The 474386-nt window shown below is 37.2% G+C and overlaps 3 protein-coding genes and 2 pseudogenes across 11 annotated transcripts; 2 read left to right on the top strand and 3 right to left on the bottom strand.

Moving 5' to 3' along the window:
- Positions 1-11548: 11548 nt before the first annotated feature.
- L1TD1 (LINE1 type transposase domain containing 1) lies at positions 11549-22635 on the bottom strand. Its single transcript, XM_019731013.2, has 3 exons — positions 22325-22635; positions 16223-17275; positions 11549-13593 (listed from the first exon to the last, which is right to left on the bottom strand). Exons 2-3 carry the CDS (start codon positions 17174-17176, stop codon positions 11917-11919), a joined length of 2631 nt encoding a protein of 876 aa, XP_019586572.2. The 5' UTR covers positions 17177-17275; positions 22325-22635; the 3' UTR covers positions 11549-11916.
- A 3216-nt stretch (positions 22636-25851) lies between these two features.
- On the bottom strand, positions 25852-26433 carry LOC109447033 (phosphatidylinositol N-acetylglucosaminyltransferase subunit P; annotated as a pseudogene).
- A 15571-nt stretch (positions 26434-42004) lies between these two features.
- On the bottom strand, positions 42005-341833 carry PATJ (PATJ crumbs cell polarity complex component). Of its 8 annotated transcripts, XM_074334814.1 has the most exons (47): positions 341702-341783; positions 340765-340803; positions 330992-331047; positions 330727-330893; positions 328581-328775; positions 327123-327262; positions 322342-322537; positions 320232-320360; positions 311215-311433; positions 308880-308982; positions 305593-305684; positions 304100-304241; positions 301110-301256; positions 297988-298064; positions 295916-295972; positions 285934-286068; positions 281357-281518; positions 277830-277961; positions 257656-257865; positions 253458-253577; positions 251439-251834; positions 245265-245388; positions 239720-239894; positions 229777-229848; positions 228272-228449; positions 224187-224297; positions 219704-219781; positions 209568-209667; positions 174144-174340; positions 152878-152969; positions 135228-135300; positions 124129-124221; positions 106793-106867; positions 103552-103641; positions 102569-102686; positions 99281-99414; positions 81479-81562; positions 76559-76752; positions 74179-74326; positions 72999-73085; positions 69197-69311; positions 68437-68474; positions 64991-65113; positions 64138-64242; positions 51827-51933; positions 48636-48759; positions 43728-44018 (listed from the first exon to the last, which is right to left on the bottom strand). In XM_074334814.1, the coding sequence occupies exons 3-47, from the start codon at positions 331011-331013 to the stop codon at positions 43872-43874; spliced, it is 5823 nt and encodes a 1940-aa protein (XP_074190915.1). In that variant the 5' UTR covers positions 331014-331047; positions 340765-340803; positions 341702-341783; the 3' UTR covers positions 43728-43871. The 8 variants fall into 8 exon arrangements, with proteins under 8 accessions (XP_019586779.2, XP_074190915.1, XP_074190914.1 ...); XM_074334813.1 differs by lacking the exon at positions 340765-340803 and having other exon boundaries at positions 341702-341833; XM_074334815.1 differs by lacking the exons at positions 72999-73085; positions 340765-340803 and having other exon boundaries at positions 341702-341833.
- On the top strand, positions 134401-134978 carry LOC109446966 (ATP synthase F(0) complex subunit C2, mitochondrial; annotated as a pseudogene).
- An 8851-nt stretch (positions 341834-350684) lies between the features above and the next one.
- On the top strand, positions 350685-388944 carry TM2D1 (TM2 domain containing 1). 2 transcript variants are annotated; one of them, XM_074334812.1, is made up of 7 exons: positions 350685-350886; positions 353074-353143; positions 362489-362597; positions 367675-367766; positions 376255-376328; positions 386504-386632; positions 388619-388944. In XM_074334812.1, exons 1-6 carry the CDS (start codon positions 350725-350727, stop codon positions 386612-386614), a joined length of 618 nt encoding a protein of 205 aa, XP_074190913.1. In that variant the 5' UTR covers positions 350685-350724; the 3' UTR covers positions 386615-386632; positions 388619-388944. The 2 variants fall into 2 exon arrangements, 1 of the variants encoding a protein (XP_074190913.1); XR_012497246.1 differs by lacking the exon at positions 376255-376328.
- Positions 388945-474386: the final 85442 nt, after the last annotated feature.

Raw genomic sequence — 474386 nt, 5'->3', positions numbered from 1 at the left:
AAGCTTAATACTGAGTCAGAGCAGCTTCAGTTTTGGGACATTCGGGGAACGAAGGCTTCCCAGTTGCTTAAAAGAGAGAAATGTCCTTGGGGAATTAAGTCTCCCAAAGAAAGGCAGAATCAAAACAGCCTGTTCTGGAGTGGGTAGAACCGCAATCACGCTGTGAGCAATTATGAAATTCCAGAAAAACAGAATCGTGAATATGATTATATTGTTTTTAATTCCACTGGCTTTGCAGCTTTGTTTGTAATTCAGTTGTAATTCCATTTTATAGTTGTGAAGAGCTTTAAGCCCAAGGAGTTTAAATGTACACAAAGCTTGGCATAGTAACTTAATAACAGAAAAATTCTATAACAACATTTTTTTCATTAAAAAAAGTCAGGCAGGTCTGCAAGGTTTTCAAGGAGAGGCAGAAATCCTGCTGCTGGAAACATGAGACACTTAGTTGGCTTCGGCGTACAAGATCAGGTGGGCACCTGGCCTGGCACATTGATTGTGCACCTGACCAATTGTGGCATCTGGTTCACCCATTCATGTGCCCAGGAGACCGCTGCTTCCAAGTCCTTTTTCCCTTGCAGCCTGTCCTGACGTGGCCGAGGTGGTGGGGTGCCAATGGCCATCTCCATCAGAGGCAACCAAAAGTTTCATATCTAAAGATATTTGCTTGGCACCCCCACTGTTCTATGAAATAATAAGACCCTCAAATTTTGCCTCTCTCGCAAACAAATTTTGTTTGGATAGCGTGTTAGAAGGGACAGATTGGCTGCCAATCACATATTAACGTTGATGGGACCGCTTCTACTACCAGATGTATTGCACTTGAATAATTCAAACTTTTTAGAAAATCATTTGCCCATTGAGGAAAAGAAAACTGAAGAAATCATGAAGAAAGGCAAGAAATTTCATGGGGATGAATGATTGCTATCTTTATAGTACCCACATGAATATTCAAAGTATAAACTCAATTATTCTAAAACTTGTGGCGTAAATGAGTAGCGCTGCTTAATTAGATGTTGGTCTATCTGAAGTACTTGTGATGAATACTGAGGTTTCATCTAGACTTGCTTGAAACTTCAACTTTGTGCCTGTAAAAGACCCAGTACAGTCTTTCTTATTTCAAATGTATTATTGAGAACTCTTTGTTTATCTTATTCTTTAAACCCTACAGTATAAAGTATAAAGTATTAATGATCTTGGTACTGAACAAGAAAATTTACCAAAGGTGTCCACTTCTGAACTGTTTTATTATCTCAAAAGTTTAAATACGGGGCCAGCCCAGTGGCTCAGGCGGTTGGAGCTCCGTGCTCCTAACTCCGAAGGCTCTCGGTTTGATTCCCATATGGGCCAATGGGCTCTCAACCACAAGGTTGCCGGTTCAACTAGACTCCTACAATTAAGATTGAACACAGCACCTTGAGCTGAGCTGCCGCTGAGTTCCCGGATGGCTCAGTTAGTTGGAGAGAGTCCTCTCAACCACAAGGTTGCCAGTTCGACTCCCACAAGAGATGGTGGGCTGCGCCCCCTGCAACTAGCAACGGCAACTGGACCTGGACCTGGAGCTGAGCTGCGCCCTCTACAACTAAGATTGAAAGGACAACAACTTGACTTGGAAAAAAGTCCTGGAAGTACACACTGTTTCCCAATAAAGTCCTGATCCCCTTCCCCAATAAAATCTTTTAAAAAAAAAAAGTTTAAATAAGATGTTTTATTGCCATTGTTCTTTAACTGTCCAGTGCATGGGCAATTCCCCTGGTGTGCTTAGGAGGGTGAAGGAATTCCTAAGATTTTCTGCAAAAATTAGTATAAGGATGTCATAACTAAATGGTGAACAGTAGACTGACACAGCTTCAAGCTGACACTGTCTTTTTTTTTTTTTTTGCTATGTCGTTAGCTTTGATGATAAAAAAATAATTCTGTTGAGAACCAAAAATGAGGAAGAGAAACAGAAAAAGGAGGAAAAGTCATGTAGTACCCTAATCAAGCCTAAGAAACACTGGGATAGAAAATCTTACCAGTTTGAGGTCCCAAGGTTTACGTATTTCCTTAAGAAAGTAAGCTGATCCACTCTGTGGCTTTGATATCATGCACAAAAATATTATTTTATTCTTTTCTTTACCTGGGGGAGTGGGGGTAGATGCAGCAAATTTCTATGGCTCAAAAGACTTTCCTGAATCTGGAGACCACGAGTTTGAGCTAAGAAGTCTGGCCTTTACCTTTAGAGTAGAAACCTTAAAAGATAAGACTGTGTAAAGAATCCAGCCAGATAGAAATTCCTCTTCAAATGTCTCGAACTCATGTGCATTTCCTGGATGCTAGCTCTTTGGGCAAGAAACAGACTCACTGAAGAGACTTTGGAAATGGCAATAGGGTAGACTGAGTCCACTCAACTGACTCACTGAGGGATTCTGTCCCCCATAAGACCCTGGAGATACTTATTTGCCAAAGTATCTTAAAGTACCACAAATTGCCAAAATAGTGCACAGGGAATCACCCAACACTACTGAGATGGTCCCAGTAAAGTAGAGGCACATCTTAATGGCAGTGTGGGCTTTTTGATGATGTGATCGTTATTATAAATGCTCTGAAGACTACCTCTGTTCAGTCTCATTTCATACCCTGGAGAGACGGCAAGTTTATTTGTTTTGTTTTTACTTTTTGTTTTGGACTTTGTATTCTCCCCAGGTCTGGGAGGTGACATCATCCAAGACCTAAGGGTGAAGAATATCTTTAGAGGGTGATTGGGAAGTGTGTGCCCATGTTGGTCTCCTCTAGGAGAGGCCACACTGGACATCCTGGGGTGGATGGCTTGAGACCCAGTCTCCTTGAAGCCAGAACCCTGGAGAAGCAGAAACTGATCCTACAGAGGTCTGCCTACACTTTGAACCTTTCAAACTCCCTTGTGTTTTGGTGAAATGGCTAATAATGGCCTAAACTTGAGCAATGATGCATCACAGAGACCCCTGAGACTGGGTCCAATCTTCCAGGATCTGGCTGTGGGAGAAAAGCCATTTTCTGAGGAAAGCCATTTCCCCTTAAAAATGGACCTGCAAAGTTATCTGCAAAGTCATCTACATTTTGCCTGATGTCTTAAGTGTTCTCCTTCATCCCCCATCTGCCTCTCAAAAATATTTTAGTATAAAAGCCCACAGTTCCAAACTTAGTCCTATCCCAACAGCAATAGGTTTCTAGTGAATAGGAAATAGAATCTTAGGCAACTTAGCCTTCACTATGTGGGCCTCTGGGGATAGGTATGGGGCTAGGCATAGGGAGGGCAGCTGGCCACAAAGCACGCTGGCTCTTTCAGGAGCAACGTGCAACCAACTCATTGTGGCCAATTTCACGTAGTAGCTGTTGTGAGTAGCAAGCTAGATCTTTATCTTCTCAGGATACACCAATAGCAATCTTTTTTTTCCTGTGAGAGCAAAGGCCTTTCTCCTTTTCCAAAAGCAGATTATTTGCACCTTGCGTCACTGATGGATGAACTCAAAAATCTCACTAGCATGTAAGACTTAGTAGCAATATCTGCCTTCGCCAAAGCTAAGTACTAAGACCTCCTTTTTTTATCTCACCTAAATCCCCTTGGATGAGGTCACATAGTGGCTCAGGGAAAAACTGGGTGGGTGGTGGATTGAACTCTAGAAAATGCGGCCGCCCCCCGGTACTTACACTGATGCAGACTGCTGTTTCTCACTCTATTTCCAGTCATTTGTTTGTCCTCTTATTCTTTAAACTTCTATCTTTGATTTCATTCACTTTTTACCTCTAACTAAAGGTGAAAGTTGTTTGCATTTTAATTTAATTAAACGTGAAAAGAGTCTTTGAGTCTAATTCTTACCTTTTAATTTTAACTACCTCTTTTGTCATCCTGCCTGATGTCTTCTCATTTAATTCCACTAAAAAAATAATAATAGTCACCACCTAAGTGTTGATCACAACATTCCCCTGAACATAACCCTCCAATAGCTTCCAGGTTCCTATACATCCGCATACTAACTCATAACTCTGGAGCAAGACTACAAAATGGAGGCCCACATATCCTACTTAAATAGCTAAAAATTATCAACTAAACCAACCAAACTACTGCAAATATACCTTTGTGAGGCCATAGAATGGCAAGCTCCAATCCAGAATTCTCAGACTCCTCCAAGCTCCATACTAGAACACGGAGAGGGAAAGAAACATCCCTAACCCACCACCCGTCTCTTTCCCACCCGCTCCCCACCCCCACTCATTCTCAAATTTGGAGCATTCTCCTAAGACATAGGTAGGTACCCAGTCTCATCCACTGCTCTCCCTAAGTAACCACAAGCAGTCAGCCCTTGGCCACCTTTAGGGCCCAGGGATGCTCATATGAGGTGTCTATCCTTGGGAAGCTAGGTAGGTAAGAGGTGCTAGAATGCTCTAGCAGGGCGCTGCAAGCCCCTCGGGAAGGAAATTCTGGGAGCTTGGCTAAGGGGGGGAGGGGGAAGGCTCTCAGCGTGGGCTCCTCCCTCAGCTCCCTGGACTCCTTTTGAAGGCATCGGGAGGGTCCAAAAGATGAGTTTTGGAGAGCCCAGCTGGACAGGGATTAAGATTAAGGGTCGTTCAAGGACAGTTTGTGAACACATTTGGTCCTCTCCACACTTCTCTCCTAGATTACCGTTTTCTCCAGCCCGTGCTCTAAACATGAACTAAAATGAAACATGGAAGAGCAAGGAAATAAACACACAAACACACCCCTACAGTGAAGTAGAAAATGAGGGTAAAAGTAATGACTTCAAACTAACTTCATTAATAAGGTAAACATTGGTAAAAGAAAGGAAACAAAATTTTTAAATAAGTGCTAGAAATGCCAAGGAGATAGAAAGGATATTTAATGTAAACGAATCAAAGGCTAAAACCAATGCACAAAGTTAAAAAACATGAAACTAGAGGGGATAAGATTTAGTGGGTAGAAAGATGCGCCTACAGGATTAAGGACAAAGAGCACTTAAAGATAAAAAATTAAAAGCACACTCTACAAGCAGATAAATGGGTGCAGTGCCTGAACATAACACCCAGTGAAATAATTCAAACAGAGGTGTTGTAATGTCACTAGAAATCAACATTCAAAGTTACCAGGGACCACTTTTTCCTTGTGAAAATGTGTTTTTTAATTATACCCTTTGTTGGCAGCCAGAGGTGAGAAGCTGGCCCTCTCAGTTGAGGCAGTCTAAATTGCTAACACTGTTTTTGAAAGCAATATGGGTACTATTCAGCCAAAGCCATAAAATGACTATGTTCTTTGACCCAATAACTCCGCTCCTGCTGGACCGACTGACCTATGGTGGAAGTCCTGTGAGGGAGCATGGCTAAACAAAGGGAACATTTCTAGCCATAAAAATTTCTATCTTTGTATTTATGCTGATTAGAAACTTAAAGCAGGGGAAAAAAAGAAAGAAAAGGAAACTGAAAGCAAACAAAATGTCCAAAGGTAGGGGAAAGGTTTAACAAATTATGCTACATTTACTTGAAGAAATATGAAGCAATTAAATGATTACAAAGCTTTTTAATAAAAAGATACCATTTACTAAGGGACATACACAGAAAATAAAATTCAATGTGCTCTAAAATTGTACAAGGTCTACAAATCATTTTTTTTGTTTAAATCAATGTTCTAATAGCTGTGATGCTTCTGTGGTAAATTATGGGTAATTCCTTCTTCCCTTCACTTTCACAATTGTGGTATAGGTACACTCATTTTATCACAGAAACCCAAGGCATTTAAATACCTTTTGATTCTGCTTCTGAGTTTCTGTCCTTAAGCTTAGAAATCTTTATATGTCATATTTGTCTGGTTTGGAGGCTACAACCTCCAGCTCAGAGGCCTCTCAGACAACAAATACTGTTACTCACTTTTGGCAGCTTGAATTATTTACTCTTCAGATTCAAGTGGGGTATCGGCATTGACATGACCCTAAAAACTGACAAAACATTACTTTATTCTTGTGCAAATTAAGTGAAAAAGAGAACAAAAAGCAATATCTCTCCTAGTTGATTCCAAGTTGGGTGTGTCTTATTTAATGACATTTCTAAACTTCTTCAAAATCTCATCCTAAGTGTCATTTCCTCAGATAAACCTGTGGCTCCTCAATCCCCTCTCTACGGTTACCCAGAAAACACAAGTTTCCTCCTTATATAACTAACTCACACTTCCTCTTTTCATGCCTGGCTTTCCCACTAAGACCATAACCTCTATGAGGACAAGGAATGTCTCTCAGCACAGAAGTGTTTAGACCCGGGGTATTAACAGCTCTGACTACAGTGAAGAGAGATGGACCTCGGTCTCTAACAGCCTCACATTTGCTGCCTGCTTGAGGGAGATTACCACATGAAAAGTGTAATGTCTGCACACTCCCAAAGAAAAACTAACAAATAGAAAGTAAACAATGTGGATTTATATAAGACCTCTAAGCCCCAGCCATACTGAAGGAACAGGAATTCTCTGCATGTATCAAGTCCTCACCTCGCTGGGCTGCTGTACCTATATCTGGAAGCCCTTCTTCCTGTCTTTGCCCAGCTAATTCCTAGGACCCTTCAGGGCTAGGTCTGGATATCAGCTTCTTTAAGCCTTTTTTTGGCTCCCCAGACTGTGCACATTTGCAGGGAGCAATTAATTCCTGAGAATGGATGCAAACCATTCAACGATGCTCAGATGCAAAGAATTTGTTGATCTGCAGGTACCTTCTAACTCCCCTCATGTCGTGCCTGTAAAAACAAGGATACCATGCCAGTGGGGATTTAGTCCCTAAAGTGTTCATATTTCTTTAACAATCTGGAGGTAGTTGGGAATGTAAAATGGTGCAGGCAGTATGTAAAACAGGATCAAGCTTTCTAAAAAAAATTACAATAGAATTACTATATGACCCATCAATCCCACTACTAATAGGTAGATATCCAAAAAAACTGAAACCAGGATCGCAGAGATATTTATATATCCATGTTCATTGCAGCATTACTCACAATAGCCAAGAAGTATAACCAACCTAGGTGTCCGAGGACCGATAAATAAGTGGTATACACAATAGAATATTATGCAGTCTTAAAAAAGGAGACTGTCACGCACTACAATATTGATGAACTTCAAGGACATTATACTAAGTGAAATAGCCAGTCAGAAAAGAACAAATACTGACGATTTTATGAGGGAATCTAAAGTAATCAAAATCGAAGAAACAGAAAGTGGAAAAATGGTTGTGTTGGGAGGGGGAATTAATGCGCATAGTTTCAGTTTTGCAAGATGAAAAATTTCTCAAGAGCTGTTGCACATAACACTACTTAACTGTATACTTAAAAATGTTTAAGATGGTAAATTTAATGTTATGTGATTTTAACCACAATGAAAAAACAAAACAAAAAATTTAAACCTTAGTGACAATAGACTAAAATACAAATATTTGAAAAAATATGTGGAAAACCATTTAGAATTTCACATCATTCATACTGCTATCTACTCTGTAAATTTGGTCAAGTTAAAAATTATGATTAAAAAAAATATATGACTTTTCATTTCCTCCTCTATAACATGGGGGATAATAGCACAGAAGATTCTAGTTATAAAAGAGTATTGTGTAGAAAGCACCCCGGTATCTAACGTGCAGTACAGGTTCAGCTATCATCACAACCTGGTTCCCACCAGGCTTCCCACCAAAGAAACCATCCAAATATCCGGTAACAGCCATTTGGTTCCACAAATAATATGACATACAATAACAATTAAAGTCATACTTTTTAATTCTACAGGCCCAGTAAACAAATTTTGAGAGAAGGGATATTTAGCTTTTATCAAACCTCCAACAATGGAGGTATTCATATCTTTTTCAAGCATTGCTGTAATTAAATCAATAGCCTTATGGGTCATAAATGTAACAATTACTCTGAATCCCCACATACTTCACCTCACCCCAAAACAGAGAAGAGAAGGGACCTTCATGTTACCTGAATGGTCCTGGCCTGGGGAGATAGGGTGGACCTGGGCTGTGGCAGGCCTCTTGTCAAGATGGCACAACTAGAGATTGTTTTATATGTATAAAATTTTATAATTTTTGCTTTGTGGCAAAATAATTTAAAAATTGGAACTTATGCATCCCCTGCCTTCCTTATACTACTGTTCTAGAAGACTATTAGTCAATCTCCTTTTTCATAGCCTGAAATCCCCTTAATACTTTACACTTTAAATTATTTTATTCCTCTTGGAAGAAGTGGAAGTTATAAATTTCAGAAAAAAATTGATCAGTGGAACAGAATAGAGAACTTAGAAACAGATTTTTAAGAGTCAGAAAAACTGGCTTACTAGTTCGCAATAAATAAAAATGAATTCCTGCTTAAACCATATATGAACTAGGATTCTGGATGGATTAGAAAATGAAATGTGAAAGATTAAAATGTAAAGCCATACCCAGTGCTGATGAGTGTGGAGCAACTGGAAATCTCATATATTGCTAGTGGGAATGCAAAATGGTACAGCTACTTTGAAAAACACGTTAGTATATAGTTATCATACGATCCAGCAATCCCACTGGAGGTACATAGCCAAGTGAAGTGAAAAAGGTTCACACAAAAACCTGCACAAAAATGTTTGTAACAGCTTCATTTGAAATCATCAAAAACTTTCTTTCAACTTGGAAATGGATTAACAAACTATGATACATCCACACACTAGCCCTCAGGCTTGTCTCTCAGCCTGGTCACTGTAAATAAATACGTCAGCAGCATCCTGCTGCTTGATCTCCTCTAACCCTCCTTGGATCGCTGCAGGGACAGGGTTAGTCTAGGAGACAGCAGTTCTTCAGAGCTGAATTGGGCTCGTGACCATATTGCTTTGTAACAAATTACCATAAGCTAGGGGGCTTAAAACACAAAAATGTATTCGCTCACAATTCTGGAGGCCAGAAGTCTGAAATCAAGCTATTAGCATGACCACTCCAAAGGATCTAGGGAAGAATCCTTCCATGTCTCCTTTTAGTGGTGGCCAGAATACATGGGTCTTCCTTGGCTTGTAAACGTAGCATTCCAATCTCTGCTTTTTTATATGGTCTTCTCCCCAACTGGTGTCTTTTCTTATAAAGACACCAGTCATTGGATTACAGCCCACCCTAATCCAGTTTTGACCTCATCTTATTACATCTGCTAACCTATTTCCAAAGGTCACATTGAGATTACAAGTGGACATGAATTTTGGGGGACACTATTTAATCTAGTAAAACCATCTATTCTCCCTTATGCTGTACGGGGGTTAACCAGTAAATGTGAAAAAGGTTCTTGTCAACAATTTTACTTAGCAGGTCTCACAACATAAGTCTCTAATACTCCACTCCAACCCCACCCCCAGAAGGGACTAAGTCACTTTTCCATGGCACCTCTTGACCTTTTGCTTCCAACTTCTAGAGATACGGTAATTTGTCTGTTGGTTTCCAGGTAAATATTTAATTGGTTCTCAAAAGAAAAGCATCCATATTTGCAGCATTTCTGTGGGAAATACCCCCACCATGGTGGGATAAAATGTGCATAAGTAGTCTTCCTCAGCCAGTGAGCCAGCTCATGTTCCCTTCACCCCCAGCTGTTTCTTAGCTCTTAAGACCTTTGCCATGCCCTTCTCAAAATACTGGACACCCATGTAAACCCCAAATGGTCCTTGTCAACAATTTTACTTCCTGGGGTATGTTCATTAGCTGGGAACTAAGAAAAAGGACTCCCGCAACCTCTAACAACTTAAATGCCAAAGACATAATAGCAAATTTAAGCCAATCTCAAAAGGTTACATACTGTTTGATTCCACTTCTGTAATATGTTTGAAATGACAGAATTATAGAAATGACCTAGTGCTGGTTAGGGCTTAGGAGTCAGATACAACCAGGTGTCAGGGTGGCACGAGGGAATTTCTTGGTGATGAGCAGTTCTTGAGTGAGGTTACATAAATCTATACAGGAGGTAAAATTGCAAAGAACTATATACACATGTATAATACCTGGTGGTCTTAGTGAGGCCTGTAGTCTCATGTACGAGGCTAAATGACCCCCAAAGATAGCAGGTCCTGATCTCTGGAACCTGTGCCTTTTACCTTATATATGGCAAAAGCAACTTTGCAAATGTGACTAAGTTAAAAATCTTCAAGTAGGGAATTACTCTGGATTGTCCTGAACTCTAATGCAGTAACAAGCATCTTTATGAAAGGCAGAGGGAGATTCCACCAAAGGAAAAAGGCAGATTGCAGTGATGTAGCCACAAGCCAAGGAGTACCAGCAGCGACCAGAAGCTGAAAGAGGCAAGGAGTGGATTCTCCCAGAGCCTCTGGAGGGAGCATGACTCTGCTGACACCTTTATTTCAGTCCAGGGATAAGATTTTGGATTTCTGAACCCCATTACTATGAGAAAATAATGTTTTCTTTTTAGTATGCAAGCAGGGTTTATTAGTAATATGTTCATAGGGAAGAGAATGGGCCTAGCCAAAGTGGGCTAGAGAGGCATAAGGCAGAAAATAATTTTTTTTATGCCATCAAGTTTGTAGTAATTTGTTATAGTGGGCACATAAACCATTTGCTTAATAGTATTGTACCAATGTCAATTTCCCGATTTGTATATTGTACTGTTATTATATAACGTGTTATTGTGGGCAACAAGGTGAAAGGTATGTGGGACTGTACTATTTTTGCAACTTCTTGTATTATTACACAAGTAAACAGCAAAAAGTCCTTTTAATTTCATTAAAAAAAATCAGTGTAAAAAAGAAACCAAACCCCATAAGCCAAAGCAAATCAACACAGCAGTAAAATAATGGAGTAACTATGATTATTTTCCCGTTTTCTGACCCACCCACCTCCAACCCATACGAAAATGGCCTTCTGTGGTTCTCACTTTAAAATCTACAACAGTGAGGAGGGCAACCAGCCTTGCTCTGGATCTGTAGGTCAGGAAGCAAATGTCCCATCTACTGAGGATTCTTGTGTTGGGTACAACACCTCACAGAACCTTTACAAAAAGCCTGAAGGAATTACCCATTACAGAAGGAACCTGACTCAAGAGAAGTTAGTAACTTCCCTGGGGTCACACAGAAGTTCAAAGGCAGATAGATATAACGAAGTCAGGGAATTGTTATACAGAAGGTTCTTGAAAGCCAGAGTTGGAACAGCTGAACTAAGAGAAGCTGGTTTCAAATGCTGGACAGAAGATACATTTTGGGGGAGGGGATGGGGGTGGTGGGATTGAATGTGGAATTAAATGAGCCCTTGTAACAAGTCACAAAATTGTTATACCCTTCTCCTCTCCTTAATTTCTTGGTTATCTACACATTGCAAATCAATTCATTTCATTCTTCAGTATTTAACAAATGAGAACACACTAATGTCTAACATTATAGGGAAGAGATTTTATGTCTCCACTGAATGGGTTTATGCAATAAAATGTAAAAATTATATAACAAAATACTTTGGAAAATGTAAAATAGAAAAAGATTTAACAAGAAAATGTATATTCAAAGGAAAAAAGTTTAATATAGATTCAAGATTCACATTATAGTGATAAAATATCCTTCTCTTGATAAGAGTTCAACTTTGGCATTTTTTCTAACTCATCCTGCCGTCTTTTTTTCTAGGCACTTCTATTACTTTCCCCCTACCTTTTTATCTATGGTTACATTGACAGATTCCCTCTCATCCCAGTTGTTTAGAAAGTTTACTCATACATAAGCTAAGATTATCATTAAAATTTTTAATACATCCTTTAACTTTACCAATATCAAGGTAATATCTATAACCTTCCTTTCCCCTCATCCCCAAGTATGCTGTTAGCTGTCCATTTTCCTGGGTAGAAATGTGGCATTTTATTTTCCAATTTTCCTTGTTGATTTTGGTGTGTCAAGAAAATATATATTGTGCATATGTTTACACTCACCTTGGATTGTTAAAATATATCCTCCAGTAATTCTTTCAAAGAGGGTGTACAAGAAACAAACTTTCTGAATTCTTCTACATCAAAAAATACCTTTGTTTTACCCTCAAAATCAAAAGCCAATTTGGCTGGATATAGAATTCTAGGTTTAAAGTCTTTTGCCTGCAGAACTTTTATGATATTGCCCCATTGACTTCTAGCATCCAGAGTATCCAATGATAAGTCTGCCGTCAATCTGATTCTTATTCCTCTGTAGGTTATGTCTTTTTTCTCTCTGGAAGCATATATGACCTTTTCTTTATCATTGTAACTCTGAAATTTCACCAAGATATGTCTAGGAGTGAGTCTCTTTTCATCAATTTTACTGGGTACTCGGTAGGCACTGATAATCTCAAGACTGGAATCTTCCTTTAGCTCTGGAAAGTTTTCTTCAATTATTTCCTTAACTATTTCCTCTGCTCCATTCTCTTTATTATCTTTTTCTGGAATTCCTATCAAACGGATGTTTGAGCTTCTGGATCTATCCTCTATGTCTCTTATTCTTTCTTTGATTATTATCTGTTTGGCCATTTGCATTGTATCCTTAGGGAATTCTTCAATTCGATCTTCTAGATTGCTCATTCTCTCTTCAAGTGTGTCTATTCTGCTACTCAGAGTGGCTATTGATTTTTTTATTTCTAAGACTTCTGGATGGTAATTATTAATACTTCTAATATCCTCTTGTATCTCTCTGAAGAAATGAATTACACTTCTTCTAAAGTTTTCCTCTGTTTCTTGTATTAAGTCTGTTTCTTTAGATGTTAGCTCTTTTGTTTGCAGAGTTTTGTGTCTCTCTTTCTCAGTTTTCCTTAAAAGTTTGGTGATTCCTGATGGAGTACTCAAATTTGTACATGAATGCTTTTTCTGTGTATCAGAACTTATCTCTAGAGATTTTGAGGAAGAGTCCCAATGTAAAGTTGGACAGAGTGTCCCAGTTCCTTTATTTCTGGGTGTAGCTGTTTCCTCTTTGTTCTGGATTTTTTGTACCATCTGGTGTTTCACTTTTTTCGTCTCAGACTCTGAAGCCAAACAAGCAATTTCTTTAAATCCATATGAGGCCTCTTTTTTCTCAACCTTTTTTACATCAGGGTCTTTTCCTTCATCCCATGTTAAGAACACTTCCAATTCCCACTCTGAGTCTTCTTCCTCTTGCTCAGAATCTTCTACCTCTTTAATTATAATATCCTCCATGCTACCACTGGTTATTTCAACTCCATGTTTTGTATTTACCATAGTATGATGCTGAAAGGTTGAGTGCTGTTCCATACGTAATACTGAGGCCTCTTCCTCCTCCTCCAGCCCTGAAGACTCTTCTTCTTCCTCCAACCCTGAGGTCTCTTCTTCCTCCTCAAACTCTGAGGCCTCTTCTCCATCCTCCTGTAGCTCTGATTCTGATGTCTCTTCTCCCTCCTGTAACTCTGAAGCCTCTTCTTCCTCTTCTAACCCTGAGGTATCTTCTTCCTCCTCTGGCTCTGAGGCCTCTTCCTCCTCAAGGAGTTCTTTTTCATTCCACTCTGAAGACTCTTCCTCCTGAGTCTCTAAGTTTTTCTCCTCTGGTTCAGCAACCTTTACCTCTTTAACAAATAGAAAGTTCAAGCCATCACTGTTTGTTTCCCCAGATTCATGTTTTGAGTCTATTAGAATTTTACCCTGAAAGTTAGAAAAACAAGGAAAGTTATTTCTTTAAATCGTGTCTTTTAAAAAAGTTTTCACTCTGTAAATTTAATATGACTGCTATGTTGACAACTACCAAATATGTAGAAAATTGTTTAAATATGACTTTTTCTTGAGGGCTTGGGTCCCCAAACAAGTCAAGTTTCCACTCTTGATTATCCCATCACAACTGCAATTTCTTGTATAGTACTTGCAACAAATTTCCATGAGGTTATATCTACTGTGTTCCTTTTACATTCACAACCCTTAGTATATTGGGCATGACTGACTCTCAGTAATAGCCTGTTATTAGTGAATGTCTGGTAATCATAATGCAGAAATGGTAAAGAGACCTTGTTATCTCACTTTAGGAAGATTACAAAACAACAACAAAAACACCCCACACACATATTTACCTTTCCCCCAAAGACAAAAAAAGTTTAATATTTTTAAACATCCTACTTGCAGTTCAAACTCTAACTAAAAGGAAAGCATGTTTTGGTTAGGACAGGCTCAATTCAAGTCTGCTTTGTTCAAATCCAGTTGCCACATTTCCTATCAGTACCTCAATTTTCCCTCTGAAACAGGGTCTGATGATAACACTACCTCAGATTGTTATAAGGCTTAAATAAGGCCATCTGGGTACTGAGCTTAAGACAATGTCTACAATGTAAATTTGTTGGCTCTTAATATTTCTTGAAACCTTTTGTTTGCCCCTGAGTTTTTCACTTACCGTTCCTTCTGTTAGAAAAGACTGCCCCATTTGTGGCTGGTTGACTGCTATTTGTCCTTCAACATTGCTGTCTCCAGGACAGGTTAGCTGCCTCATCTGTGTAAGTCTCTGGAGAACAGCCAATTTTTCAAATTAAATGCTGATACTCAAATATAGAATTTGTTGATTAAAGTGTATCTTCTAATTCTGGATTCTCGTTTTGCACAGAGATTACACTTAAAAATGTTGGAAAGGCAGAGGAACTAGGTGTTCTTTTGAAAACCCATAAAAAATATTGGCTTAAGAATACAGACCTCTGAAGACACAAATAAATGGAAAGATATTCCATGTTCCTGGATTGGAACAATTAATATTAAGATGTCCATACTACCCAAAGCAACCTAGAGATTCAATGCAACCTTCATCACAGTGCCAATGGCATTTTTCACATAAATAGAACAAACATTCCTAAAATTTGTATGAAACCACAAAAGATCTCAAATACCCAAAGCAATCTTGAGCAAAAAGAATAAAGCTGGAGGCTTTCAAACCGTATTAGTGAATGTCTGGTAATCATTTCAAACTATATTACAAAGCTATAGTAACCAAAACATGGTATGGACATAAAAACAGACACATAGATCAATGAAACAGAACAGAATACAGAAACAAACTCATGCATATAGGGTCAATTAATTTATGACAAAGGAGACAAGAATATACAATGGAGAAAGGATAATCTCTTTAATAAGAGGTATGAGAAAAACTAGTCACATGCAAGAGTGAAACTGGACTATCTTACACCATATGCAACTCAACCTAAATACACACAGACAGACAGACACACACACACAGTGCCAAAAAATGTATACACATTTTAAGAAAATAAAAAACTATTAAAATTGTAATACTCAATATATACCGATAACCAAAGATGAATACAAGTCATCTGTATACATTTTTGGGGCACCCCCAGTATATACCGGCGGTGCCAAAAACATGTATACAAGTGGACACTTTGGTCAACATTGCTCAAGCAGTAGTTCGCCATAATCAGAAGTGTCTGGACACTGATGGTAACCATTTTGAGGGCCTGGGTCCCCAAACAAGTCAAGTAATTGCAATTGCAGAAGTCAAATATGACTTGTATTCATCTTTTGTTATCAGTATATATTATTACAGTTTTAATAGTTTTACTTTCCTAAAATGTGCATACATTTTTTAAGCACCCTCTGTATATATGGAGAGAGAGAGAAGACAAATCCATACAGTATATATTTTAAGATTGGGATTATAAAAAATATTCAGAAAATGAGCTAAAGTGTTTTTAATGAATCAAGTACATGGGAACATACTCTAATATGACATAAGAAACAGAAACCTTTATACATTGAAATGGATAAAAGTTAGATGTTAACATTAATCAACATTACGATAGGCTTTGGTAAAATAGTTTTATTTGCATTTCCCTGATTGCTAATGAAAAGGACTTATCAAGAGTACTTTATACATTAAAATTGACCCTAATTATTTATACTTGATATTGTTATAATTCCCATTGCATGAGGGATTTTAGATGAATTCATTCAATTATTTATTTCTATATTTTATTTTTAATGATTTGAAAACTATTGTTCTGTGTTTACTTTTAAGTATTTAACATATTTTTTTCTATCAGTGTCTGGATTGAATATGTACAACCTTCTCTCAAACAACTCTTAACTCTTTCTTACTTCTCCCAAGCTTCCAACATTACCCATTAAAAAAAAAAAAAAAAAAAAAACTTTCTAAATCATTATTTTAATGTTTTTACTTTAAAAAAATTATTTCTTAAAAATTGATTTAACCTTCAAAATAACTTTACCAACTATTACTTATATTTTATACATAAGCTCTGCAGACTTGTATGCTTACCATTTTTTCTTGAATCCCATATCTTCTTCCTCCTTTCTTTATTTTTTCATTTTGTGGGATTATACCTTTCAGTAGTTCTTTCATAAAAGATTTTTGGCTGGTAAATTTGCTGAGGCTTTGCATGTCTGAAAAAGTCCTTATCTCACCATCACATTTAAATGCTAATTTAACTTGGCATAAAAATTTAGGTTCAAAATCATTTTCCCTCAGAATGTTGAAGACATTACTCCATTGCTTACTAACGTCCAGTGTTGCTGATGCCAAGTCTCCTGCCAGTGTGAGTACTGCTCCATCTTCTCTGGAGACTTTTAGAATTTTCTCTTTATTCTTTAAGTTCTGAGGGGTTTTTTCCTCTCTCATTTCTTTGACTAGTACATCCTCTCCAGTAACTTCCATATGGATGTTGCAATTTCTACCTCTGTCATCTATATTACTTATGTCTTCTTCCAGACTTCCCATGACTTTGTGATTTTGTGATTCATTCTGGGACAATTCCTTACTTTGGTCAGTATTGTACTCTTTAGCTTTGCCTAATTTGCTACTCGGCTCAATTACTTCTTTTCTTTTAAAGATCAAATTTTCAACATCCTGAACTATTTTATCATTTTCTCCTTCTATTTTCTCTACCAATCCTGTTTTTATTGAGGCAATATTTTTTATCTGTTGCCACTCTTTTCTGGTACTGGAATTCTTTGGATTTTTCATTTCAGATATTGAACTTTTTACTCCTAAAATTTCCTTTACATCATTTTTAAGAGATTCCCTTATCTCTTCAACCATTAAGTCCAGATTTTCCAAGACTTTAAACTTCTTCATAATAACTGTTGACATGTCTTTGTATTTTAAATCCAATATCTGAGCCATTTCCATTTCTATCAACTGAATTCTTTCCATGTGGGTGATATTTTTTTGTTTCTTTGCAAGTCTAGGAATTTTTGATTGTACACTAGGCATTGTGATTATGTTGTCAAAACTGGATAGTTTTATCCCAGAGTACTTTTTGCTTTTTCAAGCCTGCTGGACTCCAAATTCAAAAGTCTTAAAAATAATCACCTGAAATATAAAAAAATAAGATTGTTTACTGAAGAATTCTTTATCTTGAGACACTCTAATCAAGAATGTAAGCTTGGGGGTGGCCAGATGGCTCAGTTGGTTAGAGCGGGAGCTCTCAACAAGGTTGTCAGTTCAACTCCTGCATGGGATGGTGGGCTGTGCCCTCTTGCAACTAAAGATTGTAAACGGTGGGCCGGCCCGGTGGCTCAGGCAGTTAGAGCTCCATGCTCCTAACTCCGAAGGCTGCCGGTTCGATTCCCTCATGGGCCAGTGGGCTCTCAACCACAAGGTTGCTGGTTCGACTCCCGCAAGGGATGGTGGGCTGTGCCCCCTGCAACTAGCAACGGCAACTGGACCTGGAGCTGAGCTGTGCCCTCCACAACTAAGACTGGAAGGACAACAACTTGAAGCTGAACAGAACCCTCCACAACTAAGATTGAAATGACAACAACTTGACTTGGAAAAAAGTCCTGGAAGCACACACTGTTCCCCAATAAAGTCCTGTTCCCCTTCCCCAATAAAAAATTAAATAAAAAAAAAAAGATTGTAAACGGTGACTGGACTTGGAGCTGGGCTGCGCCCTCCACAACTAGACTGAAGGACAACAACTTGGAGCTGATGGGCCGTGGAGAAACACACAGTTCCCCAATATCCACCCCCCAAAAAAAGTTGTCAATGCTCATTGTAAAAAAAAAAATTAAAAATTAAAATAAATAAAAATAAAAGAATACACCAAAATCAAGCTGGTTTATATGGAAAACAATAGGGGTTCCTCAAAAAAATTAAACAGAATTACCATCTGATCTAGCAATTTCACTTAAGTACAGACCCAAAAGAATTGAAAACAGGGACTAGGTTATTTATTCATCCACATTCACAGTAACTATTCACAGTAGCCAAAACATGGAAGCAACCCAAGTGCCCTTCTAAGGGTGAATGAATCAACAAAATGTATAGACAGAGGGTGCCAAAAAAATGTATACACATTTTAAGAAAGGAAAAAACTATTAAAATTGTAGTACTCATTATATACTGATAACAAAAAATGAATACAAGTCATGTTTGACTTCTGCAATTATGAGAAGTGCTAAAAGTGGTTAGCGTCAGCGTCCAGACACTTCTGATTACGGCGAACTACTACTTGAGCAATGTTGACCAAAGTGTCCACGTGTATACATTTTTTTGGCACCCCCAGTATATACATTCAGTTATTCAGCCTTAAAAAAGAAATTCTGACACATGCTACAACACCGATGAATCTTGAAGATATTACACTAGTGAAATAAGCCAGTCATTGGACAAGTATTGTATTATTCCACTAATATGAAGTACCTAAAATAATCAAATTCACAGAGAAAATAGAATGGTGTTGCCAGGGGCTGGGGTAAGTGGGGAATAGGGAGATAGTGTTTAATGGGTAGTTGCAGTATGGAAAGATGAAAAAGTTTTGGAGATTGATGGTGGTGATGATTGCACAATATGAATGTTCTTAATACCACTGAACTTAAAAATAAATCTTAAATTTAGCATCCATTTATGGTAAAAGAACTCAAATTATGAGTGACAGGAGGTGAAGGGGGAAAATGTATACTAACAATCTTGATGAAGTCAGAGAAATGGTAAAAAGAGTAAAGATAAAAATGACTACTAATAAAAGAAGTGATCAATATTAGTTACACATTTCATCCCTCTTTATGATATAAACAAAAAATCCAGCATCAGAATTGTACCTGAAGCTAATCAAGGTGATTATGAGAAAGCAACCAGAAAAGTCCACAGGGTAGGACATTCTACAGGGCCTCAATACTTTAATGACAGAATGAAGGGCCTGTTCTAGTTTGGGAGACTAAGAACTATGTGCCCTTTATTTGGATATCGTTTTATAAATCAATTGTATTATTGTAATAGAAGAACAGGTATTGTAATAGAAGAACAGGAAATGTTGAATATGGACTGAATATTGAATTATATTAAGGAATATGAATTTTATAAGTTGTGATAATATTGTAGTTATTTTTAAAAAGTCCTTATTTTTTAAGAGATAGATACTTAAGTTTTTAAAGGCATAATGACATGTCTGAGATTTACTTTAAAATATTTCAGCAATGGAATAGATGAGACATATGGAGGAAATGCTTGTTTTGAATCCTGGTGGTGGATTTGAGAGTTCGTTTTTCATGCTTGAAGGTGCTTCTGTTTTTTTAAAAAACTGAGTCATTAAGAAAAGCACAGCTGAGCTCCCGGATGGCTCAGTTGGTTGGAGCGCGTCCTCTCAACCACAAGGTTGTCGGTTCGACTCCCGCAAGGGATGGTGGGCTGTGCCCCTTGCAACTAGCAATGGCAACTGAACCTGGAGCTGAGCTGCGCCCTCCACAACTAAGACTGAAAGAACAACAACTTGAAGCTGAACAGAACCCTCCACAACTAAGATTGAAAGGACAACAATTTGACCATTGTTCCCCAATAAAGTCCTGTTCCCCTTCCCCAATAAAATCTTTAAAAAAAAAAAAAAAAAAAAGAAAAGCACAGAGCTCTCCCAATTAATACTCAAAGAATGTTCTATATGTCCTACAAAAGATACTGATAAAGCAAAATGCCAAAGAAAACTGAAAATAGGGGCAAAATTGTACAGATAAATGCAGACAAAATTAAAGCACAAAGAAAGACAACGCTAATCAGATAAAGCACAATTCAGGTAAAAAGTGAACTAAAGCAAAGAAAATATTTGTTATGCTAATCCACAAACATAAATATCTTTATGTACAAAACAATGTAGCTAAACCACAACCAAGGAAAGACAGAAGGCTGAGATAAAAGTAGAACTCTGAAGTGTAAAGAATAAAATCAAAAGCCGAGTGAAAATTTTTCTTAAAGAGAAAAATTACAATGTGTAAAATTAAGCATGAAAAAGGACCCAGTATGATTTTAAAACATGGTTTGCAAATGCATAGTAATAATAAAAATACAAAAACTGGATGAAATAAATGATATCCTACCAAAACTTTAATAAAAATATTGACCCAAAAAGTAGAAACAAACACAAAACCCTCATCAGATAAGTATTATAAAGAAAAATCAATAAAATGGTCAACATTTTAAAAGGTTCCATGTCTAGGAGTTTTCGTTTAACTGTATAGAACAATTTTAATTCAATATTAGGTTGGTGCAAAAGTAATTGCAGTGTTTGCAATTATTTTTAACCTGTTTAACCGTAATTATTTTTGCACCAACCTAACAGTTCTGATAAAACAGGAGTTCACAGAAGATATATAATTCTACAATAACTACCACAAAAATCTTTAGTTTCTTATATTAGAGTTCATATAAATTGATAAGCTAAAATAAAAAATAGAGGGATTGCCAAGCAATATTAAACATCTGAGAAGTGGTCCAATGCCAGAAGTGAGGATAAATCGGAAAAAAACGGGTCCACTTTTACCTACATGGAGTGGGAATAGTTATAACTTTTCAAAAAATTGGAAAAACCTATTAAAATCAGAATACATACACTCGGCCCTTGAGAATCTACATCAGGAATAAAACCACCAGTACTGAAGAGTACATAAACAAAAAGTGTGGTATTCAGATTTTTATTACAAAAATCCAGAAACAATGCCCTTTAATATGAGAAGGGTGGAACCAACGAACCATGCACACTGTGCAATTACATGCAGCTATTAGAGAGTGTATTAGAGACATATGCATTGGCTAGGGATGGCCTTGGTATCTGAAAGGAAAAAACAAATTGCAGAAAATGTATATAGTTCAATCCCATTTTTGTAAGCATACATGCAAAATCACAGAAATGAGCATGGATAGCAAACATATGAAAATATGCTCAATTTTTAGTCAGGGGAATGCCAACCAAAACAGACCTATTGTTTGAAAACACTGGTGCTGGGGTAAACTTTATCTGCCCTCTCCACCTTGAAAGGGGCACTGGGAATTGTTAGAACCTTTGGGGCAACTAAAATGTAAAAAGAATAATGCTATTTAAATAAAAAACAATTAAAACAAAACACACAAAGAAGAAAACATAGGCACTTATGCCTAGTGAAGAGAAGCCACACAAACTCTGGGTGACCAGAGAATGGGGTGAATAGTCACTGTTCTTTCTCTAGGTAAAGTAAGTCCACAATACAGCCAGCAAATTCAGAAAACAACACAGAGAACAGGCCGCTTAATTTGTAAAGGTAATTCACCATATAGGAAATGCAAGTAGGTAATAAACATATGAAAAGATGGCAGTCACAAGCCAAGAAAATGCAAATCAAAACCAGCTTTTTTCCAATGATGAGATTAAGGGGAAATACTCTCCCATCCCCCAATGGCTTGGGCATGTGAATTTCTAAATGTTTCTCACCCTTCCTAACTTATCCCTGTCTCCAAAGTTCACCCTCCTGTTGTATTATTAAATTTCCTTAAAACATAAATCAGAACTCATCACTGCACTGATTATAACCTCTGAAGTCTTTCTTTACTAAACCAGGCTTTTTTGAAGCCTGACCTGAAACTTGCCAATTTCAGGGTTATCTAGGATCTTGGATGAGAAAGAGGACATCCATCCATCCATCCATTTATTTATTTTTCACGGTGCATAGTGATTTTTATTTTCCTTAGTGTCACACATTTATTTTTATTAATCTGACTGGAATTTAGTATTTAAATTCAGTTATCAAAATAGTACATTTGAGATATAGAATATGTGAGCTTAACCTATTATTTAACAAGACTGAGTGGCCGATCTCAACTACATTAATGCTGAGGTAGAGTGTTTCATGATACCTGCAACAACTGTAATGCGAAATGAAAATACCTGTGATTTCTAGTGGTGACAAAGTTGTGGAGTCGGCGAGTAGCACCTGAGTACCGAAGTGCAAGGATAGATAAGGAACCCCATCCTAGATGACCAGCTGCAAGGCTCATTTCTCATTAGTGCCAAGGGCAACTCCCTTGAATCACTCTAAAATATGCACGCCCGCCAACGCAACCTAACCGTCCACTTCCCCAGCTACCAAACCACTCAGTTACCAAGTCTTTGCTGCTTACCCACTGAGAGTCGGCCCGGAAGACGAGATCTCCGCAGAGCAGAACTTGGTCTCCTACCCTGCTGCGTCTCAGTGCCTAGAATGCAAGCAAATTCAGGATATATAATCCAAACTATAAGATTTAGCATGTAGAAATTTGCCCCATTTTGTACACAGGAAAAACAGGTACTTCTCTCGCCATGTGTCTGCTTAAATTAAAGGTACTACTTCCAAATCTATTTCCCAGTCAGATAAATACCTGAAGAAAGAGGTTAAAGAGGAAGTTCAAAGCCTCAGGTCTAGGAAAGGAGGCGATAGGATGAAAACCCAGGTCCGTCCGGCTCCAACGCTTTTATTCCAAAGCTCCCAAAAGTCACTATGTAAGTTTTCACCTCCCCCACCCTCTTTCTTTAAAGCTAGTACTTTCAAGTATGTAAAGTACTTATGTATTTCCTCGTTTCCTTGATTTCCCTTTTTCCTCGTGGCATTGCTATTTTAATATCCCCACTTTTGGGGTAGGGCACACTTAGGAAGGTGCCTTTCTCACGGGCAGGTGAAAAACAGTTTGTAAAGCTGGGGGCCGCCAAGGGGGAACCGGACCCCGCGCTCCCCATTTCAGCCAGCCTTACCTGAGGAAGGAGTCGACCTGAGGATGCAGACACGAACAAAGTGAGGAAAGAAGGGTGGGGGTTGCCTCACTATCTTTTGCTGGCTCCTCCCCACCTCTGGCAGCGTAGGCAAGACCCTACGCCATCCCCTCCCAATCTGCACTAGCAGGTCCCCTCCCCGGGAACTCTCTCCTCCAGTCCGGAGGCAACTGCTGATCGCCACCTGAGAGCCGGCCAACTCCCAGCTCGGATTCGTAGCACCTCTGGAGGGCTGTGCTCCGCCCTCCACACCTCCAGGCTCACTTCCCAATAAAGGCATCTCCAGGCCAAAACCCCAGAGGTTATCCTGATTCCTCTCTTTTCTTAAATCCCCACATTTAACCATTCCCAAGCCGTTAAATTTGTCCGCGTATCTCCTTCTCCATGGCTCCAGCTTAGTCTGAGCCCATCATCTCTCACCTGGACCACTGAAATAACCAACTAGTCTCCTAGCCTTCTCTCTGCAATCCTTGCCTTCATTTAACAGCTTTCAGTGGCTTCCATGTCAATTAAAACTTCTAACTCCTCATCCCATTCGTACGCGCCCTTCAGCTTTGTGTTGTATAAGTACTACTCCCCGTAACAGAAACAGCCTCCCTTCTGCTCCTCAGAAAATACTGGGATTCCTGCCTCAAGGCCTTTGCACTAGCTGTTTCCTGAGAATGTTTCCCAGTTCTTTCACAGCTGACTCCTTTTCATTCTCAGGTCAAACATTAACTCCTGTAAGAGGCTTCCCAGACCACCCTTTCTAAAGCAGCCACACACACACCCCATCCCATTACTCTTGTTAAAGAACAAAATTTAACCTAATAAATTTGAACATCTAATTGGCTTTATTAAGCGATTCATGAATAGGCAACATCTCATCTAGTAACTCGAAGGGGGCTCTGAGGTGTACAAAATGGAAAGCTATAGGCAAAAAGAGTGGGGCTAGGAAATTAAGAATAGATTATTTCGGGCTGGCCTGGTGGCTCAGGTGGTTAGAGCTCCATGCTCCTAACTCCGAAGGCTGCCAGTTCAATTCCCACATGGGCCAGTGGGCTCTCAACCACAAGATTGCCAGTTCAATTCCTTGAGTCCTGCAAGGGATGGTGGGCTGCGCCCCCTGCAACTAGCAACGGCAACTGGACCTGGAGCTGAGCTGCGCCCTCCACAACTAAGACTGAAAGGACAACTTGAAGCTGAATGGCACCTTCCACAACTAAGATTGAAAGGACAACAACTTGACTTGGAAAAAAGTCCTGGAAGTACACACTGTTCCCCAATAAAGTCCTGATCCCCTGAACAATAAAAAAAAAATCTTTAAAAAAAAAAAAAGATTATTTTACACAAGTAATCCCACCCTTAGGGGAAGGCAGAGGGTCTTTTCAGGCAGATTAGCTCACTAGTGTTGATGAGGAAATTCCAGACTGATTGGCTTAAATTTTCATTCCTGGGAGAGGCTGAAACTGCAATTAGGTTCGTTAAGTTCAGGTTTGGAGATGTGGCTTAGCAAAAGAGATTCCATTTTTGGCCTGTTTCTTTTTTTAACACTCTTTATCACATCACGCTCTTTATTTGATTCCCAGTTATGAGAATCTGAACTTATGTATTCAATTCTAATTCTGTGAGTTCTTGTCATGCCTCTCTTCCACTTCTCCACTAGAAAGTAGACTATAACCCCAAAAAGGGCAAGAATCTTGTTCACTGATCAATCCACTGTGCCTGGAATTACAACTTATATACTAACTAGGCCCTCGTGTTAAATGAAGGACCGAAGGAGTGAGCAAAATCCTCTTGTCAAATCAGACTCTGGTGTTATCCATTGTACTCATAAATGTTGATCAAACTGTCTCCAGAATTCAGAAGTGTCAGGCAGGCAGCTCATCATCTGTCCTGAGATGAATATTCTGGGGTTTTGGGGGGGTGTTCCCCAGGCCTGATTTGCAAGGTTCAGGTGGAGGTTGACTTGATCAAGGTTATACAGCTAATAAGCAGTGAAGCCTCAATAGCAGGTAGGTGTCCAATCAATGTATACATAATAAGCAAAGAATACTTAGTTGTTTTTTTAAATCCCTTCTACCTCTGGCATTATTCATAAAACCACACAAACAAACAAAAATTTAAATCAAATAGCAGGATCAAATGCGGAAAAAAATCAAACTCGATGTGAGTTACAGTTTAAGAGAAATACATGAGCTGGGATAGCATGCCAAATGACACAGTAGGGATCCAGTCAGCAACAATTTGAGTGATGGGAACCATATAGGACAAATGGCCCAGTTTCTTCAACAAATAAATATCAAGAAGAAAAGAAAGGGAGGGGCACAAAGATTAAATTTCCTTCTTTTGATCATTAAAAGAGACTTAGCATGTCAATTATATTAAGTGAATACACTGTGTGGAGCCAGATTGGATCCTGACTCAAACACAGAAGAGCACACAAAAACGAGACAGAAAGGAGAATCTGAACACTAACTGGATATTTGATGACAATAAGAGATTGTCTTCCATTTGTTTTTTGTGTGCGTGTTTTTTTCTTTTTAATTTTTTTTTCCATTTGTTTAAGTGTAATTGAGGGTACTGTGATTGGATGTTTAAAAGAGTAAGACTTATCAGGCCTGTGCGTAGCAGTATTTTGGGGGGTGAAAAGATTTGAGCCTTGGGCTCTGAGTTTGATGTGCCAATTGAGGCCTATTTATTTTCAGAAGTGGAATTAGCTGGTGGTTGCCCTAAGCTGAAGTCTTCCAACTGTAGCCTGTGGCCTCTGGGGTACTGGGAGACCTTCAGAGGGCAAGTGGGCCTGAATAGGTGGGTTTTAAAAATGCTATTGTAGTATTTTATTTATTCTGCCCATTAGTAACTAATATTTGAGAACATTTACAATGTTAATAGAACTTAATCTAAGTGAAATTCAATTTACATTTTGTTTTACATATCAATAAAAGAGACAGTCAAAACTAGAATGCCAAAACATAAATGTTTAGTATTAGTTTTTGTCGTAAAGTTCCTGAGTTATAAGAAAGAACATTTGCTTCATTCCACTAATAGGAATCTCTCTTAATGCTGGGATGGCTTCTTCTTTGTATTTGTTCTGTGATTGTATCCATGGAGTTGCATGGAGAGGTACTCATGTTAATTCCAAAGCAAGACTATATAGCCAATTGCTTGAGTTCTAAGGAGGTAGACAAGTAATGCAACTGCCCAATATTTTTGAAGCCAACAGGTTAAGCCTAAGGAGTTTAGCCAAGATTCAGGAATAAAAGCCCACATGAGAGTGTATGAAGCCAAATCAGGAGGTTAAGAAATGTACAGCACATGTGTGAATTGCTCTTTCTGGCAATGACAACAGTGATTTTTCCCCCCCATTTTCCCTGTGGCTTTGGACAGTGTCAGTGCTGAGTCTTCTGTACAAGCACCCACCAGCAAGCTGCAGGAGGGTGAGAGAGAAAAAACCAAGGGAAAGCCATCACAGTCCCCTAACCCACACTCCATAGCGAAGGAATAGTTTTAAGGAACTCAGTTTCCGGGGCCTCAGCTTCAATATGTATCTGCTCTAAAACCCATCTGCCAGAGAGAGTGCCTGAGGTGTAAGGATTCTACTTTCTTAGCTTCCCCTGCCTCTTTCTCAACCTTTATTTTCCCACTTTACAAAATGATTACTGGACTCACAATGGGGGCATCCCCACACAAAAAAACCTGGTTGTGAGTGCCTGCTTCTGGGTAGGAATCCCTAACACGCCCATGCCCAGCCTGCAGACTGCCATAAAAAATATTGAAAGAAGAGACACGTCATCACATCCAGGCAACAAGCCTTCTCCATCCCCGTCCATCCACCCATCTATCTATCCACCCACCCTTCCCTTTCTTCCTGCCTCTCTTTTTCCCTCCCTGTCTCTATTGGACTGAGAATCAGAATTGAGACACATGTCCTCAGGATGTACTTTAACACCATTATTTGAACTGAAATATGAAATCCAACTTTTTCTGACAGAAAGTATGATTTGTCTAACTGGACTGACTTTGCCGATTAAGTTATATGGAGAACACTTTCCATAAAATGGTTGAACTAAATGTTTTTGGCAAAAAATGCACTGAAGCTGTGTTCACAATAAAATAAAATTTAAAAAATCCCCCAAAACTAGAAAATACATACTTTGAAATTATTTTAATTTATGGTTAAAACATTTTAGATATCAACCCAAAACTGTATTTTGTGAGAAATATGAGTGAAAGTATGTGAAAACCACTGTCCCTTAGTCCTTTACATAGTCCAGGATGATTGTGGTGGAAGTAGATGGGCTATCCAGGAGAATCAGGAAACATGCTGAGTGCTGTGGCAGGCTCCTTGCCTGACACCAGTTCTTCCTGCTGTCTGCCCAGCTCTTCAGACTTATCTGGCTTGTCAGAATAGGAAATTTTGCCTGGTTCCAGTTTGATTACCAAGTTGACACCCCTGCCACCAGCCAGGATACTCTAAGCTGGAAAGGGAGCGGCATTCCTGGACTTGGAGCAGCAGAATGAGAAAGAAAACCAGCTTGCAGCCCTGGCTGAGACACACCCCTTACATTTATTCTGCTTGGAATGTCCTTGTTCCCCCAAATTCTACCTTCTTTGTTAGGTTAATTAACACTTTTATCAATATTTATTGCATACATACTCTGTGCCAAGTACTGTTCTTTCAAAGTTCTGCTTTGATGCCATTCCTCTAAGAAGAAGCATTGTTTGACTCTCTAGCCTGAATTAGGAACTCTTCTGAGTCCCAGCATCCCGGGACTCATACTTTGTCCAGTCCTTGTTTTCTTGGAATGTAATAATGCCCACTCATACGAGAGCTGGCTCTATATTCAGGCGGTTGGGTTGAGATCACCACTGGTCAGCTATATGACCTTGAGTTAGTTAACCTCTACCTGCCCTGTGACTAGAGATTCTCTCCCTTTCCTTTTCACTGCTGTTGTTCCTAAATTCCACAGAGACCCACCTTATTCTAACAGCTGGCCCTGAATTTTCAACGAGATAAAATAAGAGATTAGTTACAGCTTTCCTTTGGGTGTAGAACTATCCTAGTCCAGAAGACATAACCTAATCTACTAATCTTTTTCCAGAGAAGAGTGGCTTCTATGGAAAAAACACCTAATCCCATCTGCTATTAAAGATTCTAGTGTTTGATTTCCTTTCACAATTTAGGGGTGAGGAATGCTCTTCTGGATTTATGTAATGAAATCAAGCAATTTCATTTGAACAAGATTTCCTCCTAAGGACACATGAATCAGGTAAATGGAAAACCTGCGCCATCTTCTGGCCATGAGTATGAGTAGCTTTCTTAAGTCCCATTGTCCATTAATATTAAACCTAGGGTTTTCTCTTTCCAAGTTGCTAAATCTGAGGCTCTGTGAACTCCAGCATGTGTTCAATGAAGACTCACCTGTGAAGCCAGGTTAAGAAGTAAATTCTGATTCCTAAGTGTGCACCTGCCTGCGAGGATTCTGATGTAAACTGTTCATGGACCACACTCTGAGAAACAGTAAAAATGATGGGATGAAGGCCAAAACGTAAAGAGAATAATGGGTTTTTAAAAATCGTTTTATGGTTACAAAAGAAAACACTTTTTCATTAAAATGGAAATATTTCAGAAGTACAGAAGTATTAAATATGGAAAATAAAATCACATATAATCTCAGAGAAAAAGTACTATTTTATTTTTAGTCTTGTTTTTCTATCTCTTGAGTTTTGTGTCCCCAGCACAAAAACTTATTTGAAAATATGGTTTGTATAATAGTAGCTGCATCATTTTCCATTTTGTGACTGTATGTCTTCTGGTATTTAACTATTCCCCTGTGAGTTACTGGAGTACCTTAGATTGTTTCACTGTTATAAATAATAGTATGATATTGGTATGACCATCCATTTATATTAATCTTTGTGTATGACTTTGATTATTTCCTTAGGATGTAATGGGAATGATAATGGTACTGATTGCTTCTTGATAATATTGCTAGGTCATTGTTTCTTGTTTTAACACATTAGCTAGAACTCCCAAAACATGGAATTCATACATGAAAAGACTCAGTTCCTGTACAATAAGTCTCTAATTAGAATAATAAAGACTATCCTTCCAGATGTTTAATGGAATTTTGCAACCCAAGAGGTATTTCCTCTTCAGATATATCTTCTTACTTGTGGTCTTTGTTTTCTTTTTTCCTTTTCCCCACACTAAAAAAAACCCCAACCAAACAAACAAAAAAACAACCTTGAATTTTAATTCTTTGTTATTCATTATTAGCTTAATTTTAATGAAGAGGTTGGAATAATATGAAAGTGTGTTGGGGAAAAAGAAATACCATAACTGAATCCAGTTATAACTGAATGCTATGTAGCATCCTAAGTTTCATAACTGAATGCTATGTAGCATCCTAAGTTCAATCCAAGTAATTGAGTGCTGACTTGATGAGGCACTGTGTCTACCCCATAGATATGAATGAAGTAAGCAATGATCAGGGTCATGACCTAAAGAGTGACATAGGTACGAACATAATTTCAAAAAGAAGTGACGCTATCATCTCACCCCAGTCAGAATGGCTATCATCAACAAGACAAATAGTAACAAGTGTTAGAGAGGCTGTGGAGAAAAAGGAACCCTCATACACTGTTGGTGGGAATGTAGACTGGTGCAGCCGCTATGGAAGGCAGTGTGGAGGTTCCTCAAAAAATTACGACTAGAACTACTGTATGACCCAGCAATCCCTCTCCTGGGTATCTACCCAAAAATCTGAAAACATTTATACATACATAAAGATACGTGCTCCAATATTCATTGAAGCTTTGTTTACGGTGGCCAAGACATGGAAACAACCAAAATGTCCTTCAATAGATGAATGAATAAAGAAGTTGTGGTATATATACACAATGGAATACTGTTCGGTGGTAAGAAAAGATGAAATAGGACCATTTGTGACAACATGGATTGATCTTGAGATTTTAATGCTAAGTGAAATAAGTCAGAAAAAGTAGAGAACCATATGATTTCACTGATATGTGGTATATAAACCAAAAACAACAAAAGAACAAGACAAACAAATGAGAAACAAAAACTCATAGACACAGACAATAGTTTAGTGGTTACCAGAGGGTAAGGAGGAAGGGGGGTGGGAGATGAGGGTAAAGGGGATCAAATATATGGTGATGGAAGGAGAACTGACTCTGGGTGGTGAACACACAATAGGATTTATAGATGATGTAATACAGAATTGTACATCTGAAATCTATGTAACTTTACTAATAACTGTCACCCCAATAAACTTTAATTTAAAAAAAAGAAAATAAAAGAAGGACGCATGCATTAACAAAATCATGCACAGGTACAGATATAGTTATAATAGCTAATTTTACTATGTATCAAGCACTGCTCTGTTTTACATACATACTAATCATCCTATGTTATGTTACCCTAAGAAGTATTATTCTTATCATCATCATCCTCATTTTACAGATGAAGATACTAGGGCACAGAGTGACTTGCTTAAAGTCCTGAGAACCAGGATTTGAACCTAGGTGTTCCTGTTCCAGAGACTATGCACATAACTGCTAAATAATAATGCCTTTGTAATACCAAAGAGAGAAAGATTATAACTCTGGAAGATCAAGAAGGATTTTTAAATATTAATGCTTTTACCTAATGTTAATTGAGCATCTACTATATGACAAGCACTATGTAAAGAGCTGGATATACAGTGGTGAAAATGAAATGATAGTCATGGTCCCTGCCTTTATTAAGCTTGCAATCTAGTGGGGGAGCCACACAATAAACAAGGGAAAACACAAATGAGTACATAATTACATACTGTTATAAATGTTATAAAGGCCAAGAACCAAGTACTAACAAAAATAATAACAGGACGAGGAGGGGGTATTAAATTACGGTGGCATCATGAATGGCCTCTCTGAGAAAGTAGCATTCAAATCTGGGGTTGAAGGAGAGGAAGAGTTAGCTAGGTACAAATCTAGGAGGAAGAGCCTGAGTGCGGGTCCTGGGGCAGGAGCCTGGGGCAAGAAGAACTGAAAGAGAGGCTGTGATAGCCTAGTAAGAAAGAGAGATGTTGGTAAGAACAGATTCTGGGCCAGGTTAAAGAGACTGGATTTGTTCCCAAGTCAATGAAGGGTTTGAAGCAGGGGTGGGTTACAAGGTCTTACTAACAATTCAAGAAGATCATTCTATTCTACGGAATACGACTGAGGGTTGAGAGAGTGAAAACTGGGGGAGCAGTTAGAAGGAGTTCCAGGCAAGAAATGTTGCTAGCCTGGATCAGACTGGTGGCTCTGGAGATGGAGGAAAGTGCACATCCTGTAGACATGCATTAGGAGTAGAACCAACATTTCGGTGCGTGGGGGGCTTAGATGTGAGGGGTGACTTCTTAGGCTTTGACTAGTTCAGCTATGTGGATGTGAAGCTGTTTATTGAAATGCGGAAGCCTGGGGGTGAACAGATTTTGCAGGGATCACAGAACATCTCTCAGAAATCCAGCTCCCAGAAATCAGCTCTACCAGAGTTCAACTAGCTTAAATCCCATTCCTTTTTCAGTGTAATTCACACCCCTCTCCCAGCTTCTTCCCTCTCCCTTCTCTAAAAACAATCTTAACAACCCCACAATAAGTTAGAATGCATCCTGTTGCCTTGAGGAGTGGGAGATTCCTCTGTTGACCTTCCCTTCCTTTTGCAGGTTCTTGAGCTGTAACTCTAGAATATGAACTCTCAGAGGTCAGGGATCTTACCTGGCTTGTTCACCCCCGTGTCCCTTTTCTGAGGAAGCTACTGTTATTTTCAATCTTATTCCGTGGTGAACACCCTGTGCTTCCCTCTATCAAAGCATCATCTCCCTCTATCATAGCACCATTTCCTTCTATTACTATCACTGTTTCCTTATCTGTATTCCCTTTAGACTAAGCAAGTCAAGGGCAGGGAATGTCTTACTCATTTCTGTATCTCCTGAACCTAACATATAGTCAGCTCTTAATAAATGTCACATGAATAACTGAAAAAGTTATACTGTACCTCATATGTTTTTATAAAAAAATCAGTTTTAATGACTGTTAAATCATCTAGCAGTTTTTACTTTTCCCTTTTTAAAAATTAGTTTCATGTGTACAAAACAACATAGTGATTAGACATTTATATACCTCACAAAGTGATAACCCCAATAAGTCTATTACTCATCTGACACTGTACAGTTATTTCAATATACTGACTATATTCCTTATGCTGTACTTTATATCCCTGTGTCATGCAGGGTGTCATGCAGGGTGTCTGGTCCCGCTCCCCACATAAGAATGCAGGACATGGTGAGGCCAAAAAGGAACACCCACGGAGCCATAGATAGGGGAGTCATACCACTGTATTCTCGCTGGCAGCTGGGTTGGAGACACAGAAAGCAGGAGCCACACTATCCGCAATGTGCCATCCACTTCTCTCTGCACTCTGCAACCCACTCTCTGCTCTTGCAAGCTCAGCCACCATCTTCTTGCTAGCCCCCATTTTTTGCTAGCGTAGCCACGGCAGTTATATGAGTGGTCAATGACTCACTGGTTACAGCTCATGGCCAACTAGCCACAGCTGATGGCCATCCAATCTCAGTTGATGGCCATTTACTACCTGAGCCAGCACCTTTCCACGTGAGGCTGAGAGCCTGGAAACTGCACTCCTGGCTCTGTCCCCACAAGCGTGTACTTCCAGGTCTTTTTCCAAGTCAAGTTGTTGTCTTTTCAATCTTAGTTGTGGAGGGCACAGCTCAGTACCAGGTCCAGTTGCTGTTGTTAGTTGCAGGGGCGCACAGCCCACCATCCCTTGTGGGAGTCGAACACGGCAACCTTGTGGTTGAGAGCCGGTGTTCCAACTGCCTGAGCCACCTGGCTGACCCCAATTTGTACTTCTTAATCCCTTCATCTTTCTCACCCCACCCACAAGGCCCCTCCCATCTAGTAACCATCAGTTTGTTCTCTGTATCTGAGTCTGTTTCTGTTTTGTTTGTTAATTTATTTTGTTCTTTAGAATCCACATATAAGTGAGAGCATATGGTATTTGCCTTTCTCAGTCTGATTATTTCACTTAACATAATACCCTCTAGGTCCATCCATGTTGTTGCAAATGGTAAGATTTCATTATTTTTTATGGCAGAGTAATATCCATTGTATATGTGTACCAAACTTCTTTATCCAATTGTCTATTGATGAGCATTTCAGTTGTTTCCATATCTTGGCTATTATAAATAGCACTGCAGTGGAACATATCTTTTTGAATTAGTGTTTTGGATTTCTTTGGATAAATACCCAGGAGTGGAATTGCTGGGTCATAAGGTAGTTCTATGTTTAATACTAATATTTTGAAGAACCGCCAGACTGTTTTCCATAGTGGCTGCACCAATTTGCAGTCTCACCAACAGTGCACAACAGGTTCCCCTTTCTCTACCTCTTTGTTAACACTTGTTTATTGATAGCACTGTTTAAGTGCATCTTACAACAGCAATTTTATTTAAAATAATAATAATAACAATAATAATAATAATAGTAAATTCCAGCAATAAGACTCCTCCAGAGTGCAACCTGGAGGTCCTGGAAGAGGGCAGAATAAGGGGTGCAGGGGGGCACCTAAGGACTGAAATCCACCCCCAAGCCCTGAAACCCTCACATCTCTAACTCAATGTGAAGTGCCAAACTGATTCCAGTTGGGTGATGGTAAAGTGGAGTTTGGAAGGCAACGGAACCTGGTCATAGGACCAAATCAAGAACTGTGAGGATTGGGTCCATCTTCCGGTACTGTAAACAACCTGGCCCGGTGGGAGCTCCAACATTCTGAGGCTCTGCCCCCATTGGAGGTCATTCAAGCCTTCACTGCAGCAGGGCTTTCCCTGCCATCCCTCACCACCCCCTCTAGTTCTTACTGAAGACTTAGCTAAAAGAACATTTTTTTTCGGTTGGCGGGGCCGCGGATGGCAGAGGCCAGGAATCTGCAGCCGCTCTCTCATGCGCCCCCACGCGGCCGTCTGCGGTCTCGCAGGCTCCGGGGTTTGCCGCAGGGAGGCACGAGTTGGATGCAAGGGAGCAAACTTGGGTGCACGTGGCTCGTAGCCCGATTTCATTTCCTTCCCCTGCAGCGAACCAGCCAGGGAAGCACGTGTCCTGTCCTCACCCACGTGCGACAAACCGAACGCCTGACAAAAATCCCTGGTTAGAATCCTCACACATCACTCGAAAACCAGTGATCAAGGAAGGTTTTGAAAGAGGGTAATTATATTTCAATTACGGACATAAAACTCCAAGTCTGTGGGAGGTACATCACAGTGGTGTTTCAAACGAGCCCTTGATCCTCCCCGCTCTGATCCTTAAGTCTCATTTAATTGATGCACTTTTGTCTTGTCAAGCAATCACATATAATGGCTTCAGGAAGCTTGTGCTGTGGCTGCGAGAGCTTTCAGGAAAGGAAATCAGTCCCTAGGTTTCGGAGGGCGAGGACGGATGAGACAGGCACATTTTGTTGGAGAACACCCCGCCCCCACTCCCACCCTGCTGCAGTGGTTCGAAACACGTGTGTTGTGGCCTTCCCAATCCTGAAAACAAAACATTTCGGTTTAATTCACGGGACAGAGCAGCGGTACCTAGCCACGGGGTCTGCATTCTAGTTGACAGCCAGAAAAGGAAGTCTGCCTGTGAGCAGATAGGGAGGTGGTTTGACGTAGATGGTGTGCGAATCCTGCTTCTGCCCGTTGCATGATCTGGGGCAGGTTTCTAACTTACCTGATTTTGTTTCCTCTTCTGTAAACAGTGGGGACGATAATACCTGTCCTGACGGATTGCTGTGGAGCGTCATTGATTCCCCCTAATATTTTATTATGCAAAATTTCGAACATACAGCAAAGTTGAAAATTTCACAGAGAACCTCCACCACCAAGATTCTGTCATTTTACTAGACTTGTTTTATCACACACCTATCCATGCATGCATCCTGCTATCCACCCATGAATCCAGCTTAAAAAAAAATGCATTTCAAAGTCAATTATAGAGATATCTAAAAAAAAAAAAAAAAAAAAAATGTATCTGGCACAGTGCTTAGACAGGTATTTCAAATCAAAAAATATTTGAATATTTATTTTGTGCCAGGCACTATGCTAGGTGCTGGGGATACAATAGTGAGAAAGACATGGTTTTTGTCCTTAAGGTATTCAGCATTTGGCACAAACAAGAGATAGGTTGTCAGATAACCTCCCACCACCTAGCTGACATAATAGGGGAAGATAAGGGTGACCCGAAGGAGAGGGGAGTGACTTATCTGGGTCTGTGGGGTCAGGGAAAGCTTCTCTGGGGAAGTGGCCTTTCAAAGGAGACTGTATTGTAGTCTCTATAAATACTATAACATGCATAGTACGATACACATGTAAACTATCAGGGTGAATTAACACTGGAGGTGTACCCCAATCAAGAATATATGTCCAAAGATAGATAATTAGCAATTGAAAGATCAAATACTCCTGGGATGGCTTCAAACATCATCATCTAAAGCTATGCTAAAGGGTGCATTAATTACCTTAAGGGTACTTTCAAAATTAGTGAATTAATGTGTTCAAGATCTGTAGTTCATAGAAAGATGGAAGAGGTACCCCTTCTGCCTTGCTTACACAGGGCCTAATGATCTAAAGACTAACACCTTAGGGGAGCCTTCTAGGCCTGAACTCTCAGTTCTGCATTCTCCGTCCCACCTGCACCCCAGGAAGAGTTTATCTGATGGGACAAAAAGTCTACATGTTGTTACAATTGCCTGCAATTGCCTGGGAGTGAAATTTTTCAAGCCAGGTGTTTGTGGAAGGACCTAAAACAAATTCTTAACTCTTGTTGCACATTAGCTTTCCATGGGGGGTTTAAAAAAAATCATGGATCTCACCCTCCCTCCCCCCAGTTCCCTTTTCATTGGTCTGTGGTATACACTGGCATTGAGCATTTAAAATGTCCCCAGGTGATTTTAATGTACAGCCACTTGGCCTAAAAAGACAGAGTGGGCAGCTCAGTGAGCTTTCTGGACAGGTAAGGGCTGTGTTGGGCTGCTTGCTAATGTTTATACAGGTGGCCAAGTCATATGTTACATTGCTCTCAATGGGACAAACCTCAGATAGCAAGGCCATGAAGGAGGAGCCTGTATTCCTGCCTGCCACTGGAGGCCACTAGTATGGTTTACCAAAACAGACTGGAAGGAAAAGGGAGGAAGGTGCTCTAGCCTAGTGGCTTTCTAACTTTAGTGTGTATCAGAATCAACAGGAGAGCCTGTTAAAATTACAGATTTCTGGGCCCCATCCCAGAGATACAGTTGGTTTAGGGCAGAGCATACGTTTGAATTTCCCCCAGGTAATGCTGCTGACGTTGGTCTGTGGTTATACCCTGAACAGCATAGCTCTCTTTACTAATGAGCAGTGTGTGCTAAGGCCTAAGGGCGAGAGCTTGGCTTATCCTGGGAAGTATGTGGTGACACTAGTTTTAATACGACTGCCAGAGATTTAGATGGAAGCTAAACCATGAAGTCCCTCAAAAATATGCTGAGTTTGGGTTTTACCCTGAATCCAATGAGAAGCCACCTAATTAGGTATACAGATACAACTTAGGAGTCCCTGGGTGGTGAGATGGCAGAGGTAAGATCATCTGTCTGCTCCTGGGGGATCCGGGGAGGTGGTAGGTGATGGTGACTGCACCACGGCTCTGGACACCAGAGGGGCAGGAAGCTGGGAAAGGGTTGAGAACAAGGATGGAGAACACGTTGCACTTACCCTAAGTCAAGGCCATTCCTAGAGCTGGTTCTGTTCAAGGTCCCATGAAGTCTGTGATAGTTAATGTTATGTGTCAACTTTGAGGGTGCTTTTGGATGAGGCTGATGTTTAAATCAGTAGACTCTGAGTTAGTAGCTTGCCTTCCATGATGTGGGTGGGCCTTCTCTAGTCGGTTGGAGGCCTGAATCCAACAAAAAGACTGGCCTGCCTGATCAAGAGACAATTCTCTAGCAGAAAGCTTTGGACTTCATCTGTACCACTGACTCTCCTGGGTTGTGAGTCTGTTAGTCCACACTGTAGATTTTGGATCTGCCAGCATCTATAATTGCATGAGCCAGTTCCTTATAATGAATCTTTAGATATGTATGCACACACACACACACACACACACACACACACACACACACCCCTATTGGTTCTGTTTCTCTGGAGATCCATACTACAATGGCAGACAGGAAATTTCTGCTCCCAACCTTTAGAAACAGATATATTCTGTCCTTCAGGATATGGGGGCCATTGGAGCCTGTTTTCTAACAGCTATCCTAAGGTTCCAGAAAAATAAAACATGGCTCTGGAGTTGAGGGGAGTGAATGGCTAGTAACTTTACTCGGTTCCCATTTTTGTTCTCTGCCCAGGAGAGGAAAGCTGGGCACAAGCCCAGTCACGACATTAGGCAGGACGGGCTGCTGACACTGCATCCGTCATGAACTTGGGCTACTTTGAGAAGAAGAATGCTTAAACCATGAGGGTAGCCAGGGGGTCCTGCCTTGGGAATTCTTCCTAGAATGTAGACATATATGGGGAGTTGATAGACCAGGCCTTCTTTATCAACCTCCGAAAGATACATCTATTTTTCTTTGTTTTCTAGACTTTATTTTTTGTCTTGTAAGTGCTTTGTGTGGTGGAGATGTTAGAGAGACCTGAAATACACTTAAAACAAAATCAGGCTAATTTAGAAGCCAAGTGTGGGTGCTCTACAATAGTCTGCTAAATTGATGTATTCCCACTGAGGTTTACTGAAGACTCTTCTGTCTGCAAATAGCTGGGGGACTGGGCAAGCCACTTACATACTTCCTGTGGCATGTTTCTCCCACCTGAGAAACAGGAGTGATGGTGTGGCAGGCAAGGTTTACTGAAGACTCTTCTGTCTGCAAATAGCTGGGGGACTGGGCAAGCCACTTACATACTTCCTGTGGCATGTTTCTCCCACCCGAGAAACAGGAGTGATGGTGTGGCAGGCAGGACAGACTCCAATTCTGAGGCGGCCACTGTTGCTAAAAAGAGGATTAGAGCAAGTTTTGCTCCTGTGTAACTGCCCAGCATGAGTCCTGATACTTGACGGCAGCAGCTCAGGGACCCAAGACCAACGCAGCTTCTGGTTCCGTAAAGGGACTGGAAATCCACACACTGCTTAGAATGGGTGGAGGTTCAAGTCTTACAGTCGCACTCAGACACACAAGCACACAAATTACTCTTCCAAATTTTACTTTATCTTAGTATTGTGCAGTGCAGTATTTCTTTTTTCATCTTTAAATACAGAGAATATGAAGATTGAAAGTCAAATTTTCAAAAACTTAACATTTGCACTAGGCTGACCTGAAATTGAAACTATTACCTAAATTTAAAGTTTTGTGTTCCGGAGAGAGGGGTTGGGGAGCTGGGTGGAAACAATGAAGGGATTAAGAAATACAAACTGATGGTTACAAGATAGTCACGGGGATGTAAAGTACAGCATAGAGAATATAGTCAATATGCTTCAATAACTATGTATAGTGCCAAGTGGGTACTAGACTAATCGGGGGATCGCTTCATGAATTATATAAATGTCTCACCACTATGCTGTACACCTGAAATGAATATGAAATAATATTGAAAGTCAAGTGTAACTAAAAACAATAATTAAAAAAATAAAGTTTTGTGTTAAAAAAAGTCTCACTATTCTGATTAATAGAAAAATATAAGTAAAATATAATTTTGGGGGGGTTCAATTGGGAGCCAAAAATTTCAGTTGTTCATAAAGTTTGAAAACTACTGCTGTAAGTGTGAAGCCATATTCAGGCTAGGAGCAGAAAACTTATCTTAAAAGCCATCTTCCTGTATTCCTTTATCTCCTAGGGGCCTGTGATCAGGGTCTGGGGGGGTCTAGATGGTGACCTGGGGCCAGGGTGTGGAGCTGGAGGGCTTGGTCATGTCCTGAAACCCCTTGTCAATGACAACCCCCTGAAGCATTGAAGGGGGAACAGCCTCGGTTACCCCCTCCTATAAAACTCCATACCCCTCTTTTCTTGGGGAGGTTATAATCTTTTCTAACCTGACCTCCCGCAGGTCAAACACACCAAATAAATTCTGATAGACCAATTTTGGTCTCCCGTGATGCCTAACCGTAAGGAAAGGCCATGTAGTTTGCTCTCCCAAGATAAGACGTTGGTGGTTCTGATCCTGATAAAGCATGTTTCTGAAAAGGAATATCCTCCTTAGGTCACCTGGGCAGGTGTGGCTGTGGGCAGGAGTGGGGAAAGGACCCCAAGGACTGAGTCAAATAAACTGTCAATTCCAGAAGCCGGGAGAAACCAAGAGCCTACTGGTACAGTGCTTCTTTAAGTACAAAATGCTTACAGAAAATCGAATCATCATGTTGTGAGAAACTGATTCTCATCATCTGAAGTCCTTTTGGTTACATCAAGGATAAAGGGACTTTTGCTTCTGTCCATGAAGGATTAAGTTCCTTCTGTTGTAAACAACTACAAAAATGGACACAATACATGAAACAACAGGTAGCACAAGATTTTGATCCCCCAAAGTAGGGAAACAAGATCTACTGGAGTTGCCCCAGTTTACTGCCAAGAGGCAGTATCCAGGACAACACTCAGGAAGGGGAACCAGATAGACACCATGAGGGGAGGCGAGAGATCAAAAGTCAGGGAGGCCAAGATGGCTAGAATTTGTGAGGCAGAGTGCTGGACAAGCGGGAGCTGCATAGGGAGAGAGCTACAGAGAGGTGCAGAGGGGTCCCCTTAGGTCTTGGTTGGAATACTAATCTACACATGCATGAGAGAGAATGCCTCAAGGCCAAGAAAGAACCACCTGGAGTTCAGACAGGGCTATGAATAGTTTTTACCCGTCAGTGTGAAAAGGCCTCATAATATCATGTTTCCCTGAAAATAAGACCTAGCCGGACAATTGAGTCGGATTGAGTCCAGGCATTGAGTCGGATTCTCAAAGTAATGCCTTAATAGTGGGGCAAAATGACCCCTACACTAATGGCTGCATTAGACCCAACCTAAGTTACCTGTGATCAGTTTCATCCTTTCAAATCTTGTTTTCAGAACAAGAATAGTCCACTACTATTTAAAGGACTACAACAGAATCCTTCACATAACAATGTAAGTTTTATAGTGCTTGGCCTCTAATAAAAAATTATCAGACATGCAAAGAAATAGAGAAATAAAACCCATCCATAATTAGGAAAGTTAAATCAATCAATAGAAACAGCTGCAGGAATATCAAAGATGATGGAATACTATAGTAGACAAAGATATTAAACTACTACTATAAGTCTTAAAATATGTCCTAGTATATAAACCTGGGCCAAAGTATGGACTGGGGGCCAAATTCAACCCCTGTCTGTGTTTGTAAATAAAGCTTTATTAGAAACATAGCCAAGCTCATTCCTTTATGTATTGCCTATTGCTGCTTTCATGCTACAATGGCAAAATTGAGTAGTGGCAAAGATTGGAAAGGGCTGCAAAGCCAAAGTATTTATTATCTGGTTCTTCACACCAAGAGTTTGCTGATCCCTGAGGTAAAGGAAAACATGAACATGGAGGGAAATGGAAGTTATAAAAAAAGACTCAGATGAAATGTCTACAGATGGGACATAAAGCATTTGAAAAGTATACTGGATGGAATTAATATGAAGATGAATCTGACCTAATGTCTATTTTCAAAGAAGCTTATTATCTGGTTGGGGGAGGCTGAATTCTTTTGACAACAAATGAGTGTGGAGAAGGGGAGTGTGGCTGGAATAAGTAAAACAGTGGTTTGCAATCCCAAATTCCTGGGATTAAGGTGTGTACCAGGTTAAAATTCTCTGCCAAAGGCTTGATAGTGCGTTGCCTAGTTCAGAAAGTGGGAGGGCAGGCAGGTGGAGTTGATATTACTCCCTATCCGAGTGGCATGGCTGATGATGGAGGGCCTGGTTTCAGCTAATTTTCAGCTTTTTGACAGCACAGGCTCTAGTTCCTCAAGCCTACGCCATTATAATCAGTTACACACTTTGCTGTCTGATTTGGGGCAATGGTTCTGAGCTAAGCCACCCTCAAAAAAGCATTTGTAATAGGTCATTACTGATTGAAATCATAAATCTCCAGCACAAGTTTCTAATTTCAGGCCACCTCCATAAATGGGATAAGAGGTTTATTGCTAATGTTTAGTTATGTAGTATTTACTACGAGCCAGGAACTACACTAAAGGGTTCTAATTGGATTTTACTCATTATAGTGCTTAGAACTCTCCCAACCCCAACCCATTCTAACTCCAGAAACTGAAACAAAACGTGCTTAAATAACTTGGACAAGGTCACATGGCTAGTCAGTTAGGATCCAAACCTGGGCAGTGTGATGCTAAAAGTCACCACTATACTGGCTCCGTTGTGAGGCATCTGTTCTAATGGCTGACAATACATCTGGCAATTAATACATGAGACAGCTTAATAGGACACTGGGACAGCTTAATAGGACACTGGAAAACTTTGTGAAAAGTTGAATTTTTTTTTTCCCTACTAGGGAACAAAATGGCTGAAGAAAAAACAAAATCAGATGCAGAAATTAAAACTTTTTTCATATATAATAAGACTCCATTTGCTCCTTAGGCAACTACATTTATTTAGAATCTTAACATCTTGTACATACAAACATTCAGCAGTTTTATTTTTCCTAGTTTACCTCCCTTTCTTGCTAACTCCAATTAGTGATATCATTGCCATATGTAAATGGCCCAAATGATGATGCTAAAATAATATATGTGGCTATGTGAGAACTACTCCTTTCCCATCTTCATATGCTCTTAGCTTGCCAGTAAATTCTGATGCAAAAAAGTGTTTTTGGCAAGGCAATTATTTATTAGTCATGCAAGGAGAGACAGAACCAGTTATGAGAAGCACTCATTCTGTCAATTTACTGCAGCAAGGAGTATAAAGCATCATATTTCCTTTACCAATAGACTTTTAGTAACAGGACCTAAAAGGATAATATGTAAAAACACACAACAACAACGATGTATTATCTCAAAACGTGTATTTAATGGCCATTCCATCAAAAGCAAGCAGAATCACATTTCAAAAGTATTTTGTGTGTGTGTGTGTGTGTGTGTGTGTGTGTGTGTACTTTTAAGATGCACTTTCAAGTTTTATTTGGGCTTCATTTCTTCTTGGCTGCCTGAGGTGTTCTTGCAGATACAATTTAACACAGAATGTTCTGAGGCTGATAGCTTCTCATGAATTGAAAAACAAGATCCTAACAATATAGCATATTTTGAACATATTAGAAATTTGAAACGTCGTGTGCAATTTCAGAGAACTTGAATACCAGTCATGAAAGACACTTTCCAAGTAAAATTTAGGCACTCTACACTTTGGAATAGCCACAAAATATTCCAACAAGATTTAATGCACTTTGTGATTACATCTACTCAAAGATAATTATCAATTAATATCTATACTTATTAAATAATGCTTTAAATTAGAGCCCATTACATTTTGATAATTCCTGTGAACCATTTGCAGCATTGTGTTTTAGTTAAATAATGCCAACTACTTCCATGAATAATCCTGGTACTTATCCTTCATGGTGCATTTTTTACAGAAGAACCCTAAAATAGACATTGATAAGCATCTCCCCTTCTTTTCCTGCTAATACCTGAATAAGAATGTCCCTATCCAACTTTAAAAGTATTATTGTCTTTTCTGCTGTAGTTGCTTTGTTAGCATGCAAAACTACAGCAAATGGGAGGCTCTCTGGAGACCAGGAAACATGAGCCAAGGAGCCATCATTGATTACTAGGCTCAGTTCATTTGCTCAGTCCCTTTGTGGCTAAGCACATTGCTCCCTCTATGTTCCTACAGTCTGTGCTGCTAGACTGACGAATATGGAGCAAAGGGGAAGGATACTCACATTCGTTACTCTACATTCCACAAGGCCAAGGCCACCCATATCTCGTCTGACTTGAGGCAAAACTTCCTGATCTCTGCAGTGTGGTTCTGGGGCTTCCACCTGGTCTGAAGAACTGAGGTGTAGGAATGACGACTGTCTACTGAGATGTCATTAACTCTAGGTGAACTTCCTGGACTTGAACGTGATTTAGCATTGTTAGAATTAAGAACATGGAGGCTAATCATTTCTGTTGAGAATAAGGTGCTTTTGCTCAGTGGTATGCATTTATGTAGCTAAGAAAACAATTAGAAAAGCCTTTCAGAATTTTTAGATTACAGCCTGCAAATTGACTCATCATAATCACCAATGACTAATGTATGAAAATCTATCCAGTGAAATGAATTTGAGACTTATTTGACTGTAAGTCGTACAGAAGAGAGCACAGTAATTTCCCATAGGAGAATTTGGTATTTCCCCATGGGGATCACTGGTAAATTAATTACACTGCTAATGCTTTCTGGCGTACTTGAAGAGACAATTAGCATAAGTAAATCATGAGTGAGATGACAAGTTGCTTGACACTGTTTCTGTTCATCAGATGAGATCTGAGGTTACTGTTAAGCCTCCGAATGAGTCGAGATGGGCAGAGAAGGGCATAAGGAATGAGTAGTTGTTAACTTCAGTTTCAGCAAATAGAATCAGAACCAGTCTTTACTAGCTGATAAACATCGATATTTAAATGCAAAGCAGATAAGACTCATTCAAGTTTTAGAAATTAACCTCACCAGGAGGTGACAGATGCTGGGAAATATTAGGGAGGTGACAGCTGATTTGGGAAATCCACGTGAAACCTCAGCCATCTCTCCTGGGCAGACAGGATGCGATGATAAAACTGAAGGTGGATTTTAGTTGAGGTTCCTTTTCATCCTCTCTCAGAACTTCATCTTTCTATGGATATTCTACAACAACACCTATCTTGTGATCAGGACTGGAGCTCATGACAGCACAGATAAGATTACAGTCCCTCTCTGGCGTTTTAGAATGGCCACCGCTTGCTCATGAGTAACACCTTCTAGAGTCTCGCCATTAACAGCTAAAATTTGATCACCTCGCTTCAATCGGCCGTCATCTGCAGCTGCTCCCTACAAACAAGAAACATTCCAGTTTAATTCAGGGCGAAGCAATTAATATTCAAATAATATTAATATTATGGTGCACATATTAAGAGTCACTTTAAAAACTACCAAGTAAAGTTGAACTATTTCTAGGTAATGTTTTTAAATTAAGAAAATTAAAAAAAAAGTGGGATATGTTATTTGAATAACAGTTGAATAGTAACCATAATTACGCATTGTTTTAATAACATACTAGTAGAAATGTACTGGCATTCACATTTCTTTTAACACAAGTAGGACCTTATTTCAATATTCAGTGCTACATGGAATTTGAATGTCATATCATGTCATATGCAGGAATATGTAATATACAAATAAAGGCAGAACTGAATCTGGTATTAGTCTTATTGCCAATACCATCATTACATAGGGTTCCCAGTGCATTATTAAGCTATCAGCACTGTCGTCATCTGTCAAATGTAAGTGTAGCCTCTAAATGGGTGAATTGTATGGTATGTGGATTATACCTCAATAAAGTTGTTCTATATATAAGTACACAAAAGGGTAGATGTCTAAAATTTTGTACTATCATATTCAAACATTTCAACTTTATTTATCTTTGATGATCTAAATAGGTTTCTAAATGACTACTTTCATTATATACCCAGTCATGCATGGCTCCTCAAAATGGCACAAAGCAAGTGAAACTTGGGCTGTTTTTATGCTCACATTGAGTATCTAATATTCATGATATTACTAGAAATATTTTAGATGGGTAAGGAAAGAAAAGACCTAGAAAAAAACTTATAGGAGGCTTTCTCCATCTGCCAGGAGAACTATAAAAATTCCTTGAAAAATCAGTGCCGTGAGCGTCCTCTAAATGATATTGAACTAGTGGGGAAATTAACTAAGGCCCACAGGCACCTAGTTCCTGATCGACTTGTTCAGAAGCTGAGTTATGAGGCACCAATGCTCCAGAGATCTGTGTCCACCTGCAGACGGAGGTCCTGAGGTGGCGGGTGAATTATCTAGAATTTCAAAACAGTGAAAAGGGTGGAATTCCTGTATAAAGGTGTGATAAAATATATTCAAAACCAGGTCTATACTGGGGGCCAAAATTAAATAACTTGCAACTTTAGTCACATCTTTTTTTTTTTTTTTCCTTTTAAGAAAGTGTGTTAACTGCACTAGAGGATTGAACAAGTAATTCTAATGGGTAAAATCAGAATTTCTTAGCTAACTTGACTTTATTAAATTTTACATGCTAAGAATTAAGGGCTTCAGTTAACCTCAGATTATCTGTATAAGTTGAACAATTTTAATTTTTTAAAATTTATTTTTAAAAATTTATTTAAAAATTTTTAAAAATTTATTTATTTTAAAATAAATGAAATTTATTTATTCATTTTTAAAATTTATTTAAAAGTATCTGTGTAATTTTAATTTAAAAAAATTTATTTATTTATTTTTATTTTTTAAGGAGGGCACAGCTCACAGAGGCCCATGTGGCAGTTCGAACCTGTAACCTTGGTGTTATCAGCGCCGTGCTCTAACCAACTTGAGCTAACTGGCCACCCTGTGTAATTCATTTTTTTTGTGTGTGTGTAATTCATTTTTGAAAAGGCATGTTAGGGGGTGGCTGGTTAGCTCAGTTGGTTAGAGCGCAGTCCTCTTAAGAACAATATTGCCAGTTCGATCCCCACATGGGCCACTGTGAGCTGCGCCCTCCACAACTAGATTGAAACAACTACTTGACTTGGAGCTGATGGGTCCTGGAAAAATAGTTAAATAAATAAAAGTTTAAAAAAAAAAGGCATGTTAAGCTCTTCAAGTTTTCATTTACAGTAATACCAAAAAGGATGATTTTCCAACTTTTGAGGGTTTATACATTATTTCAGGTATTGCCGTGCTTACTTGATTACTACTGACCTGTATCTCTTCTATACTATCAAAGCAGCATTTGTGGACTAAGCAGGGAAGGAAGAAATAAATTGTTCATAGTCAGACCTCCATCTGGTTTAGAAATGTGGCTTTTACCCACTTGCTGTGTCCCTACTTGGTCACTTAGCCTTCCCAGTTCTGTAAACTAGGCATCTATTATCTATCTTTCACCTGTTCTAAGGATTAAATAAAATGTACGGCACATGGTATTTACTCAATAATGGTGGTAGTATAATAAAATAAAACTCTGGTGATGATCAAACTTATTTTTTCATATTTCACAAGCTCTGAAAAACTACTCCCTAAATTTTCAGGGATGTGAAGTCTTTAGGCTCATCTCTTCTTGGCTTTTGGTAAAACTTGGTTGCTGAAAGGACTGAGACTTAAAGTTAGCTTTCATTTTGAAGTTTCCAACCAAACACCTGAAAGAAAATGGAAGGTCCTGACAGCCTCTTAATCAGATTAACTAAACCTGCCAAATCCTATATACCTACAGTGCCAGTGAGAGTCCATTTTTCTAGAGAGGAAAGAAGACCTTGATGGGCCAAATTAATTTCCTAGTTGAGCAAGAGAATTATTAAACGAGGCTTAGGACACCAAAAAAGTCACCCTGTGGACATCTAAGATCCAGAAACCTGAAAAGACTAACATTTTAAAGAATGTATGTTTAATATTTAAAACATGGAAAATATATAGCTACAGTTTCTAGATGTTCAAAATTTCCATGGTGAGATGTTTAGCTTGGTGTCAGAATTTGTGTTAAAATGATTTTACCATTAAAAACAAAACAAAAGTCCTTTGCTAGTTTTTGGTTTATTCATTCTTTTCAGAAAACTTATATTTGGATATATTGGTTCACTCTAACAAATAAAAAGAGAAAAAGTCATCAAATGAAATCCTAGTACAGTAAACTCTATGGAACTATCTGAATGATAATTACTATTATTTGCATTGGAATAGTCTATTACTGAGACTGAGTAAATTAAGTAGGCCATAACCTAGGGCATTAGAATTTTTTTTGTTTTAAATTCAGAGATTTTCATTTTCAGGTGTGCCTCACTTTACAAAACAGGTCCATTTCTTAAAAAAATTAAACATAGCAAAGATATTCAATATTTACCACTATGTTACTACTTACATTGGTGCTTCCTAAATGAGCACTTTCAATGGGGACCTTTGAAAAAAGCATTTTGTGTGAGCTTCAGTCCATTCATTATTTCCACTTCTCTTGTCCCACTGTGATTTGATGGTGGTTTCTTTTTTAAAAAACCCCACCAGCAGTGTACGGCCATTTCAATCTCAGCTGTGTGGTCTGGTGACCTAATAAAAGGGGCCTGGCTCTGGCCTGACCAGTCTATGGGCATGTGTAGAAAGACACAGAGGGTGCAGCCTGCTGAACTCCGGGCCTCAGGTCAAAAGGCCTTAGGAGCTAACCAGTCCTCTCTCTGGATCACAGCGGACTTACCTACAGGCCTAAGGTGAGCTGGTGATTATAACGTTCTGGAGGGGCTTTATGGAGGCACAGGCACAACTTGCTAAAAGGTGGGGACTAACTCTGTAGCCTTTCCACTATCCTTATCTACATCACTGGCTCTTTTAAACCAATTAGAATAATGCCCTAAAGAATAATCATCACAACTACCTATGATGTCGTTTTAGGAAAAGGAGGGTCTATAGGTGGCTTAGCCACCTTGGGAATGGTCAGAGGGGGGCAGCGCTGTTATCCAGAATGTTTCTAATCTGCCTTCCCCCTCCCCTTTTGCTTGTCACCAGGTCAACAGATGTGTGTTTGAGAATAACACCCACCTTAGAAAGCTTTCTGTAAAAAGCAAGTATCTATTTTATTTCTTCTTTTGAAGACCTTCAGGAAAATAAGACTAAAGCAGGCAATTGGATCAATTAATAAACCAAGGACTATGATAAAACCAATGAAGAATCAAGTTGTAATATCAATACTAAATACTTTTCAGAGATCTTCAACATTTATAAGAAAATTAAATTCAAACTTTAAAAATTCCAGTGAAGTTCAAAATAACTTATCTAAGAGCCATCTAAAGGCACACACACACATGACATGTGTACGAGGTCAGTCGGGCAATTAAGTTCATGCACTTTCCACCGTGTGCTTACACAGTGGAAAGTTCGCGAACTTAATTGTCCAACTGCTTCGTATTAAGTAGGATGCATTGGAATATATAATTCCTGAAAAACACTATTATCTAATCTTAATCTAATTTATCTGGCTGATCCTGCAAGTACTTGGCTAAGGTGGGCAGCCATTAACATTCACCTGATAGGAGGCTTGTACAAAGCTTTCTGCCATGTTGGACCTCTCGTGTGTTATCTTTTCTTAAAGGAGAAAGCCAAATCTTTGTTCTAGCCCAGAGCAATACTTCGAAGGCCAGCTTGCAAAGAGTGTGACACTGCCTCTTATATTGTGCTGCTGAAAGAAGATACTCTTTAAAATCTGTTAGCAACTGCTTTTGTAATAGGGTCCAAAGAAAATTACACTTCCTGTGTCTCCACTATTATAAAAGAACTCTTCTCTTACTAGTCTGGTGTGGGAATTTCATATAAGATTAAATGAAATAAGCATACATGTACACATCCAGGTATAGCCCCAAATAAAGCAATCCACTTAAAAAAAAATCTCACCTAGGTTTGATTAAAAAAAAAAAAAGTACAGTAAAAAGGAAAAAATACCTTTGCAAATATAGTCTTGACATAAATTGGCAGGTCTCCATGGGGACTTCCATAACCCCCTACAATACTAAACCCCAATCCTTCAGAGCCTTTCTCCAAAGTAATAATCTTAGGTGGAGGTGTTCTGAAAACACAATGCATGCTGTTTAATTCAAGAATAGATATTGAGAAGGAATTTCATTTTAATGGAAGAACACAGATTCGAGAGAGACTTTCATACTGCGAAACTATTAAGGTCAGTTAATCAAATCAAACTCAGAGAGCAATCTAGGATCATTTTAAAATTTTCCTTATCATGCCAGACTAATGACCAATGTCCTTGATGTTTTAGGGGTTTCTCTTTCATAAAACCAACTGTGTTTTATTTAAAAATAAAGTCATGATGCTGAAATTGTCAATAGGCTTAGTTTTTAACTCTCAAGCTTACTATTTAAAGCTGAATGGAACTGTCTTTACATCCTTGAAGAATGTGCATGGAGGTAGAGGTGGGGGCACCACTCTAGTTTAGTGTAGCCTGCCAGTCTGCAGGGGGACTCCTGTCTAGAACAGGTGACAGCAGCCCCATAGCTCAGTCAACTGCTGTTGTTCTTCTGCCTGAATACCCTCACACACGCACTCTACCACTTCCATCTAGGGTGGGAACTCATTCTTCAAAAGCCCCCTCCACTGTGATGCTTTCCTGAGACTTAGCCACATCCTTCTCTGAGCTCCCTTTGCACTTAGCCCCGATTTCCATCATGGCACTTGTTATATCATGTTGTGATTACTTAACCCCCTTTCTCCTGTACCATGGACTCCTTACGTCTTAGCCATTTGAGTATTCCCAGCACTGTGCATTGTGCCTGTCACAAGCTCAGGATCATGACTGTATGAATGAGAACTAAAATCCAGGAGAGAAGAGAGAAACCAAGGTAAAGCAAAATAGGTAAAGACAATCTGCTTCAAATGTGTCATTTAGATTTTCAAAGCTTCGTCCAGTGTGGAAGTCATCTCTCTCAGAAACAACATGTCTAAAAATTAAATCACCTGTGGGGGCTCAAGTAGTTAAATCTAAGCTTAACTAATACCAGTTTCTGATTCCCAGATGTGGTTGTCCCAAGGGTAAAAGTCTAAAGGAGCTCTGGCATCCCAGGCCCTGTCATCTTACTTGTAGGAGGAGGCTCATGTTTATATGGTGGCAGCATCACTTGTTTTGTGGCAGCACGCATGTCCGAGAGGCAGAGCCATCTGATATAAACTCAGCCATTTACATATTTAGAAAATTTTGCAAAACTGGGATATAAGCAACCTTTGAATATGCTGTTCTGTCTGACTAGAATATTCTCCCCTCTTCCCCTTCTCAGTTTTGCCTGGCTTGTTTTAGGCTTGAGTTTCAGCTGGTTCCCACTGATACCAGTAGTTTGTTGATGGACTTACTGGTTGCTTAAAGCAGGCATCCATAGTAACTGCTGAATATCTATGTCATATAAATTGTTGACTGTCTGAATGCAACTCCTGATTTTTCCAATTATTTTAAAACTCAGCTTTAGTATTGGTGCCACTAAGTCCACTCCCTGATTGAGTTATGCCCCTCTTGCATGGTTTCACAGGACCTGGTGCTTCTGTATCTCGCTCACCGAACTTAGCTCTCCTATACCATCAATTCTTTTATAACCGTGCGTGTATGGGTCTGTTTTTCTAGTTCTCTGGCAGTTCCTTGAGAACTGGGGCCATGTCTTCACCTATGTTTCTAAGTTTGAATCTTTGGGATCCAGCACTTCTACAGTGTTTAGCCTCAGGAAGGCACTCAATAAATATCTGCTAAAATAATGATGAATTATCCCCCATGACTGAATGGTGATGACATCATGAATAAGACTTTCCCTTTCATCACTCTGTGGCCTTATAAGTACTCTTATAAGTATTCTTAAAAGTAATGACCCACTGGCTAGACATGAACTTGATTCATGTTTCCTCTTTCAAACACAGCCCCCATCTCCAAGGATATTGAAATGGGAAACCAGATGTCCAAAGCCATCTTTCTAGAGCCAGACCCTGAGGGCCACCGAATCATTAGACACATTCATAATTGTGCCCATTCACAATTAGAGACCTATTTTCAGGGGAATGCAGCTCCATTCCTTAATTGGCAACATTAGATGGAGTTTGCCTCCGTTTATCTCACATTTTCAATTAGTTTTTTTCATATAGAACACTAGTAAAATAAAATCTCAAAATGTTAACAGTGGTTGGATTATAAGTGGCTCAAATTCTTCTAAGCTAGTGGTTCTCAACGTGACAGGAGCTGTGTAGCTGTGGAATCACAAAAAAGGATGGGTACATCAAAAAATGCTAAACATATACTATTCTTCCTATAAGGGTCCTGATTTTTTTTTTTTTAATAAAGGGCCATTGTCACTTGAAAATGTTACACTTTCGTGTACTTGTCACATTTTAATAGCATGCGTTTATTACTTTCATAATGAGAAAACAGTAAAATGAACTTAGTTTAATGTTTCCTCATGAAAAAACAAATTCGAAGGTGTCATTGAAGTTGATGGACTACCAGGAAACAGTTAGAAATGGCTGTGATCATCAGCTCCTTCCAATACACCATTCAGATCAGTCAACAAACATTTATCTGGCACCTACTAGTGAACAGGCACCGGTGGTACCGAGAGAAATAACTTTAGGCAGCATTTCTCAAAGCACGGATCCTCTGCCTAATCTCTGAGAACGGGGCCAGAGGAATTAGCATTTTTAAATATGCTCTTTATATTATTCTTACGCAATTCTCATTGGAGAAACTAGAATTAAACGACGGGTTTTAATGAAGGATGCCAGCAAGTATAACAGTAAGATTTAGCTTAGAACACTGAGGAAGCCTGGTTCCTTGCATAATAAAGCAGGTGCACCTGGGCTGTAAACGTGAGGTTTCTTAGGGGAGATGGCATAGGCACCATGTCAAAGTGACCAGGCGCAGTGTGTGCAGGTTCTGTAACAACAGTCCGTTAAGAACTCATACGGTGGAACAAAGCTATGTGAAAAAGAAGGAAATCCTGGGGCTTTCTTGGAGATGCTCTAGGAATGAGAAAAGGTAATGTGCACTTTCCCCCCTCCTCTCCTTTAGAGACCACACTCTAGAATCTGTAAAAGGTCTCCCTGAGCTTTGCCCACACACATAATAGGCACTCTGCATCTAGAACACTCACTCTCTGTCTTCCAGATGGTGTTCAGCAGTGGGTGAACCAAGGTGGTAGCCCGTAGACAAGTTTTCAAGCTGAGTTGCTATGGCGCTTATATTGGTATCCGCTACAACCTGGGGAAAAGTTAGAACAAGACAATCCATTGTAAGTCAAGGGAGCATTAGAGAAACCATACTACACCCAATGGTCAGTTCTTAGTCCTCACCTTATTCAACCTGTCTACAGCTGTTGCCACTATGGATTTCCCTCTTAAGCTATTTCCATTTGGCTTCCACGACATGACTTTACTAGTTTCCTTTCTACCTTCTGACCGTTGCTTCCTATCTCCTAAACCTCTAACTGTCAGAGGGCCACAGGGCTCAGTCCTTGAGTTTCTTACCTTTTCCATCTAAACATACCCCTTAGTCATCTCAGCTTAGCTCCTCAATATAAATACCACCTATGTAATGATAATTCTTGAACCTGTACCTCCAGCACCACCTGTTAATTAACTCCAGGTCAATATATCCAATCACCAATCTGGTCCCATCCCTTAAACCGACACTGAGCCCCCACAACCTCCTATAGCCTTCTTCATCGCAGGCAAACTGCAACTTCATTCTTGCAGTTTCTGCAAACACCGTGACTAGTTTTTCTCTCACAATCCATATTCAATCCTCATAAAATTTTATTGATCTTTTTATAAAATTATCTCTTTCTTGGAATTTTATATTAGCCTCCTCACTGGTATCCCTGGTTCTGCCCTTCTCCCTTTCAGTGTATAGCAGATTGTTTCACTTCTCTGCTTTAAGCCGTCCAAAGGAAACCTGATTCCCTTAGATCACACACCGAAGTCCTTACTACAGGCTCAACTGTAGGTCATCTGCTCAGTTATGTCTCCACCCTCCTCTCCTAGCCACCTCCTCGGTGTATCCCTGTTATGAAGAACACTGTTTAGCATATATAGCAGGTGTTCAATCAGTATTTGGTGAATGAATGAATATCTCTGATTCCCTATGATTTGCCTTTTAGATGGTCCCAAGCAAAAGTATAGTAGAACAATGATATGTAAACGTTCACTTTATATAGCTTTTAAAAAAATTATTTTTTTTCAGTTACAGTTGACATTCAATACACTTTATATATTTCTATCCTGCACAAATCATTCCAAAGCTTTCAGAAGAAATAGGGTGCAGCTCTGAGCATCCATACTAGGACACAGAATGGAGTTCTGGTGTTCAGTTTCTGCCACTGAAACAATGCTCTGCCTGAGTTTTAGCTCCCTCATCTGTGAAATGGGACTCAAAAATGCCAGCCTCGTCTGCGTAGCCTGGAGGTGTCTTCCACCTCCACAAGTTATTGGAGCTTCACTCTCAAGAGCTGCTGAGCTACTCCTGCTTCTGATCAACCATTCTTCTAGGACGTAATACTCAGTGCACAAGTGCAGAGCGAAGGGACATAGCTTGACAGCCGAGCAAAGGAGCTTGAATTTGATTGCAGTTTCATAATAAACCAACAGAGGGCACGGCTGCCTAAATCTGTAAGCTTAGCTGCATCTGTTAATATTTAGAAAACGAATGTGATAGGGCAGCCCTGGGCCCATACCTGGCTGGATCAGAACACATTCTAGGTGAAGCATCCTATTCTAGGGGGAAACCACTGCTAAGTGTGAGTTATATGATCTTTTGGAAATATCATCATCTAAATGACTGAACGGAGTGGGGGCATATTTAGGATAAGAGACAAAGAGGAAATGACAGATGCTCCCTGACCACAAGAGGCCGTTGTCCACTTACAACCAGCCCTTTTAACTCTCCCCCACAGCAAGTATATTAGAGTTGTTTTTGCATATGACCTTTGTAATCTTACCCACTCTTACCCTACACCCTCTTCATAAACCTGCTCCATTGCAGCCCCATCACCAGGCCCAAACTTCTGTGACCCATACTCTCTGGCTTTCCTCCTGCTGCTGCCCACTTTTCCAACTCGTTGCCACTCTACTCACCCCTTGTGGCTCGGTCCTGGGCCTCCCTCCCGCTTGCATACTCAGGGGCGAGGAGACAGTATAGACATTCTCATAGCTTAAAATGTCACCAATGTGCTGACAATTCCCAGCCTCGTCATTATATCCAGCTGCCAACTTAACATCTGCATTTTAATATCTCAAGGGTTTATTAAAATCAACACAACCAATTCCAAACTCTATCCAGCAACCAAATCCCTTCAATTCATTTTCCTTTAGCTTTCCTCCTCTTAGTAGATGGCACCTCCAGTTATTGCCTAATTAGAAATCTACTAGGTGTAATATTGAAAATACTTGATTGCTGGCTGCTGACTGTCCAACTGGAAAGGAAGTGAAGATGTTAACGATACAGGTGCTTACTCTCTGAATATCAACCCTCCTAGTCACCTCCTCTCTCACCAGCCATATGTAATCCACCACCAAGTCCTCTGGAGTCAACTCCCAACACTTCTCGAATCTGGTTCTTTTTCATCTCTATGGTGACCAACCTAATTCAATCCATCATCATCAGCTGCCCTTTAACAGTAATTCCCACTCCTCTTCTTCCATTCTTCCTTCCACACAACAGCTGGTTATCTTTTGAAATATAAAATGGATAAAGGTACTCCCCTGCTTAAAACCTTTCAGTGGTCTCCCTTTGTACTTGGAATAAAATTCAGACTCCCTGATTATACGCACAAAGGTCCTCCCCTTGCCTATCATTTAATCCCATCTATTTCCTTCCTCTCCACCTCACATTCCACAGTTCTGTCTGAAATTCCTCCCCTCTCCCCTAAACCATTCGGCCTGGCATCAGCTTCAATGTCACTTTCTTTATACAAGCTTTCTTTGGCTTCCCATGTTTAAATTAATTTCTCCTGTTTTCCTCTCCATAGCATTCTTAAAGTATTTGTCACAAATTGTGACAATATGTATTTGTGTGACTATCTTTCCCGCTGCTCAATGTCAATGTGCCTGGCACATAACCATTACTTAATGAGTATTTGTGGAGTGAACAGAGTGAGACTGAGAGACGTTACAAGGAGATTGTTTTTAGGTTCTCTTAAGGAGAAAAAGAAAATCTAGTAATTAAGGCAGTTACAGAATGGAACGGCACATGAGCACCCCATCAAAGCAAGCATTCAAATGGAGACTCAAAATCTATTAATTTGGGATGTGGTAAAGGGATTCCTATACTTGGTGGGAATTTGGACATGTACTCTAAGCTGATCATGAAAACAGACCATCCATTATGGGAGTGAGGAAGAAAGTCAGTAAAATAGTTTTTCTAAGGTACCTTCAAAAGACAAGATTTGAGGACTACCTGTTCCTTTCTTTACTCACGTGTTTATTCAGCACCACAACTACTGAATATAAACTTAGTACTTACTTTATGCTAAGCATTCTTCTGAGTCCCTACAGAGGTAGGTGCCATTATTATTCCCACATTACAGACAGAAGAATCTGGAACAGAGAGGCTTAAGGAACTTTCCAAGGTCAGTTAAGGAGTGAAGGCTGGATTCAAATCCGTGCCATTTCACTCTAGAATCCTGTGCTCTTAATCACACATGTGGTGTGAGTGAGGCCAATCGCCCGGTGTGATGGTACAGACCTGGTATTTGGCAGGCAGCGTTTATAGTCTAGACATGGAATGGGTAGGAGAGGCCAAGAGATAGTCCGACAGCAATTGCAAATGGTACAGAAGATCATCATGACACTTGCTTGGCAAGGGGCGGGAAAACGTCACTCCCCCAAACTACAAAGGGAGGGCTAGGGGTGTGGGAGCTATACACCCCATGGATGTTCTAGGATGAAAGCTTTTTAACTTTTATAAAGAGAATATACTTTCAAGAGTCCATGAAATCAGCCATATAAACTATGAAACCAAAGTCATAGTTGTATTTGGATAAAAATTAAAAACAATTCAAATCTAGCTAGAAATTTAAAAACACTTCTACAGCATCTTATTGCAGAAAAACTCACCTCCTTCCAAAACATGAAGGTCTGTTGTTCACCCCAAAACCCTGAAGTTAAAGAGGACTCCCAACTACTGAGACCACCTAGGATTCTTGAAGCTCTCCAGGTCCATGCCTCTTTTGTAGGAGTGGAACCCAGGGACTGAACAAGAAATGTGAAGGATTTTCACAGATGGCTTGTTTTTTTTACAGGAAACTGAGGAACGCAAACCCTGTTACCCTCAGATGACTTTACAGCCCCAAGGCATTTGCATGAATCTTGATCTGAGTTGACTGGTCTTCCCACGCATTGATTTGTGAAGGGATAATCTGATCTTGGAAGGGTTTATATGTTCAGCTGGATACAAATTCAAAGAGATGTGGTCTATGAGTCTTGGCTCAGCCCTGCATCTGAAGAGCTCTCCCCCACCAACACCAGGTCCCTGTCTCTTTTGGGACTGAACAACATGGAGGTAAGTCTAGGAGATGTCTATTTCCGTGTTGGGATGGGGGAAGGAAAACAGGCTAATGAAAAGTTTACTCATTTTTTTTTTTTTTTAAAGTCAATCTTGAATTCCTGGGTATAAATTTCTGTGGTAGGTTCTGAGGAGAGAGATGGGAACAGAGGAAACCAAGTGAAAGCAAATGGATTTCTTGCCGTCCAACAAAGAGGCTTGCAATTGATGTCATCTAGCGTGTGAGGCAGATGTGAACGCATGCCGTTAAAAGTGGAGAGAGGAGAAGGACAGGACTCCCGGGTAAGGCAGGGAGGCTTTGAGGTTTTAGATGATGAGTATTAGGTCTGTGCAACTTAAATATGTGGTTCAAAACTGTAATATCTGGAGTCCTTGGACCCAGCTAGGGCCAGCTCCAACTCTTAAGATCTGCAGCCCACGGCCTGGCTTTTTTACATTACACAGATGAGCAACCTTTCCTCTCATCCCTCATCCCTGGGGACCTGGAGATGTGGCAGATGTCCTCCTAGCTTCCCACCCACCCTTCAAAACCATTAATCTAGTTCAAACCCTGTGGGTTCCTTAAGTTTACGTTCCTCCTTATTGTTGCACATAGTGCTGCTATAGACACCTTGAGAGGGGTTCTTTAAGGTAGATAACTAGATGTGGAAGTGCTGGGTGATGGGTATGCACATATTAAATTTAACAGATCTTCCTAAGTGGTCAAGTGGTTGCACCAGTTTAAACTCTGACTAGGCATTTAATGAAAGTACTTTGTTTCCTCGCATCCTCCCCAAACTTATTATGATCATACATTTAATAAGTGCCTACCTAAGGAAAGGGGAGCCACTGAGCTGAAGGAAGAGGAGGAAGAAGTCCCTTCATCTGAGGAGAGGGAGGCCCCTGACCGGAAGGAAGAGGAGGAGGAAATCCCTGTACCTGAGGAGAGGATGACGTGGGAAATGAAAGAAGGATGGAGCCACTCCACTTGAGGAGGGAAAGACTTGTGAAATGAGAGATGGGGAAGAAGTCTTATCCTCTGAGCCTAAGGAACAGGCAGAGACCTTTGAATTAGTGGAGAGGAAGAACCAATAAGCATGTTTCCCCCCTAAATGTACTTCCTCCTCTCATTGAAATTCCCCCTCACTCTGTGCCTTCGCCCTCCCATCGCACTCACCCCTCACTCTGTGCTTCCCTCTCTAAGAGGCGATCACGTCAATATTCATTTCCTTCTTAAATTTTGTCTCCTCCTCAAACTGCTTTACTGTAGGAAGGTATTTATTCTGATATGTTCGCTTGTGCCTTGGTTCTTTATGGTATTTAATAATTTAGGTTAAAAGCAAAACTAAACTCGATCAGAAATGTAAGTTCTATATTAAAACAATGCGTGTTTAATAAACCTTCCAGTTGAATAATAAAGCATAGGTCTTTATTGCACAAACCCTTGGATGAGTACCTTTCCTTATAAAACAGGTTGAAGGGGATTATATTTTGGAGAATTGAGAAGTCAAAATATTTTCCAGGTAAGTGGAATAGTATACAAAAGCTTGAGCTTCCTGCTTAAAACTTTCCTGACCTGTTGATCCTGTAAAAGAATCAGATTAGCCCTTAGATTTGTTAGGACCCAAGCCTTGAAGTACAAAAATACAAACTCAGCACTCATACTGAGCCTGGATCCCAGGTCTATCGTGCAGATGTGCTGAAAACAGACAGGAAGGCTGCCAAGTTAAGGTGATCCCTGAGGAAGTTGGCATCTTAAGATGGGGGCACATTACTAAAGAAAATCAAGGAAAGCTCGCCTTGTCCCAGGCCTGGCATTTGGTGTAACTTAATGAAATAGAAAGCACATCCGCTTTGTTTTTATTATAATCTAGTGACACTGATTCTAGTGACATCAGAATACATTGATTTTAACGTGCCTGTTTTTAAAATATACTGGTCGGAAGTGTCAAATGTTTGAAGTAAAATAAGAAGGGGCAAAGTGACCACCAGCCACTTGGCCATCTAGTGGCACACATCTCAATTGCTACTTGGAAAACTGCTCCACTTCCCAGGATTTTAAAAGGAATTATAGCATCCTCTGACTTCAAGCCTCTGTCATTATAGTGAAAGTAATAAAATACCACTTATTTAAAGCTTACCACTTGCAATCCACTGTTTTTAATGTTTTAAATGTTACATCTCATTTACTTCTCACAGCAACCCCGAAAGAAAGGAGCTATGACCCCTAGTGACAGGAAACTGAAGAGTTAAGGGACAGGATTCAAAAGGTACAACTTTCTCACTCGAATGCCTCCCTGTCCTGTGGAACTTCCACTGGGTCTGCATTTCAACTTTCAAACCTTGAGCTCCTTGTCTTGGACCCTTCGGATGCTTGCTCTGCACATTCTATCACACACATTTTCAATTCCCAACCCCATCCATCCTCCTCCACCAGAATTTTTCTGGACCGAACTGGTAACTGACGATTTGTTCTCTGTAAGTCCATGCCCTTCAGTTTGATCAGCACGGCTCAGCGACCAACTCAGTGACTCCAACACTTAGATGCCTACATCTGCTGTGGGCTAGGCCCTGTGCTGGAGGCACAAACACTCTCCCTACCATCCCTGCTTTGGACTGATTCGTGCAGAGGGGCGGAATGTCCCCTAGGCACTCCCTATTCTTGGTTGAAGAATTTCTAAACAAAGGATTTCATAAGATTTAAAAAGAGGGGATGAGGATGGGGTGAGATGGGTATTCCAGGCATTCAGAAAAAGTGTAAATCTTTACTCATCCCTAAATAATGCCCTGCTCCAGTGGGTCTCAGGTTGGTCTTTGAACTAGCAGCATCAGCAATACCTGGGAGTTTGTTATAAATGAAAATTCTTGGATCCCACCCCAGTGCTACGGAATCAGAAGCTTGGGGGGTGGGAACCAGCAATCATGTTTAACAAGCCATCCAGGTGATTCTAGAGCATGCTCAAGTTTGGGGAGCACTTCTCTCAAATGTCAAAATCTTTTCTTTACTCATTCTTAGAAAATGATCATCCTCAAAGAGAAGCCATCAGACTCATACTTCCCTGCAAAATTTCTTTTTCAGAGGTAACATCATCCTTACCTTTCCTTCTATCTCCTTCGCTCCTAATTACTCCCTTGCGCTCCATTGACTTGCCACACCAACTCTAAAAGAAAGCCCTCTATTGTATTAACGATCGCCAGGGATTTATCTGCCAGTTGTAGTGACTTCTCTGTAGTTTTATTTTCTTCTGCCTTCTTGGTAAGTGTGCTATTCTTGAAATTCTTTTCTCGTTTAGTGTCTGTGAACTGTATTCTTGACTCCTGATTCTTTTCTATTTTTCCAGGATATTTCTTCTTCTGTGCACATGATACAAAACTAAACAGTATAGTACATGATAAAAAAGTCAACTCTCACTCCCCAGAGACACACTGAACTCTTTTCAATCCTAGACGTATAAGCTAAATAATATGTTCATCAACCTATTTTGAAATTTATCACCTTGGTGATGTCTATTGAACCTCTCTTCCAATAGATGAAAATTTAGCTTTCCAAACTCTGCCATTTAACTTTTATATTAAGTTCTACTTGTTTCCTATATTTCTTTAAATATTCTTATACCTCTGCAGTTCTGAAAATTTCCAACAATTTCTTCTTTTTTATTTCAACTTAAAATATCAAATATATTCCCGTATAATTAAAAAAATCAAAATGATTCTATAGTATTTAATGAAAACTGCCTCCTTCTTCCCTAACTATTGATTCTCACTCCCTAAAAGTAATTGTTTTTAATCATTTTAGCTGTTTCTTCTAATATTTGCTTCCATATTTCTAAAAAGCATGTTTTTACTTCTAGCTCTTCAATTTTTAAATATTATCTGATCATATCCTATTATAGAAGATAAAGATTTAACTCTCTTATATTTTCCTCTCCACCAACACACCTCAAACCCCATGCTACTAATATTTCATGTATCATGCTGCTGCTTGGTTGTACTGGATTTATTATTATGACTTAGAATGTTTATATAAATGTCATTTACATTGAGCCAACTACTAAACTATGATTACATTTCCTTTTTTTGGTACAAGTTTATTTTCCATAAGGTTAATAATTATCTCATTTTGTTTAATTTTTAATATACTTATCATTAATGTAGCCCCAAACTTCCCTACTGATCTCAAACTTCTAATTCAGTTAAACATGAGATAATCTATTGGTTCCTCTTTTACCTCTTTAATTCAGAGGCATCTCTCTTGGAACCCTTTTCTCCTCCTGCTCCAATTTGGACTAGTTGTTCTCTATGCCTGCTACACAGCTGTCTTGGGACTTTGATGTTCTTTAGCATTGGGTCCACTGGCTTCCATCTTTCTGATTTTGCTCTTTTGTTGGAATACACCCTAAACTCATTTTCTCAGAAATACATTGTTGAAAAAATGGCAGGTGCCATTTGAATCCTTTGTTCTTTTGTAAGTAGCTTATGCTTATCTCCTTGAAAGTTGTAGAATGTGTATAGTTATCATTCTTGTTTTATTTATCCTGCTCGCTGATTAATGGGACTGAAGCTGAATTTGTTTCATTTCTTTGTTATTTTTCTGTTTTTCTTTTTGCAACTCCTATTCATTGGATATTAGATCTCCTAAATTAATCCTGTATCTTATTTTTTATCTTCCATTTTCAATCTAGGATTTACAAGAGCAGTCACTGTTTTCTATATACCGTGTTTCCCTGAAAATAAGACCTAGCTGGACAATCAGCTCTAATGTGCCTTTTGGAGAAAAAATTAATGTAAGACTTATATAAGATCGGGTCTCATATTATAGTAAAATAAGACTGGGTATCATATCATATCATATCATATCATATCATATCATATCATATCATATCATATCATATCATACCCGGTCTCATATTATAGTAAAATAAGACTGGGTCTTATATTAATTTTTGCTCCAAAAGACGCATTAGAGCTGATTGTCCAGCTAAGTCTTATTTTAGGGGAAACACGGTAGTATCTTAACTAGCAGAAGGGGTTCTCTCTTCTAACCAGCAGCTAAACCCTCTTATGTCAGTTTTTTTTTTTTTTTTTTGAGTGTGTGTGTGCTCTGGAGGATGCCGTCATAGGGCCTCCCAAATGACTTTGTAGCTAGACCCTTAATTAATGCCATGATTTCAGCCTTTCTTCTGACCTCCCTACTTGCTGCTAACTACAAGCTTTTGTCCACTTTGTCTACACTGTTTTCATTCATTTATTCAACAAATATCTAGGAAGCATAATATGTCAGGCAGTGGGGATGTCAACATTAAAAAGCTTCGGATGGCTTATTTACGTAACCCTTCTGTTTCCAGCAATGAAGTCCTCTAACCATTGACAGCACATGTCCTGTGCCTGCTGGACATCTTTCCACCTGGATGTCTCAAACGATAATGTTCTCTTCTCTCTCAATATACTTCCCTGAAATTTCCCAGATTAGTTAATGCTACCTCAATCCGCCCATTCTCGTATGTTTGGGAAGTCTCTTAACGGACCCAGAAGAAGCTTAGTGATAAAAATCCCTAATATGCTCTTTTAATCTATGTTCTTGAATTTTTTTTATTTTTTTTATTTTTAGCAAAGAGTCTGGGTTACCTGATTTTGTTCAAAAAAAGATTTTATGGTAATCTCATAGGCAAAAGAGCTCAACCGGCAAACTATCAAACTATAGAAGCTGGTCTAATTGGGAACATTTAAAATGACCCCTCATAGCCAAATCAATCTGCACTGATCAAAACTATAACTAGGAATAAGAAACCATTAGATTTTAAGGGCAGAAACATCTACCTCCTTATTATATCTAGAGATAGCAATGTAAACTATTGGTAGAAGCTTCCAGAAATGTTGGTTGTCTCTTCCACTTTTTTCCCCTTCTCCACCCTTCAATCTGCTGACCCAGACCTTAACCCTCCTTGTGCAATCAGCAGTTGCTGACTGCTTTGTCTGATACACTGACGATAAGTCTCTTCCACATCATCAGACACAATTATCTGACCTTCCCTACTCCTCTGCCAATGGGCTGGCTCACCCAATAATAAAAATAATTACCTCATGACCAGTCAGCTGTGATCATTATATTGCTGGTACGACTTCATGCACATTGTTTTAATGAAAGCAAATACACCATGTAACTGAAAGGCATCTGATGCAGGACATAAGAGTTTCCTGGGCTTTGTGTCTAAAGCCTTTGGTAGCACACATGTTCCATACCCATAAGTGTGTACAATACAACTGTCAAAATCCCAAAGGACTCCATTAAGCTTTTTGTAACACATGTTAACAAATAATACCAACTAATATGATTAATGCAAGAGACCATTTTGAAACCAAATGTCATTTTCTTCTTAAAATATAGAAATAGGAAAAATAAGGAACTTCTTCAAAAGTATGTTCATAGTGTCAGTTTGGCTGATGTGTTAATTCTGCATGGGAGAGCACGAGTGCATTCTCATGTAAGGTACTTTTTATAGTTAATGTTACACTTTTACATGGCCTTCTCATTTTGTGAAGAAGGGAGCTGAACAAATTATACTGGTGTATGAAAATATCAATAATACCAGGTTTTGCTAAGGTAAATACTCTTTTTATCTTGATATAGTTATCATTTAAAATAACTTCCTCTTAAAATTCTGTATAACGAATGGATCAGAGATCTGAAGTTGAAGAATTGTACTTGCAGGGCCTCTAGGGGTCAGTCTAATTTGAAGGGAAATCAAGCACAGCAAACAAGAAAAGGGAAGGATTTACAGACTAATGCTGGCAGAGGGAGGAATGTGAGGTAACTATGTAAGTTTCCACTGAAAGTGAGGACCAGGAGAGAGGAAGCGGACACTACAGCCAGTCCACGTAGTGTTTTGGTTTGTGTCAATAGAAATGTGGGGAACCAAATCATTGAATAATATGTTGCTGATCATAGAAACTCCTTTGGAACCACTGACAGTATTTTTATGATTCCCTTCATATATGCAGAAAGCCACTTACTTTTTTAATGTCTGTTCTGGCACTTTAGACTTAGACCATTGAGATGTGAGAGTTAAGCCCCACAAATTGGTTCATCCCAAAGTAATGTTGTTGTTTTTTTTTAAATTCAAACATGACGTTAAGGATAGAATGAACTGAGGGACTGGCTAGCCCTCTTTCTAAGGTACTACATGGAAGGTTTTATTCTTTTTACCTATAAACCATGTAATACTACCACTGCATGCCGAAGTATGGTGATTATTACCATGTATTTTGGGGGAAACTCATTAACGAAACTCACTGCCAGTATGCAGCCTCTCACTCACTGCACGATATCAATCTCAGATATTTGAAGTGCTGAAACTGTAAGGAGAGGTAATTATCAGCATACCTTGTTTTTACTTCCTGGTATATTTCTCTGTGCCCCTGGACAATACTCTTGGGGATGCTAGCTGATAAATAATTGTCTGCCCTGGTTGATGACTACTGTGCAGTGAGAATTTAACAGTGTTAGCGATCACTTATGCTACAGGAAAAAGGGCATTGTATTTCTCCCTTTCTTAAAAGGGAGTGGAAGAAACAGCACTTGGGCAGTTCAGTAACAGTTTTTGGGCCTAAGAAAAGAAATCATTTCCTATTCCTTGCAAACTCAGATTTACAAAAGAACGCTGGAAGCTAAAAGCCTTGTTGATTTATCACGTGAAGCAAAGAGTAATTTTTCTCCCCTTGTTATGCTTTCATATAATCATGCTCACTGCCTGTATGGGTGGCATTAAAGAACTTCTGAATAAAAATAATAATTTCTTGCTTTCAACCTTCATAATTCACATCAGCAAGCACCCTGCTGGGTGGTGATGCTACTGCCAGTGACGCTCAATCTTTTTTGCACGCCACTTATCTGCCTTGTGCAGCTGCGTGTTCTATTGATGGCGGTACCTGCAGGATAATGCGACCGTAGGCGTTCTTCAGCAGATTAACCACATCCGCGTGCGACAGCCCATCCAAAGGTTGCCCATTAATGCTGACAATCCGATCTCCAACCTGGAAGTACAAAAGTGGTAGAAAATCACTATCATTAAGAAAAATTAAATTTGAGAAGAATGCTTAAAATTCTTTGTAAGTCATATTTCCCATTTGTGGCTATTGTGAAGATTCTGAGTTTCTACTGTGTATGCAATGCTCCAGAAGCATGAGGAATTTTTATGGTTTTCCCCAAATACAGACCAATCAGAGAAACAAGAAGGGGGTCAGATTTGATGATTAAAAGGCACGGCAGGCCACTTTTGTATTTTGGTAATGGTGGTGTTTCATACATCCATTCGCCAGTAATAGTGGGGTGTACAAATTAACTGTTCAATAAAGCTCTAATGAGGAAGCCAAATATTTTCTGCCTTATTTTTCTACCTAAGTTAAGGGGCAATGGGGAAAAAACTCATAAGAATGTTGATTCTTTTGCTTGAAGGAAGAGTCTAAGGTCAAATCTCTCTTACGTGAAAATCAATTTTGAGTAGAATTGAGGTGCTGAAAAAAAAAAAAACGGTATGGGAGGCTTTGCTAATGAGCTGCAATTTCTTCTTTCATCGAGAAGCTTTGATAAAAACAATAATATTTTTATATGCCCAGGGACCTAATGAATTTCAGGTATAAACTTTCTCCAGTGCATTTTGCCCTCAGCATGGGTCTCTGATGGCTGTTGGAATTCCAACTTTAAACGAAGTGCCCATGGCTGCAACTTCCTTTCCCACCCCACCACATGCTGTTAGCACTTCACCATTCCCCTTTTGTTTACTTTAAGCTTCTGTGTACGTGCAGCCACACCGTTGGCCTGAATCATGGCAATAAATATTGGGATATCTCCTAGGGGACTTCCTTTTCCTCCAGCAATACTGATTCCAAGGGCATCACTGAGCTCCTAAAAAAAAGAAGCAAAACATAACACATATTTAATAATGAGCCACTACCTGATTGTCCCCTGATAGCCGCTGAACAAAATCCTCTTTGATGCAGGAGGCCAGGGTAACACTGGAATTAAACGCAGGGCCTTTGGAGTCAGAAAGACCTGTTTTTCAGCTGGAGCACTTAATTAGCTGGGGGCGTCTTCAGGAAGTTCCTTAACCTCTCAGGGCTTCCATCTCTAGGCATAAAATGAAGAGAATACCGCCTACCTCACAGTATTGGTTTGAGGATTAAATGAGGTGATATAGTGCAGAGCTGGCCTATAGAAAAGGCTCAGTAAAAGGCAACAGCACAAGTAAAACAATAACAACAACAAAACACACACACAAAAAACCCTGTGCAACTGCTCAGTTTAGTGGCCAATTTTGATGCAGACTTGGCAAGTATGTTTTCATATGGTGTTTATAATTAAACTGCTACACATAGCCTGCTCTTTTGGGTGTGAACAAACATACTTGGCTCTAAGAGAGCTGTAGGACTGCATTAAAACAAAGGCTCTTAGAGGACACTCAGTACAATGACAACAGAGTTTGGAGAGAGAAGTGAAATGTGACTGCAAATGTTCCCTAAGATGATTAGGTGAGGCAACGTGGCTCACTCGGATCCTGCTGAAGGGATCCTGGCGATAGTCCAGGTTTCCCCCACATTTCTATCATATGGTTAATATTTTAAAAGTCATTAGAAGAACAAATGACAAGTTCCAGATTCAGCATGGTGGCATGCGCACGCTATAGTCTCTCTCTCCTGCTGATTAAAATGAAGAACTTGTCAAAACACAAAAAGCAACTACCTGAGGCTTCTGAAAAGTAAAGACGCTCAAATTGTGAGGGAAAGCCAAAACTTGGAGAAACGACAGCGGGAATGAATGTCCCTGTTGTTTTCCTGGCAGTACGGTCCTGAGGGTGAGAGGTAGGCAAGGAGCTGGCAAGGTGGTACACGCTGCGCTCTGAGAGAAAACTCCCATCTTTCTGGTCAGAGGGACCAGGAAAAGGAGCCCCTGGCGGTGGGAGTATAAAGGAAGAAAACTAGAGTAGAGAGAGCTGGAGAAGGGGCTCCTCATCCTCTGGGAGTGAATCCACAGAATTCTCAGGCTCAAGTATAAGCTACACGTATATGAAACAGACCCAAATTAGAGCACTGAACCACCACTCCCAAAAGGGGAGGCGGAACATGCAGTCTGAACCGAACTGGGTTGATTGCATCCTAACACATGAACATCAGCCTTCTTCAGAGTCTATGTAGCATAACATTCACGAGGTCCAGGATAAAACCCTAAATTACCAGCCATGCAAAAATACCAGGAAAATGAGACCCATTTCCTTCTTAAATTCTATAAAATATGTAGAATCGTTAAAAGCAAAAATTATAACACTTTGTTGGGGTTCTCAGTTTACATAGATATAAATATATGACAACTATGGCAATGGTTTGTGACAAAGGGACCTGTGCGGTTGCAAGGCTTCTACAGTTTTAAATGATCATTTGAAAACACACAGCTTAGTGTGCTTCAATTTGACCTCAATAAAGTTGGAAATGGAAAAGAAGAAAATGACAAAAATCTATATATGAAAAAACTTTATAAAATCATGTCACGTAAGTGTGAGGAATTATTCTTTATTATTAACAATATGTATTATTATGAGTGCTGCCATATTACGCCTACAAGACAGAATAATGGCAATGCTGACCTCTCCATTAATAGGTAGCCTATATCCTGTTTTCCAAAGGACTTGTGTCTAGCTTCTATTTTCTGAATGCATCAATAGTAAAGCCCTGTGTGCAAGATGTGTTTCATTATGATTGTTCTTCTTGGACTGGGTGTGGGGAGAACAGGTGCAGGCCTTTTTATAAAACATTATGAAAACAAATGGCTAAAATGACAAGGAAACATAAAAGGACATTTTATAAATATTGGAATAAGGAGAAATTTATGTAATAATTTGGTTTTGTTCAATTCCATCACGATGTTTCCTCATCTATAATTATGCACATATTGGTACATTTCAATTCCCCCATTATGGGAACATCTCAGTTGCCACTCTGGTGGAAGAATACTGGGAACAAATGTAGTCAAAACTGAAGCCAATAATAATGAATGCCACTTCCTGGACTTTATGACGCACTAGGTACTACGCTACATATACCTCATTTCATCCAGACAACAATATTTACTTTGTGAGGTACATAGTGTTATCATCCCCATTCTACAGGTGAGAAAACTGACATTAAGTAACTAGCCACAGGTCACAGAGCATAGTAGAGTGCTTTCAAACATAGCTGTGATTGACTCCAGAGAACTAAGTTATGCTAGATATCACATCACCATGGTCAAACTATGATTACAACAAGGTCATATATATATTTTTTAATGATTTCTTGAATCCCAAATTTATTGGTCAAAGCAATCAAAAGAGAAGACTACTTTCCAATATTCTGGATATCACACAGGAGTTTGAAAATCAGGATTTCACAAATTTATGAAGTGAAATGCATATTATACAATCTTCTCAGGAGGGTCATTTAGCAATATGTATACAAGTTTTTAACAAGTGTGGCTTTTGACTCAACAATTTCATTTCTAGGAGTTAATTCTGAGGAAATCACCCACGATATGGGCATAAAAGAAAATACAAAGGTATTTTATTATAAAAGATAAAGTTGAGACATATGTTAATTGTTTTATTAGAGGAAGATGATTAAAAAATGTTTAGCATATTCATATGATGGAGTATTATGTAACCAATAAAAACCATGCTATATGCTGTCAAAAAATACTTATTGGCATGACGAAAAGTTCATGCTTTTACGTGAAAAAAGCTACAAGAGTATGTCTAATATGCTACCATACCATTTTTCGTTTTGTAAAACTTTTTTTTTTTTTTTAAGTGTGTTCTTCCAGGATCCATCAGCTCCAAGTCAAGTAGTTGTTTCAACCTAGTTGTGGAGGGTGCAGCTCACAGTGGCTCATGCGGGGATCAAACCAGCAAACTTGTTAAGAGCACCACACTCTAACCAACTGAGCTAACCAGCTGCCCTGTTTTGTAAAACTTAAAGTTCATACACAAAATGTAGTGGGTAGGATGTTCCAAAAAATTCACAGTGGTCTCATCTATATGTTTTACTATATTTTTCTAAGTTTGTTTACATTATATAGACCACAAATTTTTTCAGTAACTTAAAAGAGCACACTAACAATCCAACAAATTGTATTAAGGGAAAAATGTACATTTTATGCAAATCCAACATAAACCAGAAAAACAGCAAAAATAACTGACTTACCCTGATAATCTCAACGGTCCTTGGTCCCAGATCTGTGCCTACAAATAAAGAAGCAACACAATTAACTTTTTAAAATTAAGAGGTAATATATTTAGGATATAATATTGTCTCATGAAAACAGTACCATTTTCTAGGACTTTCAAGAGGGAATACTGAAGCAAGCAGGCTTTCTACACTTTCCCAAAATCCCAACTGGCAGCCATTGATCAGGGGCTACGTCTTCTATTTCAAAGACATCCTCTCTGTCGGAGACCAATGTGGCCATAATCATTTGGTCTGACAAAGCTGATGGACTGCAGCAGTAGCTGCCTGGAATATGGTGATTAAATAGCTTGAAGGGCAAGCCATTTTGTTTCACTGTACATTTGTCTGCGTTCATCAAAGATAACCCTCTACCCAAGGAAAGACTTAAAAAGACCCTTGCCATGCCCCACCCCAATGGTACACGCACTTCTGACCTTCCTTGAGTGACCTGTAATTTTTAAATTTTCTCTTTGTAAATGGTTTGGCTTGAAGGAGCGTTTCAGATTTCTGCTTTTCATGTGATTGGTGTAAAAGTTAAAGGCACATTCTAAAAATGAATCTCTATGGCTTTACTTCCTTCCGAGCAGGCCTCTTAGAAAGCTTGGAGCTTATGTGGCCAAGTTCAAAGATTTAAAAATATTTTAATTAAAGGTGGAAGATTGTTTTAAAAAATATTAATATTAAAAACAAAAACTGGGAATAGGATGGTTTTGCTTGAGGTGTGTCCAAGAAATACCTGAATTTTGGGGGGAAGGATCTGAAGTTCTTTTTGTGCCGACCAGGTTTTGGAGGCTGGTGATGACAGGAGCAAGGGAAGGAGGAAAGCTGCTGTGTGTGCTATGCTGACTCCCCTGAAAAAGAAACCCAGAGGTCAGCTGTGTTGAAACACTGACTTGGTCTTAAAAATTTATACGTATTATTAGTATTATAATTACTGGAATAACTGTAACCATGAAATGGAAAATTCTGAAAAGGCTAAAAAACAAAAAAACAAAAATTACCCATACTCACTCTTTTACCATCCTAACACAATCCTATCTAACATTTTTCTTCATTGCTTTCTCCACTGTATGTGCTTTCATATGTAGTAAGTTGGTGTAAAAGTAACTGTGGTTTTTACAATTATTTTTAACCCTTTAAACCGCAATTACTTTTGCACCAACCTAATAGCTTCAATCATCAAGGAAGAAAATATGCAATAATTGAAGCTTTTCTTGTTCAACATGAAATCAAAAACATTTTCCTAAGTGGTTACATCGTGTTTACATATGATCAGTTAACGACACTATGTGCATTTGGGGCTAGAGTCAATATTTATTCCCTTATCACCCAAATCACATGATCTATTTTGCTAAAACAAGTATTAAAAAAAAACCTTAATTAATAGAAACTTGACCAAATGGAACCCTCAATTGTAGGAAAAAGCCGTACATGTCAAGGGAATATGTTGTTCTAGCAATATGTTAATTTTTTTCTCAAAGATTTTCCTAGAGTCAGTAATAATTCAGCTCAATCTTCTGTACCTCCATTACTGCTGTACCTTCATTACTGTCCTTTTATCCATTTAAATAAATGTTTGAGGTCTAAAATGCATAGTCATGTATGGTTAGTGGCTATTCACTGAGAATCATATACATAATGAAGGACCTTTCCAATGTAGAACACAATGTTACCAATAGTGAATCATTTTTTTTCCTTCCAAATTATCCAGGTTATGCCTAATTGCCTCAAAATTTTAAGCTAAACCTAAGGTCACAATTATCACTTGATAAATTATAATTTGGTCCACTTCCTTAGTTCTATGATGCAAGTTGTTGAATATTTTAACACTCCTTACTATAAAATTTTGAACTATAGAGAAAAGTTAAAAGAATTATACAGTAGACATCCATACACACACCTAGATTCCACAATTAATATTTTGTTATACTGTCCTCTTCACATATCCATTCATTTATTCATAACTCAAGTGATCTTTTTAAAAAAAATCACTTCAAAGTGAGTTATAAACATTAGTACATTTCTGAATGAATATATACATTTAAAGGAATATTTTTATATGTTTCCTTTTGGATTTGGTAAGTTCTCCAAACACTTGAACAGCCCACTGTACCTCACCCCCTAAGTATAGGCTGAGCAACCTGCGGTTCCCAGCCCCAAGCTGAACAGTCACTTTCCTATATTTTTCCTGAAAGGATATGATTTAAATCAATGGTGCTATAATGCGTAGATAACTACTCTGAATTGAGGAAGTACAGAACATAACTTTTGCCTAAAAAAAAAAAAAAATCTCAGAAAAATGTGTTCGCCAAGGCCTTTATAAATAAGGACTTTGCCTGGCAGTGTTCCCTCAGTTACATGAGGAAAAGATTGCTAAAGTGCTTTTTTTTCTATTACACACTTTCCTCTGCAGAATAGAGATACTTGTTCCTGGTTGGTGGGAAAAGACATTTTGAAAGAAGAGGCCCCAATGCTAGAAGATCTCTTAATGAACCCACTTTCTCCAGGCCAAGTCAACGAGTTAAAATTCTCCTTGGCATTCAAAAGAAGGCATCTATCTTCTTATCTTATAATTGGTAAGACAGAAATCTTTGTCCTTAGAGGGTCCTGGGTCTAGAGATGAAATGTTTGGGATGGGACCCTCTTTTCCTCCACCTGGGTCACCAGCTGATCTTGAACTGATAATGGAGGACACTTCCTTTTCATAGCCAGCTAGAAGCCTTCTTCCAATTAGCCAAATATCAGTGCAGACTCTTGCATCACCTCAGCCATAATTTTAAGGACAAAGTAAGGATAAAACATATTTACTGTTTTTCTTAAAATTGAATTAAACTTCTACCCTCTGAAATAAAAATTCTGTACAAGAAGGTGAAATAAAAGTAAATAACACTTTGTCCCTGGTTTCTAAAATATGACAGCTCACATTTGTATACCAGATAGATGGTAATGGTGGACATTTAATGATTCAGCAGCTAAACTTGTTAACTCTGTATTTAACTGGAGTATGAACTTTGTTCATCACTAAGACATTCTTCAAGGACAGAAATCCAGTTCTACCCACCACCTCACCTGTCAGTCCAGACTTTTCTTAAAATACTGGAATTCCTGTACTCCTTTGTGCCTTTCCATATGCTACTCCTTCTGTCTGGGATGCCTTCAACCTGCTTTCAAACTATCAAACTCCTTTTGGAATAAGACCCAATGGAACAAGACATGAGGAATAAGACCTTATGTATGCTCCAGGAAGAATAAATTTCACCTCCAGTATTGTCCATTCTGCATTCTAACCTCCTGTGTACAAAGAGGCTTTACTAACATCACTCAACAAATACATCTTCCATTAAGGAAGGGCTAAGACAACTATTTTGCATCCCAAGTTGCCACTGTTGATACAAGTCTCTGAGAATCATCACCAACCATTCACTCCTGGAATCCTACTGCGGCAGTGTGTCTCAGCACAGATGATACTTGCTGTCCATTACATAAGCCAGAAACGCAAAAAAGAAAAAGAAAAAAGAAAAAAAAAAGAAAAAAATTCTAAACTTAACGTGATGTTTATTGGGTTTGACTTCTTTGAGGATTTTCTTAGACAAGCCAGCTAGTCTGAGACACTATCTGTACAATGGTGTTTTTCCTCACTTATTTTCTAACACCAATGAGGCAAAGGTGGCAGCTAATAGCATTTCAGAAGCACCTGTGTTCTAACCACAAAAATCAGATAGTCTTCTGAACAAAGGTCTTGGAAAGGCTTTAAGTCTAAAGCAACTGGGGAAGGGACCAAAAGTCATGCTTTTAACCTCAAAACAAAGGCTCATCTATAACCCACAAAGGGGAATAAGGAGTAACATATAAGTTTCTATGGTTTTATTATATGCCAAATGGGACTAAACATATAGTCTACCATCTTGATTTTTCTCAGCCATTACAATGAAAACAAAACAAAACAAAACAGTGAAATATACTTTGTTAAAAAAAAAGTGGCACTTATATCAGCCTTGCAAATAAACATAAGATGTTTGCTAACCCACAAAATATCACCCATGTGAGCCTCCCTCCCACAGGAGAAACCCTCACATTTCACTCTCCTAGGAATATACCATTAATTGCCCTCAGCATGTGTGAGTAGCTATTCACAAGTTAACTTTATAGCAATATTTAATTGAATGAATAGAACAATGTTGTGCTAATGAGGGTCAAATTGCCACCAGATGTTGCTTCTTTCTTTCTTTCTTTCTTTCTTTTTTTTAAATAAACACAGCTGTGTACATGCATGCATAGGCAATATAGAACTAATAGTGGGGGAGAAAAACGGTCCTAAGAAAACATTTGCAGGCAATAAAGGAGAGAAAAATCTAGGGATTAATAAATTTCCATCCCACCTTTCATTTTTATTTTGAACACCACATTAAAATACACTGAACTTGGTATTGGGAATATGCTGTACAGTACACACTATTGCCAAACAGTCATTATGAAACAGGGACTTTCTCCCAACGGGGACAGGGAGTGAGTCAGTCTGACAGGAAGTCATCAACAACCTGACTGTTGTGTGATGTCTTCCTCGAGGAGGTCCAGGAACCAGCTCTGAGTCTTCCAATCTCTAGCTGTACAAGCCCCTGTGCACACTTGGGAACACAAGAAAAGAACAGAAGTGAAAAACAGTAGCATTTATGTTCTAAATGATCACAGCAGAGCCTCCCCTCATCTCTGCAGCAAAGAATTGTAAATGAGTGATGAATGCAATGGGCAAAAAGGAAATTCAGTAATCAAAAAAACATACAAAATAACAAAAATGTATGAACTAAATGATATTCATTTCATGACTTCATGACTTCTTTAAAGAATTACATTTCAATTCACCTCTTTTCTCTCCCTTTCCCCTTCTAATAAGCAGTGAAATAACTAAGAAAAAGTGGTGAAAAGGAACACAGAAAAATCAAAGACAGAAGTAATCTACAAATACAAATAAATCCTCTCTTGAGTAATAATTGAGAATTGACTATATTAGGAAATCAGGATTTTAAAAGAAACAAAATCCATTTGTCTTTGCAAAAGCGTCCATGGCTATTTGTGAAACAGAATAAAATGCACCTGGTTGTAGTCGAATGGATATTTACAAGAATTTTTATTGACCAGTTTCTTCCAAAGGAGGTGGCAGAGGCCCTTGGAAGTCAATTTTGCACCTTAGCATCTCCAGAGCTTCAGTGAGGACAGCTTGGGTGGCAGGAAAACCACTCAAGGAGTGTGTTATGACCTTGGGTATGCCATTCTACTTTTCGAACGTCACTTGTGAAATTGGAGGAATTGGTCTAGGTAGTCTTAACATTCCTTCAAGCAATAAAAGCTGTATTTGATGAAGCCCCAGTAATATGCTCCCTGACACAGCCTTAGAGAGAGGAGGATGAATTTTGTTACTCCAGGACAGCCCATCCCATCAAATGCATTTGGACTAAGACAACTGTAGATACTTGGAATTTTCACAAGTAGGAAAATATAGCTTAGAAATCCCAAAGTAGGGTTATTTTCAATCCTGCTAAGTCAATATAACAGCTTTCTTTTAAAGCTATTCCTGGTTGGCGAAAATAATCAGAGATTAGACCTCCGGTAAAAACTAGTGCCATTATAACATCCAACACATTTTACAACTAAGCTAGATCAGAACTGTTCCCACTGGACTTCGGTTGTGCCAGCAAGGCAGAAAGCAGCCTACGGACTCACCTTGAGGACAGTGGCCACTGTCTCTTGTGAGGCATTTCTCATGTCTTCTCCATTCACAGATAAGATCTGATCTCCCTGAATCAATCTCCCATCGAGGTCTGCGGCTCCACCTTTCACAATGTCAGAAATAAACACTCCGCTTCCATTTCTGTGAGTATCATAAAGCAGTGGTATTGGCACAATTTAATATTCCTTTATTCAATTTGAGATTACTGACATTCTACATAGATTCACTAAGTCCTAAAACTTGGAAGACGTGCCCTATGAAGCCATCTAATCCAATAATATCCACTAACTTCCCAAATGATAAACCTCAGAGTGCTCACCCTTTAAATAGTTTATGCCTATTTATGCTGCCTATTGTAATATTCATTTTTATTGGCCCAAGGGCATAATTTCTACAAGAGGATAATTTTAGTGAAATGAAATGGAAATTCACCTTAAAAAGTGGAGTTAAGTACTCTTAAAATGTACAGGTTATTTCCTCAGAGATCAGTTCAATTATTAGCATCTGATCTATTTCTAGTCTCTCACACTCCCTTTTCCTGACATTATTACGTTAAGGTTTGAATTGTATTGCTTTGATAAATAAATAAACGGATGTCTCAAAATTCAAGAGGTTAAAAAGGGAGACCTTGAAAAGTTTCCCTCTCACGTGTGTTCCCCAATCGCCAAGTTCCCTTCTCCTAGGTAACCAATGTTACCCTTCTTGGATATCTCCAAGAGACATTGTGTGTATACACAAGCAAATGCATGTGTGTGTAGTACACATATGTATGAATGGATATACATGCACATACACTCCTTTTTCCCTCCAGTTTTGTTTTCTTTACCTTTGCTTTTTTCACTTACTACACCTTGGCAATTGGTCTTGACTGGCACTGGAGCTTCCTCATTATTTATGCCTGCATACTATTCTATGGATGTTCTTTAATTTCACTTATCAGTTAATTATTGATGGACACGAGTTATTTCCATTTTTTAGATATTGCAAACAAGGTGCAATGAGTAACATATCTACAAGCATATATTTAGGATAAATTCCTAGTCATACAATTACTAGTTAAAGAATTGTGAATGTTGAGAGCTTATCTATTTGATCCTTTACAATGGAACTTTTTGTGTTAAGGAATGTAAATATTCCTTAAAACCTCAATCTGAAATACCGGTATTGTACTATTTCATCCATCTACTATGAGATAATAAAGTAAAAACCATTACTCTAAGTGGAATCTCCCAGGCACATGTATGTGTCACAAGAAGAAAGCAGACTCCAACATGGGCTCTAGCAGTTACTCTGCATCCAGATGTGCATTGATTTTGTTTAGAAATGTGAGTCTCCACTGTTTTGTTTTATAATGCATTTTCAGGGTGATGGTTTTATGGTGCTGAAGTAAAAAAAAAATGAGACCATAAACGTACAGTACTTAGCACAATATCAGTGCTCAAAAATGGTAGTTAATATTTTTATTTTAATAACACCTTGGACTGCTGGAAGAAAGCTAGTCATCGGAGGTCTGTGAGGGCACATGATATAATACAGATAAAACGAACTCGAATTCTTTCTAAGAAGATGATTCACATCATTTAAGACCACATTGGAATGTTACCTGAAAACTCTGCGACCCTGTTGGAATAAATACACACTAGATATCTAAAGCCAGTAAAACATTGGAAGCGAGAATTGCAGTTTCGTATTACCTGTCTAATCAAATGCAAGAGAAATCTACTAATATTATCTAGAACAATTACTGTAATTCCCATCATATGGGTAAGTAGCATAGTCTTCAAAAGAACAGCCTAGCCACCAGGATCTACCTCCATTTTTGGTGCAAGTTATTATTTTTGGGACGTCTTTCTAATAGAAAACTACTGTGATGAAGAATGTATGTGTCCCTCAACTATGTCTACTCAACTAGTTTTAGTAACTCCTCAACTACTTTCACAGTATTAGATTAACATGGTACTCTATGGCAGAGCAATTTTCTTAACCCAAGATTGCATAAATCTATCTATTGATATTAGCTGTTTCTTGGGTATTGTTACTTTAATAAACCGTTGCAAGCCTCAGATCTAAGTGACTCCACCTTGAAAGAACCTTGCTGACTGTTCTTACTCTATATAGGAATAAGTCTGAACAGTCTAGGTTGATTTGGCTTAGAGTTTTATCTTGATATGACATATTTTTTGGGGGGAGTAAGATCTTGCTCAGAAATATGACCTGTGTTGTTCAAATATTTATAAATATGTTAATTTTAGAAATCATATTATTAGTTTATACTAGGCTTTATCTTTCAGTATTTATAGGCATTAGTCCCTAGACCTCTGAAAGAAAAAGGCCAATTAATCCTGACTTGCACAACATTTTTTTTTTTTTTACCGTTTCCCAACGATGCTCAGGCCCAGTCCTCGGCCGGCCTTCTTCTGCAGATCTACAGGGAAAATCTCCAAGTTTTCCTCGTCCCTGTAGTGCGCTTCATCTCTATACACCACCAGTCGCACCTTCTGGGGGGTCTGTCTCAGGGCTGTGATGGCTTCTTCATGGCTGGCGCTCCTCAGGTCAACCCCATTAACCTGGAACAATGGGCATCCAAGATGGGCTGCTGACAGCAGAGGCCTCTCAGCCTGCTCTGTCAGCTGGAGCTCCTTGATGCTGCCTGTTAAAAACCTCTAGAAATTTCCAGCTATTTCCAAAGCACACAGGGAGTGACAACTAGCAGTCGTAGCTGCTTCAAATGCAAAGGAGGTGACTCCCCCACCCCAAATAAGCATAGAGGGTGGGTTAGCACACATGATAATGCAATTTTGCATAGCTGTGAATTTTATTATGGAATCAACATGAGAGAAGGAGAGCAGGGACTAACTGGCTCATTTAATTGAGGTCAAAAGGGAAATAAATATTAGTACTTGGTCAGCATTTTTAGACTCAGTTTGCTTATTAAATTTGGCATCCTCACTTAATTGCTGACATCACGACTACTTCAGAACAGGTTGGAGGAAATGAGGGACCAGTACTTCCAACAGCGTCCAAGACCCCCTGAAGTCACCTCATTTGAATCTGGATCTGAGTAAGCCCAGATAGGACCACACACGACACAGCAAACTGTATTGGAAACAGCACTGAGTAAAACCATGGCCCTGCTTCTGGTGAGTCATGTGAATTTGGGCAAGTCATGCCACCTCTGTGAGCCTCTAGTTCCTTGTTTGTTAAATGGAGATCATAGTCAACTTATTAATTTTTTACTTAACAAATACTTATGTAGTGCTTGTGTACTAGCACTTTATGAATATTTACTCATTTAATCCTTATACTAATTCTCGCAAACAGATATTATTACCATTTTACTTATGAGGAAACTGAGGCATGGAGAGGTTAAGTAACTTGATCAAGGTTGCACAGCGAGCAGGTGGAGGAGCCAAGATTTGAACCGGACTATCTTTCCAGACTACCTTTTTAGTCTCTATAGCACGCTGCCTCACAATTTCCTCTTAGAATGGGTTATTGGAGCCCCTGCCACAGAGAAAGCCAAGTACTGATGGTGGTTAGTGAATCTGACACAGGAAGAAATTGAGGGGCAGAGGAGTGCAGGACTCAGAAGAAAGGAGTCACAGGTCATTCCCTCAAGGTCACAGCTAAGAAAAGACTCAAACAAAGGGAAGGATGGGTCCAGGCCATGGCCAGGTAGATGGCAGAATGGAAGAGTTCCCTAATAATGCTGGTTCCACCTGTGTTCATGGGCAGGTAGATGGCAGAATGGAAGAGTTCCCTAACGATGCTGGTCCATCCGTGTGTGTCCTAGGCAGGTCAAGCCTATCTCTGGACTTCCAGTCCTTCGTTTATATAGTGAGGGGCTGGTCTGAAGTTTTTCTAATTCTAACATTCCAAAAACTAAGGACTCATGTCATAAAGCATGGTGACACAGAACGGAGAAAAGAGGAATGAACCCTTCTTGGAGAAGGTGACTTTTGAGCTGTTACTCAAAGTTGACTCTGTTGAGTTAAGAAAATGTTTAGAAGGCTACTTTTTAAGCTACTTTTTCTTTCCTGGTATATCTTGGTGGGTGTGTGTACTCAATTAACTGTATCCAGAATAACAATGGTTAAGCACGGTTTTGGATATAGATGGACTTCGGTTTGAGTGCTGATTCTAACTTACTATGTGAAACCTTATGTAAATTACTCAAGCTAAGCTTCAATTGTATCATCTATGAATTGGACGCAATAATGATAATAATATTGACTTAGTGTCAGGAGGGTTAAATGAAACAAACCCTGTAATGCATTCGGCACAGGGCTTGGCACACAGTTAAGCTTGATGTAAGTTCAAAGTTGATATTCTATAAGGAATCGAAGTAATTGTAATCAGGGCTGTTTTCTCTCAGCACCAGAAGTCACTGCGACTTTAGGTCCATTCTCACTGTTGGTGAGGTGAAACCACAGAACAAAGGGGAAAACAACATCTCTAGAAAATGTGGTCTGAGCTGATTATTTTCCTGTATTCCAATAGATGGCACACAAGACCACTTCTGTTACTCAGTTGGAAAAAAGTTACCTCCATGGATTGAAGGTGAATTCTAGAAGCCTCTAAAATACCTTTTTAAAAGGCCCTAACAATTATACTTTTAATCAAAAGCATTGTCATTAAGCTCTAATATTACAAAGGCAATTTGTACTAAATTCTAGCATCAAGATGCCTGCTCAAATCAAAGCCATTTGCTGTCAATTCAAAGTTTTCATTTCCTCCTCTGCTTATCAAGAGATACCACTAAATGCACAATACTCATAAGAAAAATATCACTGTATGGCTAGAATATTGTGGGGTGATGTATTACCTTAAGCACTACATGCATTATTTAGAACATTGATTGGAGAAGGGTAAGGGTGGAAAAACCAGGGCTCCTTATTTGAGAAGAAGGGCTACAGGAAGTCACAGTTGTCACTGGGAATGTATCGGGTCCCTTGGGTAGGACGGGCAAGTGGAAAGGTGGGTGAACCACTGCTTTGGAAGGAAAGAATAACAAAAGTAGGGCAGCAGTTCCTCATTATTTTAATCCACAGGGAAAACCAGGCATCCGCTTTCTACCCTTCCTGTTCCCCCACATAAAAATAGAGGGAACAATGGGAGTAGAGGTAGGGTAAGAGGAGGAACTGACCCTGAAAGGAGAACCAGAAAGAAGACAGTCTATGCTAATGACAGAATCATAAATCTTACCATGTTAAAATATTATTTGACTATATATTTGTAAATAAAATCTGGCTGGTCCTAAGCTGAACATGAGGATAGTATTAAAGCCATGGAAGACCAGCCTGCACAATGTAGAGGGCCCTTATGAACAGAAAGGCCACTGTTTGGAAATGAACTGATGTAGAGTTGCCTTGTTTCATGGTCTCAAAATATACCACACCAAAGCTGGTATGTCTTCTTCTCAAGACCACCTGCAGGCCACAGGCTGATTATGCACTGGCATGCATCTGTACTTAGCAACCACAATTAGAACCAGTTGAAATGTGGGGTCTAAAGCTGCTTAGAAAGGAAACATGTTGCTTGACCAAACGAAGAGCTACGTTCATTGACTAAATACACGTTATGCTCTTATGGACTAGATCCTGTCTGGGGGAAGAGAAGAGCCTGTCCTGCTCATCTTTAAGGAGAAGTGCAGACTATCCATCCATGTTGGGTAATATAATTCGGCTAGATGCCAGAAGATGGTTTATTTGACATTTCAAATAAGATCTCTTTCCACTTAAAACAAATTTGCTTTCTTCATGTTAACCTACCTGTCCTGAGTGTTCACTTGTACCTGAATATACTTTATGGAAGAGAACAGTTTCAGCTGCGGGTCTATCCAACACAAATAGATATAGTTAAACTTTTTTACTGAGGTATAACTGTTATAAAATAAACAGATTTGAAGTGTATAATTTATACTCTTAATTTATGTGGATTTACACCTGTGCAACCATTGTCACAATCAAGATAATGCACATATTCAGTTTCAAGTAACAATTACAGAATAATTTGTTGGCTTACAAATCATCTAAGTATCAAGGCATGTATGCATCTGTACCCTTTTGAATATTCAATTTACTCATTTTATACAGCCAATTGTGATATGACCTGTTAATTAGAAAAGCTGGGGAGAAAAAAAAAAAAAACCCTAAAACTCCTGACCGTTAAAAAATGTTGTTGTATGTTAAAGCAGTCAAGCCAATTCCCAAAGAGGCCTTACTTATTTTTCTAACCTCATACACTTGTACCTTAATGAATGTACTGGGAATATGTCCTAAATCCAATGATAAAGCACAGTAAAGCTTGCAGAGAAATCCTATAACTTGCCCTGAATTTAATTTGCAGTCAGCCTGGCCTCTCTTTTAACTCCTTCTTCCCTATATTTTCTGCCCTTAATTATATCTCTGGTTTCATCTTGGGAGGCAGACTCGAACCACCAAAGGGAAAAATAAAATACTATGATGTCATTCATAATGTGCTATATTAAAGTTGCAAAGCAAAAATGCACATGCCCACCATAAAATGTTAACTATTCAATTAAATTCATCCAATGAAAGAAATAAATGTTGCCTAAAGGTTTCACACCATTGAAAAAGCTCTTTAGTTCCACCTACCAGAACGCCTGGCATTGACTTTCTATTCATCCGTTCCCCTTTTCAGACACTGCCTGCCTTGGCACTTTTTAAAAGGCTTTAACGCCTTTGCTAAATGAGAGTCCATTTGAAAGAGGCAAGTTAAGCATTTCAATTTTTAATAAGTATCATACACCACCTAAAGGGAAAAGAGTCTACATTTTCATCAACTAGAAAACAAAAGTGGCAAGGCATGAATTTCCATCTGACTTAAAGATTTATTAGGAGTAAGAAAATAACACTTAAAAGCTGCAGTAACATCTTTAAGACATCAGGTGTCCATGTTTATGTATATGTGCTTTTAGGAGAGAATTTTAGAAGGTATTATGGAGAGGCAAAAAAAAAAACAACAAACCTAAATGTAATACTACACAGTCTCATTTGACATTAAGATTATAAAACCATAAGTTGTACGTTTCCCTTTAATTAAAAAGTTTTAGATTGATAGATTTAGATTGATAATCTGTCATGATTCTAATGACAGTTATTCAATGTACATTAAAAACAGAAAAAAACATAAGGTACATGTTTTCTTAAATGGGAAATAAGTGAAGATATAGTTAAGTAGAATATAGTGAATAGATAAATTGACTTTGTGGATTAAAGTCAGGAAAGGAACCATATTTACTGGTATAAAATAAAATTCATAATCCTATACCTCTAATATCTGGTCACCAGCCCAAAGTCTTCCATCTCTGGCTGCTGCTCCTTCCTCATAGACTTCATGTATAACTATAGCATCCTAGAAAAAACAAATTCTTATTAATTTTCAAGAACCACAAATGCTTCCTTAAGCAAACCACCAAACCATAGGCAGCAGCCCATAATTCGCAATTTGCTAATAATGTGATATTTTATTTGACCTAAAAATAAACAAAATACACAGTTATGGCATATTCAGAAGTATAATAAATTTTTCCTAAGTTTATGATTTCATTCCTTTAGGCCTGGCTTTGCCTAATATTTCAAGTTAAACTTCCCTCATATGTTTTACTGTTAACCCTGTACATTGCTGCTGTGTATGAACTTGAGGTGAACTATGTGTCATTCTTATTTATATTTTATGGTATATTTTGAAACATGGTTTCAGGTGTTTATTGGTATTCAAGGATTTGGCATAGATGTGTGGCCCGATAACGGGGTTTGTCAGGCCTCATTACTTGGGCAATGAAAGAAAAGAACTTAGTGGAATGAAGTGGTTCTGGAGGGCAGAGCACGGAGTAGGGGAGAGAGCATTCACGGACATAAGAGTAAGATAAGACAGCAGTGGATTTGAATCCTGACTCTGTCATTGTGTAATTTTGGGCAAATCAACTCCTGAACTCAGCATTCTGAGCCTTAAAATCAGGACAATAGCTTAGGTAGGTAAACTTTGGTTGAGGAAACTGTTTTACGGTTCGTGAATTAAAAAATAATGTGTATCTCTTCAAATTAATAATCTTAACTTTATCATAAAAGTAATATGGACCAATGTAAAGGACGCAAGCAATACCGTGGGGCATAAAAAACAGAGAGAGACTGTCTCCCACACCAGGCCCTCAGCAACACTCCGCAGAGACAACTACCACTAACAGTTTCATCAGGATCCCTCCAGACAATTTACATCTACACAACCAAGTATTTATACATTTTAGAGAGAACATTTAAAAAACATTTGTGTTTGTTTTTGTTCACACAATTTCCCCCCTCGTGTTGAGCATAGTCAAGCTTTGAAATTTTTTGCCTTGGGGACTTTTGTGGAGCTGACAACTGAAGTAACCAGAAGTCATTGGTTCTTTCTGTTGTTTATAAAACTGACAGGCACTGAAAAGATAGCGTTGAATGGATTATGCTAGGTGTCTTGGGGGGCTGCTGGAAGAAAGAGCTTTTGAGTGGAGGCTAGACACACAGATCTGCGGGTACCATGAAAAGTGAGGAATTGAGTCCTGCCTTGTCCAGTGCCCTCCCATTCTCCGCTCCCTCCCTCCCCAGTAAACACAGAGGTTTCAAGACCCCACAGGCAATGGTCCGGGGTGGGGGGGAATGGGCTCTATGTATAATGATCCTACCTTGCAAGGAGTCCTGTGTCCCAAGCACTGGGGCCTGGAAGCAGCAGGACTTCTGGTCTTGAAGAGATCATGTAGGCTCGGGTACATATGGGCTGGATGATTACCAGGGTGACCTGGTGGCAATGACGGTAGGGGCCTACGAATGCCTGGGATCTTCGTGAAGAGAACAGAACCCTGAGAGTTCATGAGCCACCAAAATGACTATATGGCTGAATTATGCCTTAGTCCAGAAGTATGGAGCCTCAGAATTAGAATTAAATTAACATTAAGTAAACAAAGAAATGATTTCTTGCAAAACTATAACAAGACAAAAAAAAAAATCCAAACCAAATTTATTTCCTTAAAAAAAAAAAAAAAAAAAAAAAAAGAGCCCTACGCAAATTCTGGAGTAGAGAAGCAATAAAAGAAAAGAAGAGGTCTATAACCATATGACCCATCTGGATTCCAAATATCTTTACAATATTCAATATTTTTCATTTTATCACCACACAGCTCTGAAAACATTCTTTATTATAGCAATTAGAGAGGCAGCCCCCAAGAGCCAGGAAAGGTTCCTTTATCCGGACAATTTACATTTCAGATTCTGTACCAGCAATAGATTTAGACCGTTCTTTGTTGTAACTGACTTAGGAAACTGCCAGACCCAGGGAGTATTTCCACTGCCCAGAGTTTGTTCCTCTGAACTGTTTCAGGGGAATGATTTTGAGGAAACTCGCTGGGTCGGTGGCTTCAGGTGGTCCCAACAACACTGCCAAGATGATACCAAGGGACATTTTTATGAAGCTTGTAGGAGAAACTAATGCAAGCTCCTGGGAATACCCTGTGAGATACCAGGTTTCAAAGTTTGGTGGTCAAACACTCCATCCTCACTGGCTGGGGAGAATCAGACTGCACTCAGACTACACATGGTTTTTTACAGGGCTTCATTTTCAGCATAAACTCCTTTGATCTTGGAACATTACAAAAGTCAAACGGGAAACTTCTCTCTTCATTCATACTCACAAGGAAGGAAAAGACCTCATAAAGTTTTTATTCCATAAAAGTAGCCTGAATTCTTCGATATTTTCTGGGTGCTCAATGAACTATATACATAAAATAAATATACTGTTAATAGTCTCAAATAAATGCCGAGCTCACTGCCAATGATCTGGTTTTGGTCTGTGAGTCTTTCTGTATGAAAAACTCCCCATTTATTTCTTTCGTTTTGCTTGAGTACTGCTCTGATTTCTCTTCAAGTTATCAGGGAAAATACAAGAAAACATGAGACACTCTAGCTGATCAATAGCACTTCTTACCACAAGTGCCGTGTGCAAAAAGTGTTCTACGAAACTGGCTCTGGGCAGCTGCATTAACCGGAGGTGACAGAGGTGAGAGGTGGGGACCAACAGTTCAATGAGAAATGTGGGCTGGTCAGTGGAAAGAAAAATGGATTTGATTTATTCTTCAAAAGCTATATAGTTCATTAAGTAGGACAGAATAGTAAAGAAGATAACTAGTTTGGGCTGTATTAAGCATCTATTGACAAGGCTATGTAAAAATTTTACTTCTTGCTTTGGAAAAATTGTGATTAGATGAAATAATGGGTCATGAACAAAAGACTGACTTTTATTATTTTAAATAAAATTTAGACATTGCTTCACCTTGGAAAACTTCAGTGACTATGTCTAACAATACCAATGACTTCTTTTAAAACTCATCAATCTATTTCAGAAGCAGGCAAGTGAATCTCTTGCTTGGGAGTGGGTTGCTGTCTTCTGCTGAGGAGAAGCTGTAGAGACAAATGATTATGAGCTAAGTCTCTGGAGTCAGACTTCTCCGCCCAAATCCTGGCCCTGCTACTTCTCTGGCCACAGGCCTTGGAAAGACTGTTAACCTCTCCAGGCCTTAGTGTCCTCATTTTATATGGTTTTAACAATATTATTTACACAAGAGGCTTTATGTACAGTTCCAGCACATAGTCAGGAAGCAGCAACATCTCATTTATTTAACATCTATGTGCCAAAGATGCCATACACTGTCCATTTGTGCCATTTAATCCACATAACAACTAAGCAAGTTCATTATTATTAGTCTCATTTACACCTGGGGAAACAGAGGCTGAGAAGAGTTCAGATTTGACTAGCTCTTTGCAGCTTCTAAGTAGGAGAGATTAAATTTCAACCCAGGATTGTTTAATACCAAAGCCTGTGTCCCTACCACTATAACAAGCTTCTCATCTGTTTTGAATATTTTATTTTGCACTTGTGTAAAAGCGAACTTAGGATTTTCCATATGGCATCAATTCTGTTGAAATATTGTCTCCTCAACTCCATAGCAAAAACCTTGAGGGCATGAGCTGATCAGTTTATAGAGAGTGAACAAAAAGACGGCTTGTGGAAGTGAAAATGGAAGCCTCTGGCTTAATGAGGTGGGGTGATGATCTATGGATGTCACTTGCTGGTGTTGGTACATGATTAGGGGTTCACACTACACAAAGCCTGATGGGTAGGCCCTCTCTCCACCCCAACACAGAGTCTCTCTTAATTCCATTTGTCATTCTTCTCTCTTTCTTTCCTTCCTTTTAGCTTTTCAGTCTTGTTTCTGTGCACCCATATTATTCATTGGATCATTTTTTTTTTTTCCTACAGGAGGGTTATAAAACATTACAGTAGATAAAAGTGATAAACTGGTGTTGAAAATAAAAAGCTGTTCAGTCCAAAACAGATTTCTCTTAATTAATGTCATAGATTTGAGAATCATTTATAGATGACCAACTATAACCAAAACTAACTTCCTCTTAGTAGTTGTGTGATTTTCACCAGAACAATAGAAATATAAGTAAGACAGTCTGTTCATTTACTGCCTGAGGCAAGACTAACATTTTCCCTCTGGATACTCTAAATTACTCATTTGACTTGCCAATTCTAGAGCAAGAGAAGAATTTAATCAATGAGTTTGAGAATCTCTCAAATGTTGGGTTTTCCCTAATTAGAAGGGTAAGGTAGGATTTTAAGTCCTCTGCTTTAAAATTTCTCCATCACCAGTCATTTCAGTCTATGTCTGAAATATGTTTAACTGAGAAAAATTCCTTTATTCCACAATTAGGGATACCATTACAAAAATAGACACCCAGGAAGAATTAGCTGGCTAGCAAATTCATCATATTGTTTAAGGGACCACTGTTGTTATGTCTCCATTCCTAAAAGAATATTTATTTTTAAATATAGATAATACACACACAGTACTAGACTCAAAATAGCACTGAAAAGTGTCTCTGAGCTACCCAGTATTCCTAACTAGAAACAAACAGTATTAAGTTTCTTGTGTATATTTAGAGAGATATTCTATATATCTACGTTTAGAAAGTACTAAGGGAACCAAATGCTTGAAGGTCATGACTTTCTTATCTGCTACCTTTTTTGTTTGAGCCAGCCAAGTGATCCCTCTTCTAGGAAACCTTCTCTGACTCCCCCGGTAAAGATGATCAACCCTTCCTTTGGGTTACTGTTACATCTCCTAGGATTATTGAAGTTATCACCGTATTACAATAGCTCGCTATAGGTCTAGGTCTTGTACCACCTCCCACCCTCGGTGGAACCATTCCAGACAGAGGCTGCTTCCAACTCCTCTCTGTATCCTGGTGCTGAGCCCAGAATTTGGGTGGAGATAGAAGAAGGCATCAAAATGACACAGAAAGAGGAGGGTTAGTATGTCATCATCTTAACCTAACCCAACCAAGTTTCTGATGGTAATCTACAACCTAAATACCCATCACACATGGATATTAAATCCAGCTGAATTTCCAGAGGATTTACTTTAGCTCAGAGAGCAATTTAAAGGAGCCAAGTATGAGGGATTTAATTATCACTGAGCCTCACAAAAATCACAAACTTCTCCAGGGGGATTTAAACTCTGAATTGCTGGAGAAAAATTTCACAATACCCAGTAATGTATCCTTAGGCAGAAGCAAAGTCATCAGACACTTCAGTCCATCAATCACCATTTTCTTTACTGTTCAAGCTGCCAACAAGTAGATAAAATAACTCATAAACACACCAATCATTCAGCAAAAGGCAATTTTATTGTTGTCACAATAGGCCCATAACCTTTAAAGAAGCCATGTGTTAGAAAAATTAACGAAGGGTCGCCTGTGGACTGAAGGATATCAGTGAGCGCTCTGTGTGGCTGAACTATTTCCAGGGAATGAAATTTCATAGTTTACATTTCTAGATATTCAGTGGATTGTTTAACAAGGATAAAACTTTGATAAAGAATTATATGATAGATATTATTAAGGAAAGTATATATATATACATATATATGTGTATATATATATGGCTTAATTTTACTGTTTGTAGGCCTGTTTTACTTAAGTTGGATTACTCTCAAATTAAACCCAATCTTTGCCATATTCATAAAAGTCCACACCCCAACTCCCCATAAAATAATCCTAACAGACACTTTAACCACAGAGAAGTGTCACAATTGAATTTCATATTTAGGTGGAAAACATGTTTACCCATGATCCAAAAAGAATATTATATCTAATTTTTCTGCTTTACAGGAAAAATCCCTCCTAACAAGAAAGATACATGAGGACCAAAAAAGGTATTAAAATATTGTCTATAAAATGGGTATTTTTTTTCCCCTCTGGAAGAAACCATGGTTCACATCTGCAGCCTTAGAGGAATAATGCTACTTTTAACCATCGTTTAATGATGTTCCCCTCTATGGCCATCACTGCTCAGAAATCATACAGACACATCTTCTACACAGTAGATAACTTTCTCAGCAGGAAGGCCACGCTAATGAGTGATGATACTGTGGGGTAATAAAACACACAGTCCAATGCTATGCAAACCCAAACTACATTCAACTCTGAAAAACGCATGTAGGTGTATTAAGTTACTGATTTGTGATGTCTATTGCAGTTAGAATTTTTTAAAAAGGTGTTGGGTTAAAACTATTAAAGTGTATCTCACATTGAGCAAAGTTGATAAGCTCCAAAGTATATTTATATAAAGGGATGAGTGTCTTAGAACATGATTGATTCTTTTCTGTCCCAAATCCTTTGTGATCAAATTCTTTAAAAACCAAGTTTCCCTATCATATTTCAATTAGAATGTGATTTGAAAAAACAAAACAAAAAAAGGCAGTGAAGTAGTATGGAAGAAGGACCCAGGCGTGGAGAGTTAGAGGAGTTACATTTCTGACAGCTCTGTAGGTAGCCAATTTTGTAAGTGGTTCTACCTGACCCATTTAGTTTATGACTCTTAGCATTATCAGTAAAGCAGAGTTGAACTACTACAGTCATTTCGGCTCTAAAATTTTAGACCACTATGAACCTATATATTATGTCCAGTGCAGCCCCATTGTGTTACAGTGATGCTTAGGCCCTGTTTAGGAATAAGAACTCCTTCTAAATGGCAGATCAGAAGAATCCCAACTCTCACAGGCTGAGAGAGATAAGACAGATATGGAGATGGGGTCAGACTCTGCATTAGTTATCTTTTGTTACAAAATTTAGAGGCTTAAAACAAAAACTACCAATAATTTGTTCATAATTCTGTGGGTTGGCAATTTGGGCTGGGCTCAGGTAGGCAGTTCTTCTGCTTTCTGTTGTGTCAGTTGGGCTTTCACATGAGTGTGCAGTCAGGTTGGCTGGGGCCTCAGGTGGCATGGCTGGGCTCCCCTCCCTCCATGGGTTTTCTCTACATGGTGGGTCACCCTCCAGGAGGCCAGTCCAGGCTTGTTTGTAAGGTGGTAGTATTTCAGGAGGACAAAGGCAAAGCTCAAGGCCAAGGCTTGAAAGTCACACAATGCCACTTTGGTCATAGCAAGTCAGTGGGCCAGCTCAAATTCAAAGAATCTGGGAAGAGTGGCATAGAATTTATGGTCAACTTTAATCTATTAATACTACAGAGTCTATCAAGTCTGCCAGAGGAATTTTCTAGCCTGTAAACAGTGGAAGGCAGCAATGTATGATGGGAAGAGTCCTAGCTATGGCCACATAAACTTATGTTCAGATTTTAGCTCTGCCACTTAACCATGGCTTTGTGATATTTCTATTAAATTACTTAACTTCTCTGAACAAGTCTTTCTTTCTCTGTAGCATGGAACTAATAAATCCTTGTAGGATTTGAGGATGAAATAAGATTATGTATGAATGTCAAGAAAGTGTCAGCCAAATAGATGTTAAATAATTGCTAATGAGGGGTCCCAACACAAATATATCTAAGGTTTAAGGGGGTATATCTGGTACATAAAGGAATACATATACGTCAGAGTGGTCAAAATTCATGACTCTAAGGATGAATGACAACAGTCGTGGTCCATATTTTAATTTCTAATTTTCCTGTTGTCATGGTGATCCCAGAGTTTAATTAATTGCTTCTTTTCAAAATTATGCTACAAGGATATTTTAGGTTCTTCTTTCCCAAGTCATGAACCGTTCGGGGCTAAGTCCAAGGAACCATTTGAATGCTATAAGCTCTAAACCACACTAGAAGAGTTGTGTTCCTACATATTTTGACTTTTCTGTTCTAGTTAAGTACAATCATCATTGTTCGTGGATTCTATATTTGTGAATTTACCCGTCCCAAAATTACTGCTGTTGGTGCTTTTGCAGTCATTTGTGGACACGCCGTAGAGTTGTGAAAGTTGTGAAAACTGAGTAGCCAGATTCACTCATTCCCAACTGCAGTGGAACAAGGTGACATTTAGCTTCTTGTTTCAGCTCTCGTACTATAAACAAGCATCCTTTTGTGGTCTTTTTAGTGCCAGGTGTTTTGCATTTTGTGCTTTTTGTTTGTGATTTTCCTGTTGAAAATGGCCCCCAACCACAGGGATGAAGTGCTGTCTAGTGTTCCTAAGCCCTAGACGGCTGTAATGTGCCTTGCGGAGAAAATACACGTGCTAGCTAACCTTTGTTTGGTTGTGAGTTATAGTGACTTTAGCCATGAGTTCAATGACAGTGAATCAACAATATATATTAAATACAGTATCTTTAAACAGAAACACACATAAAACAAGGTCATGTAGTAATTGGCTGTTGAAAATGCTGTGATCAGAGGTTTGGAGGAATCTCTGTATTTCTCCTAGAAGCAGTGGTTCAATAGTCACTAACTCAGTGTTTGCTGCAATTTTATAGGACATAATTATTACGAATACCGAGCACTGACTATACTTCCTACTGGTGGTTTTCACTAGTGATGCTTCATTACAATAAAACTGGGAAGCCCAGTGTGAAAGATGATAAAGGTGGAAATACAGACAAATGCCATCTATAATGGAGATGGCAGGGCTCATGTCCACAATGGCAATTCTCCGTTGTCCTTGCCACCGTGGGGGCAGTGGGTCGATTAACCTAAGAATGGAAAACTTAATGCATTTTTCTTATGCTATGGCTTATGTTGTTATGCTTATACCGTGTTTACCCCCGAAAATAAGACCTATCCGGACAATCAGCTCTAGTGCATCTTTTGGAACAAAAATTAATATAAGACCCAGTTTTATTTTACTATAATATTTTACTATAATAGAAGACCAGGTCTTATATTAATTTTTGCTCCAAAAGACGCATCAGAGCTGATTGTCTGGCTAGGTCTTATTTTTTGGGGGAATCATGGTACTCAATGTGTTTTGTGGATCTATATTTTTTGAACCTATTACAAAGGTAAAATGCAAAGATGAGTCAAGACAAGTTGGAAAGTTGCTAATCTTCCCCAACTTCAGACCCAAAACTTATCCCTTCTTTGATACAAAAGGTATTTGGCATTCCCTCACTGATCCATGAGAACCAAAAATTAAAAGGTTACTTAATTTCAGTATCTCATAAGAACACATAGAACCTGAGGCAAAATGTAGTCAATACATACCCTATGTCCTTTATTCTAAGATGATTTTTTTCTCATTTTATTTTAACAATTTTATAATTTGATGAGTCTTATCGTCAAGTGAACATTTACTGTACTGCTTTCCCACCATGGATACAATAAAAGATTATTGCTTTAGAAGAAATACAATATTTGTCAAATTGATGTAGTTTTGTTTGCCAGCTTCATAGGTTAAATAGATCATTATTTCTGTTCAGAAAACCTGAAGGGGCTGTAGCTATAAAAGGGAAGCCAGCAAGAGTCAAAGAAACTTACCTATTATACTTGGAATCATAGTTTTTAAAATCTAGATACTTTACTCTGTTAACTAATAAATTTGGGTTCACTACACAAATTTTCTCAGAATCTTAGAACATAGTTAGGACTTTACTTAATTCCCATAAAACTGCTACAAAAGCAACAAAGAGAGAGTCTATATGTCCTAGACTCAGTATGTCCATCTATTCAATATGCATGGGGGTATGAAGATATGCACTTACCAAACTTTCAAAGAGAAAGAAATGGATCACAATGTTCAGTATCTGTTATTTTTGCAATATTGAAAAATTCTCAGGTAATAAACTATACTACATCATAAGTAAGCATTAAATCAGCAATAGATATAGTGGTTCCTTAGACATGAAAGTAAGGATTAAATCATCAGTTACACAGGAAGTAATAATACCAATCTGTGTGTGTGTGTGTGCGCGCGCGCGCGCACGCGTGTGTGTTTTGCTTTAAAGCAATGGACTGTGTAAGGTATCCTAAAACTCACACTCAGGGATTGCAAACTCTTACATACTATTTACAGATAACTAAAATGTGAAATGAAAATCACAGCAATAAAACAGCTAATATAAGAATTGCTATGAATATATAAAAATGTTTCACATTTTAAGACTATGAAAAGCTTTCTCTTCTAAAGCTCAAAAAAACCCTATTTTATATTTATTTTAAATGGAGTTCCCTTGCCAAGTCTCATTTAACAAAAAGTTGATACTCATCAATATGAATATAATTTTTCATACTGAAATATAGATTTATTTTAAGGAAATGGGACAATATTTGCCTTATATTTTATAAGTCCCTATAGTTCCATCTGGTCCTTATTTATCTAAATTTTACTCAGCTTGCATAATATTTTTGCTTACAGTCATATTCTTTAAGATCAGAAATGCCCAAATCTGGAAATTCAGAGGTACTATTCGTTAACATTCTTTCAGTGTGATTCATAGACTTTTTGCAAACTCCACTTTGATTTTAAAATAAAACTAAGGTAATAAGATGTTTTGTGTAAAAATATATGACTTAAGCAATAACGATAAAAGGAGCCTGGCTTTGGGGGATTACAAGCCAAAGCAAACCACACTCCTTATGAAATAGACTGTGCAAAGTTCATTTGAAGGGGAATAGCAAAGTAAAACACTTAATCAAATGTAAAATAGCTTTCCATTCTGCTTACTTTAAAAACTATCTAGTGGTTTAAATTGCTGCAGTCCTACATTTAAATGGTCAAAAGCAGTAATAACTAAACAATAGCATGCAACATGGTGAAGGGTTAAATGAGGTTACTTCAGAACCTGACATAAAGTTATAGCTAAAGGACAGACACTCAATTTCTACATAAATGAACTCTGCTCCATAGTATCCAAATGGGGGAGTCCATCTACTTTGATGTTTCCTGCTAATAATGTATCTGACCTACAGAACTTCTGTTTCATAAGAATGAATTAAATTGGTATTAAATCAGGTGGTGAAAAAAGTACAGGTTTGAAAATTACAGAGAAATGACAAGATTCTGAATCCGACCTTCCCAGGCCTTTTTAATATGAAGAATATCTAAATTTTACAATCTATCCTGGGAACCCAATGACCTCATTACAATGGGATGGTACCAAGAACATAAAAACAAAACAAATGCCCTAGACTAATTGTTTTCTTCTTGGAAAGAGACAAGTTTATGTCTAGAACCAGAAGAGCAATAAAAGTATAGCAACTAGGGCTTAAATTTTTAAACTCACCTTTCCAAAAGTGATAATAATTACTAGCTTCCATAAAACTACAACAAAAAAACAATAACTAGGCCTTCTTTTCTAGTTAAAACATCTCAAGACTTTGAAGATTTAAGCAATCTGTGAAATGGGAATACAAAGAAAGAGAGAATGAATTATTTTTATCTGATCATCATTTTGTAAAAGAGAGTTATAAATGTAAATGTTCCTCCCGAATTAAAAATCAAAGCCTAATAATAACAATATCCTTGCAGAGTGGCTGCCTGTCTTTGTAAAAATATTTCTCGAGATTGGGCACTCACTGCCCCCAGGCAGTTCATTCCACCTTTGGTCAGTTGATGTTTAGAAAGTTCTTCCTTATAATCATGTGAAATCTGTTTTTCAATGAACTGTTCTTATCCTTCATCCACAAGAAGAGAACCTGACGTGTGCAGAAAGTCATCATTGTCCCTTCCAGTCTTCCCTTTTCCGGTCTGTTCAATTCTTCCTCAAATGATGTGGCTTCAACAATGTTCTTTCAACCACATAAGTATGCCCAGAAATGAACGGGATAGTTTAGCTACAGTTAAAACTGATCAGAGAAGCATTCCAGACAGATCTAACAGCATGTGCAAAGCCTTGTATCAGGTGGGAACAAGATTCATTAAAGGCACTGAATGAGGCCAGCATGGCTGGAACTCAGAGTGGTGCAATGAGGCTGGATAGAGTCTTATTTTGAAGTGAGCACGGCACTATATGGGGATACCAAAGTTACACATAAAAGGAAACAGGTCTGTTCTCCAGGAGCTCAGGGTCTGGTGGGTGAGATGGATAACTCCCTTTTACAGAAGAGGTCTGATGATACATAGTGGTAGTGCCAGAAAAGGGGCACAGCTAGTGTGGCTTTGGACTCAGATTGTCTGATTAAACCCCAAGTGGACCAAATGCCAGTATTATGTCTTTGGGGAAGTTACTTAACTTATCTGTGTCTCAGTTTCTTCATCTGTAAAATGGGGATTAACGCTAATATCTTTTCTGTAGGGTTGTTGTGAGGATGAAATGAGATGATACACATTCAATACACATTAAGAACAGCGTCTGAATTACTTTATAAAATTTCCATGCTAAAAACAAGTATCTAGTTATCTAGAAACAAAAATCATATTTCTCAGTGTATAGGTAACACACCAGACACTCAGATAAAGGGAGCTAAGAATCTATTTTACTAAGACTGTTTAATAATAATAATAATAATAATAATAATAACTGAACTCAGTATAGACAGGCACCAGGAAAAGTCCTTTATATTTTTTGTCTTAATTAAGCCAAATACAAACCTTAACAGGTGAGTTTTGTCATCACCTCTATTTTACAAATGAAGAAGCAGATTTAGGGGTTAAGTTGCTTGTCTAAGGCCCCACAGTTAAAGACCAGGGATTCTGATGCCATAGAATCCGCATCATTATTCTGCTATGTTGCCTGTTGGGTCTGATACAACACATAGTCTACAGTCTAGGGCCTCTGGCAATGGTACCCAGAGAAAGGAAAATGTGCAGAGTGAGGATCATGGAGAAACTGTCCTCTTTCTTTCTCCACTTCATTTGTTCAATCCCAAGAATAGTTCAGGTCTGCTAATGCCCTACGATAGAAGATTTATTCCTTAAATTTTCCTTCTCCTCTCTAGAATTCCCAAGGCTGATAATAAAATAACCCTAATGAATGACACTAAGGAGCTATATTTTACTTCTTCTGAGGACAATAGAGACTTTTAATCAGCAATCAAGAATTTCTGCGAAGGGGGCACTGAAGGATTAGGGAGAAGTTTAAGGAATATGGTGCAAGCATAGTGAGAGTCTTCAGTCTTTTATTTGGCAGAACATGCCAAGTCCTCTGAGCTGCAAGATTTCATGCAAATTACCCCTCCGGGACCAAAAAGAGGGACGGAGGGGGGAAACAGGATGAATGGATAGATGGATGGAAGGAAATAAAATATATGAATTAATACACTATCTCTTTTATGCAATATACCTTTTCTGGTTTCCTGGCTGTGTGTCCCCCTCAAATTCATATGTTGAAATCCTAATGCCGAATGTGATGGTATTAGGTGGTGGGGGCTGTTTAAAGGTGATTAAATCATGAGGGCAGAGCCCTCATGAATGGGATTAGTGAGTTTATAAAAACAGCTCTACAGAGCTCCCTTGCTCCTTTCACCATGTGAGGATACGAGAAGCCTCCAACGAAGAAGAGGGTCCTCAATCGACCATGCTGGCACCCTGCTCTTAGACTTCAGCCTCCAGATCTGGGAGACATAAATTTCTATTGTTTATAAGCCACCCAGTCTGTGGTATTTTGTTACAGCAGCCCAAATGGACTAAGACACTGGCTTATGAGAAACATAAAAACTAGCCTATATTAATTAAATCTATAAAGCACGTACTACAGCTCTACCTTTTCTACTTTCCAAAGGAAGTCCCATTTTAATAGTCCCTATTATTATTTTTCATTGGTTGATTCTCTATATTAGACCATAAACATTAAAGGCAGTGGAATCAACTTGAATGAATGTGTGAGTACTTTGAAGACAGGGTTTTTCACTCAATTTTGTATCCTCAGCACTAAGCAAGGGGCAGCCTTTGAGCAAACATATGCAACCTATCACAGGAGAGCCACATTCACGAAAAGCAGACCTGGGAGCACATCATAAGATTAAAACAACAGAGGCAGAAATCTGTCGTTGAGGATTGGGTCCAGGTGCGCTCATAAACCTTCCCAGAAGGCTACCCTCCTCATTATCGTGGTATTTTAAAAGGTCTGTTTAGATGACCTTCTGCAAGTACATTGGGATGCTAAGTGAGATCTCCCTCTGTGATCTCAGAAACCATCTGTCTTGGCTCCAGAGACACTATTTATAGCAGATAGGACTGATGTGGTGTCAAGACCAAGTCCCAGAGGCTCAATTCCTCTAAAGACAGCAAAAATATCTGTTGGACATACAACAAAGAGGGCATGGAAATCCTAATTGGGAGGATTGGAGCAGATGCTCATGAAGGGTCACCAGCACGCGGAACGTGCTCTTTCCCGGCACCAGAGCTGACGTAAGGATGCGTCACATAATCAAATGTGCAAGGGCAAGAGTAAAGGTACTCTTGACAGTGGGTCTCAATATGGTCCACAATTTCCTCTGGTATGCTCTCGTGTTGGTTTTCCAACTTCCTGCTGGCTGGACGCACTCCCAGGACCTGACTAGATGTGACCTGGAGTGTGAATTAGATTGCATGTTCCATGTCAAGATTTGGAGGGGGGGAAACACAGAATAAAGATTTCATGATGGTAAACAATGGTTTTATCTGTTAAAGCACCTTCCACCCCACGCTGTTCAGCCTCACCAAAACCACATGCCTACATAGTATAGTATCGTGAGTCAAACTTCTAGCTTTTGATGAGGTACCTGAGGTTAGGAAATAAAAGCTGTGTCTCATTTCTCATTTTTAAGTGGTGTGTATCCTTCCAAGGACAATGGGATTTACAGTCTCAAAAGGCAGAACTATATATTATGAACTTCAAGATTTTTTAAAATTTTATTTTTATTTTATTGGCTGCCTCACGTTGGCGAGAGAACCAGACAGAGTATAGTGTTTAGCAAGCAGCCTCACATCCAGGGTGTGGGAGGTAACATCGGACAATGGAAGCCCTCGAGCTGGCAGGCAGGAGCAGAAGCATATGCAATATTGAAGACCCAAGAGCAGTGTGGGCACACCTTCTTCAGGTTTTCTAACCAACCCACACAGAACAAAATATTAATAATAACAAAAGCAAAAAAAAAAAAAAAGCAGCTACCAAACTCATTCAGCTAGGCCAGACACGCTGATTAGTCTTCTGATTTCCAATGGGAAATCTAGTTCTGCCTTATTTTAAACAGTAGAGACTTAAATTTGCAATAAATCAATCAGAGGGTTCCTTTTTCTTTCTGAAAGAATTCAGTACAGAATTTCCTAAAAGTGTAATTTCTCTGGTTCATTTCAAACATAGTTTTATTTATAAAGATTTAATTATTTAACATCTCTTAGGGAAAATAAGAAAACTACTGTGTTTCCCCGAAAATAAGACCTAGCCAGACCATCAGCTCTAATGCATCTTTTGGAGTAAAAATTAATATTAGACCTGGTCTTATTTTACTATAAGACCTGGTCTCATATAATGTAATATAAGACTCAGTCTTATATTAATTTTTATTCTAAAAGATGCATTAGAGCTGATGGTCCAGCTAGGTCTTATTTTCGGGGCAATGGTAGGCCCGGAAGTGAGACACACCCAGTGTTCAGGATCAACCATCTTTTCGGAATATTACCCCAATGGCCTTAGTATAACAATTCCATTCATATAAAATTATCTACATCTAATAAAGTGTCTGATCCTCACCACAACCCAGGGAGTCAGGATTTTTAAGCTTAATGTGTGTGGAAACTGAGGCTTGGGGAAGGTGCATGTCATGTACAACTGCTTACTGCGTACTACTGACCACGCTAAGCATTGTATACAGGTCATATCTTTGTCTTCTAGCAGCTCTGTAAGGTATTACTATCCCCATTAATAGATCAGGAAATAGACTCTGAGAGGTTAAAGAACCTGCCCCCGCTGGTAAATGGTAGAGGAAATATGACGGAGAGCTAAAAGAGGAATGGTCAACCTTCAGCTCAGAGATCAGCCGAGAGAGGAGAAACCATGGAAGTAGGAGAAGCCAGGAAAGACATCCTTGGGCGGGGGGACTTGGAGGAGGTACAGAATCTTAATTTCTGGGGAAGAGGGAGGGAAGAGGGCAGGAAGAGAGCAATTTCAGGGCAAGGGACCAGAGTCTGAGAGGCTGGAATGCATATGCAGTTTGGGGAACAGTGGTCTGCTCTGGTGCATTGTTGATGGTGTGTTACTTCCTGCATATATTAGGAGCTGGATGGAGTGCTGGCCAAAGTATTTCCATGAACTGTACAAAGACCAGATCACATATAATTAGAAAGCATTATTAAAAATACAATAAAAAAATATAGCCTAGACCAAATCACTCTAAGGGAAACTTAAGGAAGAGTTTGCCTCTTTTCTCAATAATAAAAATTGAACAGATAGCATTCCAAGTCAGATGAGAACTATAGAAAAGTTCTGGGGCCTTCAGAAGGCAAAGACGCATGGTAGGGCTGAGAGCTAAAACTGGCTGTTGAGCTAGTGAAGTCCAGGTGTTCTCAGTTCCATCCATGCTGATGAAAAAACATCATACTGTACGCAGGAAGCCACACACGGCAGTTCCTGCCTGCACAGGCAAAGGGAGAATAATTTAGGAAATAAATTACCCTGAACTCTGGAAAAAAGTTTCAACCCATCTTTAATCAAGTTGAAGGAGATGAACTCCTTTAATAACTAAACACCAGTCTCTGAGCACTCTCAGGTGGTTCACTAGTAGGGTCAAACTGAACAACGGGATTCTCCAGGTCAGGCTGGAGAGTAGGACAGAGAAGGCCCATGACCAGGAAACACAGAGAAGGCATCAAGACCCAGGTTTCTATAGTATAGTCGTATGCTGTTTCTGAGTTGCCTAGTGCTTTAGGGGGTTGGTATTTGTTACGGAAAAATAGAAAGGGTCTCCCCATCCCTCAATAGTACTAACACAGAAACATTATATTACCACCAAAAATAGAAAGAATTATTTTACGGATCATGTCATACTTATTTTTATCTGTAAATCTGACACATTCAATTTATTCCTTACTAAATATAACAGGCAAAAGAAATATGAAAATATTCATTTAAAAACATGTTCACTAATAAGAGTGATTGTCTCTAGGGAGAGGCCCTGATTGGAGTTGGGGGTAGAGGTAGAGGGCAAGGTTAGGGCAAAAGGGTAGAAGCGGTATTTATTTTTCACTTTATATCCTTTTGTGTCAATTTAACTGTATAATGTGCACACATTGCCTATTCAAAATATATATGCATTGATTATCACATTTGGAGTAAATCAAAACACACGAAGTTTTACATTTTAATGGCACTACTGATTAGTGACAATCTAAAGGTACTAAATAATCAAAGATCTATCATCCAAGCCAAAACTAACATTCTACACCAATTTTTAAAAAAACATTTTGAGTGGATGTGACCATGGTCAGAATAAAGCAAAGCCTAAATTGTTGGGGTGGAATAAATGACATATACTTTTATCTAGCATTCCATTAAATAATAATTATTATGATAATAACAATAGTTCACACTTATATTTACACATTGTTATGTGTCAGGCACCATCCTAGAAACTGTTATAATATTTCTAAATGCTGCTGTGATGTTGCTGGTCTAATAAGCATTTACAAAAAATATTCACCATCCTAGATGGAGAAGATCCTGGTAAACATTAAACACTGAGAAAAAAATTGAAAGCTGGCCAGAATATGGATACGTATCCATTTATAATTATATTTTTTTCCCATACCATGAAAAAACCAACTATACCAAACAGTGACACATGGCCATAATGAGGCTCCAAACCAAGTGTGACAGCAGATATAGTTCACATCTAGAAACTTACCAAGGGTGTGTCTTTTCCTCCCACAATGCTGAGACCAAGCCCTGAACGTCCCTTGGATATTTCTATAATCATTTCCTGGCCAGGGACGATGGGACACGTGGCAGGGTCCACGGACAGAGGAGCCTGGAAACCACCTGGAGAAGGATTGAACACAAAATGACTGGCAAGTAGGAGGTGAAGCTCAGCTTGCACACTCCATACTTGGAGAGTGCATGGTTTTTATGTGTTTATCATTTCACTCTTTTCTTGCCAAGCAACATGAAGGAAAAAGCTGGGTCATTACTGCCCATTTACCCAGGCATGAAGAAACATGATATTCTTATGACACTTTTGAGATTAAAGCAATAACTACCACCCCCTTCCAAAATAATTTATTTTAGTTTGTAAATCTTTTAATCTTAAAATACACCATGAAAACTGGTATAGGAAAATTTAAGATGATTAAATAATTAAGCACACATAGACATGTTATAATGAGAATAAAGACTGGTTATGACAGAAGATTCTGAGTTATGTTATAAAACATTTATCAACAGTGCTTAAATCCTTCCAATTAGAATACATCATATGAATTAAGATTATAAAGTATTTAATCAATAAAGCAATGATGTAATTGAAAATAAAATATACCTAAAAATGATCCCAAATGTACACAGTGAAAAAAAATGTGTTATAAGCACAACACTCAAGAATTAATTGCTGACTCCATAACTGAAAAGCTTGTTAAAAATATTACTGCTGTTTTATAAAGATTTACTTTTTAAAACCATTGTTTTAGACTGGGTTTTTCTAAAAACTAGGAGAAGAGATTTACAGGCTAAGTAAAAATGTTTAATAGTACCCATTATCTAGCATAAATTCTACATATGTGCATTTTCCAGATGACTGAAACTAATCCACGGAAAAATAAAAAATTCAAAATGTTATTCTCAAGAAGCTATTATACAAATAATAGTCTCCCGAGAATGTAATTTTTTTTTATAACAAAGTTTGATTATCATGAGTACTGATTCTTACATGGAATATTATTTGGTAAAGGACTGATAATAGAGTGCCCCCTACTGGTGAGTTGCAGCAAATGTACAGGGGCCAAGTTGAGATCCACAAAGCTCTTTGAACCAAGGGCCAGAGGACTATGACCTGAGGGCTGAGAATGATTTTTACATTTTCAGAAGCTTGAAGAAAAAAAAACAAAACACATATTTCAAGACATGTGAAAATTATATGAAATTCAAATTTCAATGTCCATAAAAAAGCTGCATTGGAACACAGCCTCACTAATTCATTTGCATCTAGTCTAAGGCTGCTATCACACTACAACAGCACAGTTGAGTAGCTGCAACAGAGACCATATGGCCCGCAAGCCTTAAATATTTACTATCTGGCTCTTTACAGAAAAAGTTTGCCAATTCCTGGTAGAAAACAAAAGGAAACAGGCTCTAGGTAAGACTGGGGCGGTTCTGCTCTCGTTAAGCAATAATCATAGTCTTTGTGACAAAAGGGCACAGATTTTGGAGTGGCGCTGAAATAGATTTGAGTTCCCAAGAAGAAAATTAATAGGTGGGTGAAACTGAGGCTCACTCCTCATCAGTAAAATGCTGTAACCACCATCTAATAGGCTGTTAGAGGAACTAAATGTGTGTGAGGTACCCTGCCCAGGGTCTGGCATATTGTAGCATTCATGTAGTTGCTGTTCCTGTCCACATGGAATTTATTAATCTAATGGTCTCTTGGTTAAGAGTGAGAAATTTAGTGACACAAACTCAGTAACAATAAAAAATGCTATATTCGAAGTAAAATATTATAAACCTAATTTGTCTCTAGATCTTTTTGCAGCATATGTATTTCATACTTCACTTCCCATTAACTAACAATAAAAACAAGGTATACCAGTGGCACCGTTTCATGGATGCTTTAAAAAGTTTATCTTCCTTTTGTAAATGACCAGGTTAGTCTCTTGAGTGAAAAGAGAGTGAACACATAGTAAGAGATACTGGAGATGGCATTTCCTTTCCTCCTCCACTTATGTCTCACCCTAGCCAGTCCTGAGTTGGTCTCGGCTTGATTTCCCCCAGAGAATCCAGCCCAAAGCCTGATGCATACCAAGCCCCCAATAAATGATTCATAAGTAGATGACTGACTAAATAAAGTTTCCACAGATTAAATTATAGGATGATTAAGTTCTGTCATCAATGTATAAATGCGTGCTATATATATTATCAAAACTCAATTGGTCTACATTGTGGTTAGCAAACTTTTTTCAGTAAATGGTCAGGTGGTAAAATATTTGGGGCTTTATAAGGTATATAGTCTCTGTTGCAATTACTCAACTTTATCTTTATTGTGTAAAAGCAGCCAGAAACAATATGTAAACAAATGAGTATTCCAATAAAACTTTAAAATGTCCATAAATGATTTTCACATAATTTTCATTAAATATTATTTTGATTTTTTTTCGACCTTTGAAAAAATGGGAAAACCATTTTCAGTTTGCAGACCATATAAAAGTAGATGGTGGGCCAAATTTGACCCAGAGATCACAGTTTTCTGACCACATTCATCAGGTATTTTAGTAAAAATCCAGTGCTTTAGAATAATACCTGCTTGCTAAATTTTTTTGTAAGTTAATATTTATGAAAACATATGTAAAAGACAAATACCATAAGGTGTCAGGCCTACTAAATTCATGCAGTGTTATGCTTCGCCACTGGTGAGCATGGTGTTTTAAAGTATTGTTGTTGTTGTTATTTTTCTGTAACTGACTTATATTTCATAAAAGCAAAATGGAAATACTCATTATTCATTTTGAAGTTCTATTTTCAAATGCCAGTCATCATAACTCAAGCCAGGAATTCAAAGAGAGAAAGTGAATACCAATTTCTTTAAGCACTGAAAATTAACAGTCTTCAAATAGCTTACATCAACATATGCAAAGCTAACAATTTGGCTCAATATGCTTTTTAAGAAATATTACTCATGAAATAAACACAGTCTTTTGGAGAGATTAGAGAATAATTTGTAAGCTTCAGATTCAAATAGCATTTACCGAAGGCCTTTTTTTGTTCTAGTACTTTTATATTCAACAAGCATTAGGCAATCCCAATGATAGAGATGAAGAAAATGGTATAGGAAGTAAAATGACCTGCCCAAGTCTCAAAGCTAAAGAAGCAGAGGAGGGGTGTACAGAGCCAAGCTTTCTGACTCCTAGTCCAGTGCTCTTTTCAGGATCCCTCGCTTTTCTAAGGTTTGATGAGTCAATTCAATTCTGCTCATAAAAAGAAATCATACCATAGCCTGTGAAGTCTGCATCTGTTGAATGGTATGACGGGGTTGGTGCTAAAGGTATCTCTTGTGAACTGAAGGAGACTTTTGTCAAATATTTTTGTTGTTTCATCTGGCACACAGCCTAAAAAAGGAAGAAAAATTTGGTGAATGGCAACGAGAAGACTTTAAAATTGCTGTGCTGTTACCAAAACAGTGGTGTACTCCAATAATGCCTTTTAAGAACTTAGAGTGGGAGAGGAAACAAGAGGAAGTTAGGATGATTTGTGTCCCATTCCCCATGCTTCCTCTTGAGCTTTACATCTAAAATGTTATGGTGAAGAATGGATCACGGAAGGGAAGAAGGAATAAAGCTGAAGAGATTCTATCATTGTGGTCAGATATGAAGCTGAGGCTGGGAAGCAAAACAAACATTTTTACAATTTCTACTCGTTCTGATGAAATCAACGCAAAGTTTGTAAATTTGTGCTGTGCCCATTGAAAAAGAATCTATGCTGCAGATGTTCTGAGCAAACAACACTGTCCATCTCTCCTGGACACATTCACAATAGTCCATGATGCATCAGGGACGTTAATTGAGCAACATGAGAGGTGGGAAGGAACGACAAACATCTACTGAAGGCCTACTAAGTGTTGGCTACACCAATTACAATTAACTCAACTAAAAGAACAGTACCTTGTTCACCTTTGGTTCCCAGTACTTGCAACACAGTAGGGCCTCCATAAATGTTTGATGAATGAATGAATGAGTGAGCGAATAAGTGCATAGAGAGAGCAAAATTGAAGGCATGGAAATTCAGAGCAGGAAATGAATTTGTAATTCAATAAAGGTACAGAGACCTTTGCTATGGGAGCATCAGAAAATTAACTTGTAATTCTGGATTTTTGTTGATGGTATCTCCAATGATTAGTATTAGAAAACTAAGAAATACCAAAAGGACTCCATGCTCGCATAACAGGCAGTTAATAAATATAGATAGTGACCTGACCTGCCTTCTGGATCTGTAGTTAGCGAGGGAGCCCAGCCCCAGCTGGAAGATTCTGGTGGAGGCAGTGAAGCACCAGGCTGTCCCTGGAGCCTAGAAATAGGATCAAGGTAAATGCTCCAGAACAATAACACCTCAAGATTCTGTCAGTGAAAGGTTGTGCCTCAGTACAAGGCATTGTATCATATGTAACAACTAAAACAGTGCCACCTATTGTACATCTGTATTGTGCTTTCCAGTTTTCAAAAACATTTTACATCCATGAATTCATTTAATCATGAGAACAACCTTGGAAGTTAGATGATATTACTCTCTTCTCCAGATCAAGAAACAAGACACAAACGGTAAGTGATATATTTGAAATCACACAGCTAATTAGAGGAAGAGGTAGGACTAAAAGTTGGTAGTTGAAGAATGCTACAAGTTTAAAATGTTTATCAAGCAGCTGCTAGGCAATAATTGAACAGATGTTCACTTTTTTCCTGTAGTTTTTCTATCACCATCTTTTAATAATGACTGTATACTTATAAAAAGACTTACTGAAATACGTATTTTCGGTAATTTTAAAAAGAGAGAAGTGGAAGAACACTGAGTAATGGAACCACCTAGATGTCTGATTACTCTACAAGGATCAACTTTCCCAGCCTCCTTGACGCTGGATGTGTCCACAGACTAAGTCCTGGTCAATAGGATATAAACAGATATGAATGGTATAATTTTCAGATCATTCTCTTAAGGAGAAGGATCCTGCCTTCCCCTTCTCCCTTGCTGGAAAGTGGATGGGATGTTAATAATTGGAGCAGCCATCTTAGACCAAAAAATGGATGCCATGTTTTGAGGATGATAGAGTAATTAAATTAAAGAATGGCATAGTAGTCAGATAAGAAGTGCTTGGGTCTGTGACATCATGGAGACACCATATCACCCTCAAACAGATTACACTTAGACTGTTAAGTAAAAGAGAAACTTCTCGCAGTGATTGAGCCTAACCTGAACTCATCCAGTACTCATGTCCAACTTCAGTGTTCTATCATCTCAAGAAAGAACATCAATAACAAAGGTGAATGCAAGATACAGAGTTCAATTATGAAAAAAACATGTGAATTTTAAAACGGGAAAGCACAAGAGACAGCAATTACTATAGTATGACTTTTATAATAGCAGGGAATGTTTGTTCCTCATCTTTATATTCCAGTTCCATGTAGCATCCCATTTCCTTGTGCGTAGTAGGTTTCCAACAGATACGGGTAGAATTTAACTCAATTAAAAAATAAGGGAACAGTGCATGGAAACCAAGGGAAATATGCAAACAAGTATATTATAGAGGCAGACCCTCTTGTTGGTAGGTGTGGTGATGGATGAACCATGTGCTCCCATGACTCACCCACTGACACAAAACCAACCTACTAAGTATGAAAGGGAAGAAAGATTGGATTTGCTGTTGAATGTTATTATATTTGAATATAAGAGTTGGAATGGACTTTGTAAGTCATCCAACCTAACTAAACCAGTAGTTCTCAACCCTATCCTCCTAATAGGAACTGCTTGGGGGCCTTTAAAATTTATGAATGCTGGCACCTCATCCGAGACCAAATAAACGGGCACCTAGGCACGTGGAGCCCAGGCATATTTCATGTTTGGTTTTTGTTGAGAGACCTCCCTCCCTCCCTCCCTCCCTCCCTCCCTCCCTCCCTCCCTCCCTCCTCCCTCCCTCCCTCCCTCCCTCCCTCCCTCCCTCCCTCTTTGCCTCCCTCCCTCCCTTCCTTTTTGATTGTTGTGAAAACTATCTGGAGAGAGACTTATTTCTTAAACCATGGATTCTTAACCAAGAAAAAATGGGTTTCTAAGAGATCCACAGAAAGAATTTAGAGAACTATAAAACCTCTGTGGCTGTATCAAAATTATACTTATCAGTGTTTTTCTGGGGAAAGGGTCTACACTTCATCAGGTCTTCACGATAGGGGAAAAAATTACTACTCAAAAGAAGATATGAATTGCTAAGTTTGCTGGTACCCACAGGCAAGTCACTTAATCTCCTTACACCTAAACTTTGTCATTTGAACAACTTAGGAGTTCAATTAATAATAGCTATTCATGTTTTTATGTCCTTTGATAACATATTAATAAACGAACAGACAGCTTCTGATTGAAAACCTTCAGGGATGGAAAATTCCATTTCTATAAGGAAGCTTATTCCATCTTGGCACAGCCGAATGTTTCTTCATAATGAGCTGACACAGCCTCCCTGCAGGTGTTGCCCTCTGATCTCTGGGCCATTTCTCTTTTGCAGCCACAGAAAAGGCTTATAATCACTTTCCCAAAGGGTAAGGCTTTAAGAGCCATTTTTTAGCAAGGAAAGAAAGGCCAGATGATGTTTAGGAGTTGCCCCAGCTCTAACATTTTATAGTTATGTTTGATATATGTCTTGAGATAGGTAGCAGTATTTAAAGTCTCAACACATAGATAGGATTTGCAAATATAATACATTATATAAGTAAAAAATCTGTTTTTCAACTTTAAAAAAACTGCTTACAGGTTTTCAGTTGAACAGAATTTGGTTATTTTTAAGTTTCTCTCTACACCTATTTGTTTTTGTTTAGGTCTTTAGCATATAATTTTAGACACTTTTCAAAGGTAAGAGACTTTTCTTTGGTAAGGTTTGAAATAGCTTATATTTTCTGTAAGCTCTAGTAATCAATAGTTCCTTAAACATAAAAATAGTTGATATAGTAATACTAAATTTTAGTAGCACAAAAGTATAAACTAGCACATAGAAATGAGAATCAGGACTTAAAAAAAACACAAGAAAAAACCCAATAGCCACAAAAGAACAAAAATTTGACAGACAGAAGTTTACAGTTTTTTAAGAGAAGTTGAAACTCAAAATAAAGAAACACTAACGTTTATCAAAGTACAAGTTCTCCCATTATGTTTTTTTTTATTTATGACATTATGTAAAGCATAGTGCTCTCAGAATTTACGTGCAAGTGGGTTTTCAGGGATGCCTCATTTTTAAACACTTGATTAGGGTGTTGGTACTGGATATGTACAGAGGATATTTCCACACACTTTGCACAGAATTGGTGATACTGCTGTGGGTTGACTTTAGGTTGTAAGACATACTATAACCTCCTGCCAAATAATAAAGGATCCAATTACATTGCAATCACCTTATTTTCTTCTGGAACCTATTTATAATGCACATCATTCCAACAGAGCAAAACCTAACGTGCAAGTTACATACGTCATCAGTTGGGCACTCCAGTGCCTTCTGCTGATCTGCCACCACACCTTGACCAACCACCTGGGAGGTATCTTCCTGAAATGTGAAAGATACAACCAGTTAGTGGCTTTGTAGGGTTCAAGCGCACTCTCTGACTTTAGCAGTCAAGCACGATTTAACAGGGCTTGGATCTCCTACAAAAATGACCAACACACCAGGCATGAAAGTTCTATTCCTCCATCTGGACTAACTCTCAGAAATGAACACAAGCTTGTTATTTCCAAATGCTTTTTTGGCCCTTTCAGATCTGTGAGGCTTTAATCCTATCAGATATCCTTTGACAGTCATTTTGGCCAGTTTTTTCTCCTTCTGTCACACCAGTAATTCCTGTCTCTGTATTTATACTCAATATTAAGTCATTTCAGGGGTCAAATCTTGAAATTAGAATTCTTGCCCCTTAAGATATTCAATTAGAGGCAAAAAGTACACTCTCTAAAGACACTGGAAGATACAAAGATGAGTTAGCCCTGCACCCCATGGAGAAGTGTAGCGTCCAGACTTAGGAGAGAAGTAAACTACCAAAACACACGGGAAACCGAGGGATAGCTAAAGGGAAGTTAATTGAAATAAATGATGACAGTGACAAATTGACCAGAATGCTTATGTCTGCCTCCCACCATATTCAATCCTATTTTACAGGTAAATTTATAGGGGAAACTATCACCTGATGGTTTACTCTAAGGCATGAACGCCTGTATTTGGCTTGGACAGAGCAGGGAACATGGAGAGAGACTGATTTGGATAGCAGAAAGGATGGGTTTACTCTGGCCCTTCTTAAATGTCTGAGAGACACCCAAGTGGCAGGTCTAGTACACAGTCAGCAGGTAGGTAAGCTATTTGGAGATGAGAAGTATAACTTGTACAGCGGAGTGTGAGGAGTCTATCACCCTAGTTCCTTGACTTAAAAGTTCTGCAACCCTGAGCAGGTTATCTGACCTCTCCGAGTCTCAGTTTCCTTATCTATAAAATGGGAAAAGATGAGTAGATAGACTTTAGGGATGTTGAAAGGATTAAATGGAGCAATACATGAAAAGCTCTTCATATGGTACCTGGCAAATAACAGATATTTAATAAAGATGCTAATGATGATAGTAAATAGAATCAACCTATGACAAACCAATGTTCCTAACTCTATAGGATCAGTGAAAACAATTACCTGGATAGGATACTTTCTCCTTTGGAGAATGATGCTGTACTGACACCCCCTATCCCACCCCCATCCTGGTTTCCTTTTTGGACTATTGGCATACCGTTTTTTCAACAACAGGCTCCCATCAGATTTGTAACAATACAGTAGATAATGATCAGGTTATTCCCTGCCATGCATTATTACTAGGTTAGGTTACAATCTCATCCTGTTTCATCAATTCCCTATGGGTTTACAACCTGAGAGATTTAACCCCATCATGTAATATCCTGAGACTGCAGCCTAGGACCCCTGGATAATTGTGACCACCCTTAGCTGTCGACTCGAAACTTATTTTTTAGGACCAGAACCATGTCTCAATTGGATTCCCTCTTATTTTCCCCAAATGGCAGAAAGATCCTAGAAATCTTCTCCCCCACCTCTGGCCTTAAAAAAAACATAAACAAAAAACTTTGTTCCTAAACAGATTATAGGACATAAAATTAATTTTAAAATTGCCTCATCCCCTAATTCTTCCCTGAGCCCCTGGGTGGTGCGCCCTCCACAAATGACCAATGTATTTTATCACTACTTTTTAAACATTATATTGTATTTTTAAAAATTTTATGTGTCTGTCTCCCGTATACTAATATGATTGACTTTTGTTTTTTTTTCGTCTTATTTGTTTCTTCAATATATAGTAGAATAAAACAGGAGCTTGATAAAGGGCTAGTGCTATATAAAATAAAGTTTGGGAACTTAAATCTTCAATGCACCTAGGAGATTTCAGAGCCAGGCATGAAAAAAAGGACACTGGGTGAAGCTGATCCTGTGGCCTCCTCTTTAAAGGATCAAAAGTTGAAAAGAGAGAAGACCTGAGAAGGTCAATAAATGGTGCTCATGGGACTTTTTAGAATAAAAGTTTTAAACTGCCTTATCCATGGAAACTGTTGGTTTTATTCCTTCCAGTGTGGATCAAATGGCCTTCAGAAGAGCAAAAGTGCCTCTGTTTGGAAATGATATTGCAGGTTGGCAATTCTACTTGGCTTATACCCAGATTAACCAGCAGTGGCACAAAGGAGTTGACTTCCCCAGCTAAGGACCCAATTTGCATAAAACAGAGAGACATCACTAATTTGGTTAAACGTGTCCTCATCACTTGTACTTGTAAGTAAAAGGAAAGGGCTCTGGAATAGTAGCCAGAAAAATTTGGGTTCAGATTGGTTCTACTACTTGTGATAGTAGTGCTTGAAAACCTCCATCTTTTGCAATAGTAAGAATGCAATAACAGCTACCTGAACAAGGGGTTGTAAGCAAAGGTGAATTCAGCATATGCTTACTGAGCATCTCCTCGGGGCCAGCAGTGAATAAGACTAACAGCGACTTGAACTTACGGCACTTACATGTCTGGTGAGACAGATATTAGAGAAAAAAATTATGAAAACTTTGAATTATAACTGAATGATGTATATATGTCAAGGGGTGTATCAAGTGCAGAGAACAGTTGCTTAGGAAGTGTTAATTTCCTTCCATTTCTCTTGTCCTCAAAAATGTGGAATGATGAGATGAGGAAATTAGAGCTCTGAAAAGCATCTGGTCCAACATACCCTTCCATTTTTTATGCTGGTTAAAACTTAAACCCCTGGGCTGAAGGACAGGGCTGGTACATGATGACAATGATAATCGCAATGGCAGCTACCATTTACTGGTAGGTTACAAATTTTAGATCTGGATGTAGACAGCAGACCTGTGTGTTAGGTACTATTATCATCCTCATTTTAGAATTGACGTCATTGAGGTACAGAGAGGCTAAAGTATTTGTTGAGCCAGAAATTAATCCAGACACCTCTTGCTCCAGAGCCCCTGCCCTTAACTGAGGAATAAACCACAAGGGAAAGGGAAAATGCTGCTGATTTCTTCTCAAACACACACAGGAGTTGTGGGACTCAGCCTCAACACAGTGACTCCATTTTAGATTCAGCGTTAGGTCAAGGGATGCCTGCTTATTTTGAGCCTGGGCAGGAAAAAAGTTTCATGGCACTAGCTACTGCAGTGACCTCGGGTGAGTCACTTTCCTTTGTGTTTAAACATAAATTTAGAAATCGCTAATCACCCAACTACTGCACCAAGGGAGCTCTTAGCTCCTTCAAAGCTGAGGTCCTGGGACATTTTAAAGTGTTGACTGTGCGCAGTGATCCCTAAGTAAGAAGACGGAGGAAGCAGTGCGGAAAGATCATCCCATTTTATGAAACAAACGGATCTGACACATTCTGTGTGTGTTGTGTTATAATCCTCAGCCAAGTGCTATGAGCTCCTGAGAGAAAATGTTTTGCAGGCCAGGCAAATTACTCTGATCAAGAGAAGCAGCTTCCAGTGGGTGGACATAAAAGGCAACACTGGGAATACTCTACATGGTCGATAATAATGGCAGCAGAGCAATGTTCAGCATATAATCACCAAAACTGGTTCACTTCTGCCCCAGAGCTGGGTAAGCAAAACGCTCTGTCTGGCCACAGTAATCGGTCCAAGGGTGGACAGCTGAATCATCCTGTGGGTTTCCCAAAGTGGACCCAAGGGAAGGAAGTCAGCTCCATTTCTGGCAGAGAAGCTTAGGAGTTTTTGGCAGCCATATTCCAACCATGCTGAGGAAGCAAGTCTGCAGCTGAAAAGAGTCAAACAGACATGCAGAGACATCGCTGGCAGCACCAGGTTTCTGATTCTAACTGTCCCAGAGGCTGTCAACCCCGCCCTTCCTGCAGTTATGTAAAAAGAACCTCAGCCTATCAGTAAATTTCCCCTTTTGTCTATAAGGTCAAGTTGAGATTTTACTGCTTGCAACCAGGAGACTCCTAATAAAAACGAAGTGGATCCCAGAAAAGATCTATCAGGATAACAAAATTCGTATAGGTCAGGCGTAAGGTAGATCAATGGAAAGGAATAAAACGAACTAAGATAACAAACTAGAGAGCGTGCTCAGCGTAAAAGTATTCAAATTCAATAATGTGAAAAACACAACTCTCAGACAAACAACAAACAAGTTGTCTACTGTTGATTTTGGCTCTTGGACCTTCTACTTTGTAGCCTTTGAGTACACTAGAAAAAGTCAACCGTTGCCTGGGTCAGTCTCAGCCTCATTTTCTACACATTCATTGAACCACCTGGATTAAGTGAAATCACATTAGCAAAAGCTCCCCAGTACCTTACCTTCCCCTTCAACAATAGTCACTAACACTAAGAATTACTTACCTAAAGTTGGATTCAAATCCTGCTTTGACACTTATTCCTTGAGTGTCTCTGTACCTCAGTTTCCTTACCTATAAACTAGGCATAGTAATAGTCATATAAAATATGAATTAACACATTTAGAATGATGCCACTTGGAGTAAATGTGGTGAAGGCGTTAGCTGCCATTAGTCTCAGCAGTTCGGAAAGCTCCCTCAAGGTAAGATCTGTGTGTTCTGTTCACTGCAGATTGACTTGTGGCTAGCACCATGTGTGGGACATAACAGGCTTTCGTGCTTAATTTCTGTTCCCTTTGAAAGATACTATAATCCACATAGGTTTTAGAATACAGGATCTGAAAATTATGTCAGCAAATAAGGCTTCCCGAGAAAAGTGAGCACTTTACAGACTCAAAGAACAGTGCCCGAGGAGCACTGTTCCCAAGAAGCTCTGGGATTCAGAAGACAGGGTACTGGACACCGGTAAGAATGAGTTATGGGCTCTGAGCCGCTGTGTCATTTTCCTTCTCTGGGCCCTTAGTGCTATTCATTATGATTATATGATTACTTTCTCAATTTAGAAAAATCTGATAAGCAATAGCTTCCTTCTGAAAGGCTAGCTGAATTTCAAGTTCAATAACAAGTCTCCAAAGCAGACCAGTTCAAGTGGCTGGGAGTCAAAGTAAGCTAGCAGCGGTCAAAGGTGTGAATCTGTGTTAAAAATGTGTATCTATGTTTCTGTGGTATTTGAGTTCAAGTGATGACTTCAGCTGCTACACTCACTCTCTCTACTGTCTTCATTTACAATTCAGAGGGGAAGAGAATGGAAGAAAAAGCCAAAAGCTTTTCTCTTGTGACTTTTGTGAAGGAAGTAGACTTGACTGCATATCTGCTGTCTTTTTTATGGCCAGGAAAGGGAAATTTATCATGTAGGCAAATCTCAAGTGATTTTCAGAAATACAGGATATAAAGTACAATGAGCTGTGAAAAATGCTACATATTTGAATGCACTTGAACTCTGCCACTGGCAATTTGCATACTGTCCCAAATGAGAGGTCAATGCTGACTCAGACAGTCTCTCCTGTTCCTTACAGGAAATTCCTAGACTTTATCGCTATAGATGCAGTTTTCATACTGGATCTGAAACAGAAAATACGATTCACACAGTGATATCTGCTCCTACAGCCAAACCAGAACTCCTGTAGTTCTTGATGGAGTGCAAACTGGGGATAATAATAGATGTTAAGCACACAGTTCAGAAGCTTGTTTTAAAAATGAGCAGGATACACACTTGAGAATTCCAGCTTGGGAGATCTAACAAGAAGCCTATAATCATTAGAAATGCATTTTTCCCCTAGAGTATGAAATTGAGAACCAGCAAATAATTTTATTCATTAAAAAGGCAACATGGTAGAAGTATGGAACATGTTTCTAGAGTTTAACAGGCAGACTCAGGCTATATAAGTACACCTGAAACCACGTACTGCCACCACAGACTTTCTTGAACTCATCTTGTCTCCTAGGCCAATTCTTTGGTCCCAGTTGTTGATCTACCAACTTTACGCATACTTTGTCCCAAATGTTGCAGAATAACCTAATGCTAAATTCTGTGATGCTTACTCCTTCTACTACTTCTGACTCAAAGAAAGTTCCAGGCAGCAGGAAGAGGGATTTGGCTTCCTTATACAGGTAAGAAACACGGACATGAAGGCAAATTAATTCTCTATGGGGGAAAATGTTGGCCAATGAGGAATACGAGTCCAGAGAGAACCAGAAGAAACTCCCTGTCAACAACCTCCTGGTTGGGACTATTTGACATGTTGTAGTTCCATACTTCTTCTATGAAAATATCCAGCAAGACAAAGCAAAAACTCATCCTTGTTACAAAGCTGCGGCTGCCTCAGTAATGCACCCTGTATGTCTGTTCTGTCTTATCTTATAGAAGTCAGAACCTGAAGCAAAAACTACCCACCTATGTTTTATTGGTGATGCAGTCCCTCAGACCTCAGCTCCCAAAGGGATGCAATTACCAATAAAAATCGGGTACACAACTTTTTACTTCAGTCTATTTTCTATGTAATACTGTCTAAGACAATATGGCTGGCTGGGTAATGTTTAATAACAATTTCAGTCCTAATCCAAATCTCAAAGGGTGTAGGAGTTTGGTCAGCTCCCGCTGGAGGGAGCATGGAAAGCCATACAGAAATATTCTTCACCACAGAGAAGCCTGTGTTAGGGAATTCAGAAATTAATCCAGCAGGGAGAGTTGTATGCCCAACACTCTTTACTCAAGGCTGCCTGAGTAGTGCTGGAAGGAGATTTGGAATTGTGTTTATAGGCACCCCTGTTTAAGACTAGGAAGGCTTCTGAAAGGCAAAGGAAAGAAAAACCTGGTAATACAAAAAATGAAGCTGGGAAAATCAAGACGCAAAAGAGGCAAATGATTCAGAACTCATCTAAGAGAGGTAATCCTGGCTTGGAAAAAGGAGACTAGAATAAACTGCTTTATTAATGTCACACCAGCTTTACATTCTTACAAATATACCAATCTGATCATGGTGTATTTCCTCTTTTCATATTATTGAATTTGATTTACTAATGTTTTGCTTAGGGTTTTTGCATCGGTGATTGGCACGTATTTTGTCTTTCTTATAATATCCTTGTCACATATTGGATTCAAGATTATTCTGAGTCCATAAAATAATTCAAGTAGTTTTTCTATTTACAAAGAGAGTTTATGCATGTTTATAAAAGTTCACATGTGAAACTACCCAGACCTGGTTATTTTCTTTTGGGTAATGGTTTTACTGTCTTACTCAATTTCTTAAATAGGTATAGAACTATTCAAATTTTCTATTTTTTCCCATGCCAAATTTGGAAATTTACATTTTTAAGAAATGTGTTCATTCATCTAAATGTTTAATTTATTAGAATAAAGTTGTTCATTGTACTCTCTCCTTATCATCTTATACCTGGAGAATATGTAGTGATGTCACATTTAAAAATTCTTGATTTGGCAATTTCCTTGATCAGTTTCTTTTTTTTCAATTTTTCAGTCTTTTTAAAGAACTAAGTTTGCTTTTATTGTCCTCAATTGTTCATTTGTTTTCTATTTCATTGCTTGTGAATCTGGTTTTTATTATTTATTTTCTTCTCTTTTGTTTTGGCTTGATTTTCAGATATTTTTCCAGCTTCTTTAGAAGGATTCTCAATTATGTTTTTATGTTTATTTTTTAAATTTTTATTGGGGAATATTGGGGAACAGTGTGTTTTTCCAGGACCCATCAGCTCCAAGTCAAGTTGTTGTTTTCAATCTAGCTGTAGAAGGCACAGCTCCCTGGCCCATGTGGGAATCGAACCGGTGACCTGGGTGTTATGAGCACTGCACTCTAACCAACTGAACCAACCAGCCACCCACTGGCAGCTCAGTTTCAAGTCAAGCCGTTGGTTTCACTCTAGTTGTGGAGGGTGCAGCTCACTGGACCATGTGGGAATCAAACTGGCAACCTTGGTGTTATGAGCACTGTGCTCTAACCAACTGAGCCAACCGGCCACCCAGATTCTTTGATTATTAATGCTTAGGCTTTCTTCTTTTTACTCAATATGCATTTCAGGTTGCAAGTTTCACTTAGCATTGCTTTAGCTTCATTCTACAAGTTTCTGTTTGTTTTATGTTCATTTTCATTTAGCTCAAAATATTACCTTATTTCCTTGACAATTTGTTCAATGGGCTATTTAGAAGTGTGTTATTTAATTGCTAAACAGAGACTTCCTTTTTGTTGTTATTTACTACTAGATTAATTCCATTATGGTCAGATAAATGTTCTGTATGATATTTAAACCTTGGGCTTTATGGTCAAATACATAGTCTTATTTGTTAAATAAGTGTTTCATGTACTGTTTGGGGAAAAATGTTATTAGTGGGCAGAATGTTTTATATGTCAGTTAGTCATTTTTGTTAATGGTGTTGTGCAAATATTTTATATGCTTCCGGATTTGTTTATTGCGCACCTTTATGAATTACTGAAATAGGTATGGCAAAATATCCTACTATGATTGTGAATTTATATTTTTTTCATATAGTTCTGTCAATATTTGCTTTTATATTTTAAAGCTCTATTGTGGGTACACAAAGATATAATATTGTAATATCTTCCCAGTTTGTTCAAGTTTTTATCATTATGAAATGTTACCTTTATTTCTAGTGATGTTTCTTACTTTAAAGTATTGTATGATTTTAGTAAAGCTACACATTCTTTCCTTTGGTTACTATAGCATGGCATATCCTTTTGTTTCCTCTTATTTTCAACCTTTCTTACATTTAAGATATATTTATTGTATTCAGAAAATAGGTCTATTTTCATCCAGACTGAAAGTCTTCATCTCTTAATGTTATCACTGGTATGTTTGGATCTAGATTGATCAGCTTTTTCTTCTTTTACATTTTTCCCTTTTGTTCTTGCTTCCTTTTTCTTCCTAGTTGACTTATGAATTAATCAAATGCATTTTTAAAATATTTCTATTTTCCCTTATATAAACTTAACTACAGATTGTGTTATTATTTTGGGAGGAGGAGGTATGAATTTCCTGGGGGTTATACAATGGATCCTTAATTTCTTGAGTCTACCTTAAATTAATACTGTGTTTCCCCAAAAATAAGATCTAGCTGGACAATCAGCTCTAGTGCATCTTTTGGAACAAAAATTAATATAAAACCTGGTCTTGTATTATATTATATAAGACCTGGGTCTTATATAATTAATTATTATAATTTTTATATTATATTAATTTTTATTAATTTTTGTTCCAAAAGATGCATTGGAGCTGATGGTCCGGTTGGGTCTTATTTTCGGAAAAACACATTACTTTTTTTGGGTAGTACAAATGGGTACATAAATTATGGTATATGCAAATTATGGCTACATACAACAATTTGCATGAATTTCAAAATCATAATATTCAGCTAAAGAAGATATATCTACAAGAGCACATGCCTTAGAATTCTATTTCTATAAAGTACTATACCCAAAAAACTAATTTATGGTAATATACTTCCGGATAGTGGTTTCTTTTGGGGAAGGCGGTAGAAAGGGAGCACGAGGGGATTTCTTGGGTGTTGGCTATTTGCTACATTTTCTTCTGTATGTTGGTTGCATGGTTGTACCATATCCAATGAAAATTTATTGAGGTATACACTTCTGTACTCTTCTATAGACATACTGATATATATTATATACACTAATCTTTACTAGATATAAAATAAAAATCTAGTTTTAACACCACCTCCTCTGGGTAACTTCTGTTAAGTTGTCCAGATAGGGCGAATCATTCCCTCTGTGCTCACAGCCCATTGCTCACTCATGTGCCTTTTTGAGCACTCATGTAGGTATAGTGAAATGTGCCAGTTTACTTAGCAGATTCATAATTAATGATTCATTTTTCAAGCAGGGTTCTCTGAAAGGCAAGAGCATGGGTCCCTAATGATCATAGTATTCCACCTAGTACTCAACCTTGATTTCAGGGGAAAAAATGTGAGTAATGTTCTCTTCAGCTCTGACTTAGGCTTGCGGTGGTGATCCTAGAAACAGGGATTGGCACAACAGCCTATGAGGGACATGTGCTCTCTTTCTATAAGAAGTGGCATCTAGTTCCTCAAATCTGTCTGCTTTTTTCTCAGTCCTAGAATCCTGCCATAATTCTCCTTTTTTCAAAACTTCATTCTTTATTAACTTACCAAGTAATCAAGATGTGTGATTAAGACAGATTTCTTCCTGAAGAAAGATTCTGCCAATGTTCAACTAGTATTGATCTTCCAAAATACTGGCTCCTTGATTTGCAACTCAAAGTAGGAGTTTTCCCTCTTTAAACTCACAGGCAGATTATTTCTACCCTTCTTGTTTAAAGAGTTGTGATAAATTCTGCACGTGAATCCAAGTTACTGTACAACCTTTAGACTAATGAGGGCATCCTCTGCTGAAATACTGTGTACCAGTGTGTGACCCTGTATAGCCCTTTATGTTAGTAGCAGCATTTTTGTGCTTCTTCAATAGTTTTCATTAGAACGTATTTTAAACTATTTTTCCAAACTTCGATGCCAGCACTTTAAAAACACCTTAGGACTAATTTTTAAGCAGTCAAATTGATAAATTAAACCAGAAATCACAGGGCATATTATTCTTTCCAAATTTCACACTGAATTTTTCCGACAAATCTGTTTTTTTCTCATGATGTTCTTCTTTTTTTTAATTAGTGACAGTATCAAGCTTCTACTTATCCAGGTTTAAAACCACAATCAGCTTTCAGTAATCCCTCTCCTTGCCTGCTTTCATCTCATCATTTGCAAAGTACTCATGAGTCTATGGATACCACATGAAGCAAAGTAGATTTTTCTCAGACTTTGGGATGTCACAGACCAGAAAATGTTCAAAAGACCTTTGGGAATATAGTTACCTTTTTTTTTTTGGCCAAGTAATTGAGACCAAAGAAATATGAGGTTGGAGCATATGAATTTGCCACGTTGTAGGTCAAGAAATGGTCAAATATCAGTGATTTTAGAGGGTTCAACCTACAAAGTCCTCTCTGCGCAACGACTACCACGTATTATTACCATAACGTCATCTAGGAAGAGCCGTTTCAACACTAAAAATTCAGGTAGGGCACAGTCTTAATGGGTGGTCCTTTAAACTGAACTGTCTTTGTGGTTATGATTTTTCACATTTCCCACAGATCAATGAAAACTGTTACGGATCCACAAGGGTCTAATGAATAACTTTTTAGTATTATCTGAATAGAGGAGAAACTCGGATTTTGAAGTCTGACAGTGTTTTTTCTACTTATAGGTAATGTGTTCTATGACAAATTAGACTTCTCTAAACTGCAGGTTCTCTATGGGCTGATGCCAGTTGTCTCTCTGAGAGGCAGTATGGCATGATCAGGCATGGAAGTCAAACATATAAGGCCTCAAATCCTTATTGTGGCACTTACTGCCCCTAAGCCTTTGGGCAAGTGAATTAACTTCTGGACTACTCAGGCCCCTCATCTGCAAAATGGGGATAATAACGCTTATGATGGGGAGGATGGAGATAATATGCTCTGTTCAGTTCCTAACAAATAATAAGCGCTCAATAAATGCTGGATAATTTATTACTATCACTGCTACTACTACTACTATTTTTCACCAGGATAAATGAGGTGATATTTTAAAGTGCAGTATTATTTAATAATTAGCCATTAAATAATATTGCAAACTGTTTTCCAAACTGGCTGTACCACTTTACATTCCTACCAGCAAGGGATGAAAGCTCTAATTTCTCCACATAATTGCCAGCACTTGCTATTGTCTGTCTTGTTGATTATCGCCATCCTAGCAGGTGTGAAGTGGTATTTCATTATGGTTTTGGTGTGCATTTCTCTAATGGTTAATGAGGTCGAGCATCTTTTCATGTGCTTATTGGCCATTTGTATCCCTTTGGGAAAATGCCTATTGAGATCTTTACCCAATTTTTAGTTCAGTTGTCCTTACTGACTATTAGCATCTATAACAGCAGGGAAAAGGAGATGAACAAGAACAAAAGAAACATAAACTGGCTTTGCATCAAAGCAGAAAATTATGGAATCACAGTATTAAAGATCCAGGAAGTAACAAGAATAGAGGTCAACTACTTCCAAAAAGAAAACAGTACTATGTCTTCTTTTCCTTCTCTTGCTCCTTCCTTCCCACCTAACTACTGAGCTTCTCCAGACAACAAGCTGACGTGAACACTTGTCCTGGAACATCTCAAGCCCTTTAAGAAGCCCTGATAGTTTTATTCATCACTGAATCCCTGCACAGAGCATTGTCTGACATGCAAGAGATACTCAATTGATATTTGTTGTTTGACCAACAGATCACACAGTGATCTAGCTGATATTTCAAGAAAAGCTGTCTATGTGAACCATACAGTGAAGAGGAGATGGGCTTTAGAGGCAGTGACCTGGTTTTGAGTCCCAGCCACACCACCTACCAGCTGTGGGACCTTAGGAACAGACTTGCAATCTCTTAGACCCAGTACCTTATTAGTGAAGTAGGGCTAATAATATGTACATCACTGGGTGAAATAAGATAACCAGTATGAAACTGCGTGGCACAGGTGAGTTTCTCGAAAAATTTTAGTTTTCTTCATTTTATAAAACATCTTTTTAGATGTCTGTATCACTTTACTTACCAATGTAAATGGTAACTTTCAGTATCTTTATCTGATTCTATGCCATAATGTTCTATGTTGGAGTTCAAGATTTAGACAAAAGGGAATGAAAATCACAAAGTTCAGATCCCAGTGTAATTTTCTTGTTTTCCTTTGATGACTTCGGTTGTGTTCTATGTCTGTATCTGACAGGCAGTAGTGCATAGTGAGTAGTTTAGAGGACAGCCTCCAACTCGGAGCTAGGCTTCACTGGGTCATTATTTGGGCAATTTACTTAAGGTTTCAGTGCCTCAGTTTCCTCACGTCTTAAATGGAGATAATATTAGTACTAACCTCATAGGATTGTTATGTAAAGAGCTTAGAATGATGCCGGGCTCGGAGGTATTCAATAAGTGCTGTCTATTTGGGGGTCGAAAAATTCACTTCAGTTTTCCAAGTTACACCTTAATGGCTCACCCAGAACAGCTAATCCTTATATGGCTAACCCTTAATGCTTTAATCAGCATAACAACATCCTCCTTATTGACAACCACAGCTCACACAGTGATTCCAGTGCACTTGAGCATTGAGCATCGTTCCAGATAGTGCTTCATAGTTATTAACTCCTTTAATTCTCACAACAACCCTTTGTTCCTTCCCCTCGTTTTAGAGATGCAAAAACTAAGGCACAGAGAGATTATTTGCCTAAGGTTATATTGCTAGTAAATGGTAGAACCAGGATTTGAATCCAGGTAGTCTGACTCCAATGTTTGCACTCTTAATAATTTAGTTATACTGCTTCAAAAGAGTATATTACATGACAAACATATAGTTTTATGCCCAAAAGATTAAAATAATTATTTTAGGGACTCACAATCTTCTATGTCAAAATACTAAGGGGTCAAAGACCCTTCTGGATGAGTCCTAGTTCTTCCAATTTCTAGTTTTATGATCTTAAGAGAAAGATTAAGGGCTCATCTATCATGTTTCCCCTAAAATAAGACCGGGTCTTATACCGTATTTCCCCGAAAATAAGATCGAGTCATATCAATTTTTGCTCCAAAAGACGCATTAGGGTGTATTTTCAGGGGATGTCTTATTTTTTCATGGACAACAATCTACATTTATTCAAACACAGTCATGTCATCTTCTTCTGGAACATCGTCATAACGTACTAAATGCGTCCGTCTGGCTGATGATCTTAACAAGTGCATTTTCGGGGTAGGTCTTATTTTTGGGAAAACACTGTGTAAGTCTGGGATAAATAATTCCTGCCCTCCTTTTTACACAGTTTTATTTTGGGGATAAAATTGAATAAGATCATGAACAAACAAAATATAATTGTAGAAAAAATTTAGATATTAAAAATATTAAGCTAATGAAATAATAGATGAGACTTTGTTTTGCATATTTTAAAGCTCTGCGCAAATAGTTTTTCCAATGTTCCTTTCAAAAGGCTTAAAAAGTAGTCTTAGTAGGCTGTCACCTAGACTTCTGAAATAGATTCCAGACACTCCCCTGCTTCCAGTCTCTCACAATTGAAATCTACGCTTCACAAAATTATTTTATCAGTTGCCTAAAAATAACTTATTCTTCCTTTAAAAATATTTTAGAGAAATCTAGTATCTCCTCACGTTATTATAAATAAAGTTATTATTCCTTGGCTGTGAATCTGGGGACTACTGCGATATGGACCAATGCCAACCATAACTGAATAGTGAACGAGCACTGGAATATGTGTGGACCCACAGCTTAGTCTTAGCTCTGAAAACAGGTAACGTTGGAGAAGTAATTTAATAGCTCTTTGGAGTAGTTTCTTCCAGGTAGCACCTTGTGTAAACATGTATCCATCTAGCTATAGAAACATTTATTGAACACCGGAGCACAAAAAGACGAATAAATTAATCTATAATTCATAGCATACAGTCCTTTCAGTTGTGCGATTCTAATACTCAAATTCCATTGCCCATTGTTGCCCTACAAAAAGCCCAATCCTCACTCACTACTCCCCTAACCCACACTATTTGATATAAGTTAACAGTATTTGTAAATGAAGAAGCTTTGAGTGTGAAATTTTTTGATGCTACTCATTCCCCTTTAGTGCAAATATACAGTTTATCTTCTGGAAAGGGCACGGAGTAACCTTGGAATATCTTATTCAAGAACAATGATCATAATCTGTTAGTCCTAGTATTCTTGATGCCATGATTCTCAGGTCTCAGGTAAGGTTTGTCCAAGAGTAGCCCATTATAATGTCCACTCTTGCTGAAACGTCCTTTCCCTGGTAAATGTTCCATTTATGCCAACCTCAGCAGTCAATTGCCTTCTTATCTTTAGAGGTTCACCTTAAAGGCCATGATTTTAAGACACCTTCCCTAATCCCTGAATGAGATGGTTTTCCTTCCACTTTTGAATTTCCGTAACATTTTGTTATTTCTCTCTAATACATTTCTGCGTGGTATGATTTTCCAGATACAAACTCTATTATCCTCACTGATGCTGGACAGTAAACTGCTTAAGAGCAAGGCCTGTGTTTTTCTCCAGTCACTGTCGCCGGGGCCAGCACAGCACCTGACGAAATATATGCCCCCACAGAAAGCAAGCAAGCAACTTTTAGAGGATTAGAGCTCAATCTTTGCAACTATCTTGACATAAATGAAAGTAAAAAGAGTCAAGGCCCATACAGAGCATGTGCTATCCTCTGACATGGTACATCCAGCAATCATCGTATGAAGGTGTAGCAAGGGAGGGGAGTTTGCACCAATCTTACAATAGAAACAATTAAATGATGACTAGTGATGAGGAACTGTTAGTAATATGCTAGCCATATGAAATTCTCACCTATGAAAATAGCAATTTCATACGATCCCATCTACTGGGGATCCCTACGCCTACCCTGGAATGAGTCCTCACGAGGGCAGGCATTTTGGTATGTTTTGTTCACTGTTGTATCTATCTCCAGTGCCTGGAACATAGTAACATTCAGCAAGTATTTGTTGAATCAGTGAATGAACTTAGGGAACACGAACTGTTTGCCTTACACTCTACTACGTGGTTTATACTTTATAGCCCATTTGTTTTCTTATAACATTCTTTATTACTGTCATTCTTCAGATGAGAAATTGAGGCTTGGTGAAGTCAAGTAACTTGCCTAAGACCACACTCTTAATCAATACTTTATGCTAGGCCAGTTATATTTATGCTATAAAAATGTCACATTCGGCTATCTTTCCTCAATTGACTAGACTATGCATTGGTTCTACTGGAAATGGTAAGAAAGCAACTGCAGAATACCAAAAGGGTGTAGTGGAGAACATAAGATACAAATCAGTGAGTTTGGGGAAGGCTCTTATTCTGGATGAAATACAGTATGAAACAATATCTAAAGATTACCCTCAGTCCTTCAGCTCTTCTTCAATTGTCTTAACAGTTGGGGCCCCTTCACTGGTGTTGCTTTCTTAAGAACAGGGGGTGAATGATGGATGGCTTTTGCCTACAGCCTATAAGTGAGCCTCCTTGGGATTACCAGAATCTTTCAGCTTACGGACAACAACAATAACAATACCCCAAACCACCCAACAAACCACAAAAAAAAACCACAATGCTGTTGTTTTAAAAGAATTCGTTAATCTATCTATGGAGATTCATTGACAAAAAGAACAAGTTAGTAGTATTTGTAAATGAAGGAGCTTTGAATTTGAAAATTGTTGATGTTACTCATTCCCCTTCAGTGCAAATATGCAATTTATCTTCTGGAAAGGGAACAGTGTAACCTTGGAACATCTTGTTCAAGAACAATGGTCATAATCTGTTAGTCCCAGTATTACTGAAGCCAGGGTTCTCAGGTCTCACGTAGGGTTTGTCCAGGAGTAGCCCATTATAATGTCCCCTCGTAATGAAATGTCCTTTCCCTTCAGCTTGAAAGAATCAGTTCACTTTCTCGGACATGGAATCTACGCCAATCCCAATATATATTTTCTAAAAATTGAAAGAAGGTAACTGGATGATTTCTCAAACTCCCTAAAGTAAAATGAACAACTCTGTGCTGTCATAACATCAGAGTGACCCTAAGTGATTAATTCTTCAAGATCTGTAAAATATTTTGAAACACAAAGGAAAAAAAGTCCATATTTCTTTCTAGAACTTATAGTCTAACCCTGGAAGTGCTAGGCTGCCAAACAAAAAGGTGGGTTGTGAGCAAAGGCATGGGAGTCATAAGAAATGGGACCAGTCTCCAGGTCCACATACAGTGAATGGCTTCTGACTAGTCAGTTCACATCCACAACTCTCAGTTCCCTCGAGTGTAAAAGGAAGTTACTGTCACCTACACTGCAAGGGTCAGGAAATGAATGTAGAACCCAGCACAGTGCCTGGTCCACAGTAAAAGTTCAATAAATATTAAATAACAAAAGAGCAGACATTAGGATGTATAAAGAGGGTGGGTTCTCTAAAACTGCTGCCTGTCTCCTCATGTGACAGCCCCTGGGAGGGTGTGAGTATCTTTTCCTATGAATTAATGGAATAAATTTAACATCTCTTTCTGTGCCTCTAGGACTAATTCAGCATAGCCCTAGTCTTAAAGAAACTCAGTATTTAACAAGATTTAAAGGAGAGATGGTGTCTTTCATTTTAGACGGCACAATTCAAGTGTGAAGAAAGTGGGAGAATAGCTTCCCGTTTCAGAGATCAAGATTCCGAGAGAAGCAAATACAATAGTTGATCCCTGCCAAGGTGACACAAGATATAAATAATATATCCCTAAAAAGAACAAGGGGTGAAAATTCTCACCAGTATGGAGCTGTCACTTCCAGGCAGTTGTTTAATACCGACTCTGAGACTGCCATCTTCCTCACTACTAACAGGTTCGGTGCCACTCTGATCCTAGAAGACATTAAAAAGAAAACAGCAAAGATGTCATTCCTCACTGTACAGATACTCAGTCATAATGGCTCATTTTATTGTAGTGGATATTGTTTCTTCTCCAGAAGCCATTTCTATTGTCCTTTCCAGTAGAAAGCCATTTTTTTTCCCATGTATCTATTCCTGTTGCTCACAGGTATGCATTAGAGATAGGTGATGCCTACTTTCTCTTCCAAGAGAACTGACTGCCTGAAGGTTAATCCCATTCTTTTTGACAAAGATTTTTTCAGGAATGGGTACGGACCAGTTCTGGTCAATGAGACACGAAGAGAGGTTTGCTGGAGACTTCTGGAAAATGTCTTCCTTTATCTTAAAAGAACCACAAGAAGTCCCCATATCTCCCCAAAGAATAAGAAAGCAGGAAGCTCCAAAAGCCATGGACAGCCAGCCCACAACCAAGAGGAAACCAGCCTTGGGATGAAGCTGACATTTGAATGACAGAACAAGGACAGAGATGGAAAGAACTGGTTCTCTGATGGCAAAACTGGGCCACTGGATCAAGCAAACCTGAAGCCCAGCCTTGTCCTTAGAAATATTCTAATGAGAGATAATACATTTACTTATTATTTTACCCAGTTAGAGTTAGCTATTTGTTCCCTCCAGCCAAAACTTCCTGAGATATTTGTTTATCTACTGCCGAAGACTAAACTGTTTGAGATAAGAAGCCACGTTTATCTTTATTTCTGAAACTCAAGCACCTAAGCATCCTGCCTGGCACATGGAAACACTTGACAAATACTGGCTGAACCAATGAATGAATTGAGTACTAGTTTTTTTGATTTTTTTTCGGCAAGACCCTCAAAAATATTTATTTAACATAAATGAGACATCTGGCAATAATAAGCCCCATTAAAATTCCAAAACACATTAGCCATCTCAATTGAATTATGACATTAAATGTTATAGTTAATTAACCAGAAGTTTCTTTACTTTCTAAGGGTACATAAGGGAGAATAGGATAATAAATGGAGTATCTACTAGATTTTTATTTTAAAACATCACCATCCTGGGATTACAACAAATTTGGTTGGGATTGCTTATAGAGAAAATATTTGTGACTTGAGGACATTCAACCTCACTTATAACTTAAGAAATGCAAATTAAAGCAGATATAGCATTCTTTCATCTATCAAATAGAGAATAGAAAGAGAGCATTCAGTATTGAAAATGTTGTAGGGAAACAGGAATTTTGATACACCGTTGAAAGAATGTAAAGTAGGGTAGTCTTTTCAGTAAAAGAAAAAGAAAACATATTATATATAGGAAAATATATGTAAGCATACAGAACAATTTTTTTCATTACTTTCTTTTTAGGAGTAGGATTAGGGATTGGGGAATTCTGCATTAGTTATGTCTATACTGTTTGATTGCAGAAGAATTAGTATGTATTACTGCATGTTTAAAAAATAATAAAGGAAAGCTATGAAAAATAGGTCAAAGAAAAAAACAACAATAAAGAATGCAGTATGGACAGTGGAATTGGTCAGAGCTGGATTCGAATCTGAACTTTGCTTCTCAGAATTATATGATTATCTGCAAGTTACTTTCTAAATCTGAGTACTTGTTTTTAAGGTACAGATAAAAATACCACATTAAAAATACCCTATCAGGTTGCTTTGAAGATTAATACATTAATATGTAAAAGGTCTATTAATACAACACTGGGTACATTTTTTCCCCTGGCTTTTTATTGAGGCAGGTTCTTTATCCATGCCCCTGTTTCATGTAGTCTCCATAACAACCCCAGATGAGCGTATGGGAAATGAAAGTGTTGTTTAAATAAATCAGAGGAATCTTTACTTTTATATTTCTCAGCAATGTGAGTACAGACGATGAAACTTCCTTGGTTTTACTAAATTGGAGGAGAAAACAGTTGTTTGATGTCTCAACTTAGAAAATTTGAGAAAACTCAGGCAAAGCAGTCTAGGTTGCAAATGGTCTACATATCCTTTAAGATTTGAATAAAAACAAAAAAGAATACCATTTACATCTACACCTATTGAATTATCATACAAAGCTATGTCTCAAATGTCACTTATGCAATAAATCCTTTCCTTCCCCTTAGCTGACGATGTCTCTTCTTCCTCTAAACTCACCTAACATTTTACCTGAACTTATGTCATGTATCATTTGCATCTTAATTATGTATGTACAGAACTGATCTCCCTGATGAGACTGAAAGATCCTTGAATGCAACATCTGTGCCTCATTCATTTCCCTTGTCTGATTCATTTTTAAATTCATCCTAAGTCTACCTTGTTTCAAAGTCAATGTTCTTTTTAACTGTACCATGAGCCCCTTCTAAAGCTTTTCTTCTGTTTTTCGTTACCACTTTAGTTTCAGATGGCTCCACAGAAGAGGGTTTGAAGTCAAAATCCAGATGGAGAGGAGAGTCAGGTAAAAGGAAGTTGTAATTGAGAAAGGTTAGCAATAAAGGACTTAGTTTCCTAGGAGAGCTAAAGTTTATAGAAGAGTTTTCATGCTTAAATGAGGCACAGAACAAAACAGTGTAGGTTCTGTTCTGAGAACAGAATGGCTCATATGTGTTAAGGAGCCTTCAAAACACCCTGCTGACCAGGAGCTTAGAAAACAGGAATCAGTCAGAGAGAAGGGAAGGGAAAATAGGTCAGCAAGCATGATTTCCAAAGCACAATTGTATCATGGTGGTGTGAAGACCATCTGGCTGACGGATGGTGGCCCACTGACACCCAAGATGATTCAGCTAATCCTGTTGGCTGTCTGTGCCCTTCCTCTCCTGATGAGTTTCAAACCACCTGTGCAAAGCTGCCTGTTCAGCCAAGGCTGCTGAAGAAGAATGACCTTTCCCCATGAAGACCACAGTCAACAGATTCCACGGTGAATTATGCTTTATATATGAATGATAGGAAAAGGCAAGGCTGGTGACTGTACATTTAACACAGCCTTTCCAAAAAAAAAAAAAAGACTGATGAAAAATGCTATTCAATCCCCACTGAGAAGCCTCTTCCAAACTTTCAGGTGTTCTAAACTCCCTGCCCTGGGCTTGTCCAAAATCTCCTACATAAAGCAATGATAATTTTTATTTTTATACTACTTTGTTCTTTCATACCCATTATTTGTCTATAGTTAAACAGACAGTGAGAACCTTGACAACAGGAATTTATGTTTGTGAGTAGATTATCAATAACAGTTAAATTAGTTAAACTATTATTGTGGATTGGAAAAACACTTCTGAGCAGATAAATGTTCCATAGTAGTGTTCTCTACCCTCTTTCCTCATTTAACATGACAAAAGAGTATATTAGTATATACAACTTTGTCCTTTTAAGAGTTTACTAAGCAAAGTAAATTAAAACAACAACAAAATCCTGCAACTACACCTTGCTGATGTAATCGAAAGTTCTTTAAAACAAACAAACAACAAACTTACATTGGTTTAAATGATTTATTAGTTTCCTTGCAGGCCTAAATTCGCAAATATTTCTTTCTGCAAAATTGCGTTTATTAGATGTGACAAACTGAATTTCTTCTACCCCCAATCATGAGCATTTTTCTAGGCTACTCAGAATTCCAGAAAGGCGGCACACAATTAAAGATAAAATGGAAATTATGCTAATGGGGCTCCCTGGGTAATCAACCTCTTCCCTCTTTATGAGGCCTGTTCCATCTCACTTAGTATTGAAAAAACCATGACTTCAGAAAACAAGCAAAAATGAAGGTTCTTGCTTCTATAACGATATTGTAAATGATTCAGGCTGCCTTGTCGTGGAATGGAATAAATACCTTGCAACCCAAGTACACTTGAGCCCTCAGTACCTCTTACAAGACGCCACGTCATAGGCTTCCTAATTGGGTTTCCCTCTTCAAAACGTCTTTGACATTGCTATTAGGGTAATTGGCCTGAAGGAGAGCCCTCATCAGACCATTTCATTGCTCAAAAATGCCTTTAACAGTTCCCAGTGCCTAACGTATAAAATTCAAATCTTCTGAGATATAAATTCAAGCCTCTTTCATTTGACCTCAATTTATTTTTTCAACCCCATCTTCAATTACTCCCTTTCACATACCCTTCTACTTCTCCCATTCCACACTCAGATTTTTCTTAGTTCTGTGTTTCAGTTTGTGCTATTCCCATATTTTTATTCAACCATACTCACATTTAAAAATCCAATCTATTGATCAGAAATAGCTGTTATCCTACCAGGTAATACTATTCATCTTCTGTGAACTCCTAAAGCTTTATCTTTCAGGGTAACTTGTTTTAGCAATTACGTGCCATATTCCCCCTATAAGACAATAAGTTAATAGAGGGTAGAGACTATGTGCAATTAATCTTTGTACGCTTTACAAAGTAGACACTTGGTAAATAGCAGCAGAATGAATTGAATCAGTAAGAAGTTAAGTATTCAACACTGAAATGAAACATCAAGGATACAATAGAAAAGCCAAAATATGGTCCCTGCCATTCACTTAATAAATAAATACTGGGGGGTGCCAAAAAAATGTATACATATTTTAAGAGATATTAACACTTTGGTCAACGTTGCTCAGGTAGTAGTTCACTATAATCAGAAGTGTGTGGACGCTGATGGTAACCACTCTGAGCACCTCGTGTAATTGCAGAAGTCAAATGTGACTTGTATTCATCTTTTGTTATTGGGATATATTAATCCAGTTTTTGCCTTTCTTAAAATGTGCATACAGGGCCGGCCTGGTGGCTCAGGAGGTTAGAGCTCCATGCTCCTAACTCTGAAGGATGCCGGTTCGATTCCCACATGGGCCAGTGGGCTCTCAACCACAAGGTTGCCAGTTCAATCCCTCAAGTCCCGTAAGGGATGGTGGGCTCTGCCCTCTGCAACTAGAAACGGCAACTAGAAACGGCAGCTGGACCTGGAGCTGAGCTGCACCCTCCACAACTAAGACTGAAAGGACAACAACTTACTTGGAAAAAAGGCCTGGAAGTACACACTGTTCCCCAAAGAGTCCTGTTCCCTCCCTCCCCCCCAGAAAAAAAAGTGCATGCATTTTTTTGGGGCACCCTCTGCATTTATTAAGCAAGTACTATGTGCTAGGCACTGAGGATTGAGTGGTCAAGAAGACAATAAGCCTGGCCCCACAAAAGCATACAGTTTAGTGTGTGGTGCTTACAGTCCTACATTCTTAAAACATCAAAATAATGCGGGAAGTACAAGTAACAGAATCCTTGATAAACCCAGTTAGAAATGGGTCTCTCTTTTTCTATAAATAGGCCCAAGTGACATATACAAAGGATAATTTTTACCTTCTAAATAAATCACGAGTATTATCTAACTATGAAGGGAGTAAATAAAGATTACTGAAGAGAATGGTGTGGAATAAAGCTGGTCATAAGAATAGTATCTCACATCTGAGCACTTATTATATTCCAGGTGCTAGGTTTATTACTCTCTATCCATTATTTTATTCATTTTGAGTCCTAGAAAACTTGGAGGAGGCTTCCAAAAAGCAATTCTTCAAGGAATTAGTGGTTGAGAATTAATAAAGAGGAAGCCGGAAGGTAACCAGGTGGAAGAAACAACAGGAATGGAGACAGAAAGGGTGAAAAGACCAAGATGTGTGGGGGGAAAAAATCAACAGATACATGTAATGTCCAGTGCTTTGGTATGCTTTAGTGAGAAAAGAAGGCTGATCAGCAGAGGTCGTGTAGGTAAATAGCCTTACTTCCTTGACACGAAGCTTTGGTCTGATAGGCAAGAGGGAGGCCTTAAAGGTATTTGAACAAGAGGACAAAAACAGGAATTATGGTAAGAAAAGAAATCCTGTGTTGTATATGTAACTGTTGAAAATAGAAGATGCTGGAGTCTGGGAGTTCTGCTAGAGGGCTGTCATAATATAAGTATAATCACAATTAATATGAGTTCTTACGTGTGCCAATAATAATGCTAAAAATTTTATAAATATTATTCCATTTTTCCAACAAAGTCACTGAATTAATTATTATTATCAAATTCCTTGTAAACGTGAGAAAATGCAAGCTTACAGAGAGCTTAACTGGCTCAAGTTCACTCAGCTAGGAAACGACAAAACAAAGATGAGGACCTAGATCTGTCCGACTTATATTCTTAATCACTGTGCTGTACAGGTGTCCAACAATTTACAATGAACAAAAGTAAAGCAATAGGAATGCTAATAACCCATTATATGTGTATATAGCTGCACAGATTATAAAATGCTTTTACTTACATTTAGTACTTGATCCTCATAATTATCTGTTGACACAAGCAGAGGAGGCTATTAACCTGGCTTTACAGAAATGAGCAGACTTTGAGAGGTAAAATACCTCTACCAAGGTCATATGTCCAACAGGGTCTTGGTAGAACTAAAACAATAACCCACATCTTCAGCCTTCTTGTTCAATGTTCTATTAGCATTCCTGTTCACTCTACTAGCACACAACCGCAGGAAGCTAGTTTGTTTTCTGCCATATCCTTGGTGTCTAGAACAGTGCCTGACACACAGTAAGAGCTCAATACATACTTGCTCCATAAAGGAATGAATATAAAATCTCATTAGTATTTAATAAAAGGGCTATCCAATTATACTTAACTATTATTGGCGGGTCCAACTTAATATCTGGTTACGATTTAAATAGTCTAGCTCTCTCAGCAACATATCAGATATAAATGATGCTGAAATACTTACTAGAAACAGCTGTGGGGGTGGGGAACAGCATAGTGGGAGGGACCACACAGGTGAATGGGAAGGGATGAAGTAGTGGTCAGGAGACCAGAGCACACCTACACACTTCATATACCAACCACAGGGGGGCTAATACTCATCATTTGGTGGCAGTTATTGGAGGTCAATAGTCGAGAGAGAAACTAAAAACCCGCTTGATAATATAACTCTTCCTCATGGTGCAACAGAAGCATCACACAGCATATCCCTTTAGAGAAAAGGATTTATTATTTATTATAAATTTAGATGCCCAATGTGATTTAATTATTTTTGAAAATGAACTGCAAATAATGGCACACTCAAATTTGACTTAAATATTGTGACAAAGCTCTTAAAATTTAAGACCGACATTATTTATATTGAACACATATTACTAGTCATCTTTATTCCAAAATAAAATCAATCTTCTAAATTTTCAGAACCCAGAAAGTTATTTGTATGACACCAAATTATTTTCCTGACTTATTAGTGATTCTATTATGTTAAAGTGTAAGTAAAATTTCTGTGGTTAGCACAATTTAAAAATGAAAACAGTACCTAATATTGTATAATATACTTAAAAACTGAGTTATATACTTGAATATTCGAATAGAGTAGTTTACATTTATTGAGCACTTACTTTGTGCCATGAGCTGTACTAAATGCTTTATATATATGTTACTTCCTTTAGCCTTTACAAGTCTATAAAGCTTTGGTGGTCACAACCCCAGGTAAAGATATAGAAACTAACGTTGAATATCACACCTGCCTTTGGGCATATGGGTATGCTATTTAGTCTCTCTAGACCCCAGTCTCTTCTGTAAAGTAGAAATAATAATATTGTCTCTCAGAGTTTTGGATGTAAGTAGGACATGGGACAACACACGTAAGATCGTGTTTGACATAGAAAACACTATACTCAGTCGTCCCCTTATAAATGCTGCCCTTTCAGCAGGAGGCAGCAGAAACTGCTTGGCTGGGTAGAGACTAGAGAAGATAAGCTGCTGGTATCAGAAGTCACTCCTGACAGAAAGAAAACAAAGGAAACCAAACAGAAACTCCAGGAATAGTCCTTTCAGATTCAGTGTTGACACCAACAGTGTCATTTACCCACTCTAAGACACAAAAGCTGGATCTCACAGAAGTTTTATAATTTCATGACAGGCCAGTTTTCTTGGTCACTATAAGGGTATTTCCCTTTGGCACTGAGAAAAAAATATGGGCAATAAAAAAATTCAGTTCCAATGGGATGATATTTTGATGGGAACATTCATAACTAACAATACTATAGAAAAAAAGTATTCTAAAATATTGAACCCCACGCATCCAACAAAAATTTTTACATGACATAATTTTTACGTGACATAATTTTTATAAACACAAAAGTATTAGGCATTAAGGACCAACATGTATCAGGCACAAGATACACATAACTATATGATATACATATAACTACAAGATAGATATATATGTCTTACTTAATCTGAATCCTACGAGGTAGGAACTATTGTTATGTCCCCATAGATAAGTAAGGGTAGAAGAGTTTACCATAACTACATAAGGTCACATGTCTAGTGTATGGTTGTACTAGGATTTGAATTGAAGTAGAATGGCTTTGGGGTCCCTCTTTTTCACCACCATGCTAAGTGCCTACCCCAGCTCTGACTTAGAATGAAAACACCTAGTGCTGGCAAAGCTGTGGATATTGGTAAGGAGTAAATACCTATCCCTACAATCTTTTCAGATAGTAATTGGTCAATACAGATGAAAATTTTGAATTTGTATAGCTTTTGTCTCAACAATTGTACGTTGGGAAAGTCTATGCTATAGAAATAAAAGCACTAGCACCAAATGACTGATACATGCATGCCCCCCGCGGATGCTTATTTTGGTATTTTTTACTGGTAAAACATTGGAAGATCATCTGAGCACCTGTCAACGGGGGAAACATTATAATAGAGCATATTAATATATGACCATTATATTAAGCAAAAAAACAAGCTTTCTCCTTTTAATGTATAGAATGTGTTTCAGACGGATAGATAATATATACCTCAAATTTAACCTCTTAATTTTTGCCTCCCTATTAAAGAATAGTATTCTTCAACAGACCATAGTAAATAGCACCACTAATCCGAACAATCTAGGGTTATCCCTGATTCTCTAGTTCCTCTCAGCCCCCACATTTAATCAATCAAGCCTGATTTAACATCCAAAACATAAAGAGTCAGCTCACTTTTCTTAGCTTCCAATACCACAAGAAATCTCATCCAGCCACAAATAGGTCCCACCTGGGCTCCTGCCTTCCAGCCTAATACTTTTAGCTTCCTGTCGTCCATTTTCTACCTAGTACACTATACATAAGGTCACTTCACTCCCCTGTTATAAACCTTCTAGTGGCTTCTACTGCACATAGAATAAAACCCAAATTTCTTACTCTGACTCACAAAGCTCCTCTCTCCCTCTCATCACACTCCACTGCTCTCTGGGCTCCCAATATGCTCCCAGCCACATTCCCCAAACACTTCCATCTCATTCTCACTTGAGTACTATTTTTGTCCCCTCTGCAGGCAAAGCTCTTCCCACTTATTTTTGCATGTCTGGCTCCTCATCATTTTGATCTTGTTTAAATTTCACCTTGTTCAAGAGGCCTTCCCTATGAGCAAACAAAGTGGGCACAAGCCACGTTCCCTATTTTAATTACCTGCAAGGCACTGATCACCACTGATAATGCTCTTAGTTTATTTATTTGTTAGTTAATTTTGTCATTAGGATGTAAACTGAACCATGGCAGAGAGCCTTATCTGTTTTATTCACATCTATATCTCTAGTACCAAAAATAGTGCCTGACACATAATATGCACTCATTGAACACTTCTTGAATGAAAAAAATGTGTATTATAAAATCAGATATTTCTTAAGAGAGACACTATTCATATGTAGTTGTCTATTTTTGTTGTAGAAGCAAAGGAAAAAGTGCGGAGAGATACTAAACAGTAAATATTAACTTCCTGGGGGAGAAGGGGAAAGGAAAATCAACTTTGTCTTCTAATAAATAAGCATTGTTTGATTAGTTATAATAAGTATGTATTTCTTTTTGAAATTAAAAAAAATTCAATAAATAAAAAATGTAAGGATGTAATATTCCCTCAGGTAGGGAGACTATCTATCTATCTATCTATCTATCTATCTTTCTATATCTCTAGAGCAGATCAATATGATAGCACTCTAGTTGTATTAGCAATTTTCCTGTCAATAGATGAAAGTAATTATTTAAAGATACCTGTAATCATAAGTCTTAAAGTGTTTTGAAACCATACAGAAAGAGGTACGATTCAGTCATTAAAAAAGGGAATTGTCTAATAAATTCCAAAATGCCCAATTAGGACAAATTGTCTGTCTAGAGAAAAACCTTCAATAACTTTGAGACCTTCTCTGTCTGCCACAGTCCCTCCTCCTGAGAAAATGTGAGCCTGCGCCAAGTTTGGCTCTACCCCCTCCTTGGTGAGGAGCGCCTCTCAGCAGCTGAGCCCATCACTCTCCGCAGCAGTGCTGAGACCAGAGACAGTGACAGAGAGAGGAGAGCCTCGGCAGCTTGGCAGCCCCACATACCCTGACCTCACTTATTTCTAGCCACAGCTTCCAAACCAGAACCATTTCAAGGGACATGGACACAGCAGACAAGTTCATTGTGGCTGGGGCTGCCACAGTAGGGCTGGCTGGCTGGCTCTGGGGCTGGAACTGGGACTATGTTTGGGTGCCTCCTCATTGGTTATGCCAGGAGCCCTTCTTTGAAGCAACAGCTCTTCTACACCATTCTGGGCTTTGCCCTCTCAGAGGCCACGGGGCTCTTTTGCCTGATGGTGGCCTTTCTCATCCTCTTCACCACGCGAAGAAGCCATCTCCACCTCCCATAGTTCTTTATCCTGTGGCTTGTCTGCCCTGCATGTTCCTTTTCCTATACCTCCCCAGGCAGCCTGGGGTCAGTGGTTGGACCAGGGTTTGACAGATGGAAGACAAATAAATACTGTATTAATAAGGAAATATACCCCAAAACTTTGAGGAAGGTAATACTCATATGATTAAGTTCTAATGTGTTTGTTCAACATTGTTTTATATTACTTCATAATCATACCTCAAATACTTCTATTTTAACTAGGGAATGCCCTACTTAATACATTCTATGAGTGTGGAATACAGCAGGCTGAAAATCAAAACTGTCAGATTTGGAAAACATGATCACAACAAATCCATAGAATATATTCACTAGAACTAATTAGGAGCCATCTTACCTCAATAAAAGACGGAGAACTTGATGGTAACGGAAAGGGAGTAACGGCCATCTGATGGACTGCGTCTTCATTTCTGCGGATATTAAAATAGGCAGAATCAGTATACATTAAATGCTAAGTTCCTGGCTCACATTATAATCATTACTTCAGTTGAAAATGCATGCACAGCACTATAGGATAAAAAAATATATAAAGATATACCAGTTTCAAGCATGCAAAACCATTAGGCACAAAAAGAGATGTATTACTCCAGGGAAACTAAGATACAATTATTAGTGACAAAGAATAATGATGCTAGGAGTTGGCCAAATCCTGCTTAGTAAGTCAGGTGCTGCAGAGGATAATTTTGGAAAGGCATCAACTCTTTCAACACTGAGGAATATACATTTTTCAAATGGGTGTGTGTAACCTCTAGGCCTCACTAATGTCTAGAGCATTTTGTTCTTTGAACTGGAAAGGTTCCCAGCCTCCTCACTTGGCTTCTAATTTTGTTCTGCCAAAGGAAGGATGACGGGATGTATACGCCAGTCCTCACGGGGGTGGACCCCGGAAGGGGGAGTGATGAATGGGGAAAGCAGAGATCCAGACAGACAATGCTTTGTGGGTTAACCTAATTCTACTCCTCATCATCCTAATGGAACCAGAGGAGGTGGGAGCTGAAACTTCATCACCAGGGTGACAGGCAGAGAACAAATCCTAGAGTAGCTGTTTGGATTATTTGAGCTTATTTCCACTATGTTACTAGCAAATGGTAGGCAGTGGTTCTGCTGGAGATTTATCCTTTACTCCTCATTCATGATGCACCACCAATATAATTATCTCAAGATTTATGTTAAGTTTGATTTTGAAGTTTCACAAAATAAACCAAGGAAACACAAAAAAATACTTCTTACTAGTGTGTAAAAAGCTAAGAGTATTCACAGATCTCTTAATATGACCTATAGGATAGTCACTACCAAACTTAGGAGGGCACTCAAAATTCCACCCCATTTTGTTTTTTACTTCTCATCAATTGGAAAAAGATCCATTAGTCGACATCATCCCTCTTTTGGGGCTTTAATCGTATCACTGCCTTACCTGAAATGTCTTTTTTTAAATTAAATTTATATCCCACCCATCCTCTTCCTCCAGTGTGAGTCAATAACTTCAACTAGGTGAATTATTCCCTTAAGTTCAAAGACTAACTATATATTGACGTCTTCCAAATTCACATAGTTAGCCCACCAGAGTTATTATGGTTTTGAAACATGTATCTGATTATATTTCAGTCCCCTGTTTAAAATCTCCCTATGGCTTCCTACTGCAGTTAGGAGCAAGTCCAAAATTGTTAGGGAGCTTCAAGGCCTTGAGCAGTCTGGCCCCAGGCCCCATCTCTGGCCTCCTCTTCTCTCTCTTCCTTGCTCACTTTGCTCCAGTCCAGCTACACAGGCTTTCCTTCCATTTCTCACCCCCCTCAGGGCCTTCTCTCATCCTATTCTCTTCTGCTCTCTACGCCTGTTGCCCAAATCCTTTGTTTGACTTATTCCTATTTCTCCTTGATAGCTCACCATAAATGTCACTTCCTGAAACAAGCCTTCCAAGACCTGCGCTATATATGCTTATAGCGCCCTATGCAATGATCATAGATCTGTTTCTTTCACAATTTACCTAACTGCTTTGTATGAACATTTGCTTCAAATCTGTCTTCCCCTCAAATGGTAAGCACCCCAAGGGTAAAACTCATTGTCCTTCCAACTCTCTATTGTATCATCTTGGGCAAACACAGTGCCTGGAAAATAGTTGATACTTAACATGACTATTTTTGAAAAATGTAATGATCACTCATTTCAATAAGGAGTTTCAGTTCTAGCACTACCACTAACTAATTATAGGATTTGGGGGAAATAACTTCAAAGAGAATCAGTTTCTTGATCTCTTCAGTAAGTAGGTTGAACTGTACAAATCCTAAGCTGATATAAATTCTTATGGAACGAGGCAGAATAGAAACAAAAAGATGAGGTCTAGGTGCCCTTTCTCAAGGAACCTTCTCAGATCCTTGGATTATCTAGCACACCAGCCAAACCAAAGCAAAGGGGAGGAAAAACTAAATGTATAAAGTGACAAAGAGCTTGAAGAATGTATCTTTTTTTTTTTCCTGACATCATTATAGATGCCTTGAGCATGCACTATGTTAAGAGATGGCTATTGTTTCTTGAGGGAGTACAATCCATTCCTTAGCAGTTTGCTCATACAGAGAAGGAGTAGTCAGTTACTCTTGAGGAAGTAATAGCCTTTTCCCAGTGGTAATTTCCTTCCTGTGCAGTTTCCCCCATCGGAAAACACAATAGAGCTCAGCTCTGGTTTAGAGCTGAAAGCCAACACGACATATCGGTCTGCTCAAGGTTCAGAGCCCATGGGGCAGAGTGTATTTGGCAGTAATTAAGCAGATGGCTTCCCATATCTCTTTCAAAGGTTAGCAGCATTAAAAACATGGCTGCACATAAATTCTTATTGAGAATCATGATTAACTGGACTTAGCTAGCTCAAATCAGTCACGTTATCCCTTCATAATTTAAAGATTTCCCCCAAATGAGGATGACTTTAATGGCCTTTAAAATCCATATTAATTTTTTTTTTAAACCTTACAGAATAGAAAACCTACAACTACTCTCAGTGAAGAGAAGAAAGCTGCTATAAGAAGTTACAGTTCACAATCCTTTACAATCCACTTATTAGTGAGTGTTCACGTACCTCAGCATCAAACAAGTGGAGACCTGATATGGCAGCAATTTTAAAAAGAAAGAAGTAGGAAGAGGGAGACCAAAGGAGAGAGGGAAGTTAGCCTGAATGACTGCTGGGGACCCTCTGACTCCTCATCTTCTATGATTCTTGTAAGGAATGAAATCTACTTTCTTTATAATTAACTTTTCCTTTTCAGTATAACTAACAAGTTTTTGAGGCCCCTGTGTCCCATACAGGACACAATCAGGAATTGTAATTGCTTGTTGGTGTTTTTATAATGATCTTGAACAGCTGTTGGGAGAGAGATAATGGAGTTCTACGATGGATAACAGTGAGAACAGTTTTTCAGATTAAGAAACCCTATAAGTATGTGTTCTTAATCACTGTACTTGCTGTGCTCTATTAAAATGATTTGTGCTGTTGTTTCTCCCTCTCTAAACCCAGGGATGGGGTTTTATTTCTTCGTGTCCCAGCTTGTAGCAGGGGACCTGACAGACACTAGGTGTGCTATAAATGTCTGTTGAATGAAAGTGATCTGAACAAGGAAGAGAAAAGATATGAAAGCAGAACGATCAAAACTATGCCCTGGGCCTTCCAAGCTGCTTGAACCAGTTAATGACAATGTGCTAACTGCAGTCACCCAGTTGTTAGTACTTACCACATTAATGGACCGTTCTTGGGGTATCTGCCCAGATGACAGTGATCCCCTGAATGGACTACGGTAGCAATGTCTACACTGTATGACACTAATAGCCTGACTCAACCTCAGTGGATGTAGGAGACAGACACCTGTCTCAGTTTGGGCCAATAGATTCTCTCTACCAGGGACTCTGAATGTAAAACAGACACACAGAGATGAGGAGTATCTAGATGAGTGGTATCTAGATAATACCAATGGAAATGTTCAGGGACAAACAGGGGCTCAGGACTCCCTTCTGCTGACATCTCTAGTCACCCTGGTTCCTTCTCTTCAGATTCTTAGTTGGATGGCTCCTTCTTAGGAGTCCGTGAGGCATCCCTGTTTCTTACAATACATTCTCCTTCTAATTTAAGCTGGCTAGAATTTACTTTAATTGGTTGAAACTTAACAATACAGCTCTTATTTTTATTCTGGATATATACATTTGTTTACATTTTTAACAAATATTTATAGTGTGGATACAAGATGACTAAAACATGATTCTTGTCCTTAATGACACTAGCAATTAGAGAGGAATATAGCTGAGTAAACAGACAATTACAACAGTGGAATTACTGTCCAGGGACTATCAGTTTAGTTTTTCTCCAAAAGGATGCTAGGAACACTCCCAATTCAGTTTCTTGTTCGTAGAATACATTTATATTCATGATAAACATACATTCTGGATTCTGATTTCAATTCTGTTTTGCTATAATAATACATTCATCTTTGTAAAAATCATGCAACTTGTGTTAGGCAGAATTCTAACAAGGTACCCAAGATTCCAGTCTCCCTGGTGTACAGATTGTAAACAGGATGAATGTCACTTCCATGATTAGGTTTTATTATACAGCACAGCTGACTAAGATAAAGGGAGATTAACAAGTTGGGTTTGACCAAATCACACGGGCCCTTTTAAATCTGGAGATTTCACTTCTCAGAGACACGGTGTCCTAATGTCTTAAATTAGTAGGCTGATGTACATGAATTCTAAGGAATGCCTGGAGGTCAGAGATAGGAAGTCATCTATTAGAAGCACCATTGCTGGCTTGAGGATGGGGAGGACCTTGTAGCAAATAATGTGAATGGTCTCCAGGAGCTGAGAGAAGTCCCCATCTAAGAACCAGCAAGGAAATAGAGACTTCAACAAGAATGAGCCTGGAAGTGGATCTTCCTCCAAGGATCCAGACAAGAACTCAGCCTGGCCAACCCCTCGATTTCTGCCGTGTGAGGCTGTGAGCAGAGAAGCCTTATGCCAACTCATAGAACTATGAGCTAATAAATCGGTGTTGTTTTAAACTATTAAATTTGTGGTAGTTTGTTATACAACAAGAGACAACTAATACACAAAACGTTTTGGTTTGGAAAACATGGTCACTAGAAACGTAATATTTGCATTCTTACCATGTGCCACTGTTCTAAATGTCTTTCACATATTAATTCATTTAACCTTCGTAACAACTCTGTCTGGTAAGTACAATTATTTTCTTCAACACAGAGATTAAGCAACCTGACTAAAGTCACAAGCTAATAAATAGCAGAGTTGATATGGAAATTCAGCAGTCTGGTTTCAAAACCTACTCTTTTAACTACTATACTACAGTGTTTCTCACTTTAATAGCTTGTCTCAGAGCCATAAACATCTTTATCTCTTATATATCCAAGGTAATGTTCCCAGACTCCCTTTGGGGAAAAGTTCTACTAGGTCACAATTTACTCTTAAAGCTATTTCTTAATTTTGCTTAAGATAAAGATGCATGCAAGGTTCTCATCCTGCTCACTCTAATCCGATCAACTCTTCCTACTTAAGTTCTGAGTGTCATATCTACATTACCCGTCCCTTATGATGATTATAAAAGACTTCAAAATATCCATTGAGTTCAGTAGCGCAGGTAGATTGGCAAATAACACAGTGAAAGGTAATTCCCTCAGTTCTCTTCCGTGATAGCTATTAGAGTGGTTCATAAACCCTCTGGAAACCCTTTTCCTCCCCTTTAACGTTGAGCCTGTACTTGACTGACATTTCCTTTGTCTGCCTTGGTGATCACTGAAACACATGATGAGTGGAACCTTCTCATGTAACATGAGAAGGAAAGAAATCTTCATTGTTTTAAGCCACTGAGATTTGGGGCTATTAGTAACAAAAGCTTAACTGAGTCTATCCTGACTCAAACATGCTCTAAATAAGTTTATTCTATAATAACTTTTTTAAAAAGTGATGCTTATACCTTATTCAGAATAGCTAAAAACCGGAAACAACCTAAATGTCCACCTACAGGAGAATGGATCAACAAATTGTGGTATAGTCATAGGCTGGGGGATGGGTGAGAAAGGTGAAGGGATTAGGTAGTTACAAACTGGTAGTTACAAAATAGTCACAGGGATGTGAAGTACAGTATGGGGAATATAGTCTCAATAAGACTTTAAAAACTACGTGTAGTGTCAGGTGAGTTCTAAACTTATTGGGGGATCACTTAATAACATAAAAATGTGTGGATTGGAATATTACTTAATAATTAAGGAATAAAACTATTGGTACAGATAACAACATGGATAAATCTCAAAAAATTACGTACAATGAAAGAAATCACACAAAAGAATACATACTGTTTGATTCTACTTACATGAAATTCCAGAATAGTGAAAACTAATCTATGGTGACAGAAATCAGGAAGTGTTTGCTCTGGAGGAAGGGACTGACTGGACAGGAGCATCAGCAATCTTTCTGAGGTGAATGAATGCTCCATATTTTTGTTTTAGGTGATGGTCACACAGGTGATGTTTTGTATTATCAAAACTCAACAAACTGAACACGTAAAATCTATTGCACTGAGTATAAATGATTAAAACTAAAATGAAAATTATTTAACTAAATTCATGATTATATATGGTGTAAGACAAATAGGTGCTTTTCTGGAAAGAAATTTGGTCAAAAAGCAGATCTAGGCAAAAATACAGTTCTATCTATAGTTCTATCAGCAAGATGTAAGCCAGATATTAAACTTTTTATAAACTTGGTTTCTTAATCTAAAAAAATCTGATAACACCTTCTAATATTATAGAATTGTTGCACGATAATATACATGTCAGAGCACTAAAGCACAATAACAATAGTTAACATTTAATTTTTTATGCTTTTATGATGTTCAGATGCTTAAATTTCCAGGTGCTAAGTCTTTGGTTACTGTTAATTCATTCAACCATGGATCCTTATATACAAAGCAATCATCAAGTCTAATGGTTTCATTCTAAAGACTTCATCCTTTCTTGTTTTTTTCTTCTAGTCCCATGGTCCCCATCCTAATCCATGTACTTTTCATGTTGCCTAGACTATGACAACAGTGTCCCTACTGGTTCCCTTGTTCTGCTTTCTCTGTGTCTCAATCCATTCAAATCATTCCCCTCTCAACTGTGAACCACTTGGCTGCACTCCTAGCAACCAAGGCTGAAAATGTAATCTCAATAATCCAATATCATAGAGTTCTTTCTATTGGTGCTTGTTTTGTCTGACGTATAGTTACTTATTTGCATGTTTTGGAGAACTTCTTAACTCTATGGTCTTCTATAGCATCTGACATACAGCAGATACTCAATAAATCCTTGATTTAAATTTGTTCATGCAGTTTGGACTAAATTTTTTTCCTATGTAAGTCTACCCAGGTAGACTTGCTGTACCCACTTCTCTAACAGTAATCTCTCTTTTCTCTGAAATTCTAAATTTATATGGCTTTTCTCAGTGACTTCATTTTATTCTTCTAAGAATATTTCCCTGCATTCTTAAAATCACATACATGTCACCTAAAGGGATTTGTTGATAATTCTGTATATTTATTCCTTACCCATCACAGTTGTAACCATAATTCAAACTGTCATAAGAGATTTCCTTAACATGTTATTTGAAAGATCAGATCCAACAACAATTGATGAATTTCTTAGGATAAATATGGGATACTCTCTCCAATATAAACTCTGAAAGAACACTACAAATTGTAGTCAAAGGAAAGATTAATGGGCTACAAGGAGAACATACTTATCCTTCAGGAAAGCACAATGAGCCCATGACAACAATTTTTGAATGAGGAAGAACAAAGAAATCTGATATAATGGACAGTGTGTGTATATGTATGTGTTTGTAGAATGCCATAACTTTTCATTTATAAGAGACTGAGTTGTCTCCAAGGAGGATTTCTACTTCTTTGAAAAGTAAAAGTGTGTTCCATCATAAAATCCATAAAGAATCTCAAGGGATCTCAAATAGGTAAAATAATCTTGAAAAAGAGGAAAAGTTGGAAGTCTCACTCTTCCTGGTTTCAAAGTTCATTTCAGAGCTATAGCAACCAAAACAATGTGGTACTGGCATAGGGACAGACTATAGACCAATGGAAGATAACAGAGAGCCCTGAAATAACCTTCACGTATGTGATCAAATGGTTTTCAACAAGAGTGCCAAGACCATTCAATGGGGGAAAGGATGATCTTTTCAACAAATGGTGCTGGGAAAACTGGATAATCCTATGCAAAAGAATGATGTTGGATCTTTCCCTTACACTATACACAAAAATTAACTAAAAATGGATCAAAGACCTAAATGTAAGAGCTAAAGCTATAAAACTCTTAGAAGAAAACATAAGGGAAGAGCTTCATTACATGGGATTTGGCAATGATTTCTTGGATATGACATCGAAAGCACAAGGAACAATAAAAAATAGATAAATTGGTCTACATCAAAATTAAAAACTTCCGTGCTCCAAAGGATAAAATCAATAGAGTAAAAAGGTAACCTATGGAATGGGAAAAAAAGTACTTACAAATCATATAAGTGATCGGAGGTTAACATGTAGAATATTAAAGAATTCCTACAATCCAACACCAAAACAAACAACCTGATTGAAAATTAGGCAAAGGACTTGAAAAGACATTTCTCCAAAGAAGACATACAAATGGCCAATAAGAACATGAAAAGATGCTCAACATTACTAATTCTCAGAGAAATGCAAATTAAAACCACAATGAGATACCACTTCACACCCATTAGGATGGCTACAATAAAAAAAAACACAAAAAAAAACCCCCAAAAAACCCAGAAAATAACAAGTGTTGGTGAGGTTGTGGAGAAACTGGAACCCTTGTCCACTGTTGGTAGTAATGTAATATTGGTGCAACTGCTATGGAAAACAGTGTGACGGTTTCTCAAAAAATAAAAAACAGAATTACCATATGATTCAGCAATTCCACTTCTGAGAATATATCCCAAAGAATTGAGAGTAGGCCCTCAAAGAGACATTTGTATACTCATAAGTGTTCATAAGCATTATTCACAATAGTCAAAAGACAGAGGGAACCCAAGTCTTCCATGACAGATGAATGGATAACCAAATGTGGTATACACATACAACAGACTACTTTTCAGCCTTATAAAGGAAGGAAATTCTGACACAATGCACAACATGAACCTTAAAAACATGGTAATGCAATAAGCCAGTAACAAAAGGTCAAATGCTGTATGATTCCACTCTTATGAGGTATATAGTATAGTTAAATTCAGAGACAGAAAGTAGAATGGTAGTTGCCAGGGATTGTCGGGAGGGGGAAATGGGGAGTTATTTTTTAATGGGTAGTTTCAGTTTTTCAAAATGTAAAGAATTCTGTAGATGGATGGTGGTAATAGCTGCACAACAATGTGAATACACTTAATGCCACTGAACTGTACACTTAAAATGGTTAAGATGGTAGATTTTATGTTATGCATATTTCACCACAATTGAAAAAAATTAAGCAAGCAAGACAAAAAAAGTTCATGTGTAATGAGAACATGTTTGAATTATTTAAAATATCACTTAAAAGTCTTCAGGACTGCTCTGACTTGCCACTTTGAAATTCACTTTCATGAAACCCATAGGATCTTATTTTAGGCCATCAGAATAGCAGTACATCAAAAACAAAAGTTTTGCGCCTGAATTCAGTCTAGATTGCTGAGTAGGGGGATTTAATTTCTTTGCAACCTGTTCTAAAGTGATTACAACTACAATCTAGTGCCAAGCACATAACTAAGGTGTCCACACACAAACATCGAATACATGAGGAACACATGAACACAACTAAATAGGCCTACATATTATTTTCTGATTATTTAAAATATAGTGACGTGAGATACGTGAGGACAGAAAAGAAAACCAACTCTACATTTGCTATATTAATTGAAACGTGACAATGAATTAACGTTCAGCCAGGAAATCTCCATGTAAATGAACCAAAAGTAACATATAAAACAAAGCAAATCATTATATCTCCGTGGGAGCAGCAAAACTTTTTCCTGAAAAGATTCCAGGAGATATTTCTCACTACATGAATAGACTGAATAGTTTCCAATTTCCAATTGGAAGAAACCACCGAAATAGGTGAATATGCTGAATCTGAAATAAATGTCCAGTGAGAGTGGAATTAGAACTCTATTTACACTTGACATTCCAAACAATGTCAATCACTAATGAGGACTGCTGGGAGTAACTCAGCATCCAGACCCACATTTAACAAATATGGCTCCAGGCAAGTTCTAAATAATTGCCAATTGTGCAGAGGAAAAGGTGGCTCATAAAATATTTGGCAGTGCAGATTGCTGACAGGGTTCATGTGGGGAGTTTAGGACTGAATGGGATGGATGACTAGACTAATAAGCTTCTCAAAGTGATTCTTTCTAAAAGGTAATGTAGTAGATATCCTATGCCATTGCTGGCTGGCAAGTCCAAATATTATTCAGATATCCAGCCCTCACCGTAAGTCCATGTGCTGGGAAAGGGAAAGGTGACACCCCCACCCCCACCCCCAGGTATAAATCCCTGCCTGACTCCCCTGAGATAATCACAGTAATGTCACTTCAAGAGCCAGTGAATGGTTTGGCAAGGGAATCGGGTCACACTGGAGGTCCTTAGCAGAGACTTGTTTAGGGTCTTGGGCTCTGATAAAGAAGTTTGAAGGATAAAAGTTCTCAGAATCAAGGCTAAAAGCCTACATGTGATAAGAAAATATACAGAGGTATCCAAATCTCTCACTCTGGTTGCTCATGATTTGTTCAGATAGCACTACTTTTATCACTCTTCCCATTCATTAGGATTCTTTGGCAACAGAAATGAATTCAGGCCAACTTAAGCAAAAGGGAATGTATTAGGGGGACACTGGAGTCTCACAAAACACAGGCAGGCTATATGATCAGACTTGGAACAGACAGGAACTAAGAGACGTCCAGAGGATAAGGAAGTAGGAAGCAGAATGATATTATAGCAGCAACCTCTGATCAAAGTCCTGTGGCTCCAAGAATAAATGTCATTCATATAAAATCACTCACATTACTTGCTTTCTCTTGTAAACCTCAGATATCATTCCCATGCTTAGGCCACATGACCACCCAATGGCCACATCTCGGCAATGAGAGAATGAGCTGGCTTCTTCAGCTTCCAGAGGGAGACAGACATCTAGATTTACTGTTCTTACTAGTCCACCATACTGCATACATTAGTTTGTGTCTGTGTGTTTGGGGGGGGGGGGGTCTACTATAAGAAACAGGCATTCTACAGGGAAAGGAGTATAAATACTGACCAGCAAAAAAGAAAAGAAAAAAAAATGCCCATATCATCCCTGTGGCCATCACAATTAGGTGTCTCTGAGTGCCACAAGAAGTGAAACAAATATAGTTATAATTCCTACAATTGGGTACTACGTTAAGGAATGGGAGTAGCAATGAAAAAAATTACCAGTTCTATCCTTGAAATAATAAAAGTGACTTTTAAAGATATTTTACACGTCATACAAAGAAGATGGGCTTGTTGTTTGGTAGCATCTCTTTTCTCTTTACCTACTTCACTGAATTCACCTAATTCATGAATGGCTCTGTAAAATTTTTGGTCATGTCAGACAACCTAACTATAACCACCCTCAAAAGAGGAAAATGTATGGCTGCTGTGGATATTCAAAAAAGAATATGCCATGGGCTTTCAAGTTGACTCCAGAAATGTATGACTCAGTGGAGTCAGAACTAGATTAAATGTACAGCATCTCAAGGTTACCATAGTATGTCAAAAGGAACAATGATTCTGACTTGGATGTATAAATTCTCATGTCTTTGACAAAAGAGCAAAACATAAAATACTCCAACTCCACCTTGGTCTTTAACTAAAAGGCTTACAAATTCTACTTACGAATATAAAATAAATAATGGAAATTGTTATTTAAAATGGATAGTACAGGAAACAAGTACTGAAGAAATTAAGCAAGAGTCAGCATTTCACTTGAGAGACTTATATGGGTCTACCATATTGTACGTCTAAACAGAAGAGCCTTGAAATTGCAGGAGTGTGCCTCTACTTCCTTCCTCCCTGCAACACCTAATAATGTTCAGTGCTAATGACAGGTTTCTTCCTCAAAACTTCTTGTCATAAATCCCATGAGAGATATTTGACTGTGCACGTGAAAACGGTCATTGCATTCTTAAATGGTTCATGAGAGTGAGAAAGATGGTTCCTTACAGTATTCAAAACAAACGACGTACACAACTGTACTCACCCAATGGTACTTTCTAAAGAAGGATTGCTTTTCTCCTAGAAGTAAATGTTCAGGTATCCTGGCTATAATATCCTATTCTGAAAACCTATGGGTTTCTGTACATACTGTGACGTTGCTTACTTATCCTTCAGGTCTGAGCTTAAGCATCTTTCTCTGTGACACCTTCCCTTAGGCTCCAAAGACTAGGTTAGGTTTCTCTCCTATATGTCCCTATAGTATCATAGCACTTACAGCACTGAATGAGGTACCAGATTGTTTACTTTCTGCCTCTTTTTTTAATGGCAGAAATTGTGTCACTGACGCCATAGCACGAGCACAAGCAGGCACTCATCAAATGCTTGTTGAATAAATGCATGAATATTTCTTTATGAAAGTAAAACTCATGATTAGGCCCACCATCTTTTCCCCTTGTATTTATCAAACCTAGGTATAAAGAATCAGGAACACAATAAGAACTTTTAAAACAAGGATTCAATTTGCTTTTTCAGATGGACTTCCCCTAGCGAGGACTCTGACATTCACATTAATTTCAAGTCAATATCACCTCTTCGGGATATGGCCAGAGGATAACAGGCCACACTATATTTTTAATTACAAAAACAAGACATATGTTCAATCGATACAGTAAGGTGGATCCCATGGTGAGTCCACTTTTACTCAGTAGGGCTTGACAGCAAGCACTAAATCTTTCCAAGGGTTTCAGTTTCATTTGGCCTTCTTTAGCCCCAGGAGTTTTTACACAGTACATATTTTCCACATGTAATTAAGTAATGGAGAGTGAGTTGTTACACATGACATTTAATTTTCGATAGTGGGGGAAGGTATGACAAGAGCTGCAGGCAAGATCATTAATCTCCTTGGATTCCTGCACTGCCAAATATAGCAATTCCGTCTTCATCGTATTAATATAGCTCTCCTTCTGTACTTAAATTGGAGTGATTGTGTAGAGGAATAACATTGTATAGGAAAACCCATAGAAATCAAAAACCCAGGTTGTAATATAGCTCTGGATGATCCAGAGTTGAATAACTTAGTATATCAAAGTCCACATGTGACTTAGGGCACAATTACATGATTACAGGATTGTCGAAAGTCTAATGATGTGAAAAAAAGGGAGGGAGTAGTTATGTAAGTCATGTATACATAGCAGCAACTTACTTATTTTCACTAATACTCACAGACCCTTTGTGAATTATATAGATCAATTAGTATATGAATAAATACAAGTGTTAAAAAGAATATGACAAGGACTTGATTACACAAATGTACACCACTATAGACTAAAGGCCCTAGTTAATTAAAATGTTGCTTGCAGTATATTTTAACAGCTTTCTCTAATTACTGCTGATCATACTTCCAAATCTGTGGCCAGTTCCCATTTTTATCTCAATTGCCAATAAATCCAAAAAGGAGTTGTTAAGGTATAAAAATCAAAACTTTCTATCTAATGGAAATGCACAGAGAATCAATAATTTCAACTAAGGAAGAAACTGTTGCCAAATACAAGCACGAACTGTAAAGAAATACAATTTGCAAAAATCAGTTTTTAAAGTAAAGTTATATAACACAATACAAGTTATACAACTTAAAAGAAAAGTATGTGTATAATTGTATGTGTTGTGCTGAGATAATTTAAGTGGTAACTTCCTGAAACTTGATAACAAATCAATATTTAACTGCTTCAGGATTTGCTTCCAAAAAGGCAAAATTAGGGTTCTTGTAACAATAGTCTGAAAAAGGTAATATATAGGCAGAGATTGAAAGATATACCTAAATGAGTAAGGAACTAGACAATCAGCCTGAAGGAGACAGGATGGTATGTTGGATAGCACCTAAAAGGCACCTATTACCACTCATCAATAGGACAACATTCTACCACTGTGCCTTTTGATGTACAGAGCTGATGAGCAATATTTTCTTTTTTGATTTCGTTAAGTGCTTTAAATTTTGACACTATTTGCTATTACTTACCTCAGTAACATCTATTATAACATATTTAATTGGCTGGAGATTAATTTATGTTAACTAGATTTCTCTTTATACATTCCTCAATTAAACAGTGTTCTACTCTTTGTTAGAATACCGGGTCACCATTTAAAAAGAAGAAGGAGGAGGAGGAGGAGGAGGAGGAGGACGAAGAGGAGGAGGAGGAAGAGGAGGAGGAGGAGAAGCTGACAGAAGACTAAAAGAGATGTATCAGGCACGTTGTACCCATGTTTTATTCTAACACTTACCAGAAATGGTTTTATATAATGCCTGTAGCTATCTCTTCCAGTGCTTAATCATTATGATGTTAATTAAAACATTCTTAAACTGTGAATCTGTGTCACTTTAAAAAATATTCAAGATTCTGGAATTAGACAAAGCATATATGAAGGAGTACCATGTTTCCCTGAAAATAAGACCTAGCCGGACCATCAACTCTAATGCGTCTTTTGGAGCTAAAATTAATATAAGACCAGGTCTTATTTTAATATAAGACCAGGTGTGATATAATATACCATACTATTCTATAATATAAGACTGGGTCTTCTGTAAGACTGGTCTTAATTTTTGCTCCAAAAGACGCATTAGAGTTGATGGTCTGGCTAGGTCTTATTTTCGGGGAAACATGGTAAATCTTTTTCCTCCTTTCCTTTTCCAAGACATTTTTTTTCTGTTACCTCCTTACGCTCCCTTCCCCCCCTTTTTCTGCCATCATCGTCATCATTGTCGTCATCATCTCTACAGCAATGAACATTGTTGAGTCCATATTGTCAGGCAATATAAACATTAGACAATTAAGAGATAGCTAGAGCATCCTCATTTTATAGATCAGGAAACTGACTGGGCTCACATAGCCAAATATTAAACCCAGTTTCAAACCTATCAAGGTGAATTCAGGATTTCTTCTTTTAACCACTTAAAAGCCGTATAGTTCAGTCTTGCTTTAGAAAAGAATTTGGGCCAGCCTGGTGGCTCAGGTGGTCGGAGCGCCAAGCTCCTAATGCTGCCAAGGTTGCTGGTTCGATTCCCACATGGGCCTCGGAGCTGCCCTCTACAGTTAAGACTGTGAACAACAGCTCTCCCTGGAGCTGGGCTGCCAGGTACAAGGCTCATAATACCAGCATGGGCTAGGAAGCTGTGTCCTACACAACTAGACTGAGAAACAACAGCTTGAACTGGAGTGGAGTGGGGTAGGGGTGGGTGGGGGGGTGGGGGGTGGTGGGGGTGGGTGGGGGGTGGGGGTGGGGGTGGGGGTGGGGGTGGGGGTGGGGATGCGAGGGAGGCAGAAGAAGGGGAAGAAAAAAAAAGAATTCATCACTTTAGGTAATAAGAGTTCTCAGTAAGATGAATAGTTCCTTCCCTTATGGAAACTGAAGCATTAATTAATAAAAGATTGGCACACAGATTATCAGATCTATCTACTGAATCAAACAAAAGGTTATCAACAATGCATACTTATCTCTTGATTAAATTTAAGCTCATTTTTCTTTATACAGTCTAAAAGTGGATATGACAACAGATTGTTTAGAATTATGACTACATCTGTTTTCTCCCTATATAAGAAGATATAGAAAATCTTAGATTATTTGAGAAAGTAGTGGGGAAAGGGACTTATGAGTAATTTTGTAAAATAATGAGTTATATATCAACAAGTACTTTCAAATCCACAAAATAAGTCAAACTAACTTACTATGATTGTTACCTTTGGAGAATAAGCAATCTAGAATTGTTTAGTAAGGGCTGAAAAAATTTTATTCAGTAAAGCTTTCTGAATGCCTACTATGTGCCAGGTATTATAATTTAATGACCATGCAAGAAATGCGAATAATTAGAGAACATATTTGTTTGTACATTGATACTTCTAAATTGCTTAAAATCACTTCCAGCAAAGAAGTATTCAACAGCATCCTCATTATGATTACACCATTAATTTACTGAACAAATTCTTTCCTTGATTCTGATCCCTTCTGAACAATCAAAATTAAAATCATCAGACACTAAATTAATGGGGCTTTATTACAATTATTAAAATTCTACTCAGCTTTCTCTTTTGTATTCTAAGTAAATTCCAGTCATTTAACCTTTCCTTCTCAAAGGAAGAGGGTTCTATTTCCCAACTACTTAATTGGATTAAATGATTTCCTTTGGATCCTATTCAATTTTCTTTTTCCTTTCCTTAAAATGGAATGACTGAGGATGGGTAACAAAGGCTCACAAATGCTAAACAGGTAACAGTAACCTTAATAGCAGCACTTGAAGCATTCGCCACAAACGTGCTAGGCACGTACGTATGTGCAGACACCATTGAGTGCTATACAAGTCTTCCCATGGAATCTTCACACAACTTTACACAAAGTTTTCACACCTAAATGGCTTGAACTGTTTGCTTGTATGGACTTCCCTTGATGGATATTTACACTTGTGAGTGGCTGACCTTTCCTCAAGTCTCTTTATTTTTTCATCATCTAAGTCTAATTTTGTAAGTTCTGGTAACAGGAAGGGCAAAGAAACCCAAAAAAGAGATTGGTGCCTAACAGAGGACTTCAAGTTGAGTAAGCCAGAGGAGGTTGTCTTAACACACAAAGACATACAAGAAGGAGGAAGGTTTCTACCTCTGGAAACAAGAGTGAAAAACTGGAAGGCCAGGGAATGCTACTGAGTAGAGAAAAGGTCACCAGCGGAGGATTTCTTTAGGAGCAAAGCAGCAATATCCCAAGGCTGAAGTGCTGGCATGGAAAGGAATGCTTCAATCAGGTACATTAGTGCCCATAGCTGGGAATAAAACTACCCATGAATCTCAGGGGTACCCTGAGAATCCGTAAGTCTTACTGATATGTAGCTAAATGAGAAGGGGAATAGCAACAATAATCACTGTTATAAAATACCAGCTAACACTCTTTCAGCCTTTACTCTATGCTAGACACTGTATTGAACACTTCAAATTTTTGAAATATCACAGAGAGGTAGGTGCTTTATTATCCCCATTTTACAAATGATAACTGAGGCACAGGAGGAAAAGAAACAGAGCAACAGCTAACAAACAAGTTTAGTAACATCACCCAAAAACAATTCAGATTTACCTGTCGTTTCAGTCCAGTAACAGGAAATCAAACCTCATTCCACTGCTGATGAGGCAATGATGGCTACCACCAGTGGGGACCCCCAGTTCTGATTCACTTATGCCAAAAGAGCTCAGTCAGCCAGGAGTGAGGCACCGGTCAATGTGAAAGCCTACAGACACCGCATGACTCTAGGCAGCAGAGCTCCTATCTCCTCCCCTCTGGATTTCTCACCAGCACTCTTCACATGAAGCTCCTAAAATTTTCCTGCGTTCTGTTTTCCTGCCTATTCTTTGATGAAGACATTAATGAATCAACAAATATACTAAATGTTGGTGACAGAAAAAGGAGACGCTAGAAGGCTCTATTATATTTATAGGAGGATAATCAGATCCAGAAAGGGAGGAATTTTTAAAAATTGAAAAATGAGTACAAGCCTCAACTACCAATGCTATCATGTGAAACATAAATAACAAGAAAGCCTCAAAATCAAAACAATCTATACTTAAAGTGACAGTTACAAAAGGAAAACGCATGTGTAGAATACAGTGATTTTGTTAGACAAACCAAAGATAAAATAGTTTTACATAAATAATAACATCTTCAGAAGAGACCTTAGATTTTAGAAAACCATGTGCATCTATCTTACCTGATGAAAACCAGCTTGACCTTTGATGGTGCCGTCTTAATAATGGCAGATGCATTTTGGTGACTTCTTCCATACAAGATCTGATTGTTTATCTGTTTGAGAAAAAAATAAAATGCACTTGTAAAAATGCAATATGTATATTTTGTATAAATATACATGTTTCTATTTATATATGTGCACAAGTATATATGTATATACTTGGAGTTAAACAATGAAGTCCATTTTTAAGTGGCTACATGTGGGACTCTTTAAGGCTAAAAATCTTAATATTCTCTGTAGTATGGATTCAAACACTAATTCTAAACAGCTATTAAAATCTCTTAAGTTCAGTTTTGAATGTAGTTAATAAAACACACACAGTCCTTGACCCTTTTGCAAACCTTGAAGAGAGCAGTAGTTGAAGAAAAAGTAGATGAAAAAAGTTTATGATATATATTTCATTTCCTACAGCTTTTCCAGATTCTTAAAAAAATGTAGAAAACAGACCAAACTGTGGTATTTACCAGGACTCTGGAGGGCCCATTAAACATGATTCTGTAAACATGTCAAAGTTATTAGATAGCATAAAATTTGTTATTCCAGAGGAGATAAAACTTATATCCCTGTTTTAAGTCAAATTTTAGATCAACTGCACAGAAACATTTTATTGTACATAATCAATAAGCCATCTGCTCTTATCCAAGATGGGGTGGGATTTTTAACTTGATTGAATTCACCTAAATATGATCTAAAAACATTTATATTCTAAATATTTTCACTCCATATTTTCCCATTGGTAAACTAGGATGATAGTTATAATCAATCTTTTATTTTATTTCATCAATTAATAATAGCTCCCACAGTTTTGGCTTTTGTCCTCTTCTCTATTTAATAAGTAGTTAATGATCTATACCATACTGTCCCTATTTAACTGAGACCTTGATAATTTCTACTATTTAAGGAATGTGTAGCACATTATATACGGGATAGTAAAAAGGAATTTATGCTTCTTGTAATTAGCATCTAATTTGTCTGTCCTTGATATCTCTGAAATTTGTCATTTGAAGACACTCCTGGAAAAGACATCATTTTGTCACAACAGTTACAGTGAGAAAGTGTATGGAAATGAACACTTCAAAGTATGATATTCAAATATAATATTTTTAACTGTCAAAAATGAAGCTCATCCATTACCTCGAAGTGGTAGAGCTGGGATTCACATCAAAGGCTGATGCAAAGACTAAACTCCAACTACCTCCTCACTATGCCTCTCATTCTACCAGCTTTTGTTCTTCACCAAGATAATCAATCTCCCAGAAATCTGTTGATCTCCACAACGTCTTTTCTCTGGGCCTCAGTTTCCTCTTCTTTAAAAGGAACCTAAGGACCTATTTCATAAAACTATTGTGAGAATTAAATGAGATAATGCCTTTAAATAGTATTTATAGTAATCTTGATACTCAAACGATTTTAAAATTTTTATGTATTCAAAGCTACTATGTTTTCTGTTAAGGTGGCTGCCTTTTTAACATAATGTATTTAAAAATGTGCCCACATTCTGCATGATACTACACTGATGGATATGTGCCATTCTACATTTGTACAAACCTACAGAAAGAACAAGAGCAAGAATGAACCCTAATGTAAACTATAAACTTTGGGTGATTATATGTGTCAAAATGCAGGTTCATCAGTTGCAACAAACGCACCACTCTGGGGGGATAGTGATAATGGGGGAGGCTATGCATGTGTGGGGATGGAGGTATATGGGAAATCTCTGTACCTTCCTGTCAATTTTGCTGTTCTAAAAAAAAAAAATCTTTTTTTTAAAGTGTTATTTCCTCCTAATACTTTCATGGTTTTATTTATTTCCTTAAAAATTTCTTTTCTTATATTTATATCTTCTTACCTAACTTAATTATAAGGAATATGGTCAAATAAGTCATGTAATCATTAAGAAAGTGAAAAAACATACTTAGTGATATAGGAAATGTCCAAAATATATTAAGTGTCAAAACCTAGTTACACAATAGTATGCTTAGTATAATCGTTTTGCTTGCTGACCAAATTTTTCAATCTCTTTAATTTATAATGACCCACAAATAAGGATCTTTAAATCACAAATTTAAAATGAGACACTGTGTGGAATATGCTTGATTCAATGCCTGGCATTCAGGTAATTATTTGCGAATGTCTTCCCCACTGTGCCTAGCCTCTGCTTTCAGAGTCTTTCTAAACCTCCGCCTAGCTAACCTTCCAGTCTTTGAATTTTATGGCAGTAGGTTTAAAAAACATTTGTCTTATTGCACTTACACCCCACCTGATGTGGTAAAGTCGATTCTGGTTAGGTGGTGAGCATCAGGTAGGCACACGACATTTATTGAACTGAGTTACGTTCCCTGAGGGCAGGAACCAGTGCCCCCCTCTTGGTGTTCCCCAGCTTGTCATGCATAGCTTGCAGACAGTGGTGCTCAATGAAGACGTACTGAACGACTCACAGAGCCCAGAACAGAACAGCACTCCCATTAATCAACTGCTAGTACACCTTCTCTGAGGTGGGCTCCAGCTTTCAGCATAATTGAGGTTAAAAAAAAAAAGTTTTTTTGACTAGCAAAGGCTGGAGCACATAAAAAACTTGAGCTGTTTCATGTGTATGGATATGCCTGCTCTTTAGCTGTGATCCTCTATTTTGATCAAATAGAATACATGGTACTATTATTTTAAGAGGGAAAAATATAACAACCCAAAGGAAGAAAGCAGGTCGTTAATTTTAATTTACTAAGAGTAAATCTAAAGTTATGTCTTTCCTGGTGCGGTTTCTGAATATTCAGAGGCTCTGGCAGTTGAAGGGCAAAGCATCTTGCTTGCTGCTGATGTTTCTATCAGTGCCAACAACTGTGGCGTTTACTGCTGAGGCAGCTGTTCCCTGCCGATGCTCAGAGGCCCCTGGAGAACACTCTGCTATTCGGTGGAAAACTGGGCACAGAACAAGAACCTCAAGATAGAGTGAAGCCTGATTTAACTGGATTAAATCTAAAAGGAAAATGCAGCAGAATCTCTAGATCAAAAAATCTAAGACAAAGCCTCTTTTCTGGCCCCAGAAAGGACACATTAGCAGCCTCTGAGTTTCAGGAGAGGAAGATTTCTTCTGTATTTTCTCAGATCTTATTTAATATAAGACAATTTCGCTATTTAAGGAAAAGGTATATAGCTTCCAACTAGAAAAGCAGTGTTTATATTTATCACTAAAGGAATCACACTCCAGAGGAAATTCAGTAAGGAGGTAGAAAGAATATCATGCATTTTATGCATAAATTATAGACTGTCACTATTCCTTAAACAGATGTAGACCATCTTCTAAGTATAGCATAGGCCGAAAAGAAAGCGTTCCACACCTTCTGGAAGTCTTTCAGGTTAATTCTAATCAGTCATAGCTACCTACCATTAATGAGTGCTCCCTCTGTGCCAAACACTATGCTAAACTCTTCATGCACAGTATCTCATTTAAATCTCAGAACAACTGGGATATTATGTCCTTTGACCAGATGATGAAAGTGGAACTCCAAGAGCTTGAGTAATTTGCCCAAGGTGACTTAGCTATTAGTTTAAAAGCTTACAGATCTAAGGCACACTTAGAGGTAACATCCTTTACAGAATATACATAAAAATCAGATGATTTCTAAAGGTCATCTTCAGAAAGATATCTATTAAATATTCTCTGAGCAAGAACACAAGAATGCTAGCTAGTCACAACCTTAGTACTTGGAGTGTTGAGAGACAGAGGTAGAAGTCAAGCATTTCACCACCACACACAGAGGAATTGCCTGATTACTGACTGTTAGGCTTTTGAAGTCCCAAATGCAATATGGAGCCCCGTATGACTATACCTTTCAAAAAAAAAGAAAACAAGAGGAAAACAGAAAACAAAATAAAGCAAGAAAAAAAGAAACAAAATAAGACTGCACCTTTCTCTTTCTGCAAACAAACCACACCCTGAACAATAATATACACTTATTACAATTTTTTCCCATTGTACAAATACATAGATTGAAAAACATTTAATTTTTTTTTGACCCAAGTCAAAGGAAAACAAATCTATTTATTATCTTAAAATATGAGACCTACACCGCTTCCATTCAAGGGTAACCATATATCCTAATTAGCCTGAAGTAATCCCGTTTATACATGTTGCTCCAATTATTAATAGTGCTCCCTCTCAAAAGTAACCCAGTGTGGATGATAAATTATATCTTTATCCCACTTTCATCAAGCCATGACTATGGAAAGTGTATTTTATGCCATTCCGCCTCGATTTCCATATCACTAAATGAGAAAACCAGGCCAGACGGTGAGGGGGGGGGGTTCGTGTTGGGGGGGTAAGTAAAGACTTTAGGGATCTTCGCCAGCACACAACCACTTCTCTTTGCAAGGGATGGTCCTTCGGACCTTCCCATCACAAATACCATCCATAATAGTGGGCCTTCACATTTGTATTGCTTGTCATGGCACCTAAGGCAGTAGATGGTGGGCATATGACACAAGCTGGGACAATTAAGACTCTCTCTTTTGGGGGGATGTTTAATTGGGGCTGAGACTCAGGTAACGATTCCCTACATCTTCTCCAACTTCTGTGCCATGGCGACATTCTGCCACATGGATGAGGGGCAGGAAAAGCCATCACTTCCTGAGTCCCCATGTATCCTGACCTTCAGGTTCTGGGAGGGTCATCCATACTATTACAATCAATTCTCCTTTTTGGTTCAATTGCATTGAACTAATTTCTGTTGTCTGCCACTGAAAAGTCTCCATGAACACAGTATCTGAGGAACCCTCTAATTCTAAATATTAATTTATATATCCAAGTGACATACCTCTCTCTATCTCGTCTCATGCTCTCTCAGGCATGCAGTAAGTTACCTTAGCATTTAAAAGGGAAGAAAAAGACAAAGAAGCACAGGAGCTCTCTATGTGCTTGATCCCCAATTCTGGTTTTATTATCTGCGTTTGGCTTCCTCTTCCGATTACTGACAAAAAGGGCCTTTTGAGATCCTCTACATAGACAGTAACTTCTATTTCAGCTCCACAATCCCTGGTACCCAAAAGACACGAATATTTACCACGGGTAAGTTAGCTCATCTTTTTGAAGTTCTGAATTTCCAGTTCAATGAAATGTTATTCAGGAGCAAATTATAGCAGCTCTAGATACTGAAGACAATAGCCCCAAATGAGAAACATTTGTGTTTGTAAATTCTAAGTCATACTATAATGGGTTTTCATTGTGATTCATTTTCTCCTCATGGGTTGGTTTCGGCTATTGTAATCAAACACACACACACACACACACCCGATTTGAGGTAAACTGTCTATATTCAGGTACCAGAGATGGGATACTTAATAGCAATATTTTACAGTTTGTAGAAGAAGTAGAATCAAGGTTAATCAGCAAAGATTCGCCAAAAGTAAATGGATGGAAATCCTTTCGTTATACTACATAAACTTTCACTTTAGAGGTCTTTAATGAGATTGGTTTTAATGAAATTAATTATTCAAATATATCATCAAGAGATAGGTACTCAACTGTTCTTAATTTTCCGTAGTTCAACTGAATAAATTTATGCTGGAGAGCAACTCAATTAAATCTATTCAAAAATCTACCAAATTAAAAGTAAAAGTTAATTAACTTAAGCTCATATTACAAATATTAATTATACAAAAATTAAACATTATTTCAAGCAACAGATTTGCCTGAGGTTTGAATATCAAGTAATAATATATTATATTCAACAATACCCCCTCTTCCCATGCTTTTATTAAAGTAGAAGGATTTATTATGAACAGTAATAATTATTAATAAAGAACTGAGTTGGAATTCAGGTAACTGGAATTGCTGACAATGAAATCTGAGAGCTCTTCTCCCTACTTCACTTTCAAATATGTTTTAAAATTTACATTTCAAGATATCAGTTAGAATCTATAGGTTAACTTTTTTCTATGATAAACTTTTATTGAGTATAAACACAGGCAGAAAAAAATGAACAAATCATAAGTGTTTACAACTTGATGAATCCTCTTATAGGTTAAGCTTTAATCTAACAATTTCATTTCTAAGAATTTATCCTAAAATGATTAAAAACCTCGGAGTCAACCCTTTTGTTCACTGAAGCACTATTTACAATAGTCAAGATACGGAAGCAACCCAAATGTCCATCAACAGAAGACTGGATAAAGAAGAGGTGGTACATATATAAAATGGAATATTACTCAGCCATAAAAAGAAAAAAATCTTACCATTTGCAACATGGATGGACCTAGAGGGTATTATGCTAAGTGAAATAAGTCAGACAGAGAAAGACAAATACCATATGCTTTCACTTATTTGTGGAATCTAAAGAACAAAATAAATGAACAACAACAGAAAACCTGGGTGTCAAAATGTCTATTGCAGCTATACATATAACAGAAAAAAATGGAAATACTATACATTCGTCAACAAAAGATTTATTGTATTTGCCATCATACATCAATAAATGGAAAACTGTGCCATTAAAAGGAGGTGAATGAATGAGGATGATGTAGCTCTAGATTCACTGCCATAAAAATGCAACAGTATTGAGTGAAAAAAGTGGCAAAATATAAAGTAGTCTACTCATCACATTATTTTCATTTATGTAAAAATTTCTGCCTGAGTCTAAAGAAAGCTCTGTGAGTATCTCTACTAAGTGCCAAAAATGATGTTAGCTCTGGTGGGATTTAAGGTAATTTCCAGTTTGTTTTTCTATATCAATATTATAACTACTTAGTAATAATACCATTTAATGAATGCTAATGACATACAAGGCTCACATATCACACATGCACATACACACACAAATACATCATTTCACTTAAGTCTCACACAAATTAGTAGAGGAATGCATTATTACCTCATTAGACAGATGGAGAAATTGAGGCTTTGAAAGTTTAGGGAATTTGACCAATATAACATATTTAGAGCCAGTATTTATAGCCAAATCTGTTTGAGTCCAAAAGCATTTCCAGTTAATAATTAGAAAACATTCCTAAGGGTATTTATCTGGAGTGGGAATAAAAAGCCATAGGATAAGTAACGTGTTTTTAATCCAATGGAATTTTAAATCCAATCAACAGGCCCTCACAAAATAGAAACCAGACCAAGAAGTATTCCAATAAAAGTATAACAGATATGTGTTATATACATCCATTTATTCTCTTATTCAACAGCCATTGTACAAGTGATAGGGATATAGGCACCTTCATCACCATAGCTACCATGTATGTTTTAGATACCAGATTCTCTAAAAATCATTTTGCAGGAATTACTTCATTCAGTCAGATCTAGTCCCTGCCCTCAAGCATCTGATACTCTAATAAGTGACACAGTCTTGGGAACAAATCATTGCATTGCCATATGGTGGATGCAGGCATAAAGCAAGAGGTGATTGTCTCTTCTTGGAGATGAAAGGGTTGGTCTTCAGGAATTCACAGAAGCGTAGCGGGCACAGGGGGAAGTGAGTAGCAGGAAGGGCACCAGGACTAGGAAAAAGCATATCAAAAGAGATGCAGGTATTATACAGGTCTCTTTCCAGGAACTACAAGTTTTTCAGTATAGCTTTCAGGGGATGGTGGTGGTTGGGAGGTCAGGGAAGCAGACTAACAGAGAATACAAGTAACAGGTCCTCTTCAAAGAAGACCTCGTATACTTGTTGAATATTTTCCCTTTCCAAAAATCTTGGACACCAGTCCCCATGAAGAATGATCATCACTTTCCAAACTACTGGGAGAACTGAAGGGAAGAAAGGAATACCAAGGCCAGGGATGACATATTGGGAAGACGACTAAAACTAACATGAAATTTTACTAGAATGAAAAAATATTTCTGAATGAATTGCCATATTAATTTTTTCTCCAAAAGGACAAAATAATATACGTCAAGCTCCAATATCTTAATACTTTGGGCAAAGGACAGGTTTTAAGGACTTAGTTTAATAAATGCAGTGTTAAAATGAGGTCTTCAGCAACTTCAATTTAATCTATTTTTTGTACAGTACAATGTTCCCAAAGGAACACATTCATCTAAAAGGCTTAAACATGAGAGATTTATTTTCTCTCAAACAAAACTAATTAAATTAAAATACTTTCTAAAGGCAAAATGATAGTAATATGTAGCTCACATCTTTCTAAATTTGATATAGTGGGAAAACAGTAAGATACTCCTTTGAATCCTAAATGATGACAATTTTGGAAAATACTGACTTCAAGGAAGTGAGCAGAGAAATATGTTTATGTGTTGCTCTGATTTTCAGTGTTTCTGTGGAAGTTGGTTCAATTGCTATAGGTTGGTTCATTGACCAGATGAAATAGGTGTCTGATGATAATTTCCTATTACCTGCAGGGCACAGGAAGGAATAAGTAACCGGAGGCAGAAGTGTAATCTATTTCTTAACAATTCATTAATATTGCAGGGGAATCATGTTTTCCTAGGAAGCTGAGGCATTACAGCTTAATTCTATTAATGGTATTGTTAGTTACATAAATAAATAGAACTCAGATGACCTGACCTAGAATTCCTTTTTCCAAGAACATCAGTGCATGCTATGAGTTAAGACATTCCCCAAATTAGTAATGCCCAGCTTAATGTTTGCTTCTTTCATAGGAACAATCTGATTAGAGCTCTACTCCAATTCCCTCTGTTACTGGAAGTTTTTTCTCTTGCCTTCAAGATATTTTCCTTGCTGCTTCTACAGACATAGGCACAAACCCAATCAATCACTAAAGGACTATATTAAAGTCCTTAACTCTCCTCCCTCCAACACCAGTTTCTTTCTTTTCCTTTTTTTAACATTTATCTTGTCCGTGAATCAGTCCTATAGAGGCAGGATTACAGCATATACATTTGGTAACTTTTAAAGCCTAACTCACATAGAGTCTAACACTGCCATACTTCTCAGCAGGATAGGTAGGTTGAATAGGTGCTCCTATATTTTTGTAATGAGGACACTGAGACTCACACACTCAGTCACTTGTACAAGGGTTCTACGTAAGGTAGTGGCAGAGTCAGAATCCAAACTCAAGTCTCCTGATCCCAAAGCTTCTAGCAGGTATGGGACCTCTGAAATGGGTGACACATATGTTCACCTTGATGCCACAGGCCTCCCGCTACTGCATTGAGTACTCATCCTAACCACCCACATCCCATCCCAACCACCTTCCTCCCCCTCCAAAATAATTCCCCAGCACCCAGTTCTCCCTCCAAACTCTACACAGTGCTGAAAGCAGAGAAAAATCCTATTCAAGTGTCACCTTTAAAAACTCTGCCTCACCAGTGTACTATTTTCTCAGTCATTTCCTTATGTATTTATGTAAGATACCTGTGTGAAGACATTCTTTCAATTAAAAAAATCTACACCTGTCAGATTGGCTAAGATCTGATAAAATCCAGTGTTTGCTAGATTTTTTGGGGAAAAGCCTTTCTTACATGCTGTTAGTGGGGCGGTATATTTGTATAACATTAAAGAAAGATAATTTGACATAAATTATGCAATAGATTTTATTCAAACAATTGCACAAAGACATATATAACAGCATGTTATAGTATTATTTGTACTGACATGAAAAATGATATACCATTCAGTGAAAAAGGTATGTACAATATGATTCTGTTTGTGTATATTAACTATAAAAATCTGTATTTGCACAGATGTATATGACTATACATGAGACAAATAGGAAAAATGGTAAGTTGACAGAGGTTACTTCTGAAGGAGTAGTATTAAAAAGTAAAAGAGGGAATATTATTTATTACTTTTACCTACACAATTAGATTTTTTTATGATTACATGCTACTTTAAAAACTTGTAAAAAAAAAAAAAGTATAATCTATAAGTAAAAAATGAGAAAAACAGCCATAAGAAGCAATACCTATGACAGCTCAGTATGTTAGGGAATCAACTAGAATTAAAACCTATTTACTAACCTAATGCTTTTGAATCACAGCCAGAAATATAAATAAGGATGAGCAATAAGATTCAGAGTCACAACAACTTTAAATTATAATATTTAAATATTATAATTTATTGTGCCAAATATTGAGTCTTCAGCTGAGAAATCATCCTATTCTCCTGTCCTCATTTTTTCAGGCACAGCTCTTGTATCTAGGTCAATCCCATTCTCTTAGCATTTAGAAGAGATGGATAGAGACAGAGACTCAAGCTGAAGGGCAGGAAGTACTATGAACCATGTAAGGCTCTTTCCTTTGCCCTATGGGGAGTCAAGGACACATTCAATGCTACTTGCATTGGTTGTCAAAATTGCTAGTTCCATCACTGAGTACACCGTTTTATTTCATGCAATTGGTGTGTAATCTGAATTGAATAGCAAATGGTTATATTTTCTACGATAAGGTACTTGGTACTTTGTCAACATCCTTCTATGACAAGAGCAAAAATTCACATCTAGATTCCTGATTAGATTTATATGATAGATCAACTAGGTAACTTTTAAAAAGCACACCTAGGCTCCACCTTCAGATTCTCATCTAGTAGGCTGGGATGAAGGGTTGTTATTTAGGTAAAGCTGTCCTACAATTCTGATACACAATCTTGGCTGAGAGCAACTTGTATAGCTAAAGAGATTTATTTGGTAAAAATTTTGGGAAAGGATTTACAGTGATGTTCCCCAGAACAGAGATCAGAAATACCTTCGGCTAAATTAGATGCTGAAGTTTGAGAAGCAAAAATTTAGATCCCAGAACCACAAAACATTAAGTTTGAAAAGTTCTTAAAGATATTGAGTCTTTCCCCTTCTACAGTTAAGAAATGACTAGAGAGATTAAGGGATTTATCCAACGAAAATCGTTACTTAAACAAGTATCTGATTACCTCAATAAATTTGATAAACAATAAAAAATATATCTAGTATTAGAAACCATCTCTCTAAAAAGATAATACATTTTCAACAAATAATAACTAATAATATTTGTTTTTCTATTCTGTCATATTTACTTTTGAATTTCAAGTTGATTACTTAAACATTTGAAAAAAAATCTATACTAAGAAGAGATATCAGAGCTAAATAAGGATTTTTATTTAGGATAATAACAAAAATAAATTCACATTATTTTTGTTATTATCCTAAATTAAAATTTATAGTTAATTTAGTATGATAATAGGATACAAGGTCAATATGTGAATATATGAAAATCAATTGTATTTCTATATACTAGCAAGAAACGAGAATGAAACTATAAAAATTCCACTCATAAGAGCATTGAAAAATATAAAATACATAGGACTACACTTAACTGAAAATGCAGAAGTTCTACATTGAAAATTATGAAACACTGCAGATAAATAATTAAATGGAGAGACATCATGTTCATAATTTGGAAGACTCAATATTGTTAAGATGTCTAGCTCCCTAAGTTAAACAACAGATTCAACACAATCTCAGCCAAAATTCCAGCAGGCTTTTTTTTTTTTTAATTAGAAATTTGCAAGTGGGTTCTAAGAGTCATATGGGAATTCAAAGGACCTAGAAGAGCCAAAACAATTTTGAAAAACAAGAACAAAAAGAAGACTTAGCACAACTTGAATGCAAGATTTGCTATAAAGCTATGGTGATCAAGGGAGTACAGTAATGACATAAATGATCAACAGATTAATAGAAGAGAACTGAGAGTCCAAATATAGACACACAGTTATATGGCCAATGCTTTTTAACAAAGGTACAAAGAAATTCAATGGGAAAGCAAAGTCTTATCAATGAATATTGCCAGAACAACTGGATACTCACATGACAGAAATAAACCTCAAACCCTATCTCAAACCATGTACAAAAATTAATTCAAGGTAAATCATAAAAATAAACATGAAAGCGAAAACTATATAGTTTTTAGAAAAAAAATAGGACAATATAGTTGCAACCTGGAGATAGGCAAGGATTCTTAGCTAGGATAATAACTATAAAATAAAAAAATGAATAATATGATTTCATCATAGCTAAGAACTTCTGTGCACAAAAAGATTCCATTAAGAAAAAAATAGACATGCCAGATTGAGAGGAAAGATACATAAATCATATACCTGATAAAGAATAGTATCCTGAATATACAAAGAACTCCTACATTCAATTATAAAAAGACAAACAACCTAATTAAAAATGGGGGAAAGACTTGAATAGACACTCCACCAAAGAATGTATCTGAATGGCTGCTAAATACAAGAAAAATGCTGAACATAATCAGTCATCAGGAAAATGCACATTAAAATACAAGGAGGAACTGCTACATACCCACCAGAGCAGCTATGGATGTGGAACCACTGGAATGCTCATATACTGCTAATGGGAATGTTTTATGGCCCCGCCACTTGGGCATCAGAGTTGGCAGGTTCTTTATAAGTTAAACTCACATATCCCATGTCCCAGTAACTTAGCCAAGAGGAGAAAAAATATTTGGCCTCAAAAAGACCTGTCACATAAATGTTCACAGCAGCTTTATTCACTATAGTCAAAACTCTGGGAAAAAATCCAAATGTCTATTTGCAGGTATACTGATAAACAAAATTGTGGTAAAATTACACAGTGCAATACTATTCAGCAACAAAAAGCAACAAACTACTAATACACGCAACAACACACATGAAAGACATGCTGAGAAAAAGAAGCTGGACACAAAAGAGTACATACTGCATGATCCCATTTATATGAAGTTCTAGAATAGGAAAAACTAATCGAACATTAGAAAAAAAAAATCAATGCAGTGGTTGCTTCCCAGGATGTGGGTGGGAGGTTCCAATGGGAAAGGACATGGGAAGAGTTTCTGGGGAGATGGAAACAATAGACGTTAGGGTGGCATAGGTGTATACAATTGTAGAAATTGTACAGATAAGATCTGTGCATTTCATTTTAAGGCAATTTTTACCACACAAACTATAAAAATAGTAATAACTGAGTAGGGATTGGGTGCAGAGAGATATAAATGACATGCAAATGGCAGAATGCTGGTAACTGTTGAACTATATAGTAGCTATAAAAAAGAATTTCATTATATTATCTGTTTACTTTGTAGATGATAAAAAATATCCATAAGAGTGTTCTTTTTTTTTTTTTTCCTAACGGAGGAAAAACACACGTATGGGTATACTACCCCAGGTAAGGTTTTCCTGATAGAACACTTTTTGAGTTTTAATACTGAAACTTCATACAATCTACGTATTCCTTTCAAGATAGTATTTTTCAGTGAATGTGTACACAGAAAAAATGTATATATACACCCCCAACACAAAGTAAAACACTGTAAACACAATGTTGTGTGGGAAGTCCCGAGCTGTAGCCCCCCAGGTACAGAATCACCGAGAGACGTTTTGAACCACACCTTGGGTAGCAACAAGGAGCTGCAGTTTGGATGTTGGTGGAGCGAACAGAAACCATGTTATTGTACACAAAGCAACTATGTGTTCGCCATCATATTACCTGGTGAATCTGAAGCGGTATTAGTCACTTTACATCCTAACATGATTATGTGTTACCTATACACAATTATTTTTATTGTGCTTTTGTTATGTTTTAGGAAATTGGGGTGGTGGTGCTGATGTGTAATGCATAATTTTTCCTGACGTAAACTAATGAAAAATAGGCTCATGGCTACTGTTTTAGGGGAACATCTGAATTTCAGGTTGGATCACTGATTTTTGGCTTCCCTCTTAAAAACAATAATTAAAACACATATACACAACCAGGTTTTCGATGAGTTTAAGCAGTTATTTGATACCGTTAGTCAGTCAAACTTAGAATAAGAATTTCATCAACAGTTTTTTTTCAGGTTTTGTGCCTTAAGATTGCAAAGTGACTGTAAGTGATTCTCAATGTCTACGGTGAAAATAAAGCAAAATACAGAAATCAATTATATGTTGGGGCTGATATAAGGAAACCCTTCTCAATAACCTAAGACTTTGTCTTTGCAGACCGCACTTTAAGTATGGTCACTGCAATAGCAATGTGTAGGGCGGAGGGAAATGGGGAAGAGACTGGGAAAGGAAAGATCATAGGCCTGGAGAACTACATCCCAGTGGCATGTAAGACCCAAGGGAAAACTGCAGAAAAGAGAGGAGAGTCTTGAGAGACACCGCGGAAAACCAATTATTCCCTCCAAATGGGAAGTTTCTACCCTCTCATACATTCCTACGCCTATTTCTTATATTCTTTCCACAACAATCTAAGTTTCTTCCATTACCCTCATTTTTACTTTCGGCTTTCCTGGCACTTTCTCTCCATGAACAGTGGCTCACTGTAGAGATCTCACATAAAGCATTTGTAGAACAATAATGAGGACAGCAATAATAAAAACTAAATGATTGTTATTCTTCCAAAAGGTCAGTAAGAATACAGATCTTTAGCCTAAATACTTCAGCAGCATAATGACAATGAAGTGTGACTAAATGATTCAAAACTCTTCCCCCAACAAGCCAGAAACAGAAACAAAAATGGTAGAAATAGAGCTCAAAGACTTCACTGCAGGAAACACAGAAAAGAATGAGGTCACCCAATATAAGCTACCATGTTTCCCCAAAAATAAGGCCTAGCTGGACAACCAGCTCTACTGCGTCTTTTGGAGCAAAAATAATATAAGACCCGGTCTTATTTTACTATAATATAAGAGCAGGTCTAATATAATATAATAATATAATATAATATAATATAATATAAAATATAATATAATATAATATAATATAATATAATATAATATAATATAATATAATGGGTCTTATATTAATTTTTGCACCGAAAGATGCATTAGAGCTGATTGTCTGGCTAGGTCTTCTTACATAGTATTTCCTGCAGCCTGAAAATAAAACCTTAGCTCTATAGTGGTACTGAGGGGAAATTTCTTAAATTGTGAAGTTCAGAGGGCAAGAACAACCTCAAGAAAAGATTATTTTACTTCTCTGGTTCTTGAGAGAGAGGTATAATTTCACTGACTGCATTCTTTTAAAGAATTCAAAGTGAAATTAAATTTTAAGAAGATAAAAAGAGTAGCATGGTGTTGTACCGTGAGAAACTACCTCAGATAGTTTAAACTTCTTCTGGATTAACTGCATTAACAGGAATCTACCAAAACTACAAAAGGACAAGAAATCCACTTATTACCTTCTAGAATCATTATTAATCCAGCACTCAATTACTTCAGAGCAAAGCCCATAGAGTCAGAAAAGCTAGTGTTTGAATGTTGATTCTACCCCTTTGTGTCTCAGTTTCCTTATCTGTAATATAGGGATTAAAATGGCACCACCTTTCATTGGGTTGTTGTAAAAGTTGAGAGCACATGGAAAAAATTTAGCACTGCCTTACAAATTATGTCAATGTTAGCTCAATTGCCAATACAGCTCCCCTACTCCCAAACGTTCTCTTAGTGAGTACATACTTTTGTAACTGAAATTGGACAAAATACAATGGATTACATAAGGAAGATGCTTTAGTAAGACACAGATAGCTATTGGTTACAATGCTGTAATGACCAGGGGGACTGCACTTTGAAGAAAGGAAAAACGTTGCACACACAGTGTAGGTCCCATGGGTGTTTCGTGTGTGGCACCAACCACTCAACCAGCACCACATTCTTCTGTTGACTTTCCAAGATGTGAATTAGGCTGTAGACTATTTTAAGAGTCACAAAATGGGGTGAATTTAGCTTTGCATATGGGAAGGTCATATTCAGGACCTGCTTATAATATTTATTTTTGTCAGGTGTGATCAACTAATATTTTAACTGCTTTATTGATATATAGTAGATATACAATAAATCACGTATTTCAAGTGTGAAATGTGATGTATTTTGACACTCTTGAAACCAATGCCACAATAAAAAAATTGGTCAATTTATTTTTGCATTTTTAGCTATTATAAACCTATTATGTTAACAAAACTGTAGGAAAAATAATTTTATTGCAATTTTGAAATCTGTTGCTTTCTGCTCCTTAAACTAGTGTTTCTACAATGGGATATTTTATTGCATGAAGTCTCTTAGGGCATTACTATTTTTTAAGAAGTACACTTTATAAAACTACATCCATGTATGATAATAATCTAAAAGAGTCAATCTAAGGTGACAGAAGCTTTTGACTATGAATTAGAAAGCATGTTATCTATGGATGCACAAAAGATAGTGATTTATTTACTTGTACTATGCTCCTAAATCACATCTAAGTCTTCCAAAAGCTTTCAAAAATTATTCACTGGCAACAAACAGAGAGTGAAAGATCAACTGCTGGGACTGTGGTGGGAAAGGCCATCAGGCACGAGTCTTGTCATGCAGCAGCTACGTGGACTGGTATCAGTCATTGAACTTTTATGGTTTCAATTTCTTTTTTTAAATAAATACTACTAGACAATGATATCTGAGTTTACCTGTATTTGTGTGTCTTTACCCTTGGCAAATATGGGAAATATTCATGTTTTTTACTTTTAATGGGTTCTTAAATAAACATACAGAGGCCTGACAATTAAGTTCGCGAACTTGTTGCAACACAGTTGCTAACCTTTTTTTTATATCAGAGGGATTGTTCATTATGAATTTGTACCAACTGGACAAACAGTTAACCAAGTTTACTCTTTGGAAGTGCTGAAAAGTCTGCGTGAAAAAGTTAGATGACCTGAACTTTTCGCCAACAATTCATGGCTCTTGTATCACGACAATGCACCAGCTCACACGGCACTGTCTGTGAGGGAGTTTTTAGCCAGTAAACAAATAACTGGATTGGAACACCCTCCTGACTCACCTGATCTGGCCCCCAATGACTTCTTTCTTTACCTGAAGATAAGGGAAATATGGAAAGGAAGACATTTTGATGACATTCAGGACAGCAAGGGTAATACAATGACAGTTCTGATGGCCATTCCAGAAAGAGTTCCAAAACTGCTTTGAAGGGTGGACTAGGCACCGGCATCAGTCCATAGCTTCCCAAGGGGAGTACTTCGAAGGTGACCATAGTGATATTCAGCAATGAGGAGTATAGCAGTTTTTCTAGGATGAGTTCGCGAACTTAATTGTCTGACCTCCTAAAGGAGTACACACGCAAAATAACAAGATTTAGTTTTGGCTGTCATGCAAGTAAATGTTACAAAAGGAATGTACTTCCTCTTTCTTGAAGGACGTGGGAGCCAGACATGACACAGCTCTCCATGCTAGCCCCATCAGTTGTGCACTTCTTGTACCACCCACACTGTTCCTTCTGGCTGCTTCTGTAACCTGACAAATCACTGCAATTCCCCGCAAAGCACTAACAGCTCTCTCTTCCCACACTTGCACTGTAGGGAGGATTACAAATAAATCCCCCATTCATATGACAGCACCATGCCCAGGCCTGTGTGTTTTCTGGGACTAATTGCTTAGGGAAAGCCAATACTCTAGTGCAAGTCTCATTCCAGTCTACATGGTAATTATATGCTAACATCTTTTGAAATTAATTCAGAACTCCCCACACTAGCATCTCGCAGTAAAGGGCAAAGAAGCTGAGATTTAATCACATTGTCTTCTGGGGGCTTAACGTAAGATTTCTTTTATACATGAATTGGGCCATCGATCGACAGAACTTGCTGACTGCTCTTCCACTGTAACAATGCAGCCCCACAGCAACAAAACTGCTGGCGAATGTCGGGCCAAAAGTCAGTCACAGGGCTCTAGGAGAGATGCTGAGTTTCTGACTTCAAAGAGGCCACAAGGTATGTTCGAATATTCTACTTCCTATAAATTAGCCTTAGCTTGGGGCTTAACAGAAGTCAGATCAACTATAAATAAGAGGAGGCTGTGAGCAAAGTAACAACATAACTATAACAGCAAAGCAATAATGAGAAATAATATGAGCAAATGATGGAGTTGTAAAAGTAATCAAGACGCGCACAATTTTACTTCAATTGGAGAAACCACAAGAATAAACGGAATGTGGGTGGGTAAGCAAATACACGGACGTGCTCTCATCTGGAAATCTTGTAAGTATAATCTAAAAGCCCACTGTAAATTCCTGCGACATAATGCACTGTCCTTCTACCATCTAATACACGGCAATATCCAAAGAACACCTATTATAACACTGGCTTTCGCTTCCTGGCATTCATCGTTGAATTAATTTCTTCTTCTCAGGTTCAAAAGCACACTGGATTTAATATCACGTCATATACAAATTCCTCACATGTCATAGAGACATGACTGAAATTTTTTCGCAGCAATGAGAAGAAACAGGGAAATGGTTCCCACAGGAGTTTTTTTTTCCCGTCATTCCTGACCCGGAGCCAAAAGTCACATGAGAAGATGGGTTGTAACTCCTTAAGAATCCAGTATGTGCAATTTCACATTCTCTCAGCTTTTCAAGATGCTGCACTGAGTTATTGAGGAGTAAGAAGACGGTTGTCCTCTGGGACATACTTTCAGAGACAAACGTATTAATATAAACAAACTGAAATACATAAATCCATGCAAAAGTGTTATGTTATAAATAATATCAGCTGAAATGTATTAAGGTCTTATTATGTGCCAGACACTGTGGCAAAACTTGACATTATGTTCTCATTAATTCTCATAACTCCCTTTGAGGTTGATGCTATATAATCACTAGAGTGTAAGCTCTATGAGAACAGTTACCATTGATTTTGGTCATCACTGTAAAAATCAACACCTTTCATGTGCTGCCTCCAAATGACAGATGCACAGTACAATACTTGCTGAATGAATAAACAATTTCCATTCAATAAAGGAGGCAACTGAGGGTGAGAGTAGATAAGGAACTAGCCAAACACATGTGACTCTAGAATCTGTGTTCAAATGTATTTTTATTTATTTTCTTGTTAAACAAGGGAACCAGTGGGAGGGGACGGGCATTAACTTATTGACAGGTTTAATCTTCTTCCTCTTTCTATCTCTGAATGAAGATAAAGTTGCTGAGTAGCAACAAAAGGGCCAAGTTCAGAAAGTCAAAGGAAGGAATAGGAAGGGTCCAATATGGCAATTTGTTAATATTCTTCTTCACCCAGGAGAGCTCTTCTAACCTCTAGCCTAGAAAACAGGTATCTGAAATTTCTGTCTGTGAGGGAGCAAATGTGAGCTCATTAACAGTCGCATGTGCCATGCACTATGTTAATGCATCTCATAAACAAAACAAAACAACATAAAATGCAGCTAATAACCAATTGAGAGAATTGGGGTAAGTTACAGTAGGTCTTCTAAGTCCAGGGCTCATTGCCCTCGGCAGTGCTGACTTCTGTGTATGGCCTGTACAACACTTTCATTACTCTGCAGCCACAGGTCATTTACTACCCATATTGAATAAAATGTCAGCAGAGAAATAAAATACCAGTGCCCCTGTTGGTCTGGATCCCAGAGGCCATTCCATCTTGAGTTTTAATAAGGTAGAGAGAATAGAACTAGAACATGTTACAAGTTATAGCCTTTGGAACATTTCCATATACCATACAAGATAGGAAATCTGTTTCTAGGTATGTATAACACAACAAAATGACTTAATATACACGATTCCCTAAAGATTAGACAGAGCATCATAAATCAAAATTCTCATGGATTTAAACACATGGGGTTTGGTTGAAGTACCATGGGGAACACAGCATACTTCAGTGGTTACAGCATGGATCTTGGAGTCTGGCAAGCCTGGGTTCTTACTGAAACCTAGTAGTGTAGTATTAGGCAAGTAACGTATGCAATTTTGTTATCCATAAAATGGGGCTAATAATAGTACTTACCACATAGCGCTCTTAGGAATATTGACTATAAATGTGTGAGTGCAAAGGTAGAGTTCCAGTAAATTAGCTTTTGATTTCATTATTATTACCATCATCACTTTAGTCTCATCTCTGAAGAGATCTCTAAATATCAGCCAAAGGTAATAAACTTGAAGCAATGAATTATATTAGTTCCATACTATCACCTTTGGTTTTTATTAATTTAATGATTATGTTACTCAGTGCTGCTACCCAATATGGGTCCCTTACATAAAGCTATATCACAAAAGAACAAGAAAAGTAATTCCAGAAGTGACTTCTTTGTGGAAATAGGTTCTAGATGAAGAGAAACTATTGGGGCTTAAAAGAAAGAGGTGATACTAATGGTCTCACAGTTGTATCTGACCAGCTTTGGCTATAGATATTATTAGGCAATGAAATTATTCAAGACTGTGAATTCTATTCTGAGTCAGTCTTAAGAGGAAATCATAAAATGCAAAATCAGTAAGCCCTCATTTTAAGTAAGCAGTCTGACATTTGGTGCCTCCGTGATTTGGTTCCCCTTAATGTTCAAGTGTTGGAGCATTTTATCCAAGAAGTCTTAGAGCGCACACTGGTTAACGAAGAGCAAAGAAGTCAAACTGCCTGATATTGAATCCCAACACCATCCTTTACTTTGTCACCTCACCAGTAAAAGAGGTTGCTGGGTCTGATACTGAGTATCTACTAGCTGCTGTTGTTAGTACTATTATAGCACATTTTGTTGTACAATGATTTTGTCGTGCCTACTTCTTCTAGACTGAAATATTTGAATGAAGGGATTGGATATATTCATCTCTTTTTCTGTGTCCGGTCCTAAGAGATACTCAAAAATTAGCTGAATGAATGAGTGATTGAACAAGCAAATGAATATCAAACTAAAATAAACTCAGAACAGCAACCCTGACTTTAAGTTTAGGGAAATAAGAATAACCGTTTAGTTTATCGATAGTAATTAGCAGAGGATTAGTCATCTCCTTAGCTTCTCTTATCTCTACTCTGTTCCTAAATAAGGAATCTATGGGGCCTTAACCCACATCACTAGCGTCACATATACTAACCATTCCCTGCCAATCAGATCCCAAGCTTTCATTAGCTCTAACACCGTCCCCCAAAACTAAATAACAACCACAAAAGCAAATGTCATACTTATGGTTAATTCAAAACTCAAAGAGAATTTTAATAAATATTAACAATGTTTGATTAATACATTAACACATTAGGTTTGAACTTTTTTGAATTGATATTAAAAACATGGCTTACTCTTTTAATATATTTCCATGAGATTTTATTTAAGGGCTCCTAAATTATTTTGAGAGATTAGGTTTTACTCAAGCAGCAAATGACATGTGCTAGCAACAATATGTTTTCCTTGCTTTGAAAAATGATTTTAAATAGTTGAAAAAAAAATGGTTACCATTCTTCCTCTTCACCTTATTTTACCATACACTATCCTGTGCACCCCTTCGCCTCACCAAAAGAGAAATAAAAAAATATATGCCCCTCACCTCTAACAGCTCATCTCCTATACGCATTCGTCCATCCATGGCAGCAGGTCCTTCTGGGTTGATTCCCACCACAAATATGCTCATGCGTGACCTGTCTTTATTACCAGCGAGGCTGAGTCCAAGTCCATTCTTATCCTTTTCAAGTTCAATAATGTGCAATTCTCCAGGCAGATCTGCATACCTTTGCTTGATTTTTTCTATTGAAAAAAAAAAAAAAGAGGTAAAAAGGAAATTGAATAGAGCAGTTGAATCTATATTACAGAGATGTCAGCATTTCCCCATCCTTACTGTGATCCCTCTACAAAGAATGGTTCCTTTTTTGAGAATGAAGTGCTCAAGGTCATTCATAGCCTTATGTACAGGTTATGGTTAAGAATTATTTTATCTTTATCTATGGTTAGTTCACCCAGAAAACCTTTCCTGATTGTTCAGGGAAACACTGACCTAGACTTTCCATGCATTATTTTCTTACCTAAGACAGTCAAAAACAATGTGGTGGAAATCTTGGCCTCCCTGTATCCCCTCAAAGAGAAAAGAAAAAAGTTGGGGGTGAGGGTAAACAAAGGATATTTACTAAGTACCAGCTTTGTGCCAAGTAAGGTGTTTGGTTTTCAAGATATCGTGCTGAACAAAACAGACATGGTTTTCCTATTCTCACAGACTTGCAGTCCAGCAGGAAAGAAAATTAACAATTAATTCCAAATAATTATATTTATTTTAAGTATACAAAGGATACAGAATAATAATGGGATGTATATGAGTAAAAACAGGAGGAATTAAGAGTATTGGTTTAGCTGTCAGTTCTGAATTCAATCTGCAAATTTACCACTTACTCAACATCCAGGAATTAATACATTAGTTTATCTCTATGGAATTCTACTTCACCTGTAAAATGGGCATTGGATTATCCACTTCATGAATGGTGGAAAAATGAACTAAAATACACATTAAAAAAACGTAATGGTTTATGGATTATAAATATTCTATAATTCTCTTATTCAATCTTCAATCTTACTTGCTACCTCCATTTTATGGTCTAAATGACCTCTTTTAGGATTTGGCTGACTATGCTTCATTTGTGTTGGTTCTGTGTGACAAAATCACATTAGCAGATCACTGTGGGAAGTGAGAGTGCTTTAAACACGTACCCCACACAGCACCAGTTCACAGGCCAGTTGTGCTGCCAGGGTGAAAAGATTTGATGTCTACCGCTGTGGTTGTGACACAATGATCTCAGCAGCAGAATAACAGACTGTAGAATAGTAGATTGTGACTGTACTGAAACTCTATGTTTAGCGTAATGCTCCACTTATATTATGTTCACTGTCCTTAGGAGGAAAACTTGTAAACTGAAAGCTTAACTCAAATAATTATCTTAAGGAGGAGGAGGAGGTGGGAAGACAGCCTAGTTCAATGTATCAGGCTTAACTAGACTTAACAAACACTGCTTTATAAGAGCGTAAATTTACACTTGACAACTTAACAAAATACAGTAAAATAAAGGACTTGTACTATAGCAAAATGGTCCTCTATGTAGGAAAAAAATAGGTCATATTAATAGTCAAGTAAATAAACTCAAAACTATTTTTCTTGCTCAATACCAAGAAAAAGACACTATGTGGGGACTTTAATAAACAGAGACACACATGTGTTACCCTCAAGATACTCACACAGTAAAATCGGGGAAGCAAATAAATATTAAATAACTACAATTATTTAAATAGAAATTCCAACCACCGCAAGTGCTGGGCACTGAATAAAGACTAATTTATTAGTGAATTAGGTCAGTGTATAAATACTAAATTAATTGTGCTAGCAATAATTGCTTTTAGGGTTCTAAGAACTGAGATGGCTAGGAGGGATTTCATGGAAGTAGAATTTGAGAAGGGTTTTGCTTAAAGTGTAGAATTTGGTTATGTGAAGAGGGATCCTGGTAGGTGGAATGGCAAGTGGAAAAGCATATATGCAGATGGGATAAGAGGAGAATGCGAGCCTGTTTGGCTGAGAATTGAAAATTCTTTGGGTTAGTGGATGGGTGATAAGAAATAAGTGTAACGTTAAAAGGTTAATTGATAGATTATTTCCCAATTTAGGAATTCTGCAGAGGTGCCCTCGGGTCCCCCAGGGATGGAGCCCTAAGAGGACACTCTACTTAAGACCTCTGTCCCAGATTCAAGCAAAGTAGTGATGTTTTCATCTTCTTTGTTTATTGGATTTACAGGGTACGGCAGTTAAGAAATGATATCACAGCTGAGCAAACAAGATAAAAGAAAATTTTTAACACATTCCTCTCTGAAAATGATAAAGCAGAAAAATATATTTTTTAAAAAGATACTGAAGACTTTAACAACACAATAAGCTCAAGGTATTAGATATAAAAAAACTTTACATATGACAGAAACTACACATATGGAGGAGGCAGAACACACAAAAACAGGTTGTGCATTAGGTCATAAAAGCAACTTTGATAACTCCCAAAGAATCAATATCACATAGTCTGTGTCTCCGAATATAATGCAGTAAAATTATTTTTAAAATTTTAAGTTCAAAACAAAAAGATAGCTTTAAAACTCCCTGTGTTTAGAAATAAATTAATGTTAGTAAAACGCCCAAGATTTAAAAGGGAAACAATTAAGGAAATTAAGAAATACAGTAGTCACACTGAATAAAAAAAATCATAATTCTAGATGTCAAACTTAAAAATGGCTAAAATGCTAACTTTGTTGTGTATATTTTACCACAATTAAAAAACAAAAACAAACCTATCCATAGGCTTTAAACACCCTTGAAAAATTAGTTCCCTTATCAATATCCCACCAAAAGACTAATTTATAGGTTTATTATCCTAAATTTTTGAAATCAGCAGCACTATTTTTCTGACCAATGTTTGTTATGATACTACTAAATCCCATTTTTTTAAATTGACAAATATTGGTCGAATCTAAATTCATATCAGGCTTGTGACACAAAGGGCATACTATGGAATATATTTTCAAGGACCTTAAAATCTATCATTGGAGACAAGCATACATAAGACTAACTATAATTTAGAGAGATAAGAGCTATAATAAAAATATCAGCAGCTGAAATCACCAATCTATTTTACTGATTTGTCAGGAAAACCAGCTAATATTTGCAAACTACACTGAACATTATAGATTTTCTAGCTACTTTCAATTTGTTGGTCAGATGTACCTTCTATGCATAATGCCAAAAACTTCATTAGTTGACATTTCTAATAATCCAGCATCCACCTTCTTACAACTTTATTTGCCTAAACACTAACGAATGACTTACTCAGTTTTCCTAGATGTTGTCATCATCATTATTATTATTTATGGGAGAAGGGGGTAAGCTCAACAGGATAAAGCTCAGCAAAAAAGCAAATCCTAGAACCATGAAGAGTTGAGCATGCTTGAACGCATTAAGAAATTATTTTAATTTATTGGAGACTTGCTAAGTTGCAGAAACTATGCTAAATCTTTCAATAAATTTTTTTCTTTTCATGCTAAAAACCACCCTATCAAGTAAGAATTGTCATCTCTGCATTCTAGAAGTGAGAAATAACATCTCTGATGGTAATTGAATAACTTGCCAAAGATCACCCAGCTAGTAACTTATATAATAAGGATATGAACTCAGTTTTGTCTGTCTGTCTTCACAGTACTATCTTAAAATATCTTTTCAGATTTCTTATTTCTTTCTACTCTCTATCCTAGAACATAAACACCATGAGGTTCCTTGTATATCCAGCTCACTGCTGTCTTCTGCATCTAAAACAATGCTTAGCATCTTCTAGGTGAATAATATGTGCCATGTATGCTTGTTGAAAGCATGAACAAATGGTTTCCAAGGTCTTCTTCAATTGCTATGCCATACTGTTGAGCCAATGCCCCAAACAATGCAACAAAAAAGTGATTGAGGCCTAAACGCATTAGACACATAAAATGTTTTCAAAGACAATGCACTCTTCCAGTTATAAGAAGTAGAAAAGAATGGTTTCTTCTTTAGATTTGTATTCAAAAGTAACGAAATCCATTAGGACTACTGGAAAAACAAATTACTATGTGTACATTATCTTTTGAAACGGACTATTAAATAAACTGAAGAAACTTGAAAGCAAAAAGGTTTATCATTTTTCAGTGCATCATAAAACAGGAAGAGTAATAAGACAATAAAAATGCCAAATGCTCTGTTCACATACTATAGTTCAAGTCCTTCTTTACCAAATCATGTTAAATTTCTCCAACAGCATTTTGAAAAATAAAAATGACTTCAAGTTCTCCCTCAGTTAAAGAAGTTATCTTAAGAATCCTCACATTATCATATTACCTCTTTACATAAAAGAAACATTTCATAGCTTCTCATGTCATTGAATCCTCCCCACACCTTTGCACACACCTCCATTTGCGGGTTAGTGTATTGATACTCAGAGAGGTAAGGTGATTTGGCTAGTGCTTGGGCCAGGTCTACTGACCCTGCTCTCTTCATCACACCACAGCTATTACTTAGACTGGCAGAATTTTTGATAATAAGAGGTTCCCTTAAGGGAGCTGAAACAATGGTTCCCAGGCCCAGTCTCCTTAGATAATTTGCCAGGCTGGCTATCTGAAAATCATCCTTAGAGCCTATAAAACAGAATCATGACTGGGCTCCACCAGCTGAGATTCTGAGCCAGTGAGTTTTCAGGTCAAGTTCTCTTTGAAACAAGGTCCTTAGATGATTTTCATGTGTAGCTATATGTCTGTAAATAATCTCCCCTGCAATGCAAAATTTTTTTCTACAGTGATCACGACAGTCAACCATAAAGACCACAGTAACAAAATTGAAGGCAGCCTTTACATAGGCCTTTCACAAAACTAATCTAATATGGTGACTATTTCTGGCTCCACAATCATGCTCAGGATTAAATAAGAAATTTGTTTTAACGATACAATTGACTACTTTAGAATCTCAATCTCAATCTTTCTACCTTTGTCTCCAACCTTCCCAACATGTAGCTGCCTCTCCCTCCCTCTCAGATCTCATACATTTTCTGTGATTTCCATTACCAGTGATTTCTACTCTGTAGGTATAGTAAAAGGTGAACTAGAATTTCAAAAGGAGAAAAGGAAAACAAAGTGTGAGGCGGGGGAAGCAGAACTGAAATCCCATCTTTGAATAATCATGACAGCGCACGCCACTTTAACTCAGAATTTAGGAAAGAAATCACAGTAGCGCTCCTCCTGGGAACGGCTGAGTCAGCACACACTGTCCTGCAGCACCAAACGTGTGGCTCCAGGCAGGGTAACCCCACACTGCCTGGCATTTGCTCTAAGGGCTGTCGTTTCCATGGCAACCAGTAGTGGGGGCGGGGATAAGAGGGAAGACTAAATATAAAGAGAATGGTTTTCTTCAAACATTGCAATTTCACTAAAAGTACATTATAAAGTGAAATAAGAAATATTAATTTAGGGGTGGGGGAAAAAAAGAAATATTAATTTATTTGAAGCCAATGAGGGTCTTTTCTAAAATTAAAGAGAAAAAATCCAAAGCACACACATACACACACACACACACACACACACACACACACACACCCTTATATAAGTACTAGCTTTTAGCAACAAAATATGAAAAGTGTTATAATGATCCAGGATCTAACTATACCCATTATTGGCATTTCCAGGGAATATCTGTAATAAACAGCCAATTTTTTATACAGATTTTCATTGACTTTCACAGTGTGCAATCAAGTGGCCGTAGTTCCTATCCCCAATAATCTAGATGCCCTTCTATTTCTAAATAAAATCCAGAAATGAGGATGTCAGTAACCTACTTCCTTTGGCACCAGGTTTTACTTATATACATCGGAATGAACATAGAAAAACTGGAAAGAGTCTTTCTGACTCAGCTGAACAGTCACACTTGTTTTAAACATGGATTTTCTAGCCTCATAACAATGTTATCTGAAGAAAGGAATCCCAAATTGCTCATAGTTCTATATCAAAGCATCAATGTCTTTTCCTTGTCAAAGAAAGCCAATAAGATTTCTCCAGTATGGTCTCAGGGTATTTTCCTAACATCATAAGATATTAGGTGTTGCTAAGTAACAAAGCCTTTCTTCCAGGAAAGAAACTTAATGCAAGTCATTGCCCGGTATTTTAATAGAAAATGTTCAACACACTGGAATAATGACCCAATACAATTCCAGAAGCATTTAGTTACCTGGTGTGTATCCAAATAATAAACAATAATACAGAAAAATATTTCAATACATTATCTTATACATTCAATATAATAATCCCACTTTTAAATAACCAGGTTATGATAAACCCCTCAATCTAATTTTCTTATGCAGTAACCGACTGTAATTCTCTGAGAGTTGATCAGATCAGGACATGTAGATTTAAAAAGTAAAAACATATGAAAGAAAACCATAAAACAGCATATGAACTCTAGTAGTAAGGAGCAACTCTCAAGTGAAAGCTCACCCCAAATAGAGAAAATAATGAAAACATGTCAGTGTAAACAAGCTACATTTGGCATGACAACAAATAAACTTTCTTCCTTAATATAGTAGATATTTTTGCCTGTATAAATTTGATAATATGGTTAAGGACCTATAGGTAGAGATTAACTGAAACACAAACATGTGAGAACTACTGCTAAGTATAACAATAACAGCTAGATATTGTTCTAAGTAAGCACTTTACTACAGTTTAATTCATTGAATCTTTGTTAAAAACTCCACATGGTTGGTATTATTCCCAGTTTTACAGATGAGGACGCTAAGGCACAAAGTAGGTAGATAACTTGTGCAGTAACATAGCTAGTGAATGGTGAAATTGAGATTTGAAACCAGAAAGATGGAGTCCATGATCTTAGGAGAAAGTCAGAATTAAACAAAAAAGTATTATATACAAAACTTGGGCGGGGGGAAGAGAAGTTAAGTAATTTCCTTCCTTTCTTTCACAAAAATTCAATCCATATTAGATATAAGAATGGGAAAGAAAATCAACCATAAACTTAAAGTGACAAATTCAGGCAGCTGATTAGAACAAAAATCATTAAGATTACTTCCTTAAGAGACTACAGAGTGAGGGAAAAAAGCCTCAACTAATAATGAAAATCTAAAATATTCCCATTAGATGAATCAAAGTTAAATAAATCAATATACAGTGAGCAAATTTTAAACACAAGATACTGTATTAATATTAACTGAATTTTCATTGGCACTATGCTGATCCCTTTGCATATTTGGTGTTATGAAATATAATCCTCAAGATGCCCATTTACAGTAGAATGGATAAACAAATTGTGACATATTCATACAATGGAAGCTTATTCAACAATGAAAAACAACCAGTGCGATAGGAAGCATTAGTAATGGTTTGAATACTAGAAATGTACCGTTGAGTGAAACAAGATAGAAAAGTATATAACACATGATTCAATTTTTATCAAGTTCAAAAACAGGTAAAGCTAATCTATCGTTTTAGAAGTCAAGACAATATTGACCTTTGAGAAAGAGGGAAGAAATAGTGAATTAGAGGGAGCACAAAGTGACTTCTAGGTGGTAGTAATGTTCTGTTTTATATCCTGGATGGTGGGTGGAAATTTATCAAAGTGTAGTACAGTTTTCTGTTTGTATATAGTTCAATAAACTTATTTTTTAAAAAGAGACTTAACAAAATAATGTGAAGACTGACTATAAAAACACATTTGGAGACAATAAAAAATTTGATTATGAGTTATATATTAGATAAAACCAAAGAATGATTGTGTTAGGTACATTAATGATATTGTAGTTATATTTTTAGAGATGCACATGTGTGGGTGAAATTACATGATGTCTGGAAATGGTTTAAAAATATTTTAGTAAAGGAAAATGAAGGATAGGTGAAACAAGTACAGTAAAACCTTTGTAATTATTGAATCTGGGAGAATAATAGATGGGAATACACTGACTGTTCTCTTCATGTTTGAAAATTGTCACAACTAAAAAAAACCCTCTTACCAATCCTACAAGATAAAATCATCCCGTCTTACAGATGATGAAACTGAGGCTCACGGAGGTTATGGAACTTGCCGAAACTCACATTTAGTAATTGGTAGACCTGGGGCTCAGATTTGTGTCTATCTCATTCCAAATCCCATATGCTTACCCACCACACAAGGAAGATTTTTAAAAAGCATGCTATGTTCACATCTGCTAGAGTGGCAGAAGGGAAGTCTAAAACCTGCATAGTCCTTTTGGAATTTACAATTTAGGGGGAGGCATGGAACACATAGGCAATCACCAGAACCAGCCTTTGGACGTTTAATGTGGCAGCAATACACATAGGATGGCTTGCAGAGGGGAGAAGAGGAAACAGGAAGACCAAGAGGAATACTATACAAATAGAATGGTGGACAAAGAATGAGAGGCAAAGCTGTCATGTGGTAGCAGAAAACAATTTGACAGAAAAAATCAATAAGTCCTATGAACTACTCGGATGTCTGGGGTAAAGGAAGGGGAAGGATAACAGGGAAACTGAGGTCTGATTCTTAGAGACAAGGAGTGAAGGAAAAAGAGGTGACAATTTAGTTTGAATGAGCTGCTTTGCGGTATCAACAACACAGAGCTGCTGAATTTGACCGGAAGTTCAAGGATGAAGGGGAAGATAAGCCTGGAACAGCTGCTAGGTAATGCAGAGATGGATGAAACACTTTGAACAGTGTTTGACAATAAATGAGCACTCAACTGGGGGGAGGATGGTTCAAGGGAGAACAGGAAACCCAACCATTTAGGATACCATTACTATGCAACCAAGAGTGGTAAGAAATGGATATAATATAGGTTAATGGGTCAGTTGGAATAGAAAAAGGAACTCAAGGAGTCAGACAAAAAGAGTAATAGCTAACTTCATTCTATTTATTCATTAAAAAAAATACTGAATGCTTGCTCTGGGCCAGGCATTAGACTACTTGCTAAGGATATAATGGTGAATTAAAAGAGAGAGGGAAAAAAAAGGTTGAATTAGGTACTATCAGTCTAAGACATTCCAAATATGATTGGAATCTTTCAGTCACATAACAGCAGACTAGGAAAGCTTCACCTTCGGAAATCAGTACCTAAATTCCTAATCCCATTTGGTTTGGAGAGGGAAAGAAACCGGTCCAGAGCATTCACAATAAAGGATACCAAGAACCATAGAGGTTAATTGCAAACCCATGGCAAAACCCAGAATAAAATTCAAAAGTCCTCCTTAATTAGGCCAGTTTCACTATTCTTAGTCTCACATATTAGGGCAATTAGGCCAGGTCTAAGCTGAAGTCAGAGGTGGGCTATTTTTATCTCTCATTTTCACAAATCTCATCCCAATTTTTTCTTTATTTCATGCTGGGAGGAAACTGACCATTCTGCCCAATTCCTCTGATGATGAAGGATGTGGCGTAAGGTCATCATTCATTGGGGGAGATGTAGTTGGCAAATGATCTATCTACAAAGTACAAATTCACTGACCACCTATAGGCTTAAAACATAAATTGGTTTAATACAGAGAGAGGAAAGTTTATCCCCCCTAATTAGGGAAGATGGTCACATCTACACCCATGTTCAAATACATAGGCTCACACCTTCAGTCTTCATGGATATGTCCAGTGAGGCCTTTCTGTAAGCGCCCCATTATACCCAAACCAGTGTTTCCCAAAGTGTGGCCCATGGATCAGCAGAGGTAGTGCTGTCTAAGATGCAGTTGCCTGGGCTCCATGTCATATCTATAAAATCGAACTCTTGAGATGCAGCCAAGGAATCACCATATTATTTTTTTTAAAAACTATATCCATGTAATTCTTATAGACACTGAATAATCCTGCCTACAAAACCTAAGGTAACTCCATATCCAAGATCAAAATGCCTTTATGGACCTTAGAGATGCCTGAAAACAGGAAAAAAAGGTGTTTGACTATTACTGACCTCAGGTTTTTACTGAGTCTTGAGAGAAACCAGTCAAAACATTCTGGTTTTGAAAAAAGCCCAATGTAATTTGTAAAACACTCTTTAAAATCACCTGTATATTTTAAATATCAGCAGACTAGAGAATATGGTTCTTTAATCACCATGAAAGCATCGAGTTGCAAGCTCATTGTGGTTATAGCATAGTAGAAATGTGTTAGAGCCGTGCTGATTTTGCTTCCTGGTCATTACCCCGTCACGCAGTAATGCTCAACGAAAGCCCCGTGCTGGCAACAGATCGTGGAGAACAGCAGTGGCACTGACAGCATGAAGGTGTTTAATTATATTTTCTGGAGGGGGGGACAATGGCAGTTTCCAGTAATTAAAGGGAACGTAGAAAAAGGAACATAATACGATATTTGCCAAGTTTACTTGGTCCCTTTAGTGACTGATAACTTTGGAAGCAAACTTTCCTCTATATACCTGCTCAGGAAACCATCTGGCTATGTTTGTCCAGAGCCCTGCACATATGTATTAGTTCCAATAACCATCAGAGTAACGTTCAGGGATTCTAGCTGACATGTGACAGTATTTTGTGTCGTCGTCTTCAGTTATTTATTTCTCATGTTCCCCACTATCATGAGAGAAGAAACGACCTCTGTTTTGTGTAGGCAGAGCTCCTGGCCCAGAGTAGGGCAGCATAAATATATGAATAAGTCATAGAAACACAAACTTACAAATTCTTCTGTATCTGAACTGGTCAAGAAACAGGTTAAGTTAGTCAAAATTTCTAATTAACACAGAGTTTTATTTCCCCTAAGAATTAACTTTTAATAAAAGACTCCAAGATTAAACAGAGAAGAACATCTTTTCTGGGTAATTCAGACGTTTTGTCTATATTAGAAACACTATCATTAGGTATGTTAAACCAGACTCAATTAGAAAAGAGTACAAGAGGTTTAGAGTCAGAAAGGTCTTCACTAAAACATACATAGTGAATTGAAAAAGAACTACTATTCCAATTCTATTGGTGCCACATTGCATCTGTTGACCTCCTACAAGTTACTTAACTCCACACTCTCATCTTTCAAAGAACAATAACCTTTCCTGTGCTAGGAATTTTAGAAGACAGAATTAAAGAATATAAAGTGTTTAGCTTAATGCCTAGCACACAGTCACTTTATGTACCTGAACCAGCCAAAGCTTTCCTTTCTTATCTCTTCCAGTTGTAACACATAAACCAGTTTTAATTACATAGCATTAATATCCAGAATATTAAAGAATTCCTATAATTCAACAACAAAACAAAGTACCTGATTATCGTGTTTCCCCGAAAATAAGACTTAGTTGGACAATCAGCAGTAATGCACCTTTTGGAGCAAAAATTAATATAAGACCTGGTCTTATTTTACTATAAAACTGAGTATAATATAATATAATATAATATATAATGCCGGGTCTTACGTTAATTTTTGCTCCAAAAGACACATTAGAGCTGATTGTCCAGCTAGGTCTTATTTTTTGGGGAAACACAGTAAAAATAGGCAAAGGGCTTAAAAAGAGATTTCTCCAAAGAAGACCTACAGATGGCCAATAAACACACAAAAAGATGTCAACATCACTCATCGTCAGAGAAATACAAATCAAAATCACAATGAGATACCACTTCACACACATTAAGATGGCTACTATAAAAAACAAAACAAAACAAAAAACAACAAGTGCTGGTGAAGTTGTAGAGAAACTGGACCCATTGTCCACTGTTGGTAGTAATGTAATATGGTGCCGCTGCTATGGAAAACAGTATGACAGTTTCTCAAAAAAATTAAAAAAAGAATTACCATATGATTCAGCAATTCCACTTCTGGGAATATAACCAAAAGAATTGAAAGTAGGACCTTGAAGAGACTTTTGCAGACACATGTTCATAGCAGCACTATTCACAATAGTTTTTAACCAAAAGAAGGAAGGAAGGAGGGAGGGAGGAAGGGAAGGAGGAAATGAACAAAGAAAATACAATCTATTAAAAAAAAGTTAACCCCTGAAATTCTATTTAAGGTTATGTGATCCAGATCTGCACTTGCTGAAAACGACAACTGAGAGTAGGAAGCAAACCACATTTATATTCTGTAGAACAGCTGCTACTGAAAGGAAACATCTATCCTGTAAACTTAAAGAAGTCAACAAAAAAGATTAAGTTCTAAAAAACCTGGTTGCTAAGATGATTATATAATGATAAAGATACAGAAAAGCTACCAAAGACTGTCAACATAAACTGACAAAACTCATCATTCATCTCCTTCCCACAGAGGAACAGATAACTTGTTTTCTCTCCAGTGTTGGTATTTTGCACCATTTAATACTTTAACCCTTGAGTTTTAATATCTTTTTGGCTTTTTCTCTGGCAGTTGAGATGATAACAAGAAAAAGGAATTACTTCGGGCACTGTAGCCAGTCTTTTCTCATTTGTGTCTCGTCTTTTACACTGATCATACTCTGAAAGCAGCTGACAGTCCGAACCTAGACAGGATCTGGCACATCAGTGAACAACTGGTCTCACAAGATAAAAGAAAAGATGAATCAGAGGGGATGAAACTGGAAGAAACAAGCAACATAGAAAGGCATAAGTAGCAGCAGAGGAGGACAGCAAGTAAGAAAACATCTGTTGAAAACGATCTACAATCTCGTATAGGCATTTCTGAACTCAAATTTATAACAATAACAAATGCTGCCTCTGGAGTGACAGTTACCTTCAAACAAATGATTTCATTTAATACTTCAATAGTCCTTTCTAGAAGTAAGAAATGCTGAAGCTGGGAGGAATTAGTGAACTGTCCAAGAAAACTAGCTAGTAACGGGCAGAATCAATATTTTAACATAAATCACTGTCACTTTTATAAATTATAAACTACATGTATCTTTAAAAGGTAATATGAGACTGTATTCAGCACACTTTATCTTTTTTTTTCTAATGGGTAGTCAAGTCAATACTATAAACAGCAGTAGTGAATGCTTGTTAAAGGTATATTTCCTTGAACAGAAATTTCAACTCTTAAGACAACTTAAAGTAAAATTAGTAAAACAAAAATGTTTAGAAAAATATCAAGATTTTTTTAAATAAAAGGAGAGGTCTTAATTTAGTATGGCTAAGTAAAAATAAAATGATCCCTTACATTTTTGATAGCCTTATAAGTCCATAATACTCTGTACGGGACACATAAAAGTGGTCGGTAAATGTTTCTTTTGTAGCTCCATTTTCTGCCATGCTCTCTTGCATGATGCAATCTAGCCATATTATAATGTCATAGTTCCTTTGTTTTTTCATGCCTTAGTGACTTTGTACAATGCTCAAAGAAGCGTTTCATGACTCCTTGGGCAGGATTCAGAGTCCTTTAGAGTCCAAGGTACCCTGTGAGACTTCCTCTATCAAAGCTCTTCGTCTACTGTGAAAACTGATTGATTTATCTAACTTCTGCATAGGACTGGGCTCCTTGAGAACCAGACCTATCTCTGTCTCATTTATTTTGCATTTCCAACACCTACAATGGTATCTGGCACATAGTAAGCACTCTGTTAACGACAACACCTGATTTGCAGCTTCAAGAAGGACAAGAGACAATATTTTTTCAGGTTTGCCCTTACCAGCAATTCACTTTGCTTAAATTGTGATGGAATTCTATGGTACTAACAGATTTCCATTCAAAAATAAAGATGAGGACATTTTGATGGTTGCCAGATGGAAGTGGGGATTGGAGGAATGGGTGAAAAGGAGAAGGGATTAAGAAGTACAAATTGCCAGTTATAAATAAAACATATTCCTTTGATTGACATGCAGAGCTGTGGGAGGGTGAGGGTTGCACTTTGAGAATCAGTGCGCTCACTGTACAATTACGTAACTTTTAGCTTTCAGAAAGCAAAAACAGTTATGAGATAAACACAGAAGATATTAAAGACAATAATTATATTCAAATGCAAATAACATCTATTGAGGATGAATGTTATATTAGGCACTGCACTAGGCTCTTTCATATACTCACATTCAAGGTAGGAATTAGCCATGTATACTGAAAATGGATAAATGCAAGCCCAGAACGTTTAAGTGACCTGCTTTAGACTGCACAACTAAAAGTGACTGAGGTGAAATTTGAATACAGATCTTCTGACTCTGCACACAAAGGCTCTTTTGACTACTCCACAGAGTTTTTCTTTAATTCCAAAGGTAACACTGAAGTAAGTTTATACATATTTCTTGATCAGGATCAGTAATGTGAGAGTGAACTTTGTGTAGCTCTCCAGTATGAAGTATAAAGAATGAAAGTTATGCTTCCTCATTCACGCACTCAAAAAAGTTTGTAGTGATCTGTATCACGTGGCAAGCATGTTGCTAGGTGCTGGTGGGCAATGGACATCTGGCCCTGGAACTTATCACTTAGTGAAAGAGACAGAATTAATCTTTAATCATAAAATGAACTCAGATAAAAAGTATAAAGGAAAAGCACCACAAGGGGTGTGTACAAAAAGTGTCTGTCTCTGAACTGGACATCCAGGGGGACTTCCTTAAGGAAGCAGGTTTTGAATTCAGAGGGTTGAAAGAGAGTAATACCAGGCAGGGAGAAAGTGCATGCAAAGATTCTAAGGCAAGGTACAGGATGGCATGTTGGAGGAACTGCCACTGTAGATGGAACGCAGAAGGCAAGGGACATGGAAAACACTGGAGAGTTGTGGAAAGTGACCCTGGGGCCAGACCGTGAGAACCCTTAGGCAATTATAACGGGAAGCCACTGAATTGGGGCAGATTGTCAGCAAAATAGAATGAATGACTTATCTACAAAGATATCCAAATGAACAATGATGTCATAAGTGAAAGTTAAAACTTTCATAAGGATTATATATATATATATATATATATATATACTATTAGGTTGGTGCAAAAATAATTGCAGTTTAAAAGGTTAAAAATAACTGCAAAACCGCAATTACTTTTGCACCAACCTAATATCTCTCTCGATATGGATATAGATATAACTAAATTTTAAACCACTGGAATGTTAACTTCCAAAGAGGTAGGTAAACATAGATTTTGCGGCAGACAAAAAAAAAAAAAAAAAAAAAATCACCAACACAGCACATTTTAAAACTTCAGGCATAGATATAAAATCCTATTCATAAAAATTTTAAACATTTTTAAAACTTAAAAACGTTTAATTTTTATGAATTATAAAATGAAAAAGCATATTAGAAAACATACTATTCCAAGCACATATAATCAAATAATCAGGTAGTACATTATGTAAGTATGGTACTTATACATGATTTACTTTTAGAGCTAACTTACAAACTCCTAAAAAATTTTCTTTTCAAATTACAAATTAGGCAGAATTTAAACATCTTTTCTATATGTCAAAGAATATCCTCTGAACGCTTTCACCTGTTAATCTATCACATCTTAATTTAACTGGCCATTTTAAGAATAGTTAAGAACACGCAAGAAATTATTAATATATTGTTTTTCCATATACAAATGATAACAAAAAAGAAAAAAAATATTACTTTCTAGAAATCATTTTATTAGAATAAACATCAAATTAAAATCATAAAACTTTAAAAATGACTCAAAGAGAATCAAAGTACTATAAAGGCCAAAGTTTTCACTTTTTTCTGGTTTGGATAGATAAATACAAACAAGTAAGTAAACAAATAAAAAAAAAGGATGATGTATGCTACTTTTTATTCTATTTTTCTTAAACAAAGTACTTGAACTACTGTACAGAAAGTGTATTTTGGTCTCATTCCACAAATGTGAAAATGTTCACCTTAGGGTGGAGGAAACATTATACCATAGGTTCTTCCTTACTCTTAGTTCCAAAGTTTTCAACTTATGACATATACGTACAATGATGGTCAAGGCCATAACTGAAGAGGAAAGAAGTTATAAATTATAAGCCTGACGGGGCAGAAGCTGAGGATCCTGGGCTCTCTCTGGGCCTCTGACAGGTCTCAGGTCTTCAGTCTCCCTTGAGAAATTAGAGCAGGTGCTCCTCATCCTACCTAAGGTTGAACGCTCCACTTCTCCACTGTCTGAGCATTGCTCTCCGAGGTTCCTTCTGAGCTTCCTCAGAGGTTTTGTGCTAGGCCTATATACACTCTCCCTGATGATCACATCTGCTCTCACAGCTTTTATCACACATTCTACACCAATGACTCCCTTGACACCTAGAACCACACTAGGCTCTCAGGACAACTCTCAATAAATACTTTTGGAATGAATGAATGCATACCTTCTTTTATAAGAAAAGTGCTACTTCTGTTAGCTAATGACCTTCTCTCCGTATTTCCTAGAATATTAAAAAAAAACCCACCATTGGAAATCCTGTTTATTTGTTCTCTGATACCCATTCTACTCGTAACTTTCTTCTTGAGTACCAGATACAAACATTTTTAGCGGGGCATGTGACTTCCCAGAAAAAAAAAAAAAAGATTTCTCAGCCTCATTTGTAGCTAGTTGTGTAACTAAACTCGGAATAATGGACTACAAGCTAAAGAGTTATGTGCAACTTTCCAGAAATAACCTTAAAAGGAGGAGGGATGCCATTTTCTTCTCCTTTCTCCTTTCTGGCAGCTCGAATGCAGCCCTGATGCCTGGCGCTAGTGTCTCGCGACCCTGAGGTGATGCAGGCAATGAAGGTCACGCACTGAATGGCAACAATATGAAAGGAGTGTGGGTCCCAAACGCCGTGCAGGGTCCACTACCACACTCATGCTTGTGAGAAAATAAGTTTCTGTTTTCTAGAATAACTATTTTTTAGGGTTTCTTCACTCATAATTGGAGCATCCCAACTGATACATCTTCTAAGTGGTTTTCTACATCATCGTCTTGTAATTGATCAACATATTACAGTCAGAAAATTATTGCTCTGCCTCAATAGTTTTAACAGTCCTCTGACTACAATGACAAGTCTCTCCTCATTCAAAACCCTGCAGCATCACACCACAAACCATATCCAATTACTCTACACATCTAGCTTGATTTGCCATGTATCTGCTTCTCAGCTATAAAACTGCTTTGTACAAATAACTCAAAACTGACTCACACACAGGGTATTTGAAATAAATATTTCAAGAAGGAAAACAAATATCAAGAAACAGAGAAACATAGTCAATGCCAAAATCCCTGTGGTGGACACACAGTGCAATATATAGATGATGTATTATAGAATTGTACACTTGAAACCTGTATAATTTTATTAACCAATGTTATCCCAATAAATTTAATTTAAAAAATTTTTTAAAAGAAAAAGAAGAACATAGCTAATGCCCAAACCCCTCCCATTCACGTGCCTTCTGCATATTATTACATATCCCAATGTTCATCCATTCAGTCATTCATTCAATATGTATTGAATGTGTCCTCTGTACAAGGTATTAACAAAACATAATGAATTAAAAATAATCAACAATACTATTCTCATGAAGCTATAAATATAATGACTAACCCTGTATGAGTAACAAGCCTATATGGAGGCTTCCTCATATAGGCATGATTAATTATTAACTCCAGTGCCAGCTCCTCTTCCCTCTCTGGAGTAGGGGAAGAGAGGAAATTCCAAGCTTCTAATCATGACTTGGTCTTTCTGGTGACCAGCCCCTATCCATGAGCTCTCCCAAAGTCATCTCACTAGAACAAGAGATACTCCTAGTGCTATTATGAGTTAGGAATTTGCAATAGGTTTAGGAACCCTGTGTCAAGGACAGGGTCAAAGACAAATATTAGAATGAAAGATGTTCCTTAGCATTCTTACCACTTAGGAAATTACAAGGGTTTTAGCAGATCTGTGCCAGGAACTAGGGGGCAGAGACCAGCAGATATATTTTCTATTATCTCACAACAATATTTTATATTAAAATATTTTGATCAATAAAAAATGATTAAATTGATTCAATATTTGATATCACCATTTGCCAGAAGAATTAGGGCCATATTTTAACTGCAAGTTAATTTAAGGTTTATACAGATGAGTTTTTTGTTTTGTTTTTTAAGGAGGGCATAGCTCACAGTGGCCCATGTGGGGATCAAACCGGCAACCTGCTGTCAGCACCACGCTCAAACCAACTGAGCTAACCGGACACCCCAAGCTGACTTTTTTTACAGCAGAGGAAAAAAACCTAAATAACTAACTTGGCTGACAAAATTTATGCCATCAGTCAGAAATAGTGAGTGTATCACCAATTGTGTCTATAAGATACATATACAACATAATAAACATGTAAACAAATCATTTCGTATGTGTGTACCACAATAAAGTTAACAACTTTCAATCTTGCACAAAGGAAAAATAACATGCCAACTAATATATATTTTTTGTATATAGCTAACCTTTTCAGAGCGTTTACTATTTAAAAATAAACATATTGAATACTTAATATATTTTATGCCATCTGATCACCTGGAAACACTTATGTGGTAGGTGGTATTATCTCCATTTAGAGCAGGGGTGTCCAAACTTTTTTCAACGTTTTTTTACCAAGGGCCATATGCGGTAAAATACACAAACAGCCGGGCCACTCACTCGAGGTGAAGCACGTATTGCCTCACCTGGTTTATTTAAGTAAACTAAATATATTTTTGGAATTTGCTGCGGGCCAATTAACAATGGATTGCGGACTGCAGTTGGCCCATGGGCCGCAGTTTTGACACCCCTGATTTAGAGGAAAGGAAATTGAAAGTCAGACAATTTTGTAATAAATAATTTGCTCAAGCCCACACAGGTGGTAAGCTATAAGACAGAATTTGAACCCACACCTGATTGAAAGCTTTAACTTCTATGGTACAACTCAGAGGCTGACAAACTTTCTGGAAAAAGCTAGACAGTACATATTTTAGGCTTTGTTGGCCATAAATCTGTGTTGCAACCAATCAACTCTGCTGTTTTTGGTAGCTCAAAAGCACTAGAAAAAATATATAAATGAATGAGTGTGGCTATGTATCAATAAAACTTTACTTACAGATACATGCACCAGGCCAAATCTGGTCCAGAGGCCATACTTTGCTGAATCTTGTAATAATAGATTAATTTTAAATTAGTTCATTCTTCACCAAAGGTCTGATTACAAAATAAAAAGCTGCTACTTTTTCCAACTTGACCAACAAACTACCTGTTAACTACTCTGAACGTGTTACACGCATAAATCATATTCCAGATTTGTTCAGAAACTACTGAAGAGGCAAACACAATGGATCAATCAATTAAAAAAAACAAAGACTGAGAGCAGGAAAATTACTTTTTTTTTGCCTCTTATTCTACTGCCCACCCTCCCCAATTATATAAATTCCTCATAAGAACTTCTTTATGATTATTGAAATTCCCCCCCCAAAAAAAACCCCATTGTTCCACTGAGAAAATGCCCTTTCCTTATACTATCATTGCACTATGTAACCCATAAAAGGAACCTCCTAAGTAATACATGTAGACGTAGAATGATTTCATCTTTTTTAGTAAGCCACTGTTCCAAGAGAATGCCCACTTTATAAATTGTATAAATTTGGCCATCCTCTCATAAATATTCATTAGAGTACATGCAAAACTGGCTTTTTCTAGGAACATTTGAGATCTTGCTCCCTGGCATATGTCACCAGTTTGGCTTAAATAAACTCTTGTAAAAATTCTCTATAGGTTTGGACATTTCTTATGTCGACAACAGTAAATATCATTTTGGAATAAAAGAGCCCAGATTTAGTCCCTGCTCTACCATAATTAGTTGTGATCTAGAGGGAGTAACTTCTCTATTTTGGCCCTTAAATTCCTCTTTGTAAAGTAAGTACATTTAATTAGAAACAGTACAAGTTCTTTTCTGAACAAATATACTCCTCACAATGAAAATATTAAGGATATACTTTCAACTATGTGTCACTTTCAAGTGTGTGCATATATGTATATATGGTTATATATATATATATATATATATATATATATATACACACAAATATATTTTCATATTCATATATATTCAATTGAATATATTCAAATATATATAATTTACAATGATATATAACTTGAGAGAGAGAGATTTATAAAACATTGTGCCTATTTACGTTTTCTCAAAGACAAATATTTATTACAGCATTATGGCATTACACATGTGGTAATAAGAGCATATCTGGGGGTCCCTGCCCTCACACTGTTTCCAGTCTTGCTCTAACTGAAGCAAATAAATTAATGCTTGACTAATAATGGAGAGAGAGAATCATGAAACTAAATACATATGGGTCATTAAGTGACTTTTTTTTTTTCCCCAAAGGAGTATATAATTCAAGGAAGAAATCTTTGTTTTCAATTATTGTGGCTGTCATCGTCCTCTGTCATTTCAGGTGTGATTTATCTGTCTTACCTTCTAAATGAGAAAATGTTGTCTTGTATTTGTACGTTGTCTGATTCTTTAGTTCCACAGATAATTTAACAAAATTGCTCTATGTATTAGTTTTCTGTGAGCATAATGTTCTATTTTAACATCTGTAAATACTTCAGAACCGCCTTCTTTTCTCAAACCCCCACTGTGGAGTTACTGTTTATATCACAAAAACTTTACAACCTCTATATTCATGTACTGTAAATGGTGACGTGATCTGCTTAGAAACAAACTTAACAAATATACTATGAAGATTAAAAAGGAAATGACACCACAATTAAAAAAAAAAAAGAAATTAACGAATGACTAACAACGGAGAAAGAGAACCATGGGACTAAATACATATGAGTCATTAGGTGACATTTCTTCCCAAAGCGACACATAATTCAAGGAAATAGAAGAGCCCTAGATAGAATTCCAAAGTAGAAGATGTTTATCAACAGTATCCCAAGCCTTAATAATCTTTGTTGTTTCTTTATTCAGTGGGAACTCTTTTTCTTCCCCAAAGTGCTCAGTGACCTCATCTCTCTTCATTCAAAAAAATAAAAATAAAAAGACTTTCTACATCAGTTCAAAGAACATTTATTGAACATCTACAATGACCTAAGCTTTGAGATAAAGGAGACTAACACCTACACACCTAATCTCAACACAACACTGTAAGCTCATTAAGAGCCATATTCACGTGGGGTGGGGGGTGATTATTGAAGCACAAACTGAAAGAAGAGCACAGACATATGATGAAAGTTATAGACTCCACAGGGAATGGGAAGCTAGTTTTTGTAGGTTCTGTGATCTGGGAAAACACAGATTACCTATTCGCCAAAACGACTCTTATTGAAAAAATCATCAAAACAGGGGACTAAACAACCTGTAAATAATGTGCTGCATAAATGTGCCTTGGCAATCAATCAAATCCAATGTCTGTCATTTGAGGAACCAAAGCATTTAACTTAATTTTGCACAAAAGCAGACAGTTGTTTTCAGAGATTTCACATGGCACAGATGAGCAGCATGAACCAATATAATTTTGTTTGTTACTAGACTATCACCATGGTACATATTTTATCCCTGCAGGTATATCAAAACATTTCCAAGAAACATCAGATTTCCAACCAAACACTTAGATGGGAAGCTCGTAAAATGACCATTATATATAAATTTCTTTTTTTTTAACCTTTTATATCTCATGATCTTTTTGCTTTATGAAGCTGAAAGGTGCTACTTTCTCATTCCCAGCATGCTCTTCTGTGTTGGCTTCTGAAATACTCGAGAGCAGATATTGAAAACCTGAAGCAGGTACAAGCAACACTGAGCCAAAACCCAAATGCAACTAAAAACATTTACCAAAATGCTACTACATTTCCATCTCACCCAGGATGAACACAAACATACTGAGTAACTCAAAATATGATCTTTTTAAAACTTCATCTAAACATCTGATTAACCCGAGATACTCACCCATTCTCTTCTTGTTAACATAAGGAGACTTGCTATTTCTTCTCTAAATACAAACATTTTTCAGAAATGGGAGAGAAATCTGTTTACGTTGAGAAGCCTGATTCATGCTGTGCGGTGTGTGTGCCACGGTGAGGTGTACCCTGAAAGCTAATGGCACGCCTCCATTACTGTATTTTTCCCCAATTCAGCTTCATTTGGTTTGTGACTTTTTTTTAAATTGGAACTTTCAATATTAAAATGTGGTTTGCTGAAGAATACAATGAACATTTTTCAGAATTTGGAGCTTCAGTATCTTTTTTTTTTTTTTAATTCGAATTACATGTCTATTTGCCCAGTTACTGAAAAGGAGGATCATATTTGAATAATCCATTCAAATAATGGAATGGATTATTTGAGAAGATCCTTGAAAATGTGCAAAGTTACAATTTTTAAAAGTACGGGCTTTCAAGTCATCTAGACGTCATCTATAAAATAATGAGTCTTTAAAAATGATACGGATTGAAGAAAGTAATGTATGTAAAGCATTTAGCACAATTCCTAAAACATAAGTACTCAAAAAAAGAAATGAAACTATAAATTTTATTGTAATGTTCGGAAATGCAGTCTCCATGGGTTAGCTACCACTATCATTTCCATTTCAGAAAATAATACATTCTTGAGCTTTAAGTTTTAGAATTCTTGCTCCTCTAAAATCTGATCTTACTTTGTCCGTTCTGCTTTCCTGCTAGTACCCTGCATGTATCCCCTCTTGGTACAGGTCATCTTTGTCTTTTTCCTCCTATATTCCTGGCTTGTAACATTTCCTTGCCTTTTCGTGGACTCTCATGTCTGGAGCTGCTATACTTTTGCCAATCCTACCAACTTCTCAAGCACAGTCTTTTCTAGAGGGTCTTCCAATGCATTTGCACCTATACACATTTTCTCTTGTTAGGAAGATTATAAACTTCCTGAGGGCAGAAATAACACTAGTGTATTTCTCCCCTTAGGCTTGGGACTGTAGTAGGCTTCAAAAAATTTTAAGGTTAGATTATCATAGAAACTGAGGTTATGTGATACTTCCACCAACCCATGGAAAAACCACTCTAAGCTTTCTATAAAGAGTTTTACTACCTATAAAACAGGAATAATAAAACTAATTTCTTGGGACAGATATAGTCATAATATACAATATGAATTCTTCACGCTATGCAAGAATTTTAGTCTTGGCATATTATAAATGTAAACAAAAAGAGATAAATATGAGTATTTTTTAAATACAGAATTATCTAAATAAGAAAATATAATAGAAACCTAAGAGTAATATTTCTTACCTTACCTCCCCATTGTAGTCACCACAAAAAGAGGTAGTCACTATAAGAAAATAATTTTAAATGCTACTTAACTTTTGATATACTACCTCCCTAATTGAAATTAGAATGCTTTCTCTTTATTCAACATTGGATGAACTAAAATGATAAGTGTTTAACCTATATTTGTACACATAAACTTGAAATATTTTAAAGCGACTTAAAGACCACTGATATCAAAGCAGGATAAACCCACTTAAAATAACATTTCCAAGCAGTGGAAAATATGTAGTAAACTCTCTGTAGAGTGAGGCCTCACGCTTTATTTATAATCCTAAGCATAACTTTTTGTAAAATATGCCAATAAGAATTCTAACCTAAACATAATTTTGCAGGCGTGACTCTGCAAAGCACAAACTAAGCGTTTGTCAAATGTATTCATTAAAGGTTAATTTTTTTAAAGCAATCTTCAAATATACTGCTTGAATGTGAAAAAAATATGTATGCCAAAAGAGACATAAAATAGAAAGATGCTTTTAAAATTAACTGAATGCAGAGCAGTGAACATAATATAAAGAGTATTATAAAGCATTAAAATACTTTGAAGCTAAATATGTATATATATAAATAGAAATCTTTAATAAATGCTCTATATATTTGTTATGAAAATCATGAACAATTAATCCTGAGCAAGAACAGTGGAAAAGTAAGTTATATATAATACATAAATACATGTCTACTTATGAGACACATTTATGGCTAATAACTTCTTTTAAAAGCTGAGTTTACATATTATTTGAATAAAATGCAAAAAGAGAAAAATTCCTACTGACTAGATATACTCTATTCAATGTCTGGAAAACCCACTGTGGGGATTCCTGAGGGTTCTACTGGGGTTTATGAAGCCTAGGCAGTGGCAACTTCAAGATGGTGAAATAAAGGTTAAGGAAATAAAGGTTAAGGCAAGTTACACCGAGGAGACTAAAGCACACATGTATTTTTAATCTGGAGAAATCTATTTTAAAAACCAAGAAGCTTCTTGGAACACAAGGAAGATGAACAAATTGCTGTAAGAGGTCTGAAGAAAAGCAGGCAGGGTCCACAAATATTCAGGATCCTTCCTATAGTTGCCTTGTCAATACAAGTCTGAGTTGAAAAGATGACAGACAATTGAAAGCAATTCCAACCACAGAAGGGAAACTAACACAATATGGACAGTTGTCACCACAGGAAATCTGTGATGCATCCATTTAAAAGCCATAACATTTCTTATACATCAAAATCACAAAACTGGATACTAGATAGCTCAGGACTCCAACAGTAAGATTTTTAGAAATTCTATTTTAGGCAAAAGAAAAGTTCTTGCTCAATTATTTTGACAGCATAGTCAGGAATAAGGTTTGCTGGCTTAAATCAGGAATGCAGCATATATCCTGCTGTTGCAGTAGAAATAACCTAATTTGCATGTGCACTGCAGAAAATGAAAAGAAACATTATAATGTGATGTCGAACTCTTTTGAGTTTACAGTTGCCTCCCTTAGGCAATCATGCCTAGCAATAAGACCCTTATTATGTCTAAATAGTCTATATCTTGCTTAGAAAAAAAAAACAACCTCTGATGTTAATAAATTGTTTTTAAGTCAGACAAAAGCATACACTAAAGAGAGTAATTTATTGCATGAAATTATATTACCAATCTAGGAATGATTTCAAGAACCATATGTTAACAAGGAAGTTTTTGATAATACTTCCAAGTGCTGAGTGCCCCTCCCCCAGTGAATTTGAATGTGTAGGTTTAGATGAATGGGACCTCAATCACAATTAGCAAATAATATTTACGATGCTACTGTACAATTTAGAAAAAGCAGACTTTTGTTTACTACTATGATTCCTTAATGATATTCTGCTTTCATCTACCACAAAACGCTGAATGGTCAGTATCTTAAATTAATCAGAATAACCTGTTCTAATGTAAATCATCCTCCTGTTTTATTACGGCAATGAAACAAATAACAATAATAATAAATTTCCCGGAAATCAACTTCTCAATTACAATTCTGAAAAGAGAGGTTACTACATGAACACAATGTTAAGAATTTTGGCACTGAAACTACTAGTATATTCTTGACAGTCTGATAAACTACTCTACTTTTCAAAAACATTATAGGGCCGATTCCAGCTACAATACAGATGGAAAGGAAATTTTTAAAGGTTTGTTCTGACATACAATTGCCTTGCACACGCATATCTACCACCACTCTCTCACTTAAGATAAATGCCTTAGCTTATTATTGTTCAAACAACATTCTGCACCATCATTAAAACAGTTTAAGATTGCATTCCAAAAAAACCCCCGATCACAGAGGCAGATATCTTACCTGGGAAACCCCCTTGGACCATTGCTGTACCAGTGTTCCCTTCAGGGTATCTGCATTCCTGTTAAACATTCAATGCTGGAAGCAGCTCAAATCCTCACCACAGACTGTCCTCTCTCTTCTGTTGACCTTGGGCCTATTTTTTTCCCCCCTCAGATTTTATTCTATGTAAGGCCAAGTTATCAGTCTATTTCTATCCTGAGAAGCAATCAATTAAGCTAATTTCAAGCTACGCCTCAAGCTAACAGTCACATCTGCCAGTAGGTGAAAGCTGCCTGGAAAAGTATGCCGGGAGAAGCAAAATCCCTGGTTTCCAACATCTGACCCTCAGATGCTTCACGCTGCCGACTGTGGCACTCAGTTACCCGGCTCGCATCAGGATAATAGCTCTATTCCAGAGCAGGAGGCAATATAAACACAACCACTTATTTGCTGGCCAGCTTCAATTAATATCATTTTAATGACCCAGTTTTCCTGCTGAGAAATACTTCATCACATTAGTTGCATCTTTCTGATGCGGATGAAAAGGAAACAGCAGTTGATTGAGCCTGTCCGAAGTGAGTGGGAACAGTCATCAACTTACTCCCCCCTTGCTGCTCACAGCATTCAATCATTTTTATAACAAAGAAACTGGTGAACCACATTGAACATGTGGCATCCCCTAGCGAGATTCATTTGTGTCTCAGTAACATTCTAAACATGCAGTAAAGATTCTCTTTAAGCTTCTATTTAAGCTGTCAAGTCTTCAAGTTAGATTTTTTTGGGGGGGAAATTTATGAAGAAAATCCAAAAGCTTCAGAGAAATAGTTGAGGTTTCTTAAACTTCACTTAAAATGCTACATGGCACCCCCTCCCCCACCCCACCTCCAGCACACATGAATATATATATTCATATAACCAGCTGCAGTTACTTCAGAATTATTCTTCTATCCATTACTACAGTACCTTCTGACCTTTCTTTTTAAAATATAGAATAGTCAGCTCTCCTATCACTGATAATATATAAAAAAGTCAAGACCATAATTTAAATGCTGCTCAAAAGGCCTTAATACAATTTTTTGTTTATAGTTACAATAAATGCATACAAATTATACTAAGGGTTGATGCTTTGGAAGTTTTCAGAATAACAAACCCAGTAAAATAGAAAGCTGTGTTCACTGGTCTCCAATGACAGGGCTAGGAAAACAATTCTACTTACTTTACTTAATTATAAAGATGAAAAAAGGATAATTAACTATAGGAAATGAGAAAAAGAATTTACATAAAATTTAAAACTTAAATGTTAGCCTTTATTTTTTAACTGTTCTCCTATTTTGTACTGTTAAAAAAGAAAAAAGGAGACAGGAAATAAATTCATATATTTAGTAAAATGAACATGAAAACACTGCTAGGAGCCACTAATGAATGCTCTTTATTTGAGGTGAGCATTCTTTTTTAAGGAGGGCACAGCTCACAGTGGCCCATACGGGGATCAAACTGGCAACATTGGTGTTATTAGCACCATACTCTAACCAACTGAGCTAACCAGCCACCCCTGAGGTGAACATTCTTAACATTCTTTAAATCCTCGGTAATAACTGCTGTTGATTGTAGTGACATCTATTGGCCAGGTAGAGTTCAACTACAGAGTCCACAATTAAACAAACAAAAGAAAATTTTAAACCCCAAATCCTACTAGTTGCTCAGTCAATTTTCATCAGTCATGAGTCTACTTCATGTTGAAAATTGGCATGGCACACAAAGAGGGCATTGACAGGGGAGCCTGAATGTGGCCCTGAATACCAAATGAGACCTAGATTCCAGTGCTGAGCTCAACAGTAACCAATTTTGTGACCCTCGGCAAACGAACCGCTCTGGATCTTAGGATTCTTGACTGCAAAATCAGTCCGACTGGATGAGCTTGAAGGTTCTCAAATTCCATCATCATCAAGGAAGACACTAAGATACTTTTATTCCCTTCTTTAAGGTAATTGGCTATTTGACTGCCCTTCTCCTTTAACACAGACCATTTCATAATAAGTTCAAGTGTCCTTACAAATGTGGTTCTTTGATTTTTAAATAATTATAACAGTTTTTATTTGGTGTAAATTCACCTACTGGAAAGCACACAGTCCAATAATTTTTAGTCAATTTATGGAGATGTACAACAGTCACCACAATCCAGTTTTAGAATATTTTCACCACCCTAATAATTTCCATCAAGCCCAAATTCAACCCCAGCTCTAGGCAACCACTGACCTGTTCTCTATCTCTATGAATTTGTTTTTTATGGACATTCTAAATAAATGGAATCATACAATATGATTTTTTTTGCATCAGGCTTCCTTTACTTAGCATAATGAGCATGTATCAGTATCCTGCCCCTTTTCATTGCCGAATGGTACTTCCTTGTAAAGGCTACACAACATTTTGTTTATCTAGTATACAACATTTGGCTATTTCCAGTTTTTGGCTATTGTGAATATGGGTGCTATGAACATTCATGCAAGTATTTTTGAGTGGACATACATTTTCATTTCTCTCGGGTATATGCCTAGAAGTAGAATTGCTGGGTTGTATGGTAAACTTATGTTCCACTTTTTAAGAAACTAGCAAACTGTTTTCCAAAGTGGCTGTAACATTTCACAATCCCACCAGCAGTGTACAAGTGTTCTAGTTGTATGCTTATCTTTTTTATTAAAATCATTCTTGTGGATGCATAATGGTTTTAATTTGCACTCCTGTAATAATTAATGATGTTGAGCATTTTCATGTATTTATTATCCATTTATAGATTCTTTTTGGTAAAATGTCCTTTTCCAAGTTCTGCCCATTTTTAAAAATTGGGTTGCTTGTGTTCTTATTATTGAGCTGTAAGATGAAATGCTTTTTCCCCCTTCCATATAAACATATTTTGTTATACAAAACACAAGTGGATTCAATGAAGTTGAAAGTAGATGTTTTTTCTCAAATGCTTTTGCATTTTTTCAATTAAAACATATTACAGATTCTGCAAAGTTCAGCTCTGGCCTTTAAATTTGACTACCTTCTACTAATTTGGCTTTGGCCTCTGGAAGGCCAATGATCTGAGAGAGAGAGAGACACTTGAAAATCATTCAGGCACTTCTGAACCAGTGTGGGATTAATGACCCTGGAACAACATGCATTAACAGTAAAAACAAAACTGTGTATTAATGGCAATAATTCAAACGATGCTGACATTTGGATTTACTGTTACTACCTAGAGTAGAATTCTTAATGTAACTTGGAATGAAAATTTCTTTAGGTGCTTGGTATGTTGAAATTCTATCAGTTAACTGAAGCATAAATGTTATGTATTATTACAAGAATAAAATACTACAAATGATTAAAGATGAGGGTGAAAGTTGATGATTTTTTTGTATTAATTTTTTTTAAGTTTAATAGAAAAATATACTGACAGTTAATGTGAATATTAAGAGAATTAACTCTACAAAGAACATTATAATCTTGTGTATCAACAAATGTTCATAAATATTTAAATACTACAACACAGAATATTACATCATACACTTTGTAGGACTGTTCAGCAAACTAGCACTCAGCAAAGTGACCTTTAAAAGCTGTATTTTTAGTTTTAAAATTCTATTTAGGCCATTAATTTTTCTCAAAAAATACTCCTGTGTATTCTTCCTACATTGGGAGGAATGAAAAAAAGTCAATTTTCAACCCAACATTTAAATTCCATAGGAAGGAAAAATTACAAAATCATATACAAATAATTCCGTGATAACTCCACCTTTGGTCCAGAGATAATAAAGAACAGGAAGAGAAAAAGTATCAGAGGAAAATGAAGTACATCAAAATATCTTTCTCGTCTAGTGATTGCAATTGAAAGGGAAAGTGTAATAGTATCACAGTAATGGTGATGGAGAGCAGTCCAGTAGTAGAGAGTGTTAATATATTAGTCCCACACAATTATGTTAAATGAAAAAAAAAAAAAAAAACAAAAAAAGACAGCTAAAAAATATATAATAATTTTTGTATAAAATGTTACTATATATACTTGTGCTAGAATTTCATTCTGTAATGGCAATATTTGGCAAACTGAAGAATTTTGTATGACTATTACTAATAAAAAGAGTAGTAACTAACATTTCAGGAGTACTTCCTATGTGTCACTTCCTATATAAACATGTTATGTAGCTTCTCATCTCTCACATCCACCCAGTGAAAGGAGCACTATTATAATCCCCATCTTAGAAATAAGGAAACTAAAGGAAAAGAGATGCAACTTTTTCCAGGAAATGGCCTGAAGTGCTTAGAGATTAAGTGACTCAATTAAGGCTACATAACATATAATATATATCATTCTAATTGCTCTTAGTAAAAAATGCTGCAGTAAACATCTTTGTAGGTATATATACACATATACATACACATATATTCACATGGACAGTGAATTCTTTAGGCTATCTCACTGGAAGTTGAATTATTCAGTCAAAGAATATGCACATGAAAATTTTTTATACATGCTGCCAAATGGGTCTGCAGAAAGAGGTACATGAATTTGTATTCCCACCAACAGTATATAAGAATTTCTATTTTTCTACAACCTTTCCAACAATGAGAAATATTAATTTTTAAAATCTTAAGTAATCTAACAGGCCTAAAAAATCTGATGTTTTATTAATTCACATTTCTCTCATTACTAGTGAGGCTAAACATACTTTTTGTAATTGTTGCCCTAATCTATTTCTTTGTTTTGGTACTGACTGTACTTGCTTGCCTTTCTATTGTTGTGCATGTCAGTTTCTTCTGATGATATACTATGTATTTATGTCTGCATATGTACATAGTTTTTAATTTTTATATAAGCAAACTTATGACTATTTTTCTTTATAGTGTTAGTATAATAATATGAAAGGGGGGGCCGGCCCGGTGGCTCAGGCGAGTCCGTGCTCCTAACTCCGAAGGCTGCCGGTTCGATTCCCACATGGGCCAGTGGGCTCTCAACCACAAGGTTGCCGGTTCAACTCCTAGAGTCCCGCAAGGGATGGTGGGCTCCGCCCCCTGCAACTAAGGTTGAACACGGCACCTTGAGCTGAGCTGCCACTGAGCTCCCAGATGGCTCAGTTGGTTGGAGCACATCCTCTCAGCCACAAGGTTGCCAGTTCGGTTCCTCGACTCCCGCAAGGGATGGTGGGCTGTGCCCCCTGCAACTAGCAACAGCAACTGGACCTGGAGCTGAGCTGCGCCCTCCACAACTAAGACTGAAAGAACAACAACTTGAAGCTGAACAGCACCCTCCACAATTGAGATTGAAAGGACAACAAGTTGACCTGGAAAAAAGGCCTGGAAGTACACACTGTTCCCCAATAAAGTCCTGTTCCCCTTCCCCAATAAAATCTTTTAAAAAATAATAATAATAATAATATGAAAGGCCTTTCCCTATACCAAATTTATATTTTTAATAATTTCATTTAGACTTTTTACAGTATTTTTATGGCTTCAGTTTTTAGAAGTAAATGATTCTTTTGGAGTTAATGTGTAATTTTTGGTAAGGGGTGGAGAGCCCTACATTTTCTCCCCAAATCATTACATATCCCATCGTTTATTGAATAATCTATCCAGTTTCTACTATTTAAAAAGAAATTGTGTGTGTGTTTAAAATCTAAATAGTCACCTGGGTCTATTTCTAGACCAAATACTAAACTGATTTAATTACTGCAGTTTTGAATAATGTTTCTAATCAGAAGTGCTACTGGCACTCTGGGTAGGATAATTTTTCATTGTACGGGACTACCCCATACAATGCAGTACCCTAGGCACCCCAATTAATAAATTACAATAGAATCCCCCCATCCATTTAGACCAGGAAACATTTGGCAATATGTGGAGAGATTTTTGGTTTTCATAACTGGGATGGGAAAGAGTGCTACTGGCACCCAGTGGGTGGAGACCAGGGATGCTATTAAGTAGCCTACAACACAAAGGACAACCTCCCACAACAAAGAATTATCTGGGGAAAATGGTACTAGTGCCAAGGTTAAAAAAAGCTGATTAAGACAACCAAAACACTCCCACTCGTTTCTAATAGCTCCAGATTGAGTCTGAAAACCACCAGTTTAGAATATGTTTGGATACCAGGGGACACTGTCCAAAACTGCCAAGCATTTCATTTCCAAATCATTTTCCAAATTCTTGTGTTTTAAAAAAAGCCTATATACACTTAGGATTTGGATTCAAATTACCTTAAATGTATAGACTAATTTAGAAATAATTAAAATCTATGACAGAGTATTCCAATCAAGAGAATAATGTATCTCTATTCCCCCCCACCAAATCTTTTTTAATAAAGTTCCATAGTTTTCTTTAAAAAATAAAGTATAGGGGTTGTTAACCTGTGGTTCACGAAATTTTTTTTCCCCCATGAATTCATAAATGGGCTTCAGGACTTCCACTAAATAGGCAAAATAATGCCTATTTAAAAAGGTGTGCGTGTGTGTGTGCGTGAGTGTGTTTGTGTGTACATGCATGTGCATGAGTAATAATGTTTCTGTGTATCTGTATACATTTTTCTGGGGAGTGGGGTTATAGTTTTCATCACATTGCCAAAGAGTAATGCCTTAAATAGTTATGGGTCTTTGCCTGACTTTTACATTTCTAATTGTATTATTTATAGATTATCTTCTAGTTTTTCTGTTATTGCTCTTAGTAAATTTTTGTCATATTTTCCAAGTAGATAATACTGATTAGATTTTTTCATATGTGCAATTCATTTATAGCCTTACTTATTGTTAATAAATATTTGAATTTTTGAGATTAACAATTGTACCATCTGTAAATAATTTTTTCTCTTCCTTTCTGGGTTTTTTTTTGGGGGGTGGGGTGAGCTGAACGCCACTTGAGGATAGCAGAACTTAAAGGATTAGTGGGAAAGATAGATAGCACTTAACAAGATGTAATCATGTATGTGTTTGTGCGTGTGTGTGTGCGCGTTTGTGTGCATCGATACTTGGTTAAGTAAAATACATATTACGGTGAAACACATGAAGACTACATAAGCCAGCTGCTTGCACGTCTGCTTTCCTTCTTGTCACTAGGTCTTACCTTGGCCTTTCTTACCCATTCTGCTTAGTGTTGTCTTCTCCAAGGCATTTATTCTCATTCTATCTTGTTTTATTTTAGTTATTTATACTACTAATCAAAATTTGAACTATCTTATTGCTTTTCATCTTTTTCCTCCTCTAAAATATCAGGTATTGAGAGATCTTGTTCCCTGATGTGTTTCCAACACCTAGGCTAGTGTCTGCCCACCGATAATATCTAGTCAACAAACATTTCTTGGCAGGGTTAACTTAATAAATAAATAACTTACCAAAGCTCACCTAAGTTAGATTTTAACTACATTTCAAAATCATGTGTATCTCATGTCTGTAATCTCTCTAATATAATCACCACTTGTCGGTGGACCTAATATTTGGATTCCAGCCATCCACTTCATAGTCCTAGACCACAGGAAAGTTACGTAATCATGCGTTAACCATTGTAAAAAGAAATTTCAGTTTGGGAACAATAAGAGTCTGATAAAATAGTGAACCAATTTACTTTTGGTTTTGGGAGGATGAGCAGAGTAGTCATTCAATAAAAGTTCAGGAACAAAAAAGAAACCATGGGATTCACTTCAAAAAGAAATATAGGAAAGCTGGAATCTTTAGGTTCATCTACATTTAAAATGTGAACCATCTAATGCCCCTACACAGTTCAAACTCTTCTGGAGACGGTTATCAGTAAATTCAATGGGAAGTTAAATGGGAAGGGAAATGTACACTGGGAAGGCAAAAACTGGGGAGCAAAATGAATGGGGAGGAAAATCATATTCATAGCCCAAGTAGGTTTGCTGGAAAAATCTGTGAAATGTTATAGTTAGAAGATGACTTAGACATTAGAAGTCTTCTGCATTGAGTGTAGATCAGCGTCCTTCCTGAACCCCACGAATGCCGTAAACGTCTCTACGTGCATGTGCGAATATACATGTACACGTAGTCTTGGAAGTTTGGGGTGGGTGCTGCTTCTCTGTCTATCTGATGGCATCAAAGTAATATTCACTAGATAACCCCCAATCACTTTGAACCTACTTCTGCCACCATAATGGATTTTAAGTAATGGGAAGTATAGATGATAGTACAGGATCTGGATGGAGTCAGAGTGTCTGGATTGAAACTCCATTTCCACTGTTTACTAGCTGTGTAAGTTTGGACATATTCCTGAAATTCTCTGAACCTTCGTTTCTGTATCTGTATAATTAGAGACCTCACAAAGTTAGTAAGTTGATTGAGTTAATACTGTATGTGAAGGCCTGGCTCATGGAAACCAGAGTGTTTACTAGGTATCACAATCCTTATACTAAGCTTTTACAAGTTTCTCTCCTCTAATTCTCACAACAATACTATGAGGCAGATTATAATAAGACATCCCTTCCCCCTTTATAACTAAGAAAGTGTGATCCAGGAAGAGGTTAAGTAACTGATCCATGAATTCAGAACTAAGGAGTAGAACCGAGATTAGAACATAGGCTTACTCACGTGCCTACATCAGGTTTCCTAACAATATGCGTATATGGACATTCTAGCCTCCCAGAAATTATGAATCATCAAGAAGCTATCTCCACTCCAAACAAGGGATTGTATTACATATGTGCACACACATCTCAATCGTGTCCATTAGGTGTCATTCTGCAGAAGAGGTTGAAAACCAAGGCCTACAGTACATTTATCACAATTTGTTCCCATGCCTTTGTATCCTCCTTTCCGGGCCAATGACCCCACCAAAAACAAGGGAGCTATGTTGTATTCATTTCATAGCAACTCACTTAACACTGTTCGTGGAAAGCAGGTGGCTTTCAAAAAGATTTGTTGAATAAATAAAAAAAATAATGCATAAGGAAGGGCTCTGTAAAATCACAAAGTACAAATCAAGCTTTTATAAAGTCAACTAAATAATTATAAACTTACATTTATATTTTTATTGATACATTTATTATTATAGTTAGAAAAATATGAAGCTAAAAAGCCAACTTAATAATTAATAATAATAAGAGCTGTAATACTTGTTGAAGATTCACTATACGGCAGGCTAAAGGCCTTATTGCCTTATTTTAATTCTCAACACAACTCTGTGAAGTACCCTGATTTTCATAGAAGAGGGCATGCATTAAATCACACATTAGGAATGCAACTCTTTCAATTTCTGTATCAAACTACTTTTCTGTATATAAAAAACATTTTTTAAAGAAAGCTATACAGTATTTATATACATATATTTCACAAATCAAAAAAAATCACCTACTTAAATATATAATCCTGTGGGTTTTAGTATATTCACAAATTATGCAACCATCATCACAATCTAATTTTAGAACATTTTCATCACGCCCAAAAGAAATTCCATACATACAATCAAATCTAACTATATATACTTTACATGCATGAAATAAACACAAATTCTTTTAAATAAAGCCTCCATTAAATATATGTATGAAGTATATTTGAAACAGCTAATGCAGAAGAAAACCATGAAAGGAATTCTAAACAAGAAAATACAACTTGGTAGGGCTTCTGTAATTTTGCATTAGAAACATCACCATCCATGTAAGTAGGGTAAGTAATTAAGAGCTGATATCCCATTCAGATAATTGTGGGTCAAACTGCAATTTCAAGGACTTCTTAGCATTTCTGCATTCACAACTAAATAGTAAGAGTAGGATGGAATGTAGATGAAATAATGTACAGCCCAGTGGCCTTTAATATTCAATCTAATATTATATTAACGTCAAAGAGAGACGCTTAGGAAACTAAAGTTACAATAGTTAAGGATATGTAAATTTTCTCTTTCAGCATGATAGGTTCATGCACATTTTCTAAGAACCCAGAGCATTGTATTTGATAATTTACAACATTCATTAAACCACAATTTAATAAATTCTGCATCCACTGAAAATAATGTAAAAGGAACTCACGGTTGGTAAATGCATATTCTTCTTCATTTTCATCACTGTCCTCAGATGGAGCTTTATAAGGAGGTGGCAGTTTCATTGGAGGTGGAGCAGATCCTTGTCTCTGAAGATGCAAAATTTGAGAGAAGGGTTAATTGCCTTTGCACAATCCTCTTCCTCAATGACAAAGAGGATAAAAAGATAATCTATAAATATTTTGACTGTATCCAACTTCAGTCATATCACGAGGATTGTAAAACTTGCAACTTATTTTCTTATGTTTATATTATTATGTAAAAGTAACTGTGTAATATAAACACACCAGTACAGAAAAAAGGAATTCAAAAGCACAGCATTTAAGATTATTGATCTACCCAGAAGAATGCATCTTTCCCCAGTTAGAAAGCCAATATGTATTTTCTTTACACTATTAAAGCTTAATTTTCTTTGTTATTAACCAAGTTATTCAAATGAAAGACATCTGAAAATTAAATCTAAACATAAAAACTATCCACTGTATTAATTCTACAATTATTTAAACTTTTTATTCAATTGTAGAAGATACAGATTTCATTCTTAAAAACCTACTTGAAATGAAATACCAAGATTTTCTAACTGAAAAGGTATTCATCTGTAAGTTGTGGTCAACACACATTTTAAAGTTTTAAAAAAGAAAGACATCTTTATTTCTGTATAAGTATTCTTTAAATTCACACACCAAATGACACAACCCACCAATATTTGGTTCAAATACTTAATTAAAGCAGAACAAAACTCTACGATCAGATTACCTTCACAGAACGTTGACGTCTTCTTGAACGCAGCCAGAAATAAAACATGCCAAACTTGACGGAGAGATCCAAGCTGCTAAAGAATATATACCCAATATACCCGATATACCCAAATACTCTACAAATTGCAAAACAATTGGATTTAAGATTTGTTTTGCTACAGAAATTCAACAAAGTACATTTAAGTATGATTTATATGACAAAACCACTAATGGCAGGATACACTTCAGTAAATGGGCAATGACTGAGCCATTACAGAAAGCAGGCCTGTAATAAATTCCTCCAAAATGGAGAACACTATTTAGGATCCTCAGAGGAAAACACATACCCAGATTTATTTAAGATAGTGTCTAACCAAAGCAGTACTTCATATATATGCAGAAAATTTAAAAATTGATACAAATCAAGAATGATGAAAGAAGAGAAGATGCCAAGTATGAAATGCTTATTAAGCAACAAAAGAATACAGAAATATGATCACAGCGCCTTTTTAATTCTTGCTTGAAAAAAGTTAAAAGTGAGTTAAGCGAAGAGTATAAAAGGCAAATGAATTCTCTTCAGTAAACCTATTCCTCAGAACCGGATTATTCTAGGTCAATATTCAGAGTAAGGGCAAGCAGCTTTTAACATAATATTAAGAGAGATGAATTCTTTAATAGCACGTTTTTTATGTTGAAGGGGAAATTGTTTGCACAACTGATTTATTTAATTAACTCTACAAACACTCTCGAGAATAATATTGGACAAGCATGTCTTGGTCTCTTTATAGTTTGAATGTGAGTTGCCAAATAGCCGGGGCATCTTTCTACCACACATGAAAGAAGAGTGTGTAAGGCAAGGTCATGCTCTCCCTCTGACAATGAAGGCTGGAGGTAGGTATATGCAAAGAGGCCAGATGAATATAATCTCCACGAGAGCAACACAAATAGTATGGCATCCTCAGCTCCAGGAACAGTGCCTGGTACAAAGAAGGCCTTCCTTAAATATTTGCTGAATGAGTAAATAACCAGTTGTCACTCATGCTGTTTAGGTTCCCTGACATACTAACTTTTAGAAAAACGACAACAATGCAAATGGTTCTTGTCCAATAGCATTGCATATTAATTCTGTCTGGTAGAGTTGCAAATTATTTTAGTACTGTAGAAAAGATAACTCCAAAGGTTACAGTTTTATAGCTCTGTGTGGAGACATGAATCAATTTTGAATCTTACTTAAGCATTCTTTCTTTCAGTGATGGGGAAACTACCTTAAAATGGTTCCCTGCCACATGGAACTGACCTAAAATGGTGGCCCGAGTGGAGAGAGAGGTCCCCAGCCTAAGCCCTAGGCCACTTCCACATAACCCCCTCCAAGCCACATCCTGAGCTAATCACCAGATGACACCTACCCCATCCCTGACTCAAGGAAGTCCCCAACCCATAAAAACCTGCTCAAAACCTTGCTAGGGGCTCAATCTTTTGGGAAGGATCCCGTTGAGCCCACTGGCATAATAAAGCTGACTCTCCTAACTCTCTGAATGCCACTTGGGTTCTTTCTGGTCTTGGATTCTGCAACACCAGCAACTATAAATACGAGGTCTGACAATTAAGTTTGCGAACTCACCCTAGAAAAAGTGCTATAATACATACCTCATTGCTGAATATCAATACACGTACCTTTGAAGTACTCCCCTTGGGAAGCTATGCACAGATGCCAGCGCCTAGTCCACCCTTCAAAGCAATTTTGGAACTCCTTTTCTGGAATGACCATCAGAGCTGTCATCGTATTACCCTTGATGTCCTGAATGTCATCAAAATATCTTCCTTTCAATATTTCCTTTATCTTCAGGTAAAGAAAGAAGTCATTGGGGGCCAGGTCAAGTGAGTAGGGAGGGTGTTCCAATACAGTTATTTGTTTTCTGGCTAAAAACTCCCTCACAGACAGTGCCATGTGAGCTGGTGCATTGTTGTGATGCAAGAGCCATGAATTGTTCACAAAAAGTTCAGGTTTTCGTCTAACTTTCTCACACAGCTTTTTCAGCACTTCCAAATAGTAAACCTGGTTAACTGTTTGTCCAGTTGGTACAAATTCATAATGAATAATCCCTCTGATATCAAAACAGTTTAGCAACATCGTTTTGACTCTTAATTTGGACTTTTGGTCATGGAGAATTGGCTGACTTCCATTGTGCACTTTGACGCTTTGTTTCAGGGTTATATTAGTACACCCATGTTTCCTCACCAGTGATAACATGGCCCAAAACATCATCTTGCCTCTCCAAAAGGTCTTGGCAAACTTCGACTCTCCTTTGCTTTTGTTCATTGGTGACCTCTGTCAGGACCATTTTTGCACATACATTTCTCATGCCAAGATTTTCAGTTAAGATTTTCCTCACTGTTTCTCTCTATCGATGTTTACTTGGTCTGTTATGCTTCTCACAGTCAGCCAACAATTTTGATGCACAATTCAATGAAGTTTTGCAACGTTTTCATCAGTTCTGCTTGTTACTGGTTGCCTGACCTCTCTTCATCAGTGATGCGTTCTCTCCCCTCAGAAAAACGTTTAATCCATTTGTACACGGCCGTTTTCTTCATGACATTATCCCATAAACTTGGACTAACATGTCCCTCATTTCACTTCCACTGTTGCCAAGTTGAACAAGAAATTAAATGTTTGTCCATTGCTCTAATTCAAGCTCAGACATTCTCACGATGGCACATAAAAACACACAACGACAATAATGAATACGACTTGTTGACATGAACACAGCTGTGAGACACTGATATACCAAGGTTACATAACTGTACCTGGCTGTTTGTACAGTGCTGCCAATGTATGTGCACAGTGGCAAGTTTGCAAAATTAATTGTCAGACCTTGTCCTTCACTCTCTTCAATTCTCTCTGAACCAAGCTAACCATCTTGTTAGTCCTCTAATGAGTTAAATAAATACCTGTTATCTGTACATGTTGCATAATTTGTAGGTCATGTTTTTATTTTTTTCTTAAATTATACTTTGTCAGTTTTGGAGGGTCCACTGCAACATTCAAGTCGACTCACCTTCCAGAACCAATAAAATAGTGATGCCTGAGATATGCAATTCATGAGCTGTTTTAATCCCATATACATGATTTCTTGGATCCCATGGTAAACCCCTAATGGCAACAGAACTTTAGCATTTTAACTCTGTTTCTCCATTTTTAAATTTCAAATTCTATATTTTTGATTCTTATACTAAGCCAAGTTTGGTTCTGATTTGCACTTGGGCTGAAATTTTCCATTAGTGGCAGCAATAAATGGAGTTTGGTTTTTATGGTTTGACAATTTAGTTATATTTCTTGGAATGATGAGGACCTATTTATTGTTATATATTGGTTATATTGGGACCTATTCTCTATTGGTTGAGAGACAACAGCGAGTGTTTATTTTTTTTGTTTTTTTGTTGGTTCTTTGTACAAGAACATGTCGTGGGTACACTGGAAAGAACAGCTTTTGACATACAGATGAGTGGGGTTTTGTGTCTACCCTTGACCTATGGCTAAATTGGAACAAAAGCTGAAATCACTCTACGTATATGAAATTGAGAAAGGCCCTTATCTCTCATTATGAGTGTGAAATATCTTCCTACCATCAGAGGGTATTAATAAATTGGATGTAATAAATAAAGTCTCCTAAAGAATCTCTTTCTGAATGGTTTACAGAGACTAATAAGCATTTTTTAAAATCTAATATTCCCAGAGTTTCCCGGAAAACAGTGAAACTAAACTTATGTTAGATATTCCAGCCTTTTAACTAAAAACAACAACAACAATAATAACCCTTTTCATAGAAACCACTAAATTGAAACCATTTTTATACAAGAATTCAAATTCACAAAATCAAAGTGATTTGGTAATTTTAATTTGGAAACAGATGTACTTTTTCTCTGCTCTCCTTGATCTTATTGATGTGGAGTATAAAACAAAGGTATATAAAACTATAAAAACATTTATACCAATGTTTCATGATACCCACATGTCTATGTGCCATGTGTGGATATATAAATAAAAGAATATTGCACATCTTTACATATCAACCTGACTATTATCAGCCAATTCTAAGACCTAGCACAATGTGGAATATCACCAATGGAATGCTATATTATTTGTTGCTGTTAGAAATAATCAGAGAGCAATAAATACATCCTGTAATATACCAAGTGTCATCAGGAGATTCGCAAGAGATCATTTTGACCTTTGCAAAATGACCTTATGAGGTTCCCTTTAGTCCCAGAGTCTAGGACGTCCAGATTTTTCACTTGTAATAGGTGTATGTCTTAACACCAACCTTATTGAGGTATAATCTAAATAAAATAAAATGTACTCACTTTAAGGACTCATTTGAAATACATTTTTATAATGTATTTCACCAACATAATAGTCCCTAAAAGATATAGTCGTATTAAACTTATATTTCAATGCAAATATCCTTGCTATATATTGAAATTAAATTTGGTTTAATGGAACAGGCCAAAGTTGGTAAGAATCGCACACTGTCTTTTTGCTTCCTGGGAATCTTATGTGGAATTTTCCGAATTAATTAAATTACCTCATTCTTTAATTAACTTAGTAACCAGTTTATTCATCTTGTGTGTTTATTGTCTGTGTCCCTACAGACTGATCTCTTTTCTGTTTCCTTGTTGACATTATATCCCCAAACTGTTGCACATTAACTACACACTATAATTTTCCAATAAACAATTGATAAATGTTCAGACTTTAAAATCAGCATACGAAATGACAAAATTCCAGCAATAGACTAAATATTCTAAGAAACAGTTCTTAACCACATAAAAATGACAAGATTTCAAAAATGTGTGCTTGCAACATGCAACTAAGTACAGAACCACCCATAAATGCCAAAGGACACGTGCCACCCTGGTATCCTAAAACCAGTAATTTTGTTTTGCTTTGAAAATACTTTACTCATTCAACAAGTATGTATTCATTCAAAAAGTTTCTATTAGGTGTCAAGCAGTGTTCTGGGCAATGAGGACAGAGGAATTATGAGACAGAAGAGATCCCTGCCCTCATGGAGCTTATATTCCAGTCCCTTTCAGATGCCACATTTTGTGGCTCTTCACGTCTTGCAGCCAAATTGCTTTACAAGAGCAGCCGCTGAATTCTATATTGTTTGCTTTGCCACATTAGGATGCAAGCTCCAGAAGGGCAGGAAATTTTTCTTTGTCTTTAAAAGCTTCATTGTAGTATATTGAGATATAATTGACAATGCAAAAACTGCACACATTTTAAAGTGTACAATTTGAATCTGTTACCACAATTGAGATAATGAGCATAACCATGGCCCCCCAAAATTTCTTTGTGCCTGTTTTTAATCCCTCCTTCCAGCCCCTTCCCCTGGCACCCCATTCTCCTGAACTACTAATTTCCTTGGTCACTATAGCTTGTACTTTCTAGATTTTTACATAAATATAATCACACAGTGTCTACTCATTTTTATCTAGTGAGAGCTAGGGATTTAATTAGTCCCAAGCTTTACTTGAGGTCAAGCAAGATAGGCGGTAGAACTAAAGATAACACACTCCCAACTACAATCTCTACAAATAAAGCCTATACCTCCAAAAGGATGAGAAAGAATTCTGCAAATAATGACGTGCAAATGAGTACCTAACTAATACTTCTAAACCATAGTCTTCCAGAATCTACATATTATCTGTGTTTATTAACAACTACGAAAAATAAACCACAGGATACTACACACACAGTCTCCACTGCTTCTAATCAGATTGTAATCTTTGTGATTAAGATCTGAACTCAAAGAAAGTGGCCAAACATTACTGTTCCTTATCCTTTTCAAGAACCTCTCCCCTTCCCCCCGCCCCGCCCAAATCCTCAAGGAGTCTTGATTGGTCCCAATAAAAATGTCTGTAAATAAAATTCTCCCAAGTGTTCAATTCAGTAATAGCTTTTTTATTTTTCCCTTTAAAAAGGTGAAACCTGAAATGGGAGAAGTTAAAAACAAACAAACAGATCAAGCAAACAAACTAAAATCTTGACCAGAATATAGTAGGGATATTTCCTGGCTTTGGCCTTAGTCTGAGGTAAAAGAAGAAAAAGAAATAAGAAAAATAGTGTTTCCTGAGAATTCCTTATAAACCCAGACTCCCCCAGGTTGGAGACCTGAATTCATTCTTATGGTTCAAAAATTTCCAAACCAAAATACCAGGCAAATGCAAAAAGAAAGCTGGCATAGTTTCAGTGACATTAGATGAAATAGATGTTAGGGCAATTACTAAGTAATGTCACATATTAATAAAAGGGTCAATTCCCTGGAAAATATAAAAATTTAAAACTTGTAGACACCTAATAAATTAATTTGAAAAAATGTAAAATACAAACTGAAAAACTAAATGAAAACTAGACTAAGTTTGCCATCTAAAGGGGAGATTGTTAGGTTACCCTGACCCACCCCCCAAAAAAAGAAACTCTTTTAGTACATAGAATGTCTGAATAACTTAATTAATTACTTTGCCCCAATGACTTTGTATAAAAACCTGTATCTAATAACTAGATAATACTCTTTTAAATCACAAATATGCATTTATAATGAATGACAATATACTAGGCAATAAGAAAGTCTCAACCAATGTAAAAAAATATTATACAAACCACAATCTCTGATTATAACTAAAATATGTTAGAAAATAACAATACATTTTTAAAAATATTCACATGGTAATTTAAACATATTTCTAAATAAACTTGGATAAAAAACAAATTATGTTGGGAACTAAAAACAACCAACTTATTATTGAGTAATAGAAATTCAACTTAAAACTTGGGGATGCAGGTAAAGAAGGACTTAGAAGGAAATTTATGATATTAAACGATCATTTTAGGAAAGAAGAATGGCTAAAAATTAAACTCTCCAACTAGCTAAAGATTATTACCAAGAAAATCGGAGAATAAACCCCTAACAAGGAATATAAAGAACGAAATTAATTAAGCATAATATACAACAGAGAAGACTAACAATTCAAAAGTTAATTCTTCAAAAAGAAAAATTAAATAGAAAATTACTTTCAAGATTAAGAAAAAATTAAAAAATAAACTATATTTAGAATGAAAAACAACTACTATGGATAGAGCACAAATATAAATTAAGAAAATAAGTGAACCTATTTATGCCAACACATGTAAAGTTAGGTGATATCAATATTCCTAGAAAAGAGTCAGTAACTAAAACTGACTCTAGAAGAAATAGGAAATCTGAATAGTTCAATAACTATTCAAGAACTGAATCAATATTTTAGTTTTTTCTTTCCCACATAGAAAACACAGGCCACAATAACTATATAGGCTAGTTTGACCAAACATTTAAGGAATAGATAATTACTATTTTACACAAGCTCTCAGAGAATTAAAAAAAAGAAATACTCCTACTATTCACTTTAGTAGTCTTGTATAACCTAAGCCAAAGAGGACAGAATGGGCCAATCTCATTCGCGACAAGAAACGCAAAAAATTTTAAAGAAATAATGCTAGCAGTGGGCCAAAATGATCATAAAATGAAGTTGAATCCAAGAATTCAAGATTGGTTCAACTTTATAAAATATATTAATATAATTTACCACATTAAGGGATTCAAGGAGAAAACAAATGTATACATGCACAGGTAATTATTTTAGTGATACAGATAATACATTTGATAAAATTCAATGACAATACCATTTATGATAAAAATGCTTAGCAAAATAAGAATGAAAAGGAATACTCCTTAACCTTAAGGATTATCTACAAAATCTTATAGCACACATCATATTCAATGATGAAATAATAAAAGCAATTTCTCAAATATCAGAAGGAAAAATGACAGGAATGTTACTATCATTACTTCTATTAAACATAGTGGAATCTTAGCAGATATAATGAAATAAGAAAAAAAGATTAGAAAGGGAAAAAAAAACTGCCTTTATCCAAAGTGGTCATTATTAGCTATATAGAAAATCCAGAAATAACAATCTAAACATAATATTAGAATTTGAGATTCATATTCTTGTTAAAAAAAAAAAAAAAATATATGGAACACAAACCCAAAGACTCTAGAAAGTTCTACATGAAATATTTAATAATCTTATGTTTACGTAGTAGGTTTATGAAAGATTTTAATTTTTTTATTTCAGCATTTTGGTTTTTCCCAGTGTTCTGCACTGGGTTATCTTATTTTATAAAAGAATAAGAGAATAATGTTAAATAATCATATAAAATATAGATGTTAAATAAATATATAAATGTCAATTTTATGTCTACGTACTAATAACAAACAGAAAACACAATTTAAAAATATTTAAAAGCAACATAAATTATAAGAATATCTAGGAATAAACTGTAGACTACAATACCTTTCTTAAGAAAATTATAAAAATTGAAAGAAATCAAAGAAAATGTTAAGTTCTAAAATGGTATATAAAAGATATACCAGGTTAATGGTAAGAAGACTCAATGTCATAAAGAGGTAACTTCTTTCCAAATTAATCTATATATTCAACACAATTTCCATGAAAAGACGCAGAGATATTTTTGTGGAATTTGACAACCTAATTGTAAAATTTATATGGAAAAGAAAAAAGACACAAATAGGTAAGACACTTCTAGAGAAGAAGAAATATGTAAAGGAAATCGCTCTACTAGGAGACAAGATTTATTATTAGACTTTAATATTTAGGTAGTGCAGCATTAGTGTTTTCAGAGACAAATGGAACAATCAGAAAGCGAAGAAACAGACTTCCCCTGACAACCTGAGATATGACAAAGGTTGTGTTGCAAATCAAACAGTGGAATAATTAATTATCCTTATGGGAAAAAATGAGAATTCATCCCTACCTGACATCATATCCTAAAAAGAAATTTTAGATCAATTAATTCTACTAAAATAGAAGTGGAAAAACAGGAATGGATGATTAATTCTGATTGATGGTAAAGAATGTTTTCTCAGTAGAGATGACCTTTGACTTGTTCCTTGGAGGATGAAAAGGAAGAACAATGTGGGAAATGGACTTCTAGGCTGAGAGAACAGCAAGATCAAAGTCTCAGAAACTCCCAAGTGCGTGAGGCATTTTCTGGGAATGGAGAGACAACTAGCACAGCTGAACAGTAAAGAGAGATAAGAATGATGATGGCTGATTGGTTCTTGATAACATTTTTACACTTATGCTTCACTTGGTTTCTGGTCTTCCATCTGGCCAGAACCAGTTATGTTCACAGAAAGAAAATATTATAAATACAGTACTTCTACCCTGATAGTCACCCCAAAGCCACTCTTACTAATTTTACAGCTAGATAGGCAAAAAGAAACCAAAAACATTTTTTAAAAGCTTGGGATGTTCATGTTACCTTTTCTTTATTTTCTTGAGTGTCTTGCTCCTGGTTATTAGCGATTTTGTTGGCCTTGTTATGCACGTTAGGAATGACCTATCACCACAAAAAATAAAGGAGAGGGGGGAAGAGGGAAACATTTAAATGTCGCAATCATTACATGTATTAATGTAGTTTTTTAAACAATTAAATCTTAACTGTTTGACTTCATCTAAAAAGTAAAGACATGAGAAGTACAATTCAAGGCAAAGAATACAACTGGGAAATCTGACAAGTTATATAACCCAAAATATATTGTGTGTGTGTGTGTGTGTGTGTGTGTGTGTGTATACCATCGAGGGGCGATAGATTCACAAGCTTGTGTATGTAGAAATTCTAGATAACAACTAAAAAGAATGTTGTGACATTTTGGTTGTCATCCAAAACATCGCATTTTGCAAAACCCAGTTTTAGGGATAACCTAAGTTAATTCCTAGAATATAGAATGCGTCATTTATTTAATAGATTTACCTTATTTTATCATTATAGCCCAGTTCAAGTATGTTATCTAGCACACTGTGCCCTCAATAAATATTTCACTATCACTTGTAGCATAAAAATGAATTACAAATATATTTATACCATTAAATTAAAAAACCCAATGAAAGCTGGAATTTAGTGTTATTTATCATCATAACCCTGCTGCTCTGAAAGAATCTAATACCTAGTTGCACTCAACAAATGTTTATATATGAATGAAACAGTTCAATTTCAATTGAAATAATTTTAATTCTTAATGGTGCCAACAGTATAGATTACTTTTTGATTCATTTCTTTTTGTAAAACTATATATGAAACACCTTAGGAAAATGTAAAAAAAATTAGCATTTTTTTAAAGGCTCCTCAAATAGCTAACACAAATACTCTTGGCATAAAAGCTAATCACAGACCCGAAGATTAAAAAAAAACCACAAATCTCCTTTCTCAGAAATTTAAAGGAACCGCTTGCCTAGAGATAATTTAAGAAACAAAACCCAAAAAATGCTTCTCTCTAAATGCAATTTGAGATTAATTTTTCTTCACTTTTAATAGAGTCTAAAAAATAATTAATTTTGGAATAAATGAGAATGTCTCAGAAATGTTTCATTCAAGTAAAAAAACAATAGTAATGACACATCAACATATATTCAGTGCTTCCTGTGTGAACAGATACTGTGCTAGCACTTAATATTTATTTCTCTATTTAATATACAAAGCAATCTAAGTCAGAGTTCAAAAACTGGTGGGTTTTCAGGCATGTGTTTCTTGCCCTAAAGAATCTTAAAACTAAACAGAACACTGCCTCCCTGACAAGTCAGAATATCTGCCCACACTGGATCTACTTTTTCCCATGGAAAACCAGCTGACGCTGAACAACAGCTTTGGGGTGGAACAGAATGTCAGTTGCCATTCATAAGGTTTATCGTGTTTGTTTTTTGAATAGCAGAAAAATATATTTCCATACGCATATTAGCAAAATTTGGAAGACAAAATGCTTACAAAGAAGACTACATCTTTAAGAAAAGTAGAAGAGAGTCTATTTCCTGTGAAAGTAAAAAATATGCTTGTATATAATTAGTATAAAAAATGTATATGTGTCGAAAGAATTTAGGCTGTATTATGAAATAATGGTATTAAGAAGTACAAATGGAATACTGGAAAAGAGAAAATATATGATAATAAATTTAATGAACTGAAGGGATGACCCCAATTCAAAAGGGTTCATTTTTGAACATTAAAAAAATCAGTGATGCCACTACAAAATAGAGTTATGTTATTAAGTGGAAAAAAATTACCTTGGCATAGAAACTTTCTAGAGGAGTGCAGTATAAATCATGGGTTCTGCTCTCAAGTAAGCATTTGTTAAGTAAATCTAAATAGATACACACATTTCTTTCCAGCATGCTTAAAATACAGTCAGGAAATATAGGAGAAAAAGCTTGTAAGGTACTGTATTGGTGATACACCTAAAGCATCTGTTAAAAGCAGAAGTATAAAAAAAAAAAATAAAATACAACTCAAAGCAAGCCAACGTACACATTTAAACACCACCGCTCAATTCATGATGTTAATGAGAATTTCCATGTGACCAAGGCACAGTTAGACATAGGGCCTGTGATAGGCTGACATTAGAAAATTAGTTCTTTTGGGGGCTTTGAGGAAAGTCTCAAAGTAATGTGAACTGGTCAAAAATGATTAAGCATTTGGCTGTATTTCCTATTTCTGTGATGATCAATCCTACTGGCAACAATAAGTAAGCTGAACAGAACACCATTTTACAAAGATATGAAACTTGATTCCTTTCATTGCCTCATTCAAAAGGAATTACTTTGTGGGGGAAAAAAGGAACACATTATGGATGCAGTAATTAGCGCCATCATCTGAACATACTCCTTTGGCTAGAACCGCAGAGAGTTCAATGCTTCATGAACCAAATGCTCAGTGCGGCAGTCTGTTATGCTGCATAGAGGACAAGTGACTCGAGTATGGCAGGATGCTGAAGAGATTTTCTCTCTTTCTTTCTTTTTCTTTTTTTTGAAGAAATTGCACTGTTTATGTCATTCAAACAAAAATTTCCACCTCAGCTCACCAATAAAGGCTAGATTAAAAGCTTGGCCTTTTTGGTTGACTTTATAACTTATTTGAATGCTTTCAATATTTTTCAGCAGGGTCTTCATAAGTGGCCACATAAATGTATAATTTGATTGGCTCATTCTAGCTCCACGCTGTTTTTTTGGAAGTATCATTTGGCAAGGAATAATCTGGCCAATTTTCCTCCTGAACTCAGTTTCCAGAAATAAGTGATGTCATCAACTACATTTTCAATATTCTAAGAGTTTATAAGTGGATTCCAAAACATCTTGAATTTCAAATGGTATGAAAATGAGAAGGCTTTGTTCAGTTCACCTCGGTCAATTAGTCTTGATGGTGCAAACAGCACTACGACTGAAAGGGACTGAAATGCAATGCAGTGCACAGCCGCTGAGCTGTCTGAGTGGGGCGTGACTGCAGCCCAGCGGGTACAGGCAGGGTACAAGTGTGTTGAAACAGCATATTGATGCTCCCGCCCTTGGGGCAGCCAAGCATCTGTTTGCCCAGTTTGACACACAAATATTATTTTCTGTATACCTTAACGTATAAAAGGTTGAAAAGCACTGCATTACTGTATTGCATAGCAAATGTTTCAAAAACGTAGTTTTTCTAGTGTTCAGAAGTGCCTATGTTTTGAACAGCTATCTTCCATTATATAAAAAACAAAAACAAAAATAAAAATACTGCTTCCAGTTTCAGGGCTTAAGAGTAACTTTTATGCTGCAAATTACAGTATAAAATACACATCCTGCCACTGACATCTGCATATCAGAGTTCTAATTCCACACCAAAACAGTGATTTATTACAGAAAAAAAATTTATGATTAAATACTGCTGTTTTTGAATTTGGTATTTCCAACAGAACATAAAACAATACAACATGTTTGTATTTTTACATGCTTTAATAAATATACAGAACATTTGATAGTATCTCTAGAATGTATTTATATCTGACCCTCTTTATGTTCAAAGCATTTTATAAACAACTTAACTGGCTCAGAAAAGTTAACTCTCCTCTAAGTTAGCAAATTCGTTAAATAGGAAATCAAGGAATCGAAAACAGGTTTGCTTGACTCCACAGCCTGTAATTTAAACCAATGCACAACAGAATGACTCACATTTAACCAGGGAATCAAAATTAGAGAAAAAAGAGGAAATTTGAATTACTAACTAAATTTTTACGAAGCCAATGCTTTTTCTAGATAATAGCAGAGTAACAATGAAAATATGAGGTGTGATCACAAAATATAGTGAATGCTGCTGTCGAGTGCCATCCCACAGAAAGGCAGGGATTTTCAATACGGGAACTGGCACATCAAACCTTAGTAACAGTGTGTGACAAGTTTCAACTTGTTCGGTGCAGCCAGTCAGGTGTGAGCCACGGTTGTGAGAAGGTGTGCTTTAAAGTGTGCCCTAAGTCATCCTCCATCATGACAACACGCCATGTCACACATGGCTTCTGGTATACGGCAATTTCTGTGAAATAAAAACATATGGGGTGTCCTCATCCAGCTTGCTGACTGGATCTGGCACCGTGTGACTTCTGGCTCTTCCCCAAAGTCAAAATGACCATGAAAGGTAAACGTTTTGAATCGATTCAGGACTTCGAGACAGCCATGACAGCACAACTAAAAACACGAAAGAGGACTTCCAGAACTGCTTCAGAAAGTGGCAAGAACGATGGGATAAGTGTGTTTAAAGTGAGGGGGCAGTATTTTGAGGGGGATTAATAGCAATGTGTCTTTTACTGTAATACATTTTTTAAAAATTTAAACATTCACCATAGTTTTTGATCACACCTCCTATGTAGAAAAATACTTGGAATCTAAAGTTTGATTTGTAGATATAAAGAATATTTTAAAACTTTTTGAAAATAAAAACTAAAGCTTACTCTTGGTGTGGATGACAAGCTCTGGACAACAAACACCACGGGGTTTCCTGCATTCTTAATGGCCTCAACTGCTTCACTGTGTGAGGCATTCTGCAAATCGACTCCGGATACCTACAACACAGAATTTATTTCGATCAGAAAGGCAGGCGATATTGTGCATAGGTTAATTCAAAGTTCATGTGTATTATCTTATGAGAACTGCGGGAGTCTAATGAATTAGACCAAAGCCAAGGGGTGGGGAGGAGGAGTAAGATTGGCCCATACAAAGCTTTGCTGTTTCAGACTACATTTAAGGAAAATAACATATATGTATATATATATATATATATATATATATATATATATATATATACACACACACACATATACATATATATGTATATATATACACACATATACATATATATACACACATATATGTAGATATATGTGTACATATATATTATTTATATATATATAAATAATACAAATATTTCAGTAACAATAGTCCTGGTTAAATACAATTATTGAAAATAGTAGCTCAGTCAGTAACAGAACCTTAAGAAGCTTCTGAGCTTGTAATGTCACCTCTGCCACTAACACAGTACATAGCTCTGGGTGAGGAGAAGGGGATCTTTCCTGACTCTTCTTCTCTCAGTTAAACTGAGAAGAATGGTATTTTAAGCAAATTGTCCATTATCACAATTGAGCAGCTGAACATTTCTTAAATAATGTTCAAAAAGAAGTACAAAAACATCCATAGGTTCTTTTACTAAAAGTGTCCTATGTTCAATAAATTTGGATAAGAGTAAACGGCTCCTCATTATATCAATCTCAGAGAACCAAACTTGGAAACTTGCCCATAATCTCCAAGAGCATTCTGTATTTACCAAACATATTTAACAGAACCAATTTTTCAAACCGATAATGTAACAAAGTCTTTGTAAATGTTGGGGTGGCTTATGGTCGGTGAATAGTAACAATCTGTGAATACTGCTTTGCCATGAGGGGGCCAAAGAAAGAGGAATGTGAATGGAGAGGGATGTGGGATTAAGGTAGGTTTTTGTTTTTAGATGGGAGATATTATAGCAATAGTGATGCAGTAAAAAGGAAAAATGAGTAATAGAGACAGGAGATAACTGTAGAAGCAAATCCCTGGACAGTGAAGAGGGAATGACTTCTACTGCACAAGTTAGAGAGACTGCTTTAGATAAAGCACAAATAGCTCATTTGTTGTTACAGACACCATTAGAAAAGAGATTTAGTATGCGGTGGGAGCAAGCGGAAGTTGCCTTTTGACTATTTCTGTTTTCTCAATGAAATAAGAAACAAGGATGATAAACTCAGTTTAAGGCTGAGGAAGGAGACATATAGGAAGTTTGGAATAGTTACCTACGGAAGTAGAAGTATGAAACCACTGGGGAAATATTACAGGACTGCAGGGCAGAACTAACAACCCACTTGAGGAGGTGACCATGAATTTAAAATGAGATCACACAACATGGCAGTTACTTTCTCCAATGATGCTAGAGACCTGAAATAAGCAAAAAGTTGCACTGAACTAGGAAGTGGTTCCCCTTCACAAGTTCAGTGAAAGGAAAGAGGATCAAAGGAGCTGGGAGTGCATGCAAGGGAGTGATAGGATCATCAATCCCTGAATCTGAGCAGTGAGAAGAAAAGTGAGCACTCCAGAAGCTGAGGGACAGAGAAGTGAGGGCCCGCAGGTAGGAGACAGGAGCCTGATATTAGAGGGGTTTAAAGGCAGGTGAGTCTGCAGAATAGTGCAAGAGGGGAGAGCGGAAAGACATGAGGTCAGGGAGGCAGCTGAAGCCACACCAGGCAAGGTCGAAAAGCCTACAGTAAGAACTGTGGCTTTTAATTCTAATAGACATCCCCTGGAAAAACTTAATGCTCTGTAAAAGCTCTTTTCCCATCTAAGTTGTGGAAGAATATGAATAATGAAACATGAATAGTAAAGAAAACAATCTGAACAGTAAATGAAAAAAATAAGTACAGAAAAAATTTAAAGTGAAGCTTAAAAACTATCACAACAGTTTGAGGAAGCTTCTTATGAATAACTAATTCCCAAAACATTCAACAGTAAGAGAAGTGGAAGCTGTATGAGTACTTCACCTTCCAGTAACAATCAGTTTTTGTTTCCTTAACACAGATTTTCAAGTGTTAAATGGGAATCACTGAAGGTGGAAAGTTAGAAAAAAATGGAATTATGTCATATTACAACAGAAAAAATATCTTAGTATTTCTCAGCTTTAAAATTACAACCCAGAAGTGTGCCCAGTCACACAGATAATGACCCATTTCTAAAAATTAAATTAAATTCAAACTTCCCAGTTAAAAATATTCTTCTTTATATGGACCCAAATGCTTCACGCAATTGTTTCAACACAGAGAGAAATGATTATTAAGCTTTACTTAAAAACAAAACAAACAAGTAATACTTTTCACAGGAATAAAACTAAACAAATGACTCAGGTTTGACAAAATATATATTAAAGTGTAACATTTCAAGTCTGCTGTGAGTTTGAAGAAATATAAGTCATTACAACTGAGACTAAACAGGTTTTATTATTATGTGTAAAAGTGATGATGGATAAATGAGAGAATACTTTATATTCCACTGACAGCAGAGAAAATTAAGGGGAAAAAGAAAACACTGAAATTTAAAATGATAAAACAATGAAAAAATGCAGTTAGAAAACATGAAAAAGACATCCACAAACATTTCACTGGAGAGGATATACAGATAGCAGTTAAGCATGTGAAAAGTTGTTAGTCACGAATCATTAGCCATTAGTGAAATGCAAGTTAAAACAACAATGAAATACCATTATATACCTATCAGAATAGTAAAATGAAAAACAGTGACACCACCAAATGTTGGTGAGGATGCAGAAAAACTGGGTCATTCATACATTGCTGGTGGGAATGCAAAATGATACAGCCATTCTGGAAAATAGTTTGACAGTTACTTTCAAAATTAAAAACAAACTTATCGAACAACCCAGCAATTGCACTCCCAAAGAAACAAAGACTTATTTTTTACTTAGGAACTTGAATACAAACATTTATAGGAGCTTTATTCATAATAGCCAAGAACTGAAAACTATCCAGTTCTTGGAAACTATTCACCCGCCTTCAATAGATGAATGGTTAAGCTGTGGTACCTCCATACCACGGAATACTACTCAGCCAGAAAAAGGAATGAACTGTTGATAGATAGAGCAAATGGAATGAACTTCAATGAAATTCCACTGAGTGAAAAAAAAGCCAATCTCAGAAAGATACAGAATACCTAATTCCATTAATGTGACAACAGTGAAATAAAATTATAGACATAGAGAAACAGGTTAGTACTTGCCAGAGGTGAGAGATGGGAAGAGAGGAGAGAGGGGTGGCTATAGAGGGGTAACCCTGGGGAGCCTTGTGGTGATGACTTCCCTGTGTCAGTGCATATCCTACTGACACTTGTTTATAAAATGCAGAGCTTGTTCAAGACTGGCAGAAGCTTATTGGGGTGACAAGTGTTAATAAAGTTACATAGGTTTCAGGTGTACAATTCTGTAATACATCATCTGTACATCACATTGTATGTTCACCACCCAGAGTCAGTTCTCTTTTCATCACGATATAGTTGATCCCTCATCTCCCACCCCCGACCCCCCTTGCCCTCTGGTAACCACTAAACTATTGTCTGTGTCTATGAGTTTTTGTGTCTTCATTTGTTTGTCTTGTTCTTTGTTTTTTTCAGTTTTATATACCACATATCACCCCAATAAACTTTAATAAAAAGAAAAAAAAAAAGACTGGGAGAAGCATGATGCCCACCATCTGCCTCATTCTGTTATATTCTGAAATTGCTTTTCAGTCAGTTGAGGCTTTTTGTTTTACGATTTTATATGCTACCACTCCAACTTTTAGAATCTCATAGACTTGTGCAAACAACATACAAACTAAAGCATCCAAATAAAACACACCAATTTTACAGACATGTACCCCAACACATGAAGGAAGGACTTCAGGCTAAATGATTATTTTACTGTTTTATGGTATATTTCAAACAACAACAGAATTTTAACACCATTTACCTCAAGTATTTTATCTCCAGTTTTAAGAGCATTTGTTTTTCCTGCCGGACTGTCTTCTAAAACTTGTTTGATAAATATGCCTTTAAGCTCCTCTCCATTCTTCAGACGTTTTATAACAGTTTGCCCACCAACAATGCTAATACCAAGAGACACATCAGGTTCTCTAAAAATTTCAACACTGTTAAAAGAAAAAAGAACACAAAATTTACTCCTGAACAAGTTAGTTAAATTTGTTGCACTGTCACTGTAAATGTTCAATTGGTACCATATCATTGAAACTCATATTTTATGTAAATATATTTTGTAAATATATTTTTACAAATGTTATAGAAATTGTACCCAGTTCCCAAATTATAAGATATTATCAATAATTCATGGCACACGTGAAAGTCTAAATCCTGAAAAAGATAGGTTTCTAAAACAATAAATACAATTCTTAATATTGAGAGATTTAGCGAGGGCTTAATGGTCCTATCTCCCACCACAATGTTTTCTGTGATTAGTCCTTTTCATCTATATCCATAACCTTAGCAAACAACAGATTAAGAAAATAACAAATGGGTGAAACATCAAGAACGCCACATATCTCATTTTTGCAAAAAGCACAGACTTTCAGTATAAATTTGCCACCCTGAGGCTCATTGCCCAAGCTGCTTTTCACAGCCAGCTGGTTTAACCTGTGGTTCTTTGAGTGGAGGGCAGATTTTATCTGCTCCTATGGCAGGATGACATTCTTTTCTTCATACCTCCATGTCATTTTTTAAAAAGTGTGAAATAAAACTTGCTTCTTGAAATATTATGAAACTTGCCCAGAGTACACAGACATGGCCAACAATGAACTCAAATAAAAGAGTTGCTCAGAAAACAGCTCCTAAGAATTAAGACAAAACTCAGAAGTGCAAGGAAAAAAATCAGACTTTGGGTGGGCATGGTGGAATTAATAATGCATGAAGAATAGAGAGAATAGCTAAAGGAAGGTTTTTATAACATTAATAAAGTACAGGCCTGATGACTACATAAAATTATGTGAGTATCCAAGGGAAGATGGACCCAACACATTCTGTTAGCTCAAACAAGGCACAAACTGGGACTAACACAAGGTAAGGAGGGTGGAGATAAATTGATGTAGGATAGTACCCTCGACTACTGTTGCTGTTTATAAAGAAACTACTGCACTCAAGGCAGCCCTACCTGCCCTGCTTAGTGATGCAGTGATAAACTGTACTTAGGCCATCAGTTACTATCATATTATAGAGGACACTTATGTGTAAATTGCTTTCTCTGACAGAGTATGGTAAAGATTTTCCTAATGTTGATTATAATAATTTTGCCTGGATAAAAACTTCTAGGTAGATAAGACAAAATAAAACTAAAATTTAGGCCAGCTTACATATGAATCATAGCAATTTCCTAATAGTTAGAGAATGAATGGCACTATCAAGTTAAAGAAAAAAGCTACTGATTGTGTACTCCTATTAAGAAAGCCAACAGTGTCAGCAACATACATTCTTGGTGGACCCCAGTGGCTGAAGTTTGGAGTTTCTTCTCCTTCACCTTCTTCTCTTTCAGGTAATTCACTGAGGAAGGAGAAAGGAAAAGAAAAAATATATATATACATATATATATACACACACATACATACAACTTATAAGACACACTCTTGTTAAAGGTTCTTGGAAAGTTTTGAAATTGTATAATCTATACATAGTTAAATAGTTCTTAATTTTTAAGCTTTAAAAATATTTACATCAACAGTTAAATGTCCACATACAGCAAAAATAAATTGCTTTAATGAAGTTCAACTCAACAAATATCCATCCAGCACCAGAAAATCACAGAATTATCATAAAACTTTTATTGGTGACACTCTATATGCTATTTTCAAATAATGTGTGTTTGACTTGTACAATTTCACATTTGTTTCTTTATCACTATATAAAATCTTATAAAATATATTCCTTGAAACTTAATATTGATTGACCAGCTAAGGGAACAGTCCAGTATAAACCAACATAAATGCTTAACCGTCAGTAAACATGATCCCTCTTTCTAGATTTTTCTGTCACTAGCCCTAAATAATTCCCCCATCATTTGTATCCCATGAACAATTTGTGTAGTCATATAGCTTTTCAGTTTACAGAGAGATTTACTTGTTATCTAATTTGATCCTCCCACCTAATACCATCATACTTGCACCCATCAAGTTATGTTAGCATGGAACTGCTTAACTAGGTAACATAAAATGCCGAATTACAGAGTAGTTATAAGAGCAGTGCTATTTAATAGGATAGAGACATTACCATATATTATCTGGAAGAAAATTCAGGAGTCCTGAGCTCCAGTCTGACCTGCACCACTAAATAGGTGTGTGGCTTTGGACCACCAAATGAAATAATATGTATGATATTGTAAATTGTGTGACTTTATACAAAAATGGAGGCACTGACTCTTTCATTTTCACAAAAACCCTGTGAAGTAAGCACAACAGGTCATACAATTATATTTTCCACAGGAGGAACTAAGGCTCAGAGAAGGTGCAGGCATACAACTTAACTTCTTCACAGTATGCAAATCTTTCTTGCAGCACTGTTTCAATGCTCCATTATTCTCTGAACTCTCATATAAGTCCTGTAAAACATAGCAAAAGTCCACCTACTTGCCTCTCTACAGACTTTCTATGATATAATGGTTTAAGGCTGAGTGAAAAGGAGAAAGCTGAAAGGATCTAGACTTTCCAAAAACCAGCTAAGGAATTGGGATCATTAGGGGTCCATTAACATCTCACCCACTACCAGATGGCCTTGCCTTAGCCAGTCTATTTTTTATGATTAAAAGCATCATAACATTCAGGAAAAAACAGCTTGGCAGATATTTGCTGGTTACTCATCTAATGTCCTCTCTCCCATTCTCCCTTACCAACCGAACCCCTCTTTTATTCCATGTGGCAATATGCCCAGCTCTAAAAAAAAAATACATTTTCTGGACTTCCTTTCAGCTAACGGTAACTATGTGCCATAGTTCTGATCAGTAATATGGAAGCAAAAAGTCCCTCGATGAGATTTCCAGGAAAACATTAAATGGAGGGAGAATCAGTTGGCAGGAGCCGGTTGCTCTATGCCCTTCCCCTTTTTCCTTGCCTAGAAGGCAGAGATGTTATTGGTGATGAAGCATCCATCTTAAAATTATGAAGAAACAATGAAGACTAAAGTAATACATTAAGGACAGCAGAGCAGAAAGGAAGAACGTGTTTAACCCTGACAGACCACCTTCTTTAGGGCTTTTTACATGAAAAAAATTAACCTTTTTGGTTAAACCACACTAAGGGGGCGGGGGGGGGGGCGGAAGGTAGCGGTTCTGTTTATGAGCCTCTGAATGCAATCCCTAAGTGATACACCATGATTCCACCAATTTAAGTGTTCACTTTATCATATCACATTATTAGTTTTTGCACATGTACATGTACTCCATATACTTGCATATTCATTGGATAGTTGTAGTCATAGTATAAACTTTCATATTTCAATTATCCTTTGTAATAGTAACAAGGATTAAATAAAACTGGCATTTAACAGAGGCTCAACCAATGCTCATTTTCTTTGCAATTTTTTCACTTTTATATCCAAGGTTTCCCCATGTTACCATAATCTTCATCATTTTTTATTTAACAGTATTTTAATAGTCTGCGGCAGTAACTGATGTAATTTATCTGCTATCCCAAATATGATGCATTTATATTATATCCTGTTTTCTGGAATATGGATGTTACCACAAGGAATATCTTTATGCTGTGTTGTATGTTAGAATTCCCTTTTAAATAAATATGAAAGATTGAAAACTAAAAACCAAACCAACACTGAAACCTTCCTTCTCTCCATTTTGTACTTTCTTGTATCCCAAATCATGACAGGTGTGATAAGAAATAAATATTTGATATTTGTCCTGGTTCCTGACAGAGAGCTTCTAAAACCCTTGGAAATTCCTGAGTGATAGGAGCATCTTTTGTTATTAATAACAAGCCCCTTTCAACCATACCTGAGTTTATGCTAATAAGGTGATTCTTGTAGGACTCCAGAGAGCTTGAGGATGGGGGCTGCTGCCAGAGAAACAACCAGGTGATTAGAGTTAGAACTTGCAGCCCTATCCTCAGGCCCACCTCTGGGAAGGGGAGAGGGGCTAGAGACTGAGTTCATTCACCAGTGTTCAATGATGTAATCAAGTGGGCCTGCATAATTGAACCTCCATAAAAAACAAAAAAAACAAAACAAGACAAAAAACCCTGAAACACAGGGTTCAGAGAGCCTCCAGGTTGGAGAATACATCAAGGCGCTGGGAGGGTGATGTGCCCTGAGAAGACATGGAAGTTGTGTGCAACCCCCAAACCTCCACTTAATACCTTGCCCTGTATCTCTCTTCCATTTGGCAATTCCCGAGTTGTAACCTTTATGATAAACCAGCAATAGGAAGTAAAGCACTTTCCTGAATTCTGTAAGCCATCTTTGCAAACCTGAGGAAGGGGTCATGGGAACTTCCAATTGAAAGCTGGTTGGTCAGAAGTATAGTTGGCAAGTGGCATCTGAAGTCAGGGCAGTCTTGTGGGACTGAACCCTTATCCTCTGGGGTCTGTACTAACTCCAAGTAGTTAGTGTCAGAATTGAGCTGAATTGTAGGATACCCAATTAGTGTCCAAAGAATCAGAGAATGGTTGTTGGGTGGAGGAAAAACTCACACATTTGGTGTCAGAAGTACTGTGAGCAAAAAGAGTTCATAACAGGCATTAAGAAAAAACCCCAGATATGTATTATGTATTTTTATTATGCTACATGTATACTATCATTATAGGAATTTGATTCTTCAAGTTAAAAAAACCTAAAATAGAATGGAAGCTAAGCTTTAATATTAGTATAAGCTATTAAATTTTCTATTAAAAAATTAAAAACCAACAATATCCTAAACTGCTGGCTTTCACATACAAATTAAGGGGGGATGCTCTAACTAAAATATGGAAAATTTTAGATAAAGTGTGTAACAAAAGTATTATTTTGTTGGAAGAGACGCACTGACTTTTTTTTCTTTTTCAATTATAGTTGACATTCAATATTATTTTATATTAGTTTCAGGTGTACAGCGTAGTGGTTAGGCATTTATATAATTTATGAAGTGATCCCTCCATAAGTCTAGTACTCACATGGCATTATACATGATTATTACAGTATACTGACTATATTCCCTATGCTGTACTTTACATCCCCATAACTACATTGTAACTACCAATTTGTACTTCCTAATCCCTTCACCTTTTTCACCCTGCCTCCTATACTCCCTCCCATCTGGTAACCATCATCTTGTTCTCTATATCTATGACTCTGTTTCTTTTTTTGTGTGTTTATTTCGTTCTTTAGATTCCACATATATGTGAGATCAAATGGTATTTTTTCTCTCTCTCTGTCTGACTTATTTCACTTAGCATAATACCCTCTAGGTCCATCCATGTTGTTGCAAATACTAAGATTTCTTTTTTTTATGGCTGAGGAATATTCCATTGGATATACATACCACATCTTCTTTATCCCATTGTCTATTGATGGATACTTAGGTTGTGTCTATAGCTTAGCAATTGTAAATAGTACTGCAGTGAACATAGGGGTGCATATATCTTTTCGAATTTCACTGACTTTTTCAAAGCATAGTATCTTTCTTCAGGAAGTTGGTATATACATATTTTAATCAGATTGTTTCATACTTAAAGAGAGACAAAACTTGCAAAAGCTTATCCAGATAGTGTGATTCATTTTGAAAATACAGACACAGAAGATGAGCAACTATACAAACTAATGTAGTCACCTTACATTGATGAATGCATATGCCTTTTAACACAAAATAAAATTTAACTGAGAAAGTAAAATACTTTTACTGCACATATTAAGATGAAAATTACAAACATATTTAAAACTTTAACAAGGAATTTCTAATCTCAAATTTTACCATTTGTACTGTGATTAAACATGGTCAACAGTTCAATCTATTAAAATCTCAAATCTTTACTGAAATTTAACTCTTATATTCAACCAGTTTCACAATCAGCTCCCCCAACCCCAAAATTAACCATCCGATAAAAAGAACCCTTTTTATTTTACACATTTTTACAAATGCCCAAAGTTATCATTCTTTACAGATTTGGGAGGAAAGATGGAGTGAGTGCCTCATTAGTGAACAGGTAGATATTAATAGTAAGACTTGATTATGATATACAATCTCTTTGCAAACAAAAATTTCAACATCATAAAATAAATCAGATGGCTATATATAATATCAGAGGGGTAGAAGATTGGGGGGGATCATCATTTTGTGAGGGGTGTAAATGTCTATTACATTGCTTTGTACACCTGAAACTAATAAAACATATATATTTAATATATACCGTGTTTCCCTGAAAATAAGATCTAGTCGGACCATCAGCTCTAATGCGTCTTTTGGAGCAGAAATTAATATAAGACGAGGTCTTATTTTAATATAATGTAAGACCGGGTCATATCATATCATATCATATCATATCATATCATATCATATCATATCATATATTATAAGACCCGGTCTTATTTTGATATAAGACCAGGTAGAATAGAATAGAATAGAATAGAATAGAATAGAATAGAATAGAATAGAATAGAATACAATACAATACAATACAATACAATACAATACAATACAATACAATACAATACAATACAATACAATACCAGGTCTTATATTAATTTTTGCTCCAAAAGATGCATTAGAGCTGATGGTCTGGCTAGGTCTTATTTTTGGGGAAATATGAGTATTTTTTAAAAATCAGATGAATCCTGATTAGCCAAAGTGAACTTTGCTTTTCAATATAACTTTCTCCATATAAAATTTCTACATACTAAACCACAAGAGGGTCAAGTAAACTCAGCACTCTAAAACGATGTAAGCAGGAAGAGTTCTGGCTGTGACTAAGTTATCTCATTATTTCCTCTGCCTCTTTAAATACAGCTTCTATGTGGCAATTTTCTGTCACACACCACAGGGAATATTGAGTGTTTAAAACCAAATTAGTAAGGTTACTTATACAGATGTGACACTAGGATTTTGAGGTTTGAAGCAAACTATTACCTGATACCAGTACACACAAAGAATTAGACATTCCCTTACGTTAAAGTTTAGTTTGACATAGACATGGTGTTGAGCGAAAGAAGACAGACAAAAAAGTACCTACTATACGATTACATTTACATGAGTTGTAGAAGAGGAAAAACAATTTACAGTGTCAGAAGTCACACTAGTAGCTGCCTGGGGCAAGACACTGCCAAGGGGCGCAGGGAAACTTCTGGGATGATGGAAATGTTCTTATCTTGATTGGACCATTAGTAACATGAATGTATATATTCATCAAAATGAAGGAAACTGTTCCTTAAAATCTGCGCATTTCATGAATATATAAAACTGCATTCAAGCCATAAAGGGTAAGTTGCTTCCTTAGGTCAACTTTACTTCTCTCTTTGTTTTCCTCTGTACATACAGCTTGGATTAGTAATCAAAGACCTAATTATAGTGTAATATTCCTATGCACCTCCTTATATGATAGTATTTTACATTTGTCTTCACATGCAATGTAGGCGAGTTGCCACAGAATTATACTGCAAACCCCCCTTTTTTCCTCCCAACTGAAACATTCCAGAGCAGTCCTCTCTGAAATGCACATATTTCTTTTCTACCTTATCCTCAGTCTCTTACCAATGTTCTGAATTTACACATAATTTTTGGCAGTTTATCTTAAAGGTAAACCTATTAGGTATTGACCATTTATTTGGAAGGCACTAAATGCCAGACACTATATTGGGAGCTCAAAATAAAACATTAAGTCATTTAATTCTTTCCCCAACTATGACACCCTGCCTCCTATTCTACCTCCCATATTCATAACAAAGTATCTAATATGTGAAACTATTTCTTTTCATTTATATCCTGTTATATCTACAACATGATTTTTTTTTTTCAATTTTAAATATGTCTTTCATCTCAAGTCATCATCCTCCCAAGGCTTTATAGCCTCTGACACCATGTTTTACTTACTTTGAGATGATCCTATTTTATCACAGAAACAAGCAAACAAACAAAACACCTTACAATCTCGAGTGTTTTTAAAAACTCAGCCACAGTGTATACTATCCTAGATACACCCATGAATCTATTACTGTCATCCAGCATTACTGCCAACCTTTTCATTAAACATTTACTATGTTCAAGACATTATATGAAGCCCTTTATAATCTCTCTTATTTAATCCACATAACTACTGACTTTATAAGTGAGGAAACATAGACACATGGGAAATCTTCTTAGGGTCATGTAGCTATAAATAACAGAGGAAAAGTCTGAACAGTACCCACCATATATCTATACTGCAGCTCTGCCATTAGTCTGAGAAATATGCATGTCCCCCATTGTGGGCACTTATATGTCTTTAGACAGCAGGTGACAATAGAGATTAAGTCAGAAAAAGACTAAACCCAGGTGAGTTCTGAAGACATGATCTCAAGTGACCTTAAGAAGAGAGAAGGACACTCAGAACAAAATCACTCGACTCCTTCCAGAGTTATCATACCCTGCCTGCCAATGCTGAGTCCTATACAAACATTAATGCAAAGAAGAAACTCTAAAATATCACTTAGCACTTCATGACACCCTGATGATCTGAAAGACTATCTTGCAAAAGAATTTATGCATTACTCAGGAGGGCTCCTGAGTGGCAATAAATATTCACCTACGACCCTAACTCCATGGGCTGTAGTCTAAAAGATTAAAAGGGGTAATATGATTTACAGGAACTCTTCTGGAATCTGCTGAGATTTAAATATATCCTGAATCTATGAGAGCAATTAAAAAAAAAAAAAAGAGAAAAAAAAAAAAAACACTTTAATTTTACAAGAATGATCTCCCAAGACTAAGTTAGGCTAGAGCCCTTAAATGCTTGTGCCCACATAAAAAATGGGCTTGTTGAAGTACTCACTTTAGGAGAAAAAGCAATGGGACTGGAGTAAAGCATTATCTTCCCTCTCTGAATGTGGGAGAATTGAGTGGAACACAACTGATACTCCATTTTGTTGTCTTCTGTGTGAGGAAGGAGGGGTGGGCTTGGAAATTTGTTTAGATCTTTTCCAATTCTATAGTTAACGGTTCTATAGCTTTAGAGAAGCCGCCCCATTTCTGACTTCTTCAGCCAGATTCAATTAACACTAAACACAAGGGAAATTTAAAAGACAATATTGTCTCATTTGAAAAGTAATTTGACCACAAAAAAAGTCATAAAACATATTCCCAACTCTTCCAGTACTGCCACTAATCCTGTTCTGCTGACTGAAAAGCCACCAGATTTCTCCAAGTAGTTGGGCCTATTTGTCTTTCCTTTCTAAAGATGAGGTATGGGAAAGCACAGAGAAAGACTTTTTATGAAGTTTCTAGGCAAAGGTCACAGGCAGCTAAACAGAAAAGATGATATCATTTTGTGCTGATATCATATATCAACACAAAATCATTCTTGGACTAAGGTTTTAATAAAAACAGTAAAGTCAGTTAATCCCATCCTATCGCTCATGCCTGTTATGCTTTGTTTACTTCTACTCTCCTGTACTCACTGTGCTACACACTCTGGCTTCTCCTTCAGATATTGCTCCAGTTCCCATGCCCCACCCCCAAAGCCCACCCAGCCAAACTACCCAGCACACTCCATGGAATCTCCTGGAATTCTAAAGAAACACTCTACACCCTAACCTCTTCCCAATGTCCTCTGTTCTCTGAACAGCTTCTGGTTCTCTACCATGATACCCCAGTCAAGTGGGTAATGTTCATTCTCTCACTCTCAGGGAAGTTGGAAAAAAGGGGCCAATATTTATGTAAACGCCCTTCCACCACTAAGCCATTACTCTCTTACCCTTGTTTCAAAAGTAAATCTCTACTCTGACTCCTCTCCTTCCAATGCACACTTTACTAGCAGCCCATCACTCTTAGTAAATAGCTTTTCTCCTAAATGACAGAAAATAAAAAGTCAAGGTCACTGGGCAAGAATTGCTTTGCATTCCTGCCCTTAGGTACAAATAGTACCTGCACTTGTACTTTCTTTTCATTCCTGGCATCTCTGTGGAGGAGGTGAACTTCCTCCGAACAGACTATCAAAAATTAATCTCGCTAGGTGTGCACTGTCCTCTCCCTCCACCCTCTCCAGGAACTATGATTAATCATCCCCTTTCTGCATCTACATATCCCTTTTCTGGATCTTTCCCAGAAAGATACACACACACTACACATATATATACATACATATATACAAAAGAATGTGTATACATATATAAAACTCCCTCCTCGTCTCAATCCAATAAGAGCTTCCAGTTGTCTAGGTAACACACATTCTATCTGCCTCTTTTCATGATCAAGATTCTCAAAACACTAGTCGACTCTTACTATGTCCAATTTCTGACCTTTTGTTCACTCTCAACGCAGTACTCTCTGATTTCTACTCTAATGAAACTGTTGTTTACCAAGGGCCACGTGACCAAGCCCATGAATGCTTTTACATTTTATCTACCTTGACTTCCCTGTAGCATGAGACCTTAGTCTGAGATGATCTTTTTGTTGAAACGCTGTCTTCCTTTGGTTTCTATGTCAATCTCTAGTTCATCAATTTCCTTCTACCTTTTATTCATTCCACTTTGCTATTTTCTTTATTCATGTCTTTAATAATTGCTGCTTTGCAGGACTCCAATTTTGGCCCTATCCTTTTATTACTTGAGCTTCCCCTGGATGACTGCTCAAGTTCACGAGTTTCATTTTTCTTGCTCCCAATTATCCATGTCAGGATAGACCTCAACATTAATCCCGAGAATCACATATCTAATTGACTCCACTTCACTTTGTCCTATGGATACTTGAACCCTCAACATGTCTCAAACTAAACTTGTTCTTTTCCCTTCCAATCTGTTTATGCTCCTATAATCTTATGTCAGAGAATTAATGATCCCACTATTCACCTAGTTTCCCAGTCCAGAAACAGTCATCTTCAACTACTCCCTCTCATGCTCAACATGTTATCTGTCACCAATTCCTAGGGATTCTCTAACTCCTGAACCTAGTCCCTCATTTGTCCTTGAGTACTTCTTGCTTGAATTGTTAAAATCAATTTTTAATTAACCTCCCATTTTCCAAGCAAATACTCTACGTAAGCCATTTTGCATACAACTGCAAAAATACGAAATGTAAATATGATACAATTTTATGTATGGGAAATTCTCATAGTAATTATATAGTGTAGTGGATCTTATTCATATTTTTCTGTATTTTCCAAATGTTTCAGCATAATCATGACTTTTTTTTTAACAAAAGCAAAAAGAAAACTATTTTATCATGTAAAAGCAAAAAGAAACGGTATCATACTATGCATCCGTGGCGTGTCTAGAAGACGACATTCCTGTGTATGCTGAGGTCCTGGAAACAACTCGGGCCCTGGGGAGTTGGTATAATGGCAAATCTTCTTGCTCCCTCCTTTGGGCCACAGCAGGAAGTTCAACCTGCAAGCCAGGACCTTGGACATCATTCGGAATCATCATGCCTAAAGAGCAAACCCAGATGATATTAAATACAAGGTGCTTTCATTCATCCTTCATTCATTCAGCAAATAGTTACAGGCACCTACTATGGACAGGCCCCTTGCAGGTAGAAAACTTATTTATAGAAAACTTATTTATATTGAACTAAGTAAGTAAAATATTTACCACGTCAGAGGGTGACAAGTACTATGATGAAAAATGGAGCAAAGACGGATAGGGGTTGCTTAGTAGAACAGAGTTATAATTTTGAGCATTGCCTCACTGAAAAGATGACATTTCAGCAATATAAACATTTTAGCAAAAGAATCCTCTTTACTATGGTATTCTAATCTTACTACAAAATTTCCTTTCTCAACCGAGGCTGTCTCAATTGCAGGCAGTCCAACATTTCACTGATTTAAAAAAAATAATTCTACAGAATAACAAATAACCACATAAAAAACATATTTTTAAAGGGGCTTTGTTATAAATTCCACAAATTCTTTTACATTTGTTAGCTTATTTAATTCTGATATCAAACTATGAGTTAAGGAGAAAAGATACTAACTACTGTATTTTATAGATGGGGAGGACATAGTCCAAGGAATTTTGCAATTAGAATACACAAATTTACCTGACATGCCATCTGTGTCATTTTCTCATTTACTGAAAAACAGAATAACTAAGGCAGAGCTGTGCACAGAGTCCTATGGCACAAGTTTGGAGATCTGCACCCATGCTGGCATAAATTCATTAGTCACTCTTCAGACACACCTCAGTGTCCATGATATCCAACCATTATAAATTCCCAGCCAATCTTTCTTTATCATGTTACACAAATATGTTAAATTGTGCATCCAATACCTTCCTTAAATCCATACATTTATGGTGTATTTTGGAGATCTGGCTTATCAGAGAACTAAGAGATATACTCTTCTAAAACTTCTCCTGTAAGTATCACATAAATCCTCCATTTCTTCATATTGAACAAATTTTCTAGTAAATTCACTAGTGCTTCTGCATTTTATCTTGTCTAGAAATGTTGGAATCTGGACCTAATTAGTTGGTAATGCAACAGAATCTGACGAGGAGGTGAAAATTACTATGATGCTCAGATGGCATTAAAGGAAGTCTCTCTTGCCTTCTCATTGCCCTCTTTCCCATGCACCCCTCATCCATCCAAAGGGGCCAACATTCCTGCAAAGCAGTCAAACCTATATCACTGCCCCAGTGTTCCAGCTCTGCCTATTTCTGCCTCCTCCCCACAGGAGAGGGACCTGGTGTGGGATCAAGATTCTGGCAAGAATGGCCTAAAACCAGAGTTTATAGAATAGAAAAGCAGCTCTATTTGCAGAGCTGTTTCCCATCTGGTAAAAGCAGTCTGTTAAGTTACAGCATTGGGTTTCACAGGTTGCTACGGTTTGTTTAAAACTTGGCATTACCTGCTCCACACAAAGGCTGCCCATACCCTTTGCCCGATTCCTCCTCCATGGGCCTTTGGCAGCACTGGGGCACACATTTTCATCTCTTGCAGTGCTTGACACAGTTTCACATTACAAAGCTGGTCACTTAAGTGCACTACAGTACCCAGGAACCCATAAAACAAATCAAGTCCTCAAAGGTCTGCACCATGGTTAGGTAATGGCCCGATCAGGAGCACGAAGGTTAGGAAAACAGGTGACTTAAAAAAAAAAATGTTCTGGGTAAATGAAAGTAATGCTTGCAGAAAGGCATGGGAAAAATGTTCAAAAGGTTTATACTTGGTGAGGTGCAAAAATACAATGGTCACCAAAATAAAGGCAGTAAGAATCTGGGTAGAGAGGAGACTGGGTTACTGTACAATTCAGCAACTGAATAAAAAAGGAATCAATATGCTGTTGAATAATAACATATAACATTAGTGGCCTACCACTTTCTTATTCAACAAATATTTCTTGAGCACTTACTATGGTAACATAATCGGAGATAAGCCCTGCCCTCTAGAAGCTCAGTTTATAGTACGAGACTGAGTATGTGTGCCTGACTTTTGGGTGCAATCACAGAAATGCATCCAGAGTTCATGAGAGGCACACTCCAGGCAGGGGCAGTCAAACATTGGGAAAAAGAACTACTTTCTGTCTGAAATCTGATTTTTTTTTTTAATTAAAATGTATTGGGGTGACAATGGTTAGTCAAGTTACATAGGTTTCAAATGTACAATTCTGTAATATATCATCCATATGAAATCTTGTAACACTAAATGCGTTACTGATTTTAAATTTATCTTGTATGCTGTACATGATTAATTATGCTAATTTGTAGGTTTATTTCACAGCCCATGAGGAATATAGGCTCTTTCACAATACATAATTTTGGATTAAGTATGGGGTCAAGAAACACTCTTTACATATAGATTCTCAAAAATAATTTTTAAGTTATATGCTCATAGATAAATCTCAAATTGTCTGTTACTAAAAAGTGGTCAAAGAGCTACAGATTTCAAAGAGACCTTATAGAACACGTAACCCAAACCCTTCATTTTACAGCTGAGGAAATGGAGAAGCTTGGAGAAACCTGGGGGCCGCTTAGAAACAAAGACAGCAGGTTAACTGCTCAGTACTAGGGGTCCTAGGATTAGAACAGTGCTATTTGCTGGACAGGGTTCTTGAAAACAAAATGAAATTCTGAGTATTATTAACTCAATAGGTATGCTGCTGAAATCTGTATGCATCTGTATCACTAATTTCTCAGCCCTCCCATGATTAGCACTAATCCAAATATACATGCCTGTCACAAAGCATTCTAAAGGCTCTCAAACATTTTTCCTAAAAGCATGTAGTTGTGAATGCTTTTCTAGTGAGACATACAAGTTTAGTTTCATTCCCAAAGCTATGGTCTCTGAAAATAAATTCCCAGAGCCTTGCAAAGTATTAGATTAAGGCAGTCTAGTGGGTCGAATGGTGTCCCCTGAAAGATGTATCCATGCAATGGGACCTACGGATGTGTGCAAATGTAATTAAATATCTTGAGATGAGACCACCCTGGATTGCCTGAGTGGAACCTAAATCCAAAGACATATGTTCTTATAAGAGACAGAAGAAGAGTAACCATGGGAAGAAGGAGGCAGTTTGGAGTGATGCAGCCACAAGCCAAAGAATGCTGGAGCCCCAGAAGCTGGAACAGGCAAAGAATAGATTCTTCCACAGACGCTTCAGAGGGAGCACAGTACCTTGATTTAGGACTTCTGGTGTCTAGAACACTGAGAGAATTCATTTCTGTTGATTTAAGCCACCAAGCTTGTGGCAATTTGTTACAACAGCCTTAGAACATGCATACAGGCAGCAGAAGGCAAAGGAACTAACTTTGGAATCATCTAGATGATATATAGAGCAGGGTTCATGGGAAGAATATCTCTTTCCCTATAGTCTTCCCAAGTCCACTGCCCCTCCCCACAAACTCCCACCCCATATATCTACTCTTTTCCCTTCAACCCTGACAGTATAAAGCATATGTAGTTCCAAACCAGAGGCAATTTTACCTCCCAGGGGACATTTGGCAATGTCTAGAGATAATTTGATTTTGATCATGACTGGGAGTGAGAGTACCACTGGCATCTAGGGTTAGAAGGCAGGGACGCTGCTAAACATCCTATAATACATAGTTAAACCCTCTTCAACCAGAAATTATTGGGTCCAAAAAAGTACTGATATTGCTATAAAACATCAATGGTAATTAAACAGATATGGTCTATTCATTTATTTATTCATTTGCGCTGTAAATCTTCAAGTATTTATCAGGCAGAGGACTATAGAAAATTGTGCTGAAAAAATTTTTTAAAATTATTTTTCTTTATACTATCAATGAACAATTGGAAAGTAATTTTTTTTTTTTTTTTTTTTTTTTTTTAAGATTTTATTGGGGAAGGGGAACAGGACTTTATTGGGGAATAGCGTGTAACTGAATTTTTAAAAAATAGTATACTGGAAGAGTTTTGGTGAAAAAAGTCCCATATTTTTCCTAGTCACATCAGTTATACATCATGAAAAATGTGATAGACTCATCTAATCTTAGATATTCAAAATTAACTTTTTTGACCCAGTGGGAACTGACAACTGTTCTCAACTCGTAGATGCCCTCACTCTTTACCATTTAACATTCCAGTCTTTAGATTTTACTTAACAGAATGCTGGATTCATATAAAACCGTTACATAATTTTCTGTAGTTCTCTTTCTCCCCCTTACAAACACATTACCATACAACACAAGAATTGCCCACAGAGAAAGACTTTTCCTATAAGCAGAGTCTTAACAGGTGAGACAGCATAAATCCCGAACGATGGCTCTACAAATCCTAGTGCTATGAAAAAACAGTCTTACTTAGGGACCCTAATATTATGATACTTGATATTTGTACTGGATGAAGAAAAACGATTTTTTAGGGGCAGGCCCAGTGGCTCAGGTGGTTGGAGCACCATGCTCCTAATGCGAAGGTTGCTGATTTGATTCCCACATGGACCAGTGAGCTGCGCCCTCTACAGCTAAGCTTGTGAACAACAGCTCTCCCTGGAGCTGGGCTGCCCTGAGCAGCCGGAGGTTGGTGTGAGCTGCCATGGGCTACCATGTGCTACCGTGTGTTGCTGTGAGCTGCCAGCAGCCAGCGTGAATGGCCAGCAACCATCATAAGCTGCCTCTGGCTGCTGTGAGAGGCCGACCAATGACTGGTGACCAAGGGGAGCGTAAGGCTTATAACGCCAGCATTGGCCAGGGAGCTGTGTCCTACACAACTAGACTGAGACACAACGGCTTGAACCGGAGTGGGGGTAGGGGGGAGGTGGAAGAAAGGGGGGAAAAGAAAGAAAAATGATTTTTTAAAAGTCAAGTTTTCAAAAACACATAAGAATCAATACTGGAGAGAGGCAAGGAGAGGCATGATACTTTCAGAATTCTTTAATGGAAACTAAGTTATTAATGCACCAAAATTGACTGTAATATATGGCTATAAAAATGTTTCATAAATGTTTAAAATATGCCTCTCTTTATTAATATTTAACAACCCCATTCAATGAGCTAACAGTATCACTTAATAGCATCAGAAATTTTAATATATATTAGTAGAGAATTATTTCAGATTCGGCCTAAGGTACTAGTTTTAGTTTTAATCCATACTGCTAATAAAAAGCAAAATGAGGCAGAGAAAATGCAGCCCTCTCACAAAACAAAATCTGAAAGTCTGAAGTTCAAAATATGAGCCACGCTAGTCTTCCATACATTTTGAAGCATATTAATAAGCAGATTTAAATTCAAAATATCATAATGAATGAAAATGTGACAGTAAAATTCATCACATACAAAAATAAAACTGAGTGATTGCAAAATAATATAATTTGTGCTTATGAGAAACAAAAACCACAAACCTAACTCCAGATTGCTTGTTGTTAATGAATTAAGATTTTCCAGATGATCAAATCTGCCTTGTTGACTGTTTCCTTCAGTTGAGGGTATGGAGGGTAGGGAATCGATGCCAAAACTTTCTTTCATCTTGAGAGGAAGAAAAACAGAAATGCATTAGTACTTTATGATAAAATGTAGAACACTGTAATGTTCAAACCAGATGATAATGATAGTGAAAAACTGGCCCTGCAAACAGTCCCTCTCCAGTAATGGTTTATACTGTGGCGCGCAGTAACAAATGCTGGCAACTTAATATCTGCGAGAGCACAGGGTAGAAAAACCTGTATTTTCCAAACTCTAGATTTTTCAACAAATTTGTTTTCTACACATTAATAAGTAGATTTAAATAAACGTCACCAAGGTAGAGATATAAAAGATCTATCGAGTCAAGCAAGGTCAATGGTTGATACACACTACCTCTTACATCATGTTGGATCACCATTTAAATAGCTGATCCCAAAATACCCAGTGGATTTTCATAGCTCTAAGCCTTTGCTATACCCTCCCTAGCCCTATGAGTCTGGTGAACGAACACCCAATTACCCAAATCAAAAACCAAAGATAAACATGGTCAGTAATTTATTATACTTTCCTCTTGTCCTCCTTTTAAATGTCTTTTATGCTTTCCCAAAGTTATAATCTTCCAAAACATACAATTTTCACTGAAGTATTTAATTATGACCTTTTAAAAACTTATAATAGTTTAAATTAAATGACTCAATGTGGCCACCACAGGGATATGCCTTGATTCAATTAAAGTGAATAACACTATGTTATTCTCTACTGTTGGAAATATAGTGTATTCAAAACAAAAATGTGAATTATATCTTTTACAATAGTCTGTGTTGTTTTTGTTTGTTTATTAAGCTTTGTTAGTCACAGTTCAATGTTAAGAGAAGAACTTCTATAAACGAATGTACCAAATACTGCTAGATTTTTCCAGATTATGACTATAGTTAAGTATATAACTATATCAGATACCTAATGGAGGCTATAGAACATAGAATTCAACTCAAATATTAAATAGGGGTGAGAAATGAGATAACAACTACTTAGTTGCTGAGAATAAAATAAGAATTTCTTAGAGAAGGAAATAAGGAGAAGATGGTAGGTAGTGAGTACTGAAAAAGAATACATTTCATAGCAATTTTTGGACCATTTCGACATTTTTAAAAAATGTTAATGGCAATTATGTAACTGAGGAAGAAGAGAATTGATACCTGAATCTGAGATTTAAATACAGTAGATATGTGAGGTTAGATCTTTAGACAAATGAATTAAGGTTTTTTTCTAAATAGAGAAGAAAATAAGAATATACAATAATTCTAATCCTCAGGGGAAAAAAACAAAAACAACAGATCTTTAAAAAATAGATAAAGACTTGAAAAGACATTTCTCAAAAGAATATTTGAAGATGGCCAATAAGCACATGAAAAGTTGCTCAACATTATTAGTAATTGGGGGAATGCAAATCAAAACCACAATGAGATACCACTTCACACCTATTTAAAAAGAAAAAGAAAAAAACTGAAAAACAACCAGAATACAAGTGTTGGTGAGCATGTGAATAAATCGGAAAACTTTGTTGGTAAGAAAATAAAATGGAGCAGTTGCTGTGGAAAACCACATGGTGATTCCTCAAAAATTTAACACAGAATTATCATATGACCTAGCAATTTCACTTCTGGGTATATACCCTCAAAATTTGGGTATCTGAACAAGTATTTGTATGCCAATGTTTATAGACGCATTATTCACAACAGCCAAAGATGTTCATCAATTTGTGAATGGTAAATAAAATGCTGTATATACATACAATGGAATATTAATCAGCCTTAAAAAGGGAAAAAATTCTGACACATGCTATATGGATGAACATTGAAGACATCATGCTAAGTGAAATAAGCCAGACACAAAAGTATAAATATTATATGATTCCACTTATATGAGTTACCTAGAATGGTCAAACTTTTAGAAACAGAAAGTAAAACTGTGGTTGGTTCCCAGACAATGGGCAGTTACTGTTTAGTGGGTACAGAGTTTCAGTTTGGGAAAATAAAAAAGTTCTGGAGATGGATGGTGGTAATGGTTGCATAATAATGAAAGTGTACTTAATTCAACCAGAACTATAAGCCTAAAAATGTTTAAAATGGTCAATTTTATGTAGTACATATTTTACCACAACTAAAAAATAAGGAACCATGAGACAACATGGATGAACCCAGAGAGTATTATGCTAAGGGAAACAAGCCAGACAGAGAAAGACAAATACCATATGATCTCATTTTATGTGGAATCTAAAGAACAAAATAAACAAACAAACAAAAAACCGAAACAGACTCATAGATACAGAGAACAAGCTGATGGTTACCAGATGCGAGGGGGTTGGGAGGCTGGGTGAAAAAGGTGAAGGGATTGGGAAGTACAAATTTGTGGTTACGAGGTGGTGGTGGGGATGTAAAGTACAGCATAGGGAATATAGTCAGTAATATTGCAATAATTATGTATAGTGCCAGGTGGGTACTAGACTAATTGGGGGGAAATCACTTCATAAATTATATAAATATCTAATCACTATGCTGTACACCTGAAACTAATATAATATTGAATGTCAACTATAAAAAAAGCCCCAAATAAACAAAAAAGTTCCAAAAATAGATAATGGTGATAGTTTGACAACACTGTAAGTGTACTTACTACCACTGAGTTGTACACTTAAAAATAACTAAAATGGTTATTTTTCTTGTTAAGTGTATTTTACTAAAATAAAAAAAAAATTTTAAGAAATAGGGAAGGAGTGAGGGAAAACCTTGATGGTTTCATCCTTCAACTAAAATGGACTAAGAGGGTGGTAGAGAAGAAAAATAAGACTTTGAAGTAATTGGGTACTATCTGCACTCCACAAATATAGCTATATCTATACCCAAAATGGATATTACAATGAAGATAGAAGCGATAATGTTCCTCTACCCTCCTGGCACCCTCTAAATAGAAGAGTAGTGGGAATTATATCTTTATAAGGCATTGACTATGTTTTTAAAATTTACCTGAAGTTTGTAATATTAGATAATAAATTATCACTACAGGGGTCCATCAGTAACGAGAGGAAGGCAAATAAAAATCTTGATCATGTGCGTATCATTGTTATAGGGATCAGAATATCCTATCCAGAAATATGCCACTTTGGCACAGGGATTATAATGAGCTGAAGACAACTGAGAAAGAGCAGACTCAGAAAAACTCTATCCTCTCTGATTCTCAATCACTGCAGAGGACTCTACAGTTTTCAGCTCAGAGACGACACTAAGAGGAAGGTACATAACAAACCTTACTAAAACAATCCTTATCTTCCATTAATTTCCCTCATGCATTTATCTTCCTACAGTTTGCTGACTATAAAAGTGTAAACCCCCTTTCCTTTGTCTTGTCAATTCTCTATAAATTTATTGTTCTTCGTTAAAGATGTTATATCAGCCCAAGTTCTAACCACTCCTTTGAGTTACTGATCACTGAGTTACACCCGCACGTATGCCTGGTACAGGTACTAATAAATTGTTTTTCTTTTGTTAATCAGTCTTTTGTCAGTTTAATTTCTAGGGTCCCAGCCAGAAATTAAATCTCTAGGAGGATAGAGGAAAACACTTTTTCGCCTCCCCTACACTGTCATCACTGTGGAGTATGGGAAGGAGGAAAAGAGTTAATGCCCAAAGCAAGTACATGTAATTATTTTTAAAAAATAAAATATTGTTTAGGCAAGACCCATTAGGACTGAAACGATCTTAATCAATGCCAGTTTAGAGAGCCTCTAGACGTTACTTCACAGAATCAGAAAGCTAGGAAATTTCACACAAATTTATTAATTAGGATGCATGTCTCTCAAAATTAGGATGCATGTGAGCATTGAATGTTGTTATAAACAAGCTTTTTAAAGAGCACTTTAACAAACAATAGAGTAAGCGGTTACATTGTGAAGATCATCAATATAAACTTACAAGAGGAATATTTTAAAAACCTAATGTTATACAAATGAGTACTTGAGATCAGGATACAATTCTGACTGAGAGTATGGATTAAAAAATTAACGTATCTCAAACAACCTCAGTGGAAATGAAGATAGTATAGTTGGAAAGCCATGTTAAATGATCAAAAAGTGATTCTGGTGATAATCTGGATACTGATATTGAATATGCATCAAAATAATTTTAATAAAATTATTCATTAAATGTGAGAATAGGCAAAAACTAACATTTTATAGATTTTAAAATATGAACGTTTAATTAAATTTATAAATACTATGAATATACATTTGACTACTTCATCTATATCCCTAAACATATATAAAAATGGGCCTGTATTTCAGGTTGCCTTATATTTGGGTAAATAGAAAATTTTATTTTTATAGAAGAAAGCCACCACCAGGGAGTATTTATGAATATTCAATAATCTGTGATTAGAATTTGCTCCATATAACTGAATATTCTGTTTGAAGTCAAGCACTTAAAGATATAGGAGTGGGAATGGCAAAGATAGAAAGCACCAATGTCAAAAGCAACACATCAGGTGATTCTGTCTCATCTTTTCCCATACCAAGGTATTATTCACACAATCCCAAAACATCTGTTCTCTGGTAGACTGCCCAGCATCCTCTATTATGGGGAATCTTCTGGGGTTCCATAAATACATCCAATACAGCACCTTGCATAGCAGAAGGACACACAAGCATTGACAGATGGGAAAAGGGAATGAAAGGTCTAAGGAGGCAAAGGAAAAAACCATGCTCTATCTGTCCTGTTGAGACAGCAAACAAATGAGGGCACACTTTGCACATCACTTTGGGAAAGTTGTCAACTTCAGTGAGGGCAGCGCCATACTATACCTGAAGAGACTACTGTATATATTTATATAATAAGTTTCTTTTCACTTGCCTGGAAGTTAATTTGGGGCAGGAAATAAACAAACAAAAATAAAACACTAAAAAAAGTCCCTAACGAAAGATTTCAATTGGTTAACAGTTAACTCTAACAAAAAATAAAATTTATTGGTGATTTAATAGCAACTACAAACCTATTAAAATATAATGCTTTCCTGCTAGGTTGTAAATAGGCAATATCAAAAAGGTAAAGATAATTTTCTAGAGTTCAGTGACTTTCTATTTAGTATCATATACCGTGTTTCCCCAAAAATAAGACCTAGCTATACCATCAGCTCTTTTGGAGCAAAAATTAACATAAGACCCAGTCTTATTTTAATATAATATAAGACCCAGTTTTATTTTAATATAATATAAGACCCAGTACAATATAATAAATATAATATCATATAATATAATACTGGGTCTTACATTAATTTTTGCCCCAAAAGACACATTAGAGCTGATGGTCGGGCTAGGTCTTATTTTCAGGGAAACACGGCATAATAGAGAACAGTGTGGATAAGCAAAATACAAACAACAATATTATCTTTAATCAATTTGCTTTCATTTTCCCTAACAAATGCACTATGTGAGAAATATAGAGCTGTGTCTCCCTGAGGGAATTTAAAAAAAAAAAGACAAATGACAAGAGAACTCTTCCTTGAAATGGGTAATTAGGAGAAAAACATCTCTAAAACAGCAAAGCAGGGCGGTCGGATGGCTCGGTTGGTTGGTTGGTTAGAGCACGAGCTGCAGACAATAGATTTGCCGGTTCAATTCCCCAACAGGAAGGTGGGCTGCGCCCCCTGTGACTAAAGATTGAAAATGGCAACTGGGCGTGGAGCTGGATTGCGCCCTCCACAACTAGATTGAAGGACAATAACTTGGAGCTGATGGGCCCTGGAGAAGCACACTGTTCCCCAATATTACCCAGTAAAATAAAAAATAAAAAAAATTCACTGAAAAAAACAAAACAAAAACAGAAACAAAACACTACGAAGCAAGGCAACTGTAGCTTATTGATTCCTACTACAAGTTGTGTAATACAGAAAAGATGAGCTATTACTTACAGCAATACACTGTATAATACATCTTGGAAAAATTATTAATTATGAAAAATTCATTAAATTTTGTTTGTTTTTTTCAAAAGTTACATGATTTAGGGACTGAAATAGGGAGGGGAGGAGAGTAGGGGGAATGTGAAAGATCTGTGCTAATCCCTTACCATGTTTTCAGTGCTGTAGCCATACTGTTGGCTCTCCTGGGAATACATACTCATCACGGATCTTGCTTCTTGAGGCTCAGATGGTTCACTGTCATGTAACCATTGGGTGCCAAAGTAAAGTTCCTTCCTGGATGGAACAGGAGTGGCCTCTTGAATGTGCGATGAGGGATACAGCTCCCTGGACTGAAAACAATCTTGATACAGCTCATATTCTTCATCAACAAGCATTTCTCTTTCTTCACCCATTTCCTGCAACCTTGGAGTCAGAAATTCATGCATTTCCCAGGCCTCCTTGCTGTTGTCTGTCTCTTTTTGTTGGGACTGGAAAGACTTTCCCAAATTTAGAAATGGTTCGTCTACAAGTTCTTCTTTAAAATAGGGTTCATCTCTAAATTCCTGTAAAAAAAAAAAAAGTTGCATAAGATTTTAAACTACACCTGTCCTAAAGCTGTACTCTACACATTATCTAAAAATTTAACCCCTGACATAACTACCATTACTTTATTCCACGCCAATGCATGGTTAACATGAACAGCTCTCCATCACAAATGAGGAGAAATACATGTTCACTACCACACAACCCTCAGCCCAGGAAAGGGACACACAATAAAATAAGAAGCAGAAACCTGCCCTTGGCAAGGTGAATGAGTATTCTAACAGGTTCATTACACATTAACCACCTGAAAATTCTCAGTAAGAAATGGGAATTTTGTTAAACTGCTACACTGAATATTTAACTCATGAATCTCTCCATAAATACAGATATACTTCATACTATTATTTCAGAAAGCAAAGAATTGAAAGGTGAGGATTTTCAAATTTACGTAACTCAGAAATTATGGCTATTCTCATGTTCAAAAAGCATTCTCTATAAACTAACGATACGAGGAATATGTCTCAGTTACTTTGAGTATGACTATTTCATAACATATCATATCACAGAAATATATTTTTATCTGCATTGAAATATATGACAAAAAAGAATGAACACAGTATGCTTTTCAATTGATTTAAATTAATTTATATTTCACTAATTAGAAGATCAAGTGCATACAACTGAAGCTAAATAGTCATAGACGTGCAGGAACTTTGTTGAGTTCCTAGATAATAGCTGAGGATTATATGGCTCTGCCAACCCTTTGACCTAACTCTTAGGGACCTCAGAGTGCTGGGCACAGTAAGGCCCAACTCCTTTTAAGGGATCAACGACACTTCCTACTTTAAGTTCTATTTATTAAGTATTACTAAGTGTAAATTTCTGAAATGAATTTACTGCTTCCCATTGCTTCCTCACTTGCAGCTAAACTTCGTTGTGGAGAAGCTTTTAAATTAATACAGTATATCAAATACTGCAACCCAGTTATTTAAATTCTAAAAAAAAATTTCGTTTAGAGAGTTTATTTGAACATGTCATGTGGTTATGAAGATTTAACCAAAAAAAAGTCAACACTTAAAATATAATGGATATTATAGGGCTATGAATCAGCTTGAGACAGTCAACAAATTATGCAAAGAATATCAAAAGACAGTTGTTATCAAGTAAAGCAAAAACAAACTCTAACTGCAAAGAGCAAAACAAGCACAATTCATTTTAAAAATAGAAAAGGAAATGCTTCAAAATATACTTTCTAAAATTAAAACATAAAGTAGGATTGGACTAAACATATAACTCTTCTTTAGAAAGTATTCAGTAAGTTATTTTGCATAGCTGTTTTCTACAGTATTTTAAATGCAGGTCTATTTTCAAAAATATGTTCTACCCTCAAAATTTTAAGAATATATCAGTATAAAGAAAGTATGTTTGTTTGAAAATGTCTTACACTTGTCCTATGTCATTTATGGAGGCAATGTGATATAAGAGGAAAAAGATTTCAGTTTAAAAATAAATAAATAAAGATGGGGAGTTATTATTTAAATCGTACGTATTTAGCTAACGGAGTGGGAACAAGCTTTTGTCTTCTTTATAGAACCTTTAGCTCAAAGCAAACCATTCAAATGGGAAATAAATTTACTAAATACCTTAGGTGCTTCAAGTATTAAAGACGAATTTATATCATGAATTGCTCCTGAACTTTCACTCTTGTCTTCATTAGTATTTGAATGTAAAATATAATAATTTTCTTCTTCTTTATCCTCTTCCTGAAAATAGAAGCATTTTTATGTTTTTAGCACAATTGAAGATATGCTTTTGTCAACCATGAAGCTATTATATCTTTTTACTGAATTATAACTGACATATAACATTAGTTTTAGGCGTAATTATTTGATATGTGTATATATTGCTAAATGATACCCACAATAAATTTAGTTAATATTGGCAACTTTCAAGTATACAATACAGTATTGTTGACTAAAGTCACCATGCTATACATTATATCCTCAAGACTTACTTATCTTACAACAGAAAGTTTGTACCTTTTGACCACCTTTATCCGTTTCCCCCACCCCCATCCCTCTGGCAACCACAGAAATACTTTTATAGTCAAGAAAATGCCTTAGTTTCAAACACTCTTCAGATTAATTCTTATTTTTCCATTAAGTGCAAGTACATAATAAAATGCATGCACATTGTTTTATTAGAACAAAATTTTCTTTAATAATTAAAAAGAAAGCCATATTCAGGTCAAAGCTTCTCAAACTTTTTATTGTTTTTACACATTCCTTAAAAAAAAGAAAATCACTTTCCCAGGAATAGAAATAATTATTAAGAAATCAAGATTTATTTTACATTTATATAAAAATAATAGCAAACAGGCCCAGGTTCAAGCACTTTAAATATATCATGGACATAGGTTAAAGTACTTTGAATATATCAATTCATTTAATATACAGTGGTACCTCAGTTTTCAAACGTCTCTGTTGACAAACATTTCGGTTTACAAACGCCGTAAATTTTATGGATCTATGGTATCATTAGATAGTAAAATTCATGCTAGATTTGCAGTTTTAGGGGTTGATTTTAAAGGTCTGAAACAGATTAATCCATTTTGCATTATTTTCTATGGGGAAACCACACCTGTTTTCAAACATTTCAGAACTCGAACGGTCTTCCGGAATAGATTACATTAGAAAACTGAGGTTCCACTGTATTTACTAATATATTAATATATACTCTTAAGAAGTAGGTGCTCTTATTAACTCCAGTTTATAGAGGAATAAAAGGGACATAGTAATTTGCCCAAGGTTACTTAACTAGTCAGTTACACACCCAAAATGTGAACACTGGCTGTCTGACTCCAGAGCCTGTGACCTCAGCTACCATGCCGTGCAATCCCCACCTTGTAGATGAGTAAGTGGGAGCTGGTGAGGTTAAATAACTGGCCAAAGGTCACACAGCATTGCCAATCACAGTACTAAGCAAAAACACACAGCTGTCTAACTCAAGAACTCCATTGCTAGCTCTGTTCTGTTAGTTCTGAAGATACAATGCAGTTTCTAAAGTCAGTTCATTCTTTTTTTGGATCTGGTCCACCTGAGGTGACTTGGTAGAAAATAGAAGGTAAGTCACATCTATGGTTAACATGAAAATTATTATATATATAATATGTATCTATATGAGACTACAATACAAAATTCTGTAATACCTCTGTATGATGTAGATAATACATATATCTACATGATACAAGACTTAATAAAAAACTATTTTGTTTTCTGCTATATATTCATAGTCTTTCTGTCCCAACCTGACTTCGGACCATCTTATTTAACTCTAATGCCACTTCTGCTGAGGAATGAGTAAATGCTCAGTAAATATTAGGTGATTAGATAAGTGGCCACCAACTGAACCATGAGAGAGAGAGAGAGAGAAAGGCAGAGACCTTGGAGAAGATCTATGCATCATTATTTACAGCGCAGAAGGAGACAGTTTTGCTAGAAGAATCCAGATGTTAAGTAAGGAATTACTTAGTGGTAATTCCACTAAGAATTTTTTTGTTTAAGTCTTGAAAGTGACCTTTCTCTCACCCCTTTACTGGCCTCCCCGTCCCAAGTATCCTGACAGCTTTCCACTCACTGAGGGAAGCCCAGCAAAGGGAAGCCTCACAATGATCACATTCTAAAACCTGCTAAGAGCGAGGCTTCAAGGTCCTCAGGTTTCTGCAGCTCTACTCCTTGCCAGAAATAGCACAGGAATCCACACCCAGTTGGTACTAAGTTCCGTGTTTTTATACTGGCTGAGACTTTCTTAAATTGCTTCAAAGTAAAATCGTGCTGTTGGAACTCCTACAGACCATAAATAGTTTGTGATTTCCTCTGGCAGTCCAAACAATCAGGCAAATCATCATCAGAGAAAATCTAGACAAAGTATCTGCCACAATCCAAAACCCCAAGAAGATGAGGTCGCCATAAAAATATAAAGTATTCCCCTCCTTAATTTGTCCAAAAATCAAACTGAGCATCTTGTGTTATATATTAGCCATGGCAATACCCACACACCAAAAACACAATGTAAAGTGAAGAACTTGAGGGAGCTAAGTGCTATATTCCATTTTGAACATTTAAATTGTCTAAGAAGTATAATATACAGGCGTCTTTATATGTACTGCATAAAGAATAAAAAAGTAATACATGAAGGTCATGCTGAAGTTCCCCAATGCAAAAATACTGTATTTAATACACGACTCTAGTTATATGCCAAAAGAATGTATACACATTTTAAGAAAGGAAAAAACTATTAAAATTGTAATACTCAATATATATCGATAACCAAAGATGAATACAAGTCACGTTTGACTTCTGCAATTACAAGAGGTGCTCAAAGTGGTTACCATCAGCGTCCAGACACTTCTGATTATGGCGAACTACTGTTTGTGCAACGTTGATCAAAGTGTCCACTTGAATACATATTTTTGGCACCCCCAGTATATATATATCTAATATATTTCATAGAATAAAAGAATTTTAGAGTTCAGAAAGATCTTAGGAACTCTCTAGTATTGTTCAGCCTTTTCAGAAATGAAAAAACAGACTCGTAGAAGATGTGGTGTATCTATGATCAAATTACAAGTACAATGTTTCTCAAAGTGCAAAATTCTGCATTAGAATTACATAGGTGACTCACTGAAGGTGAAGATTCCTGAACAGCACATCAGAATTCCTATATCAGAATCTCTGAGAGTAAAACCTGGTAAATTGCATTTTAACCAGCTCCCAGGTGATTCTTAGGTATACCACATATCTTTGAGTTTGAAACCCCCGGGGCTAACTCACAGCAAAGTTAGCAACAGAGCCCAGATTTTGTGAAGTCCAATCCAACACTCTACTATAACCATACTTTCTGTTTCAGACATGCTGCATGCAAACTATACTAGTGACAACAAATTAAAACAGGAATATACAGCATTGTGGCTAAGAGCACTGGGTCGAAAGCCACTCTGCTGAGTTTATATTCCAACTCTGCCCCTTACTAGTTATATCACCTTGGACAAGTTACTCAACTGTCTGTGTCTTGACTGACTCATCTGTGATAAGGGTAATAAGAGAACAACCTCTTAAAGTTCTATGAGGATGAAATTAGTTAATATATGTAAAAGGCTTAAAATACTGACTGACATATAGTAAGCACTTAAAAATACCTTATTGCTTTAATGCTGCTTGAAAATTATCAAGTATTTTTTTGTATTTGGGGAACCTCAACAGAACCATAACTGTAATGTGGCCATCAATCATAAATGGGAATCTGACCCAGTACATGAGATTAAGCAATAAAATGACTTCAAGATGGCTGGACCATTCAGGAGTTCAGATAGTAGGGTTACAAGGCACTCTGATGGTCAGAACACCATATTAAAATCTCATTGCCATATAGTTAAAATGATATGGTTAATTGGATTTCAATTTGTCCTGCCAGCTCAACATCATTCCCAAATGAAAGTTAAAATACATACACTTATTTTAATTCACATCACAAGGAATGTGATGAGACCTCAGTCGGTCTCATCTCTGTGCTAAGTAGTAGTAGGACTAGTAATGTTAGCCGTTAGCCTTCAGGACTAATGTGCTAAGCACTTAATGAGTATCATCTTTAATTCTCCCAAACCATATGAGATAGACAGTATTTTTTCTGATTCTGCAAGTCAAGGACATTAAGAAACTTGCACAGGATACATATAGATAGAGCAGTAGAACAGGGATTCGAGGCCAGGTGTATATTTCTCCAAAATCCATGTTCTTAACTCTTACACTATCACTTCCTATAGTAACAAAATTCAACACTTACCCCCAAAGGCTTACAGATGCCAAGGCGTACAGTGCCTGGTGGCACAGCTTTCAACACTTCCACAGCTTCAGCAAGGGCAATGTTGTCCAAACAGTGTTCATTGACTGAAACCAGGCGGTCTCCTGGTAATAGTTCTCCGCTTCTTTCTGCAACACCATCTGCCACCAGGGAACGAATCACAATCACTGACCTTGTGGGGTCTAAGGGGTCCTAAGGAGCAAACAAAGACGAAAGATGAGTCAGTTCCTTGAAAACAAATCTACAGACTTAAGACAATTTATGTTTACTCATGAATCTTATTTGACTATATACTTCATGAGTATGGCATTCTGGTGATAGTCTTCCAAAGAGGACGAAGTCTATTAAAATACCACTCTAAACATTTACACAGATATCAGCTTGTGTGAAGGTGAAGACATAAGCTTAACAATTTCAACTGTGTGTATGAATGCTCAATATATACAGATTTCTTTTTTAAACGTTCGATGACTGATATTTTGTTGGACTACAAGAGGTCTAGGGACAAGTAGGGAAGAGTCTCTGACATCCTCAAGCATAGTCATATTATGGACCAAAGATAAGCCTATCTGTTATTGCTCTTGGGAGATAGGTAGGCTTCAAGAGAAGTGTACTATGGAAAATGATACTCCATTCGTAGGCATTGCACCAGTGGTAGAATCCTGCTAAATCACTTCAGTTCAAAAAAAGACATGGAAACCATGGACTGACTATTCCACTGCAATTATAAAGTATGTTTAAAAATAGCACAACCTAAAATTATGACATCGTATAGGTATGCCTAGGTGAGAACTATTCACACACAGAAATACAAAGAAATACGAGATCAAACCAAGCAATGTGCAAATATATTTCATCCATCAGGAGAATGACATCTGTCTTTTCATTAAGCACTGAAGATAACAATAACATTGTATAAATACATTTGGTTAATAAAGACCAATTTATAACCCCACTGTTATTTTTTATTTTATTCAACAAGCACTGATATATGGCACTTACTATGTATGTGTCAGGCTCTATTCTAAGTGCTTGACAATCATTAATTCAACTTATCCTTACAACAAACTCCAGGATGTGGGTAGATTTATTGCCTGTATTTTATGAGGAAATTGAGGGTCAGAAAGTTAAGGAAACTTGCCAAGATCACCTAGCTGGTAAGTGGCAGAGCCAGGATTCAAACTCACAGAGTCTGGCTCCCAAACCCTTACTTTTGGCCCCCATTTCTCGGCCACTTGCTCTGACTATAATGATAGAAGAAATTGGAAATAAAGAGTTGTAAATGCAAAGACATATTCACATGGAAATCCTATTGTTGAGTAGAATCTCTATATTTGTCCTAATGATAGAGGTATATGGTACTATCACCAAGCCTCAAACTTAGTAAGGGAGAGAAAAAAACAATCCCAATCATAACAGCATTTGCTCTGGTTTGTCTATTTCACTCCTATCGTTTCAACACACACAGATTGTTCCATAAAGGCAAGATGTAGTAACACGAAATTCTACCATTGTTAGTTTCTATTAAACACTTCCTGAGAAAGCAGAAGAGAAGCTGACACATTTTTGTGTTAGAATTACAGACTTTGGAATTAGCAAAGTCATAATCTGCCAAGTGCCAGGCTGTGTCTATTTGAGGTAGCTGACAGTTTTTTGTGTTTTTTTTCAAACTTTTCTGATCCAGTTTCCTATACCTCTGTGTTTCAGACATAAAGGTTCATTTTCAAGGACTACATGGAATTTTAACCAAATATGCCATATTTAAGTCAATAAAAGGGTACCCACCTAATTCCTTGAAAAATGCTTTCAAACATCTTATCTTACTTTCCTTAACTAACCTTGCTTTTCCACCCTCAAATCAAGAAATTATCGGCAAATTTCTAACATGCTCTGATGTGTAACACCACAGATTTATGAAGAGGACTGAACGTAAGGACAGTCATGGGAACTCATTAATAAAGTACATCGTGTTAAACTACAATTACACCGATATTTTCAAGTAGAGGGAGCTATTGCATAGGAAGAAAACAGAGAAGAACCAAAAATACATAATAATAATAATACAGTGGTATATCAGCAGGCAATCAGTGCAGTAATATAAAAGAGCTGTCTATTTTGTCACCAGCAACCATGAATCACCACACACTTTTCATTCTGAAATATGAAACCATTAGATTTTAAGTTTGACACACTAATAAATAAGCTGTACAATTATGTCCTTCATTTAGGATGTCAGTTTTTGATGGAAGGCTTTTTTATTGGAGGGGAAGGGAAACTACATAATAGCTTATTCCCCTCATGCAATGCACAGAAAGCAGCCAGCATTACTTCATATTAATAATTACTAAACTTTCTGAGAGAAAATTGGAACAGTAAAATATACCAAAAGCAAATAAATGATTTCACGAGGTTGGTGTGAGCAATCTCTGTCGTGTCATATAACATCGAATCAAAAAGTACTATTTTTAACCCGGATAAATAGGTGCACTGGTTTTCAAAATCAACCGGTTGCAATGATAATTAGAAACATTTCAAAAGAAGATTAGCCAGGAAATAAAGGAAATAGAAAGATTAATAGATTTCCCTTATTATAGAAAAGGCACGGTGAGCACTTACTTACACAGCCTTCTTTAGACCTCAAACTAGTACCAGGTGTGCTTCCTTACTAAAATGTATTCAGGCTTAGCTCTCCAGTTATTCTAAACACTAAATCTCTAAATCTAATCTACCACCACGTTTCCTGGGAAAGAGAACACAACGGCAGCTTCTTTGTCACTTAAAAAAAAAAAAAGACAAACCACCCACTTCTGAAGATGCCCCATTATGTATAATCACTACTTCATTTTCTATGATGACTTTCCTGACTGTGTGATTTCCCACGAAGCTGAATGAAGTTGCTTTAATGAGTAACAGTCATTTCCTTTCATGGTCATCGCATGTAGCAGCCACCCTATGGAAAATCAGCAGCTGCTACTGCCTACTGGGGTGTCTACTATTCTTGAGGCTTTGGTACATAAAAAAATGCTAAAAAAACAAACTCCAGCCAGATTCAGGCTGCTTCTCATCAGAAAAGTCTGTTCTCTGAGAATATAGTCCATAATATCATACCCATGTTATAGCAAACAAAATGTTATAAAGATATTTCTTGTGACCTCTATCCAACTCCTAGACCCCATGGAGGTTTTTAAAGTCCCCATCAGTTTTTATCATCTTTTAATATAATTTTAAAATCTCTAATTTTTCTTGTTTTGGTAAACAACACTGCAAGGAACACTGTATTCAAGAATCAAGGTGTTTTAGATTAAACAGCCAATAGAGGGCACTAAAGACCAATCACAAAACACAAGAACCATCCCATCATCTTTTCTATGCAAACCATTCCCTTCCGAAGGATGTTTCTTCTTTATTCAAAACCCTTACATTATTATACATGTTCTAACAGTATCCCATATGTTTGCTTCAACCCAACCATTTATGAAAGTTGTTCCCTACAGTTCTTAAAAATATTATCAAACTCCTACAATCAATGAAGAACAGCTAAGTTGCATCAGAATACTATACAAGAAAACAGGCGCTCAGACCTGAATTCTCCTCACTACTTAGCTGTAAAATTCTGAGGAAACCCACCTAACTGGTCTGTCTCACAACTGAATAAAATCACCATACTTGCCTGAAAATAAGTGCATATAAGGATTTTGGAGGTCTCTCAAAGTGATGCTAATGTTTGATATTTACTACCGTGTTTCCCCAAAAATAAGACCTTAGCAGGATAATCAGCTCTAATGTGTCTTTTGGAGCAAAAATTAATATAAGACCTAGTATTATTTTACCATAAGACTGGGTATAATATAATATAATATAATATAATATAATATAATATAATACTGGGTCTTACATTAATTTTTGCTCCAAAAGATGCATTAGAGCTGATTGTCTGGCTAGGTCTTATTTTCAGGGAAACACGGTATAAACACAGGATGTGTCAGTGCTGGGGGAAATGTAAGTTGACAAACAGACTCATCTCCTCCCATAGTCCCTGAGTGGCATTCCCGCAGATCTCAGCATTCACTTACTCTCCTTCACCCCTACATGGAGTTGCTCACTAAGGCATGTCAATTTGATCTCTCTCTTCTATCTGATCCTGTATCCACATTTCTGCGGCCACTACCTTGAGTCAGTTTCTCATTATTTCTTGCCTGTGCAACTGCTACAGTCACCCAATAGGTCTATGTGTCTCTAATCTTAGTCTATATTCTACAGAGATAAAAGAACGATCTTTAAAAATAAAAATGTGATCACAATTCCTCCTCTGCTTAAAACACTTCCGTGACACCCACAGGCTTCAGGATAAAGTAAGTCCCAACTCTGGCAGACAAATTCCTTTGATCTGCTGTTTAGTCTCGGCTCCTCTTGCTCTCCCAACATGTACCACTGCCCACTCCCATTTGCCCCACACATTGTCCCAACAATACAGACCTATTGAAATGCAGGGACTGTGAAAGGCTTTGAATGCGTTGTGACATCCTATACAGTGTTTCCCTGAAAATAAGACCAGGTCTTAAGTTGTGCTCCAAAAGACACGTTAGGGCTTATGTTCAGGGGATGTCATCCTGAAAAAATCTGCTAGGGCTTATTTTCCGGTTAGGTCTTATTTTCGGGGGAAACACAGTAAACCAGTCCATCTGCCAGGAATGTTCTCCCGGCCCCACTGCCACTCATGTACATCTCTGCCACAAGACCAGCTCAAGTGTTTCCTCCAGTGAGAAGCTTTCCCTGACTCCCCGAAGATGATGCAAGCAACTCCTAATCTGTGGTATCTCTAAACCTAAAAAAGACCTTCCATTATAGCATCTGTCATAATGTATTTTCCTTACTGTCCCTGACCTCCTAGAATAAGCCAGGTGCTCCAGCGAGATGTATTCACAGTGCCTTGCATTTTCCCTATTATAACACATTTGACATCTTACTAAAATGATTTTAACCATCCTCCCTGCTGAAAACAAGCTTCATGCGAGCAAGAATATGTTTGCTCATTTGCTACTTTGTTTCCAGGGCCTATTACAGTGCCTGCCACATGGAAGGCACTGAATAGTAGTTGAAATATCAAATGACTGCATCTATTCAGTTTCTCTTTCCTCACTGGATTATAAATACACCAAAGGCATATCATCATATATGAATAACAACACAATATCAACATCAACTGGTAACACTTGGTCAGCTCTTGCCATACCAGGCGTGTCTAAGACTCTTACTGACTTGAACCCATTTAATCCTCACATCAACCTGAGGTAGGTACTGTTATTATCCCAACTTTCCAGATGAGAAAATTAAGACAGAGGAAAATTAAATAACCAAAGCACACAGCTGATAAGTGGCAGAACCAGAATTTAAACCAGTCGGTTAAGTTCCAGGTTTTATGCTCGTAGCCACTAAGTGATGCAGCTTCTCTATCTTAAGGCAAGTATTTGCTAAATGAATGAATGTTGAAAGATGGCAAGTTGTTAGAAGGTATACTGACTATCTTGCCAAAGTGTATAAAACTGAGCTCCTTAAATTTCACACTTGGGTACTAGAGGTTTCTATTTCAGTATCTAACTGATGAAAAGTTACAGAGCACAGAATGTGCAGCGAGCCTGCATGCACGGGTAAAACGTGCCTCTGTTTGCTAAATTTTCATTTACATTTACTTTCCCAAGAATGCATTCATTTGGTGAGCTAAGAACACCTTTACATGAACAGACACAAGTATGCAACTGTCATGCTTAAACCGATGGGATTCAAAGTTTCTGAAGTGTCTATAAAATGTATTATATGAATATTTGTGTACATTCTCACAGATCAAAGAGATCAGAGTTCCCATTAACTAAAGCCAACTGCAGGGGTATCACCTGGGGCGGAGAGGTGGTTCTGCTGAAATGTGGGCTCTGTCAGAGACAGATATCAACTGGAAGACGCAGAGAGCTCTACTTTAAAGGCATGAAGCAGAGAATATTAAATAAAGAGGAAACAGAGAAATGAACAAGAAGAAAAGTGGTCACATGTAATAAATTGGCAAATGCATTACCAGTGAGGCATTTTTGAAAATAAGAGGTACATGAAGCATACACGAAGGACTGTTCTGACATTCAACATTTATAGGATTTACTGTATTACTCCAGTGAGGAAAAACAAAAATCAAAGTCTAACAATTTCTTAACTATAAGGATTCAAAATAAAGAATAACTTTGGGTTCTTCTTTTAAAATCTGTTCTATAGCCAACACCCAAAATTTTAAAAACATTAAGTAATGTAATAGGAATTTAGAGACCATAGCAGGATGGCAAAGAAATATGCCATAGTTTATTTCAGATAAAAATATGTGTATAAATTACTTTACCGGGGCCGGCCCGGTGGCTCAGGCAGTTAGAGCTCCATGCTCCTAACTCCAAGGCTGCCGATTCGATTCCCACATGGGCCAGTGGGCTCTCAACCACAAGGTTGCTGGATCGACTCCTGCAAGGGATGGTGGGCTGTGCCCCCTGCAACTAGAAAACAGCAACTGGACCTGGAGCTGAGCTGCACCCTCCACAACTAAGACTGAAAGGACAACAACTTGAAGCTGAACGGCACCCTCCACAACTAAGATTGAAAGGACAACAACTTGACTTGGAAAAAAGGCCTGGAAGTACACACAAGTCCAGTTCCCCTTCCCCAATAAAATCTTTTAAAAAATAAAAAAATAAAAATAAAATAAAAAAATTACTTTACCTTTGATAATTTTGACACTGACTGTCAATTGAGTATATTCAAATGTAAACTTGGCCTACAGTAAACTCATGAGAGGAAATACGGTTAATTCTTATGTCTTAAGTCTGAATTCTATGTCATTAAAATTCTGTGCTGTTGTGCAGCTCGAAATATTTGCTCTTCTACATTACAGAATTCCTTCACTAAGATGGAATGATTCCAAGAAATAACTAGAAAAACAACTTCAAACAACTATGAAATAGTGAGTACTCTACAAATGAAGAGATCTCTTAACCAGTGAATTCAACGTTGGTGCACATTATTATACAATTAGACCAGTGAGCGCCATTCCACAAATGTTTATTCATGTAAATGTGAGGAAGTACTACGTTTCAAAGATAATTTTAAAGAAACTACATGTATTAATTTCTGGATAACATGAGGTAGCTAACTATGTAATATTTGATAAGGGAATTGTCCCAACTCAATAAAGGTCAACTAAGAGAAAAATATGAAAGCAGACAGTGGCCAAATATTCGATTCTTAAAGAGTATACTCTTAAATGTGGCCATTATTATTATTTTAACTAAAAAGTATTAAGATAAAATCTAAATTAACAGCTAAGCACATTTCCAAAATAAGATCACAAGGAAGTTACTAAAATGGAGAACAGAGAAAGAAACCACTAAGTTTAAAAGGGAGACAGCTAACTATTTCATCCTGGAAGGAGACAGAAGAAGGAACTGGGTACAAAGAAAGGCAAAGGAAAGGTTCCTATACAGAGTACATCTTAAGGAAAAAACAGTGATCTTCAGATACTCTGATGTACAGCTGGCATGAATTAAAATTTCCATTGTTAGCAAAGTCCGTCAGGAAACAGGAATCCAAAAAAAAAAAAAAATTTTTAAGGGAAAATATACATGAGAGAGAGAGAGAGAAACAAGGAAGACAGATATCCATTCCGCCAGTAGTAGGATGGGTGTGGATAAGAAGTCAAGGGACAAGTTTTGAGTCCCAGCTTGGTGCCAGCTTGGCTGTGCAGTCTCACAAGTTCTTCATATCTGAGTCAGTTTCCTCAATTGTAAAATGAGACAGTTGGATACATGACAGTTACAATCCATTCCACCAACTCCAAAATCCTATAACTAAATTTGACAGAACATCTTGAGTCAAATTTGTCATTAATTTCTACCAAAACATTCACAAAACCACTATAAAAAGTAAAGAATGATGGAAGTTAATTGAAAACACAGCAGCAGCAATGAAGATGTATGCTATGGTCACAAATATGGTATAATTTTAGTTAGTGGTATCTTTTAAGAACTCATAAAAAAGCCACTGACTACACAAGATCTAATTTCTTGGATATTCTACAATTAAAACAAAAGATACAACAAAATATATATGGCATGTGCCCTTTTTTATAAAATACGTCTTAAAACAACTTTTTTTTCTTCTTTTGCCATTTTTACATAGTTACAAAAGACATGTCAGGAACTATTAGCGAATTAAAATCACTAGAATAGTTCTGGAGTAAGATAGTGGGATGTAATGAATTAATTATACTAAAACAGCTTTTTCTGATTTGACCAACAAGCTAAGCGTTTACTTTTAGGAAAGAGAAATAAATGTATTCATAGTGAATGCAAAGCAATAACACTGATTCTAATGAATAATGAGCAAGCTATGTTATCAGAATCTAACCCCATTTTTAACTATTTTATAATATAGCCAAGTATTACACTAATCATACCAATTACCACAACACCATCATGTTCAAAGTAAGTACCCACAAAATACATTCAGTGCACTCAAGATAGATTAAACTGATATGGTTCCTGGCTCTTTGTGTCTTATTACTTCCTAAATACTATTAGGCACTAAGAATAGATTTTTCCACTCATCACACATAGAATTAAATAGTCCCTGAGCAGTAGAGTAAGCACAGTATGAAAGGCAATTAAAAGTGCAATGCAAGAGAAGTGGACAGAGAATCTTGCTAAAAGACGAAAATATATGCTAAAAGGGGGGAAAAAAAAACAAAAAACATAAACTTGCACATAATTTTATTCTGTAGAGCTTGGTATTTTAAAAGCCTATTTTAATAATAATAAAGCACAATAATAATCAAAATGATTCAAGCAAAGTCTCATGGAACTCACTTCTTGAAGACTATTGCTTTCTCTTGTCGCCTTCTACTCTCCTATTAGATACTTTCCTTGGATATTAAATATGTTCCTTGGATGTTTCAGCTCTTGAAAAATTTGTGTTGTGGTGTAATTGTTTACATGTTTACCACTGACTCCTGGCCCAGGACTTTTGTTGATTTTCAGGAACACAAACCAAACCAAACCATCATCTGGATGAAACGGCTGGGGTTCCACCAGGCAGGCAGTAGTACTCAAGCACAAAGTGACACCCTCTATTAAAATTACATTCGTTGAAAGGTGAATATACTTAATAGCACCAAACTGTACACTTAAAAATGGCTGCAATGGTAAATTTTATGTTAGATGTATTTTACCAAAAAACTTTTAAGTAGAAAATAAATTTGTGAATAAGAAATACCCCCAATACCTTCTAGGAGAAAAAAAAAAAAAACAACTACATTAGTTGAAAGTTATTATGCTGCAGAGAAAGTATTGACACAAAACTTTTTAAGGTTTTTTAATATTAGTTTTGGAATTCATTCAAATTTTCTAAACAAGTCACTCTCAACTTAAACACTTACAAATACTAGCTGAGTGATATTGCTCAAGTTGTTTAATCTGAGACTCAGGTTTCTCATTTGTAAGTAGAAATAAAAGTACAGATTTCATAGAGTTGTTAAAAGCCTTCAATGAGATAAGGCATACAAAGAGTTTAATAAGCCTATGGTAATCACTTCATAAGGGCTGTTACATAGTATTATCATTACTACGAAGATGATGATGGAAAAGAAAGTAGGATAAATGCATTTGAGGAGTTAACATTTACCATCTCATTTACTGCCTTCTGAATTCAACTGAGCATGTGTGGTTTAGACCAGCAGTGCTATCAATTGCTAAACCATTCATGATGTTACACTTACATATTTAAGACATGAAAACAAAGGGTTAACCCTTTACTCCAGATATGCTGACCTCTGCACCTGAAGAGACGCTCAGAACAGCAATGATGTCCTCAGTCCTCACTCTCCCTGAAAGCTGACACTGAAACATGGGAGCCACCTCTAGGTTGGGAGGCTCTCTGATAACCAGTGCCGCCACATTAAGGACCCAGGATGCCCTTCCTTCTTTAGAAAAGATACTGCAATTTATTTTTTTTAATCCTTGAAAGTGCAACCAACACTCTGTGATACGTAGCATACAACATGTGAAATAAAACTTTGCCAACTTTGAAACTGCACAGGAAAAAGGCCCAGGAGTCCTGCTGGGAAATCTAGGTAAAACAAACACAGTTTCTACTGTCTGGTGGTGAAGAAGCCATCAGTCTCTAAAGAGCTTTGTCTAGGTGGGAGGAGTAAAGGCAAAGGACCATAGGATTCAGGAATACTCCGGAAGCAAATCTTTTGAAACTGTAATAAGTATGTCTCTCAGGAAACACAATTGAAATTGTTTACCATCTTTCACTTGAGCCATAATTATGAAGAATCAGAGTTGTTTCATGTCTAAGGACTGTATTTTCACACTACTAGACCACAGACTTAGCAACCCAGCTCCACTATTAACTAATTGGGTGATTCTGAGCAAATTCCTTAACCTCTTGTCATCAGTTTCCTCATCCATAAAATGAGGATGATTATAGGATCTACCTCATGGGGTTGCCTAGATGATTAAATCAGCACGCAAATACACATATATGCATGCGCACACACACACACACACACACACACACACACACACACACACACACACTTTCAAGGATGCCTGCTGCAGAGTAAGCAATACATCATGACTGGCTATTATTACCATGTGAAATGGTAGTCATGTTTTCCAAATAAAATGTTAGAACACAAAATTCCTCAAAGGATTTTTCACTAGAAGGAATAAAATTTGGAAGTTTAAATAGATATTAAACAGTTCAGTTTACCAAAGAAAATAAAGCCATGAAATCAGGACCAAGTTATCAATTCCAGGACATTCCTGGGCCTAGAATGTCTACTACCAGTTTGTCTACAAAGCGTGCCTCAGTTCCCTGTGAGGCTTCTCTCGAGCCTAAGAAACAATCATCACAGGGTCTCTTAGTCTTCCTGTCACCATTGATAAAATCGTAACGTATTCTCTAGAGTTGTCCCCAATTCTGTTTCATTTATTCTCCACACACCAGGAGTGGGCTCCCTTCATTCACCCACTTTAACAAATGTTTATTTGTCCAATATCTCTCTACTCTCAAGTGAATTTAAAGCCCATGAGGACATGGAGTCTACTATCTATTTTGTTCACTGCTATATCCTCAGTGATGGGAACAGTGGTGCTCACTAAACATCTGTTAAATATAACATCTTTGGAGGGAAAATATCTTTTCATCTTTATATCCCTCATACTAGTTCATATTAAGTAAACAAGTTTTTAAGAAGAAAATTAATAACAGGTATAGCAAGTCTGTGCTCAGATTCTATCTTTAAAAATCTTCACCACCATCATTTTTCAGTAAACAGTAACACGTTATTTTATGCGGACAAAAGTATGGGTATTTACATAGATCTCTTATTTAGTTTTCACAACTTTACAGGCAAATACGATTTCTATGTTAGAGATTATTATTTTAGTAAATGGAGAATAAGAAGGACTGACAAGCTTGTTCAAAGTCCCAGTAGGCTGTCACTGCCAGAATGCAAATCCCAGTCCTTTCTGACTTATAAGTTAGTGCTCTTAACCATATATGTTCACAGCGGCATACTGGTGAATGCAATATCTAATTAAAATCAAATACAGAGGGGGCAGCTGAAAGGGGGGACTTGAGCCCTAGAAAATGGTGTGTAAGCATCAGGGAGTCAATTCCCTTTCAGGAATCATTATCAAATTAGGCCTTAGGTACCAGGAGGCAGCACCACTTCCTGGCCCTCACTGGGGGGAGCCTGAATCACTGCCTGGCTCCAAATGATACCCACAAACAGGGTAGAGCAGTACAAATCACCACACTATGGGAAAACAGGCTCTCAATACCTATTTGTGGATTTGAGTCACCCTTTCTGCCATAGTCTAGGAAGGGTTATGACTTCCATCTACTAGCAGGGTTTTCTGCTAGTAAAAACATCAGAATCTGACATCAGAATCAAGTAGGAACTTCCAAAACACACCTACACCTAGAGGTAGGGGAAAATTGGTGATGAAACACCTCTGGAGACTGAGTTTCTCCGTTACACCAACTCTTTTTTTTTTTTTTTAATGTTGTTCTAAAGGTAAAACAACAGACATATTTTTCAGGATTGCCTCTTTCTAGTATGAAGCAGAAACAGTCCTTAAGAAACATTAAAAGGAAAGTTACCCTATGAGAAAGCACCATCCAGCTGACACGCATTTGCTGCCTTCTCTCTCTCTATTCTCCCTCTCTCCCCATTAGACACAATGGGATTTTTTGCCAAATTCGTATTCCTGAGGAGCCATGAAATTCCCGCAAAGTTCAACATCAGGCCTGACTTAAGATCTTTGAGGCCTCCTGCTAACTTCATCCCCCTGCAGCTGCCTCGCTAAGGCAAGCTTTTGATCTGTACTATCTGGATTTCAAGCTGATATACACACAGCCTCTTTGATCTCTTATTAAGTGGCTTCTGGTGTCCTGATGCCTTTAGTCTTGCTGCAGTGAAGTTTTTGGAAGTCAGTCATCATCCTGAGCACACTACAAACTCCACACACCAGGAGTGGGCTCCCTTCATTCACCCACTTCGCAGGCTTGAAAAGCAGTCTTTAAGCCATGAGAGCATTTCCCCAGTAGCCACAATCAATCCACTCCATGAACACACTATTAAGAATTATTTTTTAAATGAAGCAGCTTAAAATGATTTAAAGGATACAGAACTTTCCCATAGAGGGAAAGGAAGCAAATCCTCTGTGAAAAAGAAATCTTCAGTCCAGTTGGCATGGCAGCTTACAGTACTTTGATGTTAATAAAAATAAATGTGGACAGGAATCAGGGATGGGCAAAGAATAGCCTTTATCAGTTCCCTTAAGTTCTGTTAAGCAAAAGTGACCTTTAAAAGCAGCTGTGTGATTTGTTTAACAGTAAGCTGTATGAGACATTTGCAAGACCACGAATACTACCATTAGTAATAGAGTGACTGTATTTTGCTTAGTACTAATATCTTAATGCTACATGGGTGAATTGGACCCAAAGAGCTCCTTAAAAAAAAAAAAAAGACAAAAGTAATAACAAAAGAGAAAAACAAAGCAAATACTGGTGGCCAGGTTATGAGATCCTTTGAGCATTAAAGTGGAACAATGTAATAAGTTGCAATATATTACTGCTCTCTGTATCTTAGATTCTGGACATAGTATTGGTTTGGATCTGACTTTTTAATATTACTACTGTGTTTCTCTGAAAATAAGACCTAGCCAGACAATCAGCTCTAATGCATCTTTTGGAGCAAAAATTAATATAAGACCTGGTCTTATTTTACTATAATATGAGACCAGGTCTTATATAATATAATATAATGTAATATAACATAATATAATACTGGGTATAATATAACATATAGTATAATATAACAAAATATAATATAATACTGGGTCTTATATTAATTTTTGCTCCAAAAGACGCATTAGAACTGATTGTCCAGCTAGGTCTTCTTTCCGCGAAACACAGTAATATGTTTTCAGTGGCCCTTGAACAACATGGGTGTGAACTGCACAGGTCCACTTATACATGGTTATTTTTCAATTAATACTGTAAATGTAGTTTCTCTTCTTTATGATTTTTGTTGATAACATTGTCTTTTCTCTAGCTTACTTTATTATAAGAGTACAGTACATCATAAATATAACATACAAAATATGTGTTAATCAACCATTTATATTATCAGTAGGGCTTCCGGTCAACAGTAGGTTATTAGTTAAGTTTTGGGGGAGTCAAAAGTTATATGTGGATTTTTGATTGTGCAGGGGTTGATGTATCTAACCTCTGTATTGTTCAAGGCTCAACTGTACTACTATATGTTAAAATTATGTCAATAACTATCATATTCTATATCCCCGGATTCTATAAACTAATCAGCATAAAGATCGGGCTTCTGTAAGTCACTGAACACTGTGTACTGATAGTAGCATTCACCCAAATTCACCCAGCATTCAACTCTGTTGGCAAAAATTAAAATCCTTAATTTCTTCCATTTTTAAACTCAATTTTCTGATAAACAAGATTAAAACCGGTAGAAGAAATAGGACTAGACTTCTGGGCACTAATATCAAAGCCTGAATATAAACAGTGTATGCCCTGTTAGCTACATTGGCCAATTATTGCCAATATAAAGTTGAAACAAAATTGAGGGTTATGTGTTGCTATCACTTAATCTGTCCATATCATGGAAAACCAATAGCAAATTTATGAATTACGCACCTGCTTACACTTTATTTTCCAGGGGAATTACCTGAATAAAGAAATGACTCTACATAAGGAGGCATCACTACATAAGGAGGCATCAATTTTAAGTGGTCTAACTACACGTGAGTTTCACAAACAGTTATGTTCAAGCAATTGGTAAAAATACACCAAAATTTAAATTATCACAAGATGTATTCCCATCTTTTTACAAAAGTATGACAAGGATAGCCACTATAGCCTCATTTGAAATACCCACCAACTAGGTATAGGAAATTGGTTAAATAAATTGTACAGCAACAATAATATACTATTCAGTCATTGAAAAATAACTAGGTAGCTCTCTAAATACCAAAATGAAATAACAGATAATTGAGAAAAAAAGCAATGTGCTTAAAATGTTTATGACATAGTTCCTTTATGTTTAAAAAATAAAAACTATTAAAAAACTATTATTTATCTAACCATGTATGTATTAATATAAAATATCCTGCGAGGATAGACAGGAAAAACAGTTTTATCTGGGAGAAGTAAGAGATTACAGTCAAAGATAGAATTATTTGGCATGGTATACCTTTATGTACCTTTGACTTTTTATGCCATATGTATGTAATATTTATTTTTAAAACATTTCTAAAATGCTCAGAAAGTTTTTCTGTTGTACATATAAGAAAAACATCATTTTAAAGTTATGTACATGAAATTTATATCCCTTCCTACAGATTTCAAAAGTCTTCTTTAAAGAGAATTCCATCTAATAGAGTTAGTAGTCAGGCAAAAACTGCACACTGTTTACCTCACACATACCATATCCAAGACACAGCCATATTGCAATATATTTATACTATTTGGGTTCTTTAACCCATTTCTTCTATTAAAAAATTAATCACTGTTAAGTTTTATAGGGAGGAATATTTTCACTATTCTTTTTAATGAATCATCATTTGCCTGTGGTCTTTCAAACAACTTTTTCAAGCATTACTAACGGTATTTACGTATGAATCACCTCTCAGTGGCTGTGCTTTCTATTTTTATCTCTCTCTGTGTGGGAGGTAAACTTAGTCTTTGAAAAATATCTACTTTGTCAAAAGTTGAGTCTGTCCATATCAGAAGGCAATGGGATGTGGGAGGGTGGAGGACTATTGGTCAATAAATTTTACCTTCTAAATCACTGAAATTCAAAAGTATCAAGAATGGCAATATCATGGCTAATGTTCAAAATTTGGCTAATGACAAATATTTCTAGCGATTTATCATCATGAGGGGTTATTCAAAGTTCAACATAAATCAAAACCCAGAAAATATCCCTTTGCCATGTTTAATTTATAAGGTCAACCGAAGGTAAAATCCACAGTTCTAAACTTATTTCAAGCTTTTTGGTAGAAATTAAAAATTACAGATTCTCAGACTACCTAATAATTGCTTCATTACTGAGGATTAACCCACAACTAATTACTTGCACTAACCTAGGATTCTTAAATTTGTAATTAGTCGTATTTTCATTTGAAGCAATAAATGCTAGCTCTTACACAATGCATATGAACACACTACATTAATTTTTAATACTTACTGAACTTTCATATAAGCATTAAAAATGAGAATACTATCTAGCAGCTTGTCATTAAGATATGAAGTTTTTCTGCAAGATGGAAAAATAGGAAGATACATTTATTAGAGGGATCGCCAGTAATAAAATGTACATGGGAGCATCACTCATAAGGAAAGGAGCAGTAGAGTATGACGGTTAAAAGCACAGGTTCTGGGAGCCAAATGTTTGAGTTCAAATTCTAATTCTGCCATATACTAGCTGTGTGGACTTGGACTAGTTACTTAACCTTGCTATGCTTCGGGTTCCTCACTTCTAAAATGAGGCTAATAATAGTATGAACTTCATATGGTTATTGCAGGGAATACATAAAGCAATTAGAACAGTGCCTAGCAAATAGTAAACACCTAATAAATGTTTCCATTAGTTTTATTTGCATAAATATTAGGATTAATATTAGTCTGAGCATTAGTAGCATTCTAAGGAATAAAGACATTACACATAAATACTGGGGAATTAAGACAAAGATAACTAGGGCACAACATGTAAGCCACACCTAGAAACTCTCAAGAAACTATACTATAAAAACTTATAATCAAATTTCTGAGAGTTTCATATTGTTTAGGAACAGAGTACATAGTTAAGCCACAATATGTAAGCTCTTGACAAATTATTCACATTGCTGCTTTCCATGACACAATCCTCAAAGGCATGATGCTATAGTGAATAATGACTCCTCTCATATGGTGACATACAGAGCAGGATTTTAACTAGCCACTACCTAGAGTAGTATCCAGACATATTTGAGACCTTCATTCAAATACAACCAACAAAGTTACTATCACTTTACCCTAAAATTTAATGAGGAGTCTTACAACCTGAATCATATATGCTATGTCTTCTTTGCTTTCTCCTTTTCTTTTGCCCCAATCTCTTTAAAATGCCTTTCATTAAAACGAATTTCCACACTTTGCTCTTTGGCCATATGACTGAGCTACAGACCTGTATATGAGATTCAGCTCCTTTATTTCAGGTCTAAAGACATGCTTCTTTTCTCTGCTCAGCTACACAACTTCCATCAATAGTTAATCACTGAACCACCTGTCGAGACAGCTAATTTTCAGTAACTCAGATTCTTTAGATATTCCTCTGCTAGAGATGAGAATAAATTAGATTCAAAAGGATTAAGAGCCAATGAGAATAATTAAAGAACAGTAGCTGAATTTTATGTCTTAAAATTTTAAAACTCTTTTACCACTTTTCTTGGACCCCATATATCCATGGCCAACTCAAGATCCTTTATCTGCTCACTCATCTTTTCCTAAGGTTTGGCTCAATTTATGTAGAAAGCAAATTTCTGGCCAGTATTCTACAACTGGATAATTCACATATGGCTCATCATGAGTTGGCTGCGTTTTGGAATGTAACTTTACAATTAAATTTAGACTTAACTAAACAAATGCATCTAACATTAATTTGCCTAATCTAATTAGGTAGTTGAAAATTGATAGAGTTCATACATATTGTAGTATGGCCCCATCTTAGGAAAATATCAAAACTTTTTGTCTTTATTTTCTAAATTGGATAACTATTAATAATATTCACATAAAAATGTAATAGTTCCATTTCTTTATACATTAATTTACTTAACCCACATCAATCCTTTGAGCTAGGCATTATTACCCCCATTTTATAGATGAAGAAATTGCATAAGCACCCATGAAATATATGTTGTATATAATTTTGTCAGGCTCTTGAGGAATTTCTTATTATTCTTGAGAAAAACCCATTAGTGAGAAAAGTGGTTAACGAAAATTAATATTCCAAAGTAAATTTTCAGTCTCTTCAGCACTGCTGGTACAGGTCCTTTAAAACCTAGAAGCTCTCCCATTCTACTAATACTTTCTCCCTGTGGGTCAAGATGTTTCTACCTTACCTCTTATTCTAAATATGCTAAGTCTGGGGGTGGGGATAGTAGTGAGGGGTGAATCTGCATTGGTCCTATTCAGCTACCTAATAAATTTAGACAGGATGCATCAACTACAATAATAACCAGGAACATGGCTTTTCATGATTTTTGCTAAACCTTCACCTGGCCATGCAAAAAATATTTTTGAACTTTAGAATTTATTAGCTAATTACAAGGGATGGTATAACCAATTAATTAATTTGTCTAAAACCAAATTTTATACTGTATATATGTCAGCTAAATGTCATAGTGGGTAACAGTTCTGTAGTTGTATACAGAAAACGTGCTGTATATAGAAGTGTACCTAAGATTGACTTAAGAAAAACATTCAATTTAAGATTTCTTCCAAAGTTTACCTGCAGAAATTATAGAAGTAAGCTAAGCCCTTTACTGTAAATCAAAGCAGCTTTTAGAAAATCAAGTATTTTTCTATCAGTTCTCTGAGAAGCACAAAAACAAAAAGAATACCTAATACTTCCTTTGCAGCAAAATTACTCTACATAATTCGTGCAGAAATAAATGTCAGTGCTGTATGCATAATTATGATGATTGTGAGGAAGATGAGATGGGGGGGACCTCATTTTATAAATAAAGAAAACTAAAAACCAATGGTATGCTACAATGCATATCTATAGGAATGCAGTGAAGAAAAGAAATTCCATATTTAGAATAGGGTGTGTGTATGTGTGTATGAGTGTGTGTGTGTATTTTTAAGTGTAAAGCTCAGAACTCATAAAGAAATGTGTCTGTCAACTAGGGATTAAACTTTTAAGGACTATCAAGTTTTCTTTCTATCTTTCACTGAAGCTTGTTTTTTTAAATTTCTGATGCACTTCTCTGCTTTAACATCTGCAAATTCAAAATATAAAACTTGCAGATAATGTCATTTAAAAGGATAAGAGCAACTGGTATGATATATTTATCATATAAGAATGCGAATACAAATAGATTCCAATGGTAATGGAAATGCAGTTAAATATCTGAACCACACCTGAGAGGTGTTTTCCAGAGTAAATCCCAATTATCAAAATGGTTACAAAAAATCCCACTGAATGTGTTCATTTAGTCTCAGTTAATTTTGGCTAACCTAAACTTTACCCAATTATTCTGCAAGTATTTGTTAATCACCTATCACGTGCTAGGTAATAGAACTACATTGGGGAATAAAAAATGAGACAGTACCTGCCATTTGTTTTATAAGCTCTAATAATACCAATATATAAAGTTCCAGCATCTTACAGTATTGATATCTTCATAAAAATGTTTCCCAAAATATGCACTATTTGGAATCAACAACTCGTAATTCAATAATATTCCAAAGAGAAGTTCTAATCACGGAGAGGATTGTCTGGCACAGAAATATGCCAACAAAAATGAAACAGATATAATCTATTTCAGTCATCTTAAATCACACTGCCAAAATATTGAACTTAATGTCTTACATAATGCTCAAAGTATTCTTCTTTTTAATCTATTCCCGAATGCCTTATTATATTAAAAATAAAAGAATTGATTTTTATATTACTTGGCATTTTATGTGCTTTGATAGAGTACATCTTGCTTTATCAAACCACAATGTGTTTAGGCAGCACAAATGTATTAAAATATGCATCTTAAAAATGAAGCGATTTCTTTGCCAACAGTTTTAATTCCCCATGATAATCAGAAGTTCTAAAAATACTACAAACGGGTAAGACATATAGATGTCTTATTGTGATCTTTCACATCCTTCTCTTAAATGCATCAATAACTTTAGTTATATCTGGGGTACATATAAATACATAAATATTTTTTGTTCCATTATTAAATACAAATATACAATTTTGCCAAGAACATTTTCTACTTAATTAAGCTCATTGAGATTAATTGTCAAGCAAAAGTATAGAAACCTCCATGTGAAGGGGAGGGCGAGGAGACTGAGAATTGAGAATGACTACTTATATGTACAGGGTGTCTTTTTGGGGTGATGAAAGTGTTCTAAAATTAGACTGTGGTGATGGCTGCACAACTCTTGAATATACTAAAAGCAACCAAACTGGACGCTTTAAATGGGTGAATTGTATGGTGTGTGAAATATATCTCAGTAAAGGTGGGGGGAAGAAAACACTCCATATAAAAAAATTCATCAAGTTCCAGTCTCTAAAAGCATCCATGGGTATAAAACTATTGTTTCCCTTATTGTCCAGTTATTGTATCATCCATCATTTTATTCACTAAGGGAGTTATCAATTATAAAGGTAACAATGGCAATTATAACACCCCATCTTTGGACAGTAGCATTATACATCAAACCATTCAGTTTTACTTAAGTCAATGGGTGCCTTAAACAATTACTACTTCATATAACGTTAATACAAACTAATCACTCCAAAAACTCTATAGAGGTTCTTATACCTGGTAATCCAAAATGCTGAATCCCAAGCCTTTATGATCTTTTACTAGTTCAACAATCTTGACTTCGGGAGACCACAGGGCTAATTCCCCATCATCATCTTCTTCAGTATTGACATCTATATTGTGGTCACCCTGAAATACCAAAGAACACAAATGCTTCAAAATACTATTCTTTCAATTCTGACAAGGACATGTTCAGAATGTCATAGCTTCTACTCAAACCAGGGATTCTCTTTGGCATGCGTAGTTTTTCTTCTTAATCTTTTTAAAAGGGGCATGCACTGGGGCACATACAGTCTAGTAAAAGATTTCATAATAATTAAAGCACTTAATAACTGTTCATATAGTTTTTTTAAATGTAAAGTATCTGTTTCAAAGTATTAACACTGACCTCTTATACTTCAATGAGTTCTGTCATCCCATTAGAAGCATAAAAGGAAAAATATGCAATTTAAGGAAAAATGAAAACATCATACAAAGTCAAAGCTTATAAGATATTTAAATAGCAATACCTGAATTCGTAATTACAGTGAGAGACAGAGAAAGATGCCAACAGAGAGAGAGGCCAGGATACAACAAAGAAAAACCACTTCTTTTGGCTCCTAGATGTTTTCAAGAAAAATTTGACTAGGAAACTAAGGTAGACAAAAATCCAAGTCTTTGGGAATCATGTAAGTCTATAAGCAGGTAAAAATCACAGAGTTGAAACAATGAAAATCTGATCGTGGAGGAAGTAGGCCAGTGCAACTATCCAGGACACAGGTCCTTGGTTATTTTCCTTGACTTCACACCCCCAAATCCCATTATTCCAGGTTCCACCTCTATTCAGGGAAAAGAGTCACTGCTACCTGGGATTCTAGGAAGGTAAATGATACAGGGTCAATAAGTCAATATGCAGAAGGAGACTATCTGCTCTAACTTTTTTGTATACTGTTTATAGCACTGTATTGTTGTTTTTATATGATTTACCTTCACCCAAATACTCTGAATTTTTAGCTGAAGCTCAAGAATTATCTTCTTTTTCTTTGCAGCACTAGCAACTAACAAAATGCCTGGCTCCTAGATTAGAACTGTGTGCAGTCTACCATAAAGTTTACCATGGTTATCCACTCAACCCACAATAGTACGTGTCTCATAATAGGCTCTCAAAAAATATCTGCTCAATAATAATAAATCCATTTTTCAGTTTGTTTACCTTGAAACTCTTTTTAAATAAAGCTATAGACTAAATAATAATTTTAAAAGTAGACTTCTTAAAACTGTGGGTAATCCTAGTAAATAAAATGAAAGTACATTATTTCTAAAAAGGTAATTTTGTGTGACTTGTATAAGAAAATCCCATTTAATGGAATCAAAGGTGGGGGAAAACCCCTCTAAATGAAAGAGTAAGACACCATAGCTAATATAAAAACATTTTTAAATTAGAATTGGTCTGGATCTCAAACCGTCCCTGCAGGACGTGGGAAGTCAATAGTCAATCCATGATGGATTGAATCTAAACATGGGAACAATTTCCTGTTTCTTGACTCACAAAACCTGAAATTAGTGGGAATGTTCTGGATCAATAACCTTTGTATATATCAGCCTAATGTGAGGAAATGATACACTTAAAAAGAAAATACTCATACCTTCAATAAAGAATAAAGTTCTCATGGCTAACACAATATGACTGATGTTTTACTGGGGCATTTAATACCCTCCCTGATTAATGAGCATTAGAATTTTGGCTGAGTTGCCTAATCAGATAGGGCTTAAGAACCTAAGATAGTATTGGGATAAATTAAAAAAAGAGACAGATGGAAAAGAGAGCCAGGATTTTAAGAAACCACATATAATTGTAAAACCCAAGTTTACAGAAATTTCAAGGCATCTAGGTATATAAGATATTATACTCCAACCCGAAATCTATCACTTTGATACAATCAATTCTGCATAACTCCTATATTTACAGAATGGAAAGCAATCAACTAATGGGCAGCAAGGTTGACATTTAGCATAATTCAGAGTTGTTGTTTATCCATTGTGGTAAAGTATGACAGATGGGAGCACAGAGTCAGCAGGCTGTATTGGTGATTTACACACCCTGTAAGATTAGATCAAAGGCATTTTTATCAACCTTTAGAGGTAAGCCATCACCCACATTTAATTTTAATAAAGATGGCAAGAATCACAAAAGTGTGGCATTTGAATCCCTTCCTTGAAGTACATTTTACTAAAGGCAAACATTAAAAAGAAATTTTTCAATCAATAATCAATAATGTACTACCATGTTTCCCCGAAAATAAGACCTAGCCAGAAGCAAAAATTAATGTAAGACCCGGTCTTATTTTACTATAACATAAGACTGGGTCTTATATAATATAACACCGGGTCTTATATTAATTTTTGCTCCAAAAGACGCATTAGAGCTGATGGTCCAGCTAGGTCTTATTTTGGGGGGAACACAGTAAGCACTTTTTATATGCCCAGTATAGAATAAAAATACCATGAGATACAAAATAATTTTAAGGTATGTACTGTGCCCACCAGAGCTTACAGTTTTGGTGTAAAAACAAGCTTAATACATCCTAAAGCATCTGTGACTATAAGACAGAGCTATGTTGACTCTTATGTACTTTAGGAGATCAGAAAACAAAGATGGGTGGACTAAAGGAGTCAGGAATAGCTATAGCTAACTTTTACCGAGCACTTTCCATGCGCAAGGCATTGCACCATGAGCTTTGCACACATGATACTTCATCTCCTTTTTCCACACACGGATGAGGTAGGTAAGTACTGTAAGCATCCCCCTTTTTCAGAGGAAGAATATGAACAGTCAAATTATTTGCTTAAAGATTCACAATCATTAAGTGGTAGACGCAGGACAGGGCCCACGTAACTTGAAATTCAAACCAGAGGCAGGTAAAAGGGAAGGCCCCGTGTATCTAAATTGCTGTTAATGGAATTGTAACCTAGGACAGTCTGGAAAAGGGGAAAACGGCATAAAAAATGAGGTTACAGATGGCAGAAGATGACAAAGCATTTGCTTAAAACTGTTTCCATAATTACAATGCTCTTAAAAAAAAAAGAGTACCAAGGCACAGAAAGTGTTATTTTATTCTCTGACCTTCTGAAAGCTTTTACAGCAATTTTTAGACTCACTTCAAAATTGGTCATAGATCTTCATATTTTTAAGGCTCTGAAAAAAGGAAGTCCATTAGATATTCAACTCTCACCAATGTCTTAAACTTATTAAGATGAACTGAGTTGAACTGGGAGCTAAAAGTAATGAGCCCAGGCGATTATTATTAAAAAGTTCTCTAAAAACAAAGTACATACTCATTAATGTCACTAATATTTCAAGGGGGAAAATGGGAAAATTTATGACATTAAATGAAAAGTAACCATTTGTAAAGCTGCGTATTACTGCCATTGAGAGCTACCATAGTGAAATAAAAAAGGGTGAAGTATTTTCCCCTCCCTTGAATATTGGGGCATTCCTGATGAATGGGCACACCTATGGGAACCACAGTATATTCATTTAGTACCTCAATCTCAGGAAGAGAGGCTTCAGTGGTCCTTGGTTCATCAACAGAGGCTTCATCATCAAACAACCGTCGACAGCAAACCAAGGTAAAGGGGGGTGGCACTTCTTTAAGAAAGGAGACAGCTTCTCGGCGCGATTTCCCATAGAGCTGCACACCATTGACCTAGAAAGGCAAGGGATAAGTCAGAATTGAGGAGATCCCAAATGAAAAACCAAAAGTCTCTTGTTGACATCAATCTATCAAAATGAAAATAGGGTATTGTTTTACTTTCCCTGTAAACAAAAGGCCTGAATTTAATAGTATTTTAGTAGTAACTAAAAACATTAGAAATCCTTAAAATTTATAAAAATTGTAAGTTAAATCTTTATTGGCCTTTATTTATAACTTTTACAAAATGTGTGCAGAGGATAACTTTTACTGGGTAAGTGATCTGCCTAATTTTTCATACCTCCATGGTGTCTCCTTTCTTGTATTCTCTCATCTACTTCTACCCATCTCTCCTTAAACACATTAAGTATCATTCGCAGTCTTCTTAAGACCACTTCCTTTTGCTTTTTAATTTTGTAAGAATGTCACTATAGATAGTAACACTAACTTTAAGGCTGTTAATACTGCTGCACTTACAATGCGTGGGTAACAAGATCTCGCATACTAGGCTGTCAAAATTTAGCATCAGTTCACAATTTTCTTTCACATCCCATAAACTCTTAACACCAGGCCTAGAAAAATCACTTCTATAGAAAAGAAATACATATAGCTTTGCATCAGTTCTATTCTTACATAGTCTGCTGGCACAGCTATCAATTATAGGAAGTCTGTCAGTTTTCAAATTATTTTACACATGTCTCATGTGTGTAAAAGAATAAAAAGATAATCAATTATGATTAATGCTTATCACCAAAAGTTATCTAAATTTCATATTATTTTAGTGCATAATAATATTTTTCACCAAAGATAATTTCAAAAGATGTCTATTCTAATTTTCCATACATATGACTTTAGCTCAAGGAGCTCTATCACTTCTAACTAAAAATCACCAAAACCTGATCTGCCTGCTACTCTGAAAAAGCGGAGGCACGAGCACATCCAGGCAACAAATAATCTTTTCACATCTGACTCCTACCTTCCTAGGACGGTTTAGCAGCATTATTAGTGATAAAGACATTTCTGGTCTCACATTAATTTCTGACAGGTATACTGCTAATGTCCAGATAACCGGCAGGGCTGCCTTTCCTGGGAGGAACCTTTCCACAAAATCTGTCATTGCTCAGAGAATAAGAGCACAGTGGGTTGTTGGAAGCATCTCATCAGCAGTGATCTGAGCCCCAAATCAATCGTCCCTTGGAACCACTCTGAGGCTTGGAATATACCAAGCACTTAGCCATCAGGCCAGACAATCTCCTTGGCTCTTAATTATTTACAAAAAAATCACCACATAGTAAAGAGACCCACATGTGCTTCAGGGAGCTAGTCCTAGTGGAGAAGTAAATATCGTCTCCCAAGACTTTATGACTTATGAAGGAGTCCAGGGACAGCAAGCTCAGCAACATATGAAAGGTTTTCTTTGGAAGAATTACAAGTCCAAATTCATACAAAAATGGGTAAGGAGGCACCCATCACTGGCCACACCATGTCCATGGTGCCAAAGCACAGAAAGGTCTAAAACCAACCAAATGGGTAGTAACCTACATTAAAAAGAAAGCAAACACATACAATAAAAGCAGGAATTCTACGCATACGCAAGTATTAGTTTGTGTTTTACAGTACTTCAACAAATTAGAAAATCACTTTTCAGATTTTTATCTTAGAGTACATTTAAATATTTATTTAGCTCATTATTTATTCATTTGAATTGTCTCCAATTATTATAGCAGTGCCTGGTAGTCCTCCTCACTACTCTCTATTGTTAAAGGGATTGGTCACATTTCCCATTACCAACTCCTATCTAAGGGGATTTATGGCTGCTGTAAATAGCTGCTCTGGGCTGAGACTTGGCGCAATGTTCTAACCCCAAAGCATATTTGTATTTCTGGTTTTAAACTCTAAGGAGTACATTAAACACACACACACACACACACACACACACACACACACACACTTCTTAAGTTTGGGAGTTTATTTGGCTAACTTTACAGACTTTTTTTTTTTTAATTTCTATATTCAGTTACTCAGAAGCAGCCAATTTTTATTTTAGAGTTCACAATATGTCTCTAGGCCCTTCAACTTGAGACCCTCATAAGTGCTGTCAAGTCTCACTTGTTCAGACTGTGATTAGAAAACGCACACACACAGACTTATTTGCAGAGTACCTAATACTGTACAAGGATTGTGCCACTACATTACCTCATTCAACCCTCATTCTTCCCATCCCAGAAAGATTTTTTTGTGCCTTTTCCCAGTGATAATTACTGCCAATAGTAAGCTATCCTTTATAGTTTACTTGTACAATATTTCCATTAGAGCCTCACAAATACATAGTGAAGTAGGCATTTATTGACGAAGAAACTGATTCTCAAAAAAGTTAAGTGACATGCCCAGGAACATGGTTAAGCTGTGGCAAATTCAGAACCGAAAATAGCTCTTCTAACTTTCAAACCTGTGCTTATTTCCATATCCCAAGTTCTTTCACTAAAAATCTACACTTATGAATTCAGGTCTTCATGCTACTGTATCACAACACATTATTTTACAAGGTGAAAAGAAAGGCCCATGGATTTCTAATCCTGGCTAATGCACAGAGAACTCAGCTGATGACCAGGACCACTTATCCTTGCTCTCCTCAGATCCAGCTAACATTTCTTTATCTCCTATCATATACCAGTAGTAAATCATACTTAAGGTCATTGAATTATACACTAAAAATGCTTAAAATGTAAATTTTATGCTACGTACATTTTATCACAAAAAAGTGAACTAAACTGATTTTTGCTCATATTTCCACATCTCCCAAACAAACACATCTCATTTCCCAGTACCTAACAACTGCATGTCAGAGAAATGGTTTCCAAATGATCGTCAATCTACAGATTGTCATGTGTGATATCCACAAAACTATGTCATATGCCCTGAAAATCAGAAAGGAACATGATTCAGAATCAAACAAACAAAACCCATAAGTGATATAGTAAAATCTAGAGCATTAATCTGCCAATAAGCATCCCAATATCATTCCTTGAACACCTCTAAAAATAAGTAACTTACTACATCTTACAACAGGACGCCAACACCCTGCTCTCCTATGCTTATGACAGAATTTGACATAGTACTTTTCCCTCTGACCTTGAAATTTAACATACTCTTCTGGGTGGCTGGACACTGTTTAAAAGTATGCAGCTGCACCCACCAAGAAAACTATTTGCTGTGCTGGTCATTTCACACTTTGAGCAAACAAAAATTTTAGGAAGAAATCTCTACAATTAAGGCTCATAGGATTCTAACCTTGGCTAAGACTACTAGGCTGATTTTAGTAAATCTAACCTAGGGCTTCTGTGGCTCCTAACTCTTTAGTGAAAGAACCCTCTTCTACAAAGTCTTCCGTAGTTTGATCATTCCCCACATCTTTTTTAAGGAACTTAGGAAGTAGTGAGATGTATTTAAAAAACAGTGGAAAGGGAGTTAGAAAACATGAACTAAAATCATCATTCTACCAGTATATAAAGTTGGGGGAAATCAATGCCTTATTTTCTTATATGTAAAATTAGGGGTTTCAATGGTGTTTTGTTTGTTTGCTGTGTTAGACACAGAACTTTCCAATCTAACAAAATTTCTCAAGAAAGTCATGCCAAAGCAGAAGTGTTCTAGAATTGGCTCTGACTGAAGAGCAGCTGGGGAACCTCAGTGAGCCCACTAGAGGCTGCCATGTTTTGGGAAGGGAGTCCCAAGGAGCTAGTCTGAAAACCAATCAAGAATACACAAATTTGAAGTCATCCAGCTCTAATCCTTATGAGAGATAATCAACAAAACCTGAAAACAAATGTGACTATATGTTGCAAATAAAGGTCAGGGATCAGATTCTTAAAAATAATTTTGCTAACAAAAAAAACTAATTGTGCTATCAAACCAAAATTGGACATTACTTCTTTCTTACTCAAACGGACATATTTAAACAAAAACTCAAATGGACATATCAGGAGTCCCACAAGGTAGTGGAAATTAATTGAAAGCATATTATCGACTTCCTTTATCATTACATAAGCAGTTAGTATTTTTGTCTTTTATTTTATTTTTTCCAGTGTCATTGAGATATAATTGCCACATAACATTGTGTAAGTTTAAGGTATACAATGTGATAATTTGATATACATAAATCGTGACACAATTACCACAATAGGGTTAACACATCTATCATCTCATAGTTGCCATTTTGTGTACGTATAGGGAGAACATTAAAATCTACTCTCTCAGAAACCTTGAAGTATATAATACTGTATTAACCATAGTCACCAAGATTTTTCAATCTAAGTGGGTCATATTACATTAGCACTGGTGATAATGTAACTCAATGGATTTCTGGTGAGAATACATTTTCCTGGAGCTTAAAAATTCCTGCCGTGTGTGTGTTCCCTCATAAATTTTACCTCAAGAAGCTCATCCTCTGGTTGAAGGAGGCTCAGTGTATCAATAGGACAACCTGGAGCAATCGAAGAGATATAATGGTGCCCATCAAAGGAATCCACTTCCATGCCAAGCCTCAGAGTGTGAATGGGCAGGAGCTGTAGCAAAATACAGAACAATAATATCAAACATGACAAGAACACATCTGGTTGTGAATCTTCCATTGAGTATTTCACAGAAAACTCACATCCCTTGAATCAGATCACCAAAATCCGAACTGAGAACAAGAACAGGAAAATTAGCCTCAAATAAAATATGAAGTTATTTGTCTTCTTGTCTTTACTCCTCTTTTCTTTTTAGATGCCCTGGGAATGGAGAGGCAGACGTACAAAGTCCTGCCTTCAATTCCAAGCTCTAGGCACGCCAAACTTCTTAAAGTTCCCAGTCTGTATTCTGTGTTTCACTTTTCTGCCCGGCTTCCCATCCCCCAGAACATCCTAAATCCTCTTTTTTATCTAAAGAACTTCCATTCCAACTTTAACACCAAAGCAGTGTCACTTCCAGAAAGCCCTTCCTGATATCTGAGTTTATCTGCCTACATCTGGGCTCCAACACCACATTGTACACACCACCATCACAGTTCACAATGCACTGTGTTTAAAATTTCCATTTTCTTGATTGTTCCCTCTGTGTGAGTGCAGAGACCATATCTTTTCACTGTATAACCCCAGACCCTAGAACAGTACCAGGCATTAAATATGGGCTCATTAAATGTTATTTGATTGTAATTGAAAAATTAAAAGAAAAAAAATTTTTAAATGCTAATTGAACTAATCCATAAAAGATGGTACCTCATTCAAGATGTCCTCTTCCATCTCACCAACTTAAGTGAGAAAAATTTCTGATTTGGGGGGAGGCATCATTAGACATTTGGGGTGTCTAATAAGAGAGGTAATCATTACTCCACCCTAAGATGGATGCTGTTGGCTTAAAAGGATTCATATGAGCTAAGAAATAAGTCAAGGGTTAAGAAGCTAGCCAATATCAAAGTAAAGAGATTAGTATCTTAGTGTTGTTGGCTGTAAAGGTCAAAGGCATTCACCAAACTCCATTCCCTTGACTTTCAAAGATGAAGCTAATAATTTCTAATTGTGACTGTATAAAATCAAATATGGTAAAATGCTACTAATTATGAGTTATATGTCCTATATCAATAGTCTATTTACCTGAAAATACCAGCCCCACCTCTCACTGTATACTTGATAAAGAGAAAAAAATCCTACAGAAGGTGGCAATGCATCCACAACATGGCTTTCCCCCTCATATTTCCTATTCTCTGTGATCTCTGAGCTTGTCACCTTCCCATAGTCATCTGTTCTGAGTCCCCAGAATTCTACACGCCTTGACTCAGACACCATCCGGGGCTCATTTCTGTCCCAGTAAAGACACAGACAAATATGAAGTGGCAAGCAATGACTTAAAATAAGCATGAGGGGTTTCTGGCCCTGGGCTAATTTTCTCAAAGTGCTCTTGACCACCAAGCCCCGGTAGGTAGGCTCTACAACTATCTGTGGCAATAAGATGTTCTAGCACTCTACATGGAAGATTCGGATTGTCTTTACTCTTATTCCCTCTCTGTGATTTCTTTACTTCTCACTGTTGCCACCTTATTCTCTTGTCTAATCATTGTACCAAATCATGGATATCAAGCTAGAAGGAGACATCAATATTGTTTTCGTTAGTAATACAAGGTAAATAAAAACTCTCAGCAACACGACAATTTACAAATTAGTGTTTGTTTATGAGCCAAACATTAGTGCAGAGTTGTCAGTGGGTCCACCCACAGGTCATCTCTAGTGGAGTGTTGAAGTCTTCTTGCAAGAGCAGATTTTCAGGAATTCTGCAAGCTAGTTGTTAAATATAGACATTATTGAAAATTAAATTATATAAGGTTACAACTAAATAATACTAAAAATAAATGTAATAAGTACTCAAAGTCCATCACTTCCTAATTATGTTGACCACATTTTATCTATGTTCTTGAAGTGACTTCTATTATACATGTGTGGTAGAAATATTCGTTATTTAAGAACTTAGTGAACATTGAGCGGGTGAACAACTGAGAGACGGATGAAATGACTGATTTGTTTAGTCGCTAAATGCAGCTGGGGTGGGTAATTAAACAGTCCAGCTCCCACAGAGAAACCTGCAACAATGAAGTGCTCTTGTGACTCTCTTCCCAACTCAGTATTCAGTGATGTCATTTTGGTAGCTTGAAATCTGCCACGGTGGGACTATTTACACCACAAATACTGGTAAATGCTACAAATTGAAACTACTTTATTTTTCCTTTGGAGAGCTAGATTTTACCAGCATACTACTAACCTGTGATCTAGTTTGAATATGCTATCTAGCGTATATTTAAAGGGTATAAACTATGCGCAAGGATTTGAGCTATGAGCTGGAATTACAGGGTGAATGAAAGAAACAGTCTCTACCTTCATGGAACTAACATCTAGTTTGGAGACAGACAATAAACAAGCAAGAGAGAAAGCAGATACAAGCAAACAACTAAACAAATAATTCACCAGCAACAAGTGAAAAATAAACAAATAATTAGGAATTGTGATAAGCGCTATGAAGGAACTAATCTGGATCAAGATACAACCCGTTGAGGCCATTTCGGAAAGCTGGTCAGAGCAGATTTCACAGAGATGGGGACACATTTAAGGTGAGACTTGAAGGATAAGAAAGAGTCAGCCCTACAAAGCAGTACTGGGAGATTGCTTGTGGGAGGTGAGTAAAAAAGATGAATTGCTAAATTTTTGGTTTGAGCCACTGAGTAGATGGTGGCAGCCATTTCTGCATAGAAGTTAAGTGCCCAAATTAAAACAAAGACATCGCTGTACACACAGAGAGATCTTTGCTATTTATATAATAATGTGCCCCCACCATGAAAATGAAAAGGATTAAGGAGGGAACTGATTCTAATCTCCCATTCCAGCCCCTTATCAGTCCTGCTCTATTCACATGGTTGACCCCATTCCCCATATCCATGAACAGCGGACATCAATAACAGGTTGGCACACTTAGGAGCAGCGAGGCTCATCCACGGAATCCCTTGCCCTACAGATACAGGGCTCTGCCCTTCTGGGCTATTCCCCCAGATACCTATAAACATCACACGCTCCCTAGAAACTTAAACCACGAACAAAATACACATGTTCCATCTTTAATCACCTGCACAAATAAACCAGAAATGATGTTTACGAAATCTGTCCAGGTGAATGAGGCCTACCTAACATTAGCTCTGAATCTCAATCCGAGTACAGTTGGGTTTCTAAGACTTCGTGTTACATAGTGGCAGTCTTTTCCACAGGAGCAAGACTGTCCCAGTTGCACTTAGCAACAAATCAACCATTTCATCTGTCTCTTTCAGTTCTCCACCCCCACGGTATTCTGAGTTCTTAGAGACCAGAAAATGCTAAAATGACAGGAGTGAATACAATAGACAGATGAGTGATATCTTCACACAAATTGCATATGAAGCTTTTTGATGTTTATTCAATGCATTTTGCAAAGGGTCCTATTTAAATTGACAAAGCTAATGAGTAGCAGAATTGTCATGATCCTGATATGACAACTAAAAGATGCAAGGAAATGTATCCAAGAAAAGTGTGACTATAGTGTGATTTACCGTCAGTGCGGAAACGATAAAGATCAAATGAGATCAAGAAACCTAGAGGCCTACAACCCATGAGTGGAGAGACCTGTCATGAAACAAACTGCAACTCATTTATTTCCAAAAACCTCTACTGTTAGGACCCTAAAACAAGACATCGAAATGCTCAAGTGGGAATATAAATGATATTGTTTCAGGGGGGGACAAAAACTTCTGGAAAGGAATAGATATGTCAGTGGGATGGGGGAGAATGCTTCCAAAAATGTTGAATTCGAAATAAAATAGAATTGAAAGAACCCCATGATTGGTTCTTATCACACACACACACACACACACACACACACACACACACGATATTAAATAGCCATTTATGTTTAAAGATTAGAGGGGAAGAGTTACTAAATTTACCACAAGTAAGAAGCAAACTTTCTAAGAATGAGGCTACAACTTTTAAACGAAGGTTGAAAGACAGCATAATGGCCTCCAAAGTTAGGTGTGTTCACTCAGAGTTATGCAAGACAATCATCAATCAATCAGTCCATTAGAGTTTGATTTATATTAGTCTTTACCACCTATCTAAAATTTTAATTCTGAATGTTCAAAAAATACATACTATGTGTTCTGTTGTACAGAAATATATTGAAGGTTCTCTTCAGTTACCTAACACCAAGGTCAAGCATCAGTTGCCATTTATTTTAGATATAATTTACGTTACCTGTCTGGCCCATGTGGTATTTGTGCTTTTGACACCTGATCTAACACTTTGCACTTATGATTCTTTCTCTGTCTTTGCTCATGGTATTTCTTCCACCTGGAATATCCACTGTTATTTCACCAAACCTATTTTTCACAGTATAGTTCAAATGCGATCCTCCCAAGAAACCTCCTTCATCTGTCTTGAGGAAGGGACACCTCCTCCCTGAATACACATAAGGCATTTTAGCAATACCTGAGCAATAATTCTCAAGGGAGTGAAGCAACGAAGGGATCAAAATTTCCTTTAGGGACCTACATCAAACCTCCAGAATCACAATATCGGTCAAGAGGAACAAAACAGGGCCTGTAAATGTTTAAAAAGCTTCTCTGATGTTTCTCTTAGGCCACCTGTCCTAGTCGATAACCGCTGTTTCTACAATAATTTGATTCTGTGTCTTCTGTTCTCCACTCAAAAAGAGACTAGCAAAGAATACAACTGTATGTTGAGAACTGGTAACAGTGGTTGGTTTTCTCTGAGGAAGAGAACAAGAGGACTGGGATGGGAGAGAAACATTTTTTGCAGTGCGTACTTCCATAACTTTTAAATTTTGTCTCGTCCATATGTTACCTATTCAAAAGAAAAAGGAATACAGAATGATACAGACTTAGAAGCCAGATAACTCTTAATTTGCTTCCTGATTTTGCTACTTACTAGCTGCATATGATCTTAGGAAAGTCACTTTACGTGTCTAACCCTCAGTTTCCACATATTAGAAATGGGAAAGAAGCAAGAGCTGCTGACCTATTGAATAGGGCAATTGTGAGAAATATAAGAGAAAATGTATTTAAAGCAAAGAACTGACCCTGGTAACCAAGTGGTAACACTCACTGCAGCTGTGAGAGGGCCCAGTATATCCCACTGCCTTAAAAATTGTATTTGCTCATATAGAGTGAGAGGAAACTCACATTTTAATGCCCTCTGGTTCAGAGAGTACAATTTAGGAAGGAAATAAAGTGAAATGTGTCAGTCTGTCTTTTCAAACCAGAGAACAGGACCTGGTATTTTTGTTTCCCACACCAAAGATATTACTAATGCTCACTCCTGTTACAACTAATGGCCAGCGAAAGGTCACTGGAATGAGCTTAATGCTTCTCCCTCACAGCGCTGTGATTATCTTACTAGTAAACACTTGCCAAGAAAGCCGTCCCTAAAAGGGCAAGTCTCCCCAGATGCGGGAAAACTATTCTTGTGTCATGATTAACAGCTTCCTAGAAGCAGTGCAGCTAATGCTCAAGCAACTGTAAATGACTTTCATCTCCCTTCCCCCCACAATTCCATCCACCTCCAAAGAAACTGTATTTATTAACAATGGCCCATAAGATATGAAGATGCTTCTTGAATCATAGTCCCTTCAAAAGTGGTGGCTATGAGGTGGTAAACCAGAGTAACCATCTAAAGACAGACCCTTAGGAACATCAGTGACAGCCAGGAAACATGATTTTCCTCATCAGAAAGGGGAGGGGACAGAGGAAAAACCTACAGCGTCGGTCTCAGATCGTGACCCTGCTTAAATCCTTCCACTGGTGTTTCCTGGCACTCAAAATAAAGGCCAGGCTCACCACTGTGCATCTCAAGGCCCTCTACTATCTGGTCTTCCTCACACGCCTCATTTAACAACGTTCTACTCGTCACTTAGTTTGACCTAGACTTCCATTCCTCCCGCATGCCAGCCCGCTCCACCCCCGTGAGGCTGCTGTACCTGCCGCTCACCTATTTCCCAGCTCACCACACTCTTAGCCTTCAAGCCTGAGTTCAGAAGGCTCTTCATGGCTCTCTCTCTAAAATGGGCACCCAGTTGTGCTCTCATCACCCTATGTGTTCCTTTACATCACTTCTTACAACCTACAACTATCTCATCAAGTTATTTTTTATTTGTTTATCATCATGCCCCTCCCCAAGCCCAGAATCTAAGCTCTGGGAGACTACGTTTTCCATTTTGCTTCCTCTAGGTGGTAGCACAGCGTGTGGCAGAGACTAGCAGCTCAGTAACTATTTCAGAAATGAATAAATGCACTCTGAGCTGCAACTTGCCTCTGCTATCTAGCTGTCTAATTTGAGGCAAACTTTAGTATCCTCATCTGTGAAATGGGTTTGGATAGGTTAGTCTCCTTCAATTATTGTAGGGAGAAATGAGAAGCAACTGAGTTAACTAACTTCCAATTTTAAGGGGATTTAAATTTTTTTTAATTAATCAAAATAAAGAAATAATCTGTGTACAGTAATAATTAAGAAATCAATGGGGAAAAGTAAATAAGCATGATAATGGTATGTGGAAAAAGTATACCTCCCTTCTCTCAAACATATATTACACAAAAGGATAGGTATACCAACTACAAATATGCAAACATATACAGGTAACAACTAAATATGAAAGGAGAAGATGCAATTACGGGTTACTCTTTTTCATCCAATGCAAGAAATAAAAAATAAAAAAAACACTTTTTGCCACAACTAAATTTCAATTAAATAATTAAATGTTTCATAATAACTTATAAAAATAACTTTTAAAAAGGAGCCTTTGAAGGTCAGAGTCTAAAAATACATGAAGCACACAACTGGGAAACTAAACTACCATATAGTGAACAATTCTAATGTATTGGCACTGAGCCTATATTAAGACATCTAGTAAATATATTTATATTTAACCACCTATGACATAGGTAGTATTGTTCATACTATGCAGAAGAAAATTTCGGCTACTATTTCACCTCCTAAAGTGTTTTCCCAAATGTCACCTTCTTAATGAGGCCATTCCTGGTCAACCCATCTAGAATTGCAAACTCACACTCTCTTGAATGCCTTATCCATCTTCCCTACCTTCATATTCTGCATAACATATAGTATTCACTCACACTATGCAACTTACTTATTCTATCTCCTCCCACTAAAATATAAGTTCTACAGGGCAGGGATTGTTTTCTGCTGGTTCTCTTCTGAAACCCCAGCATCCAATAAAGGTCCTAGCATAGACTAAATATTAAAAAATTTTTTGATGAGTGAATGAATGATGAATGAATGCACAGTGGAATATACTGGTGAGTTTCTATAAGGTGGTTCTAAAAGTTTGTTCAACTCAAAGCCTTTGCACACCATTATACTAGGGTTACGGTGTATGTGTGTGTATGTGTGTAGCATAGAAGTTGATCTGTAAAGTTAGTGAGACTGGTGGCAAGGAACTAGGGAATAAATGTGAGAGAGAACATCTTCTGCCTGGAGAAAGACAATGACATTCTTTAAGACTTACACAAAATGTGGTTATTACCCTTTTTTACTTACTATACAGGGTCTTACAGCTTTGAACGTGAGAGGACAGATAACTAAAGCTGAACTGCATGATACACTGAGCCAGAGCTATGGCATGTTCTCCACCAAGGACTTCTCTTGAGTTCTAACATTATGTGGAGAGGGAGGCTAAAAAGCTAATCAGGAAACCTCTGAAGAACAAAGCAAAGATTTCAGCAGCCCCAAAATACTGAGCAGTAGAAATGGCATTCTGGTCCCAAAAGGAAGAGGAAACCAACTGGTAAATACACTCAGACTCATGTGGAATAACCTGGAAGGCTATGTCTTTGGAGCAAAGGAAAAGCAGAGATAGTCTGAACCTTATCAGAACTGTACCTTTGCCTTGTCTCAGAGACAATTACCATTCCCATCCTGAACTCCCGCCCCCGCCACACACACACACAAACACATACGCACGCATGCACACACTCTATCTTCTTATTGGACAGAGATAACATCTCCCAAAGCCTTTTGTAGTTGGTATACAAAATGTCTGGCATTCATTCAAATTATGGTATGATGAGAGATACAATCAAATAACTATAATCAGAGAAAACATCAAATGGTAGAAACAATCTAAAGTTGATACAGGTCATGGAATTAATTATTTAAAGTCCTTATAAGCTATGATTAATATGTTCAAGAAATAGAGAAAAAGATGGCAGGTAGAGATGTTTTTTTTTTCAATTGAGAATTCCACCAAAAGAATTATAATCTAAAAAGGAATAAAACAGAAATTTTAGAATAGAAAACTATGAAAACTAAAACAAGGACTCAGCAATAATATGATAATAACTATGTATAGTATCAGATGGGTACTATACTACTCAGGGGGATCACTTCTTAAATTATATAAATGTCTATTATGCTGTACACCTGAAATTAATATAAAATAATACTGAATGTCAACTGGAATTGACAAATTAAAAAGGGATGGAGAAAGGGGAAGGGGAAGAAGAGGTTCAAATTTCCAGGTATAACACAAATAAGTCCTAGGGATATAATATACAGCATAGGGAATATAGTCAATAATATTGTGATAGCATCGTATGGTGTCAGATGGTTGCTGGATTTACCTGGTGATCACTTCCTGAAGTACATGAATGTTGAATAATTAGGAAAGCTCACCAAGAGCAAAAAGATGTGTCATTAGAGACTAAGGCAAAGATCATCTACTCCTTCATACTCCCAATTACCATGTATTGATGCGAAAGTTGCTCAATGAAGAAGGCTGATAGGAAAAAAATTGATCCATTTGAAATATGGCGTTAAAGGAGAGCTCTAGGATACCCTGGGCCACCAGAAAGATGAACAAATGGGTCGAGCATAAATCCAAAATATCACTTGAGGAAAAAATGAAAAAAACTGAAGCTGTCCTACTTCAGGGACATCATGAGAAGGAAGGGTTCTTTGGAAAAAAACAATAATGCTGGGAGAAACAGAAGCAGCAGGAAAAGAGGAAAAACAAATATGAGATGGACTGCCTCCATATTAGAAGCCATAGGCATGAATCTACAGGAACTAAGCTGGGCTGTTGAGGACTAAACAGCTCGTAACACACATGTGACAGCAGAGTTTAAGCTCATATACCCCATACAGCATTATAGGATAATTTTTGAAACTATTCTGACAAGGAAACTTTACCTTTCTCATCATTTGTCGAGAAAGACATGTAGAAGCCTTCTCTACATTTCAATTACCCTGGCTTTTGATTATCCAGAATAAGAACTATAAAATTAATTTGTAGTGAGAGGACACTAAAAATGTTGGGAAAAGCTATAAAAGTTACCTTCTGGCATTTTGCCATTAGAAATAAAGCTCTCACTATAAATTTTTTAAGTTCAAGAAAAAAACATTGCCTATACTCGAAAGATAAACCACTTTTCTGTCCTTAACCATCTGGACCTGAAGGATTTTTTAAAGTCTGTATTTGTGGTCTTGATTTTTAGGAAACATTTTAAAAGGCCTTCTTATAATATCTGAAAAGCTAACACACACTTTGCACAATGTTACTCTGTGTACTACCTTCATGGTGAGCAAAGGAGTCAAACCTGAGTGTTAGCTTCTGGGAGGTGGTACAGGGACCCCAAGTTCTTCCCAGGCGTATCTAACCATCACCTTTCGTAAGTGAGAACTCACCACATTTCAAGAAAACAGCTAAGACTAAATTCTGGAAACTTTAGTTTACAGCACCAATTTAGTTTCTTCAACAAGAACTTAGAGAAAGTTCTTCCAACAACAACAAAAAAAAACACTGGTTAATATTTTTAAAAATAATGCTCACCTTTGAATATTTCTGTAACTCAGCATCATCTGCAATCTGTGTGTCCAAAGTAACAACCTAAATTTACAAGAAAAAAAAAAATGTTTCCAATATTTGTAAAAGCATAACTTTATTTCTTCCTGGGTTTCCTGAAAAAAATCTGTAAAATCTATGTTACATCTGACAGAATGCATCTGACCTGCATTCTAATCTCTTTTCTATTATTTTTGAACTCTATAAGTATAACATATAATGTAAAATTTCACAGAATATTTGCCTTTTTATAGTTATTGTTTTCCACAGCAACCTTTTTCCCTAAATTATTCAAAATTTGAACCAGAAGGTGATGGGCAAATACATATTCTATTTTTTAAAAATCCATGATCCCTAAAATTTTAATACAGTCCTCCATTATATTGAATCCATAAAATTTTTATTTTTGACAAAACCAAGAGTTTGGTCCTTTTTACTTTCAAATTCAAGACTTGAAACAAAGTTTTCAAGGTCAGTAAAGTCAGACAAGTGTGGAAAAACTGAAGCGTCTGACTTTCCCCAACAATCTCAAACCATTTCCCTAGGAGAAATAGCTGGCAAAGACATAGACAGAAAGGTCTGGACTGGTGGGAAGCTCATGGAACCCTTGAAGCGTTTAATCCTGGCCTAAAACTAGTCTACGTTTCAGTGGTAGACATTCACAGGAGTGGATGGCTTGCAAGCAAAATACTTTACTGATGATTTACATCTGTAAGTTGTTAATAAAATATGGCGCATCTGGACGGAGGAGATAAGTTAAACAATGATCCAACTAAAGCTTTTAAAAGTATTGCACTGCAGAGAAGTAGATTCTGGAAGGACATAAATAAGAAACTTTGGAGTACATACATGCAGGCATTCATGCACCTTGCCTGTCTTCTCCTTTCTGCTCCTTTCCCTCAGAACAAGTTACAACTCATAATGAAAAAGGTGCCACCTTAAATTTCCTACTTCAGATTCTGTCCCCTCTTTCTAGCCCTGGTTAATACTTCTCCATGTGATCAGTGAAATTTGGAAGGGTAGTTATAAGGAGGATAAAATTTTAACAAATAAGAGCCCATCACAAAACTGGCCATTTATAAATACTGATACACCAAATTACTTTGAGTATCAAACCATTAAGGATAGAATAATTCATTTGCTAGGTGATAGCCTAATGACAAAACGGCATTCAAAATCTATGAAGTAAAGAAGCAGTAGTTCATATGGACTGACATGCAGGTACAAAATTAGCAAGAAGAGAAAAAGTATGACATGTTTTGACTCATCTTAAGGACACTGGAAAATTGCTCACAATCGATGGTGGCTGTACATTCTGAACCAAGATGAGAAAAAAACCTCCAACCAGTCAAGTACTAATGATAAACATGTGTAAGAAAATGTGAATGACAATAGAAATTTAATAGAATATTTTATTACAAACGCATTTAGTGAACACTATAGAGGCTTTTCTAAACACAGCTTTCTGCTTTCATGCGGATTCATATGGGGAAATGTAATCAATCCCTTACTCAATGAATCTAATAACAGGTGAAAGGAAGTCTAATGGACCACTGGCACCATAAACTTATACCTAACCTAAATTACTTCCTGTTCTACCAAATATATTTGATAATCATTCTTTCATTTTTCTCATAAAACTGTAAGATTCTTTGTGAAACATAGGACTAATATCCACAGCCCTTTCAGTGTACAATAAAACAAACAGATCATAAAAACAATCATAAAAATGCCAGCAATTTTAAGCAGCTGATACAGGTTATAAATTTAAAAAGCAAGCTCTCTCTCTCCTAACATTTTTCTGCCTATTGTCGACTAAAATAGTTTCAGCATGAACTGAGTGTCTGCTAATTGTAACTGAAACGCGTGTGCAGTCCTTAATTGTTCTTATAGCTTAAATGCTTTTAAAAAATTGATTGATTTAATAGGAAAGAAAAGCAGAGGGGGAAAATAAAGGCAGATTGACTACTCTTTGACTCTCCCACTTCTTTAAATTGTGGAGTTAAGGGCTTGACATGAAATGAGACATGAGTGTTTTTTATTCAAAGATTTTAACATACCATTACTTCATAGTCAGGGCCCAAGAGCTTCTCCCATCTGGATTTCAGCTCATTTTCTGGAGAGTCAGGGGCTCTTTCTGGATTAAATAAAAAAGAATGTTGAAGCTACTGTGAGCCAAACACACTTAACTACTAAATTCTTCAATAACAGCAGTTTCAGTAAGTAAAAGGGAAATAAATAAAAAGGAAAATGCATTAACTGAAGTCTGCTAGGTAAAGTAAATCACAGGTGACTTACAAGACTAATGTAAAATGTAAAGACCGGCTGTGACCAAATTATGAAGGAGCTTTTGTTGTTAAGAGATATTGAAAAGAGAAGAGGAAATGATGAGTCATAAATGAAATTTGAAATTACATATGGTTTATATGTAAACTTCCTGTAGTTTACAAGTAAAATGAATCTGGCTTTATAATATGTTAGGACAAACAGGGATTTAATTTAAATATTAATCACTTCAAAGTAGTACCTTACATCCACCCATAGGAAAAGTAAAAATTTTCTTTACTGTCAACTAGGCATATTAACACAATCCATTCAGACTTTTCACCTGGGCGAGTATAAAGGCACGTCTGGTTTAATTCAGCCAGTGGGTGCATGAGCTTTAATACAACAGGAACTTTGATTTTACTTTGGTCTTTTGTGTCTACTTCATTATTATATATTTATGATTTTCTTACTTGACAGTAATATTGTCTTTTTTGCACAGGTAGGATAATTTTAAAGAGCTAAGACAGATTTTAAGTGTCCCGCCTGTCCTCCATATGCTCTCAGCCAGAAACTTAGTATACAGTTGGTAGTCTGAATAATGCTTACTAGGCAAAAGTCAAAGTACTGAAACTATTATTTCAACTTATATCTATAGTTGTAGCAGAAACTAACCAAACCTCCACCTTTTTTCTTGAAGTTGAAGAAAAATTTTCAATTTTGTCACATGACTGGACAAGTCACAGAACACTTATCACAACTGCCATAACCATCTGTCTAAAAATCAAACATAACTTGCAATATCAGCTCTTTCAGCGTTCAGCATGGTCAGCTCTTCTTGGATGCTTAATTACATAATACATAACTTAATTAATGCATTATAATTTAATACATAAAACTTAATTACATAATAATTAAATAAAACAGGCTAACCTCAGAAATCAGAGACTGACTAAGGAAACTAAAGAATTTAATGACTAGATTTACAAAGAAATAGCCACGAAATAACTATGTGCTAGATTACATTTCAGGGATAACTAACCAAAGATCCTGTTAAAAGCAAAATATCATTCATGTGAGCTCTGCACCTTTATGGCTACTCCTGTTAACATTTCCATAAGAAATCACGTTAAGAGTTTTACCATCTTGCCTATTAAATTTATTCTAGATAGCATTTTCTTATCTGGTAAGCTAATTTGAACAAAATTTGCAAAGTACTGGTTGAATTGTAAGCTTAAAAACATAGTATTTAAATATTTATTTCATACACATGTATAAAATAATGTTGACACGTCACCCTCAATTCTTTTCCCTATATTTTGCCTCTTAATCATACAATCAAAGCACAGTCATGAGTTTCAAAGTACAATCCAAAGGCCTAAGTTCCAGAGGAAAGAGATTAACTTATTTCAGCAGCTCAATAAGTCCTGGACTATACAAAATGATCAAAACATGCATAGTACGATGATATGAAATAATTATTCCAATGGCAACGAAGGGGAACAGAATATACCATCCCAAAATATGCCACCTTGAGATGTAGATTATTTTCAGCTGAAGGTAACCAAGACCCAACAGACTCGGGAAAAACTTTTACCTCTCCCTTAACTACCTAAAAGATTTTAGATAGGGAGCCTGGCCCAGGAGAGCTGTTACCAGAGAGAACTTTCTTTTATCTGAAAGACCTCTTTGCATGGCAAGACAAACTTCTCATTACCAAACATCTGCCCCTCTTATGGTCCTGTGACTTACCCTCCTCCCCTTTGAAGCCCCAGGCCCCTATCCCATTCCTTAGCTCAGAATGGCAAATAAGCCTCAACTGCCCGATTTGTCCTTGGCTCTCATATTTTTATGGGGCTTCCACACATACAAAATTTCCAACTGTTATCACGTTTGCCTCACAAAATTTCCCCCTGTTAATCTGTGTTATATCAATTTAATTATTAGGCCAGCTAAAAAACCTAGAAGGGAAGAAGGAAAAAAGTTTTCATCCCTATAGCACAAAAAAAAAAAAGAGCTAACTTCATAGCTGTTAGAATATTTTTGTCTTACTCTCAAGTTAAAGTTATACATACTCATGAAGAAAAATGTAGTGAGGTTGATCCAAAAAGAGAAGATAAAATATTTCTAAAAATATTTCTAACTTCAGAATGTATTTGATTTCCACCTGATAGTTCACTGAAAGTATACCTGGGTTCCCTTGAATTTAAACAGCAAAGACTAACTGCAATCTACTTAGGTCAAAAAGAACAAGGTATATTTCCAAATTATAGGAAAGTTTTTAACTGGAACGAGGGGTTTCTCCTTCCTTTAGGCCATTCTTTCCCGAGAGAAGATAATCCAAGCCAAAAGCCAAAATTTCTCTGGAACACGAATGGTGTTAAGTATTCCATTTCATTCAACTGGCAAGGCGCTCCTGAGCACCTCTGTGCAGCATGACACTGTTACTCAGTATGCTGGCAGAACAGTCAACTATAGTAGCTGAGGTATCCAAGTGCAAAGTGAAAAAACCAAGCTGCACATCAATTAAAAAGTAAAGGATAAGTATATAGCTACCCAGGGATTTGATGAAATATTTAAAACAGTATACATTATTAATTTTTATGGTGAAATGAAATACTGTTACATGTATGCACATAAGCTATATAGCTATAGCTATATCAATAATATACAAGCTAAAGTATGCAGTAATTAAAAATGCTGACAAGATTGAAAAAAAAAGTCGTAACATTAATAAAAAGGCATTCAAAATTAGTACAAAGATCCCCAACTGCCACAAGTGTTAAGATGTTGATATTAAGAATACCCTCATGCCTCTAAAACTTCTCACATTATATTAACTGTAAAGAAAAAAACGGTTAACAAGTGAGAAAGTCAAATTACTTTGACTGTTTTGAATTGAATGCTTTGTGCCTACCCAGTTTTTCTAAGGCTTGTATGTTGTCATTTTTTAGATCATCCCTTCTATCTTCAGTTGCCTTATCTTCACCATCCAAATTAGTTTCTGTTTTCACTGCTCCAGTTAGAAAGAGGGCCGGTGTTTTCGGGGGTTCTACACCAGTTCCTAAAATAAAAATTGTTAACTTGAATCATTAGCAGCTAAAGACCATATTAAAGCAAGCTTCCTCCACTCCTGTGCTTCTGTTTCACAACCTCATGACAAACATCTCAAGCAATCGTCATATATGATTCCTTTATTTAAAATCCCGTGTGTATATAACCAATCAATTCCTTAAAAAATAAATTTGTCGGTAGTACTGAAAAGAATAAGGAACTAGGCAGTGGGAAGAGAAAACCAGGTAAAGTAGATGACAAAGTGGTACATGCTTTTCAATGTAACCTTGGAAAAGGAAAAGAGCACTAGGGCCTTAATGCTCTTGCTGCCGTGCTGGGTAGAGTGAGACATGCAGAATAAACTGGTTGCTGTGGGCTCTCCTAGGCTCTGGCACAACATCATAACGAGTATAACAAACAATCTACATAGGTAACCTTATGAATTGGAACGAAAGAGGAGAGAATTTGCCTGGTTGCAGAGATCCCTCCCTTAGCTAAATTGAGCTAAGTAAAGCAATAGGATATCCCAAACTTTCAATCTCCAGCATTCAAATCACTATGAATCTCTTAAACACAAGAAAGGTTGAATAAGAATCATTTTAGTTAGTTTTAAATAATCACACATCACTTATAATAGGTATTCTTGCAAAAAATATTTAACGTGAATCTAACTAAGGCTAGCTTCTAGGAAACAGTGCGTAGAGAAACAAGTTAAATGACACGACGAGGAAACTATCAAATTCAGAAATGTAGCATTCTAGTGACAAATGAACTAATCCCTTCACAAATTTATGCCATGGGGCCATGGGTGGGGGATTCTTCTTAAGAAACCAGAGAAAGAAAACACATGCAACAAGTGCAATGCGTTATTAGATCTTGATTTTATGGGGTTGGAGGTGGGAATGGTGGGAAGAGAAGCTATAAAAGACATTTAGGGGCAATTGGGAAAATATAAGTATGTTTTGGGTATTTGAGTATTTGACATTAGAGAATTACTATTACTTTTCTTTGGTGTGATAAAGATATTATGTTCATCTAAAAATATATCCTTCTTTTTAGAAGCTACAGATTGAAGTGTGTAGGGCTAAAGTGTCATGATGTCTACTACTCACTCTGAAAAGGTTCAGGAAAAACAAAACATAGATGAAGCAAATACGGCAAAATAATAACTGCTGAATCTAAATGGTAGGTATTTGGTATATTTTTTATCAATTTTTCATAATAAAAGTTTGAAAACTATAACCAGTTAAAAGTTCCTATTATCATAACAAGAGATTTTAAACCACACATGGGATTTTTTAGATTATTAATGCATTAATACACACTAAACACACAGCCCAGTGCTAGCAAAAGAAATGCTGGCCAGAAGTCGCTAGTGTCACTGGGGAGAAAAGCTACACACCAGAGTATATAGTACAAAGCAGTACAATGAAGTGATTGTATGCTACAAATAGTATACAAATAGGTACACAAAAAAGTATACATAGGGGATACAAAACGGAGGAGTTTAGAGGAGAAAAAATAAGGCTTGGAATGGTAGAGAAAGGTATTGTGTAAGAGCTGGAAGCTGTGTGGTTTATTTGTGTGGTTTGTTTCTGAGAAACAAACTTAAATGCTGATTGTGTGGGAGGCACACAAAGGTGTGGGTGGCAAAGGCAATAACCACTACCCTACATTACAGTGGCCACATATTAAATAGGTAAGCACAATGGAGACTAATAACTGCTACAGGTGAGTGCTCTTCAAAGGGTGTTAGTGAAACACAGGAAGGACATCCAAACCACAGAGGGAGAGGTGCAGGTTTTGAGTCAAAACTTATCCCAGGACAAATTCAAAATGTAGGCATGCCCAACAAAGAATTGCTAATTCACAGATGACATACTTCATTTGATATAGCAGACTGAAAGCCAAGGGCTCTATCAGAGCTATTAGAACCATTATATTGATATAAATATTTATGTAAACCTTTTAAGGTTAACATAGCATTTGTACAATTTGTACTATTTAGGCAATTTCGAATTTCATACATACAATGCAGTTGACAGGGCATCTGTCTTTCAGCAGCAAAATTTCCACCATCAGATAAAAGTTAAAAAGTTCCAATGTAAATACGAATCAATATCAGTTGAAAGCAAAGGCTTCCAGGATTATTTTATCTTCAGAGGAAGGGGAAAAAAAATGTATTCATCTTCTGATAAATTCTAATGGAATTCCTACTTACAGTTATATAACTAGTCATTCATTTTAAATTGAATATGTGTCCCCACGACTGTCAAATTTTGTTGATCTATACATTTCTAAGTTGATAATTAAAAACTGACATGCACACAATTATGTTTTGGTTTCATAATGAAAATCTACTATTCTTATAATGAAAATAATAAACATTATTTTACAAATAAAAATGTTCTTGATAGAAATCCATGTTTTATTCTAGAGACATTAGAATCAAATATATCACTGGAAGTAAAATGAAACCTGCATTTTACAAAATGTCAAAGCATTAGATGAATGAGAGCTCCTGGAACAAGAGGTGTCAAAACTTTATTATTCAAATGTAAGTAATAAATGAAATCTGGAAGCTTTCTGAGAAAATGATTTCCATCTCCATTTAGAGAAGCTATCAGAGCTTATTACGTGTCAGGGTTCACGTTCTAACATTTGGACTGGCACATTATAATAGGCAAAGGAAACTCTTCTTCCATGCACAAATGAGCTGATTCATTTCTCCATCACTGCATTACACAAGGTGGGCAGTTTTTCCTTCCCAGACTCACAGAGCAACTTCCATAAATGAGCTATTCTTCCAAACCCAGACTACATGGTGGGGAGAAGGATAGTGGAATCCATTACCTCTGTCGGAAGGCTGTTCAAGTGGAGAAGCTGATGAGGATGTCTTCCTTCGAACTAGGGTCAGGTGGACCACTTGCCCTGTATTTCGTAACACTTCAACAACATCCTGGTTGGCAAAACCCTGAATATTCACACCATCGACCTAAAACACATTAAACAGAGGCTTCAAGTTACGTACTATTTTAAATTCTGGCAAGGCAGAATTAGGCAATTCATTTTATTCCAAAAATAATTTGTATTAGACCTAAGAAAGCATTTGCATAAAGATGCAAAATTAGTAGTAAAACACGCTGACAAACTTCCTGAGAAACCAGAAAGCAAATGTAAATTTGTACTCCTAAGTCACACACATTTTTATTTACAGCCTGAGAGAGGGAAAGGGTCTAATTCTTTGATGCTGTTCAAATTCAAAGTGCCACAAAAGATGGCATACTGTTTTACGTAGTTCTCAAGATGTATTAATACAAGTCATTGTTATCAAAATTGAAGAGGTCATGCAATACTTCATCCCTCTATTATATCAATATGTGATATTTTCCAGAAGAAACACACTGATCTCCCTCAATTAGGACTTCTAGTGCTCTGGAAAAGTATGTGCAAAAAAGGTATTTACTAATTAAAATCAAGCCCGATTCCATATTTCTCAAGTCCATCAGGACCAAAAGACCTCCTCTCTCAATCTCCTTCTAGCTAGACAAACCATTACTTTTGCTCTCCCCATAATACTTTCTCCACAGCGTCTACTGATATTGCAGATCTGCAAACTCTGCAAATCACAAGACATTTTCTAACCCAATAATGTAAAGCCAAGAGTCATGAAAGGTGTTTCCTTAGATGGACTTGAAGGACAACGATTCAAATTACACAAACAAAAATCTGTTTTTATATAAATCACTAAATTAAATGTGTGATGCTCATCTATGAGAGTCTGTGTGTGTGTATGCTTCAATATTATTATTAAAATAAATTATAAATTTAATTCTCTACTAAATAGAGGAAAGACCAATCTGAATTGATAAAGATAATTATTACATTCTCAAATATATAAAATCTCTCAATTTTGTAGGTACTTAAAATTACTGTTAGTAGAAAAACTACTTCACAAAGAAATAAAAAGATCTGGTAAATGGCCTATTAATTTTACTTGAAAAATGGGTTAAAGAATACAAAGAGTTATTTGAAAGCATTTTCTAGGAGAATGCTAGAGCACCTTTCAAATATATATGTATGTATATTAAAATATATATAGGTACATATTATTTCTTCCTACCAATATAGTCAGTGACTCCATTTTCCAGATAGTAAAAAAAAAAAAAAAAAATTAAATTTAGGATCATAAGAGTCCAAATTAATGAGATTTCACTGTACTAACAAGCTTAATTTTTAAAACATTATGATACTATATTAAGCCATTTCCCTCTCATACATATTATAATAAAGATAACTTTTTTCCCCAACTTGATTCAATTCTAAAACAGAAGGCAGTTACTTACAGCAACTATTTTGTCATTCACTTGAATTTGGCCATTGTGGTACGCAGCACTGCCAGGTATTATATTTTTCACATAAATCCCTGAAGCTTCCCCTAAGAAGTGCACAAAACACGGGAAAAGGAAGAAAGTTCTAATTAGGCCTTGATTGCAAAATTCATATCAAGAGGTTAATTAGCTAAAGGAGCTGCCTGGTGGCTTGATAAATAGTATTTTGAACACAAGCAGAGAAATTGATGGATTATTTCAAACTGTCACCATCATAAGTGACCCAAATTTGAAATGATTTGAGTGATGACTATTTCTGGAAGAATAATTGGTAACAGAACCTTGACGAAATGCAATCCAATGTAAACCGGAATTCAAAAAGCCCAGGTTAAGTTTTACCCTCTTCTCTTGGTTTATTACCCTTCTCATCATTGATTTCATCATTTTTCACCAATACTATGACAAGAGTCTCCTACCAGGTCTTTCTGACTATATTTAGTTCACTGTTCATGTTAGCTTCCCCAAACACAGAAAAAAGAGAAGTACATACAGTCTTTAAAAAACTAAAACAATCTCAGCAACATGAAAAAATCCTTATATTATAAAATAAAATATTTAAACAGAAAAATGAATGTATAAAAATTACAACTATATAAAAAGTATGCATGGCTATGGGCAAGGACTAGAAGGGAAATTGGAAAATGAAAAACCATAGCTCTGGATGGTTTATATTTTTATTTTTTAATATCAAATGAACTTAAAACATAGTCTGTAGAAGAAAATGAAACATAATGGATTCTCATCACCTACCTAACAAAATGTAAATTTCATAGAATCATACTTAAGGGCCGCCATAATCTGCGCCAAACTTCTTTTTTTGCATTTCATCCCTCCAACAAGACAAAACTCGAGAAACATAAGACTCCTGATATTCCACCAAAACGCGAAGTATTTTCTTGATTTTATCCTTTTTCTCATTTCATTTTTTTCTGCCAATCTCACCCTTCTATCAAAATCTTTCTCTTTCCCATGCCTAGCACAAATGCCTTTCTTTGTAAATTCTCCATTTCCTTCTGTCAAACTGAGTTTCTCATCTGCCGTTATGATGATAATATGCTTGCATCTCTGCTAAAAGACGTATTTCATTTATCCTTGAAGTTGAGAGTTATTTACATGTTTGTCTTCCTGAATAGACTTTCTTATATTCATTTTTCTATTCCCTCCAGAACTTAGCAAAGTCAGTGCTCAAAAGTTCCAATGAGTGGAAGAAAGCAAAAATTATTTTGAAACACTACGTGTTAAAAAGTATACTGAGTTTTAAAATATCCTAGTTTTTGGATTCATCACTGCCCATCACTCCAGTCCCCAAAAACTTCTTTTGAGGGTAAAAAGTGAAATGGTTTCTTTATTCAGTAATATAAACATTACATTTTATTGATTTTCTATCAATCAGGTTAGATTCACTTTCATTTTACTTTGCATGTATATTGTTAGGTTTGCAAGGACATCTTGAAAACTTCGTATAAAGGTTCATAAGCCATCAGTTTAGGCAGTAAGTCATGAACTCTCTAAGCAGACAGCATATTAAGAGCTACTCAATATAGTTTCTTTTTTCAACATTATTATACAATCTATACTTAGCACATTTGGAAGTCATTTAAATTCTGAACCTAAAAAAAGTGGCACTTAGAAAAAAGCTAAAGGTTTGAAAACAGTTATTTCATTAAGCTAAAATAGCATAAGGTGGTCTGACATGAATTTCATTCAGGACTTTGAATACATTAGCACTTTTAATATTTCCACCTGCTGTAAGTATACAAAATAGTTTTTTTTAAACATTAACTCTAATTTTGCTATTTTTTAAAAAACTAAAAAAATGTCATAACTCTGAATTTTCATGTTACTAGCAAATACTTGAGAAAAGGTTTATTTTTTCCTTACTCTAATGAATTTCTTATAATAATAGAGTAACTCTTACAGTGAAAGTTACCAAAGCTTTGCATGTAGAAGTTGAAGGAGAATTATTATGTAGATACTTGGGCCATGTATTTATTCTTACAATGTATTTGCTTTATGTGAAAGGAGAATAATTCTAATTAAAGTATTTGTTTTATCTTATTTTTTTGTAATTAAACATAATAGTAGTATTTTTTTGACATTCACAATATGAACTATATGCAATAATCATTTTACTTTATTACATGTAAAATGACATAATATGTAATAGTCACACTATTCAAAATATATCAGTCTTAGAAACAAGAGGAGATAAAATTCAATGTTATACACTGAGTTGGATAATTAAATTCTGTTGTTAATGACTATCAAGCCAGCTATAAAATTACTGAGACAAAAATGTGTGATATTGTGATTTATAAGATGTTGGTCTTCATCCACAGTTCTGGCTCCATAGCTCCCAAAACCCTTGGAATTTCCTAAGCATTGAAAGTGATGTCAGTCTTTTTGTTATCTTAATGAGGTGACTTGTGGAAAGCACCTAAGGATGAGGGCTGGTTGCCAGAAGAACCAACACTATGATTAGAGGTTTGGAACCTTGGGTCCCAAACTGAAAGAGAAGAGGGGCTGGAGATTGAGTTCTATTACCAATGGCCAGTGACTTTGTCAATCATGACTGTGTAAAAAAACCACCGTAAAAACCCAGGAGGACCTTTTCCAGAGAGCTTTCCCACTGGGGAAACAGAATGCTTCCAGGCGCCACCTTGTGGAGCCCCAAGCTCCACGAGGGCAGAAACTCCTTCATTCGGGGATCTTGTCCTATGTATCTCTTCATCTGGCTTTTGATTTGTACCTTTGAATGTCCTTTGTAATAAACTGGTCATCTAGTTAGTAAATGGGTTTTCTTGAGTTCTGTGAGTTGTTGTAGCAAATTAATTGAACTCAAGGAGGGGTTCACGGGAACCTCTGATTCATAGCCAGTTGGTCAGAAGTACAGGTAGTAGCCTGGGCTTGCAAATGGTGTCTAAAGTAGGGGGGCAGTCTTCTGGGACTGAGTCCTTTACCTGTGAAATCTGATTCTATCTTCGGATAGACAGTGCCAGAACTGAGTTAAATTGTCAAGACACCCTGCTGGCGTCTGAGAATTTCTGGTTGGAACTGGGTCTGGGAACCCTTTTTAAACTGTGATTTTCTAATTACTGAAAAGTAACTGGTTGCTAATGCAGATTCATGGTTTTACTGCTCAACATTTAAATTAAAATCTGCAGATATTTAATTTTATTGTCTAGGAAGCTTAACATCCTTAACAACTATTTCCAAACATAAAGTAGAAATGATTCATTTACCTGTATGAGCAGTTCCAACATAGCCAACAATTCTAATCCCCAGACTCTGTCCATCTTTTTTAATGAGCTCAACATCGTAAGTTTCAAAAAGAGTAGAATTATCCTAAAAGGGAAAAATAATTTTAATTATATATAATGTTTAGTTACATAACTGTGTGTACATAGTCAATTTGTGCATGGATTGTCAAGTATTTTCTTCACAGCTATGCCAGGCAGAATTTTAAGATGGTCCCCACAACTTTTGATCCCTGGTGCTATTGCTGTGTTTATATCACATTATGTGGTAAAAAGATTATCTAGGTGAGCTTAATCTCATCAGGTACCCTTCAAAAGCAAGTTTTCTCCTGCTGATGGCAGAAAGGGAAGTGAAAAAGATTTGAAGCATGACTAGACTTGTGGTTTGAAGATGAAGTGGGACATGTGAGAGGGAATACAGAGCCCTTAAGGAGTTGAAAGATGTCCCTTAGCTGATAGCCGGCAGAGAGACGTCAGCCCTACAACTGCAAGGAACTGTATTCTGCCAAAAATCTGAATGAGTTTGGAAATGAATTGTCCCAGATTAAGAGCCCAGCCAGGCCAACATCTTGATTTTGACTTTGTAAAAATCTAAGCAGAGAGCCCAGCCAAGCCACCCTGACTTCTGACCCACAGAATCGTGAATTAACAAAGGGTTATTGTTTCAAGCCCTAAATTTGTAGTAATTTATTACACAACAGAAAGCCAATACAGCCATGTAGAAAAAACCTCAGGATTAATTTCCATCTGAAAGAATTAAATGTAAAGAAAAACTTCTAAAAAATGGTAAGGCTAATTGTAATAATTATTGTGAGCAAAAAATATTGACCTAAAACTTTTCATTATTTGTCTTGTAACTTAAAATATTTTTCTCAAACAGTAAGGTGACTAAAAATATAATACATTGCTTTCAATTCCAATCATTAACAACAGAAAGTAAACAACTGATTGCATCAAATTCTCACTTAACACATAGCAACACTGGTCCCTCACCACAAAGTAAAAGGCTCAAGAGAACTAGAATAATGGAGGCAAAAAAAAAAGAAAGAAAGAAAGAAAAAGATTGCAACTAATTTGGAGAAGAAAAGAAAAATGATTCCAATATCTCCGATGGAAAACTTCCACTCATATGGTCCCAAGTAGAGAAAAGTAAATAACTTTACAGAAGACACCAAATGTGCCCTCAGATAAAGAAGGTGGCTTTCCACCCCCTTTTCCCCATAATCACTTTTCTTTTCTCTTCCTCCTTGCCTCTCCTTTTAAAAATTATTTCTTTCATCATATTATCTCTTGATTCAAAGCCTGTGAGATAGTTGGAAAGAGCTTGGAATGGACCAGAATGATCTGAGTTCAAATCCCAGATCTGTAGCCTACTCTTTAGATGACTTCTATTTAACACGCTATTTGGACTTCAGTTTCCTCATCTATTAAATGGATGATAAGACCTATCTTGCAGAATTCTTGTGAGGAATTCAGATGACTTGGACAATTCCAGGTGCTTGATGACAATTAATAATAATAATTATTATATAACTATAATGAGTGTTATTGATCATATTATTATTAATATCTATTCCCTTTGGCAATCTGTTCCTACAAGTGACAACTCTCATGCATTAATCAGTTTTCACAGTTTCTGACCCATCTGGATGTCTCTTCTAATAAAGTAGAAATGGCAAGTATTACTGTGTTTCCCCAAAATAAGACCTAGCCGGATCATCAGCTCTAATGCATCTTTTGGAGCAAAAATTAATGTAAGACCCAGTCTTATTTTACTATAACATAAGACCAGGTCTTATATAACATAATATAATATAATATAATGTAATGTAATATAACATAATATAATATAATACCCAGTCTTATTTTACTATAAGACAGGGTATAATATAATATATAATTATAATATAGTATAATATAACAGTATAATGTAATATAGTATAATATAATATAATATAGTATAGTATAATATAACATAATATAATATAACCAGGTCTTATATTAATTTTTGCTCCAAAAGATGCATTAGAGCTGATTGTCCAGCTAGGTCTTATTTTTGGGGAAACACGGTATTATTGTTCCAATTTATAGATAAGTAGTGGAGGCTCAGGGAGGTTGAATGACTTAACCCTGACAAACAGCAAAAAGGAAAATCAAACTTGTCTAATGTCTCCCAATTGGGCTCTTCCGTTGCTTCACTGGTGAACACTGAGACAATACTCATGCCAATGGGGCACTTCAAGTTGAAGGCATTTCTATTCTTGCAGTGTTATCACACCCAGTATTTGATTGAAGATGAGAGAATAATTTGTATACTCACACAACTAGGGCTCCCGTTGGGCATAGCAGGCATGGCAACAGGTAAGGCTGTAGGCGTAGGAGGGGTCACAGAAATTTCACCAACTGGGTCTCTTGCAACAAGCATCCTGACTGAATTCCCACAGTTCCTCAGCACTTGCGCAACTTGCTCACTGGTCATTCCCTGCACATTTGTGTCACCAATCTTCAAGATGTGATCCCCTGTCTGGAGTCTTCCATCCTTTAATCCAAGGGGGGGAAAATTATTATGAGAAATCAATGATATAACTTTACTAGCTAACAATTCATTAGACTTTGAGTTGTAGCAAAATGACTGGCAAAGAAGCCACCTAAAAATGCTGAATAAAATATATTTTTAATGAACGGCTGACTTGACAACAGAGAAAAGGAAGTGCCTGTAAAACAAAAAAAGACGGGGGATTGGAAGGGGGGAAAGCTCAAAAGGAGAAGAATCACCAGAATTCTAAAACAGGCATTGGCTTGAGGGTATCACTTCATGCCTGACGGCCTAGAGCCAGGGTATTCATGGCACTTATACAAGGAAGAGATCAGAACGCCCAGAGCATCAAGAAGGGAAGGAGGTCAGATCAGAAGCCTCCAGTATAAATGGGAACTCGGAATGCCAATGAGCTCAGTGGCACAGTTGAGGAACAGCAAGATGTCAGTGTGTCTGGAAGAGAACAAGCAAAGAGGAGAGTAGTCCAAGAGATGAGAGCATTCATTAATGGGGTCAGCAGGGCAGAGAATTTGCTGAGTGAGTAGGAAGGGAAGTCACTGGAGCTTTTTGAGAGGAGGAATGACATTATCTGACTTACTTTTAATAAGATCACCCAAGTCTCTGTGCTGAAAATAGACTCGAGTAGAACAAACAATAGTTGGTAAAGCAATAATCTAAAAAGAGATAACAATAGCTTGGACTAGGTTAGCAGCTGGGTGTCGAGAAGAGGGATTCTAGATGTATTTTTAATAAATTGTCAACAGCCTCTACTGATAGCTTCTACACAAGGTGTAAGGGGGGGAAAGGAATCAGAACTCCAGATTTTTAGCCTAAGCAACTGGAAAGATAGAGTTGATATTAACGGAGATAAAGAACACGACAGTGGAACAGATGGGTGGGAGTAGAAATCAGTTCAGTTCTACAGATGTCCAGTCTGAGATTTAAAGTCGTGATTCTGGATGAATTTAGAGAAGAGATATATAATGTTCTATTTCTTAAGCTGGTGATATATACATAGGTAATTATTGTTTTATTATTTATAATGTGCACAAACATTACATATACTTTTATATGTATATTTCATACACAGAAAAGCTGAAAACATAATTTATCAAAAAATAAATCAGTTCAACAGGTTTATCATTTCCATTCTATCTTCATTTGTGAAATTTCTGAAACAGCTTATCCACTACATTTCCACTAAATTTGTTTTATCAACAATTTTGAATTCTCTTCATTTATCTTTACTACAATATATTAAAGATACTAAAATGTAAACACAGCTGGTTACAAAAAATTACACCTGCAGAGCGCTTTACAGGTTGAAAATCACTTTTAATACGTATATCATCTCATTCAGAAAAGGACAACTTTAAAATGAGAAAAACTGAGATTCAAAAAAGTTAACTGACTTGACCAAGATCACAAAGCTAATAGGCAGCAGAACCAAAGTTCAACTTGAGTTGTCCCACTGAAGATTTGTTCACATTCAGTCATGTCTTATACTTTGATATCTCCAGACGAACATTAGTAGATAGTAAATTTACTGTTTTCTCCAAGAAATTGCCAATAACTGTCCAAAAGCTTAAATACAATGAAGATGAAAAACAGATATTTTGCAAATGAGAAAGGACGGCCTAAGCCTGGAGCAATGACCACTGGACTAGTTCTAAGCTTCATATTCCTGGCTCCAGGAGGCACCATCTATAAGTTACAGATAAAATTCAGAAGAAAAAAGTATAAAAAAAATACTTAAGACTAAAAAAGTCTATTCCCCATCCTTACTTTTCTCCAATTTTGCAGAAATCTAAATAAAGAAAGGAACGTGTTAAATCAAAATAATGAGTAGAAAGCTATGTGCTTTGTTGTGAACTCTGCAGAACGAGCTAGAAGCAACTATAAGTGGAGAGAAACAGGGAAACAGAAATGCAATTCAATTCAGGAAATTTGGAAAGACTTAGAGAAAAGAAATAAATGCATAGAAGAAAGTTATTACAGGGAAAGGAATATAGAATTGCTGGATTTCTACTTTAAGCACCGATAATTTGATATTCTATTATGACCAATGCAACAAACTTGAAATAAACAACTACTTAAGAAAAAGCTAGTGATCATGATGAAAAATAAGGGTAAAACTGCCTCTGAATTGAACTATCCTTACGCAGAATTATGGCTTGACCAAAGAATAAGGAATATGTGAATTCGGTGTTTTCATACTTGGCTTGGCCAAAGAAGGGCATTTCACCATATTTAGTCACTTCCTAGGCACTATTTTTCCTATTTTACCTGAACTCAATTTAAAATGATGTAGATAATTTGTATCTGTCATGAAAAGCCAAATATTTTCTTCTTCCAGAAAAACAGGCGTTCTAAGGAATTCATCAAGTATAAAAACAATCATTAGATTGATAGGAAAGACACCAAAATGACAGCTACTTTGTTTATGTCTAACAGTGCCAAACGTTGCATTTCATTGATATCTTCTGATCAACATTCTCCTTCCATAACCTGTCTACTGTGCAAGGAAACTAAATGGCATATGAGTCCTTTTGTTCTTTAACAGAAAACATAAATCAGTGATAACCAATAAATAGCCATGCGAAGATTCAAAGACACAGTGTGCTAATCAAACATTCAAATATAAAAGTTTATTAACCCATAGATTCTTTCAAAAAAGAAAAAACGTTATGCATATAGACAAAGATAATACAGACGGCAGAAAAATTAAAAATTAAAAAATGTAACAGGGCACCACACTGTTACAATGAAATAGCAGTCACTTATACAGTTTAAAAACAAACAAACAAACAAAAACTTTAATCCAAGTTAGCAGTTATTGGCTAAAAAAAAAAAACCGCAAACACACACACACACCCACCCACACACACACACACACACAAACAGAGGTTGTCAAAAAAATGCATACACATGACTTGTATTCATCTTTTGTTATTGGTACATATTGAGTATTACAATTTTAATACAGTTTTTTCCTTTAAAATGGTATACATTTTTTTGGGCACCCTTTGTATATATTCATTTGCACTTTAAGTTCTCCTCAGTTATTGTGGATGATAATTTCAATTTATAAAATATTTGAAATCCTAAAGGAATTTAGGACTGAGCTACAAAAGAAATATAGAAATTAAATTTGTTTCTTCAAAAACTAAAAAATAGCACCAAATATTTCCACAACTCAGAAAATGAAATCATTACTACTTTTGATTCCAGGTCGCTTCTATCATCGGTCTTTAATCAAAAGGCAACACATCATTGACAGAAAATAGTGACTTTATAAAATAAAAACTCTTTCTCAAGGAATTAAACAAAGGTACTAAATCTGAGTACATCTAGACTACCCAACTCAAATTCCCACAGCCCTCATCAATTGATTTTTAAGGATAATGAAAATATCTGTTTCTAGATTCACTCAAAGCAAAATTACTTGGGAACACCACCTGTTCAGGGGCCTCAAGCTGGTCTTTGCTTATTCTAAACTAAAAATTCCTCATAGTCCACACACATCCTCCAAATCCTTACTTGCTTCCATTCCTTCTTAGTATTAAAGGTTACTGAATAGTTATTATGACTCATAATATGATTGTTTCATTCCAAAAAGTCAATAATTTATGACTAATTTTAAATAGGCTGAGTTGTAATAGTCCCTCTCTGGAGATAATGAGGGTAATTCAGTGTACCTGATTTCCCTAGAATTCCTCCGGACCACATGAAAGAGATTTCTATAAAACAAAGTTGTCTCTTACACTGCCCTTTATCAATTTAAAAAAAAAAAAAAGAAAGAAAGAAAAGAAAAACTTCTAGCTGCTGATATTTTTTTAAATTTTTGCCATAATTGAACAGAATTTTCAAAAGATGTATGCTTCAGGTACTGTGAATTCTGGAAAGTATCTGAGGATTATAGGTAGATGGTCTTTCAGCTTCCCTTACAATACTATATAATTTCCTTCTCCATGGAATTGGCCCTGATTACGTTTATTGATTGGTCATTGTAGGTAGATCTCCATAAATGTTTCCGAAAAGCTCATATGAGTCAATATTTTTCCGTTTCATTTAGTTTACAACATCCGAGGCAGTAGGCATAAGAACAAGTAAGGACTTTGGAGTTAAGACACACCCAAGTTCAATCCTGGCTCTACTTTGATCAAGCTGTATTATTTATCCTGCCTAAATCTCAGCTCCTTTGTAAGCAAAGTGAGAATAAATTCCTCTCTCATTGAGTTGTGAGCATTAAACTCAATACTATATTTAGCCTAGTGCCTTGCTGACAGCAAAGCAAGGCCTCAAATGCATCCATTTCTGATGTCTCTTTAGATTTCAGTGACCTTAAGTGTTCTGGGCCTCATCACCTCAATTCTACCCCACGTTTAACTATACATATTGACCTATCTGTACACAAAAGGAAATACAAGGGGCTCTTTTATGAAACCCTTTTAAATAAGAAATACTGACATTTTTTACCTTTCTAGTATATAATTTTATATTCTTTGAAGAAAGTAGTATTAATTAACCCCATTAACAGAACGCAGGTATCACTTTATGATCAATTTGATCACATCAGAATTAATGACCTAAGACATTCATATTCCCTTACCATAAAGGTTGCCATAGTCAATAGTGAGCATTAATATTCAAAACATGAGTACATTTTAATTAAACATAATATTCCCTTTAATTTTTTTTTTTTAAAGCTATGATCAGGCTACACGAGCAACAATTGAACAACAACTTGCAAAGACTTAGCAACAATGCATAGAGTCAACTGAAGAGCTTTTATCTGCCATGAACTGAGATGAGGGGGAAAGAGATGTGAATACTGTCTACATCTCGCCATATTCCCCACAGGAAAGTCAGTAACTCAGTTGCTCCTAGAGCTAGCTATTCCCTGATGATAGACTTGACCAACCCTGGACTGCTGTACTTCAGGGGAAAAAAATAAGACCAACTTTAAATAAATAGATTTAAGCAGTAAAGCACGGGCTTCAGAGTAAAAAAGATGTGGGCAAGATGCTGACGTTGTCATTTCCTAGTTGTGTATAGCCTTGGGCAGTTTCTTAACAATTTCCATATCTATAATTTGGGAATAAAAATTTATGACTTTTAAGGATTACATGACAATAATAAATATTAGGCAGGTAACAATGTCTGGCATAAACACTTGCTTCTCCATTATGACTCTGATGGATACACCCCTACCCCCTCTTTGATGACCTGAAATTGTGACAATCCCTTCCAGTAAGGGTGATAATCAGACCTGGGCTTTTCCCAACAGTGCCTCAAAGGGATTAATTCGGGAAACTCTGCACTTCATATTCTCCTTGTGAAAATTCATAATACACATTAGGATATTAAAAGCTCAGAAAATTCTTACAGTAAAGAAACTTATTTGATTTTGTTTAACTTGGTATTTTCTAAATGTATTTGACCCTTTGTTTTTCACAATAACTGCTCCACTTTGTATCTTGAAGAAGGCTACAACCCTATCTAACAGGAAACAACCCTATTAAAATTGCTAAGGGGGTGGGGGGCAGTGATGTGGGCAAAGGTATCACAATACTCCACAATATCTCATCCCTTTTCAGGTTACAAAAAAATTTCAAAAGAACCCCTTAAATATTATTATTTGCTTTGTGTCACAGATGTGTTTTGAAGACCCATTAAAAATTGACCATTCTCAAAATTTTTGGTCTCAGAACTTTTATTCTTAAAATTACTGAGGATAAAGGAAAGGGTATTACAAAGGAGCACAAGAAACTTTTGTGAATGACGGATATGTTCATTATCTTGATTGCAATGATAGATGGTATGATAGTTAAATTTTATGTATCATCTTGGCTAGGCTATTTGGTGAAACACCATTGTAGATGTTACTGTGAAGGTATTTTGCACATACGATTTAACATCAACAATCAGTTGACTTTAAGTAAAGGACATTGCCCTCGATAATGTGGCTGGGCTTCATCTAATCAATGGAAGACTTTAAGAACAAAAACTGAGGTTTCCTGGAGACGAAGGAATTCTGCCTTAAGACTGTAACAGAACTCCTGCCAACTTGCCCTACAAATTTCAGAGTTCAGACTGAAATAGCAACTCTTGCCTATATTTCCAGACTGCTGGCCTGCCCCACAGATTTCAGACTTGCCAGTACATATATGTCAAAATTTATTAAATTGTGCCCGTTATATATGTGCAATTTTTATGTCAATTATACCTTAAAAATTACTCAGAATCTCAAAGAGCTTTTGTTTATGTGGTTCTCTTGATATGTTTGTTGATATCTACTGAATTAGAAATAACATTGAAATTTTTTTAAATATTTAGCATATGTCAACATATAAAAATATATATGTATGTTGAATTATGTATTTTTATTTTAAAAGAGCTATATTTTCTAAAACAAAAAAGGTAAGAGTCATGGTACTTTAAAATATTTTTGCAAATCTCTTTAATGTCTGGCTTAAAAGCAGGCAGCTGGATTTTCATACCTGTTTCAGCATTCGGTATGTTGCAATATGTTGTTTTGATTGAAGTATATATTTTTTAAAAATCTAGCTTCAATCAGACATACAGTTAGAAAATGGAAGAAAATGGGCTTTTTCAGCCCGTTCTTTGATAACAAACCAAAACTTGATAAGTAGTGATTTCCTAAAGAACAGTTGCAATGTGGAATCTGAAACTACATCAACAAGCTTTCAGACACTGTTTCATTAAAATTTATTGATCTACCTTGAATTTTGAATGGATATTTTGCCTGTACATTATTTTGTCATATCACACATTGGTCTTCAGAAAATATTGATTCACAGAGTTATATGCAGATCTTCCAAATACTGACATATTACATTACATAATATAAAAAATATGTATTGATTAATATCACCAACAATCTAATCAGAAGTCTTTAAATATTAAAAAAAGTCAAGTTCATAGTAAAACACAAATTTCCCAAAATTCTAAATTTTTGCTTGAAAGTTCAAATTTTATCATTGCCAACAAATGCTGTCAGTTGTTTTCCTTGAAATAACAGGCTCAGTCCATTCATTTTCAAAAAAATGTGTACCAAATACTCAAGTATGAATAATTATAATCATTTTCTGTCCATTATTCTTTCAAAAATAACCATATTGTTCTGGATTGGTTTCCAGAGGCAGGGGTTGGGAGGCGACTGAAGTGGGTGAAGGGGATCAGAAGGTACAAATTTCCAGCTATAAAATAAGTCCTGGGGGTGTAATGTCCAGCATGGTGACAATAGTTAACAATATTGTATAGTATATTTGAAAGTTGCTAAGAGAGTAAATCTTAAAAGTTCTCATCACAAAAAAAGAATTTTGTAACTATGTGTGGTAATGGTTGTTAACTAGACTTACTGTGGTATCTTTCTGCAATATATACAAACATCGGAATATTATTTTGTACACCTGAAACTAATACAATGTTATTTCTCAAATATACCTCAAATTTTTTTCCAATAAGAGTAAAAAATAAAATAAATGTTTAAAATTGAAAGTCTGTTCCATATAAAAAAGTGACTAGTTTGTCTCACAGATGTTTTTTCCCAAAGACAACCACCATACTTGAGTATATGGCAGAAGTGTTGTATGGTACATCCCATTTTGTCACTCAATATTAAAAAGACATGCACTTAAAGGTCAAAATGTACTCAAATTAGTCATTCTTACTGTATATTCTTAAGTAAAACTGGCACTTTTTTTTCTTTTTTGTTGCAAGCATATGACAAAGAGGAATACAATGACTACTAATAGCGTTTGATGCCATTGCCCTGTTTCACACTGAGGCACCAGTAATTTTAGTCTACCACCGATTTTGCATCATTGGTAAAAATATTAACATGATGAAAGGGCTGATAACATCTTAGTATTATTATAAAAGTTGCTTTGATCTTTTAGATCCCTGCAAGAGACTCGGACCCTCCAGAGGCCCATAGATAGAACTCTGAGAGCCTCTGCTCTAAATAAATACATTTAAATGCTAAAAGGATAATAGGAATATCAGTAGCTCCACAATTTGCACAAGGTGAAGCAATCTTGATTAGAAATGGGGAGCTGACGGACTTGCCTTAAGCTGTATTTGCATAGCAAGTTTAATTTTACTTCTGTTTAGTAGAAGAGATAAATGCTTATGTACCTGGACATAACTAGTGAAATGTGTGTATTATTCTGATTATCATGGACATTCTACATAATATGGGCTCATTAAGTGGCTACATAATCAAATTTCTAAAAAATTTCTAAAAATTAAATGCAATATTTAATATTTTCTTCAATGTAAAATTAAGCAGAAACAGTTGATAAGTTTTTAAATGGCCCACTTTCAGTTTAAACACTGCTAATTAATGAAGTGTAATCATTTGATTTGTAATGTCAGAAACTTGAAATTCAAGTGAAATTTACCACATTGGGACAACTGCTTATAATCACTGTACCCTGTGATTTTAACATTTAGGCCCTTCAAAGATACACTGGGAAAGAATAATACAGATATTCGAAATGCAATACCCATTAACGACTCTTTTTAGTAAAAAAATACTGTCCTCAAATGGAATCAAGAAAACCGTTAATCACAGGAAAAAATTCTCCAAAAATGTTGATTTAGGAACTCTTTAAAATAAAGTGGAGTAAATGTACATGAACACTTATGAAGAAAAACAATTTTAGTTATACTTAGAAATCATGTATCCTAGTAACCTAGGTTATAAAATTACATTTCGAACCATACAATTTAAATTGCATAAAACCAAAATAAAAAAAGGAAAATCAACTTACTCGATCTGCTAGTCCTCCCGGAACTATAGTCCTCACAACTACACCACTTGATTTTCCTCCAACTATTCCAAAACCTAATCCAGAGCCATCATTAATGAGCTCAACATCTTCAATATGGCCCCAACGAACCTACAAATTAAAGGCAAGTAAGAGCCAAAGTGTTAGTAAATCACACAGATTCTTAACTTCCCAATACAGTAATTGCACAACAAATTGAACAGTCATACAATTAATCAAGACAACTTTCTAGAGGCTAAGAGATATGTAAAGATGATCGTATGATCCCTGCCCTCGAGGATTTTATAATCCAATAGAGAGACAAACTAAAACATAAATAATTAAAATACAAGACAGAATATTGGCTCATAAGACACTGCAGCTCTCAGAGGACCGAAACACATCTCATTCCCCAGTCTATGCCCAATATCTAGCACAGTTTCTAGCACATAGTAGGAACCAATAAATATGTGTTTATCTGAACAGAATCACAAAATACTATAAAGATTGTGGGGACAGGGCGCAGACAAGTCAAATCCAATCAAGAATTATGGAAAGCTTCAAAGAAAAGGTGGTATTTCAATTGCACTACAGAGGAAAAAACACATTCAAGCAAAAGGGAAATGTAAGAGCAAAGCTGGATAAGTGAGTGGGAATAATTGAAAGTTGAAGAGGGAATGACAGGAACAAACAGTGGCTTAGGAAGATTAATCTCAGAGCAAGGTGAAGTATGAAATAGTGAGAAGGACAGGAGGCAATGAGACTAATTTAGGAGATGCTTATGAGGGAAAAGAAAGGTAGCCTCAACTGAAGATATTAGCAATAGGATTACATAAATCAGACAAAGAGATGACATTTTTCCTCTAACCAGCAAGCTTCTATCAGAAATGTGCATTAAATTCCCATAATCCAACTGCAGAAGAAAATTCTCCCATCTCAAGATCATACTTCTTCCTTAGTTTTTCTAAGTACTAAATTGGAAAGCTACTATACAATGTTAAAATAACCAGGAATTTGGTAATATTTAATAAATTTATGTCTGAAACAATATCTAGTTTCTGGGAAACAGCAATGTGCACTAAAATATGCCTAAATTAATAGCAGCTAATATTCACAAAGTGTTTACTCTGCACCAGGCACTGTGCTTAGCTTTTCACAGGCATTCTCATTTAATCCTCACAACATTTCTGTGAAGTAGACGCCATTGCTAGTTCCAAGTAACAGATGAAGAAACTGAGCCATGGAGAGGTCAAGGAATCTGCCCAGTATGACACAACCAAGAAGTGGAGAACAGGACTTGAACCCACTTTAGCCTGACTCCGGAGCCCTTGTTTTTAATCACTATACTAAGCAATTTCCCACTTCGTTCATTCTATTTATTATGTAAATTGTGCTGTATAAATATTACTAATTGCAACAGGGAAAATGGCTATACATTAATTTGTGTTGTGACCTTGTACTGTACCCAGACAGTCTATTTTTTATTTTGTCCCAATGAATGAAAATTAAATAAATCAGCTAGCACTTAGTGTTATAAGAAAATAAGATTTATTAGCTTGCATTCTGAAGATGCAGGCCAAAATCTGTAAAATGTTATTAAGCAAGTTTAAAGATTCCCAAAAGAGGCATATATTTTTATTCTTTTGAACTGTTGTGCATATATCCTTCCATGAAAAAAAGAAAAACTTCTATAATTTTGCAGTATCAATAATCTAGTCATAAACACCCAATATAATTTTAAAAATAATGCTTTTTAAATAAATAACCAAATCTTAAAATACTCAATAGTAAATCTCTAATAAAAACTCTCAAGCTTAATTAATTAACTGGCTACATCAGGAAGGAGCACAAGACTCTTTCCATCACCAAATAAAGAATACCTAATATTACAATCTGCCCTTTATTTCAAGTAATAATCTTAAATGAGGTGAATCACAGAACATTAAAAAAAAAAACCTCCATGAAATATCTTGTTTAATATGCTAACACTGCATTTGGAGATGTGATCATCTTTTTTAAACTATTAATAGGACAAGTCAAATGACACCTTCTAAATGTCTTAAAATCAATGCTGTAATTCAAAATTAAATATTGTTCCAAATTTGCAACTCACTGTTTCAGGCAGAATGGTACTGGTCAGGCCGGTAGAAGTATTGCTTGTTGTGTGGACTGGTTCCCTGGCCACAACCAGACTCAAAGATCCAGAGGTTTGTTGTAATAACGCAATTGCTTGCTGATGGGAAATATTCTGATCCAGTGGCGTGTGATTAATAGCCAATATTTGGTCATTTTCCTTTAACCTTTGATCCCTTGGTGAAATAAAAGAAAATTTTAAGTGATAAAATAGCCTGATTTTTAAAAACCTATTATTCAAGTTAAACAGTTGTTGTTTTTTTTATGATACTACTTCACTTAGTACATTTAGCCAAATAATTATTTAATTATATTAACAGACCCCTTTAGAGTGCTTTTTATCAAAGCATTTACTAGCTAATTAACCAATTAAGTAGTACATCTCTAAACATACACACACACACATTTTAAAAGCCATTTGGCTAGAAAACTAAGCAAAAACAATGTATAGGGCCCCACAGCCAAGGTTTTGCAAGTATGGACATACTGCCGCCATTAACTACATGAACCTTGTATTCCTGAACCCCTTCCCTCTGACTTCAACATATACCACACTGAGGTAACTATATTCTCAGATTCACCAATAACCTCTTCTCCAGCAGAGTCACCATGTCCCCATTGTATAATACTAACATGTCAATAGAAGCCAAGCCCTCCTTGAAAATCCATAAAGATTACTTCCAAATCTGTATCTGAGCCCTTCTCTCTTCTCTAAGCACCAATGTCCCAACTGCTAACCAAAGTAAAAAGGACTATAAAAAAAATTGAGCAAAATCTCTTTTTTAAAAAAGCACTATTACAGTCAATGTTTACTGAGCATTTATTATGGGCCAGGTACTGTGTTAAATGTTTTCCATGTATTATCTAATCACCTACTGAAGTACTTAAATTTTACAGGCCAGAAATTGAAGCCTAGACAAGCTTAGCATCTTATCTAAGTAGTCTGACTCTGAAGCATACTCTCTAACTTCTTAAGTTAAAGGGTATCCTAAGGCTATCCCAGGATTTACTCTGTTCTGGTTTATTGTGTTTGACTTTATTATTCCCCAACCACCACTCCTCCTCTTTCTGTTTCCTCATTTCTACCACAATGCTTCCTTATCCTTCTTTCTCTCTCTCTTGTATCTACCCATCCCTACCTTTCCTTAGCAAAGTCAACCCTCCAATTGAGATCCTCATGTAATACCTATGACGTAACTTGCAAAATCTCTCTCAAGGTTTATTTTTCTAGACTCTCTTGTGCTGGTATTTGCCAACTCAAAAATGCATAATGATTATCTATGTTTATTGACCAATAAGGAGAGAGCCAAAGGAAAGAAAACTAACGCTTGACATGATTATATCATAAAAGAACATTTTTAACCTTCAAAGTACAAAAATCTCCCTGGTAAGAGATTTACTTCAGAATAGAGAATTAATTCTAATTCATAAATTTGAATTCTGAAAATTCCATTATATTTCCCTTATTTTTCTCTGGTCACACCAGATTTAGCAAAACTTGGGCAAAGACCAGAATTTGGTAATTTCCGACATCTAGGACACAGTATAAACTTGGTTGGTATTCAAAGACTTCTATGTTTAGTCCCAAAGTACTCCAACTTGGCTTCCTCCCTACATAAACCCCTTTTCCAACTATTCTGGTCTCCTCTTTCCCTCTCAAACATGTCTGGCATTTCCTGCTCTCTTGTAAATGGTTTCCTCCATCTCTAATGCCCTGCCACTCTGCTCAGCCAAATTCAGTCCACCCACAGAAATCCAGCTGAGTGTCTCCTCCTCTTCCTCCTTCCCTCTCATTTGCCTCGATATCATGGTGCTCTGAACCACTCCTTTATCATTCACTGAATATTCATTTACATTAAGTATATTATCAACAGAGCTAGTTAACTCCTTCTTTATGACATTTTAAGTTTTCTGAGGAGAGGGACTGGTACCTTTTAGATTTTTCTTTGGAACAAACAAGTTGGGTATATCAATTTTGGATGCCAAAATTGTGGGTGGTTCTCACAATAGATCTACCATTAAAAATGTTGCTTATACATCCTTTTATTAATATTAGGAGATGCTTATGTTATACTAAGAGATAAGAATGAGATATAAAATTGTATATACACTATGACTTTGTCTTTATAAAAAGAAAATATTCTAATGTTTTTCCTAGTTGTCTCAGGGTGGTCAAAGTCCAAGAAGTTTTTTTTTGGGGGGGTGAAATTGATTATTGTATTTTGATATTTTTTATTTTTCTATTATATGTATGTATTACTTCCACATTGATTTTCATAATTTTGAAATATATATATATTTAAATTGAGAATGTTGCTTGTGAACTTTTCCCTAGTCCTAAAGAAACATTTATTTTTAAATGTGATCACTACAGGACAACATCCAGGAATCACTCCCATTTTCCCATTGCCAAAGTCTTCTTTTCTCTAATTTCTTCACAGCTTGTTCACTAAAGAAAATTGCTTAATCCCCAACAAATAAATTATTCTTGATTTTTCACCCCTCATGCAACTAATTTTGTGTAAACTGGTCCTTAATTTACTCACACTCAGATTTTCTATTTTCTGGAAATCAATCTATTTTAATCTAACTTTCCCCTTACCCAGTAGAATTCAAGATACCTTAACACGTCATTTCTTTCCAGTTAATATCTGCTCAGGGAATATAAACTCAACCCAAGATAAACAAGCTACAGAGGAGAAGTCTCTTGGAAAATACGATTTTGATATACTCTAAAAAGTTAAAAATTAGTTTTTCTACTATTATTTATAATTTAACTCTCTATACTACTATACTTCTCTCTCTCTCTCTCTCTCTCTCTCTCTCTGTGTGTGTGTGTGTGTGTGTGTGTGTGTGTGTGTATGTAACTGAATTCACACTTTCATTCAAGGGGAAACCAATTCTTGCCTCTCCATTGCAATGTTCAGAAATAATGGGTTTCCATGATTTTGAGAGCCAACAGGTCTTAGGAAAGCTCCTAAAATAACACAGTTCTATGGAGAAAGTCCTGAGAAGAAAGAAAGAACTGATCATAAAGACCATTTAATAATGATCTAGAAGGTTCTACATGGCTGGCACCTACCTGTCTCTAGCCCTTTCTTGAACCATCTTGCACTAAGCTCCCACCTCAGATAGTATCAGCCACATTCCAAGGATATGAGCTGTGCTCCATCTCTCCACAGGGCTACTGGTCAAGAGAGTCCCATCCTCTCCCTGACACCTTCTGCTCTCGGCAGACCCTACTATCCCCTCTCAAATTACCCTTCAAGCACCACTGCTTCTGGGAAGCTACCTGACTTCTTAGCCTCAGTCAAGGTTCTTTACACCACACACTCAAATATCAAATTCCTCTGTTTGGAAGCACTCATCTGAATTTGTAATTATAGACTATAAGCACAGTGTAACTGAGAGAAGACAATTGGGCACAAAAAGGTTACACAACACTGAAAGTACACTAAAAACTACTGAACTATACTCTTTACAATGGTGACATTTGTGTTCTGTGAATTGTATCTCAATAATAAGATAGTAATAAGATGTTTAAAGAGTTGGGCCAATCAAAGTTAAATAGGTTTTTTGTCAAAGAACTTCATAACCTTAAGAAAACTAAAGTCCCTAAGTCCGGGTTTACCCTGGATTGTCTAGGTTTGCCAGAATAATCCAAATTTATACCTGCTGTCTCAGTGTCATTACTAACAGCACACCCTCTCACTCCCAAAACTATCTCAACTTGGATAACAAATTATATGTTTACCCTAACTGTGTATGCCCAATCTCCAAAAACAGGATAGAATTTCTCAAAGATACCTGACTATTGCTATGGTTTCTCAAAATGTATTTGAAGAAATCCTGCAGTAGATGGCAGAACAAAGATACAAAGTCATGGAAAAGCCATTATTTCTGAATTTTCAGTTGGGGAGATTAGAATTGATCCCCCATGAATAGAGAATCGTGAAATAAAAAATATATTATTGACTGAGAGAATCTTTTTTTAATAATAGTATTGCTACGGTTGCTATTATTCTAACAGTTGGTAGCAATGTAATGAATAGTGTGCTTGTTAAATAAATAATAAACTAAAAACCTGAAATCAAATAGAGATAAAATATAAGGCTTGCACATACCCCTTTAAAAAAATAAAACAAAGGTACAAGTGCAATAGGGAGGAATTACATGGACTTGAAGGGGCTTTTAACTGACAATGAGCAAAATAATAGAGTGATGTGACTACCAAAAATGTTGCTATAACCTGAGGTTTAATAACAAATATAGTATGCAGAATGTGAATTTCAATATTCCCATCTTACTGGTCAGACCTTAGTTAAACTATCATGTTCAACTGTGAGAGTGTGGTGGAGTAGAAAGAGCTCTAACTTTGCTGTCGGTCTTTGAATCACATCATGATTCCAGCATTAATAGCTCAGTGACCACTGAACTCAGTTTTCTCATCTATAAAACGGAGTCATGATACTACCATGTGTCCCCGAAAATAAGACCTAACTGGAAAATAAGCCCTAGCATTATTTTTCAGGATGATATCCCCTGAACTTAAGACCTAATACATCTTTTGGAGCAAAAATTAATATAAGACCCAGCCTTATTTTCGGGGAAAAAGGCCTAACAAATGCCTAGGAGAAGGAAAGTAAGTGTCAGGTACTTAAGGTTACTGTTTTTATTACTAGTTTCTTATTCTCTTTAATACAATGTTCTCAGGTTTGTCAGAAAAACATTAGCAAAACACAAAATCAACATCTTTCTCACCTGGCCGCTATACTCCCTGGCTGAACTTCCTTCACGAAAATATGAACTTCTCCCAGATTTGGACTTTTAAGAGCCACCACACTGAATCCAAGGCCTCCAGTTGAAGGCCGTTCTATATCTATATATTCAATTTGCCGGCCCTAAAAAAGGAGATTTAAAAAAAAAAAAAGTCAATGAACTACATTTCACCTACATACCCTTTCCGAAGAACTGAAACTGCCATTTTATGAATAGCACAAAAACAGCTTCTCGTAAGTCATCTCTATAAAACCAAATAAACAGCATTTCGGTAATAAATTGCTCCTGGAAATCCTCTCCTTTGATTATTTTCAGTAGGACATAAGAGGGAATGTGTAATGTTCTGCAGCCTCAGGGAACAGAAGAGCTATATTCACACTTCATTCACATTATGAGATGAATCCCAAGGTGGATAAAAATTCCAATGCCCTTTCCCACAGTAAATTTTAAATTATTTTTTACATCTTTATATTATATTTTTATCTTTACTTAGAATTACTCTAAGTTGTCTTAACACAAAATATATTTTTAAATGAGGAAAGCAAATTAGATGTATCAAAAATATGCTAGTGTTTAGCCTAAGTCAGAACCACCTGCATTTTTATTTTTAGTTCTGTTGTGATGAATTAATATTCTATTTTAACAGGTTAATTCAAAAGATTATGGAAAGGCCACCACTCAAATGGCTTTTACCTGTGACAAACAAATATTTTATTGCTTTAGTTAATAATTACATTTACAACATGAGAACTTCACAAATATAATCAACTCACAAAAGCATCACATAAAATTATTTAGTCAAATCAAGGTGAAAGAGCTATAAAGTCAAAAGAAGGAATTAGGTGTGGAATATTATTTAACTATCACACTTTAAACAGATTCTTTTTAACTTTCAAACTCAAATTCCATTTTTTAAGACACTTATTAGAAGGTGAAGTGGAAAACAGAAAACATATCCTAAAATATAATCGTCTATTATTTAATTTTTAATAAGTATTAGGGATAACACTGGATTATTCTTTAAAATGTTTCCCTAGATTTTCCGAATTATATTAGTTCTAAATCCCATTAATTGTTTTGATATAAAATTAAAAATAGTTTCAAAGGTGTTTCATTATCTATATACATATTAATTTTCCTCCTATGATCAAAACCATAAGAATCTCTTCCCTTACAAGTGTAGAGATGTATCAAATTGGAGTCACTGTCTAAAAACTCTCCCCACCACACACGGATGTTTTCCCTATATAATTTTAAGCCAATAGATCGTCAACACACAGAGTAGAAAATAGTACCAATTCCTCCTAATAATATAAAAACACAAGCAAACAAAACTCATAGTAACACATTTTAAGGCAAAAAGGGTGACTGTAGGTTCCTTTTTTAACCTATAATAGGAGAAATAAAGCTAAATAGTCCCATGACAAGATAGAACTTTACCTGAGCCATCTGTTGAATGATGGAGTTAAAGTCTTCATTTCCTAACTTAGGGCTCCAAGGAGGTAACCCAGATGCAGTCAAGTTATTAGAGGACCTCTGGGCATTCCCATTAGTAATGGCACCATCCGTGAACACTAACAAACCTTTTCTAGAAAAATCAAAGTTGGCTGAACAATCTGAGGGTATATGGCTGAGCTGTTGAGGGAAAAAAAAAAAAGAATCATCAACAGAAACCTATAGAAAAGAAGTGACATATTTCTATTTACTAAATACTATATTTTACCCATCACATGTGTAATGCCCATGTTAAATACATACTTGTGAAAAAATTAGGTATAGATACATGAATCTGTGTATTTATAAGGCTATAAATTTTATTTAGTATTACACAAAATGTTTTAACAACTTAAAAAATTTGTTCTTGTTTCCTGCCTTCTACCATTCCCTCAAGTTTATAGCATGTACAACAGTTCATTGCATTTCACATACACAGATACATTCAGTCATATAAACATGCATGTAAGACACTGAGTCCTTTTGCATTTATCTGTACATTTCCATGTGGAGACACAAAAGATTTGCAAGTAGTACATAACAAAAATAACAATAACAGAACGTATTGAGTGCTTGCTATGAACAAAGTACTATACCAAAACACTTACATATTACCTCATTTAATCCTTGCAACAGCCCTATGAGATATTATTATTCCATTTTGTGAACATGGAAACTAAAGCATACAGGGGTTAAGTAGCTTGCCCGAGATTAGTAGCAAATGAGTCACAGAGCCACTGAAACAGTTAAAAAAGAAAACAGGTGGAGGAGAATTCTGTAATTATGGGGAACAGGAAAATAGAGGTTCATTTTTTAAATAACATTGGCTGATACGAGTGCCAACACAGTTGAATAAAGGTAGCATCAAGAACAAATGTCAATAGGACCTCATATAAAAAAAATCAACTCATAAAAACGCTATGAAAAAAATCACAGGAATTTTACAGTTGAATGGATAAAATATGATTATGTATACTACAACTGCAAACTACATAATTATAAAAGATTGTTAATGATGGAATGGTTGGTTAAGTCCACTGTGAGTCCAGTAAGAGCAATAGATTTGTGTGACCTTTCCCAATTTCTATGGTTACCAATAATAATATTCACTGTTATGATACGGACTCATCGCATGACCATGGAGTACAAAAAGCTGACCTTCAATGTACGGAGTGCTAAAATTATGGTATAAATTCTGATTTAGGGAAAGAAATCCACAGAAAGACATATGTGCAAAGTTTAATCCTTAATTAGTTATTTAAAAATCCCTCACTGAAATATTTACAGGCAGGCATTTTGGTTTATCAGCAGAAAACACGTTTTTTCCCCAAATTCTGTTAATTTTCACTTAACAACTCTGCTACCTTATCTACAATTACATCTAAAATTCTGCCCAAATTTAATCTATATGATTGCTATTATTCAAGCTCAGCCTCTAGAACAGACGATTTAAAATCAATTTGCCATTCCTGACCGTAAAACAAAGCAACCAAAAAGACAGTTAAAACTATTAATTTACATCACTCTAAGTAGAGGTGCTATGTGTCCTGTAATTCAACAACCGTGTATTAAGAGCCTGCAAGAATCCAGGTACTATGCTACATATATAGTGAAGGAAACACAGATACTATTAAAATACCAGGTATACTGCTTCCAAGGACTTTCTAAGCAGAATATCTGTGACATTTGACAATTATTTGATAAATATTTGATAATTATTGAGAGGTATAAATAATGTGCTATGGGCATGATCACTTCATGCTAGGAAAAAAAAGACTTCACGAAAAAACTATATTTAAGTTAAACACTATTTTATAATTTTGAATAAAATGTTAAGAACTGACAGAGCATCTGATGTTTACATATTTAAATACGTACGAAATCCATATTCTAAAGCCATACATATCATTTGCTATCAACAGTTTTAAACTATCCATCCCACCATACTCACAGGTCACAAGTCCCAGTACAGTCTCTTTGCTGAATTAAGAGTATTTAGAGACAGTCTGTCTCTGTCTCTATCTCTATCTCCTTTTATCTTTCTTTGCTGGTTTGACTACATCAACATGTAAAACTCTGACGGGTAACTTACTTGCCCCTTGAGTTGCTTGATGGACTGCTGAAGTGTGAGTATCTGGTTAAAGAGAGGACTCTTTAGTGTCTCATAAAACATAGATAGCTTCTCATTCTGCGACGTGTCACCCTTCTCCTGCAATTTCACTTTCAGGCGATCAAGAACTTGCAAGATCTGCAGTTTATCTTGTTTGAAGAAGGACAACCAAAGTATAAGTTAAATCCCTTGTATTCCAATTTTGAGCCATTAATTAATTTACTGATAGAAGTATATATTCGCATACCTGCAGCAGGATTTTCAGGCATTTTGAATTATTGTCTTCAATCACTTTAAAGAAACCTAAAGAAAAAATTTTAAATACAGAAGATGATTTACCATTAGTGTACACATGTCTATAGTCCTGTATAAAATTTAAAGAAAACCTCAAGAACATTCTTGATCAAAAGTTTTCGTTCAGGAAATTCAAATTAAAACCACAAATAGGTGCCACTACAGTACAGTACTATGATGACTAAAAGTAGAAAACAAAACATCAGCCAATACTAAGTGCTGACAAAGATGTGGAACAACTGAAACTCTCGCATGTCGCTAGCAGGAATGTAAAATGGCACAAACACTTTGAAAAATTGTTTGGCAGCTTCTTTCAAAGTTAAATATGCACTTATTATATGACTCAGCACTTCCACTCCTAAATATTTAACCAAAATAAATGAAAACATATGCCCACAAAAGACCTGCACAAAAATGTTGATAGCATTTTTACTTATAAAAGCTCCAAACCAGGAAAACCCCAATATCTAATAACAGATGAATGGAAAAACAAATTATGGTATGTGAACACAATAGAATACTCAGAGTAAAAAGGAAAAAAATTATTGATACACATAAAATGGATAAATCTCAAAAATAGTATATGGAGGAAAAGAAACCAAACAAAAGGGTATTATCTGTACGATTCCATTCATTTGAAGTTCGATCTATAGTTATAGATCAGTTTACCTGGGCAGGTGGAAAGGGATTGACTCGGAAGGGATCTGAGGGAGCTTTTAGGGGTGATAGAAATGTTCTACATTTTGAATTGGGTACTATTTACACAGATGCATATATTTGTCAAAAAAATCATTGAACCATATATTTTAAATTGCTACATTTTATTGTATGTAAATTATACTTTAACAAAGTTGATTTTTTTTTTTTTAAGGACCCTGGGCTGGAAAAGAACATCCAAATTAAGGGCTCAAGAAGATTCTAAAGAGATTTGGGGGGGAAAAAAAATCCCCAAGCTGCACAAATGATCTAAGACTCTTACTCGTCATCTAAAAGTCACCAAAAGGTAACCACTCAATACGGCATTTTCTATGGACAATGTTTTTTCATACCAGTGATTTGCTCAAACTAGCCTAAAATGTAATGTAATTGAAATTCAAAAAGCTAGCAAACCCTTTGCTCTGACCAAAATGGCACTTTCACAGTGGTCATTTTTACTAGTGGTACACTGTTGTAATGAACCATCAAAGAAATAGGAGTTAAAATTTTCTTATATCAGTTCACTTGCTGAATGAGATCTTTACCTTCTAATTCAAGGTCAGTAAGTAAGAAAACACATTAAAAACCAGTAAGGGGTGTCATTGGCATTGATAAAATGCCCATGTATTCCATCCAAATGTTCACTGGATTCAGTAACTACCAAAAGAACTGCTGAATAGGGCACCAAAGAAACACTTCTGATGTGTTCAGCATCTCAATTGTGCAACCCTTACAATTACCCATTGACAGGTAACTGAATAACAGAAGGGCAGTCCCAATGGCACTGTCCTTTTCTATAGCAGCACACAGCCCAAAAAGATTGACAACAGCAGTTTGTGGTCATTAAAACACCAACCTCTCTAAATTAAAGAATGCAAGCTAAAACTATGAGATGCTATTTTTACTATCAGATTGGCTTTTTTAAAATTAATAATAGCCTATATTCCAGATGTCATGGAAAAACAAGTGGGAATATAAATTTACACAAAGTTTTAGGAGAGCAACGTAGCAATATCTATCAATATTTTAAATTTACATTTGCTTTTTACCCAGAATATCTACTTTTGAGTCTCTCCTAAAGAAATATTTGCAAGAGGACACACAGATGTGTACAAGGATATTTACTGCAGTGTTTTTTATAACAAAACTCCTGGAAATTTTAAACTATCAGAAGTAGTCATTAAAATAATAAGTAAGTCTGACTGTATTGAAACAGGAACGGGACTGAAGATTAACAGCTAGCCTATGGCTTACTCCGTAAGCTGGGGATTCCCAGCTTGATACCAGACATCCTTGCAAAAAAGCAACAAGTCTTTAATAGATAAGAGTTCCTCATTTTAAAATATCAGGAAACTGCTGATCTGTCTTAATTGCTTTTCGTAAATAATCTGAAAATGAATGAATGTATGGACTTTTAAGACATGGTTAATTGTAAGATGGGAGACATTTTCTATTTGTGTAATTAATGGAGTATAAAACTTGAGATTCCCCAAACAGAAAAGGTTTTGAGAAAAACGTTTCTGTATATATTGTTCAGAACTTGCCTGGTAACCCTCCCCCCAAAAAAGAAAGTATCCTAAAGTTCAATTTTACTCCTGTAAACAAATTAAAAATTGCAGTAAGTCTGTCAAAAATACATTAATAAATGACTTACTGTCAATTTATATGTAACTAGGATTTATGTTGATGATATGGCCTAACGTGGAAGACAGTGACACGCTTTGAAAGCTGGGCTTACAACTGGGGCCTTCTCTAATAAGTAACGTCTGCATGTGGCTCCCATGCCAGCCTCCTGCCTGTAACCTCTGAATCATGCATACGGTTCCAGTGCTGGGTAAAATCTCTCATTCACATAAGTATGTTTTGACAATTCAACCCTTGTGTTAACAAAGGGATGTTGTTTAACACAAACAACTGAATAGGAAAAACAACAAGTTTCAAGATATACGCATTATTTTCTACTTTTCATAAGAAAAAAATATACATATTTGTATGTCTAGATTTCTAGATTTAGATAGTCAATTTAACAATAGTGATTACTTCTAGAAAAGAAGTGGGGCTAGGGAGATAAAAAAATTAGACATTACAGATTTTAGTGCTGTTTGAACTTTATTTAAAAAGCATATTAATTTTATAGCTTAAAAAATAAAAAGGGAAAAAACACAATGGCTAAGATGCCCTAATGAGAAAGCAAGACAGATTCATAGCAAGATAATGACAACACAGTAGGATAATTATATTGTAAGTCATATGTGTACAACAGCAGAGGTGTGTGCATTGTGCTAAGAGAAATTATAAAGGGAGAGTGACTAACCCTGCCTATGGAAGTTTAGGAATGCTGGAATGAGAACACACTAGGAACCTCTCCTAAAAGAAAAGGAATAGATGTAAAAGTAGAGTAACCATTTGTCTTCATTTGCCTCAGATAGTCTCAGATTACCAACATTATTATTCCGTAATAGGGCTCCATTTCACTCTCAAAAGTGCCCCAGTTTGAATGACATATAGGACTTCAACTAGGTCAGAATCACCTGGAGGGCTTATTAAAACACAAACTGCTGGGACTCCCCCCCCCCCAAAGTGTTTCTGATTTTGTAGGTCTGAGGTAAGGCCGGAGAATTTTCATTTCTAACAGTTTCCATGTGATCCCGATGCTGCCAGACTAGACACCACAATGTGAGAACTGCATACAGGCATAAAAGTGCATGGCTTTCTGTGAGAATAGTTAACTCTCTCTAAATGATGTAGTATAAGGTCTCTGAAAGTAGCAGAAAGGGCAAAAAAAAGTCATTTATTTAGAGCAGTGTTACTGCAAGTGTGGGCTGCAAATTGATTCTTGGCTACAGACAGGTACAGTAGCAAAATTGGGAATAAGCATTTGGAAACCAAAACAAGCAATGTCACGGGGTAATTCATATCTATTAAATTTAGTGATTAAAAAAAAACTTGACTTACTTTGTACTTCTATTTTTAATTTCACTTTTCTAACAATTCATTTTTCTAATAATTTATTTTACAAAAATATCAGTCCTTGAAAGACTGAGTGGGAAAACTGATAGTTTGAGAAGCACTGGCTTAAACAAGACTATTTTGAGAGGGGCCTTTTAAATAATGCTAAGTAGACTGACCTGTATCCTGTAAACAACAGGAAGTAATTAAAGGCTTTTTAGTAGGGAAGTACTAAATTTCTATTTAAAAAGGTAATTCTGGTAATAGGATAGATTAGTGGTCATCAAACTTTTTTAAACACACATTCTCATCAGTAAAAATATGTTCAGCACTCACTTTATTTTTTCTAAACTTATACTACTATGTTTACATGTCATATGTGTTTAAAGCCATATATAAAATAGAAACCATGAGAGTAAGGTAAAAACTAACAAGCCAGATTTTATTGTTGCCTTCCTACCCTCCCAATGGATCATCCTACACATTTTGGAAACCACAGTAGTAGAGTATCCCTCTAAAAGGGTAAAGGATAGAAACTGCTTGGCCGTCCAATTCTCTGACTCATATGTAATGAAAGCTAAACTGTGTCCACAAAGCAGGCCTGGAAAATTACTACAATTCCATGGTGTTGAGTAATGCCTAGGGAAGGGGACTAAAGCGTAGTATATGAAGACAGAAGAAAGAAATGTAACCCCACAGCTGAACATCCAGCAAGCAGCATCCAGGCTAAACGTAACCTACGTCTCATTTCATGGACATAGGAAATCTTCCACCAAACAACTTTGACCGATTTGGCTAGGCTAAGAAACCAACAAGGCTTAAGCAAGGAATTTCAAGTTTGTGTAAACATGGTAAAGCTGAGTCTAAATTGTCATAAATAGGCTACCTATGATAGGTCATAGTCTAAACATTAAAATGCCAGTTGGCCACTGTCCTCATAGTTGTACAGCCTCCAGAGAATGAGTAGTTTATTATGCTCAGCAGCTTTCACTCTGTCACTGATCAAGGTTTGTCACCATATATTCTTCATGTCTGGTTCACTGTAGGATTTGACTGAAGGAATTATAATATTGTGTTGTTGTTTTTTAGTACCCATGCCCTTAGCCATCACCAATTAATGGAACAGTTGGAAAAAAAAATGATGCACAAATAGAAATTTAATTCGATGTACATTTCTAAGTGGAGGAAACTTATTAGAAAGATTTATTAACCTCCTCAGTTCAAGAATTTAGGAGAGTTGTGGACCTTGAGAAATACACTTTTCAGACTCCCAACAGCACACAAGAATGTAACTCCCCAAGATATCTTATACGTCCATCTCAAACTTAACAAGACACCTCATGCGTCTATCTTGAAATTTGGGGAGAAAAAGATCACTGGCAATCTGTTTGGGAAAGTACAGATACTCAGCGCCTCTAACTGCAGGTGTGAATTAACCTACAATTAACTACTCAATGGGAATTCCCTAGGGCTCAAGAGGACCAGAGAGTTTGAACAATCTAAAAGCTATTAAATGTAAATGAAGTCATGAGTTCGGGAGTTATTCAACAATTGAAGTTCATAAACAACTTTCTATTGCTTCCTTTGGAGTGCAAAGCTCAGGTTGTGTCTAATTATCGTGGCTTTGTCCTCAAAGCTCAACATTTGAGGTACCAATTAAGTGCAAAACAAACTCTCCCAGCCTAAATGATGGCTCTTCATTCCAACTACAAATAAACACCTCTGCGGCCAAGCTAGTGCAGATTCAAGGCATGTGCCGCAGCCCCGTGTCCCTACCAAACGACAAGGCCTTCTCTAAACAGCTTAGATGTAAAAAAATACTATATTTTTGGCTGCTGCCAAAACACTATACTGTATTCCTGGAATTTTGGAAATAGATATGCAAATTCTAGAATGACCTTGATATTTAGGGGCCATATGCCTAAGCCTCAGGCAATGCTTAAATCCATGTAATGCTGGACATTGAGGATATGTTGAAATTGAAGCTGAAAGACACCATGTTAAACTTAGAGTCAGAACTGAAAATTGAGTCAGTTCTTCAGAATAATTCAGTCGGCTAAATACTAATTTTTCTCTTTCAACTATTCAAAGTTAATGCATCCAATGCGTATCAATATCCTGCCTGTAACTTGGCCACTGTGTATGAATAAAGTTAACCTTTTTATGGTATGGTTTTGTATCCCTGTTGGTGGCAGTTTTCTCCAATGACTGACCAAGAAAACAAACCTGGGCAACTTTTACCTAATGGATCTCTGATCGTGTAGCCAATCCCTCACTGAAAAGATCCAGGCATTCATACCCTTCACTAATGATGAGTTTCCACCTCAAATATTCTATTCAATTCTCCCCACACCACAGACTGTATGCCCTTAATTTCTCTCCAGAAATATGGTCGTGCCATTTCTGGAGTGCTTGTAATATTCTAAACAATCCTAGCAAATTGTGAAATAGGTCAAACTAGGCTCTGGACACCCTTTCCATCAATGTTCACCCTCCTTCCTCCTGCTGGCCTTTTCCCAAAAACCATTTTATCTGTCATTAAATCAAGTAACTAGTTTTTTAGTGCCCACTATGTACAATGCAAGGTCATTCTGTATAGCATCTCATTTATCTTCTTAACAATGTATTATCATCTCTATTTTGCAAATGCAGAAAACCTACAATTTCAAAAAACAAGGGGGAGAGCACTCTGAAAAAGGTGATAACAGAGAAAGGCAGCATAGATGCCACTGAGGGGAATTAATTTTACCTTGGGGTGTAGGGAAAGTCAACTGTTAATGACTTTTTCAGCAGATAACTACTTTAAAAATGAGAATCAGATATTTCAAATTTTCACTGGAGAGGGAATTTTTGTCAACCTGACTCTCAACATCTACTTAACTCATCTCCCTCCTATAGCAATTTGTCCCTGAACCTTCATTAGAAGCTCCAGAAAATAACTCAAAGGAAACACACCTTTTTCAAGGCAGAAGCCCTACCCTGCCCCTATCATCAAAGCTACACCCATGAATTAGGAACTAAAGCTAAATGAAAATTGGTCTGTTCCTGAAAGGCTGCAGACCACGACCTAAAAGCATCCTACCAGTCAAGTTGTCCAGAGCGCCAAAGCAAAGGGCAGGACTTTGGTTTTGTTTTTTTGAGAGTAAGACCAACACTAGACAATGTTAATCTCACAGAGACTGTACTAACTTCTTTTAACCACAAGGCAATTTCACAAATGCACGCAATCAATAACAGACAGAATTCAAATCTGAAATTCTTAAAACGCATTCTTTGTTTACAATATTATTGTTTGGCAGGTTTTTTAATTATATAAATGGTAATTATACTATATATTTATCCTTCATGAATTTGCTTTTCAGCTCAACTTTATATTTTTAAAATTGAGTCATGATGATATACACAGCTCCTCTTCCCTGATTGTAACTAGTAAATAGTGTTCCACTGGAGGAATATTCGTACATAATTTAGTCACCTAATCTCCTGTTGTTGAGAATATAGATTGTTTCCTATTGGTCACTAACACAAAAACAGGATCAGAAATAAATATCTACTTCAAGAATCGACTTTTTCCCAGTTGATCCAATAATCAATTCTTGAAATATGAGAGACTGTATAGCCTATAAGCTCTGAAATCATAGAAACCTGGGATCTACTCTTGGGACCAGCTCTGGGGTTCTTCTGGCTAACTGTTGAAATCTCCCTACACCTCAGTTTCCTCATTTGTAAAACCGAGTTAATAAAAATTACTAAATATTTACAGCTGAAAGGACTAAGATTAATATCTAATACCTAATACCTAAAATCTAATACCTAATTAGTATCTAATACCTAATTAATATCTCATACCTAAGACTAAGTTTAATGTCTAATACCATTTATTGAATGCTTTAGCATTCGGTACACATTCAATAAATGGTAGCTACTATTATTAACATCTCTTTACAATCAAAATTATTTAAGATATTTTGGGGGCTTCAAACAAGCTAATAATTAAATCATTTCAGCTGAGATATTGCTGTGTAATCAATAATGGTTATTTATTGAATGATTGAAGAACAAAAATGTTTACCAATGCAATGAATACAAAGGAAGACGGTATGGAGAGGCCTGTAACTTTGGAGTTTAAAAAAATCGGTTTATAAATAGGAACGTGAGTGCTTCAGTAAACTAAACCCTCTTAAGAATAAACATACGCGTAGTGAATCCTAACCCAGTGCTCAACAGAAATATAATGTGAACCACATATGTAACTTTAATGTTTCTAGTAGCCACATGAAAGAGGTAAAACAAAAACAGGTAAAATTAACTTTAATAATGTATTTTACTTAATCCAATCTATACAAATTATCACTTCAATATGTAACGAATATTTAAAAATTAAGGAGGTATTTTAGACTTTTTTTACACTAACTCTTCAATATCTAAGGTGTATTGTACATTTACAGCACATCTCAATCCCAACCAGCCCTATTTCAAGTGCCCAAAAGTCACATGTGCGTGTGGCTAACCATGTTGACAGGAGTTTTAACCTACACCTTCTCAGAAAGATCCCTGTAGAGTGTTTTTAGCGAAGACTTTCATTTATCAGCCAATACTGTCTCTATGCCTTTTATCAAAGTAACTATTAGCAATAACACTCAAAGACTTGAGTTCTTCCCAATAAAAATAGCACAACTCCATAATTTTATCAGAGTTAAACATCAATCACAGCGGAGAAGCAAAAAGTGGGAAGAATGGCTTACAGTTTATAAGACACATTCTTTAACATTATTTCATTTCAACCTCCCCAGAACTCAGTGAGATAGATAATTTACAAATAGGAAAACAGAGGACCAGAGTCAAGTGACTTGCCAAGAGTTACATGGTAAGTGGACTCAATTCCATGTCTCCAAACTCTACTGGCTGCACAGCTGTAAAAACGCAAAAAATAAACGGGCTCTAAGACTGCAGCATAGATCTTATCATGATGACTAAAGACAGGGTATTGATGCGCTCTAAATTTCTCTCCATTTGCGCCAAATACAAAAATGAGGCTTTAAAAAAAAAGGCTTCCAAACCTGCACAAAAACATGTGAGTGCGAAAAACAAAACAACAAAAAACATAGCAATGGTCAAGCAATCTCAAATATTAAGGTGGAATAATCCTGTTTCTCAAAAACTTTAGTACCAAGGTGGGCAAAGTCTTAAGTAAATAAATTAAATTCCATTCTGGCTTTCCCAACCTAATTCCGAGTATGATTGTTAAACTTTAACAAAGCAAGTAAATTCAGATTGCTTGGTTGTTTAGCTTAAGGATAATTATTAAATGCTTTCAAGTAAAAATACAGTTGCAAGGATTCTGAATGCTGAGCCACTATCTCAGAATCACAAGGTTCTAAAAGTGAACTCACTATGGGAAAATATACGGATTTTTCTTTTTAAGAATACTAACTGAAAGGCAATATACCATAATTTTATTAGTGATTATTTTCAATGGTAAATGGGTTTGTGTGTGCTTTAGTTTTTCTGAAAATTTCAATTTTTCCACAATCAATCTATGTTAGCTTTATAGTTATAAAAACATTAATAAATATGACTTGAACTTAGGCATCTTTAAACACAGATGAGGGCTTAAAACAATTTCTTCTCAACTTTAAACAAAACTGCTATTCTGATGGCAAGCTCATCTTATGTGACCCTTAACAGGATCTCAATTAACAAGGGCAAATCTTTGCAGAACTCAGTTTATAAATTCTACCCATAAAATTGTCTTCCAGCTCCGATATTTATCAACTTTCTAATTATTTTAAATTTAATAATCCTTATAAAGGCCGTTAGGGTCCTAGAAATACCAGGTTCATTTTAGCTGAAAGTCATGATCTTGCCTAACTTTTTCTGATGCTGCAAAATGAACCAATTTGAGTGTTTACCCCCACTCCTCCCCAGCTTTCCTTTAAAAACGATTGTGCAAAACAACTGGCAGCCTACAGGAGCTCAGACAGCCTAGAACGTGGTACTACCACCCTCGGTATAACTGAAGTTTCTTTTTCTTCTAGCTCTCCAGAAGTCTTATCCAAGAATCACTTGTTTGTTGCGCACCTATCGATGGCCAGAATCAAAACGCAGCTGGGAAGCAACCTACAAAGAAACAAGGCCCCGAAGGGCGTATCCTCTCAATCGCGGAGACAAACCGGTGAACAATTTGAATCCAAAGTGATAAGAGCCATCTGGGAGATATGACAAAGCGCCCAGTGAACACTCTCTGGGGATATCAATTCGGCCAGCTAGGTGTGCCAGGAGGGCTGGGGCGCTTTGGAGGGGGCAGGGAGGGATCTGAAAATGCTTTCCTGAGCTTGACTTAAAGCAGGCGTCCATCAATTTCTCCAAAGGCTGGAGGCCAGAGCACTTTCCGCCTGGTCCTCCCCATCTATAAAGTGAGGCCAGCAGAGCCTCGGCCTGACGGTCGGCCTGGGAACTCGGCTACGTGACGACAAGGCTCCCAGAAGGGGCCGAGGCCAAGTCGCCCCTCGCTGGGGTCTGGGCAGCCCCGCCTTCTCCCGGTCCCGGAGGCAGGCCTCCACCTCTTTACTCCTTTCACCGTCACCGGTTGAGGAAAGACTCCGCCCAGCTCTGGGGGCGAAGCGCAGGCATCAATCTGGGTGCAAAATTTGATCCCTGCCACTCCCGGATCAGTAGGGGCCGAGATTTGAGGGCCGCCAGGGCCTGCCCAGGCGGGGCGGCTCTGCAGCCAGCGGGCTCCTGCCCGAGGAGCGGGGGACACAGTGGGGTCACCCAGGCCGACGCAGGAGGAGAGCGCCCCGCACCCCCCCGCGGACCCCTCCGAGCGCCCAGCAGCTCCCTCCGTCTCCCGTTCCACCGCCTCCCGGAGGGCGGGCGGAGGAATGCCGGAGAGCAGGCGTCTGGGAGCAGGGGAGGCAGGCTCCAGACACAGGAGGAGGGGCTGCCCCCCGCCTGCTTCCAGGCGCAGGGACCCCGAGCGCTGCGCGCGCCCACACAGCGGGATCTCCCGCTTTACCTGGTCCGGTGAAGGTGCGGGTGGGAGCCCAGAGTGGGCTGGCGGGCAGGAGGGCGCGGCGTCGGCCCTCCTCACCTGGGCGGAAGTGAGAGGCCCAGGGTGACTGCGCCTCACCTGGCAGGCCCTCCCCTCGCACCGACCTCCCTGCCCGGGGCGGGGCGCCGCGTTGGCGGGGGCGGAGGAGCCTGGGGCTGCGGGAGGCCGACTCTGAGAAGCGGACACCGGGGTCCTTGGCTTCTCTCCTTTCTGCAGGTTAAATTCCACTGGGCAAGGGAGGGTTAAAGATCCTGGAATAGGTAGCGTCTGGGGGCCGATCAGACCGAGGAAACACCTAGTGGTGGGGACAGCCGGCACTAATGGAGTGGGAAGGTCGCTAGACTGGTGTTACAGGAGGCTGAGCGGAGAGCGAGACCCACGATCAAGGAAATTAAAAGAGGATATTGAGGAAAGGATTTGGTCAAATCTGCTTCGTCCCTCGTTATCCCGTTCTGTTATCCTTCCTTGTTTTTTCTAGATGTACTGACCCAGTATAAAACTCTTAAGAAGTATAACTGGAGGTTATTTCCCCCCCTCACTTCGCTGAGAAAAGGAAAGAAACGAGTTTAGCAATATCCACCACCAATATGCCCGGCGCTAAGCTTATACATGACCTCAATTACTGTGTGAAGAAACTGATGAAGAAACTGCGTACCTGACAGGTTAGGTGATTTGCCCAAGTTGGACCCTAGAGGGGGTCTTCTGACTCCACGCCCCTTGTTGACTTCACCATACATCTGAACATTTTTGTTTTTGAGGTCATAACTTGACTTTGAGAAAGATCTGCGTAAAACCTACAATGACATTATTCCGCTCTCTTTAATATAACTAGGGGATTTTGATGGTAGGCGTTTTACTTTGTCTAATACAGTCCACACTCTAACGATAAAGAGAATCGATCTTCAGGTATGTATTCATTGCATAAATGCAGTATTTGTTAATTGTGATGGACTGTAAAATGTTAAAAATGGGATACCTGTCCTCGCAGATACGGCATATATACAACATAAAGTCATCTGTTGTAAGATCATGCACTTGGTACCTAGCAGTGTTATTGTTAGTTTGATGCTCTTAAAAATATCACTTGTTAAGCCTGGTAAAAGATACACAATTTAGCACGGTCCCTACTTCTTAGGAACTAACAAGCTATTAAGAGAAATAAACTTATACGATAAATTAAATTACCAAATAGAATGAAGCCAGAACTTCCAGAAAATAAAGAGATCTATTATGCATGTTGAAAGAATCTGTTAGGTATTCAACGGGTCTTAGCATGCGTTGGAATTTGCTTAATGTAAAAAGAAGGAAATGCTTCCCAAGTCAGAGAGGCAGCATACAGGTGGAGACCAATTATCTCAAAGCATCACTTTGCAAACATGTGGGTCTGTTACATTTGGTGATGGTTATAAACATATTACCCCTTTCTCAAAAAAATAATGTGACTTTGGATTGACTTTGAAGTTCAAATTCCTTTTCTGAGTATCCAAAGCTCTCTTAAACTCTCCCCTTCTTGCTGACTCTTCAACTTAATCTCCCACTTGACCTCTTCAAGGTCTTACTGTGACCAAACAAGTCTACTGCATGTCCTTAGAATCACCACAGCTGGCTTTTCTGTTGGTTACTCATCCCCTTTCCCATGCCTGGAATGTCCTGTAAGCCCCATGGTTCCCCAGGGCTAGACTCACGTCTCACCTCTTATGAGAAGCTGCCTCCATGACCACCCCAGTACGCATCCATCTCCATCACATCTAATCTAATTTTCTCCACATTTTTGTGTTGCTAATTTAATGTGAGCTTTAATTTTGCTCTTACCTGGAATTTTTTTAAAAATTAATTTATTCAATACATGTTTTAAGGAACTTATTCTGTGGTAAACATTTTCTGGCACCAAGTTTTTTGTTTGTTTGTTTTACCTCTGAGAACCCTCTAGAGTGTCTTATTCATAGAATGAAGAAGATGAACAAAAATTTTAAGAACACATCTCTGAAGTCAGAAGATCTGAGTTTGAATCCTGACTCCATCATTTTCTAAAATATGTGATTTTGGCAAGTTACTTAACCCTTCCACATTTCATCAGTAGAATTATGGTAACAGCGCTTACTTTGTATGGTAGTTTTGAAAGTGAAATGAAAGAATACATGTATTGCATATACCTGGCACATAGAAAGTACTCAGTAAATGAAGCAGCACAGAGATTGGAGCGAGCACAACAGATACTGGTGACAGTAAGGAGACAGCCAACAGTAGTAAATAAAGTGAGGCAGATGGTAGAGAACCTGAAAATACTACAGAGAACTTTAGGTTATAAGACTTTATCCTTCATCACTAAGAAATTAAAGACCCACTGAAAATATTTGAATAAGGTTTTTATTTGTTTGCTTTTTAAAACATTTAATGATTGGTGTTTATTTAAAAAAAATTTTAGAGCAGTTTTGGGAACACAGCAAAATTGGCAGGAAGGTACAGAGATTTCCCATATGCTCTTCCCTCTCCTTCCCCCGCATGCACAGCCTCCCCCGTTATCACCGTCCCCACCAGAGTGGTGCATCTGTTACAATTGTTGAACCTACACTGACAAATCACTATCACCCAAAGTCCACAGTTTACATTACGGTTCACTCTCAGTGTTGTACATTCTATGGGTTTGGACAAATGTATAATGACATACATTCACTGCTTTAAAAATCCTCTGTGCTCAGCCTATTCATAGCCCTCACCTCAACTCATGGCAAATACTGATACTTTTTACTGTCTCCATAGTTTTGCCTTTTCCAGAAGGTCAGATAGTTGGAATTATACAGTATATGGCCTTTTAAGATTGCTCCTTTTACTTAGTAAATACATTTAAGGTTTCTCCATGTATTCTCATGGCATGATAGCTCATTTCTTTTTAGCATTGAAAAATAGTCCATTGTCTGTAGTACCACAGTTTTTTATCCATCACCTACTGAAGGACATCTTGGTTGCTTCTAAGTTTTGGCAATTATGAGTAAAGCTGCTATAAACATCTGTGTGCAGGTTTTTATGTGGACATAAGTTTTCAACTCCTTTGGGTAAATACCAAGGATCTTAAATAGGATTTTGAATATGATATAGGGTTGTTGTTTTTTTAATGAACGATAAATCTGGAAGCAGTGTGAAAAGTGGATTGACAAAGTTGGGGAGGGACCCTATAATCAAAAAGAGGAAGGAAGGAGCCACTATAGCAAGGTACACAGAAATAAGGTACACCTGAAATAAGGTGAAAATATAGGATAAAAAAATGAACACTTAAAAATATCAGTTGCGGAGCGGCTAGTTAGCTCAGTTGGTTAGAGCACGATGCTCTAACACCAGGGTTGCCGGTTCGATCCCCCCATGGGCCAGTGTGAGCTGCACCTTCCACAACTTGATTGAAATAACTATTTGACTTGAAGCTGGTGGGTCCTGGAAAAGCACACTTAAAAATAAGTAAAAGTTTAATATATAATATATATATATATATATCAGTTGCTTACTGATTAGACAAAGGGATTAAAGAAAAAGAAAAAAACGAAAGTATAAGGATTCTAAGTTTTGAACCTGGTAAAAGGGACATTGGTGGTGAAACTTAGAAAAGTCAATTTATTCTGTTTTGTTTTTTGAGAAGCAGGACTCTGATAAAGTCCATTTTAGATCCTACATTTGACATTCAAGATGAAATATACTTTGCATAGAGTAGGCCTTATTAATCGATGAGCCCATTTAATTGGAGAGTAGGCAGCTAGACGGGCGCACCAGAGAGGGCACAATTAGAAACATTTGAGAAATAACAGCATGTATATACCGTGTTTCCCCAAAAATAAGACCTAGATGGACAATCAGCTCTAATGAATCTTTTGGAGTAAAAATTAATATAAAACTTGGTATTATATTATATTTATTATATTAATTTTTGCTCCAAAAGTCGCATTAGAGTTGATTGTCCGGCTAGGTTTTATTTTCGGGAAAACACAGTAGTAAAATTTAAAGTGTGCAACTATAAAAGATCTACCAGAGTCCTGATGTAAATTTATCACTGGAGGTGGGGGGGCAGGGATTGCCCATTATAGTCATGTTTTAAAAAAGTCGGGGAGAGTAACAATTTTTTATCTCTAAATGTTTCTGTTGTAACCATGGAAACAGGAGTCAGGTTGGTTTACTCAAAGTTTTGCTATGGGCAAAAAAACTATCTGTTAACGTAGTTAGGCATATGCTAGAATCTTAGGACTGGAAAGATCCAAGGTGCAGAGTCCTTGAATCCCAGAGGAAGTTTTGTTTCTTCAGGCTTCACTGGTTATCCTCTTTCCTAATGTTTCTATATAGCAATTCCCATACTGGGCTGTGCTATTCATGTCTTTTGCTTTATATAGAATTTTATAGAATATTTTTATAGTCATAACACTTTTATTTTTACTATTTTTTATTGGGGAATATTGGGGAACAGTGTGTTTCTCTAGGGCCCATCAGCCCCAAGTCGTTGTCCTTCAATCTATTTGTAGAGGGCATAGCTCTGCTCCAAGTCCAGTCGCCATTTTCAATCTTTAGTTGCAGGGGACGCAGCCCACCATCTAATGCGGGAATTGAACCGGCAACCTTGTTGAAAGCCCGCATTCTAACCAACTGAGCCATCTGGCCACCCCTCAATTCTATAGAATTTTTATGTGAAAAAGAAATTTGGCATTGAAAATATGCCTAGGATTGAGATTTAAGAACTTTCTTACTAAAGTGAGACAATGGAGTAACCATGGGATCAGAGACTATGCTTGCAAATAAATTAATGTATTTTACTGTGCTATGAGAACATACATTAATGGGCAGTAAGAGGAGAAAGTGAATTTTTTAATATACCATCAGTTCATGGGAAGAGTCTTGTGCTTTTCAGTTTATACATTGTAGGAGAAGGTGATGATATTATTAGAACCATAAAAATAGATTTTGTAAAGGGCTTAATCAGCAAAGCATAAGCATTTTCAAATAGTTAGGTGTTCAAAATCTATATAAAAAATGACACAAAGATCAACAATATTCCTGCAGTCAGGAGAAAAGTACAGTAAATCCTCAGTGGCATAGATAGGTTCTTGGAACTGCAACGAAATGACATGTAATGTGTTAACCTAAAAATGAAAAGGCCCAAGTGAGAGGCAACAAGCATTTATTTGAGTTCCAAAAGAATAACTATTTGGGAAGCACTGATTCATGCAGAACCTCACTTAGTGTCCCAGTTAGGAAATGAAGGCAAGGGGTATTTATAAGAGAAGGGGAACAATTACATCAAGAGAAGGCAGGAATTTCTATGTATACGTGCAGATAAGCTAACATAGTGATGTTATTCCAAAGAATGTTTAATTTTCAGTCCGGTCATCATACTATCTGCCTTCTGGTCATCCTTACAAATAGTTGTTTGGTATACAATGCTGCTTTAGGCCCCATCCAAAGGTTATTTTGCCCAGTTTTAATATTCCAAAGGTTTGAGAAGCAAGACACGCAAGGTAGTTCCTCTGGGATAGCAGCTCTGACTCCATTTTATAGTGGCTCCATTTATATGATATTTTATATTTCTTCCTTCTATTTGAGATCTTTCCTCAAAAGCATTGCTGATCAATCATTGGAAAGCAACACTGATCATTTGTTAAAAGCATCTATGGTCCTCCATTGCCAGGTAAGCTCATTTTCAGCATGTCATGCCACTGTCTGTCCCACATCACCAGGAAGAATCATTTCTGGTATGTCATGTCCCACATAGGAAGGAAAATGGGTTTTTTTAGCAGACTTGGGCCACATTTGAGCAACAAGAGTGCAAGAACAAAGGAAATCTTTACCATTATGTTCCTTTAAGGGCAAAAATCTTTTGTAGCTTCTTGAGGTTTCGCATATGAAGTCTCATAAGCCTTTGAGCAACTATTATCAGAGTGCTGTCTTTATAACATCGAGCTAGGCAAAACAAACATTTATAACAGCAAAAATTCCTATACTAATAAACAAAATGTTCAGCCCAATTTGAAGAATTGATCTGAACCAGGAGGCAATACATGAGAGCAGTCAGCGGAAGATAGTAGACAACCACGGTCAGTGGACATTGTATTGAATCATTTGGCTTGTGCCCAATTTTAATCTAGTTCATCTCTATTTTATCACAGGTGTTTTATGCAAGTACAACAAGTGCTATTAATAACAGAGCAAACCTCACCTTGTTTAGCTAGGATATAGTCAAGTGCAATCCTATTGTCTAATGTAACTTGCAAAAGGGAATTAAAGATTTTTCCTGGTTGGTTGTTGCTTTGGGGGTAGCTCCAGCAATTTTCTCTAAGGTTTCTGATAAGTTTTTAATCATGTATCTATTCTCATTGCAATACCTGCACAAGGAAAAAGTATTCTTCCACATCTGGTACCTTTACTGGGGTTGACATCACCAGGCAGTCAATATCCTAGCCTATTTCTGCAACCAGTTGCACATTTTGACCTGTGAAGTAGGTTTAAAGATGATGTCCAATGTTTAGTTATTTTTCTAGGCAGAAATTAAGAGGGAAAAGGAAACAATAACTAATATAGGTGCTTTGGTGTCTCATATTAATTGTGATATAGGAACGAACTAAAGTAAGAAAAAATGAAGGTGTAGCTTATACAAAGAGTTTCTAAATTCTGGAGGGAAAGTAAATGTTTCAATTCTACTTCTAAAGGTATAATTTACTAAATTGCTGTAGGTACAGGTAGCTTAGGGGGAAAAGAAATTCCTTGTATTTGGAAAACAAAGCTAAAGTAACATTTCAAATAAAAAGTCATAAAGTTATAATCATCCTAACCAGTTCATTCAGTCCAATATTATTAATTCTTGTTGATTTTGATTTTTTTGTTAGCAGTTTTATGAATCGTTTTTTTTTTTTTAGAATTCTGCAAATCTTCACCCAGTTTAATGGTATGATATGAAAGTTTAATAGAAACTTGTATTTTAGAGTGTCAGCGTCCTCTCCAGGAATTTCTGATGACGAAAAATCTTTGCAGAAACACTTTTGCAACAGCATCAGAGTAAAACAATACCTAACTGCCTGCAAATGACAAAAGACTTAACGATATGGTGAGAGTTCACATAAACACACATAAAGCTATACAAGTGACTTAGTTATCCATTCTAATCTTAGCTTGACCATACAAAAACTTTTTAAAGTTTAAAAATTGAACTAGTAAATTTCAAATTTCCTATCATTTAAACCTTTAAGCATAAATGTTTTGATTTAAAAATAGGTATCTCATTAAGGATTGGACTTCTAGGTTCAGGAGTGGAGCTAGAAGTTGCTTCTTTTTCCTCCAAACCCATGGATCCTAGAGAGAACACAGACTCACAAGGTAGGGATGTGAATGTAGGAAGTTTAACGCTGCCCTCTGTCTTCCCTGACCCTGGTTGGGGAAGAAACGGGGAGGACCTTGGTGGTGTGTCACAGCCCATGAGACCCCCTTGGAAACTAGCCCTTTCTTATTGCGTTAGTGAAGAGGGGATAACTTTTGTCACTGGATCTTGGTGGGTGGCAGAAAAGTAGATGTCACTGAGAGAACCACTGGGTCCCCTGTTTCACTGAGTAAGGGGCTGCAATCCTAACTTATTGAGAGGGCCGGGTATTTGTGCTGCTTGGTTGTCCAGGTAGAAGTGACCACCTATTCTTTATGAATACATAACTAAAAGCCAATTTACATGCTTATATTTCAAATAAATATAACTTATTTATATTTATATAAATAAATTCAAAATAATGTGTCATAATCATCCCGTTCGATATTGAAACCTGTAAGTAGGTACCAACCACTAAAATTAACAGTCTAAACAGAAAAGAAGGCTTGTGCCTGGGAACAAAGGGCCAAGAAAGAGGAATTTTAAAAAAAAAGTGCTGTAATGCTGCAAAATTAGTTTAAGAAAAATTGTAAATATCATTACAATACGAAAATGTTACTGAAATAATTCCATGTTCTCCTATATCAAAATGATGCCTCTCATAATATCATACATTATCCCGGGGTTCTCAAAGTGTGGTGTCAGAGCCAACAATAGTAACATCACTTGGGAACTTGTTAGAAATGAATTATCCTGCCCCACCCTAGATCTTCAGAATCAGAAACTGAGGGTTGGGTCCATCCTGTGTTTCAACAAGTCTTCCAGGTGATGCTGATACTCCCTAAAGTTTGAGAACCAGTGCATAACACAATCCTTCAAAATTGGTGTTACTGTGGATAAAGAGGTGCCGTTCAAATGCAAGTATTTTAACATTAGAGAAACAGGATTAAACCTTTACTTAAAAAGTACACATTTGTTCAGTATGAAAGATATCCCACTACAGAACTTTTAGTATAGAAAGTTAGTAAGAAGAGATGGAGGGAAAAAAACCCGCCGATTTTTCACTTAGTCATAAACTCTTTGGTCTTCTCTTGTTATAGGCCCTTTCCTTCATCTAAACTTTCACCATTAGAAATAAAGTTGTAATGCCTAGCTTTGTGATAGAGTCCACAAGTAGTATTCATAGCAGCTTTCCAGAAAGTCTCTAGGATAACTGGGAGGTCATTATATCATAACAAGAGCACAGATTCTGAAATCGGACAAATATCACCTTTATTCCAACTCAGTAAGGTCAACATGCTTACTAGCATCTTTGAGCCTAGTTCGTTATCTGCGAACCCAAATGCTACCAGGACTAACGGAGATAACGTTTGTAAAGTGTTTATCAAATCGCCGGGCGCCACTAGCACTTTGCGGACAGAAAAGCCACGGCAGGGTTAGCTCGGGAGTGAGCAGTGAATGGAAGGTAGCTGATTCTCCAAGAGAGCCATGTCCTTTTTCCGGTCTAGAAGATCAACCAAAGCTCTCTCCGCTGATTCCACCCCCTACAGAAACTGCGTTCGGCAGATGCACTGTCCCTTTAAGAGACTCCCTCCCCCGCCCTCCTCCCGCCCTTGCCTAGGCGAAGGCGGAACCGGAAGTCGTGGGGGACGTGCCGGTCCCCAGCATGGCGGCCGCCTGGCCCTCCCGGCCGGCTGTTTCCGAGGCCGTGGCTGCCCAACTCCTAGGTGTCCTGTGGTTCATGTCAGTAAGCACGGGACCTTGGGGAGCTGCCGCCGCCGGGGGCGAGGAGATGCTTAAGTGCGAGGACCTCAAAGTAGGACAATATCCTCTGTGAGGAGCACTTCCGTAGGGGCGAGGTAGAGTTGGGGTCGCGAGTGGGTCGCGGCCCTCAACGCGGGCTGGAGTTGTATTGCAGGGAACGGTGACTTGTGGCTTCTAATGATCGAGGAGCCCTGGGAGATGAAGAGAGATGTGGGTGGGAAGAATAAAGGCCACCCTGTGTGATTTCCTTGGGACTTTATGATTGTGGGCACTTCCTCTTCTGATTCACCTGCATTTTTACTGGCGGGTGTTTTTGCTCAACAACACATACGATCCTCAAGTATGCAAGGTCCTAATCTAGGCACTAGTAATAAAAAGATTGACAGGCTCTACTCTGGAAGTTTGCCAACTTGGGGTGAGACAAATAAGTTAATGATATAGCCCGTATACATTGCCCATTTATCATTAACTTTACATGTATTACTTTATATCATTCTTAAACATCGTGAGCCGCCAGACTGTCAGGGGGCAAATTCCTGTAACCGGGAGCAAATTGTTTGAACTCTATTTTATCATGAATAAAAATATAGATAACAATGTAACCAAGTTGAATGACTGTTGTGATAAATTAGTACTACAGGTAAATCACTTAAAATAATGCCTGTCACATACCGGTAGTGTCTATATACAGGGAATGCCAGAAAAATGTATACAAGTGGACACTTTGGTCAACGTTGCTCAAGCAGTAGTTCCCCATAATCAGAAGTGTCTGCACACTCATGGTAACCACTTTGAGCACCTCCTGTAATTGCAGAAGTCAAGCATGACTTGTATTCATCTTTTGTTATCAGTATGTATTGAGTATTACAATTTTAATAGCTTTATCCTATCTTAAAATGTGTATATATTTTTTGGCACCCTCTTTATATTAGCTGTTTATTTACAGAAGAGAAAACAGGCTGAAGAGATTAAGTGGATCTGTTCATTGTAACAGTTCTAATACTCAGAAGAACAATATGAAATGGGATTTACAGTCAAACTAGCTAGTTTTGTACAAAATTAGATAGTTTTATACAAATTGTACAACGGAAAAATTAGTAACAAGTCAGAGATATAAGATTCTAATGGAAGAAAAATTTTAAATTAAGATAATTCTATCCTATAGTGTCTTTGTGTGAGTTGGGGAGAGACAGCCGTTATTTGATTTTTACCAGATAGCTCTAATTTGCTGAATACCATTTTGCTTGGAGTTTGAGAGACATTGACCTAGTAGGTTGATTTATTTTTTTGGCAAAAATGTCAGGGTGGTTCTCTCTAAGAAAATAACTGGGCAGTATGAAGAGTTGTGCTTTTTGAAACCTAGAGAAAAGTGGCTGAGCATATAGAACTATGAGGTGATGACAACTGGAAAATGTCTGATACTCCTGGCATAAAAATGAAGTTTTCAATAGTGATTCAAAAACCTTCAACAGGTGTTGGACTATCTCCAGAGACATCTTATGGATACCTTACTTTCCCCATTTTAGTGTCAGTAAAGTATTTAGGAAACAGAAAAGCACCCCAAACATTTTGAACATCTGTAAGAGGATAATTATTATATCTGTTTCCAAAAGCTTAAATTCCTGTTGGGGAGACCATGTAAACTCATCTAAAACACAATGCAGTTTGATGGAAAGTGCCATAGGCTTGGAATCAGGAAACCTGATTTTACTACCTATCACTTATATGACTTTGAATAAGTCATTCAAGCTTTGAGCCTCAGTTTATGTTCCTGAAATGTGTGAATAATAGTCTCTACCTCACAGGGTTAGTTGTATTACTTGTATATATTTGCATATGGCAAATATATTTGTGTATGGCAATATTTGGGGCCCATAAATTAGTTCATCAAATCTCTGGAAACTGATTTTTTTAAAAATCTTCAAGCTCACTTAAAATAATTTGGTAAAGATTTTAATTTTCTTTGTGCTTTGTGCTTATACCCTTACTGATGTTCTTTAAAGATGGCATCCTCTGCTAGAGCTTTTAGTATAAATTAAATTAATATACTTTTCCTGTAATTAATTAATGTTCAGGTATTATTTAGTCCCATTGAAAGTATGTTTGTGCTTGTGCTTTTTCACTTGGATAAACTAACACTTCTCTTTACATGTGAATATGAACATGAGTATATGATATGAGATATTAAAGAGAAGATGATAATGGTTTGTGTTGGAATGTAGTTCATTTTTCCTTAACATTTCTTACATATATTTGTAAAGATCCAAAAATAAATGATGCTACACAAGAACCAGTTAACTGTACAAACTACACAGCTGATGGTAAGACTTCCAGAAACATATCCTTAAAAATGGTTTTTAAAACATTATTTCATAGATAAGTGTATGGTCATTAAAAGTAAATCATTAATGTGTTTTTTAAGTTACATTATCATTCAGTTTCCAGAACAAGTTAAAATTGGAGAACTGGCTAGGGGATTTAAAAAAGAATCTTATTCTCTTTAATTACATAAACTTGGAAGTTTTATATTTTTATTACATTTTTCAACCTTTGGAATCAGTTTATATAGCTTTCTTGACGCCCTTTATTTACCAAGCTATATTATGCAAAGATGCTTCTTTAGTTAGATTTTTAATTACTTAAAAATGGTTATCTCAAAAAACCATTTTTCTAGACTGCAGGATTCTTTACTGAGACTATTAGTCCAGTAAGGTACAGTGAGCTGCTTTATCATCCACGTTATGCACTTGTAAAATATACTTGGGTACATCCTAAGTCTGAAAATAGTATGGTAAGGATTTTAAGTATGCATCAGTATTTTCTTTTTTTTTTGTATCAGTATTTTCTTAGAATGTTTTGATGATGGATAACAAACCCTTAGCCTAATGATTTTGGGGAGCTTATATCACTCTAAAATATGTGTAATGCCAGATAAAAATTAATAAATTGTTTTGTTTAGTCTTCTAAAAGGGCATATGTTGGAAGCAAGGCAGATGGATGTATATTGGAGCTATTTAATAGCATTCTTATTTGGCATGGTACATAATAAAGGCAATTATATAGTATTGTTTTGAGAAAAGAGCACCTATTGAATATATGTTGATTGTTTTATGTATTAGACATGACATAAGCTGATAATTGATGTTTTCTTTATAAATAAAAGCTATAAAACAGATTCATTATGTAAATGAGTTTAAAGGAATTATTTTTGTTACAGCAAATAGCTTTTTCAAAAGTATCAAATAATTGACCTCTTGATTATGAGTTTGTATATATTTTTAAAAGCAGATCTCCTTTTATCTTTTTATATCTTTATATTTTCTCACAGTTAACCCAATTCTAGTCAGCAGAGATATTTGAAAGGAAGTTGTGTTCTACTTTTATAATTGATGTTTTTATACTACTGGAAAGTAGTGAAATTTTAAACCATATAAACAGTAATAGGTTATATGCATATATGACTTGTATAGTAGACATTGCTTAACATGTATACATTTATTTAATTTAGATGTGTTAAACTTAAAGAAACTGCAAGAAATTCCCTCCTTTTTAAATTTATAAGTATACTCTGATTTGCCTGTTTTATATATTTGCCTGTCTTTTATATTGTGCTTTTGGAATAGAGAATAGAATTTATGCACATTAAGAAGAGTCAACTTTCAAATATTCAACCACTTATATGAAAGATGCTGGAAATCTGTGAATACTGTTGTGACTCAGGTATCTAACTTTAAACTAGGAAGCAGGCAGCCAGTTACCTCAAAAAACCATTTTTCTAGACTGCAGGATTCTTTACAGTTATTAGAATATGTAAGGAAATTATATAATTAACAAGAAGAGCTCTGACCTCCAAAAAGAGCTTTGCCCTCCAGTTAGGTGTCTCTTGTATAAAATAAGATTGAATCCACTTAAACAGTTAAGGTAAATAAGTTTATAAACATACACAGAATCAAAGTATGAAGAAGTTGGAGGTATTGAGATACCGCCATGGCCTATCGGGTAAGTACTCAAAGATGATGTGAGTGGAGAGCTACAGGAAGGTAAAAGGAAGGCTTTCTATATGAGGGAATGATACGATTATTTATTTGGAGAGAATAAACCAAGTGCCTAATTGAGAACATATGGAAAATGTTGTAGATTAATAAATGACTTTAAATCATTATCATGATTTTAAAAAGAAAAAGTTTGGGAGACATGTCAGTCGCAGGGCTTCTGCATGCGGAGGTACAATTTGTGCATGAGCCAAAGGTGTCCAGCCGAGAGCTGGGGTAGGTTCTGCCATCCCAGCCCAACACTCGAGGCTGTGTCTGTCCACAGCAAGTCGGTTTTTTGTTTGTTTGTTTGTTTTTAATTGCTCTTTTAAAACAAAGGCTAATGGAGTGACCATTGTGAATCACTTCTAAGTCCTGATCACAGAGGTCTTCAAAATGACCCTTGAAACATGGTTTCCTTTTCTTAAACTACTTTCTGGTGAGGATGAATGAGAGGAATGTCTTACAAAGAGGGAAGTTTGGGGATAGACAGTAGGTAGGAATTGGGATCAAAGGCAAAGGAAATTCAGCTATGACAATAAATTGAAGTATCTTAAAATAGTTCCGTTATCCCAATGCCGATTAACATGCAGATTTATTTGAGAGATTATTTGTAATAAACAATTTAATAGTTAAATTGATTAAATATTAAATAGTTCAAAACAATTAACTTAAAATTAATTTATATATTTAAAATTATTGAGAAGTTATTGATTGATTGATTGAGAAATTATTATAGGCTTCTGCTACATAGTAGAGATGATATATAAAAGAAGACAATCTCTGCCCTCAAGGAGTGTTCTGTCTAAATTTTATATATGTGTATATATATGCAGTGTTTTTAATTTTTTGATCAGTGAAATACAAAAGTATTTAGTCTTTATCTCCAAAAATTTTGCTGTGGTCCTTTGGCAGAAGACCTTTTTTAGTAAGTTTTTATTGAAATATATTTATAGAAAAGTACACATAAGTATCTCAATGAATTGTCACAAACTGGACACACGTGTGAATGCTTTCTAATCAAGAAACAACATTATCAACATGCCAAAAGCCCCCCTCATGCTCTTTTATAGTCACTACCCTACTGTTATCCTAACTTCTAACAGCATAATTTAGTTATGCCAGTAGTTGTGTTATTTTTGAACTTTTACTTGGAGGTAATTTCCAGCTTACAGAAAAGAACAAGAGTAGTACAAAGAACACCCATATACCCTTTACCCAGATTCACCAATTGTTAACACATCCTTTTTGCATTATCATTGTGTGCTCATGCATGCTCTCTGAATTTGTGTGTATGTGTGTGCATATATACTATATATATAAATACTTTTGTGTGTTTTTCCTAAGAAGAGATATTCTCCTAACATAACCACAGTTCAGTTGTAAACTTCAGTAAATTTAATATTACTGTACATACTTTATCATCCATATTCCAGTTTTATCAAATGACCCAGATAATGCCTTTATAGCATTTCCCCAGTACAGGATCCTGGATTTGCCTTTAGGTTTTGCTTTAGTCTTCTTTAAACTGGGAACTTTCTTTGTCTTTAATGTTTGTCTTTAATGTCTTTAATGTTTGACGACTACAGTCTCTTTTATTTTAACAAAATATTCTTCATTTGGGATTGTCTAATATTTCACTATGAGTAGATTTAGGTTATACATTCAAGGCTGGAAAATTACATCAGTGATGGGGTGTCCTCAGCATCTCACATGATACTATCTGTTTCTTGTTGGTGATGTTAATTGTTAAATGTTGATCACTCAGATTTTTCCACTGTATAGTTAATATTTTTCACTTTGCCATACTAATAAACAATCTTTAGGGAGACTCATTAAGACCATGCAAATATCCTATTCCTCATCAAAATTTCCCCCCAGACTTAGCATCCATGATGATTCTGGCCTGAACCTTTCTTTATTATGAAAGTTGCAAAATGATGATTTTCCAACTCCAGTACTCCCAGAGGAGAGCTGTCTTTTAATGTTGGAAATAGGAAGATAGGTTTGGATTTTGCCAACTTTATCTTTTGCTTTCACCCAAATTCTAGATCGGCACATTTAATTATCTGGTCATCATGCAATATAACCTGTTACAGAGATCATATCGAATGTGACCCTTTCATTTGACAGATCACGACTTAAGTCCAGACGCATGATGTTAGATGGAGTAGGTTCTCAGACCACCTACTTACTTCCTAAGTCAGTCCTTTTTACTGTTATGAAACTTTATTGGTTACTTTATTTCTGGTTTAGCTTGTTTGCATTTAAAAAACAGTGCTGCTTTTTATAATTGGGAAATACTGTGTCCTTGTTGGCTTAAATTGATGCCATCTAAATCCTAGACATTGGCCAGAGCCAAACTTTTTGCAAGAAAACTGCACATTGAATAGTTTTCAATGCTGTGGCAAGCTGTTTACTTTTGTCTATTAGTTAACATTTATTGGTAACTTCCTTAATCTCATCATATTGATGTATTTTGGTTTGTTCCTGAAATCAGTGTAAACATGGGATTATGGTGTAATGGAAAGAGTATTGATTAAGAGTAATGAGTGTTGGTCTACAACTTGTAGAATGTTACCTACTTATGACACTTGATGAACTCAATTTCTTGGAACCTCAGTTTTCATGTTTGTAAAATGAAAAAAAAAAAAAAAGAAAGAAAAAGGAACAGATTACTAGTTCTGCCTACTTCACAGGTTTTTTAAAATATGGGTCAGATGAAATCACTATAAAGTATATAATGGATAAACTCTAGGGTTGTAGGCTTTTTTTGAATTGATTTAATTTCACAAAACCTTCCATTAATTTTAAAGCCACTCACAATTTTATATTTATTTCTCACGTCAGGTTCATCCTCTTAGTCTTCTCAATGTTGAAGTTCTCTAGTTTCCTAGAGTGAAGAAGCTACCACTTGTACACTTTCTCTAACCAAGCACCATGCTTTACACACCATATGCTTTTAATTCATGTAAAATAGCATTACAAAGGTATTATCCCCATTGCACAGATTACAAAACAAGGTTGAGAGGTTTTGTAAGTTGCCCAAAGGACCATACATACTACGTAAGTGTTAGAGTTTGGACTTACACCCAGTTTTGTCCAGTTCTAAAGTTTGGTTCTTTAGAGTTCTCTATCAATTCAAACAAATCTGATCAGTCTCAGTGTTTCTCTTATGATTTTCTCATGTCATCTCTCTACATACTTAGAGCAGCAGCTCATCCTTTCTCACTAAAGTCATTTTCATCCCTTGAAATAATTAGCTCATACTTCTGTCAGACTTCTCTGGAATCTTTGTAGCAATGTGGTTTCCCCTTTACTCTGACACCTCTCTCTATTTGTATCTTTCCTGAAGTTCTATGGCTGTAGTGTTGGGCATTTTTCTCTTTCATCTGTCTCATTGACTACAAAATAGTTCATATTGAGTACAAATAATCTTAATAGTAGAAATGATAAAGTGTATCATTGAAAATACGAGAATTTTAACAATAGTGTCTAATTGAAAAATATAAAGGTATGATTTCTTAGTTTTTGATATTTTTATAGTGCATTTTTTACAATTCACCTGTAAATGTTTGATCTTCTAAAATTTTGTACAGGAACCTGTTGTTATCAGAAAACAATGCATTTCTATTAGGCAAGGTCTGCTGGGCAGTCGCCTCAACTGGAATCATAATTAGTGTTTTGTATTGCAGCTGTCTCTTTAAGATCTGAATTTAGATAGTCTTCAGGAAGATATAACAAGAATTTAAGACAAGAAAGTGACAGCTTCAAACTGAGCAAGTGCAAGGTAACATTTAGAAAAAAAATGTCCAAAAACTAATAGTTTTATGGCAGTTATTCAATCCAGAACTTAATACTTTGAGGACTTGAAAAATAATTTAAAGGTGCTTTTTCAGGAAAAACTTGTGTTTATCTACAGATAATCTTGCAGATCACTTCTTTATGGATGTGGAATGGTCCTCATCAAGGCAAAAATTTTAACTTTTTGAACCAGGTATCTTTTTTACTTACATGCCTGATGCCTAAACTCTTGGTATTCAAACTGTAGTGCATGTACTCCTAGGGATAGACAGAGCTTTCCAAGAGGTAAACAGGTATAGATATTGAATTAGTTTCCTAGGGCTGTTTGCAACAGAGTGTTACAAACTGGATGGCCTAAAGCAACAGACACTGTCTTGTTCTGGAGGCTGGAAGTCTGAAATCAAGCTGTCTGCAGGCCCATGTTCCCTCCCAAACTGGGTAGAATTTTTCCTTTCCTCTTCTGAGCTGTTGGTCGTAGCTCACAATCCTTGGCATTGCCTGGCTTGTAACCACATCAGGTCATTCTCTGCCTTCTCTTTTCATGTGGCATTCTCCCTGTTTGTCTTTATATCATCTTTTCCATGCACACCTGCGCGTGGTTTGTGTGTGTGTGTGTGTGTATGTATTTCCCCTTTTTTAGAAGGACACCAATCTTACTGGATTAGGGCCCACCCTAATGACCTCTTCCTAACTTGGCTAAATCTGCAAGGATCTTATTTCCAAATAGGGTCACATTCTGTCTGAGGTTCTGAGGGTTATGACTTCAGCATCTCTGTGTGGGTGACATAGTTCAGCTCACAACAGATGTCTTTAAAAAAATCAGTTTATGGATCATCAGCTTTTATATGTGTACTTTTCCCTAAAATTGATGTAAAATTTCTGCCTTTTAAAGAAGAGCTCTTTTGTATCTATTCTCTTGGATCATGATAGCCATCAAATTGCTGTGGTGTTTAGATTCTATTTTAAAGAGTGCTGTAACATTAAAATTTTAATGACAGTATTACAATTTGCTGGAAATTATATTTTTTCCCAACTATTTAAACCTATAATAAAAAATTTTAGGTGTCAACTTAAGAATGTGTGAGGGAGTACATAGTTAAAAAAAATTATTTTAGGGAGTATATGAGCAAATTTTATTTATTTATTTATTTATTTATTTATTTATTTATTTATATTAGTTTCAGGTGCACAAAACAATGTAATAGGTAGACATTTATACCCCTCACAAAGTGATAACCTTCCCCAACTTGCTACCCCTCTGACATCGTATATACTTATTACAATCCCATTGACTCTATTCCCTATGCTGTACTCCACATCCTCTATGAATATATTAAAATATAGTCGACATTCAATATTATTCAGCTTCAGGTGTACAGTGCAGTGGTCAAGCATCTACACCGTCCATGAACTGGTCTCCCTAATAAGGAGCAAAATTTTTTTGAAGCCCACTGATGTTGAGCAGGGTTTCTCAACCTCCTTGCTGTTAATGTTTTCGACTGGATGGTTTTTGTTGTAAGGAGGCTGTCTTGCACATTGTAGGATGGTTAGGAGCATCCCTTCCCTCTGCTTACTAGATGCCAGTAGCAGCTCCCCAGTTGTGACAACCAAAAATGTTTCCAGACATTCCCAGGTTCCCCTGGGGAGAAACTGCCCCAAGTTATTGAAATAGAGCACACTGATTTCCTTTCAGTTAGTAACAAAATATATACTAGCATTTCAGACATTTGCTAATCTCAATTTTGAGTTGTCTACAATATAGTTTTAGTCAAAATTACGACCTAAGATGGCAGATTTTGAAGAGAGAAAAAAACGTAAGGGACATGATAAGTCATTCAAACAAGTCAATAAATTTTATCCTTTTGTATCAAAGGTGGCCAAACAGCTACATAGAAATCGAGTTAATTTTTGCCCCATCTCTGTAGATCTTCACATTATAAGCCCTTGCTTATATCTGGAGTCAGTGTAAGAAATGGCTACATGGACAACCTTTATTGTTTTGTAAAAGTTTTTATTGAGGACCTTTTCTGTTACCTTCTGTTTCCCTTGTGTCATGAACCAAACCTAGTTCCCAGCAATTTAGGGGTGAGTTGGTATGCTTTCTTTCAGTTTTTATCACAATATCTCTGTAAAGCGTTTTTGCCTTAACTACCAGGAAGTGCAGAGTGCAGAGCGCAGAGCTAAATTTTGGCTCAATTACAGTATCTTCCCTTAGTTGTTGCCTAGTATAATTATTAACTCTCCCATTTTCCTTCATTTTATTAGTCTTTTTTCTTATTTAAATGGTTTTCAGTTGTTTTGAATCTGTGCTTTTTAGTGTAAGCACCTCCTTGTTTTGGGCATTTAAATACCATCAATGAAAGTTATGGAATAATTGGAAATTTAAGTGCAATAAATAATAAAATATTTATGGAGTGATGTAGTTTGAACTATTAATAACCCAACAGAGTACAAAGTCATTATAGGGTTTCTTTTTTCTGGCATCATTTTGTCAATGTACTCCTCTAGCCTAAAAAAGGACAATGATTTGTTGGAAATCTCAAGAAGATAATTATAAAGTAGACAAAATAAATACCATTTTCTTTTCATAATAAAACTCTGGGGTCAGTTTGTATTTTAGATGATTATACGAAGTTCCGTTTTTCATTTCCCCCCCAAAATTATTGATGCCAAACTTAGAGATAAGCCATTACTGAAACTAGCCCAACAACATTAAGGACTTTTAGTCAGAAATGTTGGAGGAAAAGGCACTAACATTTATTGAATACCTACTGTAAGCTGTGCCTTGTGCCAGGTACTTTATGTCCTATTTAATCCCCACAATGGTCCTAAGACGTGGGTGATCTTAGTGCTGTTTTTATCTACACGGAACCCAAGGTTCTGAAAGAGGCAATGCACAGACAGGTCATTTTCATTCCAAAGTTCTTGCTCTACGCGATGAGGCTATAAAGACTTCAGGACAGTGCCTGCCTAGCACATAGTAAGCTCTGTGTTACTTCCTCTTACTGCAGGGCTGCCAAACTGCGGCCAGCAATCCATTGGTAATTGGCCCGCAGCAAATTCCAAAAATATATTTAGTTTACTTAAATAAACCAGGTGAGGCAATACTTACTTCACCTCAAGTGAGTGGCCCGGCTCTTTGTGTCTTTTACTGGATATGGCCCTTGCTAAAAAACGTTGAAAAAGTTTGGACACTTCTGTCTTACTGTGTCATCTAGGGTATGAGTAAAGATAAAAATTGCTAAATGCTAAAATAATACACTACATCAAATTCTAGTTGGAATAGAGAAACAAATAGCATTTAGATTAATAAAAAGAATCTATTTAGAATAGGTACAAAGAACCTCAGTTTATGGCAGCCATTATCAATGAGAGTTGATATAAACTGAAAATATAAAATCAGATTATGTTAAACTTAATGATTACCCAATTACCCAGCAAGTTACCAACAAAAATTCTAGAAGTATTCTTTATCCCAGAGATGAAGTAAGTAATGGGCAGTAATATTTTGCATTTCTTCCCATGTTTCCTTTGTTAGAAGCAGCAGATTGAACTAAATGGGTCATGCATCTAATCCACTGTGACAATTCGTATATGCTTGTGTTGAGACCACTATATCATGTGATCTTTGTCTTGTATGTGTGTGAGTGTGTGTGTGTTTGTATGTATAAAATGGAGTTTTTCCTATCTAAATTAGTCTCATGTCAGAGGTTATAATGGGAGGTGGTTTGTTATATATTTTCTTGTGTTCTTTGCTAGTCTTAAAAATATATGATTACATACCTTCCCTACAGACAAAAATAATGGTTTCTTGCCTTTTTGTGCCTTTAGTTGAATGTTTTCCAGCACCCAACATAACTTGCAAGGATTTGCATGGCAATGAAACACATTTTACTGGAAAGGAACTTGGTTTTCGCAAGCCCATATCTTGCCGAAATGTGTAAGTACATTACTGAAGCTAAATTTTCAGATTACTTACCTGTTGTTTTATCTTGATTGCATGGAGTGAAGAGATCAAGAGTTAACGTAAGGCGAAAATCTGCACTAGTATAACTCATCTTTTTGCTTCTGTCAGAAAACCTAAGTGTGCATATTATTTTATAAATGCAATTTACCAACCAAGTAAAGCTCAGCAGTCACTAAGTTGGATAAGTAAAGACTATGAAGGGCCTCACAGCCTATCAATTCAGCCTATCAATTCAGTCACTAGGTCAGTTTATGTGACCTAGTGAGTTATGAAAAAATTCTGATTTCAGAATTGGGGATTTCTAGTGTGCAAAATAAGGGATTGTGTACCTATAGTATTAAAAGAATGCTAACTATTAAATCATTTGCATATTAAGAGCATTTAGAAACTTGGTTTCATTCTTTGTAATAGATGTGGATGATGAATGATAATGTAAAACAATTCAGAAGTTATTTGGGGATATTAAGACAAATGGCTTTATTTTGTTAGGAATGTTCTTTGTTTAAAGGACTTTTAAGTTCACTTTTAATTTTGCTACAGTAAACTTAACATTTTATGCTTATATTTCTGCTTTGTACTAAAAGCATGAGTTAGTTTTACCCACTTCTATTAACTGCTGACACTGTATTTTTACCTTTTAGCTATACATAGTTACATTTTGTTTGATGGCACATATTTGAAGCTATATCAAGAAATAACCACTGTTTGGCTGTTTTCTACAAATTGTATTAGAATTTTTAGAAATTACTTTTTAGAGTATTTTTTTTCCTTTGACCTTAAGGAAAATGAGGAGCCTCCGATTCTATCTTGCTGTGTAATCCCAATCCAATCACTTAAGCTTTTTGGGTTCCAACATTTCTCATTAGTAAAGTAAAAATTGTTAAAAGGAATTATTTCTAAAGTACTTAGATGTGGTTTAGTCAACTTTAAAATTTTTAGATTGATATTTCTATCTTAAACATTCCAAATGACAAGTAATTTACTAACTGCTGGTCTAAGACATTATAGGTTATAATGCAACAACTGAGAAAATCATCTGTTTAAGAACAGCTATCCACTCATGTTAGACCTTACAGGTTCATATTACCTGTAACGTTAACATCACAATGATCTGTTAATTAATTTCCAAGTTAACTCTGATTTTTCTTTTCAGTGTCTCTGGGTAGATTAGCCTCAATGTGACTGAACTGCTCTAATTATGCTCACAAGACACTGTGGCCAATTTATTCCCACACTATAGTAAAATCTGCAATTCCAAAATAAAATTTGCTTGATGAACATTGAATCAAAACAAGAAGAGTTGAGTTAGATTGATGGATAATTCTAATAAGTCACAAAATTAAGATAACCGTACATCATTTTCCTTTCCTTTCCTTCAGTGCATGCCTATCAAAGAGCCAGCTCCTGGTCAGCTACTGAATAAAGACTCAGTGACAAATTCTTATTCCTTGAGTGTCCCTTTTCCAGTTTACATATTTTCCTTCTACTCCTGTACATATTCTTTTTCAAACTATGTAATAGTGATAGTACTCCATCTTAATATTGCAGATACAGCCCTTTATAATGTATCTTCCAACACCTGAAGTCTAGTAACCATGTCTGATTAATTACCAAGCCACACACCTATTTATATTGGCCATCTATATGGAGCAGGCTAACTGCTGTAACAAATGTCTTTAGAGTTCCAGTGGCCTGACACAATAGTTATTTCTCACTCATATCCTAGCCCAATTCGTGTTGGCTCAGAGGTCTGGATGAGGTAAAGGGAGTCATGGTTGCTCCATGCCGTCATGCAGGGGGCCTTGCTCCTTTCATCTTGTGGCTTTGCTTCCTCTAGCCCTTAAGAGTTCTTTCCATTCAGCCAGCAGATGAGAAAGAGGAAAGGGGTACCCCCTTGTAGGAGTGTTTTTATGGGCCAGACCTGGAAATAGCATACATCACTTCTGTCCTCATTTCATTGGCCAAAGCATATGGCTGGACTTAACTGCAAGGTGGGCTAGAATATGTAGGTTAGCTGTATGTCCATGAGAAAAAGAGAAATGGTCTGGGGAATAATTAGAAAATTTCTGCTATCTCATCAGTTTTCAGATTCTTTAATGTGACTTATTTATATAGATAATTGCTTTTTAAATTTCATTCCCCTTCTCAGCCAAGCTTTTTGAAATGCTTATTTCTCTAATACTTATTTTTTATGAATTTTTCTGTCTAATGCAGCATGGCTTTTGGCCATGGTGAAATTCACCAGTGATCTTTGTTGCTATATCAAATGGATATAGTCCGTACATTAATCTTACTGTGGCGTTTGCTTTCCCTTCTTTTACAATACTTTCTTTCCTTCTAGTATAAAACAGTATTTTCTTTCTTTTGGTTCCTATTCCTTTTCTTTTTCCTTAAGTCCTAATATCCCTTAGATTATATCCTTGGTCCTTTTCTCTTTTTCATTCATCCACCTTTTTGTCTTCTCTCACCATCTTTATATACATTGAGGTCCTAAACTGAAACTATCATCTTTTCCTTCAACCCATTTCCTCCTTTGTCTTAGTGAATAGCACCTGTTCTACCCAGCTTCTTAAGCAGAAACTTTGGAAAGTTTCCCACATTAAGTCTGGTTGCTTCTGCTGTCTTAATGTATCCCAGTTTTCTTTATCTTTCTAGTCCACGGCTACTGGCAACAGCTTATAGCTTGAGTTTCTACAAAACCTCCTAATTTATTTCTCTACTTTTAGACTGATGCCCCATTCTAATGTAGATGGGACACCACTCCCCTAGGCATAAAATCTGACATCCTTATAATATTAGATGCATGATATTATCTTTGGGCTGTTTATCGTTTCCCCAATACTCCAAAAATGTCCTAATTGTGAGTGCAATGCAAAAAACAGGATTGTAAGCAAGAGACTGACATCAGATTGACTTTAAAATGAAACTTCAGCTCTCTATTTCTTTATTCCCCTTTGCAGCAAAACTCCTCAAAAAAGTTATCTAATACTTCTTTTCTTTAATTTTTTTTTCTTTCCAATCTTTCTTAAGCCTGCTCTCTATTCTGTCTTTTGCCCTTGTGTTGTCATCAAAATTGTCCTTGCTGAGGTCATTGGTGATCTCCTTTTGGTTGTATTTAGTGGTAAATTCTCAGCCATTATCTTATGTTATCCATCAGTCATATTTGGCACAGTTGATCACTCTGTTTTCCTTGATACACTGTTTTCATCTGACTTCTAAGATACCACACTTTTCTAGTTATACTTCTTCCTCACTGTTAGCTCCTTCTCGGTCTCCGTTCTGCTTCCTGCTCGTCTTGATCTCTTCATATTAGAGTTATCTTCAGGGCTCAGTCTGCAAATCTTTTTTTGTCTATGTGTACTCACATGGTAATCTCATGGCTTCAAATACTTCCTATATACTTATAATTTCCTAATACATATCTCCAGCCCAGACTTCTCTCCGTAACTCCAGACTTGTAAATCCAGGTGTCTTTTGGACAATTCCACTTGGATGTCTGATAAACATCTCAAATTTACGTATCCTCAGCTGAAATCCTGATCATCCTTCCAAGGTCTAGTCCATCCTCAACTTTCCCCAATTCAGTTACTACTAGCTTCATCCTTCTAGTTACTTAAGATAAAATTCTTAACATTATCTTTACTCCTTTTTTTTCATATCCTAAATGTAATACACGAGGAAATCCAGTTGACTGTACTTCAGGATATGTCCAGAATCTGTTCACTTCTCACTATTTCCTTTGCTATTACTCCAGGTTGAGACACTGTTCTCACCTAGATTACTGCAATAGCCTTCAAACTCGTTTGTCCCTGGGCTAGTTTGAATTTGTTCAGCAAATTCATGCCTCTCAGTCCCTGTTAACTGGGAAGTGTATACTTCCCACTCCATTGATTTGTAGCTTGATCATGTGATTTGATTTGTTCTGTGTAATGTTAGCAGGTATGAAACAAGCAGAGGCTTAAATGTGCTCGTGGGGCTTAACTTTCATCTTGTATTTTGGCAATATGTCTTGAAAAGTACTTGCCCCTAGTAAATGCTGCAGCTTCAGCCTGGCCCTAGAAAAACTTAAGTGGAACTGATTTGAACTGAACCCGCAGCCTGGATTCAAATTCAGCCAAACTTCAGACTGAAGCAGCATCTTCCAGTTGAACCTAGCCTAAATTAGTGGAACCATAGCCGGTTGCAGTCTACAAGTGTGAGAATAATTGCTTATTGTTCTAAGCCACTGAATTTTGGGGTGGTTTGTCACACAATGTTATGGTGACAAATACTCCCCTACAGTTTATTTTCATCACAGCAGCTAGAGTGATTATTTTAAAATCTAAATCAGATCATATCATGCCTCTACTTAAAAACCTGTGGTGGTTTCCCCTATCTCTTGGAGTAAAAGCCAGGGTCTTTACAATAGTATTCAATGGTATGCATGATTTGCTCTCTTTGCCCCCTTTACCTGTCTGACCTCGTCTTCTACTATTCTTCCCTTCTCTCACTCCCTTCCTCCACTGGCCTCGTTAATAGACCTTACACATGTCAGGTATGCTGCCTTTGTAACAGCATTTTATTTATTTATTTTTATTTTGTGGTCTGGGACACTTCCCTCAGAGGCGTGACATGGCTAGCTCACCTCCCTAAGGTCTTGCTCAAATATCACCTTCTCAAGGAGCCCTACTGATATTATTTCATTTAAATGTCTCCTGTTTGTACCCCTAGCATTCTGGATTCTCTATACACCATGATCCAGTTCCTTTTTTTCATAGCATTTATGACTTTTTAATATAATATATGATTTACTTTTTAAAAATGTTTATTGCTTGCTGCCACTAGATTATAAGCTCTTTAAGGGCAGGGATCTTTTGTCTCTTTTGTTCACTAATATATCCCAATAGCCTAGAATAGTGCCTGGCATGCAGTAGTGACCCAAAAAGCATTCATTGAATGAATGAATGGATCAATGAACCAATTAACAAGTAATAATTAACAATTTTGTTTTCTAAAATGTTTGCATGTTGGAAATACGTGAATGTGACGCTCAGGTTCTAATTCTGTGCAGAAATGGCTATTCATACAAAGTGGCGGTTGCACTGTCTCTTTTTCTTGGATGGTTGGGAGCAGATCGGTTTTACCTTGGATACCCAGCCTTGGGTGAGTATGTTTCATTGAAAAAAAAATCCTTATGAAATATGTAGCTATTTTTTTGATTAAATCTCTACATACTATTAATAATTACAAGTTCCCTGTACATGGAGTTGAATAGTTAACATTCTTACATGAGTATAGAACTACAATTAGCTCTACAGTTAAAATCAGATAAGAAATAATGACTTTTCCTGTATTTTCTTCATGAAAACACAATCCAGATAGTGTAGGCACTAACTTAGGACCTGAGTGCATGGCTAGCGCTGGACACACAGTGGATGTTCAATAAATATTTTATGAATAAATGCATATCTCTCCCACTCCCTCCAAAAAAGGTTCCCTTCTGCCTGAACCTCTGTCCATGTTTCCTCAGGAATAGAAAGTCCTTTCAGGAGAAGGTGGGTTAGAACTATGATAACCAGCATAAACTGGTGTGGGGCCTGACCCTTAGCACCCTCCCGTACCTTTCTCCTCGCTGTAATCTTCACGTTTCCCTTAGTTACTAAAGCTTATTAAACTATTTACATTTGATGATAGCTTTTGTTTAAGCAGAACTTTCACATGCCTACCCTTATTTAAGACTTAACAACTCTTTGAGTTTATCATCCTCTTTAAATCTTCTTTAACAGGTTGGGAAATTGCCACGAGAGAGGTTAAGGGATGTACTGACTCTAGAGGCCTTCCTTTTTCTGTGACATACTTGTCGTTATCATCTTTGTTTTATTGATTGGGAAATTGTCATGGGATTAAGAGATTTACCCAAGGACACTCAGTTAGTGACCTGAATTTGAACCCATATTTCTGGCTCAAGAGAGCATGCTTTATTTACTGTAGTACTCTGTTCTGTCAGCCCTTCACTGAGCAAATTTAAAGTTTCTGAATGCTCTACTTTCCAGCTAGCAAAGCTAATCTTATTCTTTCCATGTTGTTACCCACCAGAGATCAAAGAGGAATTTTCACTGGGGTTGGTGGGAAGTGTGATTCTGACAGCCTTACTTGGAACTCCGTGTTACAAATTCATAAATAGAAGTCAAAGTTTAAAATACTATATACATGAATTTATTCAGTTAACAAACATTTATTCAATGTTTATTACCGGTTAAGTAAGTAAAGTTGAGTGCTCTGGAAATAATGGTGAAGATCAGAGTTCATATTGGTTAAAAAGAAAATAAACATAAAATATATATGATTGTAGGCCAGTGTATGATGTAGCACTATTACAGAACCATGACTAAGTGCTATGAGAGCATAGAAAGGGAACTGATTTTGTCCCCCTTGGGGTATGTGGAAGGACTTCTTAGATGAGGTGACATTTGAGCTAGGATTTGAAGGATAAACAAATTACAGAGATTTAGGGAATTATAGGGAACAGCTCCTGCAAAGGCACAGGGTATTAAAGAGCATGCATGCGTGTTGAGAGAATGGTGGATACATTAGCTTGTGGTGTAGACAGAACGATGGCAGGAGACAGCCTGCGGTCAGATTACAAAATGCTGTGAGTTTCTTCTTAGGGAGTTTGGACTTTACCTTTTAATATCAGAAGCCATAAATGTTTTCAAGCAGAGGATTCTCATAATCAGATTTATATTTCAGGAAGATAATACTGGAGGAGTTGTGGGAAGTGGCTTAGATTGGAGAAAGACTGGTGGGAGAGTAAGTTGAAAGGAGATTGATGCACTAGTCCTGGCCTGGGTGATAGTGTAACTGCACTTCATGCCATTTGTAATAGAACCATACCTTTCCACAACACAGCAGAAAACCATATAATATGCACAGAAGACCTCTGAGTGGTCAAAATAAAAGTCATTTAGTCTAACACTCTTTTTAGATAATGATGGATAGAAGGATGCATGGTCAGACAGAGAAAGTAGGTTCATAATGAGAAAGTAAAGTGACATGGTGATGGCTAGAATACATCCAAAGCCTGCTTTGGACTAAGGTCCTTGCATTTTATTATATGATCTCTTTAACAGGACAGGATCATATATATTTTTTGGAAAGATTTCTAACTTTTTTTAAAAGGTTAGAAGGGAAGGACAAACACTATTTTTTAGTATAGTTTGTTCTGTGATTGTAAGTATTTGCTTTGAGTGACTTTTTAGCTTTTTGTGATGTGTCACGTGAGCTGTCGTGTCCTATAGTTTAAGTTAATGTTTTTGACTTGACTGCAGTACATAATAATATGTTGATATGTGTATTCTGAAATTTTTTTCCTGCAAAATAAAACTCTGTGTAATAAAGCTGTGTATAAAACTGTGTAGAGTGGCTCTGGTTAGTGAATATTAGTTTCCTGCCAGGAGTTGCCTTTCTCTGGCCACTGCTCCTCCAATCTATTATTAGCTTCAAAGAGAAACCTGAAGTTTGAGTCTGAGATTCTATAAAGTTGCAAATGTAGTTTTTAATATTTAAGTTTATGATTCAGTGTAAAGTTTCTTTTTTAAAAATTTTAAATAACTTCCTTTATTATAACAGCAACCTTTGGATGTTCATGAATTCAACAGACGTTTTGACTATTGGCTTAGGCTACAGCTTTCTCAAGATTATTAAGTCGGTCACTTCTTTGTTCTACAGCTTCTGAATTTTTGTTGCTATTGTCTTATCTTTCACTCTCTTTCTACTGGGTTTGTGACTTTAAAATTCCATTTACCCTCTTTTAGTGGCATTTTGGAGTGAGAGGATTAAGTGGGCATGCCAGATTCATTATCTTTAACTGAAAATCCTCTTATCTCATTAAGCATTCAAATATTTTTATCTATATCTTACTTAAGCTATCTTCATGTTAAGGACTTTGATATGTTTTATCAACTAATCTAATCTGATACGTAAAATTACATGCTTGTAAACTTAAAAAATTGAAATGTTTTAAATTAAATTTTAATTTTCTGAGAATCCAAGGTTAAGGAATTTTGATATTTTCAATTAAAATGACTACTGCCATTAACAAAAAGTTCTTAACTGGATAATATAATGTTGATGCATTAAAAAACGTTATAGATAGAGCCTGAAATTCTGTTTTTCTTATAATCTTATTTAATCTTTCTTCATGGTTCTGAAAAGCAATGATTGTATTTATATATAGCTTTTTAAAATACTTCCTTGACCGTTTATGATCATTGGAATTTTATAAGAACAGAATAAATATGTAGATCATGCAGATATGAAACTTGCTTTTTAAAAAGTAATTTAGTGATACTTCATTGTATAAATTTTACTTCAGGATTAAATAAGAGAAATTTGTTGAAGGGGATGAGGTTGAATAAAATTGAGTAAGACCTCAAAATTCCTTTAAGAAAAATTTTCTTTCTAGATATTTCACATTTCTTTTTAGCCCACAGCTATACCTTTATTGTTGTTAAAGAACAAAAATTCAACCAAGTAAACTTGAAGATCTTGTTTTGTTTTTTAACAATCTATAGCTTTATTTCCTTTAATTGATTTATTCCTCAATAAACCAATGCCTCTTTAGCTGGAAGGCTTTTTTCCACTCAAAGCCTTGTTTTTATAACAATATTTTTTGTGTGTTTCTAACTCTGTGAACATTTGTGACTTTTTTATTTGTAATAACTAACATACTTTATTTTGCCTATCTGTAGTATTTGAAGATTATGGATTCGCAAAGATAATAGCTCTTTTGGAGCAGTTAATAGGAGAAATGCTCTTTTCATAGTGGTATTTTTTAAATGTAAATATTTTCTTATTATAAGAATAACAAAGTGTTGTATGTTTTTAAGCCCATATAAAAAAATCTGTGGTTATATTATTCCTTTTTTTTTCAAGTTTGAAGTTACCAGTTCGCACTGCTATGTAATAGCCACATATCATAGGACAAATAAATGGATTTGTAGGTTAAACTTTTCTAAGATTTAAAAGCTCTCCTTGGGGCTGGCCCGGTGGCTCAGGCGGTTAGAGCTCCGTGCTCCTAACTCCGAAGGCTGCCTGTTCGATTCCCACATGGGCCAGTGGGCTCTCAACCACAAGGTTGCCAGTTCAGTTCCTCGACTCCCGCAAGGGATGGTGGGCAGCGCCCCCTGCAACTAAAATTGAACACGGCACCTTGAGCTGAGCTGCCGCTGAGCTCCCCGGATGGCTCAGTTGGTTGGAGTGCATCCTTGCAACCACAAGGTTGCTGGTTCAATTCCTTGAGTCCCGCAAGGGATGGTGGGCTGTGCTCCCTGCAACTAGCAACGGCAACTGGACCTGGAGCTGAGCTGTGCCCTCCACAACTAAGATTGAAAGAACAACAACTGAACAGCACCCTCCACTACTGAGATTGAAAGGACAACAACTTGACTTGGAAAAAAAAAAAAAAAGCCTGGAAGTACACAGTGTTCCCCAATAAAGTCCTGTTCCCCTTCCCCAATAAAATCTTTAAAAAAAAAAAGCAAAAAAAAAAAAAAGCTCTCCTTTATAGGTATAGACACAAAAAGAATAATTACAACTAATAGCCAAATCATTATAGAACACTTGCGGCTTGGCAAACAGCAACTTCAATATGAAGTAATCTGTATTCTCTGTAACAGTTATGCAGATAGAAGAGTATTTGCAAGACTCAACCCATAATAAAACAAAAAATACCAAAAAAATTTTTAAAACCAAAAATTAATCTGTTTATTTTATATCAAAATAAATCTTTTTTTTTTAATTTGTGTTTTTAAAATGTAAAGTCCAAGTTATTGAAGTATAAAGTACACTCAAAGCATGAGGTTTACTAATGTTATCTGATAGCATAATCTTTTTGAAAGGATATACCTACAGTAGTAATGGTTCAGGATAAAAATGGATTTGTTTTTTTTAATGGATTCTTTTACTTGGAATTTTAAAACAATTTTTAAAATCTAAATCTGATACTCCTTTCCACAATAAGTTAGTAAATAGGGTTTGTACAAAGAAAACTAACATTTTCGTTATTGTAAAATGAAAAAAATCTACTTTTGGTAGTTCACAAACATCCTATCTTTTAAAAAAATCGGAATAATGAAATCCGTAAGAGTAAAGGTTTGTACTGGTTTCAATAAATGCTGTTTAGAATGTGCGTTACTTTCTTCAATTTGATCAGTTTTATTTATAAATAAGATCATTTACTATTGATATAGTTGTTCCTTCAGTGGTCAGATTGACTAGGCATGGGAATGAGACAGCCCTGACTCATGGAAGGACTGGGGAAGGCAGACAAATAAATATATAATAGATCATCCCGTGGGATATGTGCTACGCTGGAAGTTAAGGGCACGGTGCTGGGGAACATCTAGGGATAGCATTAAATTTATCCTGGGGCATTAGAGAAGACTTCCCAGAAGTTTTAGAAGACTGTCAGGGGTTAGCTAGGTGATTGGGAATAGTGTGTGTGTGTGTGGGGGGGGGGCAGGGGAGAAGGCAAGGCAGAGAACAGTGTAGCCCTATACACATAAATGCAGAGATAGATGAAGGAGATAACGAGAGCAGGGCCCATTAAGAGAACTGTGGGTTGTTTGGCTTTAATACAGGCAGAGGGAATTGCATGAGATAAGACTAGGTTAGATGATGCTACTCTAAACAATGGACTTATGTTGTTTAAATTCCTTGATTATAGTAGTAATTGTAGTAGTAATAGAAATAGTGGTTGCACAAGTAACAGCTGGGCTAACATTTATCAAATGCCTACCATGTACATGTGCCATGTACTATTCTAAGGTTTCATATTGTCTCATTACCTTTTTAAGTGTTCTTCCTATCTTATTTTCATAAAGTATTGTTATATTTGAAAGGTAAAATGAGTTTAAGGTAGCATTATGAGCAACTTCATTACTTATGTTATCCTTTACCTTAAATTTGTAGAAATAGACGGACCATAGTAAATATCACACATTTGGAGTGAGACAGGATATAAATCATTGTAATGATTTTAAACTTTCTAGTTTTTTTTAACAGTCAACTTAGTTCTTTAAATTGTTTTAAACAGCTTTATTGACATACAGTAAAGTGCACATATTTAAAATGTACAGTTTGTTAAGTTAGACGTGTATACAGCTGTGAAACGATCACCATAATCAAGATGGACAATGTTTGTCGCTCCCAAAAGTTTCCTCGTGCATTTGTAATCTCTGCCTCGTGGCTCCCCTTGTCCTGCTCTTTCCTAAGGAAGCACTCATCTGCCTTCTGTCACTATAGATTAGTTTGCAGGTTCCTTACATGCTTAAATATCATCTTGGATCTGTTCTATAGTTTCTTTAAATGCGTTACTCCAGGAGTAGGTAACATTTACCAAAGTTCCAAACACATATGTCCTCCTCTTATCTAATATTTTATCTGAACAGGAACCTCTCATATTCATTTTTCTGAAGCACCCTTAAGAAGGGGTTCACCAGAAAAATATCTAGATTTTAATGAACTCATTGTGTGTTTAGAGCATTGCCACATTACTTTGCCAACAAATAATCCTTCCATATTATTGTTTTAAATGGCTGCATAGTATTCTTTCCTATTAGATGTACCTGAATCGTTTGAGAGAATCCCTCCCTGTTAGACATTTAGATTGTTTCTAGGTTTTTGATAGTCATACAACAAATATTTGTCAAACTCTTACTGTCTGTCAGGTACTGATCAAGGAATTGACTAGAATAAGAAAGATAAGGACCCTGCCTTTAGGAATCTACCTGGCAGTGGAAGACAGAGAGTGAATGAGCAAACCAATGAATGAGGCCCCTATAGATTTGTAATCAGCACCATGAAGGAAATAAATAGGGGAGATAGGATCGAGCCCCTGGGCTGTGGGGGGCGTGGCATGCTGCTTTACACAGGCAGGTTAGGAAGACTTCTCTGAAGTAGCCTGAGAGATGAGCAGAGCTACAGGAAGACATCCGTTGGAAGAGGGCATGACAAAGACAAAGGCCTGACATGGTTATCTTTTCTTCATTGAGTACCAGGTAATTAGAGGCAAACTTTTTTGGGCCATTTCTCAATATTCTTTTTATAAAAAATTAAAGGAAGGGAAATTAATATTTCTAAATTTATACTAAAATGCCAAGTGAAGAGAGATACATTTCAGAAATACAATTGAGTGAGTAAATGGATATAATGTATTGAGTGAGTGAATAAAGTTCCTTGGGCAACTATAATAAAATGCAACTAATTAAAAAATAATTAAAGGAGTTGTTATATAAACTAATGGGTAAAAAGCTAGGGGTCTTTAGGAAACAGAAAAGCTGAGAAAATTTATTCATTCGTTCAACAACTATTAAGCATCTACCATGTGCCAGGCAATGTCGAAGCTACGAAGGACACAGGAGGAAATAGAGCAGATAAAAGACCCTTCACTAACAGGGCTTCCATGAGACAGTTAAATACAAAATAGTAAGTAGAAAGTAAGTTTTGAAGAAAACTAAAAGCATAATTTTATATAATCTCTATAGTTGAATAGTTTTTAAGTTACTTCCAACACGTGTTATCCCTGTACTTACAACATTATTCTTAGTATTACAGCATACGAGTATGTGTAATACTAAGAGGGGAAATAAAATCATCTAAGGTACCTACGTATTTCAATCTTATTTGTGTATTTCCAAATTGTGTGCAGGAGGTGATCTCATCCATTCTTGTGATTTTAGCTGGCATCTATTTGTAGTTGATACTTAGAACTACCCTTTCATGAAGAGTCTTGTTTCATACCATTTTTATATCTCAAATGGGATGTCTGGAAAGCAACTCAAGTTTAAAAATAGAAGAGATTACTCATCCTACCCCTACCCCCAATCTGCCTCTTCTAATTTCATCATCATGTTTTTGTTATATCTTTGTATATAACAAAATACCCTAGATTCTGTGCTCTATTATCATATATTTTAGTACTTTAGCTCAAAGGTTGAGACCAAGGACAGATATATATATATATATATATATATATATATATATATATATATATATATATATATTGCACAGAATTGTTATTTTGACTGTAGAGCTAATAAACATGAGATGCTTAAGGAAAAAAAGTACAGGATAAATTCAAGATGATTGGGTTACTAGTTACTAGTAAAATTTTGCAATTTAACTATAGGATCAGTGTTTTTTCCTGATTATTTTTTCTGTGCCTTGACAATCTTTATTTGGACTTTTTACTATAAATGTATATTAAAATTTAGATCACATAATGCATTAAGTCTAATAAATAAGTAAGGATTTTAGGACTTAAAGATATTCTGTACCTCTGGTGTACTGATAATTTAAAGATTTATTTCCTTTGGCCTTTTAAGAAATTTGTAAGATTACTTTGAGTTTTTATTTCTGTTCGTAGTATTTGTTTGCTAAGTGAGTTAATAAATGTTGTGGCTTTTCTATATGGAGGAACTTTTATACTTTTCTCATATTTTCAGGTGAAGATTTGATTTTTTTAAGTGTTAATTATATATTCTTGACATAAAGAGTTTGTGGTATATATAATGGTTTATTGGGAAATGGAAAAGTTTGTTGATATTTATAAGATGTTCAAGGTTGTAAATGATTTTACCTTCTTTTCTAGGTTTGTTAAAGTTTTGCACTGTAGGGTTTTGTGGAATTGGGAGCCTAATTGATTTCATTCTTATTTCAATGCAGGTAAGTTAGTTTCAATCAACAAGATAAACTACTTTTACATTCAAATTTGAGTTTTGTGATCTTCTCCTGGTACATTTTAAATATATTAAGAAACAGTTAGGAATGCGTTTTCAGTGTTTCTTAGATGTTACATCCAAGGGATCATGGCCATGTTTCCAAGTAGCATTTTCCATCCCGTGCTCTACCAATTAGCAGTTCTAAAGGACATAGGAACTTCATTTCAAAAAGGATTCTATGATCAAATATGATTCATAAAGTTGAGTTCAACTGAGTTAAAGAGATTTCTTTACGGGATAACTTCTCAGAATCTTTATAATTTGTTTTATGATTCTCCAAGAAGGATTGAGGTTATTTCTCAAACTTATTGTTTCTTTTCTTGACAGTCACAGCCACATGGTCAATTACTATAATAGGATATTGATGGGAATTTTATATTTACATATGAATATATGAAGGCAGAAACAAGATTTTCTGTTGCACTGGACAGGCACTCAATACTAGTATTTTCTTGTTTGCAAATTATAGAAACTGAAATCCAGCTAGCTTAAGCCAAAAAGGAAAAAAGGAGTGTCTGGGTCTTCTGTAGGAAGTCTAGAAGTGGGGCTGGTCTTGGGCAAGACCACATCCATATAATCAAATGATGTCAGGACTCCCCTGCTATTCATCTGTGCTTCTCTGTGTTCACCTCATTTTCTTCTGCTGCAGTGGTGTAGAGACAGGCATAGTTTGTGAAATGCTATCCTTAAGCATTTAAAAGTGCCACCAGATGTTTTCTATTAAATCATACTGAACTGGTTGTGGTTAATGCACGAGGATTCTTAAATTAGAGAAAGATGAATTTATCATAACACATGTCACTAAACAGCATTTCAGGAAGCATTTCTGGAGCACCTAATGTCTTCAGCAAGTATGTCAGTGTGTATTTAGATCATCATCAGTTTTGCTCTTCTTTCTCAGACAGTATTTCCACTCCTCAATTCTGTCTGCTTGATGTTATCCTTATGCTTTAAGAGCAAGTCAAAATCTCGGAGATTTTTGGTAGCATACTGTGAGGAGGGTACCATACTGTGAGGAGGAGGCAGCATATGGACCAATAAGATACCAGAATTAAACAAGGAAAATATTTGGTTTTAAAGTTGGAATTTTCCTGTCTTTATTCATAAACATATGCTTAACCAAATATCCTGCCTCTCTGAGTATGGGACAGGCCAGCAGGCATGAAGAGGCTAAGGTACGTGTGCACATATGTCTGGAAATGGGTTTTTCACTTTAAAGGAGGATTCAAGGAATTTAATGTATTATTGGGATTCTTTAAGATATCCAGTATTCATTGTCTTTGAAACCCATCCATTTAGTTAATATTCTCACAATAGGTTATTTCTTTGGTGATATCATTGCTTTGTAGCTTTATTCATACCAAGTTATAGAGCTTATTTGATTCAGCCACTGCTTTCTCGTACATGTATGCCTGAATTTTTGAGAACAAATTTCTGAAAGATCTGGAATTGAGACTATCACATATTATTGAGGTAGATTTAGAATGTTTAATTTCTGCAGTAAATTTCCCTAAATAAGACATTTTTAATAGGTACGGCCACTGTAGAGTGCTTTCAGATTGGGGAAAAAATAAGTCAGTTTTCAAATGCAGCCAAATAAAATGTGTAGCCTTATTTTACATGTTGTTTAATATACTTACCATATGATGTTGACTACATTAGTTTTGGAATATTATTTTCTTAGCAAATCAAGTAAGTTTTTACTATAAATAACATCAACTACATTAATATTTTTGTCACAGATATATTTTTCTAATTTCTCATAGACCTTTTATATTTTTTCCATCATCTTTTTGTTTATTCTTCTTTCTTTCCTCATTCTCTCTATCCCCAATTTTCTTTTTCTTTTTTGCCATTAAATATTATTCCCCAGTGAATAGCAATGTTTTTCTTTTGGGCTGTGATCCCAGAAACATATTATGCATAAACTCAAGACCTATAAAAACATACTTTGCTTCACAGTGTTTATAACAAAAATCTAGGAAAATTCTCTTTAAAAAATAGGTCTAGTTATTTCAGCTTTGAACCAAAGCAACATAAAGTATAATGCACATATTGCTAAAGTAAGCTTTACATGTCACTATATTTATTGAAATACTTCCATGAGTTTATCTGTTGTTAATAAACTTTTGAAGTTTCTTCTATTTTTTTTTGTTCTTAGAAATATGAAAATTGCACTCTGTGAATGAATGGAATGAAACACTCCATAGAATTAATTCAGTTCTTTTGTTCAGTCAACAAAAAATCCAAGTCAGTTACATGTGTAGCATACAATCTTTGGGTTATAGGTAACTGTTGTATATAACTACTATATGTAGTTATTCATAAAGCAGTTCTGAATATTTTAAAATACTCATTCTTTTGTGCTTATGTATTTTTGTATGTATCATGAAGGATAGATTAGACAATTTTAAGTTTTTTTATCAGAAAAAAATGAGAATATTTTGCTTCCATTTAAACCTCTTTTCTCACTAACAATGTCTGCACATTTTTAGTCATATCTAAACGACTGATGTGTACTCCACCAAACACAAAGAAAAGAAAGTTTCTTCTATTAAGTGGAGACAAGACAGCCACAAATCAGAAAGAGGAATTATGGGTAGAGGGAAATGGAAATATGAGTTTTAATAGGAAAGCTTTTAGAAGGAAATATGAAGGGTTTTTTATGATAATTGTTTAAAATTCTATACATTATGAAAGAAATTATATTAATGTTCATTCCTATTAACAGTACAGAGTAGATTTTCTTAAAGGACTAATAACTATATAAGCAGAAATTCAGAAAAGCAGCATAATCTCCAAAACTTTTATGAATTTTATAAATAAATACATCAAATTTATAACATTTCATTATTTTTGTATTTAATGTATGCAACTCATTTTAGCATTGGATTGTATATTGCATTGTATTTTTTTGTATTCTTGTACACACTAGGTTTGACTTTTCACATAAATTTCTTGAGGAAAAGAAGACTTTTGTTAATCCCGTATCCCTAGTAGTATGCTAAACATAAAGTATGCCCTCAAAAATTTTTTCTAATTTGAATTGAATGTAGTATAACTTGTGAAAAGTGTGTCTTTGTGCCCATTACAGAGAAGATGAGAAGCTAAAAATGGTAGTTTTAAAAAAGTGACTGCTTTTCTTTAGGACCTTAAAGTTCTAAATTTTATATCGTTACTTGAGAGGTAATGAATAAAAATAAAAGTTGGTATGATAAATTGTAAATACCGTGTTTCACCGAAAATAAGACCGGGTCTTATATTAATTTTTGCTCCAAAAGACACATGAGGGCTTATGTTCGGGGGATGTCATCCTGAAAAATTATGCTAGGGCTTATTTTCTGGGTAGGTCTTATTTTTGGGGAAACATGGTTGTAAGTTTTATGCCATCAGTGAAAATGGTTCTAGTGAGCACCAATTAGGTATAATAAATTGGGATCCTTGCTCTAAAGGCACTTAACAATCTAACTATACCACGAGTGGCCTGTTAATACTATTTCCTTGGGAATTGCAGATTTAAAATAAAAACGAGTTATCTTGATTTTATCTTGTTTAAATACTTTGAATTGTACTAAAATTTTTAAAAGCCTAGGCTTTTCAGTTCATACTATAAATAAGGCTAGGGTTATAGGTTCACTTCTGTGTAAGCCAATTTGTTTTGGTCAAAGACATGGCTCTTGCCCTGTGAAATACATGCTATTGATCAAAAGAAGGACTAAACGTAATCATCCTGAATCTATTACCAATACTGGAAGAGTTGGTCAAAGTCCTTGGTAGTTCACTAGTTGTAGGACAGCAATATATAAAAACCAGTGGACACTTAGGTCACATATTCTGTGGGCAGATTTTTATTTAATGAATTAAAAGAATGTTCAAAAAACAGTATCTTAGACTGGTTCTAAGACTAATCCCAGAGTTTTCAGGACATATACTGGTGACTCTTACTCATTTCTTGAGGAATGATGTTTATATTGGTCATTAAGGGTTGATACTAACCAGTCTTTAAATCGAATGAAGTCAGGGGTTCTGAATGTGTAACTTCTGGCACCAGGCAGGAATTTTGCTGTTTAATTAAAATGTGACTAATCAGATGGTTTTAATGGCCTCATATTAAAATTAACCACACACAGGAGTCAGCTATGGACATAAAAACTTCATTTGACTTTTAAGAGAATATAAATTTACTTTGGGGGTATTGGGATGGACACATGTTGCATCATTATCCTCTAATTGCAGATAGCTGAGTCATTTTACTTTTTTGTCAGGTTAATAGGGCTTGAGGAGATGATTTGATCTTGACAGTATTACTAGTTCAATCTTTATATGGAGAAATTCAGAAGTGGATTAGATGAAAAAGGGTACATTGATAGAGTTGTATAAAGTGTTATTTTTTGTCCTTTCACTCTTTAATTGAGTCATAAAATTTTAAATTTATAAGATATTTGAGTTATCTAAGCAGTGTGATTTCAATGACAATGTACAGCCATTAAATGGAGTGTCATATCTGTTGCTAAAGTTTAGATATTAAATACTTACTGGAAACTATATTTTTTCCTTTAATTTATGTTTTTTAGAAGGCTACTTGAATACATACAAACAAAAATACATTTTCCACTAACAGAATCAAAAGTTTATACATTACGAACAAAACTATCAACATTAATAAATTAAGCTCTTTTTTTTGCATGGTAAAATATATATAAAATTTTCCACTTTAACTTTTTTTAAGTATACTGTTCATTAGTATTAATTACATTCAGAATATTGTACAACTGTCACTAATATCTATATCCAAAACTTTGTCACCCCAAACAGAAACTATGTACCCATTAAGCAATAAGTCCCCACCTTTTTCTCCCCCTAGTTCCTGGTAATCTCTAATCTACTTTTTGTCTCTGAAATTACCTATTCTAGATTTTACCTTTCATTTATGTGGAATCATACAGTATTTGTCCTTTTATGCCTTGCTTGTTTCACTTTGCATAATGTTTTTAAGGTTCATTGATATTGTGGCGTATATCAGGACTTCATTCCTTTCTTTGGATTAATGGTATTTTGTTGTATGTATATATCACATTTTGTTTAGCCGTTTATCTCTTGGTGGACACTTTGGTTGTTTCCACATTTTGGCTACTGTGAATAATGCCGCAGTGAATATTTGTGTACAAGTGTCTGTTTAAGTTTCTGTTCATTTTTTTTTTTTTTTTGGTATATACCTAGAAGAAGATAAACTTTTAATATAGCTAATTGAAGAGAATATCTTCATGACCTTAGATGGGTTAAGCCTTCATAAACAAGATCTCGAAAACATAAACCATAAAGAAAAAAAATAACTGAATTTGATTATGTTAAAATTAAGAAATTGTGTTTTAAAAAGTATATCATAGACCAAGTTAACAGTTGACTGAGTAAAAGGATACTAGCAGCAGGAATTGATATGTGCAACATACAGATAATTTCTGCAAATCAATAAGAAAATGAAAGGGAGCCTAATAGTTAAATGAGCACAGTAAACTAATAGGCGAGTCACAGAATCACCCAAATAAATAATATGTAAATATGGAGCTATTTCTGGGCATTTACCCCAAAAAACTCCTGCTCCTTTTCACAAGGGGACTTGTATGAAGATGTCTGTTGTAGCACTGTTTGTGGTAGCAGGAAGTTGGAATCAACCTACGTAGATGTGTACACTTACAGGAGAGTGGATGCATCCTCCATAACACTAGGCAGCAATTACAAGCACTTACCATATACATACAGCTACATGAAAGTATCTTAAAATCATAGTCTACTGTGAAAATAGTTTAAAACTGAGCAAGATATACAACATTATTCAGATAAATTCAAATTACATATTCAAAGAACATATGTTTTTCAAGAATAAATATGTATCCAAGTCAGATACCAAATTCAGTGTGTGCCTATTTGTGTGGGTGCCTGTGGTGGGTGGATAGATGGGTTGTAGAGAATTAGAGTGGAGATCAAAGATAAAGATCAGAAAAAGAACAGGAAACTTGGTGACTACTCCTTAACATTCTTGACTTTAATATGTATTTTTAAAGTTTTCTGATTTACTCTTCTATAGACTTTTTGCCTACAGAGAAACCTATTCCTTTAAGTAAACAATTCAAGATTTTTTTCATTTAAGCTAGAAATAAAATTTCATGGTGAAAACAATCAGAAATGATATGAAAGAAGAAATGAAATTCCACCCGATTCTTCCAAACTACCACAAACCATCTTCATAGGAGGATGTAGTAGGACAAGATACGCATGTCAAATCCCTGGAATCTGTGAATGTTAACTTATTTGCAGATGTGATTAAGAATCTTGATGTGAAGAGATCCTCCTGGATTATCTGGGTGGGCCCTAAATCCAATCACAAGTGTCCTTACAGGAGACAGAAGAGGAAAGACATAGACACACAGAAAAGAAGATAGTGTATAGACAGAGGCAGAGATTGGAGTGATATGGTCACAAACCACAGAAAGCCGAGGAATGCTGATTGCTCCCAGAACCTAGAAGAGGCTTAGAATGGATTTCTCCCCTTGAGACTCTGTAGGGCATGTGGCTGTCCCCATATACCTTGATTTTAGACTCTGGCCTCCAGAATTGTGAGAGTAAATTTATTGTTCTAATCTAAGTTGGCAGTAATTTGTTACAGTAGCCACAGGAAATGAATATAGAGGGATATGAAGAATATTGAGGGATATTATGGTTTCAGGGTTTCTCACACAAGAGATACTGACATCCATTGTACAAAATAGCTTCCCATAGTGTAGTGCCCTGCTCCTGTTTCCCCTCTTGTAAGACAAAGACCTGTAGCACCTTTTGGTCCATTAATTGGAGTGAAGTATGTAAGTGGTCTTTCTTTTCCCCATAGAGTTCAGAAATTGCCCCAGTTTATCAAATGGAAATACTTCATGCTATACACTTTTGCTCAGGCTATTTCTTAGAGAAATAAACTCATAATTTTGGGTTTTGTACTCTGTCATCAGTGAACTAATGGACATACGTATATTTAACTGAGTAAAAAACTTCCCAGTGGGGGATATTCTTAAAGATTTGTAATTTTATAATGAACAATACAGTAATATACTCATAATAAGGGGATTCATAAGTGTATATAAGATGCTTAAAAAGGCTAAATTTTTAATTTTGGTGTGGGAATATGGGTTTGAATAATTGAGTCCTTTACAGATGCTAGTTTTCTTAAAAATTAAGTAGGGAAAACTATTCTTCGATGGAATAATTCATAGAAAAGTATGTTGATAATTCGTTGTGGAGGTGTTTGCATTTAAATGTAATTATACAAGATCTTAAAAGGTACCACGTTGGGTGGCAGGTTAGCTCTGTTAGAGCGTGGTGCTAATAACAACACCTAGGTTGTCGGTTCGATCCCCACGTGGGCCACTATGAGCTGCGCCCTCCTTAAAAAAAAAAAAAAAAAGTACCATGTAGAACAACTTAATCTGTTGCTCATTATGAGGAAAAGAATCAATGAGGTCCAGAGAGGATTATCCTCCAGCTAGTTATAGACAGCTTTCTTTTCACATTTTCCTTTCAGTCTGGTGCTTTACCATGCTGACTTAATATGGTTGTCTTTCTGGCAGATCTTCAGATTGTTTCAGCAGAGAATAGCAGCTAGTGCTGTGCTTTCGTGATCTGGCAGTGGTGTGTAGGAGGCGTTCAAGACAAGTGTATTATCAGTTTTTGGCTATAAGTAACAGAAACCTCAATTTAAAATTGGCTTTGATAATATGGTACTTTATTATATCATATACCAAGAATATGATATAAGGTAGTTCTAAGATTTGTTAATTTAGAGCCGAAGGACATAATGAAGGACCCAAATCTATCTTTCTCTTCCTCCCTCCTTCCTTCCTTCTTTCTCTTTGCCATTTTCGGGATTTTGGGCTAGCATCATTCCTTACATATGAATAGTTACTTCCAGAGGCAGAAAAAGATCTGTTTCCTTTCACACATATCTTCTTAAGGGCAAATTAGCCACCAGTGAACTTGTCTCAGGTAATTGGCCAGAATTCCATTACATGCCCAAGCTGAACCCGATCTCTGGAAAGGATTGGAATTTCCATCGTAGAACTAGTTGGTGAGGAGCTAGAGTCAAGTAGTTTAAGGGGAAAGAAATGCTGTAATAAGGTTGCTATACTTGATACAAAATTGGATCGTGTATTACCAGGTAATAAAACTGTAATCTTTGGGGGTATCTTCTCTACAGGACAGGGGAAACAAAACAAAAACAAAACCTTATCATTTTTCTACACATTAACTGCTACCTTGACAAAATTGTAAAGCATCCAGGTCCTCATCAGGTTTTAGGTAAATAGTTAATATTTCCTGAGGAAGTGAAGTGAGCCTCAGGTGGGCTTATTAGAAAAGCATGATATTACCAGGTCACCCAATTATATGTTTTCCTTATTTCCAACTTATGGATACTTTTTTTCAACAGGAGTGTGACTGTCAAGGGAGATGGCATAGGAAGAAAAAGACAACAGGGCGATAGGCCTGGTTCCAATCTATGCACATATTCGAAATTAGGCAATTTTTTACCATTTGATTTGACTGGCTGGTCTTGACTTTTTTTTTGTTTCCCTTATATAGTCTCAAAACATGTTGTAACTTGTAGCCACCCATTTTTCTATTTCTTGGGTTAATGCTCATAATTTCCTCTGTGACCTTGGCTACTAAAAAGTTTTAATTTTTACTTAAATTCATAAATAACATTCATAAATGTCAAGCCAAATTAATTTAATTTTCAGAAAATAAGTCAAAGTGCATTACAGCACCTAAGTGCTTTGTGTTATTTGAATATGAACATTTAGAGTTTACTAGAATAAGCCCCCTTTTGGCAGAGATTGTATCTTATTCACTACTCTATGTATAATATCAAGCACAGTGTCTCAAATATTGTAGGAATTTTTTGTGGAATAATTTTTAAAATCAAATTCATTTTAAAAACAAATGCTCTAACAGCAGTGTTCATCAGTGGGGGTTGTATAACCCCTAAAATAATTTTTTTAAAATCCCTACCCTCTGCACGTCTGTTGACATTTAAGTTTTCCATCATAAGTTTAAATAGTTGCAAAGAATATAATTTCTAGTTTGCAAATATTGACATATTTAAATAAAACTGTTACATTAATTTTAAAATGTATCCAACAGAATATAAATATCATAGAATGTTAAATGTCATTCGCTTAAAAAAGACACAAATGAACCCTTCACAAACCATTATAAATTTTACATTGATTATTTTTTCCTTGAATTTTTATCTTTATTTCCATCTCCCACTGAATTTTACGCTAATGTAATATATTTTTATGCTTGAAAATCTTCTACTGATCATCTTATTCATTAAAATTAAAATGTTTTACATTTTCTGTGATTTCTGAATTGAGTTGTCATTATAATTATTAATGATACACAGTTGATCAAAACAGTATAAACATTTTATAAATTTTAACAAATACTTTTAAGCAAAAAAAAGTAAAATGACATTGGGAATGCGTCCTTTTGAACAAGATGTGGCAGAGCATATTTTTGGACTCCTGCTTAAAGTGATTTCCTTGAGTCCAGTACTACCTTATCTACCTCAGAGAGCCTAGCCTGGCCAATCATATTAGTCCTATTCCCTTGGATACAGTAATTTGTCCAGCAATAGGCATAAACACCAAGCAGTTGAAAGTCTTTCCCTGGAACTGGCATATAAACACTGAGGAAGACAATTTTACTTTCTGTTGGGATCTGCTGAGCTGCATAGATGGGAATCTGGAGCCATTGGGCATCAACTGGGAGTGCCTGTCTGCAGAATGAAGGCAGCAGAGCTGAGCACAGAGGCAGGGAAACCAAAGCAAAGGCCGCCTGGGCCTCGGGATGTCAGTCCTTGAGGCCTAGCTTCCTGCAGCTCTTTGGTGCTGTGAACTTCCCCAGTATCTTTTTCATCTACTCCAGTCACTACATTACTTGTTTTTTGCTTGAGTTAGTTTGATGTATATTTTTGTTGCTACTGAAGTAATTGTATTAACAACTGAGTAAAATAAACAAAGTATTGTGAAAATAACTGCTCAAATGAGTAATTTTGAAAATTTTCTCTTCTAGATTGTTGGACCTTCAGATGGAAGCAGTTACATTATAGATTATTATGGAACCAGACTTACACGGCTGAGTATTACTAATGAGACATTTAGAAAAACACAGTTGTATCCATAAATACTTTAAAAAGAAACAGTAAGTGATATGTATATACGCTCTTAATGATTATATTATCTGTATAAAATTATGAGAATTTGAGAGCCATAGGAAATTTAAGTGATCATTTAGTGCTGTAATCCTCTCATTTTGCTTCTCAGGAAACAGGTCTGCCCGAGATATTTCTAATTGTCTGTAAAGCGTTTTTATGTATTCTCTTTACTCCTGTAGTTCTTAAATTCAGATTCTCCTTTTTTGCAGTGAATACGGTTAAAGGACAAAGTTCACAAGAAAAAAAAAATCACATCCAAGCAAAAAGATAGTTTATAGTATTCTATGATGGTTATGATGAAAGTATACGTTGTAGATCGTTCAATAAAGCGTATCTCTGCTGCTGTCTCTCCTAGGGCTATATGATCCTTAAACGTCTTTCTTCTCCTTCCCTAAACCTGAAAGTTCAGAGTCTCAACACTGAACTACTATAAGTACTTCATCTACCTGAAAGTTTGGTCCTGCCCATGAGAATTATTAACTGGCCTCAGCTTTAAATTGTAATACACTTGGAGAAGTCACAGATACCATTAGTCTTCCTGCTTCAACTCTCTGGTTCTCTAGGACTCTGCTGCTATAAGGTTTTTATTTCCATGACTGTACATTAGTCTATTCTAATAATAATCTTCCAGTAATGCTAGATTTTTCTCAGGAAAACCATTTCCTGGTATAATCCTTCTCTGCAGTGGAGAAGTCCTACATAACATAGAAGATGCAGGGTACTTCTTAGGTGATAGTTCACGTTGAACTAGCTAGACGATTTCACAGAGAAAGACAGCCTAGATGTTTTGGCTACAGTCAGGGTCCTAGGGTTTTCACCTGACTGTCTCAGGCTGCTTCTAGAGTCCAGGAGGGAATACACATTTATTTTCTATGTTGTAGTGTATAAATAGGATATGAAGTACAATTTTGCCCTTGAGGTAGATTTTTTTTTCTTTTCTCATATTAAAATTATAGGATTTTCTTTATAGATATTCTCATGAGTTTGAACAGTGACAGACCTTGTCAAGATCTGAGGAATTTATTCAACTGATGATCCAAAAAGTTTTTCAAATCTTTTCTTATAAACTACCGGGGTGCCAAAATATATACATGACTTATCTTTTGTTATTACAATATTTTTTTTTAATTTATTGGGGTGACAATTGTTAGTAAAATTACATAGATTTCAGGTGTACAATTCTGTGTTACATCATCTATAAATCCCATTGTGTGCTCATCACCCAGAGTTGGTTCTCCTTCCATCACCATATATCTGATCCCCCTTACCCTCATCTCCCACCCCCCACCCCCTTATTACAATTTTAACACAATTTTTTCCTTTCTTAAAATGGTATATACATTTTTTTTGGCACCCTCTATATGAGTCTTTGGGTTTAAAATTGAAATGAAGCTTAGGGATCTAGCTGCCTCTTCTTACCAGGGGTCAAATTGAGACAAAAGAAAGTTGAGACTAAGACGCAATCAGTGCGAAACTTGTTCTAGAATCTAGGTCTGTGAATTCCACTATTTGTTCACCACTTCCACCCCACCCCACCCCCCACCAACTGTATCATTTTGTATTAAGCATCTTCATTTTGGAAATCAATACTGTTTATGAGAAGGGTTTTGTAGTTTCACATAATTATTTCCATACTGTAAATTGTTGTGTCCCTTTCAAAGTATGTAGATTGTTTTAAACCATAATGTGTAAAAATTAAGCAAATGTAATTTAAAAAGCAATTCCATTCTCTGCAGCCTATTATATAAACATTTAATTGGGATTCCAGACTCAAATTTGAAATCTAAAATTGGAAAGGCCCATTGAGAAGGCAGATTTCTGCACTATCATTCAGATGATCTCTCTATAGCAAAGGGCTCCAAGAGGAAGAAGAAAATCTTAAGTACATGAAGCATTAAAATGTGCATCTGCCATAACCTCATTGAACTCTTCAAAAATACTGTGTTTTAATGTATTTCTTCTTTCTGTTTTAGGATTTGGTCCTTGTTGATTTTAATATCGAACTCTCAGTATGTGGATTTCCAGATTTTCCTTTTTTCTTCTTCACATACAATTTTATGGATTCTATATAATTTTTTGTTGTTGATGCTGTCTTTGTTTTATTTCAGTTAAAAGCATATTATTCTGAGATTTATTTAATAGGACTTTCTTTGAGAGCTGTATGATAATAGTCTTTCTTAGGCTACTGTCTCTATGAGATAGATAGCTTATTACCCTGATGTTCTTTAATGTCTTTTCCAAGGGCAAGTTGCCACTTGTCATTTTGGCTTCTGACAAATAAAAGTATTACTCAGTCACATTTTTTAGTGCTTTATTAAGAAAACCTTCAATGTTGAATATAGCAGTGTTCTGCATTGATCCTTCAAAGCAGTTAATGCATGTCGCCTGGGGCTGCAGTCTTGTGTGTGACAACCCACCTGGTTTTCTGTAGCTTTCAGATCTGTCTTTGCCTAGGTATCCAGGGAGCTAAAGATCATTGGGAGTCAGAGACCTTGAGGCAACATAGATACTTCTGGCATTGATTCAGACCTCTGAAGTGTAAACTTTTTCCTTTTTGCTTTGGGAGTGATTCACTAGCTCTTGGAAGACCAGATGCTGACTCATCTAGCTCAGTGCAGTTGCATTTGAAGCTGATGGACACGGTGGGAACACCGAACAGGTGATTAATGTCTTCCATCTGTTGGCACTGCCAGGCAGGTGCCGGCACAAGGGCCTTAAGTGACGCACCAGTGTCTGAAGGGAGCAGCACCTACCTGCATGTTCGCACTGGTTTTTCGTACCATGTGTTAGTTAGAAGGGTTTTAAGAAATGGAAATACACGAAATGTTATGTCCCCATGATACTGTTATGTTCCTTCTTTAGTAACAGACAGTAATATCAATAATAACAGGTAATGACAGGTAGTAATATCAAAATTACTGGGGTTTGGGCTCCTCAAGAGTAAAAAAATCATAATATTTTATCACTCATTTTACTCAGAAGTATACTATATAAATTCTGTTAGCTTCATCATATGTTAGTCATTCAGTAACAGATTCTCTGGTTGGTGGAAGATTATTGAGTATTGATAAATGAAGTGAATGTGGGTGGACTCCTGATATACATCAGGAAAAGTCTCTTTGATTCAGTCATCAATTAAAATATAGAGTGTCTACCATTTGGGAGGCAGAGTTCTAGATGCTAGGATGCAGCAGTGAACAATACACAAACATCTTTGCCCTTAAGGAGCTTATATTCCCTTGGGATCCACTTTTTCCGCAGTGATAATATTTTGGCTGCAGTTAAGCTAGCTGGTAGATGTCCATTTTCTAGTATTTCCTAGATCCTTTTGGTTGCAGACAGTGCTTTGAAGTTTTATTTCAGGATCACCTAAGCCCAGATTGTAAGTCTTTAAGTTTCCATAGCCACGCAAGTTCAGTTATATAAGAAATACTTGCAGACAAATCTTGAAAAGTAATCTTGATTCTTGTTGCATAATTGTTACAGTTATTAACTTGGCCAGGTGGGAAGTCTATTTCAAAGCTAGTGCTTCTCAAAGTATTTATTCAAATAAGCTGTAGCACTCCAGGTTATTGATAAAAATCTAGAAATAAAGCCTCTTTACAATGCACTCTTAAACTGTTAGACTTTATTTTCACTATAATTTTCTAAATTTACATAACAAGAACACTTCACTTTTTTCCAGTTTGCCTAATTTCCTGTTGCCTAGTATATGTAATTCTTTAACAAATGCTTTTTCTGTGTCTTATTATTTTTTATGTAAATGCATTTAATGCATGTGAATACAGTTTTTTTTTGTGTTTTTTTTTACTTTCATGGAACACTTTTATTATGGCTATTTGTTAGTGTGTGTGAGTACAAATTACATATGAAGGACTCCATATGAGATGTTTTATATGATAACTCTGCTTTTAAAGCAGTGGCCAAAATTGTGAGATGGATTAATTCAGTCATTCCTTGGGTTGCTCCGAAACCCTCTAGGGTGAGATGGAATGGATTCTTTCAATTCTACAGAAACAGTGTTTCTATAGAAACATTTACACATGGTACTACTTTAGCCTGAAAGGATTAATACAATTTCCAGAAGTACCTCTTTACCCAGGAAGATTTCTTACCTACACTGTATTAAAACTAAAGGTCAGCTTTAAGACTTCAAAGATGCAGTTGTGTTTACGGCCAGCATTTGTTCATGGGACTGCTAGGACGATAAAAAAATATTAGTATGGCAGTATGTTTTTTTTGTTGACAAAATTTTTGTGTCTTTTCCCCTTATTTTAACCTAGATGCTTAAGTTTGAGTTAAATATTATAATACTGATAAAATAGAAGCTAAAATAGATCTAATAGCAAGAAACAAGGAAGAAAAATTAGTTCTTGAAAAGTACAAGTCTAAGATGTTGGTTCCTCTTCCTCAAACACCTTAAATGTAGACGTTCCCCCAGAGTCCTGGCACCCTCCCTCTTCCTTTCTCTCATTAAGTCAGCATTCATTTGCATTTTTCTACATACAGAATTAATACAGGCTTAACGCAGAAATTTTGGGAAAACACCAAAAAGTGTAAATAAACAAAACTCATTTCACAGCTCAAAGATAACAATGTTAACATTTTTATATATGACCTAGTACTTTTTCCATGCATATATGTACATTTTTATTCACAGAAATTATATGCGTACTGTTTTATAGCCTGCTTCACATTGTACAGATTTTTCTATTTCAATAAATATTCTTTTACAAAATGATTTTTAATGGCTGCGGAGTATTCCATGTCTGTATCATGATTTATTTATGTAATTCCTTATTTGGTATTGAAGTTATTCTAATGAACAACAAACATTTCTGATTTTTTTCCCCCTAGAATTGTCTTTCTTAGTCCAAAAGTAACCACATATTCAAGGTCTTGATACATACATACAGTCTTAATTAGCCAGGGTAATGGAGAAAAAAAATGAAGTCAAATAACTGAAACCCAAGTTCAAACAAAACCAGTCACCTCTCAGTTATCCGGGTGCAGATGAGAGTGGCTTAGACCCTGTAGGGACCTGCAACGAGCTCTCGCTCTTCAGTCAGAACACTGCTGCTTCCTGCTGACGGCCGCCCCTTGCAGCCCAGGAGCTGGAGAGCACAGCTTGGAGAACAGGACAGCTGCTGGAGAAAGGGTGCTGGCTGGGGACTGGGGACCGGTAGCAAACCTGTCGCTTCTGCACAAGATGTCAGTCCCCGAATTATCTAATCGCCCTCCAAAAAGAGAAGAGTTTTAAGAAGGAATTAAGTAGGAAGCTCATTCATAATGGTCTTTTTTTTTTCTTCCCTGCTGAGAGGGAAAGGGAGGTAGGTAAATTTGGAAAATTAGAAAAGTTACTAATTAAGACTGAATAATTCAGAACAGCAGTGAGTACCCAACCAAGTTCTGGAGTAATGGCATTTGTAGCTGAGTTAATCAGGATGGTAAGAGTCATTCCTGTATCTTTTAAAATAGAGCCTAATATCTTAATTCTTAGTCAGTGTAGCAATGTCTTTAAAGCTAGTCATTGTCTGATGGAGGAAGAATAGTATTTCCTAGAAAATATTTATGAAAAATATTATGGCTTGATAACTTAAAACTGTAAGATTTTAACTTGTTTATAGTTCCTTTTACTGCTCTCCATGTGCGAGATATTATGCTAAGCTCATTATATGCTTTACATGGTTTAATCCCCGAAACGTTTCTGTGGTCTTCCTAAAGAGTTAATATCATTATCCCTACTTTACAGATAAGTAAATTGAGTCCCACAAAATAAGGGGTGAAACCAGGTCTATTAACTGGTATCCTGCCTGCAGTGTGATGGTTACAACCATCTAATTTTATGAAATACTCGTATACTGCTAATGATTATGTAATAGGAGACTTTTCTTAATATGTTTAATGTTTTCAGTAGGGGCAGAATTATCTCCCTATATTGAGCCTTTTTGTTTAACAGTTTGCTGGTTAAAAAAATGAAATGATTATATTTTTAATCTCAATTTTATATCATGCAATGCTGAAATGAGACTGTGATAGAGCAGTGATTATTGTAGAAAACCCAAAAATTTTTCTGCTGCCTTCGCCTCTTCTGATATTTGCAGCACTTTGCGGACCAAAAGTCTAATTATGTTTGTATAATTAGAGGAGAGATGTTGGGGGTACCATGCTGCCACGCTCTGCTCAGTCTTGCTGAGATCAGTTGAAGCTAGAGACATCTGGAGGTGGTGGGATTGCAGGTGATTTTTACCTGGGTTTTCTTTTGGCTTATCGGACTTTTCTCATTTTTCCACAATGAACATGCATTATTTGCATACATGTATTTGACACAATAAATAAAGTATGGGTAAATTAGAACAAAGCACCCAAGAAAGTCTAGATTTCTTCTTCCCTTCCTCCTTCCTCCTGAAACACTCTGATATCTGATGTCATCCTGACTTTAAAGGTAGATACGTTTAAAAGAAAAAGGCAGATCTAACCCATGATACCAAAAGGTTTCACATCCAGGCAGCACAGTTTGGTGGAAAATGCACAGACTTTGGAATCAGGCCTGAGTTTGTATCCTGTCTTTGTCACTTGTTTTGTGACTTGAACACATAACAGTTCTGAGCCCCTGTTCTCACATAAATAGGGATAATATCAATCAGATAATGTTGAGAGATTAAGGTGACATAGATAACAGTTACCATGTATTGAACATATTTTAAAGAAATAGAATAATGGTATTACGCATTGGTGAGGCCGTTTGGAATTTGCAAAGGTTTCCTTACACTTGGGCTATAGTGTGGTTATGCCTTGAGTAAAATAGCAGTGGACTCCATAGTTATTTTATGGAAAGAAGGTAAGATGTGTTACTTGGAATTGTCTACCTACATTTTTTGGTCTCCATTATCATTATCGTTAACTGTAGTTACTCTGTAATAAAGGCCAAAAATGTCTCTTTTTTTCTCAAGAAAATCTTAATTGGCACCTTCACTGCTTTAGGACTTCTTATGTAACGGAAGGCTGCAGTGTTACAGATTTTGTTTTTGTTGCTTTTTAAAGTTCTCTGGAGATATTTATCTATGAGGCAACTGATCAGTCTACTTTCAGCCTAAATTAAGGTTAATTGCAGCAATCGCTATGCATACAACAGAATGTTGTTTTTAATCTGTCAATGTTATCAGAATATGCCAAGCATGTGGAGATTAAAACTTGAAAAATGATTAAGGTTGGAGCTATTTGGACTGCATGTGCCAAAGAAAAACATTGTTTTACCAGAACACTTTAGAAAGTGTGCAGTGTTTGGAACTTTAATCATGTGAGCTAATTTTATATTTGAGAGGGTATGATTATGAAGGCTCATGGTCCCATCTTTGATTTTAAGACAAAACTCAAAATTTCACTACTTATTTGAATGAATTATAAAATCATTTATTATTGCAACATAAGAAGCATTGGGAAGAATGGCATGTCTTCTTTACATGGTTTGTGATCGAGGCAAACTGTTGGAGAGAAGTAGTCTGCGACATGACACAAATTGCTTTAAATAAGTACAGCAAATCTTTTAAAAGCTATTCAAAAGAACTAAATTTATTGTTTTGTTTTTAGATTCAATAAAGGAATCATTTATTAAAGTTATCACCACCATTTTCAAGCACAACCATAGTCTTACTCAATTTTATTCTTTTTTTAAAAAGATTTGTATTTAAAAATACAGCTAACATGCAGTATTATATCAGTTTCAGGTGTACACTGTAGTCGTTCAAGATTGATATACCTAAAGAAGTGATCACCATGATAAGTCCAGCAACCACCTGACACAGTTCCATGCTATCACTATTGTTGGCTATATTCCCCATTGGCTATAACATCCCCATGATTTACTTGCTCCATACTTGGAAATTTGAACCTCTTATTTCCCTTCAACTTCCCCCCCCTTTTTAATTTTTAAATTACAGTTAACATTTGACATTGTTTTGTATTAATTTCAGGTACACAGCATAGTGGTTAGACATTTGTATAATTTAAGAAGTGATCCCCCTGACTAGTCTAGTACCAACCAGCACTATAAGTAATTATTACCATATTATTGACTATTTTCTCTATGCTTTACATCCCCATGACTATTTGTAACTACCAATTTGTACTTCTTAATCCCTTCATCTTTTTCACCCTGTCTCCCAAACCCCTCCCATCTATCATCCTGATAAATCCTACTACCCATCTGTTGTGTGGGGTATCAGGCGGGGTCTCTGTTCCCGCTCCCTACCTAAGAACTCAGGATATGGTGAGGCCAAAAAGGAACACCCACGGAGCCATAGGTAGGGAAGTCATACCACTATGGTCTCACTGGAGGCTGGGTTCACACGATGTGCGACCTGCTGTCCGCTTTGCTGCCAACTGACCGACTCTCCTCGATGCTCCTCGACTCTCCTCCTCTCTACTCAACTCTCCTCCGTAGCCACGGCAGTTATATTAGTGGCCAATGGCTCAATGGTTACAGCTGACAGCCAACCAGCCACAGCTGACGACCATCTACTACCTGAGCCAGCACCTTTCCATATGAGGCTGAGAGCCTGGAAACTGCTTTCTGGGGCTCTGTCCCCACACTCCACCACTACAGGGTCTCGCCTCATAATCTACACGACAAGTATCTTCCGCGAGGGTCCTGTGCCATATTAGCCTATTGACACCTACGGACAAAAAGAAACGATAGTCTTAGGAACCAACAATGGCAAATACCTTCCATCTGGGAGGATACGTGGTAGCTTTTTGTCCTGGGAAAGGAGGGTCACTGCCACTGGCACCTTTCCCGGTTTGTGGTACCAGACCTTTATGGCAGTGCTAGGGGTCCCTTGCATAGTTTCAACATGTAACAGAACAGGGGACCCCATAATAGGTCATAGTGAGAGCGCATAGTTTCCCCGCAAAATCATCCCAGTGTCGGGACTTCTGTATACTAGTCACTTGCGATGGCCACTCAGCCACCTCCCCTGGCGTCACGTGCAAATCATGAGTCAAACTGGCCCCCCCATGGGGCTATCAGGCCCAACCACCAACAGTGGGGGCTTTTGACCTGCCAGGGCCAAGTCCATTGCTGCCGTTCCCCTGCTTTTAAGCATGTGGGTGCTGGCAGCAAAATGTTTCCATTTCTGCCGGAGCCTGGCTTTAACAGAGTCTCACTTGTGGTAACTTGTAATTGAATGGGAGCGGCCGTTTGATGTAGCAGAGCTTCTACTGGCGCGGGCCCTCCCTTCTGTGGTCTCTCATTCAGGACTCTCAGGACGTCCCATAGACAAGAGGCCCAGTCACGCATCATGGGAAGGTGGTTTGACACCCGGAGACCTTGCTTCAAAAGGCCATTATAGCGTTCAATCATGCCAGCTGCTTGTGGATTGTACGGGGTGTGAAACAACCATAGCACGTCCATCCTGGCAGCCCAGCGCTTCACTTCTTGTCCCGTAAAATGGGTACCCCTGTCACTTTCAATGACGTGGGGGTGCCCATAGAGGGGGCACAGCTGTGTAAGAGCGACCACTGTATGCCCCTGATCCGCAGCTGGACAGGGCCAAGCAAACATCAACCCCGTAGCAGTGTCCACTGCTGTAAATGCGTATATCGCATTGCGGGCCTTAGGCAGGGGTCCAATATAATCCACTTGTCAGCAAGTGAGGGTCACCCTCGCGTAATCTGCTGTGTCTCCCAGGGGATCCTCCGCCTTTGGGGGCTGCCCTGGGCACAGATAGCACAGTCATAGCAGGCATCTGCTATCTCCTGCCATTTCAAAGGCAGACCCCAGCGTCTGCTCACCTGCCACATGGTTCAGCTTCCAGCGTGCTGCAATTTCCTATGCAGCCAATGGGCCACATCAGTGGCAGGAGCCCATTCTAACCATCAGACCTGTGCTAGGGCATCTGTTTCATCATTACCTGGGGACACTAAGGGGGAGTGACCTGTGACATGCATTAAGGTCACCTCCTTTCTCTGCCCTAGGTCTCAGAGGTCCTGCCACATGGTTTGACCCCACAGTGGACGGCGCCCTACCACCCAGTTTTGGTGTTTCCATGTAGGGAGCCACAACATTAGGCCCTGGAACACTGCCCAGCTGTCAGTACAAATAACTAGGGGCCCGGCCTCGTGGCTGATTACCATCCACACAGCCCATAATTCAGGCCACTGGCTACTCTGGCCCATCCCAGTATCAAACCAAATGGTGTCTGTTTTGGGCTGCACACCAATAGCTGTCCAAACAGCTGCAGCCCTTGGCTAGAAACATCGGCAAACCAGGCATCCTCAGGTACTGGGGGCTGTCCTTCTTTGTAGGGTGAGGGCTCCAAGTCCTCCCCTCTAGGCAGAGTACTTGGCTCAGCCTGGGCTACAAGCTCCACAGGCCCCAGGACCTGTTGTAGCTCTGTGCTCAAAGGGCTTGAACTAAGGGTGCTACGTTGCTCCAAGTAGGCACCCCACTTGGTGAGGGTGGTGGTCTGTGCCACCCCCATTTTGGGTCCCTGGGTCCACGTACGGACCCACTCCTGGACAGGATAGGTTGTTTGAACCAACATCCGTACCGTTCCTGTGATGGCTTCTGTGGCCATTAGGGCTGCGTACACAGCGGCCAGCTGTTTCTCTATTAGAGAGTAGCAGACTTCTGCTCCTTTCCACAATTGGGACCAAAATCCCACTGGCAACCGGAGACGCTCCTGTCATTGCCAGAGGCCCCATCCATATCCCTCTTGGGTTACGTGAACATCAAGTTAAAATGGGCGGCCAGGGTCCACTATTTGCAGAGCCTGTGCCTGCTGCACTGCCCGTTTCGTGGCAATGAAGACTTGCTCTATTGTCTCACCAACACTTGGTGTTGTCAGTCCTTTTTACATTAGCTGGCTTCCATTTTAAAAGAAGATGAAATGTAGCTATCAGTATGGCTTAAAGAGGAAAACCAAAACAATGGGTGGAGGTTGGAGGACAGTTTCAGTTCAGCATAGAATAGAATAGGTCCTTTCTCTACCACCAAGAAGACTTAAGCAGACGCTAGAGACCCATTTGTTTTGGTCAATTTAGAGGGGGTTCCCTAGCATAAAGGAAGTTTGGTTTACAAGACTTCTGTGTACCCATCCAAACTTAGCACTGTATTGATTCGGCTTGGACTAGCAAAACCCTTGAGCTGGAAGAAACTTCTAAGTCAGCCTTCTTCCTCATTCCATAGGCGTTATTGATGTCCAGCCCTGTATGTACTCTTTTCGTAATACCCACCACTAACTATTAAGAGCATTGTTTTTTTCCTATAGAATTTATATAGTGTTTCCTTTGCAAAGTCAGAATGACTTGCTATGCCTAGCTGATTTCCAGATTAGCCTCCTATAGAAAGATTAGTTCGTGTTTCCTTAAGTGAGTTATTTCACGTTCTCGGCCATATATATGTATATATATGGCCGAGAACATGAAATAATATATATATATATATATATATATATATATGATTTGATTTATCCATTTGTTGTTTTGCTCTTGCTCAAATTAAATTCTTATGGACATTCCCCTACACTGGGATTTTCCATAGAGTGTAAAAATATCTGAAAATTATCTCTTTTAGATTTTCCCCATGTCTGTCTATTCACTTTAACTTTAGCAGTATTGACCCTTCCTGCTTTTGCTCCCTTTAATAAAACCGACCATTTGCAGGTCCAACCCCACCCACACCCTGGGCCATTACAAATGAGACCTGGAAGGCATTAGTGACTTCTCCCTAAGAAGCAGTGGTACTGGAAATGTTCAATGTTTACATTCCCCAGGGGACGCTGGTCCTTAGTATGATTTAGTCCCAGGAGATTTAGCATCAGACTATTTCTTATTGAGCCCATATTTGTGAAAGGATCATTGGTCTGCCTACTTTTTCTACCTAGAGTCTCGTGGTAGGGAGAATAGTAGTCCCCTGAAAATGTCTATGTCTTAATCCCCAGAACCTGGGTATATGTTACTTACATGACAAGGCTCTGCATATGTGATTAAACTAAATGTCTTAAAATTGGGAAGATGATCCTGAATTATCACAGAGAGTCCTTATAAGGGAATGGTGGAGGCAGGAGAGCCAAAGATGAGAAGACTGAAGCAGAGGTCAGAGAAAAGAGATATTTGAAGATTCTATGCCATTGGCTTTGAAGATGAAGGAAGGGGCCATGAGCCAAGGAATGCAGCTGGACTCTAGAAGCTAAAGAAAAGAAAGAGATTCTGCTTTAGAGCCTCCAGGTGAACGAGACTCTGTTAATACCTTGATTTCAGCCTAGTAAAACCCATTTCAGATTAATAACCTCCAGAACAATAAGATTATAAACATGGGTTGTTTTAAGCCACTCAGTTTATGGTAATTTGTAACAGCAGCAATAGAAAACAATACAGATAAGTTCAAAGTGAGTTACTTATAGACAGTGTATGGTTGGATCACCCTTTTTTCCCCAGTCAGCTAATCTCTGTCTTCTAATTGGTATATTTAGACCATTTGCATTTAAATTAATTATTGATGTGTTAGGGTTTAAATCTGCCATTTTGTTACTTGTTTTCTGTTTTCTCCCTCTGTTTCTCATTCTGTTTCTCTTTTTTGTCTCCTGGGAATTACCTGAACATTTTTTAAAAAGTTGATTTTCCTTTATTTACAGTGCTTTAGAGCACGTCACCCTGCATAATTTTCTGTAGTGGTTGCCATTGACATTATAACATACACACATAACTTATCACAGTCTACTGGTATGAGCATTTTACCACTGTGAGTGAAGTATTGAAAGCTTACTTCTATTTAGATCTCTTTACCTGTTCCACGTTTAAAATGGTACAGCAGCAATAGGAAAGAAACTAAGAGAGGCCTCAAAACCTCATTTCACATGTGGGTTTGGGAGCTAAGCTTCCTGGGTTCAAATTCTACCCTCTGCACTTAATATGCTGTGTGACCCTGGACAAGATACTCACCCCTAAGCCTCAGTTTCCTCTTCCATAAATTTGGCATGAAGTTATAACACAAAACTACCCAGTAAAGCATTTCTTATTTTTCCTCGAGACCTATGTGCAACATTTACAAAATTGTCCTCATCTTCATTAAAAAAAAAAAAAAGGCTATATTTTTAAGAGCAGTTTTAGATTCACAGCAAAATTGAGTGGAAGATACAGAGATTTTCCCCTATACCTCCTGGCCCCACACAGGCATAGCCTCCCCGTTAACATTCTCCTGACCAGAGTGGCACTTTTGTTACAATTGATGAACCTACACTGACACATCATGATCGCCCAAAGTCCGTAGTTTACATTTGGGTTCACTCTCAGTGTTGTACATTCTCTGGGTTTGGACAAATGTATAATGACATATAGCCACCATTATAGTATCACTGAGAGTATTTTCACTGTTCTAAAAATCCTCTGTGCCCCACCTAGTTATCCCTCCTCCCTCCCAAACCCTGGTAACCCTTGATCTTTTTACTCTCTCCATAGTTTTGCCTTTTCCAGAATGTCACATACTTGGAATCATATAGTAAGTATGTAGCCTTTTTCAGATTGGCTTCACTCACCTAGTAGTATTCATTTAAGGTTCCTCCATGGCTTTCCATGGCTTCGTAGCTTATTTCTTTTTAGAGCTGAATGTGTGTAATATTGCATTGTCTGAATGGACCATAGTTTATTTATCCATCACCTACTGAAGGACATCTTAGTTGTTTCCAAGTTTTGGCAACTATGAATACAGCTACCATAAGCACCTGTGTGCAGGTTTTTGTGTGGACGTAAGTTTTCAACACCTTTGGGTAAATGCTAAGGGGCATGACTGCTGGCTTCTGTGTTGAGTATGTTTAGTTTTGTAAGAAACCATTAAATTCTCTTCCAAAGTGGTGTATCATTTTACGTTTCCACCAGCAATGAATGACAGTTCCTGTTGCTCCACATTCTCTCCAGCATTTGGTGTTGTCAGTGTATTGCATTTTGGGCATTTTAATAGGTATATAGTGGCATCTCACTTTTTATTTAATTTGCATTTTCCTGAGAACATATGATGTGGGACAGCTTTTTGTATGATTATTTGCCATGTCTGTATCTTCTTTGTTGAGGTGTCTGCTAAGGTCTTTGGCCAATTTTTTACATTGGGTTGTTTATTTTCTTATTGTTGAGTTTTAAGAGTTCTTTGTATATTTTGGAAAACAGTCCTTTATTAAATGTGTCTTATGCAAATATTTCTCCCAATCTGTGGCTTATCTTCTCATTCTCTTGAAAGTGTCTTTGACAGAACAGAAAATTTTAACTTAAATAAAGTCCAGCTTATCAATTATTTCTTCCAGAGATTGTGCTTTTGGTGTTGTATCCAAGTCATTGCCAAACTCAAGGTCATCTAGATTTTCTCCTATGTTATCTTCTAGTTTTGTAGTTTTGCATCTTATATTTGGCTCTGTGATCCATTTTGAGTTAATTTTTGTGAAGGGTGTTAGGTTTGTGTCAAGACTGATTTTTTTTGCATGTGGATGTCCAATTGTTCCTGCACCATTTGTAGAAAACTCATCTTCACTTTAAAATTCATTTTTCCTATGTTCCTTATGGCAGGGAATAGCAACACATCCACCAAGAAAGAAATGCGGAAGTCATTTTTGATGCTACCTTCTCCCTACATCCAATGGATCACTAAGCTTTTAAATGCCACCTTATAAATACTCTGAAATCATTATTTCATCCTCACTGCAACTCTGTTGTTTCAGGCCCCTGTATATCTCGTGTCTGGGTCCTGTGATAAACTCCTGCCTGTCTACCTGACGAGTCCCACCTTCCTCTCAGTTTACCTTTCCTAATTCTACCAGAATGACCTTTCTTGAAAAGCAAACTGGATCATCTCTATCCTGCTTAAAACTCTCCAGAAGATCCCTATTTCATTTAAGATAAAATCCACATCTCCTTTCCTGGCTTAAAAGGCTTATCTTTGTTGAGTCCCAGCCACCATTGATCACCTCCCCTCTCCACAGTCGATACTTGTGAGCTGACCCCTTGAGAATACACGGATTTGCCCTGAACCTGCTTGTTCTGAGACCTTTGCTTACTGCTGCCCATTGTGCTGGAACACTCTGGTCACCAGCTTCTATGTGTCTCTTACAGGTTTTTGAAGACATAGCTGTATGTCAGAAGTCCAATCAACTCTCACTAGGCTAAAATGAAACTACCTGCAGGGATGTTTCCTCCCGGAAGCTCTAGGGGAGAACCCATTTCCTTGCCTTTTCCAGTTTCTCTTTCAGTTCGGTTAGATGTTGCTCTTCTGTCCTTCCGTACCCTATGCTTCCCTCTAGCATGGCACTGACGATTTATCATTGTGATGCTCTCTTTTACAAACGATAATCATACTACTTAAGTTCATTGATTTTGGCCTCATTGTCATCCATACCAAACTAAAAAGAAGAAAAGTAACGTAACAGACATCTGTGTACACAGCACTGAGATGAAATATGTTAGTAGTTTGCCATATTTGTTTCAGATTTCTCTTTTTTTCTCTCATGAAATAAAAGGTATGACATAACTTGAGCTCCACCCATTCTAAACTTTTCTCCACCTTCCATTCCTAAAGGTAAACACTAACCTGAAGTTGGTGTGGAAAAAGTCTTTTTACTCATCCATCTCCCTCCGTAAACAGTTGGCGCCACGAGGACAGGCAGAAAAGAGGTGTGTCGTTTTGCTGTGATCTCTTGATTGCCAGGCTTAACACAGGGTTTGTGAATAAATTGTCGTTGAACAACTGGCTGGATAACCCTCGCCTCGGTTTGTCTTTAACTTGCCACCTTCCGAAACAGCTCTTTCCAGTTTTTTAGACAACTCTTGCTGTCATTCTTACTTTCACGGAAATTTGCTCCTTTTTAGAGGAGGGCTGAGATTATTGTGGGGGCAAAAAGAAACAAAGGACAGAGCATGAATTTTGGAATCAAACTCATTGGTTATGTGCCTTTCAGCAGTTACTTAATCTCTCTGGATGTTTAATTTCCTCTTTTGTAAAAATGAGGCTAATAATACTCATTTAGCAGGGGTTTTGTGAGGATTAAATAAAATAACAAATGTGAATGTTCCCTTTGCGGTGGAATAGGTGCTCAATAAATGTTACTATTCCCATAAAAATAATTAAGTATTTTATCTTCTTGTTTTTCTTTCTCAGATTTTTCCTCTCGCAGGTTTTTAATTTTCTTTCCCCATTTCCATGCTTCTTTGTACCACTGTTTCTTCTCTCATTCCACTTTCCCCGGCTGGAAGGGAGCTCCACTATGCACTGCCTGTCCGTAGCCACATATGGACCAGGTCCAGCTCCATCCAATCCTAAATATTACAGCTTTCTTATTCTCTTTTCCTTATTAAATGTAGGTCATAGATCATTTCACATCTGTGACATACTCTCTCTAATATAGCATTTATGTTGGAGTAGTCTCTCCCATTCTATTTGTAAGTTCCTTGAAGGCCAGGACTGTGTCTTACAGTTTTCTATTATGTTCCAGACTTCTTAGCACTAGCATGGAAGGTAGTATGATATACACAGGCTGCCTGATCCTTGTTCTGCCACTTGCTAACTATGTGATCTTGATCAAATAACTTTCCTAGGCCTTGTTTTCCTTAGCTATAAATTAGGAATACTAATAATACCTATCCAATGACTTAGTTCTGAGAATCAGTAAGATTTCTTGAATCAGTAAGCATCTTGTACTGTGCTTCTCCCTAAGTGCTCAGTGAATGCTGGCTATCATTAAGATTATTATCCATTAAATAACACACTGTTATGTCAATTATATCGCAATAAGAAAAGAGTTGTTATATGGATTATTAATGGCAATGATAATGTATTAGTTTCCTATTGCTACTGTACCAAATTACCCCAAACTTCTGGTTTAAAACAATGTGCATTTACTGCCTTACAGTTCTGGCAGTCAGGAGTCCAGTTTGGGTCTCACTGGGCTCAAATGAAAGGGTCTACAGGACTGTGTCCTGGGAGAATCTGTCTCCTTGCCTTTTCCAACTTCTAGAGTTTGCTCACGTTCCTTGGCTACTGGTCCAGCATCACTCCTACCTTATTGTCCATCTCCTTCTCTGATGGACTCTCCCTCCTCCCTCTTTCCCTTGTAAGAACCCTTGTGATTACCTTGGGCCCACCCAGATAATCCAGGATAACCCCTCATCCCAAGATTCTTAATTTAATCACACCTGCAAATTCCCTTTTGCCATGTAAATTCATATATTAAAGGTTCCAGGAATTACTGTGTAGACATCTTTGGAAGGAAGGCATTTATTCTGCCTACAACACCAATAGAGTATAAAACCCATCCATTCATTCAACAAACATTTACTCATCACCTACTCTATGCCAGGCCTGGTTTTAGTCCCTGGGGTTGCAAACACAGGGAAAATGAAAAATAATATCTACCCCTCACATGGCTTTTAATCTAGTGGAGAAACTTTGTTGGAAATGGATCTATCTTATGATAGTATTTCCAGAAATGTGGAGGGGAAATGAGAATATCTCATATTTAAGAGTTACCCAAAGCTTAGGGCCATTTTTGCTGATGGAGAAACTGAAAATAGATGCAGCTTAGCAGTTCTTAGGTTATGTAAACTCCAGACTTGGACACGTGAATGAATACATGTCAGTTAAGTTGAGGCATCCTTGAAATTGCTCTCCTAATACAAAACCAACAGAAACCAGACACACAATTTTCAAGTGAGAAAGAGAATACGGAAGGATAACATTGCTTGTTATTTTCTGTTTAGCAGCAAGGTTGTATATGTACATTCCAAGGATTAGGGATAAGGTTTAATTTGGGCCTTCTCTACACAATAGAGTAAGCTTATTTCATTTACCTTCTTACCCATTAGCATAAACACACTGATATTTTGTTTTTGTTCTTGTTTTTTTCCACATCCATGCTTTCAATTATTGATTGCCAGGATCATCAAGGGAATCGTCATATCCTGTTCATAGGATTAGAAAAATGGATAAATGAACACAGGAATAGGAAGTAACTGCCATAATTCTTAGACATAAGGGTCTTGGTTAGGAAGGCAAAATTCAGGAAAAGAGAACAAACCAAAAATATTTCCAACTGTCAAGTCAATCGTGTTTATTTCTATTTCCTTCTCAGAAATGAACAAAAAATATCCCTGCCTAGACCCCATATTTCCCTTCTAATAATTCTATCTGACTCCTTTGAACCCAAATTTCCCTCCCAAACTTGTTTTCTCCTCCATAGTCTTCCTCCTACATGACCGCCAAGAACTGGGCTAGTAACACCGGAAGGACAGAAGTTAGAAAGTTTTTCCTTCTTTCCAAGTACTTCACAACATACTACATTTTTGTTGTTGTTGTTGTTGTTGGTTGGGGCCTGGGCTTGATTGTTTTTTTGTTTTTTTTAACTCTGAAAGGACCATAAATGGTTGGAGTGGACTTCTTAAAATGCAAGAAGTTCACTCTAGTTGCCCTTTTGTTTATTCATTATTTTAAATGCTGAGACCTTTGTGCGTCACTTTGGTTTGTTTTTGTAGAGATCACAAAGCTCATTTTGTGAAGGTTACACTGACATTGTCTCATTCAACAAATATTTATTGGGTACCTACTGTGTGAAAGATGTGCAGTAGGGCAGGAAGTGGCAGAATGGATTAACATCTACTGAGCTTCAGTATGTGCGTGCACTGTAACATTTATGTTTGTTTAATTTGCCTAAGAAGTGTAAGTCATTATTGCAGAGGTTTTCAGTATGGCAGACAGGTTTCTTCTTCCATGCCAGCTCCAATTATGTATCTATAGTACTATGTTGAGAAGGATTGTGAGGCTGAGCTCAAGTATGATGAGAGAGCATGTGAGATCAGTAAACAATGTCTTCTGTAATTGTGAGAGGGGGGAATGGTGATACATATGCTGTGTAAACTTTCATTTAGTCATTAAGCTCTTACTGAATGCCAACCATGCTGATCACCATGAAGGCACGCATGAATGTAAATACAGCACAAGACCATATATGACTAATGCCAGAATGGATGACCACAAACACTGTGTACCAGAGAAATGTAGAGAAATTTCTCTGGAGTGGTAGAGAAGTCATCGAGGAACCGCTGTTACAGGAACTGAACCTTGCATACCAGTCAAGGTTTCATGAGAGAAGCAGAACCACTATGAGTATTATGGGATGAGGGATTTAGTCTAGCAATTAGATGTTACATAATTGTGGGAGGACCTGGGGAGGTAAGATCTAGAAAAGGGAGCTGGAAGATCAGAAGTAAAATCACTAACTAGCCCTCCTGAAACACTGGCACTTGTAGATCAGTAAAAATTTGCAGGGGAAATGTGGGAGGGCTGAGATGGGACCACCAATGTGGACTGATGGAGCAGCCCGTGGAAGGTCGTTGACTCTGCATCTGGTGGTAGCCTGGGGGAGTTGGCGGTCCTGAGGTCCAGCAGTTGGGAAGAAGAGCTGGTCAAGAAGCAGGGGAGAGCTAGGACAAGTTTGAACCTCTGTTTTTGTCTCTCGTCACATCTAATGAGAACTTCAACCTTCCAGAACTCTCTTGGTTAACTCTAACCTGGGATTATACAGGAAACAAGATCCTGGGAAATGGAGTTCTAGCTTAGCTAAGTTGACACAGTTCAAAACATCACACACACACACACACACACACACACACACACACACACAAAATCACACCTCAAAAAGGGAACAAATTTGCATGAGAGAAAAAGGAGTGAATATAGCATGTGAGAAAGGCTTGTGAGCAAAGGTTTGGAGGTAAGAATGAATAAAATAGTGTTTAGGAAATGAGTAGATTGTCCTGGGTACAGTGGAGCTCATGATGGTAAACAGTGGAATGTAAGGCTAGAAACAAATTGAGCACATGTTATCTACTAGGCACTGTACTGCGTGCTAGGGGTATGATGAATTCAAGAGGCAGAATTTGGAAGGATTTGAATTTAGATTAAAATGTTCAGTTTTTGATCCATCTCTTGAGAAATAGTACACTCTTTCATTGGAACAACAGATCTGTTGAATTTCTGCCCTTAATTCAACTCAACAAATCCTTAATTCAATTCAACCAACATTTACACTCCTTCTCTGTGCAAGCTCTTCGCAGGCACACTGTCATTTTCCTCTGAAACTGTGAAACATGGCTGCACCTGGTAATATTGGTCAGAGTGAAAGCACCGAAAGAAGTCACTTCTTTCCCTGGTAATTTTCTAGAATGATTTGTGATCACATTTTATTTTACGCCACGACGTCCGTATTCCAAAGCAAAGGTGATTTATTAACCACCTAAGTGAGATAAACAACATGCAGATAAAATTGCCTAAGACCCCCAGATTTTTGTTAAAATAAATGTTATTTCAGAATTCTGTAAAAATGTTGATGCAGAATTCACATTGGCTTATCTTAGGTCATACATGAACTCTGTGCTAGTAAAGCGTAGAACAGCTTAGCATTATGCCTTTTGCTTGGCACATGTGATTTAATTTAACCCTCACAAATGCCCTAAAATGTGGTTACTGTTATTGGCTCACTTTTGTGGAAAGGGAAGTTAGACTAAATGAGATTAAATACATTTCCCAGGATTATATGACTAGTAAGAGACTGAGCTGGAACCCACTCTTCTTACCCACTCCAATAAATAAACGCCCAACTATTCTATAGTTTGACAACTGTTGACTTAAAGATTCCTCTAGATGACTCAAGAGGAACAAGGTGTCTAAGAAATACCGCTCATTGTCTTAATAGACACAAGTGGAGGATAAAACATCTGTGGAAGGAAATCTGCAAAGAGTAAAGCAAGACCTTTGAAGTCTTTAGGCTGCACTCCAGCCGTGCAAGTTGGCATATGAGCATTTCCTCTCAATTCCAAGATGCAGACACCTGCAAGTCACACCCCTCCTTGTGATACTTGGATAGCTTTGAGCTTTGTGTGATGGTCCTTTTTGTCTTTGCAGCTAGCCTCTAAACTTAGTATCACTGAATGATGTGGCTATGCGGCCATTTCTGCTAAATAAGCAATGAAGCAAGGATCTCATTGCATGCCTGGTGTGTGTGCATGTGCGAGAAAGAGCATCAAATCTTCACAGTAAGAACTGAACTGAAACTAAGGACCATATCTGACCCTTGAAGGGTTTCCCACAAAGTCGAAGTAGCATTTCCTTCTTTTCATTTCTATTTTACTGCTTCCTGCCACCCCAGATCCTCACCGAAGTGTTTCTATCAGTTCGACAGACTCCCTGAATTCTTTGATACAGAGCCCATTATCCTCACTGTGCCACATCTAGCAATAGATTTCTACATTCCTTTGTAGGTTACCAAGCAGTGTTGCATTTAACCCTTATAACAGCTTAGTGAGGCAAACAAGGATAGTACTACTCTTTCCATTGTATAGAAGATAAAACTAAAGCCGAGAGAGATGAAGAGATCTGCCCAGCTAGTTAATAGTAGAACCAAGACTAGTCCTTGCTTTTTCCGCTCCACCACATAAAAATGTCAGTCTTGGGAAGGACGGTGCTATAGTTATGAGTCATATTTTTTTATTTTTTTAATCAGATTTTCCCATGCTGACATCCTGTTTTCTTTTGCATCCATTTAAAATTAATTTTGGGATGGGGCTATGAGGCTGTGTTGTTGAGGGGGAGGGGTGGACAGGAATCCAAAAAGCACACAGGCCTATGACCAATGGGCTGCCTTCTGTACAGCACAGACTATCCAAACCAAATGTGACAAATGGGCAGAATCTCATAAGTATTCCAGCTCTTCACTTCCCTAGTTTGATTACATTGTACCGGATGGCATTTAGAACTTGGTTCAGGGTGCATATAGCTGAATTATGCAATTTGCCGATATGCAATTAACTGGAGTAGCAACACAGTCAATCTAATGGGGGCCAGACGGAGGCTGCATAATTCTTGGGAGCACAGGCTGATTATGCAGTTGAGTGGTATGCACTTAAGAGAAGTGCACCACATCTATCTGATCCCATTTCTTCCAATAGATTCTTCATGGCACTTTATTCTAGCCTTTCTGCTTTTATGCTCAAACATATTCCAACCTGTACCCACTTGAGATGAGAAACCTTACAGGCATACAAGGAAAGGAGTGAATCTGGGGCTCAGTGTGTCCGGGTCTGAGAGATTGGGAACAATACCTGATGTGCAACTGAGGATGCTTCATTTTCAGTTTTTTTTTCTTTTTCTTCTTTTTTTGCTTGCTTAGGAAGTTGTGTTTCAGATGCAAACGTGAGGTGAATGAAAAGATTTCTTTTTAAAAGCAAAGGCCATAGCTGTCAGTATTTTTTTTTTAACTTGAAAATGGATATTGTAGAAAGGGGGCCCTTTTACGAGAAACTCCAATTAACTGACAGTTCATTGAGTATGGCCAGTTTTAAGTTACTCTGATGATGATGGATCGTTAATTTAATTTGGCAGGTTTTACTGTTTTACTGTATGCTTGCTGTGTGCCCTGAATTGACCTAAATCCTTTGGGGGGCCCCAAAAAGTATAAAATATGGTTGCCTGTCTTCAGCCTCCTGGGGAGGTCATGACTCCTGCCTACAAAGTAATTGAGGAACAATAAAATGCAGCATATGATTAGGTGACAAAATTGATTGTTAAAGAGGATAAAAGATATCAGAGAAGGGAGAAAATGAACTGGCCTGGTTTTTTCCATCACTAGAGGGAGACAGAGGGAGAAGCAAGGGTCAGTGCCTCACATATATTAGATCAATCAAAACAACTCTGTAAAGGTTTTACTACCCCCAATTTACAGATTAAAAAAACTGAGGCTCAGGCCAGTTAAGGAACTTGCCCATGATCCACAGGTAGTGGGAAAACAGTCAGAATTTAGAATCAGGTTTGTCGGTATCCACACTTCCTCCTTGGAGGTGTTCAAGCAGGAGGTCATGGAGGACTCAGGCATCCGTGGGGTCCATCCCCAAGTTATATGGGCTACAGCGCCAACATAAAGCCCAAATACAATAACTGGTTTCCATGTCACCGTCACCACCATTGTCCAGGCCACCATCATCTTCAACCCAACCTATTGCAATGTCCTTCTCACTGCTCTTCCTGCTTTCCCTCTAGTCCTCCCCAAATCCATTCTCCACTGAGCAGCCAGGGTGGTCTGTAAAAGATCATCTCGCTTCCTTACTCAAAGTCTTCCCATGACTTCTCATTGTTATTACAATAAAATCCCAATTCCAATCCCTCCATGATCTAGCCCCTGTTTACCTCCCTGATTTGATTTCCTACCACTCCACCCCTTGGTCATTAGGTTTTGGCCACACTGGCTTCCTCCTGTTCCTCAAATGTGCCATGACCTGGTCTGCCTCACAGTCTTTCCACTTGCTTTTCCCTCTACCTGGAACTCACTGTCCCTATACCTGAACGTGGCTGGCAACTTTTCATTATTCAGATCTCAGTTCAATTTCATCACTTTTCAGAGATTATCTCTGACTATCTTTTGCAATGTCACAACCACCTCTCAATCTAAAATCACCCGGCATCCCGTTACGTAATTTCCTTTTTCTCATAGTACTTATTACTGTTCAAAATATCTTCTCTCTCTCTCTCTCTTCCTCCCTTGCTTCATTCCTTTGATGGTTAACTTCATGTGTCAACTTGACTGGGACAGAGTGCCCAGATTAAACATTAGTTCTGGGTATGTCTGTGAAGGGATTGCCAGATGAAATTAACATTTGAATCAGTGGATTCAGTAAAGCAAATTGCCCTCCCCAACGTGGGTGGACCTCATTCAATCTGTCGAAGGGCCTGAATAGAAGAAAAAGACAGAGAAAGGGAGAATTCACTCTCTGCCTGATGGCTTGACCTGGCACATCAGGCAGTCTTCTCCTGCTCTCAAGTGAGAAGTACACCACTGATCCTCCCATTCTCAGAACTACACCCTGGCTCTCCTGGGTCTCCAGCTTGCAGAGGGCAGATCATGGGACTTAGCCTCCATAATTGCATGAACCAATTCCTCATAATAAATCTTATCTTCCTTATAGTTAAATAGTTATTATGTATATTGTATTGGTTCTGTTCTCTCTGGAGAACCCCAATATCTTTCTTCCTTCCTCACTCCCTTCCTCGCTCTCCTGCTCGCTTTTTCTCTCTCCTTACTTATATACCTATTTTTACATGATAAAATATATATCTTCCTTCTAGAATATATACTCCATGAGTGACATGCAGCACTGTACCTGGCACATAATATATAGTCAATAAAAATTCATGTGATAAATAAATGAACCTTGTTATGAGGGCAAGAGTGGGGTTATTAATTCCTATTTTATTCAGAAATATCAGGTCACTTGCCCAAAATGAAAGTATTGTTTAGTGTTTATGAGCTCTCCAAAGTGTGAGACCATGTTTTATACATTCTTTTCTTGCTCCAACATAGTCCCTGAGAATATGCTAGAGTAGTGGCTGATGAGTTGGAGCTCTGACTCTGCCATTTATTGTGTAATTCTGGGCAGGATTTTGCTCATAAGCGAAATGGGAATAAAAATAGTACATGCTTCACAGGATTATGAAGATCAGTTCAACACAGGCTAAGTTCTTAGCTCAGTGCTTGACACAAATTGAGACTGTCTTCATTTTCTTCTTTTACTTTGCCTCTTTTTTCTCTTTGTAGGCATTTAATTAATTTTGAGCTAAATCAAAATTTTAACTTTCTATAGTTTTCAAACTGTTTCAATGAGACATCTTATTTACTTTTAGCTTCTCTAATCCCAAGTATGACTTCCTTTTTGACTTCAAACACAAATGTGAGTGGCACTCACTTCATGCAAAATAGCAATGTTGCCCAACTGAAAAGCATTCTGGGAGCTTCATGACTAAGAGCTAGGGCCTTAACTCTTAGCTGAAGGGGAAAGGAGCTGCCAAGGCTGGATAAAGTTTTGCCTTCAATCATGAGCAGAAATATTTCAGGCCTTAGGCCATTTCCAGGGAGTCTAGCTCTATGTTGGATGTTTAGGATCCTTATCTATTAAAGATGGAGAGAATGCTCCCCTGTCCCCACCTCTTTACCCTCTTTCCTTTCTCTGTTCTCTCTTTACCTAGTCACTTGCATCTTCCCTCTTCAACACCCCCCGCCCCCCTACATCAACACAATACCTGTGGGGACAGAGTCCCAAAGAGCAGTTTCCAGGCTCTCGGCCTCACATAGAAAGGTGCTGGCTCAGGTAGTAAATGGCCATCAACTGAGATTGGATGGCCATCAGCTGTGGCTAGTTGGCCGTCAGCTGTAACCAGTGAGCCATTGGCCACTAATATAACTGCTGTGGCTACGCTAGCAAAAAATGGGGGCTAGCAAGAAGATGGTGGCTGAGCCAGCAAGCGCAGATTGTAGTTAGCATGGTGGATTGCAGTTAGCAAGTCGAGTAGGTCAGTTGGCAGAAAAGCGGACAGCAGGTCGCACGTTGCGTGAATCCAGCCACCAGTGAGAATATAGTGATATGACTCCCCTACTTATGGCTCCGTGGGTGTTCCTTTTTGGCCTCACCATATCCTGCGTTCTTATGTGGGGAGCGGGAGCTGAGACCCCGCAGGCCACTCCCCACGACAATACCTCTAATCAAAATCCTTCTGTCTTTGAATCTCTTCCTTTACCACGCCTTCTGAATCCAGAAACGTAACCATTAGAAGCAGGGTTGCAGAATGTCAGACTTGAGTTAGATAGGACTGTGTTCACATTCCTGGCTTTGCTACTTATTAACTTTGTGACCTTGGGCAAGTTCTTTAACTTGTTGGTGCCTCTGTTTCCTGATAGGTAAAGTGAGAATCACATCTATCTTATGGTTTAGTGTCCTTGTGAAGATTTAAGAGATTATGAATATTATGTATATTGACGCGTGCTTAATAGGTATCTAAAAAATGTTAGTATTATCTCCCATCTCCATGTCCCAACCAAGCAGATACATTTGAATTTCACTTCAAAAGTAAGAGTCAAATTAGCATTCACAGCCACTTTATTCATAATAGCCAAAAGTTAAATGCAATCAAAATGTTTTTTTAATAGGTAAATGGATAAACCATGGTTATAGAGTAGGCATACCATGGAATACTACTCAGCAAAATGAAGGAATCAACTTTATAAATGCACATAGCAATGTGTGTGAATCTCAAAAACATGTTGAGCGAAAGAAGACCCATAAAACAGTACATATTATATGATTATAATGATTATATAAGAATGATTATATAAATATATATATATGAAATGTTAGAAAAAATATATGTTCTATAGTGATAGAAAGCAGCTCAGTGGTTGTCTGGGGCTAGAGGTAGGAGTGGGGATTGACTGGCACAAATAAATGTTTTTGGATGATGGTCTGTCATCCAAAATTGATTATGGTGGTGGTTCTACGAGTGTATATTAACTTTGTCAAAACTCATGGATATGTACAATTGAAATGGATGCATTTTACTTTATGTAAACTCTACATCAATAAAGTTGATTTAGAGAAATAAGAATCAAGAGAACCTTATAATTTGGATAACTCACACTTGACAGTACCTGGTAACTGTGATTTTTTTTTCTTTAACACCCCTCATCTAAGGAAACAGAAAAAAAAAATTCCTTTATTGTACAGAGATTCCAGTAAGAGGTAATAGCCACTCCTTGGGGCGAGGCGGAGTTTGGGGTGTAGAGTGTTGTGCTTTCATCTTTTGGGAAGGAGAACATCTGTTCTCTCCCATCAACTTTGTTCCTTTGTCCCCAGAGGGTATGGGGTGTGTTATATTACTTATAAAGCCTTCTCAAGTTCTGCCCATCTTCTTTTACTCCCGTCACTGTTCCCCTTTCCTTTTTTTCCTTTCTTTTTATTTCTTTGCCTGCCAAGTTCTGTGAGGTTCTGAAACACAGAAAAACAGATCACCTCACGTTAATCTGAAAAGCCAGTTTCAAACAGGAAAAGTAAGCAGGAAATTTTCCTGCAGTTGTCCCGAGATAATCCAAGAAAACATTCTGCTTTTTACCTTGTTCTCATGATAATCTGTTTTTTTCCCCTCGGAATAATTAAGGCTAATTCTTCATTACCCTCTTCATCTGTGCTGGTGGAGAAACATGGTGAGTTCCTGGGAGTTTGGAATTTGTAGATTAGAAAAAATGCTTATAAAATACACCAACACTTTGTAATTAGTTGTAGTAAACAAAGTTTAAAAAGAAATTTTAAAAATTCGCATGATTAAAGGCCCAGAAATATCTGTGTTAACTTTTTGTTGAGTATCTTCCTTGTTTATTTTTTATATTTTTGTTTCTTATGTTCTTAACATAAATATGTCATACTATATGTACAATTTTACAACTTGCTTTTTTCATTTTCCAATTTGCTTAGAAATTTTTCATGTCTGTACATATATTAAGTTGAACCATATGAAATTGCTATTTCTGTAGATGTAAACAAGGAAGAATTTGCAGTTTCATGTAGTTAACCTAATACATATACTCTAATATTTAATGGCTACATAGTATTGCATTGTATGGTTGTACCATAATTTAAAAAAAATCATTCTCCTCCTGATGGACATTTAGGTTGTTTTCATTTTATTTTGCTAATACAAAAAAACTGTAATGAATACTCACACACACACATATATAACTTTGCATCTATATCTTCATGTGTATATATGTATATCTTTGCATGCTAATGTATATATGTCTATATATATATATATATATATATATATATATATATATATACACACACACATATATCTTTGTATGTATATGCAGATTTTTGTATGTGTCTCTAAAGACACACACACACACAGGCATATAAAATCTTTGTATATATGTGTCAGTATTTCTGTGGAATAGGTTGAATAGTTTCCCAGATGTGTAACTCCTATAGTCAAGGAGTTTACACATTTCATATTTTGATAATTATCGTCAAAGTGTTCTCTAAAATGATTATAACAATTCACACCCCCAGAGTGTCCTTTTCCCCCCATACTCTCAATAATCTGATGAGTGAATTGGTTTTTGAAGCATTTTGAAATTATTTTATTCAGCAAAAGCTATAAGAAAGATTTATCATATGCCCAGCTCTGCCAGGCCTGAGAAGTAAATATGTGCATGGCTAATATGGTCATTGCCCTCACAGTGCATGTGTTCTGATTGGTGAAACATGATTAATGCGTGTACACACATGCACACCACATGCACATAGTGGCACTGATTTCATTGTCGTAATTACTAACCATCTCTAGCAAGATTAACTAAAAATACACCAACCGCTTACACTGAGGGGCCACTGGAGTCAAATAGAAAGAGTGTCATCCCAGTGCCTCCACTTACTATCTGCATGACCCTGAGTTTCTTTATTTGGAAAATGGAGATAATAGTAGGAGTGCCCTCTTAGGGTGGCTGTGAAGATTAAACGTAGAGTGCCAAGCACAGTGCCCAGCCCTTCGTAAGGACTCCACGAATGTTCACGACTGCCATTTGCCTTCATTTCAAGAGCACTTACCGCTTCATGTGCCTATTGTTATTTCTCTCATAATGTGGCATTAAGTACAGAATAAAAAATATGTCTCATGTGGTTGTCTAGCCCTGAGGAGATAGCGACTATCGCTTCCCTCATTCTGAACATTACATTTCCATTAGTACAACCTGGTTGCTAAGGTTTCTGCTCTAAAGTTATTGTATTCTAAGAACTTTAAACATGGCCTGCACCCTCAAAGAGGGCACTTGCTCATTGCTGGTTTATAAAACCCCGATTATTGATTGAAGAAGGGCCCTTTCAATCACCACCAGTGTATTTTAGAAGGACGATGGTAAAGGGAAAAACACTGCAGATATTTTTAACCAAAATAGAGTGGTGCAAAGTTAAGCAATGGAGATGTTTACCCATAACAGACAAATTTCCTGCATTTATTATTGATGTTTCAGAAAATACTGTTTTCTTCCAGATATGTAAATTTTGTGTTCACTGTTGTAGGATAAGCAGGTGGGTGGAAAAGTGCCTGGTCCATTATGCATGACCATGAAAGTACTGTAGTCCATAAACACACAGCTTCCTTCTCCAGTACATTTATTTAATTTGTTCCAATTAATTGAGCCTGTTCGATGCTCAGGTGGCCGCTGCAACTGCTGCTCAGTGGAAACTGGGAGAAAAGATCAGAGACATGTAAACAATTGACAGTCTAACAAGAGGGCATTGTCTCCACTGGAAACTCATTAGGAGGAAGGACACAGTGTATATAAGTAGCCTTTGCAAAGAGGTATCTCCATTGGCTGCTAAGGATACCTTGACAACGTGGATTGGTCTGGATTGATAAGTAGCAGCAAGGAAATGCTAAAATGCCACTTAAAGGCAGGGCTGAAACCATTCCAGTTTACTCAGACCCAAGGTTTTCTGTGGTGGGGTTCCATTGGCATAATTATTTGTAAGCAGTAAATGAATAGTAGGCTACCTACAGAGTCTTAACCTAGTCTGGGTCATTGGATTGCTTTGACCATCTGATGAAAGTTCTAGTCTTTTTCTTCAGAAAAATAGCCCTATACACAGACACCTAGGATTTTGCATGTAATCTCTGGGGCTTCATAATGCCCCAGAAGTTCCATGGGCCCTGGATTAAGAAACCCTACTTTGTGCTCGTGACTGTTTTCTTTACCCTTCACTCTTAGCAGTGAACACTGGTAGTTTTTCCTTCTCAGACGGATGTCCCATACAGATTCTACCCTTTCTTCAAGCCCTGTCTTGTTCACACCCTTCTGGAGCTCTTTGTGCTCTGAACTCTTAAGGCCCTTGGAGTTGTAACACTCCATTTAGTACCCAATTATATCTAGGATGTCCTGAGCCTATCACGAACACAGCATTTATATTTTCATCCATGCAAACACATTTAATGAGTGCCTACTATGTGCCAAGCACTGTTCCCAGACAATTATTGTAGTGTATTAAAATCAGGATCATACAGTACAACGTGCAGAGGATCAGGTCTCCCACCTGGTCACATCCTCTGTCTTGCCTTATTCCCACTCAAATGTCAAGGCTCAGTTCAGATGTCTTCTCTGCTGGGCTGGGTTAGGTAATCCACTTTAGTACTTCTCTGGCACCCTTTGCTTGCCACTGTTAGAACTCTTGCCATATTTTTCTGAAGTCAGTTGATCCTATGGCAGGGTCTTATACCCAGTACAGAGCCTGGAAATGGTAAAACTCAATAGGTATTTGTTGAATAATTAAGCTTTCTTTTACCTCCAGGCCTTCAGACATGCTGTTCGCTCTGCATGAAATATTCTTCCTCTTTTATTTCTTGCAAATTCCAATCACCTTAAACACTTCCTCAGGAAAGCTTGTTTTTTGATTCATAGGTGAAATTAGGTCCCTTCACAAAACACTCACAAAACAACTTTGAACATCCCCTAACATTGTACTTTATTGTAATTCCTTGTTTAATATTTATATTCATTGTTAGAATATCAACTTCATTAAGGCAGAGCCATGGCTATCATACTTTCCTCTATACAGCAAAGGATGAACACTGTCTGTAGTCCCTGACTACTCAAAGAATGGTTCATGGGCCAGCAGAACTGGCATTCCTTGGGAGCTGGCCAGAAATGCAGAATCTCAGGCCTAACCCCAGACCTTTGGAATAAGAATCCCCCGGTGATTTACATACACAGTAAGGTTTGAAAAGCAGTGGTCTAGTACAAATGCATTCAATACATATATGCCGAATGAATAATAGGCGTTGAATTGAACAAAAATGGAACCAATTCAGCCTTGGTTACCCCTAGCACAGGGCTTAGCTCAAAGTAGGCACTCAGAAAGTGAGGAACAAATATTGTCTCCTATTCATCTATAGTCACTGTGTTTCCTTCAACAGCTTATAAGTCAAATTTTGGGGGCCAGGGTCCAAGTTTGGCCTTTTTTCTAACCTCTATCACCTCTAACTCCGCACTGTATGCAGAGCTGGAAGCCAACCTGATACTTCAAGATTAAGTAATATATTGTCCATCAAATTGGACTCAAGCAAGCTAGTTTGAAGGGTGGGGCGTGTAAGTGACCAGGGACATGTTCAGTTGTCTGGAGACCCTCAAGGCCTGATAAATATGCTTTTAGACTCCAGCCTCATTTCCATAAGAAGAATCTCATGGAGGCAACAAAATGGAGAGAGGTCATGGCAGTGAGAAGTCTGATTTCTGGTTTTCATTCTTTTCTCAGGATACTGGTTCGAAGAGGCCTAATTATGCCACTTATACAAGCAAAGACAGTGCAACAGATCCTTCTGAGCAGTATGTTTGAGTATAATTACCTCTTCCAGATTTTCTCAAGGCAAAAACATGTGCTTTTTGGCATTTGGTCTTAGTATTAGGAAAACTTACAGACTGTGGACAAAGGCTGTGTGAAAACAGGCACATGGATGCATAAGGTTAGGCTTTTTTCCCTTTAACTAGGTGAAAATACAATCTGGGTTGAAACATTATATTCATGCATTTAGTGAATACTCTTGATGTTTTGGGAGCCTGTTGCACTGAGTCAAACTCAGCAGACACTCCTTGAGCACCTCCTGAGTTTGGCGCTGCAGACACAATCCCTGACCTCGAGGCGCTCTAGTCCAAGGAGAGATTGTGTCCTGATTTCTTTTTTAAGTCCACTTATTAGAATGTCAAAATCTAAGAGATTGTAGCAAGAATTTACGTTTCTTTAAAGCCGTGCGATTTTAGAAAGAAGATTTGGAATGCTGGCATCTTGAAGCCGTTGACCTTTAAATTGTAGCACACAACTTTCCAAAATAGTTTAAAGATTATTCTGCTATGGAGAGAGTCACACAAAACCACAGCGATGGCCATCAAACACCATCAACATCTGACTCTTCTCCTGCCTTTTTTGTGAGAATTTCCACCATGTCAGTTCCTTCCATAGAATCCTGGAAGTTTTCAAGAAGGTTCTCACATGTACTCTCCCTGCTGGTCCTTGGTGACTCAGTGGTGCCCACCATCTTGGTCCTTCCCTTCTCTGGTTTCTTGCAGTGAATCTTCTTTCATGGCAAAAGCTGCTGCCCTGGGTCACCAAAGACACTCCAGTTGCAGTCCCAGGCACAACACAGCTGCTGGTGCCAGCGGGCATGTATGGCCACACCTCTGTCAGCACCTCCACCAATTCTAGTGCTGCCACCTACTCTGTCTACAGATACTATTGACGCCTTTCCCCTCCTTCCCTGCCTGTGGCCAAAAGGCCCTAAAACAAAACCAGAGCACACACCTGGATCCAGTTAGCAATCTGTTCAGGAGCCAAGTAAACAAGGAATTTCTGAGTCACAGCCTTTCTATCCCCCACTTCATATCTTCTGCTTGCTGCTACCTCATCAGGCAGGAGAGGCCTGACATAAGAAGCTCAGCCTTTGCTTCAGACATCCCAGACCATGTCCCATTTTTACTTCCATTTACCATCCCCCTGGGAGGAACCAATTTAACTCCAAGTAGATTTAGGGAATCTATTGTGTAGTTGTGTTTGTAGTAAGGCATATGCCTACGGTCCCCACACCTCCAAAATCAGCCCCGAGAAACATTTCCTTTCTCCCTTTGGTCAGCCCGGTCTGCCAAGGAGAACCAGATTTCCTGAGTCTGTTTGTCCTAGACCTTCCCAAGCCCAGTGGGGTCTGAGCTGCCTTGTTTTATTGCCTGCCTTAGAAAGGAACAGTCTGGTTTGGTCAAGAGGTTAAGAATCCCAACCGTGTACCTAGTACACAAAGCAGTTAGGAGCATAGGCTTTGGCAGCCAAATCCCGACTGCCACTTCCTATCCACTCTGAGCTGTCCCTTTATCTATAAATGGGGAAATCCTTGTGACGATAGGGTTATGGGAGCACTAAGTAATGTTACATATATTGTGGTTAGCATTGAATCACAATAGTCATGCAATTACTGGTTGCTACTAATAATAAAAATACGTGGTTATTTTTAAAAAGGTAAGATGTACAGCAGTAGTGCTATATCTTCCTGTCTTTTGCTTCTTATTCTCTGCAATTCATTTTCATTCAGCTGCTAGATTCATCTCCCCAGAATGTTATGATCATATTACTTCCCCATGTGAAAATGTTAGATGACTTCCCATTACACACAAAGTCTGAAGTCCTTTGCACTCAGGGCTCTTTGATCTGGTCCCAACAAAACATTACCTCTTTTTCTCCACTACTCCTCTTCACACCTCCTCCACTCCAATTAAAATAAGCCAACATTCCTCACATACACCCACACCCTGTACACTGTTTGTTCTTTTTACCGGAATCCAGATCTTATCTCTTCTTTTGTGCCTGGTTCGAGTGCCACCTCCTCCGCCAAGCCTTCCCCAGCCCACAGTAAACCCCAATGCTCTTCAAGGACCTCAGGGCCCTTACCCCTTGCCACCACACAGGTATCTATGTAAACTTTGTGCTTCAAACTTATACATACGTCTACATCAGATGATTGATGATGATATCCGTCTGATTCATTTTCACATTCCTAATCAGGTTTCTCAATCTCAGCACTATTGACATTTGGGGCTGAATAACTCTTTGTTGAGGTGGGATGTTGTGTGTATTGTAGGATGTTTAGCAGCATTTTTGGCCTCTGCTCACTAGATGCCAGTAGTACCACCCTACAACCAAAAATGTCTCCAGACATTGCCAGATGTCGCCTGGAGGGCAAAATCACCCCCGGTTGAGAACCACTGCCCTAGACCAAGTTTGGAAGTTTGAACATGGACGGTTCTTAGTAAATGCTTATGAAAGGAAGGAAAGAGTTTGGCTTAGGCCCTTTTAAGTTTAAATAATAGTGGAATATATAATTAATGATACTCTTTCAGTAATTGGAAATAAAAGTATAGAGTTCCCATGAGAACTCAGAACAACAGAGAGAGATTTGAATGTCACCAGCATGGAATCAGCCAACAGGTATTTATTGTGTAATATAAAGTTTAAGAGTCTGGAGTCAGATACAAGTTGGGTTCCAATACTGGCCTCACCACTGTAAACTGTCACCATAGGTGAGTATCTTAAACTCTCTGAGCTTCAGTTCTCTCATTCAGTAAAATGGGGATAATAATTGTAACGCACATGGTTTGTTATGAGGATAAATTAGATAATGCACTTAAAGTGGTTAGCAGAGAGCCTGGACTGTAGTAAGCACATAATAATCATTCAAAGCTATTATTAATATTGTGATTATTATTGTAATAATGATCCATTTTTAATCCTTTCGAAGGTCATGACAGTGTTATTTCCATTTTATAGATGGGTTATGGTTAGAACATGGATCTTCTGATTTTACTTGATCATACTCATCTGATATAATGCAAATGGAGTCTCATTTACAAGAAGAATCTTCACTTTTTTATTTGGAGTGGTAACTGCCTACAGCAAAAATTCTTTCCCAATTGGAAAATACCATCTTCATCTATAACTATCATTGGGAAACTCAGCAACTGCTTATTAAGCACTTTGGATAAGTAGATGTACTAGATATTGGATATAAGACACCTATGTTGTTAAAACAATGCTCCTGCCTGTTGGTAGCTTACAAACCCCTTAAGCTCAAAGATTCTGTCCTTTATGCATTAAAAAGTGTATAGATAAATTAGCAGCTAGTTGGCATCAGCTCCAGACAGCATTTGCTTTTTGGAATAAAGCAGCATGCGTAGCTGCCTTGGCCCAGAAGCTGGGACAGAAGCTCAGGGACAGGACAACAGGTAGGTAGGGAAGCCAGCTTCCTCCTGAGAGAGCCAGTCATCTAAGCATATCCATGCAGGCCAACCTACAGTAAGGCAGAATCATTTTCTTGCCTCAGAAAACAAACACCAGAGAGAAGGTCAGGAAAATTTAGCCCCAAATCAGTTCTGTCATCAAAAATCTGGTTCACCTGGGTAAAAACTTTCTAAGCCTGTTGACTCATCTGCAAAATAAAGGCATGGGATGAAATGAATGGTTCTTAATTAGTGCTCTGCACGTTGGAGGTGAAACACTGGACTAATCTAGATTTTGCAGGATCATTGTACCAATTATTACCCAGTTAACAAAGTACCTGACAATTTGTAAATATACCTGAAAAAATTAGGGTTTGTTTTTTAAATCACATTAGATCTCTGCTGTTTGATACAGTAGCTTATTCTTTGGGCTAGGTTCATTTGTTCATTCATTCATTCAACAGTTGAGCAAAACCATGTGCTAGGCCTGTACGGGGGACAAGACACTGTCTTTGCCCTCAAATGGGGCTTACACATAACCAGTTAAATCAAGGTTGTAGGAGGAGGCGTGGTGTATTTTCTCCTCCAAGTATGAATCCCTGTGCTGGACCTGATATGTCGCTCTTGATCTGGTAATGGAGAGCCCTACGTTCCAACGCCTTACCGCCCACTCCTTACACCCCATTCCTTCTGGCTGGGAAATTCTCTAGGCAGCTATGGGAGTAGCCCCCAGTACCCTCCTGGTGCCTGTGGAAGCAGAGGTATCTAATTGGTTTGCCTTCTGTTTCCTGTAGGTGGAGCCAAACCCCCTGGCAGAGCAGCTGTGGGCCTGCTCGGTCACAGCCACCCCGCGGTGGCTTTCTCTCTCCATCTCTTTTCCTCTTTTCCCTTCTCATGTGCGGTCTCCCTCAACATCCAAACCGATGGAGAGCGTCTGAGGTGAAATCGTGCCAGACTTGGAGATGGCTGCCAGGTTTCTCTCAAGTCTTGGCTTTAACAAAGGAAAGCAAATTACAAAAATGGAAATTTTCAAACTAGTGTTCAGTGGTATTCAAATCGACGTTTGGGTAGCACGCAGGCACAGACCGCATTCGTGCTATTTGGTGATTAAAATTATACCGAAAATACCTCCTTGCTTTGGTTTTCATCTTCTAAAACAATCTGTTTTTATTTCCCTCGTCGAATTTCCCCTTTCTCTGTGGAGTGGCAACCCCCTGACCACTCTAGAATCGCTAACATTTGGATCTGCGTCTGTTGAAATCTTGCCTCTGATGACTTTTGTAAAGAGTTGAACTTTAAAAATACCTGCGCTTTTCAGTCTGGAGAAATACAGATAAAAAAGTTGCTAGACACTTTACCAGGAAGTGCTGTGTTTTGTGTAAGGGGCTACGAGTTCTATGACAGTGCATAAATCGTCTTTAAGTTTCATCTTGATGCAAAGAGAAAACCTGACTGTGTGCCTTGCCAGAAATGTGTGGTACCTTGTTTTCCTCTCAGTTTGAATTGTATGCTCTGTCTCATCCTCTAAAAAAAAGGTTTTAAAGTGGCCCTTGACTTGGGTCTAGAAATGTTTTACTTAAAGTGTTGTTTAAAAAAAAATACTGACCATGTCCTCCTTGCTAATTTTAGCAGTTGCTAGATAGGCCCTGGCCCAAGTGGGTTTGTGAGAAAGGCGCTTCCATAGTCCCCCAATCCCACCCCACCCTCACCCCCCAGACAGCACTGTTTCTTTCCTTGGAAGCTTTGACTGTCTCCTTACACAGCTGTGTTTGCAGTGCCTGGAGACAGGTGGGGGAGCAGCCTCTAGGCCAAAGCTGCTAATTCCCTCCCTAAGGACTGTGAATAGCTATTAAAATTTAAAGATCACACACACATGCAAACATACACACACTTTTTTTTTTTTTTTTTTTTTTTTTGGTGGCGGTCACTCACTATGCCTGACTGTGCACAAGGGCAGCTATACTAATTTGCCAGACTGAAACTGAGTATCACATTCTATTGTCTGTATTCTCCAGCCCAAATAAGCACTATCTTGGGCCACTGCCACATCTTTCCAGGCGCCTTAGAAATCTGGGTCCCATGTCCTTGGCCAAGTTGTAGGAATGATTATGAACTGTGGGAGAGAGGACCGCCCATCTCAATAGGTAAACTCAAAGCTCATATGAACACAGGTAATATTCAGGCAGTAGTCACCTGAAGCAGTCTCTTGGGTTGAGCCTATACAAATTACAATTTTCTACCTAGGTCAAGTGATAGTAGATAAATCAGACTAGACTGCTAGTGTTTTGCAGACTTCGGAATGGAAGGATGACTTTTCCAATCTGGAATCACACACGCTATGGTTTCACCCTAAGGGCTTTAGCCTTGAGTAGCCCCTTCTCCTCAGCACCCTCACACTTGTGCTCTTTCCTCTTCTTGGCATTTTTCCCCCATCCTCTTCTCTGTTTAGCAAACTCTTGTTTGTCTTTCAAGACTTGTCTCAAATGCAACCTCTCTGAAGTCTTTGATCGCTATGCCCATGTGCCAATACCTCTGTAGAATTAATAATCCTGTCATCTGTTAAATATAACTTTATGGCTTGATCTATGTAACACACCACACTATGTTATGCATGTTTTTTATGCCTCTTTCTCCCCTGACAGACTGTCCTTGTTGCCAAGGCAGGGAACACATCTTATTTACCTCATACCCCTCACGCTAAAAACGCTCAGGGAAAAATCTGTTGAATGAATAAAGAAACATGCTTGGTTTTTAAACATTTTCAGAGGGGGCAATTTGGTTTTATTCAGGTTCTCCGAGTTCAACTGCCAGACATCTATGCCTGTGTCTGTAGAGCTGAAAGTAAAAGTCTGATTTTCATAGCTCAGAGACATGCTTCTACTTAGGGTAAGGAAAATTTGATGTGGATGTAGGTGGAAATTTCTGAACCCCCATTAGCAGATTAATGCATCTGTGCCTACAAAATGTAATGAGCGCAGAGTACCACTGCAGACATGGGAGCTTGTGAGTGAGGCAGTTCTCCTATCGATTTGGTGTAGCTTTAAGTGTCACACTAACAAGTTGTTATTTATTAGACATTATTTATTAAGTTGCTTCAGCTAGATACCTGGAAATGTCCTTGGAACCTCCCTTCCCCCTACTTCCCATGCCTAGTTATCACCAAGTCATGTCACGTCTTCTCCAAAATACCTCAGGTTTGTCCACTGTTTTTCATCTCTGCCATTGCCCTGTTCCAAGCCCCTAAAACTTCCTACCTGGACAACTGCCAAGGGCTTCAAGTTAGTCTTTCTGCTTTTTGTCTTGCCTGCCTCCCATCCTGTCACTCCCTGGCCTACTACCTTTCAATGGCTGCACTTAGCATAATCCTTTGCATTGCCTTGTGTGGTCTGGCTCCACTTCTTTCTCACTGAATATACTAGCCTTCAGATCCTTGAACTTGCCAAAGTCTTGCCGACTTCAAGGCTTATCCACGTGCTGACTTCTCCTGGGAATACTCATTCATTCACTTGGATCACTTCTCATCTTTCAGAAATCAATTTCAATGGCACTTTCTTGGAGATGTGACCCGATTCTCCTCTCCACTTCATCTCTCCTGGATAAATCAGAACCCTGTTATCATCCTTCCAGATGCCCTATTTTTCCTTCATGTTAATTACCACAGGTTGCAATTAAATTATTAATGGTTTCATTTGTTTTAGGTCTGTCTCCCCATCCACAGTAATCACAGGAAGACAGGGATTGTATCTCTTTGTTCAAAAAAGTTTACCAGTTTACCCAGTGCCTAACATACAGTAGGTTGTCAGGAAATACTCTTTGGGTAGTGCTTCAATGAGAAATGCTAGCAGGTCATGTGTAACAGGACTGTGACATGAAAATAGTTTCATGCAGAAAAATAAATGGTAATCTGAAATGAGACTCAAAGATGTTTATGCACATGGAGCAAGCAAGGGGAAGACTTGAATTATGATATGATATCCCACGGCCTTTCTCCACTGCTATTTGAAAACTAAGAAGAGAACAAGAACAAAAATATTTGTTTTACAGCTCTACCAAGATTCAGCCCTCCCCTTTCTCTCCCCCTTGCATCAAGTACATCCTGTACTTTTGGCAACATGTTGACTGGATATTTAAAAGCTGTGAACTGTTCAGAAAATTTCACATACTGGGTTATGGGCCATGTGTGTTTGATCAAAATTCAATTACTACACTGTACCATACTTGGAAACCTATCATCCCAAGTTATGAAGTATGACGAAATAGGCGAACCTAATTGGTTCAGTATGGGAACAGTATCAACCAAGCTTGTTATGATAAATAGCTTCCTGTGTTAAAGTTTCTCTAGAGCTTATAAGTATCTTGGCTCACCTCCTTCAGTAGAATAGGAATATTGCTCCCAGGGACCCCCTAGATCACTGTCCCTCCAATGCAACAGCAATTCAGAGTTTTCTTCAACTTACTGCCCCTGAAAAACAAAAACGTTCAGTTTTTCTTCTTCCTTCTCATTTCTTCATTTAGAATTTGAGCACCTGGAAAGTTTTTTAGTTCCCCCCCCCCCCCCTTGAAAAACAGTTTTAAAAATCATGAAGCATTCCAAATTAAAAAAAAAAAAAAAACAGACAAAATATCAGACATCCATGTACCGACCACTCAGAATAAAAAATAATATTTTACCCTATTTCCATTAGATCTTTTGTCTTTGTTTTTAAAGTGTCCTTTCTCCTACTTCTTGGGACCAAAGATGGGCCACCATCTATTAAACCACAGTATTTATGAGACTTATAAATTAAGTCCTGAGATACTTTAACACACTTGAATCAAGAGGATGTACATCTCATTGCAGAGAAGTACCTGTAAGTTGTAAGTCTTTCAGGTGTTGAAACGGACTCAATGAGAATTCCTGGTTTACATTGCAGATGAGATTACAAAGATCCATAGAAGGAGGAAGGCTGTTGAAGGTGTGGGGAGAACGATCAAGAAATTGTCTTAATAGTTTAGAAAGGATATAAAAATAAAACAAAATATTTTCATGCTTTCTGGTCATCACGGGCATATGTACATACTCTTTCTTTAGCATTGGTGACATTTTGGGTTGGATTAGAAGTATATTCTTATAGTGATCTTAGTAAAGGGCAAAACAATTGGGTGATTGCCATTTTAACTTCTGAAAAACAATCAGTAGCACTGGCATTTTCCTCAGAAGACAGCCTTTAAGGCCAGGAAAATTTGCATATATTTACCCTTCATTCAGGTCCCCTACTTGTAGTTGCTTTGAGTTTGCTCTCATTTTATTCACCATTTGTGTTAGACCATCCTCCCTAACTCATTAACAAAAATGCATAATGCTGAAATTGCATTTCTCCTCTGGAAAAAATTTTGTGTTCCATAAAAAGTTGTTTTGGTAAAAAATAAGATCCTTAGTTTGTCCTTGACAATAATTCATCAATCATGAGTGCTGCAATACATAACCAAGACACAGAGAAAGATCCTTGGTGAAGGCAAATATGCAAGCCCACACAAAGGAAAAGTGAGTATACTGTGTGGTTTAGCAGTTTGAAATCACAGCGCTGCCAAGATTAGATTAGAGACGGTCTTGTTCTCTGCAGTACCATTAGGTTTACTTTGGAAATTGCAATTAGCATAAAAGTTGTGATTTCAAAAACTTGCCTTTCTGTTTTCCTCGATCAAGTATCAATGCTAGTATCGTAATCCTTCAGTAATTTTTAAATAGAACTTCCAACAAGTGCTTCCTGAGATCTGTAAACTTCAAAAAATAGAATGTGACTGTAGGCACTTATCAGCATAAGTATAATTTTTTTCATTTAACAAATGTCTGATTTTGGCAAATCAGGTTTTTTTGTTTGTTTGTTTGTTTTGTTTTGTTTTGGTATTGAAACTTGTCTGGTTGAATAGCATGGGAACTGCCAGAATAAATGCTATTATCTATGTATAGTAATTAAGGAAATAGTCCTTGTCACTCTAATAGGGACCAGGTTCTGCCTGCCTGTAATGAAGTCAAATGATAAACATTTCTGGAGTGTAGCAAAAAATAGTTACCAGCATGTGGTTACTCCAGACGAATAGATAAAATGGAGCCATGCATTTTAGAGAGAGTGATGAAGAAGTTATATAACAACAACAACAATATATATATATATATATATATATATATCAACTTTTCTAATTGAATGAAATAATTATTATAGGAAAAGAAACTCTTCAACTTCTCTCCTTGGGAAGAATTGTTTCCTTCATAAACTTCAGTGTACTATATTACTTTAAAACACAGTGTCACCAAATACGGGTCAAACTCTACCATAGTAAGCATCAATTTTAAAACAACAATTCTCTCAGTAATCACAATAAACATTTTACTGTCATAAAACTAGTACTGAGCTTTGGAAACGACCGTGTTACATAGTTTTGAAATGATGCCAACAGAAGGAAAAATTCCCCTTATGGCTTCAGTGTGCCAAAGTGTGCCAAAGTGTGCTGTACCATCATCTTTTTCTCTGATGTTCTCTATTGCTCTCTTTCTTTCTTTCTCTGTGTATTTGTCTACACTGGCTGCTATATACAGTAGTCCCGCCTTAACCAAGGGGGATATATTGTATTTTATGACCCCCAGTGGATGACTGAAATCATGGATAGCACTGAACCTTATATATACTATGTTTTTTCCTATACATACATACCTATGATAAAGTTTAATTTATAAATTAGGCATAGTAAGAGATTAATAACAATAACTAATAATGAAATAAGACAACTATAACAATATGCTATAATAAAAGTAATATTGGTCTCTCTATCTCTCAAAATACCTTACTGTATTGAAATCACCTTTTCACTTAAAGGAAGCACTTTATGGCTTCTCTTTGGCATATCCGAATTGCCAGCATCACTACTCTTGTGCTTTGAGGCCATTATTAAGTAAAATAAAGGTTACTTGAACACAAGCACTTGCAATACCAAAATAGTGGATCTGATAACTTAGATGGCTACCCAGTAACTAATCGGTGGATAGCAGGTATTCTGAACACAGGGAAGATTCACGTCCTGGGCGGGAAGGTGCAGGATGGCGTGAGATTTTTATCATACTATTAGAACAGTGCACAGTTTAAAAGTTATGAATTGTTTATTTCTGGAATTTTCCATTTAATATTTCCAGACCCAAGCTGACTGAGAGTAACTGAAAGCATGGAAAGCAAAACCGCCGATACGTGGGGACTGTATCTCTTTGTTTCAAACATGGCAAAGAGGAACACGAGCACACTGATAAGTCTTGGAATAAACCTCATCCTGAAGCCATGAAATATAAGATAGAAAGTTTGTTTTCTTTGGAAGCAATTGAGGGGAGTAGTGGTGGTCTGCAAAGGAAGGCGGCCGCACTGTGTAAACTATCGTGTTAAAAATTGTTGTGTTCCGTACTTTGGAAGATCTGGTGAAGGGGTTAACACACTTTTCCTGTAAAGGGCCAGGTAGCAAATATTCTCAGCTTTGCAAGCCATGCATTCTCTGTCACAACTACTCAGTTCTGTTGTAGCGCAAAAGCACCACAGACGACATGTAAACGCATGAGTGGTTGTGTTCCAATAAAACTTTATTTATGGACACTGAAACTTGAATTTGTTATATTTTTCATGAAAGCATTATTCTTCTTTTCATTTTTTTCTTCCAGTTCTTTAAAAATGTTAAAAGCATTCTTAGTTCATGGGCCAAACTAAATCAGATGGTAGGCTGGATTTGTCCCACGGATATAATTTGCTGACTCCTAATCTAGTTGATCATAAGTTTTTTCATTTAATAATGTCTGTTAAGCACCTACTTTGATGAAAATACTTTTAAATCATTATGATAAATATTAAAATGTAGAAGACATTCCACAAACATTTAACACATGTCTATTGGACTTTACTAGGTTCCTGGCACAGTGCTAGGTGCTGGAGGTGGGAAGGAGAACAATATAGATACTGCTCTGCTTTCATGAGTTTTCATTATAATGGAGCATGAGAAGAGCTATAGCATGGAGATTACAGGGGTTGTGGTAGCACATGACAGATATAACCTACTTGGAGTAGCTTTTGGGTTTTTTAAAATCTTCCTATCTCTAATCCTTCCCCTATAACCACCATCTGGTTATTCTTCTTAAGGTAGAATATGGTGATCATACTTCTCTGAAGGCAGGGAAGTAAAACCATACCAAGAACAAATTTCTGTTCCCGTGACGACAAATTGTTGCCCCTTTCATTATGGAATTCGTCCAATTAATCTGCCCACAGATGTCAATCTGATCTTTCCAGGATATGGTATCCTACAGAGGGGCTAATCTCAGGTCTCTGTAGTTAGAAGCCTGAGCTCCCAGCAGCAGTGCCACCCAAACACAACTTGGTAAGAAGAAAAATCTTTCTGTGATGTACAACTCATAAATAACAGCCATCTCTGTCACTTATGGCCACTTACTTCATTTGTGAACACTTTGAGCAAACACAGGCATAACTGGGAAAGATGATGACTTACAGTCACAGAGCAGATCACCTCCTCCTACAGTTATGGAGAGCCTCCTCTGCACTGGAGTCCTCTGAGGAGCATTCACGCAGGACACAAACAGTCTCACACGCTGAGGCCATTCTGTGAAGTCCGTCCTTACAACTCTCTCCCATTCATCCTTGTTACCAACTCTCCAATCTCATTCCTCCTAAGCTATGACCATCAACTAGGCCATTTAGCACGACTCACAAATTACTACAGGTCTGTACCTCTTCTGTTTCTTCCAGGCAGAGGAACAATGAATGATATGTACTGCTTGAGGTTCTGCCTACTGAAAGAATGACATTTCCTTATGACCTTCAGAGTGACACTTAAGTAAGGCGTACTGCTTCTGCAGTCCACTTTTAACTGGTGCATATTCATGCAGGTTTTTCTGCTTCCTCAAGTCGCTTTTCATAAGCAACTTCCTACAAAACTATTAGAATGAACTGAAGAAGACGTGGCAGTACCTCTGGAGTAGGTGCACCGGGAATGTGAAGACCTGCCCACGTAGCTTACCACTGCCTTTACCACCTACTTTAGTATAATCTCATGTTTAGCACTTCCTCTTGGAGGGTTACGGTGCATGCCCAATTTTATGGCTTGATGGATTAGATAATATATAGTTGATAATGGACAGCTCAGGTCACATGGTCCCTTGGTATCCCATGGCCAAGAATTCAGTTACTATCAGCCAGATGTTGCTCAAAACAGACACTATGTATTAATATTTGTGGAAGAGAGCTTGGCTTTGCTCTAAACCCTTAGGGCTTGTATTTTGATTCTGCTATTGGAGCTATCTGTCCAGTATCCCTCAGTCATACACAGTTTGAGCACCATGATTCTGCTAGATCTTATGTCCATGCTGTTTGAACCTCATCCTGGACCGGCTGGAGAATTGTCACTTGCTCTGGGACCTAATCAAAGTTGATGGTCCTTAGGTGTGATTTGGTAAATGTGTCCAGCAGCATATCCAAATGTGATATGAGTTATTTCCCGAGCCCTGTGGGGCCTTCTAGGCATCTCCGGCCTGAGGTGGCAGAGCCCTGGATTTTTGAGAGGTTTATCTCACACCCTTTCATGCACATGTATTTTATCAAGGAGACTAGGATTACAGCTGCTTCTTATTTACTATGTCTTAAGAACACGATATCATCAATGTCCTGAACTACCATGATGTCCTCGGGGATGGTGGGGCGGTCAATGTCCTGTTGACTATTTTTTGATAGAGAGCCAGTGCTGCTGTAGCCCTGAGGTAAAATAGCACAGGTGAGCTGCTTTCCTGACAGATGAAAGCAAACTCTTCTAGTATTCTCTGCTTATTGGGATAGAGAACAAAGCATTTATCAGATCAATAACTGCATACCAAGAGCCAGGGTCTGTGCTGATTTGCGCTAGCCAAGAGACCATATCTGAAAAAGCAATTACAGTGGAAGTGCTGCCATGTGACTGAATTTAAGACAATCCATTGTCATTCTCCAAAACCTGTACTATACATCTTCTGCAATGGCCACAGTGGTAGATTGAATGGGGCTATGATAAAAATCACCACCCCAGCATCTTTCAAATCTTATTTTTTTAATAGCTTGGTGAATTACTTTAAGGTGCACCATCACAAGAGTCAAGAAATAGAACTTTGCCAGTCACCCCAAAAGCCTTGCATGAGCCTCATCCCAATCACAGCCCTCTTCCTCCCTTCAAAGTAAGAGCTATCCTGACTTCTATGGAGTGATCGCTTCCTTGCATTTTTTATGCTTTTATCACCTAAGTGTGCATCCTTAAATATTACAGTTTGATTATGCACATTTATGTTTTTTAAGTTGCTTTTAATCTAAGGTTCGTTGCCCATGCCTCCTTTTATCCTTATAATTTATCCTTGCCCATCTGAACTGTAGATTTTCTCAAAGTCTGCATATTTCTTATTGCATATACATGGAGCAACTTAATGTGCCTCTTCCCTTTGTATTTCCTGCTGATTGGCAGCTGGAGCCAGAGGCCTGATCGACTCAGATTCAATCCCTTTGGCAATACTATGGGTGATGCTGTGTTCTTTCATTAGAAGACACATAATGTGTATTGGATTTTCACTCTTTTTATGATTTCAACAGCTGGTGATGCTCAAGGCCTAGACCCATTCATTTATCATACGTTTCAAATTGTAATATTCCACCATTTTGTTTTCATAGTAGCTGGAATAATTTTGATAAAAGGCTACTTTCCCTTATCTATTATTTGGTTAGCCACGAGAAATGCTTGATTCTTTGAATAGGCACAATAAATGCTTGATTCTTTCCTTTTGTTTATCCAGTTCTCAAGGAAGTGAATTGAGTTCTTTTTCATCCTCAGAAGGTGCCCCATTGGTTGTTTTTTTACTATTATTATAAACCCACGGATTTAAACATATTTGATGACTTTCAATCTATTGCAGTTTTTATTGAAGCTGAAATTGTCCCATCTTTGGCTAATAGGAGACTCTTCAAATTCACTCCTGACTCTTTTTGACATGATACCAGTGGTCTTTGTTAACTGCTTTGCTATCTGCTGTGTCAAGGTGCTCTAGGTACAGCTTGTTCATATTATTTCCTAGATCTGGAACCAGATATTTCTCCCAAAATTCCTGGTGTCTTTTAATGAGAAATGTTATTTCAAAACTACCATCTGGATTCTGGGGATGTTCATTATTACTGGGTTGGTAATGGGTTCTAGTTCATACTGATATTTTCAGTTTAAGTTCAGGCTCCAGGATTTTTTTACTTAAATTCTTCTATAGGTATTACATCTGTACCTCCCTACTTCCATACTGAGAAGCCTGGTTCTCAAGGACACGATAGCCTTAGAACGTCCCATAATTATTAATTTGCTTTGTCCCACATTACACATCTAATAGTATCGGAATAGCAATACTAACACTACCACCATTAATTATGATTACTGAAAATATAATTTTAAAATATTTTTATTTCCATATGCTATTTCCATCTTCCCCATTTTTAATGGTTTTACTATAGCTATATTTTCAAGTTACATAGCTATTATGTGCTATAATTGCTCCCTTTTAATCCTCATTTAGTCTTAGTTGTTCAATTAACTATATATTTAAATCTTACAATCACTTTTAACGTCAATGTTTCTCCAGTCGTTTTTGTTGTCTTGAGCTTATTAGCCAAAATAATGCTACCCAATATAATTTTCTGTGATTCTGGCTAGTGCCTACCATATTGGTCAGCTCAGCTTTAGTAGATTTCTTAGAAAGGGTCCATGGGAACAACAGTCCTTGAAGTTTTTGCATGTTGCTAGCAGTTTACCTGTACCTTTTATATATGTATATAAAATTACTATTTTAATTAAAGTTTATTGGGGTGACAATTGTTAATAAAGTTACATAGATTTCAGTATACAATTCTGTAATACGTCATCTATATATCACATTGTGGTTCACCACCCAGAGTCAGTTCTCTTTTCATCACCATGTATTGGATTCCCTTTACCCTCATCTACACCCCCCTTTCCCTTCCCCTCTGGTAGCCACTAAACTATTGTCTGTGTCTATGAGTTTTTGTTTCTTCACTTGTTTGTCTTGTTCTTTCATTGTTTTCAGTTTTATATACCACATGTCAGTGAAATCATGTGGTTCTCTGCTTTTTCTGTCTGACTTATTTCGCTTATCATTGTAATCTCAAGATCCATCCATGTTGTCGCAAATGGTACTATTTCACCTTTTCTTATGGCCAAATAGTATTCCATTGTGTATATATACCACAACTTCTTTATTCATCTATCAAAGGACACTGGTTGTTTCCATGTCTTGTCCAGTGTAAATAAAGCTACAATGAACATTGGAGCACATACTATGTCTTTATGCATAAATGTTTTCTGATTTTTTGGGTAGATACCCAGGAGAGGGATTGCTGGGTCTTAATTTTTTGAGGAACTTCCACACTGCCTTCCATAGCAGCTGCACCAGTCTGCATTCCCACCAACAGTATATGAGGGTTCCTTTTTCTCCACAGCCTCTCCAACCCTTATTATAATTTGTCTTGTTGATGATAGCCATTCTAACAGGTCTGAGCTGATAATCTCATTGTGGTTTTATTTGCATTTCTCTGATGATTCGTGATGTTGAGCATTTTTTCTTATGTCTATTGGCCATTTGTATGTCCTCTTTGGAGAAATGTCTCTTCAGGTCTTCTGCCCATTTTTTTAATTGAATTGTTTGTTTTTTGTTGTTGAGTTATATGAGTTCCTTATATATTTTGGATATTAGTCCCTTATCTGAAGCATTTTTTCAAAAATCTTCTCCCATTTGGTTGGTTGCCTCTTTATTTTGTTGATGGTTTCTTTTGCTGTGCAGAAGCTTTTAAGTTTGATACAGTCCCATTCATTTATTTCAGTTTTTACTTCCCTTGCCTTTGGAGTCAAATTCATAAAATGCCTTTGAACCCAAGGTCCATAAGTTTAGTACCTATGTTTTCTTCTATGCAGTTTATTGTTTCAGGTCTTATGTTTAGGTCCTTGATCCATTTTGAATTAATTTTGGTACATGATGACTAATAGCAGTCTAGTTTCATTCCTTTGCACGTAGCTATCCAATTCTCCCAGCACCATTTATTGAAGAGGCTGTCTTTTCTCCATTGTACGTTTTTGGCTTCTTTGTCAAAAATTATGTGTCCATATTTATGTGGGTTTATTTCTGGGTTTTCAATTCTATTCCATTGGTCTGAGTGTCTGTTTTTTTGCCAATACCATACTGGTTTGATCACTGTTGCCCTGTAGTACAAGCTGAAGTCAGGGAGTGTGATACCTCCAGCATTGTTCTTGTTTCTTAGTATTGCTTTGGCTATTTGGGGTCTTCTGTGGTTCCATACAAATCTGATGCTTTTTTTTTTGTTTTTGTTCTATTTCTTTAAAAGATGCCATTGGGACTTTGAAAGGGATTGCATTAAATCTGTATATTGCTTTGGGTAATATGGCCGTTTTAACTATGTTGATTCTTCCAATCCATGAGCTCGGAATGTCTTTCCATTTCTTTGTGTCTTCTCTAATTTCTTTTTAAAATGTCTTATAGTTTTCAGTATATAGGTCTTTCACATCCTTGGTTAAGTTTCTTCCTAGGTATTTTATTCTTTTTGCTGCAATAGCAAAAGGAATTGTTTTTTGTATTTCTTTTTCTGAGATTTCATTGTTAGTATATAGGAATGCAATGGACTTTTGTACATTGATTTTGTAGCTGGCAACTTTACTGTATTCATTTATTGTTTCTAATAGCTTTTTGGTGGAGTCGTTAGGGTTTTCTATATATAGCATCATGTCATCTGCAAAACGTGACAATTTAACAACTTTATTCCAAATTTGGATGCCTTTTATTTCTTTCTCTTGCCTGATTGCTCTGGAGAGGAATCCAACACCATGTTGAAAAGCAGAGGTGATAGGGGACAGCCCTGTCATGTTCCTGAACGTAGAGCAAAGGGCTTCAGTTTTTCACCGTTAATTAAGAGATTAGCTGAGGGTTTGTCATATATGGCCTTTATTATGTTAAGGTATTTTCCTTCTATACCTATTTTATTAAATGTTTTAATCATAAATGGATGTTGTATCTTGTCAAGTGCTTTTTCTGCATCAATTGATATAATCATATGATTTTTGTCCTTTATTTTGTTTATGTGATGTATCACATTGATGGATTTGCGGATGTTGAACCATCGTTGCGCCCCGGGGATGAACCCCACTTGGTCGTGATGAATAATCTTTTTAATGCATTGTTGTATTCGATTTGCTAGAATTTTGTTTAGGATTTTTGCATCTGTATTCATCAGAGATATTGGTCTGTAATTTTCTTTTTTTGTGTTATCCTTACTAGTTTTGGTATCAGGGTAATGTTGGCCTCATAAAATGAGTTAGGGAGTATTGTTTCTTCTTCAGTTTTTTTGGAAGAGTTTGAGCAGGATTGGTATTAGAGTCTCTTTGAACGTTTGGTAGAATTCACTATGAAGCCATCTGGTCCCAGACTTTTGCTTTTGGGAAGGTTTCAGATGACTGATTCAATTTCCTTACTGGTGATCGGTCTATTTAGATTTTACAATTCTTCGTGATTCAGCCTAGGAAGGCTATATAGTCCTAAGAACTTGTTCATTTCTTCTAGGTTATTGAATTTGGTGGCATATAGTCCTTCATAGTAATGTTGGATGATCCTTTGTATTTCTGTGGCATCTGTGATAAGTTCCCCTCTTTCATTTCTGATTTTGTTTATTTGTGTCTTTTCTCTTTTTATTTTATTCTAGCCAAGGGTTTGTCAATTTTATTAATATTTTCAAAGAACCAGCTCTTTGTCACATGAATTTTTTATATTGTCTTTTTGTTCTCTATTTCACTTAGTTCTGCTCTGATTTTTATTATTTCCTTTCTTCTGCTGACTTTGGGTTTCATTTGTTCTTCTTTTTCTAGTTCTTTAAGGTGTAACGTGAGGTTATTTATCTGGGATTTTTCTTGTTTCTTGAGATAGGCTTGTAAAGACATAAATTTCCCTCTTAAAACTGCTTTCACTGCAACCCAAAAATTTTGTTAGGATGTTTTTTCATTGTGATTTGTTTCTACATATCTTTTGACCTCTCCTCTTATTTCTTCTTTGACCCAGTCGTTCTTTAAAAGTATGTTGTTTAATCTCCACATATTTCTGTTTTTTTCCTGCTTTCTTTTTGCAGTTGATATCCAATTTCAAAACGTTGTTATCGGAGAATATTCTTGGTATGATTTCAATCTTCTTAAATTTGCTGAGGCTAGTTTTATGTCCCAATATATGGTCTATCCTTGAGAATGTTTGATGTACACAAGAAGAGAATGTATAGTTTGATGTTCTAGGATGAAGTGCTCTATAAATGTGAATTATGTCCATTTCATCTAATGTGTCATTTAGGGCTGCTATTTCGTTATTTATTTTCTGTTTCGATGATCTATCCATAGCTGTCAATGATGTATTTAGCTCCCCTACTATAATTGTGTTTTGGTCAATTTCTCCCTTTAGCTCTGTTAGTAGTTGCTTGGTATATTTCAGTGCTCCCTGATTGGGGGCATAAATATTGATGACTGTTATGTGTTCTTTTTGTATAGTCCCCTTTATCATGAAATGTCCATGTTTGTCTCTTTTACCTTTTTAATCCTGAAGTCTGTTTCACCTGATATCAGTATGGATACACTGATTTTCTCTGGATATCATTTGCTTGGAGTGTCAGTTTCCACCCTTTCACTTTGAATCTATATTTGTCCTTGTAGCTGAGATGTGTCTATTGGAGGCAGCATATGGTTGGGTTTAGTTTTTTGATCCAATCTGCTACTCTATGCCTTTTTATTGGTGAGTTCAGTCCATTTACATTTAGGGTGATTATTGATATATGAGGATTTCCTATCATTCTATCTTTGGTTTTCTGGTAGGACTGTGTCTCCATTGTTTCTTTGCCTTTTTGTTGCTGTCTATTATTTCCATGTGGTAGTATTCTATGATTTTTCCCTCTGTTTCTTCTTTTATTATGTTACGTATTTCAGTTCTGGATTTTTTTTTTTTTTTGGGTGGTTACCGTTAAGTTTATGTAAAAGCAAGTTTGATATTTAGAGTATTCCATTTTTTTCAACATGCTTACTGTCTCCATTCCCTTATGCCATTTCAGACCTTTACTCTCCCTGCTTTTATGTTTTTGTTGTCACAAATTATCCCTATCTATGCTGGTCAAATAGCCTCCTTCAGTATTTCTTGTAGTGCAGGCCGTGTGTTAGAAAATTCCCTCAGCTTCTGTATGTCTGGAAAGGTCTTTATCCCTCCTTTATATCTAAAGTATATCTTTGCTGGATATGTTATTCTTGGCTCATAATTTCTCTCTTTCAATAGTTTGAATATTTGAGTCCACTCCCTTCTGGCTTGTAGAGTTTCTGCTGAAAAATCTACTGATAACCTAACGGGCTTTCCTTCATAGGTTACCGTCTTCTTTTCCCTGGCTGCCTTGAGGATTCTTTCTTTGTTGTTAATTTTTTTTTTTAATTTATTGGGGTGACAATTGTTAGTAAAATTACATAGATTTCAGGTGTACAATTCTGTATTACACAGCTTCAATATAATGTGCCTTGGAGAAGGCCTGTTGGGGTTGAGGTAATTAGGTATTCTATTTGTTTCTTGGATTCAAGGATCCTGTTCTTTCCACAAGTTTGGGAAGTTCTTGTAGACTATTTGTTTGAATATACTCTCTGTTCCCTTCTCCCTTTCTTCTCCTTCTGGTATGCCCATTATTCTTATATTGTTCTTTCTGATGGAGTCAGAAAGTTCTTGTAGAGTTCTTTCATTTCTTTTAACTCTCAAGTCTCTCTCTCTTCTTTGATCTGTGTCATTTCTAGATTTCTATCTTCAATGTCACTGATTCTTTCATCTTTCTGGTCAGCTGTATTACTTAAGCTGGATATTTCATTCTTCATTTCTTTTATTGAGTTCTTAATCTCCAGAAATTCTATTTGGTTCCTTTTTAAAATTTCAATCTCTTTGGCAAAATGTTCATTTTGTTCATTGATTGTGTTTCAGAGTTCATGTTTTGTTGTATCTCATTGATTTTTTTCAGAGCTGCAATCTTAAATTCTCTGTCATTTAAGGCACACAGTTCCATGTCTTTAAGTTCATTTTCTAGAGACTGTTCATTTTCTTTCTGAGCTGCCTTGTTACCTTTTTTATTCATGGCAATTAGTGAATTATTATTTCTCTTCCTAGGCATTTACAGGACTGGGTTCTGCAACGGGTTCATAGGAAGAGGTCTTTCCTTTGCTTTTTGGTAGGTCTTGGTAGAATGCTTTATTTTCTTTCCAACTGCAGCCTTGAATTCTCTCTCACACTGTTATGTTATATTTTATCTGCACTGTTCCGGCTTCTCACACAATGGGGGCATTCCCTGGAAAGTGGGCTTCTCTGTAAGCAGGATGCCTGTGTCTCAGGGCACTGCCTCTGTGGGGGGATGTGGAGAGCTTCTGAAGTTCCAAAGCTCTTCCTGCACCAGATTCAGGGCCTGTGTGTTTCAGCAGCTCTGTTTACCTCTGCAGGGATCTCCCCAGATAGGTGGGGGTGGGGATGGGGTGGGTTGTGAGAGGTGGCTGTGAGCAATGGCGGTGACCACCAGTATAGCCCTTCCTGTACTCAGGGATCCCTCCCCTTTGCTGGAACTAGTTGGCTTGCAAGTCTGTGGCTGCGGTCCACAGTTCTCAGAACTGCAAATATTCTGTTATTTTGACTGACACTGCTACCGTTCCGCGTCTAGCACTGGGAGAGTGGGGGTGCAATGAGCTCTGGTAGAGTAGGGAGGGGGCGGCTGGGCTCTGTGCCTAAGGCTTCCATTCTCTGCTCAGCAGTGAAAGCTAAAACCGCTGTTTTCAGCCTTCTTCCCTCAGTCATTGCTCCGAGGTCTCTGCAGTGAGCTTTGGGTTCAGCCGTGTTACATGCTGATCCCTCAGACAGAACTGTGGACCATAAAGGGAGTGCTAACAGTCTGAATTCTTCCTTCTCTCGCCACTGCAGTGGCTCCAGAGAGCTCAGAGCTCCAAGCTTGGTCTGCATCCTACACCCACACAGCCGATGTCTCCACACTTCCCGCTTCCCTCCTCCCCCACTCGCCCATTGCCCACCTTTAGATGATTGCAGTTGCGCATCTCTTAGTCTTGCCTGTCTGCTGCACAGGGAGTCCTTTGTGGAATTACAGTTGTTCAATTTGTTGTAAATTCCAGGGAGGTTTCAAGAGGCTCATCTCATGCTGCCATTTCTGTGACATCATCTCACCTTTTATATTTTTAGGTCAGTTTCATGTTATTTGAAATCGTGGGTTTACATTTTCTTCCTCTGAGTATCACAAGTATGTCACTTCATTTTCTCCTGGCATAAAATATTGCTGTTGAAAAATCTGATGATAATATATTTTTTTCCTTATAAGTCATGTGTGCCTTTTGCCTAGATGCCTGAGAGATAGTTTTCCTTAAAGCTCAGTAATTTTCCTAGAATATGTCTTAGTGCTCCTGTAGACATTTCATCATAACAACAGATGATAATTTCATTACTTGTGAATGCCACTGCATGCCATGGATTACCTAGCATCCCATTTTACACTGGCAAAGCTTTCAGTATTTTGTTATGAAAGTACTGAAAGGATATGACCGAATCAATCTTCAAATCTGATCTTTGAGGTTCTGTTTTCTGGGATGACTGTGGTACCAATTTCTGTATCAGAGTTTAGTTAGAAGGCAGAAACCATACCAATAATTACAACAAGTAGAATTTATTATAAATCAGAGACAGTGACTTTATGAATGGCATGAACATTATGAATATGTGTTCTCAGATACACAGTGTGCTCTTTCAATATGTAATTTCAAATACTTTATTTTTTATTTTCAGAAATAATTTAGTATTTGGTCTGATCTCCCACTTTGGGTTTCTTCAGGGATTTCTATTATCCATATGTTGGATTTTGTCTTCCTATCTTCAATGTTTGTCATTTTCTCTTGACTTCTATTGTATTTTTCCTCATTTCTTTTTGAATTACATTTTTTTCCTTCTTTTTACCCTCCATTTTAAAGACATTGCTTGTTGTACTTATTTACTCTTACCTTTCCCCTACAGCAGTCTTCATATTTTTAAAACAACGTGTTTTTTTCCTTTTGTTGGTAATTCTTCCTTGAGTTTTGTTACATTACTTCTGAGTTTTCCTAATTCTGATTTGTTATTTTCCGTATATTGTATTATTTTCTTTTTTGTGTGAGGTTGACTTCTTTTTTAAAATTTTTATTAAAATATACCTAACACACAATATTATATTAGTTTCAGGTATACACCGTAGTTATTAAACATTTATATACCTAAAAAAATGATAACCATGATAAGTCCATCAACCATTTGACACTGTACCACGCTATCAAAATACTATTGATTATATTTCCTATGCTGCATATTACATCAGGTGTATAGCATAGTGGTTAGACATAATTTGAGGAGTGATCCCCCTCACTAGTCTAGTACCCACCTGGCACTATACGTATCGATTGCTATAGTACTGATTATATTTCCTATGCTTAGTGTTATATCCCATTGGCTATTTTGACTCTTCCAATTTGCATTTCTTAATTCCTTCACCTTTTCCACACTGCCCTCTCATTTATCAACCTGATAGATCTAGTATTTATCTGACACCATATGTAGTTACAGGTAACCTCCGTATAGCACGACACTTCTATAACACAGTTTTGCTCTAACACGATTCGAGAATTGAGGAAAACCCTTGTACTATATGGCATCCTATAACACAGTTTCACTCTAACACGGTTTGAAAATTAGAGAAATCCCCAAACAACACGGAACGTAATAAGAGCTTTTAAGAGCAAAAGATATCTCATTTGAAATTAGGGAAACCCCTGAATAACACGGAACATAATAGAAGCTTTTAAGAGCAAAAGATATCTCATTTGAAATTTTTCATCTGAGTGTGGATGTTGTATCAGATTTGACTGCAGAATTTTAAAATTTACTAGAATTTTGAATACATTTTGTTCATGGAGTATTGAATTCAGAGGATGAAGACATCTTGTCAAAAAGAAAATGCCCTCGGTTAATGGTGCTTAGTAGTGATGATGAAGAAAACATCATTTAATACATATTAATATGTTATACTTTTGGTGAAAATTGCTTTAATAAAGATATTTCTCTAAATCATAAAAATATAATACTATGTTTTTAAAATTTTTGGAACCTAACCCCTTTTTCTGTACTAGTTCTTTGTTTTGTATAACATGGATTCACATAACATGGCATTTTTTAGGAACATAACAACCGTGTTATATGGGGGTTACCTGTATTACAATATTATTGACTATATTCCTTATGCTATACCCTACATCCACATGACTACTGCGTAACAACCAATTTGTACTTCTAATCCCTTTCCTTTTTTCACCCACCCCCAAATCCCCTCCAATCTGGCAATCATCAAAATGTTCTCTGTATCTATTTGTTTCTGTTTTGTTTGTTTATCTTGTTCTTTAGAGTCCAATTATAACTACAATCATATGACATTTGTCTTTCGCTGTCTGACTTACTACACTCAGCACAATACCCTCTAAGTCCATCCATGTTGTCACAGATTTCATTCTTTCTAATGGATGAGTAATATTCCATTGTATAAATGTACCACCTCTTCTTTATCTATTCAGGGACACCCAGGTTGCCTTCATGTCTTGGGTATGGTAAACAACGCTGAAATGAATGTATGGACAAACAGGTCCCCTCGAAGTAGTGTTTTGGGTTTCTTCGGATAATTACCCAGAAGTGGGATCCTTCCATGTGTCTTGTTATAGGCTTTATTTTAAAGTTTATTTGTCTGGTGTAAGTATTGCTACCCCAGATTTTTTTTTTTTCATGAAATAACTTTTGCCATCCATTTACTTTCAGTCTCTGTGTGTTTTTTGATCTGAAGTGAGTCTCTTGTAGGCATCATATGTATGAGTCTTGTTTTCTTATCCATTCACCCACCTTATGTCTTTTGATTGGAGCATTTAATCTGTTTACATTGAAAGTAATTGTTGATAGATATGTGGTTATTGCCATTTTGTTATTCGTGTTATGTTATGTTATATGTTATTTATTTATTTATTTATTTATTTATCTATCTATTTTTTCGTCTTAAAGAAGTCCCTCTAAGTTTCCACGTAATACTGGTTTGGTGTTGATGAACTTCTTTAGCTTTTTCTTGTGTGGGAAGCTCTTTATCTGTCCTTTGATTCTAAATGAGCTTTGCTGGGTAGAGTAATCTTGGTTGTAGGGCCTTGCTTTTCATCTCTAATATTTCCTGCCAATCCCTTCTGGCCTTCTAGCCCTCTGGCCTGCAAAGTTTCTGTTGAGAAATCAGCTGATAGTCTTATGGGAGCTCCCTTGTAGTTAACTAATTGCTTTTCTCTTGCTGCTTTTAAGAGTCTCTCTTTGTCTTTAACCTTTGGCATTTTAATTATGATGTGTCTTGGTGTGACCCTCTTTGGGTTCATCTTGTTGGGACTCTGAGTTTCCTGGGCTTGAATATCCATTTCCTTCGCCAGGTTAGGGAAATTTTCCATCATTATTTCTTCAAATAGATTTTTAATTACTTGCTGTTTTTCTTCTCCTTCTGGTATCCCTATGATGTGAGTGTTGGTACACTTGATATTGCCCTAGAGGCCCCTTAAACTGCCTTCATTTTTTGGATTATTTTTTCTTTTTTGCTGTTCTAATTGGGTGTTTTCTGCCACCTTATCTTCTAAATTGCTAATTTGATCCTCTTCTTTTTCTAATTTCCCGTTGATTCCCTGTAATGTATTCTTCATTTCAGTTATTGTATTCTTTATTTCTGACTGGCTCTTTTTTATGTTTTCTATCTCCACTTTTAAGTTTTCTATCTCTTTGTTGAATTCTCCATGAGGTCACTGAGCATCCTTCTAACCAGTGTTTGGAAATCTGTAAAATCTGTATCTGGTAGGTTGCTTTTCTCCATTTTGTTTAGTTCTTTTTCTGGAGCTTTTTCTGTTCTTTTATTTGGGATATGTTTCTTTGTCTCTCCATTTTGGCTGCCTCCCTGTGTTTGTTTCTATATATTAAGTAGGGCTACTATGTCTCCTGGTCTTAGTAGAATGGCCTTATGTAGTAGGTGTCCTGTGGGGCCCAGTGATGCAGTCTCCCTGGTCACTAGAGCTGGATGCTCTAGGTGTGTCCCTAATATGAGCTGTGTGTGTCCTCCTTTTATAGTTGAGACTTGGTTGCTATTTGTACATAAATGGGAGGGATTGACCCACAGTCTCATTGTTTGTGAAAACTGGCCATAACTACAGTGGAGGAGATATTGTGGAGGGACTGACCCTATGGAGCAAGGTTCACTTTAGTAGGGTGTGTTGTCCTTGGAGGCAGCCATGTTGTGCTCCAGGTTGGTTCAAAGCTGGCCACTGGGTATGCCAGCCCCACGACCACCTGGGAGGGAACCTGCTGCAGCCTGTGCCCTGCCCAGGGCCACTTGGAAGGAGCCACAAAGCAATCTGCAGATGGCCACCACCCATGCTGTGCTTGAAGGTGCCTTGAGAGGCCAAGCCATGAACCAAGGCTGGCTACCATTAGTGCTGGTCTTAGGGTTGCTCTGCCAGAGGTACAGGCATGGTGAAGCCAAATGCTGCTTGTTTGGGTTTTGTGAGCCTTTGAGAGACTTTAGGAAAGTCTTCAACATGAGCCAAGGCAGGCGGTTTGTATGAAAAAGCCATTGGAAGCATCTTGGGTGTGCCCAAAAGTTGGGTGGGGTATGGTCTCAGAATCACCAGGGCAGAGCCAATGGTGTCAGCCAGCTTGATGGAGATTCAGATATGCATCTGCCTACATCTGCAGACCGGGAGATGGGAGGGCTCAACAAAGAAACAATGATTTCTGCAAGTTCCTCTGCAGGGAAGAAAGTTGCCCCTCCAGCTCTCACTCTGCGGCCAGACAACTCAGTTCCTCCCCATATGTCTCTGTCACCTTTGGAGGTGCTGCCCCAGCTCTAGACCTCAGAGTGAGTGAGTTCGTTAGAGAGTAAGTCCATACACAGGCCATTTAAAAAGAGCACCTGGGACTCCAGCCACTCTCCACTTCACTCAGCCACAATCCCCGCTGTTTTTCACAACCAGAAATTGTAGGGACTTCTCTCTGGGGAAGTCCCAGAGCCGGAACCCTGAGCTGGGGAGCCTCATGGGGCACTGGAAACCCTCGTTCCTCCCAGGGGTACTTCCACAGCCAAGGTATCCCTTCTGATTTTTAATGGTCACACGCAGGTGTGGGACTAGCCCATTCCGCATTTCTGCCCCTCCTACCAGCCTCAAGGTGGCTTCTTTAGTTAGGGCTTCGGTTCAGCTAGACTTCAGGCAATTCTCAGTGATGGTTGTTCTGTAGTTTAGTTGTAATTTTGATGTGGTTGTGAGAAGAAGTAAGCATAGTGTTTACCTACTCTACTACTTTGACTGGAATCTATTGTGTTATTTTCTTAATATCTTTTAGCTCATTTTGAAATAGTACATTGTAATTTTGATTTGTCTTTGGCCATGTCTTTCAAGCGTGTTTTCATAGACTGTAGAGACATTGCTCTGGTTCTTTCTTTTTTAAATAATAAAGTTTCATTGGATTTGATTTTGATGATTTTTTGCTTCTCATTTTAATGTAAACTTGATTTTATTAAACTTTTAAAAGGAGGCTTGTTTCAGATGGCTTTTTTTTTTTTTAACTTTACATTTACAGTATCCCTCTTCTGTCATTTTATGTAGCATTAACAAATATGATGGCTTGTTTTCTGAGATTTTTCTTGGCTCTATTCCCCTCCCATATTTTGATTTAGACTTTCTTTTACATTTATCTTATTGCTCCTATCTTGCTCAAGTTTAATTCTACTTGTAGCAGTTTCTTCTGTGGGGTTCTGTTTTGGAAGAAAGCCCTGACAGCTGTTTCAAGAATTCAGAGGAATTAGACTGCTCTAGGCCCATTTAAGCCTTACTCTTGGGCTCTTACATTTACCCACTATTGGAGTTTCTGCTGCTATTCTCAAATTGGCCTGCTGCATTTCTAGTCAGTACCTGTTGCCTTTTGAAGGGGTTTTTCATCCATCAGTCGCATTGTTGTTTTTCTCTGATTTTTCCCACACAGATGCTGATAACATGTAGATCTTGTTACTGTTGGTGTTTCTCCCCCACCTATTTGTATTATGGGGTTGTGGGATACTTATAACCTAGTTTTGGTGTAAATATTGGCCATAATTAGTCTTACATCAATTTTTCTCTATGTTTTTATGTGGGGATTCAACAAGATCCAAAATTATGCTGCCACTATCTTTCCCTTTCAAGTCTATTATTATGTAATTCCCTCAAGGATATGATGTTGTTTTTGATTCAATGTTTGGTTTATTTCACTTGTCCCTTTCCTTTATGATAAGGGAATGAATATAGAGATTCTACCAGTTGCCAAAATGTTATTACAACTTTGTCTTCTGGAATGGGAAAATAACCAGAGAATGGGTCTGGACTTTTTTGGCATATTGCAAGATGGATTTTGGCCCAAACTGCATATATCCCCGGTCCTCCTAAGTTCTTACTCTTATTAATGGATCATAGTTGCCTTTTGTGTCCCTAAGGTTAATGCTAGCTAAGAACAATTTCCAGTAATACCCCAACATGTCTGGGTATTTCCCTTTTCTCAGTACACAGTTACTCTGGCAAATGCCTTTCATTTCTTTCAGAAGACAAAGAGGAAGTTTACAAATCATACTTGGGACAGTGCCACAGGGTCCTTCCTTGTGGATACCTGGCTTCTTTATACAATGGGCTCAAACTGTGGACTGGATTAGTTTCTGGGAATTGGATAAGGAAATCTGACTTTCCATTGAGGCAACTCAAATCAGGGCCCCAGTTTTCCAGTTTTTTGTTTTTTTTTCTTTTCTTAATTTTTTGGTTACCCTACTGTTTCAATTCTAGGAATCCCATGATAAAGAATCTCATCATTGAGGGTCAAACTATTCTGATTTTGACTGTGTTTTTGCTGCTTATGTGGTAACCTTTTAGTGCTACCACTTGATATCTGCCATTCCAGAATTCTATTATCACCACTGAATTCAGAGGGCCTATTTCAATAGCAGCATCTCCTGCAGAGGGCAAGCACCATAGTGTTTTAAAAGATATTGCTGCTTCATCCAGATATACTTCTCTGTGTCTTAGTTAAGGGATCATTCTTTGGACCTTCTAGGGAAACATAGTTACATGGTGAATGAGCAAGTCATAAATAATAATTCAATTTCAACATTATTATCTCCCCAAGTCTTTGTTTCCCCACACACACATACACACATTATATCAGAGAATTTTGACATTTCAATCCCACTTGGAGAAGGCTTCTATTGAAACCAGATTTCAGTTGATCAACTAAGCAAACAGATACATTGTCTTGAATTAGATCATTGAATTAAAAATCTAGTAAACGCATTCAGGTTGATAATTACTTCTCGTTGACCTAGACCTTCCCCCACCTGCATCCATTATCATACATATTTCCCAGGTTTCTGCAGATATAAACAGGAAATTGTAACTATTTTAATAGGTAAACTTTCTTCACTTGTCTCCCTAAGGCAAAATGGTATTTGACTTTTTAGTCAATGAAAAGTGTTATGGTGAAATATGAAGTTAACTGGCATCTTTTGCAGATAGATACCTCATGTAAAGTCAGCGCAGGGTCTAAACAACAAAGCAGAGCCAGCTTTAGGAGATGGGGAGGAAGGAATGCTTCTTCTGACAAGTGAGGTTCAGTGGGTATTGGGGGCTCCAGGGATTCATGTTCATCCGAATTTATCCAAATGTTCTCATTTCAGTTTTCAGGCTTCCACTCTACCCTAATCAAAATCTATCTTGACCAAAAGTGACCTAGTGAGCTGTGAATTCAATTTAATTTGTAATTCAAAACTCTCATGATCAGCCTTGCCATCTTATTTTTGGGCATGTCATCATATTGGCTTTAAGAGATTAGAGATTGTTTGATGTGGTTACAGAAACTCTCCAATCCTTTAATTTTGCCTAGAGCATATAATTTAAAGAAATGTAAAGACATGAGTTTATACCAACTTTCTTTAAGCTCCCCAGGGCTTCAGAAGTATCCAGCTTACCCCACAGCTTGTCTCCTCCATTTTAAATCAGACTAATGCACCAAAATGCTCGCCTTCAATAGGAACTTAATTAAATCCTCCAAATATGTGATAATTTAAGTAACTATTTGTAGCTGTGCCACAGACTGCTGACTGCTGGTTCCCATTTTTCAGTGGGAATTGATAATCTCTGCCTTCCAATCCAAACAAATCAGATAACCATTCCCAAATCCTTGTTTAGATTCTGTTGCCTATAACCACTTCCAGTTTCAGAAGCGATATTAGTCGTGCTCAGTATAGGAGATATGAAACACCCTGGATATTTTAAACACGAAAGGATTTTTATATAGGAAATTGGGTGCTATCATGCGGGAGACCCTGCTCGCTGCGCCATTTGTCATGCAGGGTGTCATGCAGAGTCTCTGGTCCCGCTCCCCACATAAGAACGCAGGACACGGTGAGGCCAAAAAGGAACACCCACGAAACCATAGGTAGGGGAGTCTGTCGTGCGGGAGACCCTGCTCGCTGCGTCATTTGTCGTGCGGGGCAGCCTTCTCGCCGCACCATCTTTCAGGCGGGGCCGCCTGCGGGGTCTCTGCTCCTGCTCCCCACACAAGAACGCAGCAGTTATACTGAGGCCAAAAGGAACACCCATGGAGCCATAGCCGCAGGGCCATTCACCACCCGAGCCAGCACCCTTCCACGTGAGGCCGAGAGCCTGTAAACTACTTTCTGGGGCTCTGTCCCCACAGAGTCATACCACTATACTCTCGCTGGCGGCTGGGTTGGAGACACAGGAAGCAGGAGCTACACAATTCGCAACCCTCACTGCGCCGCTTGCAGGCTCAGCCCCCATCTTCTAGCTAGCCCCCCATTTTCCTGCTAGCGTAGCCACAGCAGTTGTATTAGTGGCCAATGGCTCACTGGTTACAGCTGACGGCCAACTAGCCACAGCTGATGGCCATCCAATCACAGTTGATGGCCATTTACTACCTGAGCCAGCACCTTTCTATGTGAGGCCGAGAGCCTGGAAACTACTTTCTGGGGCTCTGCCCCCACAGGTGCTTTAAAAACTGGTTGAAAGTGCTAGAGTAGCATGAATCAGGAGACTACCACTGGCATGATTAAGTTCAGTGCTAATCATTATAGATGTTATTCAGAGATCAGATAGTTGAGGTTAGGAAGCCACTTCCTCTGTCACTATTGAAACTTTCTTGACACTTATATAGGTATTAACGAGGCACTGAGTCTGGCCATCATTGCTCCCCACCTGCCTTTGATGCTCATGTTTTCACAAGCTTCCTTGTTAGCAGAAATAGCAACAAGAAGATAGCCTCTGTTCCATATTCATCTTCCAAAACTTTTGTGAGTGTATTCATTGGCAGAACTAACTTACATACAGAACCCCAGTTGCAAGGGAGTCTGGGAGATGTATTTTTTTTTTCAACTTTCAGGGCTCTCCAAAGAGGTGAGAATGGATACCATCCAGTACACCAAAAAACTAAATGACTTTTTTTTTTTTTTTTGGCTTACTTTAGTCAGTTTCTGTTGCTGTGTGCAAAATGGGAGATAAATTGTAGTGAAGCAAAGAGTTAATGGAAATGAGTCTATATAAACAGCAAAAATAGTATACTTTTATAAAAAGTTTGTATATGAAGAAGAGAAGTATGAGATGGTAATTAGTGGGAGAATTCAAGAAAGGGACAGTTTCTATTCAGATGTAAGAGATTTACGCATTGTTATAGGCCAACTGGGAGGAAAGAGTAAAGAAGTTTGATTGAGGATTTAGAATAGTACACTAGGGGCAATTGATGGGACAAGGTCTGGAGGAGGTGGGAAGGTAGGAATCAAGGTTCCAGACATCAAGGTTTTTTTTCCAAGCAAAGAAGCAAGAGAAGCTTTATAGAAAGTCTTGCCAGGACCTTGAGCATCAAAGGATGTAATACATGCAAGGACCTGCCTGGCCAGATGTGAAAAATCAGGGGGCATGTTCATAGGTGAACATGTGTCTGCATCAGTCATACAAGAGCAGTTTGTGTAAAATAAATGACTAGATGTGCATGTAGCTTCAGTTTTTTCAAATGACGAACTTATTATGGGGCATTACACCTTTCAAATACTTTAAACTGCTTGTTGTCCGATATTTACTTAGGATAGATGAAATCCAACCTGTGTTGTGTAAGATAGGAACACTGTTCCACAAGCACTCGGAAAGGAGCATTCTTCACCCTTGTAAGTGTATGAAACCAATTAACGTTGGCTCAGTGGACTAGTCAGGATTCGAAACTGCGCTACTCAAGCCTAGTTCTTACACAGAATCCCTGAATTCTTCACATCTGCCAGCCAGCAGATCTCCATAACTTAACTCTAGCTGTGGTTGATGTGACCCTTTGTAAGCCCCCTAAAAGTAAGTTAGCTTTGGTTGAAAAAATATAGTACATTAATGAGGTTATATCCACTGTAAAAATGTCTACCTTTAGGAGTGAATATGATAAAAACAGAAATTTTGAACTAGATTATGCAAAAAGACCCAAAGTGGGTTATTAGGGCAGAATACAACTTGTCTTTACATCTGTCTTTTGCTAGAGTTACTAGGTTTATAGCACCTGGGCAGGGATTTTGCATGTCAGGGAAAGTGGAAAGCAGAGGAAATCAGTTCTCTCACTCTATCGATGTGATTGGGTCTTCCCAGGTAGCCCGCAGAGGGGTGAAGGCTGAGCAGACTGCTTGAGGGGAGTGGTAATTTGGAGGGGGATTTCCAAGAGAAAGTAAGAGGATTTCCCATTTCCCTCTTCCTCTTCTCTGGTCAGTCTTAGTGTAAAGAGGTCACTTGGGTAGGCCCTAAATGATCCATATAATCTCATCTTTACCCCTCCTACTCATTCGTCATCCTAAATAAACCTACAATTCAATTAAGAGTGGTTTGTGCAAATGTAATGCCGGGGTGCTCTTAAGACAGGCCCTGAGCAACCCTTTTTCAACCAGCAGTTGCCCCAAGCCCTTCTTATATAGCTAGTCAGTAGCTACTACAGTCTTTGATGTTCTATGCCTTATTATGAAAACAGCTAAAAAATACTTTCCTGTAATGTGTTAAAACTTTGGTTTGTGATTCTCCTTTCTCCCTGCTCATCCCCTCAATTTGCCAAGATCTCCTATTTCTTACCCACCCAAATCTGGGGTCCTTTTTAAAGATGAGTCCTACCTGTGTCACTTTTTCTCAGGGCTCTGCAAGGTGACTGGCTATTAAATTTAATTAACTAATGCACAATAGTCTCATTGGCTTCATGCATCACTCTTTGAGGATGACATTTGCATTTTAAATGAAGCTTCTTAGACTGTCAAGCTTAGCAAGTGGCATATAGATCATCAGGACAAATGCACTGATTTCACAGAGGAGGCCACCAAGATTCCGAGGCCTCACAGGACTTGCTGTGGGCCTCAGGGCTACCGTGTTTCCATGAAAATAAGACCTAGCCAGACAATCAGCTCTAATGTGTCTTTTGGAGCAAAAATTAATATAAGACCCGGTCTTGTTTTACTATAATATAAGACTGGGTATTAATATAATATAATATAATATAATATAATATAATATAATATAATATAATATAATATAATATAATATAATACAATATAATATATATAATTAATATAATATAATATAATAATACCAGATCTTATATTAATTTTTGCTCCAAAAGATGCGTTCAAGTTAATTGTCCAGCTAGGTCTTATTTTGGGGGAAATAGGGTAGTAAGAGGCAGAGCAAGAACTGGAACTTGTTTGGGGTCTAGTGCACCTTGGACCACTGCACACAAGCTCTCATGCCATGGTTAGTTAATAATCGAATTTTTAGGTACTACAAAGAGAAATATTTTGAATTATGTGTTTATTTAATATTCAACATCCTGTGACACACCAAGTTACCACTCCTTACCTAGAATTCTTATTCTCACCAGTATTTATCTCTGTGCTTAGCACCGAGGACTAGAATTGTTTCTTACTTGTATGTCTTCCTGACTGGACTCTGAGTCTCCAAGAACAAGGATTGGGTTTTATTTGTCATTGTATCCCAGGCCAAGGTAGGACAGAGTGGGGATTCACTACATGTTGCTGATAAAACGAATGAACAATGAATGATGGCCAGCAACAGGGCTAGAATCTTAGGTACCACACTTTCATAGTTCTAAGCAAATTGTTTCATTGATGAGGCATCTTTCCTAACATTCTTCAAGTTACATCAGATACTCACCTTCTTCCTTTATTTCCTCTTAAGGCCGGTTGCTGGATTTAAATAATTTTTACTTTAGTTTCAGTTGACTGTCATACACTGATATTGTCATCTTTCTAGTTTCTTCTATTCCTTAAGGCTTCTTTTCTTCTTATGGTTATCATCTTCCTTTTGCTAGATTGAGAAATGACATACTTAACGAATACCAGATTAATCTGTTCCGATTTCTTGTCTCAGCTAGGGATAAAAAAAGCCTTTTGAAGAGCCTTTAAATCAACAGCAATTTCAAATTTTCACAACACAAAGAGGCAGAGCGCAAAGTGAATTTGACACTTTGAAAAATGCAGTAAGCCTCCCAGTAGACACATGAACATGCTTCTACTTCATGAATGCTTGTTTCAAAAATATTCCATAAATATCGATGTCAAGGTTGTTAAGTAATTAATATTAACCTATTGAGAAAGCATTCCTTTTCTACGTGGTTGATTTCCAGTGGGGAGACTAATTAAATATTAAAGACCATGGGAGATGTTTTCTATAATTACTGTTTCCAGCTGTATTTATAAATGATGTGTCCATATGCAGAGTGAAATAATAATATGGTATCAATCCTTTTTATTCCTATACAGAATATATATAGATTTTTTTTCAGACTGGACCTTCTCAGCCCAAGCCTTTCACTACCCTTCACAGTTGCCCTCATAGACTCTTTCCTATTTATACCATGATTTAAAAGCCTACTGTTCTATATTTTTATGCCTGTTTTCTAGGTCTTATTTCCAATCATCTTGAGTTATTTTTGTGAATTCCTATTACTTATGTTATTTATAGAATAAACTCATTGTGTGTCATCAATTGACCCAACCCCACTTTACTGAGTGCTTAGACCTTGGGGTTTGGGGGAAATCACATCATATAAATACTTATATAATTTGAGTGTTATCTGGGGGCATCCATGCCCCTTAACATCTTCCCAAGATTAACCTGAACCGCATTCCACAGCCCATGGCAAAGTCTAATGCCCTCCCAAGCATTTGTGCAAATTCTCAAGCACCTTCATTTTTTATAGTCATTTCTGAATCCCACTTTATATTTCTATTCAATTTTTATTTTCCATTCTGTCTTTTTGTGGCTGGTCATTTCTCTTCTTCACTTTGATATTGACCCCAAAAGAATTCATACTTTTTTTTTCCCACACACATGCATATACATATAAATAATACATACATATATGTAACCATATACGTGTGCTTCACAAAATACAGTGAATGCTGCTGCTAAGTGCCATCCAATGGAAAGGCAGGGATCTTTAATATGGGAAGTGGCACTTCGAACCTTAGTAACAGTGTGTGCCAAGTTTCAACTTGTTTGGTGCAGTCAGGTGTGAGCTACACTTGAGAAAAAGTATGTTTTAAAGTGTGCTCTAAATCATGGATCACAAACAATGCATTAACATGAAATGGGCAAACAGTTTCCTCCTCCATCATGACAATGCTCTGTGTCACACATTGCTTCTGGTATGGCAACTTCTATCAAATAAAAACATTACGGTGTGTCCTCATCCACCTTATTCACAAGATCTGGCACCGTGCAACTTCTGGCTCTTCCCCCAAATCAAAATGACCATGAAACTTAAATGTTTCGAATCAGTTCAGGACATCAAGGCAGCCATGACAGTGCAACAAAAGACACTCACAAAAGAGGACTTCTAGAACTGCTTCAGAAAGTGGCAAGAATGATGGGATAAGTGTGTTTGAAGCGAGGGGGAGTATTTTGAGGGGGATTAATGGCTGTGTCTTTTACTGTAATAATTTTTTTTATTCAAACATTCACCATGTCCTTTAATCATACCTCATATATACATATACATATTTGTGTGTGTATAAAATAAATCACCAAAGGCCTCTTTATATGTAGCAAACTAGGTTTAGTAAGACAAATGGGAAATACAGCAACGCAGATAGATCAAAAGAAAACAGATCTGTTCTTAGAAGTTTTTCTAGTCCCTCATCTGCTTGCCCATTTTTTCCCTTCTCTATATCCTTCTCTCTCCTTTGTCCTCTTCCTGTCAGGAGCAAAAAGTCTTCCTCAGATTCTTCCCAATGTCTACACAGAGCAATCCAACCCTCTCCACCCTATTCCAAATCCCCAGAATCCTTGGCTTTTCTTTGTAAATGCAAGAGCTCTGTCAAACTATAAAAATGACTGTGTGTAAGAGCCCACACGACTACATTCTTTGACTGTCCTCTGCATTCTCTGCTGGGGGGATGGGTCATGCCTGGTTTTAGCTCTTTCATTACACTTAGACATTTCAAGAAGAAACCATCAGATACTTTCAGAGCTTCCTAACCACTCAAGAGCACATGAACAAGGCAGTTCTGTTTTTTGCTTTTATTTTTCTTTATGTATTTACCTTTTGCTGTAAAAATGCATCACACTTTTGGTGATTTCAAATTATTGACCTTAAGAAATAATTGAGAGGAAAATTTTTAGCAGTATCCTTACTGACCTTACTAAATATTTATATGAGTTAAGTGGATTCAAGCAGGATTGTTTCTGATGCAGAGAACCTTGAATTGTTTTTAGTATATAAAATGCTATGGCTTTCATGTGTATGTTGAAAGAGGATTAGATTTGCTGTGTTTAAAAAAGGGAGAAATAACTTTGAATAAGACATTTACTTATACGGAGAAAATGTTTTGAAAGCAAATAAAAATTACTCATAAAAATCCCTGCCTTTTCTTCTCCAAAAACCAAGGAGGGGATTAATATACTAATAGTTTCGAAGTGCTACTTCCTTCCATTTAAGGCAGAATCCTCCATAGCTACACACTTGAGGACTAACCCAATCAATACCTACAAGAAGGACAATCACTCCTCAGACTTGTTCATCCACAGTCACAAAGCTCAAGCACTCTTATGTCCAGGCCCCCCCTTACAAAGTCCAATGTCAGATGGAGAGCTCCTAAATCTTTTTTGCTCTGTGCATTGGACCAGGCATGATGGCTTTTCTGATAAGAGCTTACTTAACTTTACGTTCATTTAATACTTTAAAGTAGGAAAATAAGAATACAAACTATAGTCTTTCTAAGTGTTTACAGATTAGTAGATATTTTAGATGCTTGCTAACTAGGCAGATATTCTTTAAGGCGAAATCACATGTAGGCACGGGTGGTGTGGCCTCTACATCAAAATAGGACTTGGTGCACTGTTGATGAACCCTAAGCACTGTTAGGGGAAGAAGGAATTCACTTATACAGAGGTAACTCCTAAATCTTTTGCTAAGTTATTTGTTCATCCTTGTAACATATTTTTATTGAGTCCCATGTGCCAGTTATTATGATTCAAAAGGGGCACAAATTCCAAAGATGTATTGGGATTCTGGGTTGCAAGTATAAGAATGAAACTCGAAGGTCTTAAGCACAAAAGGGAATTTGTTGGCTTATACAATTGGGAAATGCAGATTGTGCTTACTTCTCATGTACTAGATCCAGGGGGCTAGTATGTTATTTGGGTTTTATTTCCATATTCTAACTGTGCTTCCCTCTCTAGCGTTAGCTTAACTCCATGGAAATGCTCTGTTCATGAGATGGGAAAAAATAACTGTTGGTGGTCATTGTATCATCATAGCATTCAATCCAAAAGGAAAAGAGATTCTCTTTCCAGAATGCATATATTAATATCATGGAAAGACTCTGTCTAATAACATGCCCATGCTTAGATCAGGCATTGTTGTCAAGAGGATATGGTACCAGGATTTTCCTGGGTCTCAGGCCAAGCTTGCTGCAAGCAAGTAGACAGGGCACCATGATGAATGCTGTCAGATGAATATTCTTCACCACATGGGTGAAGGAGTGGCAGTTCCCTAATGGAAAAAAATGGTCCTGAGCAGACAACTATAACTGATGCTCACAATAAAAGGCTTAATGCCTTCCTCAAGAAACTCTGCGTGTGGTGAATGAGATGGACATATAAACAACTGCAATAGATAGGTGAATGCTAATACAGTGCAGATAAGCACGGAGCACAATGTGGAGACCTATCACTCAGATTGAGTGGATAAGTGATGATTTCCTGGATAGTACACCCTTTGGTTGAGTCTTAATGGACAAATAAATAGGGGTTATCAGGTATATAGTGGAGTGCAGAATAGACTTCTCGGCAGTAGAAACAGCATAAATGAAAGGAGGAAGATGACAGATGCAATGAACATTTGTAGATGAATAAATGAATGATTTTCTAGAATGGCCGTTTCTAAGGTCATTTCTGATATACTATTTACCAAATTCAGTGAACACCTTCAGATCTTACTGTATTTCTCTGCTGGTATTAATGCTTTAATCTCTTGCTTTTAATGGCACCACTCTTGCTTGGTTCTCTTCCTAATTCATTCACTCAAAGAATTTCTCAGGTCAAAAATTTTGTCATCAAAGAAGACTCTTCTCTTTTCCTTACATGCATCAAGTCCTTCAAAATACATTCTGAATGTAATCACTTCTCAACACTTCCACTTCTGTTACCCCAGTCCAAGGCTTCATTATGCTTCATGGGAACTAGTGAAACAGCCCTGCATCTGGTCTTCCTGCTTTCTATATTATTTCTGTACTGTCATTTTCCCACAAGATAGCCAGGATAATTTTTAAAAATGTAAAACAGATCATGTTCCTAGAGAAAATGAAGTGTGCCGATAATTTGATATCTAGGGGAAGAATATTCAGGTAGATGGAATAGCCAAGTACAAAGGCCATGTGTTGGGAGCAGATTTGGAATGTTGAGTGACAAAGCAGAGGACAGAGGAGAGGTCAGAGAACCGTGTTACAGTGAGCCATGGGGGCTATGGTTGGGATGGGGTCTGTGAGACCTTGCCCGTTTCTTCCTCTTGGCCCTCCCTTCCCCTGCTCCTCCAGCTTGCTTTCCAGTGTTTGACTCTTACAGTGTGTGAGCAAGGGAGGGGAGGAGAGATAAAGGTCAGGAAAGCCTTATTTGAATTGGTTTTGTCAAAGACTGGCATGTTCTTGGGCCTGAGAGATGTGAAATGCTGTCCCGTTTTCCAGTGGTATGCTTTCCATGGCTCTTCCGGAGGTTCCCAGTTGGGCCATCCAACTAAAACTTCAATGCACATTTTCTTTCGGTTTGACTGTTCGCCTTTCTGCAGACCCGGGCTCAACAGGAGCCACTCTCCATGGTCTCACACTTGTTGGAGTCCCCTCACCCAGGAGGTTCAACTGGCTAAGACTTACAAGGGCTGCAGCTCAGCTTTCACTTCAGCATTGCCATGTCTGTTCTATGGGAAATACTCTTCCCTTGTCCCATAAAATTAAGGGTGTGCAGGGTTTTCCCCAGCTCAGCAGCCCTTTCCTGACTCCACTATCAAAGTGGCCAGTCATCCCTTTGTTCATCTTCTAGATTTCCCAGCAAGAGTCAGAGTACAGGCCACGGTTGTATTTGCCAACATGCTGCTCTTGCCATATGACCCAATGAAAACCCCCTTCATCTGGCTTGAAATAGAGCATATAGACTACTCCATCACCTCTCCATCTTTACCAGCTCACCTCTTTATAGGAAGGTGTAGCAATTCAAAGCCCTGTTCAAAAAGTTCTAGATTCTACATGCCAACTAGAAAAGGAGAGGGCTGTCAATTTTAAAGGTACGGGGTATACTTCCTACTTAGTTGTTCAAAGTTAGGAAGAATCACTTATCCAATTAGTGGGGACATGAGACAGTGACAGCTCTTTCCTAAAATAGATGAAAAGGACGCTGCTGGGAAAAGAATCCTGACCTTAATTTGAGAAAGGTGCTATTGAAATCATGAGTCAGTATTTCAAACGACACATCTAGGGAGATGTACTAGCCAGTCATACAGCTTTAGTTCTCAGAGTGACCTCTTCACATAGACCACCAGGAAAAATGAGATGAAAGAATGAAGAGGTTCCCTTGTTCATGGTCACTGCTCACAGAACTTTCATGCTCTCCAGGGATGTTTCTTTATCCAGAAAGTGTTAGATGGAAGACCAGTAAAGGTTACTCTGGCAGTGATTGTTCTTGTTGTTGTTTTTTTCCTTGTATAAATAAAGAACATTTATTTACTCAACAATTATTTTTTGGGCAGCCCCATGTGCTAGGAGCTGAAGAGAGAATAATAAAGAAGACACTAAAAAGGAGCTTATAATCCAGTAGGAGGTAGAAAAGAATGCTGATTTCAGTGTTGCTTTGCTGTTTGAATTTGCCAAACAAGATACTTAAAGAAATCTGTAGCATAATCTATAGTGTTTCTCAGAGAAATTTGCCCTGAGGAGGGACAGTGATTTTGTATTTTACTACTTAATAGACAGGCTTCCAGACATTCTGAATTCAAAAGGCAATGAAAAATGGAACCAAAAAAATAGAAAGAAATGGGTAGGAATCATTAGGAACAAATATTAGATTCAGTAATAATGCCATACATTATAATTGTTATAATAATTTTTATAAGAAACATTTGTTAAGTACTTACTATATGTTAGACCCTACACCAAGCACTTTCATGATCATATTATTTAATTTTCGTAGCAACACTTCAAAATAAGTATATTATTATTCCCATTTTATAAATGTGGAATTTGAGGCACAGCTAGTAGGTGACAGAGCCAGATTTGAAAATGGTGTCTTGGTCTTAACCTCTGCTTCATGCAATCTAGGATGAATGTGCACTACACAAATCCTCAGTCATCAGTTCTCCATCAGAGTCAGTTGTAAATGGAACCCATCCTCAGGGGGTTATTGCAGATAGCCCAAGCTTTTGTTGGTCACCAGGGAAAGGCTCCTGGCCCTCAACTGTATTTTGTGATTTGTCACGGTGTGTAAATATTAAGAATCTAGTAGATTTTCTCCTGGAACATCTTTATTCCATTAATATTATCATCCTTGCCTGGTTTGTGTTTGAAAATCAGTGACATTCTGTTGTAAGCTTTTTGTCTTACTTGTCTTAAATGAAATCATACTGAAAGAAGTAAGGCATTTGGAAGTGATGAGCTTCAGGAGAATTGTCCAGGCATCTGGGAATATCAAAGCCTTCACGGAGTATTCTCATTGCCTGTGGGATATGTGAGCCCTAAGTGCATGGCTCCTTTCCCAAGGGAGTCTGTCCCTTGCCCAGCAAAACTGAGATCCTCCTTATGAACACTTCCTTGATTGGCTATCTCCCACCGCTGCTCTATTCATAAGTGGAAAGAAGCCCATGGTCCCAAGATGAGATGCTGAGAACCCCCTGACCATGTGGAGTTGAATTGAAGCAATATCTGCTAGAAAAGAAGAACAGGACCTCATGCTGAGAGAAAGTCTCCCAAGTTGAGTTGGCGCTCTGGAAAACAACTGGATATGGTATTTGTCTTTATTACAGTTTCCACAGACTGGAAAAAAAAGTTGTTTATAAAACAAAAGCCACATACAATTTGGTATGGTAACATTTTTTAGAATTTTGTTTTTGCACAGCGGAAACCAGGGCTGATGTGGTCATGGAGGTACTGGAGCCAGTTCTGTTACCCCAAAGCACCTCTCTTAAAACACGAATCTGAGTAAGCCAGGCTCAGTCTTGCCAGGAACAGCCGGCATTGTTTGGCTCTTCGGAGAGACTTCCGGGACAAAATGCTCCAAACAACCACAGCAAAGCCCCACACCAGGCAGCAACGGGCACATGGCACACCCCGCCGCCTATCACTCTCATTTTCAGAAGTGGAAGCAAATCTCCAGGTCTCCTCCTTTCTTCCAGTCCAGTGAGGGTTAATCACAGACATTGTTTCCTGGACAATATCATGGTCTACACAGTTCTTGCCTTTCCTCTCTACCACGAAGACATCCTGGGCCAGTGGAGACACCTCTTGTTTGCAGTTCTTCAGTTCTCAGTCAAAGATGCCAAATGAAACATCCAAGTTTCCTGATGTTCTGAGCCAGATCATGTGAAAACGAAAGAAAATCTGTGTTCTCTGGCTTTGAGAACAGGAGTAACAACTACTTCTTAAGCACAAAGGAAGTGAGTTACAAAAAAGGCCAGGATCATGGCGAGAAAGTGAAGAGTGTAGGAATCTCATTAAAATTTGAGCTTTGGGAGAACTTCTGTTGCCTGTGTCTTCATTACTCGTACGACTGGGATAATTTATTGTCCCTTTCCTGCCATTCTTTGGTGAAAATTAAGTTCACTGCAAACAAGAAGTTTGGGGGAAAGATTTCTTATATTTTGGAGGCTATTGTACTATACACACTTATTTGGATAGTTTTTATACATATATTTTCCTAGGAAAGTGACAAATGGATACATCATTTGTTTGAGTCATTCAGTGGCTAGCGACTCAGGACTGGACAGAAACAGACCAGACTCCTGATCTCTGGAGCTCACATGTAATAAGTGGGGGAGAGAGACAATAAATCTGTAAACTCAGAAATATATCTGTGAATTCTGAGAATAATCATGCTTTGAGGAAAAATAAAGCAGGATAAGGACATAGAAAATGAATAGGCAACGTGGCCAGAGAAGACCCCTTGGAAGAGAAGATATGTGAGCAGAGACCTGAGGACTGGAAGGAGTGAGCCATTCATTGTTCTAGAGGAAGGGCATTCCAGGCAAGGCTGGTGGCTTAAGCTGAGTACAGGAGGGGAGGAGGTGGTGACTGAGATTGGAAAGGTAGGCAGAGGCCAGGGCATGAGGGCTCCTGTTTGCCATACTAAGGAATATAGATTGTATTCCAAGTGGTATGGAAGTCTTCGAGCAACTTTGTTTACTATCAGCTTATTCTCTACCCAGTTCCAAAAAGAGTTAGAAAGAATTTCATCCATTTATTTGACAGTTATTTATTGAACACTAACCATATATCAGGCTGGGTCCCATGCTTGCAAAGTTGTGACCTTTGTCATCAAATGAAAGGTTAAGAAAATAACATGAACAACCAGAACAAAGGTAGAATGAGGAAAGTTCTTGAAGAGAGGGAGTGATACTACTAACGATGAGTAATGTAGTAAGAACACAAATTACAAATGTGAATGCTGATTAATATGAATTCTATGCACTATTCATGTATTTTTTTCACAATGAATCAATGTCTTATTGACTATTATTACCGTTCCCTGTAAATGAGGAAACTAAGTTCAGAAAAGCCAAGTGCTAATAGCATAGGCCAGAAAGCTATTAAGGTGAGAAGCTAGGATTTGAATCTAGATTTGTTTGTCTGATTCCAAAATGCCACGTTGACCTACTCAGAGGCAGGAGCGACCATAGCAAACAACTTGGTTAAGTTAGTATGTGTAACTGCTGCTTCTAGAAATAAGATACTTTGTCTACCAGACTTGGATCAGACTGTTTTCAGATATATAGTCCAAAGTTAAAGAAGTACGGTCCTGTTAAGATGGGTAGTAAGATCTTGAAAAACAATTCCAAAACACTGTAAGGAGAACAGTCCACAAACAATTTATTCCTACACAAAAATGTTATATAATCTGTAATAATGGTGTTCTATTTGTTCGTTCCTCATTTATTCCTCTCTCCCCGACAGCGTCATAGCTGTCATAAGGGCAAAAAACATGTCTGTCAGTTCACCATTGTGTTTCCAGAGCCTAGCACAACTCCTAGAACACAGTAGGAGCTCAATTAATATTTGCTGAATGAATGAATTAATTAAACTTCATTTTATTTCTTTCCAAGGCCTGCCTTAGTGCCATGTACCACTCCAGACAGCATGCAGAGATGGCAGAGAGTATAATAAACATCAGAGGTATTTTACAATTCATAGCTGACCCATACTGACCCTTTCTTTAATTAAATCTTTCACTAGTGAATGAATCACTTCTTCCATTAATTAAAATAGGATACACATATGTCTCTGTAAAGTATGTGTCAAAAGAAAGCATTCCACCTAAAATATACAGGAGGCGCTGACCACCGTGGTGAGTCATTCATCATACTCTTCAAAAAAGATTGGCTCTGGAATTAGAACTAGCACAATCATCCCTTATGACCTCAAAAATATTAGTTGCAGCTTCTCGACCAATCTGTCAGCTCCTGTGTTAATATAGGGAAACACGCATAGTGCGAAGCCATAAGAGAAACGCTTATTTTGGAGGGCAGGGTGTGCGGCCACAGCACTCCAGGAATGCCATCCTTTCCAATCACTGCTTGGAGCCCGTGCTCTCTGGAGACTTGTGTCTTGATGGTTAGAACTGGAAAGCGGCTGGGATTGCACTGTTGCAAGGTTCAACCCTTGCTCCTCTGGAAGCTAAAATGATAGTTGCAAGAAAACTAATGGTACGTGTTCAGTGGCAAAAGCAAGTTTGTGTTTCCATTCACCCTACACTCTCCCCCTAGAAGAAAGAGGGTGCAAAAATCTATTTACACTATTTAGCTCCAGGAACACAGTGAGCATATCCAGTCATCGTTCAAAATATTTTGCTTCAGAGTCGACTATGCACTGCCCAAACTCCAAACGCCTCGATTAAGTACCTTGACATGTTTAAAAATCACCACTGGGGATTCTCTAGGCAAGATGAAAAGGAGGGAGGGAGAAAGCATTGAGTAAAGTCAGTTTAAAAGTGCCTCAGGTCCTCTAAAACAAGTTTTCAATATCCTGCAAGATTTCAAACGCAGCAATTTTGCGAAAGTAAAAATTGTAAAGCCTATTCTCTCAGTGAAGTGTCAGGCTCGGTAAGAGCAGGAATGATGAACACTCCCCTGGCATATTTAGGAGGTTGTTTCAGAAGAGGCCAGGTGATTGCTAAACCAGTCATGGCAATTGAATGTGTTTTCGTTACCATACCTTGGTGAGTACTAACTGCTATTTTATTTTTCCTTCAAATGAATACTGTAAGGCAAGCATTAGGGAGGTTGCAGGAATGGTAAGGACCTTGAAGATAATTGGGATTATTTCCAATGATGGAACAAAAGCCCCCTCTACCCTGCCCAAAGTAAAATCAGTTGTCCAAGGCCACAGGGCAGGTTAATGGCAGCGCCAAGTGTCCCAACTCTGTCTCCAATCTCATGATCCTGGGCTCTGTCTGCTGTGTCTGTACTGAGGGCTGAGCCACTAATGATTTGTTCCCCCAGCTCAGTGTTGGGTACACTGCCAGTGGGTTGATTAATACATTGATTCCAGTAGAGTAAGAGATTCAGAACCACTTGACAAATTTCTTGAGTACTCAGGAAAAAAATCAATAGCTTTTCTTAGACTTCAAGTTGTTTGGATTATTTCCGAGGTTGGGTTTAGTCACTGTTATGTTACTTTAAATTTCTTGGTCCCTCTCTCCTGCTCTCAACAGTTCTCTGATACTCATTGGCTTATTTCGTGTGTGTGTGTGTGTGTGTGTGTGTGTGTGTGTGTATACACATATATATCTGAAAACAAAAGAGGTATGTAAGAGATTTAACATTTGGTAGAGATGGACCACAAAGTTGGATAATTAATTATTTATGTGGTATAGAGTAGTGATTAAGAGCATGGACTCTGGAGTCCAGTTGCCCTGGGTTCAAATGCCATCTTTGACAATTAGAAGATGTGTAGTCTAAGATCATTGATGTTGGGCATTTTAAATCACAGAGCCTCAGTTTTCTCTTCTGTAAAGTGGGAATAGAGTTTATAGGATGGTCACTAAAATAAATGGAAAAATCTGAGATTACTCTTAGAGGTTTCATTTATATGTATAAATTAGTTGCAATAGCTTCCTTTCTGCTGTCCTGCCTTTCTCTTTTGTTCTATCTCCAATCTAGTTAATCTTGAGTAATTTTTTAAAAGCACATATTTGGCCACATTGTGCTCTAGCTTAAAAGCTTTCCGTGAGTCCTATGGCTTAAAGATAAAGCAGTATAATCTGGTCCCAACCAATCATTACAACTCATTTCTACCAGCATCGTCCTCACACCCTGTGTTCTAACCAAACAGGACTACTCACCGTTCCCTCAGCACCCCCACGTACTTATACACCTCTGTGCATTTGCTCATGATGGGTTCTTGGCCTGAAATCTTCTTTCCCCACTTCATCACCTACTAAATTCCTAGTCATCCATCAAGGCCCAGCTACAATTTCACCTCTTCAATTAAGCCTTTCCTTATTTCACTCCCCTCTTGGCAAAATTAATTACTCCTTGCTCTGTGTTGGATGCTACTTTATTCTTAGCTCACGAATAGCATTTAACACATTAAATTATATTTTGTTGTATGTGTGTCTGTCCCCAGTTAAACCTGGATGAGCAAATATTCAAAACCGTTTTTTTCTTTCCATGCCTATGTTTCTGTTGCCCGCTAAGATCAAATGCTATCTAGAATTGTTTTAACCATTGCTCTGGGAAGTCCCTCTAAATCCATCAGAGTTGATACCAGAGTGAAACATGCCAATCTGTAGCTAAACTATGATTGCCGTGAGGGCAGGGCCATGTCTTAACTTATTTCTCTACCTCCAGTACCTAATGCAATACCTAGTACTTAATAAATGTTTGTTAAATACGTAAAGGCAAAGTATGATAGCACTTTTATGTGTGAACTCTAAAAAACAATCTGGACACTTTGAGTATAGAATCAGACGTAGACTGTTAATAGTTGACACCACACTTCATATACTAGACTCTGGGATATGAAAATGTAAACTCTGATTGTTAAAGAAGCTCAGATTTGAGAACTAGTTGCTAAGAAACTCAAAACTGTTTTTATACATACCTATACACAGATAAGCTTCCTTGGTAGAAAATATACCTCCCATACACATGGAACTTTTAATATCAGATGGAACTTATCAGTCATGTAGTAGGATATTTATCTTCTTCACCAAGTATTTCTAAATTAGTCTTTCTGTCCAGTTTCATAGGAAAAAATATATCCAGTTTTATAATGTAAGTTAACAAGACAGTAAGATTCATTTTAAAGATATTACAATTATTATTTTTGTTGACACAACAAACAGTTAGTTATTAGATCCTTACTATGTACCAGGGACTGTCTTAGCTGTTCGATATTCATTATCTCATTTGGTTCACATAACACTGTTATGAGGTTGGTACCATGACTGTCTCCATTTTGCAGAAGTGGAAATTTGAGTCTCAGAGAGGTTAAGTAAATTACATAACATTACATGTCTAGTAAATAACAGAAGTGAGAGTCAAAACAAGATATACCAAATTTTAGAAACCATACTCTTAACCGTCATCTTATAATATCATGAGAACTCGCATTGCATCCTGTGTTAGCTTTTTCACAATAATGCTGTGTAACAACTACTCAAAATGCAGTGGCTTGAAACAAGCATTTATTTTCATGCTCAGAGGTCTGCAGGTCTGACAGTGATCTGGCGGAGTTAGGCTGAGTTCTAGCTGGGAGGGTCTGTAGGTTCAGTTTTCATCTGCTCCACTCTTGTTGATTTTGGAGTCCAGGCTAAATGGACAACACTACCCAGGGCATCTCATGGCAGGTCACCAGTGCACAAGATGAAAACGGAACTGAGAAAGTGCACTTTAGCTATGTGTCATGCCCACCAACATTTCATTGGCCAAAGCAAACTGCATGACTAGGCCTTACATCAGTGGGGGACAGAGGTGAAGGCCCATGACGGGACTTGGAGGGAAATAAATATTTACTGAATAATAATAATACAAAGTATTCCAGAGTTGGTTTATTTAAAAATCTAGCAGACGTAATCCTTTGCATTTAGGCAGGTATTATTTCATTTTTGCCCCTGTGCAGAGACAAAATTCCAAGGCCACCCTGGAGATTTCAGTCCTTCTTGCCCCCATTAGTTCTATGCTGAGTCCTAACGTGCTGGCGATTGAACCCTTGAGAATGGTACCATTGTTGGCAGATCACAACTCCACACTATCCTTCACCTGATTTGTTGCCAAGTTCATAAAGGTGTTTATATTTTTTAAAAACCCTGCAATAAAACTTTGATTTTCTCAAGAGCAATGTATTTTCAGAAACCCAGAAGTTCTTGTGAACAGCTCTTATAAAGAAGCGAAGAATAAGGTCATAGCATTTTAGAGCTGCCTTGGAGGGCACTTAGTTCAACCTCCTCATTTTACAGATGAGGAAACAAATAGTTTCAGTTTCAAACATTCAATTACTGCATACAGTGGGCTACATTTTTTCTCATGTAATAAAAGCAATGAGAAAAAAAATATGGGGCAACCTTTACATGTCTTACTGTAACTATAATTCTGTAACAGGGACCTCTGTTCAGTTTATTTTATGAGAACCCTCATATGACCTGCTAACTTTATCACTATAACCAACTTCCCCGATTGCCTATGAAAAACAAAAATGAAGTCTTTCCATTTCTTCTTATAATCTTGGGGATCTTCTGCTTGTAGAGAGCCAGCAGAATAAGCTGAGAGACCCCTGGTCACGGGCTCCAGAATCCTGAGGACATCTAGGGCGGTTTTCCACAAGGGAGAGAAAAAAGACAGGGACCAGGTCCAATTTCCCAGAAAGGGAGGTACAAGTATCTTTCTAGGCCAAACACTTCCAATATTTAGCTAATATTCTCCCCTATTAGAACAGTAGATTTAGAATGGAGAGTATACTAGGGTGAGGGTAGGAGCAAAGGTTGAAATAATCTAAGGTGAAAAGTACAATTCATTGAATATCTGCTATGTGCCTGGCCTGGCGCTACGTACTAGGGTTCTGATGTGAACAAGATGGAAAAAGATCCTGTCCTCATGATGCTTCCAGTCTAGCCCAGACATATAGCTAAGTGTTACCAAAGCAAAAGTACACGGTGTTATGGGAGCGTGTAATGCAGGATTTAACCTAGTGTTTATGGGGAGGGGCTGACGGGTCGTCAGAGAAGGTCCTCCTGGGAAAAGGATGTTTTTAACAGAGGCTTTGGGAAGCTGAGGTAGAGAATTTTCCAGGCAGAGCTGAAAGAGCATGTCCAAAGGCCTAACAGGACTGAGAAACGGCCAAGGAAACCAAAGCTTAGCCAAGGAGGGGAGACTCATATGAGACTGGACAAACAGAGCCAAGAATGGTGGGTGGGGGCTCATAGGATAAATGCAGAGCTTTGGACTTCATTCTAAAGGGCAAAGAGAAGACATTGAATGTTTTGAAGTAGGGGAATGACATACAATAATTGGATTTGCATTTTTAGAAGGAACACTTTGGCTGTACTGTCAAGAATAAATTGGAGAGGAAAAAAAAGAATTGGGGAATGCAGAAAATTACATGGAAAACAAAACAAGAATCTGGAGCTGGCAAATCTAAATATTCAGCCCAGATTGGCTGCAGATTATGCAGAGGACGGTTGGGCTCAGTGTGCATTTGTGTGTATGTGCACGTGTGCATGTCCGTGGACTACGTAGAGCACATCGAAGGTCTTCTCTTCTCCCTAAAGTCACCTACAACTTCCAGACAGCCCAGGAACTGGATCACTCCTTTGGGGTTTGAAAGCGTCTCCGGAACGTGCTGGTTAAAAGACAAGAGTGACTTTAGAGTTAAAGCTGGCACACTGGACATCTATATTTATCTCTCTTTCTTCCTAAAACCCATGAATACAAAAACAAATAGAATGGTGAAGGAGAAAAACAGCAGAACCTTGGAAGCTGACATGCTGTGAAAGACGTGACTGACCTGGCTAACTAGGTCAATAAAGCCGCATGTTAGGCCTGCAGTGGGCAACTCCAGGTGGAGAACAGGGTGATGCATCTACAAGGCAAGGAACATCAAAGATTGCCAGCGAAGGATCAGAAGCTAGTGGAGAGGCAGGGAACAGAGTTTCCCTCACAGCCTGCAGAAGGCACCAACCCTGGTGACAACTTGATCTTGGACTCCTGACCTCCAGAACTGTGAGACCATATATTCTTGTTGTCCAAACCATCCAATCTGTGCTACTTGTTATGGCAGCTCTAGGAAACTAGTACACATGGTACGCGATGGCTCACTTCTGTGCACTCCATAAAGGGAAGGACCGAATCTCTGAATCTTCCTCTGAAGGAAGAAGGAAAGGAAGAGAGGGAAGAAAAGAGTGGGTGCGGGAGAAGAAGCTAAGGGTCAAAATGTGCCTAGAACTAACTTGACCCCAGCTGGAAAATCTGTCTTTGAACAAGAGGGGTTGTACTTCTGTCTTTAATTCTTTTATAACTGGAACATATTTAGAGATTATGTTTGTAGTTGAAAAATAAATACAAACATACACACATACCAAAGAAAAACGGAAAGAAAATTCTTCCTCCATCCTTCAAACTCTCCAAATGGCAGGGTAACTAATTGGCAATGCTGAGCTTAGTAAAGGATATTAAGATTGATAAAAAAATTTTTTAAATATTGTACTTTAATTTGTTTGCTCTGTGTTTTTCCGTAACAAAGTAAGATGCGTGCATTGGGGCAGGACGGGCTCTGTCTTATTTCTCCGTTGGAACTCAGAGTCAGGGAGACACTGACCCAGGGCAGTCCTTCTTGGACTTGCTCGGTAACATTTAGAAAATTTTCCAAAGATTGGCTCTGGATGGATGTAGGCAATAAGGTAATAGCTACCACTTCCACCCTGTTGTCTAGCCTCCAGTACACGATACATAAACCACACGCAGCCTCTCTGTGGTTCAGAAGGTTAAAAGTTATTAACTGAAATCAATGGAAATAAAAAGAGTCACATCTGCCACGGTCCACAATTCACTTCTCCAGACAGCTTTGGCCTGCACTGCAGGGGACACACACACACACACACACACACACACACACACACACAGAGTAACCCTGGGGGAGAGCAGAGGCAGCTGCAGAAGCCAAAAACCTCCCCAGTTCTAATTAAACCCTCCAAGTTTCCAGGCAACACAGCCAAAGAAAAAATCATTTCTAAGCTGAAAACCCCCAGCCCCCAGCCCCCTGCCCCAGCAAAGGAAACGGGTCGTTTGGTTTAATCAGCCCACGTGCACATTCTCTCTCCCCAGGTTGCCAAGACGGGGCCTGTACCTAGCAGAGGTATTTGTGTAATCAAAGCTTCTGGAACTTTCCCTGCCAAGGCTACCAATGTGAATAGGCTCCTGAGGTAAAAATGTTCCCCCCGCTGGGGACGGCGCCCTTGAAGTCTACATCAAAATCAAGCCAGGGTCACAGCTGTTGCGGCACCCCACAGCGGAAAACTTGCAAGAAATCCTAGCCTGTACTACTGCTTTGCCTCAGGTCTACCGGAAACAGGCCCCAGTGTGTGTGTGTGTGTGTGTGTGTGTGTGTGTGTGTGTGTGTGTGTGTGTGTGTTTGAGACAGACAGACAGACAGACAGACATGTTTTCAAAAGCCAATACTTCTAACTTACACTCAGGGGTGGAAAGACAAAGACAAAGTCACTCAGGAACTTTGCCACTTAGCCAAGTCAACCCCACCCAGTCACCCTCACTTACCCCTTTCATGTAAGCTGGGGATCCTGCCGGTTGACAGAGGGCCACTAGGTGGCAGCAGATTAACTCTTCAAATGCCAGAATGGGCTCAGCGGTCAGGAGTCATATGTGAAAACTTTGCATTTGGTCACTTCCCTCAAAGGAAAGGAAAAATAAATGGCTTTTTCTATACTCAAAGATCCTTGGCTTGTCGTGTAAGTATTAGAGGAAATCCTATGAGGAAAAGATTGCTTCCTGGTCACCCGTTCATATGGTGGCTTTAGGCAGGGTGCAATTGTGTATGCTCCCGGTTTCATGACTTCAGTGACGCTTGGTTCACACTTGGTTCAAGGGACTAAACGATCCTTTGAGGAGTTTATGCTCACATTCAGTTCACTTTAACAAATGCTAAATATAATAAGAAATGAGCCCATTCCATTTTCCAAGGACAGTGCTAATAGACAAGCCCCTGCCCTTGGGGAGTGTAAGGAAGACACATTAAATGAATAGTATCTGATAGTTAACCACCTTGGGTGAGTAAAGGAATGGAGACTCAAACTTGCTATGGGTAACAGGGAAAGAAGTAAGTTAAGGAAAAATAAATTTATGAAGATCATTTTACATCAAGCTTCTCTGATATGGGAAGCCTTATGTTTTTAGGGCGAGCAAGGCCTAACCTATGGGAGCTGCCAGAAAGGACCTTTGCCAGCAGGGGCTAAAAATGCTTGCTGTTCAGATGACAAGGAAAACTAATCATTCTCTGGGGTATTCCAGCCTCTGCAAAGCACACCCCTATTCTGCCTATTAAACTTCTGCCACAAATATAAAAATACTGTGGTGTTGATTGGAGTAGTGGGCCAGCAAGGAGGAACTGATTTACTTTAGAAAGGGGAGAGGGAGCTACCAACCGCAGGAGGAGGTGATCCAGAAAGTGGAAGGGAGCTGGGAGTGAAAAGACAAGGGCTCTTGTATTTGGGTTTAAGAGAGTTTGGAGGAACACAGGGAGAAGAAGAAAAGAAACCAGGAAGAGAGACCCATAAATGTGTGATATGTATGACTAGAGAGAGAGGGGGAAAGGCAATTTTAAGATGTTTTGCTGTACATTTGGGATTCTCGTCGACATGTTTCAAGAAAGCTCAGTAAAGATTAAAATTGCCTTACAATTATTTTTATTTCTGGGATTGGGAGGCCACCCAAGACAGAAGCATGCACCGTTGGTGCACCACCTCTTTCTCTTTCTTGCCTGTCTTGGTAGTAGGACAATACCCAGATTTTAATGTCTTCCAGGAGAGGCCACCTCAGGATCTCCAGTAGGTGACACAAAAAATAAGGATTTATTATGCTAATCCTGATAGCCAGTTTCTCATTCTTCAATGGGCAGCCTTGGAGTTCAAATTTACTTTACAATTTCATCGTAAGGACAAGAGCATCACAGTAAGACAACTCCCTGATCATCGAGCACTCTTGGATGGTGATATCATGTTGTTTTCTTGTATTATCCATCATACTCATGCTGGGTACATGGCAAGGCTAATAGGTGTTTGATGGGGTTGGGGCTCATAGTGGCCCACTAGCTTAGCTTCTTAAAAAACTGTTGTCTTTGAGAAACTTATGTGAGTTAGGTCCTGGCGTCGGTCCTGATCAGGCTTCCATGCCTTCGTACATCTTTTTCCTTGGCCAGTTCTTATCACGACCCACCCCTTTAGCGCGCAACCATGTCTGGTCTGCTTAGCAAATGCCCACTCTAAAGTGAAGACTGTTGAAACGTGTTGGTCTCTGTTAAACCTGCCCTGACCACTCACTCCCACCCTCTTGTACCTAACTCACCCCCTGCGACTGCAATACTGTTTTCATATCTACCTTCCTAATTAGAGTGAAGACACGAATGATCTTTGTATCTTCAGTGCCTAGAGCAGTGTCTGGTGCACGATTGATGTTCAATAAATGATAGGACAAAGAGCTGTCATAGATCTTGTCATTCCATTCCGAGGAAGCCCAGCTTTTGAAAAGCCATCATTTACCAAGCTCTTCACCTAGAATTCATACTGCAGTAGGTGCTAGGGAATTCAATCAATTTATCATCCCTCTAATCATAATATGTATGTAGATCCTGTTCTTTAACTGGCAGTCACAGAACAAAGCTCACTCAAATTCACAGAAAGTGGAAGAAAATTTTCCAATAAGACGACTTTCTGAACAACAGAGCTGTAGGAATATGGTTCTCAAAGCCTTTAGCAATACAAAGTTCTGTGCCTATCCTGTTTCTGACATAAAATTCTTATTCTTTTAAACAAGTGTTTACTTTTTTAAAATATAAAAGTACTCCATGCTCATTAAAGAAAAATTGCAAAATAGAGAAAAGTAGAAGAGGAAAAAACAGTTTTCAATCAGAGTCTCACTATGTAAATAGTGAGTCTGTAACATTTTGGGGTATGAATTACTCTTATGAATTACTTATGGAATTTAATAAAAACCAGACGACAGCTCATGCTGTCTGCTAAAATCAGAGCCAGCTCCCACAAAAAATACATAGGTGGATTTCATAGTTGGTTGCTGCAGCGCACATGTAGGGAGCGCCTGTAGGCACACCCTGGTAAGCTGCCCTGGGTGGGGGAGATGAATTAACGGAAAGGGTGAATTAGCATGGTTGGGTGCCTTTGCTTGTTCCTGTGGAGCTTTGTAAACTGCGAACCACTTTTCTGTTCTCCTCAAATTGCCTGAAGTCACAACAAGCCTCCGGCTGCAGTTCCTTCCAGCTCCTATTCATGCAATTACTGGTTGATCCTTTCATGCTGCAGTGATGGTCATGAGGCCCTTCCTAAAACATCGAGGGCCTCCCTAACAGCCCCACCACTCGTTTCCTTGACTGAACTAGCCTTGAGCTGCCGTAGTACTTGAACTCTAGCACCCAGCAAAACACACTTCCTTGGACTCTTAGCAGCAACCCTACACTCTCTCTTGCTAGTGTAATGGGACTAACAACTCACCAGAATAGAAAGATCATGGCAGAAAGATGACACCTTGTTGAAGTAAATGAACAGATAGAGTCAGCTTTAAGCTTGAGGAGAGTAGACAATCAGGATGCCTTGACAGGTGCCTTGGCACTCCCTCTTCTTCGTGGAATGATCAACTCTGAGAAGAGCATACATTCATTCTGGACACTGCAATGGATTTTTACATGTGCATATATATATTTGTTTTATTTAATGTAAAAAATATTTCTGGGCCCAGAATAATGAATCAGCACTGTAATTGAATAAGTTGTATCTGCTTTTTGTTTGTTTGTTTTTGCCAGGCACTGAGTTGGTTGCTGAGGATACAAAGATACATATGACAGTCCAGCTAGGGAGACAACCATGCACCTTCGTGGAAGGAAAGGAATGTAATACTTATTGAATGCTTACTCTGTGCTTGACATTGTGCTTGGTGGTTTGTTTGTTTTTTTGGGGTTTTTTTTAAATTAACACATTTAATCTTAGCAAAGTGTGAATTAAATAGTATTTCTTGTCATTTTATGATACAAGAAACTGAGGCTCAGGGAACTATTTAATGTCCTATCTCACACTGCTGGAATCTTGAACAAAAACTCAACTCCCACATCCAAGTCACAGGGAGCACAGGGAGAAGCATTTCAGCGCAGTGGGCAGGGCTTGGGTATGGCCTCCTGGTCGGCTTTGCCTTGCGTTCTGAGTCGGCCATGAGTCTAGAGACACACCTCCGCGGAGAAGCTGCGTCAGCTGCAGCAGGGCTGTCAGGTGGGACTATTCCTCTGCTTTGCAGACCTCTAGTTTTGAAGGAGGCATTTAAATTCTGTCCTTCCAGCTAAGCATCAGTCCTACTATCTCTTTCCCTGACAATGCAAAGAAGGGAGTAGTGGACTGAATTTGATGTGTAGATTCAATGAACCTGTGCTATTACCAGTCGTGTGGCCTCAGGTACCTGTCTTGATATTTTTGAGCTCTGGTTCCTACCTAACCCATACAATGACACAATGGCTACCTTACAGGGTTATGCTCATTTTTTGAGATGTAAGAAGTGGTGGCTCACACAGCACGGGGAATATTTCAATGCTCTTTAAGCACTAGCTCTTGTCCCTTCATTGCTTTCCAGGCTCCACTAGCACAGACCTATATATGGTCAGCACTGTTCCATGTCCTAAAATGCTCTCCATTTTTTCTGTGTGTTTTAATCTTTGTCCCCCCAACCCATTCCCTCCTCTACAAGTTGGCCTTTAAGTTCTTTGAGGGAAAAGACTATGTCACATATTAATACCTTTCAGAGTGTGTGACCCATAACAAACATCCAAAAATTTTTTTTGATTGATTGATTGTTTTGTTTATATCACATTCTGTTTGCTAAATGATGTGCTAGCAGTGGTGTACTGGAGCCAGCTCAGAATGGCTTGTGAGAGCCAGGTTAAATTTTCAGGAAATTTTCGAGCTGGTTGTTAAATGGTGGGTAGCTTAAATTTTGCTATGGTAGGAGTATTTACACCATAGAAATTGGCAAACACTACAAATCAGGGCTTTGTTCCCTTCTCACCCCAAACACACACAGAGAGCCAGTTGTGTGCCAGGTTTCTTGATAGTCTAATATCTGGTGCATCATCATTTACAACAAGCTTCCAGATGATAGCTTGATTTCACCAGAGCAGAAGCCTGTAGAATATCTTAAGACTCCCTAGAATAACAGGATTTCCAGCCTTAGAATTGGAAATTTAAAGATCTTACTTAGGGCAGCCGGATGGCTCAGTTGTTTAGAGTGCGAGCTCTGAACAACAGGGTTGCCAGTTCAATTCCCACATGGGCCAGTGAGCTCTGCCCTCCACAACTAGATTGAAGACAACTAGATTGAAGACAAATGAGCTGCCTCTGAGCTTCCAGAGGGGTGATCCGCCAGATGGCCCAGTTGGTTAGAGCGTGAGCTCTTAACAACAAGGTTGCCAGTTCAATTCCTGCATGGGATGGTAGGCTGCGCCCCCCGCAACTAAAGATTGAAAATGGCAACTGGATTTGGAGCTGAGCTGCACCCTCCACAACTAGATGGGGGATGACTTGGAGCTGATGGGCCATGGAGAAACACACTGTTCTCCAATATTCCCCTATAAAAATTTAAAAAAAGGATGTTACTTAATTTAACCTCTCTTCTAATGTAGAAGTATCTTCTTTACCATTCCTGACCATCTGGCATCTACAGAACAGCTTTAAGGCTAGGAAGCTCATTTGTTATCTTCCAGGTAGCCTTTTCCATGAGAGCTCCAAGATTGTTCAAAAATTCTTCTTTATAATGATCTGTTCCTACCTTTTCTGTAACTTCACCAATTGTTCTTGGATCTGCCTGTTTTTTGTAGCA

The sequence above is a fragment of the Rhinolophus sinicus genome, linkage group LG06 (genome assembly GCF_036562045.2).
Source record: "Rhinolophus sinicus isolate RSC01 linkage group LG06, ASM3656204v1, whole genome shotgun sequence".
Taxonomy (NCBI): Eukaryota; Metazoa; Chordata; class Mammalia; order Chiroptera; family Rhinolophidae; genus Rhinolophus; species Rhinolophus sinicus.
The sequence above is the reverse complement of the archived record's forward strand: the minus strand, read 5'-3'. Positions and strand labels throughout refer to the sequence as shown.

Excerpts from the sequence above, each read along its gene's own strand:
- TM2D1 (XM_074334812.1), top strand. The coding sequence starts at position 350,725 with ATGGCGGCCGCCTGGCCCTCCCGGCCGGCTGTTTCCGAGGCCGTGGCT. Across the intron at positions 350,887-353,073 it reads ACCTCAAAGTAGGACAATAT|ATTTGTAAAGATCCAAAAAT; the intron begins CCTCTGTGAGGA and ends TTTCTTACATAT. Across the intron at positions 353,144-362,488 it reads TACAAACTACACAGCTGATG|TTGAATGTTTTCCAGCACCC; the intron begins GTAAGACTTCCA and ends TTGTGCCTTTAG.
- L1TD1 (XM_019731013.2), bottom strand. The coding sequence starts at position 17,176 with ATGCCTAGTGTACAATCAAAAATTCCTAGACTTGCAAAGAAACAAAAA. Across the intron at positions 13,594-16,222 it reads ATGGGATTCAAGAAAAAATG|GGTAAAATTCTAATAGACTC; the intron begins GTAAGCATACAA and ends TCTAACTTTCAG.
- PATJ (XM_074334813.1), bottom strand. The coding sequence starts at position 331,013 with ATGCCTGAAAATCCTGCTGCAG. Across the intron at positions 124,222-135,227 it reads GTTCTCCGTCTTTTATTGAG|GATCAGAGTGGCACCGAACC; the intron begins GTAAGATGGCTC and ends AATGTCTTCTAG. Across the intron at positions 64,243-64,990 it reads CACGTACACAGAAGCTTAAA|GTTGGAGATCGGATTGTCAG; the intron begins GTAAACAAAAGG and ends TTGTACTTCCAG.